Genomic DNA, 565,308 nt, shown 5'->3' with positions numbered 1-565,308 from the left:
AACAGCATCAATCAAGCTCTATCGTTGTCTAGGGGTAGATGACCAATTTCAAAGTGACGCAAAAGTCCAGTTCGATTTAATAGTTCAGTTCGCAGTAATCGTTGCCATGTCGATGGACAACGTGGTGGGGGGAGGGAGAGAGAGAACGGGAACGACTGATCATTCAGAACGGCTTCCACTCACAGACCGGCGATATTGCTCACAAGCAGCTTTCGGGCGAGTCCTTTGTGATGTCACCTGAGGGCACCAACTGTGACCCCTCCTCCAGATGCAGTCGATCCTCTGCAGTGAACCCGGCACCCAAGCGAGGGTGGACACACACCGGGTTCCCACTGATCGTACCTTTCCACCCTGTGCGTTTAAGGTCTGGTACTTCCCACCGACTCGTGAGAGGCGCACCGCTTCCAGGGTCTCGTTACCTCGGGGGTCATGTGTCCTGCCTTAGCGAACCTGTCCCTTTTTATCCCCCTGCTGGGGTATCGCCTGTCCATCACTTCAAGCAGTTCAGGGTTCAAAGGGGGAGCCGCTCCAGACAACTCTCTCTCCCGTCCCTTCATTACACATCTCCAGATGCTGCTTCATTGTTCCTTATCTCTCCTTCCCCTGAGGACAGGTGGCAGACCAACTGCTGATGCCACTGATGCTAACCCAGGCCAGCAAACATCTTAATTTTATGTGTATTCTCATCACAGGATACACCTTACGCTTTTATTTCTTTTAGGGACCACGACATATTAGGGAGACTAATCGCAGGGAAGGCTGCTCAAGTATTTCACAGTTCTTTTCAGCAGAGCCACATCACAGTACAAGGAAAGTTTGCAAAAGAAATAGAAAAGGTATTTGCATTAGCATTGAGATTGCCAACAAAATACTCAACAAGTAGAGTGTGTGTGTGTGTGTGTGTTTGTGTGTGTAAATAGTTTCAATATGTGTAAAATAAATTGTTGTGTTCTTTCATAATCAAATGCCCCATATTCATGCACCCTTGGAAGTCTTGGAAGTCGACCGGGGGGGGGGGGGTGGCGGGCGGGATATGGGGTTGCGGGGGGCGGGGGTGCTGTCTCTCTGAAATGGTGGTGCTATCTCCCTGAAATGAGTTTTCGCAGGGTGCGATGTCTGTGTATAGCAATAAAATTGCCTCTCGGCTCTTAAACTCAATCCCACAGTTGATATGCCTTCTTAAGTGGATATGCACACTGTCAACCTGTGTAGCAGCTTTGAGTGTCCTATGAACATGGACTCCAAGATCTTTCTGATCCTCCATACTGCCAAGAGTCTTACAATTAATATTATATTCTGTCTTCAAACTTGACCAACTGAAATGAACCACTTCACACTTATCTGGGTTGAACTCCATCTGCCACTTCTTAGACCAGTTCTGAATCCAATCGATGTCCCGCTGTAACCTTTGAGAACTTCCCAGACTATCCACAACACCCCCAACTTCCGTATCATCAGCAAACTTACTAACCCACCCTTCTACTTCCTCACCCAGGTCATTTATAAAAATCACAAAGAGGAGGGGTCCCAGAACACGTCCCCGTGGAACACCATTGGTCACTGTCCTCCATGCAGAATACGAACCATCCACAACCACCCTTTGCCTTTGTGGTCAAGCCAATACTGGATCCACAAAGTAAGGTTACCTTGGATCCCATGCCTCATTACTTCCTGAATGAGCCTCGCCTGGGGAACCTTATCAAGAGCCTTACTGAAATCCATATACACCACATTCACTGCTTTACCTTCACTGCTCTACTTTTCCTGGAAATAGTACTGTTTTTATCCTAATGGTCTTCAGGGCCACCATTGATCCAATGAGAAGATGGATAGACAAATGTCTCCAGTATTTTGCTCAGAATCTGGTGCTAAAAATGCATTCAGCCTGAGCCTATAAGTAATTACACACTCATGCTCCCCATGAAAAGTCCCATTTGCACTTGTCTGTTTGGAAAGATTATTAAGACCCTGATATACAGCAAGGTTTAGAAGGAGCTAGCTATGGAAGTGGTTGATTTCCTGGTTTCCATCTTCCACACAAGCACAGATTTTAGAATGGTCACTGTAGATTTGAATATAACTGCATAAATTAAGGAAGATGATTGAAAACAGGAAACCATAGACCCGTTGACCTGACATCAGTATGAGGAAATTGCTGAAATCACTTGCCAAGGAAATAATAATAGAACACTTATAAAACAGGAATAGAATTATTGGGCGTCTACGTGGACTTATGAAAGTGAAATATGGTTTGATAAATTTGTTGGAGATTTTTGAGGCTGTAACTAATAAAATAGATAAGAGATTATGGTGTATTTGGACATTCAGAAAGCCCTTGATAAGGTGGTGTGCAAAAATAATTAAATAACTGTGGATCACCCTGGATCTGGGGGAGTTAATATACTGTTTTGGATTGAAGATTAGTTGATGAACAGAAACAGAGAGAGAGAGAAATAAATTAGTCATTTTTGGATTGGGCGGCTGTAATCAGTGGGGTGCTGAAAGCAGCTGTATCAATAATTTGGATGAGATAGACTGGAACAATATGCCCAAGTTTGCAAATGATAATAATTTGGGTGGCAGCATGGGTTGTGAGAAAGATGCAGAGAGGTTTCAGACAGCTATCAACAGGCCAACTACGTTGGTTAGTGGATACTGCAGATGGAAGATGATAAATCAGCCATGATGGAATGATGGAGAAGACTCAAATGGCCACAGGGCCATGGCCTCATTCTGCTCCCATATCTTGTGGACACTATTACTAATCAAAAACTTACAAACCTCCAGCTTTAATTATCCAATAGCTTGGCTTCTACAGCTGTCTGTGGCAAAGAATTCCACATATTCACCAGGTTTTACTTAAGAAATTCCTTCTCATCTCTGTTCTAAAGGGACATTTATCTACTCTGAGGCTGTGTCCTCTGTTCTCAGACTCCCTACTTTAAGAAACATCCTCTCTAAATCCGCTCTATCTAGGCCTTTCAATATCCAATAGCTTTCAATGAGATTCCCCCTCACTCTTCTAAACTCAACTGCAAATAGGCCCAGAGCCTTCACATCCTCCTCAAGCATTCTCGTGAACCTCCTCTGGGATCTTCTACAATGCCATCACATGCTTTTTCAGATAAGGGACCCAAAACTTTTCATAATACTACAAGTGCAGTCTGATCAATGCATTATAACGCCTCACCTTTATAACCTTGCATGCACAGACAACAGATCAATGTGCATGAACAGACAACATATCAATACGCGATGTTAAGAGGGGGAGAGGTCATTTCGCTAAAATAAATAGATCTATACATTACACTTCCTCCCCCTTTAGATTAATGCACCATAAAACTGTTTATGTACAAAACATACAATTTCCCTTTTATAAGCCCATATTCCAAATAAACATGTTTTCACAATAACAGTCCATAACAACTTCACAGTTCTAAAAGTTCAGATTTAGGTGGTGCTCTGTTTCTTTCAGGATAGCGCCTCTGGACCTGTGGAGTGGCATCAAGTTTGGCAGGTGTCTTGTCAAACATAACATTCTTGTTCTGTCTTTGGACTTGTGGAATGGCAACAAGTTGGTAGGTATCTTGTCTAAGACAATGTTCTCTGTTTCCGATGTCACGTTGCTGTCAATGACATCATCACTGAGAAGCAGGTCTGGTGACTGTAAAATATCTGTCTTGTTGGATGTAGTTGACTCAGGTGTGTTCTTTGGTTGAGCATCCAGTATCTGTTCACATGACATCTCCATGTCTGATCTCCAACATCTAATGTGTACATCAGTGGTTCAGTTCTTGTAGCTATCCTACCAGGTGTCCACTTGTCTTCTCAGTAATCATGCCTGAGATTTCCTGTCCAATCCCAAAGCTCCTTGCTGTTAGGTGTTGCTCCTCCAATCTGAGATTGGCCTCATCATGTCAATAGAGGCGGCCATGGACTGACATGTTGCAATGGGAATGGACACTGTTATTACAATGGTTGGCCCTTGTCAGTCCTGCTTGCTGCAGAGAGCAGAGGTGCTCGACAAAATGGTCCCCCAAATCTATGCCGGGTTTCACCGATGTCAGGGAGGCTGCATCAGGAGCACCGGATATAGTACATGACCCCAACAAACTTGCAGGTGAAGTGTTGCCTCACCTTGAAGAACTGCTTGGGGCCTTGAACGTTGGTGAGGGAGGAGGTGTAGCACTTCTTCCTCTTGCAGGGATAAATGCCTGGTGGGAGATCAGTGGGAAGGAATAAAAGGACGAGGGAATCTCAGAGAGTGTGATCTCTATTATTTCCTCAAAGTATTCCATCAGATCTGTCATCTCCCTTCTCAAAGAGTGGAGTGACATTTGCAATTTTCCACTCTTCCAGAGCAATTCCATAATCAAGTGATTCTTGAAAGAAAATCACAAAATCTTGGTCATTATGTAATTCAGTACAGAAATGAAGAAATGTTTTGAATATCAAAAGGTATCAAGGAGTATAGGATTATTTCAGGAAACTGTGGCTGAGTGAAAGATCAGCCCTGACATTACTGAACGGTGGAACAGGCACGAGGGCCTGTATAATCTGATAATCTGTTTCCTCTTCTATATCATATGGTCTTTTTTGAATATATCAAACATTTTTTTATCAAACATATCATCTGCACATCAAGGGTCCCAATACACTCGACCACTGTTACACTATTAGGAATGCCTACTGTTCCATAGCTAGACTGCATTTCAGGAAGTCTGATCATCTGGCAGTCCTCCTCCTACCTGCATACAGGTAGAGACTAAGAGCGAGACGCAAGAGGTAAGGATAAAAAAAAAGAGAGGCAGGAGGCAGAGGAAAATTGATGAAGGCAAGGCAGTGGATGCTGTCTGCATGGGCTTCAGCAAGGCCTTTGACAAGGTCCCACATTGGAAGTCGATTGAGAAGGTTCAGTTACTCAGCATTCAAGATGAGGTAGTAAATTGCATTAGACACTGGCTTTGTGGGAGAAGACAGAAAGTGGTAGTAGATGGTTGCCTCTCTGACTGGAGGCCTTTAACTAGTGGTATGCCACAGGGATCGGTGCTGGGTCAGTGTTGTTTGCCATCTATATCAATGATCTGGTTGATAACGTAGTAAACCGATGTGGACAATGAGGAAGGCTATCAAAGCTTGCAGTGAAATCTAGACCTGCTGGAAAAAAGAGCTGAAAAATGGTAGTTAGAAGTTAATGCAGCCAACTGTGAGGTGTTGCACTTTGTGAGGACAAACCAGAGTAGGATTTACATGGTGACTGGTAGAACACTTGTGAGTGTGATAGAATTGAGGGACCTGGGAATACAGATCCATAATTCCTTGAAAGTGGTGCCACAGGTAGATAGGGTCCTAAAGAAAGCTTTTGGCACTTCGGGCTTCATAAATTGAAGCATTGTGTACAGGAGATGGGATGTTCTTTTGAAATTGTAAAAGACATTGATGTGGCCTGTTTTAGAGCATTGTGTGCGGATTTGGTTGCCTACCTACAGGAAAGATGTAAATAAGAATGAAAAAGTGCAGAGAAAATTTAGAAGGATTTTGCCAGAACTTGAGGACATGAATTTTATGGAAAGGTTGAATAGATTAGGAATTTATTCCACTGGAGTGTAGAAGATTCCCCTGGAGGGGAGATTTGATAGATATACACAAAATTATGATGACTGTAGATAAGGTAAATGCAGGCAAGGTTTTTCCACTGAGGTTGGGTGAGACTAGAACTAGGGGTCATGGGTTAAGGGTGAAAAGTGAAAAGTTTAAGGGGAACATGAGGGGGAATGTCTTCATTCAAAGGGTGGTGAGCATGTGGAATGAGCTGTCTGTAGAAGTGGTGAATGTGAGTTCAATTTCAACATTTAAGAGATATTTGGATAGGTACATGGATGGGAGGGGTATGGACAGCTATGATCCAGGTGCAGGTCAATGGAACAAGGCAGAATAATAGTTTGGCATGCACTAGATGGGCCAAAGAGCCTACTTCTGAGCTGTAATGTTCTATGACTCTATGAGTGGCTATGAGATTGCTATGATTTGGTGGACTGGGCCATGTTCAAGAACTCACGGGATCTGAATGAATATTCCATGGTTGTCATGGACTTTATAAAGTCAGTTATGTCCCCACAAAATCATTCAGTCTACCCAACCAGAAGCCTTGGATAAACCAAGAGATTCACAATCTGCTGAAGGCCAGGTGGATGGCATTCAGGTGAGCCAGCTAAGTAAAATATAAGAGGTGCAGGTATGACCTCCAGAAAGCCATCTCACATGTGAACTGGCAATTCCAGACCAAATGAACCACAGAAGGATGTTCAACAGCTATGGAAGGGCTTGAATGTCATCACCTCCTACAAAGTAAAACCAAGTGACATATGTGACGTAACACACATAAAAATTGCTGGTGAACGCAGCAGGCCAGGCAGCATCTATAGGAAGAGGTACAGTCGACGTTTCAGGCTGAGACCCTTCGTCAGGACTAACTGAAGGAAGAGCTAGTAAGAGATTTGAAAGTGGAAGTAGGAGGGGGCGATCCGAAATGATAGGAGAAGACAGGAAGGGGAGGGATGTAGCCAAGAGCTGGACAGTTGATTGGCAAAAGGGATATGAGTGGATCATGGGACAGGAGGCCCAGGGAGAAGGAAAGGGGGAGGGGGGAAGCCCAGAGGATGGGCAAGGAGTGTAGTGAGAGGGACAAAAAGAAGAGAGAGATTTATTTATTTTTTTTATTATTAATTTTCTTTCTCTCTCTCCTTTTTGCTGATCAACTGACTTAACCTCTTGCTTCAGCAGTTTATGGTACCCATCTGCTTCAAGCAGCCTTCAATTGTACTGGTGCTCAAGAAAGACATGGTAACCTGCCTCAATACCCATCATCCAGTAGCACTTACATCCACAGTTATGAACTGTTTGAGAGGATGGTGATGAAACGTGTCAACTCCTGCCCGAGGAACAACTTGGATCCATTCCAGTTTGCTTATCGGCACTACAGGTCAACAGCAGATCCTATTTCATTGGCTCTTCGTGCAACGCTGGAACATCTGGGCAGTGAAGATGTGTACATCAGGATGCTCTTCATTGACTACAGCTCTTCATTCAACACTAATCATACCCTCAAAACTAATCAAGAAGACCTTGACCTCAATACCTCCATGTGTAACTGGATCCTCAATTTCCCCACTTGAAGGCCGCAGTCAGTTCTGATTTGCAAGAACATCCCCTCCACAATCACGATCACCACAAGTGCACCATAAGGCTGGGTGCTTAGCCCCCCCTGTTCTCCTTGCTTTATATTTATGATTGTTAGCACAGCTCCAATACTATATTTAAGTTTGCTGATGACACCACTGTCCTTGGCTGAAATAAAGGTGGTGACAAATCAGCATATTGGAGGGAGACTGATAGTCAGGCTGAATGGTGACAGAAAAATCCAACCTCACACTTTAATGACAGCAAAATCAAAGAGCTGATTATTGACAAAAGAAGGAGGAAACAGGTCTTTGAGCCAGTCCTCACCAGGGGATCAGAGCTGCAGAGGGCGAGTAACTTTAAATTCCTTGGTATTACTTGTTTAGAGGATCTGCCCTGGGTCCAGATGTAACCATTACAAAGAAGTCACTGCAGGTTCTCTACTTTCTTAGAACTTTGCAAAGATTCAGCATGCCACTTTAAACTTTGATAAACTATTGATGTGCAGTGGAGAGTATACTGACTGGTTGCATCACAGCCTAGTATGGAAATACCAATACTGTACCCTTGAACAGAAACAAAACTACAAAAAGTAGATGATACAATCAGTTCGTCACGGGAAAAGCCCTCCCCACCACATAACATGTCTAAAGGGAGCCCTGTTGCAAGAAAGCAGCGTCCATCATCAAGGATCGCCACCTACAGGCCTTTCTCTCTTATTGCTGCTGCCATCATGAAGAAGGTACAGGAGTCTCAGGTCCCACACCACCCGTTTCAGGAGCAGTTCTTTCCCCTCAACAACCAGAGAGGATGACTTCACTCACCCCATCACTGAACCATTCCCACAACCTATGAACTTATTTTCAAGGACTCTACAACTCATTTTCTCGATATTTATTTCTTAGTTATTTATTATTATTTTGCATTTTTTTCTCTTTTATATTTGCATAGTTTGTTGTTTTTTGCACATGGGCTGTTGTGTGCGTTTCTTCATTGACTCTATTGCGTTTCTTTGTAGTTACTGTGAACGCCCATATTCTCCGGGTAGTTTATGGTGACATATATGTACTTTGATAATAAACTTATTTTGAAATGTCCAAGATTGAGAACTTTAATGAAAATAAATTAGAGCAAGGCTTGTCAGCTGAATGCGGTTAATCAAGGTCATCTAAAAACTACAATGAATAAAGTGCTTCGGGAAGTGAGACGAGTTCCGACCATCTCCTAAGCTTGTCTGAAATACATAAACACACACAAACAGATCAAGCAAGCAGACCTTTCCTTATTGAGCATCGTTGGGTTGATGAAGGGGTCAGCAAATAAACAAAGTTATTTTAGCAAACTGACAGACAAATTTTTCATTTGAAGCTGGAAGCCGGTTAAACCACGCATTCTTCTTGTTATTTCCTTGAATACAAGTTAAATTTAGAATCAGAATCAGTGGCACGTGACCTGAAATTTGTTAATTTAGCACCAGCAATTCAGTGGAATACATAATCTAGCAGAGGGAGAAAAATAATAATAAATAAAACATAATAACTAAACCAGTAAATCAATTATGTATATTGAACAGAGTTTTTAAAATGTGCAAAAAACAGAAATACTGTATATTAAAAAAAAGTGAGGTAGTGTCCAAAGCTTCAATTTCCATTTAGGAATCAGATAGCAGAGGGGAAGAAGCTGTTCCTGAATCACTGAGTGTGTGCCTTCAGGCTTCTGTATCTCCTACCTGATGGTAACAGTGAGAAAGGGGCACGCCTTGGGTGCTGGACGTCCTTAATAATCAATGCTGCCTTTCTGAGACACAGCTCAGAATGTGATACTTGTTTATGATTTGAAACTCCAAAACTTAAAAACTAATTGGAAGGAAAGCGAAAGTTGAGAGTAAAGTCGTGTACTTCAGGTTTCCTTCAAGCGAGGCGTGCATGTATCACGTAGTGGTGTCATGCTGTAAGCAATTCATTTACCTTTATATTTAACCCATAATGAATTATTTAAACGAACCAAAATATATATACACACACACAAAATATTACTGAAATACTCCTGAAATGCACCTCCCTGCTTAGCTATAAACTCTAACTCAAAAGAGAATGCAACTCAACTTATATACACAGGATGCTATTGTGCCATTCAGGCCTAAAGGTTTAATCCGCTGTGGAGGATTTCTTACTCTTGTGGGATAACATCTTTGCTAACAAAGAAGGTCACTCTGCTTAGCAGGTGTGACTTGTGGCTGTGAAATCAATCTCAGGTTCCGTAGTTTTAAGAGTTGACTTTGAGACTTCAGGAAGTGGTTCTGATGGCTTAGGACACCTTTCCTCTCCTTCCTTTCTCTTCCTCTAATTTGTGCATCTTGATTTTGGGAAGGTGCATTAGTTCACAGGAGTATTCCCTTATTAATCCTTCTATTGCTCCATTTACGATCTGATCTCGCCCTTTGATTTCCTCATTCACAGCATCATCTGATGAATCTTCTGTTTTCTGTCTCCTTTCTTTTTGTTCTACCATTCATCCAGCTGGGCTTTGGTCTTTGCATCTATTTTACAAGCAGCTTTGTGTCTCCCACTTGAAGTTCATGCAATAACCTTAATGGACACACAGTATTTTCTGGTTCTTTATACTCACAAAAACCGAATGCTTACAACTTTCTTTAAGCTCCTTGAAATCTCTTCCAGCTTAAAACCAAGCTACAGTTTGCAATTAACTGCCTGATTAACATATTAGCTTTCTCCAATATGTTGCCCAGAAAACCTGTCGTAGTTGGACCACTGCTTTCGTCCCTTTCTCGATTCCTCTGAGCAGTATGGTCCTTCATTGATCCAATATGCTTTCTAACCAGAGGCACAGAGGTTGGCACCAACAACTGCTTGCCTTATGTTGGGCAATGGTTCATGGTGTACGGCATGGAGGCAGTTGTGGCATCATCCTGCACCTTTTTAAATCTGCTGTCAGTTGACTCCATTGCAGGGGATGTAGCATGTACGTGGTGAATGGATCTCCAATCAAGTTTTAAGTTTTCAACTAACCACAGCTCCCACAATGCTGGCTCTCTTTTTTATACCACATACAAGCCCAATGTGGCTTGTTGCTTGTTGTATTTCACTGTTACAAATGTCATTCTCATAGGAGTTAGCTTTTCTCCAGTACAAGTTCTTCAGTGGATTTCTGCAGGCTTCAATTTACTGTATTTGAAATGTCGTTCAAGCACATTTTGTGGAATAACTGAAATAGCCGAGCCAGTGACTAATTCCATTTTAATTAATTTATCGCTCACTTCTAGTGTAAGCCACTTTGCTTGTCTATTGTTAGTTTCCACATGGTAAATCTCAAGGCAACACAGTCCTGTGCCACTTTCATCATTATCAGATTGTTCAACAACAGTATGCAGATTAATGCTCTTTTTAAAACTGCAACTTTTAAAATTTTTTCTCTTCATTGTGCTGTCCATTTACTTCCGTTTTCTCTTTGTACGTGTTCTGCTTTGTTGCATCTTCAGCAAGTTTCACCTTTTAAAGTGCATTTGTTTGGTGTTTGTGAGCCCCTGCCACAAAAGTAACACAATTTATTCAGCCAGGCTAGTTTCAGTTTAGACATTGCAATTTTGTATAAGTTCACTTTCATTCTTGACTGTAAGTCAATGGCATCTCTCCCATTTCCACTGATACAGGTGTTTCAACTGTTCTTTTAAATGTAATTTGGGCTTCAGTTAGGAGAACAAAATGATCTCCCGTGCATCATTAAGCTCATTATTGAGCTGACAATGCTCAGATATTCTCTTCAATTCAACCACATGTGCTGAAGTGGACTCCATAAGAACATACAACAGAGGAGCAGAATTAGGCCATTTGGCCCATCGAGTCTGCTCCGCCATTCAATCATGGCCTGACACTCTTATTCTCACCAGTAGCTTACTCCCAACAATAGCCATCCTGACAACGTCCGCCCCGCTTGTCCCTTCTGTATTTTTATTTGTGCTCTGCTCCCGCTGCTGATTGGGTCTCTGGAATTGGGACTCCCCTTCCTTTTGATTCCATTTATGAAACCTAAAGGATTCTGCGATCAACAATGGTTTCGGTTCTAAACATTCCTGCATTAATTTTTTGATATCAGCAAAGCTCATTCCAGTTGGTTTGGTTGGAATAGTCAAACTTCGAAGCAAACTATATGCCTTTAAATCCAATGCACTAGGCAAAACTGATACTTGTTTCTCATTGCCTTTAAAATACTGCTTAATCCGTTCAGTGTACAAAATCCTGTTATCAGTTGTGTAATCTAACGCGTCAATCTTCCCGATGTAGTCAGCCATTTTGTAGTCAGCTCTTTTTATTTATGACTATTATCATCAGGTATCCACTGTTTAAGAGCCAGTGAATTCTTCCGTTTTCTACCTTTTATTTAACCCAACTGTCTCTACACGTGCTGCACTGCATTTTTTAAAAATTCGAATATCTCTCTGTACTTCTTCAGGTAGGTAGTCATCTCAGATTTGTTTTAAAAATACCTCATCACCACTGATGTGTGTTATAAATCTAAAACAATAAAACAAATTGAAAGCAAAACAATGATCTGAGAGATTGAAGTCTCACTTTGTTCTTTACTTTCAGTGAGACACATACGTAACACATGGCACCAACATGACATATGCAATTCATGTATTTTTACATTTAACCCATCATTAGTTACTTAAACAAACAGGAATGCTTAATCAAACAATATATTTACCATATTACCCAGATACTATTGAAATATTAAAATCACAACAGTACTAGAGAACAAAAACAAAAATATGCCAAGCATCAGCTGTGCCTCCAGATTGGAAGATATTTTCCATTGGATATGGTGAGAATTGCTCTCAGAAACCTAGTTTTTAAATCAATTAATCCAATTAAATCTTCTAAAAGAAGCCAAAAAAAATGCTTGACTTTAAAATATATTCTTCTGGCTTCTTCCCATTTTCATTCTAATCCTAAAGAAACATCGCCTCCTGAAACAATGACTCTTTATTCCTTTCCATGGATGTTGCCTGACTCCTGAGATCCTCCAGCATATTATGTGCATGACTAAAGAGTTAGACAATAAGACCATAAGATTTCGGAGCAGAATTAGGCCATTTGACCCATCAAGTCTGCTCCATGATTTCATCATGGCTGATCCATTTTCCCTCTCAGTTGCAATCTCATGCCTGCTTCCCATATCCCTTCATGCCCTAACTAATCAAGAACCTATCAACCTTTGCGTTAAATGTATCCAATGACTTGGCCTCCACAGCCACCTGTGGGAAAGAATTCCATAGATTCACCACTCCCTAGCTAAAGAAATTCTTCTTCGTCTTTGTTCTAAATGAACATCTCTCTATTCTGAGCCTGTGCTCGCTGGTCTTAGATAACCCCACCACAGGAAACACCTTCTCCACATCCACCCAAATGAGGCCTTTCAACGTTTGATAGATTTCAATGAGATCTGCCCTCATTCTTGTGGTTTCCACTGGGCGTAGGCCCAGAGCCATCAAATGCTCCATATCTGATAAGACTTTCAAACCCGGAATAATTTTCATGAATATCCTTTGAAACCTCTCCAATGTCACACATCCTTTCTTAGATAAGAGGCCCAAAACAGATCACAATACTCAAAGTGGGGCCTTACCAGTGCTTTATAAAGCCTCAACATTACATCCTTGCTTTATATTCCAGTCTTTCTGAAATTAATGCCAACATTGCATTTGCCTTCCTCACGACCAACTCAATCTGCAAATTAACAGCAAGTGAATCTGCATGAAGACTCCCAAGTTCCTTTTCACCTCAGATTTTTAAACTTTCTCTCCATTTAGAAAATAGTCTACACTTTTATTTCTTCGACCAAAGTGCATGACCATACACTTCCCAACACTGTATTCTACCTGTCACTTCTTTGTCCATTTGCCAAATATGTCTAAGTCCTTCTGAAGCCTCTCTGCGTCCTGAAAACTCCCTGTACCTCCACATAGCTTCACATTATCTGCAAACTTGGCCACAAAGCCATCAATTCCATCATCCAAATCATTGATTATATAATGCAAAAATAATTGGTCCCGACACAGATCCCTGTGGAACACTGCTAGTCACTGGCAGACAACCAGAAAAGGCTCCCTTTATTCTCACTTTTTGTCTCATACCAATCAGCCAATGTTTGATCCTTGCTATTATCTGTCCTGTAACAACAGGAGCTCTTAACTTGTTAAGCAGCCTCATGTGTGACACATTAGAGTCAGAAAAATACAGCACAGAAACAGGCCCTTTCGCCTTTAGTCCATGCCAAAACCATTTAAACTGCCTATTGTATTCACTAGAATTCAGAAGAATGAGAGGTGACCTCATTGAAACCTATTGAATAGTGAAAGTCCTTGATTTAGAATGTATGTGGAGGGGATGTTTCCTATGGTGGAAGTGTTTAAGACCAAAGGACACAGACTCGGAATAGAGGGCATCCTTTTAGAATGGAGATGAGGAGGAATTTCTTTAGCCAGAGAGTGGTGATTCTGGGGAATTCTTTGCCATAGGCAGCCGTGGAGGTCAAGTCTTTATGTATATTTAGGGCAGAGGTGGATAGATTCTTGACTGGTCAAGGCATGAAGGGATACGGGAAGGCAGCAGGAGATTGGGGCTGAGAGGAAAATTGGATCAGCCATGATGAAATGACAGAGCAGACCCGATGGGCCAAATGGACTAATTCTGTACCTATATCCTATAGTTTACTCCCATCAACATGCACCAGGACCAGAGGCCTCCAAATTTCTACCATCCATGTACCTATCCAAACTTCTCTTAAATTTTGAAATCGAGGTCACGTGCACCACTTGTGCTGGCAGCTCATTCCGCACTCTCAAGACCCAGTGAGTGAAGAAGTTTCCCTTCATGTTTCCCTTAAAGTTTTTACCTTTCACCCTTAACCCATGACCTCTGGTTGTAATCCCACCGAACTATAGTGGAAAAGTTCTACTTGCCTTAACCCTATCTATATCCCTCATAATTTTGCATATCTCTATCAAATCTCCTCTCAGTCTTCTACGTTCAAAAGAATACAGTCTAATCTGCTTAAACTTTCCTTATAATTCAGATCTTGTTATGCTGGGAGCGAACCCAAATGCAAGACAGAGACACTGCAGTTCTAGGCACAGGATTGGGTTTGGCAAGAAAGCAAGGGGAGTCAGGAAAAGACGACGCTGGACATTGATACAGGCCCTGGATGAGAATAAGATTCAGGGCCTGGGCTAGGACTTGGGCTAGCAGCACGGGACCTGGACGTGGAACGAGGAACAAGGAGCCTGGACTAGGAACTCGGAACTCCAGAACCAGAGTCTGGAGAAGGATCCGGAACCTGGGTCTTGACTCGGAACCGGAACCCGGGTCTAGGCTAGGACTCGGGACTAGGATCTTGGCAAGGACAGAATGTGGCTACAGGACAGGACGTGGGACTCCTGCACAGGATGAGGCACATGGACAGGACGAGAACGCAAAGCCTTGGCTTGGACAGGACAAGGTTCTTGGATGTGGCTTGTTCAGGACGAGAGACTCCTGGACAAGACAAGGGAACTCCAGCACCGAGCTGGGCGAGGAATCTCCAGCACAGGGATGTGGCTCTTGAACTAGATTTGGCTCGGCTCTTGGACTCAGCTTGGTTAGGCCCTTGGGTACGGAGCTGGGATTCCTCCAAGGAGCACAGGGCCGGGACCCTTTCTAGGACACAGGGCCGGGATGACTGCCGAGGATTCGAATGGGGATGATCCAGCACAGGATGAGGAATCTCCAGCACCGGGCTGGGCGAGGTACTTGGACTGGAAGAGCATATGAAGCTCAGACTTGGACAGGGCTGGAACACGGCACCTGGACTTGGTCTTGGAACACAGGAACACAGAGCCTTGGACTTGAGCACAGGAATAGGGAACACAGAGTCAGGATCCCTCTTTGGGAACAGGACGTAGAGCCGGGACTCGTACACAAAAAACGGAACACTAAACACGGGGACACAAAGAGACAGTTCCAAACTCAATGATATATAGTTCCTTCTCTTGGCATGGCAAGGCTCCGGTCTCACTCCGGCAGTTGAACTTGACAAGGTTGCTGACGAGGTTTCAGGCGAAGGTTTCAGAAGGAAGGGAGAGGGAAGGGAACAGTCCAGCAAACAATTCCTGGTTTGCAGAGGTATTTATGTGCCAGACCAAAATGAGAATCAGGTGCCTCAATTAAGGCACCCAACAGAACAAGGGAGAAAAGAGGAAAACCCGGAACAAGGATCGATGGACTGGACCGTGAACCAGAATGTGGACTTCACGGTCCAGACCATGACAGATCTCTTCAGACCCGGCAACATCCTTGTAAGTTTTCTCTGTACTCTTTCAAACTTGTTTACATTTTTCCTGTAGATAGGTGACCCAAACTGCTTACAATATTCCAAATTAGGCCTCACCAATATGTCTTATACAACTTCTCTATAACATCCCATCTCCTGTACTCAATACTTTGATTTATGAAGGCCAAGGTTCAAAAGCTTTCTTTACAACCCTATCTACATATGAATTACGGACCTGTATTCTCAGATCCCTTTGTTCTACTGCACTCCTCAGTGCCCTACCATTCACTGTCCTGTTCTTTCTGGTCCTACCAAAGTGGAAAACCTTGCACTTGTCTGCACTCAATTCCATCTGCCATTTTTCAGCCCATTTGTTCAGCTGGTCCTGTTCCTTTTGCCAGCCACTACACTCCCAATTCTGGTGTCATTCACAAATTTGCTGATCTATTTGACCACATTATGATCCAGACCATTGATATAGATGACAAACATCAAAGGACCCAGCACAGATCCCTGTGGCACACTACTAGTCACAGGCTTCCAGTCAGAGAGGCAACCATCTACTACCACTCTCTGGCTTCTCCCACAAAGCCAATGTCTGATTTAATTTACTACCTCTTCTTGAATGCCAAGCAACTGAACTTTTTTAACTAACTTGCCTTGCTAAATTTCATGTAGACATCATACACTGCCTTGCCTTCATCTTCATCCACTTTCCTGGTAACTTCCTCAAAAAACTCTACAAGGTTGGTTAGGCATGATCTACCACACACAAAGCCATGCTGCCTATTGCTTATCAGTCCAAGTCCATCTAAATACTTATATACCTGGTCCCTTAGAATATTTTCCAATAACTTTCCCACTACTGATGGCAGGCTCACCAGCCTATAATTTCCTGGTTTATGTTTCGAGCCTTTTTCACACAGTGGAACAACATTGGCTAGCCTCCAATCCTGTTACCTCTCCTGTCATGAAGGATGATTTAAGTATCTCTGCTAGGGCCCTGGCCATTTATGCATTTGCTTCCTGTAGGGTCCAACTGAACACTTTGTTAGACCCTAGGGATTTATCCACCCTGATTTGTGTAAGAATAGCAAATACCTCCTGCTGTAATCTGTACAGGGTTCATGAAGTTGATGCCGCTTTGCCTCACTTCTCTAGTCTCTGTGTCTGTCTCCTGAGTAAATGCAGATGCAAAGACAAAGAAAGCATTGAGGATCTCCGCCATCTGTTTTGGCTCCACATATGGATTACCATTCTAATCTTCCAGAGAACAAGTTTTGTCCTTTACAATCCTTTTGCTCTTAACATATCTGTAGAATCCCTTGGAGTCTCTTCACCGTGTCTGCTAGAGCAACCTCACTCCTTCTTTTAGCCCATCTGATTTCTTTCTTATGTGTTCTCTTGCATTTCTTATACCCCTCAAGTATCTCATTTGTTCCTACCTGCCCATACCTGCAATGTACCTCCTTTATTATTTCAACCAGGGCCTCAATATCTTTTGAAAACCAAGGTTCCCTATACTTGTTATCTTTACCTTTTATTCTGATAAGCTCATAAAACTCTGTACTCTCAAAATTTCACTTTTGAAGGCCTCCCACTTACCAAGTACACCTTTGCCAGAAAACCTGTTCCAATCCACGCTTGACAGATTATTTCTGATACCATCAATATTAACTTTACTCTAATTTTGAATCTCAACTTGTGGACCAGACCAATCTTTTTGCATATTTACTTTGAAACTATTGGCATTATGGCCACAAAATGCAAAGTGTTCCAGACCTTGTGAAAGGCTTTCTGAAAATTCTAGTACACAGCATCCATCGATTCTCCTTTGTCTATCCTGCTCGTTATTTCTTCAAAATTGACAGGTTACAGAATAACTTAAAATTTGTTGAAAGGTGTCCGTTAAAATCCACTTTGTTTTCATTTAGGACCTTAACAATGTTCCCTGTGGAATTAAGTTTTATTTTATTGTTAACATTATGTCGGTATTGCTAACCAGACTAAATTTGATTGGTCATCCCCAACTGTTCTAGAACTGAGGAGCTTACTTGGAATTTCCAAAGCCAATTAAGAGTGGTGTGTCTGAGAATCACATACAGGCCAGATAAGGTCGTATGATTTCCTTCTTTAAAGTATATAAACCAGATAATTTTTATGACAGTCTGATGGTTTTTAATAGATATTTCAAATTATTATTATTATTTACTTGTACTTAAATTGCAGTTACCAGAGATTCAAAATCATATCTCCAAATCAATAAACTAAGTCACTACACTAAACCAGTAATTTAAGTTAACTACTTCCAGAGTACTTGAATAAGTAGGTACGTATATGAATTTAATACAGGGACTTGGGATTTGTTAAGGAGCGGATGATGACTAGCATCAATACAGTGGACCAAACAGCCTGTTTCTATGCTGTACAATTTTGTGACTCTACTATTTAACTAGCCAAACATATTATGGCATAAGAAATAATAGAAAATACCAAGGATATGCAAGGATGTCCTCAGTTCCAAGAACAAAAAAATCAAGGAAAACTTCAGATATCATAAAATATTCAATCTTTACCAGTTATATTTCTTGATATGACACTTCAATGTACTCAAAGTCTCAGGAAGGATGTTTCATACCATGATCCTTTGTGTCTATCATCTTGTTCATGATCAGATATTCATCTAATTCTTTCAAAAATACATTGATCAACTTTGTGTCAACAGTAGAGCTGGACTGAACTGGATATTGAATCTTTTCTTGTCACTTTAGGTTGTCTGAGACTAATTTCATCTGTGCTCTTTTCCCTCATGTTCTGCACTTAACATTAATCAGTAGAGACAGGAAAACCACATATAATTTTTCTTAAAGCTGCATGGTGGATTTATTTGACAGCAATTCTAAATACCAATAAATAATGTAACAATACAGAGCAAAAAAAAATCATCCCACAGAGTATGCTGAAAAAAAATGTGCTATTGAAGAAATTAATAATGGCAATACTGTTCAAGTGAACTGCATACATTTTCCGTGTAGACATATAGTCAAAGAATTTACTGAATTTGCAAAATTTTTGCAGTATTTTAATGCTTTAGTAAATCACACAACTACTTGATTATTGAGCCAAAATGTTGATTATAAAATTGTTGGAATGCATAGAATTGTTTTATAATTTATTTAGGTCTTCAGCCATTCCAAACATTTTCAGTGGAAGTGAACAAATGAATAAAATTTGCTAAATTGGTACATATTGACCTTGATTAAGAAAGCATGTTGAATCAGGACTGTGCAAGGTGCCAAGCCCAATATGTTAGTTATCATTGAAGAAATTGATGCAATGGCCATTCCGTGACTTGCTCCAAATGCGTATGCAAAGCCATTATGACCATGCATTAGGGAACTATATGACTATGAAGACATGTGGTCCTCTTTTATTGTCATTTAGTAATGCATGCATTAAGAAATGATACTTTATTTCCTCCGGTGTGATATCACAAAACACAGGACAAACCAAGACTGAAAAAACTGACAAAACCACATAATTATAACATATAGTTACGAACAGTGTAACGATACCATAACTTGATGAAGAAGTCTGTGAGTACAGTAAAGTTCAAAGTTTCTCAATGTCCCACATCTCACACAGACAGTAGAAGGAAGAAAAACTCTCCCTGCCATGCCGACCACAATCCGACTCTGAGTCACCCGAAAACTTTGAGCTCTGATCAGCTCTGCGACACAGAGTACTGAGCGTCATCTCTGTCCGAGCGATTCGACCTCCTTCTCGGTCGCCAAAAGCAGGCAAGGCCGGGGATTTTGAGGCCTACCCTCCGAAAGATTCCCGACCACACAGAAACGACAGCAGCAAACGGGCATTTCAGAAATTTCTCCAGATGTTCCTCTGTGCTTTCACGTCCACCTCCATCAAATCAGAATTGTCCACGGCCCCTATTGAACAGATATGATATCATTTTTCACCAGAGGGCTGCGCACAGTTTGAGATGCCCAGCCTGTTTAATATTTGAGTGCAATCCTGCCACCTTCTGTACATGCGCACATTTCTGAGAGTAACCCAATTTTTGTTTTCAATTTGTGAAACATACACAAAGGATCCAATCACATTTAGCAATTAGACTGCAGATAAAATTGTATCAAAAGGGATATAAAACATGATGCTCTGCAAAAGAATCTCTTACTTATCTTCTTCATATCCATTTAGTCTTCTTTTCAACTATCCTGCCACATTTTATTTGCAGAGCCTTCCATTCCTAAGTATCTTGCTCCCTATCTCCTGTTTAGGCAATTTTATCCATAGTGCAAGAGCTTAAAGACTATCATGTAACTTCATTTGTTGTTGGAACATGATTAAATTTTACCCACATGGTATGGTGTCTTCAATTGTGTGCTGATTAACACTGGACTATAATTTCAAGTTTTGGGTAATTTCTTCAAATAATTGGATTTAATTCCTATCATACATCTAGGGAAATTAAATTCAAGTAATTAAATAAATCAGGAATTCCTTTTTAATTAATTTCAGTAATGCTAAAATGTTGTAATCCTGGAAATGCTTCAAGAATATTTTTGGTGAATTCAATTGCTTCAGGAAAGGAAATGTTGCCACCCTTTCATAGCCTGGATGTGATTCAGATCCACCACTAATTAGGACCAAAGAAATGGCAGATGCTGGAATCTGGAGAAATACTCAAAACACTGGAGGAACACAACAGGTCAAGCAGCATCTATGGAGGGAAATGGACCATTGATGGGACCCAACCTAAAAGTCACCTGTCAATTTCCCTCCATAGACAATGTCTAACCTACTAGGTTCCTGCAGTACTTTTCGTGTTGCACCATCACTAATGTGTTTGACACTTAATAGCTTTTTTTAGTTCAGAAGCAAGGAGGGATAGAAAATAATCGCTGGTACAGTATTACCAGTGACATCTAGATGCTGTGAAAAGGAACTGTTTTCATTGCAAAGATCCACTGGATTAAGTTTTAATACACTGCAATTTTCAGTTCATTTAATAAAATAATATTTAACATTCTGAATAATTGTAGAATTAGCTGTTGCAACACAGAAGTGTCTTTGAGTACACCATAAACTTTTCTCACCATGTCCTTTTTTCAGAGTTACACTAAAATATCTCAAACCGCTTGTTTTGTGTGTTCCAGTGGCCTAGACCCATAACTTATTTCAGAATTAATTTAATCATGGTATGTAAACTTTTCAACTAACTTTCTTTCTTGACTTCCTGAATACAAAATAAAATCAGTCCCTTGGTACTCAAATCCTTCCTTTGGATCATCATTCTTGTCTAGGTGGAAATACTAATGATATGGCACATGGAAGACCTTATCCCAATGTTACTGCAGTTGTATGAAGGATGCTTCCTTTGAGACCAATAATTCTCCAGCAGAGAATTTATGAAGTGTGTTTTAATTGCTATGCAATAATTATAAATGAGCATGCTACTAATTGGAAAGTTTACTGTTGTGCATTGTTTGAAGCAAAACAAAAACCACAATTGTCTGAAAATGAATTTTGGCCATGCATGTTTGCAATATTAATACATCAGTAGGACTAAAACAAAATGTCAATTGCCAGAGATGCGTAATTATTTTCATTTGGTTTCCTATTTTGGAGGAAGTGGCATTACTATTTCATAACTTACAATTTTAAAGAGGATAAGCAATATGGATTACTTCAAACAACACACATCAAAGTTGCTGGTGAATGCAGCAGGCCAGGCAGCATCTCTAGGAAGAGGTACAGTCGACGTTTTGGGCCGAGACCCTTCGTCAGGACTAACTGAAGGAAGAGCTAGTAAGAGATTTGAAAGTGGGAGGGGGAGGAGGAGATCCAAAATGATAGGAGAAGACAGGAGGGGGAGAGATGGAGCCAAGAGCTGGACAGGTGATTGGCAAAAGGGATATGAGAGGATCATGGGACAGGAGGCCCAGGGAGAAGGAAAAGAGGGGGGGGGGAAACCCAGAGGATGGGCAAGGGGTATAGACAGAGGGATAGAGGGAGAAAAAGGAGAGAGAGAGAAAGAATGTGTGTATATAAATAAATAAATAACGGATGGGGTACGAGGGGGAGGTGGGGCATTAGCAGAAGTTAGAGAAGTCGATGTTCATGCCATCAGGTTGGAGGCTACCCAGACAGTATATAAGGTGTTGTTCCTCCAACCTGAGTGTGGCTTCATCTTTACAGTAGAGGAGGCCGTGGATAGACATATAAGAATGGGAATGGGATGTGGAATTAAAATGTGTGGCCACTGGGAGATACTGCTTTCTCTGGCAGACAGAGCATAGGTGTTCAGCAAAATGATCTCCCAGTCTGCGTCGGGTCTCGCCAATATATAGAAGGCCACATCGAGAGCACCGGACGCAGTATATCACCCCAACCGGCTCACAGGTGAAGTGTCGACTCACCTGGAAGGACTGTCTGGGGTCCTGAATGGTGGTAAGGGAGGAAGTGTAAGGGCATGTGTAGCACTTGTTCCGCTTACAAGGATAAGTGCCAGAAGGGAGATCAGTGAGGAGGGGTGGGGGGGATGAATGGACAAGGGAGTCGCATAGGGAGCGATCCCTGCGGAAAGAAGGGGGGGGAGGGAAAGATGTGCTTAGTGGTGGGATCCCGTTGGAGGTGACGGAAGTTACGGAGAATAATATGTTGGACCCGGAGGCTGGTGGGGTGGTAGGTGAGGACCAGGGGAACCCTATTCCTAGTAGGGTGACGGGAGGATGGAGTGAGAGCAGATGTGCGTGAAATGGGGGAGATGCGTTTGAGAGCAGAGTTGATGGTGGAGGAAGGGAAGCCCCTTTCTTTAAAAAAGGAGGACATCTCCCTCGTCCTGGAATGAAAAGCCTCATCCTGAGAGCAGATTTGGCGGAGACGGAGGAATTGCGAGAAGGGGATGGCATTTTTGCAAGAGACAGGGTGAGAAGAGGAATAGTCAGCTGTGAGAGTCAGTAGGCTTATAGTAGACATGTGAGAGTCAGTATTTCAAATCCTATTTGGCTCCATTAATGACTGTTGCATCCAGTGAAGTAATCTTGTAGCATGTTGCTAGAATCCACTGCAGCATTTATGCTAACAACAGGAATTCTGCAGATGCTGGAAATTCAAGCAACCCACATAAAAGTTGCTGGTGAACGCAGCAGGCCAGGCAGCATCTCTAGGAAGAGGTGCAGTCGACGTTTCAGGCCGAGTGTTGCAGCATTTATGCTACATGTATAGAATCTCTCATTTGGAAGATAGGTTAAAACTGATTATCAGATACTCCTGAAAATTTATTACAGATTATGTTCAATACATATTTTTTATTGCTTACAAGATGTGGACATCTCTGGAAAGACAAGATTGTTGTTATTGGTCTTAGTGCTATATCATCCTTCAACTCCATGATGGATTTCTCCAAATCTGGCTTCTTACTCAACCTGGATTTTATTTTATTTTTTGCTTTTCCACTGTCAGATGTTTTTAGTTGCCTAAATATAAACTCTGGAATTTCTACCATATACCCCAATACATTTAACTCTCTTCCTTTAAGGAAAATATTTAATCAATTTTTTAGTTAACTTATTTATTTCATCATGGTTGAATGCTATTTTTTTTTTAAAAAAGGGCAAAACGTTTCACAAGAAAGAGCATTAGCCAAAAAAAAGACATAAAGCTACATTAGCCTACTTTGAGTAGATGGCCAAATAGATAAGTCAAAGTAAATGGGTTCTGAGTGCATTTTCAAACAGACATAAAGGGAGGAAAAAATTAGAGGAATTGTTGCTGAGCTTAGGCCATTGGAGAATAAGTTTTAGGAGTACTGGGAAATAAGGAGGAGGGGTACTGGACTGCCAGGATTTCTCCTCTGGGAGCTCACATGGTCCAGAAAAAAGTTTTCTTCTATGTCATAATAATTAAGAGGTCAAAAACCAATCCCAGGCAGCCCCAGCTATGTGGCTGACTCTTGATTCCTCTTTAAAATGGCCTAGCAAGCAACAGAGTTGCAACATATTCTCTGTGTTATAATAGAAAAAGAACCCATATATAGTAAAGTCACTCCTGGCCCAATAGGCTTCTCAAAAATACCTGAAGATGAGTGGAGAGTTGTTCTACCATAGTCGAGAGATGGTCTAAAATAGTCAAAGACATGGAAACATACCTCATGAATAACATGACAGAGTCCTCCATCACAATCACTGTTCTGCCCTATCCCACTATACAAGAGGGAGGATTATTTGCAAAAGTCCGCAACATTGATTTTCAAAACAATGAGAACACATGAAATCATATTCAACATGGGCAAAAAAACCTCCCCGATTATCACCTCAGATGATGAATCAGTGATCCTCAATGTTGAACATCATTTTGAAGGGGTGTGTGTGTCTGTGTGTGTGTGTGTGGTGGTGGGCTGGGGTATTTGGAAGGGGGTGAACTTCAATGCCCATTAACAAGAACGGCTTGCCAGCACCACCAGTGACTGAGATACCCAAGTTTTGGAAGATTTAACTACCAGAATACATCTGCAGCATGCAGTCAGCAAACTGGAGGCTTCAATCTACTTGACTTCATCCTCAGGAATCAAGTTGTTCTTGTTGCATCTCCCACGTGGCATTGTATGTAGTCACCACTGCACTGCCCTTGCAGAGCCACTAAGGACACCTCCTGTACCATGTTGCTCATCTTTGCACATTCTGTTGGTACTGTGAAGCATCAGAAGTAGTAGAATTGTGTTCCACAGGAACCCCGTGGCCCAGCAAACCCTTTCATCTACTGTTGAAATAGGTCGAGGTACAACTTAGGATCAATAGAGTACAGAAGGTTACGCCAGGACCAGCACTAACATACCCAAAACCCCTAAACTGGCGAAAATACAAAACAGTATTACAAGTGCGTGAAGCAGCAAAAGTGCACGAAGTAAAAACGTTAGCAATCCCACCTCCACAAGATTAAATCAAAGTCGTATAGCCCTGCTATATTTATATATGAATGGTGGACATCGCTGAGACTGTCAACGTCAACATCCTTTGACCAGGAACTCAAGTGAACTAGCAATTAAAATATAGTCGCTACAAGAGGCCATCCGACGTCGCTGGACGCCCCGCATCACCTCCTGACATCGCCATCTCTTGCCACTATCTACAGTTGCCGGAGAGACTAATTAATGTAAAACAGAACAGCCAAGGTCACAGCACCAATCCCAGCGTTTCACCACTGTCCAGGACGCAAAAATAACTACCGTCCATCACCCTCTGCCTCCTAGCTTCTGCACAATAAGCCCAACTCCCTCACAAAAAAATATGATCAGCGATAGGAAGATACAGTAATTTTTGAAGGCAGTTAATCAAGTAAAACGGCATTCAAGGACCGTTGGAATTGTTCAAGGTAGGCGGCGCCAAAAATAATTATTCTAAATTATTTTGTAACTTTTATATTCGAACATCACATTTCACCTTGGATGATCTTTGATCGAAGTGAAACGGTTAACTCTCGCTCGGAAGGAAAAGTTCCTCAGTGAAGTGGATTGGCGGTAGCATCTGTTGCTTTCTGACACATGCGCAGCACAGGGGAAGCAGACGCCTGGTCCCGTCAGAGTATCGCAGCGTTCCGCCCGGCTCGCCCAGCGTCTGCCTTCAGGCAACTTAACTCTGGGGGGACTCAAGGAGCATTCGGCGTCCGGCGAGGTGAGTGTGGCTGGGCCACGGTAAACCGGACCTCAACGTAGACAACTTTATCGCTATTGAAGTCGTAGCTGCCTTTTGTTCTTCCCCGAGGCGTGGCATCGCCCAGTCGTCATTGATTGCACCACATGTTGAATACTGTGCTGAAAAAGCTCTTTTAAGTCAGCTTTAGTGCACCTTTTATGGCGGCCGCAAACACGTGGAGAGCATTTCTTTTGGAAAAGTCTGTGGAACCAAGTTTTGTTTTGGGGATATTTAGATTGGGGCCGCTTTCCAGGGGTGGGGTGGAGAAGTGCCAATTCTTAAGATTTTCTTGAAGTTCAAGGATAATCGGTTTAACTGTGAATCCAGTCTTTGGTACAAGTTAATTATATTTTTGGAACAAGTACTGGCTGTGTTGAGATGGTTGCAGGCCTATCGATGGCTAGTTTCCTGTTGGTGGGATGTTGGCACTAACAGCACACCAACCGGCACCGCCTTGCCCTGGTCTCACATTGCTCGCTGCGATTAATCTTCCACCAGAGCATACTAGTATTGTACTCACGAAAGAGAGAACCGTTATATGTCGTTTTTCAGGATCGTGGGATGTTTTACAAGCATGTCCCAGCTGTACACGTTTATAGAAGTGCAGTTGTTGTGCACTATGGAGAAACGAGAAGTGCGACAAAGACAGGTCACCGCAACGTGATAATGTAATGTGTCTTCAATTACGGTGGTCGAGGATGGGCATCGCTGTGTCGAAGCCTCACATTGTTAAATTCAAGTCTCTAGTTTGAGCTTTTTGACTCGAAAGAACACTGCCACAGCAGTTGGCAACATCTAAAAGAAATATTTAACTTTTGCTCAGTGTACTCAATTGAAGTACATACACTTGGATCGATGAAGAGACCAAACCATAGAATATGGACTTTGGTAGCTGAGATTATTAACTAACGTCATGTGAAACTTAAAGCTTGACAAGGAGGCTGGGAGGCCTGTTTATTGTGGGTGTTTATATTCCACACATGGCTTTGCCAGCTCTAATTGTTTGATGATGACTGCCCAGAATAACTTGATTTTTGCCCTTGACCACACCTACCTTCTCTCCCCCCCCCCCACCACCCCAGCAACCCTTAAGTGTTACCTGTTTCAAGCACAGCACATGGAATCAGAATCAGGTTTATTTTCACTGACATATGCCCTGCAATCTGTTGTTTTGCAGGAGTAGTACAGCACAATACTGCAAAACTACAATAAACTACAGTAAGAATATATACGTTAATGAGTAGAGCAAAATAGTGAAGGAGTGTTCATGGGCCATTCAGAAATGAGGTTACAGAGGGGAAGCAGCTGTTCCTAAAATGTTGAGCATGTGTCCTCATACTCCTGTACCTCCTCCCTGATGGTAGAGTTGATGTGGGTTCTCCATAACAGATGCTGTCTCTTGAGGTAGCATCTTTTAAAGATGTCATTAATGGTGGGGAGGCTAGTGTCCATGATGGAGCTGGCTGAGTTTACAATCCTCTGCCTCTTTTTCCAATTCTGTGCATTGGCACCCCCATACCAGCCAGTGATGTAACTGGAGCGTTCGCCATAGTAGTGAGTTCTACATTTTAACTGCTCTTTGTAAAGAAGTTCTTCTTAAATTATTTAATTTTTAGTGACTGCTCTTTAAGCTATTCAAGTTTAAGATCTTGAACAAAGAGACTTAAATGCACTTTTTAAAAATTTGTTTCCCCTCTTTTAAGTCATAACTGTCTTGCCAACTTCTCTTCTTGTAGTTCTGATCATTGTATTGGTTGCTGATATCACTCAGGATGAAATCACAGACACTGTAATTTCAGGCATTTGTCCATGGGCCACTTTTCTGACCCTTTTAGTCAAGGTGGATCTATCCTTTTCTCTTTCAAGCTCCGTGGTGGAACACAGCATACATTTGGAATCAGGCAGAGGAGAGAGAGTGAAGGGCGAAGATAACGAAGGTTGGGCATATGATAGTAACTTTGGTGATGGTATGAAATTCTGATGAAGAAGCTGCATGGGCAGATTTGTCAGAAAGAAGGGGGAAAGTATTGATTGAGAGTTACGGGATGCATGACAGAATGTGGATCAGCTGCAAGCGCTTTCCCTGTCACTTGTTATTTTCTGCTTGGTGTGAAGGGAACCAGTGTGCAGAAGAAATGCAGGACCTCAAGCAGATGAAGTGATTAAATGAGAAGGAGTAACTTTGAAAAGAGAAAGTTTACTCAGGGAAGCATTGAATCATGAGCAATGCTGTGGGGGATGTTCTTTGTAAGCTGAAGCTATTCGTTTGCTTCTCTGAGCACACACATTCTTTGTCTCAGTTTGTCTTAGTGATCAGTGTAATATATGGAAATTTTACTGGTTTGATAGACAAGTACTTATATAAAATTGATAGCTTGCTGGAATTGCTTGTCTAGCTCTGGGCTTGCCTTGTGAAAAAGTAATTAGTGTTCTATTGTTATGAGCCCTGTCAATAAAGATTCCCAAAGCAATCTTAATGATAGCTTAATATGTGTATTTTCTTATCTAACTTGGAGTTTAGAAGTTGAATTGATAAATCCTGAATGGCGAATTTGAAACAGCATAAAGGAGGCCGTCCTTGAATGCTGTATGAGGACAGAAAAGTTTGGTATATGCTTGGGTAATAGTATTTGGCAATAAAACAATGTGGAAGAAGACCAAAATTTTAGTAGGATGACTGTAAGTTTGTTTTTCAGTTGTTAATATTGCTCTGCCTTGTATATAATAATGGTATAATTATGTTTTGAATGGAATTAAAAATTACCTAGGCAGATAAATGACTTAAGAAAATTTGAAGAGGCCTATTGAGCCTGTTCTGCCATTCAGCAAGATCGTGATAAATCTTTTTACCTCGTACCATTTTCCTACCTTTTCCCATCTTTTTGTTGTTGCTCTTAATGTCCATCAGGTGCTTGACAAAGGGAATATTAACTGCAATCAACTTTACAACAAAATGATAAAAATATTTCAGAAGAAAGCCTTTAACTATTTAGCTTTCCTATGTATACTGATTCTTGGTGCATTTCCAATAGACCAGAATCCTGTAGGCTGACTTTGTGCAACTTGCAAAAATCTTTTTCTCTGCCCATGCCATTAAGCAATTATTTGAATTTTGACTATTTTTGGAATCAAACAGCTTGGACTAAACTCTTCAGTCTTTATTTGGTATTTCTAAATAATTGGAGACACAAGATTGCAGATGCTGAAGTCTGGAGCAACACACAAAAAGCTGGAAGAACTCAAAAGGTCGAGTAGTATCAATGTAGAGGAACGGACACAGTGTTTCGGGTCAAGACCCTTTATCTGCACTGAAAGATCGAGGGAAGATCGCCAGTACAGAAAGATAGAGGAAAGGGATGGATCAGGTGATAGATGGATCCATGTGAAGTGGGAATGGAGTGATCGGCACATGGGGAAGTGGGATTAGTGGGAATGGTATCAGAAGCTTGGAGATCATAGGTGGAAGTGACAAATGGCCAAGGAAAATAGAATCTGATAGGAGAGGAAAGTGGAGCATGGATGAAGGGACTGCAGTGGGGAGGAAAACTAATTAGTGGAGAGTGTGGGTGACGGGCAAATAGAATGGATGAAGAGAAACGGATATGGTGATAGGGCCCATGTGAATCGAGGAGTGAACAAAGAGGGGATAAAAGGGACAGGGACAAGCACTTAACAAAAAAATGGAGAATTTAATATTCATGGCTTCCTTTTCACTCCCAGTCGTCTACTGCATCTCCAAGCCTGAATGCTTGAAACTGCAGTGAATAGCTCTGAATTGCCTTACTGCTTATTTCTTGACAACTATCAATGATAAGTACATGCAATTGGTGCTATTTAGAACTGTTCACTAAAAGTAGTATCTACTGGCCACATGAGTGCACGTGACTGACTCTAGTTAGAAACTGGCAATATTCTCCTGTCCCAATTAAACAGCACAGTGTGCCAAATAAACAAAAGTAACCCTGGTTATTTTCTCAGTTAGTTTTTGTTCTGTAAGTTTGTTCATTATGTGTGCAGTGTCGTACGACAAAGGGGATCATGACTATGATTGTTCCTGGCAAATTTTTCAACAGAAGGTGGCTTGCCATTGCTGCCTTCTGTCCCGCGTCTTTACAAAACGGGTAATCCCAGCCATTAGAAATTGTCTGCTTGGCATCAGTGGTCACATAACCAGGAGTTGTGATATGTACCCGGTGCTCATATGCCCATCCACCACCTACTCCATGGCTTCAAGTGACCCTGATCGGGGGGGGGGGGTGTGTGGGGGCAGGTGCCACGCCGGTGCCACGCCCTGCCCAAGGGTGACTAGCAGACTAGCGGAGGGAAGGAGCGCCTAACCCCTCCTTTGGTAGAAATGTATCTGCACCCTGTTCTTTATGAGTTGTCCCAAGTAAGTGGCAGTTCTGATGAACCAATGGCCAAATTAACTGGAATCCACTGTATCAATAACGGCAATTGGTCTTAATAATCTTGTGAGAACTATTTTTAAAGCTTTCTCATCTTTGAGATTCATAAATGCTTTTTAGAATACTAGATTGTTAGGGAGAATGATAATTTAGCATGGACTAGATGGACCAAAGAGCATTTCTGTGTTGTAATATTCTGTGACACTAATAATGCTCCAAAAATGATGTTGCAGTTTAGAACTACGCAAGACCACACGTCTGTGAGAAACACCAGTCAATGCTGATAAATGAAAGAAAGAAATGATATTAGGTATCTATCCTGAGCATCATCCAACTTGAAAGTAAATTTTATCAGAAGTAGTTTTCTTGGGGCCCTCCACTGACGGGGTCAGCCATGGATGCTGTATTCCAGCTGTCTACATGGTTCGCAAGCCAGGGCAGTACAATATGGAGAGCAAGCTGTTGCCCGTGATGCAAGCTCCCCCTCCCTCCCCACAAAGCTGATGAATCCAAAGGGACGGCTGAGGTTAATACAGTTTGGCAGGCACCAGTGGTATCACAGGAGTTGGCAGTCAGCATTAAACCGAATGTAGGACAACCTTAGCGACTCCTACTCTGGATTTTTCCCTGCGCTTACTCCTGAAACCTTCTCCATGAATGGGTATAGTCCCAAGGCAGCGGAGGTTTGAAATTAGACTTTTCTTTCTCCTAGGTGAGCTGCCAACCATGGATGCCAAGCCCCATTTGCTCAAAGCGACTGGTTTTAAGGCACCAGTAACCTGGCTTTGCCCCTTCTCCCATCAGTAGAAATAGTTCCACTGCACGTAAGTCCGGGAGCTGGACTTCGTTGTCAGAGCCTATTTGAGGTGCATGACATTGGGGGCATTTAATTGGTAGCGGAAGCTTGTCCCCACTATTGTCCCCAGATATAGCAACCTTAAGGAAACAAAAGTATGTACATGTCACCATATACTACTTTGATATTCATTTCCTTGCAGGCATTCATAGTAGAACAAAGAAATCCAATAGAATCAATGAAAAGTGATTTATCAATGTATATAAAAGATTTAGATGATGGAATAGGTGGCTTTGTTACCAAGTTTGCAGATGATATGAAGATTGGTGAAGGGGCAGGTAGTGTTGAGGAAATAGGTAGGATGCAGAAAGGCTTAGACAGATTAGGAGAATGGGCAATAAAGTGGCAACTGAAATACAATGTTGGAAAATACATGGTTATGCGCTTTGGTGGTAGAAATAAATGTGCAGACTATTTTCTAAACGGGAGAAAATCCAAAAATCTGGGATGCAAAGGGATCTGGGAGTCCTTGTGTAGAACACCCTAAAGGTTAACTTTAGAAAAGATGTACCGGCATTGGAGTGGGCCAAGAGGAGGTTCACGAGGATGATTCCTGGATTGAAAGGGTTATCATACGAGGAATGTTTGATGGTGCTGGATCTGTGCTTGCTTGAATTCAGAAGGATGAGAGGGGATCTCATTGAAACCTTTCGAATATTGAAAGGCCTAGACAGAGTAGATGTGCAAAGGATGTTTCCCATGGTGAGAGAGTCCAGGACAAGAGGGTACAGCCTCAGGATAGAGGGGTGCCTTTTCAAAATGGAGATTTAGAGAAATTTCTTCAGCCAAAGGGTGGTGAATTTGTAGAATTTGCTGCCATGTGCAGCTTTGGAGGCCAGGCTGTTGGGTGTATTTAAGGCAGAGATTGATAGGTTCTTGATTGAACATGGCATCAAAGGTTACGGGGAGAAGGCTGGGAACTGGGGTTGAGGAGGAGAGAAAAAAAAATCAACCATGATTGAATGGCAGAGCAGACTCGATGGGCCAGATGGCCTAATTCTGCTCCTATGTCTTATGGTCTAAAAGCTACACATAAAGACTGACAAGCAACCAATGTGCCAAAGAAGACAAACTGTACCAATACAATAAAATAGTAATGATAAATAGGTAAATAAATAAAACTAAGAAGCTGACTTATAGTCCTTGAAGGTGACTCTATGGATTGTAGAATCAGTTCATTGTTGAGGAGAGTGAAGTTATGCACACCGGTGCAGGAATTTAATGGCTGAAGAGCATTAACTGTTCCTGAACCTGGTGGTGTGGGATGTAAGTCTCCTGTACCAACGACGGTATATCTATCAATTGTATTTTGTTCTTTAAGAATTGTCCCAAATAAGTATATGATAACTGATGGGCAAATTAACTGGAATCCACTGTATTTCTATGCTTAGTTATGCTGATCCAATGTAATAAAGTCCAACTTAAATGAGGGTAACATTTAACTTTATAATTATTCTTAATATACTGTGTATTTTTGGCTTTCTTCTTCACGGGTAGCTTGTGATCAAGTCTGAGTGCATTCACTGTGGTTTTGTGGTGTCTGAATTAATGATTAAATATTGATAATCAATATGGGAGCTAAAAACACTTTCACAGATGCATCAGTTGGTGCTGATGTAATGGTGAGGTGGTTTATAATGTTTCAAAAGCTATTTGAGCAAGTTACTGTGACCTGCTTGTCACATCTGAAAGAGAACATTTTGATTCAACATTTTCCATTGTGCCAGAATTCATAACTTAATGGGGAGCAAGAATTGGAGGAACAAATTTGTAAGGAGATACCAGATATTTGTAGTAAGCACAAGGTTGTGATTGTGGGAGATTTTAATTTTCTCCACATAGACTGGGAAACCCATTCTGTAAAAGTGCTGGATGGTTTGGAGTTTGTAAAATGTGTGCAAGATAGTTTTTTTGCAGCAATACATAGAGGTACCAACTAGAGAAGGGGCAGTGTTGGATCTCCTGTTATGGAATGAGATAGGTCAGGTGACAGAGGTATGTGTTGGGGAGCACTTCGGGTCCAGTGATCACAATGCCATTAGTTTCAATATAATTATGGAGAAGGAGAATTACTGGAGCCAGGGTTGAGATTTTTGATTGGAGAAAGGCTGACTTCGAGGAGATGCGAAAGGATTTAGAATGATTGGATTGGGACAATTTGTTTTATGGGAAGGATGTAATAGAGAAATGGAGGTCATTTAAAGGTGAAATTTTGAGAGTACAGAGTCTTTATGTTCCTGTTAAGTTGAAAGGAAAGGTTAAAAGTTTAAGAGAGCCATGGTTTTCAAGGGATGTTGGAAACTTGGTACGGAAAAAGAGAGAGATCTTCAATAAATATAGGCAGCTTGGAGTAAATGAGGTGCTCGAGGAATATAAAGAATGTAAAAAGAATCTTAAGAAAGAAATTAGAAAAGCTAGAAGAAGATACGAGGTTGCTTTGGCAAGTAAGGTGAAAATAAATCCAAAGGGTTTCTACAGTTATATTAATAACAAAAGGATAGTGAGGGGTAAAATTGGTCCCTTAGAGAATCAGAGTGGACGGCTATGTGCGGAGCCAAAAGAGATGGGGGAGATTTTGAACAATTTCTTTTCTTCAGTATTCACTAAGGAGAAGGATATTGAATTGTGGGAGGTAAGGGAAACAAGTAGGGTAGTTATGGAAATTGTGATAATTAAAGAAGAGGAAGTACTGGTGCTTTAAAGGAATATAAAAGTGGATAAGTCTCCGGGTCCTGACAGGATATTCCCTAGGACCTTGAGGGAAGTTAGTGTGGAAATAGCAGGGGCTCTGACAGAAATATTTTAAATGTCATTAGAAACGGGGATGGTGCCGGAGGATTGGCATATTGCTCATGTGGTTCCATTGTTTAAAAAGGGTTCTACAAGTAAACCTAGCAATTATCAGCCTGTGAGTTTGACGTCAGTGGTGGGTAAATTGATGGAAAGTATTCTTAGAGATGGTATATATAATTATCTGGAGAGACATGGTCTGATTAGGAACAGTGTACATGGATTTGTGCGTGGAAGGTCGTGTTTGACAAATCTTATTGAATTTTTTGAAGAGGTTACTAGGAAAGTTGATGAGGGTAAAGCGGTGGATGTTGTCTATATGGACTTCAGTAAGGCCTTTGACAAGGCCCCACTTGGAAGGTTAGTTAGGAAGGTTCAATCATTAGGTATTAATATTGAAGTAGTAAAATGGATTCAGCAGTGGCTGGATGGGAGACGCCAGAGAGTAGTGGTGGATAACTGTGTGTCAGATTGGAGGCCGGTGTGTAGCGGTGTGCCTCAGGGGTCTGTACTGGGTCCAGTGTTGTTTGTCATATATATTAATGAACTGGATGATGGGGTGGTAAATTGGATTAGTAAGTACGCAGATGATACTAAGATAGGTGGAGTTGTGGATAATGAAGTAGGTTTTCAAAGCTTGCAGAGAGATTTAGGCCAGTTAAAAGAGTGGGCTTAAAGATGGCAGATGGAGTTTAATGCTGATAAATGTGAGGTGCTACATTTTGGTAGGACTGATCAAAATAGGACATACATGGTAAATGGTAGGGCATTGAAGAATGCAGTAGAACAGAGGGATCTAGGAATAATGGTGCATAGTTCCCTGAAGATGGAATCTCATGTGGATAGGGTGGTGAAGAAAGCTCTTGGTATGCTGGCTTTTATAAATCAGAACATTGAGTATAGGAGTTGGGATGTAATGTTGAAATTGTACAAAGCATTGGTAAGGCCAAATTTGGAGTATTTTGTACAGTTCTGGTCACCAAATTATAGGAAAGATGTCAACAAAATTGAGAAAGTACAGAGAAGATTTACTAGAATGTTAACCTGGGTTTCATCTCCTAAGTTACAGAGAAGGGTTATACAAGTTAGGTCTTTATTCTTTGGAGCATAGAGGTTGAGGGGGGACTTGATAGAGGTATTTAAAATTATGAGAGGGATTGATAGAGTTGACATGGATAGGTTTTTTCCATTGAGAGTGGGGGAGATTCAAACAAGAGGGCATGAATTGAGAGTTAAAGGGCAAAAGTTCAGGGGTAACATGAGGGGGAACTTCTTTACTCAGAGTGGTGGCTGTGTGGAACGAGCTTTCAGCAGAAGTGGTTGAGACAGGTTCGATGTTGTCATTTAAAGTTAAATTGGATAGCTATATGGACAGGAAAGGAATAGAGGGTTATGGGCTGAGTGCAGGTCCGTGGGACTAGGTGAGAGTAAGAGTTCGGCACGGACTAGGAGGGCCAAGATGGCCTGTTTCCGTGCTGTAATTGTTATATGGTTATAATATCTGTAGAAGGAATGGTGAAATGTCAGTTCCTAAACTTGCTTTACTGTGTGATGGCCAAATGTATGACCTTTAGCATGTAGGGCTTTTCACATTAACATTATAAGTAAGCTTCATCTGCAGTTTGGCCATACATAAAAAAAATTGCTGAAGCAAACGTTTTTCTCTGATCTCAGCCCCAAATTATAAGTTCGATGACACCTCCAGCGCCAAGTGTTTCTGCTTCACGGAAATTTCCTTTCTCCCTGCAGCAGTTAACTTCATCAGTATATTTATATATTTCATCAATCCTGTTCCATCATCACTAGTGTGTGTCACTATTAGGCCACTGTCAGGCTGGAGGAGCAACACCTCGTATTCAGTCTGGATAGCCTCCTCTTGCATCTTCTCTTCTCACATACCTGTCACATCCCCCTGTTGCCCCTCCTCATTCCCTTTCTCCCATAGTCCTCTTTCCTCTCCTGTCAGATTCCTTCTTCAGCCCTTTATCTTTTCCACCTATCACCTCCCAGCTTCCCACTTCATTCCTTCTCTTCTCCCCCCCACCAAAAACCTGACTTCACCTATTACCTTGTAGCTTGTACATATTCCCCTCCCACCTTATTGTGGCCTCTTCCCCTTTCTAGTCCTGATGAAGTGTCTTGTACCAAAACGTTATCTGCCTACTCTTTTCCACGGATGCTGTCTGACCTGAGTTCCTCCAGCATTCTGTGTGTGAGACTCTGAATTTCCAACATCTGCAGAATTTCTTGTGTTTAAAAGTTGGGAGGTTATGCTCCAACTTCAAAAAAGCACAGTTAGGTTACAATTGGAGTATTGCACGCAGTGCTGGAAGGATGTGGTTATATTGGAGAAAGTGTAGAAGAGGTTCACCAGCGTGTTGCTGTAATTAGATGACTTCAGTTATTTGGAGAAATTAGATAGGCTAGACTTGTTTTCCCCGGAGGGACGGAATCTAAGGGGTGACAAAGGTGTATCAAATTAGAAGAAATATGGATAGGGTAGGTTTTTCCCATGGTATATTTAAAAAAAAGGCATGAGTTTTAGGTGAGAGGAAAGTATTCTGTAAAATTTGAAGGGGAAAGTTTGGCGCAGAGTATTTGATATCACCAGACGTGGTGGTGAAATCAGGTTCAAACATGTTTAAGAGACATTTTGACAGGCAATTGACTAGGTGAGTCATTGAAGAATGCAAACCTAATTACATTAGTAGGCAAGGAGTTAGTCAGGATGGTTAAAAGATGGCATGGATGTGATGGATTGGGAGGCTCATATCTGTGCTGTATGACTATGACTCTCTTGTCGAATAAATGCCTGTTTATGATGTGATCATTCTGCCTTCCAGGGGAGCTGAGACACTGATAAATGATAGTTTTTTATGGGTTTTGTTGTATGCATTCTGTGTTCGACTTTTTGTTCAAATCTTGGGGTGTGAATTATCTGTACAAAAGAATATGCAGACACATATCTATGAAAGGATTTTATGACTTTACACCTTGTCTAATGATTTTGCATTATTTCTCTTGTAGATGATCAAAGCTATTGATCACCTTGTATCAGGGAGACACATCTATATTGCTCGTGGTATGAAAGTTACTTTAATTTTCTTCTCTTCTCTTTTTTTCTTCTGGCAGATTGGGTGACCCTTCTACAAATCTCCATTTCTTGAAAACCACCTCCCATGCTGAGATTCCATAATGTAAGCATTCTCCACGACCTCCCACTTGCTTCATCTTTCGTCCTCCTTACAAATAAATATAATTGCACACTTTTAAAATATGTTGTTAACGTAATAATATACCTTAAGGCTGCATAAGTCTATTCTTGTGTGGTATACAGGACTACATGCTTGTCCTTTTATTCTGAATGGAGGCTCAGGAAAAGGGGAATTATTACATCTAGTTTGGGTCTTCTTGTAACCGGGTGACCGTCGGATCTTATTCAGTATCGTTAAAAGTGTACTTAGGCATCCATCCGGGTAATGCTAGAATAGTTGGCTGTGCCTTTAAGGGATACGGTGATGTCATTACGCACACGCGGGATAGTGGGGAGACCATTTTGCTTTCTGCTGAAGACGTGGTTAAGGTATTGGAAGTGGATTCTTCCCAGAGTATTATGGGCATGGTGAGGAAAGATTTCCACGAGTGAAGAAATCAACGCTGGGTAGCGTGGCTTATACCAAGTTCCTCACCATCCAAGATTGCCACTACCGTATTTGTACCCTATTATTTCTGGTAATTTTATACTGCATACGCAATTCTGTCCACACACAAGGGTGTGAATCGGAAGTTAAACTGAGATTGTAACGGCAAGAACTGGTTGTAAATTCGTTCGTTTTGTTTTGCGACCTTCTTCTGGCACTTAAACATCGAAAACCGATAAAGGAATTAAAACCCGAAAAAGTCTTTGCGGTCCTGAGCGTGTACTTTTCCTCAGGCTACAAAATCTGGTACCAGGAGTGGGGCTAATTCCAAGCCAGTTTAGAGGGTCTCTGATTGCTGTATGCAGTATATTATACAGTACCTAATACAGTAGTGGTGAAGACAGGACCGTGTTCCCATCGGGTGGAAGGAGACAGCGCAGTAGAGCCTTGTGGAAAGCGCGCAGGAACCTCGGGAACGGGCCGGGACGTCAGTGACTGACGTCAGGATGCAGAGTGGTGACGTGGACCTCAGGGACTGCGGGCTGTGAAGCCATCGCATCTGCAACAAAGGACAGCAGCAGCTCCTTTCTGCAGGCTTGTTGTGTGAACTTTAAAGACTTGAGTTTTTACTATGTCACGCTCAGAGGATATACCAGTTGAACTTGATCTGAATGAACAAATTAGTGAATTGTGTAGTAGGTATGATGAAGCCATGGCAACCATAAATAAATTAAGCAGAAGGTCCTATGTATACGTCCCAAGGGAAAGGCACATTGTTCCATTTACGGGGGATGTTGAGAAAGATGGGAGGTCTGTTGATGACTTTATTGAAGAAGTTGGTTGGTTGTTCGTCCATCGTTAACGTCGATGAGGACCTCGATACCATTATGATAGTGTCGAGACTAGCGCGTGATTTGGATTTAAGTGAGGGAGAGTTGCGCAGCGTCAGCCTCACTCTCTCTTCCCAATTCCCATCTGGATCCAGTGGCAAGACAGAGTCTAGACGGCTGGAGATGGGACTAGGCACAGTGGATGACCAGGACGTCTTCTGTGTCTTGTCCTGCTCTACACGTTCCACGACGCTTGCAGAGACCGCCTTCTCGACCGTTGGACCTTCCATTGGTCTCGTCCACTCAATCCGCCGGAGTCTGTCTTCACATGCTGGGATAGACAACTCCCTATCACACCGAGGGTTTGAGACCCATCGGCTACCCTCCCCTGGTTTAGCCAGCTTGTCGAAGCCGTTGCCCGGGGTGTGGCCGCTGTTGCATGCAAACATCTACGAGGAGCCACAGGTGAGAGCTGAGTGCCAGGTGGGAACCAAAGGTGGACTAACCGCCCTGAAAAGGACGCGACATGTTCCCCCACCAGAGGTGCTACCCCTCCCTGACACCCCATACACCCCAATTGAAGAAATACAACACGCACTTCATACTAGAAATCAGTCTGACCGGGATCAGTATGACTTTATGTCCCTACTTGGGTGCAGCCTTAGAAGAAACACGTATGCGCAGTGATGCTGGGGAAGACCATGCTGATGACTTGTTCACCTATCTCAGGGAAGCTTTTAGAGTCAAATGTAGTGCACCCCAGCTGTGGCATAGCTTCTACAGTCGCAAGCAGCTTGAGGGTGAAGATGTAAGAGAGTTTTCCCATGTCCTAGCTCAAGCTCTTAACTTGATACTGAAGCACTCCCCTGATGCCGTGACCGATAAGCGGTGGTGCTAAGAGACCAATTTATAGAGGGGATCTGGGATCCTTCCCTCAGAAGGGAGCTCCACAGATTCGTGTGGGGCCACCCTGAGTCCTCAATGATAGAAGTGAGGGAGGAGGCTCGTCTGTGGCTTGTAGAAGAGCCCCTGGGAAATACAAAGTCTGGAAAGTCAAAGTGTAGCAGTGGCCAGGCACAGTGCTCGATTCTTAAAGCTCGGGATTCTGAGTCTGTCACACTAGATGACGTCCTTAAAGTGGTCGCAGAGCAGGGCAAAGCGCGTTGTGAATTGACTCAAGCAGTGAAAGATCTCACTGTACAGAGGGATTTTACACGCGCTACTAGGGGCAGACGTAATTTACGGCCTAGGTTCACAGAAGATGGGCAGCCAATATGTTTCAAGCGTCAGGTGGGAGGGCATTTGGCCAGGAATTGTCCATGGAAGCGGGGTGCAAGGGAAATGGAGTCTGCATCCTCCTGCCCTCGAGGTTGGGAGTCGGGCAATTCGGCGGAACCTCACAGATAATGTACAGCTACCCTGTGACCAGTTGCTGCAACGCGCTATAGGGACATGTCCAGTTGTGGAGCATGAAGTATCAGGTGTCGCTGTCCGTTGGACACAGGTAGTCAGGTAAGCACCCTGACCGAACAGTTCTTTCGAGAACACTTGAATGGAGAGGATGAGGAAATGTTGTCCATTGATGGCTGGCTTAGGCTAGCAGCTGCAAACAGTCTTGATATTCCTTACTTTGGGTATCTAGAGCTAGAGGTTCAAGCAATGGGCATGAAGATACCAAATTGTGGCTTTCTAGTAGTCAGGGATCCTGTTAGCACCGAACCACTTATCCCATGTATTGTGGGCATGAACATTATCAGCCATGTAAGCAACTTGTCTATGCAGTGTTTGACTTCGATGTCCAGTATCGTTCGGGTCGGAACGATACCGTGGCTGATGCACTCTCTAGGCAGCCATTTGCAGGGGAGCCTGAGCCTGTCTCAGAGGATGCGGAGTTTGATGGTGCTGTGGCGATCGATAGTTTGGTCAATCACGGCACTGCCCTTGACCTGGCACTGGTTACTGCTGGTCTTAACGGCTGTAGGGTTAAGCAGATTCGAGCCTGGGAAGCTGGTACTAGCGATGTAAGTGGTCCGACGCAAGGGAACACTCCAACCCTCCCAGGTTATTCTAATGGGGACTTGCGTACTTTTCAGCAGCAAGACCCTGCGTTAAATGTCCTAAGAGACTTATGGGATCAGAAAAGGAAGCTGAGTGGCCAGGAGCGAAAAACTCTGCCTAAACCTGTTTTGTCTCTGTTAAGACACTGGGACAGTATCAGGGAGCGTAAAGGGTTACTGTATAGGGTAGTTGAGGATGAGAAGCTTGGGGAGTGTTACCAGCTTCTGATACCTATCAGCTTGAGGAGCAAAGTGTTAGAGTATGTACATGATTCTATGGGCCATCAAGGCATAGAACGTACTCTGCAGTTGTTGTTTTTGGGTGGGCATACACAAGGATGTGGCACAGTGGGTCAAAAATTGTTCATGTTGTGTACTAACTAAGATGCCACAGCCTAGGATCTCCACCCCCCCCCCCCCACCCCATGAAGTCATTTCTGGCTTCTAGGCCGCTTGAAGTTGTAGCGGTAGATTTCACTGTGTTGGAGCTGGCAACTGACGGGCGTGAGAATGTCTTAGTGGTCACGGACGTTTTCACTAAATTTACCCAAGCATTTCCGACTCGGGATCAAAAGGCGGATACCACAGCAAGGGTGCTCTTGAGGGAATGGTTCATGAAGTACGGTGTTCCTGAGAGATTGCATTCTGACCAGGGCCATAACTTCGAAAGTGAGGTCATAGCGGAGCTTAGCAAACTATACGGGGTAAAGAAGAGCCGTACCACACCTCATCATCCTACTGGCAGCGTGCAGTGCGAGCGTTTCAACAGGACGATGCATGATCTGTTGCGTACGTTGCCTCTAGAAAAGAAGCGCAGACGGCCAGAACATTTACCCGAGTTGGTGTACGCATATAATGCGACACCTCACGCCACCACCAGGTATTCACCTTGCTATCTGTTGTTTGGGGTGGATCCCCACTTGCCCGTGGATGCTCTGCTGGGGAAAGAACAGACTGTGGACTGGAAACATAACTGGCTAGCTGTACACCAGAGCCGGCTGAGGGATGTGCATGCCAGAGCAAAAGAATACTCTGAGCAGAAGGCGACAGAATGCATTGCCTGGCAGGAGGACAAAGTGTACTGTCCCAAAGTTGATGTGGATGCACTGGTTTACTTGAGGAACAGACCGTTAGGTCGTAATAAGATCCAGGATGCTTGGAACTCAACCGTCTACAGGGTAGTAGAGGTACTGGGCAACACCTACACTGTGGAACCTTGGGAGGGTGGGCCTAGCAAGAGGGTGAACAGGGTAGACATAAGGCCCTGTGGGAACCATCCCACTCCAGCTACCCGAAGGAGACTGCAAGCTCCAGTAACTCAGGCTGGCTCGCCCCTGGGGCATGAATCAGATTCTGAGGATTCAGAAAATGGTGTGATATTGGTAGAAGATATGTCAGAACAGGGTGCACAGACTCTTGACCCTAGCCTAGACAGCATATCTTCTGAAAATATGACACCTTCTGGAACTGAGACAGGGGAACCGATGACGGCTAATGCAGGGGCAGAGGTTGGTAGCCCTCCTGTGGCAGCACCCCGCAGGAGTAAACGAGTAGATGCTGGACAGCACCCTGACCCACGTTGCGAACCAAGATGAGGTCTCCATAAGTCCAGCAGCAGTGTCTGAGCTACTGGCTAGTCTCAGTTCAATTCTCTTTAGAGAAGCAGTTAAGGAAGTTAAAAGTACCCTTGTAGTGAGCGAGTAATCGAGGACGATTACTTGAATACAGGGGAGAATGTAACTGGGTGACCGTCGGATCTTATTCAGTATCGTTAAAAGTGTACTTTGGAATCCATCTGGGTAATGCTAGAATAGTTGCCTGTGCCTTTAAGGGAGACGGCGATGTCATTACGCACGTGCGGGATAGTGGGGAGACCATTTTGCTTTCTGCTGAAGACGTGGTAAGATGTTGTAAGTGGGTTCTTCCCAGAGTATGCTGGGCATGGTGAGGAAAGATTTTCATGAGTGTAGAAATCAACGCTGGGTAGTGTAGCTGAGACCAAGTTCCTCACCATCCAAGATTGCCACTACCGTATTAGTACCGTATTAGTTCTGGTATTTTTATACTGCATATGCAATTCTGTCCATACACAAGGGTGTGAATTGGAAGTTGAACTGAAATTGTAATGGCACGAACTGGTTGTAAATTCATTCGTTTTGTTTCGCAACCCTCTTCTGGCACTTAAACATCGAAAACCGACAAAGGAATTAAAACCCGGAAAAGTCTTTGTTGTCTTGAGCGTGTACTTTTCCCCAGGCAAGACTTTACTTGATGGTAACATGATACATCAAGTAGATTAATTTTTCAGAGCTGAATCTTAAGTTTGTCTTTGATATACTGGATCATAATCAAGAGGCTCCACAATCCAGTCTACGCCTATTTCTTGTCTCTCTCTGCAATTTATTTTGATAATGTTTTTAGTTCATGACATTATTCCAGTTAACCTGTGAATTCATAACCAAATTTGGAAATGTAATCTTTAATAGTTCAAGTAGCTAGATTATAAAACTGACTTGCATTGATCTGGTGCTTTCTTCATGAGAGTACAAGTAGGTCAGATCTTATGACTAATAAGCTGCTGAAGCTTGCTGGTCCTACACCAATGGTGACAACTCTGTCCTTCTCGTACTGTCTCTAAGCTTTCTCTATTTGTGAGCCAACCGCCCTTTCCTCCGTCTCTTCAGTTTGGTTCCCGCCCTCCGGCAGTTCTAGTTTAAACTCTCCCTAATAGCCTTAGCAAACCTCCCTGCCAGGATATTGGTCCCCTGGGATTCAAGTGCAATGCCTGCCCCAGAAGAGGCTCCAGTGATCCAGAAAACTGAATCCCTGCCCCCTGCTCCAATACCTCAGCCATGCATTTATCCTCCATCTCACTCTATTCCTATACTCACTGTCGCGGGGCATAGGCAGTAATCTTGAGATTACTGCCTTTGAGGTCCTGCTTCTCAACTTCCTTCCTAACTCCCTTCCTAACTCCCTGTAGTCTGTTTTCAGGACCTCCTCCCTTTTCCTACCTATGTCGTTGGTACCAATATGTATCATGACCTCTCTCTGTTCAACTTGCCACTTCAGGATATCGTGAATGCGATTGGAAACATCCCGGACCTTGGCACCTGGGAGGCAAACTACCATCCGCTTTTCTTTCCTGCATCCACAGAATCGTCTGTCTGACCCCCTAACTATAGAGTCCCCTATTACTGCTGCTTTCTTCCTTTCCCTGCCCTTCTGAGCCACAGGGCCAGACTCTGTGCCAGAGGCACGGCCACTGTTGCTTCCCCCAGGTAGGTCTTTTCCCCCCGAACAGTACTTAACCAGGAGTATTTATTTGGACAGCCACAGGGGTATTCTCTAGTATCTGACTCTTGCCCCTCCCACCTCCTGACTGTTACCCACTTATCTGTCTCCCGAGTCCCTGGTATGGCTACCTGCCTGTAGCTCCTCTCTATCACCTCCTCACTTTTCCTGACCAGACGAAGGTCAAGCTGCAGCTCCAGGTCCCTAAGCTGGACGCACCTGGTGCAGATGTGGCCTTCTGGGAGGCTGAGAGTCTCCTGGACATCGCACATCTGACACCCAGTACAGAACACCAGCCTCACAGACATACTTGTTATTCCTCACAAGAAGCTTACCTAGCCTCGACCCGTTATCGCTGAAGCCCTGTTGAACCAAAGCGCTCCTACTCTGTCTCTCTCTCTACTCCGTCGACTGCTCCTCTGGCGCCCACTCTATAAAGCTGTCTCCTTTTAAACTCTTCAAGCTGGTCTAACTTGCTGTCGTCCATGAGCTTGCGCAGTCGTCCATCTACCTTGTCAAGTCTTTCAAACTCTTGTTACTGTATGTTTTGCTAGGATGATCTCCCATTCTGTTAAACGTCAAAGCCTCCAAGTTCAACCTTGCACCATCTTTACTAAGACTATTCCTTTACCTTTATCAACCCAATTTATCCATAAATAAGACTTTGGTGCTGTGCTGCAGGTCTTTCTGTGAGCCCTGTACAGTTGCATCAGGACTTGGCTACTTCTCCACTCTGTTCTGCAAGACACATGTTCCATTGTCTGCCTAATTGCTTAATCTGTCTAACTTTCTTAATTTCACATAAGAATACCCAGATCACACTTCACTGTAGCATTCTTCAGCCTCTCTCTCCATTTCAACAAGATTCTGTTTCTCAGTTTTTACCCATCACCCTTCCCTTCATTATGCCCATCTGCCAATATTTTTAACCTATTCAAAATGTTTTCAAATCCTTTGTAGAATGGGACTCCTCTGCGCTACTTGCCCCCTCATTTCTCTTTGTATTGTCAGCTAATTTGGCTAAAATGCTTTTGGTATTTTTATTTAAGGCATTTAATATCAATAATTGAGATTCCTGCATTAAACCCTATGGCATTTCACTAGTAAAACTTGCCATCCTGAAAATAATCAGTTTGTTCCGATTCTGCTTCTGTTAATTAGCTAATTCATTCTCCATATATTGCATCTAATTTCAGTAATTGCTATATATCATAATAACATTGTGTAGCTGCTCATCTCATGCCTTCTGTAAATCCAAATCTGCCTGGTTCCATTTTATGCTCTCTGCTCGTTACATCCTCTAGGTGTTCTAATTAATTCGTCCCTTTAATAAAAACATGTCAATGGTAAGTGACTGTGTTAAGAATTTCTTAGTTTCCCTGAGTGGATTCTAGCATTTTCCCTGCAATGCTGGCAATTCTCACAGGTTAATGTGTCCAGAAGTCCAGACAGCCTTCAGTATCATTAACACAGTACATTTTCTCTTGTGACTGTTCTAACTTAATTTTTCTGCAGATTTTCTAAAATTATTTGTATGTGCTTATTGTCATCTTCTGTAAAGACATATGCAAAATACATGTTAAAAGTTTTACCATTTTTTATTTTCACACTATTTATTCACCAGTCTCATCACTGGAAGCAACAAACACTTTGCTGCCATTACTGCCGATTGTTACTTTTTTTTTGTTTTGATCTAATTTTTTTTCTTTCCCAATCTACTGGCTTATGACTAATCTTCATGATGTTACGTGTTGCATTTAATGCTATTTCTGAATTTCAAAGGTACATTAATGTCAGAGAAATGTATGCAATATACATCCTGAGTCCAGTGGCTGTGGGGCAGAACCTTATACTTGTACTAGACAACGGGGTGACCCGTTGGGGCACCCTTTGAGAGAAGGGTAGTGCAGTCTGATGTGACCAGAATGAACATTAAATTTTCCTGAATGCTATTGGTATCGCTTTGCTTTGGAAACTGAAGTAGAAAACCTCAGTTTATTAAAGAAGAACGACGTGTAGCAAAGCAAATATAACTGCTCCTCGTTTAACGAAGGACACTTTTGATGGCATCATTTCTGGTTTATCTGCCACCCTTGTGCCTCTCGTTGTCATTCTGGAGATGTGCAGTCCTTTCATCCCCCGCCTCTTCATCTCTTCTGCGTTTGTTGTTTGTCTCTGATCCTGGAGACGTGCATGCCTCTCCTCCTCTGTCTCTTCTTCTCTCATCTTTTTTTGTCTTGACTCTTTGACCCTGGAGTCGTGGAGTTTACGAAGAATGGTGCCAAAAATAAAAGGAAATCCAACGAGTGGCTGTTCCATGAGCAAAAACGTCATGTTAAATCCACTCACTGGATCTTTTTTGTTTTTTGGCACCACTCTTTGTGAACTCTAGAGTCTGTTGTGTGTAAAAATCCCAGGAGATCAGCAGTTTCTGAGAGACTCAAATCACCCTGGGCATCACCTAATTAATTAGCTTGTTTATTTCGGCTTTTTTCTTACAGAGGTGCCGGACGAGTTCCAGAGCGCTCTGGCTATGACTGCACCCCTGTTTGTCAAGTTCATCAACTTTGCCTACAACCTCCACCCTGCCCTTAAATTCACTTGGTCCATTTCTAACACCTCCGTCTCCTTTCTTGCTCTTTTTCCATCTCTGGATACAAACTGTTGACCGACGTCTTTTATTAATGTACCAATTCCCATGAGTGTCTTGACTGTACCTCTTCCCACTGTCTCCTGTAAAAATATTATTCCTTTTTCTTAGTTCCTTTGTCTCCACCACATAGGTTCCCAGAATGAGAATTTCCTTTCTAGGACAACAGAGATGTTCTCCTTCAAAGAGCAGGTTTTCCCTTCCTCCATCATTGACGCTGCCCTCAACCACATCTCCTCCATTTCCTGGACATCGGCACTCACCCTAACTTCCTGCGGCCTTAACCAGGAAAGACCATAAGACATAGGAGCAGAATTAGGCCATCTGGCCCATCGAGTCTGCTCCGCCATTCAATCATGGTTGATTTTTTTTTCTCTCCTCCTCAACCCCAGTTCCCAGCCTTCTCCCCGTAACCTTTGATGCCATGTTCAATCAAGAACCTATCAATCTCTGCCTTAAATACACCCAACGACCTGGCCTCCAAAGCTGCACATGGCAGCAAATTCTACAAATTCACCACCCTTTGGCTGAAGAAATTTCTCTAAATCTCCATTTTGAAAAGGCACCCCTCTATCCTGAGGCTGTACCCTCTTGTCCTGGACTCTCCCACCATGGGAAACATCCTTTGCACATCTACTCTGTCTAGGCCTTTCAATATTCGAAAGGTTTCAATGAGATCCCCTCTCATCCTTCTGAATTCAAGCAAGCACAGATCTAGCACCATCAAACATTCCTCGTATGATAACCCTTTCAATCCAGGAATCATCCTCGTGAACCTCCTCTTGGCCCACTCCAATGCCAGTACATCTTTTCTAAGATGAGGGGCTCAAAACTGTTCACAATACTCAAAGTGAGGCCTCACCAGTGCCTCATAAAGCTTCAGCATCACATCCTTGCTCTTGTATTCTAGACCTCTTGAAATGAAGACTAACATTACATTTGTCTTCCTCACCACCGACTCAACTTGCAAGTTAACCTTTAGGGTGTTCTACACAAGGACTCCCAGGTCCCTTTGCATCCCAGATTTTTGGATTTTCTCCCGTTTAGAAAATAGTCTGCACATTTATTTCTACCACCAAAGCGCATAACCATGCATTTTCCAACATTGTATTTCAGTTGCCACTTTATTGCCCATTCTCCTAATCTGTCTAAGCCTTTCTGCATCCTACCTATTTCCTCAACACTACCTGCCCCTTCACCAATCTTCATATCATCTGCAAACTTGGTAACAAAGCCACCTATTCCATCATCTAAATCTTTTATATACATTGATAAATCACTTTTCATTGATTCTATTGGATTTCTTTGTTCTACTATGAATGCCTGCAAGGAAATGAATATCAAAGTAGTATATGGTGACATGTACATAACTTTTGTTTCCTTAAGGTTGCTATATCTGGGGACAATAGTGGGGACAAGCTCAAGAGTTCCACTTGTCTTACCGTACCATGAGCCTCTGCATCCAACAAATCATTCTGTGTGACTTCTGCCATCTTCAATTGGATCTTACCACCAAACACATTTTTGACCTCCCCTCCCCCCCCCAACTCTGCACTTTCCTCGGGGATCGCTCCCTCTGTGGTTCCTTTGTCCATTCATCCCTCCTCTCTAATCTCCTGCCACTTATCCCTGTAAGTGGCCAAAGTACTACACCTGTCCATTAACCTCCTCCCTCACCTCCATTCAGGGCCCAAAGCAGTCTTTCCAGGTGAGGTAACATTATTATATTCACTGCCCCCGAAGTGGCCTCGACATTGGTGAGGCCTGTTGTAAATTGGGGGACCGCTTTGTTGAGCTCCACCGGTCCATCCATCAAAGCAGAATTTCCTGGTGGCCAAACATTTTCATAGTCATACTTTATTGATCCCGGGGGAAATTGGTTTTCATTGCAGTTGCACCATAAATAATAAATAGTAATAGAACCATAAATAGTTAAATAGTAATATGTAAATTATGCCAATAAATTATGAAATAAGTCCAGGACCAGCCTATTGGCTCAGGGTGTCTGACCCTCCAAAGGAGGAGTTGTAAAGTTTGATGGCCACAGGCAGGAATGACTTCCTGTGATGCTCTGTGTTGCATCTCGGTGGAATGAGTCTCTGGCTGAATGTAATCCTGTGCCTACCCAGTACATTATGTAGTGGATGGGAGACATTGACCAAGATGGCATGCAACTTAGACAGCATCCTCTTTTCAGACACCACCGTCAGAGAGTCCATTTCCATCCCCACAACATCACTGGCCTTACGAGTGAGTTTGTTGATTCTGTTGGTGTCTGCTACCCTCAGCCTGCTGCCCCAGCACACAACAGCAAACATGATAGCACTGGCCACCACAGACTCGTAGAACATCCTCAGCATCTTGTATCCATTCTAGTTCCAACATGTCGGTCAATGGCCTCCTCTTGTGCCACAATGAGGCCACTCTCGGGGTGCAGGAGCAACACCTTATATTCCATATAGGTGGCTTTCAATCTGATTGCGTGAACATTGATTTCTCCTTCCAGTGAAGTTTTTTTTTCCATTCCCCCATCCCTCTCCTAATCTCCACACCGGCCTCTCGTCTCCTCTCACTTGCCTATCACCTCCCTCTGCTGCCCCTCTTCCCTTTCTCACATGGTTCACTTTCCTCTCTTATCAGATTCCTTCCTCTCCAGCCCTTGAACTATCCCACCCACCTGGCTTCACCTATCACCTAGCTATCCTGCTTCCCCTCCCCCGACCTTTTTATTCTGGCATCTTTCCCCCTTGCTTTCCAGTCTCAGTCCGAAACGTCGACTGTTTATTCATTTCCATAGATGCTTCCTGACCTGCTGAGTTCCTCCAGCATTTTGTGTGTGTTGCTCACCCACCTTTTCTTTTCTCCTATTCTTCTGAAGAATGTAAAGCAACCAGAATATTTAGCCCCCATTTTTCATTACTTGCTTGTATAAAGCCATCAGATTAAACATATTTATTCAATTATTTGTATTTTATTATCCTAAATATGCCTCAAAATGTCTTTACAATTTTTCTCCAATACAATGCACGCTATAGTTATTTATGATCCCAGGGCATGCCCAGTCTCAAGGGATTGCATAATCTCCAATGAAAGTACTATTGTTAAGGCTGCATTTATGAGCCTGGTACTCAAAGGAGCTAAATTCATGGAATTAACCATTGTGAACCCTTTTTGTTAGATACCGGTTGATTTTGATTCTGATAGTTGAATTAGCCATTATGTGTAACAAAACTGTTTTGTACCACTGTGTTGCAGTCATGAAAATTTGGAAAGAACTGTCACTTTGAACGTTGACGTTTGATGTAAGCAATTGTGAGCTGTTTTATGTAGTTTTCATGTAAGTATGTGCATTTGAGGTAGTAAGCTTATTTACAAAATGATTCCATGGTCAAATATATTTAGTTAATTTCCAATTGTAGTTACTCAAAAGATGTCCAGTTCAAAAGTGCAAATTGATGAAAAGCAGGTCAGAACTTGAATAAAGGTAGAGGAGACTCGATTTTGCTTGTTCTGTTGGTACCAAAGTTCGTTCCTCACGTACAGGAATGGGTAATTACTACAAGGTAGAAGTGAAAAATGGGAGTATAGTCGCACAATTCAAATTATAGAAAACTCCAGCAAGATTTAAGAGGATATCATTAAAGTCTACACAGTGAGCATGTAAATGGGAATTGAAGTTCAATATGGGTGTAACGCTCAGCTATATTGGCTGGTATATATCCAGGGAAAATCCCGTCCGGCGCCTGCCTGAACGCTTCTAGTTGTGTCGGTTGCTGTACCACTGCCACCAAAATCAGTTTCAAACATCAATTATCAGCCAGCACACCCAGTATGTTTTACCAAGTACACTTTATAGATATTACTAAGTCTATGAAATTAATATAAATTCAATACAGAAAAAGGGAATGGAAAAGGCACCAGACTTATCAAAGTTCAAGTTCTTCGTGCACACGTTGGAGCTCAGGGATTCCTTTGGGACCACCCTGACCCTGTCGACTCGCGGCTCGGGACCACCTGGAGTAGCCGACCGGCGCCTTCCCGCGCGTCCGTCATCCTCCTGGTGTCTCCTCCGACTCCCCGCCAAAAGCCCCTGGTTCCCAGTCATATGAGACAGCATTATCACCCCAAGAAAGAATAACATGGACACCCATTGTCTAATAGTACCTCTGCTATCTGTATTAACCCAAGCAAATTTCTAGCTGGAGACTTTCTCAGCATTTAACATAACATAGAAGCCATTTTAATCCACATACGCAGCAGTTTAAAAGATTAATATAACAAAGAAGCCATTTTAAGCTTAACATAACAAAGAAGAAACCCTGTACATGGGTAAATGTAACTTGTGTATTTTGGTATTAGTAATTGTAGGAGTGAGTCTCCGTGCAGTGGAGCAACTAAAAGATCTCTGACTGCAAGTATATTGTATAATCGACCAGAAATTGCACCACTGCTAAGTGAGGCCATTTGTAGTGTGGGAGGTGAGAAAACAAGTCAAGCTTTGGGGTATATTTCTAGGAAGACTGCTTTGAAAATTAGGACAATTATTCAGAATCTTTATTGCACCTTGGTTATGTAATTGTTGCTATCACAAAAGTTGCCTGACTAGCTGAGTTCCTCCCAGCAGATTTTATCTTTTTTCTCCAGATTCCTGCACCTCTTGTGTTTGCCTTCATATAAAATGTAATGAGGTACTGAAGAGGATGCAGAGAAGATTTACAAGGATAATTTCAGAGATACAGGAGTATATCTATCAGGAAAGGATGAACAGACTTTTGTTTTCTCATTCTGACCTAATGGAGATCTTTATAATGATCAATATAGGATGGCCACATAGAATCAGAGGATTCAAAGGAAATCTCTATCATTAAGAATGGTTTGGATGTAGAATTTGCTAACATGAGGTGAATAGAATAGATGAATTTAGGAATAAATGAATAAACAGATTGGACTGAAAGGAATGGAGGGTTATACTGAAGAGATTAGGGAGGATGTGTGAGTGAGGTACAAGTGTCAATGCAGACATGCTGAACTGAATGGATTGTTTCTGTGCAACTTGTAGATAACAAATGCTTTTTTTTCATTCCAATTTGAAAGCAGACTTGTGTGGGCAGAGGGTAACTTGTTTACATTTTGTCTCCTGAGCAACATAACTTTCATCAGACCCTGAAAATGTTCAACTGATCATAATGTCTCCAAGCAATCTTAGATGTTCGCATTATCTAAACTATTTTACTCAGGTGCTGTGGGCAATAGATTATCTACCTCAGAATGTTGGGCCTTAAATATGCTGCTCCAGAATAAAAAGGCATAGGTTTTGTCATTTTTCTAACTTGTCATCTTGCTTGTGCAGTACCCTAATAATGAGGGATTATAAAAAAGGCTTGTGGAGCTCCTAATGGCCAATTTTGGAACATTTAAATTGTTTTGTTTGTATTGTCTTCTAAAAGGAATTAATTACAAAATAGAAAATAAAAATAGGCCGGCACTTGACTGTTAAAGTCACTTTCAGTGTCATATTTTAATGTTTTTTTTCCAGAACTTTTGAATAAGGCTTTTGTGATATCCATGGCTTCCACCTGGGAGAAGATAAGAGATTTTTATGACTGGGCTGTAGAAAATGGAGGTAAGTATAACAGCATAGCAACGTGATCTTGAGAATCTAATTTGTTCTAGTTTTTAAAAGGTACAAGTTGGAGTGGTTTACAGAATAATTCGGGGATAAAAATGGGTTGTTGATTTTACAGTTTGTGTACTTTTTCGGCATCAGCAATTGTTCCAGTCTGTTAGCAGATGGACCTGGGTTATTTTTGTTCCAAGGAGTGGTTCAGAAGAAAGGTCACTGATACTCTTAAGGGAAAATTGCTGAAATATTTCAAATGGGAGCTTGGAAAGAGAGGCTGAAGGAGTTTTAATTTCAATTCTTGCAAATATTTATCCTATTTGCAGAAAGGTTCACTTTCACCTTACCGACTTGAAATTCTCATTGGGCTCGTGCCAGGCTCAAGGACGTCCTGGAGTAGGTACAGAGCATTATTAAAGTGAAGGGCAATCCATATTTTTTGTGTATGCTAATTGAGGAAAAATGAGTTTCAATATTTTGAAGTTTTAAAATCTGTTTGTGAATTGAATTATTTTTATCTCTAATTATCTATCTTTAAAATCCATTTCAGATAAGAGGACTGACCCTTGGTTTCTGGTTTATTCACCCATTCCTGTTTTTGTGACCTTCATTATCTACCTTCTAATCTGCAAGTATGGACCAAAGTACATGCTGAATCGAGAACCATTCAATCTGAAATATGTTCTCATCGTTTACAATTTTGCTCTTGTCGTGATTTCAGCTTACATTTTCTGGGAGGTATACATGTTTCTTTTGAACTATAATAAACCATGTTTTGCTTTTTATTTGAGCTATATGCTTGCTCAGTTCTATTGATTTAAATAGTTTTGTTGGCAAATCAGGCTGGTCCACTATCATTATCTCTGGAATGTGGGCTTCATTCTGACTGAAGGAATAAAGTCAAAGTTCTGTCTCTGATTGCATAAAAGAGCTTCCACAACAAAAAAAACTACCTGTTTAATGAGAGTATCAATGAAAAATGATAAAAATGGTGGTGTTTGCTCTTCCCTATTTTGTTGCAGGAATATTGTACACAACACTGGATTTTTTTTTAAGTAAAATAATTGTCTTAATCTCATGATATATTAAATATCCTTTACACTCTCACATGAGATATGACTACTTACTGACTGGACCAGTACATATTGCCTTCAGGAAGATCTGCCTCTGTAGTCCTCATGCTAAAGATATCTGTGATATAGTTTGGTGGTGAGTTCCAGAACTTTGATCCAGTGATAATGAAGAACAATGAAATATACTTCCATATTTGATATGCAGGCAGTGGTATTCCCATGTGCTTGCTGTTTTTAATCTTGCTATTGACGCCGATGTTCCAAATATGAATGTGTAGTATATCTACTGCAACAGATGATCAAAGGCAATTTTCTGAACCCTAAGTAGCCAGAAATCCCATTCTGAGCCATCAGTATTTGTATGTAAAATACAAGGAAGTTACTTTCCTTGCTCCTGTTTATCATTAGGATGACATTCTCTTCAAGATTTTTGACTAATGTGAACTGTATCTCTTTATGTCAACTACTTTGTCATTTGATTCTATTTCACTACTTTCTGTGTGCAATTGTACCAATTATGTACCTTGGTAATCTGGAAAAAAATCTGCATTCTAGTTTCTAGTGACATCCATTCGTGCAAACTACAGCTATCTTTGTGAACCTGTGGATTACAGCAACAGTGAACTTGGATTACGGGTAAGAAGCAAAACCCAAATGGTGTGTTGTTATGTAGCATTAAATTTTGACTTGTGGGTTAGGGAAGTACTTTTCACTTATTCCATAGCATATCTATGAGTCTGTTTCTGAAAAGAAATGAGAACACTTTGACGTTCTGATTTGTTCTCTCTAGTTAATTTCATTGCTGATTAAAAGTTTACAGGTTGAGTTGGTGGTGAGGAAGGCAAATGCAATGTTAGTATTCATTCTGAGAGGATTAGGATATAAAAGCAAGGATGTAATGTTGAGGCTTTATAAGGCGCCGGTGAGGCCTTACTTGGAGTATTGTGAGCAGTTTTGGGCTCCTTACCTGAGAAGGAATGTGCTAACATTGGAGACAATTCAAAGGAGGTTCACAAGAATGACTCTGGGATTGAAAGACATCATATGAGGAGCATTTGATGACTCTCAGGACCTGTACTCACTGGAGTTCAGAAGAATGGGGGAGGGGGCTGGAATCTCATTGAAACCTGTCAAGTGTTGAAAGTCCTCAATTGAGTAGGTGTTTCCTATGATGAGGGAGTCGAGGACCAGAGGACTCAGTCTCAGAGTAGAGGAGCATCTATTTAGAAAGGAGATGGGGAATTTCTTCAGTCGGAGAATAGTGGAAATCATTGCCTCAGGCGGCTGTGGAGGCCAAATCATTGGGTAAATTTAAGGCAGAGGTTGATAGATTCTTGATTTGTCCAGGCATGAAGGGATACGGGGACAAGGCAGGAGATTGGGGCTGAGAGGGAAATGGATCAGCCGTGATGAACTGGCGGAGCAGACTCGATGAGCCAAATGGCCTAATTCTGCTCCTATATCTTACGGTCTTATTTAAAAAGAATCCTTTCCATTTCAAAGTTTAAAATGGGAAGAAAAGTGAGTAAGACCTAAAATTGTGGTGACAATATTTCCATTTGCAAACTCGGCTACGGATTTGGATCTCTAACAGGAGATTTATTTTGCAATATAGTAGTGTAATTGGCTTCTATAACATTTGCAGTTGGGACCAGATGTACTTGAACCTTCTGAATGTTTGTTTTGTTAACAGTAAATAAATAAAAACCTGGGTTGGATCTAATTGTTTTATTTCATGACATAAAATACATGGAGAAATAAGGATGATTGTGATTGCTCAGTTCAAAAATACTTAGTGTAATTTTGCATATAAAGTGCAGACAATGCTAGTTACACTTTGGCAGGTTGTGCTTCTTAGGCAGAATGACCTCTACGTTCATGTTCTTTTTCCCTCGGACAAGCCCACAGTTGTTTCAGTCCTCTTGCACCACTTTGTAACCACTTTTGACTTTGATTCACTGACTTTCATTTGAAAATTCCCTCTAACTCTATTGCAAAATCTGGCCTCTCTTGCTTTTCCATTCATGGGTTGATAAATTGGACATCCCAACATAAGGTCATGTATCAGTGTATACATATCTACTGTTTGCATAATGCCTTAACATTATTTTTCACTTCAGCGTTAATATTGAGTGTTGTTTAAAATTCCTGGGTGCTGTTTATTTAGAAATTCGGCACAGCCATGACCCTTCCGGCCCCACAGCCCCATGCCACCCAGTTACACCCATGTGAGCATTTAAGTACTGACCCGCGTGTCTTTGGAATGTGGGAGAAAACCAAAGCACTGAGAGGAAAAGCATGCAGTCATAGGGAGAATGTACAAACTTGTTACAGGCACAGGCGGAATTGAACCCGGCTGTCTGGTGCTGTTAGCTGCTATACTTCCATGTTGCTGTGGACATGATATTGTAGCTGGACCTAGCTGAATCAATTTAAACATTTGCTACGTAATTCTAAAACATAAATATTTGTATTGTATTGATGTAAGGTTGTCCATGGATACAGGGTATATTAGCATTGGCACTGAAGAGGTTGGGTGCTTCGCCAGCAGAAGAGTCTGCAGACCAGTGTTTGAAGTTCTACATTAGCGTCCATTGTAAATATGCCATTTTCTGTACCCTCCTGTGCTGCGTGAGTGACTTCCCCTTTTTGTTCCAGCTGAAACTCGGCCTTTAACTAGATGTCATTGTTGCTTGTGTGTTCATGTTGGGGAGTTCTGCATTTGAGGAACTTTTCTTTTGCAATCAATTTTAATAGCATTACTGGAACCTTCCAAGACAAATTTTGTTAATTTTAATGTATTATTGCCTGGTGTCCAAGATGCCCTTGATTTGAAAGCCTAGACAATATATGGAACTGTAACACTGATAGTCTGATCAATGCATTCTTATTTGAAAATTATATGTACAGTATACATTAAAAAGGGTCATAACATTATAGGTAGCATTTTGTCCAACATTGTAACTGCAGTTTGAAAGCTATCTTAAGACAAAACTAGTTCAGAGCTCAAAGTAAAATTCATTATCTAAGTATATATACGTCACCACATATAACCCTGGGATTCTTTTTCCTGGTGGCATACTCAGCAAATCTTTTGAACAGTAACTCTAAACAATGAACAATAAACTCTGCAAATGCAGATATAAATAAATAGCAATAAATAACAAGTATGAAATAACAAGACAAGAGTCCTTAAATGATTGTAGCTATCCCATTTTGTTCAAGAGCCTGATAGTTCAGGGGTAGTATCTGCTCTTGAACTTGATAGTGCGAGTCCTGAGGCACTTGTGCCCTCTACCACAGTGCTGGGCTCGCAACTGTTCATGAAATATATACTTAATGATTTGGAAGAGGGGACTGAGTGTGGCTTATCTTGCTGATGACTCTAAATTGAATGGAAAAGCAAATTGTGCGGATGATACGGAGAGCCTGCAGAGAGATATAGATTGATTTAATGAGTGGACAGGTGTCCGGCAGATGGGATATAATGTTGGTAAGTGCAAGGTCATCGAATTTGGAAGGAATAAATGGAAGATCAGATTATTATTTAAATAGTGAAAGATTGCACCCTGCATTTGTGTGGAGAGACTTTGTAGCACGTGTGGATGAATTGCAAAAGGTTGGTTTGTAGGTGCAACAGGTAATCAAGCAAACATATGGAATGTTGGACTTCACTGGGGAAATAGACTTAGGATGGAGATGAAGAGCAACTATTTTTCCCAGAGAGTAGTGAATCTATGGCGATCTCTGCCCAGGAAACGGTAGATGCTACTGCATTGAATACACTTAAGGCGGAGATATTTGCAAAACACTGCAATGAAGTGTTTTGGAGAAAAAGCAGGTAGGTGGAACAGAGTCCACGACCAGATCAGGCATCAGCTGATTGAATGGTGGAACAGGCTCAACAGGCCAAATGGCCGACTCCTGCTCCAATTTCTTTTTTTTCAGTTATGCTTCTTACGAAGAATCCACTGAAACTTCTAGTTTTACTGGAATTTCAAAATAGACTATGTTAGATTAGATTTTGCAGAAATGTCAGCATGTATGTGAAACAAACCCAGACATCCCAAATTTGCCGGAGGCTGATCGATGGAAATCCCACCTGATGAAGAAGATTGTGTATTGTTGGCATATTAATGATTTAGAAGGTTGGTTGTTTTGGAAACTAAATAAGGTACAGTAAGGATTTCATTATTTTTTTGATTTTAAAAACAAAGGAAGATTGAAATTAAATTATGTTGGACAATGTATGCAGCTAAGCCGAACAATTGTGAATGAAGCTTAATGTTACTAATAAAATTGCATTAAGCTCTGAAGAAGAAATGTATAATGTATTTTGCAAATGCAATCAATCAGGTGATAAATCAATGTTTTAGGCAGTTCCATCAGATTTATTGGACTCTGCGTCAACCTTTTGTTTTCCACCAATTCCAGTGAAGATGCTTTGCAATTTGTTTTTGTTTTGCTTTAAAGTCTGTAGCTTTTTTATTCTCTCTCCTAACAGATGGCAAAAGTGTGCTGGTGGTTTTTCTTCTCCAAAGTCATTGAACTGATGGATACAGTAAGTAAATATCTTCATTTTAGAAGGTAATTTCAGTTATGTTAGTAGTGTTGGAGGATTGTAAGGGCAACATTGACTCATTCTCGGTATGAGTTTTTCAATAAAAAAATGTATCAGTTGTTTTCAATGAGCTTCTTTAGTGTTAACTTTTTTTTTGGAAATAACCTCCTAAACTTTAAGTGGTAGTAGTTGCAAGTCTGATGTAACAGGAAGTGAAAATAAAGCCATGTGCAAATTTGTGTTCTTAAATGTATGATGAATATTTGAATATTGTTCATTAGAATAATAACATTCCAGTCCTGGAATAAATTTCCTTCTAAGTGCATTAGAGGAGGGGACTATTTTTAGCTTTCAACTCTGACCAGCACTGACTAACTTCTGACTAGGGTCTGTTTGGTAAATTCTAGACTGAAAGTCAGAAAATTCCAGAAGTTTTATTTTCATTTTATAAGCTAATGTGCCACTTAGAGGTAAAGTCCATCCCCATTTCCTTGATGGATTGGAAATAAATGGAAACAACAGAAATTCTCTGTATCCTGGTCAATATTCTTCCTTAAAAGAATACCACAAGAGGTTGATGAGCCAGTCATTGAACTGATTAATGTTTGTGGAGATTGTGTTCAAAGAAAATCTTTCAATTACATGACTCTGCTCCGAGATATTGCTGAAAGAAGTGATGAGCTACTGTTTTAGTACAGGTTTTATTATCCCTTTGATGTAGAATAGAGGGTGATCATTTCAAGTATAGTTGTTGAATATGCTCCAAAAATAATTACTTTATTTCTAACTTTTGTTGAAATTGAAAAAACGAAACAGTAAAACTCTAGATGAGTATCATGTACATTGAATATTGTTATGGCTTGGATAATTGCCAATTTGGGATTAGATTACTAAATCGGGTTAGTATCAATTAGTTAGAATATCTGTTCAAAATAGTGATGAATTATTAGCATTTGAACTATGGTACTTGGCTATTGAGCAGGAGAACAAATGAGTAGCTTTCTACTTAGTAGCTTTTTATGGGGATCCTTATAAAAATTGAAGCATCTCAATATGTGTTTGCATGCTCATTTTCTAGAGTCTAACATCATGTTATTCAAATTCATCTTTCTGCATCAGCTTATCCATAGAATTAAATGAGCGTTGCAAGCATAATTTTCAGTGGCCTTGCTGCTAAGTTATTTTGACGTTCATCTCCATGGAATCCCACACAAGATGAGACTAAATGCAATCCTATTAGAAATTTAATCTCCCAGTGAGAACCATAATTTTCATGGCTTCAAAATGGGATTCAAATGAAAATTGGTACTAATATCAGAGATTTTTCACTTTCATCCAGGCCAGTATTCTTAGTGGCACTCAGTAATAGACAAGTCTGCTGATATCAGAGATAACTAGAGTATTGTATTTTGTGTATGTCAAATATAATGAACATCATAGCTACAGAGATTAACCAAGCTGATATATGCACCAGAACAGAGCTTTGTTCCAATTAAGATGAAAGTGAACAATCCAAATTTTATAAAGTAGTCTCCTGCTCTGAATTCTCAGCCTTTTTGATTACTGCCAGATGACAAGAGATGAGATTCACATAGTCTTGGTCACTGAGACATATTTCTGCTTTTTATTTAATTTGATAAGATTTCCACGTGGCACATGCAAATCGTGATTTTTTTGTTTTGTTCCTGTCTACTAACTTCATCTTGTTTCATTTTGGCAGGTATTTTTTATTCTGAGGAAAAAGCACAATCAAGTTACATTTCTTCACGTCTACCACCACGGCACGATGATTTTCAATTGGTGGGCAGGAGTGAAATATGTACCAGGGGGACAGTGTAAGTATTCAGATAGTGGAGAAAAATGCAAACTTTGCGTGAAATAATCAGTCATTGATATGTAATGTCAAATCTTAGAAGGCAGGTTGCAGTTCGTCAATTAGCAAATGATTGGTAAGTAAACTATTTTGGTTTTCTTTAAGGTAGGTAATATTCTGGTCTGTAAAGTTGTGATCAAACTGTTGCTGCTTTATAAATGCCCATCTATTACATCATCCACTATGTGGAATTTATTTTGATCAACTCTCTGGAAAAGTGAAACCTTGCAGTGCAGAAAGGGCCATTTGCCCATTGTTCTGTGTTGGCTCTTTAAGATAGATATGCAGGGGGGTAAGAAAGGTTAAAATTGGAGGAATATTAGTTGGGAATAGTAACATTAATTTTGTCTATATATATATATATATATATATATATATATATATATATATAATTTTTTTTTGTTGCGGGGGAGCTGGAAGAAGCACTGACCAATTGCTACGCTATTCATGTGTGCAAGCGTGGCTTTAGCCATGACCCGTAAAATGGAGGGGGGTAGTGTTGTGTATCTTTTCATTCACAACATTAGTGGGGGGGGGGGTATTTTGTTTTTCTTTTTTTGTATCCTTTCTATCTTTTTTTTTCTTTTTGCCTGGAGGGTTGGGGGGGAAACACATAGCAATATGGTGAAGTTCAAAGAGGTTCCCCAAGGAACTATGAGAGTTGAGAAGGTAAGTAATGTTTTAGATTGGAGTAACCTTGTTAAGAATAATGATTAATTTATTGAATTTTTTGAGTTTTAATGTTAACGGGCTTAATGGACAAGTGAAAAGAAAAAAGAATCTTAGCACATATTAAAAAAATGAAGATAGATTTAGCTTTTTTACAGGAAACGCACCTAACAGAAGCAGAACATCAGAAACTAAAGAGAGATTGGGTGGGTAGTGTTGTTGCGGCTTCATTTAATTCAAAAGCGAGGGGAGTAGCAATTTTGATCAATAAAACGTTACCAATTAGAATACAAAATGTAATAATTGATTCTGTGGGGAGATATGTGATTATACATTGTCAACTTTTCTCTGAACTATGGACTTTTATGAATATTTATGCACCAAACGAAAATGATGCAAAATTCATACAAGAAGCTTTTTTGAATTTAGCGGATGCACATGAAAAAATATTAATTGGAGGAGACTTTAATTTTTGCTTAGACCCAGTCTTAGATAGATCAACCAAGGCTGTTATAAAATCGAAGGTAGTAAATCTAACTTTATGATTGATGAAAGATTTAAATTTGATTGATATATGGAGAAGAATCAATCCTAAAGAAAGAGACTATTCGTTCTATTCTCATAGACATAAAACTTACTCAAGGATAGATTTGTTTCTATTATCAATGCATATTCAACACAGAGTGAAAAATATGGAATATAAAGCAAGAATATTATCAGATCATTCTCCTTTATTAATGACAATAATAATGGCTGATAAGGAAGAAGTGGCTTATAGATGGAGATTTAATTCAACATTATTAAAACGTCAAGATTTTTGTGATTTTATGAAAAAGCAGATTCAATTTTTTTTGGATACAAATTTTCATTCAGTGGATGATAAATTTATATTATGGGATGCGATGAAAGCATATCTTAGGGGCCAGATAATGTTATACATCTAAAATTAAGAAAGAATATATGGCAGAACTAGATCAATTGGAAAAAGAGATTACAAAATTAGAAAAAGAATGTCAAAGATATATGTCAGAAGAAAAACGAAGGCAACTTGTCAATAAGAAGTTACAATATAATACGCTTCAGACATATAGAATGGAAAAAGCAATTATGAGAACTAAGCAAAGGTATTATGAGTTAGGTGAGAGAGCCCCTAAAATTCTTGCCTGGCAGTTGAAAACAGAATAAGCTTCCAAAACAATAAATGCAATTAGAACAAGGGCAAATAAAATATCTTATAAACCTCTTGAAATAAATGAAACCTTTAAAAGTTTCTATTCTGAATTATATCAATCAGAATCACAAAATGATGTTAATGAGATAGAAAGGTTTTTATCACAAGTATCTCTTCCAAAATTGAATTTGGAAGAACAGAAAGGATTAGATATGCCTTTTACATTAAAAGAAGTTGAAGAAGCTTTAGGAACACTCCAAAGTAATAAATCTCCAGGAGAAGATGGTTTTCCACCTGAATTTTATAAAAAATTTAAAGATTTATTATTTCCTTTCTTTATGGAACTAATACGTCAAGCAGAAAAAACACAAACTCCCAGAATCTTTTTCAACAGCGATTGTAATAGTATTGCCAAAAAAAGACAGAGACCCTATGAAACCAACATCATATAGGCCTATTTCTCTATTGAATACAGATTATAAAATAATAGCAAAAATTTTATCAAATAGATTATCTAAATATTTACCAAAATTAATACATATGGATCAAACAGGATTTATTAAAAATAGACAATTGGCAGATAATGTAACCCGGCTACTCAGTATAATTCATTTGGCACAAAAAAGGGACGAGAAGAGTATAGTAGTAGCCTTGGATGCAGAAAAAGCATTTGATAGATTAGAATGGGATTTTTTATTTAAAGTATTAGAAAAATATGGGTTAGGAACATCTTTTATAAATTGGATTAAAACTTTAAATTCTAACCCTAAGGCTAAAGTAGTGACAAACTCTCAAATTTCAACACCATTCCAGTTAAAAAGGTCAACTAGACAAGGTGGTCCATTATCACCTGCTTTATTTGTACTGGCGATAGAACCATTAGCAGAACTAATCAGAATTGATCCAGATATTATGGGTTTTAGAGTTAATCAAGAGGAATATAAAATTAATCTTTTTGCCGATGATGTTTTGATTTACTTAACAAACCCACAACATTCGTTACATAAATTATCTTCTAGATTGGATGAATATGGGAAGGTATCAGGTTACAAAATAAATTGGGATAAAAGTGAAATTTTACCTCTTACTAAAGGAGACTATAGTCAATGTCGATTAGTAACCCAATTTAGATGACCGGTAAATGGTATAAAGTATTTAGGTATAAGACTTGATAATGATGTAAAGAATTTATATAAGTTTAATTATTTACCACTATTGAAAAAAATTGAAGAAAATTTTGACAAATGGATGATACTACCAATAACATTAGTAGGTAGAGTCAATGTTGTAAAAATGAATATATTTCCTAGATTACAGTATTTGTTTCAAACATTACCAATACAATTGCCACAGAAATTTTTTCAAGAATTAAATAAATGTGTGAGAACATTTCTTTGGAAAGGTAAAATGTCAAGAATATCATTGGAAAAATTGACATGTAAATTTGGGTTAGGAGGGTTACAACTTCCAAACTTTAAAAATTATTATAAAGCAAATCAACTTAGATTTATTGCATCTTTCTTCGATGATCGAAAGCCAGCATGGATTAAAATAGAATTAGACAAGATAGGAGAAAATAGAGCTGAAGATTTTATATATAAATGGGAATCTAAATGGATACGGGAAAAGAAAGAATCTCCTATATTAACACATTTGATTGATCTATGGAATAAGATAAATGTTGATAATGAAACACAGAAATCTCTATTAGCAAGGAGACCTTTGTTCCAAAACAGACTTATTCCTTTTACAATGGACAATCAACTTTTATATAATTGGTACCAAAAAGGGATTAAATTTATAGGAGATTGTTATGAACGAGGTATATTGATGTCATTTGAACAACTAAAGGATAAATATAAAATATCAAATAATACTTTCGTTTGTTACCTTCAATTAAGGGCTTACTTAAAAGGTAAGCTGGGTCAAACAATGTTTTTGCCAAAACCTAATGAAATTTAAACTTTAATTCAAAAAGGGAACATTAAAAAATTTATTTCTTGTATGTATAATTTGATTCAAGATCAGACAATTGAACAAGAAATCCATAAGTCAAAGCAAAAATGGGAAACAGATCTGAATATTAATTTTGATGAAACAAATTGGTCAAGACTCTGTCTTGACAGTATGACAAATACGATAAATGTTCGACTTAGATTAGTACAATATAATTTTTTACACCAATTATATATTACACCACAAAAAATAAATAGATTAAATTCAAATCTATCCGATAAATGCTTTCGGTGTAATCAAGAAATTGGTACTTTTTTACATTCTACTTGGTCTTGTTTTAAAATTCAACCCTTTTGGATAAATTTAAGAGTCTTATTGGAACAAATTACTGGAACTCAACTTCCACATAACCCTGTATTATTTCTATTAGGCCGAAACTTAAATTGAATAAATATCAGAAAGAATTTATAAAAATTGCATTGGCAGTAGCTAAAAAGACTATAGCAGTTACTTGGAAATCTGATTCGTGTTTAAGTATGGATCGTTGGAATAATGAAATGGCTAGTTCTATTCCACTCGGAAAAAATTACTTATAATTTAAGAGATAAATATGTAACATTTTTGAATATTTGGCGCCCTTATTTACAAAAGATAGGATGGCATATTTAAGTGCTCCAATAAAGATCTTGGTCCCTTGGGGAAAGTAACAAATAAGTATACCAAATTTATTTTGAATTCCATGGAGCATGTGGAAACCTTCCAATACCCAGGCGGTTCTTCTTTTTTTTTTCTCTTCTTTCTTTTTAGGTAGGACTATATATGGGGGGGGGGGAGAAAGGGTTAAGGGGAGGGGAGAGGGTAGATTTTATCTTTTCATGTATTTTTGAAAACTCAATAAAAATTAGATTATAAAAAAAAGATAGATATGCAATATGAAAGGTTCTGTGTGAGATAATGGAGTCAATGAAATGCAGCACAGAAAATGGCATTTTGGCCCAATGAGCCTGTGGCAATCATTACTACCCATTTACACTAATCCCTCATTGATTTCATGTTTATTTTCCCCATATTCTCATCAATTCCTCCAATTCTACCACTCAGCCTACATACTAGGGGCCTCTTACAGTGGCTACATAACCTGCATGCCTTTGAAATGTGGGTCTTGTAGCAGAGAAAGCTGTTTGGCTGTCATCTTTGTTTCATCTTTTTAAACGATTAGAATAGTGAGCGAAATCAGTAATTCTTTACATATAACTAGACTTTGATCTTATTATGTAGAATATGTAACTAATAGTCTTTAATCTATGTTCTTTGTCTTTTTCAGCCTTCTTCATCGGCTTGTTGAACTCCTTTGTACACATTGTGATGTACCTGTACTATGGAATTGCTGCTATGGGGCCACACATGCGCAAGTACCTGTGGTGGAAGCGCTATCTCACAATGCTTCAGCTGGTATGTTGGTAACTTAGTCATTCATTATGTAGATTTCAAAATGGTGGAGGAGCACCTAAAAATTCTGAGTTGGACATAAAAGTGAGATTTAATATACCTGGATATTTGATCCACTCATAATCTTCTCTTTGGGATATACTTGTGCTCTTCTATTGGGGTATCTCAGAAATTCATTGTGTCTTGCATACTCAGCTGCAGGTGTGGCTTTCTGATTTCTGCTGGGCTTGGGTTTGGGTCTTCGCTATAGTACTGATGTTGCTGCCTTCTCTTTCAAGACAGTATTGACAATTAGGGCCAGATCTGCAGTCTATACCTATGCTAAAGGGAAAGATCTCTTTATAAACACATGAAATTCGACAAATGCTGTAGTCTTGAGTAACATACACAGTGCTCAAAGAATTCAGCAAGTCAGGCAGCGTCTGTAGAGGGGAATAAACAGTTAATGTTTTGGGCCAAAACCCTTAATCAGGGCACTTTATAATGTGTTAAGGGTGGAGTTGTATGTGCGTAACTGAAGTTAAGAAAGGTAGATTAAATTGAGATGAAAGGTGAAAATAACATTTTGTGGAGTTCTTTGTGCTCTGGAATCTCAAAGTTGGATTAGTATATTGGATGGACTGTAAGAGAAATATTCGGGGGTAGATGTCCTTGCTGTTCAGCATGCAGTGGAACATTACAACACTTGGTAATGGATGAAACTTGGGAAGAAGAATCAAACTGTTAGTGTTGTATAGCTTTTGCTGAGTTCTCTTTATATCCGCACATGAGAGAAAGGGAGATGCTGGAATGCTTCTAATCACATTAAGCTTCTCTTTACCATTAACAATTACCCAAAATGCCTGTTTTACATCATTACCAAGGAAAAGTAGGTTAATAGTTTAAATTTAATTCTGTATAAATGACATGTTCCATTTTGTTTTTTAGCTCCAGTTTTATGGTATCGCCGTGCACACTGCCTATAATCTCTTCACAGACTGCGATTTCCCAGATGGGTTTAACCTTTTCGTCTTCATCTACATCATCACTATTATTATTTTGTTCACCAACTTTTACTATAAAACCTACATCCAGACAAAGACAAAAATAGGATAAATCCTGCAGACTACCTTATAATTCCCTGAACTATCTGTTTAAAAAAATGCTTCTGGTAATTACAAATGTTTAATTTTTATCAGTGCGGGTGGTGTGGTAGAAAAAATTTTGTATTTTCTTATACATTCTTTATCTTTGCTGAAAATGGTCTTGTTGTTTATTTGCTGCTCCCATCCCTGCAATCAAAGATATTTGTCTATTATCTGGATTTCCATTTTGCAAACTCACAACAACCACCTTATCATTGCTAAGCATGTTATTTTTTAAAACCTATGACTCAGCCAAGTTTTTTTTTTAAGAGAGCTGAATGGAATTGGTGTTGCTGTATTGAGGCTCCCAGTTCCGTGGAATATGCTCTCTGCGTGGTCCATGGTGTCTTTCCTGTACCAGGGACTGTTTTGCAGATGTCTCCGTATAAGCATTTAACTTGCTGCCTCTTTGCAGGTAGTTGCACTGAAAATGGCTCTGGTAATCCTTCTTAAAGCTAAATGAGGCATTTCATTTGGCCAACACTGAATAATTAGAGTTCTGCTACAGCTGCCAGGTGATGTATTGAGTGAATTGCACTTCAACACTTTAATGCAAGTCTATAATTTCTGCTGGTATTCATGTTACTCATGCTAAATTTCATTAGTCTATTCAACTAGTGAGCACCCATCAACAGGAAACATCTTTGCTGTTCCTTCTCCAAATGCATGTGTTATAGATGCAATTATAATGAAGTTTAGATATTGATGAACTGCCTGTGCAACTCCTTTCTTTTTATTCATTTTCTTGTAATGTAGAATTCTCCTCTGATATAGTTTGGGGAAGCAAATAACAGCACAAAAGCAGGTTAATGCTGCAACAAGTGATTTTATTATTTATATTATGGCTAAACCTTTCACAATTATTTGTGGCCAAGTTAAAAGACCATCAGAAGCTGTGTGGCTGACCACTGCAACTGAAGATTTTGCCATTTGAATGGTTTTCTAATACAGAGCAAATGTGCCTTTTCAATGCATAAGAATTTTTATAATTTCACCAAAAAGAAACTGCCACAATCAAAAGTGGATCTATTTTCCTATTTCTCTGTACCTTGCTAGAAAGGAATTTTTTGTATGAGAGAAAGTGGTGTTTTAGGAAAATATGGCTGTTTTTAATGATCATTTATTATAATTTTCAAGTAAGCTAACATAGATGGTCAGTACATAATACATGAATATTGAATATGATGAATTCTAATTTATGTGGGGATAAGCTTTCAGCCTGTATTGGGCTAAAGCACACATGCCTTTTGCACTGAGTTGCTTTTGTAACAATACTTTCAAAAGTTATCTTATTGCATACGTTTTTGAGAAGGAATAACCCTGAAACGATTTTTTGCTTTTGAATTTCAGTCGTGGATGAATATTAAAGTACCTACAGACTTTTAAGTACAGTGCTGCTACTTGGTTGAAGATCCTGTAGAAAATTACTTTTGGTTTTCTTGACTGAGATTGGCATTTGTGGTCCAGTAATATTCCATTCTTAATAGTGTTATTAAGCAAAAAAGAAGTGATTTGCTGCCCACATGTGCAGGTGACCGTGGAACCTTTTGTGCTCTGTGGTAAAGATGATGCTGTGAAAATTCATTCTACAGCTGATGAGCTATCCCATAAAACTGTGTGAAACTTATTTCCAGTTGAATTCCTGCTCCTAAAGTAAAAATGTGTTCTATCTCTTTGTGATTCATCTCCACTGAACATTGTGTTCTTAACTTTGAAAGTGTCAATAATGGAATAGTTTGCCTCGGGCCCTTGAGTATATACAAGATCAGAGCAAGAATGGAAGTTTTGTGCAAACAACCTCTTGCTTATCTGACTGCACCTTTAGCTTTGCGATTATTGGTGTGCTTTCTAACTGGTTAAGTATTATCCCTAAATTTATTATTTTTCGCTCCCTTTGACAATATTTTCAGCTTTGTTGTTTTTCTTGGCTCCAAGTCAAGCCTCAAATTCTGCTCTCACTAAGATCCCAGTTTTTGTTTTCTGTTATTAGGCTGGGATCTTTTCTTACTACTGTCCATTGCTTTATCAGCACCTGGCTTCTGCTTTTCAGAGTGCTTAAATGGCTTGATATCTTTGCTGTTGTGCCTTGTTCTGCATATCCAGAGTTCTGTTGCCGCTTTAGCAATTCTCTGCAAGTCATGGACCTTTGAAATTGGTAGAAGAATTAGACTGGAGGGTTTTTTTTTTCTGTCCTGCCTAAAATGGTGAAAGTGGGAGAAAACGTCACTTCATTTAGGAAGTACTTTGCCCTTGAAGAGCCATGAATTACAGGACTGGAAGGGGGAAATATGTAGGGTGTTTTTTTTGACTGACGCGAACATAATAAAATAAGTACTGTAAGATCAGACAAAAGGATAGAATCCCACTTTCTGCTTTCTCACCTGGCCATATCAATTTATTTTGCTATTTACTTACACCAATTGAAGTTGAAAACTATGTCTTCAGTGCTTTCATTATCTTCTAATTCCTGCATTGTGTTTACCTGTCCTCAGGAGGAAATCAATGTAAGTAACAAGTAAGAATGAAGTTGAGATGGACTCGGTCACTTGTCTTTTCCCAATTGTTAAATGCCTCCTAAAGAAATTCAGTTGACAATCATATGCAAGTAGGGTGAAATGTGAGAAGACAGTTGATAGTTATTTCTCCCAAAAGAAAGGAAATATCAAAAATTCATTGAAGCAGTCTTAAGTTTTCCTTAAATAGGCCTCTCCTCACCTTTGTCTGAATGTGTGTTAATGTACAGCAAAGATTGAAGAGCTTGCATGTGTTGTGAGGCTGCATCTTAACTTGAGGACTGTTAGAGTATGAGTGTGTTTCAAGGAGATATTTAGGCTTCTAGATTCAAAGCTAAATTTTGTGACCTCATTGTTTAGTTTGTTTTTTGCCATACAATGTGCTAATGAAGGATTTTCCACAAGCCCTGAAATTGTTCTGCAGCAGTTTTAAGCATAATACTTTTAATTATTGTACTGTCTTAGTAATATAAGCAAGCATTTGCAAGTTTATTTCATGGAATTTAAAGTAATTGGTAAAAAAGAGATTAGGAAAATATTTTTCATTCTGAGAGTGGTAGTGATCTTGAACTAATTTCCTGAAAGCGTGGTAGGGGTATAAACCTGGCTTACATACAAAGGTCACTGGAGCACCTATTTGGTCCACTGCAATACGTTACATGGCTCTTCAAGTGGTAAAAGATGAGATTAAATTGAGGAGCTCATTTTTCCAACAGGCAGAGATCTCATTCTGTGCTGTAATGTTTTTTTTTTGATTTTGTGTTCATTTTACTGGACCTTACTTTCAGAAATCTCTGTTAGTAGGAATAAGCTGAAAAAGCACAAAATCCTACAACATACTGTGGGTACCAAGTTCAAAGATGAAGACTACTATTACAATGAAGGAGCTAATAACTTTATAGTTTTTAAACAGATTTTTGTTAAAAATATGGAGAGAGCAGTATGCCTGCCAAAAATTTTAAACCTATCTTGTAAAGTTGACTAACCTTGTCACCATTTGCAATATTTTTTGATCTTTTTAAAAGTCTAGCGATTCAATTTTATATCGATACGCTGGGTAGAAAATGTTTTGTAAGTTAACTCTCTAAAGTGCTTTTATCTAGCAGATATGTAGTGGAAAATAAGTGTCCTATCTTTTGTTGCACATTTAGTGATGCACTTAAAGCCCTGATGCACAGTGGGATGCCTTCTGAATGAATTAGGGCCTTATAATCCCAAAAAATGAGCCTGGTCACGTTTATCAGCACTGTAATGCCTTTATAATTAACCAGATTTCTGGTTGAATTGTCATTTGGTTTTCCTCTTTACTGCAATCTGCCTTTTCCCCCCATCTCTCTCCCCCAAAAAAACACAAGCAGAATAATCCGTCCTCCTGCACTGCACAGTCTTGAGAGCTGACTTGCTACTGCTGATGCTCCTGAGGCATCATGCTGCTTAATAGATTATTATGTCTGTGCACCACCTTACTGCATTTTTAAGGTCATCCCTGATGAAGGGCGTTTTAGATATTTGGCCTTGTGCAAGCTGACAAGCATGCATTATCACTTGAACCAAACATACCATTCACCACTTGTGCTACTTAGAAATGGTATGCATTAAAGTTATTTTTGTTTACTGTAAGGGTTTCTGAAAGTCTGACGGAGAGGCAGAAGTACTTTTGAGCTCTGCTAGAATATGGAGCAAGGCCGGGAGTTCCAGCTGAAATAACTAAGCTGTCGTTCTGGGGGGTACAATATTCATTATGTTAGTCTTGCTGTGTTGTGCACCATGTGATAGATCATGCATAGATCTGTAACGGGTCAAGAATTTGACATGCAACAATAGATAAGTAATGCCTGGAATTTGGAATATTTGAGCAGCATTGAACTTTTTGTACCCAAGAACAACATATTGTATCATTGTTACAAATCCTCTGGAGTAATTTGATGGAAAGGGTAAAAATACAGAAACCACAGTTAATTTTAATAACTTATCAAAATGGAACAGTATTTTAAGATTTGTCAGTGTTACAAGTGTTTTCCAAAAACTTGCGTTGATTATTGCACTTGAAGAAATTAGACCATAAAACATAGGAGCAGAATTAGGCTACCCGGCCCACTGGGTCTGCTCCACCATTCCATCAAGGCTGATTTATTTCGCCTCTCAACCCCGTTTTCCTGCTATCTCCCTGTGACCTTTGTCCCGTCTAACCAAAAGCCTCTCAGCCTCCACTTTAAATATACTCAGTCGTCTGTGGCAATGAATTCCACCATTTCACCATCCTTAAATAAACAAAGTAGATAGTTTTCAAAATATCGATCATGTTAATGCTGTATGACCAGTAGCAAATGCGTAAAGGTGTCAGTGACTTAAGATTAATCAAAGAAATTAATTTTTGATTTTTTCCCCCCAAGTTTGCCTTCATGTGGTTTCAAGTAATATAGACATATCTTTGCTAAAAGTCCGTGGGTTGTCCCATTGTTACTCTGTACTGCCAACACCGCCTCCTCCCAAGGCTTGGTGGTATGAGTGAAAAAAGAATTTAACTAAGAATTATTACTTGTCCCTCTTGTTCTTCTGTTATTTGGATATCCTGAATGCATTCTTATTCTATATGACTTTTAAAATCTGCAGAGACGATTCAGTGAAAGCATAAGTATGGGTTAAATTAAAACTGTCTTTTATGTATGGCATACTGCTCACTAATATTTTGCAGCCATTTTGTTCAGTGACTTGTTTCCAAGATTTTCAGTAAAAGCTAACAATTCAATCATTTTTAGTTCTGTGATGCTTGTAGATTTGGTATGATGCCTTTTTATCCGCTGTGCTCAGTTAATAAAGCTCTAATTCACAAAGATGTGGGTTCAAATTCCATTCCACAAACTCGTACACAAAAATGTAAACTGGCAGTCAAGCTGAGGAAGTGCTGCCTTATTAGCATTACTATTTTTTTAATCGGAAGCCCTGTAAGCGCTCTCGGCTGGACTGAAAAAATCCGCTGACTCTATTAGTCAATCATTTGTAACTTAATATAACACTTTTTAAAAAATATATTCATTTTTCCATTGCTGTTTGTGGGATGTTGCTGCAAATCATCTGCCCACATCAAACCTGACTACATACAATTCAGAAAGTACTTAAGGTATAAAGTATTGAAGACATTGTGTAGTTGAAATGCAGTGTCTAAATGTGGTTTTATTTTCTAATTCTTTACATCTATCTTGTGTTCCAGCTCTATTACATAAACAATTTCTGCTAAAGATGATAACAGCACGACTCAGTGGTCATCCTGTGTGTGATGTAACAATGGGATACCGCAGTTATTTTACTAACACAATTTACTGCATGAATTATAATTGAGGAAAAAAAACTAAGAACTGGAAATGTGAAATAAAATCATGCTGGAAATTTGTTCTATACAATATGTTCTATTTATTAAATATATTGTTCTATATGCTAAATCATGCAGGTCAGGTTGTATCTGTGGAGAATTTATCATTTTGGTTCTCTCCCCTCCCCCCCTCCCCTCCAAATTCAAGTTCTGTGGACACCAGAGAGACACCCGGTTGGTATGTTGCGTGCCAGGGCCGGGGATGTCTCGGATCAGGTCCACGGCATTCTAAAGGGGAAGGGTGAGCAGCCAGAAGCCTTGGTACATATTGGCACCAATGACGTAGGTTGGAAAAGAAAATGTTAAGTTTCGTAACTTCAAAACATTAAAGTAATTCAAAGACAAACGCGGTGAGTACGAAATACGGGTGTATCTTCGAGTTTACTTTAAGCGAGGCGCACATGTATCACGTGTATGCAATTAACATTTTTACGTATAATTTGTAATTAATTAAATGAACAGAAATACTTAACCAAACAATATGCAAGATTACTTAAATGTTATTGAAATATTAAATACACACCAGCAAGGAGGTCCTGAAGAGATTTTAGAGAGTTCGGTAGCACGCTGAAAAGTAGGACCTCCAGGGTGAAACTCTCCGGACTGCTGCCTGTGCCACTTGCAGTGCGGTGGTTTAGATTGCTGGTTCATTTGGGATCTCTTCTGTGGAAGCTATGACCTCTGCAAAGCTCCGGAACCCCAGGGGGACAAAATATCATTGCGGGCAGGTTTGCTATAGCTGTTCGGGAGGGTTTAAACTAATTTGATGGAGTGGAAATTGGAGTGATGGGGCAGTGGATTTGCAGTCGGTGTGTAGTGAGACTGTTGGCAAAGACAGGATGATAGGGCAAAATTGTCAACTGGATGAGTTGCGATGCAAAAGGGGGGGATAAAATCAAAAGTGATGAATACAGGGGACTGATGGTGTTAACATAAGGTAGATAACTTGTAGTTACAGATTGGTATGTATGACGTGGGCATAAGACAAAGGAGCAGAATTAGGCCATTTGGCCCATTGAGTTTTCTCCATTTCATCATGGCTGAGCCAATTTTCCCCTCAGCCCCAAACTCCTTCCTTCTCCCTGTATCCCTTCACGCCCTGACCAATCAAGAATCTATCAAACTCTGCCTTAAGTATACATAAACACTTGGCCTCCACGTGTAACTGTTCAAGAAAAATCCCACAGATTCACCACTCTCTGGTTAAAGAAATTCCTCCTTGTCTCCGTTCTGAAAGGACGCTCCTCTATTCTGAGACCGTGTGCTCTGGTCTTAGACGCTCCCACCATAGGGAACATCCCCTCCACATCCTCTGTATTGAGGCCTTTCACCATTTGATAGGCTTCAATGAGGTCACCCCTCATTCTTCTGGATTCTAGTGATACATCCCTAGAGCCGTCAGACACTATTGATAAGACATAGCAGAATTAGACCATTTGGCCCATCAAGTTTGCTCCGCCATTCAATCATGGCTGATCCTTTTTTTTTTTACCTTCTCCTCAACCTCAGTTCCTGGCCTTCTCCCCGTAACCTTTGATGCCATGTCCAATCAAGAACCTGTCAATTTCTGCCTTAAATACACCCAATGACCTGGTTTCCACAGCTGCATGTAGCAACAAATTCCAGAAATTCACCACCCTTTGGCTAAAGAAATTTCTCTGCATCTCTGTTTTGAAAGGGCGCCCCTCTCATCCTAGACTCTTCCACTATGGGAAACATCCTTTCCACATCTACTCTGTCTAGGTCTTTCAACATTTGAAAGGTTTCAATGAGACCCCCCCCCCCACCCTTCTGAATTCCAGTGAGTACAGACCTAGAGCCATCAAATGTTTCTTGTATGATAACCCTTCCATTCCTGGAATCATCCTCGTAAACCTCTGGACCCTCTCCAATGCCAGCACATCTCTTCTAAGATAAGGAGCCCAAAACAGTTCACAATACTCAAGGTGAGGCCTCACCAGTGCCTTATAAAGCCTCAGCATCACATCCTTCCTTTTGTATTCTAGACCTTTGGAAATGAATGTTAACATGGCATTTGCCTTTCTCACCGCCGACTCAACCTTCAAGTTAACCTTTAGGGTGTTCTGCCCAAGGACTCCCAAGTCCCTCTGCAGCTCAGATTCCTGTATTTTCTCCCTGTTCAGAAAATCGTCCACACATTTATTTCTACTACTAAAATGCATGACCATGCATTTTCCAACATTGTATTTCATTTGCCACTTTCTTGCCCATTCTCGCCCATTCTCCTAATCTGTCTAAGTCCTTCTGCATCCTGTTACCTCAACACTACCTGCCCTTCCACCAATCTTTGTATCATCTGTAAACTTGGCAACAAAGCCATCTATTTCATCATCTAAATCATTTATATACAGTGTAAAGAGAAGTGGTCCCAACACCAACCCTTGCGGTACACCACTGGTCACTGGCAGCCATCCAGACAAGGATCCTTTTATTCCAGCTCACTGCCTCCTACCAATCAGCCAATGCTCTAACCATGTTAGTAACTTTCCTGTAATACCATGTGCTCTTAACTTGGTAAGCGGCCTCGTATGTCACCTTGTCAAATGCCTTCTGAAAGTCCAACTGTACGACATCCAATTCATCCTCTTTATCTATCCTACATGTAATCTCCTCAAAAGAATTCCAACAGGTTCATCAGGTAGGATTTTCCCTGAACGAAACAATGCTGACTTTGTACTTTCTTGTCCTGTGTCACCAAGTACTCCATCACCTCATCCTTAAGAATTCACTCTAACATCTTCCCAACCACTGAGGTCAGGCTAACTGGTCTATAATATCCTTTCTGCTGCCTTCTTCCTTTCTTAAAGAGTGGAACAGCATTTGCAATTTTCCAATCCTCTGGCACCGTGCCAGTCCAAAGAATTTTGAAAGACAAAGTATGACAAGCTATTCAATCCTGGAATCATTTTTGTGAACCTCTGAACCCTCTCCATTTTCCGCACTTTCTTTCTATGATAAAGGACCCAAACCTGCTCACAATACTCCCAGTGAGGCCTCACCGGTGCTTTATAAAGTTTCAGCATTGCATCCTTGCTTTTGTATTCTAGTCCTCTTGAAATGAATGCTAATATGGCATTTGCCTTCCTTACCAGAGACTCAACCTGCAAATTAACCTTTAGGGAATCCTGCACAAGGACTCCCAAGTAATGTTTTTTGTATTTTCTATTTAGAAAATAGTCAACCCTTTCATATTTTTCTACCAAAGTGCATGACCATACACTTCCTGACACTGTATTCCACCTGCCATTTCCTTGCCCATTCTCCTAATCGGTTTAAGTCCTGGAGCTTCACTCTACTTCCTCAAAACTACCTGCCCCTCCATCTATCTTCATATCATCTGCAAACTTTACAACAAAGCCATCAATTCCATCATTCAAATTACTTACATATATAAGGTAAGAAGAACTGGCCCCAACACAGACATCTGTGGAACACCACTAATCACTGGCAACCAATCAGATGAGGCACCCTTTATTCCCCCTCTTTCCCTCATGCCAATCAGCCACTGCTTTATCCATGCTAGAATCTTTACTGTAATACCATGGGCTCGTAGCTTGTAAAGCAACATCATGTGTGGCACCTTGTCAAAGGCCTTCTGAAAATCCAAGTATACAACATCAAACTGATTCTCCTTTGTCTATCCTGCTTGTTATTTCTTAAAAGAATCCCAGAGATTTGTCAGGCAAAATTTTCCATTGAGGAAACCATGCTGACGATAACCTATTTTATATGTGCCTCCAAGTACCCTGAGACCTCATCTTTGAAAATCGACTCCAACATCTTCCCAATCACTGAGGTCAGACTAACTGGTTTATAGCTTCCTTTCTTCTGCCTCTCTCACTTGGAGTGGAGTGACATTTACAATTTTCCAGTCTTCCAGAACCATTCCAGAATCCAATGAATCTTGAAAAATCTTTACTAATGTCCGTGATCTCTTCAGTCACCTCTGTCTGAACTCTGGGGTCTACATCATCTGGTCCAGGTGACTTATCTACCTTCGGACATTTGCTTCCCAAGAACCTTCTATCTAGTTATGATAACTTCACATACTTCATGACCCCTGACACCTGGAACTTCTACAGTGAAGACTGATGCAAACTACTTATTCAGTTTGCCCATAATTTCCTTGCCCCTATTACTACCGATCCAGCATTATTTCCCGGTGGTCCAATATCCACCCTTGCCTCTCTTTTACTTTTTATGTACCTGAAGAAACTTGAATTGTGGCTGAAAGAAGGTTATAGCTGGGAGGTTGACATCCAAGGACATGCGTTGTATTGAAAGGTCAGGCATGAAGGCAAAGGGGTTGGGGTGGCTCTTTTGGTTTAAAAAAAAATGAAATCGAATCCTTAGACATGACAGAGGATCAGAAGATGTAGAATTGATGAGGGTAGAGCTAAGGCACAACAAGGGTAAAAAGTCCCTGATAGAAATTATATACTGTACAGACTTCCAAACTGTTGCAAAGATGTGGACTACAAATTAAAACAGGAGATTGACAATGCATATCAAAAGGGCAATGATGTGATAGTCATAGTGTATTTCAATATGCAGGGACATTGGGAAAATCAGGTTGGTTCTGGATTCCAAGAGGGGGAAAATTTAGATGATACCTACAAGATAGCTTTTTTGAGCAGCTTATCGTTGAGCCCACTATTCTGGATTGAGTATTATGCAATGAATTGAAAAGAACTCTTGGGAGGCAGTGACCATAATATGATAGAACTTAGCCTGCAATTTGAGAGGATAAAGCTAAAAGTTAGATGTATCAGTAATACAGTGAAGTAAAGGGAATTACAGAGACATGAGAGAGGAGTTAGCCAAAGTTGATTGGAAGGAAACACTAGCAGGGATAATGGCAGAACAGCAGTGGCTGGAGTTTCTGTGAGTAAATGGGAAGGCACAAGATAGATATATCCCAAAAGAGAAGGAATATTCTAAAGGCAAGGTGACACAACCGTGGGTAACAAAAGAAATCAAAGCTAACTTAAAAACAGAGAGGATGAAATCAAAATTGATCAGCCATGATGAAATGGATGGATTCAATGGGCCAAATGGCCTAATTCTGTTTCTATATCTTCATTGTCATTCAACTGTATACATGTATACCATAAGACATAGGAGCAGAATTAGGCCACTTGGCCCATCGAGTCTGCTCCACCCATCAATCATGGCTGATCCTTTATTTCTCCTGCTCAACCCCATTTCCTGGCCTTCTCCCCATAACCTTTGATGCTATATCCAATCAAGAAACTATCAATCTCTGTCTTAAATACACCCAACAACCTGGCCTCCACAGCTGCATGTGACAACAAATTCTACAAGTTCACCAACCTTTTGCTAAAGAAATTTCTCCGCATCTCTGTTTTGAATGGATGCCCCTCTATTATGAGCTTGTGCCCTCTTGTCCTAGACTCTCCCACCATGGGGAAACACCCTTTGCTCATCTGCTCTGTCCAGGCCTTTCAACATTTGAAAGGTTTCGAGGAGATCCCTCTATCCTTCTGAATTCCAGCGAGCACAGACCCAAAGACTCAAACATTCCTTGTATGATATCACTTTCATTCCTGGAATCATCCTTGTGAACCTCCTCTGGACCCTCTCCAATGCCAGCATATCTTTTCTAAGATGAGGAGCCCAAAACTGTTCACAGTACTCAAGGTGAGGCCTCACCAGTGCCTTATAAAGCCTCAGCATCACATCCCTGCTCTTGTGTTCTAGACCATTTGAAATGAATTCTAACATTGTATTTGCATTCCTCACCACCGACTCAACCTACAAGTTAACCTTTAGGGTGTTTTGCACAAGGGCTCCCAATGCCTCTGCATCTCAGATGTTTGGATTTGCTCCCTGTTTAGAAAATAGTCTGCACATTTATTTCTACTACCAAAGTGCATGACCATGCATTTTCCAACATTGTATTTTCATTTGCCACTTTCTTGCCCATTCTCCTAATCTTGTCTAAGTCCCTCTGTGTCCTACCTGTTTCTTCAACACTATCTGCCCCTCCACTAATCTTCGTATCATCTGTAAACTTGGCAACAAAGCTATCTATTTCATCACCTAAATCATTTATATTCGGCATTAAAAGGAGTGGTCCCAACACCGAACCCTGTGGAACACCATTAGTCACTGGCAGCCAACCAGACAAGGATCATTTTATTCCCACTCGCTGCCTTCTTCCAATCAGCCAATGCTCTAACCATGTTAGTAACTTTCCTGTAATACCATGGGCTCTTAACTTGGTAAGCAGCCTCGTGTGTCACCTCGTCAAAGGCCTTCTGAAAGTCCAAATGTACAACATCCACTGCATCCCCTTTATCTATCCTACTTGTAATTCCAAAACGGAGTTCATCAGGCAGATTTTCCCTTAAGGAAACCATGTTGATTTTGTCCTGTGTCAGCAAGTACTCCATAACCTTGTCCTTAACAATTGACTCTAATATCTTCCCAACCACTGAGGGCAGGCTAACTGGTTTATAATTTCCTTTCTGCTGCCTTCCTCCTTTCTTAAAGAGTGATATTTGCAATTTTCCAATCCTATCGCACCATACCAGAGTCCAATGATTTTTGAAAGATCATTTCTAATGCTGCCACAATCTCTAACGCTACCTCTTTCAGAACCCCAGGGTACAGTTCCTCTGGTCCTGATGACTTATCTACCTTTAGATCTTACAGCTTTTTGAGCACCACCTTCTTTGTAATAGTAACTGCACCCACTTCTCTTCCTTCACACACTGCAACATTTGGCACATTGCTAGTGTCTTCCACAGTATACTGCCAAACAAAACAATGTTCCTCCAGACCAGGGTGCACAACACAGTATATGTAACTCACACACATAACAAATAATATAATATTTCCACAAATTAATGAGTAATGAGGTGCATTTACAACGCAAATATATTAGGACACCACTTGAACTTCATAAGTCATAGAAAAGTACAGTACAGAAGCAGGCCCTTCTGCCCATCTAGTCTGGGCTGAGCCATTGAACTCCCCCCCCCCCCACCTGTGCCATAGGAGATCATAGCCCTTTTATCTCCACCATACATGTACCTATCCAAACTTCTAAACATTGAAATTGAACTTGCATACGCTACTCTACTGACAGTTTATTCACACTCTGATGACCCTCCGAGTGAAGAGATTTCCCTTCATGTTCCCCTTAAACTTTTCACCTTCCACACCTAACTCATGACCTCTGACCTCTAGTTGTAGTCCCACCCAACCTCAGTAGAAAAAGCCTGCTTGCACTTACCCTATCTATGCCCTCATAATTTTATATACTTCTTTCAAATCCCCTCAGTCTTCTACATTCCAAGGAATAAAGTCCTAACCGATTCAGTCTTTCCATTTATAACTCAGGTCATCTAGACCGGGCAACATCATTGTAAGTTTTCTCTGTACTCTTTCAACTTTATTTACATCTTTCATGTAGGTAGTTGACCAAAACTGCACACGATATTCCAAATTAGGCCTCACCAACATCTATGCAACTTCAACAAGGAGTCAAGGAGATTGTTGCTTGGATGGGTCCTGCATACGCAGTGCTCTTGATAAAAAAAAAATCTCTGATGGGTGGTAGAGAAACCCCAATGATCTTGGAGTAACAATTATTTTGTACTTTACCCTTCTGTATTGGAAATTACATTAAACCATCTTGTATCTTGAAAAACAACCGGCCTCTCAAGCCAATGACCTTTCATCAGCTTTGAAAAAGAATAGAAAATGAATATTTTAAGTAGGATGGACAAGTGGAGGGAATACAGGGAAGTGATGTAAGAGATTGGTGACAAAGGTTGTCCAAGTACAGTTACTTTTGAGGCCAGCTACTAGAATGCATTTGAACAGGCAAATGCGGATCATGGTGCTTGGTTGAATTGTGAACTAAAAGAAACTTGGGAATACTCAAGAGATCGGGCAGCATTTACTGAGTTAGTGTTACAGATGGCTGGCTTGTGTCAAATGGTCACTTCTAACACAAGCAGACAAAGCTATTTACTTAAAAATGTTGAAACAAATATTGGGGAGTAGGAGCAACACACAAAATGCTGGAGGAACTCAGCAGGCCAGGCAGCATCTAGGAGAAGAGTGCAGTCGACGTTCTGGGCCGAAACCCTTAGGCAGAATGAAACATGGGCTGTAGCCTTTTCCTAGATACTGCCTGGCCTGCTGAGTTCCTCCAGTATTTTGTGTGGGTTGCTGTGATTTCCAGCATCTGCAGATTTTCTCTTGTTTGTATTGAGGAGGAGGTATTACTAAAAGCAAAAAAAAGCCTTGAGGACAGGATTAATTTGCATTGAAGGGGCAGGTGAGTCAGTGAGGGCAGTACAGTTGATGCAGTATACATGCATGTCAGAAGGGACTTAGATTGATTCAAAAAAAAAGGTAAGAGTTACCCGAACTCAAAAATACATCATGTTTTAATATTCTTTATAACAAAAGATGATTAAAAACTATTTGAATAGCCATATTTGTGTGCTTCAGTATTTTGAGACTGGCAAATGATTCCACAGAAATACATTTTTTTAAACAACGACAGCACTTTGTAATGAACAAGACATCTCATGTTCAAACACCTTTCCTGCGACAAAGTAATTCACATGAATGGTCTAAAAAACATCTGTGGTCTAAAAACATCTGTAACCCAGACATCCAAAATTAGTGTAGTAGTCCAATCAACATAGCCCTTGCATTTGCCTAATGCATGTGAGTTATGTGTAGTCAGATAAGTTTTCAGATCATATCTTTTGAGTAGTTCCCTTCTGCAGGTCTATAGCCTGTACTCCGTAGACAGTATTGATCAGTTTAAAAAAAAGTTCCCTTTTAATTGCAAAACTTTAACTGCTTATAACCTATGAACAGTTTTTAAGGCAAATTTACCTTTTTCCTGAAAGATTTTCAATGTCTAACAATCAATAACACTGTCCCCTAGCACCTCTCTACCCCACTCCCCAGAGTTAGCTCCCTGTACATCCCAGAGTAGCCAAAGTTTAAGGTGTTCTAATTATGTAAGACAACAAAATGTCCTTTAAGGATCCCTACTCAATTAACCTTGTCCCAGAGTGAGCCAACATCTGCACCCGCTATTGTGTGGATGACACCAAGATAGATAGAATTGTAGGCAGTATAAAGGACTATCAAAGAATACAGTGGGATATAGGTTAGTTGTGGATGTGGGCAGAGAAGTGGCAGATAGGGCTTAAACCAAGCAAATATGATGTATTTTGAAGGTCAAATGAAAGCAGAAACCATACAGTTAATAGTAGACCCTTCAAAGCTTTTTAAGTGCAAAGGAGTATTAGGATATCAAGAATTTGGAACTTGGTGTCCTTTGGAACTTTGGTATTTTTAAGAGTTTTTATACTCTAAGAAGAAAGGTAACAGCAGATGATTCAATAGCTATGATGATATCATTTACTTCAACATATTGGGTCCAACAAGTAGTTTAATTGAATTACTTGTTAACAGTGGGTGTGCACTGTAAGTGACAAGACACCTTGTGTTCAATACCTTTGCTGGAACAAAGTAATTTGCATGTGGGCTAAAGGCTTCTGAAGACCGAACCCAGACATTTAAAATTAGTGTATGGGGGGGGGGGGTTGAATTTCTGTGTACCAAATATACTAATATTGATAGACAGCAAATATACCAATGACCGGGTTTGATGGGCTAAGTAACATAATAAGTCTGGTCTGGAAACTTCCTTAATCTTTACCACAGTGATGCAAAATAACTTAGCTGAAGATGTCTGATGCCTGGTTTAAAATAGGCCAATTAACCACTCCATTATCTTACATTTGGTTGATGCATTTGAGAATGTTTCAGGATCACCTTCTTCTTCAGCCCATTACCCTTACTGGGGCATAGGCCACCGACAGAAGCTCACTGGAGTCCTCTGTCCTGGCCAGTTTTTCACATTTTTGTCTTCTAGGCAAAGATCCTTCCTTTCCCAGGAATGATGTGTTTGGAGCTTCTATGGGTATGTCTGTAGCACTGGGTTTTTATGGGACAGGGTTGCTAGCCCCAGTCCCAAACTACCTCCTTTCACAGGTGGGCTTGGGATTGTCCATGGTGGAGTTTTCATGGTCATGCTAGATTATAAACCCTATCTTTTGAGCAGCCTCAAGCTGGGGTCTAGTAGCCTGAGTTCTGCAGCTATTCACAAAGTTGCTCTTTTAATTTCAAAACTGATTACTGTTTGTGGTTTAATTTTAATTTGAAGACCAGTTCTCCTTTGTATTAATGCCTGGCATTTTCAGACATCCTGAAGGACGTCCTATATTTTAACAAGCACTAATTCTATTGGGACCCTTGTTGTTTGATACCTACATTGATCTGAAATGTAAATGATATGATCGTGAAGATTGCAGATGACATGAAAATTGTGGTGTTGATAGTGAGGGGAATAATTTTTGGTTACAGACATTATTGATCTGTTGATGGGAGAGGACAGTGGCAGGAGAATTTTAACTCTAAAAATACAATGTGATAAATAATATCAGGATATACACAATAAGTAGTTGGGATTTCAACTGTATTGGAAACAAAGGCACCTGAATGTTCATATTAGAGGATGTCTGAAAGCAGCAGCATTGATGGATAAGGAGGCTACTGCAGGACACAGGACATTTAACTTCCTTGGCTGGGGCATTGAGTGTAAGGGCAGGAAAGACATTGCTCAACGTAATGAATTATTGGATGGGCAAAGCATGAATATTGCGTACAGTTCTAGTCACCACACTAAAGAAAGGATGTGAATATACTGGATAGGTTGCACTGGAGAATTGCCAGTATATTGCATGGAATGGTGCTTTTCTGTCATAAGGAGATGCCAGGTAGTCTGGGTTTGTTTTCCTTGGATGAGAGGAGGCTGAGAAGAAATAAAGCATAAAAAGCTAGAAGCATTTTTCAGGTTTGGCAGTACCTGCAAAAAGAGAAATAGTCAAAGGGTCTGGGAGCTGAGTTGGCTCTGTTTCCCCTTCCTTTAAGTGATGTCTGGTCTTCTGGATGTATTTAGCCGTGTCTAGCCATGTCTCTTTTTACTTCAAATGTCCAGAATCTGTACTTTTTATAGATCGGCACTGGAGAACCTGATTGAGATGCACAGAAATTGAAGGGCATAGATTGAATAGATAGCCATAAACTTTACCACAGAGCAAAGGTGTCCAAAACAGAAGGGCGTAGGTTTGAGGTAAAGGAGTCAGAGTGGATCTGAAAAAAGAAATTTCTTCATCAGAGGATGTTTGTAATCTGGTACACACAGATGAAAGGGCTGATGGAGGCAGACATTTCTACAAAATCTATCAAGTATTTATGATGAGTGTTCAAAACACCAAAGCATAAAAAAAACCCAAAACAATTGCTGGAGGAACTCAGCAGGTCAAGCAACATCTGCAGAGGGGAAAGGTCTTGACCTGACAGGTTGACTGTCCATTTCATTAACAGATACAGTACTACCTAACCTGATGCGTTTCTCCAGCAACTTGTTTTTTTTTTCGTTCCAAATTCCAGCATCTGTAGCCTTGTGTCGCCATGGTATAACAGGCTGCAGGACAAGGGCTGGAAAACAGGTTTAATATATATATAAAAAAAGTCCACATTGGCATGAATTGTAAGTGCAAATAAATTGCTGCTCCAGATTGAAAGACTGGGATTCTTAATGGTGGGAAAGCAGAAAGAAAAAGGGCAAGTGTTGTATGGTAAAATACTGCATTAGAATGATTGGTGAAGCAAGCCAAAGATTCACACAAGACCCTGAAGAAGGTTGAAAGGGAAGGGGAAATGTCTGGTAGAATCCATTAAAGATGGTGCAAATTACAGAAGATGATCTGTATCATCTATGATTACAGAAGGCAAGGACAAAGGGAACCTCATCTTTTTTAGTTGAAATGAGCGAGGACAAGAGCAGAACTAGGAGACTTGTTTGAGTGTTCTTGGTTTAATCTATACTTGCTTTGGCTTTGTTTCTTATTACTTTGATATAACAGTACATATTTCTCTTCAACAGTAACCCTATATATTTGAACAGTGACCACAAAACACTTTCCAGTGTGTTGGATGTACTGTATCCATGTAAATGTGACAATTCTTTGTAATATTTTTGGAGGCAATTTGAAGAGGGAATTGTAGATGCATCTTCCAGTCAGACTAAATTAAGTGCAGTTCATTGGGAAATTTCTACAAAATTTATGAAGTATTTATGATGTGTTTAAAACACCATAGCATAATTTTTTTAAACTGCTAGAGGAGTACAGCAGGTCAAGTATGGAATACTGAGAAACCTTGAGTAGCTTATTTGCATAACAAGGGATTCTACTTTAAAATACCACTTCTTTGGGGGATTGAGCCACAGTCATAGATGGCCATATAGTTGCAATTGTCCAGCTCGTCTCCCAGGGGAGCAAAAGTTCTACTTCCTCTCATTTCCTTGTTGATCTATGCTTCCAACAGGTGAGAAAACCTTTCAGATCTAACTGTTACATACCTCGTGGGTATCTTGTGACTGTCTTATGACCATGGTGTAATTGAGTATCCATTGAGCATGATGTAATGGTCTTGTGATGGTGGGGTGATGTAATTTTCCTGCCAGTCTGAGGTCACGTGATGACATGTTCTCAACAGGTATATAACAGGAAACCCCTGTTGTCATGCAGTTGATTCATTGTTTAATTTGTCAGTTACTCTGTTATGCTGTGTATTCGTCTCATGATGCAGTTGTGCTTTAAGGTGAAGTTTTACTTTCTATTGTAAGGTAAAATCGTTGTGCCAGCAGGTTTGTTTGGTGTACTTTGATTTACCTTTACAGTCTAGTATTGGAGAGTGAGGACTTTACTAAAGTACGGGAACCTGAAGGATCGACTAAAGTTGGTGTCGTTCGGCGGTTTAATACAGGATCAACCTTACTGAATCTTCGTTCAGAAATAGTGGCCTGCATCTGAGATAACCCCTGTAAGATCAGGAAGGTTTGTGCAGTATTCATTTGCCAGAGAAAAGGTCAGTTCCTTTAACACGTTTTATTACCTTCATCGTGAATCCTTTGGGCAGAATCAGCAGTAACGTCACATCTTTGAAGAAATCCGTTTCCAGAGAAGTCTGTCCTTATTGACTGTGTAGATCACTTGGACTTTCGAATTTACCATTTTAAGAACTGTTCTAGAGTTGCCGTATAGCAGTTAACTTCCGGTTAAGTTAGTTGTTTGAATACTTTTCACTATTGTTGAGCAGAGTTTAATAAATGTTTTATGTTTGTTTATAAAACCTAACTCAATTCAACTATATTCATTGTTGCTGGACACGTGACATAATATTGTGCACATAACATTTGATTACTGTACTGGGAAAACCTAAAGAAAACAAATTTGCAGTTTGCAATGATGGTATAAGCCTCCATACATTTTGCACTATGGCAAAAGGCACTGACCTGAAATATGTAATATGGTATTTTAGACATTAACTTGAATTTCATTCAGTCTAGAACTTCAATGATAAAGACTAGGGTGGGGTGTGGAGGAAAGAAACCCTGGCTGCTTTAACTAGGGATGATTCATTCAAAATTGCGCTCTATTAACTTTTGCAATTAAGCCAAATACATTGCTCCAAAAATAGTATATATTGCCTAGTCCAATTAGCACCAATAATAACAGGGTCCAAAGCTGTTTCCCAAAAGTCCTCTAGTGATTGCGGTTGCTATTCCCTGAGCCACTGGAAATTCAGATGTAGATACTGCTAATAAGTTAATAAGTGTTTGCAATTGTCTCATTTGACGCTAGATGTCACTATTTACCTTTTTACAAGGTATCTATTAGCAAGTGTGTTTTGCTCAGGAGTTCGGTTCTGCGGGATCAATGAAGCTCGTAAACGTGCCTGTGTTTTAAATAATCATCAGTGTTGGTCCCGCATTTCCTCGTCACCAGGGGAATAAAACTACCGAATTTCCTCACTGTTTAAGAGTAAAAAAAAATAGTTCGAGGAAAAATATTGAGTTCCCTACTCTCTAAAATGCAACTTACTTCAGGCTACTGAGAGAAATCCAGAGAAATGGAAAATACCGTAAAGACCAAATGATAGTAAATAAAGGGCTGAAAATGATGGAGCAAACAAAATGTGTGCAGCTCCTCAGTATTAATGTTGGGGAGAGTTTCCTTTCTGTATTGCAAAACAGTATTTGAGCTTAATTCAGATGACCCAGATCAGAAGGTGCAAGTTATGTTACGGCCACGATTTTCATTACACAAATGCTCAGTCGGTGCCACTGGTGTGAATCAACATTTAATGTTGCAGGTTTACACAGAAATGTACTCCATCTATCAATGTAATTCCTTCACGAGTTCCAAACTCAATCGATTGCCAGGGCACCGTCTCACCAGACTGCTCAATGTCATTATTCCCACAGAGAAGACAGAGGTCGTGCAGAGGCACCTGGCCCTCCACAAGGCGCATGTGGGGAGATAATGCAAGGTCAAGTTCTCAAGGGATTACTCCATTTTAAGCAGCACTAAAAGAGGAGGTGATACAGCACTGCCTTGAACTCCACATCGTGGGTTGGTCCTTCTGAAAACTGAAGGTGAGGGAAGGGCGATGGCATAGTGTACATTGGAAAAAAGTTACTGTGCTTTTGCACACCTTTTTCTGCTCACAGCTCTCTAACATTAAATAGTGAAATGTTTGGACATAATGATTACATTAAATTATTTTATAGAATGTTTTATTGTTTAAGTTACCATTTGATAATGATACACATACATACATATATTGGAGCATTACAAATTTTACACAATGCAAGTTTTTTACAAGGATGTTGCTGGGTCTGGAGGACCTGAGATAGAAGGAAAAATTGAAAAGGTTAGGACTTTATGCCTTGGAATGTAGAAGATTAAGGGGAGATTTAATAGAGGTATACAAAAAATAAGAGGATTATAGATTGGAAAAAGCCTGCTTGTATTTACCCTCTGAGGTTGGATGGGACTATAACTAGTGGTCATGGGTTAAGGGTGAAAGGTGAGAAGTTTAAGGGGAACATGACAGGAATCCTCTTCATGCAGAGGGTCATGAGAGTGTCGAATGAGCTGCCAGCGCAAGCGGTGAATGCAAGTTTGATTTCAACATTTAAGAGAAGCTTGGATAGGTACATAGTTGATGGGGGTATGGAAAGCTATGGTCCTGTTTCAGGTTGGTGGGAGTAGGCAGTTTAAATGTTTCGGCATGGACTAGATGGGCCAAATGGCCTGTTTCTGTCCTGTAATTTTCTATGACTCTAATCCAGTCACACTGTTGGATCAATGCAGTAACATTTTAAAATCTTACAGTAATTCTTATACACTGTCTTTGCAAAACAGCAAGTTTCATGGCCTACGTCTGTGATAATAAACCTGATTCTGATTCCGCAATGAGAAGCCGATTAAATGATGAGATTTGAAAATGTCATACTATTGATCTCTACACCATACGATGTAACTCTTAATGCACTTCAATTTGATTGTTTTCTCTATTATTTTCCCCTTCCTATTGAATTGGATTTGGGGGTACAGAGCACCATTTTGAAATCCAAGTTCATTTATTATCAAAGTATACAACTTAAAATTCTTCTTCTCCAGATAGCCACAAAACCAAGAAAGAAAAGAAAATCATCAACCCCCAAATCCCTCCTCCCCACAAAAAAATCACAGTCTCCAACAGTTCTAGAAACCATTCAAGACAAAAAAAAATTGTAAAATACATAAGAGAAGTGAAATACAGTATATGATTTCATGATCTATCCAGGCAATGTCGACCAAAGGAGCCACCTTGACTAGGAGACCCTTGTTGGAAGTCAGAAGATGATATTACATTTCTGAAGGTGTTAAGAAGGTAGTGATTGACTGAATAAGAGCCAGAAGGTGCTAATGGAAGGATAAGTCACTGGGCAGGTGAAATATAACATGCGGTGGGGTGTTGCATTTTGGTGGAAATACTGAAGGCTGAGATGTCAGGGGAAGGGGGTACATAATTTTGTAAAAGGATGCAAGTGCATGTAGACCTATTGGTATTTGTGCACAACTCGCTGGTAATGGGTCAGGCTAACGTGACAGGGACCAAATCAAATTTGATCTAGGGCACAGAATACAGATGGTAGAAGACTACACTAAACCTTTTATCAAATGTTAATTGGGCCTAGCTGGAATATTGTATCCACTTCCAAGCATTGTGCTTAAGAAGGAATTTAAGAGTTTGGTGTGGATATGAAAGGGTGAAAGGTCACTGAGAAAAAGAAGGAACACAGAATTGAAATTACAAATAGATCATCTTATTGAAAGGAGTAGATTCAATGAGATTATTTGCTGTTCCTGTTCCTAATTTCCGTTAAAATGATTTTAGGGATTGCAGTTTAGTGGATAGACTGGAGAAGTTAAAAGAGGGAAAAATATAAAGAGATATGAGAAAATTGTTTGGAATCAGGATGGACTGAGAATAAATCAAGATAAAGTATTTCCAATTTCCAAAAGGTCAGAGGTCATAGATTTCAAATCAAGGCCAAATGAAGCATGAAGGTAAATGGTTTTGCTTCAACAAATGCTGAGCACGTGGGGGGAGGTGGTGGTAAGGCCCATAGGAGAAATTGGCATGATTGAATCTCTTTGAAAAGAATTGAATAAGTTCGTGAAGGAAAATATTCACATGGTGTGGGACAAAGAGCCAGGCTGTGAATCTAATGGAATTGCTTTTCCAAGGAGCCAGTGCAGACTTACTGAGCCAGCTGGTGTCTCACTGTGGTCTGTTTGTCTTTCACCAAGTTCTTCCAAGGCATCAAGTTAACTGGAACAGAGAATGAAAGATTAAGGCTAAAGAGAGAAGTTCAAGAGGACTCTTTGAAAAAATGTTAGAGTAAGTGCAGAGGTGGAAACAATTACAATCTTTAAAAGGCATTTGGAAAGGTACCTGGATGAGGAAAGAGTGAAGGAATATGAACTGAATGCTGACAAGTGGGCATTGAATTCAACATTAAGGAATATAGTTTGGATCTGGCCCAGCCAATTGCTAAGAAGAAAGGTGGAGTCACTGGCTTGCATTTGGTGTTTAGGGAGATGAAGGTCAATGATTCAGAGTTGCATCTGGAAACTTGTTCTACTTTGGGATCTGCTGCTACACACATAATCTGTGGCATCCACAAATAATGTGAAGTATTGCTTTGGACTGAGGGATCATCAGTGAGAGGCCATATAATCAGGATTAGAAAACAGGAAATACAAAAGCAAAACAATGCTTTAAAATTGAGACGGAACTACAAGTAAAGATAAGTGAAGCAAAATTAGTTCAATTAAAAATCCTCCAGCATAAATTATTTGAGGATAAGAAATAGGCATAAATGGGCTGTAGCCCAAGATTACTTCAGGAGGACACTATTATAGTTGAACAAAGGGAACTATGGTGCTATGAGGGAGCAGCTGGCCAAAGTTCAATGGAACAATACCCTAGCAGGGATGACAATGGAACAGCAATGGCAAGTGTTTTTGGGAATAATGCGGAAGGTGCAGGATCAGTTTATTCCAAAGAGGAAGAAAGATCCTAGGGGGAGTAAGGGGAGGCCGTGGCTGACAAGAGAAGTAATGGACAGTATAAAAATAAAAGAGAAGAAGTATAACATAGCAAAGATGAGTGGGAAGCCGGAGGACTGGGAAACTTTTAAAGAGCAACAGAAGGTAACTAAAAAGGCAATATGCGGAGAAAAAATGAGGTACGAAGGTAAACTAGCCAAGAATATAAAGGAGGATAGTAAAAGCTTCTTTAGGTATGTGAAGAGGAAAAAAATAGTTGAAACCAAAATTGGGCCCTTGAAGACAGAAGCGGGTGAATTTATTATGGGGAACAAGGAAATGGCAGACGAGTTGAACAGGTACTTTGGATCTGTCTTCACTAGGGAAGATACAAACAATCTCCCAGATGTAATAGTGGCCAAAGGACCTAGGGTAATGGATGAATTGAAGGAAATTTATATTAGGCAGGAAATGGTGTGGGATAGGCTGTTGGGTCTGAAGGTTGATAAGTCCCTGGGACCTGGTGGTCTGCATCCCAGGGTACTTAAGGCGGTGGCTTTAGAAATCATGGACGCATTGGTAATCATTTTCCAATGTTCTATAGATTCAGGATCAGTTCCTGTGGATTGGAGGGTGGCTAATGTTGTCCCTCTCTTCAAGAAGGGAGGAAGAGAGAAAACAGGGAATTATAGACCAGTTAGCCTGACGTCGGTGGTGGGAAAGATGCTGGAGTCAATTATAAAAGATGAAATTACAACATCTCTGGATAGCAGTAACAGGATCGGTCTGAGTCAGCATGAACTTACGAAGGGGAAATCATGCTTGACTAATCTTCTGGAATTTTTTTTGAGGATGTAACTATGAAAATGGACAAGGGAGAGCCAGTGGATGTAGTGTACCTGGACTTTCACAGATAGCCTTTGATAAAGTCCCACATAGGAGATTAGTGGGCAAAATTAGGGCACATGGTATTGGGGGCAGAGTACTGACATGGATGGAGGATTGGCTGGCTGACAGAAAACAAAGAGTAACGATTAACGGGTCCCTTTTGGAATGGCAGGCGGTGACCGGTGGGGTACCACAGGTTTCAGTGTTGGGACCACAGCTGTTTACAATATATATTAATGATTTAGATGAGGGAATTAAAAGTAACATTAGCAAATTTGCCGATGACACAAAGCTGGGTGGCAGTGTGAAATGTGAGGAGGATGTTGTGAGAATGCAGGGTGACTTGGACAGGCTGGGTGAGTGGGCAGTTGCATGGCAGATGCAGTTTAATGTGGATAAATGTGAGGTTATCCACTTTGGTGGTAAGAACGGGAAGGCAGGTTATTATCTAAATGGAGTCAAGTTGGAAAAGGGGAAGCACAACGAGATCTGGGTGTTCTTGTACATCAGTCACTGAAAGCAAGCATGCAAGTACAGCAGGCAATGAAGAAAGCTAATGGCATGTTGGCCTTCATAACAAGGGGAATTGAGTATAAGAGCTAAGAGGTCCTTCTGCAGCTGTACAGGGCCCTAGTGAGACCACACCTGGAGTACTGTGTGCAGTTTTGGTCTCCAAATTTGAGGAAGGACATTCTTGCTATTGAGGGAGTGCAGCGTAGGTTCACAAGGTTAATTCCCGGGATGGCGGGACTGTCATATGTCGAAAGATTGGAGCGACTGGGCTTGTATACTCTGGAATTTAGAAGGCTGAGAGGGGATCTTATTGAAACATATAAGATTATTAAGGGATTGGACACGTTGGAGGCAGGAAGCATGTTCCCGCTGATGGGTGAGTCCAGAACCAGAGGCCACAGTTTAAGAATAAGGAGTAGGCCGTTTAGAACGGAGTTGAGGAAAAACTTTTTCACCCAGAGAGTGGTGGATATGTGGAATGCTCTGCCCCAGAAGGCTGTGGAGGCCAAGTCTCTGGATGCTTTCAAGAAAGAGATGGATAGAGTTCTTAAAGATAGCGGAATCAAAGGTTATGGGGATAAGGCTGGAACTGGATACTGATTGTGGATGATCAGCCATGATCACAGTGAATGGCAGTGCTGGCTCAAGGGGCCAAATGGCCTACTCCTGCACCTATTGTCTATTGTCACTAAGACCATAATTAGACCATAAGAACATAAGATATAGGAGCAGAATTAGGCCATTTGGTCCATCGAGTCTGCTGCATCATTTCATCAGGGCTGATCCAATTTTCCTCTCAGCCCCATTCTCCTGCCTTCTCCCTGTATCCCTTCAAGTCCTGACCAATCAAGAATTTATCAACCTCTGCCTTAAATATGCATCAAGACTTGGCCTTCACAGCGGCCAGTGACAAAGAATTCCAAAGATTCACCATTGTCTGGCTTAAGAAATTCTTCCTCATCTCCATTCTAAAAGGATGCCCCTTCTATTCTGAGGCCATGTCCTCTGGTCTTAGACTCTCTCACATTAGGAAATATCCTCTCCACATCCACTCTATTAAGGCCTTTCACCATTTGATAGGGTATTGCATATGTGTGAATGTCAGAAATTGCAATCCAATTTACCCTGTTAACAGAGGGTACTGCTAACATTCTTATTAAAGCTTGGTTTTAGCTGCAAAAAGATACCTGCTCATCCAACGTTGGATGCTGAACAAGAAGTGTGACAATTTTGACAGTCCAAAATTGGAAGCAATTAATGAGATGGAGTGGGTTGAAGACCTTTACTGCGAGCCAGTGTATGGTTGCGAAACAGGAGGAAGCTGAGGGTAGATTACTGTGGATCAGCAGAATCAGTGGTGCAGAAATGGACAGTATAACTATTGCAGAATTTCATTTGGCTCCTCTGGTTATCGATCTTTCCATCATAGTCCCTTTTTTAATCTTTCATGGTGTTTGATTGGTTCATTCAAAGTGATTGGGGGTGAGATGGGAACCCAGTGACAAAGGAGCCAAGAACTTGTTTTATTTGTGATCAGCTTTAATGCTAATAAGGATAGATGTATATGTACCATACTTGAAAACATCTCACCCTCTAATGCACGCTTCCTGCCTGGTTTGTACATGAGCAGCAAATGATATATTGGACATGTTAAAATATTTACAGAAAGTGCGTCAATACTATGTTACATACCTGGAGCAACACACAGGCAGCACCTCTAGGAAGAGGTCTAGGCCCGAAAAGTCGACTGTACCTCTTCCTAGAGATGCTGCCTGGCCTGCTGCGTTCACCAGCAACTTTTATGTGTGTTGCTTGAAATTCCAGCATCTGCAGAGTTCCTCGTGTTTACATACCTGGAGTATGGTTTTATTCTATTCCCATCAGATCAGAAACAGCCCATCTGTCTTATTTGTAATAATGTACTGTCTAATGAAGCCATGAAACCATCAAGATTGCCGGAACACTTCTGTAAAAGAAGCCCTAAAAAGGCTACTTATGGTATTTCTCATTCCAGAAGATGAGAGAAGCATTTGAAAAGCATTGCACACTCAAGTCATTTGCCAAGGGATCTTGGCCTGAAATATCAACTGTTTTCTTTCCATAGATGCTGCCTGGCCTGCTGAGTTCCTCCAGCATTTTGTGTGGGTTGCTTGGATTTCCAGCAACTGCAGATTTTCTCTTGCTTGTCAATAGTCGTCTCATTGTTTCTTATAATATTTCCAAAATGATAGCAAAGTCTGGAAAATCTCATACAATTGGTGAAAGGTGATATATCAGAAGTGCTCACCAATGTTCTCAAAATGGATACCAGTATTTTAAAATCAATTCCTCTGAGAAATAACCCTGTAGCTCGTCGTATTGATGAAATGAGTGAAGGTATTGAGTATCAACTATGCACAGAGCTACAAAAACAGAATTTGGGATATAACTGGATGAGTCAACTGTGTGTGTTAACTCATCCAGTTGTGAAGCATTGCTAATTGCATATGTGTGGTTTATCAAAAATGGAAAAGTTTATGAAGAGATTCTCTTGTAAAAAGTTGAAAACAAATATCAACAGAGAATCAAACTATGATGAGCTCAAAATGTCCATTGAGAATAAAAGTATTTTAATTAGGAACATGATTTCTTGTGCAACAGACGGAGCACCATATATAACAGGTCACCATGCTGGTTAAGTGGCATTTATGAATAAAGAAATTCCAAGTCTGTTTGCAATCGGTTGTGTAATTCATCGTCAACATCTCACAGCCGAACATCTCAGTCAGTGACTATTTTCAAGGATGATTCTTGTAATATCTGTTATTAACAAAATTAAAGCTCATCCATTAAATAACAGAATATTTTGCCAGTTATGCCAAGATAACGATGAAGAGTTTGAACGCTTGCGTCTTCACACTGAAGTGCATTGTCAAAAGGCTGCTGCTTAAACAGTTTCTTTGATCTTTTTCACACTGGGTGAATTTTTGCTCAAAGTCGAGAAGAGCTTGGGGAATAAGACTGAACTTCTATGTAGAGATGTGGCATACTAGCTGATGTGTATGACAAAATGAACATTCTAAATAGAAAAATGCAGGGTGAGAATTTTAATTTAATCCTGGCAAAAAGTACAGTGTCCACTTTTATTGGAAAATTAGAAATATATAAGTAAAACATTGGAAGAAGAATGTTCTCACAGTTTCCCCAACATGGAAAGTATGGCACTCTCTTTCACAGATGGTGATTTGACCATAAGACCAGAATATATAGAAGCATAATTAAGCCATTTGGCCCATTGAGTCTGCTCCATCACTCAATCATGGCTGTTCCATTTTTTTCCCCCTCTTCAGTCCTGCTGCCTGGCCTTCTCCCCATAACCTTTGTTGCCATGGCTAATCAAGAGCCTATCAATCTCCACCTTAAATACACCCAGCGACCTGGCCTCCACAGCTGCCTGTGATAACAAATTTCACAAATTCACTAACCTCTGGCTAAAGAAATTTCTCAGCATCTCTGTTATAAATGGATTCCCCTCTTTCCTGAGGCTATACCCTCTTGTCCTCACCATAGGAAACATCCTTTCCACATCTACTCTGTCCAGCCCTTTCAACATTTGAAAGGTTTCAATAAGATCCCCCCACATCGGTCTAAATCCTAATGATCACAGTCCCAGAGCCATCAAATGTTTGTCATATGATAACTCTTTCAATAGACAATACAATAGACAATAAGTGCAGGAGTAGGTCATTCAGCTCTTCGAGCCAGCACCAACATTCACTATGATCATGGCTGATCATCCACAATCAGTACCCTTTTCCTGCCTTCTCCCCATATACCTTCACTCCGCTATCTTTAAGAGCTCTATCTAACTCTTTCTTGAAAGAATCCTGAGAATTGGTCTCCACTGCCTTCTGAGGCAGAGCATTCCACAGAACCACAACCCTCTGTGTGAAAAAAGTTTCTCCTCAACTCCATACTAAATTGCCTACCCCTTATTCTTAAACTGTGGCCTCTGGTTCTGGACTCCCCCAACATTGGGAACATGTTTCCTGCCTCTAGCGTGTCCAATCCCTTAATAATCTTATATGTTTCAATCAGATCCCCTCTCATCCTTCTAAATTCCAGTGTGTACAACCCCAGTCACTCCAATCTTCCAACAAATGACAGTCCCACCATCCCAGGAATTAACCTCGTGAACCTACGCTTCCTCAATAGCTAGAAAGTCCTTCCTCAAATTTGGAGACCAAATCTGTACATAATACTCCAGGTGTGGTCTCCCCAGGGCCCTGTACAACTGCAGAAGGACCTCTTTGCTCCTATACTCAGCTCCCCTTGTTATGAAGGCCAACATGCCATTAGCTTTCTTCACTGCCTGCTGTACCTGCATGCTTACTTTCAGTGACTGATGAACAAGGACACCTAGATCTCGGTGTACTTCCCCTTTTCCTAACTTGACACCATTCAGATAGTAATCTGCCTTCCTGTTCTTGCCACCAAAGTGGATAACCTCTCACTTATCCACATTAAACTGCATCTGCCATGCATCTGCCCACTCGTCCAACCTGTCCAAGTCACCCTGCATTCTCATAACATCCTCCTCACATTTCACACTGCCACCCAGCTTTGTGTCATCTGCAAATTTGCTAATGTTACTTTTAATCCCTTCATCTAAATCATTAATGTATATTGTAAATAGCTGTGGTCCCAACACCGAGCCTTGCGGTACCCCGCTAGTCACTGCCTGCCATTCTGAAAAGGACCGATTAATCCCTACTCTTTGTTTCCTGTCTGCCAACCAATTTTCTATCCATGTCATTACCCTACCCCCAATACTATTTGCTCTAATTTTGCACACTAACTTCCTATGTAGGACCTTATCAAAAGCTTTCTGGAAGTCCAGGTACACTACATCCACTGGCTTTCCCATGTCCATTTTCATAGTTACATTCTCAAAAAATTCCAGAAGATTAGTCAAGCATGATTTCTCCTTCGTAAATCCATGCTGACTCAGACCTATCCTGCCACTGCTATCCAAATATGCTGCTATTTCATCTTTTATAATTGATTCCAGCATCATTCCTGGAATTAGCCTTGTGAACCTCCTCTGAACCTTCTCCAATGCCAACACATCTTTTCTTAGATAAGGACCCAAAACTGTTCACAATTCTCAAGGTGAGGCCTCCCCAGTGCCTTATAAAGCCTCAGCATCATATCCCTGGCCTCACATTCTAGACCACTTGAAATGAATGCTAACATTGCATTTGCCTTTCTCACCACCGATTCAATCTACGAGTTAACCTTTGTGGTATTCTGCACAAGGTCTCCCAAGTCCCTTTGCATCTCAGATTTTTGGATTTTCTCCCTATTTAGAAAATAGTCTGCACATTTATTTCTTCTATCAAAGTGCATGACCATGCATTTTCCAACATTGTATTTCATTTACCACTTTCTTGCCCATTCTTCTAATCTGTCTAAGTCCTTCTGTAGTCTTCCTGTTTCCTCAACACTACGTGCCCCTCCACCAATCTTCGTATCATCTGCACACTTGGCAACAAAGCCACCTGTTCCATCATCAAAATCATACAAAGAGTGGACCCAACATCGATCATTGAGGAACACCACTAGTCACTGGCAGCCAACCAAAAAAGGATCCTTTTATTTCCACTCTCTGCCTCCTACTGATCAGCCAATGCTCTAACCATGCCAGTAACTTTCCTGTAATACCACGGGTTCTTAAGCAACCTGATGTGTGGCACCTTGTCAAAGGGCTTCTGAAAGTCCAAATATACACCATCCACTGCAACCCCTTCATCTATCCTTCGTGTCATCTCCTTAAAGAAGTCCAACAGGTTTGTCAGGCAAGATTTCCCTTAAGGAAACATAGGACAAAGTCAGCAACGTTTTCCTGTGTCACCAAGTATTCCATAACCTCATCCTTAATAATTTGCTGCAATATCATCCCAACTACTGAGGACAGGCTAACTGGTCTATAATTTCCTTTCTGCTGCCTCCTTACTTTCTTGAAGAGTAGAGTGTCATTTGGAATTTTCAAGTCCTTTGGAACAATGCCAGAGTCTAATGATTCTTGAAAGATCATTACTAATACTTCCACAATCTCTACTACTACCTCTTTCAGAACCCAGGGGTGCAGTTCATCTGGTCTGAGTGACATGTATCCTTGGGTCTTTAAGCTTTTTGAGCACCTTCTCCCTTATAATAATAATTGCACTCACTTCTCTTCCCTCACACCCTTCAACACTTGGCACACTGCTAGTGTCTTCCACAGTAAAGACTGATGCAAAATTCACATTTAGTTCATCTGCCACCTCATTGTCTGTCATTATTATTTTTCTGGCCTCATTTACTGGTAGTCCTATATCCACTCTCATCTCTCTTTTATATACTTGAAAAAGCTTTTTCTATCCACCTCAATATTGTTTGCAAGCTTGCTTTCATATTTCATCTTTTCTCTCCTAATGGTTCTTTTAGATGCTTTCTGTAGGTTTTTAAAAGTTTCCCAATCCTCTATCTTCCTGCTAATTTTTGCTTTGTTGTATACCCTCTCTTGCTTTTACATTAGTTTTGACTTCCTTTGTCAGGTATGATTGTACTAATTGCCATTTGAGTATTTCTGCATTTTTGGAATCCCTCTAGCCTGCACCTCCCTCTTTTTTCCCCCAGAAACTCAAGCCATTGCTGCTCTGCTGTTATCCCTGCCAGCATCTCCTTCCAGTTTATTTTGGCCAACTCCCCTCTCATACCATGGTAATTTCCTTTAATCCACTGAAATACTGCTACGTCAGACTTTAGTTTCTCCCTATCAAATTTCAAGTTCAACTCAATCATATTGAGAACACTGTCTTGTTGGGGTTCCTTTACTTTAATTTGCTTTGGTTCATTACAGAACAGCCAATCCAGTATAGCTGATCCCCTCACAGGATCAAAGGCAAAATGCCATCTGATAGGCATTCAACAAATTCACTCACTTGAGATCCATTACCAACCTAATTTTCCCAATGGACCTGCAAATTAAAATCTCACATGACTATCATAACATTGCCCTCTTGACACGCCTTTTTTATTTCCCGTTGTAATCTGTGGTCCACATCACAGCTACTGTTTGGAGGCCTGTATATAACTGGCATCAGGGTATTTGCAGTTTCTTAACTCAACCCACAAGGATTCAGCATCTTCCGATCCTATGTCATATCTTTCTACTGATTTGATTGGATTCTTTACCAGTAGAGCTACACCACCCCCTCTGCCTACTTCCCTATCCCTCCGATACAACGTGTAACCTTGGATATTTAGCTCCCAATTACAACCATCCTTCAGCCACAACATCAGACCTGACAATCTGTATTTGTGTAACAAGACCAGTGCTCATCCCCCTGCAGAATTAGTTTAAACCCTCCCCAATAGCTCTAACAAATCTGTCCATGAGAATATTGGTCCCCTTGGGTCCAGGTGCAACCCGTCCCTTTTGTACAGGTCACATCTCCCTCAGAAGAGATCCCAATGAACCAAGAACCTGAATCCCTGCTCCCTGCACCAGCTTCTCATCCATGCATTTATCTGTCAAATCATCCCGTTTCCACACTCACTGGTGCCTGGCAGAGGTAGCAAGCCTGAAGTTAGTATCCTGCAGGTCCTGCTTCTCAGCTTCCTGCCTAGCTTTCTAAATTCTCTCTTCAAGACCTCTTTGCTTTTCCTTCCTACGTCATTGGTACTAATAGGTACCAAGATATCTGACTGCTCTCCCTCTCTCTCTAAAATGCTGTGAATACAATCTAAAATGTCCCTGATCTTGGCACCTGGGAGGCAACGTACCATCCAGTTGTCCCATTCACATCCACAGAATCTCCTGTCTATTCCTCTGACTATTGAGTCTCATATCACTACCACTCCCCTCTTCCCTCCCTTTCCCTTCTGCACCACGCTCAGTGCCAGTGACCTGGTCTCGATTGCACCCCCCACAACAGTATCCAAAACAGTTATCTTATTACTGAGGGCAATGGCCACAGGGGTACTCTGCGCTAAGTGCCCATTCCCATTCCTTCTCCTGACGGTCATCTAGCTACCTGCCTCCTGCAACTTAGGGGTCACTACTTCCCTGTAACTCTGATCAATGATCTTCTCCCTCTCCCATGCAAGCCATAGGTCATCCATTTGCAAGAGCACTGCTTACACCTGCAGTCATTGAAGAAGAATTTTCAGAATCGATTCAAGGATTTGAATAATCTGGAAGTTCCAGACTGGGTAATTAACCCATTTCTTTGCAAGGTGGAAGAACAGGAAGAGAGTTTGCAAGAAGAAATTATCGAAATTTAGAATGATGAAGAAGCAAAAATGCTTTTCAAAAATGTCTGCTTTGTGGTATGTGGCTACGCTGTCAAATGAAGTTTCCTGGTCTTTGGAGAAAAGCCAAGCTGCTTTTCCATCCTCCTATCTTGTTGAAAGGGGCTTCAGTGCAGTGAACCACATACTCACAAAAAACTGACATCACTTGGACATTGTTACGCATGGGGAATTAAGGCTTTTGCTGTCACAACCTGAATCAGATATTTCAACTCTTGGTAAAAACCATCAAGCTCAAGGATCACAGTGATATCAAAGCTGCTGTACAGGACACAGGTACTGTGTACGCTAGGTTTAAAGACAAATAAAAATTTAAAGAAACATTTTTCTCATGTTAGCATATGGTTGACAAGTTTTTACACTATGGAGGCGCCGGAAAGTATATTGTGCCTAAGAGGGTCCTTGGCAAGTATGGAAGTGATTTGGGGGGAACGTTGGGCTAAATAAGGTTGGGAAACCCTGCACCCTTTTTCTTCATCACAGAACCTACATCTATTATATCTTTATGTATTCATCCAATGCTCTTCAAAAAGCTGAAGCCATACATTCAGCCACAGGGTACAGCTTAGTCAAGTATGTTTCCAGGTAGTATAGTAATGATTAAAACAAAGTATGGCATATTAGTAATTCAGTATATTCATTCCATGGGTGTACAATATATATCTTTGAAGTGACTATGCATATATTTTTTTCTACTGTAAAACATCTGGTTAAATTTCTCCCTTTCACAAAAGTCTCTCTAACTCACAGGATATGAAAAGTCTCTCTAACTACAGAAAAGTCTCTCTAACTACCCAAGGCTTTTGTTATTATTTAATTCCTACTATCCAAGTCCACATGATACTTGCATAGTGCCAGGAGCACCACCATATTTCATTTGATCACTCAAGTCCACATTCATCCTTGGAAGCTTCAGTTACACGTAGCATGAATGGAACTAAACAATATCATCTCCTCTTTTGAAGGTTGGGATGATTAATGAAAACAAAACAACAAAGTCCTTAATGAATTGCTTGTGTTGTATGCCCAGTTCTGTATTCTACTCTGTTCCAGAACTTGCTAACGTGATTAATAATGACACAGCATATTGTGTTTCTTAACATGTTGCAGTACAGCCACATCCTGGGTAAGCACCCAAAAAAAAGCCGAGTAAGTTCCTACTAATGAGACCAATGACAGGGGAGGGCAATGGTGTTGCGATGTACCTTGCAATAGCTGACTGGGCACAGACTTATAATCAAAGTCACTTCCTCCCTGCAGACTCTGGACAATCACAAACAATTGTTGATTGCAGCAAATTGCAAGAAGAATCACAGCTGTTCCTATTCTCAGATAAATGTGATTTCACATCCTTTTTTCATCTATCCGATTTACAATCCAGCTCCTCCCGTACCCTACCCCACTTCTGTATTTTTTTAAACTCGAGTCCCAAGTGCATCTGGGTCCTGGGTCTCTCTGCACATGGCCGCCAGTGAAAATGTGTCAAGAGAAGGACAAGGAATTGAAACTGTAATACAAATACAGTATTTTAATGATGTCACCTGACTGAAACTTTCAGTGAGAAACAAAGTCAGCCATTTTGGATTTAAGTGGGAAACAACAGCTATAAATCTGTAGCTGCCATTGTGATTTCCTCTTCCAGTATTGCTCATGAGCTTCCTTTTAATCAAGATGGTTTTATAAACTTTGAGAGAAATGATTGTGAAATATATAACCATTATCTGAGGTTCTGAGTCAGATTAATAGTAACTCGCCATGTATATATCTAGCATTTTCTGTGCTGTTTTTTAGTGTTGTTTTCTTTGGTTTTGTATTTATGGAGCAGGCTGTTACTCATGGCAGTGCTGGGAATAGTGTTGTAACACTGCAAGATTAACATTTGCAATATTGATGCAAAGTGATCCACACATATTATGTGGACAGTCATAATTCCGGTGTACAGCAACTCAATATTTGAATAAACATGCGCACTCCAGATAGAGAGAGTGTGTTTTGTGAGAACCATGTAGGGCTGTCTTTTAACCCTGCATAACCTTATTAGTATCCTTATTATTTTATACAAGAGAAGGAAGTGCGAGTTATTAAAAAATACAAAAAATGATTATTTTTTCTTTTCCCTACTGCATTTGATAATGCACAAAACAGTCTCTTTATAATATGGCATACATTACTTATCTGCAAATTGATTTCAGAATGTATATCATTAGTATTTCTTATTTGTTAGGGAATGTCTTATTTGTTGTCAAAATTGTTATAGCAACAGACCTATTCAAATGTGACACTAGGTGTCTTGGTATGTATTAGTGCAACAAACCTTTTGTGAAAGCTAGTAATTTTGAATTAATTTTAAACATTGCAAACCCCTAAAAGTTTTAATAATTACTTTCTTGTCTATCTCCAGTTGAAATTCAGTTCAGCTGACGAGAATGAGGTCCCCTCAACCAATTTTCTGAGGAGTAATTCAACTCTATCCATCTTGTTAATACACTGCGCCTCAGAGTGGAGTCTCCAGTCTCCCCATGACAGGAGCTTGGCAGTGTGTGAAGAACTCAGCCCACTCTGCAGGGGCCCTGTGTCAGGAGGAAGGCCTCATTAACTGCCTTGCACCTCAAGGGCACCAGCTAACCTTTTCAGCCATCAATAAGGGTTTTATCTCTCGCCTTCGTCAGGTGCATTAGTTGGGCCAAACCATGCAATGTGTTTTCATTAGACCAGGGTTATTTATCAAATGGGAGCAGCTTTGATGATTAATTCATCTTAGATTCATATGGCTCCTTTTTTTTATACTTCAGAAGGGTGCATTCATTAGTGGACCAATTATAGATTTCCACAATTGATTCCAATCTCATCTTTTAAATAAGAATGGCTGTGAAAAAAATTCAGACAGTCATTGTTTTTAAAAGAAAACAGGAAAAATACATTCATTGTAATGCATTTGATCATTGCTGGTATTTTAGGGACCATAAATATACTTACGTTTATTTTTTTTAACCTTCTCATTTCCACACCAAATAACTGTATCATTCTTGTCAAAAATAAAAACTGACTACTCAGAATTAATTTTAATTTTAAGGTTCCAGCATTTGAAATGCTTCCTTGATTACAGTCTGTTTGCAGTATCAGGTAAAAGGCTGGTTTTAGGCTTTTTATGTTTGTAGGGAGTAGAGATTCTGCCAATTGGTCAAATAATCCACTATAACTAGAGGCTTCACTTAGTGAACTAATTGGCAAATGAAATGATTTGGAGGAAGGTTAGGAAATAAAGAAAATACACTAATGACAAAATTGGCATGGTTTAAAAACAAAACATGCTCATGTTTCTTAAGGCTGATTTATACTTGTGTGTACTAGTTTACGCCGCAGCCTACACAAGTGGGCTCCGCCGTTGTGAGCATTTATACTTGTGCGTTGGTATGTCTGCGTCGCTCTGCAATTCACCACCAAAACGCTAGTTGGTGGTGAGGTTTCTATGCCACTGAACTCAAACTTCAAACAATGGCGACTGAAACTGAAGGAGGGTGAATTTTCTGTGCTTGTCCAGCCACTGAGAGACATGGACGAGGAAATGCATTTCAAATATTTTCAGATGTCGGCAGGTAGATTTGATGATTTGGTTCATCGTCTCCAACCATTTATTTTGCATCAGTGTACGCACAGTACACTCAGAGACTGGCAATCACCATTCGTGTTTTAGCTTCAGGTGAAAGTCAACATGCTGTAGCAGCCAGCTACAAACTGGCAACAAGCACAGGGTCCTCCATAATTTCGGAGGTCTGTAAAGCTTTATGGAAAGCATTGCAGCCAGAGTTCCTTCCCTGCCTTTCAGTCGCCCAATGGGAAGCTATTGCAGCGTAGGAGGAAATGCGATGCTACCAAGCGGACCAATCACAGTTGTTGCGGTCTGCGTCGCCGTGACACATAGTTACATTTTTGGGGAGGTGTGCGCCAGGCTACGGCGTAGGGTATGGTGTAGGGTACGCGGTTAAGCCGTACCTATGGCGTCGATTTGACGCACAAGTATAAATTGGCCTTTAGAAAGAACTTGACCTGAAGGACATGACCTTTGTAATAGAGCAAGTGTATCACATGATACAGTAGAACAATCACGGTAGCGTAGCAGTTAGTGTGACGCTCCTGCAGCTCAGGGCTTTCCGAAGTTTGGAGTTCAATTCCGGAGCAGTTCTGCAAAGGGTCTCTGTACATCCTTCCCATGGAATGCATGAGTTTTCCACGAGTGCTTCGGTTTCCTCCCACAGTCCAAAGACGTATCAGATAGGTAAATTGGTCATTGTAAATTGACCCGAGATTAGGTTAGGGTTAAGCTCGAAGGGCCATCTCCACGTGGTATCAAACAATAAACAAATAAACAGTTGAACTTATGTTCATCCACAGTGTACAATCCTAAACAGCATTTACTGATTTCTATATAAATGCAGTGGAATAAAATGGAAACATTTGGATTTTTGAAATAAAATAAAAATTTCCCCAATTTGATTTGTATTTCTTTGTAACTCCAAGTGAAAGCAAATTTATGTAATGCGATTCCAGCTCCCCATGTGGAAATGCACTCAGTCTTGAAAAGTAGGTGTGAATTTGACATCTCAGTCCGGACTAGTTATCAAGTTAAATGAGTAACTCACAGTAGTGGATTTTAGGGCTCTTTTTGTTAGCTGGTGCAGACATGAGCTGCTCGTAAATTTCTGCTCTTTGCCGGACCCACTTCCTCTTTCTGGTTATATTTCTCAGTCAAACATTCACTCCCACATTTAGTAAAGCGGCAATGAGTTGGACTAATTATATGTACTTAAGTAAACAATACCCAGTTTCAGGTAGAAAGAGGATGTTCACTCTTTCTTTTAAACAGAAAGCTTCAACTCAAAAGAAATCTTTGCAATTTTTTTAATCATGGTTACTTGCACAGAATCGGATGATGACTGTCAATCAAACAATTGTAGACCTGAGGTTAGTAAAATAATGCTTAATTCATGAATTAAAAAGAAAGATGCTCTGTTTGCATCTCATCATCATAGGCAGAGAAAAATGACTGCTTTGTAAATAGAATTTCAAGGTTATTGAAGAAGCTTTTCTGACTTGGAAACTAGATTACGAGTTGGAAAATGAGTTATAAATTTCATGCATTCATTCACGCGGATGGCACAGCATCACAAGAACCCCGCTGCTCAAACATAATGCCACTTATTGGAGCATGAAACATTATTGCTGCTAAATAAATAATCCAGGTGATATATTTTATGATAAGCAAAATAAACTTTATTGAAAAGTAAATAAATAATACAGAAATGTACAAGCTAATATATTTTAAAAGATACATCAGGCTGTATAATATTTAACATTAATGTGACCTTGCACTGTGAAGAGCAATTCTTCTTCCCTCTGCGTGAGTTGTTAATGCTTGGGTAGAAAGATAACTTAATGTAGTAATAAATAAGTGGTTTATTGGTGTGTGATGTAGAATTGCAGGTGGAGAATCTGTAAAGTGAAAGAAGTGCGCTGAGTGTTTCAATCTCATGTTCAGTAGCACTGTAAAAGAGAAAAGCACGTTTGTCAGGAGGTGGTGTTTGGGGTAGTTGATGCCACATGAAGAGTCCCAGATGATCCGGGCACAATCATAATAAGTCAGTGATAGTTTTGACGCTTTTAGATGGTTTTATGCCACGTGGTTCATTAGCACAACTTGTCCCGAGAGTTATAGTGACATAGGCGCATGCAACAGGCATGAATGTTTGAGTGGTGTGGCACAGTAAATTCCTCAATGCTGTCATTCCGGAGGATCTGTCCTGGGCCCAGCACGTAAGCACAATTATGAAGAAAGCACGGCAGTGTCTCTATTTCCTTAGGAGTTTGTGAAGATTCAGCGTGACATCTAACACTTTGACAATCTTCTGTAGAAATGTGGTGGAGAGTACATTGACTGGGTGCATCGCAGTCTGGTATAGAATCACTAATGCCCCTGAACAGAAAATCCGACAAGAGGTAGTGGATACAGCCCAGTCCATTATGGGTAAAGACCTCCCCACCACTGAGCACATCTACGTGAAGCACTGTTGCAGGAGAGCAGCATCCATCATCGGTCATGCTCTCTACTCACTGCTGCCATCGGAAAGAAGATACAGGAGCCTCAGGTCTCATACCACCAGGTTCAGGAACAGTTATTACCCCTTAACCATCAGGCTCTTGAACCAGAGGGAATAACTTCATTCAACTTCACCTGACCCATCACTGAAATATTTCCACAACCACTAGACTCACTTTCAAGGACTCCTCATTTCATGTTCTCTATTTGTTGCTTATTTATTTCTTCTTCTTATTTCTTTCTTTTTGTACTTGCACAGTTTGTTGTCTTTTGCACACTGGTTGAATGCCCGAGTTGGTGTGGTCTTTCATCGATTCTACTACAGCTCTATTGAGTATGCCTGCAAGAAAATGAATCTCTGGGTTGTAAATGGTGACACATATGTACTTTGATAATAAATTTACTTTGAGTTTTTAACAGTAATGTAGCAATTAGTGTAATGCTATTTCAGCGCGAGTGATCCAGGTTCAAGTCTCACGACTGTCAGTAAGAACCTTGTATGTTTTCTGTATGAACGCGCAAGTTTCATCTGGGTGCTGCTGTTTCCTCCCATATCTCAAAGCTGTACTGGTTAGATGGTTATTTTGTCTCTTGTGTGTAAATGAGAGGGCCCAGAAGGGCCTGTTACTATGCTGTATCTCTATAAAAAATAAGATACAAATAAACCAAACTTCTGGATGCCAGGGTTTGCACACAGCCCAACACTAACACGTTGCATCCTCTAGCCTTTCAATTAGTGTGATTCATTGTTTCCTAAACTAACTTTCCTTCTACAAGACTCCAAATATACAAAATCCTCCGAGTTCTTTCAATGCCCTATTTCGATGGAGTTTTGAAACCTTAGCTCGTTGCAGTATAATTCACTCAGATGCTCTCATTTCTGGAAGCTTAAAGTTGTGAAGTTCCTTTCATTTTGATTTCTCACGAAGTTTTGAAACCCATTCCACTCAACAACTACAAGAAAATCTGCAGATCCGGGAAATGCGAGCAACATACACAACATGCTGGAGGAACTCACCAGGCCAGGCAGCATCTATGGAAAAGAGCGAACAGTCAATGTTTTGGGCCGAGACCCTTCATCAGGACTGAGGAAAAAAGATGAGAAGTCAGAGTAAGAAGGTGGGGTGAGGGGAGGAAGAAGTACAAGGTGGTAGGTGATAGATGAAACTGGGAGAGGGGGAGGGTTTGAAGTAAAGAGCTGGGAAGTTGATTGGTGAAAAACATAAAGGGCTGTAGGAGGGGGAATCTGATAGGAGTGGGTAGAAGACCATGGAACAAAGGGATGAGGAGGAGCACCAGAGGGAGGCAATGGGCAGCTAAGGAGATAAAGTGAGAGAGGGAAACAGGAATGGTGAATGGTGAAAGCGGGGCAAATACGAAAAGTTTGAGAAATTGATGTTCATGCCCTTAGTTTAGAGGCTACCCAGACGGAATATAAGCTATTGCTCCTCCAACCTGAGTGTGGTCGCAGTCAATAACTGATCATTGCTTTATGTGTTATCTCCCACCTCAGTGCAGTGTCTGTTTCTGTGGGTCTTAGTCCAAAGTGTTTTACTTCATTGATGTTGTATTTGAAATAGATGTTAATGAATAATAAAAGCTTCAGCATTTATCCCAGAGATACAGGAGTGGATCCTTGAGCCCTCATGCTACTCTGCCATTGGCAAAAATCATCTGATCTTTTACTTTAGTACCAGTTCTATGTGCTAACCTGATATCCCTTAAATCCTTTAATACCCAAGAGCCTGTGATCAAACAGTACTCTTTCAACAATGGACTGGGAGAAAGAGCCTTCCTCATTGTGAATGATGTCTCAGACATGTACTTACCATCAAAGACATGGCTGGCAACACTGGTAGCATTCTTGATCCCTAACATCACTTTGTCATTTAAAGCCATGGATTGATCTGCTATCACTACATTCAAGACTTATTTGCTGCAGCATTTAATAGAGCAAGTCAATTTGGAGGTCAATGATGAGAACAAGTGTACCATTCATGAAATTTTCTCAGAAGTACAATATCAAGATAGCCATAACTACTGCAATACTCTCTGTGATGATGTAACCCACACAATAATTGAATGGTGCATGGAGGAAATTATGGGCAAAGTGTATGTACAACTTAAACATGAGGAATTCTGCAGATGCTGGAAATTCAAGCAACACACATCGAAGTTGCTGGTGAACGCAGCAGGCCAGGCAGCATCTCTAGAAAGAGGTACAGTAGACGTTTCGGGCCGAGACCCTTCGTCAGGGGATGCTTGTCCTAGAGATGCTGCCTGGCCTGCTGCGTTCACCAGCAACTTTGATGCGTGTTGTATGTACAACTTGCATGTTTTTGAACTTGAACAATCCCCCATTATCAATTTGAAAGAAGTTGACCAAAATGATGTGCAGCAGTTATTGAAATTTCTTGCTAAAGTGTCTTTTAGGGTTTGAACAAAAGAGGTCAGAAGAGGAAAAGAAGCCACTAAGATAGTGCCATCTCTACAAGAACAACTCAACACGATGACCTTTTTGGAGGCATTGTACCGTATCAAGAATGCACTTCACCTTCAAAAAAAAAACAATGCTACGTGGATTGCAGCATTTAATGAAGACATCATGCTTTGTTCTAAGAAGCTTTATAGGATGAAAAAGCCATACAGCTTTCCAACTACAACTTCTTAAGCCTCATTTACCAGCCACCAACAGGAAGAACCATCTTGATCTATTTCATCAAACCCTTCTTCTAGCTTGACAATGTTTTCTAGGAGATTCATTGTGGCATGGGTTACATCACTGCGAGAGGATGATGTAGTTATGGCTATCTTGATATGGTACCCTTGGAAAATTTCCTGAATAGTCCATTTGTTTCTGTCTTTCATCTCTGAAATAAGTTGCTTTATTGAATGCCTTGGATAAAGCGATAGCAGACCAATTCACGAATTGGAAAAGATAAAGTCATGTTAAAGGTCAAGAATGCTTGTCAGAATGTTGCCTGCCATGTCTTTGATTGCTCTTCCTGAACTACTGCACTGAAGAAGCTCCCATGGTGCTTTTACGTTTAGGAGATCCTGGTTTTTATTCAATGGCAATTGAGGGATGTCAATAAATTTCCAAGATTAGGGTGGAGTTTAAGTTGGCGGTGGTGACGTTTTATGCACTAGCTGCCCTTCTCCACATGATAGCACACAATGGTTCTCAGTCAGATGTTTACCTAACCAGTGTTATTAATTCTTTAACACACAAGTTCCTTTCATTGGATGTCAGTATATTTACATAATACTTTGTTTAGGACCTGATCATTGTTTAGTTGTAGGCTCCATCTTCTTCAACAAAATATCACAGCAGGAAGCTCAGAAAAATGAGAAATGTACAGTTTAACAAAGTGCTTACTTGACAGTTATATGGTTCAAAAAGGGGTTTACCTGACATATGAGGAATGTAACAAGGAGTTTACCTGACAGATTAACAGTTTAATAACGAGTTTACTTGACAGATGAACAGTTTAACAAGGGGTTTATCTGATGCTGCATCCAGCTCACTGCACTGAATCAAAGGCAATATTAATCTGTGAGTCAAACTGTATAATTTCCAGACGGTAATCAGTATCTGACCTCTCACTGCACAAGGTGAGATAAATCAACTGGAAATTACCTGCTAATGTGAATTGCAGTACAATGTACATTTTAACTGGATTCCAAATATGTTTATAAAACAAAAACAAATGTGCAAGTCATTCTTAAGTCTATAAAATGCATCATTGGCTAAGAAACATGCAAAGTGATATTTTAAGACTTTCACAACAGCACATATGGTAATTTTCCAGCATAATGAATAAAGTTGCTAACATAAAGAATATTTTGCTATTGTCTCTTGCATGACTAATTGGTTTACTTATCTTTAAGATTAAAGATACTCTTGCAGCAATAGCTGATTGCAACATAATTTTAGAAAGATCATTTTTTAAATGTATCCATTCACATGACATGGACTGTGCTGGCAAATCCAACATCTTTTTGTCTCTTCATAATTGCCATCTGAACTTCCTTGGTCCTCTCTGAAAGCAGTCATCCAAATGGTGGGTCTGGATTTACAGGGACGCTGTCTTGCTACCCAGAAGAAACAAAGTAAATCAAAAACAATTCAGAAGTTCGGTGGTCCCTGTTTCATTTCAGGCATGATTAAGTGCTATGGTAGAGTTCAAACTGTGACTGAAGTAAAATGTTCCAGGGTATAAGTCCAGTGAGTTACCCACAGTACTTTCAATCTCCGTATTATTACTTTATCAAATAATTTTCCATAGATGCCAATATTAGTTTAGCTGCCTGTGGTAATGAGGGAAAGGATAAAGTCTCAATTGACTCTCTAGGGCTCTGAATGCAAATGTTAACATCTGGCTCAAGAATGATCTATGTTTGATTACACATTCAGTGGCACTTTATTAGGTACACCGGCACACCTGCTTGTTAATGCAAGTTTTGAATCAGCCAGTCACATGACAGCAACACAATGCATACAGGCACAGTTCAGTAGTTGTTCAGACCAATTATCAGAATGGGGAAGAAATATGATCTGAATAGAATGATTGTTGGTACCAGACAGGGTGGTTTGAGTCTATCAGAAACTGGTGATTTCCTAATATTTTCCGACACAACAATCACCAGAGGTTACAGACAAAACTGCAAAAAACAAAGAACATGCAGTGAGCAGCAGTTCTGTGAGCAAAAAGGTCTTGTTAATGAGAGAGTTCAGAGAAGGTTTGCCAGACTGTTTCAAGCTGACAGGAAGGTGACAGTAGCTCAGGTAACCACGTGTTACAGCAGTGGCTTGCAGAAGAACACCTCTGAATGCACAGTGTATCAAACCTTGAAGAGGATGGGCTACAGCAGCAGAAGATCATGAACATACACATCAATGGCAATTTTATTAGGTACAACAGGTACATAATAAAGTGGCCACTGAATGTCCATTAAGCATTTTTTGAATCTCTAAGCAGACATTATGAGAATCAAGTGCCAACAAAAAATGTGAAAATAATGTTAGGGTCAATGGGGTATATGATTACCTTTCAAGAAGTGAAAATGATCAGGTGTAGCAGATAACGCAACTTAAAAACAAACCACTTTTCTTCCATTTGCTAGTTTGATAATGATGAGTCAGCTGTTCTGCTAGATTCATGACAATATGATCAGAATTGTGCAATTACAACACCTCCTGCAATGTTTAGCTATCATCATACAGCCGGACAGACAAAAAAGAGTCAGTGGATGTTGTTTACTTGGATTTTCGGAAGGCATTTGACAAGGTGCTGCATGTGAGGCTGGCTCAACAATATAAGAGCCCGTGGTATTACAGGAAAAGTACTAGTAGAGTTAGAGGAGTTGCTGATTGGCAGGAGGCAAAGAGTCAAAATAAAGGGAGCTAGCTCTGGTTGGCTGGCAGTGACCAGTGGTGTTCTGCAGGGGTCAGTATGGGACCACGCCTTTTCAAATTATATGTCAATGATTTGGATGATGGAATTGATGACTTTGTGGCCAAGCTTGCAGATGATATGAAGATAGATGAAAGGTAGAAGAACTGAAGGTGAAGACTGTTTTCTAAACAGGGTGAAAATTTAAAAATCAGAGGTGTAGGGGAACTTGGGAAAGCTTGTATAGGATTCCCTAAAGGTTAACTTGCAGATTGAGTTGATGGTAAGGAAGGCAAATGCAATGTTAGCATTCATCTTAGTTGTCTGGAATATAATAGCAAGGATGTAATGCTAAAGCATTATAAAGCATTGATCAGACTGCACTTGGCATACTGTGAGCAGTTTGGGCTCTTTATCTAATAAACGATATACTGGCATTGGAAAGGGTCCAGGGGAGGTTCAAAAAATGATTCTGAGAATGAAAAGGTTAATGTATGGGGAGCTTTTGATGGCTCTGGGTGTGCACTCACTGGAGTTTAGAAGAATGAGGGGGGGACCTCATTGAAACCTATCAAATATTGAGGGGTCTAGGTGTGAAAAATATATTTCCTATAGTAGGTGAGTCTAGAACTCAAGGGCACAGCCTCAGAATAAAAGGTCACCTCTTTAAAACAGGGATGAGGAAGAATTTCTTAAACCAGAAGGTGATGAATCTATGGAATTCGTTGCCATGGACAGCTGTGGAGGCCAATCATTGAGTATATTTATATCGGAGGTTGGTAGTTTCTTGATTAATCAGGACTCCAAAATTTACGGAAAGAAATCAGGAGAATGGGGTTGAGAGGGATAATAAATTAATCAGGATTGAATGGTGGATCAGACTTGATGGGCTGGTGGTCTAATTCTGCTCCTAAGTCTATAATTTAGTAGAGTTTGCAATGAATAGATCACATCAAGTGATTAAAGGTCATCCAAGATTAAAAGTGGAGACTATAATTTGACATACACTTTGAAGACTACAATATTCTTGTACTGAACCTTCAAGGCATCCATTGACTTCAGAATGTGTGCATCCAAATTCACCCAGCTTTTTCAGTCTCATGCGGCTCCTCTTTGGAGCATTGCCTCATGGAGTATTACAGCCAGCAATAATGAGTAGATATTTCCCTTCTCTAGATGCTAAGCCTTGAAATTAATCTCAGTTCAAAGATGTAACCTAAATGTTCTTTAAGGCACAATACTTCACTCCATTGTGTATTTATGTCTTATGGGTTGTGACAAATCGGACAACTTTTACTTTATAGTTCAATCTGTGATCTATTGGTGAACCCTAAATTGTTTAGTCAATAATTCAATATTTGTTTTTGTGGAATGGTTAATGTTGTCAAAGCCGCACTGGTTGCCCCATCTCAAGATGCTCTACAAATTTATCTTGAATCTTTTATTTGGTTTACTGCAGTACTAGTGCACATAGCTGTTTTATGATGTTAATAGAGAGGCTATGTGCTGTATTTTGACTCGACAGCAGTGAAGGAACGGCAATCATTGTCCAAGTTTCCATGACTGGTAGAAAACCTTGAGAATGATGATATTCATGTAGTGTTTAAAGAACACTTGGCCAGAGCTAGCCTTATCGGGGAGAAGATAGAATGGGATTGAGAGGGATAATAAATCAGCCATGATGGAATGGCAGATCAGACTCAATGGGTTGAATGTCCTAATTCTGCTCCTATGCCTGATGGTCTATCTCATTGTTCATTGGTATAAACACTAAATATCAGTGGAACTGTGAATGGAGTTGAACTTTGGAGTGATCAGTGAACATGGTTTGATTCTGTGTTGTAAATTCTGTGTAATTCTGTATTGCTGATGGAAATCCTGAAGTTGGGAGGTCCTCGCAGAGGATTTGTTGCACTGCATCCTATAAGTAGTACATACTGAAGCTGATGGTAGATGTCAGGACATTGATCACAATCCTAAAACAGATATTGCCCAGTTCTGTATCATGGACATAAACATCTTCTCTAAATCCATCAATATTTCCCTGCTCAACTCTTTTTCATTAGACCACAGCTGGAACTCTTCAGTGTTGACTTTAACTCTTAAAAATAACTTACCATCATTGCCTTTCCACCTTAAAACCTTCCCGTCGTTATGGAGAATACCTTTATAAAAAGCCAATAACTTTGCAAACTAGCAATATATTAATGCAACATACAACTTAGTGGATACAAAGCCTCATTCTGCTTTCACCCAGGGTAGTAAGAAATGTGTTGGGTATTTCCCCCCGTTACCTCCAAAAACCAACTGCAGGTTCTGATGTTAGCTTGCACAAACAATAAATATCAGTGGAGCACTAAGGGAAGTTGGGCTGCGGAGTGCTCAGTAATAATAGGATGAAAGGGCATCAACGAAGATAACAGAGACCGGACACAATACTTCACCATTGATTTGAGCTGTAATAATAACTGGGTTCTGATAACATTCTTTCTGTATAATTCCAGCTGTTAAAGATTTCTGCATCCTTCCCACAGATAACATTTGGTAGGATTACTTGGTGTTATTCAAGTTCAAACCTTTTAACAAATTTCACGACACTCTATACCGGGGATATTAAACCTGATTCTGATTCTGTTGCAATGTTTAGAGCATACATTATTTCTCTTCTCTTCTGGTATTTCAACCATTTTCTGTACAAGTTACTTGGTAGTTTATGAGGACTATGCAGCTTTATTCTCTTAAACTTAGTCTGAACTTGGAAATTCATCATGTTTGGAATTATAGTGAGGTAAACATCTTGTCCTCCATCTCTGATATGGCAAGTACTGGTCTATTTCTTCTACATTCAGTCTTGCAGGTACTCTTACACATTATATATTAAGTGTAACAGTTCTTCTATTGTTTAGATTGATCAGTGACTGTAATGAAAGAATGTAGAGTGCCCTTTCATTTCCAAAGTGCTTCATATTTGATTAATTCCTCTTGATTAGACATTCAGCCTAAGTTAGGAAATAAATAAAACATTTATTTAGTCATAGAATGCTGCCATTTAATCCTCATCCTTAATTGGCATTGGCTTGGTGATGGTGAGTTTGGATTAGAACTGCACTGCTGTTGTTAAGGTGAAGCACTCATAGGTAGAGGATTCTATTATTTTCAAAGATCAAAATGAAAACTACATTTATATCAAAGTATGTATATGTTACCATATACTACTCTGAGATTCTTTTTCCTTGCAGGCCTTCATGGTGGAACAAATAAATATAATTGATTCAATGAAAAACTACACACAATCAGAAATTTACAAACAACCACTGTGCAAAAGAAGACAATCTGTGCAAATACAAAATGATGGATAGATAGATAAATAAATAATGCTGAGAACATGCTGTAGAGTCCTACAAGGTCAATCCATAGGTTGTAGAATCTGTTCAGAGTGAAGTTATCACCAATGGCTCAGGAGCCTGATGGTTGAAGGGTAATACGTAACCATTCCTGTACCTGGTGGTGTGGGATCTGAGGCTCTTCTGCTTCCTAAGTAACACACACAAAATGCTGGAATAACTCATCAGGTCAGGTGGCATATATGAAAATGAAAAGACAGGCAATTTCTACTTCTTTCCTGAATGCAGCAGTGAGAAGAGAGTGTGGTCGGATGGTGGTGCTCCTGTACGATGGCTGCTGCTTTCATATGGCAGTGCTTCTTGTAGATGTGCTCAACATTTTCACCCAGTAGCACTGCAGTATAGGTAATAGATTTCCAAATCAGATGTGCAAGTGACTTGAAGAGGAACTTGTAGGTGATGGCATTCCTAAGTATGGGCTGCTCTTTTCCTGCTGAGTTGTGAGAGGTCATGGGTGGGAGAAGTGTTGTCAGGCTGAATTGATCCACGGAAATGAATATGATAAATCCACGTTGTATTACATCTACTCTAACTGGAATTCAGAAATACACTGCACAAAAAATAGCAAAATCTAATTGATTCCCGGTAATGGAATCTTTGCTGATGAGCTTTTAGACTTTTTGAAGCCTACTTTTCTTTTTCTCTAGGGGCTCTGATTATCTGAACTTTGATTTTCAAGAAATTAATCAAGAGATGCTTGAGGAGGCTGGTTTCAAAAATGCAGTGAAGTGGTAGAAAAGAATGTGAACTCTTAGCCTTAATAATGAGTTCTAACATTTAAAAATTAATTATTTTTTTCAAACCTCATCATTTTAATGTATTGTGATTAGCAAAATATCACATTTAGTTTTGCACTAATAGACAGTGACCCTGATGGTTAACATGGCCAACTTATTTATGTAGCAAGGCAGTTTTGAATTATCTTCCAAGTAGACCATTTGGGAGGACCTACCTTTTTCTTTATTTTGAAATGGCAAAACATTCTGGGAATCATTTCTCTTTCTTTTTAATCCTTCCTTCGTTCCAAACTCAGTGTGACTTTAATCAGAATTTTGTTTTTTTGCTTTCTACTCCACTGCAATTACACTCCTGAGACTCCATTCTTTTGATTGCATGAACTCTTGTTCCTTGGAAAGAACATTCAATTAAAATGCGCATAATTTCCCAGCAGATTATTTTAGTGGAATTTGTTTTTGAACAACCCTTACTCTAGCCAATGAGCTACTTAATCCTACAAAATACATTATCCACAGCTCTCAAACAGAAGGAGCAGTTATTTATTTGATTACGCAGTTTTAGTTCTGTTGACCCATTATTTATTTCTTACTTACAAGCCTAATTCATGACCATTCTGAGGGGGTTTGGACTTGTCTCCCTTTTCCTTTGTAGAAAGTTGCTCTGTTTTTAATCTTAATGGGTAACACAGTTGCATAGTGGTTAGCACAGTGCTTTACAGTACAGGTGAACCGGGCCCAATTTCCACCACTGCCTGTAAGGAGTTTGCATATTTTCCCCATAACTGGTTTCCTCCCATAGTCCAAAGACGGTAGGTTAATTGTTCATTGTAAATTGTCCTGTGATTAGGCTAGGATTAAATTGGGGGAATTGCTGGGTGACGTGGCCTGAAGTGCCGGAAGGTCCCACTCCTCAAATAAAAAATAAATAAATCTCTGAGCTTAAATAACAGGGTCAGAGTAAGTCATCAAACCGAGTTATTAGAGGTGGTTAAAATTGTTTTACACTCTCTAGTTTGTTGTACGCACTCCCTGCATTTAATAAACACATTTCATGACGAGCCCTTGTGATGGAAGCCCAGGTACTTCTCCCACATTCTCTCCATGAGATTGGGAAATTTCGTCAACAGTTTCTGCAGAAGTGATATTAAATTAGTGCAAATGTTCACTGTCTCATTAAAACATGAGCCAAGAGATTTTTTATGGTCTCAAATAAGTACATTTCCTAAAAGTCCTGATAAGAATCTATTAGATGTAATTTTTAATTTGGAACCTTTTTATAACGGATCTATATCTAATACTTATAATACGTTGTTGGGAATGAGAAGTGTTCCTTTAGATAAAATTAAAAATCATTTGGAACAAGATTTACAAACTTCAGTTTCTGAGGAAACTTGGAATCAAATTTTGAAATTGGTTAACACTTCATCATTATGTGCCCGTCACTCTCTCCCACAACTTAAAGTGGTCCATAGGGCCCATATGACCAAGGATAAGTTGTCTTGTTTTTATTAAGATATTTATCACAATACAGAGATATGTAATAATGGAGAAGCTTCACTCATTCATATGTTTTGGACATGTCCGAGTCTTGGAACATATTGGAAAGAAGTACTTCAAACTTTCTCGATACTTTTCGAAGTAAACTTTAAGCCTAATCCTTTGACCGCTTTATTTGGTATTGTTGGAGGAAAGGATATTATTTTGGAGTCATCTGACTTGCACATTGGCTTTTATTTCTCCTATGGCCAGAAGGACACTCTTGCTTAAATAGAAAGATGTGGCCCCTCCTATTCATGCTCAATGGTTACGTTATGTGATGTCATGTTTAAATTTAGAGAAGATTCGATGTTCAATCTCTAAATATAACCAAGACTTTCAAACATTGTGGGGACCTTTTTTGAATTATTTTCAAAACCTTTGATTTGCTGTTAAAGCACAGATGATGACTAATAATTTTTTCCCTTTTTTTCTTTACTAATCAGCTTCAATCTTGGTAGTGGGTTAGATTTTTTTATATAATAAAATTACTATATTTCAATGTTACGAATTAATTAATCTGTGCGAATATAGGGTAAGGAGTCTTTATAAGCGATTTAGTATAATGTATTGATATATATTTTTTTCTTGCACTCTGTATTCTTATATGTAAAATTAATAATAAAAATATTGGAAAAAAAACACAAGCCTTTTACTGTATGGATTATAGCATTCCTTTTCCGATGATCACATTCCATTTGAAGTTGGCCTTACCCATTATATTTTCCAACCAACTATTTTTTAAGAATTAGTGAACATTCCAAGGTTTTATCTTTGGCTGGAGACAAGTTTTGAAATGATAACTTTAATGCTGAAAGTTGTCAACAAGGTGATCAAAGGTATAGAAGGAATAAAAGTCATTGCATTCATTGTAATTTTCAGAATGACTTTTTAAAAATTTCAAATATATATCTTGCTGCATGATTATAGTAGGGAAATTACCTTTTCACTTGGTTAGAGTTTTTTTCAAAGTTGTCTAATTGTACAGGTTTCTGCCCATTTGATCCTATTTCTTAGTATTTCCACATCCCCGTGCTTCCCTTTCTACCCAACCACCCACCAACATACAGACACATGCACCCCCACCACCCGCTCCCGGTTACATTTTCCATTTTGTAACAACAATGCTGATGCAGCGAGACAACTTGCAGATACACTTCACAGAGTTAACCGGCTTCATTCTAATTAAAGGAATCATGGATTTCTAAACTGTGAGGATGAGGATATGTTTCCTATCATCATCAGTATGAAAGAGGTATATTTTTAAAATCTGATCCATTGCAGAACACATGAATATAAAAAAAGGTACCATGCAGATTCAATAACAGCACACTTGAATTTATACAGCATCTTTGATGTCCCAAGGAGCTTCATGGGGAATTAGAAGCATGATGTGGTGGCTGAGTTAGTGGTCCAGTACCCAGTTCATAACTTTTATGAGGGTTGCAAAGAAACTGGTTCTGTTCTAGCAAATTGCTAGGGAGAGCCCTGGGGGGTTTTGTAATTTGGATCAAAGATGATAGCTTGGGACTTAACAATATTTTGTTGGTGCCTAGAGTGAGAATTATAACTACAGAGAGAAACTTGAGAAAATCTGTGATAGCTGAAAAGTTTATGGGATGATTAGTCAGGGATCTTCTAAACAATGGAGGATTGGCAAAAAATTTAGAATGCTTCAGGTCTGAATGTTACTTGCTTACTTTTATTGTTTGCAGGATTTGCTTTTCTGTGCACATTGAGTGTTTGACAGTTTTTTTAATGGGTTCTACTGGGGTTCTTTGTTTGTGGCTGCCTATAAGGAGAGAGCCGTATACATACTTCGAACTTCACTTATTAAGATGATAAAGAATATAGATTTAAGATCACTACTACTAAGTAGAAAGTCTGAAAAAAGTTCTTTGCACAGAACGTTGTTTAAATTTTTTGCTGCATGTTGTTGAAGCAGTTTTGTTCTACTTCTAAAGAGAACTAGAGAGTTAATTATAAAAGAATGATAAAGTTTATGAGCACCATGCGCCCATCTGCTGCCTTGGAGAAAATGACGATACAACTTTGAGACAGAATGGCAAAGTTCTGCAATAAAATGTATAAACATCCAAAGAGGGCGGAGCTTAGTTATGATGGCACTAAATAGCGACTCTTTTGATTGCATCTTGGGAAACAGCTCTATTTCAATCTTTAATATCCTTATTTTTCCCGTTCAGGATTCTTTTGAAGACTCTGACCTGGAGTTACATGCTGACTTCGGTTCTTTGCGGGAATTGGACCCACTCTCGGGATCTCACGACTGGCTGTTATTCGATTTGCCAAGGATGCAGCCTAAGAGCTTAGCTCACCTTCAAAGGTCCGAGATTTGGAGACAGGCGGATCGAAAGCCGGTGTCCCAGCAGGAAATCCATGTGTTGTGGGAGTCGGAAGCTCTCTGGCTGTGCGCCCAGAGACCTGAGATCTTTGAGCACAGAGCTTGGAAAAAGTGACACAACGGACTCTTACCATCGTAAACCAGTGAGTTGTTTGTTATGCGTCCTCTCTCGCTGAGAAACGGAGACACTCTTTCTCTCTTATTAGCGAGAGAGAGAGCCTGTGGTATGTCGAATACTGGGTGAACATGTAGTCTTTGGGGTAACTGCAAGTCTGTGTCTTTGTTGTTGCCTTGTTGCATGCTTGAGTGCTTGATGGTGGGTGTCGATGCTTCTTTTTGCAGGTGGGGGGGGGAATTGTCACTTGCTGCCGCTTACGCATGGGGGAGGGGGGAGCTGGGGGGACTTTGGGGTTCTAACATTTAACAGTCATTCATTCTTTGGGGGCACTCCTGTTTCATGGATGGTTGCGAAGAAAAGGCATTTCAGGATGTATATTGTATACATTTCTCTGACATTAAATGTACGTTTGAAACTTTTGAAACCTTTGAAACAAATTGTTTTCCTTACCACCAGCAGCTTTACTGAGTTTGATGTACTTGAGCTTCAGCCTGCCTGTTGTGATCGCAGCCCTAGTCTTCTTGTGAGGTCATTGAAAAAATGGCATTTGTTTCTCAAGGGTAAGAAGTCTCTCAGCTTTTCCCCAGCCCCTTCTATAAATAAACACACCGGGTCTCCGTGAGTCACACAGTTACTGTGACGCAGCTGGCAAATGATGACCTATTATTTTTTTTCCCTGTCAAATCTTCAGACGGTGTTCCAGACCTCATCCTATGAAGCGTATGACTGCAGTATATTAATGCAACAACGCTGTGTGCATGTTAGTAAATCTTATTGAAAATTCGGCTGGATATTTAGGGCAAACAGGTACACATTGCTGTCTGCAGTAAACAGGATTCTTAGGAACAGAACAATGCTGTCATTTCAGCCCCGGATCATTAATACAATCTGTGCAAACCCTCGGTGGGGGGGTGGGGTGGGGAAGAAATTCACTGACAACCAGTGAATGAGGGCAGTGCTAGATTAATGTCATCATTAGAAGAGGACTTTTGAGGCCACCGAGCACATGATACAACAGGTCAGCAGCAGATGCCATGTCATTCATTGGCTCTTCACTCAACCCTGGAACATCTGGACAGCGAGGATGCATAGATTCAGAATGTTCTTCATTGACTACAGCTTGGCATTCAATACTATCATCCCCTCAAAGTGAATCAATAATCTTCAAGACCTTGGCCTCAATACCTCCTGAATCCTCAATTTCCTCACTTGCAGACCCCCGTCAGTTTGGACTGGAAACAGCATCTCCTCCGCAATCTCAATCAGCATGGGTGCACCACAAGACTATGTGCTTAGACCCTGCTCGACTCACTTTATACTTATGACTGTGAGGCTAAGCACAGCTCCAATGCCATTTTTAATTTTGTCATTGGCCAAATCAAAGTTGATGACAAATCAGCATATAGGAGGAAGATTGAATGTCTGGCTGAGTGGTATCACAACAACAACCTCTCACTCAATGTCAGCAAGAGCAAGCAGCTGATAATTGACTTCAAGAGGAGGAAACCAGAGGTCCATGAGCCAGTTCTCATTGGGTGATCAATGGAGAGGATCAGCAACTTTAAATTACTTGGTGTTATCATTTTCAGAGGATCAGTTCTGTGTCTAGCACATAGGTGCCTTGATGAAGAAAGCATGGCATTGCCTCTGCTTTCTTACAAGTTTGCGAAGATTCGGCATGTCCCCTTGACAAACTTCTGTATAGGTGTGGTGAAGCGTATGTTGACTGTTTGCAACATGGGTAAAGCCCACCCCACAACTGAGCACATCTAACCAGAGTGCAATCACAGGAAAGCAGCATCCATCATCTAGGACCACCACCATCCAGGCCATGCTCTCTTCTCGTTGCTGCCATGAGGGAGTAGGTTCAGGGGCCTCGGGGCCCACATCTCCAGGTTCAGGAACAGTTATTACTCCTCAACCATTAGGCTAATGAACCAGAGGGATAACTTCATCACCCCATCCTCGAATAGTTCCCACAATAAATGGACCCACTCTCAAGGACTCTTTATCTCATGTTCTCAATATTTACTGTTCATTTATTTAGTATTATTATTTTCTTCTTTTTTATATTTGGAGAGTTTGTTGTCTTTTGCACATTGATTGTTTGTCCATCCTGTTGGGTACGGTCTTTCATTGGTTCTATTGTATTTCAATTATTCTCTGCGAACGCCCATAAGAAAATGAATCTCAGGATTGTAGATATTGACATCTACGTACATTGATAATAAATTTACTTGAACTTTGAACCTTGAATTTTGAATTTTAAGTGACAGGACAGAGCAGATGAACTCTTATCCAGTGATTGTGTTAACTCTTTGAATCCAGACTCACTAACAGCCATTTTGTATTTGATACAAGAAAGCCTGTTTCAATCTTGTACATATTACATTTTAAAGTGTATGTAAGTGATAGTCGTGTCATGCATATTTTTCTTAAGAAAGATCTCCAAGCATGTTCAATATTGCAGCCAGTCATATTTTTGCCACCACAACACCGTTGACTAACACTGGAACTACATTTTCACGTAAGCTTTAAGCTACCTTAACAGTTGTTCAGTATGAGCCACGAGTAGTGAGGAAATTATTAAAGCCATATTGACATCATGTTGCTATCTGTGAATGGAAAATTTAAAAATGTAAATTCAAAATAAACAGATGTTATATTCAGCCTCCCCGTCTCATCTATTGTTACTCCAGAATTCCTTGCTACTTAGTATGTGACCATTCCATGCATTCAGTGGGAAATGCCTGGCTGTGGTAGCTAACCTGTAGTGAATCCCAAAGCGATCTCTAGTTCTACTGTGTTCTAGCACACTACACCTCCAACTTACCCTGCTCTGTCAGCAGTTCTCAAATATCCACGAGACAAAACCCAGCATTTACTCATCTGCACAGTGTTGATGGATATCTGTCTCTCCAGAGTTTCAGGCCCATCTTTTCCACACTGATGGCAATTCTGCTGCCTGGCTGTCACTAACAAGGTTTGCAAAGCATTAATTATCAAAACAAATTATATTGCATTTTTGGAATCAAAGCAACAGCTTCTGATATTCTCTGCCTCAGATTTCCCATAAAAATGTGGTGGCTTGTGCTTTCTCAGTCCTCATGACCAACTTGATGCAAAAGATTAAGCAATAAGGAAAACAGAGCTAGAAAATCAGTGAAGGCCTTGATGAATCAGATGTCTCAAAAGGCCAAATGACCTATTCCTGCTTCTCTTTCATTTTCACATCTCCTTAAAAAATACAGGTTATTCCCTTCACCAAGTAGCTCTTAACATTCAAATTTGTGATTGTAACATCTTCCATGCCTTCTCCTCTTCGTTGATATTTCCTGTCTACTAGTATTCGTCAATGGCTTTATCATTGTTCTGGATTTCTGAAAGCATAACTTTATGAATCTGAGGAAAGAAAGATGGTCAGTCTGTGTTCAGGGCTACTTCTCAAAGCAATACAGGGCTGCATCTCACATGTGTCTTATATTCAAGATTTTGCAAGTGTAATCAAAGGCCTCACAAGTGGTCCAAGAGAAAATAAAGCTTCCTTGGCCTGAACATTATTTTAACCTTGTCTTTGTGAACCTACATAAAGCTTTAAAGTGATTTACCTGCAGTGGGAAGAGGGCATTGGATGATCTGATATATTGTAGTTAAGATCCCCGCAGAGAAATTGTTGAGCTTTGAAATACCTTACAGTTTGCTTTTCAGCTCTTTGATCCTGTGTACCAGGAGGGAAAGTTCCATCATTCATTCAGAATCTGGAAATTAAAACTTGATTCAATGCACTCATTTACAGAAGGAAGTATATACTAGTATTACTGTTGTTTTCCCATTCCAAATTAAGATTGAACTGATTAATTCTGTATCATTAAATCATCAACCATTCCTAATGGTTAGAGTCACACAAAGACTGGACTAAGTAAGAATAATGATTTGACAATGATGCAGAATGTGATGGTATTACTTTGTTCCAGCATTAAGATAATTACTCTAGCAAAAGGGGGTAGGAAGTATGTCACTTTGCATATGCCAAGTGTCAATTTGTAAGGTATTGCAAGATAGTTTGTCTAACAAGTCTATTTTTTACTCTGCACAGACAAAGACTGTAGGAAAACAATTTGGGAGTAAATCCATGAGAAGCATAAAAAAGACTGAAGGTGCTTTGGCAGCTTCTACAGCCAGAAGTCTTGGTACACGTTGGTACCAATGACATAGGTAGAAAAAGCGAGGAGGTCCTGAAGAGCGAATTCAGGGAGTTGGGTAGGAAGCTGAAAAGCAGGACCTCCAGGGTAGTAATCTCAGGATGGCTGCCTGTGCCACGTGCTAACGAGTGCAAGAATAGCATCATCAGGCAAATTAGTGCGTGGCTGAGAGACTGGTGTAGCAGACAGGACTTTGGGTTCCTGGATCATTGGGGTCTCTTCAGGGGGAGGTATGACCTGTACAAAAAGGATGGGTTACACCTGAACCCAAAGGGGTCCAATATCCTAGCAGGCAGGTTTAATAGACCTGTTAGGGAGGGTTTGAACAAATTTGGTAGGGGGATGGGAACTGGGTTGAGGAAGGCAAAAACAGAAATAAATCAAAGATAGCGTGCAACAGGGATGATAGAAAGGACAGGCAGGAGATGAGGCATAGTCAGAGCCAGTGGGATGAGTTACAGGGCAATAAAGGCATGGTGCAGTTAAAACAGAAAGCAACAAATACTGGACTGAAAGTGATATATTTGAATGCACGCAGCATAAGAAATAAAATGGACGATCTTGAAATTCAGCTACAGGTTGGCAAGTATGATGTTGTGGCCATCTCTGAAACTTGGCTAAAGGATGGCTGCCATTGGGAGCTGAATGTCCAAGGATATACGATGTATCGGAAAGATAGGTTAGTAGGCAGAGGGGGTGGTGTGGCCCTATGTATAAGAAATAATATTAAATCATTAGAAAGGGATGACATAGGATCGGAAGGTGTAGAATCTCTATGGGTTGAGTTAAGTAATGGCAGGGGTAAAAGGACCCTAATGGCAGTTGTTTACACGCCTCCAAACAGCAGCCGGGATGTGGATTACAAATTACAGCAGGAGATAGAAAAGGTGTGTCAGAAGGGCAATGTCATGATAATCGTTGGGGTTTTAAACATGAAAGTGGATTGGGAAAACCAGTCCAGTACTGGACCTCAAGAGACAGAATTTGTAGAATGTCTATGGGATGGCTTTTTAGAACAGCTTGTTGTTGAGCCCACTGGGGGATCGGCTGTGCTGGACTGGGTGTTGTGCAATGATCTGGAGGTGATAAGAGAGCTTAAGGTTAAGGAACCCTTAGGGAACAGTGATCACAATATGATTGAGTTCACATTGAGATTTGAGAAACTAAATTCCAATGTGTCGGTATTTCAGTGGAATAAAGGAAATTACAATGGCATGAGAGGGGAACTGGCCGAAGTTGTACTGGAAAGGGACACTAGCAGGAGGGACAGCAGAGCAGCAATGGCTGGAGTTCCTGTGAAAAATGAGAAGTGCAAGACAGATGTATTCCAAATAAGAAGAAATGGAATGGCTGACAAGTGAAGTCAGAGCCAAAGTAAAGGCAAAAGAGAGGGCATACAAGGAAGCCAAAGTTAGTGGGAAGATGGAGGATTGGAAAGCTCTTAAGAACTTGCAGAAGGAAACTAAGAAGATCATGAGAAAGGAAAAGATAAATTATGAAAGAAAGCTGGTGACTAATATCAAAGAAGATACTAGAAGTTTTTTTAAGTATATAAAGAGTAAAACAAAGTTGAGGGTAGATATAGGACCAATAGAAAATGAGGCTGGAGATATTGCAATGAAAGATGCAGAGATGGCAGAGGAACTGAATGCATATTTTGCATCAGTCTTCACAGTGGAAGACATCTGCGGTATACCGGATATTCAAGAATGTGAGGGAAGTGAAGTATGTGCAGGGAAAATTATGACTGAGAAGGTGCTCAGGAAGCTTGATGGTCTGAGGGTGGATAAGTATCCTGGACCTGATGGAATGCACCCTTGGGTTCTGAAGGAAGTAGCTGGAGAGATTGAGGAGGCAATAACAATGATCTTTCAAGAATCGATAGATTCTGGAATTGTACCGGATGACTGGAAAACTGCAAATGTTACTCCGCTATTTAAGAAGGGTGGGAGGCAGCAGAAAGGAAACTATAGACCTGTTAGCCTGACATCAGTCGTTGGGAAGTTGTTGGAATCAATTGTTAGGGATGAGATTATGGAGTACCTGGAGGCACATGACAAGATAGGCCAAAGCCAGCATGGTTTTCTGAAAGGAAAATCCTGCCTGATTAACCTACTGCAATTTTTTTGAGGAAATTACAAGCAGAGTAGACAAAGGAGATGCTGTGGATGTGGTGTACTTGGATTTTCAGAAGGCCTTTGACAAGGTGACACACATGAGGCTGCTTGGCAAGATAAGAGCCCGTGGAATTACAGGGAAGTTACTAGCATGGGTGGAGCTTTGGTTGATTGGCAGAAAACAGAGAGTGGGAATAAAGGGATCCTATTCTGGCTGGCTGCCGGTTACCATTGGAGTTCCACAGGGGTTGGTCTTGGGACCGCTGCTTTTTATGATGTATATCAATGATTTGGACTATGAGATTAATGGACTTATAGCTAAATTTGCCGATGACACAAAGATAGGTGGAGGAGTGGGTAGTGTTGAGGAAACAGAGAACCTGCAGAGAGACTTAGATAGTTTAGGGGAATGGGCAAAGAAGTGGCAAATAAAATACAATGCTGGAAAGTGTCTGGTCATGCACTTTGGTGGAAGTAATAAACAGGCAGACTATTATTTAGATGGAGAGAGAATTCAAAATGCAGAGATGCAAGGGACTTGGAAGTCCTTGTGCAGCATACCCTAGAGGTTAACCTCCAGGTTGAGTCGATGGTGCGGAAGGTGAATGCAATGTTGGCATTCATTTCTAGAGGTATAGAATATAAGAGCAAGGATGTGATGTTGAGGCTCTATAAGACACTCGTGAGACCACACTTGGAACATTGTGTGCAGTTTTGGGCTCCTTATTAACAGCCAGATGCTGTGCAAATGATTACTGACTACAACTATGTGAAAGCATTCAGTCATCATTTAAAATAGGCAACATCTGTGGAGTGTACGAGGGGATTAAGAAAGCCATCGGGCCAACTCAGAGCAAGACAGCATCATTGAAAACCATAACAGGTGAGACCATCAATGACAAAGGCAAGCAGATGGAGAGATGGGTGGAGCATTACTCTGAACTCCTCTCCAGAGAAAACAGCATCTCAGACAGCGTGCTAGACACCGTGGAATGCCTGCCTGCCATGGAGGAACTTGATGCATTGCCAACTGCCGAAGAGCTGAGTAAAGCCATCGACAGCCTGTCCACTGGGAAGGCACCAGGATTGGATGGCATTCCACCAGTGGCCATCAATTTCACAAAGGGCGTCCTGCTAAACCACCTGCACGAACTACTGTGCCAGTGCTGGGTAGAGGGAGCAGTGCCGCAAGACATGAGAGACTGCAACATTGTCACCATATATAAGAACAAAGGGGACAGAAGCGACTGTAACAACTACAGGGGAATCTCCTTGCTGAGCATTGTTGGGAAGGTCTTCTCCCGCGTGGTCCTGAACAGACTGCAGGAAATAGCCGAAAGGGTATATCCCGAGTCTCAGTGTGGTTTCATGTCAGAACGCTCCACAATTGACATGATCTTCTCCCTTCAACAGCTACAAGAGAAATGCAGGGAGCAAAGACAGCCACTCTATGTCGCTTTCATTGACTTTACGAAGGCCTTTGACCTTGTGAGCAGAGACGGCCTGTTCAAAATCCTCGCCAGGATTGGTTGTCCCCTAGGCCTCCTCAGGATATTTCAGTCATTCCACACAGACATGAAGGGCGTCGTTCAGTTCGACGGCTCTTCTTCAGAGGCCTTCAACATTCGCAGCAGTGTGAAGCAGGGCTGTGTGCTTGCCCCCACCCTGTTTGGCATCTTCTTCGCAGTCCTGCTGAAGCACACCTTTGGTACATCAACTGATAGTGTCTACCTCCACACCAGATCAGACGGGAGGTTGTTCAGTCTGTCCTGGCTGAGGGCAAAAGCCAAGGTTCGTGAAGTACTCATCAGGGACATGTTGGTTGCAGACGATGCGGCACTGGCAACACACTCTGAAGAGCAACTGCAACGCCTCATGGACAGCTTCTGAAGAACCTGCCAGGACTTCAGCTTGACGATCAGCCTGAAGAAAACAAATGTGTTGGGCCAAGGAATTGAGCACCCCACTGCCATCACCATCAACAACTACGAGCTGGAGGTAGTTCACGAGATTACATACCCTGGCTCCACCATCATGGACAGCCTCTCCCTAGACCCCAAGATCAACAGACGGATCGGACGAGCAGCCTCAACATTCACCAGGCTAACAAAGAGAGTCTGGGAGAATAGAAAGCTGATGACGCACACCAAGGTCGCAGACTACAGGGCCTGCGTCCTCAGCACACTGCTTTATGGCAGTGAGACCTGGAGCCGCTACTCCAGACAAGAGCGGCGTCTCAATGCCTTCCACCATCGCAGCCTGAGACTCATCCTGGACATCAAGTTGGTTGACCGAGTCACCAACAATGAGGTCCTGGCCCGTGCCCAGATACCCAGCCTTTTCACCCTGCTCCAACAACGCCATCTCCGCTGGCTGGGCCACGTACACCGCATGTCAGACGGGAGGATCCCGAAAGACCTGCTGTACGGGGAACTGGCCTCCGGCAAGAGAGCACAAGGGTGGTCCCATCTGCGTTTCAAAGACGTTTGCAAGAGAGACATGAAGTCACTGAACATGAATGTCGAGAGGTGGGAGGACATCGCAAGCGATCGCTCTCACTGGAGGCTGGAACTACACAGGGGTCTAAAAAGAGGAGAAGAGAAGCTGAGGCTTGCTGCTGAAGAAAAGCGCACTTGTCGGAAAAACAGCACCAAGACAACACTGGAGGACAGTGCCTTCAAGTGCAGTCGTTGCAGCCAAGACTGTCACTCCCATGTGGGCCTCGACAGCCACAACAGGTGCTGCTCTAACACAGACTGAAGCAAGACTTTCCAGGCACAGATACATGGTCTCGCAAGACTAACGGATGCCACAATTTTAGAAAGGATATACTGATATTGGAGAGGGTTCAGAGAAGATTCACGAGAATGATTCCAGGAACGAAAGGGTTACAGTATGAGAAACGCCTGTCAGCTATTGGGCTATATTTCCTGGAGTGCAGGAGATTGAGGGGGAATCTCATAGAAACTTTCCAAATGTTAAAAAGCCTGAACAGATTAGATATGGCAAAGTTATTTTGGATTAGGGGATTCTAGGACAAGAGGGCACGACTTCAGGATTGAAGGACGTCCTTTTAGAACTAAGATGTGGAGAAATTAGTTTAGTCAGAGGGTGGTAAATCTGTGGAATTTGTTGCCTCGAGCGGCTGTGGAGGCCAAGTCAGTGGGTACATTTAAGGCAGAGATAGACAGGTTCTTGATTAGCCAGGGCATTAAATGATATGGGGAGAAGGCAGGGGAGTGGGGATGACTGGAAGAATTGGATCAGCCATGATTGAATGGTGGAGCAGACTTGATGGGCTGAATGGCCTACTTCTGCTCCTATATCTTATGGTCTTATGTAAAAGTGAATGGATTAGGGAGGACAAAGATGGATCCCTCTCAGATAAAATTAGAGAATTTATAATGGGATTAAAGAAGTTGCAATGGAATATTTTCTGTATTTCCATGGAATGGATACAAAGAACTTCCCAAAAGTACTTGAGAACCAATATCTAGTGCAAATGAAGGACAAAAAGAGATTAGAACTAGTAACAAATAATAAGAGAATAAATGAGCCTGATAACTGATTAATCCTAATGATCTAATGATCAATCTCCCAGAGCTTTGAAAGAGATGACTACATATATAATAAAAGTTTTTTAGTTCTGGAATGTTTCCTACAGATTAGACAGATGTGTACTCACTAAGGAAGTTGGCAGAGTGAAAATGGGGATTAATTGAAGTGCTGAGAAAGTAGTTTAAAAATCTGAATCAGCAGTAAAATATGTGATGTTAATTCACTTAGAAAATAATACTGTAACATGATGGAATGACAGTATGGCTCTCAGAATGGGAAATCATGTTTGATCAATTTCTTGAGGTTCCTTGAGAATGTATCTAGTAGAAAGACACAGGAAACTAGTCAGTATGGATGATGTGAATTTATAAAAAGAGAGAATATTTCTCATTAAGTATCCAAGAACAGTGAGTCACAGTCTCAAAATGTGAGACTGGTGATTTAGAACTAACATAAAGAGCGATTTCTCTGCTCAGAGGATAATAAACTTTGGAAGTTTCTACAAACACACCAACCCCCCACCCTCTACCCTCTACCCCCTCCCCCTCCCCCCCACCCTGAGGGCTGTGGAGGCTCAATCATCAATTCTCTTGTTGAAGATGATTATTTCCTGTTTGTTTTGGGGGGGGTTGTAAATACAAGTATAATCTGAATGGATGCAGAATTCATGAATTAATGACACATTAAAAATGTGAGACAGGTTTTATGGTCACCTTGCAATTATGTCTCTGTGTGGCTCAGGTTAGGGAGTTAATATTCTGGTATTTGACATTTAGAGAAAGCTACACAAAAAGGAAAAAAGAAGAGAGACAATCGAACAAAATGTAAGATCAGAATGGTGATGAGAATTGATCTTGATGATCAAGAAATAGAATCAAGACAGACACGAGATGACAGATGCTGGAATGTGGAGCAACACGCAAAGTGCTGGAGAAACTCGGGAGGTCCGGCAGCATCTATGGAGGAAAATGGATAGTTGACATTTCAGACGAAGAAGAAACAGAATCAGTTTGGGGAGGAATAACTTGCAGCAAGGGAGTTGTCTTGATGCCTCTTGATAATAACCACATGGAAAGAGATAGTATAAATAAGTAAATAGGTAATGGGGGCTTGTAAGAAAGTTACTATAATAGTTGCTGGTAACTTAGATTGGACAAACCAAACTTATAAAAGGTAGCTCTGAGGATTATTTCATGGATTATATTTGAGACAATTTCTTAGAATAATATATTGTGGAATCAACCAGGGAGCAGGTTATTTTAGATCTGGTCATGTGTAATGTGACAGAATTAATTAATGATCCTCCGGGGTGATGAATGGTGATAACACACAATGTGATATTCAGTTTGAGATTGAGAAATGTGGGTCTGAAACTAATGTCTCAAGCATGAATAAAAGCAGTTGAAAAGGTACGAAGGGCTGGCTAAAGTGGAGTGGGAAAAGAGATTAAAAGGTGAGACAGTAGATAAGCAGTGCCAGGCATTTAAAGAACTATCTTATAATTCTCAACAAAGATTGATTCCATTGAGAAATAAAGACTCTACAAAAGGATGATTCATCTGTGGCTAACTAAGGAAATTAAGGATAATATGAATTGAAAGAAAAGACATATAATGTTATGAAAATTTATCTTAAACTGTAAGATTGTGAACATTACAAAAACCTGCAAAGGATGATTTTAAAAGCAGGAGAACATACAGTGTATTGTGACAGTGTGCCAGCAAGAAATATTAAAACGGACAGAAAGAGCTTCTACAAGAGTTTGAAAGAGAAAAGTATATATAAGATAAACACTAGTCCCATGGATGTTAAGACCAGAAAATAAAGGAATGGGAGATGACATTAAAAGCATCCCAATAACAAGAGAAAAATCCTGTTGTCGTCAGGCTGAAATCAGCACAAGAAGTCATTCTTTGGTGACGCAGCATCAGTTTTGAAAAGAGCTCCGGTGTTTTTGGCTCTTTCATTGGGCTGAAATCAGAGTGGCGCCAATAAAAAGAAGAGAGGTCTAAACAGAGTGGCCATTGTGAGAGTGGGCCAATGTTAGAGTGTCAGCCTTTGGCTCAACAGGCAGATGTTCTAAGTAAGTAAGTAATATGGTTTCTAGCAATTTTTTTTTTCTGTTAGTACATGGCTAGTGTGCTGAGAATATGTCTGGACAGAGTGGTATGTCCTTTGTGTGAGATGTGGGATTGCTGCAAGACCTCCAGTCTCCCTGATAACTTTATCTCTATGAAGTGCACCGAGCTGAAGCTCCTTAGGTACAGTGTTAAGGAACTGGAGCTGCAGCTGGATAACCTTCAGCTTATATGGGAGAACGAGCAGGTGATAGGTAGGAGCTAGAGAGTGCGGTAGTCACCCCTAAATTGCAGGAGGCAAGTACCTGGGTGACTGTCAAGAAGGGGAAAATAAATAGGCAGCCAGTGCAGAAAACTCCTGAAGCTTTTCCTCTCAAAATAAGCATACTGCTGTAGATACTGTTGGGGTGATGACTTACCAGTGGGAAGCTGCAGCAACCGGGTCTCTGGCACTGAATCTGACTGTGGCTCAGAAGGGAAGGGGGAGAAGAAGAGTGCAGTCATGACAGGAGCAGTTAAAGGAGCAGAAAGCAGGTTCTGTGGATGGGAAAGGGACTCCCAGAAGATATGTTGCATAGGGTCAGGGATATCTCGGATCGAGTCCACAGCATTCTAAAGGGAGATTGTGAACAGCCTGAAGCTGAGGTACACATTGATACCAATGACATAGGTAGAAAAAGGGAAGAGATCCTGAAGAGAGAATTTAGGGGGCTAGGTAGAGAGCTAAAAAGCACAACCTCCGGGATAGTAATCTCTGGATTACTGCCTGTGCCCATGTGCCAGTGAGGGTAAGAATATGAAGATCTGGCAGAAGAATGCATGGCTGAAGAATTGATGCAGGGGGTAGAGATTCTTTTCTGGGGAAGGTATAACCCGTACAAAAAGGACACGCTACACCAGAACCTAACGGGGACCAACATCCTTGCAGGCAGGTTTGCTAGAGCTGTGGTGGATGGTTTAAAATGATTTGGCAAGTGGATGGGAACCAGAGTGAGAGAGCTGAGGAGGGGCATTTAGTATACAACTAGATACAGTGTGTAGTGAGACTGTAAGCAAGGACAGGCAAATGATAGCGCAAAATTGTAGTTAGTAGGATGAGTTGAAGTATAACAGGAGGCCAAAATCAAAAAAAAGGCTGATGAATACAGGACTGAAGTGTTATATCTGATTGCATGCAGTATATGGAAGAAGGTAAATGATCTTGTAGCATAGTTAGAGATTGCCAGGTGGGCATCTCAGAGCTGTGGCTGAAAGAAGATCATAGTTGGGAGCTCAGCATCCAAGGCCACACATTGTATTGAGAGGACCGGCAGGTAGGCCAAGGGGTAGGGTGGCTCTGCTGGTAAAAAATGAAATAAAATCCTTAGAAAGAGGCGACAGAGGATAGGAAAATGTAGAATCCTTTTGGACAGAGTTAAGAAACTGAGAGAGAAAAAACCCTGATGTGAGAGTTACATACGGAACTCCTAACAGTAACCAGGATATGGGCTACAAGGAAGTAGAAAAGGCATATGAAATGGTCAATGAAGTGATAACCAGGGGGAATTTCAGTATGCAGGAAGATTGCGAAAATCAGGTTTTTGCTGGATCCCTGAGAGGAAATTTGTAAAATGCCTATGAGACAGCTTTTTAGGGCAACTTATGGTTGAGCACACTAGGGGAATGGTAATTCTGGATTTGTTGTTATGTAATCACCCAGATTTGATTAGGAAGCTTAGGGTAAAGGAATCCTTAAGAGACAGTGTGATCATAATATGAAAGAATTTACACTGCAGTTAGAAAAGTAGAAGCTGAAACTGGATGTATCAGTATTACAGAGGAGTAATGGGAATTACTGAGATATGAAAGAGGATCTGGCCAAAGTTGATTAGAAGGGAACACTACCAGGAATGATGCAAAGAGGAACAATGGCTGGTGTTTCTGGGGAATTTGGAAGGCAGAGGAAAGATACATCCCAAAAATGCAGAAGTGTTCTAAAGGGGGGGGGGTGAGGCAACCATGGCTGACAAGGGAAGACAAAGTTAAAAGCAAAAGAGAGAGCCTGTAATATTGCAATAACTAGTGGGAAGATAGAGGATTGAGAACTTTTAAAACCAACAGGAAAAAAACATAAAATGAGAAAAGATGAAATATAAAAATAAGCTAGCCAGTAATATAAGAGATGTTACAAAATGTTTTTTCAGATATATAAGGAATAAAAGAGAGATAAGACTGAACATAAGAACATACGAAATTGGAGCAAGAGTAGGCTATCTTGCCCGTCGAGCCCTGCTCCGCCATTCAATAAGATCATGGCTGATCTGGCCATGGATTCATCTCCACCTACCTGCCTTTCCTCATAACCCTCAATTCCCCTACTGTGCAAAAATCTATCCAACATTGTCTTAAATGTATCTACTAAGGTAGCATCCACTGCTTTATTGGGCAGAGAATTCCACAGATTCACCACTCTGTGGGAAAAGCAGTGTCTCCTCATCTTCGCCCTAAATCTACTCCCCAGAATCTTGAGACTATGCCCCCTATCTTATCTAACCCTTTCATAATTTTATATGATTCTATAAGATCTCTTCTCATTCTCCCGAATTCCAGCGAGTACAGTCCCAGTTAACTCAATCTCTCCTCATAATCTAACCCCCTCATCTCTGGAATCAACCTGGTGAACCTCCTCTGCCCCACCTCTAAAGCCAGTATATCATTCCTCAAGTAAGGAGACCAGAACTACATGCAGTACTCCAGGTGCGGCCTCACCAGTACCCTGTACATTTCCAGTATAACTCTTAAATTCAATCTAGCAATGAAGGTCAACATCCTATTTGCCTTCTTGATTGCCTGCTGCACCTGCAAACTACCCTTTTGTGATTCATGCACAAGCACTCCAAAGTCCTTCTGCACATTTAAATAATAATCTGCTCTTCCATTTTTTCTTCCAAAGTGGGTAACCTCGCATTTACCAACATTGTATTCCATCCGCCAAACCTTGCCCACTCACTTAACCTATCTATATCTCTCTGCAGACTCTCTGTATCTTCTGCACAATTTGCTTTTCCACTCAATTTAGTATCATCAGCAAACTTAGATACACTACACTCGTTCCCCTCTTCCAGATCGTTAATGTATATCGTGAACAATTGTGGGCCCAGCACCGACCCCTGCAGCACACCGCTCACCACTGATTGCCAACCAGAGAAACACTCATGTATCCCAAGTCTCTTCTTTCTATTAGTTAACCAATCCCCCATCCATGATAATATATCACCCCCAACTCTATGCATCCTTATCTTATGGATAAGTCTTTTTTGCGGCACCTTATTGAATGCCTTTTGGAAATCCAAGTAAATACTGTAATGTCCATCTGTTCCCCTCTATCCACTGCGCTCGTTATATACTCGAAGAACTCCAGTAAGTTTGTCAAACAGGATCTGTCTTTGCTGAATCCATGCTTCATCTGCCTGATGAATCCATTTCTTTCCAAATGCCTCGCTATTTCTTCTTTATATTGGACCGCTGGAAGATGACTCTGGAGAGTCAGTAATGGGGGATAAAGAAATGGCAGATGAACATAATAAGTATTTTGCATCAATTTTCAACATGGAAGACACTAGCAGAACGCCGGAAATGCTAGAGTGTCTGGGGGTAGAAGTGAATGACATTGATGCTTGGGAGAAGATGCTTGAAAAGCTGAAAAGTCTGAAGATAAATCACCAGAACCAGATGGTGTACACCCCAGTGTTCTGAAAGTGGTTGTTGAAGAAATTGTGGAAGGATTAGTAATGATCTTTCAAAATTCACTTGATTCTGGGATGGTTCCAGAGTACTGAAAATTGCAAATGTCACTCCATTCTCCAAGAAGGGATGGAGCCAGACAAAAGGGAATTATAAGCCAGTTAACCTAATTTCAGTGGTTGGAAAGGTGTTGGATTCTATTACTTTGGATGAGTTTTTATGGTACTTGGAAGCACATGATGATAGGCCAAAGTCAACATGGTTTTCTAAAGGGGAAATCTTGCCTGACAAATCTATTGGAATTCTTTGAGGAAATAACAGGAAGGATAGACAAAGAAGAGTCAGTGAATGTTAATAATTTGGATTTTCAGAAGGCCTTTGACAAGGTGCCACACATGAGGCTGCCTAACAAGATAACAGCCCATGGTATTACAGGAATGGATGGAAGATTGGCTGACTGGCAGAAGGCAGAGAGTGGGAATAAAGCGAGCCTTTTCTGGTTGGTTGCTGGTGACTAGTGGTATGCTGCAGGAGTTGGTATGGGTTTCACATCTTTTCACGTTATATATCAATGATTTGGATGAAGGAATTGATGGCTTTGTGGCCAAGTTTGCAGATGGTACAAAGGTAGGTGGAAGGGCAGTGTTAAGGAAGTAAGGTGTCTGCAGAAGGACTTCGACAGATTGGAGGAATGGGCAAAGAATGGAATACAGTGCAGGGAAGTTCACGGTCATGCACTTTGGCAGAATGAGTAAAGGCATTGACTCTTTTCTAAATGGGGAGAAAATTCAAAATTAGAGGCACAAAGAGAATTGGGAGCCCTCATGCAGGATTCCCTAAAGGTTAACTTGCAGGTTGAGTCGGTTGGTAAGGAAGTCAAGAGCAATGCTAGCATTCATTTCAAGAGGACCAGAATACAAAAGCAAGAAGGTAATCCTGAGGCTTTATAAGGCATTGGTCAGACCATACTTGGAATATTGGAGTCATAGAGTCATAGAGAAGTTCAGCACAGAAACAGGCCCTTCGGCCCATCTAGTCCATGCCAAAACCATTTAAACTGCTTACTCCCAAACACTGCACCAGGACCATAGCCCTCCATATCCCTACTATCGATATACCTACCCAAATTTCTCTTAAATGTTGAAATTGAGCACACATGGACCACTTGGCCTGGCAGCTGGTTCCACACTCTCATGACCCTCTGAGTGAAAAAGTTTCCCCTCATATTCCCCTTAAACTTCTTAACTTTCACCCTTAAGCCATGACTTCTGGTTGTAGTTCCACCCAACCTCAGTGGAAAAAACCTGCTTGCATTTACCCTATCTATACCCCTCATAATTTTGTATACCTCTATCAAATCTCCTCTCAGTCTTCAACGTTCCAAAGAATACAGCCCTAACCTATTCAATCTTTCCTTATAACTCATGTCCTGCAGACTCGGCAACATCCTTGTAAATTTTCTCTTTCAAACTTGTTTTCATCTTTCCTGTAGGTAGGTGACCAAATTTGTACACAAACTCCAAATTAGGCCTCACCAACATCTTACACAACTTCAACATATCATCCCATCTTCTGCACTCAGTACATTGATTTATGAAGGCCAATATATCAAAAGCTTCCTTATGACCCTATTTACCTGTCATGCCACTTCCATCAAATTATGTACCTGTATTCCCAGATCCCTTTGTTCTACTACACTCCTCAGTGCCCTACCATTTTAAAAATCTTTTATTGATACATAATCTTCTACAGCTATAAAATGATACAAGACTTCACAAATTGATATATATATATATATAAATATAGTTAATAAAGCTGAAAAAAAACTTATCAGAAAAGAATAATATATGATAATGAAAAAAATTATATTTTTTTTATAAAGAAAAGAAGGAAAAAAGAGAACCCCAACTAACTAAAAGAAAAAAACCCACTAACTACAAGAGAAAGAAAAAGAAAAAAGGAAAAAAAAAACATTAGGAACCAACTCCCGGAGCAATATGTCTTACAATCATCTATATATATATAAAGAAGAAAAATCATCAACTGCCAATTCACATTTATGTAAAATAAGATTGGAAGGAAACCATATAAATTAATTCAAATTAAATGATAATATTTGGCAAAAGAGCCCCATCTTCTCTCAAAATCGAATCGAAGATCAAAAGTTCTACTTCTAATTTTTTCCAAACTAAGACATAACATTACTTGGGAAAACCATTGAATTAATGTAGGGACAGAGGTATCTTTCCATTTCAATAAAATAGCCCTTCTTGCCAACAATGTAACAAATGCAATTACATGTTGGTCTGAAAATGAAATACCCTGAATATGATGCGGAACTATTCCAAATAGAATAGACAATGTATTAGGTTGTAAATTAATTTTCAGAGCTTTAGAAATTGTAGAAAATAAAGATTTCCAAAAAGATTTTAATGAAGAACATGACCAGAACATATGTGACAAAATGGCTACTTCAGTTTTACACCTATCACAATAGTTGTCTATGTTAGGAAATATTTTGGATAGTCTCTCCTTTGTTAAACACTAACGGTGAACAATTTTAAATTGAATTAAACAGTGATTTGCACATATTGAAGAAGAATTGACTATTTTCAGAACTCGCAACCGATCTTCATTAACAAAGGTCATATTAAGTTCTCTCTCCCAATCTTGTTTAATCTTTAGTGAGAGGTTATCTTTTTGTAGTAAAAATAAATTATAAATTCTACCAATGGAACCTCTCACTAAAGGATTCATGTTCAAAATAGTATCCAACAAATCAGATTCTTGCATATATGGAAACTTAGATAAGTATTTTTGTGAAAAATGTCTAACCTGAAGATATTGCAGGAAGTGTGTATGAGATAGAGAATATTTGCTAATTAACTTTTCAAAAGTCATCAATCGACCATCACAACATAAATCTGAAAAAAAAACAGATCCCCTTATTTCTCCATAAGAGAAAAATGGATCAGTTATTGAAGGTTTAAATAGAAAATTTCGATATAAAGAGCTACACAATTTAAATTTTTTTAAATTAAAAGAGTTGCGAAACTGAAACCAAATCCGTAAGGACTGTTTAATAACAGGGTAGAGATTTAAATCTGGAATTTTAGCAAGTTGTAAAGGTAACGGAGCTCCTAATAATGAGGTTAAATTAAATTGTTTGAAAGCTTTTAATTCCAAATCAATCCAAGCTGGGTTTCGGCTCTTGTCGAGCCAATATAGACAAAAACATCATTGTCGAATACAGCCCAATAATACAATCTTACATTAGGTAGTGCAAGTCCACCATTTTTTTTAGATTTTGGTAAATGATACTTATTAATTCTTGGTTTTTTATTATTCCAACTAAAGGACAAAATAATAGAATCAATTTGATCAAAACATTTTTTAGTTAAAAAGATAGGTATATTTTGAAAAATATATAAAAATCTAGGTAAAATCATCATTTTCACGGCATGAATACGACCTATTAAAGAAAGTGTAAGTGGGTTCCATCTAGAAAATAATTGTTTCATAGAGTCCATTAAAAGAACTACATTAGCTTTATAAAGTTCTACCTAAGTGCAAAATCTCGCACTTCTCTGCATTAAATTCCATCAGCTATCTTTCAGCCCATTTTTCTAGCCGGTCCTGATCCCTCTGCTAGTTACGATAGCCTTCCTCACTGTCCACTACATTCCCAGTCTTGGTGTCATCTGCAAATTTGCTGATCACGTTAACCTTATTATCATCCAGATCATCGATATAGATGACAAACAATAATGGACCCAGCACCAATCCCTGCAGCACACTGCTAGTCTCGGGCCTCCAGTCAGAGAGACAATCCTCTCTCTGAGCTGTTTTGGACCCTTCATCTAAGAAAAGAAAAGATTGGAGAGGGTCAGAGGAGGTTCACGAGAATGATCCCACGAATGAAAGGATTAACATATGAAGAGCATTTGACAGCTCTGGGCCTGTACTGATTGGTGTTCAGAAAAATGAGGGAGAATCTCATGAAATCTATCGAATGCTGGAAGGTCTGGATATGGGAGGACGTTTCCTAAAATGGATGGGTCTAGGACCAGAGGGCAGAGCCTCAGACTAGAGCATTTAAAACAGAAATGAGCAGTAATTTCTTTGGCCAGAGGGTGGTGAATCTGTGGAATTCATTGCCACAGGCAGCTGTACAGCTCAAGTCATTGGGTATATTTAAAGCAGACATTGATAGGTTCTTGATTATTCAGGGCATCAAATGTTATGGGGAGAAGGCATGACAAATGGATTAGGATGGGATAGTAAATCAACCATGAAGGAATGGCAGAGCAGACTCGATGGGCTAAGTGGCCTAATTCTGCTCCTTTGTCTTATGGTCTTAAAAGTTCAGAAGGAAATTAATATAAACTTTTATTATAAGACAAACTGAGGGGATGAAAGACTAAAATATCAGCTGGATCTGATGGTTTTCATACAAGGATCTTAGGAGAAATGGATGCAAAGATAGAGGACACATTAGTTTGATCTTCTGAAGTTCCATAAGTTCCACGAAGGGCTCAGATGGACTGGAAAATTACAAATGTTAGTCCCTATTTAGATGGGAAAGAGACAGAAAGCAGCAAAATATAGGCCAATCAGTCTGCCATGTGGGAAAATCTTGAAAACCATTTATAAGGAAGTAGAAGGAAGACATTTCAGAAATCATAAACAGATCTGCTGGGTGTTTATTGAATGGTGGTGAAACTCAAGAGCCCAAACAGTCTGCTCTTGCTCGTTATGTTCTCATACTAGCTCCGTAACCCAAGTTTATTAAATTAACAGAATTCAGATATCTTGTTCGCAGTGGTGAGATTTGAAATATTCTCTGTGTCGTTAGCCGAACTAATTGAACTGTTAGCCCAGTTTAATGATTGCTCCATCATACCAACGTAGGAGCATACGAAGCTCTCCAGTTGAGGTTGAAGGATCTTGTCGCGAGATCAGCTGTCAGCAGACGTAGTAAGTGGCAGCTTTCAATGCCATCAGGGGCATTAGGAATTTACCACTGGAAGGAGATTACGATTGATGTCAAGGTGGACACAAACACCATTTTTTAATTTGAGTATATGGAGAAGCAAATTAGATTTTACACGATTATTTGGCCAGCTGTTTGTTTTCAGTCTGGTTATTTCTCTGTGAATTACTTGTGCGCATTTCTTTCATGTTAAAGGTTCTCTAACAGGCCGAAATAGTAATTCATTATACTTCAGACTCCCATCAGAATTAAGCACAGTGGTGCTGAAAGTATGTCTTAAACACCCCCCCCCCCAGTATATACCTATTTACTTTAAATGGAGACAATGTAACATGTGTTGGCATTCAGAGCTCCCTTTTATTTAATCAGCCAGATCTGCAGAATATTGTGCTTTGACTATTTTGTATACTAATTCAAAGGCAGGCAGAAAATAGCATAATGAAACAGAGTTTGGTGGCTTCTAAATACTGTATAGTTAGTCTGTAATTTTACATAACACTAATTGATCTCTGTTGGGATTTACAGCCAATTAAGTAATTTTTGAAGTAATTAAGTAATTCATCTACTGTTGTAGATAAATGATTCAGCTAATTTGTGCATAGCAGTGTCCCATCAGCGACAAGGAAATAAACCAATGATCTACATTGGTAATGTTGGTCGAGAGATAGATATTAGGCCTGATTCAGAGGGAGCACTGTTTATCTCAGATATATGTGTGCCCTTCGGTGAGAACAAATGGGGCATTGCTTTATTATCTTATTGAAAAGGTAGCATCTCTGAGAGTATAGTACTTGTCATCAGGGTCTGCCCTTGCTGGTGAGTGGCTCCATTGTTCGCATTGACTTGGTTCTCCTTGTTGTCAGGAGGTGGTGTTCTCTACTGGACAGATTAATGACAGTCTAATGTCCTGCCACCAATCTGTGGTAGAATTCTCCCAAACACTTGAAGTTTGTATCTTCCCAGAAGGCCACAAAAGGAGCAATGATTCTCTGAACACAAGATGTGCTAACACCACTGGCTTTGGCAAATCCCTTATCTCAGGAAACTATTCAGTGAACCTTCTTTGCCAATGTGTTCTTCTATCCATATGCATAAGTCAGCCATGATCAAGCTGAATCGAAGCATATGAGTCAATATACATATTCTTCTTGTGCTCAGTTCCCTTTGAGAAACCTTTGTGGAATCTGACAGAAATTTCATGCACTATATTCCAGACCATTATAACTCACTGTGTAAAAAAGGAAGCATTCTCTTCATCCCACTGTTCCTTCACAATTGCATCTTTAATGCCGGCTGCTTAATATTCAAAGACCAGTTGTGCTCAAATTCACTTGAAGAACCTGTGCTGTTCGAAAGAGAGAATAGCTGTTATTTCCTTTCAGAGCAGACACTGAGTTGTTATCACCTGACAGAAAGGAGATGATGTTCCTCACTGAAATTTACTTGGCAGTTCATACCTGAGGTAATTGTATTCACTGAATGCAGAAAGTCGTTCTATGCTTCATGACTACTCTTAGTGCAGTTATGAAAGCAACAAACTTTGTTTCTATTGGTCAGAGCTGATTCAGTTCCCATTATTAAAGTAATAATTCTTTTTTCACTCTCCTTGAAGAGAAAATGAAGAACCTGAAGTCATGCACGGGATGCAAGACCTGAACAAAGATTGAACTAGTCACAAGTTGTTCATTTCACCATAAAAGAAAATAATCATTTGGCATCAGAATAGGTGTTACAATGAATATTCAATTAGTAAAAATTGAATGACGATGTAATTGAATATGAAGTTTCAATGCATTCTAAATGAACCTGGATTAAGAAAGCAATATTCCACTGAAATTGGATTTTTCCATCTTGCAAAGAAGCTACATGTGCATTTCACAGAATAAACAGTCTAGACTCTGAAATATGCCCCTGTTCACTAATTTCTAAACATCCTGTAATTAGAAACAGTCATTTCACGGGAAACCTTATCCTGAATATGCTATAAACATTTTGGAACTTGCATGATTACTTTTCAGCTATTATTTTCTTGAAAATCCTTTAATCATTTATAATGAATGGAATTGTGCTGCAATCAGGCCTCTGTTTCCACATTAACCACTGTGTATAGTAGACACATGGCTGTGGATTGAAAAAACACTCCAATCATCGCCAACTTTTGGGTAACCAGCACTAGAATGCTAAATACAATCCAAGAAGACATTAGTCGTTCTTTGCCAATGGCAAGGATACAGTGTCCAGGTGCTCTGCAAAGCTGAGCACAATATAAAATAATGGAATGAAAGATTGAAAATGGGGGCCAAATTTACATCAAAAGCCATGAAAAGTGATTAAAATATTTAAGACTCTTAAGTATTACCAAGTCAGAACACAAAATAGAAAATCGACAGCCGGGATAGCCTTTGATTATTGATGATCAATAACCTATGCCAAGGTAGAAATAAACTCCACCAAGACTTTTAATTGTCAGCCTTCTTCTTTATGCTCACATTCTGGCTGTCATGTGAATCTACAAAACCCTGTAAATAAGGATTACAATGGGGAAGATAAATCTTAGTGGGTGGAAATTTGTCTCCTCTATTATGTGGAACTTCGATGTTAAAAATGAGAAAAAGGTCTCCATTATTCACAGAGCAGTTACTAAATATTTCCCACTTTTCCTGACATGAGAATGAGAAATTACAATAAGCTCTGCCATGCAACAAGACCATAGTTGATTATGTACCTCACATCTCTTTCACCTACTGTTCATGTACCCCTTGGATCCATGAACATCCACAAATCTATCATGTTCAACTTTGAATCATTTCACTGAGATTCTATAGCCCACTGAAGTAGAAATTTTCAAAGATTCCTAATCCATTTAGAAAGGAAATCTCTTCTCATCTCAGTCTGAAATGAGACCTCCACCTCATTTTCTATCCGTCAAGTTCTCAGTTGCTCATTCAGCATGTCTATATCTTCTTGAAGCCTTTTTATGTCCTCCTCATTGCTCAGTCTCATCTGGTTTTGCATCATTGGCATAGTAAACTTGGAAATATATTTCGTCCCTTCAATCAAATTGAATTTGAGATCTTGAATAATGGAGCCCTATCACCTGATACACCAAGGGTTTGAGACTGCCAGGATGTGAAAATCCCACCTTTGTTAGGCCCTGGTAATAAGCACATAATGTACCAAACCAGTAATATGATTTTGTCTATTAGGGTCAAATTAGAAGGGCATGAATCAGAATCAGGTTCATCATTCCTGACATACGCTGCGAAATTTATTGTTCTGCAGCAGTAGTATAGGTGACATAAAAATGACTCTATGTTACAAAAAATAAATAGTACAAAAGAGGGTTGGTGATGTGGAATTCATGGACCATTCAGAAATCTGATGGAACATGTGAAGAAGCTGTCCCTGAGACATTGGGCGAGAGTCTTCAGGCTCACGTATCTTCTCCCCAGTGGTAGTAATGAGAAGAGATAGGAATGAGAGATCATTTCCTAAACTCATAACTTTTAGCAGAAGAGAGTGAGTGCAAGGATTAGGGAGTGGAAGGTCAGTGGAGGTAACAAACCATTAACAACCTGCATGTAGAATAGTGTCACTTTGTGAATGTACAGCCTGAATGTTTAAGTACTCAAGCATTACGTTATATCAGGCCTGTCAAAATACTAAAGCTACTGCAGTATTGTTGCAATTTTCTTGGGAATGCACCCATTAAAGTTGTAGACATAAAATGCACTTTGAACATTAAGCTTATGTGCACCTTAGACAATGTGTACAAAAATAATCTTTTGAATGGAAGTACAGCCTTTTTTGCTGTGAAGGAACACTGTGAGTCTGATAATTTTCTGACCAATGCCATCCAGAGGGCTCCAATTCCATAACTGTCTGTCTCTGGGTAACAGTAATGGGTTCGGGACAGGCATACAGTCAGGTCATATTAATTATGCACACTTTTAAAGATACAGTAGTCTGTGCTCAGTCAGCGTACAAAGTCTAGTGGCAAGGTGCAGCAGAGAGAATTTACTGAAATATTCAACTTGGACCTTAAATAATTCTGACTTCAAGGTAGCTGTAATATATTGTGGATTCAGGTCACAGTAATAATTTCCAGTTTAAAATCCGTAGCTGGGAGCTGCAAGTTTAGGTCAAATCCTGCTGGTCCAGTGACCTCCAAACTCAGAATTTATGCATGTGATAGCCTTGCTTCCCATCCTAGCTTCCGTAATTCCTGGTTCTGGATGTGAAAGGCCAATTCTGCCACTTGGCTTAGTGTCTGAAACTATGGTTTGAATAGTGATAGGTTCTCCAGTAGGAAAATAAAGAGGCCTTGCCCCAGGACATGGTCAAGAGCTTTGCGGAATGGAACAGTCATGTCACAGCTTGCTGGCAGTACACAGGTCATTTAAAGACTAAATTAAGAGATTCTGCAGATGCTGGAAATCCAGAGCAACACAAATAAAAAGCTGGAGGAACTCAGCAGAGCAGGCAGCATCTATGGAGACAATAAGTGGTTAATGTTTTCGGGGCAACCAGGAACTTAAAACTGCTCACCCTTTCCACTGCTGACCCCTCAGTGAGGACTGGCCCAAAACATCGACTGTTTAGTGAAATTTAAGAGACTACTAGACAAGTATATGGAGGAATTTAAGGTGGGGGGTTATATGGGAGGCAGCGGTTTGAGGGTCGGCACAACATTGTGGGCCGAAGGGCCTGTACTGTGCTGTACTATTCTATGTTCTATGTTCTATATGTTCACTCTCTTCCATAGATGCTGCCTGGCCTGCTGAGTTTCTCTAGCATTTTGTGTGTGTTGCTTAGATTTCCAGCATCTGCAGATTTTTTTTTGTCTTCTTCCACAAAACATGTCACTTTAGGAGATTCCCACTGCAAGTCTTTCCTTGTACTAGGGTGGATATTGGTAGTGGGGTTGGGGAGAGTGAAATTAGAAAATAAGAACTGATACAAAGGTTCTTGAAAATACTATGTGCTGCCTTAATTCAAAGGAACATAGAAATATACAGAGAACAGGACACAACAGTAGCATAGTGGTTAGCATGTCCTCTGTGAGGAATTTGTACATCCTTCCCATGAGTGTGTGTGTTCCTCTCACAGTCCAAAGTAATTAACTGGATAGGTTAATTGGTCATTGTAAATCATCTTGTGATTAGGCTAAGTGTTAAATAGATGGGTTGCTGGGTGGTTGGATAGAAGGGCCTGTTTCACGCTGTATCTCTAAATAGGTAATTCTTTTAAAAAAAATAACATTATAAAGGCCTGAAACGGTTATCTGAAATAAAAAGTGCAGTCTATTTTAAGGCCTCAGTGTCTATAGAGTCACCTGAAGCTTGTGACTGTATGTGGTGTGCAATGGACAGTGCAAATCATCAAAAGACACTTTCAGACGTGCAAAGAATTTCATGCTTTCTTTAAGGAGCAACATTGTGAAGCAGCTAGATTTCACCATTAGTCCCACCAAAAAATGCTGGGCAGCCCTTAACATCACTATAAGGTGGATATGCTCCATTAATCTTCTCCATTCTGCTCCACCTTCTGATGTTAACTCCATATTAAGTTTACTATAATTGACTTCCTTAACACTAACATCTAGAGCCCTGATGTGGCTTTCCTTGATGAATGTAAAATTATACATTTGCAAAGGCTAAAGTTGGCTGATTTCCAACGAATGCAATGAAAGAGTCGTGACCTCAGGAAACCTCACAATTACAAGGTCCTTCCCCAGACTGTTTTTCTATTAATTTCACATTTCCACATCTTCATTGAAATGGATGGAACTCTCTTTGGCATCCAAGCAGTTCAGAAGAATTGATGCCCACTTTACTAGGCAACTACACATACACAAAAGAGAATCAATTCTGTCAGAGACAGTTTAATTTTGCAACTTGGTGTCAGTTTCTCAATCAATTATCGAGAACGCTTTCATGTAAACTTGAGTGCTGTGGAACTCTGGCCTATCTGATAACAGTCCTCATTTCTCATTGTAGTTACTTCTGCTGTTGGAAGGAGAATTGAACACCGAAACATTTCAATGAGATTTTTAATACAGTATAAAGGCAAAGAAATAAGCTCCTGAGATTATAATACCACAGTTTGGTTTGAATGTGAAATATAATAAGGATGACAAAAAGTATTTTCTTAACCATAAGAAGATAATGCAAACTTTTGAAGTGGATGATTTCAATCACCATGTTAAACTGTTTTAAAATTTACCTTGGAGTGAATTAAGCAGCAGTATACCCAACATATTTATTAATGGTTCTTAAATTCAGAAAGGAGCTGCCTATTAAAATGAATTGGAAAAACATGGAAATTTACTGAACTGTAAACAGCTAGAACTTTTACTTTAAAGTTGATAATCACAGAGCTGTCTCCATTCACTTAATGGACTTGATTCAAAGTTCCTTGTCCATTTCCATGGAGAAATGGTTATTTTATTTTATGCTTATGTCTAATCATGGGTAAAATATCATTTCTAGTCCATAGCTAACCTGTGTCCAGCATAATAGTATCACTAAAGTATGGGTGTTGTGGTCTCACATGGAATCTCTTTGGTTGCAAGATCCTACATACAGTACATTACTTGTGGTATTATATTGTATTATAGCAGGCTGGTGGTGTAGTGGCATCAACACCAGACTTCAAGGCGAATGGTCCTGGGTTCAAATCTGGTCAGCTCCTTTGCACGCTTTCCATCCATGCCGGGTTGAGCGTTGAGCTAGCAGTCTCGAAAAAACACAGACAAATCCTAAGGAGACAACAAAACTGCCGCCCAATGCGCCACAAGGCGCAAAAAGGAACAGCAACAAAAACAATGTTGCGTTATCTAACATTCTGCTTGATTAGTAACTGCAGACTTGCTCAATGGAAGAAGTGGAAGGAATATATCCTTGGCAATCAGTAAGAAATAGGAATAGAATTAGGCCACTCAGTCCATTTGATCTCCTCCTCTACTCCATCATGGCTGATTTATTATCCTTTTCAACTCCATTCTCTTGCCTTCTCTCCGTAACCTTTGAAGCTCTGAGTACCCAAGGACCTATCAACCTCTGTTTTAAATATACTCAATGACTTGGCCTCCACAGGCATCCATGGCAATGCATTCCACAGATTCATCACCCTCTGGCTAACAAAATTCCTTCTCTGCTCTGTACAAAGTGAACATCCCTCTATTCTGAGGCTGTGCCCTCTGATCGTAGACTCACGACTATAGGAAGCATTATCTTCACATTAGTCTGTGTTGGACTTTCAATATTCAATAGCTTTCAATTATATCTCCCACTCATTCTTCTAAATGCCAGTGAGCGCAGGCCTCGGGCCATCAAATGCTCCTCATATGATAAGCATTTTACAATCCTGGAATCATTCTCGTGAACCTCCTCTGGATCCTCTCCAATGTCAGCACATCTTTTCTTAGATAGTTAAGTTACTTTAACTAACTTAACTATCTAAGAAAAGATGTGCTGACATTGGAGAGGATCCAGAGGAGGTTCACGAGAATGATTCCAGGATTGTAAAATGCTGTCCCAAGCCTTATAGGCTCATCAGGCTAGTGCCTATGCCGGTTTCCGTGGCGTGAAGCGACTGAGAGTACGAGACTCCCCACCCCCCCCGGATAGGACGCCAGTCTATCGCGAGGTTAACCCCCACCATTTTGCCGGTACCCATTTTCAGCTGGATGGACTGGAGCAATGTGTGGTTAAGTGCCTTGCTCAAGGACTTTTACTCTTGCAGTTTCTTAACTCTACATCTTCTGATCATATGTCACCTCTTTCTAAGGTTTTGGTTTCACTTTTTACCAAAAGAGCCCCCCACCCTCTCTGCTCATCTGCCTGCGCTTTGTACAATGCGTATCCTTGGATGTTAAGTTCCTAACTATGATCTTCTTTCAGCCACGTCTCAGTGACGCCCACAATGCCATAGCTGCCAATCTTTAAATGTGTTACAAGATCATCTACCTTATTCCATTTACTGCATACATTCAAACATAACACCTTCAGTCCCATATTCTTCACCCTTTCCGAACTTGCTCCTATGTTGTAATTCACTTCATTACACTGACTGCAATTTTGCTCTATCATCTGCCTGTCCATCCTCACAGTCTCACTACATACTGCATTGACTTGTATACCAACTGCCCCTTTGTCAGCCCTATCACTCCAGTTCCCATCTCACTGCCAACTTAGTTTAAACACATCCCAGCAACTCTAGCAAACCTGCTCGCATGGATATTGATTCCCCCTTGAGTTCAGGTATAACCCGTCCTTTTTTACAGGTTATACCTTCCCCAGAAGAGATCCCAATGATCCAGAAATCTGAAACCCTGCCTCCTGCACCACTTCCTCAGCCACTCACTCATCTGCACCATCATCCGATTCCTTCCCTGACTAGCACATGGTGCTGGGAGTAATCCAGAGATTAGCACCTTGAAGGTCCTGTTCTTCAGCCTTTTCGATAACTCCCTATACTCACTGTGCAGGACCTCTTCCCCTTGTGCCAATGAGGACCATGACCTCTGGCTTCTCACCCTCCTTCTTGAGAATATTCTGCAGCTGTATTAAGTACTTAGTACCAAGTGCATGTAAAAATATTGACTATCAGTTGTACTGACTCCACAGATTTGGTTCTATTGCCTTTAAATTTTGTATGTCTTTGGTACTAGTAAGAAGAGGTTGATTTTGCCCCTGAGATTTCCAGAATTTGAAAGCACTCAGATCAATATATGCAACAATGGCTGCCAATTTTCTGTGCTATGAGATTGGAAGTTCTGCACAGATCTATTCAGATTCTATAGCACATAGCTACATAATATACATATTTTTACATTACATTATAACAGGAACAATTTTTGACTGACAAAAACAAAATGCAAATTTGGAAAATGGTGCTTTAATAAGAACCGACAGAAGAAGTAAGAAATGGATGCACTGGCTTTCAACTAGACCAAAAGTTGCACATTATCTACAGGACAATAAATTTGTACAAATATCATGATTCACAGTTGGCTAAATTACCTCCAGGACACGTGGCAAGCTTAGATATTAATGTATAAAATTTGCATTTGTATAAAATTTGCATTCTCAGGAAACGCCATGCCTGAGAATATACTGGAGGTGGGGCAAAGTATTGGGGCAACAGGGCAAGGAACAAAGATGTGAAACTGGTATACAGCAGGGAGTGAACCAGGCTACAGTCAGCTGGCATTCTGCAAAATAGCCGCAGTCTACTGTCAGTCTGTTACCAGTGGCTGAGTATGGATGCCGGAGGGAAGGTGGGGAGAGGGAATAGCAAATGCTCTTCATCGACTTCATAGACGAAGTGCCACATATGTGCGTTGTACTAGCTCTGAGCAGCCTAGAGTTTGTGAACACATGTGCGCTGTCAATTGCATTTCTCTACTAATCAAAGTTGTTTCTGGTTTAAGTTGAATCATCAGCTTTAATTATGAACAGTTTGATGAGGTTCATTTTCCCAAATTTATACAACTAAAATTTAAAGAAGTAAATTATTTAGGCAGCATTTGTGATTTATTTGTACATATTTTGTAACTGATTTAAGCACTGAGTTTGTAGGGTACGGTATGTTTCGTAACTCTAAAATATTAAACTAATTAGAACGACACGGGACCAGGATTGCAAGTCTAACTTTTATTTAACTTTAAACCACACAACACATGGTAGCATATTAACGTATGCAATTCACGTATTTTTACTTATAACCTGTAGTGAATTATTGAAATGAACAAGAATGTTTAATCAAACAGTATATTTACAATATTACTCAAATATTACTAAAGTATTAAATACACAAGATAAATGATTTGAATTTAAATATTATGGATGCCTAACCATTAAAAAACTTCACTGAACAATGTATTTCCTTTTAATGTAAAATATATTACATCAAATTCTTGTTAGCCTTTTTATACGTTACAGTCCTTCACCTTGCAAAATGTCATTGTGAATGTACTGCCACTCAGAAAATAAATACAGTGGTTATTTCAGCTTTAAAAGAGGAAATAAAAATAGAACGATAAATGAGGTCCAAAATATTCAGTAAATGGTTTCAGCACCTTACTAAACTTGTACGCGCACATAAAAGAAAATGCAGCTTTAGGATGGTGGATAGCAATTAAATATCCTCTTGTTTCATTACTTCTGTAGCTGGAAGATTGACTGGACTGCTTTTATTCACTGTATTAATCCTGACAGCACTTAAATGCGGCAGAGCTTTTTTGACCTTAATTTTCATACCACCCTGGAGTCTGAAACCTTGACTGACAATGGAGCTTGACTTTGTCACTTTCCTTATAAAGCCACCAATTATCAAATGTTGATCCTCCAATGTTCTCATTAGATCTTTAACCTGGGGAATATCAAAATGAAAGTTGTTAACACAGTCAAAGTACTGTATGGGACGGTATGACATGATTTATATTTTTAAGAGTTGCGTGACCTGATACTTGGTTACAATCAGAGTCATAGGTAGAAATGTAAATCATATCTCATAATATATCCAGAGCACTCTGTTACATAATACATTTCCATAAAAATATTATAAAACAGATAAAAGGAAAACATTTGTCGCAGTCAAATTTCTGTGCCTGTTTCAATGCAATCTTTTATAATTTTGGTTAAAAGATTGTCATACATTCAACTTGACTAGGTAATGAGAAGAGGGCATGTTCTGGATGGTGAAAGTCCTTCATGATGAAGGCTGCCTTTTGAAAATGTCCTCGATGGCAGGTAGGCTTATTCTCATGAAGAAGCTGGCTGAGTCTATAATGCTCTGCAACTTCTTTTGATTTTGTGCTACGGAGCCTCCACACTAGGCGGTGATGCAACCATTCAGAGTGCTCTCCATAGTACACCTGTAGAAATTTTGCTAATCTTTCCACCATTGCTAATGGCTACATTATATTCAGTCTCTTCATCCAAATTATTACCTTAAATTGCTTGAGTGTAAGGTGTACTTATTTCAGTGCTGAACAGCCTACCTCTTTTATTGAGAGAGAGAGATTGCTCATTCTAGACTTCTCTGCCTGGGAGTTATTCTCCCTACAGCTGCCCTGTTGAACCCCAGTGGAGGGACCAGCATTGTTCATGCAACGCTCTACAGCGCCAGCTGTATGATCAGGATTTGATTCCCACTTCAGTCTGTAAGGGGTTTCTCCTGTACATTCTCCCTATGATGTGTGGTTTTCCTCTGGGTGCTTCCGTTTCCTCCCATGTATGGTTAGGGTTAGTGAGCTGTGGGTAGGGTTGCCAACTGTCCTGTATTTGCCGGGACATCCTGTATATTGGGCTAAATTTGTTTGTCGCATACGGGACCGCCCTTGTCCCGTATTTCTCCTGCTAAGGTAGAGCGTTCCTATGAAACCTTTCGTGCCGAAATGGCATAAATCGAAGAAGCAATTACCATTCATTCATATGGGAAAAATTTTTGAGCGTTCCCAGACCCAAAAAATAACCTACCAAATCATACCAAATAACACATAAAACCTAAAATAACACTAACATATAGTAAAAGCAGGAATGATATGATAAATATACAGCCTATATAATGTAGGAATAATGTACGTACAGTGTAGTTGGGAAGATTAAGCGAAAACCGATTTGTGGGAAAAAAAAATTGGCACATACGCACATGCGCACGTCACATATGTGCACGTCACGCATGCGCACACAGGTGCCAGCGCAAGGCTTCATGGTCATGGTAGTCTTTCTTGGGATAAACACTAGTGTCCCATATTTGACTGCTACTTTTGTCCCTTATTTGGGAGTGAGAAAGTTAGCAACCCTAGTTGTGGGTTTGCTATGTTGGTGCTGGACGTGTGATGACATTGTGGGCTGTCCAGCACATCCTCACTGATTTGATTTGACTCATACGACACACTTCACTACATATTTTGGTGTATATGTGACAAATAAAGGTAATTTTCTAATCTTTTAATTTTGTATGTTACAGTGCGGTTAACTCGCATCCTTGTAAGTTTGAAAGAAAAGAGGCCAAGCCTACTCAATCACTTCTCACATGCAGACCTGCTTTTCCAGGAATTAGTCTGGTGACTGTTAGCTTGCACACACTTTTGCTTTGCTAAAGAGACTAAAATTGTGCACAATAGTCCAGATGTAGCCTCTTCAATATCCTATCTAATTGTGGCAAGACATCTTGACTCATGCATTCAAACCCAGCAGTAATAAAGGCCAACATACCATTTGCTTTCCTATCTACCTGCTGCCCTTTGCATGTTAACTTTTAGTGATTTGCTTGCAACACGCTTTGAACATCGACATTTCTCAATATCTCACCTTTCATTTTAAAGTGTTCAGATTTCTGCTTTTCTTCCAAAGGTGTATCACAAGATGTTTCCACATTCAATCCTATTTGCCATGTTATTGCCCAATCGTTCAGTTTATCCATATCCTGTTGAAGATTTCTTATCACTATTCACATTCTCACTTAGCTTTGTATCATTAGTAAGCTTGGAGATGTTACATTTGGTCCTCTCTGCCATTGATATAAGTTGTGAACAGATAATCAAGCACTGATCCCTTTGGTTACAACCTACCAGTTTAAGAAAGACCCATTTTTCTTACTCTTTGTTTTCTACCTGCAAACGAATTCTCAATTTACACTCTCAAATCTTACTTTCAAATTCATGAACCTTAATTTTTTTTGGCAACTTCTGTGTGGGGCCTGTGGAAAGCCTCTAGAAAGTCCAAATAGGTCAAACACAACTTCCCCTTTATAAATCCATGTTGACCTCGCTCAGTCTTTCTCAGGGCATCTCCTTTACTAAAGATTTTAATATTTCCCAACCAATTTGACTCAGGCCAGTTGTTCCTTCTTTCCCCTCTTTCTAATTTCTTGTTTTCTGACTTTTCTTAACCTGATGAAAGGTGTTTGATCTGAAACATAAACCACATTTCTCTCTTCGCAGATGCTGTCTGACCTATTGAGTATTTCTATTCTTATTTCAGATTTCCAGCATCTGCAGTCTATTTGGCTTTTTATGCACCATGAGAATTTTTCTCTTTTGTTAGTAAATGTTTTAAATCTTTCCTCCCTTTTGCATCTGAATTTTCTACTATTAATGAAACACTTTTAGTGAAGAAGACAGAGAATGTATTTGCTCAAACTCTCAACCGTCTGTTTCTCATGGGGACACAGGAGACTGCAGATGTTCGAATCTGCAGCGAAAAGAATACAGCTGAAGGAACTCAGCGGGCAAGCAGCATCTGTGGAGGCAAAGGTGCGGTCGACATTTTGGGTCAAGATCCTGCATCAGTCCTGACCCAAAACAGAAACCATCTTCTTGCTTCTAGAGACGTAGCTTGACCCACTGAGCTCCTTCAGCAGTTTCGGTTTTTTTTGCTGCTTACTTCCCTTTATGACTTCCAACTCACATCTTCCTAAGGGAGCAATGTTCATACCAGCTACCTACTTCCGTTTTATCTGCTTGTAGACACTCTCATTGTTTTTACATTTTTTCACACAATCCTTCATGATTTATTTTCTACCATTTTATTTTTAGTCATTCTTCACTGATTTCTAACATTTTCCGAATCTACTATCCTACAAGTAACCTTTGCAATATTCTATCCTTCCTCCTAATTTGATTATATCCTTAACTTCCTTCATTAGCTGTGGTGACTCATCCTTCTTGTTGGTCTTTACTTTTTCAGCAGAATCCATCTTTGTTTCAGTTCCTTACAGTTGTCATAGGCAACGGAGGTAGTGAGGATAAGCTCCAATTACCAATTAAATGCTTTCAATGGTGTGTGTCTTAAAAAGTGTCTGACTACAAGTCTAGCTCCTGGCCTTCACATGTGGCTTAGTTACTAAGCCTAGCGGAACCATTTCTACTGACAGGAGAACGTGGAAAGGCAGGTTACTGGTGCCTTAAAACCAGTTGCTTCGGTCAGATGAGCCTCATCAGACATCGTTGGTAATTCACCTAGGAGATGGAAAATGCTGATCTCAAACCTCCGTTGCCTTGTGGTTATACCCACACATGGGAAAGGCTTCAGGAGTAAACCCTGAGGAAAATTCTGGAGCGGGACTACCTAGGGCAGTTGTACATTGAGCTCAATGCTGACTGGTAACTCCTGAGACACCGCTGGTAACAAACTGTATCAGTCTTAGATGTTCCTTTGGATTCAACAGCTGCGTGGAGAGGGGGAGCCTGCTGCATTTTTTTTTATTCATTGATGGGATGTGGGCATTGCCAGCTAAGCCAGCATTTATTGCTCATCCCTAGCTGGGCAAAAGCTTGATCTCCATATCTTACTGCCCGGTTTGCGTACTGGCTTGGCATATCATGTAGAGAGCTAGGATGGAATATCTGTGGTTGACCTTGACCAACAGAGAGCATCATATCTTTGTTGATTTATGAAATATCTCCTTAAATTGCTGCTGTTGCTTATCTACTGTCTCACCTTCTAAACACTTTCGCCACAATTTAGAGTTCTGCAGCCAACTCTAGATATATGTCTTTGTAATTCATAGTCATAGTCATAGTCATACTTTATTAATCCCGGGGGAAATTGGTTTTCATTACAGTTGCACCATAAATAGTAATAAAACCATAAATAGTTAAATAGTAATATGTAAATTATGCCAGTAAATTATGAAATAAGTCCAGGACCAGCCTATCGGCTCAGGGTGTCTGACCCTCCAAGGGAGGAGTTGTAAAGTTCGATGGCCACAGGCAGGAATGACTTCCTAAGACGCTCTGTGTTGCATCTTGGTATCTTCCTTATACAAACAAGACTAAGCCAGAAGAGGAAGCACTAATGATCAAACTGCACCTTTTGCACTAAACCCTTTCATGGTCACTAAGAAATAGACATTGGAGTTCAGAAGCTTGTGTAGAGAATTTCAGTAAAATCACCCAAACATTGGTTGGAATCTGTAGTGCACTGCCTTATTGAGTGGTGGAGACATTCAGGAAGTACTTAGCTAAGCACATAAATCGCAAGGCATTGAAAAGTCTGGAACAAGTGCTGGTAAATTAGGATTAGCATAGATGGTTACCTGATGGTCATCATGGACTGGGAGACTAAAGGACCTGTTTCTGCACTGTATGACTCTATGATGAGACCTCTACTGGAGACTTCCTTTATCCATTGTTTTCCAGTTATCCTGCAGCCATTTCTTTGCAAGGAGGCTGAAGTGAGATTCTTTTCTCAGGATACTACCACAGCTGCTCAATGTTACAGAGTGAGGTGATGGGCTGGATCTCTATCTCATTCATTGTGTGTGAAAAAAATATGGCTTTCAGTTCTGTTAAGCAAAGGTTAGACACTACTCTGTTGTAAATGTAAGTTTGAAAGATATACCGTTTAAACGGATCGAGATTAAGAAAGCAAATTTAACTGTTCATTGCTGTGTACAGATGTTTTTTCTTGTGTTTTTGACCTTTCCTTTGCCATTGTGTGCCTGAAAACTTTGAGGTGAGGAATAACACACATCAAAGTTGCTGGTGAACGCAGCAGGCCAGGCAGCATCTGTAGGAAGAGGTGCAGTCGACGTTTCAGGCTGAGACCCTTTGTCAGGACTAACTGAAGGAAGAGTGAGTAAGGGATTTGAAAGTTGGAGGGGGAGGGGGAGATCCAAAATGATAGGAGAAGACAGGAGGGGGAGGGATAGAGCCAAGAGCTGGACAGGTGATAGGCAAAAGGGGATACGAGAGGATCATGGGACAGGAGGTCCGGGAAGAAAGACAAGGAGGGGTGGGGGACCCATGATCCTCTCGTATCCCCTTTTGCCTATCACCTGTCCAGCTCTTGGCTCTATCCCTCCCCCTCCTGTCTTCTCCTATCATTTTGGATCTCCCCCTCCCCCTCCAACTTTCAAATCCCTTACTCACTCTTCCTTCAGTTAGTCCTGGTGAAGAGTCTCGGCCTGAAACGTCGACTGCACCTCTTCCTACAGATGCTGCCTGGCCTGCTGCGTTCACCAGCAACTTTGATGTGTGTTGCTTGAATTTCCAGCATCTGCAGAATTCCTGTTGTTTGAGGTAAGGAATAACTGCATTTTGTGCTTTTCAGATCAGCAGCAGAGTTTCTGTATGATGGCATTCTGCTGTTTTGAATACAATTCCCTCTCCTTTCATTTGTAATTTGATTAACATAGTCTTCACAACACTTATTTTTTTAAAGAAAGAAGCATTGAATTTTGAGGGATTACTTTTATTAGTCAGTTTGACATGTCTGTGGTGAACAGACAGAATCTGTTCAAGACTGACAGCTTATGAATTGCAGTTTCACAGAGAAATAATTTGCACAGTTCTGGGAGAAAGCTTTAAGATAAGTAACTTTGCCTGTCAAGCAAGGCACAATGAGCGCTAATCTAACCACTTTGCTTCATGATACCGTACAGTAAGTAAAGTGCTTGTGGCAGTCATCAGTAACAATACTCAGAGATATAAAAGACAGCAGCAGCTGGAGTCCGGAGCAACATACATGGTGGAGGAACTCAGTGGGTAAGACAGCATCTGTGGAGGAAAATGGCCGTTGGGCATATTGGATTGGGTCCCTGATTTGGACTGAAAATAGAGGGGAGAAAGCTAGTATAAAAAGGTGAAGGGAAGGGTTTGAGCAAAAACAGGCAAGCGACAAGGGTGAATCCAAGTGACAGACATGTGGAGAAGGGAAGAGTGAAAATGGTGACAGAAGCTCGGAGGTGGAGGCTATTCTTATCTGGATCCAACTATTGCTTACAAGATCTGGCTCCACCCCTTCCCTCCACCTTTTTATATTGGATACCTTCCTTCTATCTGGCAATCCAGATGAAAGGTTTCATCTCAAAATACTGAATAAAGGTTATGGGGAGAAAGCAGGAGAATGGGGTTGAGAAGAAAATTGTTCAGTCAGGATGAAATGACAGAGCAGACTCAATAGGCCAAATGGCCTAATTCTGCTCCTACGTCTTATGAGTGTCCATTGTCCTCCACAGATGCTACCTGACTCACTGAGTTTCTCAGATATCATGTGTGTTACATGAGATTGCTCAATTGTTATGAATCAGATCACCAATGTGTCAATAAGTGGTGAAGTAGTCCATTTCTACTGGGTGATCACAGTACAATTTGACATTGCTTGGCCTAATGGTGTTGGAGAAGGGGATCAACTTGCACCTGGATGTTCAATGATTAAAAAGCTTCATGAAATTTGGAGTATCAAGATAAGCAACATATTTTAGATCTATTTTACTTAGAAATCTATTTTCAGAATATTTTGATTTGTAGCATTGGCAAACATCACATTGGAAGGACAAACTCAAATGCAGCCATAAGGCTAATGGCAGCATTTTAAGCAGTGCGGAGGAACAGAGGGATCCTGAAGTCCAAATCCACAGATCCCTCAAGGTTGCCGCATAAGTTGATGGGGTCGTTAAGAAGGCATATGGTGTATTGGCCTGCAATAGTTGGGTGACTGAGTTCAACAGCATTGAGATAATGTTTCAGCTCTAAAAAACTCTGGTTAGACCACACTTGGAGTATTAGGTTCAGTTCTGTTAGCCTCATTTTAGGAGACATGTGGAAGATTTAGAGAAGATGCAGAGGAGATTTACCAGGATGCTGCCTGCATTAGGGAACATGTCTTATGAGGAAAAGTTGAACAAACTGGGGCTTTTCTCTTTGGAGCAAAGGAGGATGAAGCGTAACTTAACAGAGGTGTATAAGATGATAGGAAGCATACAGTAGATAGGGAGGACAGCCAGTGCTTTTTTCCCAGGTCGGCAATATGAGAAAACATACTTTTAAGATGATTGGAAGAAAGTATAGAGGGGATGTCAGAGATAGATTTTTTGCAGAAGGGAGTGGTAAGTGCATGGAATGCACTGCTGGGAGTGGGAGCAGAAGCAGATACATTAGGGACATTTACGAGACCCTTAGATAGGTACATAGAGAAAAATGGAGGGCTATGGGGAAGAGAAGGGTTAGATTAATCCAGGAGTATTTTAAAAGATTAGCACAACATCGGGGTCCAAAGGGTCTGTACTGTGTTGAACTGTTCAATGTTCTTTTAGCATCTGATTAGCATTAATTTATAATCAGTGGAGTTGTTTGCAGCCTTGCACTTCTTTTGTAGGCTTGAGGGGCCAAGTGGCCTGCTTTCGTTCTTATCTCCTTATGTTCTTTTGTGCTGCTGGACTTCACTCAAAGGCAATAAGTAACTATTTAAGGACGTGTAAAACTTAAACTGCATTTCTCTCTTTTTTTAAAGGATTAGCATTTGCCTGCCAAAATTCCAGTTCCCTTCAGACAGACTGCAGAGAACATTGCAACATAGAAAAATAAGCTCAGGAGTAGGTCACTTGGTCCATCAAATTTGTTCCACCTTTCAATGTAATCATGACTAATCCTCTGAAATACCTTATCCTCATGCTATCCTTTGTAACTTTTGTGTCAAGAAATCTATATCCTTCTTTAATATATTCTCTTGACTTCCACAGCATTCTGTGGTAGAGAATTCCATATTTTATGATTCAACGCTCTCTCTGGGAAGAACCTTCTCCTCATCTTCCACTTACCAGCAGCCAGTCTGGGCATCGGAAGTTTTGAGAGGAGGGGACATCAATCAGGTCTACTGCCCAAGGATAAAAGATAGCAACGGGCTGCACCAGCAAAAAAAGAGATTTGCCCAGCGGCCAATCCGCGTTTGGGATTGATTAGTAAATCAATTGATTAGAGCAAATGAAAGGAAGACAGGGGCAAATGCAGCAGTCATCGTTGCAGTAGCCGTCGTCTGAGGGGACAGAGTCAGAGTGGTGATCTTGAGGCTTTAGCTCTTCAAGGCTTCAGTAAATAGAGTCAAAGAATGCAAAGGAAAGAAAAATTATAGTTCTTTTTCCTTCTTTTCTTTATATCTCCTCAGCTGGGGACAGTGGAGACACCAGACAAGGTAGTGAAAAGCTCCTCTTGCAGGATGTGGGAAGGCAGGGAGACCTCCAGTGTCCCTGACGACCACAAATGTGAGAAGTGCATCCAGATGTAGCTTCTAACAATCCATGTTAAGGAATTAGAGCTGGAACTGGATGAACTCCGGATCATTTGGGTACTGAAGGGGTGAGAGGTAGGGCACATAGAGAGGTAGTTACACCCAAGGTGCAGGAGACAGGAAAGTGGGTGACAATCAGGAAGATGAAAGGGGTTAAAGAACCCAGTACCGAGTACCCCTGTGGTGATCCCCCTCAACAACAGGTTTCAATATTGTAGGGGGGAATGTCCTAACAGAGGAAAGTCACAGTGGTCAGGTCTCTGTGACTCAGAAGGGAATGGGAAGCTGTGGTGATAGAGGATTTGTTAGATGGGGGAATGGACAGGAGATTCTGTGAGCAAGAATGAGATTCCTGGATGGTATGTTGCCTCCTGGGTGCCAGGGTCCAGGATATCTCAGATCGAGTTCTTAGCATTCTTAAGTGGGAGGATAAACAGCCAGGATTGTGCTCCATGTAGGTACCAATGACATGGGTAGGATGAATTTAAAGGTTCTACATAGGAGTTCAGGAAGTTAGGTGCTAAATGAAAGGCCAGGAACTCCAGGGCTGTGCTCTCAGGATAGCTACCCATGCCACATGCTAATGAGGCCAGAACTTTGAAGATTATACAGCTTAATACGTGGCTAAGGAGTTGGTGTAGAAGGGAGGGCATAAGATTTTTGGATCATTGGACACTCTTCCAGGGAAGGTGGGACCTGTACAGAAAGGATGGTTTGCACCTGAACTGGAGGGGGACTAATAAGCTAGCGGGAAGGTTTGTTAATGCTGCTCAGTGGCATTTAGAGCTGCAGGGGGAAGGGGACCAGGGTGCCAGAACATTTAGTGGAGAGGTTATGGAGGCAGATGTTGGTAAGACCTGAGACAAAATTAGGAATCAAGAGATTGAGTATGCTGTGACTAATATCCTGAGCTGCCTATATCTGAGCGCAGAAAGTATCATGGGAAAGGCAGATAATAGTGCTGAAGATGAGGTAGCTGGTTTACAAACAGGGGCAATGTGTAGTGAGGAGAGGCTGTTGATAGGGCAAAATTGCAGTCAACAGAGTGAGTTGCAACGTAAAAGGCAGTCAAAATACAGTACTGAAGGTGTTGTATTTGAATATGTGCAGTATGTGGAATAAGGTAGATGAACTTGTAGCACAGTTGCATGTTGGCAGGTATGATGTTGAGAGCATCATTGAATCACAGCTGAAAGATTATAGCTGAGAGCTTAATGTCCATAAGACCAGAAGACCATAAGACATAGGAGCAGATTTAGGCCATTCAGCCCATCGAGTCTGCACCGACATTTCATCATGGCTGATCCTGGATCCCACTCAACCCCATACACATATCTTCTCACCATATCCTTTGATGTCCTGGCAGATCAAGAAACTATCAACTTCAGCCTTAGATGTACCCTGGACTTGGCCTCCACTGCAATCTGTGGCAGAACATTCCACAGATTCACTACTCTCTGGCTAAAAAAAAATTCCTCCTTACCTCTGTTCTAAAAGGTCGCCCCTCAATTTTGAGGCTGTGCCCTCTAGTTCTGGATAACTCCACCATAGGAAACATCCTCTCCACATCCATCCTATCTAGTCCTTTCAACATTCAGGAGATTTCAATGAAATCCTCACACATTCTTCTAAATTCCAGCGAGTACAGGCCCAAAGCTGCCAAACATTCTTGATATATAAACCTTTTTATTCCCAGAATCATCCTCGTGAATCTCTACTGGGAACTGTCCAATGACAACACACGTTTCTGAGATCTGGGACACAAAACTGTTTACAATTCAGCAAGTGCAGCCTGACTAGTGTCTTATAAGGGTCAGCATTATCTCCTTGCTGTTGTATTCTATTCCACTTGAAATAAGTGCCAACATTGCATTTGTCTTCTTTACCACTGAATCAACCTATAAATTAAACTTCTGGGAGTCTTGCATGAGGATTCCTAAGCGCCTTTGCACCTCTGATGTCTCTGTAATATCCTTTATTCCATTATCATACTGATACATATGACTTCTGCTTCTTCCTCTCAAATTGCAGTATGAATTCAGTCATATTATGATCACTAACTCTTAAGGTTTCCTTTACATTAGGCTCCTTAATAAGATCAGGGTTATTGCACAACACCCAATCTAAGATGGCCTTTCCCTGAGTAGGCTCAAGCACAAGCTGCTCTAAAAAGCCATCTCGGAGGCATTCAAAAAACTCCTTCTCTTGCGATCTGACACCAACCTCATTTTCCCAATCCCCTCGCTTATTGAAGTCCCCCATTAAAATTGTGTCATTACCCTTATTACATGCCTTTTCCAGCTCCCTTTGCAATCTCAACCCCACATCTTAGCTACTACTTGGAGGCCTATATATGATTCCCATAGTGTTTTTTTTTAACCTTCTGCAGTTTCTGAACTCCACTCACAAAGTTTAAGCATTCTCTGACCCTATGTCACCTCTTTCGAAAGACGTAGTTCTATCTCTTACCAAAAGTGAGGTGCAAAGGGACTTGTAAGTCCTTGTGCAGGCTTTCCTAAAAGATAATTTGCAGGTTGAATCTGTGGTGAGGAAGGCAAATGCAATGTTAGCATTTGTCTCAAGAAGACTAGAATATAAAAGCAAGTATGTAATGTTGAAACTTTATAAAGCACTGGTGAGACCTCACTTGGAGTATTGTGAGCAGTTTTGGACCCCTTGTCTTAGAAAGGGTGTGCTGAAACTGGAGAGGGTTCAAAGGAGTTTACGAAAATTATTCCAGGCTTGAATGACTTATCACATGAAGAGCATTTGAAGGCTCTGGGCCTGTATTCACTAGAATTCAGAAGAATGAGGAGTGACCTCATTGAGACCTATTGAATGGTGAAAGACCTTGATAGAGTGGATGTGGAGAAGATGTTTCCTATGGTGGGAGAGTCTGAAACCAGAGGACACAGCCTCAGAATAGAGGGGTGCCCTTTGAGAAAGGATATGAGGAGGAATTTCTTTAGACCATAAGGCCATAAGCTATTGGAGGAGAATTAGGCCATTTGGCTCATTGAGTCTGCTCTGCCATTTAGTCATGTCTGATCTTTTCCCCTCCTCAGCCCCACTCCCCAAACTTCTCCCTTTAATCTTTGATGTTGCGTCCAATCAAGAATTGATCAAGCTCTTCCCTAAATATACCCAATGACCTGGCCTCCAGAGCTGCCTATGGTAACAAATTACAGAAATTCGATGTAATTTGGCCTTTTCCGAATCCTTCTTATTAACTCGAATAGAGGAGCGGAGTTGACGACATTATTGAATATATTCAATCTAATATATTGGTCTAGCCTTGTTTTGTTCTGTTTGTCTTCTTTTTGGGTTTTTTTTTGGTTTTTCTTTGCATTATTTTCTTTCTTTTTATTACTTTTTATTTTTTTTCTCTATGATTAACTATATTAAGAGTTTGAAAGTCTATTACACTTGTATTATTTGAAGTATTTTTTGTACATGTTTATCAACAATAAAATTATTCCAATCTCTCTGTATCAATATTGTTATTCTGTTTATAATTTTGGAAAATTAATAAAAAGATTTAAAAAGAAAGAAATTACAGAAATCCACCACCTCTGACTGAAGAAATTTCTCCGCATCTCTATTTTAAATGGATGGCCCTCTATCCTGAGGCTATGCCCTCTTGTCCTAGACTCCCCCACCATGGGAAACAGCGTTTCCACATTTAATCTGTCTAGGCCTTTCATTCAAAAGATTTCAATGAGATTCCCCCTCATCCTTCTAAATTCCAGCAAGTACAGGCCTAGAGACATCAAATGTTTCTCATTGATTCTTTCCCGGAATCATCCTTGTGAACCTCCTCTGAACCCTCTGCAATGCCAGCACATCTTTTCTTAGATAATGAGCCCAAAACCATGCCAGAGTCCAATGATTCTTGAAAGATCATTGTAATGCCTCCACAATCTCTACTGCTACCTCTTTCAAAACTTTAGGGGGCAGTTCATCTGGTCCGGGTGACTTTTAGTTCTTTCAGTTTTTTAGCACCTTCTCCCCTGGAGCTGCACTTGGATGCACCACACGGATGTAGTTCCCTGGAAGACTTTGGGTCTCCCAGGACTCCAACGTTCGGCATGAAGAACACACAATGGCAATTTACTACACTAGGTGCAGTAAGAGAGAGAGAAGGGCACCATTACAGAAACTTACCCAGAGGCAATGCCTCTTTTGAGCCAAAGCCTGACACTCCTACTCTCACCACTGCCTACTCTTATGGTCTTACGGTCTTATCCTGAGGGTGTGACCCCTTGTTCCTGATTTCCAGGCACAGAGTGCACCCTTCCCAAATCTAGCCTTTAAAATCCTTTCAGTATGCTATGTTTTGATGAGATCTCACTCTTCTACACACTGGAGAATACAGGCCTGATTGACACAAGCTCTGTTCGTTTGAGGAGTTAGTATCATCACAGGAGTCTATCTTATGAATCTTCATTGCATTCCCTCCTTGGTTAAAGATAAGGAGAACAAAGCGCTACTCAGTACTCTGGATGTGGCCTCCCCAAGGCCCTGTATAATCGTTGTAAAATATCCTTCCTCCTGTACTCCTGCAAGAAGGCCAACATACTCTTTTGCATCTTAACTGTGTGCTGCTTCCAGATATTTATTTTCTGTGGCTGCATTTTGTTTCATTTCAGGTTTCCAATATCTATGTTTTTAAAAATATTTCAATTACTATTTAAATAAACCTGTACCTTATTGTTTTCCGACCACAGTGGCTAATTTCACATTTATGAATATTATTCTGCAACTGCCATGATGTGCTTGCCTACTTAATTTGACTTGTCGACATTGCCTTGCACCTTTTTCATATTTTACACTCCCACCCAGTTTAATGTCAACAGCAGATTTGGAAATGTTATGATCCGTCCTGTCATCCAAATGATTGATCACCGTGGCCCAGGCACTGCTCCCTTTGATTGTACCTCCTGTTCTCTGTTTCCAATCTGCTAATTTATTTTCAATCTGCACTAGAACATCACCCCCAAACCACATGCTTTAATTTGCCCACTATCTTCTTAGATAGCACTTTGTCAAAGGGTTTACTGAAAATCCAAATCTATCTCATGTAGTTGTTCCTTTTCACGTCGGTGGCATTTTTGCTGTTTTTGTAACACTTGCCTGCTAGCTTGACACTCAACCCACCGCAGATGGAAAGCAAGCAAGGAGCCAGCGGGATTCGAACCCGGGAGCTTTCACCTCAAAGGCCAGTGCTGATGCCACTATACCATCGGCTGGCTAAACTACATCCCATGGTTCTCCTTTATCCATTCTGCCAACATCCTAAAAAACTCTTTTAGGTTTGCCAAATATTATTTCTTTTTCAAAAAATCTAGGTTTACTTGCATTACTAACTGCTGTGTGACCATTGAGAGGTGAGTCCTTCCAAGTTGTCTGAAAAACATCCAAACTTTACCAGGAATTTCTTTGAAGTTTTCCTATGAGACTGTTCTCTCAATCACATCCCAAATAATCAACTCTGAAGAATAAGCCCTTTTCGTGTTGCTCAGTGTTAAATGTTTACTTTGCCACGTTGTGGACCAATTCTAAAGTAAATCAATCTCATGTGTCCTCTGTGAGAAAAAGTGGTCATTATCATAAGTAAGGACACTGACTTTCTGGGACATACACTCTTCTCGTTACCACCATCACAGAGGAGGTGCAGGAGCTTGAAGAATCAACACACAATGATTCAGTAACACACACAAAATGCTGGAGGAACTCAGCAGGCCAGGCAGCATCTATGGAAAAAAGTACAGTTGATGTTTCGGGCCGAAGGTCTGGAGGTAAAAAACTGAGTAGATTAAAAAGGTGAGGGGATGGGAAAGTGAAACACCAGGTGATAGGTGAAACCTGGAGGGGGAGGGACGACGTAAAGAGCTAGGAAGTTGGTTGGTGAAAGAGACAGAAGGCCATGGAAGAAAGAAAAGTGTGGGGGGGGGGACCACCAGAGGGAGGTGATGGGAGGGCAAGGAGATAGGTGAGAGAGGGAAAACGTGATGGAAGATGTTGAAGGAGCGAGGGGGGTGGGGGCATAACTGGAAGTTTGAGAAATCGATGTTCATGCCATCAGGTTGGAGGCGACCCAAACAGAATATGTGTTGTTCCTCCAACCTAAGTGTGGGCTCATCATGGCAGTGGAGGAGGTCATGGATGGACGTATTGGAATGGGAATGGGAAGTGGAATTAAAATGGGTGGCCACTGGGAGATCCCACTGTTTCTGGCAGACAGAGTATAGATACTTGGCAAAACGGTCTCCCAATCTAAGTCGGGGCTCACCAATATACAGGAGGCCACACTGTGAGCACTGAAAATAGTAAGTAACCCCAATAGACTCACCTCACTTGGAAAGACTGTTTAGGGCCCTGAATGGTAGTGAGGGAGGAGGTGTAGGGTCAGGTATATCACCTGATCCGCTTGCAAGGGTAAGTGCTAGGAGGAAGAAGAGTGGGGAGGGATGTATGGACAAGGGAGTCATGTAGGGAGCAATCCCTGTGGAGAACAAAAAGTTGGGGAAGGGGAGGGAAAGATTTGCTTGGTGGTGGGATCCCATTGGAGGTGGAGGAAGTTTTGGAGAATTATGTGCTGGATGTGGAGGCTGGTGGAATGATAGGTGAAGACAAGAAGAACCCCATCACTGGTCGGGTGGTGGGAGAATGGGGTAAGGGCAGACATGCGTGAAATGGAAAAGAAGTGGTTGAGGGCAGCGTTGATGGTGGAGGAAGGGAAGCCCCTTTCTTTGAAAAAGGAGGACATCTCCTTTGTTCTAGAATGAAATGCCTCATCCTGAGAGCAGATGCAGCGGAGTCGGAGGAATTGAGAAAAGGAGATGGCGTTTTTACAAGTAGTGGGGTGGGCATGTGCAGATTTTCTCTTGCTTGTGACTCAATGATTCAGTGACAACTTCTTCCCCTCCACTATCATATTTCTATATAATCCACAACATTTTACACAAATTCCACCATCATGTCACCAGCGAATAAACAGACTGAACCATGTTTATATAAGCAGACACAGTACTGACAAAGCCACCCCAGGCCCTCATCTTGGTCTGTCTAACCACATCTCCATAATGTTAATCCCAGCATACCAACTGCTGCTGAAAATTGAGAAACCAGTCAAGAGGACCATCACCATATGGCCTAATGAGGCAATCTCTCTGCTTCTAGGCTGTTTTAAAATGACTAATGTTTGAGGAGGCCGGCACAAACGGAGAAGGCACAGACCTTGAGGAATATACCTCACCTGTCACTGGCTACATCAGTAAGTGTGTAGACGATGTTGGTACCTCACAAATAGTCATCCCAGACCCAAACAGAAGCTCCCCACTAAAAGTCAGGGATGCCGCTTTTAAGCCTGGAGGCATCAAGAGGTCAAAGGCTGCCTATGCACAAAAAAATTCAGGAACACCTGTCGATAACAATCCCCGGGAACATGGCTGAGCAACAAGGGCATAACTAACTGTGCAAGGAACAGCAGTATGAACTGCACCAGTGAAGCCTCCCTCCCCAATGCTCCAAACTTTCATGCACGCTTTGAGGCTTGCAACACAATGATGGCCATGAAAGCTAACGGTCCGTCCCCACTCCTCTGGGTGAGCAGCAACCGCTTGCAACTGTGTTGGTCTTCCCAAATAAAACTGCTTGAAGTGTTTTATGTTTCAGAAAAACTGTAACACATCCTGTTGACCAAAACCTGAGCTCAAAGTATGCCAAAACCCTTTACGTGGTTGCGAATTATGTGCATTTCCACCAATTACATTACTTGCTGCCAGAATTCAGTGAAACCAGCATTGTGAACCTACCCAGAGCTCGGCCGAGCCACCCATCTCGGGTCCTATGCTCCATGGGTGGAGGAACAGCAGGTACCTCTGGCTTGTCCAGAGGTGTGTTGCCACACTAATGGTCATGTTGTGACAGGGGTATCGTAGCAGGTCACTGGCTTAAGACGATCTACTGAAATGCATTCAGCTTTGCCCCTCTTATCCATGATAGAAATCATTTCTCCCTATTCCAAAACGCAGAACGGGCCGTCATAAGGGAGCCTAAAGGGATGTTGGTGTGCATCGTGGTGGAAGAAAACAAGTGAGGCAGAAGGTAAGTCAACAGGGACCTTAGAGTGCTGTCCGCCATAATGGGAGGTAGGAGTAGGTGAAAAGGAATTAAGTTTACCGAGGAGAGTAGAACACTGTGAGAGGCTGACCAGGTGGTTGTGGTGTCGGGAATGAAATCACCAGGCACTTGAAATGGCTGCTTGTATGCCAACTCAGCCATGGACAACAGCAGGTCCTCTTTTGGAGCTGTCCTGAGCCCCAGCAGGACCCACGGGAGATGAGCAACCCAGGTGTTGATGGTTGCCTGAGCCGTGTCTGCGGCCGTCGTTGATGCTAGGGGGACAACCTCTGGACGCCTGGTGGTACAGTCCACCATGATAAGGAGGTGCGTGAAACTGCGGGAGGGAGGAAGAGGACCAGCAAGGTCCACTTTGACATAGTCAAACAGTCGCTCAGGAACTTCAAAAGCTGCCAGTGGTGCCGGTTAATTTTTGCCTGCTGGCACTGCAGAAAGGCTGCACTCCAATCACACATGTCCTTTTGAAGGCCCTGCCAGATATATTTTAATGCAGCCATTTTCTGTGAGGCCTTCTGACTCGGATACGAGAGGCCATGTATGGAGTCAAAAACATTCCGCCTTCAGTTTGCAGTCATGATGGGGCAAGGGCAAACAGTTGAGACATCCAACAGGAGGGAAACCCCAGCTTTCCTGAACTTAATATCAGCCAACCACAGGCCCTTGACTGCTGTTTGGTAAACCTGGATCTCCATGTCAGTAGCTTAGTCGGCTGCCATGCCGGCATAGTCAGCCCTTGTGTGTGTATGGCCTCAATGGCTGGGCGTGAGAGGCAATCAGCCACAGCATTATTTTTCTCCTTGATATGTTGTATATCGGTCTGATATTTTGGCCATCGTGTGTATGAGGGGTTTGTGATCAGCGAGCACTATGAAATGGCGACCCTCTGGGAGAAATCGAAAATGGTGGACAAACAGATAGAGACTGAGAATCTCACGGTCAAACATGCTGTACTTTCTTCCAGGCGGACGGAGCAGGCGCCTGAGGAGGGCGAGTGGCTGTCACACACCTCCAACCGACTTGTTCATGCACAGCACCCACAAGCATAGTCCGAAGTCAGTAGTACTGGGCAGCAGGTGTTCCAGTAGGGTCACATTAGAAAGAGCTTGTTTGGTATCATCAGATGCCATGGTCGTGTCCACTGACCATCAAGCACTTGTTTAGGGTGTTGCCTTTAAGCATATTAAACAGGGGGAGCATAAGTTCAGCAGCTCGCGGAATGGAGAGGTGATAGAAGTTAACCATACCTAAAAACTCCTGAAATTTTTAGTAGTGTGGGGCAGTGGGAATTCCATAATAGCGGCTAATTTTGATGGGAGGGGTTTCCCACCCTCCGTGGAGATGTGATGGCCGACAAAGTCAATGGTTGACAACCCAAACTGGCATTTAGCAGGGTTAATAATCAAGCCATGTTGGCTTAAGCACTCAAGAAGAGTGCGGAGATGAGGTACGTGTTCAGACTTGGGATGCACTGGTGACAAGTATGTCATCCAGGTAGACAAAAAGAAAAATCTAAGTTTTTTAATACAGAGTCCATCAGCCATTGCAAAGTCTGTGCTGCATTTTTCAGTCCAAACAGCTTGCGCAGAAACTCAGAGAGCACAAGGAGGGTTATCACAGCCATTTTGTGAATTTCCTCCGAGCACACAGGCACCTGATGGTTGCCCCTAACTAACTGATGTGGGACCGGGAAACAATCGGGGGGCAGTGGTGCCAGTAATTACCACATGGCCGGCAACCATTTCGGACTTTGGAACCATTTGGAGGGCAAAGCCCAGGGGCTGACAGTCCTTGGGCCACACAGGAAATCTGCACTGAACAGAGGTCTAGCTACTGTAACCAGGACGAAGTCCCATGTGTAACGTTGCCCACTGAAGCAGAGCATCACCTGTCGTCTCCCAGAAGCCGGGATCCTGCTGCCATTGTCAGCCTCCAGTGAGGTTTCTTAGCTCTTTGCCTTGTCATCAATAGGCAATGTTAGCAGCACGCTCACTTGAGCACCTGTCTCACAGAGGAAATACCACACTGAAAAGGTGATGTAATGAACAGAAGATGACCCTGGCAGCTGGAACTCACAGTGTTCACAGACCTCTGATATCCCAATGTGCTGGCACTGTCAAAGCTGCAAGGTATTCGGCACTTCCTAGCATTCTTACCAAAGCGAGCTCAGTAAAAACACAGACCCCATGTAGTCTGTTTGGCAGCATTAGATAGTAGTCTGTTTCATGTGCTTACGTTGGAGGCCTTGCTGACTGGGATTATTGGAGCAGGGAAATGAGGAGGAATTATGAATCTCTGCCTAGACAAGTGTAGACTATCAGCACACACTCCCTGTAGTTCTTCACAGGTGTATTAGTGAGGGCCATCCCATCTTGAGCGGGTGTTTCCTGCATGAAGTGTTCTTTAAAAATAAAACAAGGATGGTGATTTCACAGATCAGACAGCATGTGGTCCATGTGCTCTGACAGCTTAACATCGACGAGGCCGAGCATGGAGAGCAACGGTTTGGCGCACTCAGACTCCGATAATCCGATAGTCTGTAAAAGGCCAGTCTTGAGCGATAGGTATTTATCGTGTTGAAGCCAGTGTTCTACCAGCATCACCACTCTCACAGCTGTGCAATTACTGAGTGACGCTACCGCATTAAAAAATCTGGTGTCATCAGTGGTAATTTCTCACAGCAAAAACTGGGCGTTGGCTTGTACAAACCGAGCAACGGCACTTTGCTCCCAAAACTCTGGCAGTTTCAAAGCATTGGCGGACATGTTCAATAACTCTGGAATCACCCTGGAGCATTGGGGTCACCAGTGTAGGTTTTTGCAAGTGAAGCTGTGTGAGGTGTTTGTTTCAGAAAAGCCATAACACATTTAAGGAGGAGAAGATGGCGGCGCGACACAGCGTGCGCAGCCGTTCCAAAGGAATATCGCTATGTGTAACTAGGAGTGCCGTGCACAATCCGGATTTGATGGAGACAGTTGTGAGAAAGCGCAGAGGAACATCTGGAGAAACTTCTGAAATGCCTGCTTCGCTGCCGCTGCTACTGTGCGATTGAGAATCTCCAGAGCTGAAGGCCCTAAATTCTCGGCTTTGCGTATCGCCTGTTGCCGGGGCCAGGGTCAAAACGCTCAGCAGAGATGGTGCTTGGTGCTCGGTGTCGAATAGGTGGTTGGAGGCTCGGAGTTCTTTGGACGGACTCGGAGTCGGACTGTGGTCCGATGCTTCCGGGATGCTGCACCGGCAGGTTGGCGGCGCTGGAGGTTTACCGTCTGCGTGAGATGATGGGACTTTTGAGAGACTTTGAGACTTTTACTGTGCCATGGTCTGTTCTTATCAAATTATGGTATTGCTTCGCACTGTTGTAACTATATGTTATAATTATGTGGTTTTTGTTAGTTTTTAAGTCGGTTTGTCATGTGTTTTCGTGATATCATTCTGGAAAAACATTTTTATCATTTCTTAATGCATGCATTTCTAAATGACAATAAAAGGGGACTGCGTGTCCTCATAATCACATATACATATACATTTTATTGAACACCAAACTCTGAACACAAAGTATGCTGAAATGTTTCATGTGATTACATCATCACGTCAGACCAGCCTCTCAAAGTACAACCCCAACTCAATGTCGGCGATTGTGAATTATGTACGTTACCACCAGTCACATTATCCTACAACAGCAGCAGATGTGAGAAGGACTCTGCAGAGAGTCAAGTCCATAAGGCTGCCGGGCCAGGAAACATCCTAGGTTGAGTACTCAGGGGTGTGCACACCAGCTCACTGACATCTTCATGGACATCTTCATCACATCACTGATCCAGGCTGCAGACCCCTGATGCTTCAAATCGGCCAACATCATCCTTGAACCAAAGAACTCTACACCTTCAGATCAAAATGACTACCGCCCAGTGGCACTGGCTTTGAATGACTGGTAGTGACACACGTCAAAAACTCCATTCTTGCCACACTGGACATAACCCCATATGCTTACTGACAGAACTAGTCTATGACAGATCCCATAGCAATGTCCTGCTCCTCAGTCTAAATACACCACTGTACAATTAGGTGTTGGACTTCCTAACCAACAGACCTAAGAAAGTCAGGATGCACAATCGCTCCTCCCTCTCCCTCCATCAACCTCAACACAGGTACCCCCAGGCCTGTGTGCTGAACCCACTGCTGTACATAACTCACACATGACTGTACAACAAAATACCCAAGCGATCACATTGTCAAGTTCATCACTGACATGACGGTGGTAGGGCTCATCACCAACAGTGATGAGGTGGCCTACAGAGAGGGGGTGGAAGGGTTTGAGGCCTGTGGCTAGGCAAATAGTCTCTTCCTCAATGTCAACAAGATCAAGGAGATGATTATCGACTTCAGGAGAACTTGCTGAACTCACAACCCTCTTTACATCGGCTCACAGCAGTGGAAACTGCGAGCAGCTTCAAACACCTGGGAGTGCACATCCTGCCTAAACCCTCATGGTCCCAGAACACATCCTACACAACCAAGAAGGTTCACCAGTGCACCTAGAGAGCTGGACTATGCACATCAATACTCACGACTTTCTACAGATGCACGGTAGAGAGCATCCTAACAAGTGGCATCATTGCACGGTACGGAAACTGCTCCGTGGTAGACAGAAAGCCTCTACAACGGGTTGTCAAAACTGCCCAATACATCACCGGTACCAGACTGCCTGCCATCAGCGACATATATACAGCAGGGTGCCAGAAAAAAGGCTAGAAATATCATGAAGGATTCCACCCATCCTGCTTGTGGACTGTTTGTCCCACTCTCATCAGGGAAGAGGCTATGTAGCATCCATACCAGGACCACCAGACTCAAAAAACAATTACATACCCCAAGTAGTGAGGCTGATCAACTCCTCCACAACACCTCCCACCACCATTAGCTTATCATTTTCTGTCAGTCACTTTATGCACATAACAATCTGTATACAGTATATAAGCTATCTTAAGTATTTATTTTTATTGTGTTCTTATCTAGTCCAAACTTCATGTTTATATTTTTCAAAAATAGTTCTGCTATTCAAATTAATTGCTTTAGCTTTACTGATGATGTAAAGAACAAATGATAATCAATTGTGTCATTCTAAATCAGGCCCAGAGGAAAAGAAGAAATCTTTCATGTTGTTAATCGACTACCAAAAAGCATTTGATTCTGTCCCATACTCATAATTAATAGAAGTTCTTAATATATATTAACTATATCTAATGGTTGTGAAAATTTAAATTGTCCATGTGTAGAAGGTGAGTCAAGGTATAATCCATTTGGTTGTTTCTGATTTGATACCCCATTTTCATCTGATTCAGTAAATTAGAGAACAGGACTAAAGCTAGACAAAGCCATAGTGGGCTTAGAGAGTTGCCCTGGAAAATGCCTGGGTTTATTGTGATAATGGTGGTTGTTCTTTTTTGTTGTTAATAGAATAATTATAGTATGCCAATGCTTCATCAGATGATGTAAGAACTTCACAAGTATTGGATGGAGTTAATATATATTAAGAACTGATACTAAGCATGAGTGTGTGACAGAATCAAATGCTTTTTGGTAATCAATATATCAACATGAAAGATATCTGCTTTTCCTCCGGGCTTGATTTACAATGACAGAATCTACTATCAGTTGTTCTTTACACCCTTTCATACCTTACGGCATCCTTTCTGCTCTTCTGTAAGTATATTATAGTTATTGAAGTAAGTGGTGATTAGTTGCGAGATGCATGTTGTCACAATAATATAGAGTTTGTAAACAAGTAATAGGATAATATTTTGATGGATCATTTGTGATTTCTCCTGCAGGTAAGAGATATGTTTTACCTTATTATTGTTGTATTTTTATTTTTTCTCAGCTCAAGTTGGTAAAACCTGAGGTACAGGCATAGCCAAGCACACTCATTTCTCAATTGTGAGGGACTTTTGGATTATTCTACTGGTGTTTAGTATTGTGGCTTTCTGGAGATTTACGTAGATATTGCTGTGTAGCAATAATTGCTTGGTGCTATTGTGTAGTGCCTTTGGGATGATACTAGTTGTAGATACTACTTTCAGGACAATGTATACACTATTCATGTTCCAAAGCATATTCAGCATATTTCGACTGTTTTTCTCTTATTGATTTTTGTATGTTGTGTTTTGTAATGGCTATATCTATTAAGTAAGTTGTTCTTTCTTGTTTATTCTGTACTATTATATCTGGATGGTTATTATGGATTGTCTTATCTGTAACAATGGATCAGTTGTAATATAATTTGACCCTAAAACTGGATCAGGCTTGTATTTATAGTAAGGAATGGTTTCTTTTATGAGTTTGTATTTTAATTTTAATTTGTATTTTAATATTTATTATTATTTTTTTTTGTATTTGCAGAGTCTGGTTTTTTTTGCACCCTGGTTGTCCACCCAGCTGGAGTGGTCTTTCATTGAGTCTATTATGGTTATTGGATCTATTGAGTATGACCTCAAGAAAATATATATTTACATTGATTATAAATTTACTTTGAATTTGAACTTTTGAACTTTGAGTAACAATTATTTATTTCTCCTTTACACTTGTTTACTGGAAATTGCATTAAACAATCTTGAAATTTATATCCTGAACCCATGAATATTACTTTGTTATTCCCATTTTTTGCACTATTTATTTGTTTTGTACTTTATTGTAGGTTTATGTCTTTCAACTGAACAGCTTCCACAAAACAACAAATTTCATGTTTTGTAGACAGTGATAATAAACCTGATTTAATTTCTGATTCTAAAGAAATTAGAAATGAAACAGCAACACCATCTGTGGGAAAGGCTCTAATCTATTACATCCATATATCAGCAAAACCTATTGAAAATTATAATCTTATGCACCTTATTACTTGAAGTATGTTAGAATTGGGATCCATAACAGTGATCATTACCTTCTGATGCATTGCGAGAACATTTCCCACAAACTCATCAACCTGCTCTGCTGAATTCTGAACAACAGAGACTTTGCACCTAAAACTCTACTATATTTCGTCTTTCACTGTCACTCTGTTCAACACCCCGGATCTGATAATAAGGCAGAGACAACAAGAGGAAAATTCCTTAATTTGTTGAACCACACCACTGACAACTTTGACAGTGACAACACAAGAGGGAGATTTCATTTGATTCATGTGACTTGATCTCTGCTGCTATCATGGTAACCACAGTTTTATCAAAGACCTAGACACAGAATTATCTTCAAGTATCACCCTTTCAAGTCCAACCAAATTTAGAGATTTTGCATTTGCCAGGATTTGATTCATAAATGTTTGTTTACTGATCAAAACTATTAATAAATTCTGCCTGAAACCAGATGGACTTCAAGACATTCCAGGGATATTGAAGATTCAATATTAGCTCCAAAATGGCACATTTCAAAAAAGAAAAATCCTTTGCATCATGTCTTTCACTGTTTTGACATCCTGCTATCAGATAAGTGCAGGAATTGGATGTTTATTTTACTGCACAAGTCTGTTGATAATTTGGAATTCTCACTCAGATGACAGTGAGTGTGGCAGCTCACAATATTACATTGATGTGGTTTTGCAAGACTGAGCAGGTATTTGGTCTGTATCTTTGATACCGCTACAAGATTTTATACTTGCGCAGCACTGACATTCTGCACACAGATGAAAATAAATTATCTTAATTTTGTATCAATAGTCTTTTACTATTGTTTTAATAGGACATGTGTGGTTTACTTCTAATCATTTTAGCCTCATTTTGAGCTCCAAAGCCATCTGTCTGTGATTGATGTTCGTTCTAGTTACTGTGATTGTGCCATTCCTACAGTGTCTGCTAAGCACACTCACCTGTCAGTTCTTTCTCTTGTGCTCAGATGGAGTACACTCAGGTCAAACTGTCTTCATCTTCCTTTCTCACAGCCACTAAATGAATATGTTCTTTGTTTAAGGTATAATTACTAATCACGTAGCCATCGGGAAGAAAATAACATAATTATCTCCACTCTGGTAGCTCTAATCACCACCAACTGAGGCTACAGAACTGAATAGCTTTAATAATTATCCTTCAGTGCCACTGGCCGCTTCTCAAAGTCTCAAACAAGAGACATAATGAAAATAAACTGGAAGCTCATCACCACCTTCACAGCACAAAAAATGGCTCTGAGAGTGCTTTAGAATCAAAGAGGGACAAAATGAGTTTAACCTGCAGTAGATAATGGGTAATTTATATTCTGTAAATTTAAACGGGGGATACAGAGATCAAAAAATTATATGCTCAGCACTAAAACACATTTGCATTTTTTCTTCCCAGCCCCACTTCTTTCTTTTTTTTTAATTTGAGGGTCAGTTCCCATTTATATTCCTCTTGCTGTGATAAATTGCAAGTCTCCACCTGACATTTCCTCACAACAATACAGATGAGATTTCGAATGATAGCAGACCCTACATACCACCACCCTGACACAACACAATGACACTCCAGCACACTGTCCTTCAAATTCACTTTACCTTTCCTCATACTGTCGGAATTTGAGATATCCTGAAAGAAGTTAAGGTTAAGCGAGTGCCTGAGGGAAGTGAAATTCCGGTGAGAGAACATTATGCAATAGACAGGAAAACAATGCAAAAATTGACCAAGTTTATGGAACTAATGATGACCTTAAGCAGGAGGATACAGGAATTTGTAAAGCATGACAACGTTAAAGTAACAATCAGGAGTGCATGAAAAGTTTCAAACAAAGAGAGTCATTGGAGTTTATTGATAGTAACTGGTTTAGGAATGAGACTCGAGAAGTAAAATGGAGATTTTAAAAATTAAAGGTAAGCATAGAGTTGCCAATTTAATTAAGAAAGAGGAAGGATTAAGAAGTGAAAACATTGGATAGATCAGGGTTGGTGTAAGTATCAAGAGGAATTAGTCCTCCATATTCTGCATGTTGCAGAACCATATGTGGAATCCTGTTTCCAGTTCTGGTCTGCATACCTACCAAATAATATATATGCCTTAGAAGTGGTGTAACCAAAGTTCACTATGTTGATTCCTAAACTAATGGGGGTTTCCCATGAGATAAGATTGAGTTTTATAAATCTATTCTCTCTGAAATTAAAGCAGTGAGATATGATCACACTGAAACTTGCAATACACTGTGAAAGGATTATGGATTGTTACTAAGCAGTCATTTCCCTTGGTGATGAGCCAAGATCAGGGATTCTACATTTCACATTAGGAGGTTAGCCATTTAGCATTGAGATAACTTTTTGTACACTTAAGAGTACAGTGGATTCCAGTTAATTGGGACACATCGGTACCAGTACATTTTGGCCCAATTAAACAGTGCCCCAGTTAGCCAAAGTTTCATGGAAATAGTTAAAAACGGGATTAAAAAAGACAAACTATCATTTCCATAAGTAACACTACTAATATTACTACAGTACTATAGAACTGTGCATGATTTCCTAATAGTTATCGACTGAGGAATTCATCTAGAGTTCGCCGTCATGCTTGGCTGCAAGTGAACAAAATCAGTGCAGACATCTATTGCAGATAATGGACTGCCTTCATACAATGCTTTCAATAACTGTATCCTCCAAATCTCCATTTTTCATTGTAGCATTCAAGGTGATTGTGGCTACCTTCAAATTCTTCGTAGGTGCTAACTTGTTGAAGAAGTGAAATCATTTCATTTTAACTCCTGGCCGTTTCTGGCATCTCCAAGTCTGAATGCTTCAACCACAGTGAGCAAAACAGTTTTGAGCTGTCTTAGAGCTTACTTCTCACCAAATATCAGTGAGGAAAATAAGCACAGTGTTGTGTCTAACGGCCATGCAAGTGCACACGACTGATGCTACTTAGAAACTGTTCAGCAACAATATTCTGTCCCAATTAAGAGGCACAGTGCCAAAATAAATGAAGGGAATCCTGGTTATTTTCTGAATTAGTTTTTGTTAAGAGTTCTCTCAAACAAGTGGCTGCCTCGATTAACCGATGGCCCAATTAACCAGAATCAACCATATTATGAAGTTATGCAATTCTCTACCCCAGAGAGCTGTGAATGCTAAATTGCTGATACAATTCAGACTAAGTTTATTTTAGATCTCTCCACAAACTCTTGACTTCACAATCTACCTTGCTATGACCTTGTACCTTATTGTCTTCCTGCACTGCACTTTTTCTATAATTGTAATATTACTTTCTGCAGCCTGATATTGCTGTTCCCTTGTACTACCTCAATTTACTGATGTTGTGAAATGATCTATGTGGACTGCAAAGTGTTTTACTGTCAAAGTAAAGTTCGCTGTCACATGCACAAGGTACAATAAAAAACTTACCAGCAAGCGGATGGCATAAGCAACATTCACAAGGGGGGGGGGGGGGGGGGGGGGGGGGGAGAGACTTAATTTAAATGTAAATGATACTTACAAGAGAGAACAAAAAAAAAGTCTATTTAAATGCAAAGTGATCAAAGTGTTCATGGCGTTACTAAACCGCAGTGTTTGGGGTTTTGCCAGTTCGTTCAAGAACTGAATGATCGAAGGGGAGCAGCTGTTCTTGAACCTGATGGTGTGGACCTAAAGGTTTCTGTACCTCCTGCTTGTTAGTAGCTGGGAAAAGATGGCATGGCTCAGCTGGTGGGGAACTTTGATAATGGATGTGGCCTTGTTGAGGTGGCACCTTCTGTAGATACTACAGACAGTGTGGATGGATGTGACTGTGGTGTATTGGGCAGAATCCATTACTCTCTGCAGCCTCTTATGTTTCTGTGCACTCAAATTGCTGAACCAGACTGTGATGGAACGAGTCAGTATACTTTTGGCAGTACCTCTATAGATGCTGTTGGAGTGTTTAACAATAAACTGAACTTCCTTAACTTCCTAAAAATTTAAAGGCACTGGGAGGCTTTCCTTATGATTGCATCTATGTGCTGGGTCCTGGGCAAGTCACCTGATAGGTTAGCAGCCAGGACTTTAAAGCTGCTGACATTCTCCGCCGCCAATTCTCCAACATGGACCAATGCACGTTTGCCCTCCTTCACCTTCCTGAAGCCAGCAATCAGTTCTTTAGTTTTGCTGGCATTGCATGAGTGGCTGTTCTGCAGCACCACTCAGCCAGGTGAGCTACCTCGCTCCAGGAAGATGAATCGTTGCCACCTGAGATCTGTCCAGCAACAGTAGTGTTGTCAGCAAAACTGAAGACGGCTTTGAGCTGTGCTTAGCCACACAGTCATGTGTGCAGAGGGATCAGAACAGGGTGCTGCACCTGTGTGCACCTCGGTACATGTGATAATAATTATCCAGTTCCCAATTACCAAGCCTAGTGGTTTGTCCGTAAGAAGAGCAAATACTGTCAATACCAGTAGCATATTTCGATCTTTTTTTCTGCATCAAATAACCACATGTTGCACTCAGGAGACCTGAAAAGTTGGGTACTAGTGGTGCAGTGTCCAGAAGGTGGCTCTGTACCTGCTTTCTGAAAACTCCTTCCAATGCCTTTGTGTCAGGAATGAAGCTGACAATCCCAAGCAAAAGATAATTTGCTGGTCAAGCAGCATCTGTGGAGGGAAAGATATTGTCAACATTTCAGGTTAAGTCCCTGCAGACAATTCCATACCATTACAAGGTAGAAGGAAATCGATAGAAGGTAAATTGCAGGACTCTGCTGCGGTCCTCCAATCCTAACACTTGTTCCAGAGTGCCAGAGCGCTGGTTGGTTAAGACCACAGCTACTACCTTGAGTCACAGCCGCAGGTCCAATTCTGAGGGATTGACTCCCTCCCTGTGCTTATCTCGTGCTCCAAGCTGACCAGTCTCTTCATTACCTCACCGCCAGGTTGAGATGAGCAGCAACTTTGAGTCCCATAATCTCCCTCACAAAGACCACCTGTTCTACTAATGTAAACTTGCCCATCTCCTCAAGCGCCTTGGCCCATCTGCTGCTGAAATACTCAGCTATGTTTTTTTATTAACTCCAAGATGATACCAGTATAGTAATTATTTTTTTAAAACCTGTGCTAAAGCAAAACTCTACAATCTCACTTCTCATCATTGCCCCTGCACTAATTTGTCCTATGGCCTATCAGTGATTCCATTTCCAAATATTATCCTTAGGTTCGAATCTTTCCACAGTAAACATTTGGGCTGATATGCAGTACTGCAATCAATTAGAAACACAAATTATATGTTGGCCTTTCAAAGTTCAAAGTATATTTATTATCACAGTATGTATAGAGTATACTATCTTGAGATTTGTCTCTTTACAGGCAGCCACAAAATGAAGAAACCCAAAAGAACCCATCAAAATAGAGGTCTGTCAACCACTCAATGTGCTGAGAGAAAAAAAACAAATCATGCCACAGCCTCAGTTTAGCACAGACCTGAGTACTCATCACAGAGAAGTGAGCTGAACTGGCCCATCACTCAACTCTGGCCCTGACACCCCGACCTTTTCAACCTGGCCCGCCACTTAAATCGTTCAAACATTGGGACTTTCCTTGTTCTCGGACCAGGGACCTGTCGCTTTGGTACGCTCTGGGGCTTGGACCCATCACCTCGATTTGTCCCATTCCCGACCTTTCTAATTCGACCTGGTGCTTAAATTGATCAAACCTCGGTTCTTTCCTCGCTCTTGGGGACGGGCCTGGGCTCCACCTCAACTCTACCTCACCTCTTCTTGCCTCAACTCTTGCCTCCATTCACCTCGCCATTGTTTGTGGTGATCATTTACCAGAAAAGCATTACTAATAAAGTATTTAGTTGTTTTATTTTGCTTTGCTTGCCACTGATAAATAGTCACTGAACTTCACCAGTGTCATCTTAAACTGGAAGTATTTGACTATGGAGTAAATAAATCTTGTTGTTGTTATATAAGACTTTGGTGGACTGCAGCTGGAGTTTTCATCTCTTTACCAAGGAAAGGAAATATTTGCCACAGAAGAAATACAGTGAAATTCATCCGGCTAGTTCCTGGGATGGTGGGTTTTTATAGAGAAAATAATCAGTAAGATAGTTGTTGAGCCCACTAGGGGATGGGATTGGGTATTGTGCAATGAACCGGAGGTGATTAGAGAGATTGAGGTGAAGGAACCCTTAGGAGACAGTGATCATAACATGATTGAGTTCACTGTTAAATTTGAGAAAGAGAAGCTGAAATCTGATGTGACGGTATTTCAGTGGAGTAAAGGAAATTACAGTGGCATGAGAGAGGAACTGGCCAAAGTTGACTGGAAAGGGACACTGGCGGGAAGGACGGAAGAGCGGCAGTGGCTGGATTTTATGTGAGAAGTGAGGAAGGTGCAAGACAGATATATTCCAAAAAAGAAGAAATTTTGGAATGGAAAAAGGATGCAACTGTGGCTGACAAGAGAAGTCAAAGCCAAAGTTAAAGCAACGGAGAGGGCATACAAGGAAGCAAATATTAGTGGGAAGACAGAGGATTGGGAAGTTTTTAAAAGCTTACAAAAGGAAACTAAGAAGATCATTAAGAGGGAAAAGATAAACAATGAAAGGTAGCTAGCAAATAATATCAAAGAGGATACTAAAAGCTTTTTCAAGTATATAAAGAGTAAATGACAGGTGAGAGTAGATATAGGACCGACAGAAAGTGATGCTGGAGAAATTGTAATGGGAGATTAGGAGATGGCGGAGGAACTGAACGAGTATTTTGCATCAGTCTTCACTGAGGAAGACATCAGCAGTATACCGGGCAGTCAAGGGTGGCAGGGAAGAGAAGTGTGCGCAGTCACAATTACGACAGAGAAAGTACTCAGGAAGCTGATTAGTCTAAGGGTAGATAAATCTCTCGGACCAGAAGGAATGCACCTTCATGTTCTGAAGGAAGTAGCTGTGGAGATTGCGGAGGCATTAGCGATGATCTTTCAAAAGTCAGTAGATTCTGGCATGATTCTGGAGGACTGGAAGATTGCAAATGTCACTTTGCTATTTAAGAAGGGGGCATGGAAGCAAAAAGGAAATTATAGACCAGTTAGCTTGACATCGGTCGTTGGGAAGTTGTTGGAGTCGATTGTCAAGGATGAAGTTACGGAGTACCTGGAGGCATATGACAAGATAGGCAGAACTCAGCATGGTTTCCTTAAAGGAAAATCCTGCCTGACAAACCTATTGCAATTTTTTGAGGAAATTACAAGTAGGCTAGACAAGGGAGATACAGTGGATGTTGTAAATTTGGATTTTCAGAAGGCCTTTAACAAGGTGCCACACATGAGGTTGCTTAACAAAAGAAGAGACCGTGGAATTACTGGAAAGTTACATACGAGGGTAGAGCGTTGGCTGATTGGCAGGAAACAGAGAGTGGGAATAAAGGGATCCCTATTCTGGTTGGCTGCTGGTTCCCAGTGGTGTTCCACAGGGGTCCGTGTTGGGGCTGCTTCTTTTTACATTGTACATCAACAATTTGGATTATGGAATAGATGGCTTTGTGGTAAGTTTGCTGACAATACGAAGATAGGTCGAGGGGCCGGTGGTGCTGAGGAAACAGACAGTCTGCGGAGAGACTTGGGTAGATTGGAAGAATGAGCAAAGAAGTGGCAAATGAAATACAATGTTGGACAGTGTATGGTTATGCACTTTGGCAGAAAAAATAAACGAGCAGACAATTATTTAAATGGGGAGAGAATTCAAAGTTCTGAGGTGCAATGGGACTTGGGAGTCCTCATGCAGGTTGCCCTTAAGATTAACCTCCAGGTTGAGTCGGTGGTGAAGAAGGAGAATGCAATGTTGGCATTCATTTCTAGAGGAATAGAGTATAGGAGCAGGGATGTAATGTTGAGGCTCTATAAGGCACTGGTAAGACCTCACTTGGAGTACTGTGGGCAGTTTTGGGCTCCTTATTTAAGAAAGGATGTGCTGATATTGGATAGTGTTCAGAGAAGATTCACTAGAATGATTCCGGGAATGAGAGAGTTAACATATGAGGAACGTTTGTTCGCACTTGGACTGTATTCCTTGGAGTTTAGAAGAATGAGGGGGAACCTTATAGAGATGTAACGCTCAGCTATATTGGCTGGTATATGTCTAGGGGAAATCCCGCCCGGCACCGGCCTGAACGCTTCCCACTGAGTCGGTTGCTGTACCACTACCACCCGAATCAATCCCAAACATCAATCATCAGCCAGCATACACAGTACGTTTTACCAAGTACACTTTATAGATATTACTAAGTCTATGAAATTAATATAAATTTGATACAGAAAAGGAAGTAGGTCTAGGCCTGCTCCCACTTTACAAGTTCTTATCGCTGCAATTTCTGTAAAAATCTCTAAGGACTGCGTATTCTTCCATCTCGGATCCCTCTCCATAATCATTCTCACCATTGTCTGCCATGTCTTCAACTACCTTCGTCCAGAATTCTCTTTCCAACCCTATTCCCTTTTCTCCTCCTTATATAAATGTTAAACAAACTACAAACAATTGAAAATCTGCAAATGCTGGAAATCAAAATAATACACACAAAATGCTGCAGGATCTCAGCAGGCCAGGCAGCATCTATGGAAGAAAATAAACAGTCGATCTTTTTGCCCAAAACATTGACTGTTAAACTATCTCTTTGACAACAGGCTTTTCACCTTGCCAGATGTCACCACCATTGGCTTGGTGGTTACTTTTGCTTGATTTCCTCCTGATTGTCAATGGAAATAAGGGACTTAATAGATTGTTGAGTTATACAGCACATACCTGCTTTACGAGAAGTCTAAATTCAAATTTGCTTCCAATGCGTCCTTTCATTGCTTTGCATAAAATCAATATCATCAAAGGTCTCTGAAATAAAATGAAGGTATTTACCACTAATCTGTCCAAAGGGCCTTTCCATCTGTTGATTACTCTGTGCTAGAAAGTACTTCTGAATATCAATGCGGTATCATCTATAACTATTTTTGACATCCAGATGGCATCTCAACACTGAAGCAATGAGTGGTACCAATCAGAATTTCATGCCACCAGTTTTTCCATGATGAGAGTGGAGAATTGCTGTGATTTTGTTCACAACATACAGATGACAATGTACAGATGTCTAACCAGTTACCATAGCAATAGAAGGAAATCAAGAGAATACAGTCAGAGACAGTAGCTGGAATTTTAGTTATAGTGAAAGGAAATTAAAATTACACTAGGTTGCAGTATTTTGTAGGTACTAATTTTATAAAAAATACATCAATATTGTACTTGTAATTAATCTAGATCATTGGTGTTTCAGTTTGCAATTCTTGATAAAATATTATCGTGAAGTACGTCCAATATATGAGCTTGCAAGCAAGGAAACCTGAGAGTGCCCCTGCTTCTGTCAGCAACTCAAAGCCCACACTGTTACGTAAATGCTAAGGGGGAAGACGCCTGTTCCCATTATACTGAACACACATACTTCTTGTAAGAATAGAAAAGGCAAGCATAAAGCATTCAGAGTGAAAGCTTTCATATGTCTTTTTGTCTTTATCTTCAAAATATCTTACTTTGTGGATTATCAGCAATGCCCTCAGTCTAAATAACCAACCATTTTGGAAAATGAAATACCCTGCAGCTATCTGCAGGGAGAATGAGCAAGAAACAATGTTCTGCTTTTGAGTTTAAATGCTGCAACCACAAGGGAAAATGAAGGGAAATAAATTGCCCAGAGGCAAGATTTTGAGGAAGAACTTAAGTCAAATAAGTTTGCTTGATAGAATAGAATGAATGAATTCTCTTCCCAAAACCCTGAGGACCTCTTAATTCAATAACTTGGAACAGAAAATTGTGCTTATGGAAGTTTAATCAGCAAGATGTTTTTGAAATCTTAATGGAGCTCTGCAGCTCTTCAAAGTTCAGACCTCAGTCAGTGCTAGAAGCAAATAGTTTGACTCTGATATAGGAAGAGTAATAGGTGATTGGAGTGATAATAAAGCAGTAACCTAATCGAGGGTTTCAGATGAAAGAAGACCTGTGCTGCTGCTAGGTTTGAGTGGTTTCTGCCTGACTCCTGAACACCTTGATTAGATTACTGCTTCGTAATCTTATCAAGTTTCTTTGCTGCATTTCCTTTTTGTAAGGTTAAATATATAGAGTGATAAGTTTGCCTTTGTTCACTCCTATAATCTGTATGCAGCAGTACTGACCACTGCTATACCCACCTCCAGCCATTCAGTTCCACTGTCATTGAAGTAAAGGCCCAACAGAAGAGCAGGGCTCCTAATTGGATCCTGGGAACAGTATGTAGTTTTATATATCAACAAACAGTGTGTGTGTGTATATGTATATATATATATATATATATATATATGAGGAACTCTCTGCAGATGCTGGAAATTCAAACAACACGCATCAAAGTTGCTGGGGCATTAGTGGAGGAACAACACCTTATATTCCGTCTGGGTAGCCTCCAACCTAATGGCATGAACATTGACTTCTCTAACTTCCGCTTATGCTCCACCTCCCATTCATACCCCATCCGTTATTTATTTATATACACACATTCATTCTCTCTCTCTCCTTTTTCTCCCTCTGTCCCTCTGACTATACCCCTTGCCCATCCTCTGGGTTCCCCCCCCCCCATTGTCTTTCTCCCCGGACCTCCTGTCCCATGGTCCTCTCATATCCCTTTTGCCAATCACCTGTCCAGCTCTTGTCTCCATCCCTCCCCTTCCTGTCTTCTCCTATCATTTTGGATCTCCCCCTCTCCCTCCCACTTTCAAATCTCTTACTAGCTCTTCCTTCAGTTAGTCCTAACGAAGGGTCTCAGCCTGAAACGTCGACTGTACCTCTTCCTAGAGATGCTGCCTGGCCTGCTGCGTTCACCAGCAACTTTGATGTGTGTTTGATATATATATATATATATATATATATATATAAAACAGTATGTAGTTTTATATATTGTTCTGTTTATAATTCTTGCTGCCCCAGTAAAACAGACAGCAAAATTAAAGACCCCACCTCCCAAAACATTCTCTTTTCTCCCCTCTCCCATCGGGCAGAAGATTCAAAAGCCTGAAAGCACATACCGGCAGGCTCAAGGACAACTTCTACTTCACTGTTATAAGACTATTAAATGGTTCCTTAGTATGATGGGAAGGACTCTAGACCTCACAATCTACCTTGATATAATCTCTCACCTTACTGTTTACCTGCACTGCACTTTCTCTGTACGTAGCTGTTAGAATTGTTTTGCCTTGCTCTATCTCAATACACATGGCGTGTGGCCAAGTGGTGAGGGCGTTGGGCTCACGATCTGAAGGTCATGGGTTCGAGTCTCGGCCAAGGCAGCATGTTGTGTCTTTGAGGAAGGCACTTAACCACACACTGCTCCAGTCCACCCAGCTGAAAATGGGTACCGGCAAAATGCTGGGGGTTAACCTTGCGATACACTGGCGTCCTATCCAGGGGTGGGGGGAGAGTCTCGAACTCTCAGTCACTTCACGCCCCAGAAACTGGAATAAGCACCGGCCTGATGGTCCACAAGGCTCAGGACAGACTTTAACAATCTCAATACACAGTGTAATAATTTGATAAACACGAACAATATGCAAGACAAGCTGTTCACTATATCTTAGTGCATGTGAAAATAATAAACCTGTACTCATTCCAAATCCAAAATGTCTTACAAACTAAGTTGCTCTCTTTCTTCTGGACTTAATCTGCTTCTGGACTTAATCTGCTTCTGGACTTAATCTTGTCTCCTACCTACGTACAGTCCTCCTGACTTCGTTTAGAGACTGCTCTTGTTCATCATTCAGTTTCACCATGTGTGAGTTGGTCAACAAGCCTTCTTGATGGTTCTTCTATGATTGGCATCTGTTCCTCTGTTATGGGAAGATCACTCTCATAGCAACACACACAAAATGCTGGAGGAACTCAGTACGCCAGGCAGCATCTTTGTAAAACGAGTAAACAGTCAACGTTTCGGGCCAAGACCCTCCTTCAGACCCTTCCTCCCTCATAGTCTTGTATGATCTGGTGCATGTTGGGTGTTGAATTTCATCTGTTTGTCAGGTGAGGTTTTTATTTCACGGTGACAGTGGTAGGTAGTTTTAAGTGGCTTACCACTTTTTGGCTGCTTCCAGTTGGCCTCTTCTAATATCCTTGTTTTTACAGACTTTTTGTTGTTGTTTGGTGCAGAGGTTTGGGTCATCTGCTCATGAGTCTCAGTGCAGGACTGTTCAATATCCCTATGGCTGGGATTTTGTAGAAATCCTCAAGTGGGGTTCTGTTTGTAGTAACAAAACCTTCTCCAGCATTTTCCTTGGCAACCGCCACAAGGTTCTCTGCCTTTTCACCTCTCTGTCAGGTGATCAAGCTGCTCTTCCTTTGAGAACCTCTTCAGTTTGTCTGCTGTGTACTGTAGTCCATTATCTGTGGTCAGCTCCTCAGGGATGGCACATCTGGCAGACTGTCCTTTGAACTTGAGAATGATTAATGATAAATGGCTGATTTCCACGAAGACTGTCGGCCAGAAATTTCAAAAAGCGACACTTTACTATCTGGTTTAAACAAATCTGATTGCCCAGAATTTGAATGGGACTTACAGGAATAGAATGTTTTTACTGCAATGGCTGATGTTTCTGGGGGAAATTCAGAGGACCCAAAAGATACATCCCAAAGATGAAGAGGTATTCTAAAGGGAAGATGACACAACTGTGGCTGACAAGGGAAGTCAAAGGCAGCATAAAAGCAAAAGAGAGAGTATATAATATTGCAAAAATAGTGGGAATTTAGAGGATTGAGAGGCTGTTAAAAACCAATAGAAGGTAACTAAAAATAGCCATAAGGAGAAAAAAGATGAAATAAAAGATGAAGGTAAGACAGCCAATATTATAAAAGAAGATACCAATAACATAAGTTTTTGGAGACCTATAAAGAGTAAAAGAGAAGTGAAATTTGAAATTTGATATCGGCTTGCAGGAAAATGACGCTGGCGGGGTAGTAATGGGGGACAAGAAATGTCAGATGAACTTAAGTATTTTATGTCAGTCTTCACTGTGGAAGACACTGGCAGTATGCCAGAAATTTGAGAGTGTCAGGGGGGCGAAAGTAAGTGTAGTTGCTATTACTAAGAAGAAGGTGCTTGGGAAGCTGAAATGTTTGAAGGTAGATAAGACAGTTGGCCCAGATTGGTTACACCCCAGGGTTCTGAAAGAGACTATAAGACACAGGAGCAGGACTAAGCCATTCAGCCCGTTGAGAGCTCTGCCATTCAATTATGGCTGATTTATTATCCCTCTCAACCTCATTCTTCCGCCTTCTTCCCATAACCTTTGATGCTCTGATTAATAGGAATCTATCAGCCTCCGCCTTAAATATACCCAATGACTTGGCCTGCATGGTCATTTGTGGCAATGAATTCCAGAGATTCACCACCCTTTGTCTAAAGAAAAGTTTCCTCATTTCTGTTCTAAATATATGTCCCTCTATGCTGGATTCCCTAATGGTTAACTTGCAGGTTGAACCAGGGTATGGAAGTGGTAAGGTACAGAAGGATAGACAGGAAGGTAAGGGAGGTGGGGTAGCACTCTTAATTAAAGGTGAGATCAGGGCAATAGTGAGAGATGATAGAAGATCTAAGGAGCAAAATGTTGAATCCCTCTGGGTAGAGATTAGGTAAAGAGAAAAAAATTACTAGTGGGAGTTGTCTATCAGACACCAAATAATAATAACATTACAGTGGCACAGGCAATAAACAGAGAAATATCTGAGGCATGTAAGAATGGAACAGCAGTTATAATGGGGAACTTTAACTTGCACATATATTGGGTGAATCAAGTTAGTCGAGGCAGTCTTGAGGAGGACTTTATAGAATGCATCCATGATGGTTTTCTTGAACAGCATGTTACTGAACCTACAAAAGAACATACAGTATTATCTTAGATCTGGGCTTGTGCTGTGAGACAGGTGATCTTATAGTTGGGGATCCTCTTGGAAAGAATGATCACAGTATGACTGAGTTTCTCATACAAATGGAGGGTGCAATAAGTCAATCTAAAACCAGTGCATTATACCTAAATAATGGAGACTAATGGGATGAGGGAGGATTTGGCTAGTGTAGATTGGAAACACGGGCGGGACAGTTGAGGAACAGTGGAAGACTTTCAAAGAGGTTTTTCACGGTGCTCAACAAAAGTATATCCCAGTTAAAAACAAGGGCAGTAAGGGTGTGAAGAGCCTGCTTTGCATAACTGAGGAAATAAGAGGAGGCATCAAACTAAAAGCTTGTGCATACTAAGTCACCAAGAGTAGTGGGAAACTGGAAGATTGGGAAAATATTAAAAAGCAACAAAGTACCACTAAGCTGGGGTACTACGAGGCTGGGGTCGAAGCGTTCGGCAGAGATGGTGCTTGATACTCGGTGTCGGAGGGCTGATCGGAGGCTTGAAGTTTTCGGACGACTCAGACTCGGACTGTGGTCGGGCATGGCAGGGAGGTTTTTCTTCCTTCTCCCGTTTGTGTGAGATGTGGGACTTTCGAGAGACTTTGAACTTTTTTACTGTGTCCATGGCCTGTTCTTCATCAAGTTATGGTATTGTTGCACTGTTGTAACTATATATTATAATTATGTGGTTTTTGTTAGTTTTTCAGTCTTGGTCTGTCCTGTGTTTCTGTGATATCACACCAGAGGAATATTGTATCATTTCTTAATGCATGCATTACTAAATGACAATAAAAGAGGACTGCGTGTCCTCATAATCTAATCTAATCTAAGCAAGCAATAAAGAAAGGGAAGCTAGATTATGAACATAAACTAGCACAAAATATAAAAACAGATAGTAAAAGTTTTTATAATTATATAAAGTGGAAAAGGGTGGCTAAAATGAAAGTAGGTCCCTTGGCAAACAGGAGGGGAAAATTGATAATCGGTAATGAGCAAATGACCAAGCCTTTGAATGACTATTTTGTGTTGGGCTTCATGATGGAGGACACATATAATATGCCAAAGAGAGATGTTATGGATGCAATAGGAGGTGAGAACCTCAAATCAATAGCTATCACTAAAGAGGTTGTGCTGAGCAAACCTGTGGGCCTGAAGATAGATAAGACCCCTGGTCCTGATGGAATGCATCCCAGGGCACTGAAAGAAATGTCAGAAGTTGTAAAAAATGCTTTGGTGATGATTTACCAAAATTCTCCGGTCTCTGGCAGGTCCAAGTGGATTGGAAAACGGCAAATGTCACACCACTGTTCAAAAGAGAATGTAGGCAAAAGAAAGGTATGTCATATGATTTATGAAAGATCATTTCTAATGCCACCACGATCTCTACCGCTACCTCTTTCAGAACCCTAGGGTACAGTTCATCTGGTTTGGCTGACTTATGTACCTTTGGGTCTTTCAGCTTTTTGAGCACCTTCCCTCTTGTAATAGTAATTGCACTCACTTCTCTTCCTTCACGTACTACAACATCTGGCACACTGCTAGTGTCTTCCACAGTGAAGACTGAAGAAAAATACTCATTTAGTTCATCAGCCATCTCCTTGTCCCCCTTCCAGCAGCTCCTTCCAATTTACTTTGGCCTACTCCTCTCTCATGCCACTGTAATTTCCCTTACTCCACCAAAATACTGCTACATCAGACTTTACTTTCTCCCTATCAAATTTCAAGTTGAACTCAATCATATTGTAATCACTGGTTCATTTATCTTAAGCTCCCTAATCGCCTCTGGTTCATTGCATAACACCCAATCCAGTATAGCTGATCCCCTAGTAGGCTCAATGACAAACTGTCCTAAAAAACCATCTCTTAGGCATTCAACAAACTCACTCTCTTGAGATCCATTACCAAGCTGATATTCCCAATCGACCTGCGTGTTAAAATCTCCCATGATTTCCATAACATTGCCCTTTTGACACGCCTTCTATATTTCCTGTTGTCCACCTCCCAATCACTGTTGGGAGCCCTGTATGTAACTGCCATCAACCTTGCAGTTTCTTAACTCAACCCACAAGGATTCAACATCTCCCTATCCCATGTCACATCTTTCTACTGATTTGATACCATTCTTTACCAGTAGAATCATATCACTCCCTCTGCCTACCTTCCTATCCCTTCGATATAACATGTAACCTTGGGCATTCAGCTCCCAGCTACAACTACAGCCACGATTCAGTGATGGCTACAATAGGAATTTATTTTTGAGGATGCGACTAAACACATTGATGAAGGTAGAGTTGTAGATGTAGTGTATATGGATTTCAGCAAGGCATTTGGTAAGGTACCCAATGCAAGGCTTATTGAGAAAATAAGTAGGCATGGGATCCAAGGGGACATTGCTTTGTGGATCCAGAACTGGCATGCTCACAGAAGGCAAAGAGTGGTTGTAGACGGGTCGTATTCTGCATGGAGGCCGGTGACCAGTGGTGTTCCTCAGGGATCTGTTCTGAGCCCCCTACTCTTCGTGATTTTTATGAATGACCTGGATGAGGAAGTAGAGGGATGGGTTAGTAAATATGCTGATGACAGAAATGTGTGGAGGGCTGTCAGAGGTTTCAGAGGGATATCGATAGGATGCAAAACTGGATTGAGAAGTGGCAGATGGATAGAGCTCAACCCAGCTAAGTGTGAGGTGGTTCATTTTGGCAGGTCAAATATGATGGCAGAATACAGCACTAACGTCAATACTCTTGGCAGTGCAGAGGATCAGAAGAATCTTGGAGTCCGAGTCCATAGGACACTCAAAGCTGCTATGCAAATTGACTCTGTGGTTAAGAAGGCATACGGTGCACTGGCCTTCATCAATCGTGGGATTGAGTTTAAGAGCTGAGAGGTAATGTTGTAGCTATATAGGACCCTGGTCAGACCCCACTTGGAGTACTGTGCTCAATTCTGGTCGCCTCACTACAGGAAGGACGTAGAAACCATAGAAAGGGTGCAGAGGAGATTTACAAGGATGTTGCCTGGATTGGGGAGCATGCCTTATGAGAATAGGTTGAGTGAACTCAGCCTTTTCTCCTTGGAGCGGTGGAGGATGAGAGGTGACCTGATAGAAGTGTATAAGATGATGAGAGGCATAGTGTGAATGTGTGAATAGTCAGAGGCTTTTTCCCAGGGCTGAAATGGCTAGCATGAGAGGGCATAGTTTTAAGGTGCTTGGAAGTAGGTATAGAGGAGATGTCAGGGGTAAGTATTTTATGCAGAGAGTGATGAGTGCATGGAATGGGCTGCCGGCAGTGGTGGTGGAGGTGGAAATGATAGGGTTTTTTAAGAGACTCCTGGATGGATACATGGAGCTTAGAAAAATAGAGGGCTATGGGTAAGCCTAGGTAGTTCTAAGGTAAGGAAAAGTTCGGCAGAGCTTTGTGGGCCGAAGGGCCTGAATTATGCTGTAGGTTTTCTATGTTTCCATGTTTCTATCACACCTGGCAATCTGTAATAGTGCAACAAGATCATCCACCTTATTTCTTATACTATGTGCATTTAGATACAACACGCTAAGTACCGTATTTGCTATCCTTTCTATTTCTGCATCCCTAATGTTTTGATACTCAGCCTGTTGGCTGCAACTAAGTCCCATCACCTGCCTGCCCCTCCTGTCAGTCTGACTGCACGCTTTCTTTACTTTTTTACCATCCATCCTATCCTGAGTCCCTTCACTCCCTTTCCTATCCCTCTGACAAATTAGTTTGAACCCTCCCCAACAGCTCTAATAAACCTACCCGCAAGGTTCAGGTGCAACCGTCACTTTTGAACAGACCATACCTCCAAAAGAGATCCCAATGATCCAAGAACCTGAAACCCTGCCCCCTGCACCAGCTTCTCAGCCACGCGTTTATCTGCCAAATCACCCTGTTTCTACCCTCACTGGTGTGTGGCACAGGCAGCAATCCAGAAATTACTACCTGGGAGGTCCTGCTTCTCTGCTTTCTAGCTAGCTCTCTAAATTCTCTTTTCAGGACTTCTTCGCTTTTCCTTCCTATGTCATTGGTACCAATATGTACGAAGACATCTAGATGCTCTTCCTCCCTCTCCAAAACATTGTGGATGTGACCTGAGACATCCCTGACCCTGGCACCTGGGAGGCAACATACCAGCCAGGTGTCCCGTGTACGTCCACAGAATCTCCTGTCTGTTCCCCTCACTATCGAGTCCCCTATCACTACCGCTCTCTTCTTCTCTCTCTTTCCCTTCTGCACCACGGACCCATGCTCATTGCCTGTAACCCGGTCACCGTGGTATTCTCCCTACAGGTCATCCCCCACAAGGGCATCCAAAGTGGTATACTTATTTTTGCGTGGAATGGCCACAGGTGTGCTCTGCTCTAACTGCCTATTTCCATTTCTCCTGACAGTCATGATGGAATGAAAAATTTGCCATGATTCAATGGCGAAGTAGGCTTGACGGGCTTAAGAGCCTAATTCTGATCCTGTATGTTATGGTCTTCTGACTTTAGGTTCTGAATCACTCCTAACAGATGCTGTATAGTTTAATCTTGTCTGGGAACCATTTAAATCTCCTGCTTCAATGGCTGAAGGGTTGGAGTATGTTCCACCATGTTCAGTATCCTTTGCATTTCTTCTGTCCATAAGATAGAAGGGCTGTCAGCTACATGCAGATCCCTGCCTGGACAGTACCAAACTGTTACATTGTCTGCCTGACTCCTCACTATCACTCTCTTCAGTCTCTTTTTTGTGCTAATGAGGAACTGAAAGTAATGGTCTTGAGTATCTTGTGATCACTGGGCACATATGAAGTTCTCCTTTATATTTACAGCTGAAACTTTTAGTGGCATAAAGGTCAATGCAAGTAATCCTATCTCAATTTGTGTATAATATATAATTGTTTCTGTCAGATTCCTGCTAATGTATAACATTGTATGTCCTTTCTGTAAGTTTGCTGCTCCAAGATCCTTTGCTGAGACATTTCCTTATCACATCAGTTCCTTCACACCACTGAGGCATTGTAATATATGGTTTGCTTTGACTGTCTCCATGACTCTTTTAAGCACTAAATCATGATCATCCAACCAAGGACCTTCCACATACTTCTTAGTCAGCTGCTGAGGCGGTTCACATCTTTTGATTTCGGAACACAACTCAACCGTATCTTTTCAAGTGCTTTTTACAGATAGTCTTCAAATACCAGCCTCTGCTTTCTGAGGAGGCTGAAGAGAACTTGACATTGCACATCCATACTCACATCATTTGACAGATGCAGCAGGAAATTGCTCAGATAGTTAACTGAAGTTGTCGTCTGCTTCTGCCGGGCTTGACAAATCCTTCACTGTGGTCGAATTTTGTTGGATTTGATTGCAGACCATCTCTGCATTCCATGAAGGAGACTTCTGCCATTTTGCACTTAATTTCTTTTGTTCATTCAACTTCAGTTGCTTCTCCCTGCACCCATTCATAAAGGTACTTGGCTTTCCTTCGAGGTTTAATTTCTTTCTCTCTTTGTTTTCCCTTCTTCAAGCACCAAAGGTCATGTGCCATGGAAATAAGAACATATAAAACCTACAACACAATACAGGCCCTTTGGCCCACAAAGCTGTGCCAAACATGTCCCCACCTTAGAACTACCTAGGCTTACCCATAGCCCTCTATTTTTCTAAGCTCCATGTATCCACCTAGGAGTCTCTTAAAAGACCCTATCGTTTCTCCTCCACTGCCGCCGCTGGCAGCCCATTCCACGCACTCACCACTCTCTGTGTAAAAAAATTACCCCTGACATCTCTGTACCTACTTCCAAGCATCTTAAAACTATGCTCTCTCGTGCTAGCCATTTCAGCCCTGGGAAAAAGCCTCTGACTATCCACATGATCAATGCCTCCCATTATCTTGTACACTTCTATCAGGCCACCTCTCATCCTCCGTCGCTCCAAGGAGAAAAGGCCGAGTTCACTCAGCCTATTCTCATAAGGCATGCTCCCCAATCCAGGCAACATTCTTGTAAATCTCCTCTGCACCCTTTCTATGGTTTCCACATCCTTCCTGTAGTGAGATGACCAGAACTGAGCACAGTACTCCAAGTGGGGTCTGACCAGGGTCCTTTTGCTGCATCATTACTTCTCAGCTCTTAAACTCAATCCCAAGATTGATGAAGGCCAATGCACCGTATGCCTTCTTAACCACAGAGTCAACCTGCACAGCAGCTTTGAGTGTCCTATGGACTTGGACCCCAAGATTCCTCTGATCCTCTACCCTCCCAAGACTCTTGCCATTAATGCTGTATTCTGCCATCATATTTGACCTGCCAAAATGAACCACCTCACACTTCTCTGGGTTGAACTCCATCTGCTACTTCTCAGCCCAGCAAGTTAACATAGAACATAGAATAGTACAGCACAGTACAGGCCCTTCGGCCCACAATGTTGTGCCGACCCTTAAAGCCTGCCTCCCATATAACCCCCCACCTTAAATTCCTCCATATACCTGTCTAGTAGTCTCTTAAATTTCACTAGTGTATCTGCCTCCACCACTGACTCAGGCAGTGCATTCCACGCACCAACCACTCTCTGAGTAAAAAACCTTCCTCTAATATCCCTCTTGAACTTCCCACCCCTTACCTTAAAGCCATGTCCTCTTGTATTGAGCAGTGGTGCCCTGGGGAAGAGGCGCTGGCTGTCCACTCTATCTATTCCTCTTAATATCTTGTATACCTCTATCATGTCTCCTCTCATCCTCCTTCTCTCCAAAGAGTAAAGCCCTAGCTCCCTTAATCTCTGATCATAATGCATACTCTCTAAACCAGGCAGCATCCTGGTAAATCTCCTCTGTACCCTTTCCAATGCTTCCACATCCTTCCTATAGTGAGGCAACCAGAACTGGACACAGTTCTCCAAGTGTAGCCTAACCAGAGTTTTATAGAGCTGCGTCATTACCTCGCAACTCTTAAACTCTATCCCTTGACTTTTGAAAGCTAATATCCCATAAGCTTTCTTAACTACCCTATCCACCTGTGAGGCAACTTTCAGGTATCTGGGACATGTACCCCCAGATCCCTCTGCTCCTCCACACTACCATGTATCCTTTGTACATTTACTTTGTACTCTGTCTTGGAGTTTGTCCTTCCAAAGTGTACTACCTCACACTCCTCCGGGTTGAACTCCATCTGCCATTTCTCAGCCCACTTCTGCACCTATCAATGTCTCTCTGCAATCTTCAACAATCCCCTACACTATCTACAACACCACCAACCTTTATGTCGTCTGCAAACTTGCCAACCCACCCTTCGACCCCCACATCCAGGTCGTTAATAAAAATCACGAAAAGTAGAGGTCCCAGAACTGATCCTTGTGGGACATCACTAGTCACAATCCTCCAATCTGAATGTACTCCCTCCACCGCCACCCTCTGCCTTCTGCAGGCAAGCCAATTCTGAATCCACCTGGCCAAACTTCCCTGGATCCCATGCCTTCTGACTTTCTGAATAAGCCTACCGTGTGGAACCTTGTCAAATGCCTTACTAAAATCCATCTAGACATCCACAGGTTAAGCAGCATCTTTGCGTAGACCTTTCAAGTTGATGACCCTTAATCAAAAGTACATTCTTTTCTTTTCAAATCCACTTTGTGGTCAGGAAATTCCATCTTGTGTGCATATGTACGTACAAGAGCGACCTCTTCTGCTTGCCTCCTGCCCAAGCACTCTATCAACATCATCCATTAAATATTGAGTTTAAGAATGTTACGAGGTTTGTATGTCATTTCAGAACACAGCTCAACAGTATCTTTTCAAGTGCATTTTATGGATAGTCTTCTAATACTAGCCTCTACTTTCTGAGGAGGCTGAAGAGAGCTGGACATTGCACATCACGTCATTCTACAGATGCACAGCTGGGAGCATCTTGAAAAGCTGCATCACTGCTTGGTATGGAAACTGCACTGCGATGGACAGGAAGGCTCTACAATGCCCAAGCATCAAATTACTTTGAACCCTTCTGTATATATGTTCTTGATGGCTGGACAGCCTACCAGCCATCAATGACCTATATACGGAAGGGTTCAAAGTAAGTTTATTATTAAAGTATGTACAGTATATGTCACCATATATAACTCTGAGATATGTTTTCTTGTGGGCTGATGTTCTTAATGGTGGGTAGGGTTTTACCCATGAAGGACTGGGCCATATCCACTACTTTTTGTAGGATTTTGCATTCAAGGGCATTGGTGTTTACATATCAGGCTGTGATGCAACCAGTCAATATACTCTCCACCACACATCAATAAAAGTTTGTCAAAGTTTTAGATGTCATGCTGAATCTTCACAGATTTCGAAGGAATTCGAGGTGCTGCCGAGCTTTCTTCGTAATGGCGCTTACGTGCTGGGCCCAGGACAGATCCTCTGAAATAGTAACACCAAGGATGATGTGCTTTGAGGCAGGTTACCACGTACTTCTTAGGTACCAGTATAACTGAAGCCTGCTTGAAGCAGGTGGGTACCTCAGACTGCTGAAGCAAAAGGTTAAAGATATCAGTGATCACTCCAGCCAGTTGATCAGCACAGGTCTTTAGCTCTCAGCCAGGCACCTCATCTGGGCCGGATGCTTTCCGTGGGTTCATCCTCCTGAAGGATACTCTCACATTGGCCTCAGAGACTGAAATCAGAGGGCGATTGGGGGCTGTGGGAGTTCGTGTTGGTTCCTCCATGTTACGACAGTCAAAGCTAACATAGAAAGCATTGAGCTCATCTGGGAGTGAAGCCTTGCTGTCACAAATGTTGCTTCATTTCACTTTGTGAGAAGTAATAGCATTCAAGCTTTGCCAGAGCTATTAAGCATCCTTCAGTGGTTCAAGTTTGGTTTGGAATTGTCACTTTGCACATGAGATGGCTTACCAGAGATCGTACCTGGACCTCTTGTATCTTACTTGGTAGCCAGACCTGCATGCCATTGATCTGACGCTCAGGAGGTTGCAAATAGCGATTCATCCCGAGCTTCTGGTTGAAAAGACTCTGAATGACTTTGTGGGAATAGGCTCATCTACAACTGTTTGTATGAAGTCTGTGACAACCACATTCAGCTCCCCTGATGAGTCTTCGAACACAGCCCAGTAGACCGACTCCAAGCGATCCCATAGCTCCTCCTCTGCTTTCTGACCTTACCTCTGGATCCTTGCTCTTTAGCCTCTGCCTGTATGCAGGTAGGAGGAGGACAGCCCAGATTTCCTGAAATGCGGGCTAGGCACATATGAATTACAAAACAGGATGATTTACTGAATAACTCCTGTTCAACTGAATAACTTCCTAACACATTTCATTTTGACTGACCTTTAGGCAAGATACCGGAGAACAGGGAGGCCCATAAAATCATATTCTGCATTATCCAGTGCCTTTAGGGGAAGAAGAGGAAATACTTTGAAATAGGCTTAATGCTGACAGAAACAGAGAATTAATTGTACTTTGATTTATCTTTAAATCTTACTGTTTCTGTTTGCGCCCTTATTTTGAGATTATACAGTATATTTTTGTAAGATCACATTTTAAGTACATTATCCAGCAGATTACTGGGACAAAAACAATATAAAAGTATTATGTAGCATGTTAAAGCCTTTGCTGAAATTAAAATCATAATTCAGCAGGAAACTGTGCAGCAAAAATCCATTACGTGCATTTCACTGGAGTGCATGAGTGAATCGTGGCAAGTGAGCATAGATGGATTTACGAAGTCAGAACCTGTAACATAAAATACACACTGACTGTCAAAACATCAGTTACTGAGAGCAGCAGCACATGCGGTAATGAGCCGAGGCACCTCAGGTTAGCAACAGCAGATGATGAGCACATTTGGCCGGTGTCCTCCAGAGGAGTCAAGTACAACCCAGAAACTGTATTTTTTAATGTCATTGGCATGACAATAAGACAGAGGTCAGGATAAGAATGCTTGTAAAAATAGAATGTACTCCTTGGATATTACCAAGGAATATTTCTGTAACACCAAGAGAGCTATGGAAGAACCTTTGTGGGAAGTGTATTAAATGTGTGGTACAATGTTAGTCATGTCAAGAGCAGATCCTAAACAAAATACATGAGGAGATGTTATTGTGTGCTAATTTCTTAATGAAATACTTTCACTCACACAGGCATATTCCTTTCATAATACTGTCGCTGTACTGCCTTTCCATTCTAAATATGACTTCCTTCTTAAGAGGGTTGTCAGCCCAGTCCCAGGCACGTTATACAAGTAGCTTGCTGTGGAACCAGGTACACTTACATAGTGACACAGAATGCCCCAGAGTCCTGGAATGTTAGGTCAATGGAGCTTCCCGTTCACGCCCCCCTGTCTTCCTGTTTCTGGTGTTAACAGATCATAACCATCCTCCTTTGTGTTCCAGCAATCTCCCAACAGAGTTGTATCAAGTGATTACACCCCTGCCCTTCTCAGTTCCTCCACCCCGCTTCCTAACATCACCAAATGCAATTTTCTATTAATTATTAAAACACATTGTGCATAAAATTCCACTTATCAAAGGATCAACTTTATTCGCAAGGTTGTTTATCGTCATTCTTCAGGTTATGAGTGTCAAGGAGAACAAAATCTTTCTTATTCTGTTCTGATGCAGCATAAAAAAACACGATAAGCATAACGGACCCAATAAAGAAACAAAAATTACACAATAGATATAAATAGAAAATAAATATAAATTTACATGTATTAGGAATTTATTGTGATATGTTGCCACAACGTGCAGCAAAACAACATATAAAAATTATAAGAATAAAGAACTTTATTTTAAAAATCTTAAAGGTTAAAGGACAGATACGGAGTAAGATGCACATAAAGACATAAGTACCAGCATGTATTTACAATGTAAACAGCATGATAAACAGTGGTTTCAGGTGTTTACAGCGCAGTGCAGCGCAGTACCTGAAGTAACAGATAGAGGGGGTGGGGTGGCTATCTAGAATGGTTAATCAGATTAACTGCTTGGGCGAAGAATCTTTTAAGATGGCATGAAGTTTTTATTTCAATAGCCCTATAGAGCTTTCCAGAAGGGAGCGTTTGGAAAAGGCAGTTTGCTAGGTGGGTAGTGTCGTCAATGATTATTCCTGCATGCTTCTTTGCCATGGACAAAGTTCAAAGTAAAATTTATTATCCAAGTACATATGTGTCATCACATACAACCCTGAGATTGTTTTTCCTGCGGGCATACTCTGTAAACTAATAGAATAGTAGCTATAACAGGATCAATGAAAGATCAAATAGAGCATAGAAGACTTCAAACTGTGCTAATGCAAGTATAAACAAATAGCAATAAATAATGAGAGCATGAAATAACAAGATAAAGTTGTCCTTAAAGTGAGATCATTGGTTTTGGGAACATCTCAATAGATAAGTGTAGTTATCCCCTTTTGTTCAAGACCCTGATGGTTAAGGGGTAGTATCTGTTCTTGAACCTGGTTTCCCTTTCCTGAGGTCTACAATCAGTTCTTTGGTCTTGCTCACATTGAGTGAGAGGTTGTTATGACACCACTCAGCCAAAAATTTTCTGTCTCCCTCCTGTGTGCTGATTCATAGCCACCTTTGATACGACCCACAACAGTGGTGTTATCAGCAAACTTGATTATGGTGTTGGAGTTGTATTTAGGCACACATACTGTGCAAATCTGCAGTTACGGTAAACTGTAGCCAATGATCTTTTCTGCTGACTTGACAGTTCACTGTAGGTTTCATATAACATGAGAGGATTCTGCACCAAACCGGACAGTAATGGATGCAAGGATGCTCTCTGCGATGGCAGTGTAGATTGCACCAGTGTGTTCTGGGGAAGATGGAATTTTATCAAGTGCCACAAGAAGTGTATCTTTGGCTAATACTTTTTGTTAATGAGGAAGATATCATTGTCCCAGATGAAGTCCTGTGAAGTATTGATGCCGAGGAACCTGAATATTGAAATTAGTGCTAACTTCAGAATTGTCGTTGAATTATTTGCTGTTGTTGATGATTAGTGGGTGGAGAGGAAACACATTTCTCCTGAAGTCAATATGAAGTCTATCATTGTTGGCAGGGCCTATAAATGTATTGTTAATAGCATTCTGATTGGTTACATCATGCTCTAGTATAGCAATTTGAATGTACAAGAACGTCAGAAACTGCAGAGAGTAATGGACTCAAATCAATACATCACAGATATGTTCCTCACCATCATCAGTTGTATCTGCATGAGGTGCTGCCTCAAGAAGGCAACATCAATCATCAAACATCCCCACCACTGGGCCATGCCAGTTTCTCACAATTACCATTGGGTAGGAAGTACAGAAGCCAGAAGTCCCATACAACCAAGTTCAATCACTTCCTTCAGCCATTTGGCTCTTGAACCATCCAATCAAACTTCAAACACTACTGTTTAGCAACACAATGAACACTTTGACTACTTTGCACTAAAATGGACTTCAAGTTTCTTTTTGTTATAATTGTGTTTCCTTGGAAAGAACTGGGATAATTTTGTTTTTCTTGTGAATGCTGTTTATATAATGCTATGCGCCTGTGATGGTACTGCAAATGAGTTTATTATTGAACTTTTGTACTATTGAACCGGATATTGAACTTTTTGCTGTTGGACTCTGGCCATATTATTTGCCAAGGGAACTCTCACATGCAGTTGTGGTTGTTGTGTACATCCCTCCCTCTGCCAACCCGACATCGGCGTGTAACATCCATTTACACCATCATAGCCAGATTACAAACCCAGCACCCGAGTGCCCTCATTACCATCTTGGGTGACTTCAACCATGTCACCATGGCTAGAACACTGCCCAACTTCACGCAGTATGTGAGCTGTACAACCAGAGGGGAGAGGACTCTGGATTTGATGTACGCTAACGTTAAGGATGCATACAGCTCCTCTCCCGTCCCCACTTTGGGAAGGTCAGATCACAACATGGTGCATCTAAAACCCTGCTACGTGCCTCTGGTGAAGAGTAAACCTGCAACCTCGAGGACAGTGAGGAAATGGTCGGAGGAGGCTTATGAGGTGCTCCAGGGTTGTTTTGAGGTGACAGACTGGCAGGCATTCTGTGAGCCACATGGAGAGGATATTGATGGGCTCACAGAGTGCATCACTGATTACATCACCTTCTGTGTGGGCTGCAATGTTCCAACAAGAACTGTCCTTTGTTATTCAAGTAACAAGCCATGGGTAACAAAGGACATTAAGGACATCCTGAATGCTAAAAAGAGGGCGTTTAGAGATGGAAATAGGGAGGAGCTGAGGGCAATACAGAGGGACCTGAAAGCCAGGATCAGGGAGGCTAAAGACAGGTATAGGAGGAAGCTTGAGTGGAAACTCCAGCAGAACAACATGAGAGAGGTCTGGAGTGGTTTGAGGACCATCACTGGGTTTGGGCAAACTAGCAACAGAGGAGCTGAAGGTAGTGTGGACAGGGCCAACGAACTTAACCTGTTCTTTAACAGATTTGACATTGTGGCCCCTGCCCATCCCCCACATGAGTCATCTGTTGTCGGCTCCCAACCAACACATATTCCACTCTCCCCTCCTACCCCTCCTCACAGTCCCCCACCCTGCTCTCATGACTATACCCGTTCCCCACACGAAACCACCACGGTGGGCTTCACAGCTGAACAGGTGAGAAGACAGCTGAAACGTCTCAACCCAAGCAAGGCTGCAAGGCCGGATGGTGTCAGTACCAGGGTGCTTAAAGCCTGTGCCCCTCAGCTATGTGGAGTACTTCACCATGTCTTCAACCTGAGCCTGAGGCTCCAGAGGGTTCCTGTGCTGTGGAAGATGTCCTGCCTCGTCCCTGTGCCGAAGATGCCACGCCCCAGCGGCCCCAATGACTACATACCAGTGGCATTGACCTCCCACATCATGAAGACTACTTGAGAGGCTTGTTCTGGAGCTGCTCTGACCTGTGGTTAGGCCACACTTAGATCCCCTCCAGTTCGCCTACCAGCCCTGACTAGGAGTTGAGGATGCCATCATCTACCTGCTGAACTGTGTCTACACTCACCTGGACAAGCCAGTGAGCACTGTGAGGGTAATGTTTTTTGACTTCTCCAGTGCGTTCAACACCACCCGCCCTGCTTTGCTGGGGGAGAAGCTGACAGCGATGCAGGTGGATGCTTTCCTGGTGTCATGGATTATTGATTACCTCACTGGCAGACCACAGTACGTGTGCTTGCAACACTGTGTGTACGACAGAGTGATCAGCAGCACTGGGGCTCCACAGGGGACTGTCTTGTCTCCCTTTCTCTTCACCATTTACACCTCGGACTTCAACTGCTGCACAGAGTCTTGTCATCTTCAGAAGTTTTCTAATGACTCTGCCATAGCTGGATGCATCAGTAAGGGAGATGAGGCTGAGTACAGGGCTACGGTAGGAAACTTTGTCACATGGTGTGAGCAGAATTATCTGCAGCTTAATGTGAAAAAGACTAAGGAGCTGGTGGTAGACCTGAGGAGAGCTAAGGCACTGGTAACCCCTGTTTCCATCCAGGGGGTCAGTGTGGACATGGTGGAGGATTACAAATACCTGGGGATACTAATTGGCAATAAACTGGACTGGTCAAAGAACACTGAGGCTGTCTATAAGAAGGGTCAGAGTCGTCTCTATTTCCTGAAGAGACTGAGGTCCTTTAACATCTGTCGGACGATGCTGAGGATGTTCTACGGGTCTGTGGTGGCCAGTGCGATCATGTTTGCTGTTGTGTGCTGGGGCAGCAGGCTAAGGGTAGCAGACACCAACAGAATCAACAAACTCATTTGTAAGGCCAGTGATGTTGTGGGGATGGAACTGGACTCTCTGACGGTGGTGTCTGAAAAGAGGATGCTGTCCAAGTTGCATGCCATCTTGGGCAATGTCTCCCATCCACTACATAATGTACTGGTCGGGCACAGGAGTACATTCAGCCAGAGACTCATTCCACCGAGATGCAACACAGAGCGTCATAGGAAGTCATTCCTGCCTGTGGCCATCAAACTTTACAACTCCTCCCTTGGAGGGTCAGACACCCTGAGCCAATAGGCTGGTCCTGGGCTTATTTCCTGGCATAATTTACGTATTACTATTTAATTATTTATGGTTTTATTACTATTTAATTATTTATGGGGCAACTGTAACGAAAACCAATTTCCCCCGTGATCAATAAAGTATGACTATGACGATGACTATTTTTCCTTGCATCTGTGCGTATGTGCATTTGTGTTATTGACAATAAATTCAACTTGACTTTGGCCTGTTATGGACCCTGTTCCAGATACAGAATGTTGGAATATTCAGAAAAGTTTCCAAGGAAGCAATAGACATTATACCAAGCAAAAGAAGTAATTCCACTTCCATTGCATCTCTCCAGACTGTCCTTCTACACACAATCACTTCTTTGCTCTTCTGAAGATTTTACCAACCACTCAACATAACAATTATTCATTTTCTGCTTGGAAGAGTATGTTTTTGCTGTCATCAGTGTGCCATCACTAACGATACCTTGGGAACCTTCCAAGTATGTCAACATGATATAGGAGGTTACACCCTTCACAAATGGAAGGCTTTTTAATCATAAAATACCTCAGAGAGATATTTGCTGCTGGTGTTGAGCTTGAGCTTGGCTCAGCAGCCTCTTTGACACAAATGTGCACTTATAGCCCAAGTGCCGAGAGAGACTTGCTGAAGCGGATCAACAGTTCACTGATCTTTCATAGAAACCGTGCAGAAGTAAAGTGAAAACAATAAGTGCTAAGACAACAGGGCCACTAACTAGAACTGTCAAACTAAAGTTAGCACTGATAAAGCAGCTCGGCAGTAGTAGCTTAATACTAAATAAATACTGCTTCTTAACAGCATCAGTCTGAACCAGTGATTCCCAAAGGGGGATGGTTATACATCCTATGGGGAAGTTAGGAGGCATAGAAGTCATTGGGAAGGCGTTCAAGATTCCTGGGGGAGAGTGGGGTCAGTAAGCGACAACCTAACTTGAGGCATGAGACCTGACCGACCGTGTCAACTCACTGCCGTCATCAACATTGGACAGGCATTCCCAGTTTGTGTTAATTTTTTATTTTAATTTAGCCCTGCTAATGATGGATAGGTATGTACAGCATGATCTCTATGCGTCTGAAGGTGAGGAAACCTTGAGTTCTAATCTTGCTGAGAAACAGAAACTACAGAAAGCACGTCAATACAAAGTTACATACCTGGAGTATGGTTTTATTCCGTTCCTGTCAGATCAGCAACACCCCATGTGTTTTTTTGTAATACTGTATTGTCTAATGAAGCCATGAAACCATTAAGATTGCAGGAACACTTCCATAAAAGACTCCCTGAAAAGGCTACTTATGGCATTACGCAGTTCCAGAAGATGAAAGAAGCATTTGAAAAGTGTTTCACACTCGATTCATTTGCCAAAAAAGCTAAAAATGACCTTGATAGTGGTCTCATTGCTTCATAGAACATTTCCAAAATGATAATAAAGTGTGGAAAATCTCATACAATTGGTGAAAGATTAATAATTCCTGCTGTATCAAAAGTGCTCACCACTGTTCTCAAAATGGACGCACTATTTTAAAATCAATTCCTCTGAGTAATAACTCTGTAGCTCGTCATATTGAAGACATTGAGTATCAACTATGCACAGAGCTACAAAACAGAATTTGGGATATAACTGGATGAGCCAACTGTGCGAGACCACAAGGCATATGTATGGTTTATCAAAAATGGAAATGTTTATGAAGAGATTCTCTTTTGTAAAAAAAGGTAAAAACAAATATTAATGGAGAACCAATCTATGATGAGCTCAAAATGCATATTGAGGATAGAAGTATTCTGATTAGGAACATGATTTCTTGTGCAACAGATGGAGCATCATATATGACAGGTCACCATTCTAGTTTAGTGGCACTTATGTAAAAAGAAATTCCAAGTCTGCTTGCAATCCATTGTGTAATTCCTCATCAACATCTCACAGCCATAAACTTCACCCAGCAACTTTCTTCAAGGATGACTCTCGTAATATCTGTTATCAACAATATTAAATCTCATCCATTAAATAGCACAATATTTCACCAGTTATGCCAAGATAATGATGAAGAATTTGAACGCTTGCTCCTTCGTACTGAGTACATTAACTGTCAAAAGGCTGTTGCTTAAAATGTTTCTTTGATCTTTTTGACACTGTGGTTGAATTTTTGCTCAAAGTTGATAAAAGCTTAGGAAAACAAGATTGAACTTCTGTGTGGAGATGGGTCACCCCTAGTCAATCTGTATAACAAATTGAACATTCTAAATATGAAATTGCAATGTGAGAATTTCAATTTAATCCAGGCAAAAAGCGTAGTGACCACTTTTATCAGAAAATAGGGAATAAATAAGCAAAATATTGGGTGAAGAATGTTCTCACAGTTTTCCAGTATGGAAAGTATGGCACTCTCTTTTACAGATGGTGATTTGCGAGAGTACTGCTTACACCTGCAGTCACTGAAGGAGGATTTTCAGAATCAATTCAGGGACTTGAACGCTCTGGAAATTCTGGACTGAGTATTAACTCATTTTTTTGCAAGGTGGGAGAACAGGAAGAGAGCTTGCAAGACGAAATTATAGAAATTCAGAATGATGAAGGAGCAAAATTACTTTTCAAAAATGAAAGCTTTTGTGGTATGTGGCTACACAGTCATACAAAATTTCTTGATCTTTGGAGAAGAGCCATACTGCTCTTCATTGCACTTCCATCCTCCTACCTTGTTGAAAGAGGCTTCAGTGCAGTGAACCACATACTCACAAAAAAGAAAAACCGCTTGGACATTACTACACATGAGGACTTAAGGCTTTTGTTGTCATAACTTGAATCAGATATTTCAGCTCTTGCTAAAACCATCAAGCTCAAGGATCACGTTGATATTGAAGTTGCTGTACTGTGCACAGGTACTGTGTAAGCTAGGTTTAAAGACAGCTAAAAAATTTAAAGCAGAATCATTTCAATGATGTTAGCATATGGTAGACATGTTTTTACACTGTGGGGGCACCAGAAAGTATATTGTGCCTAAGAGGGGCACTGAAAAGTATGAAGGTGCTTTTTGGGGTGCTTTATGAAGATTGGGAAACACTGGTCTAAATGATAGTCTTCATTTTCATAACCAGCACAACAGTAAGCAGGGAGTATAGATGTTGCTTTGCTTTTGATCAAGTGTTTGAACATGGAACATAGAGCAATACAGCACAGTACAGGGCCTTCTACCTATGACATTACACCAACCTATATAGACCTACTCCATGGTCAATCTAACCCTTCTTTCCTACACATCCCATAGTCCTCAATTTTTCTGACATCCGTGTACGTATCTAAGTGGCCCTCAGATGTCCCTGTTTTATCAGCCTCTGCCACCATCCATAGATGTGTGTTTAAACACATAGCATGCTCTTTTTAAAAAAAACTACTTTGAACCTCCCTTAAACTTTCCTTCACTCACCTTAAATGGGTGTCCTCTGGTATTGACCATAGCCACACTAGGAAGAAGGCAGTCTGTCCGCTTTATCTATGCCTCTCATAATCTTATATACCTCTATGAAGTAGCATCTCTTCTTTCTCCCCTGCAAAGAGAAAAATGTTAGGTCACTCAAAGTTTCCTCATAAGACGTATTCTGTAATCCTGGCCGTATCCTCATAAAACCTCTCTGCATCCTCTCTAAAACTTCCACGTTCTTCCTCGAATGAGGTGAACAGTATGTCCACAGTATGTATGTATGTATTTATTTATTTATTTACTATCTATCTATCTATTTGTTATTTATGCATGGTTTGACTTCTGCATTTTGTTTGTCAGTTTTTGTTTGTGTGGAGTTTTTCATTGATTCTTTTGTATTCTTTGCTTTCCTGTGAATGCCCACAAGAAATTGAAACTCACGATATTATATGGTGACATATACATACATTGATAATAAATTTACTTTGAACTTTGAACTTAGCTTTGGAACTCAAGTGGTTGGGACCCCATCACTGAGGACAGGGATGTTCTCCTCCTTTCATTAACTCTTTAACTTGGTTCTCTGGACTGCCAATATACAGCTCTGCACCACAAGTCAAGCAATTTAAATGTTGTTCCATCGTTGTACATTTATAGTGTATGCTTGTCGTCCTGTTTCACATAGGATTCTTTGCACTGTTTTGTATATTCTGTATTGGGTGTGGATAACCTTACTCATCACAACTCTGAACTGATTGTACAACCTACAGGCTCACTTTCATGGACTTTACAACACGTTCTCAGTATTAGTTTTTTTTATTTGCAATTTTTCTTCTTTTGCATTGGTTAATTGCCAAACTTTGTTTATGTATGTATTTTATTTTGTTTATTTATTTGTCTATAAATGCCTGCTAGAAAATCAATTTTAAGGCAATATATGGTAATATACACATACTTTGATAATAAAACTTACTTTGACTTCCCATTGATTTTGTTTTCTCTTTCTTACCTTGCACAAGACTTCTGTCATGTTTTGAGCTGTCGAATGAATTAAAGAGACTTTAAGCGGGATAGAGTTGCAGTGAACAGTTAATATAATAACACTCTACGCAAGACACCCCAAAGTCTTATTCATTATGACAATTCCCTTTTCATTACAGGTAATTTTTTTGCCTACGTTGGGTGTTGCAACAATTTTGTTAACAACTTTCTTTTACTGAGGTAGGGCACTCAGTGGGAACTCCAAGCAGTATAAGTATAAAATACTGTAAATATAATATGTAAATTCCTCTTTGCTCAACCTAAATATCAGAAGGCAAATTCAACAAGACTTTGTTCTTCTCTTTCAATCCCTCATTAGCATTCACAACAAAATAACTTAAAATGTAATAATTATTAATGTATTTATGATCCAGGGTTTTATGTTTTCATTTTTATTCAGGGAATTTGAATTTCTGTGTAATATTTCATCCAAAATAAAATAAAACATAAGCCTTGCTTTGAATTCTAATCACTTCACACAAAATGAAATGTTTCCAAAGTCATTAGACTTATCACTGGTAATAGGTGCCATTTATTGCATTTGATATATTCAGTAATCTCATCCTTCATTATGGACAGTTTCTTCACCTTAAAAGAAGTCTATTCATAGCCACTGTCAGTTGCCAATCCAAGACTCAGAATTCAAAACTAATTTCCTTGATAAAAGAGTCATTAAGGACAGACAACTCAACCTAGTCATTCTTTCCTCCCCGCTGCACTCCCCTCCTCCCACCTTTCTCTTTGTGGCTCACTGCACCTACATGAAGACACATTACTTGTGGGGTTTATCAGTGAAGAACAGTCATTTCCCAGAGGCCCTCACAGGAAGGTGCAAGCCCCAGGGACCTGTTTCATTAGTGTCAATGAATGAAGCATGAGGAAAGGGAGGCCTAATCAGCCTTGAGAGATGAATTTCAGGCCTTTTTCCTCAGCTAACCAAAGCAGCGAAGTGACAGCTCACTGACAGGGCCTTGTATAAATTCCCTTCTATCCTTTTATGTAAGGTATAACTGCATTTCAAGTAAAAACAGTTATTTTGCTTTTAAATATCATGCAGACAGTAACTTCATTAGTAATAATTTCAAAATTTAGAAAACCATTTGGTTGTTCTTTTTAGCTTTAATTTTCACTATGATCTTTTATTAGACAAGCTTCTGTGCTGTGGCACTCAAAGCACTTTTCACCATGGGAAATCACGCACCAGTCATATGCACGTCATTAAACACATTGGCATTATCGGACCTGAAACGCATGCAGCCACAAAGAAAGGACTGTGATCTGAATTACCTTGGCACTCCATTCATGACAAGATCTTCTATTCGTGTTCAATCAGAATTACAAGAGGCTGTTGCCGCAGTGTTGTTAGTGGGAGGGCATTGCAGAGTCAGACCAAAATTACTTGTAAAGCTAGCAATAGCCTCAGTGCAAAGAAAAGCTCCAAATGTTCTGTATTATTAGTAATCGAAGGATATTTTCACACTAATGTAGCTTCTATTCTTGACCACAGGAGCAACTTTTGAAATGTACTTTCTTGTGTATGTGTGTGTACTTGCTCGTGTAGAGTCTAAGACCTGAGGACACCCCCTCAGAATAGAGGGGTGTCCTTTTAGAACGGAGGTGAGGAGGAATTTCTATAGCAAGAGAGTGGTGAATCTGTGGAATTCTTTGCCACAGACAAATGTGGAGGCAAAGTCTTAACATAAGTTTAAGGCAGAGGTTATTAGATTGTTGATTAGTCAGGGCATGAAGGGCTACAGGGAGAAAGCATTGGATCAGCCATGATGACATGGCGGACCAGACTCGATGGGCTAAATGGCCTAATTCTGCTCCTATATCTTATGGACTTATGGTATATATGGGTGAAATAGCTTCCCTGCCTCAATTTTCTCTTACATTTATAATCTGTTAGATTTTTAAGAAAAAGTTTGTCATCCTATCATTACATTTTGCATTTTCCAACTATTTCCCCTACATTATCTGACAATGGTTTTGCCCAATGTTGGCTTTTATTTGGATTTCAAAGTAAAAATGTTCTTGTCATTTTTGTTTCAATGGTTATCGGTGATTACTGCCGCACTGGCATGGTGCCACCATCACAAAATCCATCCTACTTGGTTTCATTTTTGTAATAGGCTCCATTCTATGATTCAATCTCTCTGTAGCTTTTATGAATGGAAGGCATCTACTGCAGGATATATTGTTTAGGATCATGATTGATTCAAACAGCTCCTCCTTCCTTCCCCTTGCCCTACTCCCAAGAAAAACAGATCCACACGTTCCCTGGTCCTGACTCTGCAGCTGTTCTGTGATCTGTGTGTGCTGTCTCAGCCTCAGGTGGTGGATACTGAGGTACTCACCCAGGGCACTCCAACGAGCTTTCATCACCAGGATGCTGTCCACGACATTTTAAAGTGTTCTTCAATGTCTTTGATAATCACTGTTAATTAAAGACAGTTCAAATATATTTACGTAATTAATTAAACTGATTTTAAATTTTAAATGAAACTATAAAGCAAAAAACTGCAGATGCTGCAAAGGGAATAAAATTCAATTGTAAATTTATCTAAAAATGTGAACGTTATTTATGTGGAATTATTATTGGAAATTAAATTTAAACATTAAGGTTAAATAAAACAAAAAAAAAATTCCTGCACCAACCTTTCAATCTAAGCTAGTGATCTTACAAATGAAAAGAAATGAACCGCAGATGCCAGCCACCTCTGTTATGGATTTGGGGGAATGGATGCAAGATCCATCTGGGTCCTTGGCAAGTGTGACCCTCACCCCAGTGCAGAGAGCAGCGGTGGTTCAGGAGCTCAGGAATGCCTGCAAGGAACCATCAGATCCTTTCGAACTTAGTCTGGGACACTGACACACTCATTAGTTACCATCAATTTTCTGTCTGCTAGTGAGTAGCAAACCCAGCCCGTCAAGTTTGGTGATCGATAAGTTAGCAAGAGTTTCAGTAATGAACAATAATTTATTCAACACTTTGGCTACACTGATGTTCTGGTAAAGAAAGGTATGCTAGAATTTGATACCCAGTCTGTACTAAGGTAGCCAGTTTTAAATTTAAAGTGGAAGTCATTCATTGTCTTTGGCCTCAACAAGAAAGAACAAAAAAAGGACAAAGCCAGGTATAAAATTTATTGAAGAAAGGAAATGCTGTTAATTTTGTATTTCTGTGTGCACATATAGTGACCCTGATATGAAAGGAATGTTGTGAGATGCACTTACTATACAGCAATGTGAAATTATCACGGGAAGCTGGTGTAAATAGAGTCGTAGAACCATAGAGAGCAGAACCAGGCCCTTAAGCCATCTATTGTACACATTGACACTAATCTCATTTGCCTGCATTAGCTCTGTAGCCCTCTATGCGTAGGCAATTTGAGTACTTGTCTAGATGCTTCTTAAACATTGTGAGCGTATCTGTCTCCAACTCCTCCTCAGGCAGCACATTCCAGACTTCTGCTGTTACGTTTTGTAACCTCAGCACATTAAGCTAATTCAAAGGAAGACACAGTAGTCCAGGAGTGCAGGTCTAACTTCCCCTTTACTCTTAAGCAATGTGCAGATGTGGTAGCGTGATGAGGTATGCAATTCACGTATTTTTACATATAACCGGTAATTAATTATTTAAACAAACAAGGATGCTAAATCAAACAATATACTGTATATACAAGATTACTCAAATATTATTGCAATATTAAATACACAACTCTCCTCTCAGCATTGCTATAAACTCCAACTTAATAGAGAATGTATCAACTATATAAACAGTACTCTATATACTACAACTACTATATGCAAACTTCCACACCATAGTAAATTTTAAAGCGTCCCATTCAGGCCTAAGTGGCTGTGAAACAATCCCAGGTTCTGGGGCCTCCTCCATGGTGCTTGTAGGAGTTGATTATGAGCCTGCAGGAAGTAGCTCTGACATTGGTAGCCACCTTTCTCCTTACATTTTCTTCTTCTAGTTCGCTCATTTTGATCTTGGGAAGATGCATTTAGTTCACTGGAATGTTTCTCTTATTAATCCTTCTATTGCTCCCTTTATGATCTGATCTTTCCACATCCACAACATCATCTGATGAATCCTCTGTTTTTGTATCTCCATTGACTCCCTTATTTTTGGCCGTCCATTCACCTCCTGGGCTTTTATCTTTGCATTTAATTTTACAGGCAGCTTTTTGTCACTCACTTGAAGTTCATGCAATAACCTTAATGCATGCAAAGTAGATTCTGGTTCTTTATATTCACAAAAGCCAAATGCTTGCAACTTTCCCAAAATTCCTTGAACTTGCTTTGAACTTAAAACCAAGCTGTATTTTGCGAGTAAGTGCCTGATTAATGTACCAGAAGCTTTCTCAGATATGTTGCCTACAAAAACTTTTGTAGTGAAGCCATTGCTTTCATCACTTTCATGATTTCAGAGCAACGTGGTCCTTCCTTTGTTCAATATGCTTTCAAACCAGAGGCACAAATGTTGGCACCAACACCTTTTTGTCCTCTGTTGGGCAACGGTTCATAGTGTTCGGCATGAAGACAGTTGAGGCATCATCCAGTACCTCTCTTAATTCACTTTTATTTGGTTTCATGGCAGGCGTCATGGAATGGAAATAGTGGATGAATCCCCAATCAAGTTGTAGATGTCTCAGCCAATCACATTCCCACAATGCTGGTCCTGCTGTTTTTACTACATACAAGCTCAATGTGGTTTGTTGGTTGTTGTATTTCACTGTTACGAATGTCATTCCCACAGGAGTTATCTTTTCTCCAATACAAGTTCTCATTTGGATATCAGCAGGCTTTAGTTTGGTATCTTTGAAATATCATTCAAATCCTTTTTGTGGAATGACTGGGGCAGCTGAGCTAGTGCCCAATTTTATTTTAATTCATTTGCCATTCACTTCTGGTGTAAGCCATATCTCTTCTCTCCTGTTAGTTTTCACATTGTAAATCCTAAGGCTAGCTAGTCCTGTGTCACTCTCATCATGATCAGATTTTTCATCAACAGCATGCAGATTAGTGCTCTTTTTGAAACTGTAACTTGACTTTTTAGCTTTTTCTCTTCCCTGCACAGTCCATTTATTTTTGTCTGCAAAATGCGCTTTGTATGTGTCCTGCTTTGTTGCAGTTTCTGCAAGTTTTGCTCTTAAATCTGCATTGGCTTGATGTATGTGAGACCCTGCAACAACGACAACACAATTTGCTTGGCCAGGCTGGTTTCTGTTTAGATGCTGCTCATTCTTGTCTGCAACTCAATTCTGTTTGCAGTTTCCATTGAAACAGTGATTCAACTGCTGTTTTAAATGTGAGCTGTGCTTTAGTTAGGAGCTATTTTTGAATGCTTTCTTGTAAGATTCCACAAATTAAACAATTTCTCAGTGCATCGTAAAGCCCCTCACTGTATTTTCTTTTCAGGACTGCAAAAGAGCATTGTTGGCTCTTTCTTGGCAAGCTTTAGGTAGGCCCACGTTTTCAAAACTGTTTTTTATTTTACCTATGACCTTTCACTTAGAATACTGCTTATCTGAGACCTGCATGGGTATTGTACAGCATCGCACAACAAACTACAATGGTAAAGGAGTACAATTTTGACTTTTTATTGGTTAAATTATGCTGCTTTTGAATAGATGTGAGATCAACTGACTGCCTCAAATGGTAAAATGGAAGCCTTGGCATTTGTGACCAAAAATCACTCAGTTTGTACATTTGATGAATAGATATTTTTTTCATGTGATGAGCACACTGGAGGTTGAAGCAGATGATGAAGACATAGAAGCCCAAAGCAGTGTGCTGTTTTCTGATGGAGAATAGACTGGAAGCATATCACACATGGGCAAATGCTCTACAAGATTCCTTCTTTACCGATGCTACGCAAAAACTGAAATTACTGTAGTCTAAAGCCATGTGATATAGCTGAAAGCTTTATGTTTAGGACAACTGCCAGAAAGAGGGCTTCATTAAAGAAACAATCTTGTATTTTGATGGCTTTTTAGATAATGTCATGTGCATCAGTGTTGTGTGGATTGGGAGACAAACAAATTCAGTTAAAGCTATTGAACATAAATATGAGCATTTGAATTTGTGCCTAAAATTGCTGTGTTGATGGAAATTACACCAAATAATGCCAGAGAATTTTGTCCACTACAACCCTCAGCCATAGCAAAGCCTTGGGGTCACTAACGCAAGTACAAAGCATTCCATTGAGGCCACTGAATTCAGTCAATTTCATTGCAGTGGACACCAAACACCGTATTATTGACTGTTTAGAGCAAAAAAGTGCCGCAGCTGTCAAAAGAGGGACATTTGAATCATCTGCAGGCACGTCACCAAAATAACAAAAGGTATTTCAGCAGCAAATCAAGATGGCACAGAAAGGAAGAGTTTGGAGTTTAGAAGTTCATCATACATTAGGAAGGGGAAGTCTACAATATCCATGTCACAATGGTACAGACAAATGGATTTCAAGTGAAAGTTGCTAGCAGCCACTGGATTGTGATGTGCATTAATACAGCCATAGATCGTTCAATAATGAGTAAAGGAGTTCTTTCTGGTAAGTTCAACAAAGTGCAACAATAAGGGAATGCTCTAAAAGCTTTCTTTAGTGAGGTTCTACAAACCTTTGAGTAATGGAGTGCATCATCCAAGGTGATAACTTTATCTGCCATCCTTTTCTTCCTTTTCCTTGTTTTTTTGTATGGTCTGGTCTGCTGGGCATGTCCATCATCCCTGACAATACAACATTGCACAGACTCTGCAACACCAACAGCACATTACACAGACAACGAAGCTTAATCTGATCCTACTCTTCCTACTGTTTATCTGCCACATTATTCCACCTATCACTTCGCTCACCATCCTCTGCTATCTGGACTAACTTGTCTCTCTCTTTTTCATTCCTGTTATTGGGTCTCAGACCTGAAACGTTATCTGTCTTTTCTTTCCACAGATACTGCCTAACCTTTCTGAGTTTTCTCAGCATTTTCTGTGTTTGTGTCAGATTTCCAGTATCTGCATTTTTTTTGTATTTTCTTGTAATGATAACAATTGCTACTTTGAAAGAAAAGATCTTGGGTGAACCTCAAACTGAAAACACAGGACAAATTCAAATGAAAGTATTTGGAGGAAGCTTTGCTTATTGATGCTTTCTGAAAATGACTTTGAGTCTTTGGGACATAAATGTCGTATTGGTTGGCATTATAATAACAAGCAACCGAATACTACACTGCAGTCACCATCATGGCAACACACACAAAATGCTGGAAGAACCCAGCAATCAGACATCATTTACAGGGGGAAATAAACATTCGCTATTTCTGGCCGAGACCCTTCATCAGGATTGCAAAGGAAAGGAGAAGAAGCTAGAACATGAAGATGGGGGGGGGGGGGGGCAGTGGGTAGGAAGGAATACAACCTGGTAGGTGAAAGGTGAAACCAGGTGAAGGGGAAGGTGCATGAGTGAGGGAGGGAAGTAAGAAGCTGGGAGGTGATAGGTGAAAGATGTGAGGGGCTGAAGAAGAAGCAATCTAATAGACCGTGGAAGAAAAGGAAGAGGAAGAGCACCAGAGGGAGGATATGGGGAAATGGTTAGGTGAGGAGAAGAGAAGGGGTGCGACAAGAACCAGAATGAGGAATGGAAAAAGAGAGAAGGGGGAATGGGGAGGAATTGTCAGAAGTTAGAGAAATCGATGCTTATGCCATCAGGTTGGAGGTTACTCAGACGGAACATGAGCTATTACAACCATTGAATAGCACAGTAATTTTACCATCATAGACTTCTCTGCAGAATTTCATGACAAGTGGAATGGCAATTTCCAGGCGTTGGCTGGTACCCATTCAAGGGAGATTGAAATGAAATGCATGGATTCACACAAACATACCAAAATGGAATGGTATCAGACATTCTCTCATTCTTTCATATCATAAGGCTTAAATAGAGCACTTAAGAGGCAGAATAGTTAAACAAGCTCGAAAGAAACAAGAGCTGCAGGGCTTTTCAAACTCAGCATGAAAAATTATTAGACCAATGTCTTCCCGAAGTACAAAACAACTCTGCACTCTACCACTGGACACACACTTCCAAAAACTTTGAGGAAGAAATAATTGTGAATCCTTTTGTGCTTTATTCAGCCAATAAGGTCAAATTGAGCAGATGAGGCAAAGGCACATGGCACTAATCAGAAAGAACTGAGCATCAAACAAAATGAGTGAGTTTGTGTTTTTAACCCACCAAGCAACTTGCACTCATGCATGTGGGAGGTAGCAACCAGAGTGGAGCTTTGTGGAATTATGGGTTAAGTGATGACAAAACCTGGTGTTCATGAGGTACAAATGATCTCCTCAGAGATGAACTCACTCAATCCTGAAGTTGTGTTTGAACTGAACCCAGTGCAGACTCTGGGAAGTGAAGCACTAGATTCAGACAGGTCTAACAAAAAAGTCCAATCCAGAACCAAACAGTCTAGAACTTGTGTAACACAATATTGGATCCTGGTGCTTTTCTAATCTTGAGGTTCGAAAATTACGAATGACTCATAAAACTTGTTGGTTACTGCCATTTTATTAAGTGTTATAAGAAAAAAAATAAACAAAGAGTAGGAAAAAGAAAAGGCATGGTTATCCTGACCAAAAAAAATGGCTCTGATTGAAAATGGAACAACATTCCAGTGATAACTATTAACCTATAAAATAGCCAGATTCAAGTGGCATGACAATTAATACAGAAAAAATAGGGAAGCAACTATACTACAGTCCCTCCAAGAGGACCACAACCTTGCTGTACCGTTTGGAGGCTCAATGACTCGGAGAGCTATGTTGGCTGGAGTCAGGGCTTCATGCTTTGGCCCTTGGTAGGGTCACCCATGCCAAACAGGTCAAAGGGTAGAGGCCAGACTAAGAGTGGTCCACCAATCCCCCAGGTTCAGGGGTTCAACTCAGGGCTAACAATCCTGACTGGCAAAAGAAAACTGTTATGGAAACAGCAATGAGGAATCCTTCTGCATCTAAGTGTGCCAGTATTCCTGAGTCTCCTCTGGGGCTTGCATGACTGACAGTCGTGAAAAATGAGCTGCTGACACGATGAAGGAAGCCGTGAACACTGCCAGAGGAAGAGGACCTTCCTTACACAACAGGCAGTGGAGTATACTACAATTATTGGAAAATTCACTGAACAATTACACATATATAGGTAATTATATAAAAATACAAGCAAGCAGGAAAGTTAAATTCCCAGAAAAATAAGAGAATAATTACACTTCTACACCCTAATCTAGAGACAACGAACCACTTCCTGTGATCTCAGAGTCAATGCCTACACTCACCACAGAGGAGTCCCCAGACCTGACATCGTTTCACAGCCACAAGTCTCGCCTGGCAAGCAGAGTGATCCTCTTTGACAGGAAAGATGTTATCCCACAAGAGTAAGAAATCCTCCACGGTGATTAAATGTTTAGGCCTGAATGGGACAATTTAAAACCTACCATGCTGTGAATTCTGCACATAGTTGCATTATATAGTATACACTGTGTATATTGCTGATGCATTCTTTATTGAGTTGGACTTAATAACTAGGGAGAGAGAGAAGCATTGTATATTTAATATTTCAATATTATTTGAGTAATCTTATATATATTGTTTGATTAAGCATTCTTGTTTGTTTTAATAATTCATTATGAGTTACATGTAATACTACGTGAATAACATGCATCATCATGCTACCAAGCAATACGTGGGCACCTCAGTAAAAGCAAACTCAAAGTTAAGCCCGTATTCCTGGACTCCCATATCCTCCTTTGAATTAGTTAAAACAACAACCTGTTTGTGAAATCCCTATAAATTGACAACTGGACAAGATTGATACTGTAGTTGTTCATTAAATATGTTAAGTTGATACTTATAGCTAATGCATGTTTAAGCAGAGAAATATTGTCCTCTCTGTACCATGCCTATGTTTCTATTATGACCCTGTATGGACATGCGAACCATGTGATGTGTCTATCTTGTAGTGTAACATGGATGTGGGTAGTTTGGCAGCTAAAACTTAACAGGCAAATAGGTTATATCAGCTGTCTTGCAAATTAGCATCGCATCTTTGGAAATTATGGTGCATATCATTGCATTTGAAAATATCAATACAAGAGTCTTCAGGTGGTAATAGAATAGAACTGGATAGTCTTTTCCATGGCACAAGAGCAAAATTTTAGGTTCACAAGTGAATGTTTAATTTGACAAAGCACGGAATGATTCTAATTACCCAAGAATGTACTGTAGTCAGTAGTTTTCAGCGCCCTCTGCCGAAGAAGTAAGAACATAAACTTTAAAAGAAATTTAAATGTAGATGTTTTGAAGCCGATCGGTGAATGAAAAATACTTCCCTTCTATTTTTTTCCCAATCGTAATATCCACCAGCTGTAGTTATATTAAAACTTGCCTGGCAGATCGCAATCATTAGCACCAAATTTTCTGTGCAGTAACAAAAGTACAATTCACTCCACTTCTGACATTTGCTGCTATTGGCTTCAGAAGGAACTTCAGAATACTTATTTTTTGTATAATGATGTGTTTGGTACTCTAGACTGGAGATGAATTTCTGGGCAGTTACGTGGTACAGATGTCTACACAAAGTAAAATTGCAACTAGATAATTCAATGTACTTTATTGGCGACTTCATAAAACATCCTTTGCTATAGTTACATTGTACTTCCATAAGCCAAATCAGATGCCCTTATAGGTTCTTAGTAAAATTACCAAATCAGAGTACAGTTTGGGCTTGAGATGTACACTTATTAGCAGAAACATATGTAGTACATATAGTACATATACCACTGTCCAATACTTATATCTCCATGACTTAGGCTGCAAGCATTCAGATTTTGTGCAATATGTTATCCCCTGGCCTTTGTGCCAATTTTCCCCTTTGCTTTCTCTGTGCTGTAGGGTAATTGGACAATTGTATATGTGATATGATTGCAAAGAGACCTGTTTCATTTTCCGTTAGTGAGAATCTGTGGAATTGGAGTGCAATGCCACTTACATGCTCTTACTTGGACTGTAATGTGTCCCTAATAGGAATGCTGCACATGGACTCCCTGATTCATATATCACTGCAACAGGAGTACAAAAGTTATCTACGCTAGTGTGGGATCATTGCAGTGTGGAAAATTAAAGCAAGATAGCTACAGCAGGGTGCTTGTTGATTGAATTGGTTAAAATAATGTACTTCCTCCCCAGAGCCGGGGTTGAGTCCTGCACAAAATGATAGCTATTCTATTTTGAAAGTAATGACTTGGAAGGAAAGAAAATCAAAACTGCTGATAATTTAGGGATCTTGCATAAAAATACAACACCGATAGCTATTGCATTAAATTGCAATGATATATGGGAAGATATATTCCCAATGTAAAGCTTTTATTGTGACATCAAAAATAGTGAAAAGTGTAAGTCCCACTTGCATTCGCAAAGACACTTGGTCATTGGCAAAGTATCAAGCTCTTACCGATGCTGAAGCAATATTCAGGGATATTCTGCAGGCTCAGATGCTCTCCACATCTTGCCAACACTGACTTATCCTTGAACCTTCAAGAACATGCCTGTAACCAAAATGGAATCACAATGTGAATTAACACACTAAGTGGTGGAGGATCTCAGTGAGTCAAAGTACAGAGTTCAAAGTAAATCTTATTATCAAAGTACATTTATGTCACCACATGCAACCCCGAGATTCATTTTCCCGTGAGCATACTCAGCAGATCTATAACATAGTAACTATAACAGGATCAAAGAGAGATCGGCCAGAGTGCAGAAGACATCATACTGAGTCAAGCAGCATATTTTGGGTCATGGCACTTCATCTGGCCAGTCCCCTGCCTGACCTGCTGAGTCCCTCCAACGTGTTGCTCCTGATCCTAGCATCTGGAATCTGGAGCAACACACAAAGTGCCTCTAACAATGTAAATTGTCTGGATAGAACACTCTTCTGGGATGGGTAACGTATGTAACAGCTGCCTTTTCAGGCACATTAAACATGCCAGAGAACCATGCCACAGGGGCACACAGTGGCACAGCCCCCAAGCTTGCCCACACAACCTTATGAAAGTCCCTTCTGCTTCTCAAAGGAGCAGTCTCTACTCAGGATCTGCTTCTAAACAGTAGTCCTCACTGAGGCTGGTGACCAAATAAAACCTCTCTCCTCACCAACTCTCACTGACAGAAAGGGAGTACAATATCTCAATGTGCAGTTGTGGTTGACCAGCAGGGCACCCTCCTGATGTTATACTGACAACCCCTTTATCTATCTCCCTCAGTCACAGCTGTCAGAAGCCACACTGTCGCTAAGGCTGGACTCACAGATCATTCAGCACAGAAGCAGGACCTTTGACCCAGTGAGACTGCACTGACCACCAACTATCCATTTATACCAATCCTATACTAGTCCCATTTTTTATCCTCCCCACTTTTTCAACACTCCCTTCAGATTCTATCACTCATCTATATACTAGGGATGAATTCATTTACTGATCCACTTGCTTTTGGGATTTGGTTGAAAACTGCAGCACCCAGATGCACTCCACACAGCCACAGGGAGAAGGATTAAATTCAACGCAGGCTGCACCTAGGGTCAGGAATGAACCAACGTCTCTGGCATTGAATCTGTGGCTCTGCTAGCTTGCCACACTGCTACGTTATAAATCTCTGATGATCTCCGCTTTATGAAACAAGGCTTCATCTATTTCTTCATCTGTCTCTGGGATTCTGGGGAATCAAGATGATCCCCTGGGGGAGCTGTTCATTCCATTCAGTTTCAAACACACCATCTACAGTAACACCCCTACTATTACCAGTAATGCAGTGAAGACTATAACGTGGACGCACAAAATTGGACTCCGGCATCTGCGCCAACGTGGTAGCACAATTCAAGGTTCAGCATCCAAACTGTCAACCACTGCAGTGGTCTGCTCTACCTTCCTTGACCTGACCATCAAGTGAGCTGTGACCAACCAAGATGGAACAAGGGGAAGCTCTGAGGGTATGACAGCTGGAACAACAGGGAAAGGGAGGAAAGGTGAGGGACACCGCAAAGCAGCGGGCACCTGTGATGGAGACAGAGGGGAAGGGGAGGAGAAGAGAAGAAGCAACAGCTTCTCAGTGTGTTGTCGGGAACTGTATTAGCAGAACATGAGAAAAGCTGTGGATGTAATGAAGAAATATTAAGTTGAGACTAACATTGTGAGATATCTTTTTTTAGCTAGCACTGAGGTGAATATTGATTCAATTGGAGACCTTACTCACACCCTCCTGTTGATAGGGTCTTTGTAATCGCTTCGAATAAAAGACGCTCCACTTGACACAATCACAGGCCCCCTTTCAGTAAACTTGAGAGCTTGGTCCCTGCCCTTTAGAATCAATGGCAAGAGCTTTTCAATACAGTCTACTGCTTCTGCAGCGTAGGAACCCTATGGTATAAGATACAGTATTATAGTTTCCCTCTTAACACACACAATGAACATACATAGGAACCTCTCATATCCCTTTTGCCAATCAACTGTCCAGCGCTTGGCTCCATCCCTCCCCCTCCTGTCTTCTCCTATCATTTCAGATCTCCCCCTCCCCCTCCCACTTTCAAATCTCTTACTATCTCTTCTTTCAGTTAGTCCTGACGAAGGGTCTCGGCCCGAAACGTCAACTGTACCTCTTCCTAAAGATGCTGCCTGGCCTGCTGCGTTCACCAGCAACTTTCATGTGTGTTGCTTGAAATTCCAGCATCTGCAGATTCTCTCGTGTTCAGGAACCTGATAGCTTGTGTGCCTCATCTAAGGAAGGATGTGCCGGCTTTGGAAAAGATCCCGAGATCCAGAGGAGTTCCATGAGAATGAGAGGGTGAGAAGGAGAATAAATCAACCAGGATTGAATGGTGGAGCAGGCTCAAAGGGCCAAACAGCCTACTTCTGCTCCTATGTCTTATGGTCTTTACATATGGGAGCCTTTCAGCAGCATTAGTGGTTCCCTCTTAAAATGCACAGTGAAATTTTTGTGTTCATTTTTATGAGCATTTTGGAACTTCTTAAAATGTTACAGGGGATACTTAACATGTTCTTAATGCCTTTGAATAAAGGCTTGGAAGAATCTTTAGATGGTACGTTTTGAAGAGGAGACTATTGCTATGACACTTTCGTGGTGACATTGTCCATAATCTCAGTTCCTCAACATGTCAAAAAATTGTCATACCAAGCAAAATTCATCCTCTTGTGTCAATGCCACTTTATAAAGGAGGAGTGGATTTGCAGCTACCTCAGTGATAAAATTGTTCTCTATACCATTGGGGATAAAATGCATCTCACATCTTCCTTTGTAAATCAGGCAATATGCCTTTGAAGTATACCTTTGGATGGTTTAAATAGAATTGATGGGCTGAATTGCCTGCTTCAATGCTATACAATTATATGATTTTCTCTGACACAACATGGGTTGAAATTTAAGCGAGTTAAATGTATTTGAGAGTGAACAAATCTAATTTATTGCATATCAATTGAATTACACATAATTGGAAGATTTCAGGCAGTAAAACAGGCTTCAAATTTGATACCTTATCATTATCCCTCAGAAGTGATTCCAAAACTTGAGTACAAGAAGATCTGGAGTATGATGATTATTCTTCAATGGAAAAGTTTTCTACTATTCTTTATATTTAGATAAATGGCCAGGTAATCATGATGAGCAGGGGAGGACTGTTGGATTGGACACATGAAAAACTTCCTGCTCTGCTTCAAATTGCGTCATGGGTTCTTTGATTATCACCAGATGAGGTGCACAGTGTAATTTCTCAAATGAAGAACAGTGATCCCCATGTTTTACCAAGTTTCTTATCTCAGCCACAGCAGAGACTGAACATTACAGTTGGTCTATACTGTTGTGTAAGCCAAGGTTTTTTATCCTGTTTGCAATTCAGCAATCTCTAATAAAATCATACACTTGAGCTCTAGGATGAAATAGAAGTTGGCTCAGCTACAAGGTTTTTACAACCAAAAGGTCTGTCAAGTCTTGCAAATGAGAATGGTAACATTGTCATCTGTAAGCCGCAGTCTGGCTGATTTCAACATGGTTGGGGCTGAAAAACTGAATGGAAGTGTTCTGCTGTTTCAATTAAAGGTATATGACTCCATTCCTCTGGTGACTGTAATTTCCATGTATAAACCAGACTGCACAAGCAAATATTTCAGCATCATTAAATTAACAGTCAGAGCAAAACTCAAATGTATGGAATGCTATAGGAAAAGATTCAAAAAAAGGACAAAATATTATTAAGAGAAAGTTAAGAGAGAAAATTCAAAACTTTATCAGAAAGATTGGATCTAGCAAGGCTTTTGAATAAAGTACAGACGATGAAGGATATAAATTCACTGACATACATCTACTACGGTAGCGTAGTGGTTAGCAGAATGCTTTACCATACAGGTGACCCAGGTTCAATTCCTGCCACTGCCTGTAACTTTGTATGTTCTCCTTGTGACCGCTTGGGTTTCTTCTGGGTGCTTAAGTTTCAAAGATATAGCGGTTGGTAGGTTAACTGGTCATTGTAAATTGTCTCATGATTAGGGTAGGATTAAATCGGGGGTGGCTCAAAGGGATAGAAGGGCCTATTCCGTGCTGTATCTGAATAAATAAATAAATAATAAATGAGTTTGTGATGAGCACTACACTGTATATATCCAATTATGGGCATAAAGCTGGCCCAAATTTGAGCCTCGGCTGGTATTTCAAACGTGCAGTGAATACGTAAATGTGTATCACACACTGCATTCTTAGTAGCCCGAGGTGTTAAGCAGAAGACAAAATAGCAGTCCATACTCACTACAAAATGATCAATGTGGGATGATCTCACCTGCAGTGTTAAAGGTAACATGCACCTTATGATAGGAAGCCTCAGATCCCAAGTATCTGCTTCATATCAAAGGTAGTCCTTGATCATGGATCTGTGGGTATATCTCTTATAGTTTGCCACCCATTAGAATTTATGAAAAAATAAGTTCTGGTACTTGCAAGTTTGCCTACTAGAAATACTCTGAATTAGAAGTTCCGGCTACCTTTGAAGAAAATTGGAAAATGCCCTAAGACAGATCTTATACAGATAAACTGAAGTGAACATAACACAAGGTAAACAACAGGAATTCTGCATATGCTGGAAATTCAAGCAACACACATCAAAGTTGCTGGTGAATGCAGCAGGCCAGGCAGCATCTCTAGGAAGAGGTACAGTCGACATTTCAGGTCCTGACGAAGGGTCTCGGCCTGAAACGTCGACTGTACCTCTTCCTAGAGATGCTGCCTGGCCTGCTGCGTTCGATAACACAAGGTATGGGCTTTGGGTGTAACTGTAGTGAAAAACATCCTGGAATCTGTTCTGGAAGCCTTCAGAAGTTAAAAGTCAACATTAAAATATCTTTAAGTCCGATGACGACTCTAGCTTAAAATTGCCAGGCCACTAAATAGGTTGACCTTGCAGGGAGGAAATTGTGAAAATGTTGCAAAAAAAATTTTTTTTTTTGGGTTCTGGAACAGCATAAGTTAGAATAGTGGAGGTTGCAACACAGGGAAATACAACCTAAGCCTTGCTTTTAAATTGCACCTTCATGATGCTCTAAAATACTTCACAGCCAGTCAAGTTGATTCAGAGTACTAACATAGAACATGGAACATTACCACACAGGAACAGACCCTTCAGTCCCCAATGTTGTGTTGAGCCAATTAAATAAGTAATCAAATGGCCAACTAAACTAAACTCTTTTGCCTCCCAATGTCTATATCCTTCCATTTCCCTCATATTCATTGTCTGTCTGTCTAGGTACCATATCCGATGCAGACTTTAGTGACCATGGTTTTCCATTTAGATCTATCCTTCGTTTTTTGGATGACTTCCATGTCCTTGATGTGTAGCCACCTGGCTATGCTTTTGATGTACATAATCCGAGGTCTTCCTCTAGGTTTGCTCCCCTCAATCTTTCCAGAGAGTATGAGTTTTTCTAGTTCATCTTTCCACATGATGTGTCCTAGGAATCTGAGTTGTCTTTCTCTTATTGTTGGTATGAGTGATCGAACTGCTTGGGCTCTTCTGAGAACTTATTCATTACTTATCTAAATATCTCTTAAAAGTCTCCAAAGTTTCTGCCTCTTCCACCACCCCACACAATGCATTCTGGGCACCCACCTCTCTCTGTGTAAAAAACTTGTCCCAAACATCTCCTTTATACTTAACCTTCTCACCTTAAATGCATGCCCTTTGGTATTAGACATGTCAACCCTGGGAAAATGATTCTGCCTGTCTGCAATGTCTATGCCTCTCATAATCTTATAAGCCTATAAGACCGTAAGATATAGGAACAAACTTAGATCACTTGGCCCATTGAGCCTGCTCTGCCATTTCATCATGGCTAATCTACTTTCCTCTCAGTCCTTATATCTTGCCTTCTCCCCGTATTGTTTCATGCCCTCACTTATCAAGGATTTATCAACCTCTACCTTAAATATACCCAACCACTTGGCCTTCACAACCTCCACAGCCACTTCTGGCAACAAATTCCACAGATTCAACAGTTGGTGGCTAAAGAATTTCCTCCTCATCTTCATTCTAAATGGTTGTCCCTCTATTCTGAGGTTGTGTCCTCTGATTCCCCCACCATCGGAAACATCCTTTCCAAATTTTCCCTATTGATGCCTCTCAACATTATAAACCTCTATCAGATCTCCCCTCAGCCTTTGGCACTCCAGAGAAAATAACCCAAGCTTCTCCAACCTCTCATGATAGCACATGCCCTCTAATCCAGAAAACATCTGAGTAAACCTCTTCTGCATCTTCTCCGAAGCCTCCACATCCTTCCTATAATGGGGTGACCAGAAAGGTGTGCAATGCTCCAGACATGGCCTAACTGGAGTTTTATAAAGCTGCAACATAACTTCCTGAATTTTGAACTCAATGTCTCAATGAATAAAAGCAAGCATGCCATAACCCTTCTTAATCATCCTATCAACCTGTGTAGCCACTTTCAGGGAGCTATGAACTTGGGCCCCAACATCCCTCTGTTCATCAGCACTTAATGTCCTCAATTTTGACCTGGTGCTCTGGTTCCCATCCCTCTGCCAAACAAGTTGAAACCCACTTGAGAATCACTAGCGGACCTCCCGGCTGGGATATTGGTTCCCTCTCAGTTTAGGTGCACTCTGTCCCTCTTGTTCCGGTCACCCATGCCCCAGAAAAAGTTACAATTATCCAAGACCCTGAAACTCAGCACCCTGCACCTGGTCCTCAGCCAGTCATTCATCTCTTACTATTGTCCTGTTGGTGCCCGGACTAGCACATAATACTGGTAATAATTCCAAGGTTCCAACCTTGGAGGTCCTGCTCTTCAGCTTCTTTCTTAACTCCCTATTTTTACTAGGCAAGACCTCTTCCCCCTTTCTACCTGTGTCATGGGTACCAATGTGCACTATGACCTCTGGTTGCTTTTCCTCCCTCTTGAGAATATTCTGCAGCCATTTTGAGACATATCCTTGACCCTAGTGTCCAGTGCCATGGTGATCCTAGTCTGATCAGTATTGCACTGTAGAGTCACAACATCCGCCAAACAGCAAAAGTAATGAACTCTTTCAGTACTGCAGATTGAGAGATAAGATTTTCCAGGAAGTAAATCCCCTCCTCTTCTTCTCTGAGATGTCAGATGGAGTCTTGGTTGAACTGTGGTCCCTTTTCCAGTAAAGCAGCACTCCCTCAGAAATGCACTGAAGTTTCAGCCTGAACTTTATTAAGTAATTTGCTGTATCAAGACTTGAATCTGCAACTTTCTGCCTCAGAGGCAAAGGACTGCAGAACCAATCAGTACACAATATGAATTGTATTTCCAATAGGAAATTAAGTTGGATGGACCCAGCAGGTCTGGCAGCATCTAGGAGAGAAATAAAATGTCAATGTTTTGGGCCGAGACGCTTCTTCAAAAGGAAAGGAAGAGGGAAGAAGCCAAAATAGGAAGTGGGGGAGAGGAAAGAGTACAAGCTGTAAGGTGATAGGTAAAGCCAGGTGAGGGGGAAGTTAAGTGGGAGGGTGGTATAAAGTGGGGAAGGGGGTTGCTCAGCCACCCAAGCACCTTCACTCTGTCTGCAACAAGGGGATGTCCCGTTGCCGACCATTATAATTCCACTCTCAATTCCCATTCCGAAATGTCAGTCCACGGCCTCTTCTACTGCCATAATGAGGCCACTTGTGGGTTGGAGAAGCAAAACCCCATATTCCCTCTGAGTAGTCTCCGGTCTGATGGCATGAGCATCAACTTCTCACACTTCCAGTACTTTCTCACCCCTCCCCCTTCTCCCCTTTACCATTCCCTTTTCTGGCTCTGCTCTTAACCCTTCTCTTCTTCTCACATATCTATCACCTCTCTCCGGTCCACTTTCTCCTCCCCTATGCTCTTCTCTCCTCTCCTATCAGATTCATCTTCTCCAGCCTTTTTCCTTTTCCACCTATCACCTCTTGGCTTCTCACTTCATCCCCCCCACTTCCCCACCCACCTACCTTCCCCCTCACCAGACCGCCTATCTCCTTCTCGCTTGTACTCCTCCCACCCCCCCCCACCCCCGCCACCGCTTCCCTATTCTGGCTTCTTCCTCCTTTCTTTCCAGTTCTGATGAAGGGCCTTGGCCCCAAACATCGACTATCCCTCTCCATAGACGCTGCCTGACCTGCAGAGTTCCTCCAGCGTTTTGTGTGTGATACGCTGGATTTTCAGCGAATGCAGAACCTCTTGTGTTTAGGAATCACGTTGTTGTGATTTAGTCAGTTAATTTTGCTTTCAATTGTAAATTTGACTGTACCAGATTGAAGATTATTGTACATAGTCCTTGGTGATGCACTCTGGTCAGGATCTTCCCACTCTAATGTGAGGAAGAATCGTAGAAGTCAGAGAGTCATTCAGCACAGTCATTCCATACTGACTGTGTTGCAAGTGAACATTCCACCTGTTTGCATTTGGCCCACAACCTTCCAAACCTCTTCTATCGATTTACTTACATTGAGTGCTTAATAAAATTCTACCAGTAATGGTTTCTCCCACTCGTCTCTACAAGAAATTATGCTGTGGGGTTAATGCAAATTCACCTATGCGATATAAAGTTGCTCAAGATTAAACGTTTTACTATTTTAGACACTTTTGCATGAAATGATTTATAGTTTCATTTGTTTGAAACAAATGCAGGGAAACATAACTCACAGAATATGCAGTATTATAATCAGCAATGTTATTGTACAATCGTGGCTGCATATTCCATTCTCTATTGTATTTATGTATGTATATTCCTCTCTGACATATAACTTCATCCATTTAGTATCTTACTAGTGAACAAAAATGATAATTATGCATGAATGCATATATTTGACTGTTCTGAGACATTTAAATTATTCTAAAAATGAATTTGTAGATGTGATGTTGTATTTGAGCTACTGCATTGCATGCACTAAGAATTCATGTATATTCTGATTTTCTATCTATCTATCTGCTTGGTCTAATTTTGATCAGATTCACACTTGTGTCCTACTTCATCCTCCAAAGCCCCAGAGACGGAGGGTGGGATGGGGGAGGAGTTGCATTAGACAAAGTGTACTTGACATCTTCGTGAATGACTTCGGACAGCTAGATTAAGGACAGAGGAAGAAGCTTATTTCATGGCTGATTTGCTTTAATACCTCAGCGACAGCAGGGAAGCTAAAATGAACTTGCCCTTGAGAAAGCGGACGTAGGTCCTTTTTTTTAAAGTCACGATCAGACTCGGTGAATGCATCAGTGCTGCTGCTGTGTGCTGGTAAATAAACACACATGCACAAAAGAGAGGGGGAGGAGAGGTAACCGCAGAGATTGGGTTCATCCCCTCTAGAGTTGATGAAATGTTGCATTTTAAATGACATACTTCATATGCTTTAGAAGCACAAATACTCTGTGGAAGTGTTTATGATTCTGTCCAGCCTCTCGAACAATCAAAATGAATTCTTGCTCAAATCTGTTCCATTTTATGGTTGCTGTTTTGATACTATTTCTAGGCTGAGCTATTATCCAGAGAAACACTCACTTTTTTTTATTTGTGTTCCAACATTGCCTAACATCAGAGGCAAGGATGGAACAATTCCATGCCTCCCAATCTCTTTTTGTGTCGGAGTCACTATCATATTTTATTGAAGAAAAGCTACGAAGGCCTCTGATACTTTGATTAAGCTCTGTGTACAGCCCTTGACCTGTGAACCTGAAAGAATTAATATCAGTCAACACAGCATTTCACTGCCCTCGCCAAGAATAAGAGAGAGAAGGAGAGAATGACTCAGAAGAAAACTACAAAGAAAATAGAAAAAGAGATTGATAGGCACTGGAAATGACAGAGACACAGAGAAGCAGGAAAAGAGACCGAGAGATTGGCAATGACAGGAGTAAATTAATATGAATAGGTGAATAAAGGAACAGGAACGGAGAGGCCGTTTCCAAAAGAAACAAAGGGACTGAAAGCCATGGAAATAGATTAGTTAGGCTCTTACATACTGTACATACACACGCTGAGTACATGTGTGAATAGTAATCAATAGAAATAAATATGGTTTATTGTTTTAACTGAGATAGATTCTGCATAGAATAAATATTAGATTTATGCTGTAATGTACGGTATAGATAAATGTACATAACTATTGGAATAGTGGCAGATAACAAAGATATTTAAATGAAGAAGAAAATAGAATTACAGCATTCAGCCGTCATATTGATAACTGCAGTATGGATGCAAGCCATGGGTAGAGGAATGATTGAATAAAGGAGCGTCACCAAAGAGCCGGTAATCACATTTTAAGGAACGCTGATGAAAACTATAAAAAGGTATTTGGGACAATAAATATAACAGAGGAGTATATATATTATGGTACCAAGAGCCTTGTAGAAGTCTATGGCTGCAGAACAGCATGGTATAAAGTTCTGCACCACTCATTTCCTATTACTTCTTCATCTTCCTGGAGTACAGCTACTGCCTTTTTAACCCTGTAAAAACATGGTTTCAATTTCACTATCAATTCAAAACATATGGAGCAGCGTACGTAGGATCAAATTAGGGTAGCGCTTACAGCCCAACCTTCCGTGATTTCAAATGGAGCATTCTGAAACAAGAACAGACTGCGCTGGAAGCATGGAGCAGGTCAAGCAGCAACATTGGAAAGAGAAGCTGAGTTAATGATTCAAGTCAAAGACCCTCTATCAAAACAGGGAATGAGAGAAATGGGTTAAGTTCCAAAGAATTAGATAGGGCAGTAGGAATATCTTTGATAGGATATGACCAGGGTTGCCATGGGAATAAGATGTAGGCTTCATTTTCTTGATTGGTTAATAGGGATGGTTTAAGAGTGAGAATCAGAATCAGGTTTAATATCGCTGGTATATGTCATGAAATTTGTTAACTTTGCAGCAGCAGCACAATGAAATACATAATGTAATGTCCTGGTTAAGATTTCTAATGCTATGCTGTGAATTACAGTAAGTGTATATATATTAAATTGTTAAATTAAATAAGTAGTGCAAAAATAGATATAAAAAAGTAGTGAGGTGGTGTTCATGGGTTCAATGTCCATTCAGAAATTAGATGGCAGACGAGAACAAGCTGTTACTGAATTGATAAGTGTGTGCCTTCAGTGTTCTGAACAAGGCATGACCTGGGAGATGGGTGGTCCTTAATAATGGATGCCGCCTTTTTGAGGCATTGCTCCTTGAAGGTGTCCATTTAACTCCGCAGGCTAGTGCTTATGATGGAACTGACTAAGTTTACAACTTTTTGGATCTCCCCCTCCCCCTCCAACTTTCAAATCCCTTACTCACTCTTCCTTCAGTTAGTCCTGACGAAGGGTCTCGGCCTGAAACGTCGACTGCACCTCTTCCTACAGATGCTGCCTGGCCCGCTGCGTTCACCAGCAACTTTTATGTGTGTTGCTTGAATTTCCAGCAGCTGCAGAATTCCTGTTGTTTAAGTTTACAACTTTCTGCAACTTTGATCCTCTGCAGTATCCCATCACCCCCATACCAGACAGTGATGCAGCCAGTTAGAATGCTTTCCACAGTACGTCTGTAGAAATTTTCAAGTGTTTTTTGATGACAAAGGTCTGTAAGAAATTGCAAATTGCAGGGCAACAGAACTTCCCCAGGAGGTCAGGCGATGCTAATGGAGAGAGCTGATGAGCTCAGAGTTTAAGGCTGGAATTTGTGGTCCCTGTCATTGGCAGGTCCAGGGGTCAATAATGAAGGTCTAAGCCCAAAGGTCGATTGGAAGTCTGGAAGTCAAAGCTTGATAGCTGAAGCCTGGAGACTGAAGGGACAAAGGCCTGTCCTGGAGTTGGTGGACTATCCATGGTGTGTGGTGAGTGTGAAGGAGGAAAGGGACTTGTTTTGATTTGTTTTCTTTGATTGTGTTCTGTTTTGTAGTGCTCTGTGTTGTTCTACTGAGCATTGTGTGTATACTCCGTTGGTGTCAGAATGTGTGGCGACACTTGCTGCTGCCCCCATCACATCCTTAGGTTGTGTTGGTTGTTAATGCAAATGACAAATTTCACTGTATGCTTTGATGGTCACAAGAAATGAATTTAAGATAAGACCATAAAATATAGGAGCTGAAGTGGGCTCATTTGGCCCATTGAGTCTGCTCCGCCATTCAATCATGGGCTGATTCAATTCTCCCAGTCATCCCCACTCCCCTGCTTTCACCCCATACCCTTTGATGCCCTGGCTAATCAAGAACCTATCTATCTCTGCCTTAAATACACCCAATGACTTGGCTTCCATAGCCGCTCGTGGCAACAAATTCCACGGATTTACCACCCTCTGACTTAAGTAATTTCTCCGCATCTCAGTTCTAAAAGGATGTCCTTCAATCCTGAAGTCATGCCCTCTTGGCCTAGAATCCCCTACCATGGGAAATAACTTTGCCATATCTAATCTGTTCGGGCCTTTTAACACTCGGAATGTTTCTATAAGATCCCCTCTCATTATCCTGAACTCCAGGGAATACAGCCCAAGAGCTGCCAGACGTTCCTCATAAGGTAAGCCTTTCATTCCTGGAATCATTCTCGTGAATCTTCTCTGAACCCTCTCCAATGTCAGTATATCCTTTCTAAAATAAGGAGCCCAAAACTGCACACAATACTGCAAGTGTGGTCTCATGAGTGCCTTACAGAGCCTCAACATCACACCCCTGCTCTTATATTCTATACCTCTAGAAATGAATGCCAACATTCATGCCCTTCTTCAAAACTGACTCAACCTGGAGATTAACCTTTAGGGTATCCTGCACAAGGACTCCCAAGTCCCTTTGCATCTCCTCATTTTGAATTCTCTCCCCAGCTGAATAATAGTCTGCTTGTCTATTTCTTCCACCAAAGTGCATGACCATACGCTTTCCAACATCGTATTTCATTTGCCACTTCTTTGCCCATTCCCCTAAACTATCCAAGTCTCTCTGCAGCCTCTCTATTTCCTCAACACTACCCGCTCCTCCACCTATCTTTGTATCATCGGCAAATATAGCCACAAACCCATTAATCCCATAGTCCAAATCATTGACATACATCATAAAAAGCAGCGGTCCCAACACCGACCCCTATGGAACTCCACTGGTTACCGGCAGCCAGCCAGAATAGGATCCCTTTATTCCCACTCTCTGTTTTCTGCCGACCAGCCAATGTCTCACCCATGTTAGTAACCTCTCTGTAATTCCATGGGCTCTTATCTTGCTAAGCAGCCTCATGTGCGGCACCTTGTCTAAGGCCTTCTGAAAATCCAAGTACACCACATCTACTGCATCTCCTTTGTCTACTCTGCTTGTAATTTCCTCAAAGAATTGCAGTAGGTTTGTCAGGCAAGATTTTCCTTTCAGGGGACCATGCTGGCTTTGGCCTATCTTGTCATGTGCCTCCAGATATTCCATAATCTCATCCCTAAACATTTGAATAACACAGATGGATAATTAATAACAGAAATGGCCATTTCTGATACAGATTGTGAAAATGAGTTACATGAAATTGTATAATTCAATATTTAATCTTGAAACAATATTCCCAGACAGAAGATAAAGTGTTCTTCCTATGTTGGGCCTTGTTTTAATAGTACAGAGAGCTACACATAGATAGGTGAGTGTGGGATGGAGCACTAAAGTGGCAAGTAACAGAAAGCTGATCACCTCAGTGGACTGAATGCAGGTGCCGGGCACAGTGATTGCGTGATCTGTGTTTGAATTCCCTCATGTGAATAGTGCGTTCACTAGATCGAAGAAGTGGACGTGAGGCATTGATTCCACATACACTAAGAGCAAAGGATTTGATATGACCACTCAATGGCAAAGTACGGAATATGTGCTTAGAGGCAGAGAATATGGGTGAGGCACCAAAGGAGTACTTTGCATCAGCATTTACCAGGGAGAAGGGGTTGGGGTATCGTGAGATCAGACCGGAGCGTACTAATTTGCTAGTGCATTTTGTGATAAGGAGGCATTGTTGGACTTCATAAAAAACATTAAGGTGGATAAATCGCCACTACCCTGATGGGATATACCCAGATTATTAAGATAAATAAAAGGTGAAATTGCTGTGGCTTTGACCAATATCTTCATGTCGTCCCTGACCATAGGCGTGGTTGTGGAAAACTGGCTGATGTTATTCCATTATTCAAAAAGGGAATTAGGAATAACCCTGGAAACAACAGATTTGCAAGCCTCATATGAGTGGTAGGGGAGTTACTGGAGAGAATTCTTAGGGATAGGGGTTATGACCATTTGGAAAATTGTGGCCCGTTTAGGGACAGAGGGCATGGCTTTGTGCGGGCCAAATCATGTCAGACTAACGATTGATTTTTGAGGTGACGAATGTAGATCTGTGGATGTTGTCTACAAAAGGTGTTTCTTAAGATCCCCCCTTGAGGCTCATCCAGAAGATTAAGATGCTTGGGATCCTTGGTGAATTGGCTGTTTGGATTCAAAATTGGCTTACCCGAGGAAGACAGAGTAGTGATTGATAGGACTTATTCTGGCTGGAGGTCTGTGATGAGTGGTATTCCGCAGGAATTCAGACTGGGACCTCTGCTATTTGTTAGATATATGAGGGGTGATTGATAAGTTCGTGGCCTAAGGTAGAAGGAGTCAATTTTAGAAAACCTAGCACATTTATTTTTCCTACATTTACACACTTAGTCCAGCAGTCGTGGAGCATATGGATCCCTTCTTTGTAGAAGTCGCCGTCTTGGACCTCCAGAAAGTGGTCCACAGCAGGGGTGATTGATAAGTTTGTGGCCTAAGGTAGAAGGAGATGAGTTATTAACTTCAAACTTCCTGCATTTTCACTCAAAGAGTTGAACTGCATGTGCATGTAGCAAGAGCTGTATAACTCATCTCCTTCTACCCAAGGCCACAAACTTATCAATGACCCCTGCTGTGGACCACCTGGAAGTCCAAGATGCTCTCGTTACATTCACGTGCAATTCAACTCTTTGAGTGATAATACAGAAAGTTTGAAGTTAATAACTCATCTCCTTCTACCTTAGGCCACGAACTTATCAATCACCCCTCGTGTAAATAATGTGGATGAAACGTAGATGGGTAAGTTAGTAAGTTTGCAGACAATCACAAAGATTGATCGCGTTGTGGATAGCATAGGTGACTGTCAAAGGATACAGTGGGATACAGGTGGGTTGCAGATATGGGGGGGAGAAATGGCAGATGGAGTTTGACCCCACTAAATGTGAAGTGTTGCAGTTTAGGTGATCAAATATAAAGAGACAGTACACTGTTAATGGAAGGACCATAAGAGTGTTGATGTACAGAGAGATTTTGGGATCCAAGTTCACAGCTTCCTGAAAGTGACCACACAGGTGGAAGGGATGATAATGAAGGCATATGGCATGTTTGCCTTTATTAGTTGAGGAAATGAGTTCTAAGAGTCGGGGAGTTATGTTGTAACTTTATAAAACTCCAGTTATGCTTCATCTGGTGTATGGCATATAGTTCTGGTTGTCCCATTATAGAAAGGGTGTCGAAGCTTTGGAGAGGGTGCAGAAGGGGTTTACTGGGATGCTGTCTGGGTTAGAAGACATATACTATAAGGAGAGGTTGGACAACTTGGGTCGTTTTCTCTGGAGCAGTGGATGCTGAGGGGAGATCTGATAGAGGTTTATAAAATTATAAGATACATAGATATAGTAGACAGCCAATATCTTTTACCCAGGGTTGAAATATCTAATACCAGAGGGCATGCATTTAAGCTGAGAAAGGATAGTTCAAAGGAAATGTGCTGGACAATTATTCTGCAGAATAAGTGGTGAACCTGGAATGCGCTGCCAGGGTTGATGGTTCAAATGCCTGAGTAGAAAATGGAGTAGTGGGTCACGGCAGCTTAACAGGCCTTTGACCTGCAACGAATCCGGACATCGGAAGTTGAGACCCCATCTGACACCAACAACCATTCCACGGTCAAGGTCACTTAGAACACATTTCTACCTCATTCTGATGTTTGGTCTGAACAACAACTGAACCCCTTGACCATGTCTGCATGCTTTTATGCATTGAGTTGATGCCATATGATTGGCTGATTAAATATTTACGTTAACTAGCAGGTGTACATGTGTACCCATTAAAGTGGCCTTTGAGTGTAGGTTAACCTTGTTAAACTGGAGTTTTCTTTGCTAATGCTCCAGGGTTATGAAGTACACCCACCTCCAACTGATTATCAAAATTCATCAAGACCGTCGCAAAAGATAGTTCTCAGTGCCCGTTTGAGATTCCTGAGTCAATGACAAATAATGATCTTAACCGATGAAATATGGCAGCCCAGTCTTTGGTTTGTTTTTTTTAGTGTAGGGGGTAAAAACTATTTTTTTGGAATCTTTTTCATGTTCAGTTATAAAGAGATTGGGAGGTTTAAATTAAATATGTTACTCGGAGTCTGTGTCTGTATACGTTAACTGTTATTAATGTAATCCCGAACTCTTTGTATCATTATCATTGTTATGGTTATCAATTTGAAACTTAATAAAAAAGATTGAAAAAGAAAAGGAAGAGATTCCTGAAACCTTTCACTGTGGGCTAGTTTTGTCACATGCTTTCAAAAGTTTTAAACATCCATATGCCATTTTCCTTTAGGACCTAGCATTTCAACCAGAGCTATAGGCAGAGAGTTGCAAAAGGAATGGCTTATTTTTTTCCATATTTACACAGTTCACAGCTTGTCCATTCCCATTGATTTACACAGTTCACAGCTTGTCCATTCCCATTCTTCCAATATTGAGATAAACCAGAGTATTAATCCCGAGCGCTCAAATTCAGCCGCTCTCAGTTTTTCAGTTCGCCTGCTCTCTCTATTACCTTGGGCTGGGGTACACTTCATTTCTTCCAGTGTTCTCCAGAGTATGTGTTTAATAGGACATTGCTTCTCATTAGTGTGCCTTGCCTGAAGTTGTGCCTCTGAGTGTCTCATTCCATTATTGTATCCACACTCAACTACAGTATCCAAAGCAGTTATTTTAATGTTAATTGTGAGTTCACTGCATTCTTTTATCATGTTGTTCTCTGTGGTGTAGATACCAATCCATCTTCATTCATCGATGTTCTATTAAAATTAAACTATGTTCGAGGTCCATCTCTGGGAGCATTTGAGAGGTGGATTTCCTTGCCTCTGAGCAGACTATCACATGCACTTCTCTATGTCAGCCATATTCCGTTTGCCTCTGCAAGTTGGGGCCACATGTCAAATTTCATTATGGTTACAGCAGCAAATGGGCAGATAGAAACTCTATGGTTTTCTTGATATCAGTGGCCATGCTCCTTCCTTTAGCAATCATACAACTTACAGTTTTCCTGCCCTCAAAAGAACGCTAGAAAGAGAACATTCGACCCATACCATTATTGAGGGTTATTCCCACCAACCAGCACCAGGTATGTATCCCTATCCAAGTGCTGCCTAACTGTGATGCTGGTTTCTGACCCTAATATCCTTTCAGATGACAATTTATCTATTGCTATTATACCCTAAATGAAAAAGTGTTCCCTTATTATACTCTAATACTTTTACTAATTGATTGAACTCTGTAGCTACTTGCTTTTGACCCATTTGCTGAAGGAAATAGGTCATGCCTTTTTCCTCTAGGCTCTGAGAAGTCCTGAAACGGATGTGAAAGGTGCCACATAAATTCATATATTTCTCTATATTCTCCAATCTTTACCACATAGTACAAGGGTGCTCTCCTATCTACTAGGAATACCAAGGATTATTCTAAATTAAAATTTTAGATTCAAATCCATTTTATAATCACCTGCCAGGCAACTGAGAAGATACACAAAATTCTGGAGGAACTCAACAAGTCAGACAGCATCTAAAGGAGAGGAATAAACAGTCGGTGTTTTGGGCCAAGTCTCTTCATCAGGCCTGCCTGCCACTTCCTTTCCAGTCCTGATGAAACGTCTCAACCCGAAACATCTACTATTTATTCTCCTCCATAGATGTTGTCTGAATTCCTCCAGTACTTTTCGTGTGTTGTTCAAGATCTCCAGCATCTGTAAAATCTTTTTTTGACTATGATTACTGGCAAAGTGCAAAGGCCTCTAATTATAAACACAAGAGATTCTGCAGAATATAAAGGGAAGAAGAAGTAAAAGCTGGCAGGTGATTGGTGAAACAAGATGAAGGGGAAGTTGGATGGTTGGTGGAAAGAGGATGAAGTAACAAGATGGGAGGTGATAGGTAGAAAGGGTAAAGATCTGAAGAAGAAGGAATTTGATAACAGAGGACTGTGGACCATAGGAGAAAGGGAGGGAGGAGAGGCACCAGAGGGAGATGATGGGCAGGTGAGGAGAACTGAAGGGGTAAGAGGGGAGCCAGAACAGGGAATAGAATGGGGATGAGGAAGAAGTTCCCAGAAGTTAGAGAAATCAAAGAACCCTGATTCATGTTTCAATCTTACCACTTTCATCCTTTTTAATGCACAATTCATCTAGTTCATTAGTTGAAATTTGAAAACATGAAACATTTTCAAATGTATTTTAATTAATTGTTTTACTTTGAATGAAATGGATTAGATAGGTGAAGGCCCTCTCAGCATCTAACTTAGCTGTATTTTATTTTTTAACCATATAGTTGCCAGTTGTAAGGTAGTTGTGCCACTGTTCTTACTTCCAAAAGATAATCACTGAAAGTCTCTTTCAGGGAAGCTCTCTCTTCACTGCCATTTTTAAGATTAAACATTATTTTCTTGTAGTGCGCATTACTCTTGGTTGACCAATAAGACTACTTCTTTCAGCCTTGTGATATTTATAGCTTCCATCATCCATACTCATTGCAGTTAACATATTTGTGCCAATTGTTCTTATGCTTAGCAACTTTCCTGTCTATATGTTTGATTGCCTCTGTGAGTACCTGTAATAAATAATGTGCTTTGAAAAATACTTTTCACATCCTTTATTTTTAAGCAACTTTTTGGGGATTGTAAAATGACCAGTAACTTTTCACAGAACTATATTAATTCTTTAACTGTGTTGAAAAATACCATTCAAAAGTCTTACCAACGAGTAAGACATTTGATTTATTTGTCTAATTTCAGCCCTGTTGGTTTGTGCTGAAATAATACAACAGCATTCCATGTGTCTTTCCAACCACTGCCAGTCCTCAAATGTAGAAGTAATTCTATTCTGCACTAAGGAACAAAGTAGCAGCTTCCCGCCATGCACAGATTCATATTTCAGATGTCTCACCTGAGTCTCCTTTAAATTCTTGATGATAAGCTCCCACTACCTATTAAATGCTCCCAATGGCTTAGCTACTAAGCCTGGCAGAATCATTCTACTGACAGGAGAAGGGGTAAAGACAGGTTACTGGTGTAATGTATGGATCTATTTCTTTTAGAGTAATGAACCCCCCCCCCCCAGCACGACATATTGATCTGTTGTCTACGCATATGCATTGTTCTCTCTCTCTCTCTCTCTCTCTCTCTCTCTCTCTCTCTCTCTGTCTCACTATAATGTGAATATACCAGTTAAAGCCATCTCTCATGTGCATGCTTTTATTTAATTGATATGCAGTTGTGCACAGACACAACAAATTGGCAATAAGTACGACCCTGAATGTCAGGAAATATCACAACTGCACCGACTGTTATGGGACAAAACAGCAAGGGTTAAACAGCACGAGAAAACTGAAGGACCCGTGAATAATAGTGAAAGATGCACGCTGAATTTAAAGTGAAAATAATGTGGTGATGGCTTCATTCGGGAAAGTTGACAAATTTGATAGTGCTAATGAAGACAGGGAGTCATGTATTGAGAGGGTTAAACTGTATCATAATGCAAACAGCGAGGAGGAGCAAAACAAAGCCAATGCACTTCTTAGCTTAATTAGTATAGGGACGTACGGTCTATTATTCAACCTAGTAACCCCTGAAAAGCCAGCAAGCAAAATGTTCACCCAAAATTTTATGATTTTACTAAATCTCTTGAGCCCTAAACCGCTGGTAATAGCTGAGAGATTTAGATTTTACAAAAAAGACCAGTCAAAAGATGAAAGCCTTTCTGAATATGTTGCAGAAATGCACAAACTTTCCCAGTACTGTGACTTTAGAGATGGACTTTCTGATCCATCCAGTAAGGGACAGGCTTGTCAAAGCACTCAAACGAGGCTACTGGCAGAAAGACACCTAACCTTAGAATGGGCTTTGACTATTGCAATATCATTAGAGACTGCAGCAAAGGATGCAGCAGAACCATAGCTACTTAAAATGTGGAATGCACAAAATATACCTGAATGGTGTAAAGAACCAAAAATGTTACTGATGTGGCAAGATTCAGAGCCAAGGTCATATAGAGAACATGTGCAAAGCAGACAAAAAGCACAACCATCTGAAATCTCAAACATAAAACTAAACAAATGCATAAAGTTACCGAACATAAAACAGAATCAGATAATATAGAGGCTGACAAAGGTGAACTGTCATGCCTAGAACTGCATAGTATACCTGAAGCAGATCACATTAGATGCCCAATGTAAAACTGAAAATGGAGCTGGATACAGGGTCAGTATGGTCCATAATTCCAGAGGCTGACTACAACAGACTGTTTTCTAAGGTACCGTCAGAGAAGACCTCCGTGATGGTAAGACTTACACAGGTGAAAAAGTGTCTCCCAAAGGCAAACTGAAAGTAAGTGTGACATATGGAGGCAAAACACAACAATTAGAACTTTATGTATTGAAAAGTGGAGGGCCAGCACTTTTTGGATGTGGATGGTTGTGAAAAATCCATCTAGACAGGCTCTCAATCAAAGCTTCCAGTGTGACATCAGCAGGCGATGGCATCCCAAATAGAAGCACTAACCAGAGACTGGCACAGCTGCTCAATGTTAATGAGAATGTGTTTGAGAAGGGGATTGGTAAACTCAAGGGCATGAAGGTCAGATTTGAACCAGATGAAACAGCAACATTAGGATTCCATAAAGCGGGTCCAGTGCCTTACACACTACGACCTAAACTGGATGCTGAACTGCAGAGCTTGGAGGTGTCTGGAATTCCTTCCAAGGTTGAGTGGAGTGATTAGGCCACGCCCATTGTCCTGGTGATCAAGAAAGTGAAGGCAGGAGCTGTTTGCGTATGTGGGGATTTCAAGCTGAGCATCGACCCAGTGCTGTGTACTGTGCACAATTCCCTGCCATGAATAGAAGACACCCTTGGATCTTTGGCAGGCAGGGAGAGGTTTCCCAACATTGATTTGTCACAAGCCTGTCTGCAAATTGAGAGGTCAAGAAGGAAGTTCCTTACAATCACCACTCCAGTATAATTGTCTCTGGCGTCATGTCAGCTCCAGCAATTTGGTAAAGAGCAATGGACCAAGTGCTCCAAGATATCCCAGGAACAGAATGTTACCTTGATGACATGATTGTGACTGGCCAGAATGATGAAGAGCACCTCTGGAACCTTGGTAAAATGCTTACCAGACTGAGTGAGTATGGTCTGCACGCAAACAGAGAGAAATGTGAGTTTTTCAAGAACAAAATCTCTTGGACCTTGTAAATTACTACCACCAGTTTCTCCCAAACATTGCATCCATTGAATGCACTGGTACAGACAGGAGAAAAGTGGGAATGGTCAGAAAGATGTGAAAGAGCATTCAGGGAAACAAAAAGACTAATAACATCCGATGAACTGCTCACCCATTATGACCCATCCCTGCTCATCAGACTGGTGTTCGATGCATCCCCTTATGTCATGGGAACCACTCTGTCACATGTTATGAAAGACGGATCTGAACGCCCAGTTGCATTTGCTTCAAGATCACTGACAAGCACAGAACGCAACCATGTATAAATTGACTGAGAGGCCCTTAGTCTAGTATGGGAAATAAAGAAGTTTTGCCACTACCTCTACGGACAATGGTTTATGCTACTGACAGATCACCAGCCTCTTGTGTCCATTTTCAATCCCAGGAAAGGAATTCCAGTGATGACTGCTACCCAGTTACAATGTTGGGCACTGTTTCTAGGAGCCCACTCTAATGACATAGAGTTGAAGTATACCAAACAACACAGCAATGTTGATGACTTGGCATGTCTTCCACTACTGGCAACTGAAGAAGAAAAGTCTTCATACTGTGACTGAGCAGAAGGGTTCCACACAGCGTTCATGGACCAGTTGCCGGTAACAAATTCTGATATACGTAGGGAAACAAGGAATGATCTGACATTGTCAAAAGTCTATGAAGCCACCATGCAAGGATGGCCAGCTCATGGTAACTCTATGTTTCTAGCGTTCATAGCAAGATGAGACCAATTATCAGTATGTCAAAGAACACTGATGTGTGGATCCTGTGTTATGGTTCCCTCTAAACTGCACACCAGAGTGTTAGAAAATATGCATGAAGGACACCTGGGTACAGTCAAGATAACAAGTCTTGCCCAGAGCCACATGTGGTGGCCAAGAATATATAAACAGATTGAAGACTTGGGCAAAAGCTGTTTGGGATGCCAAAGAGTTCAAAATGTACCCCCACAGGCAGTGTAACACCCAAGAGATTGACTGTCATCACCATGGGAAAGAGTACACATTGCCTTTGCTGGGCCATGCATGGACTCTGTTTCTGATTGCTGCGGATGCTCATTTGAAGTGGCCGGAGGTTATACCAATGAAGTCAACTACCTCAGCAAAAACTATCTTTGCTCTGAGGACTATCTTTGCCAGAAATAGCTTACCAGAACAGATTTTGAGTGACAACAGACCACAATACATGCCAGAAGAATTCCGACTGTTCAGGAAGAAAAATGGCTTCAGACATTTTAAGTCAGCTTCTCATCACCCAGCAACAAATTGGTTAGCTGAAAGGTTTATCCAAACCTTCAAGAAGTTCATTAACACAATGGGCAAGGAGCACATATCTCATCGACAGCATAAGCTGGACAACTTCCTTTTTGTGTATTGGAATTGTGTTCTTGCAATGATAAAGCAAACACCTGCAATGCTGCTCATGAACTGGAATCTGAGGTCTCACATAGACCTCCTGAAACCAGATCTACAGAGGGAAGTGCAGAATAAACAGTTCTGCCAGTTGTCAAGTGCAGCAGCAAGGAGCTTCGAGATTGGACAGGATGTCCTAACACGTTTTTACTGAGAGGGCAAGTGGACACCCAGTAGGTTAGCTACAAGAACTGGATCACTGATGTCCGCAGTGGATGTTGGAGATCAGGCACGGAGATGTCATGTGTATCAGATACTGGATGCTCAACTGAAGAACACATCTGAGTCGAGTGCATCCAACAAGACGGACACATTACATTCACTGGACTTATCTCTCAGTGATGATGTCACTGTCAGCGACATGATACCGGAAGCCGAGAATGTTGTCTTAGACAGGATACCTACCAAACCTGATGCCACTCCATGGGTCCAGAGGCGCTATCCTGAAAGAAACAGAGTACCACCCAGAAGACTGAATCTTTAGAATTCAGTCTAAAGAAGTTAGTTATGGGCTGTTAGTGAAGTTAGTTATGGACTGTTATTGTGAAAGCATGTTTAGTTGGAATATGGGTTTGCGGAAGGGAAATTGAATGTTTTGTATGCCCTTTGGAGAAATAACATCCTCATTACCACTACATGTTGATATGATGTCTGTGCATGTGCTGTTGTCTACGCATGCGCATTGTTCTCTCCCTCTCTCTCTCTCTCACTGCAATGTGAATACACCAGTTAAAGCCATCTCCCCTGTGCATGCTTTTATTTAATATATATGTAGTTGTGCACAGACACGACAACTGGCACCTTAAAACCAATCACTTTGGACGGATGGGGCTCATCAGCTGTGGTTGGCAGCTCATCTAAGAAAACAAAAATTCTGATCTCGAACCTCTGCTGCCTTGTGGCTATACCACTCGTGGGGAAGGCTTCAGGGGTGAATCCTGAGGAAAAACCCAGCGCTGGAGTCCCTAGGGTAGTCCTATGTTAAGTTCAATGCTTACTGGCAACTTCTGTGACGCCACTCTGGCCAAACTGTATCGGTGTCTGCTGTTCCTTTTGGATTCATCAGTTGTGTGGAGAGGGGGAGACTGTTATATGAACAACACCTTTCTCTCCATATTGTACTGCCCTGGCTGGCAGGTGAGAAGATTACAACAACAGTGAAAAATCACTAAAAGATCAGAAAAATAAAAACAGTTAATAAGACATTCAAAAGTTATATCGAAGAAGTCAAAAATCACACTATGTGAGCATTCCTACAGAAAATCTGCGCTTTTGATAATCAGGAACATGTCAGATGAATTGAATCTGTACTTTACATCAATTGTCACTATTGAGAAAATTATAATGAGCAGGAAAGAAGTACTAAACAAATTGTTGGGGCTGGAGGCTGACAATCCTTTGGGTTTGGGTGGAATTCCTTCTCATGTTCTCAAAATGGATGGTGAAATAGTTAATAATAATAGTTAGTGTATTGTCTTAAGTTTTTAGTAGTTCCATTAAATTGAAAAATAACTAGCATAACTCCTTTATATGCTATATTACAGACTAGTTAGCTTAGCATCTACTATTGGGAAAATGTTCAAAGCTTTTCTTAAGGACGTAACAGCAGGGCACTTATAAAACAAAATCCATGGATGTACTCTGCTTGGTTTATCAGAAGGCTTTTGATAAGGTGCCACATGAAAGGTGTTGCTGAAAAGTTCGTGGTATAGGAGGTTACACATTGTCCCTGTACCTAAAAAGACCAAGGTAACATGTCTGAACGACTGACATCCTGTTGCACTCACCTCAATAATAAGCAAATGCTTTGAGAGGCTGGTCAAGGACTACATCTGCAGCATGCTACCACCCAAAATGGACTCCCTACAATTCATCTACTGACACAACTGATCAAAGGACGACCGAGTAGCCCTAGCTCTACACACTGTCCTTGCACATCTGGGGAAGAGGGATGCTTATGTGAGAATGCTGTTCTTGGACTACAGTTCAGCATTCAACACCATAATTCCCTCCAGGCTCGTCAAGAAGGTCAGAGACCTCGGCCTTCACCCTGCCTTGTGTACCTGGATCCTGGATTACCTGTCAGATCACCAGCAGGTGGTAAGAGTGGGCTCCCTCACCTCCAACCCTCTGACTCTCAACACAGGTGCCCCTCAGGGCTGTGTACTAAGCCTCACCTTTACTCTCTGTACACCCATGACTCTGATGCCAACCACAGCTCCAGTCTGCCAATTAAATTTGCTGATGACACTACACTGATTGGCCTAATCTCAAATAATAATGAGGCAGCCTACAGAGAGGAAGTCATCACCCTGACACAGTGGAATCCAGAAAACAACCCCTCCCTCAACGTTGTAAAAACAAAGGAGCTGGTTGTGGACTACAGGAGGAATGGAGACAGGCTAACACCTATAGACATCAATGGATCTGGGGTTGAGAGGGTGAACAGCTTTAAGTTCCTTGGCATAAACCTCACTGAAGATCTCACACGGTCTGTACATACTGGCTATGTGGTGAAAGAAGCACAACAGCGCCTCTTTCACCTCGAACAGTTGAAGAAGTTTGATATGGGCCCCCAAATCCTAAGAACTTTCTACAGGGGCACAATTGAGAGCATCCTGACTGGCTGCATCACTGCCTGGTATGGGAACTGTACTTCCCTCAATTGCAAGACTCTGCAGAGTGTGGTGCGGACAGCCCAGTGCATTTGTAGACGTGAACTTCCCACTATTTAGGACATTAATAAAGACAGGTGTGTAAAAAGGGCCAGAAGGATCATTGGAGACCCTTGTCACCCCAACCACAAACTGTTCCAGCTGCTACTATCTGGGAAACGGTACCGCAGCATAAAAGTCAGCACCAACAGGTTCCAGGACAGCTTCTTCCACCAGGCCTTCAGACTGCTTAATTCATGCTGACACATGTAACATAAAGATTTTTACTCTGTATATAAAGGATGTAAGTAATAAAGTCAATTCAATTCAGAAGATCTATCAGTAAACAAAGATTAGGAATAAATGGATCTTTATTTGGTTGGTAAGATGTAATGGTTGATGTGTTACAGATATCAGTGTTAGGGTCTCAACATTTTACAATTTATACAAAATACTGCTCCAATTCTTTTTAGGAAAAATTGAAGAAGAATCATATGGTAGAAATGGCAAGAAACTGATGTGCTCTGAGATAGGTAATCTGGATGTCTTTGTAGAGGATTCATATAAGGCTACTGAGCGGGTACAGCAAATAGTTACGAAAGCTAACATAGTTATTATTTATTGCTTGAGGAATTCAATAAAAATAAAAAAGTTAATGCTTCAGATATACTGCAAGTCATTGGTGAGACCACATCTGAACTACATTGTCTAGTATTGATCTCAATATTGGAATCAGAATCAGGTTTATTATCACTGTCTTATATGACATAAATGTTGTTTTGCGGCAGCAGTACAGTGCAAAAACATAAAATTACTATAAATTACAAAATAATTAAATAGTGCAAATAAAAGGAAGAACGAAGTTGTGTTCATGGATTTGTGAACTGTTCAGAAATCTGATGACGAAGGGCAAGAAGCCATTCCTGAATCACTATGTGTCGGTCTTCAGGTTCCTGAAAGTAGTACCAAGAAAACAGATAGTGAGCGATCTTAATGATGGATGCTACCATCTTGATGAAATACCTCTTGAAGATGCCGTCAATGGTGGGGACGGTTGTGCCTATGAAGGAGCGGGCTAGGTCTATAATCTTCTGCAAACATTTCTGATCCCATGAAGCAATCAGACAGAATGTTCTCCACTGCACATCAATGGAAATTTGCAAGAAATACCAAATCTCCTCAATCTTCTAATGAAATAGAGTCACTAGCATGTCTTCTTTATTTTATTTTCTCATCTAAAAAGGATTTATATGTACTGGGAGAAGTTCAAAGACAACTCAGAGAATGGGCGTATTGTCTCATTAGGAAAGGTGGACACACTGATGGAGTTTAGAATAATGTGGGGTGCCTGTTTGAGACCTATAAGACCTCAAAGGATTTTGATATCATGGTTATGGAGAGAATGCTGTGGTAGAACCTAGAACTAGGGATCGCTGTTTAAACATAAAGTATTATCTATTTTTAGGCAAAGAAAGCATGATTTTTTTTCTCTATGGAAGTATCATGAATCTTTAAGACTGTTTTATAAAAAGAAACATAGAAACATAGAAAACCTACAGCACAATACAGGCCCCTCGGCCCACAAAGTTGTGCCAAACATGTCCTTACCTTAGAAATTACTAGGCTTACCTAAAGCCCTCTAAGCTCCATGTACCTATCCAAAAGTCTCTTAAAAGAACCTATCGTATCCGCCTCCACCATTGTTGCCGGCAGCCCATTCCACGCACTCACCACTCTCTGAGCAAAAAACTTACCCCTAACATCTCCTCTGTACCTACTCCCCAGCACCTTAAACCTGTGTCCTTTGTAGCAACCATTTCAGCCCTGGGAAAAAGCCTTTGACTATCCACACGATCAATGCCCTCATCATCTTATACACCTCTATCAGGTCACCTCTCATCCTCCGTCGCTCCAAGGAGAAAAGGTCGAGTTCATTCAACCTATTCTCATAAGGCATGATCCCCAATCCAGGCAACATTCTTGTAAATCTCCTCTGCACCCTTTCTATGGCTTCCATATCCTTCCTGTAGTGAGGCAACCAGATATGAGCACAGTACTCCAAGTGGGGTCTGACCAGGGTCTTATACAGCTGCAACATTACCTCTCGGCTCCCAAGTTCAATTCCATGATTGATGAAGGCCAATACACCATACGCCTTCTTAACCACAGAGTCAACCTGAGCAGCTGCTTTGAGTGTCCTTTGGACTCGGACTCCAACATCCCTCTGATCTTCCACACTGCCAACAGTCTTACCATTAATACTATATTCTCTCATCATATTTGACCTACCAAAATGAACCACTTCACACTTACCTGAGTTGAACTCCATCTGCCACTTCTCAACCCAGTTTTGCATCTTATCAATGTCCTGCTGTAACCTCTGACAGCCCTCCACACTATCCACAACACCCCCAACCTTTGTGTCATCAGCAAACTTACTAACCCATCCCTCCACTTCCTCATCCAGGTCATTTATAAAAATCACGAAGAGTAAGGGTCCCAGAACAGATCCCTGAGGCACTCCACTGGTGACTGACCTCTATGCAGAATATGACCCGTCTACAACCACTCTTTGCCTTCTGGTGGGCAAGCCAGTTCTGGATCCACAAAGCAATGTCCCCTTGGATCCCATGCCTCCTTACTTTCTCAATAAGCCTTGCATGGGATACCTCATCAAATGTCTTGCTGAAATCCATATACACTATATCTACTGCTCTGCCTTCATCAATGTGTTTAGCCACATACTCAAAAAAATTCAATCAGGCTCGTAAGGCACGACCTGCTCTTGACAAAGCCACACTGACTATTCCTAATCATATTATACCTCTCCAAGTGTTCATAAATCCTGCCTCTCAGGATCTTCTCCATCAACTTACCGACCACTGAGGTAAGACTCACTGGTCTATAATTTCCTGGGCTATCTCTACTCCCTTTTTTAAATAAAGGAACAACATCCGCAACCCTTCAATCCTCCGAAACCTCTCCCGTCCCCATTGATGATGCAAAGATCATCACCAGAGGCTCAGCAATCTCCTCCCTTGCCTCCCACAGTAGCTTGGGGTACATCTCATCCGGTCCCAGCGACTTATCCAACTTGATGCTTTCCAAAAGCTCCAGCATATCCTCTTTCTTAATATTTACATGCTCAAGCTTTTCAGTCTGCTGCAAGTCATCACTATAATCACCAAGATCCTTTTCCATAGTGAATACTGAAGTATTCATTAAGTACCTCTGCTATTTCCTCCAGTTCCATACATACTTTCCCACTGTCACACTTGATAGTTCCTATTCTTTCACACCCTATCCTCTTGCTCTTCACATACCTGTAGAATGCCTTGGTGTTTTCCTTAATCCTGCCCGCCAAGGCCTTCTCATGGCTCTTTCTGGCTCTCCTAATTTCCTTCTTAAGCTCCTTCCTATTAGCCTTATAATCTTCTAGATCTCTAACATTACCTAGCTTTCTGAACCTTTTGTAAGCTTTTCTTTTCTTCTTGACTAGATTTAATATAGCCTTTGTACACCACGGTTCCTGTACCCTACCATAACTTCCCTGTCTCATTGGAATGTACCTATGCAGAACTCCACACAAATATCCCCTGAACATTTGCCACATTTCTTCCGTACTTTTCCCTGAGAACATCCGTTTCCAATATAAGCCTCCAATTTCCTGCCTGACAGCCTCATAATTCCCCTTACTCCAATTAAGCACTTTTCTAACTTGTCTGTTCCTATCTTTCTCCAATGCTATTGTAAAGGAGATAGAATTGTGATCACTATCTTCAAAATGTTCTCCCACTGAGAGATCTGACACTTGACCAGGTTCATTTCCCAATACCAAATCAAGTGCAGCCTCTCCTCTTGTAGGATTATCTACATATTGTGTAAAGAAACCTTCCTGAACACACCTAACAAACTCCACCCCATCTAAACCCCTTGCTCTAGGGAGACGCTAATCGATATTTGGGAAATTAAAAGCTCCCATCACGACAACTCTGTTATTATTACACCTTTCCAGGATCTGTTTCCCTATCTACTCCTCATTATCCCTGTTCCTATTGGGCGGCCTATAAAAAACACCTCAAAGTATGGTGGAAGAGAATACTTTGAATCATTTTAAGGTGCAGGTAGATTATTTTCCAAAGCAAGAGGCTGAAAGGTTACCAAAAGGAGATAGTAGTGCAGAGTTAGGTTTTAATTGGATCAGCCATGATTTTCTTAAAGGCTACTTGGCTCATGGACCAAGTATCCTACTTCTAATTATCAGAATCGGGTTTATTAACACTGACATATACCATGAAATTTGTTGTTTTGTGGCAGCTGTGCAGTGCAAGAGATAAAAAAAAGTACTGTTAGTTACAATCAAATAACCAATGCAAAAGAGGAATAGTGAGATAGTGTTCATGGGTTCGCAGACTATTCAGAAATCTGATGGTGGAGGGAAAGAAACTGATCTTAAACTTTGAGTATGTGCCTTTAGGCTCCTGTACCTCCTCCCTGATGGCGGTAATGAGAAGAGGGCATGTCCTGGATGGTGAGGGTCCTTAGTGATGGCTGCTGCTTGCGCAAGGCATCACCTTTTGAAGATGTCATTGGTGTTAGGGAGGCTGGTACCTATGATGGAGCCAGCTAAGTCTACACCCCTCTGCAGCCTCTACCAATCCTGTGTATTGGAACCCCAACACCAGGCAGAATGCTGTCCACAGCACTTCTGGAGACACTTGCTGGAGATCTGTAAAGTTCTGCTCTAATTCATACACTGTGGATTCCCATAACATAGAGACTCACGAGAAGGATTTCCTCATTGTGAATGCCATGTTCCCAGCACCACACCAGTTATACTCACCAGAATGAGATTCATGCAAAGGCCAAAACCACAGTGGAAAGTGCCAGGGCTGTCCTGAAGAAGAGATTATTTTGGCCACATTTTTCCAGAAGCAGCTTGCATGCATCAATTTCATTGCAGTCTGAGTGAGTCTTCAACTGTTGGGGCCCATTGTGAACCGATGGGTCAAAGTGGAAGATTCGAAGTACATTTATTATCAAAGTATGTATACGGAATACAAGTCTGGGTTCATCCTCCTGCAGGCAGCCGCAAAGCAAAGAAACACCGTGGAGCCAGTTCAAAGAAAAACATCAGACACCCAACACGCAAAAAAAAGAACAAATTGAGCAAGCAGCAAAATATGAGTGAATAACACATGGAATATCAACATCAAACCAGGAGCCCAGCAGTCTGATCAAACCATGCAGAAACAGCAAAAAAATGAGTAACCAGAATCCCGAGACAAATGCAGCATGAATCTCAAAAGTCCCACAAAACGTGTCCACAGCCACGAGCCTCACCAATCAGTCCTTGCAACGTGGATGCCAAGAATCCTGCACTTTCCTCTGACAGTAGCTAGCGAGAGGGGGAGGAAAGACCAGCCAAACGCAGGCAGTAAGCACCAAACTCCCGCCCGTGCTCTGCTCTTGAATTCGGCGACTTCAACCTTGTTCAATGCCTCAATCAAAGAGAAGCAATGGAGTCAATCATGGGCTCGCACCCGGGATCTAGGCTTCCAGGACTCCAGGCCGTACACTTCGCTTCCAACCTCACCAAACTCCCTCTGAGAGAGCAAAGTGCCAGCTCACTCAATCGAACCAAAAACGCACCATCAAAATGTAAATCATGCAGTTTAGTAGTAGAGTCATATTTGAAAGATGTAAAAGATGTAGTTTTGTGAACTGCAGTACGTTGCTCTTAGTCATGTTATTCGTCGGCGCCATCCGAAGATTCAATTGTCTTAGTGGCTCTATTGTAGGATTACTTCAAGCCATTTAAATCGCTCCTTGGTATTTCTCACTGTTACTTGATTATGGATTATATTGGTTGCATCTTGGTACCCACTCTGACCAAGGTACTATGATGCACATTACTGTCAGACAGACCGACTGCAATGCTGACGGTCACAGTTGATTCTGATCAGCAGTCCAAAAGGCTCAGAAGCTCATCTAATGTGTACTTTGTGAAAAGATCATATTTCTTCAGCAAGGCTTTTCTTATCAGTGGATACAGAGAATTTATATCAAACCATTGATGTTGTAGGGGGTTAAAGAATCATTCGCTGAAATGTGACATTGAGTGCAAAGCAGAATATGACAGAATGTTATATGTTATGTGGGCTCTCCTGGCACATTACTGATATAATATGATGTTAATGATCATAGTTTGGAGGGGATGATTTGGGGTTTCCTTGCATGAGATCACAAAGGATTAAGTGGCGTTATCTGGGATACAGGCCATTGAAAAGATCATTCAGCCCAGCCAGTTTATGTAAGGATTTACACTCCACCCGAGTTCCCTCACATCTTTACTAAGCATTAGCATCTATTCAATTCTGCCTCATATGTTTGTCCAGTCTCCTCTTAAATGCATCCATACGATTTACTTTAACCAGGCTCAGTAATCACAAGTTCCACATTCTCGTGGTGAAAGAATTCTTAATTTTACAGTGTAAACATTATCTCTCCATCTACTCTAACAAAATCTTTCATCTTAATGACATCTACTAAGTCACCTCCCAGCCTACCTTGCTCAATGGAAAAGAGATGCTGGTGTTCATCCTTTCCAGATATATACACCGATAGGTTTCTGGTATTACCTTTATAAATTTCTCTCTGGACTCTCCCTTAGAGTCATTGAGTCATAGAACAGTACAGCACAGAAACAGGTCCTTCGACCTATCTAGCCTGTGCTGAAACCGTTTAAACTGTCTACTCCTATTGATCTGTACCAGGACCATAGGCCTCCATATCCCACCCATCCATGTCCCTATCTAAACTTCTCTTAAACATAGAAATTGAGCTCACATGCACAACTCTCACAACCCTCAGAGTGAATAAGTTTCCCCTCATGTTGCCCTTAAACTTTTCAGCTTTCACCGTTAACCCATGACCTCTGGTTGTAGTCCCACCCAACCTTAATGGAAGTAGCCTGCTTGCATTTACACAATCTATGAACCTCATAATTCTCTATACCTCTATCAAATCTTCTCTAAGTCTTCTACGTTCTAAGGAATAAAGTCCTAACCTAGTCAATGTTTCCTTATAACTCAGGTCCTCCAGACCCGGCAACATCCTTTTAAATTTCCTCTCAACTCTTTCAACCTTGTTTACATATTTCCTGTAGGTAGGTGACCAAAACTGCACATATTACTTCAAGTTAGGCCTCACCAGCATCGTATACAACTTCAACATAACATCTTATCTTCTGAATTCAGTACATTGATTTATGAAGGTCAATGTCCCAAAAGCTTTCTTTACAACCCTTTCTACCTGTGTATGGGGTGTCAGGGAGGGGTAGCACCTCTGGTGGGGAACATTTCGCGTCCTTTTCAAGGAGGTTAGTCCACCTTTGGTCCCCACCTGGCACTCAGCTCTCACCTGTGGCTCCCCATAGCTGTTTGCATGTGACAACGGCCACACCCCGGGCAACGGCTTCAACAAGCCAGTTAAACCAGTTGAGGGTAGCTGAGGGGTCTCAAACCCTCAGTGAGAGAGGGAGTTGTCTATCCCAGCATGTGAAGACAGACTCTGGTGGATTGAGCGGATGAGACCAATGGAAGGTCCAACGGTCAAGAAGGTGGTCTCTGCAAGTGTCGTGGAATGTGTAGAGCAGGACAAGACACAGAAGACGTCCTGGTCATTCACTGCACCTAGTCCCATCTCCAGCTGTCTCGACTCTGTCTTGCCACTGGATCCAGATGGGAATTGGGAAGAGAGAGTGAGGCTGACGCTGTGCAACTCTCCCTCACTTAAATCCAAATCACGCGCTAGTCTCGACACCACCATAACAGTGTCGAGGTCCTCATCGACGTCAACGATGGATGAACACATCTACCTGTGATGCCACATTCATCGAATTATGTGCCTGTATTTCCAGATCCCTTTGTTCTACCACACTCCTCAGTGCCCTACCATTCACTGTGTAAGACCCACCCTGGTTGGCCCTACCGAAGTGCAAAACCTCGTATTTGTCTGCATTAAATTCCATCCGCTATTTTTCAGCCCTTTTTTCCAGCTGATCAGATCCCTCTTAAGCTTTGAATGCCTTCCTTGCTGTCCACTAGGCCCACAAGCTTGGTGTCATTCACAAATTTGCTGATCCAGTCATTAATATATATGACAAACAACAACGGACCCAGCACCAATCCTTGTGGCACACTACTAGTTACAAGCCTCCAGCTGAGAAAGGCAACTAGCTACCAGCACTCTCTGGCATCTCCCACGAAACCAATGTTGAATCCAATTTACTACCTAATCCTGAATGACAAGCAACTTAACCTTTTTGACCAATCTCCCATATGAGACTTTGTCAAAGGCCTTGCTAAAGTCCATGTAGGCAACATCCACTGCCTTTCCTTCATCAACTTTCCTGGTAACCTCTTCAAAACGTTGTATTAATTATCTTTGATTCTCATTTTATGAATGAGAAATATTATACCATTTAGAACATTGTGACTCAGAACCTTACAAGATTACATAAAAATATAACAGACAAATGCCAAGGGGGACAATGAATTTGATCCTTTTTGTGCAAGGTGGAAGGACCATAAATAAGATCAGGATGTGAGACTCTGTTTAAAGCACACATTGATCATCATCAAATACCAGCAGTTCATTTATTTCGAGGGTTTGGTGTGGCTTAAAATAAGGTAGATATGTTTTAGGTTATTTATATTTCCTTCTGTAAGAAGCAGAAATCTTAGGACTCACTTATACACATACTTAAATACAGCTGCATCGAAGACCCAGAAAGGAGCTTGCCAGGTGATCTTCTGACTTTCCTTCAAAAATATTCTCGTCAAGGAGTCCATAGGCAGCAAACGAACATGCCTTTATTTTCCAACAGTTAGACTGAACCAGATTCATTGTTTCTAGTTATTGTATTTCAAAAGTGCAGAAAAACTTCAAGGGAGATTGGTGAACAGTGCATCATTTTTAATAATTGAGTTAATGTAAGTGAATGTTATGTGTTTTTATACGTTTTAGTTATAAATTAATTTTAATTTTTAAACTGATTTTAATTGTCTTCAAATTCCTCGAAGTGCTAGAAATATTCATGAACTCCTTATAGTCTGGGCATGGTTTAATTAGCTGATGAAGCATTTCTGCATGCAAGACATAATTACATCTTACCATGTGATCGCATTTACTGCAGAAGGCCTCATTGACCAGAGTGGATCTGTCTTCAATCAAGAGGTTGCTGCTTGAAGATCTATTAAGGTGAGAGCTGATGCAGCAGTTAAGGGAACAGTAGGCGTGGGTTTCTCACTGCTGTTACGAAATTCGGTGGCCACTGGTTTAAGTGTCTTGTGTCTGCAAGCATGCTCTATCATCATACTTCCTGTGCCAAAATTTTCTTGGCACATCATATCTTTATCACGTTTGAGTAATGTTTGCTCAATCACTTTTAAATGTTATCTCTCCCTTATCATTAGACTTAATTCTCTCGATATTAGGACTCCCTCACTTTCCCTTTCTGACTTATTTAGTTTCCTATTCTCGCATTTGCTCCATTCTTTACCAGAAGACTGACAATGACTTTCATCTCATCTTTCATTATCAATGATGTACTTGATGTTCTCCCAAGTTTACCATCATAACTCACTACCAAAAGCGGATGCCATACCCCCACAATCAGAAATACATTCTTATTACCGATGGATTGATCCAGTGATTGTAACAGTGAAATAAATCCCTCTTTGTCCTTGACCTTGCTGTAACCTCTATGTGTTTATCCAGTCTTCTGAAAGGCTCATGATGAAGAATGCAGTAAGGCAAATTTAATTTGTGTTTTGTATGAAACATGCTGCATTCAGAATACAATGCATTCTGGTTAATTGGGACACATTGGGATGAGTACATTTTGGCCCAGTTAAGTGGCTGCCCCAATCAGCCGAAGTTCTATGAAAATAGTTTAACAGATATAACAAAGACAAACTCCCTTTAACTGAGAAACAATATTATCAAAAATCACTGCTTTTTGAATCGATGTCCATCGAAAATATAGCACAATTGACGCTATTTTAAAACTGTTCAATTCGTAGTGTCTCTCGGCTACACAAGTGTGCACAACAGATGCCAGTTAGAAACTGTTCAGCAACAGTTTTCTGTCCCAGGTAAGTGGTATAGTGTTCCAAATAAACAAAGAGAATCCTGGCTATTTGCTCAATTAGTTTTTGTTCTTTGAGAGTTGTCCCAAATAAGTGGCAGTCTCCAATTAACTGATGGTCCAATTAACCAGAATCCACTGAATTATTACTTGAGTGTGACTTGCTGATCTCTCCACACTCGTTATGCACTGAGAAAACTAAGTAATACAGACATTGCCCGTAATAGTTGCTATCTCATTTCTTTGTGTCATTAATCAATAATTGCTTAGTAAAGGAGCTTTGGCCACTTTCTGTTATGCATTGTTATCATATTTATCGCAAAATGACACCAATTTAATCAGAGAAAAACTAGCAACTAAAACACCACCCATTCCCAGGTTTTGCTGGGGATTGGTTCAATAAGCAGCCAATCAAAACTGCCAGGAATTGTCCCTGTTTAGCCACCTGGTGTGTCGAATGAATGAACACAATATGGACAATTTCTGTCCTTTCTTTTGGGTGAGAATGGGAAAAATAGTAGTGTACTGCTTACCATCACTTCAGACCAGCAGCAGAGAAATTATTGTTTCCTGACTGATTCCTTAAAAAATAAATAATTAATGCCGTCCTCTCTGCTGCAGCTGTATGATTAATAAGCTAACACAGCTGCATAATTCAGAATAAGAGTTGTTTTCAAATTCTCAGCATAATAAAGCTTTAAATTTCAAATCTCTTTCTTTTACCGAGTTGGTCATATTCTGAGTTTATCTCAGCTTTTTGGGAAAATTTATCTCAAGCTTTTAAAATTTCCTTGCAGATTTTTGAAATCATTCAGAATAATTCATAACTTTTGAAGGCCCTTTTGCACTAGCAAAATGCATTGTTCTGTAATGATTATGAAAGGAAAATATAGAAGTCTGAAATGAGAACACAAAATGCTGGAAGCACTCCACAAACTTGACCTCCTGAGTACGACCGGTAATTTCTGTTTTTGTTCCTGCAGTGAATTACCATTTTCTTTGATTCTCAGTACAAACAAAATTAAGCAGCAGTCCAGTCGCCACCACTTTGCCAGCTTCTTTTTCCTGATTGCCTTTCTATAACTGCTGCAGCAGCCTCTGATGTAAAGTAGAAGTTTATTTTGGTGAACCTGAGTCTCAGAACTCCACCGGGAAAAGTCGGAAACAGAACATTACATCCTATTACAAGAACGTCAGAGGATATACAGGAGTAGACCACCAGGCCTCTTAAGCCTGCCTTGCCATTCAATATGTTCATGGCTGATCTATACCAGCCTCAACCCTTCGTCTGTACCAGTTCCTCATTCCTTCAATTCCTCACTCTTTTAAATACTTATCTACACCTTAATGATCTGACCTTCTTCATTACTGCTCAGAAGGACCTGTTTCTGCTCTGTTTCACTCTAAAGTTTATACTTGGCAAATATAAACACAATTGAAAAAAATGTCCTCTGGAAATCCCTTGGGGAGAATTTATAGTTCAGGAAGCCAGTGTCAACACGTTATGAGATTTGGTTGGCCCCCATCTTTGGGCTTCTTTTTTGTTCTGGGTAGAAGTAGCTACTCCCCTGCTTCTGTTTTGGGACCTCCCTAAGATTAGGAATAAAGTAAACCGGATGTAAACCTATGGGTACTCTCCAAAAACCTGCTGCCATGCATACGATTAGTTCTCTCATCCTCCTTACCATGGACTTTATTCAATGCAAGTACTTAGCTCCGGAAAGATATAAAATGCCAAGTAACTGCAGCAAGAGCTGAACGTTATAGATGGAATGAATAGGTGACAAGGTTTGCTTTGTATTGCATCTCTTGATCTCCTGGTAGTTTTTGCTGTTGACTTCAGCTCTGTTGATCCAGTAACTTGCTTCTGCCTGTCACTGAAGACTATCTATCAGTGACTGCAGAGTGTGACTCACAGTGGGCCACAGCTGGCTGATGCTTTTATCAGTGGCTTGCCACTCTCTCTCAGGGCTGTTTGTTATTGTTTAACATTAAGCTCTCCATTGGATACACAGTCAGCTTGGATCACATTAAATTATGCCCTGTTTAAAGACATGAATCCCTATTTCTAGTCCCAGAGCCTGACTTAGTTCATTTCTACAAGAAAAGTGAAAAGAAGCCCATTTGGCTGAAATAATAGACATGAATGTGACTGTGCCTGAATATTTTCTTGTTCTTTAAATTTATCTGTCATCTATGACTGCGAACATAGCAATATTGTAGCATCACATTTACAGTGATATCTTTGCAAGAAAGTATCAACTGATTTATCTTCAATAGAAATACGTTTTCTGCATGTCTTAAAACTCTCCAGGCTCACCTTTAAACAAGAAATTATTGTCAATATAACATCCCTTTCTCCCTCCCATATTAGCTGATACTGTTAGTGGCTCTCTTCAAATTTCCTGTTATCATCTTTCTCCTCAGGAGCCCCCCCAAATCTGAAATTTTGTCTTGTAAACTATAATCCCATTGTCATGTTCCCTTTCCTTCCCAAATATGTTCTCCCACCTAGTTCTAAACTCATCAATTCAAGAATTCCATGTTCAAATTCCTTCAGTCACACTTTTGGCCATAGGTTTCATCAGTCACTAATTACCTGTATTTCATATGCAAATGTAATCTCTCTCCGCATCTTTCTCAGCTTTTAACATATCTGACCACACCATCCACTTGGGTGGATTACATCCTTTTGATTTCATTCTTATCTCAAAGGTCAAAGTAAAATTTATTATCGAAGAACATATATGTCATCATATAATACCCCGATATTCAATTCTTTACAGGCAATCACAGAAGAACAAAGAAATACAATAGAATCAATAAAAAATTACACATAAAGACTGACAATTAACAAATGTGCAAAAGAATACAAGCAAATGCAAATAATAATACAAATACAAATAAAAATAATAATAATAATAATCGACCTAACAAAAGCACTGTAGAATTTATAGATACACTTAAACAAAAGCTTGGTGCATACAAAGCCAGACTAAATAGGTGCATGAAATGTGCCAGACGAAGAAAACAGAATTATCAGTTCAGGGACAATAAAAAAGGTTTATACAGGACATTGAAACTAAATTTGATGCTTCAAAATGTCACCAACCCTAGCACAAAATTATGAAAAACACAGAGATAATGAACTTTTGGTCTAATATGTGGTCAAACAGGGTGACACACAATCAAGAAGCAAGCTGAATTAGGAGGAAAAAGAGCACACTCACACAATTGAAGACACGCAAACACCTGAAGTTTAAATGGATACAGTATTCATAATTATTGGTAAAAAAATGAGTTGCTTTCATCTGTACATATTAATACATATAAACAATTTTTTTTAAAAATCCTGAAAAAGTTCCCAAATTTTTATGAAGTTAAAATGTATCTCTTACCTAAAGGAGAAATCACAAATGACCCATCAAAATATTGTTCCATTACTTGTTTACAAACCATATATATAATTGTAACATCATGCATCTTGCAGCTAACCACCACTCACTTAGATAACCACTTAGATTCTGTCCCACTCTCATGGTTAATAGAAACTCTTAACATATATAAACTACACCCAATACTTGTGAAATTCTTGCAACATCCGATGGAGCTTTGTCTTACTATAATCAGCCCATCTATTAAAAACCAAAAAAAAGAACAGTCACCGTTATCAAAATAAATCGAGGCATTTTCCAGAGTGACTTTCTAAGCCAACTATGGTTTTACCTAGTTTAAATCCACCCTTTAATTTACTGAATCAGATGAAAAAAGGATATCAAGGGAAAAACAAGGACTGAAATGACGTATTTTAGAAAACACTACAAGGGGTGATTGATAAGTTCGTGGCCTAAGGTAGAAGGAGTCAATTTTAGAAAACCTAGCACATTTATTTTTCAACATAGTCCCCTATGGATGAAGGAGTTGAGTTATTAACTTCAAACTTTCTGCATTATCACTCAAAGAGTTGAAGTACACGTGCATATAACGAGAGCGTCTTGGACCTCCAGGTGGTCCACTGCAGTACTGATTGATAAGTTCGTGGCCTTGGGTAGAAGGAGATGAGTTATACAGCTCTCATTACATGCACGTGCAGTTCAACTCTTTGAGTGAAATGCAGAAAGTTTGAAGTTAATAACTCATCTCCTTCTACCTTAGGCCACGAACTTATCAATCATCCCTCGTAGGTATACTTGAATGCATTCAGATTCACACTACCTAGGACAGAAGGAGGAAGAGAAATAACAGACATAAAGTACTTACACAACATCCAGAGAAAACTTCTAAGGAATTATTTTCATTAACGAAAACGGGATTCAGCACGTGCAATGCTGGTAAGTATACACCACTAAACTTAAATGAAACACACCCCAGAAAAATGAAGAAATTATCACTTCAGAAGAAGTTAACCAGTGGAAGAGCATGACCACCACGGAAGACATCCTCACGATCTGAGAAGACTAGATGTCGACAAGGAAGTACTGAATACCCGGCTCAGTGTTGGAGACTTCTTCCTAGAATCATAAGGGTTCCTTGTGGTCAACAAAACTGTATGGTTAATACAAAAATTTATCAAAAACACAAAATAAAAGACCAACAAACTCAAGACGATAAATGAAGAAAATGTCAAGAGAAACCAGAAACAATCCAACACATTACAGGATCCAGCTTGAGTTGAGAAAAAAAATAATAAGTAATTAAGTAAATAATACTGAGAACATGAGTTGTAGGGCAACACAAACAAAATGCTGGAGGAACTCAGTAGGCCAGGTAGCATCTATGGAAAAGGGTAAATAGTTGATGTTTCGAGCCAAGACCCTTTTTCAGGACTGAAGTTGTAGAGTCCTTGAAAGTGAGTCCATACGTTGTGGAGTCAGTTCAGTGTTGAGGTGGGTGAAGTTATCCATGGTGGTTCAGGAGCTTGATAGCTGAAAGATAATAACTGTTTCTTCTGTTAGTTAGTTGTAATATAGTTGTAACCATAAAAGTCTCCTTGAATAGCTTCTCTTCCTTCAGTCAAATTGAGTAAAGCCAGCATGGAAGACAAATACGATTGTCATCTGAGAAGATGGCAGCTCGACGGCAGCACGCGCGGCCACTTCGGTGGTGATGTCTGTTATCTGTCAAGTAGGGGACTGTGCACAATTCTGATTTGATGGAGACAGATGTGAGAGCATGGAGGAGCATCTGGAAAACTTCTGAAATGTCCTAGGGTGAGCATTTGCAACTGTTGTTCAGGAGGATTTAAACTAATGTGGCAAGGGGATGGGAACAAGTGCAGAGAGACAGAGGGGTGTAAAATGAGGGTAGAAGCAAAAAGTAGTAAGGTGAAAAGTAGAAGTGGCAGGCCGGCAAATCCAGGACAAAAATCAAAAAGGGCCACTTTTCAACATAATTATATAAAGGCTATGAGTGATGTAAAAGCAAGCCTGAAGGCTTTGTGTGTCAATGCAAGGAGCATTCGTAACAAGGTGGATGAATTAAAAGTGCAGATTGTTATTAATGAATATGATATGGTTGGGATCGCAGAGACATGGCTCCAGGGTGACCAAGGATGGGAGCTCAACATTCAGGGATATTCAATATTCAGGAGGGATAGACATGAAAGAAAAGGAGGTGGGGTAGCATTGCTGGTTAGAGAGGAGATTAACGCATTAGAAAGGAAGGACATTAGCCGGGAGGATGTGGAATCGATATAGGTAGAGCTGCATAACACTAAGGGGCAGAAAACACTAGTGGGAGTTGTGTACAGGCCACCTAACAGTAGTAGTGAGGTTGAGGATGGCATTAAACAGGAAATTAGAAATGCATGCAATAAAGGAACAGCAGTTATAATGGGTGACTTCAATCTACATATAGATTGGGTGAACCAAATTGGTAAGGGTGCTGAGGAAGAGGATTTCTTGGAATGTATGCGGGATGGTTTTCTGAACCAACATGTCGAGGAACCAATAAGAGAGCAGGCCATTCTAGACTGGGTATTGAGCAATCAGGAAGGGTTAATTAGCAATCTTGTCGTGAGAGGCCCCTTGGGTAAGAGTGACCATAATATGGTGGAATTCTTCATTAAGATGGAGAGTGACATAGTTAATTCAGAAACAAAGGTTCTGATCTTAAAGAAGGGTAACTTTAAAGGTATGAGACGTAAATTAGCTAAGATAGACTGGCAAATGATACTTAAAGGGTTGACGGTGGATATGCAATGGCAAGCATTTAAAGATCGCATGGATGAACTACAACAATTGTTCATCCCAGTTTGGCAAAAGAATAAACCAGGGAAGGTAGTGCACCCATGGCTGACAGGGGAAATTAGGGATAGTATCTATTCCAAAGAAGAAACATACAAATTAGCCAGAAAAAGCGGCTCACCTGAGGATTGGGAGAAATTCAGAGTCCAGCAGAGGAGGACAAAGGGCTTAATTAGGAAAGGGAAAAAAGATTATGAGAGAAAACTGGCAGGGAACATAAAAACTGACTGTAAAAGCTTTTATAGATATATGAAAAGAAAAAGAGTGGTTAAGGCAAATGTAGGTCCCTTACACTCAGAAACAGCTGAATTGATCATGGGGAACAAGGACATGGCAGACTAATTGAATAACTACTTAGGTTCTGTCTTCACTAAGGAGGACATAAATAATCTTCCGGAAATAGTAGGGGGCAGAGGGTCCAGTGAGATGGAGTAACTGAGGGAAATACATGTTAGTAGGGAAGTGGTGTTAGGTAAATTGAAGGGATTAAAGGTAGATAAATCCCCAGGGCCAGATGGTCTGCATCCCAGAGTGCTTAAGGAAGTAGCCCAAGAAATAATGGGTGCATTAGTGATCACTTTTCAAAACTCTTTAGATTCTGGATTAGTTCCTGAGGATTGGAGAGTGGCTAATGTAACCCCGCTTTTTAAAAAAGGAGGGAGAAAAGAAACCAGGAATTATAGACTGGTTAGCCTAACATCGGTGGTGGGGAAAATGCTAGAGTCAGTTATCAAAGATGTGATAACAGCACATTTGGAAAGTGGTGAAATCATCGGACAAAGTCAGCATAGATTTGTGAAAGGAAAATCATGTCTGACGAATCTCATAGAATTTTTTGAGGATGTAACTAGTAGAGTGGATAGGGGAGAACCAGTGGATGTGGTATATTTGGATTTTCAAAAGGCTTTTGACAAGGTCCCACACAGGACATTAGTGTGCAAACTTAAAGCACACGGTACTGGGGGTATGGTATTGACGTGGATAGAGAAATGGTTGGCAGACAGGAAGCAAAGAGTGGGAATAAACAGGACCTTTTCAGAATGGCAGGCAGTGACTAGTGGAGTACTGCAAGGCTCAGTGCTGGGACCCCAGTTGTTTACAATATATATTAATGACTTAGATGAGGGAATTAAATGCAGCATCTCCAAGTTTGCTGATGACATGAAGCTGGGCGGCAGTGTTAGCTGTGAGGAGGATGCTAAGAGGATGCAGGGTGACTTGGATAGGTTAGGTGCGTGGGCAAATTCATGGCAGATGCAATTTAATGTGGATAAATGTGAGGTTATCCACTTTGGTGGCAAAAACAGGAAAACAGATTATTATCTGAATGGTGGCCAATTAGGAAAAGGGGACGTGCAACGAGACCTGGGGAAAAGGGGAGGTACACCAGTCATTGAAAGTGGGCATGCAGGTACAGCAGGCGGTGAAAAAGGCAAATGGTATGCTGGCATTCATAGCAAGAGGATTCGAGTACAGGAGCAGGGAGGTACTACTGCAGTTGTACAAGGCCTTGGTGAGACAGCACCTGGAGCATTGTGTGCAGTTTTGGTCCCCTAATCTGAGGAAAGACATTCTAGCCATAGGGGGAGTACAAAGAAGGTTCATCAGATTGATTCCTGGCATGGCAGGGCTTTCATATGATGAAAGACTGGATTGACTAGGCTTATACTCGCTGGAATTTGGAAGATTGAGGGGGGATCTTATTGAAACGTATAAAATCCTAAAGGGAGTGGACAAGCTAGATGCAGGAAGATTGTTCCCAATGTTGGGGAAGTCCAGAATGAGGTGTCACAGTTTAAGGATAAAGGGGAAACCTTTCAGGACCAAGATGAGGAAAAACTTCTTCACACAGAAAGTGGTGAATCTGTGGAATTCTCTGTCACAGGAAACAGTTGAGGCCAGTTCATTGGCTATGTTTAAGAGGGAGTTAGATATGGCCCTTGTGGCTAGAGGGATCAGGGGTATGGAGAGAAGGCAGGTAGAGGGTTCTGAGTTGGATGATCAGCCATGATCATACTGAATGGCGGTGCAGGCTCAAAGGGCCAAGTGGCCTATTCCTGCACCTATTTTCTATGTTTCTATGTTTCTATGCCTGCTTTGCTGCCGCTGCTACTGTGTGGTAACCAGAATCTCCGGAGCAGAAGGCCCCGAAATCCTCGACTTTGCATGTTTCAGTGGCCGGGGCGAGGTCGAAGGCACTCGGCAGAGGATGGCGCTCGGGAGGCTGTATCAGAGAGGTCGGTCAGAAGCTCGAAGTTTTTGGACAGATGGACTCAGTGTTGGCTGTGGTCGGCTGCTTCCAAGGCATCGGCAAATTGACGGTGCCTGGAGGTTTATGGCAGAGAATTTCTCCCTTCTGCTGTCTGCTATCAGGGACTCGGGAGTCGATCGACTCGGGGACTTTTGAGACTTTATTTACTGTGCCCATGGTTTGTTCTTCATCAAATTATGGTATTGCTTTGCCCTGCTGTAACTATATGTTATAATTATGTAGTTCTGTCAGTGTTAGTCTTTGGTTTGCCCTGTTTTCTGTGATGTCACTCCAGAGAAACATTGTATCATTTCTTAATGCACGTATGCATTTCTAAATGACAATAAAAAGAGGACTGAGTGTTCTCATGATCTAACTCTGGGTTCTGCTGGTGTTATTTTATTGATTGTCTTTGTTATCGTGGTAGAGATCACCACAAAGGAAATGTACATTCTCTTTAGGATGCATTGGAAAAACCTTAACAGAGATAAATAATAAAGCATAGAAATATAAATGGAATAAACCTTATTCTTCATTACTTTTAAGTCAAGGGGCTGGTCATGTCATGCCATCCAGACAATCCTGACCCACTGCTATTCGCTTTCATAGAAAGCATCCAATCTGGATGCATGACAGCTTTGCATGGCAACTATTCTGACTGTGACCACAAAAAACTGCAAAGAGTTGTGGACGCAGCTCAGAACATCCTAGAAAACATCATAGTCTCCTCTGCAGACACTGTCTATACTTTTCACTGCCTCATTAAAGCAGCCAGTATAATCAAAGCCCCCAACCACGCTGAATATTTTCTCTTCTTCTTTTCATCAGGCAGAAGATGCAAAAGCCTGAAAGCACAAACAACCAGGATGTCTCTTCTGCTATTATAAGAATATTGAATGGATTGCTAATATAATATGGTGGACTCTTAATTTCACTTTTTGTTCCTTACTGTCTACCTGCACTGCATTTTCTCTGTACTGAATACCCTTGCATTACCTCAGTGCATATTTGTAATGAATTGATCAGTATGGATGGTAGCAAGACATAATTTTCACTGTACCTCAGTACATTTGATAATAATAATAAACCAATAATAATAAGAAGAATTTACTTCAAGGTTTAAGAAAATCTGCCAAACAGAATTCAAAAGTAAAAATATAACAAAGGCAATAAACACTTCTGGTATACCCATAGTAACATATTCTTTTGACATATTATCTTGGTCTGGAAGATCTAGAAAACTTACAAAGCAAAATATGAACTGAAATTACAAATTTTATAAAACACTATGTACACTATGGGTGCATTTAGATTAACACTACCTAGGACAGAAGGAGGAAGAGGAATAACTGACATAAAGTACTTACACAACAGTCAGAGAAAACTTCTAGGGAATTATTTTCATTAATGAAAACAGGATTCAGCATATGCAATTCTGATAAGAAGTACATCACACTAAATGTAAGTGAAAGCACAACCCAGAAAAATGAAGGAATTATTACAACAGAGGAAAAAGTTAACCAATGGAAGAGCTTGACCCTCCAGGGAAGACATCCACATGATCTGAGCAGACTAGATGTCGACAAGAGTGGAGACCTCTTCCAATACAGGCCCAGGTGGTTAACAAGAAAAATTATCAAAAAATACGTAATAAAAGACTAATAAATTCAAGATGATAAATTCAGAAAATGTCAAGAGAAACCAGAAACAATCCACACATTGCAAGACCTGCAGCAGTTAATTTAATCTGATTACTTACAGAGACACAATCAAGAGGCAAATATCGTTCACCAAAATCTTGCTTTAAAATACAAACTCATAAAAAACACCATACCTTACTATAAATACAAGCCTGATCCAGTTTTAGAGTCAGAGTCCTACAAATTATATTATGACTGGTCCATTATTACAGAAATTTGCCAAAACCTAATGAAATTGAAACTTTAATTCAAAAAGGGAAAATTAAAAAATTTATTTCTTGTATGTATAATTTGACTCAAAAACAGACCATTAAACAAGGAATTCATAAGTCAAAACAAAAATGGGAAACAGATCTGAATATTAATATTGATGAAACAAATTGGTCAAGACTGTGTCTTGACAGTATGACAAATACAATAAATGTTCGACTTAGATTAGTACAATATAATTTTTTACACGAATTATATATTACACCACAAAAAATAAATAGATTAAATTCAAATCTATCCGATAAATGCTTTCGGTGTAATCAAGAAATTGGTACTTCCTTACATTCTACTTGGTCTTGTTTTAAAATTCAACCCTTTTGGATAAATTTAAGAGTCTTATTGGAACAAATTACTGGAACTCAACTTCCACATAACCCTGTATTATTTCTATTAGGTGATATTGAAGGGATAAAGCCGAAACTTAAATTGAATAAATATCAGAAAGAGTTTATAAAAATTGCATTGGCAGTAGCTAAGAAGACTATAGCAGTTACTTGGAAATCTGATTCGTATTTAAGTATGAATCGTTGGAATAATGAAATGGCTAGTTCTATTCCACTCGAAAAAATTACTTATAATTTAAGAGATAAATATGTAACAGTTTTGAATATTTGGCGCCCTTATTTACAAAAGATAGGATGGCATATTTAAGTGCTCCAATAAAGATCTTGGTCCCTTGGGGAAAGTAACAAATAAGTACACCAAATTTATTTTGAATCCCATGGAGCATGTGGAAACCTTCCAATACCCAGGCGGTTCTTCTTTTTTTTCTTCTTTTCTTTTTTAGGTAGGACTTTATATGGGGAGGGGAGGGTTAAGGGGAGGGGAGAGGGTAGATATTATCTTTTCATGTATTCTTTTTGAAAACTCAATAAAAATTATATTAAAAAAAAGAAATCTATAATAACCAACCAGATATAATAATACAGGATAAACATGCAAGAACAACTTACTTAATAGATATCATATTCCAAACAAACATAACATACAAAAATCAATAAATGAAAAACACCAGAAATATTCTGAATTAAAAGAGGAAATTGAAAGACTATGGAATATGAAGAGAGTGTATATTGTCCAGATAGTAATATCTACAACTGGTATCAACCCAAAGTCACTACACTATAGCATTAAACATTTAAGGCTACACAGCAATATCTATGTAAATCTCCAGAAAGTTGCAATACTAAACACCACTAAATAGTCTGAAAGTTCCTAGCAATTGAGAAATGAGTGTGTTGGCTATGCCCGTACCTCCGGTTTTACCAGTTTGAGGTGAGAAAAAAGCAAAAATAATAATTATTATCATAAACCAACCAATTTTTTCACTGAATTTTTATTGCCTAAGTTTAGGTTTCAGACAAAAAGGTCAGGTGATACACAGTTCATATATTCTGGTAAACCTGGTGTAAAAAAGCCAGAGTTCATGTGGAATGCTATATATTGCAGTACTTTTGTTTACTTACAGGTTTGTTAGATGATGGTTGACTTCAGGTCAGTGAAAATAGTTGATGTTAAACTAGTTGATGTTAATAGTTAAACACTCATAAAGTGTCTACCATAAAACACAAAATGCTTAGAACTAATCCCTTTTACACTTCAGCTTGGAAAAAATATAAATGAAAATATCAGAGATTAATTTGTACCGGCATTACACTGTTTATTGTAGCAATATTAATGACCAATTGTAATAATTGCCATTATTTCCTAATAATACGGTTTCCAATACCTCTGTGTGAATTTGAAAAATATTTATAAGCAAGTTACATGTCGGGGATTCCCCACTTGCCAGTTATAACTTCAGAGGAAGAGTAGCAGAAACTCGGGCAGATAAGGGAAACATACCTATCAAGTTTCACATCCTATCTCAGAAGATTCATACTTACGTGACATGCAGTGAGATTAGAATCATACCCCTGCAAGAAATCAATGTCTTCACAAGAAAGTAAGTTGGTATGATATAAAAAAGTGCAGAATGCATTCTTACAGAAACAAAACAGGCAGCCAGTTTTGGTTTATATTCTTCTTCCTAATGTAAACAAAATACATATTCCAGTTTTTATTGCAAGCAATTCCATAGATTTGTTGACTAAAGCCACTTACTCACAGACTGCTGTTCTATTTTTTCATACAACATCCAGTAAACTTTCACATCCAAGAGAAAATCTGCAGATGCTGGAAATCCAAACAACACAAAATACTGGAGGAACTCAGTAAACTTTTCTCATTTGCTTCATAACCTCATGCTAACTAATTTGCATGTATCGACATTGAATTCTACCTGCCAGATTGTTTGCCCAGTTGTGAAAAGAAACTAACTCCTTTGAATCTAATGCATGGTTTCTCCACTTTCGTTGCCCACTCTTTTGTTCTTCTTTTTAAATTTGCTTGCATTATCTTCTTGTAAGTTGTATGTCTGCATGTTGAAAAGAGCATCAGCCTTGGGACCTTGACACTCTTGAGTATTTTATTCTGTACTGAAAATCTAATGCAGCAAGTGGAAAGTAGATAAGAGAGTTACCCAGTCTCCAAGTAGAGCCACATATGAGAAAATTATACAAATAAAAGGAGCCATTGATAAAGCATGTCATCTCCTAAAATTGAAGGTTGTTATCAGCTATAAAATTGACAGTAACAATTAAATTTATTTAGTCTTTTCAGTAAATGGTAGAGATTATCTTGTGATCCACCGCTGCTTTACCAGTCATAGGTTCCAGTAAAGTATCACAGGGAGCTGTAAAGTACCATAGTTATATTGTTGCGTGAGTAATCCAAAGTACTGGCACGAGGGCTTGGGGGGGGTGGGGCAAGGGCATACAGAATAAATCCATTGCTCAAGAATAGTAAGGCTCAAATCCTCTGAGGAATTTGCAATTCGAAGCCACAGCTACAACGCAGAAAGATTTAAACAAGACTGCAGACTAGGTAGATAAACATCAAATCAAATACAGCAGAAAGTACAGTGATTCGTTTCTGTAATAGAAATGAGGACATATATTTAATAGAAGGTAAGTAACGAAAGGGAACGGGGGACAGCAAGAAAAAAGCAGTCAGCAACACCATGGAGTTATTGGTACAGTATAAAGTGAACTGGAAAACTTGATCTCTTACTTCTTCCTTCATTTTATGAAGCCTTAGATCAAAGACATATCAATTACTGAAAGTCCCAATGTGCAGTGATAATATAAAGTATGCACATCAGGATAATTTCTTGAGAAAGAATATCTTCACTTTGTGGAGACATGATATTTAATTTCCATTGAAGTTTTGTTTGGCCACACCTGGGGAACATGCATTTCTGCTCATACCGGAGGAAGAATATCAAAGCATCAGAGAATGATTCAATGGGATATTAACAGAATTGAGAGGATGCAGCTATCAGAAAATGATCAAGTATCTGGTGCTCCTCTATCTAGTGAATAGATAGGGGAAGAAGAGGTGTTCAGAATTATAGAATGTTTTAGGAGGAACTTCTTTACAGAGAGTAGTTAGAACATGGCACTTCATCACAGAATGATTGAAGTTGATGAAATTTAATGGGGAGCTTGATGAATATATTAAGAAGAAAGGAATGAAGGAAAATACACGAGTAAGATAACTGGAGTACAAGAAGGCACATGTGGCCTACAAACAGTTATCCTGTATCATTGTTCTGCAGAGTCATTTTGTACTGCAGATACTGCTGAATCAATGCAGTGTCAACTCACAGGAACTCATCGTAGCCAGAAGCATTCAGAAATCACATACTATCAAGGCATGTCCTGCAAGATGATATCACTACGAAATAATTTCTATTTCGAAAATATGCTCAATGTTTCAGTTTTGAGAAACAGAACGCAGACTGGATGATCACCTAATGGAGCACCTCCAATCTATCCGCAGGAGTGACCCTGAAATATCAGTTGTCTGCACTTTAGTCTACCATCTTACTTCACTCAGACCTTTTTATCTTGGCATCCAGCACTGTTACAATAAGACATACCACGAGCTTGAGAAGCAACACTTCACGTTCTGTTGGGACACATTGCAACTTGCAGGACTCAGCACTGAATTCTCCATCTTTAGGTAATTCACTGTTCCTTTGTCTGTCTCTGAATTCACCACTTCTGCCTCACAGATCCATGGAGTCACGTCTCTTCCTCATCTTGATGTAGTCTTTTTCATGTTCTATTTGTCCAGTGTAACCTGGTAGGCACGTCCATTAGCATCACATTACAAAGACAAAGAAGCTAAATACGTTTGTATCCGCACCAAGTAATACATTTGGTCTCACGCAATCAGGGATTCCTCTTTTATTGCATTTTTCTCTCCTCCACTTTCTCTCCTACTGAAAATCAACCTGTTTGGCTCTTTATCCCTGTTCTGATAAAATCTTAACTTTTTCTCTTTTTTACAGATACTATCTGACCTGCTGAGTATTTCTAGCCTTTTCTGTTTTTATTTCAGAATTTGTAATCTTAAAAAGAAACAGATTTTGTTTTTGATTTTCATAGCTAACTCAGCAAAATAGAAGCCCAAATTTCTAACTTTATGGCTGATAAAATAAAGTTTTCCCAAAAGGGAGGTGACAGCTTTATCACAGGACTGGACTGGCACCCACTAGTCTTGCGAGATACCTTCACTCTTCAGGGCGCAGGCCTGGGCAAGGTTGTATGGGAGACCAGCAGTTGCCCATGCTGCAAGTCTCCCCTCTCCATGACATCAATGTTATCCAAGGGAAGGGCATTAGGACCCATGCAGCTTGGCACCAGTGTCGTCGCAGAGCAATGGGTGGTTAAGTGCCTTGCTCAAGGACACAACACGTTCCCTCAGCTGGGGCTCGAACTCACGACCTTCAGGTAGCTAGTCCAATGCCCTAACCACTTGACCATGTGCTCACACAATCACGGGACTAAATAGTTAAATAATGAATCCCGTTTTGAAAAATTCATCCAAGCAACTTAACATAATATCTCTGATTATTATTAAACAAACCAAACACAAACCATTCATTTGATGTCTTCCTTGGGAACATTTTGAAATGGCTGGGTTGTTTGACCAGACAAATCAAGTGATTACAATTTAATATGAATAGATAAGGCAGCTTAATCTATTTTTATCTTATGGGCATAAAATTGTCTATACCTGAAGAAGTTCCAAACTTAATTTATGTGTGCCTCAATAGCTAAAGTTTAACAAAACAATTTTCTTCATTGATGAAGGGTTTTGGCCCGAAACATTGCCTATTTATTCATTTTCATAAATGCTGCCTGACCTGCTGAGTTCCTCCAGCATTTTGTGTGTGTTGCTCTGGATTTCCAGCATCTACAACATCTTATTGTGTTTATTATTTCTTCATTGACAGTTCCTTTACTGCTTGCACCACAATTCTAGCAATCTTTGTTTGCATATATGGCACTGTGATTTATCGGATCTTCATCTGCCTGAGACTAAGGCTCTGGAATTTCCTCTTTAAGCCTCTTTGTCCTTCTATATCTCTCTGTTCGTCTATATCTCTTTCCTCCTTTAAAGTGCTCATCATGGTGTATTTCTGACCATGTCTTGTTATATATTTTTGTACATCGATTTTGCTGCATATATTGTTTTTGTTTCTTGAAACAGAAACAAATAGCAATTTATGGAATGATTACCTTCTACGGTGAATTTAGACAGCAGAATATTTTTAACATCCTTTCTCATAGCTTGCATAAATGAAAATAACTTAGCTGACAGAAATAATTTTTAACAGCTAAGTGAGTGAAGTATAATAGTGAATTATTTCTGTGAATAATTATAGGAAGACTTCAAATGTTTTCAAATGCTACCTGTCACGTTGTTTTTCCAGCATGTGCATCACCTTCTGTTCTGATGCATTTATAGCAGTTGACAACAATCTAGCCTCAGTATACAAAGCTCCTTAAGAACACTTGCCTGTCATCAGCTGCTTTCTGCATATATTGCAGCCCGAGATTCCATGCAGTTGACTCCACATAAATCAGATTCCACTGATAGATTGCCACTTTGCCGTGCTTTCTCACATTTCCCTACTCTCTGATAATATCCACACCTGCTCCAAATGCTGAGCCTTTCCCCCTTTCACCTCCACACTGCAGAAACCACTTTGCTGTGCCACCATGCTGCCTGGCAAAATCTTAAGATCTTGGTTTGCAAAGTTTACCTTGCCATCTCCTCTCATGATGGAAACTGTAACTTCGCTGCCAGAATAGCTGGCTATGTTTTGCTGTTGTGCCCTCTTTTACATCAGATATTACAAAATTTGTAATTCACTTTTGGCTTGTTTTCGGTGTTCCTGATTTGCCTCTTGAGCAATAGTACTCACTGAGATTAAACGTTGCTGAGGTCTGCCACCTAGTGATGGGCCACAGAGATTGTGTAATGTAGCAACGCGCTGTGTGGGTTCCCTCCTATTTCTGCTATTAGTAGTAACAACTGGCTGGCTGTTTTGTCAATAAGGTGTCTCTAGTGGAGTCTCAGATATTTTCCCCCTGCTATTTGGAGTGCACAGATGTTATAACAGCTGAAATACTGTTTGTTTTGGGATTGCCTGTAGTTTTATAATATGTTCTCTGCTAGGTTCCAGGCTGGAGAGGCATGTGTCAGTCCCAGGCTTTGTACAGTCCAAGGAAAGCTCTATATATGCTCAGATCTGCAATTGGCTCAGCTTGCAAATGACGTGCTGTTTCTGGTCATGTTCCCCTTCGAAAGCTGTATTCAAAAACCCTTGCTGTTTCCTGGTCTTTCTGGTTTGGAAGCAGCTCAGTCCTCATTTCCTGTTTTCATTTCAGTTTCTTTAGGATAATATCACACTCTGTTTTTTTTATACTGGAGAAGATTAACTGAATTCCCCACTGATATGTTCATTCCTCCAGGTCGCCCAGCTGCCGCTGTTGCTTTTCTCATGCTCTGCGGATGCTCAGAAATGATATTTATGTTGTCAACTGCAAGCTGAGAGCAAGCCTTAGGCCTCTTTTTATTGAAACATATTGACATAAATAAAGCAGGAGTGGAATGAATACTGACTTTTAGTAAACTCCCATTGTTGGGAATAAAAAATCTTGTGGATATTTCTGTGCCATTCTGACACCAATGTGCCCCAAAATGTGAATCTCATCAAATCAGTGAGGAGCATGTCAATCTAGGTTAGGAGATGGTACATCACAGTCCAAGTTTTTGACTCTTGCCAACAACTATTTCTGCATCCAGGAATATTGTCAAGGAGCATTCCTGATGAACTTGCTTTCATTATTGGGCCAAGTTACAATTGGCGCCTCTTTCTCCTGAACTTCACCTGACCGAAGATAAAGCAGTCAAGCTACTCTCAAGCAGATGTTACAATTAATATCTGATGTGTCTTTGCAGCTGCTTTTCCAGGTAATTAAGCAGTCAATGAATTCCTTATCATTCCTGCATATAACAGAAAATAATGAGTGCTTTGGACCAGCCACATACTGATGCTGATGTCTATTTGAGATTAAGAAAAAAATGCCAGAAAAGAAAGCTATCAGCATACAAGTGCTCTGTGGATGATTATTCATTGGATACATTGAAGATAGAGATCAATAGATTCTTGGAGACTAAGAAATAATGAGACATATTGGTGTTGCTAAGAAGATCAGCCATGATACTCTCTGCTAGAGCAAGCCTGGGGCACAAATGTCTTTGTCATCCAATTTCTAATTTTCTTATGTCAATAATGTCCTTCCCAAGTACTGCTTCTCAAAAGACAAAAATCATGTCAGCATTTTTATGGCAAAGGTCCCATGTCAAGACAATATAAGAGTCACTAGAGCACGAATGCATTTATGTATGAAAGCACTGGTAGTACCATATCATGTACCCACACCAGTTTGTGCAGACTGTATTGAGGAAGACTTTTGTTATCAACTCAGAGTAGGACAGGTGTTAGAGTGATTTTTGGGTTTAGGGCGTAAACATTTAACAATTGACTTTGGCTACTAGTCTTCACATCTGACTATGTATTGTGCATTCAATTTGGAATGCAGCTCTGAACAATGGGTTCCAAAAAGCTGTGAATCCCAGTCCAGATAACACTGATTAAAATTCATTTGGATGTCTGTGGTGGGGAGGTGAATCAGGAGGTGTGGTTGTTTGTAGTTTCAAAGAAAGCATTGACCATACATCGTAAATATGAAATTATCCTTTTATGTTTGGCACATATAATATCGAGGCCCATGATGGGCCAGCAGACCTTTCCTCCGAAACCTGATGTTTGCTGTATCTTGTTTTGTTGAACAAAGAAGCTGCTTTATATCTACCAGTAATTTTGTCTGGTGACTTCATTCACGCAACAACATGGAGTGCACAAGCAGCTTTATTCCTGGGTAGTATAAAATAATATGCACACATCATTATGCTTTATTTAACTTAATGCTAGGTGGCATGGTAGTGTAGTAGTTAGCACAATGCTTTACTAGCGACCTGGGTTCAGTTCCTGCTGCAGCCTGTATGGAGTTTGTACGTTCTTCCTGTGACCGCGTGGGTTTTCTCTGGGTGCTCCGGTTTCCTCCCATGGTCCAAAGACATGTCAGTTGTTAGGTTGATTGGTCATTGTAAATTGTCCCATGATTAGGCTAGGATTCGACTGGAGCTTGCTGAGCTCGAAGGGTCAGAAACACCTGTTCTGTGCTGTAGCTCAATAAAAAATAAAGCATATATAATGCAAAAAACTTTTAAAACAGAATTGCAGGTAAAAAAAACCAACTTGGTGAACATTGTTGTATAATGTAACATAATTAACAGCAGCTGCTACTGTAGGTCCTGAGGTCAGAAGTGAAAAGACAGACAAGGAATTGTGCACCAAATGATGGCTTCAAAATGTCACTTACCTAACTTGACACCAGCAAGCAACAGATGTTGAAAATTTTTTTGTATACTAAGGGATTCAAGGGATGGGGTAAGACCAGGAAAGTGGTGCTGAAGTAAAAGGTCATCATGATCTTACTGCTTAGTGAGGCAGACGTAAGTGACCAAATGGCCCGTTCCTGCTTCTAGTTCTTGTGCTCACATGTGTTAGAAGTCAGATATGACCCAAATGGCCCACACCACAAAAAAAAAGATGGTTCTCTTTTATACCTTTTCTTGGATTTTGGCCTGGACCTCTCTGGGTAGAGAGAACCTGATCGTGACACACATCACTATATGTTTCAGATAGCTCAAATCAGACACTCTTTAAATGTATTAAAATTAAGTAAACTTACTTTAACCAACAAAATGCAAAACATTACACATAATACAAAATGAAATATTACAGGAAACTAAAATGATATAAATATTACAAAATAATGTGCACTTTAACAATCTGTCTGAGCATAACTAACTGTGAATTAAACTCTCAGATATTTCAGTCAAATCCTGATTCTGAACTCAAGATCCTTTTAAATTGTAGAAAACCCACAGCCGGGATAACTGTTTCCCACAGTGCCTTGCTCTCAATAGTATCACTTGTGACCAAACCAGCCTATCTATCTCTATGAATTCCTTCACTTAATTAGTCCTTGTCATCATTTTTTCACAGCTATGTTGTTTTGAGGGGGAAGAGCTTATGGGTTTATCAGCATCATAAAAAGTCCTTGCCTTAGTAAATACTTAATTGTTGACATGGAAACTCTCTGACAGTCTGTCAATAGAAACTCGGCAGAGAGTGGAATGAATAAATTGTGTCCTTGGTTTAGTTTGGTTTGTGTGTCTCTATGAATGGCTACTCTTGCAAACTCCACTACTTGCAGTCATTTTCAAACATTTTTTTGAAACAAGAGGTCTTGTAGTTCCTTGTGGCATGCTGGGATTGAAATTTTGGCCAATGTTTGTTTTGGAGGTTAAACATGATTTTTGATAGAGTTTTGGTCACAGTGGTGCTTGTCGATTGTCCATCGTGTCTAACAATGACATGAACCTGTATGGGAGAGTTCTTAAGTAGAAAATCCGTTGCACTGGGGCAGTTCTGCTCTCTCGCCCTCATAATTCTGGGTCCAGTGCTACAAACAAGCATCACAAACTGGGTCTTCCATGGTTATCATGGTTCCATGGTTATCTTCCAAAGGACGATCATGACATTTTCTCTGCCTTGTCAATGCCCTCCACAGAGCACTGCAGTACCATCTTCCTGGCCATTTGATCTCATCTGCCCTGTCCACCAGAGATGACTTCACATGCTAGGCAAGCATGTCCCTATCTCACCAGGGTTTAGGCCGCCGCCTGCCCTCATCTTGTTTAGCCTGTCTGTCAAAGTGGTTCCGGGGTATACTAGGGATACTTCCCCTTCCTGGACACCCCGTACTCCCCAATAGCTCACATAGTTACAGTTGTTGTTTCGTATAGTCAGTGTTTTTCTCTTCACACTTCTAATTAGTTTCTGTCAAGCCGCTCCTCCAACTCATGGCTGCATCAATGGACCGCGGCAAAGCCGTCTCAGACCTTAGTGAGAGGGCATGTTTGGACCAGGTGGAGGACATCCTGAGTTGGGGCACCACAGGGGCAAGCTGGGATTGTCTGGCACCCCCTTTGGTGTAGTGTTTGCACTGTTTGGCATATCAACTTCTGAGTCTATTTGCGGCTGTCCAGTTCTTTTCTCAGTAGCTGTAGTAAAGCCTGGGAGGAGCGAGGTGGGGTCGTCGATCAGATCTCCACCGGAGGGCATGTTGGTGTGTCTGCATTTGTGCCATTCAGTGTGTTAGTCATAGGACTTGAGGTGTTTCAAGTTGTAGAAAGGCGTTTGGGATTTGAGTCGGGAGGTTGGAGGAGCATTTTCATTGAGTTTATAAACTGGAATGTGGTTGGGCATATTTTGGATACGCTTGTAGAATTTTACTGAAGCTAGTCTCCTATGGATCTCTGGGGATGCTATTCTGCTCATTGTTGGGAGCCATTGAACAGGTGTGGATTTTAGGGCTCCTGAGGTTATTCTCATAGAAGTATGGATTGTATTGATGATGTTTGTGTAACCACTTCTCTCCCAGGTGGCAGCACAATATTCAACAACTGAGAACCATACTGCTATGTTAAATGTTCATAGGACTGACTGGTTAGCACTCCATTTGGTTCCTGCTAGCTTCCTGATCAGTCAGCTGTTCTAAGTTTTAGTTTCTCAGCAACATTTTGAAGGTGGGTCTTGTATGAGAGAGTTCAGTCTAGTGTGACTCCCAAGTACTTTGGGTGTGGATTGTTGGGTTGCTGGTTGTCATTAAGTTTGATATTAAGCTTAAGCTTGGTTAGTCGATTGTCCAGATGAAATATGGAAGTTACTGTCGTGTTGACATTCATATTTAGGGACCACTTTGAGAAGTAGTTGGATAGGGAGTTGATATCTTGGGTAAGGGTTTTTTTCAATGGATTTGACCTAATTCGATTGGAAGGCATGGCCCAGTCATCAGCGTATCCAAATTTAGCAGATTTCCTTTTAGGGAGGTCACTGAGGTACAGATTGAACAAGGAACTGGCACCAGTGGCATTATGAAGTTCCACAATGGCGTCCCCCAAGAGTCAGTTCTGACTCCAACCTTGTTCAATCTGTACCTCAGTGATCTCCCTGAAACCTAATCTGCTAAATTTGGATATGCTGATGACTGGGCCTTCGAATCAAACAATGTCAAATCCGTTGGAAAAAACCTTACTCAAGAGATTAACTCCCTATAGTCACAGTACACATAACCCAAAAATTTATAATTTTAAATGTATGTTTCATTTGCTAAGCAGCATGCTACTTCCTGTTGGGGTAAATGGTTTAAGATTTTAAGCACTTTTTAATATAGAGTTTAACGTGTGCCGTGTTTGGAAAAGTCATGGTGTAAAATTTTGAAGCACATGTGAGTATATTAAAAGAAATTCAACTCCCTAATGTGTCAGGAACAGCTTTATTGTCTAATAGCAGTGGGAAACTGCTATAGTTCTTTGGTCAATTCTGCATAATTTCCAAGAAGCCATTATCTCCGAGCAAGCTCTCTGCAAACGCACGTCTAAATTCACTGTTCCTAATCAAAGAGGCACTGCCAAACTTGTGCTGATTTTGATTCACAGATGGAGACATGCATGGGAGACCCAAAGCAGTGGGCAAATTTTCAAACCCACATGAAATTTACCTTCAAGGACCTGAGAGCTTCCAATGGACCTTGCAAGCCAGATAGGAACAGGGATCAAGGCACTGGTTAGGATGCCGCAGCCTGGAATCCCATAAAAAAGATTTTCCAGAACTCAGAGAGTAATGAGAGGTTCAGAGCAGGGAAAGCTTGGGTTTTCTTTGCTGAGCCATGGAAATAGCTTTGGATTGCCAGTAGATGAAAATCAAAGCACTGCTGATGCAATAAGTCTGAAATAAATATTGAAAACGCTGTAACACTCCACTGATCAGGCAGTATCTGTGGAAGGAGAAATAGTCAATGTTTTTGGTTTACAACTGAGGGGGATAACTGCAACTGTGCAGGCTATTCTGACCTTAAATAGCATTAATCAAGCCCGATTTATATGCTTATAAAAATAACTCCTCTGTTTTCATTGTGTGTCTCTGTTACCTTCTCAGTGGCAGTGGTGGTTTACTCCTCTGATTCAACTGAACAGGCAAGATTAAAATTGGGTATGCTAAATTACCCAAAATTGCAACTGTTTCTCATAAAGTACGGAGTACTTCTAGGAAAGTAGCTCCCCTACCTGTTCCTCAACATCTCTTGACATCTCCCTTCCAATGGTGATGGCTGAATGCTCCAAAGGGAGGTGAATACTAGGGTCATTGCAACACAAACAGGCCCTTCAGCCTAGTGTATTGAAAAGATTAAACTCAGAAAATACAAACTCTAATGAGCTTGATAGCTTCAGAGGGAGATTATTTTGAATTGTACAAAAGTCCATTTGAAATTATAAGATAAAGTACATAAATTACATTGAAGTGGAACAAGCACATTACACTTATCACTAGGAAAGCCCAGCAGAAAGTGTTTCTCCTGCACCAGTTGAGGAAATTTAACATCTCTAGGCATATCCTGATAATTTTTTACTCAGCTATCATTGAGAGTGTTGTGACCAGCTCGGTCGCCATTTGTTTTTCTACCTCTTCTTCCCTCTCCAAGTCCAGGTGGCAGTGAGTGGTCCTCTCAGCTGAGGCGATTACTGGCTGTCAGCTACCAGCATTAAAAAACCTATTCTTTGCCAGAGCAAAGAAAAGAGCTGAAAAAAGTTACTGCTGACTCCACCTACCCTAGCAGTCATCTATTCGTCAACTTGTCATCAGGGAGGCACTACAAGTCCACTACCACCAGGTCATCTCTGAAGCTTTTTCCCAATGCTATACAGCTTCTCAACAAAACTCACTCAGGTGTAACATCCTAACTGTCCCTACACAACATTCATTAAATGATCTTTCCTGCTCACTTTGTTCTGTTGATAATTATTGAGTCCGTTCATTTGTTCACATTTATTTTAGTTTGCCATTGCCTTCTTCTGGGCAGTGTCTTTACAAGACAGGTGACCCCAGCCATTATCAATACTTTCAGATATGGTACGCTTGGTATCGGTGGTCGCATAATGAGGACTTATGATATGCACCAGCTGCTCATACAACCATCCGCCACCTGCTCCATTGCTTCACATGACCCTGACTGGGGAGGGGGCTAAGCAGATGCTACACTTTGCTCAAGGGGGACCTGCAGGCTTGTGAAGGAAGCCTCCTTTGGTAGAGATGCATCTCCACCCCAGCTTGACACTCATTTTAGGGTTTTCAAGATGTTCCTCCTGAGCTGTAATAAAGAATTAGAACAAACAGATTGATTAAAGCATTCATAGAAGGTTCATACAAAATGCTGTAGGAACTCAGCAGGCCAGGTAGCATCTATGGAAAACAGTACAGTTGACACTTCGGACTGAGACCTGAACCGTCAACTGCACTCTTTTCCATAGATACTGCCTGGCCTGCTGAGTTCCTCCAGCATTTTGTGTGTGTTGCTTGGATTTCCAGCATCTGCAGTTTTTCTCTTGTTTGTCATAGAAGGTTCATGACAGCTACATTTATACAGTATATGAAATTTAATATCTTTATTCTTTCCATAAGATCAACTGACAAGATCAACTTTTTTTGTCTAACCAGAGTAACATCTCTCTAATGTTGAGTGTACAACATCACTTGTGCCCAGAGACACCAAGTATGGCCCACATGTTTGAGGCAGCCCATAACCTTTCAATCAGAAAGCAGCATCAACCAATTCAGCAGGCCTAGTTATTTTAAAGTGTTGAACCATTCTTTCCCATACCTTCTCTGATTTAATGAACAATGCCATATTTGTCCTGCCAGTCATCCTTCCAGAGGGACCATTTATTGAAAGAGGAATTATAGAGGGCCATAGATGATCTTGAGAAAAAGCCAAACAGGTGAGAGAAACCCTGAGGATGAAAGAGGCAGATGGGTAGGGAAAAATGAAAAAGTGAAAAGATAAATTAAGAATAAGAGTAGGGAAAGAAGACAGTCAAAACCGGTAGCATTTAAGATCCAAATGGAGCTTGACAGGGTAGATGTTAGTGGGTGTGTCACAAAAAAAGGACCAGACATTTAAAACTGAGGTGCATTGAAGTTTCTTCTCTCAGAAGGTAATGAATCTCTGGAACTCTCTGCCCCGGGGATGCTGGAGGCCAGATCTATGATGCAGATAAACAATTTATCCACCGCCACACCAAGTTACGAGCAGATGTGATTTCTCTGGCTCTTCACTCTACTCTGGACTATCTGGACAAAATGAGCTTGTATGGTAGGCTGCTGTTCATTGGCTACAGATCAGCATTCAACATACAATCCCATACAAGCTCATCATGAAGCTTCATGACAGATCCCTGAACTTCCCTCTGCAACTGGATACTTCACTTCCTCATTGGCAGACCTCAATGAGAATCAGGTCTATCATCACAGACATATGTTGTGAAATAGGTTGTTTTGCAATAGCAGTACAGTGCAATATATAACAATTACTGTAAATTACAATAAGAATGAATAAATAAATAGTGCAAAAGGAGAACAATATAGTGGGGTAGTGTTCATAGGTTCATGGACCGTTCAGGAATATGAAAGCAGAGAAGAAGCAACTGTTCCTAAGATGTTGAGTGTGTGTCTTCAGGCTGCTGTACATCCTCCCTGATGGCACCAATGAGAAGACATGTCCTGGATAGTGGGGATCCTTAATAATATAACAATATAACCATATATAACCATATAACAATTACAGCATGGAAACAGGCCATCTCGGCCCTTCTAGTCCGTGCCAAACTCTTACTCTCACCTAGTCCCACCGACCTGCACTCAGCCCATAACCCTCCATTCCTTTCCTGTCCATATAGCTGTCCAGTTTAACCTTAAACGACAACATTGAACCTGCCTCAACCACTTCTGCCGGAAGCTTGTTCCACACAACCACCACTCTCTAAGTAAAGAAGTTCCCTTTCATGTTACCCCTAAACTTTTGCCCTTTAACTCTCAACTCATGTCCTCTTGTTTGAATCTCCCCCAGCCTCAATGGAAAAAGCCTATCCACGTCAACTCTATCTATCCCTCTCATAATTTTAAATACCTCTATCAAGTCCCCCCTAAACCTTCTACGTTCCAAAAAATAAAGCCCCGGCTTGTTCAACCTTTCTCTGTAACTTATGGATGGATTTAATGGATAGATATCTATAGATGTGTGTGGAGAGTGTGTTGACTAGTAGCATCATGGCCTGGTATGGAAACACCAATGCTCTTGAATAGAAAATCCTACAAAAAGTTGTGGCTACCACCCAGTCCATTACAGATGAAGCCGTCCCTACCATTGAGCACATCTACGTGGAGCACTGTTGCCAGAAAGCAGCATCCATCATCAAGGACTCTCACCACCCAGGGCATGCTCTCTTCTTGCTTCTGCCATTAAGAAGAAGGTACAGGAGCTGTAGGACCCACACCACCAGGTTCAGGAATAGATATTATCCTCAATCATCAGGCTCTTGAACCAAAGTAGATAACTTCACTCAACTTCACTGGCCTCATCACTGAACTAGTCTACAATCTATGGACTCGCTTTCAAGGACTCATAATCTCATGTTCTTGATAGTTATTGTTTATTTATTTATTTATTTATGTTTTATTTGTATTTACACAGTTTGTTGTTTCTTGCACATTGGTTGTTTGTCCTATTGGGTGTGGTTTTTCATTGATTCCATTATGTTTTTTGGAAATTACTGTGTACGACCACAAGCAAACAAATCTCAGCAAACAAATTTTGTCAAGCAAACAAAATGTATGATGACATTTATGCATTTTGATAAGAAATTTACTTTGTACTTTGAAGCATTGCCTTTTGAAGATATCCTCATGAATGAGGATTGGTAACATCTCCTCCTCACTGACGATCAACACATGTGCCCTCAAGGTTGTGTTCTTGTCCCCCTCCAATGCTCTCTATACAACACACTTGTGCAGTTAAGCTCAGCTGAAGGGCCTTCTTCAGATTTGCTGACAACACTATTGTTGTTGGATGAGTTAGTTTACTGGAGTGAGATAGGTCACCTGATTAAGTGATGCTACAAAATAAAACTCTAGCTCAATGTCAGTAAAAATAAAGAGTTGATTGTTGACTTCAGGAAGGGGAAGGAAGGTGAAGATGCATCAGTTTACATTGGCGATCAGCAGAGGAGTGAGTTGGCAGCTTTAAATTCCTGGGCATTTAGATATCGATGACCTGTTCTAGACACAACACATAGATACAATCATAAGGAAAATGTGCCAGCATTTTAAGCATTTAAGCATCTGAAGGAGTTTCAGCTTATCATTGAACACTAACAAAGTTCTACAGGCGTACTGCTGAAAATATCCTGACTGGATGCAACGTGGTCTGGAGCGGCTATTTAAATGCACAAGAATATAAGAGAGTGCAGGGGACTCTGCCCAATACATCAAGGGCACACCCCTCCACAACAAAGCTACTAGCTAAAGGATGTGCTGCCTCAAGAAGGCAAAATCTGTCTTCAAATATCCTCACCACTTGGGCCATGCCATCTTTTCACGGCTACCAATGGGCAGGAGATACTAAAGCCTGAAGTTCCACACCACCAGGTTCAAGAACATTTACTCCTCTTCAACCATTCACATATTGAACCAATAGGCAGAACTTGAATCACTACCAGTTCAAAAGTACACTGGAAACTTTGACCATCTTCCACTAAAATAGACACTGATTTTTTTTGTTGTATTTTCTTGTAAAAATTGTGCATAATTTATGTTTAATTTATAGTTTTCTTGTGAATGCTGTTTATGTGATTCTCTGTGGCTGTGATACTGCTTCAAGTAAGTTTTTCTTTACATCTGTGCATGCACGTAATTGTGGATATGACAATGAACTTGATTTAATGACCTTATAAATGTTTGAAAGATCGAGGAATTGAAGGTTCTGGGAAACTTAGCACAGAAGAGGCCAGTGTAGATCAACTATGATCACACTGAAAGGCAGGGCAGAATTGAAGGTCCTACTTGCTCTTATTAGTAATAAAATTACTTAATAGTATTTGCTCCTATTTTCTTATGAAGGACAGGATGAGTGAGGAAAAAATGTAAGGTGCAGAGGCAAGTTTCGAGAAAAGAATTGGCATATCAGAGAGCAGAGAGAGACTTATGACCTTGCAGGGTTTTGCCCTTTTGATTATGAGACATGCCTTGCTTTATTTTTTAAGTGACATCATTGTGGAATAATTTTGCCCTTTTCATTTATTTTAATATGTAGGTTCAGCAACCAACTGCAAAAGTATGTTGTAAGTCCAGAAGCTGTCAGCTGGCTGCACATTGTAGGGGGAGCATTAGTCCTGTATGATCCTTGTTCAGGCTTATTTAATTAGCTTTCACTTAGGGCAGGCAGAGAGATTCAGTTGCACTTCAAGCAGTAAATTCATAGACTAGTAATCTATTAGATATAGATTAATTGTAAACGTAGAGAATATTTTTCCTCAGTAGTAGCTGCCCAACGAAATAAAAATATTCAGAAAAAAAGCCAATAGAACAAGGGAAAGAATTGTTTTTAAATTATTCACGGTTCTGTGATCAGATGTTTAAAAAGGAGTGTCATGGTGAAACTCTTTCTATGCAGTCTGTGAATATCTATCTGCCTTTTCCTGCTTCAGACATCAGCTGTGGTGTCGGAGCAAAGTGCTGATGCAGACTGAAGGCCAGGTGCTTCTCCACATGGAGGGAGAAGAAATCACCCCCAGGGTAAAAACCCTCTCAGCACCTTTTTGCAGCATGTTCAAGAACAACATTGCTGGAGGCAAGGGGCTGGATCACCTGCCTATTCTTTCAACCAAGAAACAGTATTGAGAGCAGCTGCAAGAGGAAGGGACCTAAGAGATGAATTTTTATTTGGGGAGTAAAAACAAGGCAAATAAAGTGATTTGGAAATTAGTGAATTAACAGGAAAAAATGATGAGATGTGTGATTATTTGTGGGCTTACAACATTTAATTCACAGTTCTGACAGGTCACAAACAACATCAAATCAGATATTGAATTGTTTTCATATTCAATAAACCTTCAGCAATATTTTGTTAGGGACTAACCGGCTAAATACAGCAGCCAATATTTCAATGTAAATGATAACACACCGACTATTGATGTTCAACTGAGCAATGTTTGGTGTCAAGCAATTTCTTCTTCAATACCAACAATATCTCAGAATAGATTTTTAAGAATTTAAGAAAATATACCTCAAGAAAAAGCACAGATCTTCTGTAGAGAACACCTTCAAGCTTTCTTTGTAATCCCTTGGGGTCCTCAGCTCAAAAGGTTGAAAATGATTTGGGGAACAAAGTAATATTGATATACATATATATATATGTCAGAGCTTTGTAACATGTCACCCTGATGCAATGGTTGGCAGCCTCACATCCATGATTTACCACAAAGCAAATTGCTGGTTCCACCCCTGATAATAGCAGAATGCTTTGAGTTGAGGGGCAGGCATTGCTTCAGTAGGAGTGTGACAACAGTAATGATGAATCACACCAATTGAACCCACCTAATCAATCCAGTGCAAATGATAAATTGACAGAAATGTATGTTTGTTCCTTTCTGCCTCTTGTTCTCAAATGGGGAAAGGAATGTACTGCCAAAGGTGAAAAGAAATCCCAAAGTACAGTACCAACAGAAATATATGCAAACTATTAAAATATGAATGTCCTTATTGAGATTTTACTTCCATGATAAGAAATATTTACTGACTGTGTAACATTCCAAGATGAATAAAATATTAATGATAAAAGTCAGATATTAATTTACCATTGTAGGTCTGGTTCCTTAAGTTGTTATAGCTGAAGGTGGTAATGGAGACAAGCTCTTCCTACCTATTGAATGCTCCCAATGGCATGCGTCTCAGATAGCCCTTGACAACCATGTCCAGTTCCTGGCCTTCATCTGTGGCTTAGCTGCTAAGCCAGGCAGAACTGTTTCTACTAACAGAGGAAGGGGCAAAGGCACTGATACCTTAAAACCAGTCACTTCAGCAGATGGGACTTGTGACCCGTGGTCAGCAGCTCATCTAGGAGAAGGAAAACTCTAATCTCAAACCTCCACTGCCATGCCACTATACCTGCTCACGGGGAGGGCTTTGGGAGTAAACTCTGAGGGAAAAATCCAGAGCTGGAGTCCCCAAGGCAGTATGACCTTGAGTTCAATGCTGACTGGCAACTCCTGCCACCTGCTGCTGCCAAACGATATTAGTCTCAGCTGTTCCTTTGGGTTCATCAGGTGCATGGAGAAGGGGAGCTTGCTATATGGGCAACAGCTTGCTCTCCATATTGTTCTGCCGAAGATTGTGTATCTAGACAGCGAGAATGCAACATCCATGGTCAACCCTGACAGATGCAGGCCTCATCATTTGTAGATCCAAAACAGCCCTCTCAATGATTTAATTTTATTTCATCATGGGATGTGGATAGTATTGGAAGAGCCAACATTTATCATCCATTCCTAATTGCCTTTGGGAAAGTTATTCAGGTTCAGATTCATTTATTTATCACAGGATACTTCAAAACATACAGAGAATGTGTCATTTGTGTTAACAACCAACACAACCTAAGATCTGTAAAAGTGATTCCACACAGTCCCGTGCAAACAAAGCATGCCCACTATGTTTTTTTAAATTGTACTTTATTTAATTGTCCCAATCTATATGGTGAAGCTTCACTCTGTGCTATTCCCAATATCTTATGTCCAAGAAGAAATGGCAACTGTAATTATTTCAAAGTCAGGGTGATTGCCTCCTGTCCTAATCCTTCTAGGTGGTAGAGTGTTTTGATAATACTGGTGAATAAAAATATGACAAATAATTAAAGGTCCAAGAAATTGATTCATTTCATAAACTTGTCCATTTTTTCCTATCGCCCATCGAATTTTTGCTCATCTCAAGTATTTGCCCTACCTGAAAGAAAAAAAATGAAAAACCTGCTTCCAAGTGTCCAATTATTGCTCTATAATTGTTTTTCCTACATTTCCCTCGTCTTTCAAAATACCTCTATTTGATACTTCCTGATGTTATGCTGACAGAAACACTTGGAAAAGTTCTATTACATGGAGCTTAGAAAAATAGAGGGCTATGGGTAAGCCTAGGTAGTTCTAAGGTAAGGACATGTTCAGCACAGCTTTGTGGGCCGAAGGGCCTATATTGTGCTGTAGGTTCCTATGTTCTATGTTCTAAAATTTAGGTTTCAAGTCCACTTTGTTCTGCATTATAATTTCCATTGCCTGCATTTTAAATATTACCTACCTGAAATCCTAATTTTGATTTTCTTTCGGAATTTTTTATACATTCTGACATTTATTTCAATAATAGTTCTATGATATAGCAACAAAGAATAATGTGAATTATTCTTATAGTTTTTCACTATATGCCAAAATATAAGCTTCTACACTATTATTTTCAATATCGTGATTTGCCTCTCACAGCCATAGATGTCAGAGTATATCTTCTGGTGGTAGAAGACTCTTCAAAGGAGAAAGCTAAAGTAATACTTGTACATATGTTAGTAGTTGGCTCCGAACTGACACTATGAGATTGCAGATAAAAGACTAATTGTTTCCTTTAGCCTGGTTGTATAGGCAGGTACTTAAGGATTTTTATCAATGTTCCCTCTAATTTGTAATGACCAGTGTGCGCAAAAATCTTGTGCTGTGCAATTTTTTGCCCAGTGACAGCAACATGGGTGCACTGAATAATTTCTTCAATAAAAACAGTATAAATAAGGCAGTTATAAAATCTGCAGACTAATCATCTCTAACTCCATGTTGTAAGCACTGTCCGCATCAGAAATTGGAAAAGGAAATGCGATTGTGCACAATGGTGAAATATACTTAACATGCCAAGGAGGTAGTGGGTGACAACCTTTTACGCGCAGTTTAAATTCCTTTGTGTGCCAGCAGCAAAAGATGTGTGTGCGCACACCTTAGAGGGAACACTGATTATTACGCTGTTTTGGAGGGGTCGTGACTGTCACGTGACAGCACTGCCCATTACCTGGTCGAAAGACACGCCACTTGCCAATCAAGGTTTGACCCCTCCTTGCCCACCAATGCACACCTAACTATTGGCTCCTTTAATTAGCCTTGTACTTGGCCTCAGGCAATTGGCCTTCCTGTGAATTACCTGGGTGGGACCCTCCAGCCCTGCTGCACTATAAAGGGTGCCACGTGTGCTGGACCCTTCCTCTTTGCTATCCGAGGGATCACTCTGCTTCACTCCAGGCTGAGAACCATGGAACAGCGCTGGAGAAATTATTGGTGAGTTGTGCATTGAATAGGGTTGGGAGCGTTGGTTATTGTCCCTAAAAGCAGAGAGCCGTGCCTGCACAGAGTTAAGCGGTTGTGGGTATCGTATTGACTTTTCCCTTGGTCGTATGTGCGTGTGCATGTACTTTGTCCCCACGTGATTTTCCCGCGTTTGTTATTAATTGTCCGCGTGCGTTTTGTTGCCGATCCAACTACTGTAAATTGTGCGTGTGTGCGTGTTGCTATTTTCCCACATTTGCCTTCTGTAAATAAAATCCTTTACACCAAGACTGTGTCCAGAGTCCTCGCCTTTGAGACCTACCGAATCTGTTTCCTCACTTACAACATATGTGCTATTGTACATCATGATGTTAAATTAGATCGCAACAAATAATTCAGGACAAAAACCAAGTTTTACAAATTCAGTTTTTTGTGAATGTTTGAGCACTCCATAGTGTAATGAATGTACTGTTAACTGGAAGGAATTAAGATAACTTAATAAGATTAATAGGTCTTGGGCCAGTCAACAGAGGGCATATTCTAGCATGAAAAAAAAATCTATTTAGAACATAGCATCGGAGATTATGACCTTTGACATATGTCGTGATATTCGGTGTTTTTTTTGTGAAAGGGAGCAGAAGTTATTTCTGAAATAAAGGAACAGGTAAAGAATGACGTGAATTTTGTGCATCTTTAGAAAAGATGAGGTGAAAAATAAAAATGATTGCTGAAAGGTTAGACTGGCAATATCTGATCTAATGGGGTGTTCTTACCAGATATTTTTAAAATGCAGATTCCTTGTGCCATTTCACCAATTAAATCCATTTGAAATCACAAACTAATATCTTAAGGTGTACAATAGTTTGAAAAACATGTCAAAAATGAACCTGGATTAATAGTCAGAGAAAGAAAATGGATTTCCCATGAAAAGTAACCAACTGAGATGGTTGACGTGGTTTAGTAGGGTAAGGTGCTGGATTAAGCCTCCATGAAGACATGGGTTCAAATCCCTCAACTGCCATGTGAAAATAAGCTGTGGACAATTTTAAAAACCTTAGGAAATTTCTATCCAACAGTCCCATGGAAAATAGATGAAATTTTCTTTAGGCCCACTTTTAGATCTGAAAAGGGCAAACATCTTTTTGGATTTGGGAGAGCTAACAAGGTGGTCTTCTGCTCCCCTGGCTATAGACCACTTGGGGCCAATCTCTAATAAGGTTAAAGCAGTCTCTGAAGACCCTATTGGTCTGGGTCTAAACAAGGCCTTAGTCAACTCTATTAACATATTGTGGTGAGCATTCGGATGATAGCAGATGAGAAGATCTTGTTCATCTCAGCTGTTGGTCCTATTGCAACAAGCACAATAACAGACAGAGCACCAGGGCTCAGTGAGAACCCATTCAGTCACAGACAGGCGGGGAGGTGATTATTACACCCCCCCCAGTTACATTCAGGGTGACCCACAAACACACAAGCGAACAACTGTATAACCTGAGTTAAAATGTAACAATAAATGAACTTGAACATTTCACCATAATTCCACAAACGCATTTCAAAACAAGAACAGTGAGTAGCGCTGGCTGCTAGGAATGCCGGGGCGAGCTGTTGACCACAGCCCAAGAGAGCCACAACATATAACAATGCTCCTAACTCCTAAGCATGGTCATTATTATTAACCTCGTTTTACGTTGATAAACCATGAATGAAACCATGAATGAAATGAAGTTCAATTTCTGCTTCAATGATTTACATCACTTATTAGTTAGAGATTTGGAGCAACAATAATGGAGTGTAAATCTATGCTAATGTTTGTGATATTTGATGTCTTTACTGCATTCTAGATGCTGTCATCAGAATGCTTTCAGATTCAAAATGAACATAGTTCAAAAGAAACCACTGCGATCCACTGTTTGGTTTAACTTTGCTGAACAATCATGCAGTATGTAGAAACCAAATTCTGGATACTGGAAGTTAATTTTAGCACATCTTAGAATAACATTTAACATCTTTACACATTTGCATTCAATGAGTCAATATACAGACAAATTTAATCTCTACAAATGTCATTCCTCATTGAATTCATTTCAATGAGGGGAAAAAAACTAGCATAGGTTGTCTTTTAAAAAATTGGCAGCAACAGACAAGCTGTGCTTTCTAAAAAAAAAGTAATATGCATAATCTGCCTGCAATGTCCAATATGAACACAGACCACATTTGGCAAGGCTTTCTGGTACTCCTTCTTACATGCAATATCATGTGGCTGCCCTGTTCATTCAATTGCACGTGCACCTTACATTTGTATAATTTAAGATTTTGTGTGTGTATGCATTCACATCAAAAGTGTTATACATTCACGTCAAAATATGAAAATTAAATATGCACAGATCAATAATAAAAATCAAACCTGTTTTAAATCAATTTGTCTATTTCATACTTATGCTGCAATAATAAGAAAAGAAAATTGGACAATATACTTATGACCTTCTGGGCCAATTTCTTTCACTTTAAAAGGTTTGTTTGATGGCTAATCTATTCAAAAAGTTCAATTATTAATATTTTTCACTGATCTTTGAGACCAAAGTAAAATTGACATTTTTATTGGCAAAATCAGATCTATCAAGACAAAAAAAAGCTAAGTTTGTAAGATTCCATAACAATATGTTATATACAATTTTTTTTGGTTGTTCTGCCATAATCATATTTACATAGAAAAGTTAACTATGCCATGCTTAGGTAGACCTTTTCAATGGGAAGTGCATTAAGTTGATGTAATTTGGTTAACGTACTGCAGTTTGAACAACAGCTGTAAATTTAGGCAATTCAATTTGGAGACAAGCTAATATGTTCCACGAAATTCCATGATGATTCAGAACTAAGCATATAACTTTTGACTTAACGTTAATGAAAATTTGGATGTTGACAGCGCTTGAGATTTTGTTTTATCTTTCGGAGTATTATGTGTTCAATCCCTGATTGCTCTGACTTGATTGTAACTGCTGGGACATCAGGTGGAATAACACAATTAGCCTCAGTAGTTCTGGGTCAAGAGGGAGCAGAAATCAATAATGGTCCTTGCCTGATCACTCTCCGATAACTACTCCTGGAAAGTCGCACTGCTGGAATGTAGACGATTGGCTGTCTGGTTCAACAAACAGTCTGCCAATGATACATTCTTACAAGTAAAAGAGTTGTCACTCTGACATCATATTGAAGGAGTTGTCTCTCTGTAATGTTTATCCAGAATAAATGAAGTCGACTCTATATTAAACCTTACTGAACTAGTTAGGATTGTATTTTAATTTTAAGGAAAGAAAAGATAAAATAAGAAGGGAAGTTAGCCAGTAGTAAAAAAAGAGGATAATAGAAGAGTGTTCAGATATATAGAGAGTAAAAAAGAGGTGAGAGTGGAATTTGGACTGCTGGAAAATGACACTGGAAAGGAAATAATGGGGGATAAAGAAATGGTGGATAAATTTAATGAGTATTTTACATCAGTCTCCACTGTGGAAGACACCAGCAATATGCCAGAAATTCGAGAGTGTCAAGGGAGCAGAAATGCATGTATTTGCTGTTACTAAGAAGGCACTTGAGAAGCTGAAAGGTCTGAAAGTAGATAATCTAGCTGGGCCAGATGGGCTACATTTTTGAAAGAGTAGCTGAAGGGATTGTGGAGGCATTGGTGGTGATCTTTCAAGAATCACTAGATTCTGGAATCATTCCAAAGGACTGGAAAAATTACAGATGTCAGTCAATTCTTTAAGAAGGGAGTGAACAAAAGCCAGGAACTTATACACCAGATAGCCTGACTTCAGTGGTTGGGGAGATGTTGGAGTCCGTTATTAAGGGTAAGGTTTCAGGGGTCTTGGAGGAATATGATAAAAAAGGCCAAATTCAGCATGGCTTCCTTAAGAGGAAACCTTGCCTGATAAATCTGTTGTAATTCATTGAAGAAGTAACGGGCAGGACGGACAAAGGAGAGTTGGTGGATGTTGTTCACTTGGATTTTTAGAAGGCCGTTGACAAGGTGCCACACATGAGGCTGCGAAAGAAGATAAGGAGCCATGGTGTTACAGGAAAGATACTTGATTGTCTAATAGGCAATAGCCAAAGAGTGGGAAAAAAGGTGCCTTTCCTGGTTGGCTGCCAGTAACTGGTGTTTTTTGACAGGGGTTGGGGTTGGGACTGCTTCTTTTCATGTTGTATCTCAATGATTTAGTTGACAGAATTGATAGCTTTGTGGCCAAGTTTGTGAAGATTGCAGTGCGCATGCGCTGGTCGTGCATCCAGCCTGTTACAGCTGTTCCGACTAGTTTTCTTACATTTTTCTTCTTACTTTTTTAACTTACATTATTTGTTGTATTTTTTTCACGGTAACACGTTGAAGCTACACCCTCTCTAACATTCTGGTGGAGAGAGTTTTGTTTGGGTTTTTAGCGCTGGAAATAGTTACATTTGGACACGTCTCATTAGCGTGGCAGCAGTATGGTCACGTTATTTATTCCAGGGACCAGCTGATTGTGCCAGCCGGTTTAGCAAACAGAGCAGCGGTCACCTCGGCTGAAATCTGGAGGAAAACACATGGAGGATGCAGAGGGGGATCAAAAAGGCGAGGAAAGAGGACCAGGTCGAGACAACAGAGACTTATGGAGAAGAGGAGTTCGGTGGGTAATAAAATGGACGAGGGGACGGCGCTAGCCAGGAGTCAGAGAACATTTCGGGAGTGCAGTGTTATGTGTTTTACTGAAACGTGGCTGCACGTGGACATACTCGACCAAAACTTTTCCATGGAGGGCTTCCAGACCGTTCGGGCTGACCGGAAGTGCACTGAGAGTGGTAAGCGTAAAGGAGTTGGGGGCTTGCTGTTCTGCTTAACAACGGATGGTGCAATCCTGGTCATATTACGACCGAGGAACGTGTTTGTAGCCCGGATATTGAACTTCTTGCTGTTGGACTCCGGCCATATTCCACCGAGATACAACACTGGGCATCATGGGAGGCTGTTCCTGCCTGTGGCTATCGAACTTTGCAGCTCTTCCCATGGAGGGTCAGACACCCTGAGCCAATAGTCTGGTCCTGGACTTATTTCCATCTGGCATAGTTTGCATATTGTTGTTTGATTGTTTGTGGTTTTTGTATTGCTATATTTACGCTCTATTCTTGGTTGGTGCAGCTGTAATGAAACTCCATTTCCTTTGGGATCAGTAAAGTATGTCTATGTCTATGTCTCTGTCTATGTCTAAGATACAAAGATAGGTAGAGGAGCAGGAAGCGTTGGGGAAGCAAGGAGTCTGCTGAAGGACCTAGACAGATTGGGAGAATGGGCAAAGAAGTGGCAGAAAGGAATGTAGTGTAGGGAAATGTATTGTCATGCACCTTCTTGGAAGGACTGAAGGTGTAGACTATTTTCTAAATAAGGAGAAAATTCAGAAATCAGAGGTGTAAAGGACTTGGAAGTCCTTATGCAGGATTCCCTAAAAATTAACTTGCAGGTTCAGTTGATGGTGAGGAAGGTAACTGCAATGGTGGCATTCATTTTGAGAGGACTAGAATATTAAAGTGATGGTATAATGCTGAAGCTTTAAAAGGCATTGGTCAGAACGCATTTGGAGCATTGTGAGCTCTCTTGGGCCCCTTATCTAAGAAAGGATCTGCTGGCATTGGAGAAGTTCCCAAGGAGGTTCATGAGAATGATCTGGGAATTAGAGGATGAGTGCACTTAGAAGAATGAATGGGGATCTTAATGAAAGCTATTAAAAGGCCTAGATAGGGTGGATGTGGAAAGACTATTTCCTAGGGCCAAAGGACACAGCCCAAGTTAGAAATTCATCCCTTTAGAACAGAGATAACAAGGAATTTCTTTAGATAGAGTGTAGTGAATCTGTTAATTCATTGCCACAGATGGCTGTGGAGGTCAAATTATTGGATATGTTTAAAACAGAGATTGATAACTTCTTGATTAATAAGGGTGTCAAAGGTTATGCGGAGAAGGCAAGAGAATGGGGTTGATAAGGATAATAAATCAACCATGTGTAGCGGAGTAAGCTCGATGGGCTCTTACGTCTTGTTGACCTTAATTTACAATGTGTCATCAAAGGCTAGATACTGTTCAACCTTTCCAGAGATTCCAAGAGCAATGCCATCTGGCACTTAGCTCTTGGTAGGGTCAGCCATGGTGGTAAGGTCAAGGGGGAGGTTCCAGACCAAGAACGATCCAACTAAGACCTCAACAGCAGAGCTGGTGGAAGGTGATGACACATCACAATGGCAGAGAAGGTGAAGAAAGATTGCAGCAGTGAAGGATCCCCAATCATCTTGCGCTCCAGGCCAGCTGGACGCTGACCCTGATTGGTCAAGACCATGTGGTGACTGCCAGTGCATCAGCAGCTCCACATTAAACAAAGTCCTGTACAGACATTCCCCATTGAGGGAATCCTCCCTAACTTCTCGGATTAAGACCCATGGCACCAGAATATGTAGGTTTATGATCAGCCTCTACAGCCAAGACCAACCAATAGACAACCCCTTACAAGAAAACCATGCTTGACTCAAGCAATCACGCTTCTGCTGCTAGAAATTATTACCTTAAATTCTTGTTGCTGCTGACTGAAACATGCAATGTAGAGCTTACTTATTCTTTTACTCTAGATTAGAGCTTTTGGTAGCAATGGTCTTCTGGGCTGCACTACTAATGTTTGTTTGTCAGCATCTTGATAACTGACTATATAATCCCTTTTTCAAACTGCTCGAGCTAAGAAAATGCACACTTGATACAGTTTCAGCACACGTAATTATTTCCTTTACACGCTTTGGTGACATGGAGATTTGCTGGAGCTAGAGAGAAAATTAAGACGAGTTTCCAATTTTCTTGTAATTTACAGAACTGTGTCACTAAATGTTTTTTAAACACAGGCCTTTGAGAGGTGTATTTTGAAACTTAACATTTACTTTTAGAGTGCTTTCTTTACATGGGGAAAAATAAATTGTATGTAAAACTTTATCGTATACCTATTATATTGTGTATTAAGGAATCCAAAATGACATCAGACACGTTTATCTTCAACAAGTCATGGAGCAATGTATTGCATAACATCAAGAATGGACCTGAGTCTGACCTAACCACAGCCAATCTGAACTCATTTGATGTAATTAAATTTTTTCCATATGTGACCTGACCCAACTAAAAGGTATCTACAGAAGCATGGAGAAAAGACTTGTTTGCACATTGTACTGATCAGGAACAGGAACACCAGCTAACATGCCAAGTCAAGCTGCTTGGCATATCCAAACTAAAGCCAAACGCCCACATTTTTATAATGTGTTCTCACCCTGAGCCAGGCCCAACATATTGTCAAGTCTTATCTAGGCTAAAAGTAACATAAATTCCTTGTTGGCACAATTGTCCCACTTTTGTTGCTGACTTAACTCCTTTGCATTGATTACTTTCTTCTAGTGCACCATGTTTTCCATGCTGGCTTCCTTTCTCTGCTGAATTTTGTTGGGATCAGGACCGATAGGCAAAGGATTTACCTGGCAACAACTTTGACGTGGAAAACAATGATTTTTTTTCTCTGTGACCTTGCATCAACACTGAAAAATCTTACAAATGTAAAAGGTTTTAAACAAACGTAGAGTCACGAAAGGGCCGAAGGAAGGATAGAACAAAATGGAACATTCTTAAAGTGGAAAGCAAACATGTTTTAAATAAAATATAAAGGATGAAAGTACTAAGAGCTGCAATTTGCAAGAACACAACTATTTCCAGCCCCAGCTGCAGAAAACATGGAAGCCTGCAAAGTTGTTGATTTCATTGTGAGGTTTGTAAGGTGGTAAAATGAAAATCCTTCATTAAAAGATGAGGAGTAGCTCTCAAATTTTCATGGAGATTTGAGACCAACAACAAAGAGGCTGGAGTGGGCTTACAAATGAAAATGGCCAGCTATCATAAGCTCTTCATCTTATCTCTTGTCCCTTCATTGCTCTGGCTTCATGTCATATCCCCTGCCCTCTCATTACCTTGTTTGAAGTCATGTCTTCCCCCTCTCATTACCCTGCCACAGGTCATACTCCTCATTAACCTGCCTTGGGAAGCCTCCCTATCTGCTCATTACCCTGCCTTTGGTCAGACCCTCTGCTCTATCATTACCCTGCCTCAGGTCACACTGCATCTGCCTCCATGTTTCCTTCCTTTGCTTGTTCAAAATCTTTTATAGCCATAACAATTTCAAGTTCTGATCTCCATCATTAACAGTGCTTTGCCTTCTGTGGCCACTTCAGACTTCGCACAGCTTGACTGCTCAGCAAGGATAATTGGAGGTTCCTTTGAAAGATGAATTTTTAGCCCACTACAAAGCAACTGCTTCAGGAGGGGACTAGAAGTTCTCCAACAAGTAAAGATAGGACTTCATATCATCAAATGTACCACATCGATTGAACCAAATTAATATCTTCAATGGTTAGCTCTGGATGCTGCCTTAAGGAATCGTAATTACTGCTGGAGAACTGTGCATCAGTCGCATTTGGCAGTGCTCAGATATGGTCGATGTTCCCGTTGCAGTAGAACTCTATGTAAAATACCCCACTATAAGTTTTTTATTTTTTAAGTTCATTCCACATCTCATTTGGCACATCAGGCGGCACTTTGCCGTCTCTTTAGCGTTTGTCTGTTTTACAAGGATGGGTTGCTAGTTTGATGGTCGATTTGTTACAGGTTTAACTCGTGCAAGAAGTCGGCAGGATTTGAACCTGGGACCTCTTGCCCCGAAGTCCGGGTGCGGATGCCACTACACCACTGGTACAGACTATGCTGTAAAGTGGGATACTGGTGTATGGCTGCCCAAATCGTGGCCAGGCTGAACCTAAAAGCAAAACACTGGAAATCTGAGGTAAAAAAATGGAAAATGTCAGCAGCACTAAAGAGATTGTGTAGCAGCAACAGAGAGAGCAAAACTGAGTTAATCTTATAGTTTGCATGGTAATTGGTCAACGGGGGTCAGCTGAAACAGTTGCATTCAATATTGAGTCCTGGTGGCTGTTATGACAGATGAAGTAATATTCCATAACCACAGATGGTAAGAAATCTAGAGCAACACACACAAGATTCTGACAAAACTCAGCAGGGTAGGTATGGAGGGAAATAAGGAGTTCATGTTTAGGGTTAAGACCCTTCTTAAGGACCCTCCAACAGTATGTGTGTGTTGCTGAGGTAATATTTATTAACCTTCAATGGAATAGTGTGGAAAGCTAAAAGCAGAGAAGTCAGAGTGGAAGTAGGGTGGAGAATTAAAGTCCAGATATCTAAGCAACTTCCTTGTGGAGTGAATAATTTGTGTTCTACGAATTAGTTACCCAAGTCCAATGTAAAGGAGACCACATTGTGAATGTCAAATACAGCACACCAAATCAGACGAAATGCAAGTGAATCACTGCCTCACGTGCAAAGGCTGTTCGGGCTTCTGGGTGCTGAGAAGGGAAGTGGTAAAAGACCATAAGCTGTGTTTCCTGCAGATTCATGGGGAAATGATAAGAGAAAGGGATTGGTTGTCGTTGAGCTGAAAGTGACCCGAGGAGTTATGGAGGGAAGGATCCCTTAGAAAGTTGAAAAGGGAAGTGGAAGGAAAGATATGAATCTCTAGTATTTATGGAATATTACATCATCTGTCATAGCAGCTAATAGGACTTAATATTGCATTTAACTGTTTCAGCTAACTAGTCTTTTTTCCATGTGAGAGAAATGAGCAACTTTCACACAAGGTTATCACCCTGTAGTACGAACTAAACTTTCTCTCTCCATAGATGTGGGAGATGGAATCTCAACATTTCAAAGGTTCAAAGACTCAATTTATTAGCAAAGTATGTATGCAGAATACAACTCTGAGATTTGTCTTCTCCAGATAGCCAGAAAACCATAGAAGTAGTTTAAAGAAAGACACCAATCACCCTGTACAAAAAGAAAAAGAAACAAAAACTCACAAACCCTAACCCTTCACTCGCACAAAAACTAATGGATTCCCCACATAGAGAAACAACAACAAGAACATCAAAGCCCAAAACCCCCAGCCCATCAATTGACAACACGAAAGCATTGGCGAGAACAAGAAAAAAATCATAGAATTGAAAGAGGCCAATATGAACTACAGTCCAACCCACAAATCTCTGAATTTTGGTGACATCTCTGAGAGCATCGGGACACTCCAAGGGCAACGACTCAAACCAGTGGCCCTTCCAAGAAGAGGGCATGAACCAGCGGCCCCTCCGAAGATGGTGACACGAACCAGCTGGCCCTCCGAAGGCACAGACTTGAACCAACAGCCTCTCTGAGGGCAGCGAATCAACCCAGCAGCCCTTCTGAGGGCAACGACTCAATTCAGTTGCCCCTCCAAGAGCAGCACCATGAACTAGCAGCCCCTCTGAGGGCAATGACTCAAACTAGTGGCCCCTCCAAGGGCAGCAATGAACCAGTGGCCCCTCTGAGGACAGTGACACGAACCAGCAGCCTCCCCGAGGGCAGCGACACAAATGCAACAGCCCCTCTGAGGGCAATGACTCGAACTAGCGGCCCCTCTGAAAACAGTGACATGAACCAACGCCCTGTCCAAGAATTGCTCGCTCTCCTCCAGATTTGCCTCAATCTTTCAGTCTTCCTCGATGCTTTAATTGGCAGGAAATGTAGCTGATCATGGCCCCTCATCTTGTCTTTGAGCTTCTCCTCATGATAGCTCGTGCTTGCATTTCTCTCCTGGCATCTTCTCAGGGACAGCAGAGTGCTAGCTCACCCGATTGAACGACAGACTGCAAGTCACAGGCTCCAATAGTTTCAAAAACAAAATTAAGATGAATAGAATAAGTCGATGACATAAGAAAACTGAAATGATTGACCTTCTGGAAGATGTTGCCTGAGGAATCATTGTTTGCTGGCGCCATCTTGACCGGGTTCATGATTCATGATTCAAGTTTATTTATCATGTCTACATCAAAACCTACAGTGAAACGTGTCATTTGTGTTAAAGACCGATACATCTGAGGGTGAGCTAACAAGTATTGACATGCATACCAGCACCAACTTACTGTAGCATACCCACAACGCTCAGTGCTCGTTGAAGATTTTGAAGTCCTATGGAGTGTGGAGATTATTTGGGAGAAATCCCATTCATGTTCTGCATGGGAGAAGAAGGAGTGAGAGCAGAGTTGCAAGAGACAGAGGAAACAAGATTGAAAGCTCTGTCAACTATAGTCATGGAGAAACAACAGTTAGGAAAAAGAAAGACAGCTGAGAAGCACTGGTGTAGAAAGTCCAGTCATCACAGCAAATAGAATGGGGGTGGAAACACTGGGAGCTAGGAACAAAGACTTTATGGGATGCAAGGTATAGCCAAAATTAGTTGTAGGGATTGCTGGAGGCGTAATGGATATTTGTTGCTGCAGTATATTGATGTGTGTGAATAATGTGCTTGTCTGCCTTTGGGTTGCCATTGTCATGCCTTAGCAGCATTTACCATCTGTTGGAGTATGGTGGGAAAGGGGAATGAAGATGGCCCCAACCAGATTAATACTCAGGCTCAAGCTCCCTCTGTATGATAGAACGTAGAACAGTAGAGCCACAACGTTGTGCCAACCTTTTAACCTACTCCAAGATCAATGTAAGGTTCCCTCCCATATAGCCCTCCATTTTACTTTCATCCATGTGCCTGTCTGAGTCATTACTGTATAGCTAAAATGATTACAGTGACAACAAAGGAGTGCTTAAATTGAACAGGATACTGCCAGTGTCCCGTACATTGTTTAGAATGCATAATTAATTATAACAAAGTTTTGTTATTTCAATCAAATATCTACAGTTTTAAATAATCAGCAGGGCTGTAAAATGTCAACAACTGGATAAGGTTTTCAACTACTTTATGGATGAAGTCCCATTTTCAACACAAAGGGAAGGAGTAAATCTAACAGATAGAACCATAGAACCATAGAACATTACAGCACAGAAACAGGCCTTTGGCCCTTCTTGGCTGTGCCGAACCATTTTTCTGCCTAGTCCCACTGACCTGCACACGGACCATATCCCTCCATACACCTCCCATCCATGTATCTGTCCAATTTATTCTTAAATGTTAAAAAAGAACCCGCATTTACCACCTCATCTGACAGCTCATTCCACACTCCCACCACTCTCTGTGTGAAGAAGCCCCCCCCCCCATGTTCCTTTTAAACTTTTCCCCCTTCTCCCTTAACCCATGTCCTCTGGTTTCTTTCTCCCCTTGCCTCAGTGGAAAAAGCCTGCTTGCATTCACTCTATCTATACCCATCATAATTTTATATAGCTCTATCAAATCTCCCCTCATTCTTCTACACTCCAGGGAATAAAGTCCTAACCTATTCAACCTTTCTCTGTAACTCAGTTTCTCAAGTCCTGGCAACATCCTTGTAAACCTTCTCTGCACTCGTTCAACATTATTGGTGACCAAAACTGCACACAATACTCCAAATTCGGCCTCACCAATGCCTCATACAACCTCACCATAACATTCCAACTCTTATACTTTGATTTATAAAGGCCAATGTACCAAAAGCTCTCTTTACGACCCTATCTACCTGTGACGCCACTTTCTCCAGAGAGATCTGGAGAAGGTCAAGTCCAGATTGTAACAAAATGGATTCAGAATGAAGCTTGCAAAATACAAATACCTGAAAAGGTCAGTGGAATACCTGTACTCTCAAACTCGATCTGCTCTGTGTTACCACACCAATAGAGCTTAGGTCATTCTTGGATTTGTTGAGTTATTATGGCTATTTCCTCACTGACCTGTCGACCTTGCTACAGTCAGTGCATGACATAGTGCAAGCATAGACAAGGTACAATGGGACTCCTCCAGGTAAAGAGGCACTTCAGCATTGACTGTTAAATTGCAAGTGGCTAGTACACTACGATTCAGATAAGCCTCTGAGATTTGTTTTTGATGCATCACCATAAGGAGTGCGTGCAGTCAAATGACATGCAGTTCTTCAAGAGCAGAACATCTTTTCACTTTAATGTCCAGATCTGATACAAGATGAATGGAGTTATGCTCAAAGTGAAAAAGAAGCATTTAGCTTGAATTTGGAGGGGTGGGGGTGAAGAAATTTCGTAATTATTTGTACGATCAATAATTTAGACTGCTGATGGATCACAAACTTTTCTTGACCAAACTTGTGCCAAGGTTAACAATATTGATTCCTGCAGCATAACAATGCAATTCTTAATTTTTATTTGCTGACAGCTATGAAAATGAAGGCCAAAGTTTTTGGGATTATGTTAATATTGATCTGCTATCTCATCCATGTAAATATCACACAAGAAGTGATTGTGATGGAGAGTTATTTCAAGTATTGCAAACAAGGGGCCTATCTGCGCCATCATGTGAAAATACATGGGAAACAAGTTGGGATCCTGTCCTGACACGGACAAGTGAAAGTGTGAATAGAATGGAAACTGGGGGTTAAAATGATGAAATATGTGAGTGCAATGTGTGCATACAAAATGCAGCACCAATAGAGTCATCAATGCAAGGGGAAAGAGGTGAAAACAAGGATCTCAGTAGGACTGTTCCACATATCCCAAAACGAGCTTGGGCGTTGTGGGTTCCTGTTTCTACTGTATATTTGGAGAAGGCAAGTGGAGTTACAGATGGAATTGTTCAATGTGGGAGTAAAGTCAGTCAAACAAATGTAGGTGTTAGTGTTGGAGGAAGAAGTCACAAGCTCTCAGGAATGGAGGTATAGAGTGATTAGATACTGAGGTTGAACAGGGCTTGGTTGGGACTTGGAAACTATCAAAGTTGTGGTTGGCATCGGGGGGAGGGGTTCATGTATGTAATTGGAAAGAAGCTGGAGAAGGAGAGACAATATGGTATCAAGGCAGGGAGAAGTAAGCAAGAACAAGATGAAACAATGGGTCTATCAGGATACTGAAGAAGGAGTAGAAACAGAATGTATGGGATTGTGAGGGAAGACCTCTCAAGCAAATGAAGTCAATGACTGTCTTGGATCCAAAGGTCTCACATTCAGTGGTATTCAATGTTGAAAGTCATTCTCAGTGAGACAGAGCTACAGCATTAATGAGAATGTTGGGGCTAGTCATAAATTAACAGACAACACAAGTATGGAGGAGGACACAGGACTGAGTAAGGCCAGCGGAAAAATTGAGTCAATCTTGCATCAGAAGTTAATAATCAATAGATCAAGTGAAAGTAAAGAGCGAGAAAGAGGGATCCAAGGAATTCTAAAAAATGGGAGAAAAGGTCTACAGTCTGCATTGAAGACTCCTGACCTAAAACTGGCCAGTACGGTAAGGGCAGCAAAAGAAAAGTTCAAGTTTATCTCAGACCTGGAATTAATTGAGCCAGGAACATAGGAGAAAGAAAGTGAGGCCTTTGCTGAGGATTGTTTCAAATCAGAGAATGGATACAGAAAACAAAGCAGGGTAAGACTGCAGGAACAGATGGAGGTCAAAGGAAAATGGAAATGAAAAAAGATCCAGAGCGAAATTATAATTCAAGAACTTTTGAGATTTGTAATCATTGATGCCTGAAGATGAGGAAATGTCCCTTGTTGAAGTATGAATATTTGATGAACAGAATATTTGGTGCTTAAGTGAAATTAATTTTGACATAACAAAAACATATTCATTGAATTTTCCTAATTGTCTTGCATTGTGAATTGGTCCAGTTTTGTCTCTGATTAAAACTGACAAGAGCACAAAATGCATTGCACACATGCAGATATGACACTTTCTTTCAGATTCAGATGAACCTCAGTGGGAGATGGTTTATGCAAAAGAACAAACAATATATATTGAAAGTTATCTTGCATAGTATTTAGAAAATAAATTACAAATCCATGTTGTATTCTTTCTTAACTTAATAATCTTTTACGTTTTATCATTATGGCTTCACTGATGCATAGTTATACCAGGAAAAGCTGCTTCTATTAGTCTGCCATATGAGTCACATTGATATACAAACAAAAACAATTGAATAATGCATCCTACAAGCTGTATAAAAATTTTAGAGATAAGGATAATATCCTTTACATAGAATCACATAAAACTTCAAGCAGACTCTGTGAACCTGCCTGTAACTATGAAATGCACAATGAAAAATCAATTGCTATTTTCTGATAGATACCATGTATTATGTCAAACTGTAAAGGCAATGAAATTCCATTTTGTTTATCTACAGAAGCTGCAGTGTTTCTGATCTCTATCCTGTCATGTGGATTTAAAATCCCACATAAATAATGGGTTAGAATCATCAAAGTTTAAAGGAAATTTTTCAAGAATCCATGATATACCAAGAATAGAAAAGATAAGTAGACACACAGTAATGTATAAGCTTGATTTTCTTCCCTATCACTCTCCTGAAACCTCTGTACAACACCCTTTTTCACATCTCAGGTCAAGGGAATAGAGCTGGTTGATTGCTCTTAGGGTTCTTTGTAGCTGGCAAATTAAATTGTAGAATGGCACCACCTCTGGTTAAATCTGTCTTGTGTGCAACTATAATCTGTACTCGGTAAGAACCTGGCATGATACAACTTCAGTGCCTGAAAGTTTGAGTATTAAACATGGGATTTACTAGAGCTAGAATTTACAACCAAAATAATGAAGAGGCTAATCATGCTCACTGTTATGTTTGAGCAAATACCCAGCAGCATAAAATGTGGATAGATGTCGAATTAAATGTGGAAATTCAAAAGGTGCTGGCAGAGTTGTTCTGCTCTAACATTGATAATGGCCAAACAGCTTCTCACCACTGAAATATAGTGGATGGCATCAAATTTCTTTTGTGCAATGCACAGAAACTATAAACTCATTAAGAAGAGGATTTGTCTTGTCTATTTCACTTCCACAGAAGAATTCTCATAGCAATATAACACAATTTAATTATGACAATCTTCTTGGTCCCTATTTTGATGTTTTAAGTAGATTTTAAAAATTACAACAATTTCTTTTACTTTTATTTTCTATCACTTTTCTATGCCCCTCATTCTTAATCCACTTTTGTTTTTCTTTTTCAGACTCAAAAAATATACTGATCTTGTGAGTTTCAGAATTTTTCAAAGTGGTTGTGTACAAAGAACTTCACGTACAAAGTGATTAGAATGTGAAACTCGCCACCACAAAGATGTCTGAAGAGAATAGGAACGATATATTTAAGGAGAAGCTAAATAAACATGTAAGGAGAAAGACATAAGATATTATGCTAAAAGGGGGAGGAGTTAAAGAACAGCAAGAAAATATGACTCTGGAGGGCAATCCCTGAATAAGAGCCCAATGGTCTGCTTGTATGCGGTAAATATTGTGTAACTCTTCGTGTAATTCCCTCAGCAGCATATTTTTGATGTAAATGAAATTTAGAAAAAGACAAGCTGTGATTTAATTGGATGTTGCATCAGGTTCTAATGGCTTATTCCCTTCTTGTGTTTTTATGATAAATTATTCATTTGTAGGACACTTCAGATGAGTGCAATCTTGTTTTCAGTAGCTATCCACCAACACATTTAATGTACACACCCAAAGACAGACTGAACAGAGATTTCTAATAATAATCAGAAACAGATCCCTTCAATATTTATCCCCCACACTCAACTGGTACTCTCTTCGCACAGACCACAGATCTTCTGCCTTTTGTAGCACTGTTGTATTCTCACTCAATGTATTGCCTCACTGAAGAGTTCATTATTGTGGTTGTAACATACTGAATCAGTATCATCAACTGTCACAGAATAGCCAAATTTACAAAACCCTGCCTCAGTGGCACACTCCCAGAAGTTTTGCTATGTAAAGCATTTCATACAGGAATGTGTCCATGCATCTTTGTTCCTGTGCGATGAGCATTTTACAGTGAAGTCATTGCCTGAATGAAGCAAAACAAAGCCGTGTGTTTCTGTGGTGCCTTTTACTGAACAGCTCCTACCAGGAAGAGTTCAGCTGATTTGTCACATCAGAAAACTCGGGAAACCCATGTAGACCTCCTATATTATGACATTCCGCATCCACAGTTTAAACCCTGTTAGTGCTATCATGCCTTGTCCTTACAGCCTGAGAAGGCTTCATTTTGTTGTAAAGGGATTTTAACCTCTGCATTGGTGTCTGGCATAAATGTCAGTGTTTTTGTCATGAACAAAAGCGGTCTTTACTACTGACCAGTTTTACCTGAAGAGTTCCATTTGCTTTTCAGAGGCTTTAGCTAACACCCCTCAGGCAGGCTGGAGTTATTCAAAGGGGTATAAATGACCTGTGGTTTGTACAGCAGCCCCCTAACCAATGACTCTAAGAATAGTGTTGGGGGTAGGGTGTGCTGGACGTGATAAGGACTCAAGGATGGGGAGGGGTATTGGGGAACAATGATAAGGAATGAGGGGGAGGAGTGGCAGCAGACAGACATAAACATTTTTGATGAGAGATAATTAACTCTTTTGTCTGCAAAGTGAATGTGGTTTGCAGAAGCAGAACACATCCTCCCTGTATCCTACCACTGAAGCAAAACAGCAACAGTGTTGCTCAAAAGGAGGATTTTATAATTCTACTTCAGTGAACTGCCTGGCAATTAAAGATTAGGAGAACAAATTGCTTCAGCAGTATTTTATGCAGCCTATGGGGCAATTACGAAGGAAACACACTGGCACCTCTGCTTCCTTAGGAATTTGCAACGATTCGGCATGCCGTCTAAGACATTGACAAACTTCTATAGACGTGTGGTGGAGAATATATTGACTGGCTGCATCACAGCCTGGTATTGAAACAACAATACCCTTAAACAGAAAATCCTACAAAAAGTAGTGGAGGTGGCTAGTCCATTACAGGTCAAGCCCTTAGTATGCCTGCAAATAAATGAATCTCAGGGTTGTATATGGTAACATACATGTACTTTGATCATAAATTTACTTTGAACTTTCAGATGTGAACAAATTCACTGTGTCCATCAGCTAGAAGGTCATGGCAGCCCATGCATGGGAACAGCACCTCTTCATAGTTTCCATGAAATTGTCAACATTGTTCAAAATTCAGAGTTTCCTAACAGCACTGTGGAATTATCTTCACCACAATGAAGGCAATAGCAGTTTCCATCGCCACCACAAGTGCAACCCAAATCTCAGGAATGAATTCTCTGCACGAAACGTCGACTATACTGTTTTCCATAGCTGCTGCCTGGCCTGTTGAGTTCCTCCAGCATTTTGTGTATGCTGCTATGAAAACACCTTATGTTTGTTTATGTGAAGAAACTTAACAGCGAGCAATAGTGCAAAGCACTCCATGTAAATATGTGTCACAGTGATAAAATCAAAAGTGTAATATGATTTTCTTTATCATTAATGCAACACATAAACATTATGCTAACCTAAGTAACAAAACAAGAATGCCCAGTTTATACGGCAATACAAGAGACTGCTGATGCAAGGTCTCGATTAGAAATATCAGTTGTCCTTTTGCTTCCACAGACGTTACTTAACCTGCTCAGTTCCTCCAACAGTTTGTTTTTTGCTCAATTTACATTACATTCTAATGTGGCAAAATGGCCCTTACAGGAAATTTACAAAATAAAATATTAATGCAGAACCGATAAGGATATATGTTAGGAGATGATAAAAGAAGTTGGCTTTTAGAAGGGTCTTAAATGAGGAAAGAGAGGTTGAGAGACAGTCAGATTTTAGGAGTTCCAGAGCTAAAGGCATGGCATTCAATGATGGAGAACTGAAATTCAAATATGCAGGAGGTAATAATTGGAGGTATGCACATATCTTTAAAGGGTCATATGAGTGGAAATAGGGAAGGGCAATAACAGAGGGATTTAAAGACAAGGATCACAATATGAAAAGCAAAGTTTATTAATTGGGAGCAGTGTAGAACTGGTGGATAGGCAGGGCTTAGACTGAGTAAGGAGATAGGCATCCAAATGGAGTTAACAGAAAGTGGAACGGGAGAGAGTAGCTAGGAAATTTGAAATAAACAAGTCTACAGATTATAAAATTGTGGCTGTACATTTTATCATTTTCCTGGGTATACGCAAATGATTAAGCTATAACAGTCCTCTTTAGTCAAGAATTTGCAATAATCATCATGCAGTATGTCTAAATAAATAAATAATCCGCTTGTGAAGAAATTTCTTCTTATCGCTGGCCAATCCCTTACTTTGCGAGTGTGACCCCAGGTTCTAAACACTCAACCAGAGAAATATCAATTCTACATCCACATTGTCAAGTCCTTTATGGTTTGTTCATTTCAATGAGATTATCTCTGTAAAACATAAGCCCAGTCTGCCTAATCTATCCTCCAGTATTGCATAACAAAAACATATCTTACAGTCTTGGTCTTCATTAAGTTCAACAGAATGGCAAAAATGACCTGGTAAAGGTTTGTTTACAAATCTGAAGGAAGTATGATGGTAGAGTATATACTGTATAGTGTATATGGATATCAGTAAGGCATTTGATAAGGTTCCCCATGCAAGGCTCATTCAGATAGTAATGAGGCATGGGATCTAAGGAGACCTTGCTTTGTGGATCCAGTATAGGCTTGCCCACAGAAAGCAAAGTGTAGTTGTACATAGTTCATATTTGGCATGGAGGTTGGTGACCAGTGGTGTGCCTGAGGGATCTGTTCTGGAATCCCTCCTCTTTGTGATTTTTATAAATGACCTGGATTAGGAAGAGGAACGGTGAGTTAGTAAGTTTGCTGATGACACAAAAGTTGGGGGTGTTGTAGATAGTCTGGAGGGTCATCAGAGGTTACAGTGGGACATCGATAGGATGCAGAACTGGGCTGAGAAGTGCCAGATGAAATTCAACCCAGATAAGTGTGAAGTGGTTCATTTTGGTAGGTCAAATTTGATGACAGAATATAATATTAATGGTAAGACTCTTGGCTGTGTGGAGGATCAGCAAGATCTTGGGGTCCGTGTCCCTAGGATACTCAAATCTGCTGCGCAGTTTGACAGTGTTGTTAAGAAGGTGTATGGTGTGTTGGCATTCATCAACCGTGGGATTGAGTTCAAGAGCCGTGAGGTAATGTTACAGCTATTTAAGACCTTAGTTAGCCCCCATTTGGAATACTGTGTTCAGTCCTGGTCACCTCATTACAGGAAGGATGAGGATACTATAGAGAGAGTGCAGAGGAGGTTTACAAGGATGTTGCCTGGATTGGAGAGCATGCCTTATGAGAATAGGTTGAGTGAACTTGATCTTTTCTTCTTGGAGTGACAGAAGTTGAGAGGTGACCTGATAGAGGTGTATAAGATGATGAGAGGCATTGTTCGTGTGGATAACCAGAGGCTTTTTCCCAGAGCAGAACTGGCTAAAATGAGGGGACATAGATTTAAGCTGCTTGTAAGTAGGTATAAGGGGAACGTCAGAGATAAGTTTTTCATACAGAGAGCGTATGGTATGTGGAATGCACTGCCAGCGAAGGTGGTAGAGCCGGATACAATATGGTCTTTTAAGAGTCTCTTAGATAGGTACATGGAGTTTAGAAAGTAGAGGGCTACGTGGTAGGGTAATTCTAGGCAGTTTCTAGAGTGGGTTACATGGTTGGCACAACATTGTGGGCTGAATGGCCTGTAATGTGCTGTAGATTTCTGTGTTCCAGTGTTCTATGATGTGATCACCATCTCTGGAATCAATCTAGTGAAGATTTGCTGTTCTCAACCAATCAGACGTATACCCTTTCACTGGTGGGCAGACCAGATCTGTACAGTAAATTTCAATTGCTGTATCACCAGTGCTCTATATAATCAGAGGAACATGTCTCAGCTCTTATACTTAAATCCTCTTGCAGTAAAGGAATCTATTTGTCTTTCTGATTGCTTGGTGAATGTCTGTGTTAACTTTCAGTGTTTTATTTGCAATATCAAGTCTTCCTAAACACCAATAGCTTTAAAGCTCTAACTTTTAAAAAATAACTACTTTTTTTTTTATATTTTTCTAACAGTGGCTAAACTCAAAACTTTTCTCATTATATTCTATGTGCCATGTACTTGCCCATTCGCTTAGCCTTTTCATATCCCCACTGAAACCTCTCTGCATTCGCCTCACATCCTGTATTTCATCCAAATTTGTATCATCAGCATAATGGATATATTACTTTATACTGTCTCATCCAAATTATTGATACAAATAGTTTAGATACAGATAACTGGGGTCTAAGCACAAATCCCCTGCTGTACCCCACTAGGCATAATCTCCCACTTTGAAAATAAGCCATCTGGTAAATTAGTGAGTTAGATTATTATTCTCTCAGTTACAGAGAGAGGTACAGTGAAAAACTTCGGCATGACATCTGTACAGATCATTTCATTACAATAGTGCATTGAGGTAGTACAAGGTAAAACAATAATTAAATGTAGATTAGAGAGTCAAAGTGGCAGGGAAAGTGAAGTACAGGCAGGCAGTAAGTGGCAAAGCCACATGAGAAGGACTGAGAGGTTAAGAGTCCATATTATTGTACTAGGGAACTATTCAATAGCTTTATTACAATGGGTAGTTGAGCCGAGTCATACGTACTTTCAGGCTTTTTTATATTCAGCCCAATGGAAAGGGGAGAAGAGAGAGTGTGTGGGGTGGGTAGGACTTTGATTATGTTGACTGCTTTACCAAGGCAGCAAGAAGTACAGGTAGAGACCATGGAGGATAGACTGTGTCCACAACTCCGCAGTTTCTTTTGGTCGATTGCTATAGCAAGCTGTGCTACATCAAAATAGGATGCTTTCTCTGGTGCATCGATAAAAACTGGTGAGGGTCAAAGTGCGGTGCCAAACTTCCTTAGCTTCCTGAGGAAGTAGAGGCGCTGGTAAGTTTTCTTGGTCATGATGTTTCTGTGAATGGACCAAGACAGTTTGTAAGTGATGTTCGCTCTTAGCAACGTGAAGCTTTCAACTCTCTCGGCCTCAGCAGCCATGATGTAAACAGGAGCTTGGGCACTGCCCCTCTTTCTGAAGGCAGTGACCAGCTCTCTTCTTTTGTTGACAGCTCTTTTGCTGTTTTCTTTTAACTTTTATTCCATTTATTTGTACTCTCAGTTTCTGTCTGGTGAACAACCCTCGATTCACACCAGCATACAAATCCTAATAGCTTTTAATTTAATGATCTTTTGTGTGGCATCTTATGGAATGTCTTTTATAAGTCCAAAGGCAACACATCAGATGGCTTGCTCTTGGTTGTTTTGCTTGTTACAACCTTAAATTTATACCAGGTTTGTCAAAGATGGTGAAACTGTTAACACTTACTATAAATTTCCAAGTAGCCTGTTACCATTTAATTTTCCATTCTGCTAAATCCTAACATTTTCCTTTTAACAGATATGGAGCAAAGGCTGGTGGCAATACTGGAGTGGAAATTAGTTGACACTGAACAGGATACCTCTGTTCTGGATGTCCAGAATTAGCCAGAGAACATTAGAGGCATATACATTCTGATAGATATCACAGAGATTTGGCTTTATCAATCCAAAAATAGAAGAAATGTTTACTCATCTGGAGAGTTACACTGTGAAGGGCTGAAACAAGTGAAGTGCCTGCCACTGAAGGTGGATTTGCAGAAAAGTAGAGGAAAACACAGAATCAGAAGATTCTGAATGAGAGAACACAAAGCAAAGACTCGGTGGGCTCAAAAGCCTTCTGTGTGCTTAAAGAATATATTGTAACCTTATCATTTAAAATGAGCGAACAAGAGGCTGGAAAGGTTAGAAAGATGCATCAAAGTGATGTTGTGGAACGAGCAGTAGAAGAGTTTGAAGGATTCGTACTTGTATTCTCCAGTAATCATACATTTCTCGGTGCCGGACTGGGCAGGTGGCAGAGGCCTGATCTCAATCACTGACTTGTAAAGGCTGATTTATACTTGTGCGTACTAGCTTGCGTCGTAGCCCACGCTGTTGTGTGCATTTATACTTGCGTGTTGGTGTGTCTGCGTCGCTCTGCAATTCACCGCCAAAGCGCTAGTTGGCAGTGGGGTTTCTATGCCACTGCGTTGAGTTTCTTCATGTTGAAACTCAACATGAAGAAACTCAAACTTCAAACAATGACGACTGAAACTGAAGGAGGGTGAATTTTCTGTGCTTGTCCGGCCACTGAGAGACATGGACGAGGAAATGCATTTCAAATTTTTTCGGATGTCGGCAGGTAGATTTGACGATTTGGTTCATCGTCTCCAACCATTTATTTTGCATCAGTGTACGCACAGTATACTCAGAGACTGGCAATCACCATTCGAGTTTTAGCTTCAGGTGGAAGTCAACAGGCTGTAGCAGCCAGCTACAAACTGGCGTCAAGCACAGGGTCCTCCGTAATTTCAGAGGTCTGTAAAGCTTTATGGAAAGCATTGCAGCCAGAGTTCCTTCCCTGCCCTTCAGTCGCCCAATGGGAAGCTATTGCACAGTAGGAGGAAATGCGATGCTACCAAGCGGACCAATCACAGTTGTTGTGGTCTGCGTCGCCGCGACGCGTAGATACATTTTTGGGGAGGTGCGCGTCAGGCTACAGTGTAGGGTATGGTGTAGGCTATGCGGCTATGCCGTACTTACGGCGTCGATTTGACGCAGAAGTATAAATTAGCCTTAAGGTATATGTTTTGTATGATGCCCAACGTGACTTGCGTGTAATATTTCCCTCCCCTCCTGAAAAAGGACACAATTAATCCCATTCAAAGCTGTAATTACCCAAATGATGGTGTGGAATCGCCAATGCCCAGGAAGGGTAAAGTCTACTGAAGGTGGTTGATCAAGGACTCCCACCATCCAGGCCATGCTAATACCATCAAGCAACAGGTACAGGAGCCTTACGTCTCACATCACCAGGTTCAAGAACAGTTATAACCCTACAACCATCAGGCTCCTGAACTGTCATGAATAACTTCACTCACTTTAACTCTGAACTGATTCCACAACATACAGAATCACCTTCAAAGACCCTATAGCTCATGATCTCAGTATTATTTATTTCTATCTTTTGCACAATTTATATTCCTTTGTACATCAGTTTTCTGTCAGTCTTTACTTAGGTATAGTTTTTCATCAATTCTATTGTATTTATCTATTTACCTGTAAATGCTGGCAAGAAAATTAATCTCAAGGTAGTATATAGTAACGTACATGTACTTAGATCTGAACGCAGTTTAGATAAGCTGCAGATGTATTCTACAGGGAATGCAGAAACAGTAACAGTTAGGATAAAATCATATTTATTCATTCAGCCATGCATTCCAGAAATGCAGTAATTTTGCTTTTAATTTGTTCTACTCTCACATTTATTTTCTCTCTTTTCTTGATATTTTCAATGTTGAGTTAACTAGAGGAACACAGAGATGCAAAAGAAAAATCTTCATGTGTAACGTCAAAACACGTGTATGTCGTAGCAAAGTGTTATTCTTATTTTCCAAGTCCTGCAGACATTGATTAAGGAATGTGATTTTTCACATGGCAGTGCACTCGAATTAACTACAATTAAGTGTCTTAAACAGCTCTTTACTTTTATCTCATTCTTTTTCTATTGAAGTTACTGAATTGGATCAATGATCGTGGGAGGAGATGTATTTGAAAGCTTCAGTGATCAGAATCCCACTGTTGCGGGATGGTTGTGAAGGGAGGGAGGAGACACAGCTTGTCCTGAGGTTCAAAAGCAGCGTAAAAGTCAGGGAAGGGCATGAGAGACTGAATTAACATCAAACCCGACAAATAAAATCTCCCTTTCCATGAAGAGAAAATAAGATTTGAATTTATTAAGCATCTTTCACAGCCTCAGGATATTTCAAAGAGCTTCATAACACTTTGAAGAAACTTTTGCAACGTGGTCACAGTTGTATGGCAGGAAATGCTGTGGCCAATGTGTACATGGCAAGATTCCACAATGTAGCAAAATTAAATGCATTTAATTTGTTTCAATGATGCTGTTTGAGGGACCTATGTTAGTCAGGATACTGGATATAACCTCTTTGTCTCTCTTCAGCATGGTGCAACATGGAACTAGATAGTTTCTTAGTATAACCTGTCATCTAGAAGACATAGCTTTGATATGGCAATAGTTCTGTGTACTTTTTGGGATATCGGTTATGATTTTAATGCCGAACTATCGCATAAGCAAATATACTACCTGACGTGGCACCAGTAGAAGTGTCCCTAGTGAGATAATTCTTAAAGACAAGTCATCACAATTGGTAGGTGCTTGACGAAGTAAAATTTATTTAGTGCCTAATTCCATTTCTAGCTTTACATATATATATACACAGTAATTACATTTCTTAAAGCAATGAGTGTTTTCAGAGATAATTAACTGGTAGTGTTATTGAACCCAAAGAATAAAAATCAATAAAAATACAAATCATAAACCAGGTTGCCTTAGCGATCTTACACAAATAACTGTTTCAATTATCTTCAGACCATTGAAACCAATAAAACCATCAAGTCGTTTTGACCATTAGTTTGTGAATATTGTTTCATGATTCCATCTGCACTTAAAATAGTACAGTCCTGATAAATGTCTAACATTTTGCACAATCAGCGATTTTCTCTAATCAGGCTGTTGGTGGCTCTTACTATGAAGCTTGTGCTTGAAGAACAGGCAGTCAGCAAACGGAACTGAGAAAGGAGAAACACTTGTGGAAACCATAGTATGCAGTCAGCAGGTTCTAATTTAAGGTCAATAATTCACTATAAAATTAATTGACATTTGGAACAGCATGGAATAATAAATGAAAGTTCACATGGATTTTTAAAGAAAAAATCTTGTTTAACTAATTTGATTGGATTCTTTGATGAAGGACTGCAGAGGACTAAAGAGGGAATTGAGGTTGACACTGTGTACAAAAGGCTCTTGAGTTCCACAAAATAGACTTAGCAAAATTAAGGCCCATTGGATTAAAGGGCAATGCAATGGCTGTGTGGATACAGAATTGAATTGAATTGACTTTATTTTTTACATCCTTCACGTATATGAGGAGTAAAAATTTTTACATTACATCTCCGTCTAAATGTGCAATGTGTATTCATAGTAATTTACAATAATTCATAATAAATAGAACAGTCAATGTAATATAGAGTACACTCAGATCAGTGTGAGTTAATCAGTCTGATGGCCTAGTGGAAAAAGTTGTCCTGGAGCCTGTTGGTCCTGGCTTTTATGCTGCAGTACCGTTTCCCAGATGGTAGCAGCTGGAATAGATTGTGGTTGGGATGACTCAGGTCCCCAGTGATCCTACAGGCCCGTTTTACACACCAGTTGTGTACCTCCCTGCGATTAAGGGAGGTACAGTTCCCATACCAGGCTGTGATGCAGCCAGTCAGGATGCTGTCAATTGTGCCCCTGTAGAAAGTTCTTAGGATTTGGGGGCTCATACCAAACTTTCTCAACCGTCTGAGGTGAAAGAGTCGCTGTTGTACCTTTTCACCACACAGCTGGTGGGGAAATCGGACATGAGTGGTAAACAGTTGCTTTTTAGAGCCGAAGAAAGAATACCATCAGAGAGGCACTATAGGAGTCTGAAGACAGATGCATAAAGTGTTGGGAACAGCTTCTTCCCCTCTGCCATCAGATTTCTGAACTGACATTGAACACTACCTCATTATTTTTTGCTCTGTCTTTGCACTACTTATTTTATATATATCCTAAAGAAGTGGATGAGCACATGCAAGAGGAGAGTTAACACTGCTGACATTTAACTACTTTTATGCTAGTTATGTGGGGAGGCAATTTGAACCAAATATTGCAATGTTAAAGGGCTTGAAAACCTAGTGTAAACAAATCTTTGAAGGTAGTACAGCAAGTTGAGAAGGCTTTTAAGAAGAGCATATTGAATCCTTTATTAATAGAGGCATTAGAGGAGAAAGGCAGGGAACCATGAAAAGCTATGAAACGATACCAGGGAGGCCTCAGCTGGAGTTCTGCTCAATTCAAGACATTTCAGGAATGATCTCAAGGTCTCAGGGAGGATGTGACAGAGATTTACTGAGATGGTACTGTACCTGGGTAGAGCCACTACACTCACATTGAAAGGCTAACAAAGCTGGGAACGTTCTCCAGTGAATAGAGAAATTTTGGAGGAGATTTGGTAGAGATGTTGAATATCACGAAAGGCTTTGATAAGGTAAATAAAGAGATTTTTTTCAGTGACAAGAGGACTTGTAATAATAGATGAAGATTTAAGATAATTGGAAAAGGAGCCAGAAGTAAAGAAACATATTCAAGAATTCCTGAGATCGTAAAATGTACTGCACTACACAGATTCTAAAGCAACAAAAGGGAATGTGATAAATAATGGAAAGGAAAACATTTACAGTGCTACAGGTAAGAGCAAGGCCGTGGGATTAAATGTCACCAAAGAGATGCCACAACTATGGACAAATGATCTCCTCTGAGAGACATATTGTGACAAAAGAAGAATGGTGAAAGAAAAGTTTTGATGTTTTCAAAGACAGTAATAAAAATAGATCCAATATCTTTCATAGGCTTAGAGTGCCTTACATCTAACGAAGTACTTTAGAAATAATAACCTTTTAAGTGTTAATTAAGGAATAAATGCTAAAGAGAAAATGTTTGTGAAAACATTTTTCTCTAGCTCATTGTGTCCATCATCTCCTTTAGAAGCAAAATGTATAGATCAATATTTTGGGTCAAGACCTTCTGGCTGTTTGGTCTCACGGAATTTTTTTTAGTACATCTGCTTGGTAGCTTAAAATTGCATTGAAAAGGGCAGCTAACAACTGTTTTGTAAGTGAAAATTTAGCACCTGATAGCTCATCTGCAGTCTGACTTGACGGGATGGGGCGGGCAGTCTGGGTTGTTAGATGGGACAGTGATTAGAGTTCTGGAAGAACTCAGCGGGTGGTGTAGCATCTGTGAAAGTAAAGAAATTGACATTTTGTCAAAAACCTGCATTAAGTTTAGTTCAAAACATCAAATCAAGCATTAAATTTGTTTCCCCCTCCAGATGTTGTTCAACCCACTGAGTTCCTCCAGCAGGTTGCTTATTGGTCCAAATCCTAGCATCTATAGTGTCTTGTGTCTCATTTAGAGTTCTGGGTTGTGGCTGGTCACTGGGAATTAGAGGTAACATCACTGATTTTATGGAGGAGGAAGGAAACAGTAGCTGCCTCTGATTCTGTTATTGGGACTTAGTAGAAAAAAGTTGGGATCCCTGCTGTGCTGTATTCAGGGGTGTATGTAGAGCTACTAGGACTTGATGTTTCAATCCCTATGGTAAGTTGGCACTCTCGATGTTGGCAGTGGGTTTGGAGTGGTGACAAGGAGGGAGGGTACGTACGTCATCGGGGTCATCAGGTGGGCACCCTCGTTCTTTCGTTGATAAGCCCACGACGTCTCCAGAGGGCTTAACGGTGCTACCTGGCGTCCCAGATACACCCCCCCCCCCACCTCAGTTCCATGCCCTGTGGTCTGGAGCTTATGGAAAAACATTCTGGTCTTGTGCTGTGCTATGATCAGAACTTGATCAAGAAGAGCAAATGGAGTTGGGAGTAAGATATTAGCTGCCACCCAACCGAAAATAGACGGTCACTTTTGCATTGGAGATCAGCCACCAGCAGGCAGACACAGGCGACCCCACGGAGAGTGCAGTTTTCGTTCAATGCCTATTTGATCAAGTGTTCGTCTCACAATTTCCTGCTCCAGAATGTGGAAGCATTGAAAGGCAATGATACCCAATAGATGTCATTGTTGGACAAACCATGGTAACTGTGCATAACCTTAGCATTGATGACCGTGAGTGAACTGGTACTTAGATTCCAAACTTCGAGACGAATGTACATTTTGTAAATAACGGTTAATTTTAAAGCCTTTTATCTTTCATAATATGAAACACAAAATTCTGCAACTTGGAGCAGATAGGAGGAATAATCAGCGGGACATTCCAGTATGGAATAAATTGAAATATCGAGAAATATATCTTCAGAAATTAAACTACATTAATCTGCTTTTTTGCAAAATGTTAACTTTGCTTTAAATTTTAGATGTTTTTTTAGAAGGCAGGCTACTAGTATTTTACTGCCAATAATTAGCGCTGTTATATTTAAACGAAAAGTTATACAGTAGGAGCCAGGCATGCACCAACATCCTGCAGAAGCCGGGGTTTCCCTGCCCCCGTGCTGTCACGAATCCCACGGAGGACTGCAGACAGAGGCTCTCCCTTGTGCGGCGTGACCTCGCTCCGCATGACATTCAACTCCGTATTCAGCCACACGCTCCTTATATGGCATGAAAGGCCGCGACTTCGAGCTGCAAAAAAATTCCATTATTGTGACGCGAATGTGATTGACATCAAAGGCGACCAATCGATTCCTAAAGGCCGCTCGGGGGCTAAGCTGAACGCGAGGCCGGTCTAACGTGCTGACCATCATTCTTCCTGATCGGCGTCGTGATTACCGAATAGGAGAAGGGAACGCTGTTGGGGCAGTCAGCTGTGACCAATGAGAAGAAAGGCAGGGCGGACGATCAGTGGGTTAGGTTGCGCGGCGTAAAGTGGATGTGTGGTGGTTTCGAATGCTGTGAGAAAAAAAGCAACATTGTAGCGGTGCGGGCTGCGCGGTGGATACTTTTCTCTTTACACTGTGGAGCAGCATGGCGGAGGAGAGAGCTCAGCCGACCGCAAAGCGTCTCTGTTCCAGGCCCTTCCCAGTTTCTAGATCGTCCCAGAAACCTGCACTGACCGGGAGAGTACACAACCCGGAGTCTCTCCTGGATGCCAGCGCTAAAATGGTGGCGGAGAAGTGGCCCTTCCAGCAAGTGGAGGAACGTTTTTCCCGCATCCCCGAGCCCGTCCAAAGACGAATTGTTTACTGGTCTTTCCCGAGGAACGAGAGGGAGATCTGTATGTACTCGTCCTTTAACTACTACTCTCCCGAGGAGACGGCAGCCGCCGCGGCAGGAGGTGCAGCCGTAACCGGGGACGATGATAACAGACTCCCGTTCAGGAGAGGTATTAAACTGCTGGAGAGCGGCTATGTGGAAAATGTTCTTCAAGTAGGTAAGTGTGATTTAAAGAAAAAGGCAAGAGAAAAAAATATAGTTGCTCAATCTCCACAAAAATGGATTCGGTCCAGTGACACTTCCGTTTGAATTGCCTTCTTTCTCACTGTGGAGCAATGTTTTTCCAACTATGTAAAAAACAAATGCTACTTTACCCCCGGACATTTGAATAGTTTACTGGTGTAAGATATCTTTGCAGTTTGGGCTCAGTAGAAGGGAGAAATTAGATAAAACAGCTTGCTGTTTCATGTCACAAAAGAATGCATTTATAGCCTTTGTTTATGTCGATTTGGTTTTTTTAATCGTGGGAAGTGTTTATTGGGAGGGGGTGGGTGTTGATTTAGGGTTAAGAGAGGGCGGGGAAATAAATGAAAGCGACTCCGTGGTCCCAGGAAAAGGTGTGCGTTACATTATAGATAAGGTAATTGACGTATTTATTCTGTCTGTTTGGATTGCAGCTTTGATGAGAAGGCAGAAATTGCAGCTCGCTGTTTTCTTTCGCGAAAACAAAAACATAATCTGTCGTGGTTTTAATTATATTGAGCTGTCAGAAAGGATAACGCTGCGAGTTGCCTGTCAGGAATGTTCTTGACTGGAGGGTGAAATACCAATCTAGGAATTAAATCCTAAACTGGAACAAGTACAAATGGCGAATATAATTACATTTGGATAGAGTCGCGACTTAAAAGTATCATGATGCACTGTCCAAGATAGCGCTTTTACTTTTTCCTCCCTTCTGAGAATGTCCAATAACGACCAAAGCGAAAGCGGAGATAAAAGGAAATGGAAGGGAGACAGAGAAAGGGAGCCAAGCAATTTCCATAATAAGGATCGTGTCTCTGTAGTGATGCCAAGGGAAGGAGGTGGGGTGAAAGAGTGACAAAATAAGAGGGTCATGTCGTGGTTTTTCGTTTGTTTCATAGACGGCATGATTTGTAGTTATTGTATGTAATTTACTAGCTGCTCAGCTGGTCTGTTTTGATGCATTTCCAGGTGAAATATATGCGCTTTCAGAAAGTGCTATGCCCTTGAATTTTTCATCTTTCTCTCCCGATTCCCACAGACATTGGGGAACCGAGCCAAAATTGGGTAAATCCTGAGATGACACATCACCCGAGGCTCTGTTGACTTGTTAAAATTGATTTAATAATTTCTCTCATTCTTGCGTTTTGTCAGAAATGAAACGATTTAAGACATAGCGTGGCCTTGTTAAGATGTACAGGTTCATTGGAACGAACTTCGCCATTAAGCTTTTTAGCATCTTAAATGTTGATTCAAAATTGTAATTCGGTGTTTTTGCCTTGGAAAAACTCCCGAGTTTTGTTTGAATCTTGAGGTGAAACAACACGATTCTAACCGTATAATTCATACAAGTTTGTACTTGTACAATGCACCAAGTTTTAAAATTATACATTTATTGACTCGGAAGGAAGGGACTGGATGAAACTAGCGAGGAAGGGCAATCGGTTATGTTTGTTTTCCTTTATGCCATCAATCGCCACTTCTGTTTGAGATTTAATCCCAAATCGTAGAGTCTGTTGTTGAAGCTCCGCTAAAGGACTCTGTTTAGTGCTATCTTGACAGTATTCAAATGACGACTTCCGTGAAGGTAGGCGACTTCGCAACTTGGGTATTTGCCACCTGAGGCTCCAACCTGGCCAGCTTACAAAGTAGATTGATGAACGTATTAGTTACATGGTAGATCATTATCAAGTCTGCGCTAATCGCCTTTCAGATGTTTGGGAGGCAAATAATACTTTTTAACATTTGAATTTTTGACCAGAGTATCTGGGAGGTGTATATTAATTTAATCGAATGGGCATTTATTTGTGCGTGCGTGTGCGAGGGAGAGATTTTATAACGAATGCAGGCTGATGAATGAGATTTGGGGGTGACGTACTTCGCTAATCTTTTGGATGCGAGTGATGTTTTGGTTATGAGTTTCTGAACTGCACTGAGGAGAATTGTTAGATGTAAATCCTTGCGTATTTCATTTTATTTCTTCAATGAGGCATGAGGTTAAACTTGTGCTGTATGCTAGTTTATAGTGCCCAGTCTGAAGGAGACAGTTTGAAGGAACCTTCTGCACAGAATTTGTGCAGAGTGATTTCACCCGGTGATATCTTTTGTCTTGCAGGTCTCGCTTTATGACATATCCTATCAGAAGTATTGTGCAGTTTGCATTTTTGTATCCTGGTACATCATTTATACTAAAAGCCTGAAACGCATTCTTAGTGCTAACTGTTCAATAGGCCTAACACCAAGAAGCATTTGGATTAACATATTATGAATAATTAAAGCATTGAAGAGTTCGAAATATAGAATATTCAAATTTTCAGGCATTGCACTATGCACCAGGATGGAAGTTTGATTCGTAAGAAGAACTGAAGCACATGATTGCAATTCGGTGAACCAACTAGTGCCCCCTTTGATGCTTAAAACTAAAGCAAAAAACTGATCATAAGTTATTTTGAAATCTTTATTGTATTCTGGTGAAATTAAAGTACACAAAACAAGGTCCGATTGAATGACTGTTTCAAACATCCTCACCATAATAAAATGCTATAATGAATTTGGCGCAGTTAAAATATGTCTATACTGCAAACTGTGAGTTCGCCTGAGTGATGGGAAGGTCAATAATTAATGACATTGCAGTCAATTACTAATGCATTGTGTGGTTTCCAATTCAAAAATAAAGTAAATGTTGAGCTTTTATCAGCTTGAATTTGACATACAGCAAATGTTTAAAGGTGAACGTAGAGTTGGCTATAAATTATTTTCCACAGCAGTAAGTGTGTGATAAATGCATTTCAGGCACTTGTAGTGACCTACACAAATTTTACCATCTTTTATCATCGAAATTGTCTGTTCTGGTCTTCTAATTGGAAGCTATAATAATAGTACAAATTACAAGTTTATGTTGAAGGCATAAGTTGGGTACAGTGATTTGAGTTTCTTCCAGTCTGTGCAGTTTGACTGTAATTGGTCAAACTAATATAAAGGATGAAGGAATTTTGAAGTACATTGTGAATCAGCCTCTGGTGTTTTTGTGTTGATTTAAAAAATATATTGTGTTTGAAGCCAGCTCTGTTCCAAAAGGAGGACATGTAGTTAGATTAAATTATTTGCCATGGTGAACTTCAGCTCATTATGCTAACCTTTGGGCTTTTGAGGAGACTCATAAAAAAAATTGTGCACAAGGAGCAGTTTTTTTAAAAAGTTAGGATAAAACAAATGTAAGTGCATTTAAAAATTAAAATTTATCAAAATTATTCTTTAAATTTACTTTCTATTACTGTAAAAATTGAGTTAATTATGGGTGGAATTTGGCAATGAATGTAATTACTGTTTTATCACTAACTATGCTTATTTCTACAGAATTATAAAGGTATCAGATTGTCAAACTTAATACAAATTTTTTAAAAAGTCTTGTGCCATTTACAAGTGCTTTTTCCACATTTAATTGAAAATTTGGCATTTGGTCATAGGCAAATAATTTTGATAGAATTTGAGCAAACAAAATCAGTTTTCCAAACTTGCACAGGTTTTGACTCCAATTTGTGTGTGGGATCTGTATTTACCACAGGGTCTAAATACAACAGTTAGAGCATTGATAAATGGTCACAATTCACAAAAATATAATGGGACATCTGATCATTGGAAGTAGAAAGCCAGTTAAGATTCTGAATGAAACCACTCACTATAGTGCATCTTGTTTAATCGGCATCATGTTGCACCGATATGTATTTATTATTATGGTAAGGAGTTCATTACCCTGGTATAATAGTTTTGCTGATATCTAGGTGAAAATGAAAGGCACCAAATTAATTCGGAGTGTTGCAAAAATAACACATAAAGGCGGTAGAACTCTGATGAATTAATTGTCTTGATTGTTATCAATTTTGTAACTCACGATGATTCATTTGCTTGTCTTTTATTTTCATTTCCAAATACTAGTGTTTTCTGAATATGGCCAGCAACTGGACAAATAAGGGATCATTCTGTTTTGCAGAAAGAAGAGGAAATTTTATATATCAGGAGAAGAATTGCACAGCACACGAAGAGCAGCAGTGTCTTGTGTTTGGTTCGGGAGGATGGGGGGGCGGGGGGAGATGCTGCATTTGTTTTCGGAGCCAGATCAGTAGAAGAACAGAGACTGTTATTTAAACTCAGCAGAGGCTGTGCAATGCATCATTACATTGTAATTGCGTAAAAATGCAAAGTGTGGGGGAAGGAAAAGAAATAAAAACTGGGAAATCAAATCAAACTTGCAGCTAGAGGTAAGACTGAACAGACAATAGGGATGGGATCAAGTGGCATCATTCAAACTGGATTCCATTAGGTAAATGGAACAGGCAAAAAAAATGATATAGCTTGACTAATTGTTCTTTTTTGGCATGGTATTGCGTAGTGTTCACATAAGGAATTTAGCAGTTGAATTTAATCAGGCAGTTGGTTTGCAGATGTAAATTGATGTCTTTTGTCCTACCTTTCTAGGCTAATAAAAGATTTTGGCTTTTTAAAATTGCATCTAATGTGATATTTAAAAGTTTAATGTTGAAGTGAAATTCTTTGAAATATAACATCTTAATGTGTGATTAAGCAACAACTATCGGAGCATTGTTTTAAAATAAAATTTCCACTTTATAGCTGCATTTTCCACATGTGAATATTAACAGTCTCTTCAGTTGTGTTGGTGGTGAGGAATTGTGGCCATGTATATTTGTCCACATATGAATTCCCAGTAGGGGTCACTGGTTGGCCACAAGGAGTGGTCGCTCTTTGGAAACTTTTATTTCCTCCATACACAGCAGGACTAAGGGCTATCATTGCACCTAATAACATTGCAGCATATATCAAGCTCATGTTGATCCACTGTAGCGAGGAATTACAGGATGCAGTCTGTTGTGCTATTAATAAAATTCAAATTTATTATCAAAAGTTTGTATACCATATACAAACTTGAGATTCACCTTCTTGTAGGCAGCCACTAAACAAAGAAACACAATAGGATCCACGAAAACCCTACACAAGAAAGACCATCAAACATCCAGTGTGCTAAAGAAGACAAACTGTGCAAATAGTTAATAAAAAGTGAACAAAGAATACATAGAGCGTGAGTTGCGGAGTCCAAGGAGTTGAGTTCACAGCTCTGGAGGCAGTTCACCACAGAGGTGAGTGAAGCCAGTCCCGGAGACCAAAGGCTGCAGAGCAACACCTGCTCTTAAACCTGGTGGCATGCCTAATGTTAGTAGCGAGAAGAGAGGGAGATGGGTCAAGCACAGGCAGAATGCCAATTCACTTTCTGTTCTCGGGCTACGACGCATTAATCTGGCTCAACGCCTTAATCAGTGTGGAGTAATAGAGCCGAGCACGGGTTTGTTTTCTGCTCTTGGGTCTCAACGCAACATCCACCCTCATTGATAGGCATACCTGCATTCTGAAGAGTCAGATTCACCAAATCCTTCAGGAGATGTACCAGATCGAGTTTTATATTTACAAGGAATGGTATGGTACTGCTGATGTATTCAGTTTTCCTCTTGAAAAGTTTAAAAGCTTACCTTTGTCAATTACTTTCTCTGATTTATACTCTAGTTAATAGTATCTGTTTTCACTATAACTTGATACCTACTTGATAATTTTAGTGCTGTTTCAAAACAGAGCTCATTTGATCTCACAAGAACAATTTCCTACTGTAATGCTGCTGAAAAATTTACCTTTATTAGATGGTAAATATTTCAATGTTGAAACATTAATTCTTCTGCTTGCGAGAGTATGATATTGAAGTGTGATTGAGGTGTTTTAAGCTGATAATTCTGAACATGAGATGACCTGCAGATGCTGGAAATCCAAAGCAACACACACAAAATGATGGAGGAATTCAGCAGGCCAGGCAGCATCTATGGAAAAGAGTAAACAGTTGACGTTTCAGGCCGATGAAAGGTCTCGGCCTGAAATGTCATAATTCTTTCTTGGTTTCCCAATTAAATCTTTTTGATTTTGTCTGTTGGGATAATCAAGCATGAGGACATTGCTAAATAACTTGATCCCACATTTAAAGCATTGAGATTAGAAAACATTTGAAATAAGGAATTCATCCTCCAAAAGCTAGGTTAATTTTCACTCTCTTGGGAGGGTTATATAGATTTTTGAAATACAACATAAAATGCCGTAAGTACACTGTGCTAAGAGAGAAATTGAATTAACATTTGAAGTCAAAGGGAAATTAGAATACAAAAGCTTTAAAGTTGCAGAGGAAAGTGAGGGGAAGGTGAGAGAAGTGGTTTTAAAATGAACCTCGTGATGGAGAACATGAGATTGAATGAAATGTTGTTGTGTCTTTTGAAGGAGGTATAAAGGATTGTGAATAACATCTCACAGAAGTCTAAGTTAGGAAAGTTGAATGAGCTCTACAGAAGTGAGGAAAACCATAAATCCTGAAAAATTGAAATGTAAGCCAGGAAACATTGGATTACCTGGAACAGCTGAGTCAGGAAGACTAATGCTCTTCTTTGGAAGATGTTTTTTTTCCTCTTTAATTTGAGCTTTATTGGAACAGAGCTAGAACATAAAACAGAACACTACAGCACAGTACAGGCCTTTCAGTCCATGATGTTGCATCAACCTTTTATCTTCAAAGTCAAATTTATTATCCACCACATGTAACCCCGAGATTCTTTTTCCTGGGGGCATACTCGGCAAATCTATAGAATAGTAACTATAAACAGGATTGTTGAAAGAGCAATTAAAGCATAGAAGACAATGAACTGCAAATGCAAATATAAATAAATAACAATAATTAACAAGAACATGAAATAACAAGATAAAAAGTCCTTAAGGTGACATCATTGGTTGTGGGATCATCTCAGTAGATGAACGTAGTTATCCTCTTTTGTTCAGAGCTTGATGGCTGAGGGGTAATAACTGTTCTACTCTTCAGATCTTACTGTAAGTTCAATCTAACTGTACCCTTCTACAGAGCCCTCTATTTTTCTAGATTTATAGTGCCTATCTATGAGTTTCATAATATTAGCTATTTTTTGCTCTGGGAGAAAGTTGCTGGCTATGCATCTTTTCTTATACACCTTAATCAAGCCACCTCTTATCGTCCTTTGCCCTAAAGAGAAAAGCCTTCGCTCACTCAACCTTTCTTCATGCTCTCTAATTGGGCAGCATCCTGGCAAATCTCCTCTACACCCTCTCCAATGCTTCAACATCTTTTTTATAATTAGGGAATCAGAACTGAACACAATATTCCAAGTGTGGTCTAGCCAGGGTTTTATGGAGCTGCAACATTAACTCACATCTCTTGAACTCAATCCTTTGAGTAATGAAGGCCAGAACACTTTGTGCCTTCTTAACAACCCTATCAACTAGCACGGTAATTTTGAAGTATCTATGGGCATTCACCTCAAGATCCCTTTATTTCGTCACACTGCCAAGAATCCTGTCAGAGGAGGTTGTATTCTGCCTTCAAATCCAACCTTCCAAAATGAATCACTTCACACTTTTCCAGGTTGAACTTCCTCCACCACTACTCAGCCCAGTCCTGCTTCCTATTAATGTCATGTTGCGACCTACAACAACCATCCACCGTCTCCACAACTCCACCAAGCTTCATGTTATCTGCATGCTTACCTACCCACCCTTCCACTTCCTCATCCAAGTCATTTATAAAAATCACAAAGAGGAGAGGTTCCAGAACAGATCCCTGCGGAACAGCACTGGTCACTGACTTCCAGACAGAATACTCCATAACAGTGTTGGAGATCAAAGAAAGGAATGGAAACTCGATGGAAAATAAACTGCAGGACAACTGGAAGCTTGCTCAGGTGATTTGTTGCTTCACTAGTAAGGTTTTAAGGCCCAGTATGACTGGAAGTGATGATGTAAGAGTAAGTGTTTTGTTACCTGTAGTTGTACTGCAAATTGTCATGGGAACAGGAATGAAGTTTGCTGATGATACAAAGATTGGAGGTGTAGTAGACAGTGAGGAAGGTTTTCAGAGCCTGCAGAGGGACTTGGACCAGCTGGAAAAATGGGCTAAAAAATGGCAGATGGAGTTTAATACTGACAAGTGTGAGGTATTGCACGTTGGAAGGAGAAACCAACGTAGAACATACAGGGTTAATGGTAAGGCACTGAGGAGTGCAGTGGAACAGAGGGATCTGGGAATACAGATACAAAATTCCTTAAAAGTGGCGTCACAGGTAGATAGGGTCGTAAAGAGAGCTTTTGGTACATTGGCCTTTATTAATCAAAGTATTGAGTATAAGAGCTGGAATGTTATGATGAGGTTGTATAAGGCATTGGTGAGGCCGAATCTGGAGTATTGTGTTCAGTTTTGGTCACCAAATTACAGGAAGGATATAAATAAGGTTGAAAGAGTGCAGAGAAGGTTTACAAGGATGTTGCCGGGACTTGAGAAACTCAGTTACAGAGAAAGGTTGAATAGGTTGGGACTTTATTCCCTGGAGCATAGAAGAATGAGGGGAGATTTGATAGAGGTATATAAAATTAAGATGGGTATAGATAGAGTGAATGCAAGCAGGCTTTTTCCACTGAGGCTAGGGGAGAAAAAAACCAGAGGACATGGGTTAAGGGTGAGGGGGGAAAAGTTTAAAGGGAACATTAGGGGGGGCTTCTTCACACAGAGTGGTGGGAGTATGGAATGAGCTGCCAGACGAGGTGGTAAATGCGGGTTCTTTTTTAACATTTAAGAATAAATTGGACAGATACATGGATGGGAGGTATATGGAGGGATATGGTCCGTGTGCAGGTCAGTGGGACTAGGCAGAAAATGGTTCGGCACAGCCAAGAAGGGCCAAAAGGCCTGTTTCTGTGCTGTAGTTTCTATGGTTTCTATGGAATGGATATCGATTCACCCTTCTGTCTTCATCAGAACTTACTAGAGGTCCCCTCAGAATGCTGAAAGGGAAGAGGAAAGCATTGCTAGTGGTAGCATCCCATTGAAAGTGTGGAAGTGTTTAGAAAGTGATCTGTTGAACATGGAATCTGGTGGGGTGAAAGGCGAGGGCATGGGAAAATTCCATCCTTGTCTGAGCTTGGAGAAGAGACTGAGAGCAGGAGTACAGGAAGTGAATGTAGTTGAGAGCTTGAAACTCTGAGAGAGGAAACTGCAGCTGAGCAAAAAAAAAAGAGGAATGCCTGGGAACCACCAGGGTGGAAGGTGATGTCATTGGAACATCTTGCAGGGAAACTAGGAAAAAGGAAATTCTGCAGTGTGGAAGAAACTGTAAACAAGAGTTGCCGAAGTCCATGTACTTGTAGCAGTTGTCACAAACCTGAGATGGGGATGGAGGTCAAAAAAGTGAACAGTAGCTTGATGGACCGTTTGAAAGTGCGAGCATGATCGAAATAGATAGCAAAGATGATGATATCCTTAAATTCTTTTGAAGATTTTTTGATGCTCATACAGTCTTCAGTATCCAGAAGGAAGAGAGGAGGATCATAAAGTCCTAGAAAACCACAACACTTTGGCCCATCTAGTCCATGCTTAAAAAGCATTTAAACTGCCTACTCCCATCGACTGGGACCATAGCCCTCCATACCCTTACTATCCGTGTACCTATCCAAACTTTGCTTAAACATTGAAATTGAGCTCACATGCACCACTTGTGCTGGCAGCACATTCCACACTCTCACAACCCTCTGAGTGAAGATGTTTCCCCTCATGTTCCCCTTAAACTTTTCACCTTTCACCCTTGACCCATGACCTCTGGTTGTAGTCCTACCCAACCTCAGAGGAAAAAGCCTTCTTGTACTTGCTGAACCTATACCCCTCATAATTTTGTATATCTCTATGAAATCTCTCAAGCTTCTATGTTCTAAGGACGGGTGGATTTCAGGTGGATTAATTTATTAATTATGGACATTAAGGGTTAGGAAGCAGAGGGATGCAAAATGGCATTGAAATGCAGGTCACATTTAATCCAATTCAATTAGGAGATGTTGTAAAGAGCATTATGGTTAAAGCTGTAGAATCAGAATCAGGTTTATTGTCACTGACATATGTTGTGAAATTTGTGGTTTTGTGGCAGCAGTACAGTGCAAGGCAAAAATGATATAAATTACAATAAATAAATAACTGGTTCAAAAGAGAAATAGCAAGGTAGTATTCATGACTATCAGAAATCTGACGAGGAGAAGAAGCTGTTTCTAAAATGTTGAGTGTGTGTCTTCCCTGATGGTGGTAATGAGAAAGTAGTGTGACCTGGATGGTGAGGGGCTTAACAATGGATTTGAAAATGTCCTTTATGGTGGGGAGGTTAGTGCAAGTGATCGAACTTCTTGAGTTCACGACTTTCTGCAGCCTCTCTTGATCCTGCAGATTGGCGACTCCATTCTCAGTGCTGGTGCAACCAGTCAAAATGCTCTCCATCGTACATCTATAGAAATTGATGTCTTTGGATACATACCAAATCTCCTCAAACTCCTAATGAAGTGCAACTGCTGGCGTGCCTTCGTGATTGCACCAATGTGCTGGGTCCAGGATAGATACTTTAAGATGCCGTTGCACAGGAATGAAACTGATCACTCTTTCCGCCCCTTAATGACGACTGGTGTGTTTTCTCCCAACTTCCCCTTCCTGAAGTCCACAAGCAATTCTTTAGTCTTGCTAAAAATGGGCGCAAGGTTGTTGTTGCATTACCACTCAACAAGCTGATCCATCTCACTCCTCATCACCTTCTGAATTTCTCAGAAGATTCACATGTACATCGAAATATATGGTGCAATGCATCGTTTGTGTCAAATTAAACCAGCGAGAGTTGTGCTGGACAGCTCACAAGTGCTGCCACGCCTCTGGTGCCAACAAGCATGGCTCTAACTGTACATTTTTGCATTGTGGAGGAAACTGGAGCACCCGGAGGAAACCCACATGGTTACAGGAGGAATATACATACTCCTTACAGACAGCAGTGGGAATCAACCCCTGATCGGTGATCACTCGTGCTGTAAAGTGCTGGTGCTTACTGCTATAATGTCATAGCAGTAAGCACAAGCACTTGATGTCAATGATGTCAATGGCATGTTTATAGATGCCATTTGAGTTGTGCCTAGCCATTCCAGCCATGTATGTGAAGAGTAGGGAGTATTTATTCAAGGGTCTGGTACAATTCAAATTATTTGTGATCATCATCTGAACTCTGAACTCTTTGGGTTATTGCCTGGAAAGAAGTCGATTTACTTCAGGATGGACTTAAGCTTCTGTACTGCCATAGTGTTAGTGCATGGTCAAAGTGTGTTTGAGCCAAAGGATTTAAAACCCCTGTTACAGATATGCAAAGAAGTTACTTGGTTTGTCCCATTGGGAAATGGAATATTGTCCTGTTCCACCTGAGTTTTCAGCCTTACTGATGGAAACAAAATTCTGTGTTCATACTAGTGGTAACATTTTGTTCAGTCAAAATGGTTTAACTCTTGCTCACAATAATTTACTTATTAATTGAATTGTCACCAAAAAGTGCCAGCTTTGCCCTCATGCCTTTCATCCTGAATGAGATTCATGTTGAGACCTGTTGGTATAATGGGCTCCTGACATTTCAAAATAGTGAATATTTCTATTTGTGTGTTGATAACTTGTCTTTAAAGGCAAAGTGTAATCCAAGGAAAAAACATTAGAGATCCAGATCTTTGGTTCTGTGGATTCTCTAAGTCCAACATGACTGAATTAGCGTGAACTTGAAATAGATGACCTGCATTACAACTTAAATAATGCCGATTTTCCGGTTGTTAATGGAGAAGAATAATGATAGGCATAGTAGTAAAGAAGGAATTAAGTCATTTTCAATCACATCCATGATTGAATGGATAAATGTATTTATGGCTATAATTAAGTCTCATTCCCTTCTGATATTAAAGCTGGGATTTAACCTGATGAATCCTGGAAACATTATCATCCGTTATCGTGTATTGCCAGCAACCATGCCCAGATGCAGATTAGAAACACTTCTACTCCGTCTTCATTGATGTGCAGTGTTGTCCAGTATTTACTAGTTGCCTACTTGTTGCTCGTTACAACTAGTGAAAAAATCTTTTGTAGGAAAAACATTCTGTAAGGGAGGATCTATAAATGCTTTATTAATGTTCTGCATGGATTATAGTTTGAACTGTCTAAATGATTTCAAGTGTATAAACCTTATTTTATTTCGGCTGACAATGCATTTTGTTTTTGGTTGAAGAATTTGCTGGTTTTGCTTTTACCTATTGAAGGGTTGGATAGGTTTAGATGTCAGGAATTAAAATAACTATTTAGAAACAAATTTAAGTATCTTGTACTACTGCCATAAAATAGTGAATTTTAAGTTTGCAGGTTCTGAAATGACAACATAAGTTACACCTAGCTTCCCAATAATAATTTAGGTCAGTAATTTGCACCAAATGGTGTAAGATTGTTAAAGCAAGATGGTTCAGTGTGCCAGTTTCCTCCTCCCAGGTGCGCTTTGCAATGAATCAGAGTCGTCATTACTGTAAATTAGATACAGATTATTCAGTATGCGTTTGTGTAAGTCATTCAATGGTACGTAATCACTATGCTATTAAATTGATTAAATATTAGCTTTATTTGTCACATGTACATTGAAACATACAGTGAAGTGCGTCAAGTCGGTGAGAATGTGCTGGGTTACCCGCAGGTGTCGCGACATTTACAGCACTGACGTTGCAAGCCATTAACTCACTAACCCTAAACGTATGTCTTTGGAAAGTGGGAGTACCCAAAACGAATCTCGCGTGGTCACTGGGAGAACATACAAATTCCTTGCAGACAGTGGAGGGAATTGAAAACTTTTTCTACACTAAGTGAGAACCAAATCCCTAACCTAACAAGCCAATAACAGTGATCTTTAGAAGCGATTTTTTTAAAAAAGGACAAGAATTGTATTGATTTAAAAATAAATATGATAATTAATACACCAAGAAACAATTAAGGATGTCAAAACAAACACAGCTTTCTGGGGAAAAAAGGGCCTTTTCTTCTCGATATTCAGGCCAATTCCATGCAAGGTTGGACTGACTCCATAAAGAGACCAGCATTGCATATTTCACTCAACGCATCTGAGACTTACCTGAGTTGGTCTGGCTTGACCTGAAGTCCAGCTGTTCCCTTTGGAATGCTGGCTACAACCAGTGTGATTTAGTCTGTTGACTTGACAGATCAGTAGAGCTCATGGACAAGACTGGCTAATGTTCCTATTTTTGGTTGCACATTTAAATATGGGTAAATCTTGGCAAAATTAATATTCAGTGATATGTGCATTGTGATTAAATGCATATTTTAATACCAAGTACATGTGGAGCTTGGTTATAGGTGTCTCTTGTGTTTCATGGATAGTGGGATACTACACCATTAAGTTCTTTATTACAAAGAAATGAACCACCTTTTAGGAGAACTGGGAATGCTGCTTTGCATCTGATCTGTGCCTTGCATTGGTTTCTTTTTAATGTAATATACCTGCAAAACACATGCAAGAAACAGACTGATCTTGCTTACTCATAGATTTGTTTTTAATACTGCCATATTCATAGATATTAATATTTTATGTATGTTTTAATTTGGGTTGGCTTTCTAAAACAGATTCTTGCTCTCATGCATGACAGCTGTACCCCATGCTGCGTATGGCCATTAAATTATGTGAATAATCCACAGTGGATCAGCTGTCGCATACAGCATGCATTTGATCTTCAGTCTGTGGTTGTCTATTAATGAGTCCTGACAACAACCAATGAGTAGGTTCATTGCGGCATTCAATGGGATTTTGTCGGCACTGACCCAAATCCTGTGGAGGGTAAATTATTGTTTCAAGTGACCTAGAGATGGATGATTTGGCCTTAGACAAATTAAAGAAGCAGCATGTGTATTGTATAAGAGGTCATCTTTGTTGTTAGCTATATATTTATTAATAGTGGAGTGCTGGAAAATAGGGTACATCTGTATTATGTCCCATTCAAATTTCAACAATTACATTAAAGCTTCATATGGCCCTCTGATAAATTGACATGTTAAATATGATGTGCATTCATAAGCACTTAATAAACTTTGCTTGAAAGGAACTTCTGAAGAGGTTTGCACATATAACTATAAACTTTGTCAACTCCAGGAAGCAGAGCAAAGTAAAAGTAACTATTATCTCCCCTGTTGGCCAATCTGTTGGATCTTCCTTAGAGGTGTATTTCAATAAATGTTCCCCATCTCATTTTTATAAACTAACCTCAGTATCCCAGAATAAACTTCCTTGACGTAAACTTAAGATTTTTCTAAAGGTACTGCATTTTATTGGGATGATGTTCCATGTGTTTAAGCACCTTTGTAAAATATTCTCTTTGCACAGAGAATTGATGAGTTCTGACCATGGCAGGAAATGTAGGTAGCCATGACGTTGTTTCTGTCCAATATCTGAATACTCACGTCATTTCCAGAAATGTTTACTGAATAGCACAAATTCAGTTTTAAAATAGTTTCCAAGTTGTGCTGCTAACACTGCCAATGAGAGATCACTTAGGTGCATGCTAGGAGTCAATTTTGTTTGTGTAGTATAGTTGCTAATTTGAGCTTTGTTTGGCTTGTAACGTACTGGAAGTCATGCCTCCTATCATATTGGGAAAAACACTGGAAAGCAGAAACTACCCTCCTTGATATGAAGAATAGTTAAATCAATGTAGAAATTTGGCTTAATTACAGACTGCCAAATTGGATCTCAAAATTGCATTTAATGCCATGTGTTAAGCACAGAGAATTGAGGATTTGATGCTAGAGATCAGTATTAAAAAGGATCATTAATAATTCAAAGTTTAGTTGTTGATTATGGTTAGGACATATGTTTGAAGTAGGATAATAATGTGCTTCTGGACGACTTCTGAGTTGGGAAATGGTGTGGTTAGCTGGGAGCTCAAGAAGTTGACTTCAGGGTTTCTGCATTATCCAGACATTCCCAGAAATGGAAGCTGTAGTATCCTTTATTCTTTCAGAGCAGGGCAAGCTGTAAGTAGAGAGTTGTGACAAGCTCTTGGCAGGAGATTTAGAGCAATTCTTGCATGTCCATCTGGAGTCATCTGTGATACGCAAGTAGCTCCTCACAAAAGTATGCCACATACTCATGCCGTACTTAGCCAGTTACTGTTGAGTTGATGGTGGCCATTAAATTCTGTGTTGTTTATTATAAGCAGAAGTGGGATACACCCTCAGAGCATCCCAGTTTGGCTCGAAGTGTTGCATTAGGGCGATCAGACTTTTTATGTTAAGTGGGTTAACTTAACTGTTGCTAGCCTTTTCTCAAACTGAATTATGAAATTGAATAATACTGAATGGACATTGTGGATATTTTAACTAAAATTCTTGGTAAAGTGCCCATTTGGATGACTGACCATTAACTACTTGTGATACCTGCATCTGCTTTGCTGCACCCTCCCACTTAACCCCACAAAAGTATTTTGTTCTGAATGACACTTTCAAACTTCTAAATTACTACTTAAGAAATAATACTTACTTTGAGATGTAGCCTACTGTTTGCAGCTCTATTTGTGGGCTATAAATAGGATAGACATCAGTAAACTATTCCCTATAGCAGAGATGTCTATAATGTAAGTGGCATAGGTTTAAGGTTAAGAAATATGAGGTATAGTGCAAATACATGGAAGAAATTTTTTTTCAGCTAAAGGGTGGTTGGAGTTTGGATTGTACTGCTTGAATGAGTGGCAGAGGCAGAGACTTACACAAAATTTGAGTATCTGGATGATCACTTGTTTCACCGAAGCATAGTAGGTCATGGGTCAAGTATAACTAAATAGATGTTGATGGATACTCAATGGCCAGCATAGATAGGGCAGGTCAAGGGGACCCATTGCTGCGCTGTTACTCAATCTGAAACCCTGAAGTCTTTATTTAGCAAAAGTGACTGCTCATGTCATTCTCCTGCCAGTTCAGCTTATAACTAAGTAAGGTTATTTAGGTTTGATGTTGTCTGCACATTTCTTAAACTTTTTGGGAGTGAGGAGAAACATATGCAGTTTAGTGCTTTGTTATAGTATTATTTTTAGGGTGTTGGCACGGAATTGTTGGCAATCTAATTTTGTTGCAAACTCTCCAATGTAGATTTCAAAATTATAACTCTTGCTCTTAGTAAAAATGTTAAAATTGCTTCTGTTTGACACACCAAGGTATTTTGGATGAGTTGACCCAAATCACTTTGCTGCCCAATTACCTCCAAAGAATGCTTGAAGGTATTCAGTGGCAGTAACCATATTTTGCTTTGTAATGAGCATTCCATTCGTGCACTATTTTGCATAGTTTTGCAAGAACTGATGTGAACTTTTTAGGGTTTGATACTTACATTGTATTATAAGACAAAGTAGTTGATGACTTTGTACTCTGGTCGTGAGAAGCTGAGGTACACAAACTAAGTAGGAACAGATTCCATTCCCTTAGTACTATTCCAGTATTTCCATTTGAACAGAATGATAATGTCACAATTACCACAATGGTGAGCATGGGAAAAGTAGATACCCCTGCACTGTGGGGAGCCCAGCAAAGAGAGCAGAAGGTTTGGATGTGTTCAACCTGGGGCCAAATAACCTGATAGTACTCCCTGTTGAGACGTATATGTGAATACTGTCATTGGGGTAAGTATGTAGCTGTGGATTGTGTTGTCTGTAGAATTATTTTGTAGGAACTTGGCAGTATCTTCAGGTTAAAAGTAAAAGAGCAACTTATGGAAAATATAAACTTTATTTTTGGGTGTTGTAACCAAGATTTCGTTGCTGCTAACAACGGTGAATATTGATTAGAATTACTTTAATTAGTTTCTTTCATACAGTTGACAAATTTAGAGTTTCATTTTGGCTGTAGGACATGATCAGTGAGAGGAATAGATTTAGAGGCATTAGCATTCCTTGAATTGGTGAGATTTTAAGATTTTCATTTATGTTACATACACCAAGAGGCCTGATTTCACTGCCCTCCTGCTTAGAATCTTTACCTGAGGTTCTTCATGCCTATGTTTGGTTAGTCCAAATGACGAGGACCAGTCCTCTCCTATGCCAAAGCATCCTGGAGTATAGTGGCATCAAGGCCTACAGTGGTACTTCAGGAAGTTTGCTGGTGAAACATTGCCTCCAGCTATCCTGAATGCAAAAGTATGTGTATATTTTTAATAGATTTTAAATGTTATTGCAGACATTTGAAAGCTATTAAAACTGATTTTTAAAATGGTAAATTTAAATGAAAGTTATGAAAAACACATGTAGGCGTCATTCACTGAGTGGCAAATTTATCATATTGGTCTGATTTTTGAGTTTTTCATTTATGCAAACAAGCATTAGCTAATGCAAAAGAAAAAGACTTGCCTTTCCGTTCATCTCTGAACATATTTTTGCAATCCTCATTGAAATAAATGAAATCTTGGATCTTGTGCCAAGTTTAACATCGCAAAGTATACGAAAGGGATCTTTTCTCCCCACCCCAAATTGCTGGGAGTTTCACCAAGATTCCTTTGGAGTTCAGCAGCTGAGCAAACTGGCAGATTGAATGCTCTGAATCTGTTGGAAAATCTGGGACTCCTGATAGCTTTTTTTCTGATGTGTATGAGTGGCTTTACAGCTGGACATGGTTCCATTCTTCTTGGTACTTGCATGCTTTCTCAGTCTCATTTCTCATTCTTTGTTTCTAATAGTTCGTCTTTACCTCCAATGTATTGTATCTGCTGAAACATTTTGCATGTATTTTAAAGTACCAAGGTTGTTCCAAAGAAAAATTGTTGTATCTGAAAGTCCAAAATAAAACGAAGATAAAACATTGGTGAGTTTTTGACAAGGAAAGAAGTATCTCTGGAATGAAATAAATGTTAATGCCTCTGGCCAATGACTTTATAATTTTTTTATATTTATGAAGCACTTTCTTTTGTGATTATTTTCCCCCTACTTTTTGCCTCTGATGTGATCTTCTAGATATTTAAGCAAGCATTAACTGATTCAATGTGTTGATTGAACTTCAGATCCTTCTTCTATGCCTTTAGCTCAATTTTTCTACAATACCTTTCCCTTTGTCTCCCATATAGTACAATTTTCCTGAGGAAAAATCATCTCCAGAATGTGAAAGTCTGTTGGCTTTTTCTTAATTCAAAAAAAGGTAATGTTGGAAGCCCTCAGCAGCATTCATGGGGAGAGAAGCAATCAACTTTTTGGGTTGAGGACCCTTCATTAAAACTCTAAAGCTGAAAGTGCTTTCATTTACGGAGGGGGGTAGGGGAAGACTGCAGGGAAAGAAATATCTTCATGGAAAGAGACGATATCATCAGCAGGAAGTGCCTCAAGATGGTCGCATCATGGTTAAGGCCCCTCACCATCTGGATATGCCCTTTTGTCATTACTACCATCAGGGAAGAGGTAGAGGAGCCTGAAGACCCACACTTAATGTTTTAGGAACAGCCCTTTCCCTTCTGCCATCTGAACAGTCCATGAACTCATGAATATTACCTTACTATTTCTTCTTTCACACTATCGAATTATTTACTTTTATTATTGTGACTTTAGTAATTTCTTTTGCTTGCAGTGTACACAAAACAACACATTTCATGAATTACTGAACATCATTGACAATAAATCTGGTTCCGAATATCTGTGACCTGAGCTTACTGAAGTCACCTGGAAAACAAATTACTTTTTAAAAAAAAAAGTATCACCTCGATACAGCAAAGAAAAATAAATCAATTGGAAACAGAGAAATACATTCATATTTGTGGAGAGTAAAATAAATGAGCGGTTATCAGAAATTGTTAAATTTGCATCTCAAAAGGGTCTCAACAAACGAAGAGAGAAGAGGTGCTCTTCCATGTGCATTGAAGCAGTACGGAAGTTGAACTGAATGGAGGTGTTTTGAAAAGCATTCATCTAATCTGCCTTTGGCTTTCTGATATAAAGGAATTGCATTGTGAGAACTGAAGGCAGTACATGAGATAGGAAATCAAATGAAAAGCAGATACTAGAAAGCATCTCCGAATCCTGAAAGGTTGACACTGTATCTCCTCCCATCATTGTGGCCTGAGCTTTGGAGCTTTTCAACATTTTCTAGTTGCTTCTTTGCTTGGAATGATTGGTTGAATCATTAGATGGTGGGAAGGAATATATTAAAAAAAAAACAAGTGTTTCCTCTGCCATGTTTGTATTGGAAAATGCTGTGAAAAGGCCAGCAGTTTTGGAGATGAGTGTTGACCGAGGAGTACTGGAAAGAGGTTTCCAGTCAGAAATCAGAAAGTGTGGGGTAGGGGAATATCTGTCTGTTGACAAAATCTAGCTGGAGATGGTGGGCATGATCTGTTCAAAGTGAAACTGGGGTAGAAGATGAGACACGTCTGTCCATATTCCGGCTTGGAGGAGAGGAGATGAGAGCAGAAGTATGAGAAGTAGAATATGGGACGTGTGTCAATAAAGAACCCCATTAATGATGGTAAATAGAAAGCCATATTTAAGGCAAAAGGAAGGTATCATAAACATTACTGTGGAAAATCTAGTCATCAGAACACGTACGATGAGCTGGAGGGATGGAATGTGGTTAGTGCTAGTGGTGCCGTAATTTATTATTTATACTTAATTACCCTGGAACTAAAGGGCCAGTTACATTGGAGTCTTTGAAGTTGCGTATAGAATAAACAGAGGGAGAATGGCATATTCCTTCCCCTGAACTATTTCAGTGAACTGGATTATTTTTGATGACAGTGCAAATAAGAACCAGCTTTATTATCACTGTCTCAGATGATGTGGAATTTGTTGTTATGTGGCAGCAGTACAGTGTAGACATAAAAATGACTATAAATTACAAAAATAAATTGCGCAAAAAGAAGTGTTCATAGACCATTCAGGAATCCAGCAGTTTTATGGTTACCACTACTGAGACTATACTTTTTAAAAAATTAATTTAATTACTTGAGTTTAGATTCCCCAGCTGGAATTGAACTATTGTTTCTGGATCAGTGATCCAGTACTCTAGCAGCTAGTCTGATAGCTTAACCACTATGCAACCATACTGGTGTTTTGTACTAAGTCTTGCTTAGCCTAGTGTGTAACTCTCATTGACTTCCTATTTATCCCCAAAGCATCAGAGTTACTCTATCAACTTATCCCATTATCCTGAAAATGCTAGCAATCTCATGTCCCTTTCAGTTTTGGTGCTGGCTTCTTAGCCCATTTCTTTCAATCTCTCCACATCATCGTGAGAGCATTGTAGGGCTCCTGTTTAGATTTCCATTTCTAAGTCGCTAACCTCGTCTCTTTAAAAGCTTCTCAACCCACATTATTAATCAAGCGGCTCCATATATGTTAAATGCATGTCTGTCAGTCTTCTTGTAATACATTTTATTATCTTGGAAGTAATTGTTTTAATGGAAAGCTCCTCAATCCTCAATGAAAGTAATAGTATTGTAGAGTTGCTTTTGAACTTGTATAATTACAAGACATAGTACTGTTAATTGAATGACATATAGATTCAGTACATTCTAGAAGTACAAAATAATCCAGCCCAGTGGTAGCAACTTAGCCCATCTTCCTTACATTGGCTCTTTCAAAGGGCTATCAAAATAATGAATAGTGATTTTTTTTTATTACATACATTTTTGAAGAATGAACTCAGTGACTGAACCTCCACAGCCTTCCAGCATAGAGGCTGGTGAATCTTTGAAATTGACGTGAAGAAATTTCTCCATGTTTTAGTCCTAAAACCCCATGCTTAAAGAATGTGACCTCTAGTTACAGAGGGAAAGATAATACAGCGTAGCAGCCGGCTTGTCAGCCCCCGATGCTGGTGCTGACCAAGATGCTAGTTTAAACAAATCCCATCTACCTGCGTATGCTCTATACCTTTCCATTCCCCACCGCTTCATGTGCCTTTCTAAGTGATCCTTAATGATGTTTTTGCATCAATTTTTTCCATCTCTCCTGGCAATGTATTCCAAGCACCTACTATTGCCCATGTGAGATGAAAAACTTATCTCACGAATCTCCTTTAACTTCCCCCTCTTACCTTAAAGCTCTGCCTTCTCGAATTTGACATTTCCAACCTAAGAGCAAAGACTAACTAACTATCCTACCTCTGCCACTCAATTTTTAAAACACTTCAGAAAACAATCCAAGTTTGTCCAACTCTCCTTCCAGTTAGTATTCTCTGATTGAGGCAAAATCCTGGTGAACTACTTCTGCACAGTCTTTAAAGCCTTCACAGCTTCTATAACGTGATGACCAAAGCTGCACACATACTCCAGTGTGAACTAGAGTTTTATACAGCAACAGCCTATAAAATGTGACTTCCCATATTGTATTGTCATTGCTCAACTGATTAAGGTAAGTGTACTACACCTCACACTTGTCCGGATTAAATTTCTGCTAGTTTGAGGAACAGCACAATATCGTGGGCTGAATGGCCTGTACTGTGCTGTTCTGTGTTCTCCAGCTGGACATGGTGCCAAGCCTATTCTGATCCATTTGAATCAGCCAGAGGAAACACCTGCCCTGTATGCTGCTGTTGAGCATTAAGAATGGAAAGGTTTCAGTAAGTTCATCTCACATTCTTCTAAACTGCAGCGAATGCATATTGTGTGTAGTCTGTCTCCTCACACAGATAATCCACCATCCCATGAACCACTTGGGTAAATCTCTTGAAAGCTCCTGTGGAATATGAAGTTGTGCTGGCAGCTTTCGCCAGCTGTATCATTCAATACCTGTGCAGTTTAGTTGTCCATTTCTCTGTACCTCAAAAAAATATTCTACTGCTGCCAGGTCGCTGCATAGCTGTTGCAGTTATAGGAGGCGTAGGTAACTGATGTGATGAGATTGTGGTATCACTGAATGATGGTCTTGATTCCTGGGTATTTCAGTCAGATTATTCTTTAATGCTTCATTTACAACTGTTTATTGCTTGAATTTTTCTTTCTTCCTCTAACATTGCCTTCAACCTAAGCGAATACTGTTCCAAAGATTTAGGAAGGTAGGCATGTCCATATACAGAATGGGGGAATATTTCCAATACTTGACAGTGGGTGTCTTTGAAAGTGAATCCATTTCTGTGTGAAGCTGCCACCTACATGGGTTCTTTCCAGCTGGGTACAATGGATAATGAAAAGGACCAGAAGCCTTGGTCATTGTGCCCTGCTTCTAGCTGGCGGAGTTTGAAGCCAGAATGGATTTAACAGATGGGAACCTCCTGGCCTGTAGGGCTCAGCCCACACGTGATTCATTCACGCACTGAGCCATGGGGAAAATTTCTGTCTTGGCATAATGGTTTATGGTTGTGACAGTCTATTATGTGGCAAGGCTGAGAAAGTATGTTCCAGTCATTAATATGCCTGCATGATTGAAAACTCATTTGATGTAAATAACAGAAGCCCAAGTTACTGTTATTCTATAAAATAAAAAATCTTTATTTTCCACTGGTGAATGTTGTCTCTTTTTCAAAGGTATGAGACAAGGTGTTTGTATCTAATCTACTGTGAGGGCCTTGTTCTGACTCTACATGGATACAAATGCCTGTCCTGAGGATTGAACAGCTATTCTTTCCCATTGTAGTTGTCATTAATGTTTGCTGTACTATATAATGCTTAGAGGCAATGAAACAAAATGAATATATTTATGGGTTCAAAATGCTGCTTGTTTAACCTTAATTAGCAGTACATACTGCTCTACATGCAGTTCACAAACTGATTAGTGGTTGTGTTTTTGATTAAGACATTTTTCTTTCCTCTCCCTCCCCCCTATTTCATTAACCAGTTTCAGGCTGATTTATGCAGATTAGGTAGCACGTCTGTCAGCAGTTCACGATTTAAAACTGAATTGCCCGTTATATTTTCTGAAGCCCAAATATAATTTCAAGATTCAAATTTTAATTCTTAACTTGCAGTGTAATGTACGGCATAGCCGCTTGATCTTAGGAGGAGCTTTTTGAGTTTATTGGTATGCGGGCGTACTTGCCATTTGGATTTAGAAATTAGTGGAAGGCAAATGTTTTACAAAGGAAGCTGTGCTGAGAGCTCATCATTATAATGGTTGGCAGATATCTGTGCTGGGATGTACATGGTGTGGTATTGTTACCAATAGCATCATATCGATAAATGAAAACAATTCAGCAATAGTCAGGAGAATTCCAAAAATGTTCTCCATCCAATATATTCCACTCTCACCCTTCCATCCACAACCCCAAATTAGAAATTTGAGATGTTAATGCCAATTTTTCTTTCTGTGTTTCGCTTTGCTTGCTCTTCCTATTAATCATTAATCTTTTTCTTGTTTTCCTTCTGCATTTTCTTATGACCATTTTCTCCTCCGCTTTAAGGGGGGAAACGTGCTTTGTTTCATTTTACTCTTTGTTACATTTTTCTTTGGTATTGTTTTTAGTATTGTATTATCTTTTTATGTACACTATCATCTGTCTTTTTCTATTTTTCTTTGCTTGGGATATTTCATTTTTTTTGCTTAGCACAAATACTTATGTTCATACATTCATTCTGTCCGTCTCTCCGTCTCTCCGTCTTTCCGTCTTGAGTGTGCTGCTTAATGTTGCATAATTGCTCAGGATGGGAGCGAAGTGTGAACATATTCGCCAAAATATTATTTGTGAGTAAATTCTTAGAGTTCAAGATCACGTTACTTGAGATGTGGAAAAGAGACTAAAAGAGAAGATTAAAAGCAAAGCAGCAAGCACAAAATGTTGGAGGAACTCTGCACGTCAGGCAGCATCAATGGAAATGAATAAACAGTCAAAGCCTCAGCCAGAAACGTCAACTATTTATTCATTTCCATAGGTGCTGCCTGACCTGCTGAGTTCCTCAAGTATTTTGTGTGTGTTGCTTTGGATTTCCAGCTGTCTCGTGTTTCTTATTAAAAGCAAGCTATGTTGAGTGTTTCTTGGCACCATGTTTTCTTCTAATAAATCTGAGACACAGTGATGAGTGTAGAGATAAAGGAAGCTGTGAGAAGGGAAGTGTATGGTCATGCACTTTGGTAGAAGGAATAAAGGCAGAGACTGTTTTCTAAATGGGGAGCAAATTCAGAAATTGCAGTACATGGCAACCTGGGAACATTAGAGCAGGATTCCCTAAAGGTTAACTTGCAGGTTGAGTTGGTACTAAGGAAGGCAAGTGCAATGCATTCGTTTCCAGAGGTCTACAATATAGGAAGGATATAATGCAAAGGCTTTATAAGGCATTGGTTAGACCACACTTGGAATTCTTGGAGCAGTTTTGGGTCCCATATCTAAGAAAGTATGTGTTGGCATTGGAGAAGGATCATGAGGATGATCCCGGGAATGGAAGCGGCGGAGTATGTGGAGAATTTGATTGCTCTGGGGTCGACTCACTGCAGCACAGAAGAATGAAGGGGGTCCTCATTGAAACCTATTGAATATTAAAGCCCTAGATAAAGTGCTGAGGATGCTATCATCTTGGAAGTTTCTAAGACCAGAGGGCACAGACTCTGAATAGTAGGACGTCCCTTTACAATAGAGGTAAGGAGAAATTTCTTTAGGCAGATGGTGATGAATCTGTGCAAGTTAATTGGCAGAGAGGCTGTGCAGGCCAAGTCATTGGGTATATTTAAAACAGGATTTGGTTGATAGATTCTTGATTAATAACGACATCAAAGGTTGTGGATAGAAAGCAGTAGAAAGGGGTTGAGAGGGAAAATAGAGCAGCCATGATTGATGGGCCGAATGGCCTCATTCTGCTCCCGTGTCTAACGATCTTGCATTGAGCAAGAGCTGTGGATATGGGGAAGCATGCAATATGGAAAATTAGATACGTAAAATGAAAAGTAATCCATGTCTCAATCCATGTTGGACAAGTTGATCATCATTTGTAACCATTTTGTGCATTTGTTATCCTGTCCACGTGCCTCCATCCATTCAATATCAATGTTTCAAAACGTAAGGGAATTTGCTTTCTTGTTCATGAAGCTTTTCCTTCCTCTTTATTTTATTAGCAGTATTTTCAAATTGATGTCTAGTTGGTGGAAATCAGTTACTAAACTACTTAAGAATTAATCACATTTGTTCCACTGTCAGTTTTGGTGGTGTATTGAGGTTTCGAAGAGGGAGTTGATTGATTGGGTCAGATTGCACAGTTTTGGGCTACTACAGAATTGACCAAGGTGTGACTTTTGTGTTTTATCCTTGCATTCATTAATAGATCTTGCATAAGTGATGTGGAAAAGAGTAACATCATTCTAGGATTTGTAACTGGATACTTCAGAAGTCAAATTTGCACTCTCGTAATAATAGTAATTTTCCCAGCTGAGATTCTCCCTCTGATATCATTTGTAGTCACGGTAGAAACAGAAACAAATGCTAATCAATTTTTTACATCTGTTTATTATTCTAAAGAGTGATAATCTGCAATCTTGGAATGAATATATACAGTTTTGTTCAGCCAAGTAAGAAAACCCATTTAACATTAGAATATAGAGTGCTGTGCAAAAGTCTTAGGCACCCTAAGACTTTTGCACAGTACTCTATTTGTCAGTGTAGAGTGGATAATGAGTTTATAAATCTGGTGGGAGCAAAGGATATTGGGAATGGTGATGGTGGAGCACCATGGGAGGAGTGTGGGACAGGTGGCAGAGAAGGATGGCGCGGGTGCAGATGCACCCAGCTCTGAAACACCAGGCAAGGTCATTTGATTCTAAACAATTGGTTTACTGATGATTACAGATTGTCTCTTTCTGTGCAAATCTGTCTTGTTCTTTCATGTATTTAAGTACAGATTGAGTTTTACTTGCCGCAAATGCAAGGCAGACTTAGCTGGATGAAGGTTAACAGCAGCACATGCTAGCATTCAGCCACCCAGTCTGTGCAAGGAACAGACTTGTCATGTGCAGTGAAATTCAGCATCTTCTCGCTTGCTAGTGTCTGTTGTGTAAGTGCTATTTTTCCTGCTGTTTGAATTGTGCTGAAGAAATTTTTGAACAAGTTTTTACATTCAGGAAAAATCAAAAATTACAAAATATGATTTTAAGTAATAAATAATAATTGAATATTATTTTGCCCAAGGAACTCAGTCTGTGGAGGCAGAGGAATGGTTGATGGATGGGGTCAAGGTCCTGCATCATTCCTGACTGGTTACTTCCACCACGCGGCTTGTTTTTGCTCCAGATTACAGCATCTGCAGTCTCGTGTGTAGTTCAATATACATGTGTGTTTGCATATGCTCCACAAGCTTGTCTATGTGGCTTCTTTCAACACCGCTACTCGTTTCCATTTGCAAAACTTTGTCCTCACCTTTGTAATCTATCCTGAGTAGCAGGGTCACCTTCTGCCTCGATGATATGATAAAATAATGTATTGTTACCTGTCCTTTGTAAAATTAATCTGTAACCCCCGGGTACCAATCTGAATTAAACTCAACCTCAATATCGAACAACAGTTCTAAATCTCTGACTTTTGCATAATTTCAGGATTCTACTGGAATTATTTTCAGGATTTCTCATTTGAAGGCCATCAAACAGGTGATTGATTGCCAGGGTATACAAAAAAAGGGCACACTTTCAGCAGCATCTGCCGGCTTGATCAGTGATCGGGCTTGTGGCTTTGTGTGGCACGTGGCATTTATGTCTCATCATTTAAGTTTTACCTCAGTGTGCAAATTGCAGGCGATCACAAGATATGCATGTAGCTTTGCACGTTGCCACTGTTCTTTGATCCTGCATTTCCTGGTCTTGTTACTGCTCAGAGCAGACTTGCTGATTTGTTGATCATTACTGAGGAAGCCATCAGTGTACAGAGCATGTGGTTCAGGAGCCAAGACTTATCTGAAGGTATTCTTAAGTTCACACCAACTACGGTCCTGAGAACAATGGTACTGCACAGCAACAAGGTTCTGGCCAGAGCAGAGGAACACTTCATGTTCCATAGCCCACAGCCTTTGTGTGCAGCTTTAGGCCATTTTATAGTGTACTTATCTGGCCAGAGTGTTGCGTACATTTGCATTCCAATCGCACAAAAAATCCATTTTCTACTTCCCTGCTCCACTCATTTGAAGTAGATTCCAAATCCCTTTTACTGCAACCTATAATTTGCTTTTTTGTTCATGTGTTTTCATTCAGTATATGTGGGGGGGGAAACTGGATGTGCAGGCTTATTATCAAAGGTACGACAGCACCATTCCTTTCTTTAGAAGTTTGTGTAGATTTAGCTTGCTATCAAAAACTTCGACACATTTCTGTAGATACACAGTGGAGAATATCCTAACTGGTTGCATCACAGCCTGGTATAGAAACACCAGTTCCCAGGAACGGACAAGTCTACAGTAAATGATGAATATAGTCCGTCCATCACGTACAATGTCCTTCCCACTGTCGAGCATGTTTACATGGAGCACTGTCGGAAGAAAGTGGCATCCATCATCAACAGCCCTCGCTATCCAGACCATGTTCTCTTCTCACTACAGTATTTCCATCATGCAGAATTTGAAGAAGCCATAGGTCCCACACCACCAGGTTCAGCAGCAATTATTACCCTGATGTTATGAGGCTCCTGATCTGCAATGGATAACTTCACTCACCACAACTCTGAACTGATTGTACAACCTACAGACTATGTTTCAAGGACACTAAAACTCAAGTTCAGAGAATTATCATTTTCTTCTATTTGTGCCATTTGTCTTTTGTACATTGGTTGCTTGTCAGTCTTTGTTTATGTATAGTTCTTTGTAAATTATATTGTACTTTTAAATAAATGCCTGCAAGAAACTAAATCTCAAGGTAGGATGTGGTAACATACACATACTTTGATAATAGTCAATTGGTTATGGCGATTGATGCTTTTAAGTGAATACTATTCGTGTGTATTTCACACACACATGTGTTTCACAAGTGCAAATCTGATATCCGGTCACCACAGGATGCTCCACAAGCAAGTGAAATCCTGTGACCATCTGAGGTCTTAGCTATTGGGCTGGAGTGTTATCTCCAGTTTTTTGCTTCTCCTTCTTTGTTCCTTTCAACAAAGGGGGAAAAAATAGACCCACTTGTAACATAGATGGATGAGAGTGATTGAGCGTAAACCCACGGCATGAGCGTCACTGTGCACAAGTGGTTGATGAAGCACAGTAGGTGTGCGGAAGTGCATAAGATGGAGGATTACCTGCAAGATGGGACATTTTGAGAAGTGTGCTAGAGTGGGCATAAGAGCAGACTGAAATGTGGGTGATGTTTGCATCAGCATTTATGTAACTGAACCAATGTATTTACTTTCCTGTCCTGCTTGGATTCTTTGCATTGCTTTTAGCATTGACTCCACAAATAAGGCAGCTGAGCTCATGGACACACCTTCACTGTTTTATCTGCAACGACCTCCTTCCTCTTGTAGAGAGGAATCTGTCTCTGTGCCCCAGATTTGACCGCAACGGTAAATGCAAGAGATCTCACTGAGAAGTATTCTTCTAACCTCTTGCTGTTTTCCTAACTCCCAAGATTCATTAAACTGTATATTTTGGAACATTACTTTAATTCTGATGATAACTCAATATACGAAGTGTAGGTACTGGCCTGCTGGGTACTTTACACACTCTAGTAGCTGTTTATTAGTTCAGTACTACTAATAGCCCTGCAACCCCGTTAAAAGTGATGGATTTAGAACAGAGCTCAGAACTGGAATCTTAAAGGCATTATCAGGAATTAACAACAGTAATGGAGTTGTATTTCAACCACAGTTGGTAATGTCACGGCTCACTCTAAAAATATCAAGTTATTGTTTACCATCAATTTTCCCTTTGGTGCTTAGAGTAGGAAATGTAATTTCTCATTCCTTCCTCTCCTTGGGGTAGGAGTCTGAAGCTATTTAGAATGTTTAAGTTTTTAGGATTTATATTGGCAAAAAGTTTAGAGATTGTAATCTTAATTTTTGTCCCATTATTGTTTATTAATGTTTCTTTTGACATTCCTGAAAGCTGAAATGAGATTGTTTTCTCTGTGGGAATACTTGTAGAAAAATCTTGCACCACCAGATCGTGTGCATCATAGCGAGGTAGTTGCTGTGTGATCAGTGGTAGGCTTAATTCAGCAGCAGTTCAGAGTTTCCATGGGGTTTGTTTTATTATGGCATATTAGACAGGATCCAGAGACAAACCCTGGCTAGCTGCTATGTGCAGTTCTGCTGGCTCTTGCTTCCAGGCATTGCAACATAGAGGTCAGAAACAAGCTGGAGGTCAGGTGCTCTTTGGGCTACCTGTTCTACCACTGGATTTGGTACTGAGCTCATGAATGGAGCACAAGGGCTTTTTGTCAGGTGTGGCTAGCATAGGTAGCATGGATCTATTGATTTGAATAGGATCACTGATCCTGATTGAAATTGTAAGTGTGCATTTAGGGAAAAATCAAATCATGTTACTGGGATTAGAAGGCATGAGAGACTGGATTGGCTGGGGCTTTATCCCTCTGGGGCATAGGGAGGCTGAGGAGTGAATTTGTAGAGACATATAACATCATGAAGCCATGAGTAGAGTGAATGGTCACGGTCATTTTTCCAAGCTAGATGAGTTTCAAACTGGAGAGCATAGGTTTAAGGTGAGAGGGGAAAGACTTGTAGGGAAACCAGATGTGGAAAAACCTGAGAAATGGTAGAGGTGAAACAAATGCAGTATTTGGAAAGAGTTTCAGCAGGTACATGGATAGGAAATGTTTGGAGAAATATGGGCCATGTGCACTGGTACCTCAGGTGGGAAACTTTGTGGGCATGGGTAAGTTGGGTCCTATGGTCTATATCTCCGACTCAAATAACAAGAATTAGGCTGATGTTAGAAATTGGGAATAAACACATTAAATACTACAGCCACTTAGCAGGATTCGCTGCTTCAGCTGTCCCATAAAACAGAGCAGGCTGTAATTGGCAACTCTGACAGTTATTGACCTGAAAATGTTATCGCAATTTCTCTTTACGCAGATGCTGCCTGATCTCCTGAGTGTTTCATTTGTATTAAATAAAATGCGTAACTTTATTGTTTTAAATCATTTTTAGCACTTAAAATGATATGGTGCAGTTAATAGAGCCGTGACTTCACAGCACCAGAGACCCAAGTTTGATTCTGAGCTCCGGTGCGGTCTGTGTGGAGCTTGCACATTTTTCCTTGTGGGCTTCCTCTTGTGCTCTGGTTCCCTCTCACATCCCAAAGATACGTGTGTTGGCAGGTTAATTAGATACTATAAATTGTGAGTGATTATCACTGTTTGAATCTGCCTCATACCCATGAGTACCTCAGCTCACCCCAGATGTTTCTGAGTGGAGGTAGGACCTTAAAGCACAAAGTGCTGAGATTGGTTGTATTGCATCCATGTCACTTGCCAATTATAAGCCACCTAGGCTCAAATTATGCTTCGACTCTGATCTCAAATTTGAAGTTAATTTTTGAATAAATCTTTTGTGTCATCTTGGGGAAGGCAACAGCACATTCTATGGAAATACCCTCAGTGGCCGCTTTATTAGGTACACCCGAACACCTTGTTAATGTAAATATCTAATCAGCCCATCATGTGGCAGCAATTCAATGAAATAAAAGCAGACAGGCATGGCCAAGAGGATCAGTTGTTGTTCAGACCAAACATCAGAATGGGGAAGAAATGTGATCTAAGTGACTTTGACTGTGGAATGATTGTTGGTGCCAGATGGCGTGATATGAGTTTCTCAGAATCTGCTGATCTCCTGGGATTTTCATGTACAACAGTCTATAGAGATTACAAAAAAAATGGTGTAAAAATACAAAAAAAAACATCCAGTGAGCAGCAGTTCTGTGAGCGACAATGTCTTGCTTACAAGAGAGGTCAGAGGAGAATGACTAGACTGGATCAAGCTGACAGGAAGATAATAGTAACTCAAGAAATGTGATTAAGTAATTTGTTGTGCTGTTGATCTGGCATCTGCTAAATTGTTTTCAGATCTTTCCACCTATTTTTACATTGTTTATCCTCAAAACTTGTTTTTATTGCCTTAGTTCATTGAAATACCTTTGTAATATACAGTGACATTGCTTTGCTTGCTTCTGATTGTATAGATTTTGCAATTTGAAAAGGAGTGCAGCCTTAATTTTTAACAGAAATTGTCAGTGTTGAGGTAAATGTAGTATGAAAAGTGATCTTTTGAATTAAATTCAAACATCTAATATTCTGTTTTAATAACGGCCTTGGATGATTTCATTTCAGAAGTGCTTTGCATCATTTGGTAAAACCCATTGGGGGAAATGAACCTGATGTGGCAACAAATGCTGAGTTAGTAAACGCATGAACTTGGGCTCCCCATTGATAGCTGATTGTACTTCTGATATTTAGCTTCCTCCTACTCTAGTACTAACCTGTTGCAGTGATGTTAATAATGCTGAACACTTGAACTTTTTTTTAACAGAAGCGATCTTCTGACATTGAAGCTATATTTTTAAAACTACTTCAGTACCGAATAGCAATGTGGAATGAGAATTAGATTTATTAAAGGCCAGTGATCCTGCTATCATTTGTGTTCACATCAGAAGTTAATGTAAGGACGTTCGCTGCTTGAAAAGCACTTCAAGATTGTAGTCCAAGGAAATGTGAAATTGCTCCCTCCTTGCATTTCTTTCCAGTTAATTTGTCGTCAAGGACGATTTATTAAATGTTACACAATTTGATCTATTCTTAATCTGGCTACCTTTTCTTGATGATTTGAGACTACTGCAAATTTTCTGCAGCTACTGTTAAAGGTAGAGTGTGAACATGTGCAGGTTTGAATGGTGAAACTATTTTTTATTAGACAAATAGATCTATATTGCCAGCTGGTGGTGTCGTGGCATCCGCACCAGCCTTCAACACAAGTGATCCCGGGTTCAAATCCAGCCGTCTCCTTGCACGCTGTCCTTCCTTGCTGTGTTGAGCATTAAGCTAGCAACTTGGCCTCGTTAAAAAACAAACAAATGTGAAAGAACCAGCAAGGTTGGTGCCCGATGCGCCACATGATGTGGAAAGGAACAACAAATAAATCTGTTGACTCTTAGGGCATTAGGTTGGAAGGGCTTGTGATACATGCTTTTTTTTTGCAGTATTTCTCATCATGTCTTCTCTTGTCTACTGTGATGATCATTTCTGATAATCATCTCCTCATGCCTTTTATAGCTCAGCTTGTACTTGATATATTTCTCCTTTACTCAATTATCTTTTTGTTCAGAGCATTTTCTGATTTTAATGAAAGGCACTGTCTAAATTGATGTGTCTTTTGATAAGCCCTGTGCCTGCTGGGCTGAGTATTTCTCTATGATCTTCCATTTGTTTTTCGATGATGTTCTTGTACTCTTTTTGCTACAATTGTCAAAGTGTTGTTCTAGAGTTGAGGTGCAAATAGGGGCAGTAGGATGTATAATTGGTAATAAATATATGGTATTATTTTAATTCTTGGGAATAAGAAGAAAGCTTTATTTTCTTATCAGCTCAGATCTGTTTTTATTGTGCTTTATCTGGTTTAGCATTACTCATATCACTGGCTTGCTACTGTGTGGAGGATTCTGCAACTGCATGTATCTCACCAGTTCCTTTGTGACCAAAGCAGTGACTGATTATTGTAAATACTTGTGTAATCTGTCTTCTTTTACATACACCCCCTTAAAAGCTGATATATACTTGTGTGTCAAATGGACGCCGTAACCTACTCAAGTGGCCTACACGCGTTGTGAGCATTGTATGTCTGCGTCGCTCTGCAACTCTGGCACATCGCACATGTGCACGCACCTGCCCGCGCAAGGCTTCATGGTCATGGTAGCCTGTCTCGGGGTAAACAAGTTTAGAGCGTGCATCTTTTTTTGTAAAAGCCAAATGTGTCCTCCATAATTTCGGAGGTCTGTAAAGCTTTATGGAAAGCATTGCAGCCAGAGTTCCCTCCCTGCTCTTCATTTGCCCAATGGGAAGCTATTGCAGCATAGGAGGAAATGCAATACTACCAGGCAAATCAATCACAGTTGTTGTGGTCCGCGTTGCTGCGACGCGCAGTTACATTTTGGGAGGGGTGTGTGTCAGGCTACGGCGTAGGGATCCGTGTAGGGACTGTGTAGGGTTCGCAATGATGCTGTACTTACGATGTCGAGTTGACGCACAAGTATAAATCAGCCTTAAGTGTGTATCCGTCCTGCAATGACTGAAGCAATTGACAATATCAGTGCTAAGTTTAGTTAATTGATTACCTACATGAAACAAATATAGTAACTCTTACTTGTAACATCATCTTACTGGAATGAATCCAGGCATACAGTTTTAAACGTGCAACGCAATGCTGGTATCATTAGACCTTCCAGGGTGGTGAACATTTTTACTTCTCCACCCCATTTTATCTACTTCCACAAACAGATTGCTTCCTTTTCGGGGAGCATTGATCCTGCAGGGTTAATGTCTGAATAGAACAGTTGAACATTAGTCGTTGAATTTTATTCAAAATCTGAAATTATAATATCATAAAGATAAATGGCTCCTGACCATTAGACCCTGCTTTGTTTTTCATCTAGTTCACGGATGATTTTCTACCCCAGGGCCATCCCCATGTCCTTTAATCCCTTTGCAAAACACAACAGCTGACTTTCTAGTCATCCAGGGTTGAAAATTCCAAATTTTCACCACCCTGTGTGAAGACATTTGTCATTTTGATCTTGAACAGCCTACCCCATATGGTGCAACTGTGCCCCCAGTCATGGAACCTCAGTCAGAGAGAGCAGCATCTCTTCATTTAACCTGTCCAGATAGTTGTCTTCATGCACTTCAGCACAGGAGCAGGAGTAGCCATTTGGGCTGCTCATGTCTGCTTCATATTTCAGTAAGATCATGGCTGATCTGTCACCTTAGTGCTTATCCTTTCATTCTCTTAATATTAAGAAACCTTTTGATCTCTACTTTGAATGAACTTTCGGTCCCCTGGTTAAAGAATTCCATAGGTTGACATTCCTCTGACTGAAGAAATTTCTCTGTGACTTCGTCATTGCAGTCTTAAACAGGCTGCCGTATTCCGAGACTGTGATCCCAAGTTCTCTACCCTTCTGATGTCTGCCCTGCATCTACCTTTGTAAGATTTTTCATGACTTTCAATGAAATCTTCCTTCTATTTTGAATCTCCTAGTTCAACTTAACTCTGTAAGTGCAATGTAAAGATGAGACTTTTTGAGGAGGGAGATTCACTTCAAAGTATGATCAGAGTATAACCTGCTTTTGTCGTTTCACAGAAAAGTGCTGCAGCTGTCATTGGATGTTGCCTGAGCAAGGTTTAATTGACGTAGTTTGTGGATTGGACCGTAGATCACATTATGATGTGTTTTCTGGTGTCTGGTCGCTCCTTTTTCTGTTGCTATTTTTGGGTGATCTTGTATCGAGCTGGCCTGCGCATAATGAACGCTGAGCTGAACTGAATATGGACTCTTTCGTTTTTGTGTTTTGTATTCTGTATTCTCTCTCGTTCTTTTTTGTTGCTGTTTGTGCGATTTGTTTTTTGTGCGTGGAGGATGTTTTTCTTTGAACAGGTTCCATGGCTGTCTGTGGGGATGACTACTCTTGGGTTGTATACTGCATACATACTTTGACAATAAATGTACTTTGAATCTTTGAAAGCACTTTGCAGTTCTTTCCACCATGCATTGTACCAACCATAAACACCATTAATTTAGCTGAAGCTGAAACATGAGCTGCAGAAATCTGACAGGAAGGCGAGGGAGCAAAGAGCAGAAAAAACATTTGTTTTACAGATTTATAGGAGATCTTTAGTTGCCATTTTTATGACATGAGGGAGTTTTAAACCTAAGTTTATTTCATAAAGATCCATTTTAAAAATGTGAATCACCAAGGCCTTAAGTAAAATTATCTGAGTAATATATCTTTAGGAATGTTGAGAAAACTGCATTTGGAAACAAAGAAGTGAACTTTGGTTGATAAGGCTAAGAACTTAAGTACTATTTAACTTCCAGCTTCCTTGCTGCACAGCAGCTTATGCAAAATATACCTTTCAGCTAGGTTCAGAGAAATTATCAAATCATCCAAACTTTGTACCATGATTAGAGTTATTTTGCAAATACAATCCAGGGGTAAAGTACGGTTGTTCTAAGGATAATCTGTAGTGCTTAATTTGTCCAGTACTCTTAATCTTTGTTTTATCAGCAGTGGCAGCAGTGTTCATCAATGACTTTGTGGTTTTAGCACAGTTAAAAGACTCTTATTTCTTCAATGACTTGTTGAACTTGAGTGGAAATTTTGAGTCAGGGCCATAGCCTTGCATTATGGTTGTGGTTTGCTAATAACAATTATTTGCTTAGCGATATAGCGTGGAATAGGCCCTTCTTCTTGTCGTGCCACTTCAAAAACCCCTATTTGACCCTAATCTAATCACAGGACAACTTGCAATGACCAGTTAAACTACCCAGTGTGCCTTTGGACTGGGAGGAAACCGGTCCAAGTGCCATGAGAAAACCAATGCATTCCACAGGGAGGACATACAAGACTCCTTACAAAAGACACTGGAATTAAACTCCCAGGTTCTGACGCCCTGAGCTGTAATATCGTCATGCTAACTGGTTCCAGCTCTTGGCCTCTGGATTCCATAATCTGAATTTTTATCATATTATTTTTCTAAAGACCTCAATGAATTTTGACTAAGCTGCTAGAGTTGGCCAGGGAATGATCGGTAAATTAGTCACTTGTAGGTATAAATACAATGATAGAGCATAGAGCTTTTTCAGCAGTGCTCTGAAATTCTGTTTTCTGCCTTGGCCTCCCCACTCAGAATTACTTGCCTACCATGATAGAATGGCAGGGCAGACTCAGTGGGCCAAATGGCCTGCACTGCTGCTGTGACTTATGACATTATGGAACTTCATCCAGATGGGAGAACCGAGGTGCGTCATCCCCTGTTTGAACCTTTCCTGCATCCCCTCCTGCCCAAAGGAATATCATCTGCCAATATCATTGTGGGGTTGAGAATAGATAATGAGAGGTGACAGCAGGTAAGTTCAGAGGAGATATGTGGGTCAAGTACTCTTTGTACGGAGGAGTGGGTTCCTGGAATGTACTGTCTGAGGTGGTAGTGGAGGCAAATACAACAAGGGTGTTTAAGATGCTGTCAGTTAAGTTCATGAAAGAGCAGAGAATGGGGCAATATGGACATTATGCAGGCAGAAGGAGTTAGTGTAAGTGGGCATTTAATTACTAGTTTAATTACTAATTTAATGCAGCACAATATTGTGTGCCGATGGTCCTGTTCCTGTACTGTACTGTTCTATGTTCTACGTTCCAAGTTGAAGATAATGTTTATCAAAGGCATTGCGTTCCATGCTTCCTTCAGTAAGTAAATAAGTTGAAATATTGCACTGAAAGGTAGATTGCAGCATAAAAGCAAAGAAAAATTTTAACATATTATGACTGTTCTTTAATCTTTCATTAAGGGTGTCATTCTTTTGATATTAAGATTCATTTTAATTTGCTAACTTAGTTGATTTTCTCCACATTTGGGGCTGATAAAATGTGCTTGTGTTTGACTCTGTGACCGTAAGCTATCAATCATTACAAGACTATTATATTTTAAAATGTTATTCCTTTCTGTTTTTCCTTGCCGTACCCTACCCATTTACATTGCTCTCTGCTTTCTTTGCCCGAAACCTTATTCAGTGTATACATATTTGTTGATCTGGAACTTCATGGTTTGCTTTAGGATTTTCGTTTGCTATTCCTGCTTTGTAAATGGAAGTTCAAAATTGTGAAAAATTTGTTGGTGATTTCAAGATGTGAGTTAAATTTCAGTATGGAGAGAAGAGAGATCACCAACAATTATTACGTATAATCGTTGTGTACTTATTGGTGGTATTCAACTTAAAATAAAAGAAAAAGACTGTGCAAATCATCTTGACTTATTAGGTCCTTCACAAGAACACAAAAGAAGGTGAAAATTGGAGCAGAGTTAAGTAATCAGGCCATTCAAGCCTGCCCCACCATTTAATATGATCATGGCTGACCTATGCTGGCCTCAACTCCTCTTCTGCCATTTTTCCCTACTCCACTCTTCCTTGTTCTAGCAAATACTTGTACACCTCCAGTTCAGAGGAGACGAGTCTTGGAGCAATCATTTGGCAGTTAGGATAGTGGCATGCTCCTCCTGCAGGATGTGGTTGCTCTGGGAGACTTCCAGAGTCACACCTAAGGTACAAGCGGAAAGGAAAGGGGAGTAGGCGGGTAGTGCAAGATTCACCTGTAGCCGTTCCCCTCAAAAACAAGTATAGTGTTGTGGGAGAATGCGCCCCCTTCACCATTTCCCCTCTCACCTTATCTCCTTGCCTGCCCATCACATCCATCTGGTGCTTCTCCCCTCTTTTCTTTCCTGACCTTCTGTCCTCTCCTATCAGATCCCCCCCCCCCCCCGCCTCCATCCTGTATCTCTTTTACCAATCAACTTCCAGGCTCTTTATTTCATCCCTCCCCCTTCAGGTTTCACTTTTCACCTGATGTTTCTCTTTCCCCTCTCCCCACCGTTTAAACCTACTCCTCAGCTTTTTCTCCAGTCCTGCTGAAGAGTCTTGGCTGGAAACATCGACTGTACTCTTTGTTGCTTGGATTTCCAGCATCTGCAGATTTTCTCTTGTATAGTGTTACGGGACTAGCTGGGCGGGTTTCAGTTCCGGGGAAGGCAGCAGTAGCCTAGTTTGCTTCATCTTTAGCCAAAGGTGAGATGTCCATTGTTAGTCATCTGTATCAATGTACAAGGCATGGTTAGTAAGTGTGCAGATGACCGTATGGTGGACAGCAAAGAAGGTGTCTTCTTACAGGGCACTTTGATCAGCTGAGGAAGTTGGCCAAGGAATGACAAATGGAGTTTAATTTGGATAAGTGTGAGATGTTGCATTTTGGAAAATAAAATTCAGGTAGAAGTTTCACAGTGACTGACAGGTCCATGGGGAGTACTGTAGCACAAAGGGACCTTGAAGTACATGTGCATAATTTCCTTTAAACCGAGTCCCAGGTGGACAGGAGGGTGAAGAAGGTCTTCATAAGTGAGGGCATTGTGTATAAAATTTGGAGGTCATGGTATCACTGATGGGATCTTACTTGGAATATTGCGCTCAGGTTTGTTTTGCCCTACCATTGGAAGATGTTAGTAAACTAGAAAGAGTGCAGAAACAATTTCCAAGGATGATCGAGGGACTGAGTTGCAGGGAGAAGATGGACAGGCTAGGACATTATGCTTTAGCATGTAGGAGAGTAAGAGGTTTTCTTATGGTGTATAAAATCATGAGAGTGATGGACAGGGTGAATGCACTTGTTCCCAGAGTTGGAATATTAAGAACTAGAGGATATAGATTTAAGATAAACTTGATTGGCAACTTTTTACACAAAGGGTGGTATCAATGTGGAAACAGTTGCTAGAGGAAGTGGTTAAGGCAGGTACAATAATAACTTTTGAAAGATATTTGCACAGGTATATGGATTGGAAAGGTTTAGAAGATTATGGGTCAGATGCTGTCAAAAAGTACTAGGCATCTTGGTTGGCATGGAGTCAAAGGGCCTTTTTGTGTGCATTTTGACTCTCTGACTCTAAGCATTGCCCTGCCAAAATGAACAGGGTAAATGTAAAAACAAAAGATTGAGCAGATGCTGGAAATCCAGAGCAAAACACACAAAATGTTGAAGGAACTCATCAGGTCAGGCAGTATCTATGGAAATGAATAAACATTTGACATTTCGAGCTGAGATCCTTTATCATGACCCAATCAATACCCAATCAACCTCTTCTCAATTTATGATAAAACAGGGGAAGAAATCATTATTCATGTTGTTAAGAAATGACTAATTGTATTAATTGGCCTGGAGCTACTGTGCTGGAAATTGTGGGGCCCCAAATAAAGAGGATTAAAAGTCTGTAATAAAAATGAAATCTTTATTTTAAAAAAGTGATAAATAGAAGTTGTTCTAATTTGTGGAATGGGAGAGAACAATTTGAACCCCAGGTTGGGAACTCCTGCCTGAAAGGGTGAAGGAAGAAAGTTTAATTTGGGCTTTCAAAACATACAAGAATAAATGAAACTTTGCAGGGTTGGAGATCTGGCTTATCATTCTGTGATTTTGTGAGAATCTCTGTGGAATCTGCAAAGAGATGAATATCGTATCCGGATAGTGCGAGATATGAGTTTCAAATGGTCTTTGAAATTCAGAGGGATTGTATTCAGTTTGCAAGGATAAAACACCTGTGTGCTAATTCTAACCTTTAACTTTTGACCCCCTGAGATATAAATTTTCTGTTATGAAATTGCGAAGTAAGAGTGTTCGTTTATGAATTTTGTAATTACAGTGAAGAGATCTTAGAGGTTCTGTGATATATTGATATTCCATCTTTGTACAGATCCATACCCAAGTTAAAATTAAATCTGATTTAAATAATAAAATAACAGCATTGAATGAGGCCATTTTACAAAAAAAAGTTTTATGTAGATGTACTTGCTCTAGTTGGAACTTTCAATTGCTGAAGTCTACTATATATATTTTTTATATCTGTCCTTGGTCTTTCCTTTCTGGTACTTCAATTGATACAGTCTTTGCCTCTGTGGCCACTTATCATAAAGCATTCCAAGCTGTGGAATACATCTATGTGAAAACCTTTTTTTTTCTCTAACATTCCTCGGTTCTTTCATGGATAACTGGTGCTATGTCCTATTATAGAAGTTAGAAACTATGACCTCCAACTACTGAAAAACACCATTTACTCTTTTAAAACTCTTTATGGCTTTAGGAAATGTGTACCCCTCCCCTCCCTGACCTAGCAGTTCAACAAAAGATGGTAGCCACAATTAAATCTTTGTCTTCCCCTGTTCTTTTTAGTAGGTGTCTTCCACCTTCCTTTCCAACCCTGAAGGAGGGTCTTGGCCTGAAACGTCAACTATTCGTTCCCATAGATCCATAGATGCTGTCTGACCTGCTGAGTTCCTCCAGCATTTTGTGTGTATTGCATTAAATTTGCATGATTGTTTTGGTGAATCCTTCCTGTTTCCTTTCCATAAATCTAATATTCTGAAGTGACCATAATTTATGTTATTACCTCTGTATTGAATTCAGAGTTTGATCATATATCTGGTAAAATATGTATTTTGTGTGTACTACCAGATGCATCTGTTCCTCCATTCTGTGAAACATGTTAACTTTTGGTGCAACACACACAAAATGCTGGGGGGACTCAGCAGGTCAAGCATCATCGATGGACAGGAATAAACAGTCAATATTTTGGGTCGAGATCCTTCATCAGGAATAAAGAGTCGAAGTTTTGGGCTGAGACCCTTCATATGGACTGGAAAGGAAGGGGGAAGAATCAAGAATGTCGGGGGAGGGGAGCAGTAGAAGCTGAAAGGTGATAGGTGAAACCAGGTGAGGAAACTTGGTCAAACAACAGGAATTCTGCAGATGCTGGAAATTCAAGCAACACACATAAAAGTTGCTGGTGAACTTGGTGCTCCTTTTTAAAAAACAATATACTGTACAGTTCTTGCCATGAAATTGTCTTTGTCTATAGGGTGGTTCAAAGGAATCATTTTGCTGTTCGTTGGTAATGTAGCAGTGAATAAGCAGCATCTTCAATTATTTTCATGTAGGAGGTGGGATTGGGGGTTAGGGAGGGATCGGTGCAGAGTTTGTCTATTGTGCAGTTCATCTGCACTGGATGAGTTGTGCAAAAAAATTTCTAATTCAGCCTTTACTTTTTTTTGTTTGTTTTTGCTAGTTTTTGCATTTTGATCAAGCCCAGATGCTTGAAAGGCTGGACCAGTACATGTGATTCAAACCCTTATCACCAGTAGAGAATCAAATGTTTCTTTGTTTCTCCAGCAGTTGCATCTGTTTATATTGCATTCTGAAAGCAAAGGGCGGCAACACTGTGACCTGAATAAATGTAGTTTATTGGATAAATAGTGCCTTGATGAAAGCTGGGAACGTTGATGGTAAAAGAATGAAGGTTTGGTAGGAAGGGAGGGCACAAACTCCACATAGTTTATGTCCCAGTCAACGCAAAGCCTTGCAGGCAATGCAAAGAATTGACTCCTTGTTTGTTTAATGGACAAGTTTTATACACACATCAGATTTCAATCAAATATATTATGGTGATAAATGCTCACCCATGTTTTGGACGTTGCCAAATCCAAAGGTGTGTCACAGCTTAAGCTTGGTACTGAAGGTCTAAAAGTTTATTTTTCAAATTCTTACATAAAATGTTGACAAAACAGATGTAGTAGTTTTTGAGCTGAATATTTACACAGTAACACCCTGATATTCCAGGATCTGATTGTCAGGAAATCCTGACTGCTCATCTCCGGGCTGGCACGTTAGACTCGAATGAGAGTCTGGGGTTTGAAGCGTGGCTAGTTCTGTGGGTCAGGTATGCAGTGGGCTGAAGTATTTGTGTCCTGATTCCCAAGAACTGGGAACATGGCTGGGTTTGCAGCTGGACTTCAGGCTTTGAATATTTGGATATTTTCTTTACCATTTTTTCCCTCACTGGATTCACTGAAAATGGTATTGAACTAATGTGTAGCATGCTCCTTTTTAAAAAAAAGTTATATGAAACTAGTGTAACCCTCAGGTTTGGCCAGCATGCGTTTGTGTAGAGGAAGACAGCCTCTGGCCCAGCTAAACTGAGGAATCTTGTTTATATGGATGCTGTGTGATGTGTTGCCCGGTTACAAATCCGTACCGCAAAATATCAGACAGTACACCATATGCAATTAAATGATTGAACTTTATAAATCTTAATCTGACTATAGGGTTAGTAAAGAAAGTAAAAAGAAAAAGGGCCCATTTTAATGAAACAGTCTAATGTGCACGTTGGAGCTCACGTTCCCCTCCATTCATTCCCCATCGATCTCCTCCGAACGTTGCTGACCCCGGACCCTCGTTCCAAGTCCACTCCGTCCAGTCGTCTACCAGCTCACTCTGTTTGCGTCTTCTTTCTTCATCTCTTGCCGACAAAAGACTGCAAATTCCTTTTTTCAGCCCCACAAGAAAGAAACAACATGCCTCTCATTGGATGGCGCACATTCCAAAGCTCCCATTATCTCTAGTCATAAACCAACATTGCTGCTACAGAGAAACCATTACATTAGCAGTGAAAGCTTACAGCACATTATACTGGGTATTATTAGGAGTTGGTACTGGACTATCAGAGATCGACTACTGTATACTGATTGCAAATATTCTAGTGGTCACCAAAGTCTTTCAAGTTTTTTAAATAACACACACAAAATGCAGGAGGAACTCAACAGGCCAGGCAGCAGCTATGGAAAAAGAGTACAATCGACATTTTGGGCTGAAACCCTTCAACTAAGCTTTTTTGCAATTTTATATTGTAATATGAATTGATCCAAAGCAACTTGCTCTGTTTTAATAACCTTAAACTTGAAATGAAATTAACCATACTAATGATTTATCAAGTATGTGAATTTATTATGTGAATAAAAGCCACATCAAGCTGTGCAAAGACACATTAAAGTATTTAGTGATTGATACTACTGACATTTTTTTTTTGTTAACTGTACCGTGGTGTATTTGAATTAATGAAAACATTTTGAATCCTCAATGACAAGAGCAAGTATGGTCACATGGCTCAACTTGAGGAAATAGTGTTCAGTGTTGTTGAGTAAATGCAGATTTTTTTATTTGAAGTGTGCAAAAATCGATTTATCCTCAACTATGAATAAAACATTATTATTGAAGCAGTATATCCGTTATCCACATCCAGTATAAATGTTATTAAGGCAGGCATTGAAAGATGCATGCTCAAACTTGGATCCTTGTACATTTTGTGCAATTTAAGTCCAGTCATTACACAAAATGTTCATGATTGTGATTTATCCCTACCAATGGTTTGTTGGGCCAAATAAATGTTATTTCTCTCCACTGCAGATCTGAAATTCCACTGACATCTTACTTTGCTTTTGACCAATGCTTTAGCAATTGTTTGTGATTTAGTATCTTGGCAGTGATGGAGACTTAGATTTCACCTCTCTTTTTAGCTGGACAAATCTGCGTCACTTGGACCTCTGCCTCACTCTCTTGCTAACCAGCACCTTTCCACAGCCACAAGAAATTTCTAAAGTGGTCAGTAATTGGGGTGCCACATCCTTGAAAGGTTCCAATAGTACAAACATTTGCTGTTTCTTAGAACAAGTACTTGAACACACAAGTGGGTTTGCTACTTCAAAATTGGTCATGGTGTCTTTTTTGTGTATTAGATGTGTGTCTCATTTAGCCTCTTGCTGGGTTATTGTGTGCAATTTCAATTGCCAACAGCAATTGCCAATGGGCAGAGTAACATTGCATTCTTTATGGAATTCCAAATTGCCTTGGACATTTTTCCTCTCCTAGTTATCCAAACACAGTCTATTTGCAACTTAGAATTATTTTTCCTTGACCATTCTTTTAAAAGGAAGGCCAACTTTCTACTTAAGATACAGCTTGCCAAAAAGAGTGTTTTCTTTTCTGAATAAAGATGTTATTTTCTCATGAAAGAAAAGAAATTCCAGAAATATTGGCAGTTTTGTCACTTGCCAAACTGTCGCTGTTTCTTTCCCTGTACGTGCGTCTCAGTTTGATATTTGTCTTGCTCTTTGAGCAGATGATCTACTATGCAAGTTCAGGAGCAATTCTAATTTTTTCACTGAATTAATTTACCTTTGGGAGGTAGGGAGATAAAGCCAGATAACTGAGGAAGGTCACATGTACCAGCTTGATTGGGCAAGCTTAGCAAAACCTGTTTGTGCGTAATTTCCCTTCAGCACTCTTTGATGGATCTAATAGTTGAGAGTTGGCTGACCCCCATCCCACTTTTGAGGCAGGTGAATGGTTTCAGAGCAACTCAATGCATTTTTGCGCCAGAGCCTCATTTCTGTTTCATGTTGGAAAGGGTCTTGCACTTGTAGATTCCTGTCTTGTAAAATTGTCCTCTTTGGTTACTGGATAACACACTGCACTCAGGAGAGAGAGGGATGTTGCCACTAACATTGACTTTTACTTGTCAGGGCCCACTTGCAGTGGGAATTTAAATATGAATTAACCATAATTCAAATTAAGATGCATGAATTAAACATCGTTTCAGTGGAAGGCATTTTTGCATTATTTCAATTCAAAGTAACAGACCATTCAAATAAAGTAGGCTTGCTCAAAAGATCTCAAAAACAATATCTTGTAGACGCTTGTCAGGCATAATAATTTGTGATTTAAATGCAAAATAATTCTTCTTATCTTGGGTCAAATGGCATGTATGTTATAGTACTAAAATTACATAAATATTACAATAAGACTATTTAAACTCTAAAAATAGCTCTTTAATCATTAGATCACAAAATCAAACAATTTTAACAAGAAATGTTAAACAAGTATCAGACAGAATCGGAAACAACAGATAATCTGCAGATGTTGGAAATTCAAGCAACACACACAAAATGCTCGAGGAACTCATCAGGCCAGGCAGCATCTGTGGAAAAGAGTACGGTTGATATTTTGGGCTGAGACCCTTCAACAGGACTATAAAGGGTCTCAACCTAAAACGTCGCTATACTCTTTTCCATAGATGCTGCTTGGCCTGATGAGCTCCTCCAGCATTTTGTGTGTGTTGATTACAATGTCTGATACCACTTTTTCTAATCGGTCTGAATTATTTCTCTGTAATATTTCCAATATTTTTCTGAGTTTAAGATTTTATTCCACTTGAAAGATTCAGTACATTTTATATGATTTGCATTTCAATCGTGCTCTTGGAATCCCATTTACAGTGTAACTTTAAAACCATCAACTTTTTGATTGCTGAAAAACTAGTCCTATCATTGCTCATCTTGCTTCAAGTGGATTGAAGCAGTCACCCGTTCGATGTAGACTCTGTTGATTTTACAAGAAAATCAGTGGGTGACAAATTGGGATGGGTAATCACCAATTGGATTATCCTGCTCCCTCTCCCAGTCACATGTCAGACCATAAAATCAAAAAAAATTACAGCACAAATTAAGGCATTCAGCCTATGTCTTGGCTGGGTTAAAAAAAGTTATTTAGGTTATTCCCAGATTCTCAGGTTTAGTTTGTGCACGTACTTGTTATTATCATATACAAAATCCATGCAAACATTGGAGACACAGGAGACTTCAGATACTCAAGTATGGAGCAACATCAGATCTGCTGGAGGAACTTAGCAGGCCCAGCAACATCAGTGATAGAAAAGACATTGTCAACATTTTGGGTCAAAATCCTGCATCATGACTGAGAGGAAAGGCGAGATGGCCAGCAAGGCCAGGAGAAGGGAGTTGCAAGAAAGGACTCTGAGTTGGTTGGTGGACTGAGGAGGGGTGTAAGCTGGTGGACAGCTGGGTACAGTAACTTACTCTGCCTCCTTCAACACCATTCAGGGAGGTAAATAGGCCTTTCAGGTGAGTCAAAGGTTCACATGCCTTTCCTGTAACCTTGCCTACTGCATATGGAGCTCTCAAGGTGACATCCTTTGCATCAGTGAGACTAAGCGCAGACTCAGCAACGGCTTTACAGAACACCTGGTCAGTCCACAATAGCCATCCTGAGCTTCCAGTTACAAACCATTTCAACTCCCTCCCCGTTCTCACACTGACATGTCCATCCTTGACCAGGATGGAAATTGGAGGAGCAACACCTTGTATTCCACCTGGGTAGTCTGCAACACAATGGCATGAATATTGAATTTTCCAGTTTTAGTCACCCTCCCCATCTTTTTTACTTTATTCCCCCCCTCCCTTTCTCCTTCTGATCCTCCAGTCCTCCCTTCTTAGTCACCTTTCCCACCGTCCCTACAGCATCTCCTTCACCCATCCTCATCCCTTTCCCCAAATCACTTCGCACAAAGATTTCCCATCTGGTTCCAACCATTGTTTGTCTCTCCTTTCTCATCTAATGGTTCCTCATCAGAACCCAGCATTGGTATTCCTGCTGGTCTCCCATCCCTACACTCTGCTCCTCTGTGTTGCTGTACGTTTATTTTTCAATTTTTCTCCCCCCCTCTCCCCCCTCTCCCCTCCTCTCCCGGCACAGGCTTCCAGTTACACACCAGTTCACCACACCTCTCTGACACAACCTTCCTGCCAACTTGCACCCCCCCCCTTGGTCCACCAATTGTCTTGGAATCCATTGTTGACTTCCTCCTCTCTGTGCTGACCTTCTTGCCTCTCCATTCTCAGTTCTGATACAGGGGTTCACTCTGGAACGTCCATAATGTTTTTCCTCTCACTGACACTGCTCAAACTGCTGAGTTCTTCCAGATCTTGCAAAGGATAGTTATTATTTGTTGCACTTTGTAACCTTCTCTTTATGTTTCCCTTCACAATCGATGTAGCTACAAAGAAGCCACGACAGCGGCTATATTTCATTAGGAGCCTGAGGAGATTTGATATGTCACCAAAAACGCAGTCAAATTTCGACAGATGTACTGTGGATTCTAATTGGCTGCATCACCGTCTGGTTTTGGGGGGGAGGCGGTGTTGGGGAGGCTACTGTACAGGGTCAAAGTAAGCTGCAGAAAGTTGTAAACTCAGTCAGCTCCATCTTGGGCTCTAGATCCATAGTATCCAGGACATCTTCAAGGTAAGGTGCCTCAAAAACCGGCGTCCATCATTTAAATCAGAGTCATGTTTAATATCACTGGTGTGCATCGTGAAATTTGTTAACTTAGCGGCAGCAATGTATGTGTATATGTGTATATAGTTCAAGGGTTCAATGTCCATTTAGGAATCGGATGACGGAGGGGAAGAAGCTGTTCCTGAATCACTGAGTGTGTGCCTTCAGGCTTCTGTACTACTTGATGGTAACAATGAGAAGAGGGCATGTCCTGGGTAATGGGGATCCTTATTAATGAATGTTGCTCTTCTGCGGCACCACTCCTTGAAGGTGTCTTGGATACTTCTGAGGCTAGTACCCAAGATGGAGCTGACTGATTTTACAATTTCCTGTAGCCTCTTGCGATCCTGTGCAGTAGCTTCCCCACACCCCACTCCCCCATACCAGACGGTGATGCAGCCTGTCAGAATGCTCTGCACGGAACATCCGCAGAAGTTTTTGAGTGTTTTAGGTGACAACCCACATCCCCTCAAACTCCTAATGAAATATAGCCTTTTTACAGCTTCTTTATATATTGGGACCAGGTTAGATCCTCAGAGATCTTGACATCCAGGAACTTGAAATTACTCACTCTCACCACTTCTGATCTCTCTGTGAGCATTAGTTTGTGTTCCTTCATTTTACCCTTTCTGAAGTCCACAACCAGCTGTATGGTCTTACTGACATTGAGTGCGTGGTGGTTGCTGCAACACCACTCAATTAGCTGGTGTATCTCGCTGCTGTGTGCCCTCTCGTCTTCATCTGAGATGTTGCCAACAATGGTTGTATCATCAGCAAATTTACAGATGGCATTTGGCTATGCCTAGCCACACAGACATGGGTGTTTTATGAGTAGAGCAGTGGGCTAAGCACACACCCCTGAGGTTTGCCAGTGTTGATCATCAGCAACAAGGAGACATTATTATCAATTTGCATAGATTGTGGCCTTCCTGTCAGGAAGTCGAGGATCCAATTGCAGAGGGGGTATGGAGGCCTGGGTTCTGTTTCTTTTCAATCAGAACTGTAGGAATGATGGTGCTAAATGCTGAGCTATAGTCAATGAACAGCATCCTCAATAGGTGTTTGTATTGTCCAGGTGATCTAAGGCCACATGAAGAGCCATTGAGATTGTAGACCTATTGTGGTGATAGGCAAATTGAAATGGGTCCAGGTCCTTGCTGAGGCAGGAGTTGATTCTGGCCATGACCAACTTCTCAAAGGATTTGACAATGAAACTGTCATTGTGATTTCATTTATACTCTGGACCTTTTATAATTTTATGAGTAGTATTGAGGCCAGTTTTAAAATTTTAAATTTTTATGTCTTCTGAGTAAATTAATTCAAATTTAGAAGAATGTCTTGAAGAAGAGTACTTTCATGCAGATTCACACTGTCAAACATAGACAAAAACATTGTGAAATAAATGTCTTTCTTTTGTTTCCCATATCTTTACCTCACCTGGATGTGGCAATATTTCTTTGTTTATAGTGGACACAAAATACTGTGTTGTTATCCCAAAGTATAGCAATGTAAGAATTAGGACCAGAGGTACCACACCTGGTCCTTCAATTCTACTCTGCCATTTATCAACATCATGGCTAATGTTCTGATGGAGGAAATTTCTCCTATTCGAAGTCCTTAATAATCTACCCTTCATTTTGAGCTCTCTGTCTGGACTTTTTAGCCAAAGGAAACATCCTCTTTCCAACTGGTAATATATATAGGCATCCGTTAGTCTCATGAGACCGTGGATTTGTGCCTTGGAAGGTTTCCAGGGCGCAGGCCTGGGCAAGGTTGTATGGAAGACCAGCAGTTGCCCATGCTGCAAGTCTCCCCTCTCCACACCACCAATGTTGTCCAAGGGAAGGGCATTAGAACCCTTACAGCTTGGCACAGGTGTCGTTGCAGAGCAATGTGTGGTTAAGTGCCTTGCTCGAGGACACACACGCTGCCTCAGCCAAGGCTTGAACTAGTGACCTTCAAATCACTAGATGAATGCCTTAACCACTTGGCCACGTGCCAACACTCCAACCGGTAAAGACCTTTGTTTTTAAAATATTATTCTTCAATCAATTCTTCAATGAGATTAAATTTCATTATTCTGCACTCCTAGACTTGGGACCTGCCATCCAAAAACCCAACTACAATATCTTTGTTACACTGCCTCTGTGGTAAGAATTTTGTTTTTTCAGTTTAGAAGACCAATACTTTAGTTTTACAGTACTTCACTTGATGTTTAACCATTCCCCCATATAAGTACTGTAAGACATCTTTACTCGTATACTCAAATATTCTCTCAATAGAGACCAGTTTACCATTTATTTCCTAATTGCAGGCAGCACCTGCATGTTAGCTTTCAGTGACCTGTGTACAAGGACACTGAGGTGCCTTTGAGCATCAACATTTTCTGCCTTTTTAAAAGGTGCTTAGCTTTTCAGTTTGGGACACAAGACACATTATCTTTCCATTTGCCATCTTCTCATCCGCTCACTTAGATTGTTTATATCCCCTTCAGGACCCAGACTACATCCTTCTTCCTCTTGATCATCCCATATTACCATCTGTAACTATAGAAGTTATTTGATCCACTTAAAATCAAAATCATTGATATGGACTGTGAGTAACTGGGGTCTAATCGCTGATCCCTATACCATCCACAGACTGCAGTGTGCAAACATAGAAAAGACCTATCCATTTCCACTTTTTCTTGTGTGGATGTGTATTTTTGCTGGTTGAAATTCTCTGATCATTCCCTCTCTGACTGTTCAGAAATCCTGCTGGTTCATTGATTAGCACACCAGATAATGCCCTTGGTCTCCCCTAGGTGTCTGATTCCTACGCTTCCCTGCAATAGTCTGGTGTACTGAAAACTTTATTGTAACACTATATGGCATCTTAAAAATAATTATAAATAGTTGAAGCATTAACATGACTAACATCTGATAGCTTGAGAAACTGCTTGTGCATCACCACCAAAGTCTTGGATGTGCTGGATTATTGGAGTTTCACTTGTATAAGAAAGCCAGAGCAGGGTAAACAACAACCTCTCTGCCGAGCTCTCTCAGTGAGTCACTGAGTATCTACAAGGGAAAAGGATTGAAACCCTTCATCAGAACCTGATAATATCCTCTTACTCCGACACCCTGCCCCCCCCACCCCAGCAATAGCACCACTCCATCAAATCAATAAGCATGACTGGGAACCCACAGCGTGAAAATTAAGAAGTTCGTTCATGCTGCCAGCTAGGAATCACTCATTCATCTGTTTCAAGTTGCCACAAAAGTTAAGCTGGTTTGTCAGATTTATTTATTTATTTAATGACTGACTGACTGAGATACGGCGCAGAACAGGCTCTCCGGCCCCTCGAGCCACACCGCCTACCATTCCCTGATTTAATTCCAGCCTCAACATGGGAAAACTTACACTGACCACTGTGTCTCTGGCTCATGGGAGGAAGCCCACACAGATCCGAGAGGAATGTACAAAGTCCGTACAAGTAATGGCAGGAAATGAACTGGTGTCGCGTGTACTGTAAAGCGTTGTGCTAACCACTACACCAATGTGCTACCCTCATTATACCACTGTGGTGCTGATTTTAATTTTCATAAAATTGAAATCAATGTATTTTCTATTTGCCTCAGTTGTTTAGTCGTTTTACATTTTGCCCTCTTGACTTCGAGCTGCAAGGACTACATGATTCTTATCTTTGGTCCTTGTCTTAGTCTAAGGTGGAAATGCTAAGGACTGCTTCACTGCAGATGAGCAACTAATTATCACTAATAACTCAATTGAATAATGTTGGGTGTTAAATGTGAACAGCACTTTGGCGCAATGCTGTCCAATTTGTCAGAGTTTACAAGTAACTGAGCTCATAAATTAATGATCACTTTGTTAAGTTGCTGGTGGATTGACATTACTTATAGAACCAAAGATGTACAGCACAACCCCCCCCCCCCCCAGGACAAAAGGCTGGGAGAAGTATTTGTATCAGTGATTTCTGTCTTTGTATTAGCTACCTGTGCTTATCTGGCAAGTGACGTGTTTGGAGATTTCTTTTAAAAAAATTTGTCATCCATTCCAATTTGAATTGCTGAGATGTATACTTTTAAAGCAGTGGCCTGTGAATAAAATTGCTAATTTTATACGGTAAATTTGTACAAGAAGAAACTCCCCCTGTAACTTTGAGGTCTAAAGCAGGATTAGAATAGCACGGTTTGAGCTGCGGTCAGCTTAGATTTTAAGCAGTTTGGCAAAGTTAGAGAGAAGGCAACTGGCAAACCGCATTCTTGGATCAGTTGCCATTAACAGCAACATATTGTGTATGTTGATTCCTTGGCCAATTGAGTTAGTGGTTTGGCTCAAAAGGAGGTTTTCTAGCGAAATGAAATAGTCTTGCATTCCAAACAGTAAAGTGTTGTGCCTCCATCTGAAGAGCTGGAGATTTAAAGTTGGTTATTATGGCACTTGGGTTACTTTATCTTTTTTTTATTATTCCTGTTTATTTTAGCTTTAAAGCTTGATATTCAATGTGCTCCAATGATATTCATCGCCAAGATTCATGCCACAGGAGTGCAGCAGATCTGCAGATAACATGGTTTTCTTCTATCTTTACAGTGGAGTTGTTTAAAAATTTCAGTTAGGGTTGGGAACACTATATTAATATCCATAATGTTAGGTTGCTGTATTAGTGTAATGTCATGATGCAGAATCTGGACAAAGTTGATTCACTTCATTTGCTTGCTTCATGTTCTGCCTTTTGGGCAATTCATTTATGGTTTTCTACATTTTTATTGCAATGAGCATTTTTTTGATCTATATTAGGTCACTTCCTGTACAGCCAGGAAGTAGTAAGTAGAAAAGCGCAATGGCTGGCAGTAGGCCAGAGGCTTACGTTAGGAGTGAAATAAGTTTCTATCCAAAAACATCCTGTTATTTACCCAGCAGAAGCATTGCTTTTAAGTTACTGTTATATTGTTTAGAAGTTAAGCTTAAGGTAGCAATATGATTTTGCTGAAATAGAATGTCATTTTTGAGTTTATTAGATAATAACCTAGCTGCTAATGGTTTACACATTATTTATTTGTCAGAATCTTATAATATTTACCTGCAGGAAACTTAGCTAAGTTCTTACTTACCTATGTATATTTACCTGTGTGAATGGAACAACCTGGTGATTTCACTGTATTTTGTTGTTGTTTCTCTTTTTTACTCCCTACTCAATATGTCATGCCATTAAGTCTGAAATAAAACCAAAGAGCTAGGAGGCTACCCCATGACTCTCATGTCATTTTTGAATGGAGTTTGGCTGACTGTCTAGTTGATATTACAACACCTCGGCGAGGGCCGTACACTTCACTATAGCTTCTGCTACATTGGAATCTGTACAAGTCAAGTTGATTGTTATTTAACAATATATATGTAAATAACCATATAATGTATATAGAAACGAGACAGCATTTCGCCAAACCAGGGTGTAAAGCACAATAGTACACGTAACACACAATAACTTAGGAAAGTAAAGATAAAATCTACAGATAAATCATGCATAAATTACAAACTAGAGTGTATAAATTAAATATTGTAAGGTATGAAACATTAACCAATGACACTTTGAATATGATGTGGCTGGGAGCTCAGTAACCTAATGGCCTGAGGGGAGAAACTGTTTCTCATTCTGACCATTCTTGTTTTTATGCATCATTGTCTCCTGCCTGGTGGTAGAAAGTCAGAGGATGCTGGATGGATGGCTGGGATCTTTAATGATACTGAGGACCCAGCGTACGCAGCACTCCTGATGAATCTTCCAGATGGATGGTAGGGAGACCTCTATGATCCTCCCTTTATCCCTTGAGGATAAAGGGGAAGCCTTTTAGGACTGAGATTAGGAAAGACTTCTTCACACAGAGAGTGGTGAATCTGTGGAATTCTCTGCCACAGGGCACAGTTGAGGCCAGTTCATTGGCTATATTTAAGAGGGAGTTAGATATGGCCCTTGTGGCTACGGGGATCAGGGGGTATGGAGGGAAGGCTGGTGCAGGGTTCTGAGTTGGATGATCAGCCATGATCATAATAAATGGCGGTGCAGGCTCGAAGGGCCGAATGGCCTACTCCTGCACCTATTTTCTATGTTTCTATTTTTCTATTCTCACAGTCATTTGTAGGGACTTCCAGTCCAATGCACGGTTGTTCCCATACTAGATGGAGATGCAATTTGTCAGGATGCTCTCAATGGTGCTCCTGTAAAATACAGTTAAGATGGGGTGGGGAGAGCTTTGTTTACCTCAATCTTCTTAGGAAGTGGAGGTGTTGCTGTGCCTTGTTCAGGGAAGTGATATTAAGGGACCAGCTGAGGTCATCCATGATGTGAACTCCCAGGAACTTGGTGCACTTAACTCTCTACTGTGCACTCCAAAAAACTAGTTACCATTCTTTAGGGGTAACTTTTGAAGTGGGTTACAAATTGTCTGAAAAATTAAGAATCCGGTATCTGTAGGCAAATCTTTATCAGTGCTGGGGAAAAACAAAATTGTACTTCATCAGATTCTAAACACAAGATGCTGGAAATCCAAAGCAACACACAAAAAGTGCTGGAGGAACTCAGCAAGCCAGGCAGCATTTATGGAAATGAATCTGCTGTTCTCCATGAATCATTTGAAGAGCTGACTAGTTTGTCACTTAAAGTTCTATATTGTTTTCAGGTTGTCACTATGTATTTGGTTATCCATTTAGTATTTATGCCAGTGTTAATAAAATTGTTTTACTCCATCCGAAACTTCTTTTTCAACTGAAAATGTATATAATATTGCTGTTGATATTGAAGTTATGTTTAAAAAAAACAATAAAACTGGTTTTAAAATAAGTTAGGTGTGTTTCAGTATTTTATTCTTCTTTCCCTGCTCAACATCACAGAGTTTAACATCATTGACAAAGCCATAAGACCATAAAATATAGGAGCAGAATTAGGCCATTTGGCTCGTTGAGTCTGCTCCACCATTTCATCTTGAATGATCCAATTTTACTTTCATCCTCTGTCTTAAATATACATAAATATTTAGGCTCCACAGGTGCCTGTGGCAAGGAATTCCATAGATTCACCACTCTCTGGCTAAAGAAATTCCTCCTCATCTCCATTCTACCAGGATGCCCTTCTATTCTGAGGCTGTGTCCTCTGGTCTTAGACTCTCCCATCATAGGAAATATCCTCTTCACATCCACTTTATCAAGGCTTTCACCATTCAATAAGTTTCAATGAGGATTCTTATGAATTCTAGTGAATACAGGCCCAGAGCCATCAAATGCTCTTCACGTGACAAGCTATTGAATCCTGGAATCATTTTCAAAAAAACCTCCTTTGAACCCTTTTCATTTTCAGCACATCCTTTCTAAATTAAGTGGCCCAAACCTGCTTACGTTACTCGAAGTGTGGCCTTACCAGTGCTTATAAAGTCTCAACATTACATCCTTGGTTTTACCGTATATTCTAGTCCTCTTGAAATGAATGCTAACATTGCATTTGCCTTTCTCACCACAGACTTAACCTGCAAATGAACTTTTAGGGAATCCTGCATGAGGACCCCCAAGTCCCTTTGTGCCTCAGTTTTCTGTATTTTCTCACCATTTAGAAAATAGTCAGCACTTTCGTTTCTTCTACCAACGTGCACGACCATACACTTCGCGACACTGTATTCCAACTGCCATTTCTTTGTCCATTTTTCTAATCTGTCTAAGTTCTTCTGTAGCCTCTCTACTTCCTCAAAACTACCTGCCCCTCTCCCTATTGCCATATTGTCAGCAAACTTCAATTCATCCAAATTATTGACATATAACGTAAAAAGAATTAGTCCCAACACAGACCCCTGTGGAACACCAGTAGTCACCAGCAGTCAACCAGAAAAGGCTCCCTTTATTCCCACTCTTTGCCTCCTGCCAATCAACCACTGCTTTATCCATGAGAGAATCTTTCCCGTAATACTATGAGCTCATAGCTTGTTAAGCAGCTACATGTGTTGCACCTTCTCAAAGGCCTTCTGAAAATCCAAGATCACAAGATCAATCAATTCTCCTTTGTCCTGTTTGTTATTTCTTCAAGAATTCCAACAGATTTGTCAGGCAAGATTTTCCCTTGAGGAAAGCATGCTGACCGTGGCCTATTTTATCATATGCCTCCAAGTACCCAGAGACCTCATCCTTAATAGTCAACTCCAACATCTTCGCAACCACTGAGGTCAACCTAACTGGCATATAGTTTCTTTTCTTCAATCTTTCTCCCTTCTAGAAGAGAGAAGTGACATTTGCAATTTTCCAGTCTTCTGGAATTATTCCAAAATCTAGTGTTTCTTTAAAGAATCATTACTAATGCCTCTACAATCTCTTCATCTACCTCTTTCTGAACCCTGTGGTGTATACCATCTGGTCCAGGTGATTTATCTGCCCTCAGACCTTTCAGTTTCCCAAGAACCTAAACTCTAGAAATGGTAACTTCATGACCCCTGATACCTGGAACTTCCACCATCCTGCTACTGTCTTCCACAGTGAAGACTGATTCAAAATACTTATTCAGTTCGTTCGCCATTCTGTTGTCCCCTTTCACTACCTCTCCAGCTTCATTTTCCAGCCCTGCAATATCCGCTCTTGCCTCTCTTTCACACTTTATGTATCTGAAGAAACTTTTGGTAACTTTTAAAATATTATTAACTAGCTTACTTTCGCATTCCATCTTTACCTTCTTAATGACTTTTTTAGTTGCCTTCTGTTAGGTTTTAAAAGCTTCCAGGTCTATGAATTGTGCTCTATTACAGGTCCCCTCTTTGGCTTTGACTTCTCTTGTTAGCCACAATTGCGTCATCTTGCCTTTAGAGTACTTCTTTCTCTTTAGGATTTATATTGCCCAGTCTTTTTTTCTCTCTGTTTAGAATAGTGTTTTCTTCTTTTTTTTAATATAAAAATTTCTAATAGTCTTTCCTTTCTTCATAAATTGATAAGTAGAGAATAAATTACATTCCTTTTTTCTGTATTATACATTCTTTATCAAATTTATACTTTGTAGATCAACACTATGTGATTCCTGATATTGTTTATTTTATCTTCTGAATATACTGTTATTGACGTATATACCAGAGATATTCTCCTCCTGTTTGTATACACACTTTAAACAAAAAATCAATACAAAGATTGAAAAAAGAAAAGAAAGAAAGGATGTATATATCCTGTGCCTTCTGAATTGCTTCCAGAAATTCCAGGCATTGCTCCTCTGCCGTTATCCCTGCCAGTGTTCTTTTTCAATCATTTGGGCCAACTCCTCTCTCATGTCTCTGTAATTTCTTTTACTCCATTGCAATACTGATACATCTGACTTTTGCTTTTCCTTCTCAAGTTTCAGGAAGAATTCGATCATATTATGATCATTTGCCCTGAAGAGTTCATTATCATTAAGCTCTCTAATCAATTCTGGTTCATTGCACGACACCCAATCCAGAATAGCTGATGCCCTAGTGGGCTCAAGCACAAGCTGCTTTAAAGATCCATCTTGTAGGCATTCTTGAAATTCCTGCTGATACGATCCAACACCAACCTGATTTTCCCAACTACCTCAGAATCAGGTTTATTATCACCAGCATGTGACATGAAATTTGTTAACCTAGCATCAGCAGCAGTTCAATGCAATATATAATCTAGCAGAGAGAGAAAAAAAAACATAATAAATAAACAAGAAAATTAATTACGTATATTGAATAGATTTTTTAAAAATGTGCAAAACAGAAATACTGTATATTTTTTTTTTAAAAAGTGAGGTAATGTCCAAAGCGTCAATGTCCATTTAGGAATCGGATGGCATAGAGGAAGAAGCTGTTCCTGAATCACTGAGTGTGTGCCTTCAGGCTTCTGTATCTCCTACCTGATGGTAACAGTGAGAAAAGGGCATGCCCTGGGTGCTGGGAGTCCTTATTAATGGACGCTGCATTTCTGAGACACTGCTCTTTGAAGATATCCTGGGTACTTTGTAGGCTCGTACCCAAGATAGAGCTGACTAGATTTACAAACTTCTGCAGCTTCTTTTGATCCTGTGCAGTAGCCCCTCCATACCAGACAGTGATGCAGTCTGTCAGAATGCTCTCCATGGTACAACTATAGAAGTTTTTAAGTGTATTTGTTGACATGCCAGATCTCTTTAAAGTCCTAATAAAGTATAGCCGCTGTCTTGCCTTCTTTATTGACTACATCAATATGTTGACGCCCAGGAACTTGAAGCTGCTCACTCTCTCCACTTCTGATACCTCTATGAGGATTGGTATGTGTTCCTTCATCTTACTCTTCCTAAAGTTCACAATCAGCTTTTTTGTCTTACTGACACTGAGTGCCAGGTTGTTGCTGCAGCACCATTCCACTAGTTGGCATATCTCACTCCTGTATGCCCTCTCATCACCACTTGAGATTCTACCAACAATGGTTGTATTGTCAGCAAATTTATAGATGGTATTTGAGCTATGCCTAGCCACACAGTAATGTGTATATAGAGAGTAGAGCAGGGGGCTAAGCACACACCCCTGAGGTGCACCAATGTTGATCGTCAGTGAGGAGGAGATGTTATCACCAAGCTGCACAGTCTGTGGTCTTCCGGTTAGGAAGCCAAGGATCCAATAGCAGAGGGAAGTACAGAGGCCCAGGTTCTGCAACTTCTCAATCAGGATTGTGGGAATGATAGTATTAAATGCTGATGTGTAGTCGATGAACAGCATCCTGACGTATGTGTTTGTGTTGTCCAGGTGGTTTAAGCTGTGTGGAGAGTCATTGAGATTGCAGCTGCAATTGACCTATTGTGGCAATAGGCAAATTGCAATGGGTCCAGGTCCTTTTAATACAATGTATACCCTTGAACATAAAGCTCTGAGGTATAATCTCCTGTCAGCCATGATTCACTGATGCCTATAACATCATACGTGCCAATCTGCAAGTGTGCTACAAGTTCATCTACCTTATTCCATATACTGCACGCATTCAAATACAACACCTTCAGTCCTGTATTCACCCTTTTTGATTTTGTCTGCCTTTTATGTCGCAACTCATCCTGTTGACAGCAATTTTGCCCTGTCAATGGCTTTTCCTCACTACACATTGCTTCTGTTTGTAAACCTCATCTTCAGCACTATTATCTGCTTTTCCTACAATACTCTTGCATTGAAGTGTATGCAGTTCAGGACACTAGTTGTACCATGCTCAATCTTTTGATTCCTGAGTTTGTCTGAGGTCTTACCAACATCTGTCTTCACAACCTCTCCACTGACTGTTCTGGCACTCTGGTTCCCTTCCCCCTGTAATTCTAGTTTAAACCCCGCCTTGCAGTGTTAACAAACCTTCCCATTAGGATATTAGTGCCCTTCTAGTTCAGCTGCAGACTGCCCCATCTGTACAGGTTCCACTTTCCCTGGAAGAGAGCCCAATGATCCAAAAATCTTATGCCCTCCCTCCTACACTAACTCTGTAGCCACGTATTAAACTGTATAATCTTCCTAGTTTTGGCCTCACTAGTGCATGGCATGGGTAGCAATCTTGAGATCACAACCTTGGTTGTCCTGCCCTTTAAATTAGCACCTAACTCTCTATGCAGAACCTCGTCACTCGTCCTACCCTTGTCATTGATACCTACATAGACCACAACTTTTGGTTGTTCACCACAGTATGCCTCTTCTCCCTCTTCCCTTCTGAGCTGCAGAGCCAGACTCAGTGGCAGAGACCTGACCACTGTGACCTTTCCTCTGTTAGACCAACACCTCCAACAGTGTCCAAAGTGATAGACCTGTTGTTGAGGGGGATGGCCACAGGGGTACTCTGCACTGGCTCCTTAACCGCTTTCCCCTTCCTGACTGTCCCCAGTCTCCTGTGTCCTGCACCTTGCATGTAACTACCTCCTATCTATCCCCCCTCAACCTCCCAAGTGATCCAGAGTTCATCCAGTTCCAGCTCCAGCTGCTTAACACAGATTGTTAGAAGCTGCAGCTGGATGTATTTCTTGCAGTTGCAGTCGTCAAGGACACTGAAAGTCTCCCAACTTTCCTTCATCCCACCAGAGGGGCATTCCATTTTCTTCTCTTTTGCTTTCTCTGACTGAAGCCTCAAAGAACTAATCCCTCACGATCGCCACTCTGACTCTGTCCACTCAGACAACTGCTGCCCTTGCCCCTCCCTGCCTTGCCTCTTGCTAATCAATCCCAAATGCTAGTTAGTTGCTGGTCAAAGCTCTTTTTCGCTGTTGTGAACTACTGCTGATTTTTCTACTTGGACAATGGACCTGAGTGAAATCCCTTCCTCAAAATTTCTGATGTATGGAATGGTTGCTGATCAAAGCTCTTTTTTGTGTGTAGTGAAAGCCCCAGCTTTGGATTTGATAGACTGAATAGAATTTGCTGTTATGATGTCAAACTGCTGTTTAAAAATGCTAGCTGGCAAAAAAATGACAAACCATGCAGCAAAATCAGACTTACTCACCATATACCAGCAGGCCCTAGGACCAGAAAGAATTCCATCTATTGAAAGTAGAGCTTGATTATGAAACTAATCAAGTTGTTCATTATGAAAGAGTATTCTTCATAATTGCCTGTTGATTCTTTAGGAAATAGGAGCAAGCCATTCAGCTCCTCTTGGTTTGGATCATGGTTTATGTACATCTTGCTCAGGAACTCACCTTTGTCCCATTTTGATATTCTTACCAAACAAAAGCTCATCAATCTCTGTCGTGGAGCATCCACAGACATTTGGTACCATTTGAACTCTTAGCTGTAGTGTTCGAATATAAATGCTCCAGAATTGATCACACCAAAAGCTGTGCACTTTCTCTGCTGTGTATTGTTAGGCAGATGGCACATCGAGGCTGCTCCGCCATTTCATCATGGTTGATCCAATTTTCCTCTCAGCCCCAACCTCCTGCCTTCTCCCCATATCCCTTCATGACCTGACCAATCAAGAATCTATTAACTCTGCCTTAAATACACATAAGGATTTGGTCTCCACAGTTGCATGTGGCAAAAAATTAAACAGATTCACCACTGTCTGACTAAAGAAATTGCTTCTCATCTCCATTCTAAAAGGATGTCCCTTTATTCTGAGGCTCTGTCCTCTGGTCTTAGACTCTCCCACCATAGGAAATATCCTCTCCACATCCACTCTATCAAGGCTTTTCACCATTCAATAAGTTTGAATGAGGTCAGCCCTCATTCTTCTGAATTCCAGTGAATACAGACCTAGAGCCATCAAACACTCTTCATATGACAAGCCATTCAATCCTGGAATAATTTTCGTGAACCTCCATTTTAACCCTCTCCAGTTTCAGTACATCGTTTCTAAGACCAGGGGCCCAAAACTGCTCACAGTACTCCAAGTGAGGCCTCACCAGTGCTTTATAAAGTTTTAATATTACATCCTTGCTTTTATATTCTGGTCCTCTTGAAATGAATACTAACATTGCATTTTCCTTGCTCACCACAGATTCAGCCTACAAATTAACCTGATGAAGGGCCTCGCCCTGAAACATCGACTGTACTCTTTTCCATAGATGCTGCCTGGCCTGCTAAATTCCTCCAGCATTTTGTGGGTGCTGCTTGGTTTTCCTACATCTGCAGAGTTTCTCTTGTCAGCAAATTAACCTTTAGGGAATCCTGCACAAGGACTCCCAAGTTCCTTTGCACCTCAGGCTTTTGTATTTTCTATTTAAAAAATAGTCAATTTCAGTTTTTTCTACTGAAGTGCATGACCATACACTTCATGTCAAGTGTTAATCAGATATGTCTTATCAGAAAAAAGATGGACAAATTCAATTGAGCTAATTACCTCCCGTTCAGTCTGTTGTCAATTCTAAGTTATAAAATGTGTATTCAGACATTTTCGAATTGTTTTTCTTACTGATGATCTATGATACCACTTCACTTTATATAGACAGCATGGATGAATTCCAAGTGTGAGGTGAGAGTGACTCCCATTGACATTGGAAAGATTTGATTGTGACTTTGGGGGACCTGAATGAAACTGAAGTCAAATGGAAGCAAATGAATTCTCGCCATTGACTTGTTTCATTCCCAGAACTGTGGATGGTAATTGCAATTGTTGAAGGTTAATAATCTTAGACCAGGATATAACTGAACAGTTCCTCAGGAAGTTTCCTAAACTCAACTAATTTCAGGTAGAATCTTTCATCATGGTATGGTTGTAAATATTACTTTCATTAGTATTTCCTCAACTAATAGTCTCTGCCTATTTGTAGAAAGACCTGGGCAATATTCAAACATGGGGTGAAAAGTGGAAAGTAATAATTGTGTTCCATGTGTACTGGTTGTTGACCATTTCCAACAGATGCTAATTATTCCCCCTTGATTCAGTTATATTACCATCACCAATTATGCTACTAACAATGACCAGTATCTTCAATGAACCAGCTACATGAATGTGGCAACTGGAACTGGTTAGAAGTTAGGAATTCAATGGCAAGTGGTACACCATCTGTCTCCTCTAACTCCTTCATTCAAGCTGGAAATGTGTTGGAAATGTTATCTGCCTAACCAGATAAGGCCAATTCCATCAACAGTTACTAAGTTTGATGCCATATTGGACAAAGCAGCCTCTTGATTGACAGCTGATGCATCAGTTTGTTCCCTTTCACCATTAGCATACTCCAGCTCCAATGTCTCCCAATTTTAAAAAAATCACTTCAGAAACTGGAAACCCCAAATTCAACAGCACTGTAGTTGCAGCAAAAGCGTCAGGAGTTGAGTTACTACCATCTTGTGAAGAACATTCAGGGGTGACCATTAAGTTCTGACTTTCTTGGGACTCCCATATCCAGTGTATGCTCCAAAAACATGGGAATGTTGTTCAAAAGGGTGTTGATTAAGATTGCTGGTGGCCGATCTTCTCAGCCCACATTCTGTAAGACGCAGTTGACTCTATGTACTCAGCAGCTTTCCTGTGTCAGCTTATTTGAACTGAATTGGCTAAAGATTGGCATTGGTCCAACTACCACCTGAGGTACCAAGTGTAAACTTAGAAGCTGCTTTATTACTATTTAGGAATCAAAAGAACTCTGCAACAATTGAAGATGAGGAGCTTCATGAAACGACGAGTATTGAGTAGATGATTCGTTTTACAGCACCTCCAAATAATTTCAAACTCGTGATCAGTATTTCAGTCATTACTGAGAATTCAGCAATTGCAAGTTAAGTCTGCAGATTCCTTAACACAGTTAATTTAGAGGCTCTGATGTTCCAAGTTTCTAAAGTAACAAATGTTCTGGCGTGGGCTCATAAGTGGCATAAAACTTAGAGCAGACAAGTTGCAGTCTCTGATCAGCACCATCAGCACATTTGATTGATGTTCAAAACTTGAGGGGACTGTTGAGCAAGAATTCAAATGGAGTCATAACATAAATATTATTAGAGTAGGTAAGAGACTAGATGTTCTGAAGTGACTGGCTCATCATTTAATCTCCAAAGTCTTTCCACCAGGTACAGGTTGGGATCTGAGTAATATGTACTTGCCTGCACTGGTGTAGCTGCTGCACTTGCAAGAAATTAATAAAAAATAAAGTCTGCTGCAGTAACACACCTCCGCTCTGTTGTGCCTTATTTACAAAATGTGCTGTGGAATTCAGCAAAGCTTCCTCAGCAGCATCACACAAATCTTCCACCACCTCTTCGCAGGTCACAGACCTCAAATACATGGTGATATCATCACTGCCAATTTCTGTTTCAAGTGGTATGCTCACTGTGACTCATGCATGTAACAATGTGTGAAAATTCCTGGGCTCAAACAGATCCTGCACCATCTTTTCTGGACAAATAGGATTGAACAATAAATGTCCAGTCTTGCCAGTGATGCCCATGGCAAGATGGTCAACTTTCAAAGAAATGAACCAAATTAATTAGAAGCTGTTTACTTTGAAAATTTTAATTTCTCTCTGCACCTTTCCTTTGAACACAGAACTGTATTTTCTCTGCATCGCTTTGTAAAGTAATCCAGCAGTGGTAAGAAAGCAAGGTTTAGTTGGACTGAAGCCTGTGCTTATTCTTTGAAAGTACTTTACAGTTTTACTGTTAAATTGTGTTTTTCAAACTCCTTCTGTGGTTTTGGATTTGGTGGGAAGGAATTATGGCTGTTGCTTCCATGGGAAAAATGTCACAAAGAGCTTGGATTAAATTATATGCTTCTGCCATGCGTCAATGCTGTTTTTTCAGAATGTGAAAATAATCAATCAGATTGCATGGACATTCATTTCATTTTTCTTTATAGACCAAGCACATTTTGGACAATTATTTAATTAATTTTAATATTTTTAGTTTGCTACATCAGTGAAGAAACGACTTTAAGATTTTGGCAACACAGTAAAATAATTTACTTTTTTAAAAATTAAGAATAATTCTTAAAGTACCTTTACCCTGAGATTGCTTTGCATTGAACCATTCTTTTGGTGGGAGTGTTTTCAATAGTAAGCAAGTCTGTGACCAGAGGGCAGACTCAGAATAGAAGGATATCCCATTAGAACTGAGATAAGAAGGAATTTTCGTCAGAGGGTGTTGTATTTGTGGAATTCATTACCACAGATGGCTGCGCAGGTCTCTTGGGTATAGTCATTTGGGTATATTTAAAGTGGAGGTTAATAGGTTCTTGATTAGTAAGGGCAGCGAAGGTTATGGGCAGAAGATAGGAACATGGGGTTGAAGGGGAAAATAAATCAGTCATGATCAAATACTGGAGCAAACTCAATGGGCTGAATAGTTGATCCCTATCCTATGTCTTATGGATCACACTTGATGGTTATTTTGACTCAGTCTTTTAACGGTTTAAATAGTTTGTCGAATTGTGATTGGATGAGAAGAACCAAAACAATTGGTATCTGTTATGAAAATTGTAAGAACTGGATTTTCTTTCATGAGCGAGGTTTTAAAATGACGTTGATTGTCCAGATTGTCCCACTACCAAATCAACCATCTCAACACAATCTGTTCAGATGCCAGGAGTGCACAATATTTCTACCTTCCAATTTGGGAAGCAAGAGGAAGCGAGAATGGGCAAATATTATTCATTTATGATGTAGCTACAGATGGTACATTTTATAAGTTATTTTTAATATTCAAATATTCTATTCAAATCTGGCACGACTGTACCTGTGCTGCTGCGGTGTTGGACATTATAATGAAGTTTTGATTTTTGTTGCATTTTTGGAATGCAGTAAGAATCAGAATAGGGTTTATTATCACTCACACATCATGAAATTTGTTGTTTTGCGGCAGCAGTACAATGACATAAATACAAAGGTTAGCTAACAAAAAGAAATATCAAAATAATTAAAATAGTGCAAAAACAGAACAAAATAGTGAGGTAGTGATGTAAAATCAAGTATGCGTATTCCATGTAGTTTTGGCAATGTTCCTGATTGCTTTTGTGGTCCATAAGATCTTCTGTAGAGACCTACTCTCAAGTTTATGATGTTGCCATAATGCATTTATGTTTTTATGTGTTACAGTTGTTAAAGTTTCACTGTTTCTCTGCTATACACCTTTGTATTTAATTTGAAAGAGAAGTTAGGGTGTAATGTTGACGATTGTGGTAAGATGCCTCAAAGGTTTCCAAGTGAGAGAGGAGGCCAAGATAGTGAGGAATCTGAGCAGTGTGAAGGTAGCTTAAGAAATGGTGACGTGATTTTGGAATGAGAAGAATGAGATCAACAATAGTACTTGGTTTTATACCCATATTGTTGCATTTTATTTTCAATATGTAAAACTAGCTAATTAAAACCTCCTCTTCTCTTCGGTTGTCTATCGAAGTCCAATGACGACTGTACAGTTCTATTCCTTTAACGGTGAGATCTTTGACGACTGTACAGTTCTATTCTGGACCCACAAGCTCTGTTGCAGGTGGGACGTGTATATGTAGTAGTGGTGGCAACCATGGCTGCATTTCTCCTGGCTCTCTTCTGCTGTCTTCTGGTTAGTCTTTCCATCTCCAGAATATGAACCCCGTCCCTACAAAGCTGTCACCAAGTGGTACGGTCAGCAGCAACATCCTCCAGGTCCTTGCGTCTAATCTTGCACTTCCTTAAAGCATTCTTCGTCTGATCCTTATATATGGTAGATGAAAACCAGTGGTATATGAAAATGCCAAGTGTACATACAACTTCCTTAATTTGTGTGGTAGAAGTTCAGCGATCATGTGATGAAATCTCCAGGATGCAATAATCAGAATTGGCATACCCAGTGATTTCTTTGTTCACTTCTCTATTTCTGCCTTTTTCAGTAGGCTGTTATTATGGTTCCATGTTATTATTCCAGAGGAGACATGGGCAGTTACTGTATGTTAACATTGTCAATGATTTCATAAATGATTTACAGTTAATTTGTTAGCTTCAAAATCCAACAATGTAGGGTAAAATGTATTTCCATATCTCTGTAATGGGTAATAAATTAAATGGGCCTTTGGAAGTCATAATTGGATCTTTGATATATGGCAATGCAATCATAATAATTTTGAAGGAAATATTGGGCATTGCTTTAAGAAATTAGCTTTATTTATCACATGTACATCAAAGCATATTGTGAAATGCATCTTTCGCGTCAATGACTAACACAGTTCGAGGATGTGTTGGGGACAATGTCACAACGCTTCTGGCGCCAACGTAACGTGTCCAAAATTTACTAACTATTAACTTAACCTGCATATCTTTGGAATGTGGGAGGAAACCAGAGAACTCACGCAGTCACAAGAGAAGGGAAAAACTCCTCACAGACATTGGCGGGAATCGAACCCCAATTAGTGATTACTGGTGCTATAGTGTTGCACTCACTGCCACACGACCTTGCCACCCCACAGTACTCAGTAATACTGAAAGAAATTTGACTATCAGTTTTAGGCTGAGGATTTGTATGCTCACGATTGGAGGGTTCTTCAAGGGCAGCCCTTCAAGAAGGCAGCGTCCATCATTAATAATGCCCTCTTCACATTATTAACATCAGAGAAGAGGTACAGGAGCCTGAAGAAGCCTATTCAATGATTCAGAAACAGCTTTGTCCCGTCTGCCATCAGATTTCTGAATGGCTTGTGAAATCATAAATCGTTATTCCTTTTTTTGCACTATTTACTTATTTTGTAAACATTTCTTGTGCCTTTGCACTCCACTGGTACCTCAAGGCACTAAATTCAGTGATTTAAAAACAAGAGATTCTGCAGATGCAGGAAATCTAGATTATAGATTTATGGAAAGGGAACAGCAAAGATCCAACAAAAGCAACATGCAAATTTAATGCAACACATGGAGCTTAGAAAAATAGAAGGTTATGCGTAGGGTAATTCTAGGCAGTTTTTAAGGGTAAGTTGCATGGTCGGCGCAACATTGTGGGCCAAAGGGCCTGTAATGTGCTGTAGATTTCCATGTTCTATGTTGTACGTTCACTCTCAAAATGCTGGAGAGCTGAGCATCTATGGAAATTAATAAACAGATGACATTTTGGGCTGAGACCCTTTTTCAGGACTGGAAGGGAAGGGGAAGGCACCAGCATAAAAAGGTGAGGAGAGGGAAGGAGAATAGCCAGAAAGTGATGAGTGAAGCCAGGTGGGTGGGAAAGGTAAAGGACTGAAGAAGGAGGCATCTGGTAGGAGAGAAGAGTGGACCATGGGAGAAACAGAAGAAGAAGAGGCATCAGGGATAGGTGGTAGGCAGGTGAGGAGAAGAGGTAAGAGGTTGGACTGTGGAATAGAAGGGGATAGGGAAAGATATACCAGAAGGAGAAATCAATTTTCATGTTATCAGGTTGGAGACTACCTAGACGGAATATGAGATCCCCTACCCTGAGAGTGGCCTCATAGTGGCGAAGGAGACAGCCACGGAATGGGAATAAGAATCAGTCTAATTCCAATTGTAATCATTTGGCTTTCCTAGGCTGATTGTGATTTAAAAAGTCCATTGTTTGCAGTTTGGGAAATTGTATAGTCATCTGAGGATGAATAATTTAATGAGTCCAAATTGTGGAGGTGACATCCAATAAGTGAGACAAAGAAATCACATTGGTCTGGTAATAGAGTTCTCCAAAGTATGGAGTTAATATTTTGTGGTCACAAAAGTGCTAACTTGAACGTAATCCATTTGGTGCTTGATTTCCTAAAGTGCTAGTACTAAAGAAAAGCATTCTGGAGTGCAAAATACAGTGTTAGAAGACTTTGAAAAGAAACGATATGATGAGCCTTTGTTTGCTAATATCTCTCAAAGTGATTTACATTCTTCCTGTCTCTGCAAAAGTTAGGTTTACTGATCCTCCCACTTGGGAGCAGGAAACATTTCCACGTGTATTCTCCGTGCACCCTTCCCCTCGGAGTTGCAACAAATAGGAGCTGGACTGAGTCAGACAGAGCTGGGAGTGCTAAGCAGACTTGCTTGCTCGCTCTCTTGAGTCAGAGAGGCCTGCTGGCAGCCCCTCTTCTTGTGCCTGCTTGCTCACCCGCCAAGTGATTTCTGTAACATTGTTTCTGTCCATTTTCCATTTACAAACTGATTCTGAATAGTTCTCTGGAAAGGAATCCTGCCATAACCCAGGCACTGCCTCTGTTTTTATTGTTCGTCTTTTAAAGCCGTAATTTCAACTTAAGTTTAGAATTGTGATGCTTTATTCTAATTGTAAATTGATACTGTTGAAAGAAGTGCTCCCGATTGACTTCTTTTGAACTGAGCTGTTTTCAGCTGAGACACTTTTTGAAGATTCTGAGTGCCGGTTGCAATGGGTTGTTCTGTTGAAGGGATAATGCCTTGATTTTAAACCAAGGTTCCATCTATATGACCAAAGTGAACACCTTTTGCTAGAGCAGGCAAGGGCATGTATACTAAAGTTAACTTACTAGCAGTAATATTATGTTTGTGTTGTGTATGAGTTATGTGTTCTGCACCTTGGTCCAGAGGCAAATTATTTCTTTTGTCAGCATACAAGTTTGCTGTTGAGTGGCAAAAAATCTTGAACTTGATCTAGTGTGACACTGAACTTTTGCCAGCTTTTGCCTTCTCTAATTTCCTTTCATTCAAAAAAAAGGGCACTTTCCTTTTATGGATTTCTTTTAATATTGAGTCAATGCAGATTGTCAGCAACGTGTGAAAAGAGCAGCATAAAATTCAGGCCACAGATGATTAGGAGGGTTTCTCTGCTCTGAGTGTGTAATAGGATATAACATCTCTCCTTGTCATGGATGAAGAGCTATTATTAATGTGGAGATGAATGTTACAGAAAGCCGCAGAAGTAGATTGGAATACACCTAATGAAAGGCTTTTGTCAGCTGTTTCAACACACTTTTGTCTGAGTTGTTACACAGTTGACACTATTAAAAGCTCTGGCGCAAAAGTTATATTCTCCTCTTGTACCTTGCAAAACAAAGCATGGATGTACACAATGCTGAACAAAGCATCCAGAATAGGTAAACTGCAGTGTAAAGGGAATTGATCCTATTGATAGTGACCTGTACAGTGTAACCTGTTCACTGCTGCACATAAACACTGGTTAAATTCATGAAAACTAATAAAGCTTTCTAAGGTAGAATGTTCTCATAACTACTTGAAATATTGATCATGGTCATTGCATTAGTTCAGCTTCTTCATTTGTGAAGGACCTTTTCTTAAACCTTTCTAGACTTAAGGCTTTGTGCATTTTTAGCAATTATGATTAATAATGTTTCTTTTATACTTATTTACCATTTGAATTATGCAAGGTGATAGTGGGGATATGTGGGGGGCGGGAGGTTGGAGATTGAGGATCAGTTCGCTCAATTTTGGTCATTTCCTCTCTAAGCACACAATGCCAGAATCCAAATCCACCACTCTGGCCTTCTCTTCTTCACCCTGTTCACAAGCTAGCACCTCTATGTGTTAGTCATATGGAAATTTAACTATCCCCAAGTACAAGATTTGAAGGGGACCCAATTATTAGTTTATGAGATCATATATTGATCATAAAGAAGTGGAAAGTAGTGTTGTGGATAATTGGTAAAAGAGCTGTGTATTTAATGCTGTGAATTAGGATTTGAGATGGCAGTAGAAGCTTACTCAGTTGTGACTATCTGAGCCGTTTTTTCCAAAAAGCTGCAGGGTTATTGGAAGAGAGCAGAAAGCTAGTGCAGGAAAATGGAGGTGAGCTTCTGAAGTGCAAATATTATGGTTTTAACAGTGGCCCTCTTGTTTTGGGGGGGCCACTAGCTCTTTAGTGAATAGGGAGAAAATGTTTTTATTATGGGTCAGCAGGAATTCCCCTCAATTGCTGAATACAGTAGCCACGAATGGGAGAATGGGCATCAACTTAATGAAATTGTAATTCAGTTGTAATTTGTGAATGAAGTGCTTGTTTATAGTACGTGATATATTATGAAGGAATCTGTGCTAAACTGAACAAAGGAAACCACACATCTGTTATCAATTTTATGTAAGTGTTAATGGTATTTTTAGGTTAGTGTTAATCAAAGACCCTAATAGTTATTATATCTTTAAATATAATTGGGCACATCAGGACCAGCCCAATTAGGTGTCTGTCCAAATTAGCCAAAGTTTCATTGAAATAGTTAAAAAAAAGTATAAAAAAAGACAAATTATTGTTCAACTGAGTAACAAATTATGTAATTAAATGAAATTCAGAACAAATTAGGACACTACCAATGCGACTATAAAACTGTGTACTAGTTCTTAACATCGATCGCTGGAATTCATCCAGTGTATGCTGCAGTCCAGGGAGGGGTGCACCGCTGGTGAAGGTGCTTGTGTCCATTCTGGGGCAGTTTACTCACCTTTGGTCTGCACTGGGCACTCAACTCTTACCTGAGGTTCCAATTAGCACTTTGCGTGTGACAGCAGCCACAATTCGGCGCACCGCTTTGACAGGCGGCCCACACCAGGTTAAGGGTAGCCGGCGGGCCTCATAGCCTGTCAAATAGGGACATGCCCACTTTAGTGTGTGAAGTCAGCTCTGCTGGACATATTATCAACAGTCAAGGCGGTTCTCTGAAGGGCATGTAAAGGCACAGAAGAAATCATGGTTATCCACTGCAACCAAGGAAGACTCCAGTTTGTGATAACTATTCATACCACTAGACCTGGACTTCTGAGGTCGAGAGATTGGAATTGTCCCATTGCAATGGCTTTTCCACTTTAAAAACTTCCCCTGCATAGGTTTCACTGTCATCGTCGGATACGATGGACAACTAACATGCTGCCATGTGCTTTTGATTAAAACTGTAAATGAACAAAATCAGCACAGGCACCTAGTGCAGAAAGTACTTAATAAGCCTTCATGCAATGCTTTTGACAATTGCATTCTCCAAATCTTCATTTTCATTGTAACATTCAAGATGGTTGTTTGATACTGTAGTATCTAACAGCTGCACAGTTTCTAGCGACTGATGCTAGTTAGAAACTGTTTGGCAACAGTCTCATGTCCCAGATAAGTGGTATAGTGTCCCACATAAACCAAGAGAACCCCGACTATTTTGTTGGTTTGATTTTGTTCTTTAAGAATTTTCCCAAATAAATGGCTGCCCCAGTTAACCAATGGACCAATTAACCAGAATCCACTGTATATACTCTGTTTTATGTCTTGTATTTTAAAGTCCAGGCTTTTCTTGAAATGTCCCTTTTTAATGGTGGTTGTGTAGCCATACCAATGACTAGTTTTGCTTTTGCAAAGCTTGGTAGTGCCCAAGGTCAAAGATCAGAATCAAGAAGATAGTATGGTGCATAGTTAGTGGTCTTGCGGGGTGTTAGGCTTCGCTAGAGTTCATGATATGTATTCAAAGATCTTGGGGAATGTTATTGGGTTGGTTGCAGAGTGGAGAGGATAGTGACTTGGCAGTTGCCACAGTGGCAGTGGAGGTAGGTGATGATATGGTGTGTGACAAGGTAAGTGATGGAGAGTAGCTAATTTATGTTTAAAGATAAGGTTCCTAACACTGTGTTGAGATCTGTTTCAGAGGCAGCAGCAATATAAATACATACATTGCTGCTTTGGAGGTATCTGGAAGCATTAGAATGAATTGACTCTTTCTGGTTTCTGCCCACTTGGTTCAGTCGCACCCAGTTAAGTAAACCTGCATAAACTTGCTGTCCTTGAGAGCAAACATTCCAAAACTGCTATAAAGTCTTGGTAGCTTTGACAGACAAAGTCGAGCCTCCCGTGAAGGGTCATCACTTAACATGGCCTCAGTGATACGCAGCCTGAGCACTTCCTGTGCTCCAGGAGGCACCAGTGTTATAAGGTAGGTGGGAGGGTGTGGAAGAGGTACCTGCACTCTCATTTTAGCTGAGATGTATGTGGCTTGGCTGGGACAACATAGTCCAAGGGGAATCCAATATCTCCCCCCAGACTGTATTCTTTTCCCAGGCAACAGTTGGGACATAATTCATTGGAGCATAGGAGAATGAAGGGTGATCTTGTAGAGGTGTGTAAAATTATGAGTGGCATAGTGCACACAGTCTTTTTCTAGGAGTGACAATCAAAGACATTTTTAAGATAGGGGAACACACAAAAGATGCTAGAGGAACTCAACAGACCCGCAGCATTTATTTAAAAAAAAGTACTTTTGATGTTTTGGGCCAAAATATTGATTGTAGAGTCCTGCCGAAGAGTTTTAGCCCGAAATGTTGACTGTATTCTTTTTCCATAGATGCTGCCAGGCCTTCTGAGTTCCTCCAGCATTTTGTGTGTGTTGCTTGGATTTCCAGCATCTGCAGATTTTCTCTTGTTTGTGGTTTAAAATGAGGGGGTTGAGGTATATATTAAAAAAAACAGTAACCTGAAGGGTAATCTTTTCACCCAGAGAGTGGTCCATATATTGAATTTGTGGAGGAAGTGGTGAGGCAGATAAATTAACATATTTAAAAGACATTTGGACAGGCATGTGGATAGGAAAGGTTTGGATGGATATGGGCCAAATGCAGGAAAAATGGGCTTATGGGAAAATGGGACTAGCTTGGATGGATACCTTGTTTGGCATGGACTAGTTTCTTCAATGGTCCTATTGCTGTGTTGTTTGACTCCATGGCAGTACTCAGTGTGTATGAAGTCATCCCACATGTGATGGAAGGGAAAGTATGTCATGACTATAAGGGTGAAATTCACTGGAATGATGGTCTGCATCCTCTTCCAAACCACCATAGTCGGCATTGAGGTTCTCCTTTGGTAATGTTGGACGGGCCATGCTGTGGCAGGCCTGACACCAGACTCCCAAAACTGATACACAATTCCAAGCTCTCTTGTGTGAGGAGATTACCAAACAGACAGATAAAAAGATTCAAGAATGTATTCAAATGACCTCTGCGGCCCTCTGGCTCAGGCTATCCAAAGTAGAGATGGGTCGTTCAGGATCGTGGTGAGGATTTTGAGAGAGCAGAGAAGCCCTGCGTAGGTGAAGGAACAAGTGTGGCACTTCTCAGGCTACACAACTTCCCCATTGTCATTTTGTGGAAGAGTTTGCCATTCCCACGTTGACCTCATTAGTCATCTCAGAACTTACAGAACGGAAGTGGCAGCTAATTGATCCCAAGGGACTTCCAAAGAAGAGGATGATGATAATGAGAATCTGCATCCTGCAGTGTCGGGCTGTGTTTCTAATGTTGAGTAGATGCCCACAAATAGATACATCTGCATTCTGCTCTGCTAATAAGGGACTTTTTTGGTTGTGGGGTGCTAAGCCACTAGGGTGCCTTTCTAGGATATGTTATTTTGTAGTAAGAGGCGACAGTACAGAGCATCTGATCATGTTAGAAGTCTGACAAAGATGAGCAGAGAATTGATAGAGAAGTTGTTTTAATAATTGCACCCGATGGGGAAATTGAAAATGTCACATTCTTGGCAATGGCTGTGAACAGTTTAAAGTTATTAAAAACACTGCATCCATTTAAATAACAGATCATGATGCTTCATGGCATGAATGAAATAATTTTAAAGTCTTTTTCAAGAAATTGGTTGCTTATAAGAGAGGAGAAAGGAGGAAATATTATCATTAAGCAGCTTGGGAAAGGGGTATTGAGGGAAATGTTCTTCCTTAAATTTCATGGAAATCCCTTTCTCTCTTCTTTTTCCCTTTATCTTTCTCCTTACTAATGATCTCTTTCTCAGACTTGATCTTGATGTAGCCACCATTTCTCTTCATTGCCAGAGGTTGCTGCGTATTATTTGGTTGACAATTAAATAACAATATGGATTTGTGAAATGTGGCTGTTGTGAAAGTAGCATGAGTAGCTGAGTTACTCTTTGCAGTGCTGTGCTGAAGTAGCATTATTGGGTGGATTCTTCGCAGTGTTCCCCATTGATGTGAAGAATTGGCTGAAAAATGTGAGATGAAGTTTAAGCAACGCAAACAAAATTCTGGGGGAACCCAGCAGGCCAAGCAGCATCGGTGGAAAAGAGTAATCGGTCAACATTTTGGGCCGAGACCCTTCATCAGGACTGGTAAAAAGATGAGAAGTCAGAGTAAGAAGGTGGGGGGAGGGTACCTAGTTTTTTTCCTCCCTCCCCCCCCCACCTTACTCTGACTTCTCAATGTTTTTTCCAGTCCTGATTAAGGGTCTCAGCTGAAATGTTGAGTGATTACTCTTTTCCATAGCTGCTGCCTGACCTGCTGAGTTCCTCCAGAATTTTGTTTTGTTGCTTGGATTTCTAGGACCTGCAGATTTCCTCATGTAGATCAAGTTTAATGCAATCAAGTGTGAGGCATTTCTTTGGGAGGCGAAGCAGAGTAGGGTTTACACAGTGAATGGTAAGACACTGTGTGTGATAGAACAAAGGGATCTGAAATACAGATTGATAATTCCTTGAAAGTGACGTCACAGATAGCATCACAAAGCGAGCTTTCGGCATATTGGCTCTCATAAATCAAGGTACTGATTACAGGAGTTAGGATGTTATTTTGAAGTTGTAGACGACGTTGACGAGGCCATATTTGGAGTACTGTGTGCAGTTCTGATCATAACCCAAAGGAAAGATATCAATCAGATTCAACGTGTACAGAGAGTATTTAATAGGATATTGTTGGAACTTGATGCCTTGAGTTATGGGGAAGGGTTAGGACTTTACTCCCTGGAGCTTAGGCAGATGAAGGAAGATTTGACAGAGGTATACAGTACAAAATTATGAGGGGTATAGACAGGGTAAATGCAAGCAGGCTTTTTCCACTGAGGTTAGGTGAGACTAGAACTGGAGGTCATAGGTGAAAGATGAAATGCTTAGGAGGAAGCTGAAGGGGAACTTCTTCACTCGGAGAGTTGTACGAGTGTGGAGTGAGCTGCAAGTAAAGGTGGTGGATGTGAGTTTGATTGCAAAATTTAACAGAAGTTTAGGTAGGTGCATTGATGGGAGGGAGTATGGAGGGAAGAAACACAAGTTGACATGGACTTGATGTGCTGAAGGTCCTGTTTCTGTGATTTCTGTGAACACCTCAAAGTGCTCTGTCATTTAGTGATATGTTGCTGGTTTTCAGTTTCTTAAAGTGACATAGGTTTTCTAACTACAAGAAAGTGCTTGTACTGAATGAATGCATGCCACAAGTAATTGAGAGTTGCAAGTGAGGTCCTGGTGGGCTTGGACTATCTGGTGAAGAAAACTGCCCATTGCAAGTGAGGTCCTGGTGGACTCAGACTATCTGGTGAAGAATGCTGCCCATAAGAGAGATTTTCTCTGTGCAAAGGAACCTTTGCCCACAATGTACTTTGTACTAATGAAGTTGAAAATCTTGTAGATTAATTTTGCATGTTGCGCCACTGTCATTTATAGTTTGTATAGCTTATAAGTGACCAAACATTTTAATTCCAATTCCCATTCCCGTTCTGACATGTTGGACCATAGCCTCCTCTCATTCCAAGATGAAGCCACTCTCTGGGTGGAGGAGCAACACCTTATATTCCATCTGGGCAGCCTCCAACCTGATGGCATGAATATAAATTGCGTCTTCCAGTGAAATAAATTCTCTCCCCCTCCCCTCTTCTTGCCTAACCACTTGGCTTCACCCATCACCTTCTAGCTATCCTCCGACTCCTTCTCCCACCTTTTTATTCTGGTGCCTTTCGCCTTCCTTTCCATCCTGAAGAAAGTTCTCGGCCTAAAACATCAACTGATTATTCATTTCCATAGATGCTGCCCGACCTGCTGAGTGCCTCCAGCATTTTGTGTGCGTTGCTTTGAATTTCCAGCATCTGCAGACTTTCTTATGTTTAGATTAAGCAGATGCTGGGTATTTTGAGCAGCAACATAAAATGCTAGAGGAACTCAGCAGATCAGGCAGCATCTACGGAGGAGAATAATCAGTTGACGATTTGGGCCGAGACCCTTTATTTGACCTGTGGAATTCTTCTAGTATTGCGTGTTGATTTTGGACATCACTGCTGCTTATGTGCAGTCAGTCTCTGGCCGTTCTCTGACCCTCATTTCCCCATTTCCCTCAGCAGTACAACTGCAGATGTTTATCTGACGGAACTGCATGCACAGTTTTAAATAAATCCCAAAGCTAGACATGACCCCAGTTCTTTACAAAAGTAACTTCGATAATAGGAAGTATCAATGCCTTAGTTTGAGTCACATCTAAAATTTCAGTTGTTTTCGGATCGGCAAATTCCAATTATTTTGTCTTTTTCAACTGCTTGGATAAAGTATGTTCAACCCTACATAATAATAATAATAATAATAACTTATGGAGCATTTTTCATACAGATGATGTGGTTCAAAGTGCTTTATAATCACATAAAATGCAAACATGACAATAAAATAAAAAATAAAAATAAACATGAAAATAAAAGACAAAGATATTGATTAAAAGCAAGGTTAAATAAATAGGTTTTAAGATGACATTTAAATTTTAAAAATGTAATAGTATATTATGTCAAAATTAAAATACTTGCTTCCATATAATTTCTTTTTAATATGCATTTCATATTTTAAAGTGATGTAAATTCTCTGAATGCTCCACCATTATTTAAGTACTCTGTCATAAACCGATCCAGTAATGACTACTCATTATTTTATGCCAATTAGATAATGTAATATTCATATTTCCACACTCTGCTTACAAGTTGCCAATGTGCAGCAAATTTTTAATTTATCTGTTGATATTGTGGAGCCACTTCCTCACTCAGCCGATTTTTAATTTTGATTTCAATTATATCGCAGTTGTAGACATACACTTCCACACCAATGATTAACACTGGTGAGAGCAATGATGCACCTTCTCTTGCAACAGAACAATTGGAAAATGTAAATTGGAGCAGCAATGTGCTTGGTTGCACTCTACCTGATTAGCATTGTGCTCTTCCTTATTCTACAACCAGATATATGGCTTTAAACTTATACATTCATCATGCATTTCATTCTGATTCACCATTTCCTTGTGCTACAAATACAAAGCCAGGTTATTAATTTTTCTTTCATTAGAATGAGTTTATTTGGTCTGGAAGGAATAGCATTTACATATTTAAAACTGCTTGAAGGGTTGTGTGTTTTCCCATCCTGTTTGAGTGATTTAGATCTTAACATGGGTAATTGCCTGAATGCATTTGTTCCAAATGTGAGCACAGTAGGGCTTAACAGTAGCAATGTATCCTGAAAGATTTATTTAGAGAGGAGCAGTTTGACATTCAAAGCACCAAGTTTTTACTGCTCATTATCTAGTAAAACTTTGAAACAAAAATAGTACATTTAAATACAATGTTTCTTTTTTTCTAATTTTCTTACTTTTGTCTGCAGCATCTGTGTCCATGGTTCTTTTTGCTTCAGATTTCATACTCTCTGTCACCACCTGTTAATTGTAATAAGGTTAAGGTTTATTAGTTTACTTTTCCTGTGAATGTTTTTTTTGGGCATTTCTTTGGGAGAGTTCTCTTGCCCTATGCAAGCAGCCAGCAACTTCCTGTCGTCTATCACGCAGGTCTTAGACGACAGCAAGCGGGAGAGTCTGGATCAGCCACTGACCCTGGACGAGCTGACAGGCTCCATCCGTTCCTTTGGGTCGGGTAAGACTCCCGGAAGCGACGGCTTACCGGCTGAGTTGTACTCAGCTCTGTGGAACTGGATGGGCCCAGACCTGCTGGAAGTGTACAACGCTATGCTTCTGGCCGGCAGTATGTCTGAGTCCATGAGGAAGGGCATCATCACCCTCATCTACAAGCAGAAGGGGGAAAGGGAGGACATTAGAAATTGGAGACCCCATCTCTCTCTCCTGAATGTGGATTAGAAGATCCTGTCCAAGGCTATCGCCAACAGGGTCAAGTCTGCTCTGGGACAGGTGATCCACCCAGACCAAACCTGTGCTGTACCGGGCAGGAAGATCTCAGACAGCCTCGCACTGCTGAGGGACACCATCGCCTACGTGCAGGACAGGAGGGTGGACGCCTGCCTGGTCAGCTTGGACCAGGAGAGAGCCTTCGACAGGATATCGCACATGTACATGGCGGACGTGCTCTCCAAAATGGGATTTGGGGAGGGAATCCGGAATTGGGTTAGACTGCTCTACACAGACATCCGTAGTGCAGTCCAGGTCAACGGGTGGGAAACAGACAGCTTCCCCATCAGGTCTGGAGTCAGGCAGGGCTGTCCCCCTCCCCTGTCTTGTTTGTCTGCTGCATAGAACCCTTTGCGGAAGCCATCAGGAGGGATGAGGGCATAAGAGGGGTGACGCTGCCAGGCAGTGGAGGGACCCAAGTGAAAACCTCCCTGTACATGGACGACGTCACCGTCTTCTGCTCTGATCTGAGGTCAGTTCGCAGGTTGATTGGCACCTGCGAACAGTTCGGGCTAGCGTCGGGGGCTAGGGTCAACCGCACGAAGAGCGAAGCCATGCTCTTCGGCAACTGGCCCGACCGATCCAGCGTCTCCTTCACCATCAGGTCTGACCACGTGAAGGTGTTGGGGATCTGGTTCGGAGGGGCTGAGGCGTGCAACAAGAACTGGCAGGAGTGGACTGCCAAGGTGAAACAGAAACTGGGACTGTGGGGAGGGCGCTCCCTGTCGATAATGGGCAAGAACCTGGTCATCAGATGTGAACTGCTCTCAGGGCTGCTGTACTTGGCGCAGGTCTGGCCCGTCCCCCGCTCCTACAGCTCGGAAATCACCCGGGCTGTCTTCAGATTCGTCTGGGGATCCAAGATGGAGCGGGTGAGATGGACCGTCATGCACAAGTCCCTGGACAATGGGAGCAAGAACGTCCCCAATGTCGCCCTCACCCTGATGGCCAGCTTCGTATGTGGCTGCTTCAGGTTGTGTGTAGAACCCAGGTATGTGGGCACCAAGTACCACTATGTGCCCAGGTTCTACCTGTCGCCCTGGCTACGAAGGATGGGTCTGGCCCCACTCCCGCGCAACGCCCTAGTCAGCTGGTCGTTGCCGGCATACCTGTCCTACGTAGCAAAGTTCTTCCAGGAGAACGCCTTTGACCACAGGGCCATCAGGCAGTGGTCGGCACGTAGTGTCCTGCAGGCACTGCAGGAGAAGGACGTGATGGACACAGTGGGGTGGTTCCCTGAGCAGACTGTCCAGTTCATCTGGCAAAATGCCTCATCGCCAGATCTCACCAACAGGCACCAAGACCTCGCCTGGCTGGCGGTGAGAGGGGCCCTCCCAGTCAGGGCCCTCCTGTACGCCCGGAATGTCGTCCCCGCACCCCACTGCCCACGGGAGGACTGCAGTGAGGAGGAGTCTGTGACCCACCTCTTTACACACTGCCAGTTCGCAAAGAGGGTGTGGAGGAGGATGGACGGGCTAGTGTCACGTTTCATCCCCAGCAGCTGCGTAACAGAGGACTCTCTGATCTACGGGCTGTTCCCGGGGACGCACACGGAGACCAACATCCGGTGCTGCTAGCAGATCATCAACTCGGTGAAAGACGCTCTTTGGTCGGCCCGAAACTTGATGATCTACCAGCACATGGAGATGTCTGTGGGAGAATGCTGCCGACTGGCACATTCTTGGCTGCAGGAGTACGTGCTGAGGGACGCACTGAAACTTGGTGCAGCCACCGCAAGGGCCCGGTGGGGAAGGACCACAGTATAGGTTTCTCCACCCGTGGGAGTGGGAGGGGTCGGGGGGCAGGGAGTATACCCCTCAACAATGATATGGTAAGCTGAACTACTGGAGTGCCACGTGGGTGGCTATAAATACGGGTATGTACTGACTATAATGGAAACGTATGTAAAGGATGAAAAGTTATTGAATGGTTTATTGTATATATTTATTTTTGAATAAAGTATATTTTGAAATAAAAAAAAATGAACTTTGCTAGAAAGCTACACACAAGAGTCAACAGGAGCAAGGAGCTAGCTGCTGGAGCAAGTCAACAGGCTGAGCAGCATCTGGGGAGGCAAGGGGATCATTGACTTTTCGAGTCAAGACCCTGCACCAGATATCCTGATGCTTGACCTGCTAAATTCCTCCAACAGTTTGTTTTTTTTGGTAGGAAACTATCTGGTATGGGTACAGTACTTCTGCTTGTGTTGATGAAAATCGAGCTACCTTTCACCAGCTAACTCAGGAACCTGTCCAGTCTATATTTCCAGATCACAAAAAAGAAATCTGCATGTGCTGGAAATCCAGAGCACACCACTCAACATGCTGGAGAAACTCAGCATGTCTGGCAGCATCTATGGAAATGAATAACCATATAACCATATAACAATTACAGCACGGAAACAGGCCATCTCCTGATAGACCACATTCTATTCAGTAAGCAAGTCAGTTTAGTCAGCTCACTATCACTAATAATCATAAAGTTGCATCATTCGACGCACAAACCTCACCAAAAAGGTAAAGATGCACAGTAATGTGGGTATGGTAATTTAAAAATCAAATGGAGCTGTGGGAGCTTCACCATTGGGCTTACCTGTGGGCTATATGATGATATCATAACAGTTTTCATCGTACAATATTCTTGCCTGTGTCCTTTACAATGCACTCAGGATACTAGTTTATCACAACCCCACAAACATTTTACCTTCTGGGATGTACTACATCGTATATATATTAACCTTATATAATGCACTATAATAAGCAGTTGACGTTTCAGATTGAACCCCTTCTTCAGGACTGAGAAGGAAGGGGGAAGATGCCAGGATAAAAGGGTGGCATTTATATGTAAAGCCATGTGAGTAGGGAAGGTAAAGGGCTGGCGAGGAAGGTATCTGATAGGAGAGGAGCATAGACCATAGGAGAAAGAGATGGAGGAGGGGACCCAGGAGGAGGTGATAGGCAGGTGAGAACAGGTAAGAAGCTAGACTGGAAAATAGAAGAAGAGGGGAAGGGGAGGGAATTTTTTTTACTGAAAGGAGAAATTGATACTCATGCCATCAATTTGGAGGCTGCCCAATAATAGCTTGTAGCTCAGGAATGGTTATTTGCAAAGGATTGAAATAGGTGACATTAGCACCGTCTGCATTGGTGGTTCATTGGAAATTCCTCACACTAGTGCATGCTCACAATTTCATGTTTGTGTCAAGATAGGAGCAATTCAAAGAACAAAGCCTGATGAATCACCTCAGTCTGAAACATTGACTGTTTATTCCCCTCCATAGATTCAAGATTATTTAATGTCATTTCCAGTGCACAAGTGTAAAGGAGAACATAATGATTGTTAATCCAGATCTGATGCAGCATATAAAAACACACTAAGATAAATAATGCAATAATATAAAAAAACACAGATACATAATATAGCTTATATACTGTGAATAGATCGATTATATATGCATAAAGTGACGCTAGGTACAGGAGTGTCTGTACTTAAGATGACTGACAGGAAATGATAAAGTAGTGATGGGGTTGGGATAGGGGTTGGAGGTGTTGATCAGCCTTGCTGCTTGGGGAACAGCCTTACTGTTTTTGAGTCTGGTGATCCTGACATGAATGCAACATAGCCTCCTCCATAATGGGAGTGGGAGAAACAGTCCATGAGCAGGGTGGGTGGGGCCCGTCATGTTGGTGGCTGGCCTTTTTCCTTTGGTGGTGGGTGGGTTGGTGCCGGTGATGTGTTGGGCAGTTTTGACTACTCATTGTAAAGCCTTTCTGTCTGCCACAGTGCATTTTCTGTACAATGCAGTGACGCAGCCTGTTAGGATGCTTTCCAATGCACTACAGTAGAATGATGTGAGTGTGGATGTGCAAGGTCCAACTGCCTTCAGCCTCCTCAGAAAACAGAGGCGTTGGTGATCTTTCTTGATGGTGTAGTATGTGTTTTGGGACCACAAGAGGTTGTGCAAGTTGTGCCGTCCCAGGAGTTTGAAGTTGACTTTACTGAGTTCCTCTCAACATTTCTGGTGTGTTGCGCTGGGTTTCCAGCATCTGCAGAATCTCTTGTATTTATGATCAAACAAGAAACAGCTAAATTCTGAGGGAAATAAGAGATCTTTTGAAGAAAATTATTAACAACTTCATAGAGAATATTTTGCTTAATAATTTGAATGCTCCAGTGGATTACTACACTTTTTCCATGCAAATCAGCTAGTTTTTTTTCTCTCTGTCTTGCAGTGCAAGTGATTTGGCAGCTGGTCCAGTACAAAATTGGCTGGAGTACAGCAGGTAGAAATTGAGGAACATTTATTAGCAAGAATAAAATGGCATCTTAAGTAGTGCAGTATGTTGAATAAATTCTTTCTGATGCAACTAAATTCTTTCCCAAAAATAAAAGGACATAGAAATAAGTAATTTTCAGGGATACTTTACCTAGAAAATCATGCGCTTAGTCGGCTCTTTTCATACTAGATACAGTGACACCTTCCTATAACCAAATACAAAACAGTGTCATATTTATTGACTAATTGTACAGTCTGTTCAAATAAAGATTAATTAATTTACAAATAAACATATTTCCATTGCTCTTCCATTTCAACGTACCGAAATATTGCAATCTGAACACGTGCCATAATATTTTACATTGTGTATAAAACTTGATGACATTGATATTTTGTTAGGTGCGAATAAGCAAAATAAATTTCAAAAATTATGGGCAAAGTTGCTTCCAAAGAAGGAATATTAAAAGATGTAGTTTCTTTGAAAAGGAGGAGGGCATGACCATGTTGTTCATTGACAGAGGAAAATAGAAACACAGAGATAATGACCCAGATAGCCTTTTCCTTCAGTATAAAATTTAATGATTCTGTGATAGAATCCTATATCCTAAACCTATTGTAAGGGCACAAAGTCAGAAGGGTGCAATTTATAGTAATCCACTATATTATATACTTAGCCACTGAACTGTGAAAATATGCAGCATGCCTTTTGAGGTTCATAATCAATTTTATTTTCATTTCCTGTGAATAAAACGTAGATACCCAATTTAAATCCTACCAGATGTTTCTTTTGTAAGATAAGAAGTTATGTCATTTCTAACCATGAGGGATAAAAATTAAAATTATGCAATATAGCCAAATGGATGTAAAATAGAATCAGAGTGTTTTGAGGCAGCAGTACATCGCAATACATAAAACTATAAATTACAATAAGAAATATACTGTGTATTAATGTATGTGTGTATATAAAATAAAAAAGGAAAGGTACATTGCATCCAGAGTGTCTCTGGTTAGCGGATGATTTCCCTTCACGCCTCTCTGACGTAGTGGGGAACCATGTACGAGGCAAGTTATAGCAGTGGTTTTCCATTGCCTTCTGCCGGGTGAGTTTCCAAGAGATCATCAGCTCGTAACCCAGGACAGATGGAAAGCATGCAGGGGAGCTGGCTGGATTTGAACTTGGGACCTTTCGTCCTGAAGTCCGGCACTGATGCCACTCCGCCACCAGCCGGGAGCATGTATATAAAATAGGTAGTTCAAAAATAGAGAAAAAAATGGAGAGTTAGTATACATGGATTCACTGTCCATTCAGAAATCTGATTGCAGGAGGGTAGAAGCTGTTCCTAAAACGTTGAGTGTGTGTCTTCGAGCTCCTGTACCACCACCTTGAAATGGGCACGTCCTGGGTGATGGGGGTCTTTAATGATAGGTGCTGCTTTTTTGAGACATCGCCGTTTGAAAATGTCCTCAATACTGGAGAGGCTATTGTCCATGGTGGAGCTGGTTAACTTTGCAACTTGCTGCAGTCTTTTCTGATCTTGTGCAGTGGCCCTTACATACCAGATAGTGATGCAGCCAATTAGAATACTTTCTACGGTACATCTGTAGAAATTTGCAAGAGCCTTTGTGACATACCAAGTCTCCTCAAGCTCCAAATGAAATATAGCCTCTATCATGCCTTCATTGTAATTAGCATCAGTATGTTGGTACTAGGATAGGTCTTCAGAGATGATGACACCCAGGAACCTGAAACTGCTCACACTTTCCTCTGCTGATCCCTCGATAAGGGCCTGACTTCTCCTTCCTGAAGTCCACAACTAATTCCTTGGCCTTACTGCTATTGAGTACAAGGTTGTAGTTGCGACACCAGTTAAGCAGCTGATCTCTTTTACTGCTGTAGTCCTCCTCATCACCGTCTGAAATAGTAGTGTGTTTGGCAAATTTATAGATGACATTTGAGTTGTGCCTAGCTTCACGGTTCTGGGTGTAGAGAGAGTAGGGCAGTGGGCAAAGCATGAAGTGTGACAACATTGATTGTCAGCGAGGAGGAGATGTTATTTCCAATCTGCAGAACTGTGGTCTCCTGATATGGAAGTCAAGGATCCAGTTGCAGAGGGAGGTGCAGAGGCCCAGGTTTTGGAGCTTGTTGATTACTATGAAGGGTATGATGGTATTGAACGTTGAGTTGCAATCAATGAACAGCTGTTTCGCCTAGGTACTGTTATCATCTAGGTGATCCAAAGCCAGTGAGATTGCATCTGCTGTAGACCTACTGTGATGATTGGCAAAATGCAGTGGGTCCATGTCCTTGCTTGGGCAGGAGTTGATTCTGGCCATGACCAACCTCTCAAGCATTTCATCACAGTAGATGTGAGTGCAACTGGCTAATAGTCATTACGGGAGCTCACCCTGCTCTTCCAGGGCATTTGTCGCCCCATTTAAAGCAGGTGGGAAACTCCCATTGCAACAATAAGAGATTGAAAATGTCCTTGAACAGTCCCACCAGTTGGTTGGCATAGGTTGTCGGTCCCCTAACAGGTGCATCAACACCATGATGCCTTGTGAGAGTTGACCCTCATAAAAGATGTTCTGACATCGGACTCCTAGTCAGAGATTACGGGGTCACCAGATGCTGCAGGGATTTGCACAGGTTTAGTTTTTTTCTCCCTTTCAATGTATGCATAGAAGGCATTTACCTCATCTAGGAATGAAACAGCACAGCCATTCATGAGGTTAGGTTTTGCCTTGTAGGAAGAAATGGCCTGCAAACCCTGCCTGCCAGAGTTGACATGATTCTGTCTCTAACTTCAATTGAAGTTGTCTTATAGCTGTTAAAATATTCTTCCATAGATCATACCTGGACTTCTTGTATAGTTCTGGGTCATCGGTCTTGAATGCCGCAGATCTAGTCTTCAGCAGACTACAAATCTCCTGGTTCACCCATACCTTTTTGTTTGGGCATGTCTGGTATGTTCTTGAAGGCATATAATCATCCACACAGGTCTTGATAAAGTCAGTGATAACTCTGCTGTATTCATTCACATCTGAAGATGAATCCCTGAATATCATATAGTTCACCAACGCAAAGCAATCCTGAAAAAGCAACTCTTCCATCTCCCTTGACCATGTACTCTTGGTCCTCACCACTGGTGGTGCAGTCTTTCATCTCTGGCTGTACACTGGGAGTAGAAGTGCAGCCAGGTGATCAGACTTTCCAAAGTGCAGGCGTGGGATGGTGGTCAAACTGTGATCAATATGTCGGCTCTTCTGGTTTCACAGGTGATGTGTTGGTGGTAATTGTTCAGAGACTTTTTCAAGCTGACCTGATTGAAATCCCCTGAAAGGATAAGGAAGGTGTCAGCATGCACTGATTTGTGACTTCTGATCACAGTGCTCAGCTCCTCCAGTGCCTGCCTGACATTGGCCTGAGTTGGATTGTACACCGCTACGAGGGTGATGGTGGAAATCTCTTGTGGTAGGGAAAATGGACAACACAACCAGTAGATGTACCAGGTTGGTGAGCAGGACTGAGACAGAACCATCACTTCTGTCCACCACAATGAGTTACTAATGAAGCATACTCCCCCTCCTCTATCTTTAAAAGACTCACTGACCTGTCTTTGCGGAGAATGGTGAAGTCATTGGGCTGCAGAGCAGCATCCAAGATCACAGGATTGAGCCGTGTTTCCGTGAAGCAAAATACACAGCAGTTCCTAATATCCCTCTGGTACTACAATCTTGTTCTGAGGTCTACAATTTTATTTTCCAGAGACTGTACATTCGCCAGCAGGATAGTCAGGAGTGGGATACTGAGGCCTCTGCATTTCAATTGTACCTGTAGTCCAGTGCGCCTTCCTCACTTCCTGTTTTTTAAAGGGAAACTGCACTCGCGAGCTGAGTCAGACTTCTGGGATCCATCAGTCTGATAGATTTTTTAAAACGTTTTAAAACGACGTTGCTTACGGCAGTACCTCTGGCTGTGACTGTGGATTTCAACTGTAGTAAACGGGAATATCTAATGATTCCCACCAGAGCTGTAAGCAAAGAGTCACCACTTGTCGGTGCCATCATGATATAGGCATGCTCTCCACCTATATCAGGGCTTTATTTATGTTTTAACTTATGAACATTCTCGGTAATAAAATGATCACTACTGTGTGTTGCCAGGTTAGATAATGGAATGTGCATCTTGGTAAATAGAACCAAAATTTCATTCTTGTCTTTTGAATTGTTTTTTGTCCACAACAATTATGAAGTGTAGCAATGCACAAAAAAAAAATCCTGGAGGAACTCAGTAGATCAGCATCTAGGGAGGAAAATTAACAGTCAATGTTTAGGGCTGAGAAAGCTGAGTGTTTAAAGAAGAGATTATTACTTAAAGTATTTACTTGCATTGCATAAGTCTTGGAGTTATGAAATATTGAGATTTTCAAAAAAAAAAGACATTTTCAACCATTTTGGATGCAAGTACTTTTAAACTTTCATTCTTGGTTTGTCATCTTACACACCCCACAATTAGATGCTTGCAGTGTAATTGTTGGTAAGGATCTAATTTTCTTTATTTTAAATCACATGATGACCCAGTCTTAGAACACAATCCACTTGCAGTAAATTTCAGAGCAGAGCACGAAAGATGATTTTCTTCTCCTAATGAGCATAGTGGGGGGAAAAAGACATATATACTCATTAATTCCTCCTCTACTTCATTGACAACTGCATTGCTGCTGCTTCATGCGCCTATGCTGAGCTCATCAATTGCATCAATTTTGCCTCTAACATTCAACCTGCCCTTAAATTCACTTGGTCTATCTCTCCCCTTTCTTGATCTCCCTGTCTCCATCTCTGGAGGCAAACTCTCATACAACATATTTTATAAACCTATCGCTTCCCATGGTTATATTGACTATAGCTCTTCCCACTGTGTCTCCTGTAAAAACATTGTTCCCTTTTCTCAGTTCTTTTATCTCTGCTACATGTATTCCCAGAATGCAGCTTTCCTTTCGAGGATATCAGAGATGCCCCCCCTTCTTCAAAGAATGGGGCTTCCATAAGAAATAGGAGCAGAATAGAATAGAATAGAAATTTCCCTTCCTCCACCATGGATGCTGCTTTCACGTGCACCTCCTCCATTTTCAGAACATCCATGCTCACCCCATCAGCCTCTACATACAACACATCATCCATCTTCACAAAGGGATCCGACTACCAAACCTGTCTTTACCTTCCCCTCCCTCTCTCTGCTGTCCACAAGGATTGCTCCCTCTGTGATTCCTTTGTCCATTCATCCTTCCCCACTAATCTCCCCGCCCTGCACTTATTCCTGCAAGTGAATTAAATGCTACACCTGACCATTCACCTCCTCCCCCACCTTCATTCAGAGGCCCAAACAGTCCGCCCAGGTGAAGCAACACTTTACTTGCAAATCTGCTGGGTCATCTGTCATGGCTGGTGCTCCCAATGCAGCCTCCACTATGTGGGTGAGACCCATCATAGATTGAGGGACAGCTTTGTCGAGCGCCACCACACCATCTGCCAAAAGTGGATCTTCCTGGTGGCCAAGCATTTTCCTTCCCCCTTCCCTCTTCTTCTATTCCCCATTCTGGGCCTTTACCTCTTCTTGCCTGCCTATCACCTCCCCCTGTGCCCTTCCTTCTTTTCTCCTATGGTCCACTCTCCTCTCATCAGATTCCTTCCTCTCCAGCCCTTTATCTTCCCCACCCGCACAGCCTCACCTATCACCTTCTAGCTATCCTCCTTTCCCTCCTCTTCCCCCCCACCACCTTTTTATTCTGGCATCTTTCCCCTTCCTTTCCAGTTCCAAAGAAGGGTCTCAGCCCAAAACATCAACTGTTTATTTATTTACATAAGTGCTTCCTGTGCTGCTGAGTTCTCCACCACGTTGTGGGTGTTGCGTTGGATTACAAGTGTCTGCAGACATTCTTGTGTTTCTGTAATGTAATACTTTATTTTCTCACAGTGGGCAGTGTTTGCAGTCAGCATTTAAAGACCATGCCCTTGCTGTTAGATTAACATGCCCACGACTTCTGTTGCATGTTTAATAGTTTTACTTTCGAGTGAAGAAATCTCTGACTGTTGAGCTGGTTCATCTGATTGGACATCTGCTATTAGTCCCCAGTAGCTTGGGCTTGCAATGCACACAACTGGCTGTCAGACAATGAGCCTGCTTAACTCCCAGCTCAACTGAAGACATCAGTTTCTGTGACAGATGATTGGCGTGGAAAATGTTGATTTTTTTTGTCTGAGATTTCCATCTAAATGATTTGGAAAATGTTTAATTTTTAAAATATATATTCTAATATATATTAGGACCAGCTCCAACCTTCATATAATTGTCTGTCCAAAACCTTGTTAGCTGTTCAACTAAACAATTATAAAAACAAAGTTACATTAAATTTACTCTCTTACTATAGAGTCCCAAACAGATTCAGAGGTTGGAACCCTGGGAAAGGTTGGCGTGATACTTGGCTGGAGCTTCTCGGCCTTCAGAAGCCCAGTAGCATTAAGCTATCCTGGGATGCTGGCTTGCTGAATGGCAGAGGCTGTAAGCAGAGCTACGGTTGGTAAAGGCACCTCCCAGCAATGTGCTGAGGGGCTGGCTTTGTCATCGAGCAGGCAATCGGAAGGTGACGAGTTTGGCAATCAACCATTCTGTCAGTCTGCTGCCTTTTAACCTGGAATGAAGATAAATTTCAGGAGTTACTCCAATAATTGCCAGTCCATGGGTAGAATGCTCCAACTCAATAGTGCCTTTTTAGATAAAGCGTATTTTTGAAATTTAATTTTTCACAGACTATCTACTAAAGCACAGCATTTTTTTGTGTTGCGTTTGGCAGAGCTATCAACTTGTAAAATAATGATTATGGTGAACACAGGAGCAAATATTTATGTTTTCTGTAATGTTTTCAAAAATGTACTTTTTCATTCAAAATATGATTAATTTGCTAACACGGTATTGAATGAGAGGGAAAGCAAGCTCCGTTTTGTGATAGTGAGCTTCAGGAGGGTATGTTTACTACGTCTACAGTACTGGATAGGCCACCACCGTATTCACGGAAACATTTCGTAAATGGAAAAAGGTTTATTATTACAACATTCTGCTATTGTTGTTCATAGATGATTTAGCTGATGGTACTCAGTACAAAATCTTCAAAGTTGTTTCAGTAACCATCCTATAAGAAGGGTTTGATGTTTTAAGATGTGACTCAGATAGTTCCATTTGCAGTTCAGTTTAAAACTTATTAAAATTGAACAAAGGAAGTGAATGAGAATAGTTGAAAGAAATAGTCATCAAGTATTCTAATCAAAGCAAACAATTTGGAAGTTGTTGGGGAAAATAATTGAAAATGGATAAGTTTGCACATTTAGTACTATTAAAGTAAGGTACTGTCTTCCTTAGGAAACAATTCTCTCATGAACAAAAGAATTAGACAAACCTCTATGTGGCTGTGCAACATGGGCATTAGCAGTAAGACACAAAGGAATACTTTGGCTAAGGGCTCTCTTACTTCAAGTTTTGGTGCATTTTCAACAAGGATAGTGAAGTTATGGTGTTTTGCATTTGGGTGCTCAGGAGCAAGGTTGAAAGTGATGTAGGAGTTATAAATGTACTCCAGCAAGACATGGTATTGAAGATTATGTTATATAAAAAACTATTGTTTTTGATCATCAGACTAAAAGCTAGGTATGGGGTTAGCCAAACACTGCACATCATCAAAAACACACCATCCTTACTGTGAAGCACGGTGGTGGCTGCATCACGCTGTGGGGATGCTTCATTGCAGCAGGCCCTGGAAGGCTTGTGAAGGTAGAGGGTAAAATGGGTGCAGGGAAATTCTGGAGGAAAACCTGATGTAGTCTGCGAGAGAACTGCGAATTTGGAAGAAGATTTGTTTTCCAGCAAGACAATGACAGCAAGCATAAAGCCAAAGCTACACAGGAATGGCTTAAAAACAGCAAAGTTAATGTCCTGGGGTAGCCAAGTCAGAGACCAGACTTCAATCCAATCGAGAATTTGTGGCTGGACTCGAAAAGGGTGAAAAGGGCTGTTCATTCGCAATCCTCATGCAATCTGACAGAGCTTGAGCAGTTTGTGAAGAAGAATAGGGAAAAATTGCAGTGTCCAGATGTGGAAACTGAATGGAGATCTATCCACATAAACTCAAGGCTGTAATTGCTGCCAAAGGTGCATCTACTAAATACAGACGTGAAGAGGGTGAATACTTATGCAATCAATTATTTTGTATTTTATATTTGTAATTAATTCAGATCGCTTTGTAGTGAACTGTTTTCACTTTGACACAAAAGACTCTTTACTGTTGATCAGTGTCAACTAAAGCCAAAAGACAAAAGCCACTGTGATTCAATGTTGTAAAACAATAAAACGTGAACACTTCCAAGAGCGGTGAATAGTCATTATAGGTACTGTATATTTTAAGCAGCATATGTTAGTACCTCAATTTGGTATGCTTTAATAAGCCAAAGACCACAGCTTTCCAAAGATTCATGATCCTCAGAGAAAAGAATCCTCCACAATTTTTTCTTAAAATACATGGTACCTCATTCTGAACTTAAATCATTTTCGGGTGGGAAAACACTATCACTGTATCTACCTTATACGTTTCAAAGTAAATTTATTATCAAAGTACATATTTGCCACTGTATACTACCTTGAGACTCGTTTTCTTGCAGGCGTGTAGAGAAAAATAATGAAATACAATAGGATCTTATGAAATACTATAAATTACGAAGACTGACAAACAATGTGCAAAAAAACAAAACATGCAAATAATAAAAAAGTAAATAAATGATACTTAGTTGTAATGTCCTTGAAAGTGAGTCTGTAGGTTGGAGAATCAGTTCAGCATTGAGGTGAGTGAAGTTATCACTGCTGGTTTAGGAGCTCGATGGATGTAGCATATTATGATCATCCTGTATCCGACTGACTCCAGTGAGTGTCGGTGCAACCTACTCAGCCTGGCCTTCATCAGACAACCCCTTTATTCCAGGAAACAACCTGGTAAATCTTCTTTGAACCACCAACAAAATAAATTTCTTTCAATGAGGAGACCAAACTTGTGTAGTACTCCAGATATGTCCTCACCGATGAGGTGTGCAGATGTAATATGGCTTCCCAACTTTATACACCCCATTATCTTTACAAGCAACCCACATTCCATTTGTCTTCCTGATTACCTGCCATATGTACAGACTGTCTTCATACATGCAAGATTTGCCTCTTGCTCTGCTTTTTTATTCTTTTAGCAAACTTTCTCTACATTATTGTTCATCTGCAATCTTATGCCCACTGGCTTAACCTATCTATATCCTTATGTAACTCCTTGGTGTTCCTCAACTTGTTTTCCCACCCACCTTTGTATCATGGCTAAATCTGGACATCCTCCAAGAAGACCACAGCCTTGTTGTTGGGTTTGGAGGCTTGTGTGCCTCAAGGACCCAGAGGGCTATATTGGCTGGAGTGAGGGCTTTATGCTTTGGCTCTGAGTACCGTCACCCATGCCGAACAGGTCAAAGGGTAGAGGACAGACTAAGAATGTTCCAGGTTCAGGGATTCTGCTTAGGGCTAACAACCCTGACTGGTCAAACAAAATTGTTACAGAAACAGCAATGAAGAATTCTTCTACATTTGAGTGTGATGGTATTCCTGAGATCCACCCGGGATGCATGACTGAGGGTGGTGAAAACCGAGAGGAAGCTACTGACATGAAGAAGGAAGCCCCGAACCCCACCAGAGATGGAGGACCTTCACTGCTGCCCTAAACGCCAGTGGTGTAATGGGCAGAAAAAAATTCTGGATATAATACATTCAGTTCCTTCATCAAAGTCATTAGTACAGATTGCAAATAATTGAAACCCCAGCACTGATCCCTGTACAGCATAATCAGCTACAGCTTACCAGCCTGAAAATGATTCATTTACTTCTGATTCTCCATTTTCTCTTCATTAGCCAATTCTCTACTCACATTAATACATTATTCCCAATGTCATGAACTCGTATGCTATGCAGTGACCTTGCAAATTGCTTGTGCACCATTTTGCTTGCCTCCACGAAATCCAAACATACCTGCTACACCTTGTTTACCACATTTGGTACATTGTTGAAGTACTCCAGTAAGGTTGTCAATCACAAAACAGGTTGGTTTTCCTTTATTGTTTTATGATTTGCTAAATATTCTGCACTTCCCTTCATTTTCCCAATGACTGATGTTCAGCAAACTGGCCTATATTTTCCTGCTTCCTGCTTTCCTTCTTTCACGAATAATGATATGACATTTGAGGTTTTCCAATACACTGAGACCTTTCCAGAATCTCAGGAATTTTGAAAGATCACAATCAATGGATTCACCATTTATGGAACTGCTTCAAAACTCTCCGATGCAGGCTAGCATATCCAGAATAGCATTTCATAGTTTTCCCAGCTCCTTTTCTTTTACAATGCTGATTGATATGATGGTGAAAAGTTCCTCCTTTTCCTCCTGATTCTCACCAGTTACTGGATGTCTATTGTGAAGACACACAAAATATTTAACAAATGGTGTTCAATCTGAAACATTAATTCCATTTCTCTTCTCGTTGACTTTGCTTGACCTGCTGTGTGTTTCCAGCATTATCGGTTTTGTTTTACAAAATATTTGTTTGTAGTTTCTGTCATTTATTAATTTCCTGTTATTAATTCCCAACTCTCACCCTTTTTTATATACTTCTAGGAGTCTTACTATTTTTAGCTGCCTTGCTAATTTACTGTCATTTGTTTTCTGAGTCCAATTATTTATTTTTAATCTTCCTCTTATAATTTCCAAAAGATTCCTAAATCGGTAAAGCACCAATCTTTGTAGCATTAAACTTACTTTCTTTCAATTCGATACAACCCTTAATTCCCTTTGTTAACCATGGCTGGCATGCCTTTTCCTTCTCTAGTTTTCAGAATTAACTATATGAAAAACAATAAATAGACATTTTCTATTGACACAGTGATTTGCTTAGAAGAAAAAAAGAAAATTTTGCTTTAATGAAGAATAAAGAGAATACTATACATTAGGAAAAATGTGTACTACATTCTAGATGAGAAGTTCAAAGCTTTTCGAAAAATCAATTCAAAAATTAATAAACATGACTACAGAGTTGGTGAAGTTAATGAACAATATTTCATTTTTCAATAACACACAAAATGCTGGAGGAACTCAGCACGCCAGGCAGCATATCTATGGCAACATCAACTCTTCATTCCTTTACATAGATGCTGCCTGGCCTGCTGAGTTCCTCCAGCACTTTGCCTTGGATTTACAGCATCTGCAGATTTTCTCGTGTTAATAGTTAATTTTACATGATTTGAATACAGAAGAAAAATATAACAGAACAGCTTACTTCAGTTAAACTGAAACATAACAGTATGATACAACTAACAATGGCAGTAATTTATGTGTAGACAGGATTTTAGGGAACCTTCTTAAACACTTTGAAGGTCTAGATGGACAGATTTGAGGTCTACAGGGAGTTTGAAAATGATAGGGATTTGGCAGTGGAGCTGAGGCTAAGATATGGTGAGCCGTGATTTTATTGAATTGCAGTGCATGTTCGAGAGCCTGTATGGTTTATCTATGATACATTTCTTATGTTCTGGTGTTTTCATTGTCTTCGGGCATCCTAAAGTTCCTCACAGCGAATTAATTACTGTTATAGTGTCTTGAATTTTGTCAGGTAACTAAATGTTGTAACTACTGTTGTAACCTCTTTAAATAAATGGCCCATGTCCAGCTGGAGGAAAGGTGGGATTTTACATTTTAGCTTAAAGCTGTTCTATTATATATCAAAAAATACTATTAAAAACAATTGTCAAGAAGTCCTCAGTCTGAGTGTTAGTGTGACACAACCACATGGAAGTCATTCAGCATCCTAATAAATGTTGTTGGAGGGTGGGGGAAAAATCAGAAGCATGCACAGTAGGGTAATATCAAAAGTGAAGATGAGTCCAAATTAAAAAATAGCCTCTTATATGATAGGTTGTAAACTGACTGTTACAAAATCAGATAGTTTACAAAACGGACAATTAATAGTTGTTACATCAGTAACTTCCTATCTCTGTACCATTTAACAACATAATTCACCTCGAAAGAGAACTTGATGAGAGGATCAAAAAACCTCTATTTTTAGCAAATTGAACTACACATGTTAGGAATGACAAACTGAACCCAAGCATCAGACTTCTGTCCCCTATACCTTTCTATGTGACTGTGAAAGGTGAATCGTGCACTCCAAAAATGAATTTGAATTTGTACAGCTTCAACATTCAACGTTTCGCGGTCACTTGGGACTAATAGTTCACCAGAAACTACTCTCTTGAGAGAACCAGCCCACAGTCTCCAGATTCTCGTAAGCTTTGGCGGCTGCGTCAGGTAGCCTCAGGATATTCGCCCAAGGCTGTGCTCAGGGTGCAATGTGAGTCATTCGCAATGCAATGAAAGTCTACAGAAAAGCTCTCGGGAAGTTATGCATTCAAAGTAAAATGTTATTTTACCTTTCCCATTAACAGCTGGGAGAACCTTGCCTACAATTGCTCAGTCTGGAGAAAGCAGGGTCAAGGCTAGTACAGTCACCAAAGAATCCAAGCAGAGGTATATTGGCAAGATAAAAACTGATTCTGCTTTAACCTCCAGATCCCCTTTAACCCCTGTCAAATTGTAATTTCCATATCCAGCTACTGACTTTGTCCTCTGCTTCAGCACCATCTCAGGATTAAAAAAAATATGAGCTAATTACTACTTTCAGAGTCAGAATCAGGTTTTATATCACTGGCATACGTTGTGAAATTTGTTGTTTTGCAGCAGCAGCAGTACATTGAAAAAAAACTATAAATTACAATAAGACGTAAAATCTAATATAAATCTGATGGTGGAGGGGAAAAAGCTAGTCCTGGCGAAGGGTCTCGGCCCGAAACGTCAACGGTACCTCTTCCTATAGATGCTGCCTGGCCTGCTGCATTCACCAGCAATTTTTATGTGTGTTGCTTGAAATTCTAGCATCTGCAGATTTCCTCGTGTTTGCCTAAAACATTGAGTGTGTTTTCAACACCTCTGATTGTCATCTCCTCCCCAGCCTTGGTACGCTTACTGATAAACCATATTGTACTCTGAAATCATCGACTATTTATTCTTCTCAGGGTCAGTCTCTCTCTCTCTCTCAAGACCCCAGTTCAATTTAAATTCTGCATCCGACATAGTAACTTGCACTATTATAATTGTGATTTACTTTCTTTGTACACTACTGCTGCTAAATTTCAAAATGATAAAAAAAATCATTGCGTAGAAGTCGGTGATAATAAGTCTGATTCTGATACTTCTGGACCTGTATTTGCTGCCCGGGCCCATCAGCACCTCAGTTTTAAAATTATTATTCATGAGCTTAAATCCTTTCCTTGAGAAAATTAGAGGAGTCACAATGGTTGGTATGTTAACTGGTCACTATAAGTTGCCCTTAGTGTGTTGGTGAGTGATAGATTCAAGGGGGAAGCTGGAATATTGGAGGATAAAATGGAATTTATGTTTATGAATGCTTGATGGTCACGACAGACTCAGTGGACTGAAAGGCTTCTTGTCTCCTATATGTCTCCATGATTCAATGAAGAACTTAGTATTCCTTCACACCTTGTCTCTTCAATTACCACATCATTTATTCTGTGTTCTCAACTGTTTTTGTCCTTGGTTTTGTTACCCGAACCTCCACAACCCACCCCCAACCTGCACCCCAAACCTTTCTGCCTTTCACCTCCTTGGTTTTCCAATGTTTACTTTTGTTCTTGCCTGACTTGTGAGCCAATTTTGGACACAAGAATTTGTTAGTGTTCTGTATAAGTGAATGTTTTTGTAATTTATATTCAGATTGTGTTTGTGACTTCTGACACTGATGTCTTTGACACAACGTATTCATCTATTCTATCGTGCGGTTCTATTGAACAATTCGTGCACAAATTAAATGTTGACTCTACAATATGTGAACTCTCTTCTCCAATCATTCATTTATCTGAGGCCTCCGCTGGTGAGAGTTGATCATGGATATTGCGCTCCAGCTGTCTAGATATACAAGCCTGGGCAGTACGATATGAAGAGCAAGCTGTTGTCCATGTAGCAAACTGCCCCTCTCCATGCATCTGAGACCAATAAAAGTTTGGCACCAGAAGTGTCGCAGGAGTTGCCAGTCAGCATTGAACTCATCGGGGTTGACTCCCAAGGTCTTCCTCATGAGTGGATAGAGTCGCAAGGCAGCAGGATTTTCCTGCTCCTAGTTGAGCTGCCAACCACAGCTGGTTTTAAGGCACCAGTAACCTGCCTTTGCCCCTTCTCCTGTCAGTAGAAATGGTTCTGCCGGCTTAGTAGCTAAACCACACGTGAACGCCAGGAGCTGGATTTGTTGTCAGATGCTACTTGAGGCGCACGCCATTGGGAGTATTTAATAGGTAGGGGAAGCTTGTCCCCATTACCACCACCCCCCAGCTATAACAACCTTAAGGAACCAAGGGAATCATTGAATATTGTCCCTTCTAGATATGCTTTCTTACCCCTGTCCTGTTAACCATGGGACTGCACCTTGTGCATGCATTCTGCCAGCCCTGCTCATTATGTTCCCATCTCCCCTCCAGCCTTGAGCTGCCTTTACACTTGATTGCTTCCTTGCATTTGGTACTTATTGTTTAGGTTTCCAGTGATTCCCTGTGTATAAGGCTGTCTGGCAGCTCTTAATAATTCCCTTAATCATTTAGCAAATTCTGTTTTCTTGCTCGCATTTTATTTTACTTGGATGGGAGAAGGAGTATAACAGGTAAATGGTGATACAGGGACATTTATGTTTGTTTTCAGTTGGCATACAGCAGTTACTTGGTATGTTTTTTTAAACCATTTGGTTTCAAACAATGCTCAAAGAAGTGACAAACTTACCTTCAATCTTAAGCAACACACTCAAAATGCTGGAGGAACTCAGCAGGCCAGGTAGGATCTATGGAAAAGAATAAACAATTCACATTTCAGGCTGAGACTCTTCATCAGGACAGAAGAATCACGGCCCAAGATGTCGACTGTTTACTCTTATCCATAGATGCTGCCTAGCCTGTTGGTTCTTTCAGAATTTTGTGTGTTGGCTTGGATTTTCAGCATCTGCAGAATTTTTCATGTTTGCTTTCAATCTTTTTTTGTCTGTTTACTTCTGGGACATCCTAATGCTAACTGACTTTCTGCTTTCCCATGGCAGAGAGAAAATTGTATACAGGTCGACCTTCATTAATCTGACTACCTGTAATCCGGTTCCTTCGATAATCCACACTGATTTAAAATTTTCTGCGCAACTGTAATTTCAAATTCTCCGGGCCACCATACCAATCGCATTGTTTTGGTTGTGCTAGATCTGTTCATGTGTTGCTGCGCTTTTGTAAGCACAGACAGGCAATTCCTGCTTGTTTTCCTGCATTTATAAATATCATTTGCGTGAGGCGCGGCGGCCCAGCACCTGCCCGTCTCACCCGCCAGCGGCGGGGGAGCTTGCGCGCACTGGGTCAGTCCGCCCTCTCACCCGCCTGCCAGCAGTCGCACACTGCCCTCCAGCATCGCCTGACCAGCGCTCCGTTCTCTTCTGTCTATGACCTCAGATCAGACGTGGTGACCTGCTGAATTTAAGCATATTACAAAGTGGAGGAAAAGAAACTAATGAGGATTCCCTCAGTGACTGCGAGTGCAATGTAGCCTTTGGGGTAACTGCAAAACTGCAAAATGGAGAATGGATCAGCTCGTGATAAAATGGCGGAGCAGACTCAATGGACTGAATGGCTGGCTTCTGCTCCTTTGTCTTATGGTCTTATGGTCTTTGCTATCGCTTAGCTCATGCTTGAGTGCTGATAGTGGGTGCGCTTTATTTTTGCCAGAGGGGAGGTGGGGGATTGTTACTTGCTGCTGCTTACGCGCGGGAGGGAGGGAAGTTGGGGGGGGGAACTTAGGGGTTCTGACATTTAACTGTCGTTCTTTCTTTGGGGCACTCTGTTTTGTAGATGGTTGCGAAGAAAAAGCATTTCAGGATGTATATTGTATACATTTCTCTGACACTAAATGAACCTTTGAATCCTTTGATATTTTAAAGGTATGATGAAGCGGTTAGCTATTGCTTAATGTGATCCTTCTGTAATTCGGCATTTTCACTAATCCAGCACTCCTCTGGTCCCAATGGTGCCAGATTATAGAAGGTTGACCTGTAGTTAAATATTCTTCTCTGTAACTGTAGGGAGGATATTGGGCCATGCCAATAGTTATTAGGGCTGGTGAACATAAACCTGGTCAGAGTTTTTTTGGAATGTCTGAAGCTGGAATTGATAGAACTTGAATACAAGGCAGCCAATAGTGAAAGGTAGAAAATTATTGATACCCAAGGTGCTTAAATTTGGAATTTGCAGAGAACTGAGAGTTCAAGACGGGAGGCAGACCACAAAGGATTTGAAATCACTGAAGAATTTTCAAACTGAGCTCAGTAACTGAGCAGGAATCAGTATGAGGGCATTACAATCTGACAACAAAGGAAACTGAATAACTGCAGTCTTCTGAGGTGTCTTTGATGTTGAATTAAATTTACTAATCTGCACTTTTTAACATCAATTCTTTAACTGAAAAAAGACATTGTCTGTTGCTCATCTGTATAACATACCACATTCACTAAGTTTCCTTACATCTTCTGTCTTTCTCTGAAATGGAAAAAGTTAATTTATTGCAGGTTGTGTGTATCCGTGCTCTTCAGCAGCTTCTGTTGTTTTAAAATGGTGAAGAGATTCAGTTTTGTAGGCAGAGCTAAAAAACCTAAAAAATTCTTCAGTGGCCATTGAGAGGTACACTTTGTGCCACTTCAAAGCAAATTATGTATGAAATTTAGACCAGGCAAATCCAGTGATGAAGTGCAAGTCAGAGAGGACCTGCAATCAGGGATTGGATCATCAAGTTAGGATTGGGTCTGTGGTTGGAATTTACTGGAGAATCAAAGGCCAGGCTTGGAAGCTGGGATCAAGTTGGAGCATCAGAGCAACAATTTTTGAAGGATTGATGCATCACATGGATAGGGGTTGGGTGTGTGTAGATAGATCATCGTAAATGGAGCTTTGTGTGAGGGAAGCAGTCATGCTAGAGAATCAACACTCTGAGTGGTGTTGTCTTGGACATTTGGGGTTAGTGACAGAGTGTACTGTTTGTTTTGGAAGGGGTTTCCTAAGGAAGCTATGCTAATAAGAAAAGGTCTTAGCTGAGCAGGGTATGAAGTTTGCTCAGGGAAGCTTTCTGTAAGTAACATCTCCAACAGTAAAGCAGCACTGCTTAAAAGACATAGTTTTTCAGATAACATTCAATGAATTACATGGTTTAGAACTATGCAGGTTAACTTTTCCTGCCGCACAATAGAGGGAGAGAGTAGCAATAGTGGCAATGGTGAAGTTTTTGGGTGCTTTGTGAGGTAAATATGATGCTCACGCAAAGGTGCTACTCTGACATCACCTACCAAACCCAGAATCGAGAAGGACATGGGCTTCTTGGGAACACTGCACCCTACACAATCCCCTGCATCCTCATTGTCGCTATATCTTAATTTTGGAGTTCACTGCCCAATAGAGTATTTTCAGCAAGAGGGTTATAGTGGTGAAGGACTGCAGCTAGGACCATCTTTTCACGACCAATTATTGTTAAGAAATAGATCCTTTCTTTGTCAGGGACAGTAAGAACACTGCCCTCCGCCCCCCCCCCAAAAAAAAATTGTGGCTACTCAGAGAAAAGCCAGTATTTATTTAAGTAGGCTAAATCTGTTGTCCCAGGGTTGGTTAAGAGGTCTCTTTATGTTGGTTGGTGATTGCACATTTACTGGAAAACCTTGCAACAAATGACAATGTAGGTGCAGTTTCTGCAATATGTAGCTGATGTTTTTGTCTCATTGTTGGCATTTAAGCATTTTGGCAAACCACCTTAGGAGTAAGAATTGAAACTAGTGCTGTGTAAATTTCAGATTAGCAAAATAATCAGGATGTAAAGGATTTGCAAAAGTGGGATTTGTAGTATTTACGAGGCAGGCATCGACAAATGCCATCTCCCACAGGAAACACAGTTAGATATACTAAACTTGAGGAAAACACTATATTTATTCCTGTGCATTCCCCATTTGGTTTGCTGCTTAATATTTTTTAGCTTTCAATTTTATCAATAAAACCACTTTGTGACTATGGTTATGCTGCATGTTAAAATATTTGATGGAAGCCTCCAAAGGGTGATGTCATCAGAGAGGTTCTGGAAATGGCAGATCAGCATTGCAGGGAAACAATTAGTTATTTGTATTTGGAGGCTGTGTTTTGTAGAGCTTAGATACATTATTAATGAAGCATTTAGCAATTACGATAAATTAATCTGCTCTTGAGAGTGTTTGCTCAGGTAAGATGCCTTATTAGCATATCTGATGGATCTGCTGTCAGGTACTGATTAAACCAGTCGCCGTCGGAGACTCTCTTGGGATAATGATGAATAAAATGTTGATACAATAGAGAATTTTTAATTTTGGGGGTAGTTTTGAGAAAGGACTATCTGACCTGTGAAGATTTCAGCATTAATCGACTATGTTTGTGCAGAGTTGTTACATATTTCTTTCTCTTTCCGTTTTCCTCTATCTTAAAAAAAATCTTAGGAAGCCTGCTGCACACTGAATATCATTTGGATATTTTGTTTGACATGCCTTGACATTAATGCTTTAATGGTTATAGTAGAGCGATTTTTGGCAGAATCCCACATGAGTTTTTTTTCAATGTTGCTGATAAAATTTTGATTCTAATGTACTTTAAGCAAAATTTCTCTTTATTGGTTTAGTGATTAAAATCTAATTTTAAAAAGTACACTTAAAATTATATGTACCATTCTGCACATTTGCATTAACTAATCTATTAGGTTGGATTGCATAAAGAAATGCAAAGACATGCTGCAGAACATTGTCAACAGATTTTAAGTGTATTTAATGATATTTGGGCACGTGGCCAAGTGGTTAAGGCATTGGACTAGCGATCTGAAGGTCGTGAGTTCGAGCCCCAGCCGAGGCAGTGTGTTGTGTCCTTGAGCAAGGCACTTAACCATACAGCACTCTGCGACGACACTGGTGCCAAGCTGTATGGGTCCTAATGCCCTTCCCTTGGACAACATCAGTGTCGTGGAGAGGAGAGACTTGCAGCATGGACCACTGCCGGTCTTCCATACAACCTTGCCCAGGCCTGCGCCCCGGAGAGTGAAGACTTTCCAGGCACAGATCCATGGTCTCGCAAGACTAATGGATGCCTTAATTTAATGATATTTTGCATGTTTGTTGAAATATCTTAGTAATATTACTGGGGTAAATCTTATCAATCCCAAATATGCTTCGTTTGTATCCCAATCTATGGGGAATTATCAAGATTAGTACAGACTAAAGAAATAATACCTGTGCTAATGCTCAAAATGGGTACCAATCTTGATTGGGTAGTGATAGGAATGCCTATGTGTTTTGCATCAGAACATTTTGCTGGGTAACCCTTAAGCCATGTAGGCCGTCAAAACCCTAAGTGAATTTTTTTATGTAATGCAGAATGACAAACCAGTTGAAATTGGGAAAGGAAGAATGTGCCATTATTTATTGCCACATCTTCATGACAGTTCAAAGTCACAGAGAAAATGTGTCATCCAATTTACCTGCAGCAAAGGATAAGATAATCTGCTTTAGGTTGAAAATGGGAATGTTTTCAGAGGGGTACTGTAAATCTTTGCAGTTTCTGTTTGCGTAGTCCAGTGGATCTGAACTTTCCTGTCTTGTGTGTTGACAGACAGGCTCTTATCTAAAAGATAACCACAACCCCGACACCTCACCACCCCATCCCCACCCCCCAAACCTCCTTCACCCTGCCAGTCTACAATCTGCAGTCAGGTTTATATCCAGATTTGTAAACACTACCAATGAAACCAAACTGACATTGATTTAGCACCATTGAGGAAGCAGCACTAATAAAAATGTTTTTTTTATATGCCTTCAGACATTCAAAATTCAGGCATTCCAAGCCAACAAGATAGATTGTTAAATTTGTTCTGATAACTGGCTTTGTAAATGCATTGTGAGTGAGGTCCTGAAAGACTCATTCTGTATAACAGCACTGTGATTGCATTTGGCTTTTGTAACCTTCATCTGGGGAGGAGATAAATCAGTGAGGATTCCCATCTGTATTGCTGTCTATCAATCCTGTTGAAAAAGACACATATGTAAGTTGAGTAGCAGGAGTGGGTTTGACTATGATTTTGTTTCTCACTTCCTGAGTCCCTGGCTGATGCTCACTATCTAAATTTGCACATGAAGAATTATATTCACAAAAAAATAATGGTTACTGACATGCATCAAAATAGATGCAGCAATAAAAGAAATAAAGACAAAATATTAAAGGAGAGAGGGAGCAGTGAAGAGCTATTCTAAATGAATAAACTAAAATCAACAACAAAGGAAAAATGTGGCCAATGAGTATTGCAGCTTTTACAATACTTCTCTCGAGACAAGATGGCCAGCTGGTAAAATCACTGGTTCGAGGCCATTAAATGGAGCTGTTTTCAGAGGCTGTGGGTAATTTTGGCATGACATTAACTTTAAATAAAATGTGAAATTCTAATGGGAAAATTGGCCTTTGAAGACAGTGTGGCATTAAAGATGTCCACAGAACAGTTGTATGCTCTGAAATTCATGAAACCAAAGGATGAAGCACTACTTCGGATCATTCGTCATGAATTATCTTTGTTGCACGCAAGAGAGTTCTCTAAAAGTTGCCACCAGAAGAATGGTGGGGTTAGGGTGGGGTGGGGAATCTCATTGAAACCTGTCAAATGTTGGAAGGCCTAGAGTGGACATGGAGAGGATGCTTCCCATATTGGGGGAGTCTAGGACCAAAGGGCACAGCCTCAGAATAGAATGATGTCCCTTTTAGAACAGAAATGAGAGGAGGAAGTTCTTTAGCCAGTGGGTGTTGAATTTGTGAAATTTATTTCCAGAGATGGATGTGGATGCCAAGTCATTGGGTATATTTAAAGCAGAGATTGATTAGTAAGGGCATCAAAGGTTATGAGGAGAAGGCTAGAGAATGGGGTTGAGAGGGATAATAGTCAGCCATGATGGAATGGCAGAGCAGACTTGAGTTGAATGTCCTAATTCTGCTCCTGTGTTGTATGGGCATAATTCTTGTGTTATGTAAGTACCAAATAATCTGACTTCATAGTATGTTAAAATAATGACAGAGGTGAGGCTTTTTGGTTCACTGAGTATGTGGGCATTGAAAAAGACCCTATAGCACTTAGTCATGGCTTTTCTGGTGTCATCTAGGGACTGTGTTTATTCCTCAAATTCCATTTGTGGTAGTGTGTTCCAGCCCTCTACTGCCCTCTGGGTGAAAGTGTTTTCTATTTCCTTACCTCCTTCCTAATCCAGCCACCAGTTACCACCCCCTGTTTTTTTGGTCCATCTATTTACTCTTTCTGGGACCTTTGTTGCAGTGTACACCTCAGTTGTATGGTATGTGTCGCTGGCCCTTAATGAAGGAAACGAGCCTGTAGAGTATTAGAGCTCTAACGCACGGAAGCTGGTCTTTTGGCCCATCTAGTCCATGCCAAACATCCATCTGTACTTTAACCAATCTTTTCTCATAGCTTTCCAATCCTGGGCACATATGTATAAATCTCCACTGCATCCCCTATTGAGCAACTGCATGTTTTCTATAATATGGTGACCAGAACGTTGTGCGGTATTGAAGCTATAGTCTAACAAGGGTTAGTCGTCTTATAGCTGTTAAAATAAATTAAATAGGCATCCGTTAGTCTCATGAGACCACGGATTTGCACCTTGGAAGGTTTCCAGGGCGCAGGCCTGGGCAAGGTTGTATGGAAGACCAGCAGTTACCCATGCTGCAAGTCTCCCCTCTCCACGCCACCGATGTTGTCCAAGGGAAGGGCATTAGGATCCATGCAGCTTGGCACTGGTGTCATCGCAGAACAATGTGTGGTTAAGTGCCTTGCTCAAGGACACAACAGGCTGCCTCAGCTGAGGCTCGAACTAGCGACCTTCAGATCACTAGACCAACGCCTTAACCACTTGGCCATGCGCCAACAAAAATATATGGAACGTTTCATGAATTTGCGTGTCATATAGCTGTTTATATCTTTTATATGTATTATCTCACACTTGACGCAATTAAATTCTATTTGTTACTTTTCTGCACATTTGTTCAGACCATCTTTATTCCTTTCCAGTCTCCTTTGCATCTAGCCTATTTGGACTCTCCTTGTAAGTGGAATGCTTCATCCCAGGCTGTAGATTTTGAGGAGGGGTAGGGGGTGATTTAAGAAGAATGATCACAAAATAATATTAAGCCTTTGAGGTTAAATTTGGCATAGACTAGATGGGCCGGAGGGCTGCCTTCTGCGCTATAGAGCTGTATGACTCGACAGGCTTGTTTCCTTCACTGAGGAGTCCTCTGGGATTAATGGTAAACCCTCTAGTGATTAGGGTCATACCTGGCAAACAGGACACCGTTCACAAATTTCATCAGGAAAGTATTTTTAGCCCACGTTTTAGCGCCCTCCTAACTGGCAGTCTATCTGCATCATGAGAGGAGTTACAAATCTTTTGGCAATCAAAGGAGCAAGATTGGACTGGGAGGTCACATCATGGCAGCGTAGTGGTTAGCTCGACACTATTAAAGCTTGGGACGCCGGAGCTCAGAGTTCATTTCCGGTGTACTCTGTCAGAAGTTTATGTGTCCTACCCGTGAGCGCGTGGGTTTCCTCTCAATGCTGTGGTTTCCTCCCACATTCCAAAGGTGTATCAGTTAGTGGTGTAATTGGTCATTGTCAATTGTCCTATGATGTGGCTCGGGTTAAATGGGTGGGTAGCTGGGTGGTACAGCTCGTTTGGCCAGAAGGGCCTATTCCACACTGTATTTCTAGATAAAATAAAAGTAGTTAATGAAAACTTTGTGCAGTAACATCCAAATTACTCATCCTAATATTCAATGGAAGCACATCACTGAGTCATCTATGCTTCTTGAAGATTGACCAGAAAATTAACTGTACTGGTGGTTTCAATATCACTAGCAAAAGAGTAGGACAGAGCCTGTGGTCAGCGTAGTTCTGTCTACTTTCTGACTTCCTGAAGGTTTTACAGCACCTACAAAGCTCAAGTAATGTTGTACTATATTTATGTCATACCTCACTGCAATAATACTGTCCAAGATAGATTTTTTTTTGCTCAGTCAGTATTCCTGGCACAGGGCTTGCCATTAACCCCATCCATTTACTGGCAAATTGCAATAAATTACATATAATCAACAGGATGCATTGTAATAACCGGCTATGTTACATTAGCATGACTTCCTCTGATACTGCAATGACTAGGAAAGACCTGAGCAACAAAGTATTGGGAGAAACAAAATAACAGTTCCTGTCTGTAATCACACATCATCTTGACCTGGACGCATAAACTGTTTCCTCATGTCACTGGGTCATTATCCTGGAAATCCCACCCCAGTACCATGGGGTGTACACCACAATGACTGGATTGCTTCATTGGGAAAAACCAACACAGATTTCTCATGAGAATAGTTCAGGCTGGTAGTAAATACATTCTTAACAGAGTTGCCCTTGTCTCAGGAACAATAAGTTTTTGCATGGAACGCATGCAATTTGGGTATTCTGGAATATATTTGTAAAATGTCATTTCCTCTATGACATTTTACTGATAATCAGCTATTTTGCTGATCTGTGTTGGATAAAAGGGAGCATAATGCACACTACATTTGACGTATTCTTTTCCTTTTTTCTTCTGTGTGCACGCTGTTGTAGCTCACTCTCGACTGTCATGGCAAGGGTGGTGAGATTATCTGGAATGTGGCTGCATTTTTGTGTGTTGACATCTGAGAAGGACTGTGCTCTGAGTTCTTTGTGTATGGCACGTGGCTCAAGTGACTAGTTTCCAGCTGACTGCACTAGGATTAAGTGCCAGTGTACTGTGTGATTTATTTTCATATCTCACTCTTGTTTGTGTGCAGAAGGGCTTTAAAAAATAGTGTAGCGACAAAAGAATGTCTTGAAGACTTATTAGAGGGATCTTGCTCTCTGGTTTATTTTCCTTTTGTCAAAAATAGAATATTATACTTTTTTTTTCAAACTAACACATGAGGGTGTTAATCTCATTGGAGGAACTAGCATATATGATTTCCTGAACCTAACTCTGGGACTGAGCTGAATCGGAACACTGATGAATTCACTTTATATCCTGAGGGCGCTTCAGTGATCTCGTCACTCCAACTGTGTTTTAATTTATCTTCTTCACACTCTGGGGTTCGTGGAGGACCTCCAAGCTATTTTGCTGCCCCACTCCCCATCTGCTCTCACTGTTGGTAGCATGAGTGAGACTCCTTCTCTTCCTTGTTTTTTTTGTTTTAAAGATACATCTGTGCAAGAGAGGATTATTTAGCTGACACAACCAGAAGTATATCTCTTAAATGTGTTTTACAGAATTGTGTTAATGACTGTATTGCTTCAGGAATGGGAAATATATTAGAGAATGACAGGGAATGGCAAAACCAAGTATAAAAAGGAACATTTTAGTTCTGTTTGTTATTAAGCGAAGGGTTTGATCCAAGTTAAAAAGGTTATTAATGGAGTTCAAGATGATATTCCTTTCTCAGAGTAAACTAAATTATAACCATTGAGTATGTCAAGGTTCTTTTGCCCTTATTTATTAATTATTTTATCCCTTCCTCTGAAATATTGTGCGCAAGACAATACAACTGCCTCTTGGTATTACACTAATGGGTCATTCAAAGTCAAGTGCTCAAAGGAAGATTGAGTTTATGAAAGATGTGCTCCCCAAGAGAAGTCTTAAGCTGGAGGTTTAAGCCTCTTTTCTGTCTGATTCTTCCTGTCAGCTTAGTTAAATGATGAGTTGGGCAGTGTGCATCTCATTAACTTCTACAAAACATAAAATTCAACAGAAATGAACTAAAGTGTGGAGTGTGGGTAGAGCGTGGGTCAGAACTAAGTTATTACGTTTTTGGGAACTCAGCAGGAAAATGTACAGACAACAAACAGGTAAAGATGTTTGAAGTCATAATGAACTTGTTGATCCAGAGCAACATTTTAAGTACTTTGCCAACTGGATTCCAGAATTGGCATATTACTTAGCCTGATAACATATACATAACTCAGCCTTATAACATATATATTATACTTTTTCCTTGTCAAATGGCAATGAGAGAACCCACACATGGTACTTGGTTTCTCAAAATTCAGATAAAGATGTGTATTTGCTTGGTGTCTTCCAAAAACTAAGACATCCCAAAGTGTTTCCTAGGCAGTTAAATACTCATTAGGTACAGTGACAGTTGCATTGTAGGAAATGGTGAGCAATTTGCTTATAAGGCTCTGAAATAATGACCAGATAATTGATTTTAGTCCTCTTGATTGGAGGATAAATATTGTGCAGGTTTCCGGCTGAATTTTCTTGCTCTTCTTAAATGTTCCATGACATCTTTTACATTAATTGAGTGGGCAAATAAAGCTCCTGTGTAATTTCTCAATATTACTTTAAAGAAAGACCTTTAGTATTTTGCTTTCAAGCATAAGCCGTCAGAACGAGTTAGGATTATTCATAATGATGCAAGACCACATTGAAACGCCTTCAGATGTACTTGTAAATGAGTTGAAATACCATTGCGAACACTGTGATAAGTATTAGTAAGTAGTGGTGCAAGTGGTATGTTCGCTTGAAAAAGTAACCTTTGACATATGTGAAAAAACAAATGCTATAATGAGATAAGTTGAAGAGCTTCTCTTCATCCATGTAAGGGTGCACGGGCAAGTTTGTTTTCAACATTATTTTGAAATTTTTCCGTGGCCTTCACCTCTCCTTGTCGCTAACCTTCTACACCCTCTACATTAGATGTGTTCTCCCATTTCTGGCCTTTTCTCAACCCCTTTGTCCCTTCAGCACGACAGATTTAGGAATTTACTTCCTTTTTCTTCTTTTCCCTCTTTTGGTCACCTGTGCTACTATCTCATTTGGGTTGGTATCAAATTTTCTTTGATAATTAAACAACGTCAACAAGACCAAGATATTGATAGTGGCCTTCAGGAAATGGAAGCCGGGAGAACACCAACCAGTCCTCTTTGAGGGGTTGGCAGTGGACAGGGTGAGCAGCTTCAAGTTCCTGGGTGTCAACATCTCTGAGGATGTGGTGAGGACCTAGAATCACAAAGAAGGCACACCAGCAGCACTACTTCATCAGGAGTTTGAGGAGATTGGTATATCACCAAGACGTGTAAAATTCTGTAGGTGTATGGTGGAGAGCATACTGAATGGTTGTATCACATCCTGATATGGAGGCTCCAGTGCACAGGATCACAAGAAGGTTCAGGGGGTTGTCGACTCAGCTGGCTCCGTGACAGGCACAACCCTCCACACCATTCAGAACATCTACTAAAGGCAGTGTATCAAGAAGGACTCTCATCCATCTGGGGCATGCCCTTTTCTCATTACGACCATCGAGAAGGAGATGCAGGAGTCTAAAACCCACAGTGATTCAGACCATTTAAAGATTTCTGTGTGGTCCATGAAGATTACCTCATTCATTCTTTTTTTTTGCACTATTTATTTTCTTTATAATTTATAGTAATTTTATGTTTTTGCCTTGTACTGCTACTGCAAAGCAACACATTTTCCATCGTGCAAGATCCCGATTCTCTTAAAGAATGCTTTCCTGCAATTGCTGAGAATCCTTATTGCCTGAATAGTTATCTGGGAAACGTTCTAGATGCTTTTAAAAAAGGATCTCAAGGAGTATGTTTTTGTGGAAATGTTAGAGCTCAAAGGAAAGGGAAGCAAGGAACTGACAGCATTCTTTTTATCAACTTGATTTGATTGGTTTTGCAAGGCTTTAAATTCATAAATGGAATCTTGTTTTCATGGACAACTCCAGCATTTAGTCTTCGTCCCTTATTGTCCTAAAGAAGCTGGCACTTGTGAATCTTTTTATTTGCAAAGATTTTATGAACTGCAAAATTTGGTTACAATTGTACAAGTTTTGGTGAAGCCATATCTGGAGTTTTGGTCCTCTTACATGAGAAACAGTGAGATTCTCCGGGCTAAATTCTGGGAACAGAGGATTGACCAACTAAGAGAGGCTAAACCTGTTGGCTCAGTACTCTTTGAAATGTTGAAGGCAATGATATTATTGAAATGTAAAAATCATAAGGAGGCATGACAGGATAGTTGCTCATGTTTTCACTAGAGAAAGAGTCTCAGATGAGGGGACATAATTTTAAGATTAAAGCAACAGGGCATAAAAAATTATTTTCATAGAGGATCATGAATCTTTAAAATTCTCTATCCCAAAAAGCAGTGGAGACAACCTCATTAAGTGTATTTAAAGTGGAGGTGGATAACTTTTTGAAAGAAGAGTTAAATTAGTGCACTGGGGAACTAGAGTGATTCGGCCATGGTAATATTAAATTGCAGGACAGGCTTGAGGAGTCTGGTGGTCTATTCCTGTGTCTATTTTCTTGTGCTTTTGTATTCCCAGATCCTGTGCGCAATGTTTATCTGCTTCAGAATATGGGCAATTTGGCTTAGTTCTCATTATGCTTCATTTTAGCTCCAGTGTCTTAAGGTGGTATAGGGTAGGCTGGCAAGAGTAATCTGGTTCTTTGGCTTTGCAGTCCTTGTAACTAATAATAGTCACTGTACGTTGAAATGAAAGGCAACGAGGGTGTACTAATTGTGGAGTGTTAGTAGTAGCCTGGGTGGCCCTTGTGTTCTGTGCCAGAAATTTAGCAAATTGCATTAAACATGTATAACTTCTGAGTCTTGTATACCTAATTAAATTGTTGACAAAAAACACAAATAATTGTTTGCATGCATTTTCCTTAGCTATCTGAAGGATCAACAGGGACATGCTGCTTTTATGACTTAAATGGAATTACTTTAAAGTACTGTATATCTTCAACTGGGTAGGAGTTTTCATATTTCCTGCATCTGGACTGAAATGAACTTTACTATTGAGCTGATTCAATGGTTGGATCCTTGGAAATGAACAGCAGCTTTATTGTAACACCTAGATTTATCTTTATAGTAAATTTGGTATTTGAATGAATGATTTAAGACGTTTATGTATACGCGTAAAGTTTAAATACTCGTGGAAGCTTATAGTTAAAAATTTTCATGAGCAGAACAGTGTAATGGTTTCATATGACCCCACAGCTTTATTCACAATATAATTTCGAGAGACTTAGCTCCCACAGGACGTGCTCCCCACAAAAAAAAACTAATGAAAGTATTGTTGAAGTTACTTGGAGTGGAAGTCTTTCATCCAGCCAAATTTTAATCAGACTCATGATTTCCTTCCAAATCAAATGCAAGAAGTATTCATCACCTCATTCATATATGTGATGAAACTAAAGAAAAACTTCACTGTTTGAGCAATACCTTATGCTTCCAGTACACCATGATCAAGCACACTTATTATACAGTCGATAGAAATTCAATAAGATGTATCAACAAAAGGCGAAATAAGTATAAATCTAGGTTTAAAGCTCAAGAAGAAATGTAGGAGTATAAGGTGAAAGTTTTTTTTAATTAACAGAAAATAAATCAGGTTAATAATGGTAAACACGCCAGATTCTGAAGATGCTGGAAGTCTTGAGCAACACACAAAATACTAGGGGAGCTCAGTGGATCAGGCAGCATCTATGGAAGGGAAGCAATCAAAGTTTCAAGCCGAGACCACTCATCATGACTGAAAAGGAAGAGGGCAGCGTCCAGAGTAAGAACGTGGGTGAGGGAAAGGATTACAAACTGGCAGGTAATTCGTGAGACCAGGTGAAGGGGATGAACTAAGAAGCTGGGAGGGGATTGGCCAAAGAGGCAAAGGGCTGAAGAAGGATGAATCTAATAGGAGAGGACGTAAACCATGGAAGAAAGGGAAGGAGGAGGGGAACCAGAGGGAATGATTGACAGGTGGGAATAGAAAGGATGAGAAGGTAACCAGAATAGGAAATGGAAAAAGAGAGAAGGCGGGAGGGAGGAGAAATTAATGGAAGTAGGAGGATTTGATGTTCATGCCATCAGGTTTGAATATGAGGTGTTGCTCCTTCAACCCAAGTTTGGTCTCATCATGGTAATAGACGAGGCCGTGGTCAGACGTGCGAGAATGGGAATGCGAGATTGAATTGAAATGGATATCCATGGGGAGATTCTGCCTTCGTAGCTGACAGAATGAAGGTGCTCGACAAAACAGTCCCCCAGTCTGTGTCAGATCTCACCGATGTAGAGAAGGTCACATCAGGATACAGTAGATGACTTTGACAGACTTGCAGCTGAAGTGTTGCCTCACCTGAAAGGACTGTTGACTTGAACTAGAGAATAGTTGTGGAATATCGACGTGATCTAAACACAATGAGTTAATCAGGTTACTTTAAGAAAATGCTCAACTTTCTTAATAAATTTTCTGTTGTCACCAACCTGATCATATTGAATAAACTGCCATGTGACAGCAACAATTCAGCCAAGTACCCACTTTAGCACAAATTAAAAGCTTTGTTTGTTACATATGGTAAAATTACCATGAGAAATGCTACAAAATAAGAAACTCTGTTGATTCAAAATTCAGTCGCACAGTTTTATTTATTTTGATACTGTGCTTTCGAAGTTGGGCTTTTCATGCAGTGAGACATACCGGAAAAACATTTTTCAGATTGTTTCACCTTACTTTAAAAGTTCAACAAAGCACTCAAAGGTGTGAGCTTCATTTTCACATGTATACTGATTTTAAAAGGATAAGAAATGAAAGCAGGAAGAGCTCGCATTGCTTGTTGAGTTACTCCAACTTTCAGTAAGATCATGGCTGATCTGATCTTGATCTTGAATTCAAATCCATGTTCTTGCCTCTTCCTCATAAGCATTGAACCCCTATTGGTCCAAATATACACTTGATTTTGGCCTTGAATATAGTCTTGGTATGTGACTTCTGTATCATTGGCATATCAGATGACAGCATTGTCTATGATGTACCACTAATGTCTGTTGCTTTGTAAACTATGGCATGTTTTTTGTTGTATGGCTTGAAATTTGAACTCTAAGTAATTCCTATCATTTAGCTCCTCAATTACCAATTACCAAATTTATCACCAGGCCTCGAACCGCTGGCTCCCTGTATACCCCAGTCCCCCGAATGCCATTTTTGGATATCTGGGCAGCACAAAGGAAATATGAAATGGAGATTCATTAACAGGCTCATACCTACCACTAAACAACGGTTGGTAAGCAAGTAGTTCACTCAACGCATTCCTTTCTCGGCCTCTACCAGATAACACTACTGTCATTAATCATCTCTGTCTCTAACTCATTTTGAGAAACGGCACAGGAGATTCAGTATTAGATACTTATTTTCTAAAATAGATTTCTGCAAAATTTGAGGTGTGATGCAGCTTTGATGCTCCCTCTGCTTCGACCACAGTTAAATGTTCACTTTGCATGGTGGAACTTCCTGAAGATACAATGTTAGACTGTGGAGTTAGGGAAGCTGCCTATTTGAAGTTACTGATTGCATTCCCTACAGTAGCAATATTGAGATAATGGAGTGTTCAGAATTTTTATAAACCTGTTTCAGTACCTTCGCTGATGATTGGCAAATGAAACGGAAGGCAACATTGAGGAAGATGGAAATGCACTGCCCTGAAAGGATATACTGTCATCTTGTATATCAGTATTAAGCAATGTACCATATTTTATTAACATAGATTATTTGAACATCAGATTTCTGTGTGTCAGTGTTTGCTCTGCACAAATTAGCTACTGTGTTTTCTCATTATAGCAGCGGCTGCTTTTCAAAAATACCACAAACCCTATGTTTTATGAGAGTAACAAAGGTATTGTATTAATGTAAGCATTGTTTTTGGGATATTCCCCCGATGCTTTTTAAGTGCATACTTTACTAAATCATGACTTCTTATGGATGTGGGATGGGTTCAGACTGTCCCTTTAGTTTTCCTACTATTCATTGAGCCTGTGGCCAACCCTTGGAGATCTTCAGATTTGGGTGAGAACCTCAGCATTTTATAAGGGCTGCAGGGATTCTTGTTCTAGAATAGACTTTTTATCCCTGTTCTTCTATTCAATGACATGCGTACACAGATTAAAAACAGGATACTCAGCAGATCAGGCAGTATCTTTGGAGAAAGAAGTAAGACTTCTGATGAAGGATTGTTGTCATTTTAACTGTTTTCTTCTTCTAAATCTGTTACCTAATCTGGTTGGGAATTACATTCAATTCTTTTATGAACACTTCCCATTGATCATTTCTCATAATTTTTGTCTTGTATATTTGCATAAATAACATTTATTTGTACCAGTACACTATTATACCTCTCTAAACTGAAGGTTTGTATGCATTTGTCCTGGTTCAACTTTTCATCTTTTAGTTTTCCCTTTATGCATAGCTCCTAAAATACATTCCTGATTGTTATTCTTCCTCATTTCTCTTCATAGGCTTTAGAAGTAAACATTAAGACTTTCCACCCTCCATCAAGCACCCAGCTCTACATCGTATTTGAAAACTGTTATAGCAATCCGAGTTAGGTTTTGCCAAAATCTAGTCTCAGGACTGTTCAGGTGGATTCAGCTGGATTAGAAAATGTCTGGATTTTAATCCAGTTATGTCTTTTGCTTCTTACTTAGAATTCTGTATCTTTCCATATCGATCTGTGTTTTGCTAAAGCACCAAATCAGTATGAAACGCACTGTCAGTATTTGGCTGTTATGTTTCTGTATTTTTATCATTGAAGGTACTTCGACAGTAGGAAGTAGGATTAAGGGCCCCAAACAGTTTTTCCAGCTGAGGTAACGCTTCACCTGCAAGTCTGTTGGAGTTGTCTATTGTATCTGGCGCTTCGGATGCGGCCCCCTCTATATTGGTGATACCTGGTGTAAATTGGGGGTCCACTTTGTTGAATACATCCGCTCCATCCGCCTAAAATGGAATTTACCTGTGGCCAATCATTTTAATTCCTATTGCTGTTCCTGTTCCAACATGTCGGTCCATGGCATGCACTTTTGCCATGATGACAGACATCCCGCCTCTCCCAGAAGTTCTGGGAGTCTCCCGCATATAAATAGTGGCTCCCTGATGCCCGCAAATTATATACAATATCATGGAAATCAATTTTTTTGAGAGCAAGAGAGAGAAAGCAAGCAAAAGAGAGTGAGAGAGAGAGAGAGAGAGAGAGAGAGAGAGAGAGAGCATGAGAGAGCGACCGCGAGAGAGTGTTCCAAAAAAAGAAAATATAAAACATACGTCACCCCAAACTACACTAAAGTGTACCCCTGCCTAATAGGGGTCAAAAATAATGACAGTGTTGCTCGCTGCACTGTTTGCAACAGTGACTTTTCTGTTGCCCATGGTGGGTTAAGACTGTAAAAGACATGTTGAGGTGAGTTTAACAGGTGTCATTCATTCATCAGCATGGCTAACGTTATTTAAACTAGCTGGCTAGCTGCTAAGGAGCTACTCTACTGCAGAAATCCCATCTCCCCCAGAAGTTCCGGGAGTCTCCTGCAAATTGATGGTGTTACCTCCCTGAAATAAGTTTTTGCAGGGTGGGATGTCTGTGATGAGGCCACTCTCAGAGTGGAGGAGCAACACCTCGTATTCTGTCTAGGTAGCCTCCAACCTGATTGCTCCTTCCAGTAATTTTTCCTCTCCCTTCCCTCTCCTATTTCTGCATTCTGGCTTCTCCTGTCCCTGGTGCCCCTCCTTCTTCCCTTTCTCCCATGGTCCACTCTTGTCTCCTATCAGATTTCTTCTTCTCCAGCTCCTTAGCTTTCTCACCCACCGAGCTTCACCCATCACCTTTCAGCTAGTCCTCCTTCCTCAGCATGACACTTTTTTATTCTGGCATCTTCCACCTTCATTTCTGGTCCTGAAGGAAGGCCTTGGCCTGAAACGTTGACTATCTAGTCTACTCCATAGATGCTTTTACCAGCTGAGTTCCTCCAGCATTTTGTGTGTATAGCCATAGGCTGAACCTGCTTGTAGACAGGACAAAGGAATTTAAAATTACCCCAGGGAACTTAAGCAGGGCTAGAAATTGAGTTGTCTGTCAGAGGGAAATTCAGTTTTTAAAATTTATTCATTTATAGGAGGTGGGAGTTGCCAGTTAAGCCAGCATTTATTGCCCTTCCCTTGTTGCTCTTGAGAAGGGGGTGATGAGCTGCCTTCTTGAACCGTTGCAGTCCCTGAGGTGTAGGTACACCCACAGAGCTGTGAGGGAGGGAATTCCATGATTCTGACCCAGCGACAATAAAGGAGTGGTGATATATTTCCAAGCCAGGATGGTGGGTGACTTGGAGGGGGATTTCCAAGTGGTGCTGCTCTCGTCCTTTTGGATGGTAGTGGTTGTGGGTCTGGAAGGTGCTGTCTTAGGAACTTTGGTGTGTTGTTGCAGTGCATCTTGTTGATAGCACACACTGCTGCAATTGTTCTTTGGTGGAGGGATTGGATGCTTGTGGAAGGGGTACCAATCAAGTGGGCTGCCTTGTACTATGTGGTGTCAAGCTGCTTGAATGTTGATGGAGCTGCACTCATCCAGGCGAGTGGTGAGTATTCCATTACACTCCTGACCTGAGCCTTGTAGATGGTGGACAAGGCTTTGGGGAGTCAGGAGGTGAGTTACACGCTGCATGATTCCTAGCCGTTGATCTGTTCTGGTAGCCACGGTACTTATATGGCTAGACCAGTTCAGTTTCCTGTCAATGGTAACCCCCAGGATGTTGAAAGTAGGGGATTTAGTGATGGCTATGTCACTGAATGCCAAAGGACGATGGTTGACACTTTTCTTGTTGGAGATGGCATTGTCTGACATGTAGCTCGAATGTGCCTTGCCACTTGTCAGCCCAAGCCTGGATATTGTCCAGGTCCTGCTGTTTTTTTGGGTATGAACTGCTCCACTATCTGAGGAGTCACGAATGGGGCAGAACATTGTGCAGTCATCTGCGAACATCCCCACTTCTGACCCTATGACAGAAGAAGGTCATTGATGAAGCAGCTGAAGATGGTTGGTCCTAGGACACTTCCCTGAGGAACTCTTGTAGTGCTGTCCTGAGGATGAGATGATTGATCTCCAACCACCACGACCATCTTCCTTTGTGTCAGGTCTGATTCTAACCAGCGGAGGGTCCTGCTTAAGTTTTCTGAGTGCTCTCTCTTGGAGGAAGAAAAAGAAAAGGCAAGAGGCCACTTTGCTTGTCTAGAGGGCTATTAGATATGATAATGGCATGGTCAGGGTGGCTTACAAGCCAAAAGTACTACTTAGTGAAGCAGCTCAAAATGAGCTGATTAAAGAAAAGTGGGAAGACACCAGAATAAAAAGGTGGGAAGGAGATCTAGCTAGAAGGTGATGTGTGAAACCAGGAGGGTGGGAAAGTTGAAAGGCTGAAGAGGGAGGAATCTGATAGGAGATGGACCATGGGAGAAAGGAAAGGAGGAGGGGCGCCAGGGGGATGTCATAGGTAGGTGAGGAGGTTAGATTAAAGGCGAGAGTGGGGAAGGGAGAAGGGGGAGGTAACTTTTTTTTCTCTGTTAAGAGAAATCAGTGTGGGAACCTACCTAGATGGAAGTTGAGGTGTTGCTCCTCCACCCTTAGAGTGGGCTCATGGCAAAAGAGGAGGCCGTGGACTGACATGTCAAAGTGGGAATGGGGATAGGAATTAAAATTCCACTTTTGGCAGATGGAGCCAAGGTGCTTGACAAAGCAGTCCCCCAATTTACATCGTGTCTCACCAATGTAGAGGAGGGCGCATAAGATATGCAAGCTACTCTATTATATTAATAATCATCCTGTACTTATTACTTGAGCTATAATATTTAAGGTTTGTTCTGTGCATCATTTATAATGGAAAAACACCCAGACCTATATTTTATCATAAACAACAAAAATGAAAATTATGTTTAAATGATAGAAAATCTGAAAAGAAGAACAGTACATGATGAAAATGCTCAGCAGGTCAGTAATTAACTTGTTTTCTCTTTTCCTGTTCTAATCAAGGATCTTCGATCAAGAGCATCAACTCTTTTTTTTTTCTTTTTCTCCAGATATAGTCTGGCTTGCTAAATATTTCCAGCAATTTCTGCTTTTATGTTAGACTTGAAACATCTGCAGTTGTTTGACTTTCAAGGGCTAGGTAATGGTTCACCTCAAGTTGAAGGATTCAATCTCTTAAGCATCAGTTATAGTTAAATAACCTTGACATTCAGAACCTATAAATGAATAGTACTATTATTATGTTCATGTTGTTTTAATACACAATTAATAACACCAGGGAATATTGTCACAAGAGATCAGTGTGTTCATTTTCACATACATCTATCTAATATTGGGAATGGATGATGATGTCTGGATTCCCATTTGTGACTCCTCATAGCTCCCAGTTATCTGATGTTGAAGACATTTTATTTACTCTCCGAAACAGTGTACACCTCCATTACAGCTGAATGGCACTTCCTCAAGGTGTTGCAGACATACAAGAGGCATTCCAGTAAAGTCAACTAATGGACAAATAACTTCTACCAGTTCCGGAGCAATCTTCATATTTTAAAATACATACTATTTATCTATCCCCATTTCTGTAAAATTAGTGCTTTCCAAATGACCTAGTTCTCATTTTAAGTTTTTAATCTTGTTGGGTTGAATTCCTTTATTAGTGCAAATTGTTTTGCTGTATCTTTACTATTGTTTTTTTTTCTTTACATTTTTGGGGATTAATCAAATACTAATTTCAAGTGAATTCAAGTTTTTTTTCTTCAATCTGTCCCTTTATTTATTCTTAATTCCTTTTGTGCTATTCTTGTTTTCTCATTTCTTCATCACTTTCTCTGTATATCTTTACACATCTGCCCTATGCTCTTCTCACATCTACTGACTTTCCATCATTCCTCTTTATATATCCTTTGTCCCTTATCTTCTTTCAGACCTCATGTCTTTCTTCATTTTACATGTCTCTCCTTCCTTTTCCTACTATTTTTTTGTTCCCTTCATTCCTATTCCTCCCACCTTCTTTTCTGTCTTGCTCTCTCTTCCATCTCTGATCCTGAATGAACTATCATGGTACCCGTCGTGCATGGAAGAATGGCCAGTGTGTGTACATATTTATAACTGAATGGATAGTGAAAAGTCTTTGCCACATTGTTAGGCCCTCTTCTCTCAGGAAAAAACGTTGAAGTCTTAATATTATTTCTTCAGATCAAAATGAAAACAAAAAGGAGTTTGTTGCTAAGGCCACATGGCTGTAATTCTGGAGGACCTTCAAGGTCCCTATGACCAAAAAAAGAATGCCTTCTGCTGGCATAGGTTCTTCACCAGGTCACCACTTCTTTTTGAGAGGGCAATTTATTCAATTGCTGGACACAAACAAGAGAAGATCTGCAGATGCTGGAAACCCAGGCAACACACACAAAATGCTGAAGGAACTCAACGGGCCAGGCAGAATGATGAATGGTCTCGGCCTGAAACATTGACCGTACTCTTTTCCAAAGATGATGCCTGGCCTGCTGAGTTCCTCCAGCATTTTGTGTGTGTTTATTCAATTGAAGGGCAGTTTGTGCTGAGGTGTATCCCTTTAACCACTGTTAGCAGGGATTGAACCTATGATTATTGTGAGAACTTGTAACTGATCACAACATCATCGTATCGAGTGTAGTTTTACACAGAGAAATCTAGAGTGTCTCTATGAACCTCAGAATTGAACATTACAATCTTCTTGAGATTTTCATAAAGAGCTTTATGGTGATTTACAGTGCTGTATAAGTTCCGTGAAAAATGCCATGAATAATTTTATAATCAAGTGGAGGAGCTTTCTATAGAGGCTTGGTCTTTTCATACAGTGGAATTATTTTAGTTAATTACTACTTTCACTTTTAGAAAAAAGAAGTTTTCTTTTATGATGACCAGCAATAGGTATAATCTCTCAGTTAATCTAATCATAAACTAGTCTAAAGGAGTTTGTCTGTCGTCTGGATATTCACATGTTGAAATACATAATGCGCAGCTACAAGACTGCAGTCAAGGATGACTTTTCTCATTTCCTTTATTGGCATATTTTAGCAATAATGCACCATTAAGCTACTTCATAGTGAAATAGCCAAAGAATTCTGAACTGCAACTTGTTTGAGAGCTTCTGCTGTATGACTACATGAAACCTGCTTGGCAGGGAGTTCGTAACAACCCTGCTGTCTGGGTCGTTGGCGAAGGAACAGAATTGCAATGAGCAGTACAGTTTGTAATGCCGATTCTCTCTTCACCCTGCTCCCTCTGTTATTTTTGTCACCTTGCTTAGTGTTGATATCTTCCTCTGGGGAGCTGTCTGATAAGGAGTGTTGAGCCCAAACTGAGCTTAGTGCTGCTATTTCATGCTTCCTGATGTACAGTTTTTGTGCAAACATCTGCAAGCAAAATGAAAACCTGTCATGAGCAGTTAAGATTGGTGACCCAGCAGAGTTTCAGTCCTTTGAAGTGCCATTGCTTTTGGTTAGCATCACTTCCTCTTGCCTTTGAACTTTAATCTTCACTTCTCTGTGTACCCCTCTTACAAGTAAAATTTCTGTTGTTAATACTAACATGTAATGCAGATACCGTGTACTTTTTCTCTAGAATCGCTATAAATTACAGTTTTTTTAAAACACAAACAATTCTCCAACTGCTGGAGATCCAGAGTGCCACGCAAAAATTGCAGGAGGAACTCTGCAGGTCAAATCACATCTACGGAGAGAAATGAAAAGTCGACGTTTCAGCCCGAGACCCTTCATCAACACTAGAAAGGAAGGAGTGCAAGCCAGCAGGTGATGGGTGAATCCAGGTGAGGAGGAGGTGGGTGGGGGAGGGAGATGAGGTGAGAACCTGGGAGATCATAGGAGGAAAGGGTAAACTTTTCCAAATATCATCTCCCAGTTTCCCCCTCACCTGGTCTCAGCTGCCATCTTGTACTCTTTCCCAGCCTTCTTATTCTGGCTTCTGCCCCATCTGTTTCCAGTCCTGATGAATTGTTTATTCATCAACTGTTTATTCCCCTCCATAATGGTAGTTTCTTTCCCCTTTGGACTATGGGAAAATACAGTGAAGAAGTGCATCAAGCAGCACTAATATGATTTTTGGATCTTGGATACAGGGAAATGCATCTCTGTGTTGATCGTTGATTGGTGTTTACTGTAGCAACAAAAAGAAGCAAACTTGTACTCACCAAACTCCACAATATGCAATGGTGTAACACTTAAAGATTAGATTATGAGAACACTCAGTCCTCTTTTATTGTCATTTAGAAATGCATACATGCATTAAGAAATGATGCAATGTTTCTCCAGAGTGATATCACAGAAAACAGGACAAACCAAAGACTAACACTGACAGAACCACGTAATTATAACATAAGTTACAGCAGTGCAAAGCAATACCATAATTTGATGAAGAACAGACCATGAGCACGGTAAATAAAGTCTCAAAAGACCCTGAGTCAATCGACTCCCGAGTCCCTTATAGCAGGTGGCAAAAGGGAGAAACTCCCTGCCATAAAGCTTCAGGGACCGTCAACGTGACGACGCCTTGGAAGCAGCCGACCACAGCCGACACTGAGTCCATCCGTCCGAAAACTTCAAGCTTCCGACCAGCCTCTCCGATACAGCCTCCTGAGTGCCATCCCCTGCCAAGCGCCTTCGACCTCGTCCTGGCCGCTGAAACATACAAAGCCGAGGATTTCGGGGCCTTCTGCTCTGGAGATTCCTGTTACCGCACAGTAGCAGCGGCAGCAAAGCGGGCATTTCAGAAATTTTCCAGATGTTCCTCCGTACTCTCACGTCCGTCTCCATCAAATCAGAATTGTGCACGGTCCCCTACTTGACAGATAACAGACATCACCACCGAAGTGGCCACGTGCGCTGCCATCACGCCGCCATCTTCTCCTCCTCCTTGATAGATTGTTCTCGTTGTTTTGAATGGAGTGATAAAGGCTCACCAAAATATTAGGTGACTTATTCCAGGCATTCTTTAATAGAGTACCGTGAGCTCTTTTTGCATTCTTGTTAAAGGATAGTCTCTGTTCAGTATCTGAATTGGCATCTCAAACTGTCACTATTTGTTGTTGGACTCTTAGTGTAGAGATCTAACTTCTAACTTTAGAATGAAGAAATTGAAGACTTAACTGAGTCAAGATAATCAAATGTTCATGAAGACTGAGTTGGAATAAAAGTCAGTTTTAATTTTAGTACATGAGAACATGGCCGTGGAGATGAAAACATGTTCTCATCTGGGGTGAATGTCACCATTCTCAAAGGCTACAATGAGAAACTACAGGGTTTTTTTTCGTGCGTTAACAAATATAGATTGTGCCGCAAATATAAATGCAGATTGACTTCTATATCATTCGGACTTTATTTGAATTCGAGTCCATATTTTTGGAATCCTGAGAAATGCCATAAAGTTCTGGGATTTAAATTAAGCTTGTAATCTGGAATTAAAGACAAAAATGAGTCAATGGTAATGATGATTTGTGATGCTCAGATCCTGTAAAACAAATTAAAGAAACGTATTGATTTTAGAGTAAGCTGCATTCTGAACAATGAGTTTATTGAGCTACAATTTATGTGCAATAATTTGTTCATTTCAAAATTTTCCAAATGCACTCAGATAACTATTCCATAATATAAGCACTGAACTTGATAATATTTGCAATATGGAGGTTTAAATCTTCCCTGTCAGTGTCAATTTCAAAACTATTATTCTGCCCAATTTAATGTGGTCATAAAGAGTTGACAAGCTTCCTTCGTTCCTTTTGATAAATGCCACTTTCCGCATCACTAGAATCAACTCATACAAACAGATGTTAAAAGAGACAGGAAGTGCACAAGCCCGAAATCCGTATTTCAACAATGATTTAAATATGGCTGTTTCTAGTGCTCACTCTCTTGTTTCCTCTGTAAACGTTTGCAAAATTGAACCAAAAATACATCGTAAACAGCACTATGGTGTTTTGCACAAAAAAAGTGCTAAAACGTATCATATATGATTTCCATAAGATGATAAGACATAGGAGCAGAATTGGGCCATTCAGCCCATCAAGTCTGCTCCACTATTCTATAACGGTTGAGTTATTATCCCTCTCAGCCCCATTCACCTGCCTTCTTCCCATAACCCTTTGATATCCTTACTAATCAAGAACTTATCAAACTCCGCTTTAAATGTACCCAATGACTTGGACTCCTCAGGAGCTAAATGAAGCATTTATAACTGCTCTGCCATTGCCAAGGTGATCAATCTTCCCATGGTAGTCACAACAGCTTGAAGACTCGTACAGCCAGATTTGGGAACAGCTTCTTTCCAACTGTGATAAGACTGCTGAACGGATCCTGACCCGAATCTGGGCCGTACCATCCAAATATCCGGACCTGCCTCTCGGTTTTTTTGCACTACCTTACTTCCCATTTTTCTATTTTCTATTTATGATTTATAATTTAAATTTTTAATATTTACTAATTTTAACTAATTTTAATATTCTTAATATTTAATATTTGCAATCCAGGGAGTGTGAAGCGCAGATTCAAATATCGCTGTGATGATTGTGCGTTCTAGTACTAATTGTTTGGCAACAATAAAGTATAAAGTATAGATGAGGAAAGGTCTGCTCGGAAGCTGAAGGAAAACCCAAGGAAAGAGAGACATTGTAGTCACTTGTGCATTTCAACACCACCTTCAGCAATAGGATGCCCCAATCAAGGCCATATGCTGGTAGCCCCTTGTCAGTACAAGATGCAGACTAGTTTTGGAGATGCTGATTGCAACATGCACTTCAGAATTGTTTTGAATAAAAAGACAAATGGTGTGCTCTGTCTTTCCCATGGAAAACTCGGGCAGTGTGCAAGATGTTGATACCACATTGCACATTTTTTAATTGCCACCTCATTGCACACCAACCTCCGTTTATTTCTGAGTGAGAGTCAGCAATGGCCTTGAGAAGGTCCAATTTCTGATGCCATCAGTGGAAATGTTCTGTAATAATGCATGATGTTATTGGGTGTGTTATTAATACCATGAAGCCATCATTGGTACTAAGATGAATTGGACACAGAAGTGGCATGAAAAGTTTCCCATTGGTTTAACAATGGTCGCTGATAAGATCTATCCCAGATAGAACTGTTTGTGGCTATGATTTGAGCCTTAAAACAAACACAATTGAACCAAATTTCAAGGCTTAGGAAGTGTGCATGTGGCAGTACCTCAAGTAGTAAGGTCTGTCATTGCAAAAATTATAAAGAGACTTCAGTAGCTGCTGATCTTTATAGAATGTTCTTGGGACAGTCAATAAACGACTTAGTGACAGTTGCTTTTTGTTGTGCAGTACAATATAAGCTATCGAGGTAATATGTTATAATGAATATAACCAAAGAAAATTGCAATCAAAATACATTTTTAGAAAACTTATTCATCGGTCATAATTATTTAAAATCACCAAAAACAAATGGCAATTGAAGGATGCAATATTGAACAGGAAAATTGATATTACTATTTTTTTCCTGATAAAAATTGTGACTGTAAAAACAGTTTTTTCAGAAAGTCTAAAAGTTGCATTTTCCACCAGTGAGCAGTTTCCAATCTGCAAAGGCTTCAACTTTCATTAGTCAGACCTATTTGTTGTCAATTGAGTGCCATTCTAAAGTGGCACAAGTGCCCTTTTACAGTAGAATATGATATGTGTTTATATAGTAGCTAGAGATATTCTGTGGCCATTACTGTAGGAAGTTATTTAATGTACAAATACATGTTTCTATTTCAGCTTTGGGTGCTGTAAAAATCCACTTTTATCCTCAATCTTATATCCTTCTTTTCTTTCTGGCTGCAATGTGCCTTTTTAAATTTCTTTTCTTTTTTTTGTATCCCTCCGTACTCATTAGAACAGAGAGGTAATACAGAAACTGTATAAATTTAGGTGATACCTAAAATATGCTGCTCATTTACTCATCTGAGCTTCCATATTCTTCCTATCTCTACCTGATATGTAACACACTCAGTTTCATTGCTAAAGCTAGTGATGCACAACGAATTGGCAGTTGACCTTTAGTAACTTGAAAGCAGGGAGTTGGTGGTTTGCAGCAGAATGCTGATGCAACATGAAGTTTAACACCAAATGTGCTTGTTAATGAACGTTGCCCAGACGTGCCCAGGAAAAAAATTTTAGAGATCAGGTTGATGCCTGCAACAGTGAGGGAGTAACAAAGTGAATGAGTAGATTTAGCTTACACCAAAGTATCTATTACTCCCCCCCCCCCTTTTTTTTGGTACCTTAGATTGCCTGGCTACCTCATCCAAAATCCATGGCTCCAACTCTGTAAGAAATAGAATCAAGAAAAGGTCATTTGTATATTTGTCCCTGCTTATTTCTGGTTGCCTCATTATAGAAGTGAAGGAGAGCGTGAGGTGACTTGATAGAGGTGTACAAGATGATGGTGTGCATGGATAGAGTGGACAAACAGCGACTTTTTCCCAGGCCAGAAATGGCAAGTGCAGGGGGCATAATTTTGAGGTAATTGGAGGAAAGTATAGGGCGTCTGTAAGGGGTAAGCTCTTCACACGGAGTGTTGTGGGTGTGTGGAATGCCTGCCAGGGGTGGTTTAGCGGCAGAAACATTAGGAGCATTTAAGAAACTCTTGGATAGATGGATAGATGATAGAAAAATGGAGGGTTATGTCGAAGGGAGGGGCAAGATTGATCTTAAAGTAGGTAAAAAGGTCGGCACAAAATCCTGAGCTGAAGGGCCTTACTGTATGTAATCTGTACAGTAAAAGTTTTTCCATTCCAGTAAGATCATGGCACAACTTTTACCTTATAAAGGTACTTTCCTGCACTAACCCGTGATTCTTTGGTGGCAGATCTGGGCAAGTGTGCATGCTAGTGAAATGTTTAGGTTAGGTCAGGTTATGCTGTGGAGCTTAGTTCAATACTTTAACCAGGTAAAGATGATTGGATTTGTATTACTGAATGTGTCTTCTGTTCTCAATCAGTAACAGTATTTGACATCATAGTAAGTCTTTTTTTCTCTCCCACTTTTCAACAAAGGCCTCCTGGTTGGGGATGGAAAGAATTATATGTACTCAGTCTCTGGTTGAGCTTGGATCAGTCATGGTTGGGTTGGGTTATATTAGCAGGAAATATTAGCAGAAAAGCCATAGTTATTCATAAATACATATTAGAACCCCTGCCTTCAGGCGCCAGAGGAAACAGCAGGCATGTATAAAGCAAAGGAGCTTTTAACAACATAAAGTTTTATTTAGTGATTTGATGATGTAATTTATTTCCTGTATTATTGTTGTGTTAGTTTTTTTTGGTTGCCAGTGAGTCTTGGGCATAGTTTGGTTGTCTTTTAGCAAAGGCAATTTATTTGGTTGGTTGCTTGGTAGATTTTCAATTTTAAATGATACTGACACACACTTATTCTTTTTAAAAGAGCTGTTAATTTGCAGATGATAATTTATCTGAATAAACACACTCTCATGGGTATATATTACATTGAGTGTTGCAACTTGCCAGAGAAGGAGGGACACATTCGTTTTAAATTTGTAGAGAGATTTGGGCCATCTTCTGGGAAGAGATTGACATCGGAAAAGCTCAAATTAATGCTTTAAAATAATCCAATTAAAATGTTGGTCCAAAGGAAAACAGTTTTGATTACTAAGGTTGTCAGTATGCAGGAAATCAGCAGTCACTGCTCATATGACTGAGGTGCACTGATGTCCTAGCATTATTTAGACATCACATGGTAAACAGTTATCTCCAAAATGCAGAGATGGCAATGGCATATGATTGTACTTTAGCTTTTTTTGGAACTTTTTTTTTGGCAGTGATTTCTCACAGGATGGTATTAGAGAGCCAGATTTTCACCAGTCTCATTAACCACTTTCAGCTGTGTTGTTTTTGGCCCTACCCAACCAAAATTTGCGCTGGCAACAGGAAGACATAAAAATTGGGTGTTCTCAAAGGCAGCAAGAAACGCGGCTGCTTCAGAATAACTTGTGTATTTTATAACTAAACATAACTTATTGTGACTAATCTGAGGCCAAATATGTAGCAGATTGTTTTGCAGTATGTCGCCACTCCCTGCCGCAAGACAGGATAGAGCTGGGACAGAAGTATGTTAATGATCATATATAATTTCGATTGATTTTATTTCTGCAAATGTTCTTATTTAGAGATTCCCCCTTTTTAAAAATTTTGATTTACCTTTGCTGATGTAGAGAATCCTTCCACGATGTTGGTCTCTGCAGCCTATATCAGTATCCTTTTAGTATTTAGGTGTAATCCAAAAAAAATCAACTTCAAGTTCTTGTAAGGATGATAAGATTAGAAAGGGTGCCAATTGATCTGAGCTCTGATGTGTGGACATTTATTTTTCTAAGACTTGCTTTACCCATTGATGTTAATTAGTAGATCTCAAAAATTGCAGAAACAAATTTGCTTTTGATTACCAGCAGCAATTACAAAATCAGGAGAAAAATGCATCGTAACCTTATTCCAGTGCCTGTGCAGCATGTAATTATGGGATTATCACATATCTATCTGGCACAGATAGCAGGGATCAAGAAAAGGGGGTAGATGCCATTTGGCGGACAAGTTCAGCTGCTGAGCTACAGGTTAGATACAGCAAAGCTCACATGGGTATCGTAACCAAATAAATCTTTTCTGGTGTGAATGCTAAATTTTCGTCTAATTCGTTGAGTAGGATTTCAGAATATTTAAAAATAACCAACAGGAATTTGAATCGGTTTAGTATTGTCACATGTACCACGATGTGGTGAAATGCTTGCTTTGCATATTGTCGCTACAGGTCAGGTCATCACACCGCACTGAGGTAGAACAAGGTATGATGCTGCGATACATTCTGGATGTGCGGGGACACTACGCCTGAGTTATGGTCTGCAGTTTTGGTCATCATAGTATAGAAGGAAATGTTTGTATCAAATGGTCCAGAGGAGATGCTCAAGAATGGTTCTAGGACAGCAGACATCCCACCTCTCCCGGGAGTTCTGGGAGTCTCCCACATTTTAATAGTGGCTCCCTGATGCCCGCAAATTATATAAAATGTCCCGGAAATCAATCTTTTGAGAGCTAGCGAGAGAGAGTGTGAGAGAGAGCGAGCATGAGAGAGACCACAAGAGAGAGAGAGAGAGCATGCGTGCCATGGTAGAGTGTTCCAAAAAAAAGAAAATATAAAACGTATGTCACCCCAGACTACACTAAAGTGTACCCCTGCCTAATAGGGGTCAAAAATAATGACAGTGTTGCTCACTGCGCTGTTTGCAACAGTGACTTTTCTATTGCCCATGGTGGGTTAAATGACTGTAAAAGACATGTTGAAGTGAGTTTAACAGGTGTCATTCATTCATTAACATAGCGAACGTTATTTAAACTAGCTGGCTAGCTGCTAAGGAGCTACTCTATTGCAGACATCCCACCTCTCCCGGAAGTTCCGGGAGTCTCCTGCAAATTGATGGTGCTACCTCCCTGAAATGAGTTTTTGCAGGGTGGGATGTTTGGGACAGGAGGATTTTAGTTGTAACATTTAAGATTGTTTAACATCATTTTCAGTACACAAGTGTAAAGGAGGGCAAAATAATTGTTACTCTGGATCTGTTGCAGCACAGAATGAGCACAATAATAATAATAATAACTCAATACATATACAGTAAGTGCATAAGATAGCTTATCTTTTTTTCTCCAGCCCTGATGAAGGGACTCAGCCCGAAACGTTGACTCTACTCTTCTCCATAGATGTTACTTGGCCTGCTAGGTTCTTGCAGCATTTTGTGTGTGTTGCTTGAACTTCCAGCATCTGCAGGTTTTCTCTTGTTTGTTCTCTTGCTTCAGACAACCCATCTGTCTGTGATACAGTACTATATGCCCTTGTTGGTGGGTAGGCTTGTGCTGGTGATGTGTTGGGCAGTTTTGACAGCCTTCCTGTCTGCTGCAAAGCAGTTTCTGTACTGTGCATTTACTGCGGCATGTTCTCTACTGTGCATCTGTAAAATGACGTGCAAAGTCCCAGCTGCCTTCAGCCTCCTCAGAAAGTAGAGGCATTGCTGAGCATTCCTGATTGTGTAGAATGTGTCTGTGACCATGAGAGGTTGTTAGAGATGTGCATTCCTGGGAGTTTAAAAATATTTGCAAGAATTGCTTTTGTTAGATGAGAAGAGTTCAAAGGTTGATTTCATTGAATATTTCAATTATGAGGAGTCTAGATACATTTTGCCTACTTTATTTTTCTGAGCAGAAAGGTCAATAATCATGGATATATGGTTACAATAGTTGAGAGAAAGATTAGAGGGCATACATTTTTTTTTCATTCACAGAGTTGTGGTGTTACTCTCTGGATTTGCCCTAGACACAAGCTATAAAGTCATAGAATACAACAGCACAGAATCAGGTCTTTTTGTACTCAGGCCATAGCCCTCCATACCCCGCTCATCCATGTACTTGTCCAAATTTCTCTTATGTTGAAATTGAACCCACATCCACCACTTGTGCTGGCAGCTCATTCCTAAAGAGAAATTATTCTTATCTGATTCTCACAGACCCTATTGGCTGAATGGCCTAACTACTTCAATTTCTATGATTTACTAGTCTACAAATTATTTTACATCACTTTTTGCTGTTAAACTCTATTGTGAGCTATCCAAAATACTGCTTGTGAAAGTCAAAAATGAGTGAGAATTTCATTTGCAAGATGTCTGCCAGCGCTTTTTGGAGTTCCCCATATAAGACCACACTGAAGCTTACATTGTTGCTTTCAGTATGATGTGCCCTATTGATGTTTTGAAAATTCTCAGAGTGCTTGGCAAATGGAATACCTAATATGATCTTTGCAGACAGCTGTCAACGAGATATCGCACATGCAGGCAATACTCTTCCAGCTACTGGAGAGGGTTGCTGTTGAATGAATGGATGCAGCAATGCTGGAGAAGGGAGCCGGAGGTGTCCTGGACCAGCCGGTAAAGAACAGTGCCTGAAGGAGGCATGTCCTTTGTAAGTGCGATCCACAGAGACCCTCCCGATCGCATCTCATTAGCAACCCTCTCCAGTAGCTGGAACAGTGCATTATGCATAATCTCATTTAGCATGAGAATATGGTGATGGTTGCAGGCCTCCCCCAGCAAATTCGTGGATGTGTTGGTTGTTGATGCATTTCACTGTATGATTTGATATACTGTGCATATGACAAAAAAGCTAATTTTTTTCAAAAAAAGGAAGCTTGCTGCAGTAAATTGCTTACAGATATGCATGCATCTTGTTCATAAGACCATAAGATAGAGTAGCCGAATTAGGCCACTTGGCCCATCAAGTCTGCTCTGCCATTCCATCATATCTGATTTATTATCCCTCTCAACCCCATTCTCCTGCCTTCTCCTCATAATTAATGTTGCCCTTACTAATCAAGAACCTGTCAACCTCCGGTTTAAATGTATGCAAAAATATAATTCTGCTACATTTTGTAACTCCAGAGGATAACTGAAAGAAAATCACAGGATCCAGGATACTTGCTTACTTATTTTTTTTAATAAGGTGCTCACATATGATGTGGTGGCATATGCCATTCATGTACTTCTTACATATAACCCATAATGAATTGTGTAAACAAGCAAAAAATGTTTCATCAAACAATAATTTTACAAAGATACTCAAATATTACTGAAATATTAAATACGTTATGCTCCTCCCCTGCTTAGTTTATAAACTCCCACTCAATATAGAATGTATCTCAACTCAAATATGTATTGTATTGCTGTCTAGTCATTTATCACACAGTGCATTACACAACACTGCTACGGGTTGAGTACCCCTCATCGGAAATGCTTAGGGCCAGAAATATTTCGGATTTTGGATTTTTTCAGATTTTGGAATATATAAAGAGATAGCTTGGGATTGTCATCATTTCCAACTCTGAATTTATGTGTTTCCGACAATCGGTCTTTGCATTGCACTTGTTCATCACACATACTGTATATAGTTAACAGTAAAAATTACTAGATACTATTAATATAATGAAAATGTAATATGTGCAGGGTAACAGAAGCAGCACAGCAGCATCGGGAGAATACCAAAATCAGCTGCTGAACACCAACAAACAACGGCAGGCTTTCAGTCTCCACCTACAATGCCGTGTTTTGATTAAAGGGTTGCTGTACACTGTATTTGACTTTTACATTTTTTTTTTGGGTTTTATGTAAGGTATGAAAACAGTCAGCATCGTAGACTTGTTCTGGTGTTAGATTTTCATGATCAGCAGACGCTTTAAAAGTGTAATGCTGTGCCTTTTCTTAAATTTCTGCAACCAGCCTGGTGAATATCTGCACTAACCTTCAATTTTCAGTTCGTCATGATAGATCTTTGCTTTTCATGATCAGCATCCTGTTAAGAGGCAAGTGTTCACTCCAACACCGATGATACACGAGTGAGATCTTGCTTTTCATTTAATGTAGTGTTTTCCTATTGTTCATTGATCTGTTCATTGCATATGTGAGGTCATTTCTCAGAGCTGTCTGTGATGCACAGAGCCATGCACATCACCTTGGGACCTTCCCTGCACCTTGTGGAATTTTCCATCTGTGACATCGTATCATCACTAAAAAAAATTCGGATTTTGGAGTTTCTCAGGTTTGAAGTTTTGGATAAGGTATACTTAAGCTATACCATACAGACATCCACAGCACAGTAAATTTTAAATTGTCCCATTCAGCTCTAAAGATTTAATCACATTGGAAGATTTCTTACTCCTGTGGGATAACATCTTTCCCTGATGAACAGGCATGGCAGGTGAGACTTGTGGCTGTGAAACAATCTGACGTTCTGGAGCCTTCCGTGGTGGTGGTAGGAGTTTACTCTGAGACAGTAGAAAGTGGTTTTGACAGCTCTGAACACCTTTCTTCTCTAACAATTGACTCTGCTCTCCTCAACTGATCGATGTGTCGTCTTCAGATGATGTCAGACGCAATCTCTACTGTGTGGGGGAGTGGTCTAGTTCCGTCCTTATTTGTTCCAAGTACCCACTTTTGATCATCTGTAGTCCCTTGCCAGGACTGCTTGTCCAGGAGTGAAAAATTAAACCACCTTATTTGAAGAGCCCTCAATTTTTCTCAGCTGTTTGTCCTTCTGAGATTGGGTTTGAGGAGATCCAAATATGCACACAAGGGACAACGCAGAACAGCAGAGCTGGTGAGTTGTTGGTTGTGGAGTGTACTGCATTGCAGTATGCAACGAGGAAATTGGTGAGCTTCTGATTCAGTGTTAGTGTAGTGTGTCCTGCTGACATTGCTTGCTGTGTGCTTTTTACACCCTGGACAAATCTTTCCATCAAGCCATTTGTATCTGGGTGATACGGTGCAAATGTAATATGTCTTATTCCATTCATTTTCTGGAATGACTGAAACTGTACCAAAACAAATTGTGGTCCTTTGTTACTAAGTCCTTGGGAAGAGGCTTCTCAGCATATTCGCAGTGAGTGTGGCTGTAGGGAAGATTACTGGGAGCACTTCTAGCCACTTTGTAGCTGCATCCACTACTACCAAGAAATTTGAATAGTCTGGTACAATTGACGTGAGTCCTCCTCAAGGGCAATGTAGAGCAACCCCAGGGTTGGAGAGGCGCTGTTCTTGGTATCTTCTGGACTTGTTGACATCCTGAACAGCACATGGCAAACTGCTCTATCTGTTGATCTATCCCAGGCCGTCAGACAAAGCTTCGAACCAGCTCTTTAATTTTGACCATGCTTAGATGCCTAGGGCATGTAGCTCCTCCAACATTTGGATCTCAGCTTGGATGGTACAACAGCTCTCAGTCCCCACCAAAGACAACCCCTGCCAAGGGCAAGTTCATCCTAGTGCTGTTAAAAGTGGGGGAACTGGAAATTTGGCTGAGTGATGTCAATGTCAATATGACCAAGGAACTGATTGTAGTCTTCAGGCGAGGGAAACCAGAGGTCCATGAGCCAGTAATCATTGAAGGATCAGAGGTGGAGAGGGTCAGTAACCTTAAATTCCTGGGTGTCACTATCTCAGAGGACCTGTCCTAGGCCCATCATATAAATGTTATTGCGAAGAAGCCCGGCAGTGCCGCTACTTCCTCAGCAGTCTGCAGAGATTTGGCATGTCATCAGAAACCTTGGCAAACTTCTATGAATGTGTGGTGGAAAGTGTGCTGACTGGCTACATTATGGCCTGGTATGGGGACACCAAAACCTTTGAGCAGAAAATCCAACAAAAAGTAGTGGATTCGGCCCAGTACATCATGGGTCAAACCCTCCCAAGATTGAGCACATCTACGTAAGATGTTGCCGGAGAAAAGCAGCATCCATCATCAAAGATCCCCACCACCCAGGCCATGCTCTTTTTTCACTGCTGCCATCAGGTAGAAGGTTCAAGTGCCTCAGGACTCATATCACCAGGTTCAAGAACAGTTACTATCTCTCAACAATCAGGCTCTTGAACAAAAGGGGATAACTACACTCACTTAAGGACTTTTTATATTGTTACTTCATGCTTGTTATTTATTGCAATTTATTTATTATCTGATTTACACAGATTATTTATAGTTCTTGATGTTTACAGTTTACAAATCCTGTTTACAGTTACTGTTCTATAGATTTCCCAAGTATGCCTGCAGAAATAAAATCTCAGGGTTGTATGTGGTGACACGTATATACTCTGATAAACAATTTTACTTTGAACTTTGAACCTTCCAGCCATTTTAGGTTGCCTTGTATATCTGAGACAGTGTGGGGTCTTTTCTGGTTTCCCTTGAGATCATCTCTGCCACGATAAGGAGACATTTGATTTGCTTTTGAGAATGTGTCAAGAGGAATGTCCTTTTTTGTAAATTTTTCAGGTTTTTCCTTTTCCATGGGTAAATAGGACAATCCATCAGCATTTCTATGTGTAGTTGTATGCTTGAATTCAATCTTGTAATTGTGTCCTTGCAAGAAACTGAGCCCATCTCTGCATTCTTACTGCTGTTGTTAGTGGCATGGCCTTCTGTGGATTGAAGATGGTTGATGTCCTGATGAAGGGTCTCAGGCGAAACATGACTTTTTAACTCTTTTCCATAGATGCTGCCTGGCCTGCTGAGTTCCTCAGGCTCTTTGTGTGTGTTACAAGTGATTGATGATTAGTAATGAGGGTAAACTCTCTTCCAAGCAGGTACTGGTTGAAATGTTTTACACATCAAACCAGACTCGAGGCCTCTCTGTCAATCTCTGCATATTTTTTCTCTGCCATGGCTGTGGGGTGTTCATTTCCATGATTCCTAACATGACTGCGCCTGTGCAATAAGGTGAGGCGTCGCAGGCAAGCTTCACTGGATGGTGCGGATCATAATGTGTGAGAACAGTGTCTGACGACACCATTTCCTTTGCCTTTTGTGAAGCCACCTCACAGTTGCTACTTCTTCCCGATCTGTAGTGATGAGTTCAAAGGGTGGAACACCATAGCCAGGTTTGGCAGGAACCTGTAATGGAAGCTGACAAATCCTGAAAAGAACTGCAACTGTGACACATCCTTTGGCCTTGAGATATCCACCACTGCTTGAATTTTCTCAACACACTTGTGTATTCTTGTGCTTTAATGCTGTGACCTCAATTAGTGATGCTTGTTTTAAAGAATCCATACTTGTCACATCATGCTCTGAGCCATAATCTTCTAATCTTTTCAACGCTATCTTGAGATTTTGGAGATGTTCTTTGTCATCCTCACTGGTAACAATGATGTCATCCAGGTAACACTGAGTGCCTGGACGGCTTTGCGGCACCTGGTCTATAGGTTTGTGCCAGAGAGCAGGTGCAAATGCTGCTCCAAACATAAGCCTATTATAATGCTAAAGCCCTTTGTGAGAGTTTAGGGCGAGAAACACTTTGTTTTTACCACATACAAGCCTGGCCATGGCTTGTTGGTTGTTGTGTTTCATTGTCACGAATGTCATTCCCACAGGAGTTATCTTTTCTCTAGTAAAAGTTCTTAGTTGGATATCTGCAGGCTTCAGTTCAGTATCTTTGAAATGTCGTTCAAACTCATTTTGTGGAATGACTGACACAGTGCCTGTGTCCAATTCCATTTTAACCAAATGGTTGTTCTGGTGTAAGCCATATTGCTTGTCTGTTGTTGTTTTCACATTGCAAATCTCAAGGCTACTCAATCCTGTGTCACTCTCATCATTGTCAGTTTTTTCATCAACAGCATGCAGATGAATGCTCTTTTTGAAACCACAACTTGATTTTTAAAATCTTTTTCTCTTCCCTGTGCAGTTCATTTATTATGGTCTGTCGAATACGCTCTTTGTTTCTGTCCCACTTTATTGCATTTTCCGCAAGTTTCACCTTTAACTCTGCATTTGTCTGGTGTATGTGAGCCCCTACCACAGCAGTAACAATATTTGTCCAACCTGCCAGGTTTCTGTTATTTTAGTCATACTTACTTTTATTCCTGACTGTAACTCAATTGTACCTCTGGTTGCTGTTTCCATTGATACAGTGATTTCACTTGCTCTTTTAAAAGTGAGTTGTGCTTCAGTTTGGAGCTAACTTTGAATGCTTTCTTGTAAGATTCCACAAACAAAACAATCTCGCAGTGTATTATTAAGCCCTTCGCTGAGTGCTGACAATACTCCAACAATTTCTTCAATTCAGCCACATGGCTGAAATGGACACCCCTTCCTTTTGATACTGCTTATGAAACCTAAAGCATTCTGCAGTCAACAATGGTCTCGGTTCTAAATGTTTGTGCGTTACATTCATGATATCAGCAAAGCTCATTTCGGCTGGTTTAATTGGATCAGTTAAACATCTAAGCAAGCTGTATGCTTTTCCACCTATTGCACTCAGTAACACTGGCACTCGTTTTTCATTGGCTATTTCATTTGCTACAAAATACAGCACAATTTGATCAATATATATTATCTAGTTATCTGCTGTGTAATTGAACTTGTCAATCTCCCAATGTAGCCAGATAATTCTGCTTTTTAAATTTATTGTTAATATCACCCAGTACTCACTGTTCATGAACACATGCCATATAGTTAATTTCATCCATTTTCTACCCTTTTTTTTTAACTTGAGCATCTTTTTTTCCCTTCTGAAGAAAAATATGCTGTGCTTCAACTGGTAGGTAGTTGGCTTGGGTATATTTTAAAACTTCCTCATACCACTGTTATGTTTTGTAACTTGAGAAACTAATAAAGAGAAAAATTCAGGAGCCGGGATTCTAGTCTACTTATCTTATAGTGAGATGCTCACAAATGATGTGGTGGTGTAATGAATCATGCCATTCACATATTTTTACATATAACCCATAACGAATTAATTAACTAAACAAAGAATGTTTAATCAAACAAGATATTTACAATATTACTGAAATAGTAATACACTACTCTAAGCATCCTGCAAGTAGCATGGAGTAAAATGTAAAGTGCTCCCTTTTAATATCACCAGAAAATGACTCATTTCACTTTAGTACAACACAAAATAAATGGTTAGTTGAATAAGAATGAAAGTACATCACAAAGAGGAAAACAATCTGGTCTAGAAAACTTTCAACATGAAAATTAATTTCAGAAATTGACTAATAATCTTGTCTAAAGACATGACAGCAATATTTGATGTGATAATGTTGGAAGCAGAAGTATAGAGTGAATAAAATGGTAACTTGTCCTTTCGTACTGCTAATATCTCAACTGAGAGTCAGCCATTATTCGCAAGTTACTGTCTCAATATTCTTCCTCACATTGTACATGACATTTAGTAGCCAGCCAGTGCTTCCTGTTCTATACCATTTATTTGTTCACAGGATGTGGAAAGCACCAGCATAAGTGGTTGCTGATTCAGTGCCCATCCCTAATTTCTTCCTTACCAAATGGGGTTTGTCGGCCATTTCAGATAGTGATTAAGAGTCAATTAAATTGCAGCAACATAGTACCAATATTTAATACTATGTGTTCAATGCTTAAAGCAATACCTTAAGCTAATGATTTCCAACTATTAGACAAAGAATGGTGGCAGATATAATCTTAAATTTCCTGATGGATGAATAAGTCTAATGCTGATAGATCATAAAAGCTGTTCAAAATGTACTAGTCAATCATAATGAAAAGGTTAATTTTGCAGTTACTTTTTTGTCAGTGTGTAAGATTTGTGGAATGATAAAGATGGATGAAGTATCCTAAAAAATGCATGAGTTTTTATCAGGTAGTTTTTGCCACCTTGGGTAGCACATTTGAAGTGTTCTTGTCTAAAGTCTACAGTTTGATTCCTCGATTTCCACACCAACTCCCAATGACCATGGATTCAATAGGGGGAAAAAATAGGTTCTAAGTCTCATCTCATGATCTTTGCAGGTTGAAGTGGTATTTTTCGTTAAATTGGCATTTTGGGGCATGGGAAAAGACCACTGGATATCTGAATTTCATCTCAAGATATAATGAAAGGACACCTACATTTGTAAGAAGCGAATATTGGATAGATCAGCTAATTTTTAATTTTAGTAGCAATTCTATAAGTGGATTTATTTGGATCAAGGAGTAAGGCAATCTCATACTTTAATAAGCAGGAATGCATTTATTGTTCAGTAGCTTGCTGTAGAATGAGATCGACATGCTCTCAGTCATGAATATGTTCAGGTCCTTGGAAGTACCAGGATATCAGATTGGTTAACTTGGAGGTGAATACCAGTTACAGTGCATGCTTTAAAAACCATTCACTTTAATGTGGTTAAATTCAATGAAAGTGTTATGGAGCTTCACTGTGACATTTGAGATTGAGTAGTGAATTCTTAATGAGTACTGTTAAAAGATGTATTGTGCGTATTCTTATAATAAGTTAAGATCAGAGTTGGAATCTACAGTGTTTCAGCCACATTCATTGCTTCCCGAGTTGGGATGATTAAACCATAACAATTGGTTAGTAATTCAGTATTAGAATCAGTTGAAGGACCATGATAGGTGTATTTATCTTAACAGGGGAGTCACTGAGATGCTGAATTAGTTCATTTCTGTTGGTAGTGCCCAAACTATGAGGATAGCCTTCTGATTCAAGTTAAGAAAGATGTAACCCACCATCTTGTTCTTTGGACTGATTATCTCCGGTTTGCAGTGTCTTACTTAAGCTGGCAGTGTCGACGTCACGTGATTCGAGTTCCTGAGCTGGTATGTGAAATAGAATTCAGATTTGTTGGGACTATCCATGACAGTCCTGATATTCCAAATCCCAGACTTCATATGTGGAGTGGAATTTGCCTGTGAGGATAGTCATAGCTGGTGCCAAGCTGTATGGGTCCTAGTGCCCTTCCCTTGGACAACATCGGTGGCGTGGAGAGGGGAGACTTGCAGCCTGGTCAGTTGCCGGTCTTCCATACAACCTTGCCCAGACCTCAGTCAACATTGAAAATCGATGGACAGCTGAAGACATCATAGCATATCAGCTAAACTTGGCTTTCAGAGAGTGAGTCCTAACTCCAGGGACAAGGGTATCCAAGATAACTACTGCATGGACATTCACTTACTCACATAGTTGGACATCTGCACATATACCCCTACATATGTATATACACATACACACACCCACAATCGCACTTTCCCAGTTTTCTCTTTGCATTCCATGAGCCTCTGCTTACCTCATGGTCTCCCCCACACTTGATCCTGAATTGCCCCAGAATCTTTTCCATTTAAATGTTTCCACTGCTTCCACCTCCCAGGCAATCCCTATTTTCAGGAAAGGAGAGCTGTCCCTGCTGCTTGCCATAGGAGAAGTCATCTCCAGGGTCCCCACAAATATATCTGACCAGTGAGAGAATAGCTGTTTCCAAAATTGGAGTGTAGTTTCATTCTTCTAGCAGCACAATGGACATGATCTTTACCCTCCAAGATAGATGGATGCAGCAATATCAACCGCTATTCATGGTCTCTGTTTTTGCATTCACTTCAGTCCTTGACTCTATTTATCAAGAGGGACTGAGCAGATTTTCAAATTTGATTGCCTGTAAGTATTAATTTCTCCCTTGCATCTGCTTCATAATGACAATGTAAGTTGTGATCTTAGCCAATGGGTCCACAGCAGACACAAGTTCAGACCAGACTTGTGTCGCTCAGTGTTGTCACATTTAACACTCCTCAATATTTCTCATTGCAATGCTGTATTTCACTTCCAACAAACTTCCTGCTGGAGTGATAATAAAGTATGAATGAGAAACCATTCAATCTATTTACTATGTATTGTCTTCGCTCCAGCGCCAACGTCTCCCCAAGTTCAATCATCAAGATGCAGTAGGCAGACAACAGTAATATATGCAAATGCCAAAGAAGCAGAGGTAATATTTCAGGTCGAAGAAGGGACAATGACATTTACACTGTTTCTCTCTTCAGTGATGTTGCTGACTTGTTGACTGTTTCAAGAATTTTCTATAATTCAGGGTTCCAGCATTCACAGATCTTGATTGTCAGTAAAACTGTGTAATATCCCCTACTCTTTGGCATTTGCGGGTCGCAGCGTTGTATCTTGTATTGAGTTGTCCTTTCTTGTAAAAATGAAACCTGTCGGTACCTGATCCAACCTCCAGCTATTCCACCACATAAATAATATAACTATTTTTCCATTTTGAAGTTGCCAATCAAGGCATTATATTTTATAATACTGAAGCTCCCTTCTTTGGTTAACCAGGAATGAGTAATTAATTATCTTAAACATGCTCTTTGACTCAAATTGGAAGTTTGGTGAAACTAAGTTTGCCTGCTGCAATAACAAAATTTAACATATTATTTCATTAAAGTGACATAGTAATGTGCATGTGAAATTGTTTCTGGTTAATTGACTCAACAGCTTTCTGTGGGTCACACAGTAGTGTTACTTTTATCAGGATTCAATTCCCGCTGCTGACAGAAAGTTTGTTCTTTCTCCCCGTGACTGCATGGTTTCCTCCAGGTGCTCTGGTTTCCTCCCACATTCCAAAGATGCACAATTAGGGTTAGTGAGTTGTGGGCATGCTATGTTGGTGCTGCTCTTGGAGGCTGCCCCCAGCATATCCTCGGACTGTGCTGGTTGTTGACACATAACGCATTTCACTGTATGTTTCGGAGTACTTGCGACAAATAAAGCTAATGTAATCTTATATTTCACAGTGGTGGATTCATGTTGAAATTCATTGGAACAATTTTTAAATCTTGCTAAAGCCCTCATAAATTATTGTAGTGATGTACCATTAGCTTTATCACATTCTGTTGTTAACATGTAGGACCAGATCTTTCACTAAGTTCACTGGTTTCCTGTCCCCGAGTCTATGCTGTTTCTTCTATTGGTAATCAGGTTTCTACCTTCTGCTGGGAACCCTATTCCGGCAATCTGAGTGAGGCCGGAGCCAGCGCAGGTTTCTTCCCCGTGCTTGTGACGTTTGCATTGAGGGCTAGTGGTGTCACAGTGGCATAGCATGTAAAATGTCTGCCTCACTGTTCCAGCAACGCGGCTTTAATCCTGACCTCCGGTGTTGTCTGTGTAGAGTTTGCTCATTCTTCTGTGACCATGTGGGTTTCTTTCAGGTGCTTCAGTGTCTTTCCCACATCCCTAAGGTTTAGGTGGGTGAAGAATCTGTGTGAGTCAGTGGGAATGCAGGGAGAATTAAATGGAATTAGTAAACATAGATGCTTGATGGCTGGCATTGATTCAGAGAACCAAAGAGCTTGATTCCACCATGATGACTTCCCCCCCACCCCCCACCCCCGCCACCTCAAACATCTGTGGTCAAACCCTTGAATGTATTTTACACAGAGCTTGTCAAAAATGAAAAATAATGAAAAATAATTTTAAAATGTGAATTACTTGGAAAGGAAGAAGCAAAAAGAGCGAACGTGTATACACACACACACACACACACACACACACACACCTAAAGCTAATTTAGTTAAATGAAGTAAAAGTCTTTGTTCACCTTTCTCCCAGCAGCCAATTTTTCAAATCGATTTGAATGGGATCAGTGTACTTGTACCAGATTAATCTGGCACATGTTCAGTGAGTGGAATTGGGAGATCTGTCAAGATTCATCATGTCCTTTTGATTCCATGAGAAGACTGACTCAGTAAGGCCTAAGCTCTGCAACATGCATTGTGCTAAATGCAAGGCTGCGTTGTACCCTCCACCAGGAAACTGCTTGTTATGGGCATAATTTGCCGATTGGTACAACACATATCTCAGCATAAATTTTGCTCTGTTGGGTGCAAGTAGAATGTGAAGTTCCAAAAGATTCACTGTATCAATAGCAGAAAGAAAATCTCTGCATGTAACAAAATGATGGTCTGTTGTGAGAAATGGCTGCAGATTTGGAAATACGGTAGGATTAGGGAGTCGGAATTGAGTCTGGTTGCACCAATGTAGTGGGCATGAAACATCTGGGGATCCTCACACAAAATGCTGGAGGAGCTCAGAAGGTCAGGCAGCATCTATAGGGAGCAATAAACAGTAAACACATCGGGACACGTTACTCTGGATTTCCAGCATCTGCAGAATCTCTTGTTCTGCATAAAGATCCTCAGTTTCGGGGATCAACATATTGAGAGCTGAAATTGCCAACAATTGTCTGATACTGGATTGAGTTCAATTTCTTTTTTCAGATGCACATGGGAAAGAACTAAAATAAATTTTCGTGTCTTATGTATGTAAAAGAAGAGCAGCTTTGGGCCCTATTACTGAAATTGGTATGTCTTAAATATATAGCTTCTTGGGAGGCAGGAAAGAACAGATCTAAGCCTGTCATAACACAATTGATGACTAGTATTCTTTGTCATCTCCACCCACTATTTCTTTGTTTGACCCCACACCAACAATTCCCCAGTTTATCAAGGCCCAGTTGTCCATGGTCTTCCTGCTTAGGTAGGGCCACACCACTTCTTCATGGCCCATGCAGCAAAACTGAGCATTGCTGTTACTCTGCCAAAAGAGTCTTACTTTATTTTCCTGAAATGCCTATATCATTAACAGTAGAATGTCTGTATTCATGTTTTCATCTAATTGGTCTTTGCAAATTGCACAGTGAAGAGGAAGTAGAAGTTGAAATGTGGAATAGGGAAGACAGAGTTTAAGATCTAGAATCTAAACAGGAATGCTCATCTGAATCCTCTTGGCAAGACGTCTTGTAAGAGTGCAATGGCCAAAAATTGATGACACAGCTTCGTAGCTTGAAAGACAAAGATAGATGGTGATTACAAGTAAATTAAACTTCCTTGGCAATTATGCTCCTGTAAAAGAGGCCAATACATATCACAAGTCTATTTTGAAGAAAAGAACTGGAAAGATGTAGAAGAAGACTGTCAACTGTCTTGTTAGTTAATCCTTAAAATAAAACTTAATTAAACCGAGGGGAATTAAGTCCAACTTTTCAGTTAGGGCAGTTAGAGTAAAGAGCTGGACACTAAGATAAATAGCAACTCAGCACATTCATTAAAACTCGTTCATAAAACACGAGTCCCAGGTGGATAACAAAACAAGTTGAAGACTGTTGAGACACAGTTGTGTGGTGGGGAATGAGCTATGGCACTGTGCAGTATTGTCATTGGTAGTTAGTTCAAGAGAGACTCATTTGAATATTGGCTCTGATGTTAATCAATATATTTTTCTCTCCCTGGCAGGATTTCATCTGAGCGGAACCGTGACTGAACCAGGCACCCAGTCGGAGCCTGAAATGATCTACAGAGTGGCCATCAGTTTTGACCGCTGCAAGATCACCTCCGTAACGTGTGGCTGTGGCAACAAAGACATTTTTTACTGCGCCCATGTAGTGGCACTTTCGCTGTACAGAATACGAAAGGCCGATCATGTCAAACTGCGTCTTCCCATCTCTGAGACACTTTTCCAAATGAACAGAGACCAGCTTCAGAAATTTATACAGTATTTAATCACAGCTCACCACACAGAAGTACTTCCCACAGCACAGAAATTGGCTGATGAAATCCTATCATCCAATTCGGAGATCAACCAAGTACATGGTAACTATTGTAAGGGTCCTTTCCCCTCCCCCATTAATGGATGTCATTATTTTGTGATGTGTTGATGTGGCCATTTAGTGCCTTGGGCAGGGCACAGGCATAATCAGAATTCTATTCTCAGTACAATGGTCGTGCCTAAGTGCAATTGCTGTTGTATACAATGCCCATGCAAGGCATAATGAAAATGAAAAGAATTGATTTGAATTTCGGAAGAAGGAAAAGATATTTTTCAAAGTGCATTTCTGTCAAATTTACATCTCGTGTACTGTCCAATCCACTTTCAGGAAAGCATTACTTCATTATTCCCAGTTATAAAATGATTTGAATTGTTGCAATTTGATAATTCTTGTTGTCCTTAATGAAAAGTACAATCAGAACACTGTGTGTTTTAGTTTGTCAGGTTCCACTCCTGTCCAAGTCAATAATTCCCTTACGAGATACAGTTCCACAAGCACTTGTCCCTTCTGTAGATATCAGGTGATTTGACACCAGTGATTTTGTGGTGTTAGTTGGGATTTGACTGTGACTAGGATGAAGCCGATGAAATCTATAATTATACCAAAGTTAGTTTTCTATAGAAGACAAAATGCACTCAATAGCAATGGTTCCTGTATGACAAAACATGGCTGCAGCTTGGATCTTGGCCAGCGGAGAGTCCAATATTTGTGTAATTGTTTTAATATGGGTAATCAATGTTCCCTCTAATTCGTAATGACCGGTGTGCACAAAAATCTTGTGCTGTGCAATTTTTTGCCCAGTGACAACAGCATGTGCGCTCTGAATTTTTAAGTGGAAGTAGACCTCAATAAAAACAGTATAAATAAGCCAGTTCTAAAATCTGAAGACCAATCATTGCAAACTCCATGTTGTCAACTCAGTCTGCACTAGAAACCGGAAAAGGAAATGTGATTGTGTATGATTGTGAAATAAACTTAACATGCCAATGAGCTAGAGGGTGAGAACCTTCTGTGCACAGTTTAAGTTCCTTCGTGTGCAAGTAGCAAAAGATGTGTGTACACGTGTACGTCTTAGAAGGAATATTGTGTGCAATTTTGAAAGCACAAGGCAGTGGCAGGCTTGCAGCTTAAGGCAGGAATCTTTTGTAAGCCTTTTTCATTTAAATCCTTTTTGATAAGATGGAATGGGTTCAAAAATCAAAGTTGAATTAATCTCCCTTATTTTGTGTTTAAAGTTGATAGAATTTTCCCCATATTTATATGGCAATGCATTATAAAATTTTGTTTGTTCTAATAGCGTAGTCTGGTACATACAGCTTTAATAAAAATGATGAAATATTAATATAGTGGCAACAATTTCCTCTTCTCATAATGTCAGGGAGTGCATGTCTGAAAAGAAATATAGCTTTGCAGAACTGAATGTATGAAGGAGTTAATTTGACAAGTCTTGCATGCTTCTTAGAGATGGTCTGAGCAAGCTGTTCGATGCCATGGATTTGTGGTTGAGGTTGTTTCAAAGCTATTTCATTTCAGACCTTTACAATCACTGTAAAGATGAACCTAGGCAAGACATCACTCCAGACTATGTGAAAGCGTGCCTACTGTCATTTGCATTCTTACTACCTGCAGGCTTAATTTGTGTGTTGGGTAGATATTTGAGCTTTTTTAATAATTTAACAATGTAAAAATACTCAAAGCTGAAGGACAACCAATTTTAGGAAAATAATAGGTAGAAACATAATAAATGGAGAGGGATTTAATATCATTCTAAAAGCAAGTTATTGTGCACAAATAGAGCCTCCATGAAATATTGTCTGAACCTGTTAGTCACCTTGTAACACTCTCCTGTTCAAAAATAACCTCCATGTCATTTATTCCGACAAGTGAAATCTTTGATCTTCTGGTATCAGCTTTAAAACCTAAAATGAAAACCTTCCAATTCTAATTTGCCAAACTAAACACTTGTATACTGACACAGAATGTTAGCTTGTTAGCACTTTACATGTACAATCAGGGAAAATTACGTTGGTTTTAATGTTTTTCCAATAGGCTAAACACTTCCAGCTCTATGTACAAAGTTTAGTAAGGTTTGTAAATTTGTTTCTGATTTATTTCAGCTCTTTTAGTCAGATTTTGTCACGCTGTAATATTCTGTGGTGAGCTGCTGAGCTGTTGTAAGAAGGTGCTCTCTGATTTCTGCAGCACAACTGTCTCCTACTGTTGGCTTTTACTATTCTCGATGCCCATCTACTGCGGATAAATGGATTTCGTGAGAATATGTTGGATATGGTGGGGGTGGGTGCAGATAGTGTTAGATGACACTGTAGCTAATAAAGAGGTGATCATATTAGATTGTGCTGTGTAGCTTAATATATTTGTCATTATAAGTGTCAAAAATCATTAGCATATCTGTAGGAGTAGCTGATGATTTTTGACATCCTGCATACCAGTCCCGGATATCATGTAGGCGAAGGGAACCAGAGGAAGGTGCTAAAGTCTGTGATGAGAATCGTCTGTTTCATAAGTGTTCAATTTTACAGAGTGATTTTATATTTGCAAAGGTGAGGATATTGAAATAAAGAAGTGTGTTATCAATTCTGCACCTCAAGTCAAGGCTGAACACGGATATCTGAGACCTGTGTCCAGCATTTTTCATTATCTTATCAATTATGTCTGTACGACTTCAAAAATTTATCCTTTCTGTACTGGGTGGCGTTTTGCTTCCAAGTAATATCCATCCCTTTGAATGTAACAAGCCTATTTGTGATATAGAACTATGCTGAAAAGAATACTATATCAAAATTCATATCTTGTGTCAGAGGTGGAAAACTGATTGATTTGGGCCCTAATTCAAACAACGATGGTGTAACTTGTGGCGTATTGTTGCGCATAATTTACTGATTTTCTGATTTTTCAGAACAAACCTCATTGGATAGTTTGTATGCAATCCAATCAGGTTAAAAAAAAAATGATCCTCCCTATCATATTAAGAACATTGTCCTGATTTCATTCTAAACATCCCTCATCCCCTAATTATAATGCCTTTTCCATTGTTATTCTGCTGTTCCTTTGGTGAATATTGCAACTTTAAAGCAGTTGTAATGCAATACCCATACTGCAGTGAGGGGAGTGAGCAAAGGGCAATGATTACTGTTAAGAGTGGCAAAACTGACACTGTGTCAATGTGAAGTTCTTGCATCTTGCCTAAGTGTGAAGATGTCCAGTTTTTTATAAGTATCAGTCATTCCACATGTGAAAATATTTCACAAAAGGACTGAATGATTTGTACTTTTCTCAGAAGAACTTGCTTGTAGTTAGCTAGTTTTGAATGAGTTGAATTAACGGCATAGATGTTTTACATTCACCTGTGGTTACAATTAATACTGAGAGCTAGTAATAAATGTGAGAAAAGAATGTACTGTTTTCACTGGTTGTTACATATTTTAAACAAATAACTCTTCACGGAATGCAAGGTACATTCTCATTTCTAAAGTGTACTTGAATGTATTTTTAATTGTATTGTTTTTTTTACTTGACGCAGTAACTTGCCTCAGTGGTATAGTTCACGGTTGAAAGTTTCACACCTTTGAAACTACGCAGCAACATAGTTCTCATGCATTGTATGTTGTTTACCTCTCAACCTTTAAATCTATAGATTTTTTAATTCGTGCACATAAGTGGTGGTGCTTAAAATTAATAATATAGATCTAGTTGTTGGTGATTCGTAACAAAGTTTGTATTTCTACATTTGGAATCAGTGGCTGTAAAATCACAGTAAACCTTTGTTTTCCCCACTTAAGTTGATCTTAAACAGAACCCAAAAAGCCATACTTTAATAATTCAAAAATTTAGACAGTCCAAAAAAGGCTTTTTTCCCCAAATAGAGCTGTTATGAATAAATATCTTACAAAAATTATTTGTATTTTAGCAATTAAGTAGATACAGTGCAAAGCACCTGTAGATATTCTAGCATAATATGCCGCAATAAGAGAAAAAAATTAAAAATGGCTTTTCTTTTCATTTTCACCTCAACATTTACCTTATAGATAATGGAAAATACTGGAGGTAGATAACGTGACCATTTGTATGTAGCTGTGCCAGTGACACCTTTTAGTAATTGAGAATCTACCACTTAACACATAGGATGTGCATTCAGCTGCAAACAAATCTGTCTGCGGGCCTGGGGACTGCCCATTAGTGTTTCAGAAATAAAATTGAGGGCAAGTAATTATTTACAAAAACGGGAAGCTGCTGGGGACATTGAATTATTAATCCTCTGCCTGCATTTGCTCCAGGAAATTCCTAAGCCCAAGACAACAGCTGAGTATGAAGCAGCATTGAATGTAAACTCCAGGGTTAATTTTTAACCTTGAGTAAATGCTAGGGGTGAGGTTAATGACAGGGGTAGAAGAAGGGAAGCCACAACAATCCTTATTTTCCAATTCAATCCCAGTACCTCACCTCTTAAAGGAAGACAAAGACTTCCCTGTCTTCAAATCTGCTTCCCTTCAGCTGGGATTCTAAATAGCTTTGCTGTTCAAGCTCCAGTTATAACTCTGGGCATTATTTGCATCAATTGTCAAGGCACACACACCTTCATATCCTTGCTGATTTGAAAATGGTTAGAATTTGAACAGTATTTAGCTGCTTAACACCCCACATTTCTACCAGGCTAAAGGGGTTAGATAGAACCTCTGTGTTGCTGAAATAACCTCTTGATTCTAAAGAGCCCCAGGAATTACTTCAATAGAACTTTCTGTCCCGCTCATATCACCTGCAATATTACTGAAACCATAGATTTCACCAAATAATTAATCTCCACAGGAACTACAAAACATGTGATAATATAAAATGATGAAAAAAAATTGCAACATGCGGCCATTAATCCCCTCTATTCTGTCAGTGTAAGCTTCACATTTGGTGCACTCTGCTGCCATTTTCACCTCTTGACCTGTAACGTTTTGTGCAGTTCCAGTTTTATCAACTTTCTTGTTGCTGATGTGATGGTGTGGTGTTTGACTGTATATGCTCGTGTTCTTACATAATATGCAAATCGTTACATACTATGTACAAAAACATAGAGATAAATATTCAAATTGGGCTCCTTGTTACTGATTTGTTGTAGAAATGGTTTTTATTATTTACCTACTAAAGTCCATTTTAGTGCAAGATGATCAAAGTGGTCCATAGTACAGAACATAGATAGATAGATGCTTATTGCTCCCAAGGAAATTGCAGTGTCTCAGTAGCATTACAAGTGCACAGATATAAATACTGGAAGAGAAATAGAAAGAATAAAAAATAAGTTGCCACAAACGGTCTAACAGGAGGAGGTCATCACTTATCTGGCTATAGGTTGACTCATTATAGAGCCTAATGGCTGAGGGTGAGAATGACCTCATAGCTCTCTTTGGAGTAGTGTAGTTGTCTTAGTCCATTACTACAAGTGCTCCTCTGTTAAGCCAAGGTGGCATGCAGAGAATGAGGAACATTGTCCAGAATTGCCAGGATTTTCCATAGAATCCGTTGTCCTACCACAGCTTCCAGTTTGTCCAATTTGACTCCTTCAACAGAGCCAGCCTTTCTAATCAGTGTATTGAGCCTGTTGGCATCACCTGTGTTTTTGCCATTGCTGCAGTATACCACTACGTAGAAGATTATACTGGTGCCAACAAACTGGTAAAACATGTGAAAGGGAGACGTGCATGCTCCAAAGGACCTGTCTCCTCAAGAAGTATAGGTGACACTGGCCCTTCTTGTGCACAGCCTTTGTGTTGGTGCTCCACTCAAGTCTGTCATCCAGGTGCACCCCCAGGTACTTGTAGCTCCTCACCACATCCATATCCTCACCATCAATAGTAAAAGGGAGCAATGCAGGTTTAGTCTTCCTAAAGACCATCACCATCTCCTTTGTCTTACTAATGTTGAAGAGAAAGGGTAATCATGTGGAAAAGCAATAACAGTAGGCTTGCATCAGAGAACACAATTTTGTGAAGATCTTACGGTTAGATTTCCAATGAGAATAAGGAATACACCAATGTGTTACAGGAGTGAGATATAGTGGGGTGGAGTCGCAGCAACAACCTTGCTCTCAATATCAGCAAGGCGAAAGAGCTGATTGTGGACTTCAGGAAGGGTAAGACTGAGGAACACATACCAATCCTCATAGAGGGACTAGAAGTAGAGAGAGTGAGCAGCTTCAAGTTCCTGCATGTCAATATCTCTGAGGACCTAACCTGGTCCCAACATATCAATGCAACTGTAAAGTAAGCAAGACAACAACTATACTTCATTAGGAGTATGAAGAGATTTGGTATTTCAACAAAAACACTCAAAAACTTCTATAGATGTACTGTGGAGAGGATTCTGACAGGCTGCGTCACTCTCTGGTATGGCGGGGGGGAGCTACTGCACATGATGGAAGGAAGCTTCAGAGGGTCGGAAATTTAGACGGCTCCATCTTGGGTACTAGCCTACAAAGTACCCAGGACATCTTCAAGGAGCAGTGTCTCAGAAAGGCAGCATCTATTATTAAGGACCCCCAGCACCCAGGGCAGGCCTTTTTCTCACTGTTACCATTAGGTAGGAGGTACCGAAACACACACTCAGCGATTCAGGAACAGCTTCTTCCCCTCTGCCATCCAATTCCTCAGTGGACATTGAACCCATGAACACTACCTCACTTTTTAAATACGTATTATTTACGTCTTTGCATGATTTTAATCTGTTCAATATACGCACACTTTAATTTATTTTTCTCCTGTATTATGTGTTGCATTGAACTGCTGCTGCTAAGTTAACAAATTTCATGACACATGCCAGTGATAATAAACCTGATTCTGATTTTGATTTTGATTCTGATTACTTAATGAAACTAAGTATTACATAGCTGTAATGATATTAGCTTGACGCAGAAAGTAAGATACTTGCCTTTCCTTTTGGATTAGCACATGGTGTTGATATTCCCATGTACTAGCCTTAAGTGTTGTTCTTGATGTGGAAGGTTAGAGACCTGAAGGCAATGCTGATATGGTCACCGTGTACTAGTGATAAAGGGAGAGAAGAAATGGATAATGTGATACCTGGAGAGGTTTCCATTGTTGTCTTTATCCTTGAATATTGCTGGTATGGGATCAAAGAAAGAATATCCACTGAAAATATAGTGGTTGCTATCCTCCTCAATTTTTTCTTTCTTTCTCTTGTTGAAGTGTGGCCACTAACACCAGTGAGGCATTAATATTAGTAGTTTCTTGTCGGCCCAGGACTTTTACTACTTATGAATGTGGAATACTTCAGTATCTGATTTGCAAATGGAGCTAAAATCTGTGCTGTCATCAGTGAAGAATGCCTCCTGGCGAGGATGTCCTTGAGCAGCTGAGGTTAATACCTTCAACAACTCCTGCAGCAGTATCTTCTTGAGTTAAGAGCAGACACACTTCCCACGCTATCTGAATTCATCCTGTCTGTTTATGGATGAACCGAAACTCTGAGAGTGCGATGCTGAATGTTCCAGACAGAACACGGAGTAAGGATGTTATTGATGACAAAGTGCTGGGTAAAATTAACTTGTGGCTGATGATTGAGATGAGGTGATGAATCAGATTCTACAATTCTGTGTTCTTTTTGTTCTGGCTTAGGTAGGCAGGAAAAAATGTGTCTGTCTTCTGCACTGTTGGTTGGATGCCAATATTGTCACTGTATTGGAACAGTTTTACTAGTTCTGCAACTTGGATCCTTGCCATAGATTGGATCGATCAACTCAGTATTCTGATGAGAATTGGTTAGATCTGTGTACTGACAGTTCTGTGGTAATGTACCATCTTGGCACAGCCTTAGTAGCAAAGGGAAGGAACCACCAAATTTTGCAAGTTCTTTTTCAGGTTAAAAACTTGTTTTAAACAAAATAGCCATTAAGCTAGAATTGATTAAAAGGAGGCTAGTTTTGAGAGTGGCTCTGTTTGAGTTCTGGTGCATTGTTTGAGGTCAAAGAGCCACGGCTAAGAGGCTTCGGTGAAGAGGCAGAGCAGAGGTAAGTGCAGGTAGGATCCAGCAACCTTCACCTTCACATTTAGTGAGTCACGACAGCGTTTAGGGCAGTGGTGTGTGCTTTCCACAGGATGCGAGAGAGCTGGAGGAATACTGTGTCCCTGAGGAATACACCTGTGGGAAGTGTGTCCGGCTGCAGCTCAAGACCGAACTGGAGCTCTGTGCGCCTAAGAACATCTGGGATGTTAAGAACCTGATAGAAAAATTTTAATGATGTCGTCTCACCTAAGGTGCAGGTTGCAGGTAGTTGGGTGACTGGGAATTTTCTTTATATATTCACAGAATATGTCATGTGCTTGGAATGTCTGCCAAGAGTGATGCTGCAGACAGAAATGATAGAGGCATTTAAAAGGCTCTGAGGTAGGCACAGAAATATGCAGAGAATAGGGCAGATATGGGCCAAGTACATGAGAATTAATTAGTGTAATTAGGCATCATTAGCTTAATTAGGTTGGAAAAACATTGTGGGCTGAAGGGCCTGATCCTGTACTGTACTGTAAATACTCTAAACAGTTGAGTGTGCGGTGAGTTCTGGTTAATCGGAACACATCAGGAACTGTATATTTTGGGCCAATTAAATGGATAACCCAATTAACCGAAGTTTCATGGAAATAATTAAAAAGGTATTTAAAGAAAAAAGGAAATCTACTGCTTAACTAAGTTATAAATTCTGTATTTAAATGAAATACAGAACAAATTAGAACACACCAATGCTACTGTAGTATGATAAAGCTGTGTGTTAGTTCCTAATCGTTATTGACGGAGAACTTCATCCAATTTATGCTGCCGTGTATGAGGTGTCCAGGAGGTGTAACACCTACGGAGGTAGCTTGTCCAGTCCATTCTGGGGCAGCTCACTCACCTTTAGTTCCCAGCAGACACTCAGCTCTCAGCTATGGTTTTAAGTAGCTGTTTGCATGTGACAGCAGACACAGCCCAGTACACGATTCAACACGTGGGCTAAAACAAGTTGAAGGTAATCAGCGAGCCTCGTACCTGTCTTAGCTTGTCCTAGACATTTTGGATGAGATTAACAGTGAGATCTAACGGCCAAGAACGTGGTTCTACAATGCTTCTTGGAGAGCGAAGGGCATGATAAGGCACAGAAGAATCATGGTTCTCCACAGCAACCAAGGAAGACCCCGATTTCTGATGACTACGAATATCACTGGACCCAAACTTCTGAGATTGATAGAATGGAAATATCCCAGTGAAATGGCTTTAACAATTTAAAAACTCTCCCACACAAGTTTCACTGTCATCGTCAGATACGACAGACAACCAGCATGCTGCCGTGTTCTTTTGTTTGACTGTAAATGAACAAAATTAGTGCAAACATCTAGCACAGATAACGGGCTGCCTTCATAATGTTTCAGATGATTATTTTCATTGTTGCATTCAAGGTGATTGTCAATACCTTCAAATTCTTTGTAGTTCCTAACTTGCTAACTTGTTGAAGTAGAGGGTGGGAGGAGAAGATGGCGGCGTGATGCAGCGCCCGCAGCCTCTCCGGTGAAGTGGTATGGTATTTGTTAGATAGGGTACCGTGCATAATTCTGATTTGATGGAGACAGCTGTGAGAAGCACGGAGGAATATCTGGAGAAACTTCTGAAATGCCCGGTTCGCTGCCGCTGCTACTGTGCGATCGAGAATCTCTGGAGGGAAGGCCCCAAATCCTTGGCTTTGCCTGCTGCTGGTGGCCAGGGCTGGGGTCAAAGCGCTCAGCAGAGATGGTGTTCAGTGTCGGAGGCTCGAAGTTTTCGGAAGACTCAGAGTTGGACTGTGATCGGGCACGGCAGGGAGAGTTTTCTTCCTTCTCCCGTCTGTGTGAGATGTGGGACTTTCGAGAGACTTGGAACTTTTTTTTACCGTGCCCATAGCCTGTTCTTCATCAAGTTATGGTATTGCTCGCACTGTTGTAACTATATATTATAATTATGTGGTTTTTGTCAGTTTTTCAGTCTTGGTCTGTCCTGTGTTTCTGTGATATCACACCGGAGGAATATTGTATCATTTCTTAATGCATGCATTACTAAATGACAATAAAAGAGGACTGCGTGTCCTCATAATCTAATCTAAATTGTTTAATCATTTTCACTCACAGCCATTTCCGGTGTCTCCAAGCCTGAATGCTTGAAACCAGAGTGAGCAAAACAATTCTAATTTGTCTTACAGCTTATTTCTCACCAGCCATCAGTGACAATAATCACTGCCTTTTGAACACAAACACACGTAACTGACACTATTTATAAAACCATTCGCTCTAAGCACGGTGTAGTGTCTAATGGCCATGCAAGTGCTGTGACTGACTGTAGTTAGAAACTGTTCAGCAAAAGTGTCCTGTCCCAATTAGATAGCATAGTGTCCCAAATAAACAAAGGGGATCCTGGCTATTTTCTTGATTAAAGAGTTGTTCCAAATAAAAGGCTTCCCCAATTAACTGATAGACCAATTAACCTGACTGCACTGATTGACCTTGACTTTGCAGTATTTGCATGCAGAAACTGTGTTTGGATGAGCAGCTCACTAGTTTACTAGTTTGATGTAATTGAGTGGTAGTGTTCCTCTATCCATTGAAACATACATGAGAACATTGAACAGGCTCTGGTGTTATATTTTCCAAAGTGGTCTTTGATGCATAGGAATTTCTGCTCTCTGAAGCCATAATGCACACTCTGATATAGAAGAGGGGAAGAAGAGCCAAGAACAAATTTTGATGTGAGGGAAAAAAAGTAAAAGACTGGGTCAAAACCAAACCATAGTGGTTGATAGGAGTTACCGAATGGACTGTCTTGGAGAGTGGGAGCTCACTGGTTGTTCCTGTGCTCCGGTGGCAATGTAATCAGTTTAAGCTCCATTGTGTCAGTTCTATTCAAATGGAAGTGTGCCCAAGTTTATTATCTCTGTTGGATACAGAAATCACTTTGGACAATACCTTCTGATCAGTTCAGATTTGTATTGTGTGATGTGCACTTAAGCCCTTGGAATTCGTACAAAATGCATGCTGCAGGTGAACGTAACCTGAGCAACAATGCCCATTTGTCATCAGGAGCTTTATTTACTGTCATTGTGCGACTCCTGACAATTTAAAGATGTGCCTTCTTTTTCTTCCTTCTCTGGTTTATTTAGATAAATGCGAAGAAGGAATCAGTGGACTGAATCTTGGTTTTCCTAACTCGTGTGTCAGTGTCATTGGGCTTTACCTCATTCGTCATTAGAATTGTACGTAGTTTCTTTTGATGATAAGATTTCAAATGGATTGTTCTTTCCAGGAGAGAACATCAAGATTCAAAATTGGTTAATGTCCTTTCCCGTATGCAAGTGTAAGGAGAATAAAACAATTGTTACTCCAGATCTGAGGCAGCACCAAAGAAATTGCACAAGATAAAGAACACAATAATAATTCTAAAAAAAAACTCCCCTATAAATGTAAATATATGTAGCGACGATGCCCCAGTTGACTCCCATTTGTCTAGGGTGAACTGGTGTTGACCCCGCCAACTCTGTAATTGCATTGGTGTGGATACTGTGTGATTGCACCCAGGTACAAGCCCACGACATAAAAAATCAGACAGTACACGATAGGCAAGTAAATGATTACACATTATAATTATTTCTCGGTGATGGGTTAGTAGAAACAAATAAAATAAATCAATAAATTTTATCAGTTCTGTGCACAATAATTCGTTGGAGCTCACGAAATTCAGTATCCATTCCTGCCCTCTCCTCCGAACTCCTTCGACCCTTGGCTGGGATCACTCCCGGTGATCTACCAGAGCACTCGACTCATGTCCGACCTCTTCTCTTCTCCTTCACCAAAAGCCCGCACTTCTCCTCCGGTTCCCACACATACAGATAGAATAACATGACTTCCATTGGCTAGCAAATGAATACAAGGCCCATTATCACTAATTATAACCCAAACATGCTGCTGCAGAGAACCCCTTACTCAGCAGTTAACAGTACAGAGAAGCCATTTTGTCAGCCTTAACAATTAACATTACGATGAGTATTACTGAGAACCCTACATATACAAGATAGCTTATAAAATGATGCTAGGCTATACATAAGGTGACTGTCAGAAAATAAAGTGGTGGCATGAGAACATTAGGCAGCTTCTCAAGACTGCCCTGCCTTTTTACGTGATTGTGGCTGTTCTGGCCCACACCTCATCTCCGCTTTTGTGCCAATTCCCAAGGCCCTCAGTTCTTTGTTCTTTCAAAAATGTATCTGCTTCCTCTTTGAAGTCTCTCCAGCATTTACCCTCAACAAACTGCAAATCAGAATCAGGTTTGCTACCAACGGCATGTGTTGTGAAGCTTGTTAATTTAGCAGCAGCAGTATAATGCAATACATAATAAAGAAGAAAAAAAAGTTAAAATAAATAAATTACAGTCAGTATATATCTGTATATTGAATAGATTAAAAACAGTGCAAAAACAGAAATAACATATTTTTAAAAAAGTGAGGTGGTGTTCATGGGTTCACTGTCCATTTAGGAATCGTATGGCAGAGGGGAATAAACTGTTCCTGAATTGCTGAGTGTGTGCCTTCGGGCTTCTTCCTGACAGCAACAATGAGAAGAAGGCATGTCCTGGGTGATGGGGATCCCCAACAGTGGATGTCGCCTTTCTGAGGCACCACTCCTTGAAGACGTCTTGGTTACTACAGAGGCTAGTACCCAAGATGGAGCTGATGAATTTTACAACATTCTGTAGCTTTTTTCTGTCCTGTGCATAGCCCCCTCTCTCCACCCCACCCCACCCCCATAACTGACAGTGACACAACCTGTTAGAATGTTCTCCACGTTACATCTATAGAAGTTTTCAAGTGTTTTAGTTGACAAACCAGATTTCTTCAAACTCCTAATGAAATATAGCTACTGTCTTGCCTTCTTTACAGCTGCATTGATATGCTGGGACCAAGTTAGACCCTCAGAGATCTTGACACTAGGAACTTGAAATTGCTCACTCTCTCCACTTCTGATCCCTCGATGAGAATTGGTTCATGTTTCCTCATCTTGCCCTTCCTGAAGTCCACAATCAGCGCTTTCATCTTGCTGACATTGAGTGCAAAGTTACTGCTGCGATACCACTCAACTAGCTAGTATATCTTGCTCCTGTATGCCCATAGAACTTCCATAGAAGAGAATTCCAGAGATTCACAAACCCCTCCAAGAAAGTTTCTAGCCAGCCGAGTTTCAAATCACAATCGCCTGATCTAAACTACCTGCCCTCATTTGGGTTCTCCCACTCCTGGAAGCATTTTATGATCTACCTTGTCATCGATCTACTTTCTATAACCTCTTGTGATTAAAAACAACTTTTCCATCCTAGGCATTACTTTATAATTTGCTTTTGGACTGCCTGAGTTGTCAGTATATCATTTCTTAAACAAATGTACAGCCTTACCTTTACCCTGTACAACTGTAATTGGTCCCACCCCCTTTTGCGATTAAAGTACAATATGCCATTTGCTTTCCTTGCCCTTGCTGTACCTGTGTACCTACGTTTTGCAATTTGTGAACAAGAAAATCTAGATCCTTTTATACTTGGCCACAGTCTTTGCCCATTAGGTAATAATCTGCTATTAGTTTCCTCTAACCAACACGCTTGGCATTACTTTTCCATGTTAGATACAAGTATTTACCCACTTACGCATCCTGTTTATATCCAGTTAAAAAAAGGTTAATATCATCATTGCAACGTTTCCCACCCATCTACTTTCAAGTCAATTGCAAACTTGAATATATCTTCACTTTCCCCCACATCCCTAAAAAGTGTAATTGATCATGAGCAATTGAGTGCATGCATTGGATACCAATGCTATAAAAAAGCGTTGCCACAAAAGCTGATTTGAGCAACTTGCAATTCTGATGGAACTTTGAATTTTCAAGGCTGTCAGATCTCCATGTTCCTTGCATGAGAGATTCACTGGTGTCTTCAGAAGTTTGTACTTTACCTTGGTGGCACAGTTGATATTTTCTGTTTCACTTGAAAGGGAGCAAATAAGAGGAAAAAAGCATTAGGAAGAAGAAAGGCAAGAACGGATCATCAACAAGTTTGCTGCTTTCATGGAAGCTAATTGTTTTGTGGGTATTGCATTTAGCCACAGATCTGCTGAAAGTTTAATTTTCATCAATAAAGCTGTAAAGAGAATAGTTTGCTATTGCAAAAAAGAAACTTTAAAGGATAGCTGGATTTGCAGGATATGAATGATAAGATTTTCATGTTTTGGAAAATCACAGAATATTTAATTCATTCCTTTGGATTTTGGGGTGGGGGTGTGGTTGAAATATTTCACACATTTAAAATAATCTTTGGTATGATGTGTCATATATAGAGAAACAAAGACTAAAATGAAAGAAGTGCTGCCAACAGGATAAGAAAACTAGATACAAACATGCATGTAGGTTGAGAGAATGTTGCGTTGATTGAAATGAGGTGTCAGAGCTTTCTGTCAGCAGCATCCTGTGAGTATTTGGTGCTAATCCACAAGGAAATGCAAATACACCTTCTCCATTATCTGCCAGTATCACCCTGCTGTTTGATGCCATTCTGAGACAAAGTGGCGAGGTGCTGACATTTGGAAACAAAAAATAGCTTTGAATCAGTTAAAATGCTTTCAAGATTTGTTTAATTAATAAGTTTTAGAACTTCTAAGCTCTTAAAATTCAACTCAGTTGTTTCAAAAATAATATAAATGTAGTGTGAGCAGTTACAAACTCATGCACATCTCATGCAACCTCTCATGGTCCCAGGACTCATCCTCCACAGTAAGAACGCTCAGCAACGCATCTTCTTTTTGAGGAGGCCGAAGAGAGCTAGTCTGTGCCACATTCACAACCTTCTACAAATGCGCAGTGGAGAGCGTCCTGACATGCTGCATCCCTGTGTGATACGGAGACTGTACTGCGACTGACTGGAAAGCACTACAACGGGTAGTTAAAATTGTCCAATGCATCACCGGCATGAGCCTACCCTGTTTAGGGACTGCTTGTCCCACTCCATTCAGCGAGAGGCTATGCAGTATCCATGCCAGGACCCCTAGAGGCAACAATTACTTTCCCCAAGCTGCCAGGTGGATCAACACCTCCACCCATTAATCCACTCCACCAACCCCACCAGCACTCCATACATCTCATCTAGTGTCATTCTATTTACATACAATCAGTGTATGAATACAATAACACAACTGGTTCATTGTGTTTTATAGCATTGCTTTTATATTTATAATTATTGTGTTTTTTTCCATTGTTCTTTATGCTTACTGTTTTATTTATGCTGCATCAGATCTGGAGTAACAATCATTTTGTTCCCCTTTACATTCTTGTACTGAAGAATGACGATAAACGATCTTGAATCTTAAATTAACAGCGTTATATTTTCCTGCTTTGCAATCATTCCTCCCACTGAAATGAATTGGTTTACTGTTCTTGTACCAGGTTTAATCTGACGCAAATTTCAATGGACACGACCCCAATACATCAACTGGTGTTATTGCTGCAAATTTGAAATGGATGTTGTTAATTCCTTGCACGGTCTGACCTGTAATGTTAAACAAAGGCCCAGTTTTGTTTTTTTGATACATGCAAAAGAACCCACAATACCTTTTGATGAAATGGACATCTGGGGAGCCTTCATCCCTCATCCTAATCCACCATAGTAGATCACTTGGATGCATGTGTTCAAGACAAAAATCACATCTGACAAAGTTGATTTGTGTTCCATGATAATGTTGATGTAAAAATATATGAAATATTTGTATTGACCATTAAAGCCTTTTGACGTACAAAAGTCATTTGATAAAGCACTAAAAGTGATGTAATTGTAAAGATAGTAGTAGTTAGCTTACAAAATTGGCAATGAAGTAAGTTAGTTTAATTCTGAAAGGGTTCTTAGATTGGGAAGATATACTGTAAAGATTGGTGTTCCCTAGGGATTGGTAGCAGAAACTATGCTCTTTGTGATCCATATCAATAACTTGGACTTGAGTATTCAGTGCAGCATTTGCAGATGATGCAGGTCCCCCAAACATAGTAAATGGTCATAAGTTACTGACAAACTTTGAAGTGCATTTGTATCAGTATAGTTGAGGATTCAATGGATGCGGTTGGCCATGAAGCCCTGTTTCTGTGTTGCATGACTGGCCAAATTGAACATACACATGGCATTAAAATGTAACACTAATATGATGAGTTGATTTTAGGAAGAAAGGATTGGGAATGGCAAGACAGCATATTGAAGGGAGAAATTTTGAAGGAAGAGTGGTCTCTTGATTTACATACAGAAGTTCATAAATATAATAAGACAATTTAAACAGTTCTATATAAAAATACACTGAAGCCACAGCTTTATAATAAAAGCATGCAGAAAAGCAATGAAATCAAACACTGAGGTATAGCAGGGATTTTTTGTATCCAATTATAGACACCAGTTCTTGGGGCAGGTTGAGTAGAACAGAGATTGACCAGAATTATGACAATATTACTGTGCTTTACTTATGTGGAGTCGTAGAACCTGAGATGCTTTTATATCGACGAGAAGTTTACAGGCGGATTGAGCAGATGGATTCAAACTTTTTGGTAACATTGAGTAAACTGGTTTCTGTTGACATGATAAAAATGCTGGAAACACTTAACAGGTCAGGCAGCGTCGACTGGGGAAAAAATGTGAACAATTCAGGTCAAAGCCCTTCATTACTGTGAGGAAAAGAGATGATCAGATGTGACAATTTTAGGATAACTGCCCACAAAACTTGATGATTTTCAATTAGCAAGTTGCTCTGAACTGGAATTCAACTTCTGAAATGTGACCAGGTACAGATTTCTTCATACTTTCATGAGGGAATTGGGCACAAACGTGGGGGGAAAAGGTGTCAGATATTGTGCACAAGGAGCAAGTTGGTGGGCTGAGATGACATAGTCCTTTCAGAAAAGCTGACACCAACATGATGGGCTGAATGGCCTATTGAACCGTAAATTGCTTTGATATCATTATGGGATGTGGAACTTAATTGTATGGGATTCACAACATATTGTTTACAAAACAATAGAAGTTGACTAGCAACCTATTTCATTGGCTGTGTTGTACCTCGAATAAGTGTGAACTGAAAAAGGACCTAGTTTTTTTTCCGGTGTATACGACGAATAAACTTTTTTTTCCCCTTTAGTTTTATTTCAGTGGCTTCCTTTAGTAGGCTGTCCCAAAAACCACTGGCACAGCACAGTACTTTTGTGCCATTGAAGTCAGCACAAGGTGTGAATTCCTGAAAAATAGGAATGAAATGCAAATAACAATTAAATCTCTTACTAACTCTTCCTTCAGTTAGTCCTGACGAAGGGTCTTGGCCTGAAACGTCGACTGTAGCTCTTCCTAGAGATGCTGCCTGGCCTGCTGCGTTCACCAGCAACTTTGATGTGTGTTGAATGAAATGCAAATTGTTTCTTTGAAGCATGGACATCCCAATCTAAAAAAATAAACCAGAGGTGATGTATTCTGAAAAATAAAATGACGGATCATGAACTGCCCTGTGTCTTGTGGATAAATAGACTTTATGATTCAATCTGCAGACATTCTTAACATTTTGTAGGAGGTTATACTGCCCATTAAGAGAAAGGATGTGGAAAGAAGAAGATGATGAAGGTGATTAAGCAAAATAAGAGCAAATAAAAACTCAGTGGCACATGAATTTTTAGTTAAAGTAATGCACTTTGTTGAATTTTTAAATCCTTTCTGCACTTACGAATTAATAAAATTTTAGTCTTTTATAAAAGTTAAATGAAAAGGACATTTGAACTTTCAACAGAGGAACGAGATTGTCATAGGCCACAAACGTCATAGGTCACAGTGTCATTCCCCCATTTCACACGGAGGATTTCTATGAAACTTAATGAAGGCTATGTAAAACCATTTTCGATTTGCGTATTGGAATTGTGCACCTAGACTTTAAGTTTGAATCATGTTACTTCTGAGTAATTTAAGTTGCATAACATGAACTTAAGTTCGAGTGGTTACTGGTTTGCCATTGGTTACGTTGGAAACAAGTTGAGATGAGAAATTAATAGTGCATTTATAGCGTTTTGACCTGAGCAAGTAATTTATATAATATTGATGCAAATAAAGAAGTAAGTGACACTAATATTGATTCAGGAGTTACTTTCATAATGGCTTATCAGTAAGTTCCCAGTCCACTGTCTACTGAGGAGGTGGAGATTTTTTTTCTCTCTCTTGGGACATGATAAGAAAGAACATTTACATTATTTTCCAAAACACAATGGTACTGGGCTCACGTTGGTGAACAGCTGCAGAATGACAAACTGTACAGAATTTTACTGTCCTATGCTTTGTGTGGTTTGTAAACACTAGATTCTTCACAATGCACGGTAATTGGAATTCATGTTTTGTTCCAGAAGGAAAACATCAAAACAAAACTGTGAAATGCAGCCTGAATTTTACAGTCTCAGCAGATATGTAGGAAGCAATGAGGCCTTCTTTGCAGAATATAAACAGGGTAATTTAGTGTGATTGTGCATGGTAAAGTGCTGTCAGATTGATTTGAGCATTCCCTCGCACTGGGCTGGAGCAGCTGCATTTCAAAAGCATAAATTATATTTGTACAGTAATCCTATTAATGCTTCAGTGATTTCTAATAATTTCTAAAATATATACTGGGAGAAAAGGACAACATGATGCAAAAATGTACACTTTGAGTGTCTTATTGAGTTAAAAGATTGTATGATTAAAAACAGAAAGATGTGCTGTTTTTTATACAGTTATTTTGCTGAGAAGGCTACTGATGAGGAACCTGTTTTTTTTCAGATTGGGGCTACACACAGAAGCATTTTCCTCTCCATTCCTAAACAGATTAAGAATGGAACCTCTAGCAAAGGACACTAAAACGTACCCTATGATTGATAATAGCAGACCACCTCAGTAATCAGATCTTTCATGTAAATCAATCTGAAGAATTTAGAGGTCCAGCAAGGAGTGTTTACAGTTTTGGGACTCGGAATTTGGCAGTCAGTAAGCCAGCTGAAAGGTGTCTAATTCAGCAGACATCAAGAAAATGATAGCAGATAATAATTTTTGTTTAATTTTCCATGCCCAAATGCATTAACATGCTATATTTAAGCTTCTGGTCCAATTTTGACCTGCCACGAGAAATCTGACGAGGATGCAGAATGATGCAAATTTGCATTATCAGCAGCTCTTCAAGTGTTACTGACTGCATTGCATTAAGAACATTAACTTTTAATTGAGGATAGAAATTTGTAAAACTTCTATAACAACTTATGAAAACTCTTTTTAATATTTATATGAAAAACATAAAAATCAAAAAGGTTTCACAGACTGCCCTCAACAAAAAGCAGCATAAACTGAACAGTTTATCTCGACAGCACTACAAAAGCCAGTGTGTTCAAAGTGGGGTGTTGCTTCATAGGTTTTTTAAAAAAAAGTCTATTAAACAGCACACACACAAAAATTGCTGGTGGAACGCAGCAGGCCAGGCAGCATCTCTAGGAAGAGGTACAGTCGACATTTCGGGCTGAGACCCTTCGTCAGGACTAAACAGCCTCCTGGCCGACACCATCAGCAGCACTGACCTCAGTCCCCCTCATCTCCAGGCCTAGACCTTTTTTCACTGCCACTGGGTCTCTTCCTCCACCACTACCCTCCACTCACCCCGGTCTCTCAGGCTCCCCTCATTCGCCCTTTCTTCCTCTGAGCCCCCATCTTCCTCCTAGCCCTTTTTGCCCGGACACCCCAACCCTGCACTCTCCGCTGACCCATCCAACCTTCTACCCTCCCCTGACCCCAGCTGCAACCCCTGTTGTGTCTTCAATATTCCCTCCAAACTTCCCGTCTTTATTTTATTTTGAGATACAACGTGGAACAGGCCTTCCCAACCCAAAGAGCCGCACCACCCAGTAATCCATCTACTTAACCCTAGCCTAATCACAGGACCATTTACAATGACCAATTATCCTACCAACCATTGCACCTTTGGTTTATGAGAGGAAACTGGAGGAAACCTACACAAGCACGAGAAGGACGTATAAACTTCTTAGAGAGGACGCCAGAATTGAATTCTGAACACCATCCCAAGCTGTAATGGTGTCACACTAACCGCGATGCTACTGTGGTGCCCTTTCTAAGGCAAAATGTTCTATCCTCAACGAAGTGCCTTTGTCCCTCAGAGCCCACACCTCAATGAGTTCCACGCCCATGATGAATCCAAGCTCTTCTTCCATCGCCTCCATCTTCAAGCTTACTTCTTTGACAAGGACTTCCTGCCCCCCACTCCCCACTGATGACCCCTTCTTCCATCTTCAACCCTCCTCCTCTTCTTGGACACCTTGCCCTGACCTTCTGCACACTCTAGATCATCTCTAACTGATGATGAGACATCAAATGTCTCTACCTTGCTACTCCATGCTCATCACCTTTCTCTGGCTCCCCTCCTTTCCTTTCTTCCATGCCTCACTCTCCTCTCCTAATAACTTATTTTTTCTTCAGCCCATTACCTCTTCCACCTATCTTCTCCCAACTTCTTGCTTCACTACTTACTCCCTTCACCAGGTCTCACCTGTCACCTGCCAGTTCGTGCTCCTCCGCTTCTTTCACCTTCTCAATTTGGCTTCTGCTCCCTTCCTTTCTAGTCCTGAGGAAGAGTCTCAACCTAAAACATTGCCTGTTTATTCCCCTCCATAGATGTTGTCTGACTTGCTGAGTTCCTCCAGCATTTTGTGTGTGTTGTTCAAGACTTCCAGCATCTGCAGAATCTCTTGTGTCTATTAAACAGGAAAGTCAGTTTACTCAGGAAACAGCCTAATTAAAGAACATATGGAGAAAATAAACAGGAATAGACCATATGGCCCTTCGAGAATGCTCTGCTATTCAATAACATCATGGCTGATCTGATCTTGGCCATGCTCCACTTCCCTGCCTGTTCCCCATATTGTAAACTCTTGTGAGTATAGGTTCATTCTGCCTAATCTCTCTGTTTAGGACAATACCCCCATACTAGGAATCAATCTGCTGTACTTCTGTTGCACTCTCTATAAAAATTAAGTTTTTGAATAGGAAGACCAGAACTAGATTCTGCATTACAAATAGTCTCATCTAAGTTATATTTGATTGCAGAATAACATCTTTACTCTTGTACTCATATCCTCTTGTAAAATGTTCATTTGCTTTCCAATTTAATTGCCATCCTCCATAAAACAAAAATCTTTCTTTCACAACCTTGGATATATTTAATTACCTCTGTCTCAATTGCTTTATAGAGAATCCAAAGACTCACAATCCTCTGAAAGAAGAAATTCCTCTTCATCTTCATCTTAAATGGTCAATCCCTTGCTTTGGATCAATAATTCCCAGTTCCAGATATTGCCACAGTGGGAAATGCTGTCACAGCATCTACATTGTCAGGAAGATCATCTCTTAAGCTTCCACCTATGTTGTGTTCAGGCCTGACTTCCCTAATTGTTTTTCTGAAGACAGCCATCTGAGGAATCGACCAGTGTATGACCTTCAATGCAAATATGTCTACCTTTATATCAGGAGACTAAAACCCTGGTGCTTGAACATAGTGCCTTTGGCTTATATTTCTCTTTTCTCCCACTTGCTGTATAAACTGCTACGTAATGTTCTGCATTTCTATTATTCCTATCGAGTTGAATAATTTTACATCTTCCCACAATATACACCCTGTGTCAAGCTTTTTTTTAAATTGCACTTAACTGTGTCAGTGTAGCAAACTCCTCTCAATAAATGCAGTATAATTTCTCCAGAAAATCTGTCGTGGATGGGAATAGATATGTATAAATTATGTCTATGTTTATGCTTGATCTCTTGAAGCAATGGGTTACCATGTTTGATTCACAGTGAAGTTATCCAATTATCTCCACAGTACTGGACAATATTTTTGTTCTTTAATACTGTACCTCCAATATGTTAGGCAGCTGAAAATGAAGCTTGTGATCAACAGGTGGAACAACGTGGTACCTTAATTCCCCATTTTGCTTCTGGACATCATTTGCCTGTTCTGTGATCTCTGAAATTTTACTTCAGTTTTTTCTTTTGGAAAACATACAGCACAATACAGGCCCTTCAGCCCACAATGCTGTGCCGAACATGTAGGTACTTTAGAAATTACCCTAGGGTTACCCATAGCCCTCTATTTTTCTAAGCTCCATGTACCTATCCAGAAGTCTCTTAAAAGACCCCATCATATCCGCCTCCACCACTGTCACTGGCAGACCACTCCATGCACTCACCACTCTCTGCGTATAAAAAAAACCCAAAGTTACCCCTGACATCTCCTCTGTACCTACCCCCAAGCACCTTAAAACTGTATCCTTTCACGTTAGCCATTTCAGCCCTGGGAAAAAGCCTCTGACTATCCACACGATCAATGCCTCTCATCATCTTATACACCTCTATCAGGTCACCTCTCGTCCTCCGCCGCTCCAAGGAGAGAAGGCGGAGTGAGTGTGAATTCTCCCTTGCCACTCTATCATCTTTATCTCACCAAGTAACCCTAAAATGTAACTCCAGATTCCCTCCTCCTTGTGGCAAACCAAAGGAACTGTCACACTTAAGAGACATAAAAAGCTGGAGTCAATTACAGATGACCCAGAAGGGAGGTGAAAGAAATTAACTCAGCATTCCTCCCCTTTCTGCTATCTATCCTCCATGTGTTCCTAAGATGGGAGGGGGCAGGAATTACCAGAAGTTAGAGAAATTGATGTTCATGCCATTAGGTTGGAGGCTACCCAGACAGAATATCAGATGTTGCTCTTCCAGGCTGAGAGTGGCCTCATTGTGGCAGCAGGGGAATGGGAATGGGGATTGCACCAGGAAATCCAGGGTAGATTACCAAGTCACAATCAGAATCAGATTTATTAACATAGACTTGTTTGACATGAAATTTGTTGTTTTGCAAAGACTTAAAATTAATTCAAACTACAAAGTAAATACATAATGCCAAACAAAAAGGAATTGTGAGGTAGTGTTCATGTGTTCATGGACCATTCAGAAATCTGCTGGCAGAAAGGGAAGAAGCTGCTCTTAAGGCATTGAGTGTGGGTTTTAAGGCTCCTGTAGCCTCTCCCCAATGGTAATATTAAGGAAAAGGTATACTGTATATACTGTACTATATGGTAAAGGTCCATAGTGAAGAATGTTGCCTTCTCGAGGCACCACCCGTGGAAAATGTCCATGATCACGGGGAGGTCCAAGGAATAATGCTGAATGGTATACAGAACATAGAAATCTACACCACATTACAGGCCCTTCGGCCCACAATGTTGTGCCGACCTTGTAACCTACTCTAGAGACTGCCTAGAATTTCCCTACCGCATAGCCCTCTATTTTTCTAAGCTCCATGTACCTATCTAGGAGGCTCTTAAAAGACCCTATTTTATCCGCCTCTATCATGCTATCATGTTAGCCATTTCAGCCCTGGAAAAAAAGCCTCCAGCTAACCACACGATCAATGCCTCTCATCATCTTATATACCTCTATCAGGTCACCTCTCGTCCTCCGTCGCTCCAAGGAGAAAGGATCAAGTTCACTCAATCTATTCTCATAAAGCATGCTCTCCAATCCAGGCAACATCCTTGCGAATCTCCTCTGCACTCTCTGTATAGTGTATATAGTCTATATTCCAAAAGTCAGAACTGGAAATAAGCAAATGCACAAATGATGATTTCAGCAGAAGAATTATATCTGCAATTTTTTTTAAACTATCCCAGATCCTATAAAATCATTTAAACTAATTATATTTAATTATATTTGTATAATTACATATCTAATTATATTTAATTGGATTTAATTTAATTATATGTAACACATTTATTGGAATTCTTTGAGGATACAGGTAAAGGGAGTGTGTATTAAACAAAAGCAGAAAATGGTCGAGGGTAATCAGCAGGCAGGCAGTGTTTGTAGAGATGAAAATAGAGTTAATCTTTCAGGCTGCTTAGCCCTGGGTGCTGTTGAGCTTCTGGAGTGCTGTTGAAGGTGCACTCATCCAGGCAAGTAGAGTTTATTCTGTCACATCCCTGACTCGAAGCTTGTCGATGGTGTTCAGGCGTTGGGGAGTTAGGTGATGAGTGACTCACTGCAGGACTCCTAGCTTTTGACCTGTTCTTGCAGTCACACTGTGTATATTGCTTCTCCAGTTGGTTTCTGGTCAGAGGTAGCCCCCAGAATATTGATAGTGGAGGAGCTCAGTGATGGTAATGCCAGGGCGTGATAGCTGAATTTCTCTTGTTGCCTGGCACTTGTATAATGTGAGTTGTCACCTATTAGCCCAGGCCTGGATATTGTCCTGGTCTTGTTGGTTTGGATGTGGTCTGCTTCATTATCTTAGAAGTCATGAATCATTTTGAAAATTGTGCAATTATCAGCGAACTTCCTTACTTCTGACCTTACCGTTGTCAAAAGGTCATCATTGGAGTAAGAAGCTCCTGCAGAGATGTTCTGTAGCTGAGATGATTGAACTCTCACCACCACAGCCATCTTCCTTTGTGCCAGATATGATTCCAATCAAAGGAGGGCTTTCCCCTTGATTTCCATTGGTTCCCCTTTAGCCAGGGCTCCTTAATGCCTCTCATGTTTCCTTGATATCAAGGGCAGTTATTCACACTTCATCGCTGAGGTTCGGTTCTTTTGTCTGTGTTTGGATGAAGGCTGTAATGAGATCAGGCTGAACTTCAGTGAGTAAGTTGTTGCTAGACTGGTGTTATTTAATAGCAACACTGATAATCCCTTCTATCACTTTGGTAATTGAGAATAGACTACTGAAGTGGTAATTGGCAAGGTTGGATTTGTCCCTCCGTGGACTGGTTATGCCTGGGTAAATTTCTACATTATTGGGTAGATACCAGTGTTGTATTGGGACGACTTGGCCAAGGGTGCAACAAATTCTGGAGCACAAGTCTTCAGGACAGTGATACAGGGTGCATAGTCTTTGCTGTAGCCAATGCTTTTAAACAATTAATATCATAGCATTCTCAAGACATAGTAGGTAGAGATTCAACAATACTCTACCAATACATCAAGGGTAGGTGGGAAGATTCTCTCTTGTTGGAGATGGTCATTGCCTGGTATTTTTTGGAAGAGGTACAGTCGACGTTTCAAGCTGAGACCCTTCGTCAGGATTAACTGCGTGCGTTCACCAGCAACTTTGATGTGTGTTGCTTGAATTTCCAACATCTGCAGAATTCCTGTTGCCTGGTATTTTTGTTGCTTAAATTTTATTTGCCACTTACCAGTTCATGTTTAGGTCCAGCTGAACGCACGTATGGGTAGATTCATTTTTGGAAGAAGTATAGATGGGTTTGAACAATGTGCAATCCTTAGCACATTGCTCACTTCTTATCTCGGTTTGGAAAGAAGAACATCGAAGCATCTGAGGATCAAAGGATATCAGGCACCATCTTTAGAAACTCCTGCAGCAATATCCTGCAGACGTGGTGCACTTTAAATGTCAAGAAGCATTCAAGAAGGTGCAATGTAAAAGATTGAAAATGACTGATGAGTGGATGTGCTTTTCTTTCATTGAGTACCAGTTATTCATGGATTTTTATCAGGGTTTAGTTTTGATAGCAACTGATCACTTTAAGGTATTGTTGCATGGCCAATAGGCTCTTCACTAGCTACATTTCCTGCTTAATGACTTTGACAGACAGAAAGTGAATTGTGGGAAACCCTTCGTGATCCAGGCTACTGTAAGGACATTCCCAACTTGTGGACTGCTTGGAAAGGTCTTCTGCCCAGCCAGTCCCTTACTGATAGTGCAACTGCAAAATAATAAATTAAACCTTAACAAGGAACAGTACATTGGTACTCTCATCATGAGCTTCTGCATGTTATTAAAATGAGTGTGCAAATTGATATGAAAATTTTAAAAATGCGTATATTGCTACTCCAAACATTAGGCAGGATAACAGCAATGATTCCTGCAAAAGACGCGTGTTACTATGTTGGCTGCATAATTACACTACTGCTCATTTTGAGGGGAAGTGAACATAGCAGCCTTGGATTCCATAATGAAATTATCTTGGGTTAGAGAGGAAGCACTGGCGCATATACTTACTGCCAAATTCCTCAATTTCTGCCCAAGTGAGTTTGGCTAGCAGTCCCTACAACAATAGAGATACAGCAGCATTGTGATCACATTACACGATAATTAATCCAGACTCTGGAATAGAGGTAGAACATGAGCTCTGGTTCCTTTGCAGCAGCTGGGGAAAACACAGTTAATCAATGAATTAATTAATTCAGGAATTAAAAGGCTGTTATCACTAATGAAAACCATGAAACTATTGGATAGCTATAAAGAAATCTGGTTCTTTAGGGCAGAAAGCTGTTGCCTTTAGCTGTCTTGTACCGTATTTTAATGTGACTTCAGACTGGGCAGTAAGTCTGCACCAGTGCACACATTACTGAAAGGACTACCTTAGTACTCTGAAAATTGCCTCTCACAAATTATTAAAGTGTAATTACAAATTAATGTGCAGAGTTCAAAAACTGCCTTTTGAGATTGCCTGACAAACCACTCTGTTATATCAATATTCACCATGTAGGCTGCAGTTTCAGGAAAGCCGCTTACCACAGCCACCTCAGTGGTGCTAAACATGATAAATCTTCAGACTGAGAAATTGAATAGCAACATTGATCATGAACAGAACGTTGTAATGTCACTTTCTCCTTGATAGGTGACCAGTTTAATTTTATTTAAAAGAAGCCACTGCTATTTGTCTGGATGGATACTTGCTAGGTGGCCCATCTTGCACTTAGATGTGTTTGTTCAATTTAAGCCGTTGTTGTACCCTGAAGACCGATTTCAGGTTGGGTTATAGTGTCAAAGATTCGAAGCGTGTTTAATATCAATGTATGTATGCACAGCACAACTCTGAGATTTGTCCTCCTGTAGGCAATCACAAAACAAAGAAACACCACGGAACTCGTTCAAGAAAACATCAAACACCCAGCGCACGAAAGAAAGGAACAAATTACGCAATCAGCAGAAAGCAAGTGAACACTGTATAGTTTATAAAACATCAAAGCAGTAGTATTTAGTTCAACTCTGCGCCGCTCACCAATGCAGGCTGCAGAGCCATTCCTCGCCAAAGGAAAAGTCCAGAAACAGAAAGAGGAAAAGTAATTAGAATATGCATAAGATTTTTGAAAAATGGGGAAAGTACTTGTATAACCCAGACACCATAGTATCAAATTACTTGTAAGTTCATCCCTGATGTAGCCGAGCAGCTTTTTAGTCTGCATTTTCTGTATATCTGATTGCGTGTATCTACAATGTGTGTGGTTAAAAATAGTAATATGTACAAAATGATTTATTTTATTTAGCGATATCACACTGAATAGGCCCTTCTCGCCCTTTGAGCTTTACCACCCAGCAACTCCTGACAACCCTGATCTAACCTCCCGGGAGGGGGGAGAAGATGGTGGCGCGACGGCAGCGCGCGCGGCCACTTCAGTGATGATATCTGTTATCTGTCAAGTAGGGAACCGTGCACAATTCTGACTTGCTGGAAATAGACGTGAGAGCACGGAGGAACATCTGGAAAATTTCTGAAATGCCCGCTTTGCTGCCACTGTGTGGTAACCAGAATCTCCGGAGCTGAAGGCCTCGAAATCCTCGGCTTTGTGTGTTTCAGTGGCCGGAGAGAGGTCGGAGGCATTCGGCAGAGGATGGCGCTCAGGAGGCTGTATTGGAGAGGCTGGTTGGGAGCTCGAAGTTTTTCGGACAGATGGACTCAGTGTTGGCTGTGGCTGGCTGCTTCCAAGGTATTGGCAAGTTGACGGTGCCTGGAAGTTTATGGCAGGGAGTTTCTCCCTTTTGCCGCCTGCAATCGGGGACTTGGGAGTCGATCGACTCGGGACTTTGAGACTTTTTTTTTTACTGTGCCCATGGTCTGTTCTTCATCACATTATGGTATTGTTTTGCACTGCTGTAACTATATGTTATAATTATGTGGTTCTGTCAGTGTTAGCCTTTGGTCTGTCCTGTTTTCTGTGATATCACTCTGGAGAAACATTGTATCATTTCTTAATGCATGTATGCATTTCTAAATGACAATAAAAGAGGACTGAGTGTTCTCATAATCTAACCCTAACCTAATCACTGGACACTTCACAACGAACAGTTAACCTACCCGGTGTGTCTTTGGACCGGAGAAAACACATGCATTCCATGGGGAGAGTGTACAGAGACTCCCTACAGAGGATGCCGAAATTGAACTCTGAACTCCGACGGCCCGAGATGTAATAGCGTTGCGCAAACTGCTACGCTACCTACTGTGGCACCCCAAGTAGACGGTTGCACCTGTTAAAGGTCACCACAAGCCCCAGAACACCACTACAGAAACTCCTCATTGAGGTCCTGCCATTTTCCTTCCACAGTAAGGTCTTATGAAGGGATATTCACCGATGACTACGTGATGTTCGGTTCCATTTCTATCTTCTTAACAGATCAAGCAGTAGGTGCAAGAAGACCAAGACATTTGGGCTTGGACTCATAAGTGCTAAATAACATTTATACTATAGAAATACCAGGCATTGAGTGAATCAACCTATGTACCATTGACATTCAATTGCATTATAGCCCCTATCATCAGTATCCAGGAGATCATCATTGACCGGACTCTTAACAAGTCTGGCCTCATACTGTGGCTAAAGGAGCAGGTAAGAAGTTACTTCTCCAGTGGCAAATGATTCATCTCCTGATACCACAAAGCCGTTCCACCACTGACAAGGCACAGGTTAAGAGCATGATGGCTGCTCTCTGCCTGCCTGCTTTTCAGCTCACGTCTGAATGTCTAGTGCCAGCAATTCTCCAGAAACTCAGTAACCTCCAAAACATCTGATTGGCACCTTATCAAGCCTCCTGAATCGCCGCCTCCACCACTGGTGCACATGGCTGCAATGTATACTGCCTATGAATTTGTACTGCCATTCTCTGCTCAGGGTATTTGACAGTTCCTCAAACCCACAACTTCTACCATGAGAAAGGATAAGAGTAACAGTCACATGGAATCACCATCACCCACAGGTCCCCTCCAATTTGCACACCATCCTGACTTGGAAATATATCACTGGTCACTGGAACTGAATTCTGGAGCGGTCTGAGTTTACCAGCAGATCGACAGTGCTTTTATGAAATGGCTCACAACCACCTTAGTGATAATCTTTGAATGCCGGTCCTGCTGGCAGTACATAGGTCGTAAAAGAATAAAAGGATGATCTTGGTAACAAATCTTTTCAGATCTGATTTCTAGGATCTTCCCTGGGAGTTTTGCTTTCCTCAGCAATATTTATAGCCCTTCAATTAGTTAAAAATGGTAGCTCCCTGAGAAAAAAAATACCTCTATAATAAAATTGTACTTTATATGGTGACTTATGAAAAGAATCTTCATTTTTGAGTTGCAGTTATTTTAGACCCTTTTCATACTGTCGATGCTGATACTGATTTTAATTCACCTGCTAACAGTGACTGTGTTGAACGTGCTAAACACTTGACCGTAAGTGGACTGCAACTCAAGAGTGCTGGCCCTATCTGTTTTTTGCTTGATACCTAGAGGAGTCCAGTTTGCTTCAGAAGTCAGTGTTACATTCAGGAATAGAAACTCGGTCTATTTTCTTACTGTTCCTTAGCACAGAGGTCAGTTGTGTTGTTATTCCCTCCTCTCCCTCTATACCACACCTCCGTAAAGAGAGCCCAAAACAAGGCTGGTTTATGGTCATGTGCACAAGTGCAGTGAGGTACCGACACGACGAAGGCTTGCTTGCAGTAGCATCACAGTCACATAGATACAAATGCTGCACAGAACATAATTATACCATACATATCAGCACACACTAAATGCTGGAGGTGAGCAGGTGAGGCAGCACCTGAATAAATAGTCAGCGTTTCGGGCCAAGACCCTTCTTCAGAACTGGAAAGGAAGGAGGAAGAGGCCAGAATAAAAAAGGTAGGGGGAGGGGAAGAAGGATCACTGGAAGGTGACGGGTGAAGCCAGGTTGAGTGGGAAAGGTGAAGAGCTGGAGAAGAAAGAATCTGATAGGAGAGTGGAGTGGGTACATGTATACCATACCATATGCCATCCATGTACCTGCCTGTTTGACCTCTCTGAATCGTCACCTCTCTGAATTAATGTGTTTCAATCTCAAATCTTACCTAATACTGCTCTGAAGTGCTTTAAGGTATTGATATACAGTGTTTTTACAGGGATGTAACTATCACTTCATCCAAAACTTTTAAACATTGATCCTTGTAGGAGCTTCATAGTGCTGTTAAGGTATTTCATGACATATAAAGTGCATTCTGAACTGGTAGTCTCTTGTTGTTTACCTACTTTCTATCTTGACTAGGTGCCCCCGACCCGACAGCAGGTGCCAGTATTGATGACGAAAATTGCTGGCATCTTGACGAAGAGCAAGTTCGAGAGCAAGTCAAGCAATTCCTATCGCAGGGAGGGTACTACGGGTCTGGCAAGCAGCTGAATTCCATGTTTGCTAAGGTGAGATTCTTCTGCATTAATTCAACTTTCGTTACCCACATTACTCTGTGCAGCCACCTCTGACTGAAGAGAAGAGTGGTAAGGGATGCTCTGACAATGTCTTTAAAGCACGGTAGCATAGCAAATAAGCATGATGCTTCACAGCGCCAGTGGTAAGATTGGGATTTATTACTGCCGCTGTCTGTAAGGAGTTTCTATGTTCCCGTGGCTGCATGGGTATCTTCCAGGTGTTCCGGTTTTCTCCCACATTTCAAAGACGTGTGGGTTAGAGTTAGTGAGTTGTGGGCATGCTTTGTCAGTGCTGGAAGCATGGCAACACTTGCAGGGTGCCCAGCACAACCTTCGCTGATTTGATTTGACGCAAACGATGCATTTCCCTGTATGCTCCAATGTGCATGTGACAAATAAAACTAATCCTTTTCTTCCTTAAATCTCCCTGGGTTACAACTTCACACTGCTTGTACTTTAAACATGTGGGGCAGGTTATTGAACTCAACAAAGAGTTACCTTGTTTACATAAAAGGAGACAGCCTCATTTTCGAAAATCAATTTCAAACAGGCATGGGTAGAGTGGATGTGGAGACGATGTTTCCTATAGTGGACGAGTCGAGAGCCAGAGGGCACAGTCTCAGAATAGAAAGAAGTCCTTTTGAACCGAGATGAGGAGGAATTTCTTCAGCCAGACAATGGTGAACCTCTGGAAATCATTGCCACATAGGACTATGGAGGGCAAGTCACGGGGTGTATTTAAAGTGGAGGTTGATAGGTTCTTGATTAGAAGGCAGGAGAATGGTGTTCAGAGAGATAATAAATCAGGCATGATGGAATGGCAAAACAGACTTGATGTGCCAAGTGGCCTAATACTGCTCTCGTGACTTGTACAGGATTCCAGTCAAGACAGAGTTCTTATTTGGCTCAAGAAACCAATTGCTAACTACTGCAAATGTGTAGATTTCCAGATGACTGATTTAGCTATGTGAAGGAGTTTTTATTTCTGAAAAACTTGGCTTGCCCTTGCACATCATCATAGCACGTTGCTGTTGACCATATAAAAAATTTCAGCATATGTAATTTTCACAGTAACAGTAGGCACAATTTTGATAAAACTGCACCAACTATATTTCCAGAAAGATGAGCAGTGTAGAAATGTAGAATAAAGGATGAATCTGAAAATTTGTTCCAGGCAACAACCCCTTGAGACGCAAATCACATTTACAAGAACTGTGTTCCGGCAGTTCATGACAGTCAAATGATCTCCAGCAATGGTTCTACACTTCATCAGCTTCCCAACTTCCATTAAAAACATTTACTTTAGAACTCGCCAATATAGATTTCCTCAGCTTATTTTGGTTTGTTTAAAGAGAGGTATTTGTGGTTTGTTGGCTAACCCAATTTGAAGTGAAACATACTCGGTCATGCTGTGAGAATTGAAGTTGCAAAAACAGCCCTTTAGGCTCTGCCTAGATGGAAACGGTAGCTGATGTAGCTAAAAGTAATAGGCATTGCTACTGGGGGAAGAAATATCTCTGTCTCTCTGTCTCTCTCCACAAACACACAAGGATTTCCATCCTATGCAGCGATGGCTGCTCTTCTATTCTGTCAACTGGAAATATAGATATTTGAAAAGGAGATGAGAATGAAAAGTTAAACAAATGGTAAATATTCTCATAGAACACTAGAGGAATTCCACAGGCCAGGCAGCACCTATGGAAAAGAGTAAACTGTCAAAGTTTCGGGCTGAGACCCTTCAGCAGTACCCTGATAAAGGGTCTCAGCCCAAAACGCCGACTGTACTCTTTTCCATAGATGCTGCCTGGCTTGCTGAGTTCCTCCAGCATTTTGTGTGTGTTGCTTGGATTTCCAGCATCTGCAGATCTTTTTCTTATTTAGTAAATGTCTTCCTCAGTCATGGACTGTCCATTGTTACAAAGAATAGAATGCTTGCAACTGAACTTACATTTTTGTTCATATCCACTAATATTAATTTAAGCTGGACCTTAAATTTAGCTTTAAAGTTTAATTGATATTGAAAATTTGGGGTTATACAAAAAGAAAAGAAGATGTAATGTCATACACCCAGTCCAATATTCTTAGAAACAAGAGAAAGAATAAAAAGTTGTTTCGATTTTCCTTAAAAATAACAATCATTGACATAATTGATCATAGAAACCTTCAGTGCCATACCACTATGAACCTCTCTCATACTGATCCATTTGGTCCTGTCAGGTGATATCTGTAGTATTTTTAAAAATCTCCTCACCCTCTGCATTGTTACATCATGGAGGTCTGTAATTCGATTATTTTATAAGTCCATAAGATACAAGAGCAGAATTAAGCCATTTGGCCATTTGGCTCAGTGAGTCTGCTCTGCCATTTTATCATGACTGATCCATTTTCCCTCTCAGCCCCAATCTCCTGCCTTCTCCCCGTATCCCTTGGTGCCCAGATTAATCAAAAATCTATCAACTTCTGCCTTAAATATACCCTATGACTTGGCCTCCACAGCTGCTTGTGGCAACGAATTCCACAGATTCTTATCTCTCCAGATAAGGAACTTCCTCCTCATCCCTGTTCTAAAATGATGCCCCTCTATTCTGAAGCTGTGTTCTCTGGTCTTCGACTCTCCCACCACAGGAAACATTCCCTTCACAGCGACTTTGTCAAAGCCTTTCAACATTTGATAGGTTTCAATGAGGTCACCCCTCATTCATTTGAATTCCAGTGAGAAGAGACCCAGTGCCCTCAAATGTTCCTCGTATGATAGACCTTTCAATACTGGAAACATTTTTGTCAATCCCCTCTGAACCCAATGTCAGCACATCATTTCTTAGATAAGGGCCCAGAACTGCTCACAATACCCCAAGTGAGGCCTCACCAGTGCTTTATAAAGCCTCAACATTACATCCTTGCTTTTATATTTTAGTTCTCTCTAAATGAATGCTAAAATCGTATTTGCTATCCTCACCACAGACTCAACCTGCAAAATAACCTTTAGAGAATCCTGCACACAGACTCCCAAGTCCCTTTGCACTTTAGATTTTTAAAATTTTCTCTCCAGTTACAAAATAGTCTACGCTTTTATTTCTGCTACCAAAGTGCATGACCACACACTTCCCAACACTGTATTCCATCTGCCACTTCTTCGTCCATTCTCCTAATCCGTCTAATTTATTCTGTAGCCCCTCTGCTTCCTCAAAACTACCTACCCCTCTACCTGTCTTCATATTGTCTACAAACTTGGCCACAAAGCCATCAATTTTGCCATATAACATAAAAAGAAGCAGTCCCAACACAAACTCCTGTGGAGCACCACTAGTCACCGGCATCCAACCAGAAAAGGCTCCTTTTATTCTCACTCTTTGCCTCCTGCCAATCAGCCAATGCTCTAACCATTTTAGTATCTTTCCTGTGATACCATGGGCTTGTAGCTTGTTAAGCAGCCCCACGTTTGGCACCTTGTCAAAGGTTTTCTGAAAATCCAAGTACATAACATCCAGTGATTCTCCTTTGTCTATCCTGCTTGTCATTTCTTCAAAGAATTCCAACAGATTTGTCAGGCAAGATTTTCTGTTAAGGAAACCAAGCAGCCTACGGGCTATTTTATCGTCTGCCTGCAAGTATCCCGAAACCACATTCTTAACAATCGACTACAACATCTTCCCAACCACTGAGGTCAAACTAACTGGCCCATAATTTCCTTACTCTGCCTTTCTCACTTCTGGGAAAGTGGAGTGACATATGCAATTTTCCAGTATTCCTGAACCATGCCAGAACCCCTGGAAAATAAGTTTGCTTTCACATCTGTTCCCCTGGCATGCACCTCTCTTTATTCAGTTCTATGACATTTCTTCTGGCCAATATCCAGTTTTGGATGGGCTGTACTATCTTCAGCTAAATTTTGGGAAGATCGAATCATTCACAATTTCACTTGTCTATAACCTCCTTAGTAGCCATAGAAAGAAGTTATGTTTAGCAATTAAACAATTGAGGCAATATCTTTTCTTTTATCTTTGGGTCCCTTTAACTTTTTGGCCGTGTTTTGCATTCCATGTGAGATTCTGAGTTTTTAAAAGTAGCCACCTACTGTACTAGTGTGAAAATGAACTAATCACATTGCATCATAATTTAACAATTTAGAGAGTGGTTGTTAAATACTTTTTTTTACATTAAGTTTGTGATTTCAACATTTTTTCCCTGTGCAACATTCTTTGTGTTTCTTTCTTTTCCAAAAAGTGAACTTCTTTTAAAAAAAAATTCTTCAAAGTGAAGAGGATATCATTTGATGCAGTATTGTTTCTTGGGATCGCCCTTAAATTTCCTTCCTGATTGGTGCAGGTACGAGAGATGCTGAAGATGAGGGATTCAAATGGTGCCAGGATGTTGACATTAATAACAGAACAATTCATGGCTGACCCACGGCTCTCACTCTGGAGGCAACAAGGCACAGGCATGACAGACAAATGCCGTCAGCTATGGGATGAACTGGGTAAGTGTCCTGAGGAAATGACTGGTAACAAGCAATGCAGTATTTTATCCTCTGCCTTGAGAACTAACCAGCGTTGACCTTTCTCCAGACTGCTTTCCCTGATTATAAACTTGATCAGGTATCACACTGCATTTGTTATTCAGCAAAGATAATGTATAAAATAGAACGTGAAACAAAGGAATGAGGAGAACAGCTTCCAATTTTAGAAGCACAGAGCAGGATCTGTCAGCATCTTTAAATTTAAAAGACAAGCTATACATTTTAGGTTTGTTCCCTTCAGCTCTGAAGACAAGAAGACAAGCAAACAAGCATTTTAATAATGCTCAAAAGAAGTTAACAGAAAGGAAAGGAAAGAAGCAAAATAACCACATTGACACAGAGCTGACAGGCAGCCGACTGCTTCATTTAATCTATTCGATGATATTAAGGTCATCAGCGGAATCATCAGGGATGTGAAAGAGGGGAAAAGTAATATTCATGAAGATGAAAAGGCATACAAACAAATGTTTACAAATATAAGGAAAATTAAATAATATATAAAAGAGAAAGCTCCCTGTGTAAATGCAGAGGACTAGAGGCTGTAATGTGGACCATAAAATAAACAACTTGAGGAACTCAGCAGGTCATGCAGCGTCTCTGGAAGAAAAGGAATGGTTGGATTTCAAAATGGGACTCGTTTAGGACTCTGCATACTTTCCCTCCATGGATACTGTCTGATCTATTGAGTTCCTCCAATTTTTTTTATTTTATTTTATTTTAGGCTCTCTTTGAAATTAAGCAACAAAATTCAAGTGAAAAGTAACGTATTTAACAGGAGTAAGCAGAGGAAAGGCAAAACCATTCTATAGGCTCAATTGGCAATGAACTGGTTCCCCATGGCAAAGAATCCACCTCTCCTGCCACATGCTGTCAGGCCCTACCCCATCAGAAGATCTCCAGGCTATGACAGAAATGAAAGGTAGTTAGGAACTGAAGATGTTACAGTGACTGTTCAGACCTCTGACTGGAGAAAGCCTGGCAGGAAGATGAGAATTTCTCCAAATGCTCTTTGAACTTCTGTGGAATGAGGTCGATGTGAATTTTTAAATCCTCTACAATTTAAAAAAGAAATTCATAAAAATAATTTACAAATGCAGAAAGCAAGTAGGTTGATGGGGAAAAAAGTAGAATACGGTACTGAAAGTTGAGAGTACATTATGTGAATTGAAAAGCTTTTAAATGTCATCCTGCATCCTTGCTGATGTGATATGCTCTATTTATTTCCCATTTGTGCACTCGAGAAATGTGCATGACCGGTAATGTTAATAGAAACAATCCATAACTAAATAAAAGGTATGGTTCATTCCATAATGATAAATTTGTGGGCATTTCTGCTATCTTATTTTGGTTTATGCATTTCAATAATTGATGTTTGCCTGTATTAATGTTCATTCTATTTTAAATCTGTTGGTTGGAAACCACCTGAATGACCAAGTGTTATCCTGAAATCTCCCTGTCGTAACATTCACTCTAATGGCATTATTGCTGGGAATGGTGAGCTATAGACAATGTTGTCCACTTGATTCAATATTGAAAGATTATCATTCATCAGGAAGAGTGGCATCATCCCTTTTGCCAATAGCTAGCAGAATAGATAAAGAGGAATGAGTGTTCGTGTTCTATGTGCTTTTCAGAATCAGAGTCACGTTTAATATCCCCAGCATATGTCGTGAAATGTGTTAACTTTGTGGCAGCAGTACAATGCAGTACATGATAAATATAGGAAAAATCTGAATTACAGTAAGTATATAAATGTGTATTGAATAGTTAAAATAAGTAGTGCAAAAACAGAATTTTTTTTAAAGTACTCAGGTAGTATTCGTGGTTTTAATGTCCATTTAGAAATCAGATGGCAGAGGGGAAGAAGCTGTTCCTGAATCGCTAAGTGTGTATCTCCTACCTGATGGTAACAGTGAGAAGAGGGAATGTCCTGGGTGGCGGGAGTCCTTAGTGATGGACATTACCTTTCTGAGGCACCGCTCCTTGAAGATGTCTTGGTTAGTATGGAGGCTAGTACCCCTGATGGGGCTGATGAATTTTACAACTTTCTGCAGCTTACTTAGATCCTGTGCAGTAGCCGCCCCCATACCTGATGGTGATGCAGCCTGTCAGAATGCTCTCCACAATGTATCTAGAAGTTTTCAAGTGTTTTAGGTGACAAACCAAATCTCCTCAAACTCCTCATGAAATATAGCCACTGTATAAGGCCTTTGATAAGGTGCAACAGAAGGAATTATAATACAAAGGAAAATCATCAAAAAACATTTTAGCTTAGTTGAACAGCGTCAGCGCTGTTATGCAATTAAACCCATTATATTCAATAAAAATACCATCTAGGTAGTCTCCAGCCCCTTGGTATGAACATAGAATTATCCAACTTCCAGTAATTCCCTCCCCCTCCCTTTCTTTATCCCTGTGTCACTCTGCCCCCTCCCCCAGCTGCCTATCACCTCCCTTATGGTTCTGCCTCCTTCTACTACCCATTGTGTTTTCCGCTATTCTTTCTTCACCTTTCCTGCCCATCCCCTCCTGCTTCCCCTCCCCCACCCCTTTATCTTTCCCCTCACTGGCTTTTCACCTGGAACCTACCAGCCTTCTCCTTCCCACCCTCCCCCCACCTTCTTTATAGGGCCTCTGCCCCTTCCCTCTTCAGTCCTGACGAAGGGTTCAGGCCCGAAACGTTGACTGATCGTTTCCACGGATGCTGCCGGACCTGCAGAGTTCCTTCAACGTGTTGTGAGTGTTGCTTTGACCCCAGCATTGAAAACTAATTTCTTGTTTCTCCAAATTCTTATGTGATAATAATTGTCTGAAATTATATTTGTGTTCAGCTTCAAGTGGCCTATTATAACCACAAAAACATTCTGAGGAAGCAACACCTTAAAAACAAATTTGCTCTCCAGTGTTTTTGAACGGAATTAGAGCACTTGGGAAATAAAACTAAAAATGCTGGAATAACTTGGCATGACAAGCAGCATCTGTGGAAAGAGAATCAATTAACTTTTCAGGTCCAGGGTTCTCCTTCGTCAAAAGCAAGAAAAAGAGAAGCAAGTTGGTCTGGGTAGCAGGAAAGGGTGATTGGTGGGACAAAGCTTGTAGGATGAAATAATGAATACAAGATTCTGCGCATGCTGGAAATCCAAAGCAACATGCACAAAGATGCTGGAGAAACTCTGCAGGTCAGGCAGCATCTGTGGAGAGGAATAAACTGTGGATGTTTCAGGCCGAGACCCTTCACCAGCACTTGAAAGGAAGGGGGAAGAAGCCAAATAAGAAATGGAGGCAGGAAAAGGAGTACAAGCTAACAGATAATAGGTAATACCATTGAGGGGGAAGGGGATGAAGTAAGAAGCAGGTTTCAATTTGACTTCCCATTCCCATTTTGACATGTCAGCCCGTGGCCGCCTGTTCTGCTGCAATGAGGCTACTCTTGGGTTGCAGGAGCAACACCTCATACTCTGTCAGGGTCTCTGACCTGCCAGCATTAACACTAGTTTCTCTAACTTAGGGTAATTTCTCCCCCCTGCCCCTTCTCTTTTCCTCACCTGCCTCTGGTAGCCCTCCTCCTCCCCCTTTGCCCATGGCGCACTGTCCTCTCCTATCAGATTTGTCCTCCTGCAGCCCTTCACTTCTTCCAGCCATCTTGGCCCAAAAAAAAACACCTGTTTAATTCCCCTCCATAGATGCTGCCTGACCTGCTGAGTTCCTCCAGCATTTTGAAGGTGAAATAATGGTTTAGTTATTGTGATGTGAAATGTGTTGCAAATGTGATTTAGACTATGCAAACAAAAATGAGGAAAAAAAGGATAGCAGACGAAAGTGGACAAATAGACAAAAAAGAACAAATTATCTAAAAGTGGAGAATGTGATGTTGGGTCCTATAGGATTGTGTCCTAAAAACAATGAGGTGTTGTTCCTTTAGCTTGTATTGTAAAAGTGAAGGAGGTCACAGCCGGAAAGGGAAGATTGATAGTAGGATGCAAATTAAAATGGCAGTCAACAGAGATCAGGGTTCATCGCTGCCATCTTGAGTACAGGTTCTCTGTGAAGTCATCACCCAAACCGTGTGTGGTTTCTTCACTGTAAAGGAGGCCATCTTTTGAACAAGTAATACAGTAATCTAGACTGGAGGAATTACAAGTGAGTTGTTCTTTCGCTTGGAAACTCTGTCCAGTACCCTGGATGGTGGGGTGTGAAGAAGTGAAGGGATGGGTGTTGCTCCTCTTGCAGTTGCATGGGAAGGGGCTGTACAATGGGGACTATTAGACAGAGACAGAAGAGCAGACAGTGAACCATTTCAAAATGTTGAAACAGAGGGGAATGCGTGTCTGACGATGGAATCTTGTTGGAGCTGGCAGAAACTTTGAAAGACACTGCAGTGAATTCAGAGCTGGTGTGATACAGACTGGGGACCTCAATTTTTGTTCTGTTCAGGAGGAGAAGGGGAGAGAGCAGAGCTACAGGAAATAGGTCAGATGCATTCCAGGGTTCTTTCTATGAAAGTAAAGTGGAGCCATAATTAAGAGAGAAGCAAGCAATTTGGAGTCAACTGTACAGAAGATTTCTTCAATGGATCAAATGTGATGGAGAAGGAGGAAATGGGAGGATGGAATAGAGTCCTTACTGGAGGTAAGGTGGATGGAAAGTAACTATGCAGGGTCTGTCAATCTTGGTTGCTACTCTTATCACTTGCGATGAAAATGGAGAAGGGAAGGGAGAGTCAGAGATGGAACATATGAAGATGGGAGCAGGTTAGAAGTCTACAAAGGTAATGGAATTTTTGACTTCTGCAGGAATTCTATACATTCTCTGATATTAAATTGGACCATTGAACCATCGAATTAGCACAATGTTTCGGTCAACGTCCTGTGACTAGTGGGGTTGTAGGGATCAGTGCTGGCGCCCCTGGCTATTCACAATCCATATTAATGATCTGGTTCAGGGGACCAAGTGTAATATAAGCAAACTTGATACAAAGCTGGGAAGCAGTGTGATTTGTAAGGAAAATGCAGAGAGGCTTCTTGGGGATAAAGACAATCTACATATAAGGATGAGGATGTGACAGATGGAATATAATGTGAAAGAGGGTATCCACTTTGGTGGGAAAAAAACCAGAAAGTCAGAATATTTTTAATTGGTGAGGGACCAGCATATTGGTGTAGTCACAATGAAGGCATGGTAGTGACTAAACTTCATTTGGAGCTTGAGAAGATTTAGTATGCCATCAATTTGCTAGCAAATTTCTACAGATGTACTGTGGAGGGGCATACGGACTGGTTGCATCACTGTCTGGTTCGGGGGTACCAAAGCACAGGATTAAAAGAGCTAGCACAGGGTTTGAAGCTCAGCAAGCTCCATCTCGGGCACAAACTTCCTCATCACTGAGGACATCTTCAAAATACAATGCTCACCATCGGCACATGCCCTCATCTCATTACTACTATCAGAGAGAAGGTACAGGAATTTGAAGACCCATGCGCAGTGTTTTAGGAACAGTTTTTTCCCTTCTGGCGTAAGAATTCTGAACAGTCTGTGAACTCGTGAACACTATCTCATTATTCCTCTTCTGGGCCACCTAATATTTTTAATGATAACTGCAAATAATTTGGCACTGTACTACTGCCACAGAACAAAAAATTTCACGACTTATGTCAGTGACAATAAATGTGAATCTGATTCTATTGGTGTTCACTGTCAACTCCATAGTAAGTGAATCAAGAAGTTATTTGTAAGAACAGCAAGCAATTAGGCAGGCAAATCGTACATTGGCATCTATTGCACAAGAGCTTGAATTAATGCATCTTTCCAAAATTATATAGGAGCCTCGCCAGGACCACACCTGGAAAATTGTGGATAGTTCAGCAGGGATTTCCTTGGAATTGATGAAATTCAATGCAGGTTTACTAGATTGATTCCTGGCATCAGGGTGGGGGAATTGTCCTACCAGGAGATGTTAAGTAGACTGGCTTATATTCACTTGGCTTAGAAGAGTAGGAAGTGATCTGTTTGAAACATCCAGCACTGTTAAAGGATTTGACAAGGCTGATGTAGGCAGGGGTGATGTTTTCATGTGGTTGGGCATATTGGGAACCAAGTGCCCGAAAGCAAGAGGTCAGTACTTTAGCCTTGAAATTTCTTCATTCGAAAGGGTGGTAAATCTTTGGCCTTCACTCTCCACGGGGGTGTGGAGGCTCGGTCGTGAAAAATAAGACTGCTAGACATTTGGATATTCTGGAAATGACATCTGAAGACAATACAGGAAAATGGTGCAGAAGGAAAAGGTTGACGATTATCTTGCCGAGTGGTGGAGCAGGTGCGATGAGCTAAATAGTGCCTCTACGTCTGGTGTTCCTTTGTTCTCCCGTCTAATTTCAGAGATGGATACTATACAGAATGTTGCAAGAGGCTGCCAGAGGGGCATGGTTGGTGGAGGTGAGCATATGGGCTGTGAGTGGTCATGTCTGGGGGTCACGAAGTTGGTTCAGTTTTATGCAGATCCTTGGCAGAAGGCTGTACAGCACTTAACTCTCCATGAGTGACAATGTGAAATGGTTCCTGTTTGGCACGTGCAGTAAAATTGTCAGGTAAATGAACTAGGAAAGAATCAGAAACAGGTTTAATATCACGGGCATATTTCATGACATTTGTTAACTTTGCAGCAGCAGTACAATGCAATACATAATAATAGAGAGAAAACTGTGAATTACAGTAAATATGTGTATATCTTAAATAGCTAAATTAAATGTGTAGTGAAAAAATTAGAAATTTTTTTAAAAAGGTGAGGTCGTGTTCATGGGTTCATTGTCCATTCAGAAATCTTTTGGTGGAGGGGAGGAAGCATTCCTGAATCACTGAGTGTGTCCTTTCAGGCTTCTGTACCTCCTTGCTGATGGTAGCCAATGAGAAATCGACATGAAAAAGTGCTTTCTAGACTTATAGTGCCCAGGCTGTTCGTGAGCTTGTTCTGTACATAGAGAGAAATCGTAACAAAGAAACTGCACTTGTGAAAGCAAGCAAAGGTTAACTGATGTCTTGTGGCTCATGGCGCAGAATTAGCAGGAGAGAGGAGTGGGAGGTGGAAGCATGGTGAAGTAGACCAGCGTAAAAGAATGGGAAAAACATGAATTTGAAGCTGTCATTTAACACAGAGGACCCCAGGAAAAAAAAGTGGTCCATCACCGCTTCACACATTAGCTCACTAGATATCTTTGTAGGAGTTCTAAAATAAATAAGACTCCACTCATGTTGTGCAGCTAGGGAAATATATCTAAATCCTCATAAATTACTGTGCAGCTGAAAATTGAATTTACTTGTACCTTCATCATAAAATAATACTTCAATGCAAACGAGATCTGTGGAAGAGGATTAAATGCCTTTCATTCTGTCCTGATTTTTCTTGGTGAAGATTAGAAACCAATAGCTCCTATTTCTGTCTACGCAGTATTGTGGCTCTAGATTAAAACCTAATTACATGTAACAGGAGAAAAATGGCATCTGTATTCAATATGAACCCGAAAGCTGACCTTAATCTTCCGCTGTGGTAGCGCATTCAATTCAGAATGTCTTTTGAGTAAGCTGTCAGTAAGCAAAGGAAAAGGAGAGGCAAAAAATTAATACCATAACCCAGTTTGACGAGATGGTGATTATTCAGCTACAGCAGATTCTGTTTCAGTCAACACAGCTTTACTGTGGCATAAATATGATGAATCCATTGGTCAGGGCTGAAGGATTTACAGTTCCAACAGGACAGAGTCGAATTGCATCTGTAGTCTGCGAGCTGGTGATAATTTAGTCCTTTTTTCATTTGCTTAATGGAATGCTTCACAGCAGCTTTCTCTTCCATTATTTATGGAAGAATTCCACTTTGTGTATATGTTCTTTAAGAACTTGAACCTGCTTGCCTTTGATTTGCAGTCACCTTTTATAGTACTTCTAGTACCTAAATGGGAAGCAATGTGTTGCCCTCCACCATTCATTTCAGTGACTGAATTAAGATTACTTCAGTCTAATTGTACTAAAGTTGGAGAAAATATTGTAAATAACGATGTGTGCAGCTTCAAACTTAAGTTTAGTCTGACATTAAATAAATTGGAGTTTTGTAAATATAATTTTCAAATGCACTGTTTAGTAAGATGCCTTGGCAGTACTTTTGTTAGATTCCCTACTTACGTTGTTGGTCTGCTGAGCCTCCATCACTACCCCATCAAGGAAGCCGGTAGTTATATCCCACCTTTCAAAATCTGCCCTCTCATTTGGTGCTCTTGTAAGTATCTTGAAACTTTGAAAATTGTCTGCAGGATGTTGGTCTACAATGCAACCTACAGTTTCAATAAATCAATGAAGTTCAAAAGTCATGTCAGATAAAAAAAAATTCCGCCACAAAAAACAGATTCAAAAATTTGGTACCAATTTGAATCAAGTGCTGAGTGGCTAATGAGTATTTTGTTTTGACAAATGTACATGTTCAATCTTGTTGACACAGCTCAGTATGAAACTATTGGTTTGAGAGATTTACCTCTAGTTCAAAGTTCATAGTAAATTTATTATTAATGTAAATAATGTCACAACCTTGAGATTTGTTTTCTTGTGGGCAATCGCAGTATATACAGGAAACACAATAGAATTGATGAAATATCACAACGACAAATGTCCAAATACAAAAAAAGAGAGGGGGAAATAATAATAATAAATAAGCTATAAATATCTACAACATGAAATGAAGAGTGAGTCGGGTTCAGCAAGAATGATTCAGTGAAGGGGCAAGTGAAGTTATCCCCTATGGTTCAAGAGCCTGATGGCTGGGGGGAGAATAGCTGTTCCTGAATCTGCTGGTGCACTCCCTGAGGCTCCAGTAACAACTTCCTGATAGCAGCAGTGAGAAAGAGCATGGCTTGGATGATGCGGAGTCCTAGATGATGGAAGCTGTTTTCCTGTGGCACTGCTCCATGTGGATGTGCTTAGGGCGGGGAGAGCTTTATCCGTGATAAAATGGGCTGTATTCATTACTCTTTGTAGGCTTTTCCATGCAAGGGCATTGGTGCTTCCATCCCAGGCTGTGATGAAACTGGTCAATATATTCTCCACCGCACACCTATTGAAGTTTGTCAAAGTTCTAGATGACATGCCGAATCTGCGCCAACTTCTCAGAAAGTAGAGGCGCTGTCATGCTTTCTTCATAATGGCACTTACTTGCTGGACCCAGGACAGATCCTCTGAAATGATAACACCAAGGATTTTAAAGTTGCTGACGCACTCCACTGCTGATCACCCAATGAAGACTGGTGCGTAGACCTCCAAGTTCCTCCACTTGAAGTCAATTATCATCTCCTTGGTCTTTCTGACATTGAGCGATAGGTTGTTGTGGTACCATTCCTCCAGAGTTTCAGTCTCCCTCCTATATGCTGATACTTCACCACCCTTGATATGACTAAGGACAATGGTGTCATCAGCAAACTTAGATATGGCATTGGAGCTGTGCTTAGCCTTACAGTCATAAGTATAAAAATGAGTAGAGCAGGAGCTAAGCAGACAGCCTATGCTGAAGGAGATTATGGAGGAGATGTTGTTGCCAATCTGAACTGACTGAAGTCTGCAAGTGAGGAAATTGAAGATCCATTTGCAGAAGGAGGTATTGAAGCCAAGGTCTTGAAACTTAATTAGTTTTGAGGGAGTGATAGTATAAAATGCCAAGCTGTAGTCAATGAAGAGCATCCTGATGTATGTATCTTCATTGTACAGATGTTTCAGGATTAAGAGAAGAAGCCAATGAAATGGCATCTGCTGTTGACCTGTTGTATCAGTAGACAAACTGAAATGGATTTAAGTTGCTCTCAGGCAGGAGTTGATACGTTTCATCACTAACCTCTCAAAGTTCTTCATCACAGTGGATGTAAATGCTTCTGGACAATAACTGATGCTCATACCTGGAGTTAGATTCAAGCCACAGTAGCCGAATCATTTGGATCATTTATAACAATGGGTATTTTCATGGAGCCGGGAATAACTTGTGTATATTCTTAGTTTTTGTTTTAAGTGAGGCATGCCTGGATGACATTGTGGCTTGGTGATGTATGCCATTCACATAATTTGCATATAATTGTGTTAGTGCTCAATCTGTTCAGTATACAAAACCCAGCTATCTGTTGTGTAATCAAACACGTCAATCTTTCCGATGTAGCCAACCATTTCTGCTTTTTTTGAAAATGATTATTATTATCACTGCCTATGAACCCATAAATTTGTCTGTTTTCTGCCTTTTTTAAAACTTGAGCACTGCTGCACTGCTGCACTGCTTTTTTTACTTGACCATTTCTAGCTGCACTTTTTTTTTAACTTGCCCTTTTCTCACCGCACTTTTTTTAAAAACTCACATGCCTCACTGCGCTTCAACAGGTAGGTAGTTGTCTTGGATTAACTTAAACATTCGTCGTTGCCACTGTTATGTCTTGTAACACCAGAACATAAAACTGATTCAAAGAAAACAAACAGGGAGTAATTTGTGTATGTTCTTCTTTTTTACTTTAAGCAAGACGTGATGTCGTGATGATATATCCCATTCACATAATTTACATATAATGAACGAAAATTGTCACAATATTGTTCAAATAGTACTGAAATATTAAATACATGATTGCCTTACATTCCACTCTTCGATTCTTCCCAAACTTCTCTGAGAGAATACTAAAATACACTAAAAGCTGTTTCAAAGGCAGAAAATGGAAATTTGCTTTTTCTGTCCTATAGTAATGTCACATATGGTTCAGCAGGAGGGCCAGTTGGGTATCGTTGGCATTGGCTGTCATAGAACATAGAACATTCATGACTATGTTATGGTAGCCAAGCTCCACCTATTAAGTATTTTATTCAATCGTTAGAGGAGATTGTTGATAAATGATATGTATGCTGAGCCTTTGAGTTATTGTGTTATTCCTGTCCATTCAGGTGAAATGGTTCCATGGTGTGCCTGGCACAATCGCCAAAAACGGCAACAATTTTTACTAATAAAGCATATTCTTTTCTAAACCAGAATGTTTGCTTCTTGATCTTAAGAGTAGAGGCATTTGTATTGATAACTCCTTAAGTCTTGCTTCCTCAGAAGCCTATTGACTAATGACGTGACCGAACACAATGAATTAAAGGAGGAGGGGTAGTGTTACTAGTCAGGGAAAAGATCATGGCAGTGCTTCGTCAGGACAGACTAAGAGAACTCGACCAGTGCGGCATTATGGGTGGAACTGAGAAATAAGAAAGGTATGACCACATTAATGGGGCTATATCACAGACTACCTATTTGGAGGAACAAATTTGTAACGGGATCGCAGACTACTGTAGGAAACATAAGGTTGTTATTGTAGATGATTTTAACTTTCAATGTATTGATTGGGAATCCCATACTGTAAAAGGACTGGATTGGATAGACTTCGTCTAATGTGTTCAGGAAAGTTTCCTCATCAGTACATAGATTTCCCAATGAGAGAGTGTGCGATACTAGATCTGCAATCAGGGACTGAGACAGGGCAGATGTCAGAAATTTGTGTAGGGGAACACTTTGCATCCAGTGACCATAATGCTATTTGTTTCAAAGTAAATCTGCAAAAAGATAGGTCTGGTGTGTGGGTTGGGATTCTAAATTGGAGAAAGGCCAATTTTGATGGTATCAGAAATGATCTGCCAAGTGTAGGGAATCTTGCTCTTCAAGAAATATTGAGGCCCTGGTTAAGAGGAAAAAAGAGGCGCATAGCAGTTATAGGTGGTAGGAACAGATGAGGTGCTCAAGGAATATAAGAAATGCAAGAGAACACAAAAAAGAAATCAGGAAGACTAAAAGAAGGCATGAAGTTGCTCTAGCTGACAAGGTGAAGGAGAATCGTAAGGGATTCTACACATAAATTTAGAGCAAAAGGATTGCAAGGGACAAAATTACTCCTCTGGAAGATCAGACTGGTCATCCATGTGTGGAGCCAAAACAGACTGGGGATATCTTAAATGAATTCTTTGCATCTGCATTTACTTAGGAGGCAGACACAGGGTCTGTAGAGGTGAGGCGAAGCAGCACCAACTTCATGGACCCTGTACAGATTACATAAAAGGAGGTGTTTGCTACCCTGAGGCATATCAGAGTGGATAAATCCCCAGGGCCTCTCAAGGTGTTCCTTTGGATTCTACCAGAAGCAGGTGCAGAAATTGCCAGGACCTTAGCAGAGATGCATAAGTCACCCTTAGCGACCCAAGAGGTATCAGAAGATTGGAGGATAGGTAATGTTGTTCTGCTGTTTAAAAAAGGCTCTAAGCATAAGGCAGCAAATTATAGGGCAGTGAGTCTGACGTCAGTTGTGGGAAAGTTATTGGAAGGTATTCTAAGGGACTGGATATTTAAGTATTTGGATAGACAGTGACTGATTAAGGATAGTCAGCATGGCTTCGTGTGTGGTAGGTCATGTCTAACCAATCTTGGAGGGTTTTTCAATGAAGTTAGCAGAAAAGTGGATGAAGACAATGCAGTGGATGAAGACAATGCAGTGGATATGTCTACATGGTCTTCATTAAGGTGTTTGATAAGGTCCCGCATTGGAGATTGATCAAGAAAGTCCAGTCGCTCAGCATTCAAACTGAGGTAGTAAATTGAATTAGATATTGGCATTGTGGGAGAAGCCAGAGAGTGGTGGTAGATGGTTGACTCTTTGACTGGAGGCCTGTGACTAGTGGTGTGCTGCAGGGATCAGTGCTAAGTCTGTTGTTGTCATCTGTATCAATGATCTGGATGATATTGTGTTTAACTGGATCAGCAAATTTGTACATCACCAAGATTGGGGATGTAGTAGACAGCAAGGAAGGCTATCATGACTTGCAGAGAGATCTGCATCAGCTGGAAAAATGGGCTAAAAACTGGCAGATGGAAGTTAATATGGACAAGTGCACTTCGGTAGGACCAACCAGGGTAGGTCTTACACAGTGAACAGTAGGGCACTGAGGAGTGTGATAGAACAAAGGGATCTTGGAATACAGGTACATAGTTCATTGAAAGTGGTGTCACTGGTAGATAGAGTCATAAAGAACACTTTTAGCACATTGGCCTTCATAAATCAATGTATTGAGTACAGAAGATTGGATGTTATGTTGAACTTCTATAAGATGTTGGTGAGGCCTAATTTGGAGTATTGTGTGCAGTTTTGGTCATCTACCTACAGGAAAGATGTGAACAGGGTTGAAAGTGTACAGAGAAAATTTACAGGGACGTTGCCAAGTCTAGAGGACCTGAGCTATAAGGAAAGATTGAATAGGTTAGGACTATATTCTTTAAAACATATTTTTCTAAGAGGAGATTTGATAAAGGTTTACAAAATTATGAGGGGTATAGCTAGAGTAAATATAAATAGGCTTTTTCCACTGAGGTTGGGTGAGACTACAACCGGAGGTCATGGATTAAGAGTGAAAGGTGAGAGTTTTAAGAGGAACATGAAGTGAAACTTTGTGAGAGTGTAGAGTCAGCTGCTAGCACAAGTGCTGCATGTGAGCTCAATTTCAACGTTTAAGAGAAGGTTGGATAGGTACATGAATAGTAGGGGTATGGAGGGCTGTGGTCCTGGTATAGGTCGATGGGAGTAGGCAGTTTAAGTAGGTTTGGCACGGTCTAGGTGGCCCAAAGGACCTGTTTCTGTGCCGTACTTCTCTATGACTCTATGACTTACTATTTCTGTGTATATCTGAGCTCGGGTCAGGTGCAAACATGTTGTATTTTCTTTTATTTAGTATTTACTTGTAAATAGAATAGAGATGAACAAAGTCAGTGGGCAAGGTGATAAATTGATAATAGAATCATATGCTTGTGTATTCATAGAGTCTGAGATTACATAGATCTTTCAGCCATTATAAAAGACAAGGAGAGTGTCTGTAAGGATATGACTGAAGGAATACTTGAACATAGGACACTATATAGCACACTACATTCTCTTTGACCCAAAATGTGGTGCTGACCTTTTAACCTATTCTAAGGTCAATCTAACCCTGTACTCATGCAGAGGGTGCCTTCCATTTTTCTATCATTCAGGTGCCTATCCAAGCATTTCTTAAATGCCCCTAATGTGTCTGCCTCTACCACCACCTGTGCCAGGGCATTCCATGCATTTATCACTCTCTGTGTAAAGAACTTACCTCGATGATGGCCCTGGTATTAACTCTTTCTGCCCTGGAAAAAAGTCTCTGGCTATTTTCTCGATCTATGCCTCTTATGATCTTGAACACCTCCATCACGTCACCTTTGGAAGTACCTCTTTTTTCTGAGCGCATAATTCTAGAGGTAGTTATTAACTAATTAAATAAATGTGCATTAGTTACTGAATACAGAAGGAAGTGATTCAGCCATGCATGCTGGTTGTAGCTTTTTGAAGTAGGAATCCCTGTTTAGTATCACATGAAGTCCTCTTTCTCATCTTTCAATATCTGGCCAGCACCCATTCAGAATTATGTTTGGATAAGTATTTCAAAAATGCAAACAACAGGAATTCTGCAGATGCTGGAAATTCAAGCAACACACATCAAAGTTGCTGGTGAACGCAGCAGGCCAGGCAGCATTTCTAGGAAGAGGTATAGTCAACGTTTCAGGCTGAGTCGCTTCGTCTGACGAAGGGTCTCGACCTGAAACGTCGACTGTACCTCTTCCTAGAGATGCTGCCTGGCCTGCTGCGTTCACCTGGATAAGTATTTCACTGTCTTTTGATGTAGACTTACAGACCCTGACAATTGTCACCGGGGGAAAAATTCCCTTCATCCCCTCCTCCTCTAAATCTGTGATCAGTGATGACTATCCAAAAGGAATAAACTTTCTGTCTACTCTATAACCATCTCACATCTTTCTGAAAAGGTCACCTCATAACAGTCTTACAGGAAGAACAGTCGTCACCATTACAATGTTTCCTCATTCTAGTAACATCCTGATTCACTCTTTATGTTCTTTTTCTAAGCAATTGTATCTTTCCTGGCAGCCAGAATTGTCATCTGAGGCCTGGCCTAGCAAGGTTCCAGTTTAATTTCACTTTTTATATTCTATGCTTCCTTTTGCACCAAGTAAGTATAATAAGCAGACATCCCACCTCTCCTGGAAGTTCCGGGAGTCTCCCGCATATTAATAGTGGCTCCCTGATGCCCGCAAATTATATACAATATCACGGAAATCAATTTTTTTGCGAGCGAGAGAAAACGAGAGAGCGCGTGAGCAAGAGAGAGCGCGCGAGCAAGAGAGAGAGTGCGAGAGCACGCCATGGCAGGGTGTATAAAAGGTGCGTCACCCCAGACTACACTAAAGTGTACCCCTGCCTAATAGGGGTCAAAAATAATGACAGTGTTGCTTACTGCACTGTTTGCAACAGTGACTTTTCTGTTGCCCATGGTGGGTTAAAATGTAAAAGACATGTTTAGGTGAGTTTAACAGGTGTCATTCGTTCATTAGCATAGCTAACATTATTTAAACTAGCTGGCTAGCTGCTAAGGAGCTACTCTATTGCAGACATCCCGCCTCTCCCGGAAGTTCCAGGAGTCTCCGGCAAATTGATGGTGCTACCTCCCTGAAATGAGTTTTTGCAGGGTGGGATGTCTGAATAAGTTTAGTGCCAATTTCTGAAGGAGAGACTGTACTCAATCAAAGCAATTTGTAAAAATCCAGGAAGAGAGAAAGAGAATGTAAAGGAGAGGTTTTGTGTGCATTTTTTAGAAATTGGTGAATTGATTTGGATTATTGTTGTCGTACTTACCGCGTGCAGGAAATCTTGTCTTGCGTACCATTCATACAGACCAGTACATTACAGCGGTGCTCTGAGACAGTACAAGGTGAAACAATAACCAAAATGCATAAAGTATTACAACTACAGAGAAAGTACAGTGCAGGAGAAGAGACACGGGAGATTGAAGATTCTGCAATGAGGAACAACGCAAAAGATGCTGGAGGAACTCAGTAGGTCAGGGAGCATCATTACAGGGACATGGAAAGCTCTGCTCTCAAGTGAAGACACTGCATCAGGTCTTATCATGGTAACCGCTGAGTTCTCCCAGCAGTGTGTTTTCGCCAAGGGAAGTGACAACACAGGTAAATGTGGCCATAAAATTGATAACTTGGAATCCTTGAACTTGTGTCCTAAGACACTGAGCGCAGCAGCAAGTGATAAATTTGTACATAATTTATTTTGGCCTCCATCAGTGTATTCTCTGCACAAAACTAGAATGATATAAAGCCAGTAAAAGATGTCTCGCCAGGATTGAGAGTTCCAGTTATAAAGAAAGACTTGAGAAGATGAGCTTTTTAACTACAATTGATAAGGTTAGGAGTTGCCTGGTTGTAATCTTCAAGATTATAACTGGTTCCAGTGAAATACATTGTGATAAATTTCTTTCACAGACCAGTGAGACAGTAATAAGTGAACACGAATTTCAGATCACAGAATGAGTTAACAGGGTTGAAATTCTCATTACTTAACAGCTATCTTTTGACACATTACAGTATCTGTTTGACTTTCTCTTTAATATAGTTTTTATATTGAGAATTAAAACATTTTCTACATGGGCTTACATTATCCGGCCCATTTTGGCAAAATTCACATTTGCTCTAGTGCAAACTAAAACTAACTGGACGTGGTGTATTTTTCAGCCAGTGCAGATAGTGCACTATAAGGTTCACCCAATTGTGATACAGGATGACCAGGTTTATTCTCAGGGTGGCATGTGGAAATTAAGAGTTGCATCAAGCAGTCTCATGACCAACATGGCAATGGGATTCTATGTGTTTAAATGTCATGTGGATTCAAAACTTGAGTTCTAACTCCTTTGTCAATGCGTCTCAAGCTTACAAATCTTTCCTGAAGCATATTTATTTTTAACTTTATATCTTTACAAATTGCAAATAAAATGCATTTTTATGGTGTGTATACTATTGCTTGAGAGTCTAATAAATTAATTTCACTCCAAGTAATGCACTCTGTTTAACTGTATAGTTACATATGCAGTACAATAAATAGTAGCTGTTCCAAGATCTACTAAAACATCATTTCATATTTTTGGTGTACTTGTACATACTATTCTTTCCTCTCAGAGAATCTCTGCAAACACATCCTGTCATGTAGAGTGGATTACAGCAGTACAAACTCCCCCAGCTCCTGGTGCATTAAATCCTGCAGTATATTCTGCACCACATGTGGTTATTAGTAGATAAGCATATGTGGCATAGAGAAGGGTTGACTTAATTATTTTAAGATAAATCAATTATTATTCTAATTTATCATGTGTGCCTTTTCCATTATAGTTATAGATAGCCTACCTACCTACAGCATTGTAATACACTATCGTGCATCTCTCATAGCAAATTTAGCAATGGGGTAAGTGTCCAGTATGTAATAAAGCTTTTATTTTAAATTCTTTTGCCTACATTGCAAAGCATTCGATGTAGATTTTTGTGAAACCAGAATTTAATCTTCTGTTTATGGTCACACTTAAGCTTCGAAGGTCTGAGACTCTGGGATTCTTGGCCCGAACTCGACACCTTCCCAGATTTCTTTCTGGCTATCTCCTCTCTCCACTCCCAGTCCTAGTTCAGGGTCCCAATTTGAACATGCCACCACAGATGCTGATTGACTTGCTGAGTTCCTACAGTGGTTTGTTTTTTGTTCTAAAAATATGTTTTCTACCAATGCTATTTTCAAATTTTATTTATGAACCAGTAAGGAAATTTAGAGACAATTCAGAAAAGTTTTAAGAATTTTCTCTTGAAGACCAGATTCTCATTGAGCTACCATAAGAAGACCTGGACAAGCGCAAGAGGGAATATGAGGAGGATTAAAATAGGCTAGGCTAGAATTGGTATAAACATACAGTACTTTGCACATATCTATAGTGGTAAGGGAGCAGGGGGAGGGGAATCACGGGTGGGAAAAGGAGGAGGGAATGGGAAGCACCAGAGGGATATTATTTAATGATCAAAAAATCAATTGCTTGGAATCAAATGACCTTGCCTGGTGTCCCAGGGCTGGGTGTGTCTGCACCCGTGCCATCCCCCTCTGCTGGCACTCCTCTTCCACATGTCCCACACCCCTCCTGCCGTGTTCCACTCTCACCATTCCCAACATCCTTTCTTTGTGCCACATTTACAGACTCGCTCTCTGCTTCACGTTGACAAATACAGTACTGTACAAAAGTCTCAGGCACTCTAGCTATATAAAGTGCCTATAAAAAGTATTCACCCCCTTTGGAAATTTTCCTGTTTAATTGTTTTACAACATTGAATCACAGTGGATTTAATTTGGCTTTTTTGACACTGATCAACAGAAAAAGACTCTTCCGTTTCAGAATGGCAGGCAGTGACTAGTGGGGTACCGCAAGGCTCAGTGCTGGGACCCCAGTTGTTTACAATATATATTAATGACTTAGACGAGGGAATTAAATGCAGCATCTCCAAGTTTGCAGATGACACGAAGCTGGGTGGTAGTGTTAGCTGTGAGGAGGATGCTAAGAGGATGCAGGGTGACTTGGATAGGTTAGGTGAGTGGGCAAATTCATGGCAGATGCAATTTAATATGGGTAAATGTGAGGTTATCCACTTTGGTAGCAAGAACAGGAAAACAGATTATTATCTGAATGGTGGCCAATTAGGAAAAGGGGAGGTGCAACGAGACCTGGGTGTCATTATACATCAGTCATTGAAAGTGGGCATGCAGGTACAGCAGGCGGTGAAAAAGGCGAATGGTATGCTGGCATTCATAGCAAGAGGATTCGAGTACAGGAGCAGGGAGGTACTACTGCAGTTGTACAAGGCCTTGGTGAGACCACATCTGAAGTATTGTGTGCAGTTTTGGTCTCCTAATCTGCGGAAAGACATTCTTGCCATAGTGGGAGTACAAAGAAGGTTCACCAGATTGATTTCTGGGATGGCGGGACCTTCATATGATGAAAGACTGGATCGACTAGGCTTATACTCTCTGGAATTTAGAAGATTGAGGGGTGATCTGATTGAAACGTATAAAATTCTAAAGGGATTGGACAGGCTAGATGCAGGAAGATTGTTCCTGATGTTGGGGAAGTCCAGAACGAGGGGTCACAGTTTGAGGATAAAGGGGAAGCCTTTTAGGACCGAGAGTAGGAAAAACTTCTTCACACAGAGAGTGGTGAATCTGTGGAATTCTCTGCCACAGGAAACAGTTGAGGCCAGCTCATTGGGTATATTTAAGAGGGAGTTAGATATGGCCCTTGTGGCTAAAGGGATCGGGGGTATGGAGAGAAGGCAGGTACAGGGTTCTGAGTTGGATGATCAGCCATGATCGTACTGAATGGCGGTTCAGGCTCGAAGGGCCGAATGGCCTACTGCTGCACCTGTTTTCTATGTTTATGTAAAGTGAAAACAGATCTCTGCAAAGTGAAATAAATTAATTACAAATATAAAACACAAAATAATTGATTGCATAAGTATATGAAACACCATATCATCACTGGTGCAGCCAATTGGTTTTAGAAGCCATGTAATTAGTTAAATGGACATCATTGTGTGAAGTCAAGGTGTTTTAATTGATTGTAGTAAAAATACACCTGTATTTTGGAAGGTCCAACTGCTGGTGAGTCAGTATCCTGGCAAAAACTACACCTTGAAGATAAAAGAATATGTGAAAATGTTGTTGAAAATCATGAGCCAGGAGGTGGATACAAGAAAATTTCCAAGTCTCTGAATATCCCTTGGAGTGCAGTTACATCAATCATAAATAAATGGAAAGAATATGGCACAGCTGTAAATCAGCCTCGAGCAGGTCGTCCTCAAAAACTAAGTGACCTTGCAAGAAGGGGACTAGTGAGGGAGGCCATCAAGAGACCTATGACAAGCCTGGAAGAGTAACAAGCTTCAGTGGCTGAGATGGGAGAAACTATGCATACAACAACTGTTGCCCGGGTGCCTAACCCATTGCAGCTTTATGGGAGAGTGGCAAAGAGAATGTTACTGTTGAAAAAAAATCTCAAATGAGATCTCGGCGAAAGTTTGCCAGAAGGCATGTGGGAGACCCTGATATCAGCTGGAAGAAAGTTCTATGGTCTGATGAAACCAAAATTGAGCTTTTTGGCCATCAGGCTAAACATTATGTTTGGTGTAACACTGCACATCATCTAAAACACACCATGATGCATGGTGGTGGCTGCATCATGCTGTGGGGAGGCTTCATTGTAGCAAGCCCTGGTAGGCTTGTGAAGATAGAGGGTAAAATTAATGCAACAAAATGTAGGGAAATCCTGGAGGAAAACCTGATGCAGTATGCGAGAACTGCGACCTGGGAGAAGATTTGTTTTCCAGCAAGACAATGACCACAAGCATAAAGCCAAAGCTAAAGAGGAATGTCAAGGTTAATGTCCTGGAGTGGCCAAGTCAGAGTCCAGACCTCAATCCAATTGAGAATTTGTGGCTGGACTTGAAAAGGGTTGTTCAGTAACGATCCCCGTGCAATCTGACAGAGCTTGAACAGTTTTGTAAATAAAAGAATTTGGAAAAAATGCAGTGTCCAGATGTGCAAAGCTGATAGAGACTTATCCACATAGACTCAATGCTGTAATTGTAGTTGCATCTGCTTAATACTGAGTTGAAGAGGGTGAATACTTATGCAAACAATTATTTTGTGTTTTATATTTATATCCGGGGATAGTAACGGAGACAAGCTCCCACTATCTGTTATATGCTCCCAAAGGCGTGCACCTCAAATAGCCTCTGACAACCAACTCTGGCTCCTGGCCTTCACATGAGGCTTAGTTACTAAGCCCGGTTGAACCATTTCTACTGATAGACGAAGGGACAAATGCGAGTTATTGGTCCCTTAAAACCAGTCACTTCTGGCAGACGGGGCTCATTAGCCATGGTGGGCAGCTCACCTAGGAGAAGGAAGACTCTGATCTCAAACCTCTGCTGCCTTGGAGATATACTCACTCATGGGAAAGGCTTCAGGAATAAACTCCGAGGCAAAAATCTGAAGCTGGAGTCCCTAAGGCAGTCCTACATTGAGTTCAATGCTGACTGACAACTTCTGCGACACTTCTGGTATCAAACTGTCTCTGCCGTTCCTTTGGCTTCATCAGATGCACGGAGGGGGGAGCTTGCTCTCCATTTCATACTGCCCAGGCTTGAGTATCTAGACAGCTAGGATGCAATATCCATGTTCAACTCTGACCAACAGAGGCCCTCACATTTGTAATTAATTTAGATCACTGTACAGAATTGCTTTCACTTTGACACGAAAGAGTCTTTTTCAGTTAATCAGTGTCAAAAAAATAATAAATTATCTTCCAGAAATAGTAGGGGACACAGGGTCCAGTGAGATGGAGGAACTGAGCGAAATACATGTTAGTAGGGAAGTGGTGTTAGGTAAATTGAAGGGATTGAAGGCAGATAAATCCCCAGGGCCAGATGGTCTGCATCCCAGGGTGCTTAAGGAAGTAGCCCAAGAAATAGTGGATGTATTAGTGATAATTTTTCAAAACTTGTTAGATTCTGGACTAGTTACTGAGGATTGGAGGGTGGCTAATGTAACTCCACTTTTTAAAAAAGGAGAGAGAGAGAAACCGGGGAATTATAGACCGGTTAGCCTAACGTCGGTGGTGGGGAAACTGCTGGAGTCAGTTATCAAAGATGTGATAACAGCACATTTGGAAAGCGGTGAAATGATCGGACAAAGTCAGCATGGATTTGTGAAAGGAAAATCATGTCTGACGAATCTCACAGAATTTTTTGAGGATGTAACTAGTAGAGTGGATAGGGGAGAACCAGTGGATGTGGTATATTTGGATTTTCAGAAGGCTTTTGACAAGGTCCCACACAGGAGATTAGTGTGCAAACTTAAAGCACACGGTATTGGGGGTAAGGTATTGGTGTGGGTGGAGAGTTGGTTAGCAGACAGGAAGCAAAGAGTGGGAATAAACGGGACCTTTTCAGAATGGCAGGCAGTGACTAGTGGGGTACCGCAAGGCTCAGTGCTGGGACCCCAGTTCTTTACAATATATATTAATGACTTGGATGAGGGAATTAAATGCAGCATCTCCAAGTTTGCGGATGACACGAAGCTGGGTGGCAGTGTTAGCTGTGAGGAGGATGCTAAGAGGATGCAGGGTGACTTGGATAGGTTAGGTTAGTGGGCAAATTCATGGCAGATGCAATTTAATGTGGATAAATGTGAAGTTATCCACTTTAGTGGCAAAAATAGGAAAACAGATTATTATCTGAATGGTGGCTGATTAGGAAAAGGGGAGGTGCAACGAGACCTGAGTGTCATTATACACCAGTCATTGAAAGTGGGCATGCAGGTACAGCAGGCGGTGAAAAAGGCGAATGGTATGCTGGCATTTATAGCGAGAGGATTTGAGTACAGGAGCAGGGAGGTACTAGTGCAGTTGTACAAGGCCTTGGTGAGACCACACCTGGAGTATTGTGTGCAGTTTTGGTCCCCTAATCTGAGGAAAGACATCCTTGCCATACAGGGAGTACAAAGAAGGTTCACCAGATTGATTCCTGGGATGGCAGGACTTTCATATGAAGAAAGACTGGATGAACTGGGCTTGTACTCGTTGGAATTTAGAAGATTGAGGGGGGATCTGATTGAAACGTATAAGATCCTAAAGGGATTGGACAGGCTAGATGCAGGAAGATTGTTCCCGATGTTGGGGAAGTCCGGAATGAGGGGTCACAGTTTGAGGATAGAGGGGAAGCCTTTTAGGACCGAGATTAGGAAAAACTTCTTCACACAGAGAGTGGTGAATCTGTGGAATTCTCTGCCACAGGAAACAGTTGAGGCCAGTTCATTGGCTATATTTAAGAGGGAGTTAGATATGGCCCTTGTGGCTACGGGGGTCAGGGGGTATGGAGGGAAGGCTGGGGCGGGGTTCTGAGTTGGATGATCAGCCATGATCATAATAAATGGCGATGCAGGCTCGAAGGGCCGAATGGCCTACTCCTGCACCTATTTTCTATGTTTTTCTATGTAAAAAAAGGCAATTTAAATCCGCTGTGACACAATGTTGTAAAACAATAAAATTTGAAAACTTCCAGGGGTACTTTTTATAGGCACTATATAGCTGTTTGATTAATGCTGGGGACTTGGTGGGACTTGGTTTCCATGTTGTATCTCCCTCTGACACAATGATTATTAAAACATTAATGGTTGAAACTTAACGGCCTTTTCTTCAAAGGAAAATAAAATTTGTTTTCCAGGTGAAAGTCTGTAAAACAAAATGTTGCAACATAGCCATTGATTAGCCCCAAAAGGTACAATATTGAACAGGTATGAGTTATGGAAAAAAAACCTTTTAAGAGTGCAGAAAATTTTAAAGAGTTCTGTTGTGTGAGAAAGTGAACATTGTAGTGCACATTTCAGTTCTAATATTTGATATTACATGCTACTTTTTCTTCTCTGTGCTGATTGGACTCATTCCACAATTTGTCTAATTCCTAGGTTACAGTCTACGTAATTTGACACAGAAATGATAGAAATACCTCATCACTGGGGAGTTGTCTCCTTCCATTTCAGGTGCACTGTGGGTATGCATTGTATTGAATCCTCACTGCAAACCAGATGAGAAAATCTCCTGGCTCCGACAACTGAAGAAGTGGAGTGACATGGATGTCTGTCCTCTTGAAGATGGAAACTATGGCAACGAGTTACCCAACATCACCAATGCCCTTCCCCAGAGCTCCAATCAGAATCCAGGTAAGTGCTATAATATAAAGGAACCTACAGATGTTAGGAAAAGGTTTGTTTGAACTTTTCGAAGCGATGAATTTATTTCTCAGGAGAATGTCAGTTCACATTAAATATGACAGTGGATGCCTGGAAGCAACTATAGGACTATTAGTGGAAGAGGACCTAGCTAACATGAGATGGAAAACTGCAACTTTGTTCTTAACTCTGGATTAAAATTTAAATATCTGTTCCACACATCGCTGTTTAGAGTTCTTCCTTGACTTTGCCTTGCTTTGGTTTCTAAGACATGTTTATTTGATGGGTTTATTTATTTCAGAGATCTTTTAGTGAGCAGGCACCTGGGGCTTATGCTAAGCAAGGAATGTATGATAGTTAGATTTGGAATTCTTGTTATCATATTGGGTATTCAGTTTGGATTTTAATGCAGAAATTAGGTATCAACACATACACTGTTGGGAATAGCTCAAGAAGTTACTCCCAATTTTAACAGCCTTGTAACCTTATTCACATTTTATGTCTTACCAATAGAAAAATGTAACTCATTACTATTTCAGAAAATTGGTTACCTCAGTCAGAGGAAATGAGATGTTATATAAAAAGAATCCCGGTAACATCTCTGATTTATGTTGCACGTCCTTTAAAATATCTCTACACTGAAATAATGGCTAGGGGGAGATGGTGGAAAATTCACAGAAAAATTAATTTACTGTTGAAGTAGTATTTGTGCACTGTCTGTTATGTTTTCATAAAATCCTCAAGGTGAAAAATTTGAATACGTTTTCACTAACAAATATAATCAATAAAGCTCAAGGGGAAAGTCTGAGTGACCTTTAGAATTTTTTAACAGCTACGATGAATTTTGATCATTATCATCTTTCGATTAGCCTGTTATTTTTGTTTTTTCCTTACTTAATCTATTTTCAGTTAGACAGTATTTGTATTGGAAGAAATATTGAGATCATGAGAGAAGAATCCCAATTTTCTTCAATAAAAATGAAGAGGGAATTGTCATCTGCGTGTATACTAAATATTTTATGATAAATATATGCAAACTGCATATTTTAAAGTTGAGTGAAGTGAACTGTCCCTTGTTTTGTCATTGTAAGTTATTGCTAGTGAAAATTTAAGTGACAGTTCAGTGGAAAATATGTAAACTGAACATCTTAACAGTAAATGAGCACATAAAGAGCTCAGCTGCTGACAAGTGGTGGAAAAAGAGATGAGATCCAAAAGAATTTCAACAGTGATTAAGAACATAGTTGAATTACATAGAATTTTACAGCACAGAATCAAAGCAATCAGTTCAATGCTTCTGTCCTGATCTGATCCTAACATTCAAATGTTAATACTACCAGACTCAGGGTAGCTGAGTAATCAGATGGTAGAACCACTCATGCTGATGCTGAGAATGTGGACTTGCCAGGAAGAGATGCAATGATTATAAGTAGTATAAAGTCACAAGACTATAAAGCATCAGTGGAGTTGACTAATCAGAGAAGATGTTGACTGCTTTGTAGTCTACGTCTTTAATCTAAATTATCATGAGGCTATGATTAAATAAATAAGTTAATTTTCAAATAGATTATTCTGTAATTGGTTATATGGTATATGTAATGTGGTAACATGGACGTGCTGGCGCATGGCTAAGTGGTTAAGGCATCGGTCCAGTGATCTGAAGGTCGCTAGTTCGAGACTTGGCTGAGGCAGTGTGTTGTGTCCTTGAGCAAGGCACTTAACCACACATTGCTCTGCGACGACACCAGTGCCAAACTGTATTGGCCCTAGTGCCCTTCCCTTGGACAATATAAGTGGCGTGGAGAGGGGAGACTTGCAGCATGGGCAACTGCTGGTCTTCCATACAATCTTGCCCAGGCCTGCATCCTAGAAACCCCCCAAGGCACAAATCCATGGTCTTACGAGACTAACGAATGCCTATATTAAAAAAAATGGACTGAATTAACTTACACATCTTTTACTTCAAATAGTTTATTAATCTATGGAACTGGTTGCCATGGAGAGCAGTGGAGGCCAAGTCGTTGGCTGTATTTAAGGCAGAGATTGATAGGTTCTTGATTGATAAAAGGGTTACAGGTTACAGGGAGAATGGGGTTTAGTTTAAAAAAAAATCAGGCATGATTGTATAGCAGAGCAGACTCGGTCAGCAGAATAGCCTAATTCTGTTTCTATATTTTATGGTTTTATTCCAGAGGTATGAAACTATCTCATTTTACTCTTGGGATGTTACCCCAAAAATGAGAGATCAAAGTTTAATGAGTGCATTTAAAATAACTTCTTGTTAGATGAAGCATAATGCAAAGGTATTCTTAAGCCCTAAAATTTAATCACAGCAGATTTATCAATATGTAAATCAATGACCGTTAGATGAATCAATAATCTTGAAATATAGAAGAAGGTGGGAACAGAATCCATCAGCAAGATCAACCCAATATAGGAGATGCGAGACGTGGGAAGGATATTGCTGGCAGTGTTAAATTATACACAAGGCATAGCTACACAGGGGTGAGGTCATCCAAGGACTGCTTGAATCTCATTGATATTTCTGCTGTGAGCATCAGGAAATTTTCACCTAACTAATTTACATCTGGCAGGAAATAGACTTTGTCAGGGAAAATTGTTCCAAGAAGTTGTAGCAAGTTCTTTGCACTGTGTTTTTCAAGGGTCCATGTGAAAATACCATCTTGTGTATTATTACTAAAATAGATTCTTGTGCAGGTTGATATTTCCACTGGTTTGAACCAAGTTATTCTTTCCATGAACTTAAATGTTTCCATATTGTAACCATAGATTTCTATCTTTATTGAGGTACATTGCGGAATAGACCCTTCTGGCCCTTTGAACTGTACCTAACAATCCCCCAATATTAATCCTAGCCCAATCACGGGACAGTTTACAATGACCAATTAGCCTATCAACTGGTACATCTTTGGACTGTGGGGCCCGGAGGAAACCCATGCAGTCACGGGGAGAACGTACTAACTCCTGACAGGCAGCAGCGGGAAATGAATCCCGGGTCACCGGTACTGTAAAACCTTGTGCTAACCACTATGCTACCTATCTCTGGATAGGTTCCAGTAAGGTGAATTTTGTTTATCCTGCCCAAATTTAATTCTAATTTGCATTTTAATTCTAATTCCAATTCCATTGCATTGGAGCGTAGAGTCTTGGAAATTGGCATATCAGAAGTTCAATCATGCCTGTGCCACCAAAACAAAAAGACGCACACAGAATGCTGGAGGGGAAAAAAATCAGGCAAGAAGTCAATGTTAAAAGGTTAACACATACAGAATGCTAGAGGAACTCAGCATCTATGGAGAGGCATAAAGGGCCGTAGTTTGGGCCGAGAGCCTTCATCAGGTGTCGAAGGAAGGGGGAAGAAGCCAGAATAAGAAGCTGGGGCGAGGGGAAGGAATACAAACTGGAAGGTTATAGGTGAATCCAGGTGAGGGGCAGGTAGGGGTGTTGGGGAGAGAGGATGAGGTAAGAAGCTGGGAGGTGATAGGTGGAAAAAGTAAAGGGCTGAAGACGAAGGAATCTGATAGGACAGGAGAGTGAAAAAAGCTAAATATTGAGGCTAATCCTACTCTCTAGCTCTTTATCCAGACCAGTTTCAGCTTTCAGCTCTCAAATGATCAACGTGTTTTCCAAACATGTTAGCAATTTCTGCCTCCACCATCACTTCATCCCAGCTATCCTTGGAAAGCTTCAGCTTCATGGAAGATACTTTTAAATACATTTGACTGCAGAGCTGCTCCCTCACAGCCCCAGTGTTTGGGGTTAACCCTGCCGTGTGGGTGGAATTTGCACATCCTCCCTGCGACCATGTGTCATTTCCAGGCGTTCCAGCTTCTCCTCATATCCTGACCAAGTGGGTTTGTAGTTTACTGGCCAGTGTAAGATGCCCCTGTTTGGCAAATGACTGAGCGTTACTGGAATGAGAGGAATATTGGTTACAGGAGAAGTTAGTGGGATTGTGATGTAAAACAGAATCGAGTTGATGAACAATCGGAGCTCCTAAACATGAAAACATGATCTGCTGTTGAAATACTGTCCACACTGTCCTCCTCCTTTAGGAGGGTGTCTTTCAAGATGATGCTTACTGCTTATTTTATATCTCAAAAACAGTAAGTTATTTTGCTGCAATTGTAGAACCCTGGCTGTACATGCTGTACATGAAGAGTAGTGGGGCCTGCTGTTGATCTTTTTGGAACAACTTTCTGTTGACCATCTTCACCTCAGCACACAGATATACTCACCAATTTGTTAATATTATTCATTCCAGCAACTTCTTCGTCAAGTTAAAGACTAATTAACGTAAAATACTTTATGACTATTTTCTTCAGTTTTTTTGGAGGAGGTGTGTTTCTTTCTTGGACCAGGCCAATTTATTCTCCATCTGTTGGATGTGCAGGAGGTTGCATCAGGTGTCCTTCCGTGTGGTAAACACCTCTAAAACAGAATACTTCAGATAGTTAGTGATTAAAAAAGATAACAGATTAGCTTTATTTGTCACGCGTGCATCGAAACATATAGTGAAATGCACCGTTTGCTTCAACAATCAACAAAGTCTGAGATGTGCTGGAGGCACTAACAGAACATGCTCACAACCTGCTAACGGTAGCTCATATGTCTTTGGAATATGGGTGGAAACCAGAACACCTGGAGGAAACCCACAGGGTGAATGTACAAACTCCTTATAGGCAGCAGTGAGAATTGAACCCTGAACTTCTGATCACTGGTACCACCAATACAGATGTACTGGGATGGGAGGGTGAGAGGCTGCAGCGGCGGGGTGAATTCAAGTTGTAGGCGAAATGTGTTAAATTCTCTTACTTGAAAGATATTAATGAGCTGGTTAGATTTGTAGGACAGTCAAATAATTTCTGTGATAATTTTATCTATTATCCTTATATTAACAGATCTATTTAATTAATAATTTACACTCTGCATGGGATTTGAACTCTCAATCTTTAATACATCAGGACTACAGTCACTGCACTAGCAGATTGATGATATAAAGAGCTAATTTAGGGTGTGTTTTAAGTAGATTTATTAAAGATGTTATCTATTTTGGAAAAAGCTGTCATGTTCACCAGTTTCAATTTCTAGCTGACACAAGGGACTGGCATTATATGTTGCTTTCAGTTTGGTATTTATATACATAAATATTGGTTTATCACAGCATGGGAAATGCAGTGTACAATAAAAATTATTGAACTTGAATGTTCTTTTGAATTAATTACACAAAACCAAGGAATTATACTGATCGTTTAATGAATATTGTATGCGCTAACGTAGACTGCAGGTGGTATTCCATCATAGTTACGGATGCTTCTAAGATGCACCATGAATTTCTTTTAAGAGTTCATGCTGTGAAAGTGTGAATTCTAATTTTGGGATTTTTAGAACATCATAAATGAACTACAGAATTGTACTTTTCAAAGAGGTTCTGTTTGAAAGAGGCATAGTACACTCAGTAAAGATTAAAACTCTTGCAGGAATTCCATTTGATAACCATTTGATACTAATATATGGCGATGAAATCATATTTTCAGCAAATCAAAAAAAGTAAGATATCTGATTAATCTATCTGATGTTCTGGCATCCATTTGTTTCTAAAAGATATTGCAGAAAATATCCAGTAAACAAAGGCCTGTTAGATTAATCCATCTGTTCTCAAATTATCTGTCAGTCAGTACGTGCTAATCTGTCAAAACTGGTCTCCGATTAAATATGCAGGGTAATCTTTTTTGGATGGATTTCAGCACCAAACGTTAACATGAGAATACATAACTTATCTCATGTTGATAATCTAGTTTATCCATACCCTTATACCATCTCTTGTTTAGCTTTGTCTCAACACATCTAACAACTGATATGCCAGTTATACTGTTGTCTGACTTTGACCTTAAGTTCTCCTTAGAACAGTTATTCTCACTCAGTCTGCTCTCTCTGGTTTCAACTCTGCTCCATGAATGCTTGAATGAATGTGGCAGACAGCTGGTTTGATGCTTCATCACCAGATCCATAGACAAAGCGCATTGGCCACATAAACCAGTGTGATGCACCACACACGGACCCTTGAGTGGCTTTCATTCAGTGGATTAAAGAAAGAAAAAAAAACAACAGAAACAGCTGGCTGGATGGTCTCACTCTTGAGGCTTCCTTATTGCTGAAGATTGTTGTTAAAAAGCGGAAAGCGGCCAGTGAGTGAGTGGGTCAGTGAAGGAGTGGAGCTTTGAGGCTTTGACTCGAGAGGCTTCGATGAGAAGAGGCGGAGGACAAGCTTGCTCGCAGTTAGTCTTTACAATGTCTCCTGAGACGGTGATGTGCCTCTCATGTGAGATGTGGCAGTCTTGGGGGAACGCCCCTCTCCCGCAGAGTCACATCTGTCAGAAGTGCATACGGCTGGGCGAGCTGGAAGACCATGTAAGGAATCTGGAGCACACCTGGATGACCTTCGACTCATAAGGGAGAATGAGGCAGTCATAGATGAGAGCTACAGGGAGGTAGTCACACCTAGGCTGTTGGAAGCAGGTTGTTGGGTGACAGTCAGAGGGGGAAAGTGAAGGTAAGCAGACAGGTAGTGCAGAGCACCCCTGTAGCCATTCCCCTGAATAATAAGTTTACCGTTCTGGATACTGTTGGCGGGAACGACCAACCAGGTGTGAGCCACGGTGGCAGGGCCTCCGGCACTGAGTCTGAGCCGGTGGTGCAGAAGGGTGGGACGGAGAAGAGGAGAGCTGTCATCATTGGAGACTCTATAGTCAGGGGAGCAGACAGGAGATTTTGTGGACGTGAGAAGGACACCCGCATGGTTTGTTGCCTCCCAGGTGCCAGGGTCCGGGATGTCTCTGACCGGGTGCACAACATCCTGGTACGAGAGGGAAAGCAACCAGAAGTCGTGATACATGTAGGGACCAGTGACATAGGCAGGAAGAGGGATGAGGTCCTGAAGTGTGAGTTTCGGAAACTAGGCAGAAGGCTGAAGAACAGGACCTCAAGGGTGGCGTTCTAGGGATTGCTGCCAGTGCTACGTGACAGAGATGGTAAAAATTGGAGGAGATGGCAGTTGAATGCGCGGCTGAGGAGTTGGTGCAGGGAGCAGGGTTTTAGATTTTTGGATCATTGGGATCTCTTCTGGGGAAGGTGGGACCTGTACAGATTGGATGGGTTGCACCTGAACTCGAGAGGGAGCAATATCCTTGCAGGTAGGTTTGCTAGCATGGTTTGGGAGGGTTTAAACTAATTTGCAAGGGGGATGGGACCCAGAGTGATAGAGCAGTGAAAGAAGTGCATGGAGTAAAGCCAGATCTAACATATAGAGAGGCTTTGAGAAAAGAGAAGCAGAATAAACGGTCTAAAGACAGTAAGGTAGAAGGGCTGAAATGTGTGTACCTCAATGCAAGAAGCATCAGGAACAAAGGTGATGAACTGAGAGCTTGGATACATACATGGAATTATGATGCAGTGGCCATTACAGAGACTTGGCTGGCACCAGGGCAGGAATGGATTCTCAATATTCCTGGATTTCAGTGCTTTAAAAGGGATAGAGAGGGCGGAAAAAGGGGAGGAAGGGTGGCATTACTGGTCAGGAATACTATTGCAGCTACAGAAAGGCTGGGTAATGTAGCAGGATCCTCTTTTGAGTCAGTATGGGTGGAAGTCAGGAACAGGAAGGGAGCAGTTACTCTACTGGGGGTATTCTGTAGGCCCCCTGGTAGCAGCAGAGATACAGAGGAGCAGATTGGGAGGCAGATTTTGGAAAGGTGCAAAAATAACAGGGTTGTTATCATGGGTGACTTTAACTTCCCTAATATTGATTGGCACATGATTAGTTCCAAGGGTTTAGATGGGGCAGAGTTTGTTAAGTGTGTCCAGGACAGATTCCTGTCATGGTATGTGGACAGGCCGACTAGGGGGAATGCCATACTAGATCTAGTACTAGGTAATGAACCGGGTCAGGTCACAGATCTCTCAGTGGGTGAGCATCTGGGGAACAATGACCACTGCTCCCTGGCCTTTAGCATTATCATGGAAAAGGATAGAATCAGAGAGGACAGGAAAATGTTTAATTGGGGAAGGGCAAATTATGAGGCTATAAGGCTAGAACTTGCAGGTGTGAATTGGGATGATGTTTTTGCAGGGAAATGTACTATGGACATGTGGTCAATGTTTAGAGATCTCTTGCAGGATGTTAGGGATAAGTGTGTCCCGGTGAGGAAAATAAAGAATGGTAGGGTGAAGGAACCATGGGTGACAAGTGAGGTGGAAAATCTAGTCAGGTGGAAGAAGGCAGCATACATGAGGTTTGGAACGAGGGATCAGATGGGTCTATTGAGGAATATAGAGAAGCAAGAAAGGAGCTTAAGAAGGGGCTGAGAAGAGCAAGAAGGGGGCATGAGAAAGCCTTGGCAAGTAGGGTAAAGGAAAACCTCAAGGCATTCTTCAACTATGTGAAGAAAAAAAGGATGACAGGAGTGAAGGTAGGACTGATTAGAGATCGAGGTGGGAAGATATGCCTGGAGGCTGTGGAAGTGAGCGAGGTCCTCAATGAATACTTCTCTTCGGTATTCACCAATGAGAGGGAACTTGATGATGGTGAGGACAGTATGAGTGAGGTTGATGTTCTGGAGCATGCTGATAGTAAGGGAGTGGAGGTGTTGGAGTTGTTAAAATACATTAGGACAGATAAGTCCCCGGGGCCTGACGGAATATTCCCCAGGCTGCTCCACGAGGCGAGGGAAGAGATTGCTGAGCCTCTGGCTAGGATCTTTATGTCCTCGTTGTCCACAGGAATGGTACCGGAGGATTGGAGGGAGGCGAATGTTGTCCCCTTGTTCAAAAAAGGTAGTAGGGATAGTCCGGGTAATCATAGACCGGTGAGCCTTACGTCTGTGGTGGGAAAGCTGTTGGAAAAGATTCTTAGAGACCGGATCTCTGGGCATTTAGAGAATCATGATCTGATCAGGGACGGTCGGCATGGCTTTGTGAAGGGCAGATCGTGTCTAACAAGCCTGATAGAGTTCTTTGAGGAGGTGACCAGGCATATAGATGAGGGTAGCGCAGTGGATGTGATCTATATGGATTTTAGTAAGGCATTTGACAAGCTTCCACACAGCAGGCTTATTCAGAAAGTCAGAAGGCAAGGGATCCAGGGAAGTTTCTCCAGGTGGATTCAGAATTGGCTTGCCTGCAGAAGGCAGAGGGCCGTGGTGGAGGGAGTACATTCAGATTGGAGGATTGTGACTAGTGGTGTCCGACAAGGATCTGTTCTGGGACCTCTACTTTTCGTGATTTTTATTAACGACCTGGATGTGAGGGTAGAAGGGTGGGTTGGCAAGTTTGCAGACGACACAAAGGTTGGTGTTGTAGATAGCGTAGAGGATTGTTGAAGATTGCAGAGAGACATTGATAGGATGCAGAATTGGGCTGAGAAGTGACAGATGGAGTTCAACCCGGAGAAGTGTGAGGTGGTACACTTTGGAAGGACAAACTCCAAGGCAGAGTACGAAGTAAATGGCAGGATAATTGGTTGTGTGGAGGAGCAGAGGGATCTGGGGGTACATGTCCACAGATCACTGAAAGTTGCCTCACAGGTGGATAGGGTAGTTAAGAAAGCTTATGTGGTGTTAGCTTTCATAAGTCGAGGGATAGAGTTTAAGAGTCACGATGTGATGATGCAGCTCTATAAAACCCTGGTTAGGCCACACTTGGAGTACTGTGTCCAATTCTGGTCACCTCACTATAGGAAGGATGTGGAAGCATTGGAAAGGGTACAGAGGAGATTTACCAGGACGCTGCCCGGTTTAGAGAGTTTGCATTATGATCAGAGATTAAGGGAGCTAGGGCTTTGCTCTTTGGAGAGAAGGAGGATGAGAGGAGACATGATAGAGGTGTTCAAGATAAGAAGAGGAATAGATAGAGTGGATAGCCAGCGCCTCTTCCCCCAGGGCACCACTGCTCAATACAAGAGGACGTGGCTTTAAGGTAAGGGGTGGGAAGTTCAAGGGGGATATTAGAGGAAGGTTTTTTACTCAGAGAGTGGTTGGTGCGTGGAATGCACTGCCTGAGTCAGTGGTGGAGGCAGATACACTAGTGAAGTTTAAGAGACTACTAGACAGGTACATGAAGGAATTTAAGGTGGGGGCTTATATGGGAGGCAGGGTTTGAGGGTCAGCACAACATTGTGGGCCGAAGGGCCTGTACTGTGCTGTACTATGCTATGTTCTATGTTCTAATACCTGTCACCCATTTCCACCACCTTTGCATCTAACTTAGGGTCACGAACCAGCCTGTTGTTTTCCTCTTTCCCCTGATAAATGGGTCCAAAATCATTGGCAAGTGCAGAAATCTTTTGAGGCTTAATTGGCAAGATGTATGGATAATGTTTCCCTCGGCTGGGGTGTGTCCAGAACACAGATCGGAATACAGTCTCCAAAAAGGAGGCCAAACAGTGAGGACACAGAGGAGATTTCTTTTCACCCCACCAAATGGGGTGCAGTGAATTTTTGGAATTATATACCCAGAATGGCAGTGAAAGTTCAATCGCTGAACATATTCGAGAAAGACATTTGATGTCTTTCCTGTGGTCTGAGAACACTTGCTTCCATAACTCTATTCACAGTCAACTGCTGACAAAACAATTTCTCATCATGGCCTTCTTGTTTACTAATATTGTGAATAGTTTTCTCCTCTGCATTGTCTCCCTGTCCTATAAATTAACCACTACCACCCAAATAGGAAAACTCTGATTTTAAACCTCCACTACCTTGCAGCCATACCCACCCATGGAAAAGGCTTCAGGAGTAAATCACGAGGAAGAAATCCGGAGCCGGGGTCCCTAAGAGAGTTTAATGTTGTTTACAGGTTCACTCTGGTAATCTCTGCGACAACACTGGTGCCAAACTGTATCAGCGCTTGCCCTTCCCTTGGACTACATCAGTGATGTGGAGAGGGGGAACCCGCTGCATGGGCAACAGCCAGTTTTTCAAATCTTGCGCCCTGGAGAGGACACAATCCACCAGAGGCACAAACCTATGATCCCCTGGGATCGACAGCCGCCTATTACTACCCAACTGATACTTCACCCCGACATCCATGAAGCCTACAGCTACATCTCCACCTCTCTTCCCTTTAGAAGTCCTTGAAGATGGTACAGCCAAGTTCCTCACCATATTTTGTGGAAAACTCAAACTTTGAATCTTTGCAGGCTGCAAGGAGCCAACTCTGCCTCAAAACCTCCCTTTAAAAAAAGAAAAGGATTAGCTTTATTTCTCACACGTACATTGAAACATCGAAAGTGAAATGCATCCTTTGCGTCAAATTAAATCAGCAAGGATTGTGCTGGGCAACGTACAAATATTGCCGTGCTTCCAGCCCGCAACACACTAACCCTAACCGTATGTCTTTGGAGTGTGGGATACAGGACACCCAGAGGAAACCCACGTGGTCACAGGGAGAATGTGCAAACTCCTTTCAGTCAGCTGTGGGAATCAAATCCCGATCGGTGATCACTGCCACCATAAAGCTATTGCGCTAATCGCTACACTGCCGTGCCGTACTTGACTGGTCTGCAGTCTTTAAATTGTTGGAGTGCTGGATGAACTGAAATTCCCTTCAGGTGAGAAATGAGTAGATTGATACATTGTTCTCAGTAACTGCCATGAGCTCCATTCCCTTGGCGCATCCCTGTCCTTGGCAGCTAACTGAAATTGAACCAGAGTGTTCACAGCCTTAGTCCTGGAAGATTTTAAAACCACAGGTCTGTGCCATTGCAAACACAGTCTGCTTCTGCTCTGAATTATTTCCCGATGAGTTGTAATCTATTCTAGCCCCCAAATCCCTGGCAATTTAATCCCCTTAAATCTAGGTTCTTTATCATTCCTAAATTAAATTGTTTTACCATTGATGACTATATTTTTAACTATCAGCTCTCCTCAATCAAAGAGAGTACTAGAAATTCTCAGCAGCTTGCGCTGCATGGGAAGAGAAACAGATTTGATGTTTCTGATTGAAGACCTGAACTAGGAAGGAGAGAAAGGAAGCTGAGTAAACTGCAAGAAAGGTCAGGGAGGGGGGTGGGGGGGGGTGGGGGGGGTTGTTGGGGAACAGAGTATTGTTTTCTTTTTTCTCTCTAGCAATGGAGAACACCTACCAGGCATGTCTTCCTGCTCTACATTTCACAACTCCTGCATTCTTTGTCTCTCTGCTTTTGCGTGTGCTCTCACTCACTATCCACTCCCATTAACTCATTTTCTGGTGAAGCCCAGCGACTACTTATTGGCAGCAAACGAAACAAAGTATACAACTAAATACTTCATTATTTATATTTTTCTGGTAAAATTTATGGTAAGCGATCCCTGCGAACAGTGGAGAGGCAAGGCTAAGTCGAGGGTCAAAGCACTCAGGTGTGAAGTGAGCTGGAGGCAAAACGTGGCAGCAGGGTCCGGGCCCAGACCATAACAATGCAGTAGGACCCAGGTCCCAGAGCAAGAAATGACCTGATGTTTGGATGATTCAAATGCTGGGCCAGATGCATTGAAAGGGAGAGTGATGGGAACAAAGGCAAGGATCAGGCCAGTTCTGTTTGCTGCTCAGCCCTTTGCTAATCTAAGGCTGTGGCCTGCTTTGGCCACTCTCAGCTTCACGCCTGTGGGCTCCGCGACATTTACTCGGCTCTGCGCTGAGCTGAGGCTGTGGCTGTGGCCTGCTCTGGGATTTGTGTACGTGGACTCACTTTAATTCTGAATATTATTTGCTTGCTTTTATGGTTTGCATGAATTTTTTTCTCCTTCTCTCTGCGCATTGAGTGTTTGACTGTCTTTCTTTGAAATTTTTTTTGGCGTTTCTTTGTTTCGTGACTGCCTGTAAAGAGACGAGTCTCAGGGTTGTATAACGTGCACATACTTTGATAATAAATGTACTTCGAAGTTTTGAATTTTGTTTTACAGCTTTTACCCCATTCACCCCTGTTTTACGCCATTAGAGATAACTTGCCACACTGCATTCTCTTTTCCCTTCTTCCCAAGTCTCAGGAAGGGTCTTCAACCTGAAACGTTAACTGTTTCTCTTCCCACAGGTGCGCCTCAACCTGCTGAGCATTTACAGTATTTTGTCTGTTTTATTTTGCATTTCATTTTCAACTACTTTGGGTTTTCTGCCTTCCTCAATATTTGTCCTCATAGCTCCCTCCATCTCTTTTCTGTCCACTAGAATAGTATTATTATCTGGCTTTTTGACTTGGTGAGAAGTTTTGTTTGATTTAGTTCCTGTGAGATACATTTTACTAAACTTGTTATGTGATTGGCACTATATAAATACATTGCCAATATTGGTGTTGCTAGCCAAAAAGTTTTAATCTCACTACTTTTGACAACACTCACCACTGCAAATGCAGATATTAAACCAATGGGAAAAATGGTACAGCTAACTATGTATAGAATTAATTTGTTAAATTCCAGTGCAGAGGTACAAAGATGACTAAGGCTGTAGAATAAATTAATTATCCATCTGTTTCTGTGATTACTTTGTAACTTGAAGGAGAAGATAACTATTTGGAGTATTATCACGAATATAGCTTGCTTATAAGTTCCAACTAATTAAAAGTTGTACTTCCTGGTAAGGGCATTCTTTTCCTTGATTGCAAAACCCACCTTAGAAGTGACACAATTTCACTTGAGTACAGTACAGCAGCCATCTGTGGATGCCAGAAGAACAGAGTTAAAATTGTAGTTTAATAATCTCTTATCAGTCTAGGATTAGCATCCATAATGTGTACAAGGGTGAAATGGAAATCTGAGATAAGGTACCATTCTTTGGAATGGATGAATCAGAAATATGAATATGTGGAGTTGGCCCTTCCTCCTCTCCGCCCACTAAAGAATTATGGAAAGTTTGATCAACAAGATGCATGTTCCATTCTAATTGGGAGAGAAATTTCTTTCTGCTTTAGAACATAGAACATAGAACAGTACAGGCCCTTCAACCAACAATGTTGTGCCGACCCTTAAACCCTGCCTCCCATATACACCCCCACCTTAAATTCCTCCATGTACCTACTAGCCAAGTTAAAATCTGCCGCAGCAAATTTTGTATCGTTAATCTTTTGTGTGTATAAATAGACAAAAATCATTACATAGCGTACAATGCTGAAATGATTTTTCCTTTCATGTTTCCATTCCAGAAATTACCATTCCTCTTAAAGAACATTTGTTAACTCCCCTCTCAGCTTGCCAACTGAGTTGAAATTTTGAAATACAGATTCTGTATCCACAAGAACAATATTATAATATGCTAAACTAATTTTAAACAGGAATAGATATTCATTCAGTCAGAAGTAGTGGAGTCCCATTTCTCACTGATAAAATTTGTTGCTTAAAACTTATAAGTTTTGGAAATGGTTATGGAAAAAAATAACTATTTGAGGGAATGGAGTAAATACCTACCAGCTAAAATGCTTCCCTGTAGAGTAAACTTAGTTTTCAGTCTCCTTGAAATTCACTATCATACAACCTGCATGGATCTAACTTGTTGCATCCAGTTCCACAATTTCCCACAACCGTATTGCAGTGCTTTCAGTTTATGATGCTTTTTACTTAACAACATTTACCATTGACTCGTTTGGCTCACAAGCTTCTGTGCTCACGTTAATATGATTGATGTTTGTATTTGTGATATGCATTCCTGTCTTTAATTACCATAAAGCATGGCTGTTTTCTAAATATGGTAAATACTTGTCTGCTGTTCCAAACTTATCTCGTGCATACCTTTAACGTACAATGTGAGCTGCTATTGTTTAGGGTTTAGGATTGGATGTCCATGTGTTGAGCTGATAATCAATCATTCTAGTGCTCTTGAAGTGAGCAGAAGTCAGATGCTGGACTTTTATTCTCCATTTACTTTGTAGTGAAAAAAGGAAATAGCGAGAAACCATGGAGCAATATGTGCCCTTATTGTCAATTGTAGAGCAGAAGTTGGTCTGGTTTGTGACAAGTAGCCTTCCTGATTATTTGACTGGGCAGTTTGGAAGAGAGGCATCTGTCTGTGTGTATCTCCTTCTCCTTCTCTCTGATCTAATATTTCATATAGACATGGATAATTTTACAAAAGTTTTGAGAGATTTTTCATTTCCTACATCAATTTTTCTTGTGGCCTATCTGAATAAAATTGCCAAGTCCATAAGACCATAAGACAAAGGAGCAGAAGTCGGCCATTCGGCCCATTGAGTCTGCTCCGCCGTTTCATCTTGAGCTGATCCATTCTCCCATTTAGTCCCACTCCCCCCGCCTTCTCACCATAACCTTTGATGCCCTGGCTACTCAGATACCTATCAACCTCTGCCTTAAATACACCCAATGACTTGGCCTCCACTGCTGCCCGTGGCAACAAATTCCATAGATTCACCACCCTCTGACTAAAAAAGTTCCTTCACACCTCTGTTCTGAATGGGCGCCCTTCAATCCTGAAGTCATGCCCTCTCGTACTAGACTCCCCCATCATGGGAAACAACTTTGCCACATCCACTCTGTCCATGCCTTTCAACATTTGAAATGTTTCTCTGATGTTAGGATGTTATTCACCTGTGTGTGCCAAAAAAAAAGGATAAGAATAGTTAATCTTGGTTCACGTTAAACCCTATAGCTGGAGAGAGAAAATAAAGGGTTTCCAGACAATGAGTTGAACACAGATTTGAATCAGATCCCAATGATGAAAGAACACAGGGCTAATCAATAATGACATCCAGTCCCCTTGACTCTACAGCAATTTTGTTTTCCGTTTTTACTTAAATCATGCATGGGATCAGCTGATGAATACTCAGGTGGCCAGTCTCTCTGTGTGAGTTTAAATAGTGAGCGCTGGCAGATTGCATAACTGTGAAGGAATGATAGATGAACCAGTTCTCTACTTGCCAAACAGAGCATTAGCTTTGGCTGGAGAGAAAACAGAAGTAGCAACAATAACTGTTTATCCTCAGCCACCACCCTCATGTCCTAACACAGGACTAACATTTCAGCTCAGTCTTCATGAGTTCAGGTCATTGACCTAACAATAACTTAGCTTCTCCCTTCTCAGTTTGTTTTCCTTTGACTTAACTTTGCTGAGACCAGAATCTCAACCACATACAAAGAGAGGAGCAAAGATTTGAAATTAATGACGGGACCTAACTTTTTTTTCCTCACTTGCTGACTGGCAGTACAAACAGGTCAGGAAACCGGCTGGAAGGTGGAGAGGAAGGCCTCCAGTACCATGCTCCAGCTCAGAGCACAGCAGACAGTAGGAGAGCATAAATACAAGATGCTGGAAATCTAGAGCACTGCACACAGCGTGCTGGAGGAGCTCAGCAGATCAGGCAGCATCTATGCATAGGAATAAACAGTCGAAGTTTCAGTCCGAGACCCTTCATCAGAAAGCTTTGAAGTGGAGAGCAGAATGGACAGGTGGGGGAAGAGCACATGCTGGAAGAGGGACCAAGGAAAGATGGATGAGTGGGATTTGGAGAGATTGAGGGAGTGAAGAGCTATGGTTGTCCGTATGGTGTACGTAAAAATTAATAGATGAGGGTTCTGCAGAAATTGTGGAATTTCATTTGCTGTGCTGTATTGAGCATGATTTGATTAGGGGCATCTGATCACAAAGACGGGGCTATGATTGTGCTTGGGGTGTATGTAATTGTTGGGGTTCACTGGTTAGCATAGCTAGAATTACATTCATGAGAATAGTGAGTTTAGATGGAGGGAGAACATCTAATGGATACTGACTGAGTAGGAAAATGGTCAGGGGAGAACTTCTGTTCTTCCTAGCCTTAAGCAATGTTAGGCACTTGCTGGTTCCCACTGCCTGTCAGCTGCCAGCTTTTCTATACCCAGCAAAGCTGACTACTGTACAGCGCTTAAATGCAAAACAGAGCTGCTGGTAGTTAAAATCAGAAATGGGAATGCTGGCACGAGGAAATCTGCAGATGCTGGAAATTCAAGCAACGCACATCAAAGTTGCTGGTGAACGCAGCAGGCCAGGCAGCATCTCTAGGAAGAGGTACGGTCGACGTTTCGGGCCGAGACCCTTCGTCAGGACTAACTGAAAGAAGAGATAGGATAAGAAGAGCTGGGGTAAGATTTGTCATTTTTGAGTTTTGAACAGTGAGTCCCCATTCCCAAGGTGCTCAGAAACAAGCATTTTAATCTTAATTTCAGATGGACATGTATATTGTTTAATAAATGATGAATATTTAGGGAGATGGCAGTCTGTGTTGTGTTCATGTGGAAATACCTGAAGCAAAATTACCTGAAATATAAAACAGTTTCAGAGGTTTTGTGTGAACATCGGTCTCTATCTGAGGCTAAACTTGCTCAACGCTCTATGAAACCTCCTTCTGCTTTATTGTTCTGTGAAACTAGGAAAGCCAATGAATGACTGGTTTGCCATTGTTGTCATGGTGGGCTAACATTTTAGCTGTTTTACAAACCCTTGTAGTTACATGCAGGAGATAATATTGAGTGAAGTGAGGGACTTGGGACAAGTTTGAGATTCCGCCAACCAGCAATGTACAAATTACTGTACAGCTGGTCCTGTTGTTTCAGACTATACTTCTCAGAAACTACTCTTAGTAACTTTCTTTTCCCTCTTTCTCTTGTCAGATTCTTTAGCTAGACCAAGAAGGACAGTTTTCACACGTGCAATGGAGGCTTGTGATCTGCACTGGCAGGATAGTCACCTTCAGCGTATCATTAGCAGCGATTTTTATGCATCACCCTCTTACCAGAGAGAGGGTGAGAGCCTCCTTTTCAACTCTCATGGACAACCTCTGTGGTTAGGTAAAACTTAAAACTTACTTTTATAAGTGTTTCCGTACTCCAGTCAAAAACAAAATGGTTCGATTCTAATCTGTCATTACTTCCTTAAATTATTTTACTACTCGTAGAACATGTTCCCACTGCCTGTGCTAGGGTCGATGCCCTTCGTTCACATGGTTATCCCAAAGAAGCTCTGCGATTAGCTGTTGCAATCATCAACACACTCCGTCTACAACAGCAACGGCAGTTGGAGATCTATAAGCATCAGAAAAAAGGTGAGTTCTGTAAGTGATGTAGTCACACAGTTGTTTTCAAACATAATTAACATAGAAGTGGGCCAAAGTGCAGATGGAACAACGTTGGAAATAAATGCAAGTTAAATTAGCAAGGTGCTAATCATACAGCATCCATGGAGAAAATAGGCCAGTTTAAGATTTACAGTCATTTCAATGATGTGTTGCTTTTAACATTTTAGATGCTCTGTGTTCTCCATCAATGCATATTGACCTGAGAGTCGGCAGAATTTTCTGTTTTGGTTACTGCCTAATGTTGGTATTCAGGGTTGAGTTTGGGGGAAGTCCGTAATTGGAAGTTACCAGTGTTCAAAGTTCAAAGTAAATTTATTATCGAAGTACATACATCTCACCATATACAACCCTGAGATTCATTTTCTTGTGGGCATTTGCAGTAAATACAAAGAAACACAAAAGAATCAATGAAAAACTACACACAACAAAGACGGACAAACAACCAGTGTGCAAGAGACAACAAGCCATGCAAATAAAAAAGAGAAAAATAATTCAACAAACACGTAAACAAACGAACAATTGATATTGAGAACACAAGTTGTAGAGTTATTGAAAGTGAGTCAATTGGTTGTGGAATAAGTTCAGTGTTGGGTGATTGAAGTTATCTTTTCTAGTTCAAGGGCCGAGTGGTTCAGGGGAAATAACTGTTGCTGAACCTGGTGGTGTGGGACCTGAGGCTCCTGTACCTCCTTCCTGATGGCAGCAGCAAGAAGAGAGCATGACCCGGATGGTGGGGGTCCTTGATGATGGACGCTGGTTTCCTGCAACAGCACTCCTTGTACATGTGCTTAATGGTGGGGAAGGCCTCACCCGTGATGAACTGGCTGTGTCCAGAACTTTTTGTAGGCTTTTCTGTTCAAGGGCATTGGTGTTTTTATACCAGGTTATGATGAAACTAAGCAGGCTACTCTCCACCATGCAGCCATAGAAGTTTTGCAAAGTTTTAGATGACATGCCGAATCTTCGCAAACTTCTAAGAAAGTAGAGGTGCTGCCGTGTCTTCTTGGTAATAGCACATATATACTGGCCCCAGGACAAATCCTCTGAAATAATAACACTGAGGAATTTAAAGTTGCCAGCCCTCTCCAGCTGTAATCCTCTGATGAGAACTGGCTCATGGACCTCTGGATTCCTCCTCTTGTAGCCAATGATCAGCTCTTCAGTCTTGCTGGCGGTGATGGGAGGTTGTTGATGAGGCACCATTCAGCCAGATTTTCAACCTCTGTCCTGTATGCTGTTTCGGCGAAGAACAGTGGGGTCATCAACAAACTTAAACTTAAAGTTAAATTTATATGAACGCTATTGAGACTTTTAAAAGTACCTTTCTTGTTTTTTTAAAGGGATTGTTGAGATTGGTTTAATCACATAGTAAAGAAACCCTGCAACATTTAAATGTTCACAAATATCTCAATATTCGCTACTATTTAATATGTATTTTGTATACAACTATTATTTCTATCTTTATAAATAATAATGGAAGGATCCTGTTTGGCCCATCAAATCTATACTACCTCTCAGAGGACTGTTTCCCAATTCTCTGCAGCTTCCCTGTAAACCATTCTCTCTCAGTTGCCTGTTGACTGTGATTCTCCTGCTACCCACGGGTGTTGGAGACAATTCATGGCATCCAGTTAGCCGACCATCCTACGTGCCTTTGGGACGCAGGATGAAACTGGAGCATCAGAGAACCCCATACATTCACAGGGAGAACAGGCAAACAGCACCAGAGGCCAGAATTGAACCTGCAGTGTTGTTGGAGTTGTGCCCAAGCAACTCCGGCTGCTGCATCACCATGGTGACAGTAACCTGTCACTGACTGTGACCACCTGAGGTGTTTGCTGCCTGTGAAGATGAGGCAGCAGTAAACACCATCCCTCCTCACCGAAGTGGAATGCATTTCAAAATTCTCACTGATTTTCTTTAGCCACTTTTTCGTTCTAACGCTGTTAGTCCTCCTGCTATCCTATGCAAGCCAGCTTCACAGCACAGCAATCATCAGCACAAGAAATTTTACAGATGCTGGAAATCCATTGTAAATGTTGGAGGAACTTAGCAGGTCAGGCAGTATCAATGGAGAGGAATAAACAGTCAACGTTTTGGGCCAAACTCTTCACCAGTGCGCCTGTGCTTGCAGACAGTGGAGAACAAGTTCTTCTCTCGTCTCTTGCTTCAGGATTACAATGGAGTAACAGCTGTGCATTTGAATCGCCTCACATAATATCAAGAAATGGCTGAGAAAACTCAGCAGTAAAGGCCCAGCTGTAGTATTAGAGACCCGTGCTCCAGAAACTGCTGTGTCTCTGGCCAAACTGTTGCAGTGTGGCTACAGTGCTGGTACTTACCCAACCATGTGGAAAATTGCCCAGGTATTTTCTGTTCACGCAAAAAAAAATGCAGGGCAATCCCTTCTGGCCAATTACTGCCCAGTCGGTCCACTGTCAATCCTCAGCAAAGTGATTCAAGGAGTCATGGATAGTTTCAGATTCAGTTTTTTAATCACATGTACCTCAATGCATACTGTTGAATATGCTGGTTGCGTTGACAACCAGCACATCCAAGAATGTGTGGGGGCAGCCCACAAGTGTACACACTCGGAATAGCATCAGAGTAGCATGTCAACAATGTCCTACAGGGCAACAAACAGTACTGTCAAGCCACTGTTGTTTTCCAGCAACGGCTCACAGTTGCTCAGTTTGAGTTTTGCCTGTACCCTTCAGTTCCTGGCCTTAGCCTAGCCTTCATGCATGCAGGGACCAAATATAAATTCCAGAGGTGCAATGAGACTTGACTGCCCTAGATAACAAGGTAGCATTTGACATCATAATGACCTTATAAAATCAGTGAGCAGGTATCAAAAGACAAACACTTCATAGCCTGTTTAATGGACATAGTTGTGGCTGTTGGTGATCAATCATCCCAGCCCCAGGACATCAGTGCAGCAGTTCCCTGACTCAATGTCCTAGGTACAACCATTGTCAGCTGCTCATTCAATGACATGCTTTCTATTACAAGGTCCATAATTGCATAGTGTTCAATGCTATTTGCATTTTCCTTCGTAAGTGAAGCAACCAGTTCCTGCACGAAGCAAAATAGCAATCACCTCTCTATAATTGAAAGGAGTGATGTGGGTTATTTGAATCTTTATCATGGAAAGACCCTACATCTACCAATGGTATGTTTAAAATATTCAGGTAGGCCTGACAGAGTTCTACCCTGGTGAATTTTCTTTCTGGTCAGGTGCTATGATAATCATAATGGTTCAGAATGTCTTATTCATTGATATTGAATTGTCTATTTTCAGAATTATTACACAGAGGAGTAACTACAATTACAAATTTGGAAGGGTGGGTGGGACATCCTTTGGACCCGATTGGGTGTCTCTTCATCACATTGACTGAAGCTTGCCGACTGGAGGATGAAAGTTGTATAGACACAGCAGGTAAGTAAGGGGGAGGGGGTCCTCTCGTTTCTTCAGCCTGTTTGCTCCAGTTGGTTTGTCACCAACTTCCACATATAACCACTGGAGGGAGCACTTATGCAAAAGCTTTGCTTTTGTAGACAGATGGTTGACGAACACAAGTTCTGTAATTCTGATATTGGATGCCTTGCTGTTTTGAATCCCGTTTGCTTTTGATTAGAATCAAATATTAAGATGGTCCCAAATATATCCACAGTCAGTGTGCATTCTGCCATCCAGAAATCCAATTCATGGCAGTTGGGAATTTCAATTTAGTTAATTAAAATGTTTTAATTATTGAAGCAACCCCATCAAAACATGTTTTTGGTTGTAGTGCACTACTAACATGTGGGGAAGCAGATTGTTGTGGAAAGTGTGATATTCAATTCTGTTGTTCAGTTCTATTTGCACTTCATTGGAAAATGCAGCAGCCCATATCTGCCTGCAGTAAGATCTAGGCAATTTGCAGACGTGGGATATTACATAGCAGATAAGATTTATGCTTTGGTAATGACACTGCCAATAAGGGAGCGTCTAATCACATACCTTTAGTATTTACCCGCATCCCTATCACTCAGTATCGTTAAAAACCTGATCAGCAACGTCAATACCACAGCTAAAAGAACAGCTCAGAGGCTGGGGTTTCTACGCTGAGTAGCTCACTGTCTGAGTCCCAAAGGCCTTTTCACCATCTGCAGGGTACAAATAAGGAGCCTGACGGAACACTCCCTAACCAGGGGAGATGGCGGCAATTCTAGAAGAGCTGCTGTCCCTCAATCCTGACCTTCGTTACTCTCCGAGTAGAGAATGCACATTCTCCCTCTGACAAAGTGCTTTGGTTTCCTCTCAACATCCCAAAGCTGTGCAATTGAGTGGTGAGTTTTCTGCTGCAAATAAGAGGTAGAATGGTTCAGGTCAGGGAGATGGATGTGGAGAAAATAAAGCGGAATTTGTCTGGGATCAAGAGAATGCAGGTGCTGGAATATGGAGCAAATAACAAGCTGCTAGAGGAATAGTGTAAATGGGCTTTGATGGCTAGTGTGATCTGTAGGCCTTGTTTTATGCTGCTTGGCTCCAAGAGTTCAACATGTCTCTTAAATGGTACGCCATCTGCAATCAGTTTTGCTCCTTCCGTAACCAGCACATACCATGATTGTAATTCCTACCCTGCAGAATGGAGGTCATTCTGTCAGCATCTCCTAAACTGGTGATCTCTATTGCTAAGGAGACTGGATGGATGGAAATACTGCCAGCGTACGGTCCCCTCCAAGTTACGAACCTGAGTAAGAAGTTCACTGCTGCTCCTTTATCATCACTGGGTTAAACTAATGAAACACAGCACCCGTAATGAGAAGACTGCAGTGATTCAAGCTGGTCATAAAGTGCCGCCTCCTTACCAGCAATAGCTATCATCCATAAGTAAATGAAAATCATGTGAGGTTCCAACCAGCAGACTTCTTATAGTCATCCATATACTTCTTTTAGTTTATTAGTTAACGTGATGTTGCTGATTAACTGTGGAATCTGTATCAGTATTGGTAATATGGGTAAGGATGATAAAGGAGTCTGTAAGTACGCCAAGACAAAGCTGTGTGCAAAATGCACAATTACCATGCAAATAAACAAGTTTCTAGCAGTGTAATTATTTGTAGTTTGTTTGAAAATACAGCACCCCTCTACAAATAGTTTAGTTTATAATCACAGAAGTTAAAGAAAGTTTTGTTCAAAGTAAATTAATTATCCAAGTACATACTTGCCACCATATGTAGCCCAGAGAATCATTTTCTTGCGCGCATTCACCATAGAAACATGATAGCATGAATGAAAAACAGCACACAACAAGATGGACAAACAACTCCATGTGCAAAACACAAACTGTGCAAGTACAAAAAAAATAATAAATAAACAATAAATATTGGGAACATGAGATGAAGAGTCCTTGAAAGTGAGTCCATAGCTTGAGGAAACAGTTCAGTGTTAGGGTGAGTGAAGTTATCCCTTCTGGATCAAGAGCCTGATTAGGGAATAACTGTTCCTGAACTTGGTGGTGTGAGTCCACGTAGTATATTAAAACTTTCAATCCCAGATCTTACTGTAAGGACATTGTTTATTGAATATAGAATTGTGGTGAGACATTGCCCATGCTTAATTCATAAAACCAATGGAAAGTGTGTGGATTTTTTAACATACTATAATAAACATGAAGTATGTATATACGTATAAGGTTTTAAAAAGTGTTTCAGAATTAATTCATGGCAAAATGTTGACATTTTGTTCTGGATTCTTTAGACTAATGTCTATTTTGCTCCCGTTAGATTCTAACAGCGATCTGAAGCCTGCTATCTACCAACACGTAGCTGTGTCCGGGTGCCTGGATAGCAATGAATCTTATCTTACACTGGCTATGGAGGTAGCACTGATGGGCATGGGTCAGCAAAGAGTAATGCCCGAGGGACTCTATGCACAAGACAAGGTCTGTCGCAATGAGGAACAAATAATCTTCAAACTACAGGAGCTTGAATTAGACGAAATGCTTGTACAAGTCCTACGTAAACAGTCTATTATCCTATTAGAAGGTAAAGTAATTCATCCACAGTAGTCATATATTTGTAAGAAAGGGACTTGCCACTGTTACACTTGGGAAAATATTCTAGAGAATGCAGTGAACTAGAACACCACGCCGTCAGTTCCAAAAGCGGTAACTTGAGCAGCAAGGCTGGATTCATCTGCTATGGTCTGATTTTCTTACTCTCAAAGGTCAGCGAGAAATAGTGCAAAGCCTTGCTTTCTTTGAGCTCATAAGTTAACTACCTGCTCCAGGAGTTTGAATTTCTTTGATAGCTGTTGATCTACAGCTAGGTGACCAAGTTAGCTTAACTTCCAGATTTTTTCACTGTTATTGGATTGACTTTTGACTTCCCCTGAACCACTGAGAAAACATTCTATTCCATTATATCCGTAACACAGTAATTTCATAAACCAACCACGCTAAATTATTTCAGGGTGTGCTGGTAAGTACAAAAGTGCATTTATTTCTGATATACAATTGAATTAAAGACAGGGATTTTAAAAACTTGTACCTCCAGCAAGAAAATATTCTATTCTATAGTGCTTCATCCAGTTGTCATCAGTGGAAGGCCTATAAAACTTCTGGATTAGTGATGGAAATCTAATTTATGGGATTCGTGTGATTATTTCCATCAAAGTTATCAAAGATTAGTGGAAATTCAGTCCTTCAGCTTTGTGGTTTGCAGCAATTATTTGTGAGGAAAAATAAGAAACATGAGTAGCAGGAAGCTTGAGGATATCTTCATTTCATATTTATATCAATGATTCTTGACAAGGAAGACAGCTCTTTAGTTTCAAGGAAAAGCAATACTCAATTGAAAAAAAAAGCTGCAGCAGCTGTAAGGAACAAATTGAAAAATACTGAAGTCTTCTACATAAACTTTCATACAATGTAATATATTTATGTAAAAATTCATGAGGATTTTTCTCTTTCAACCAAACTGATGACAATTCTGATCATTAACAGGAGGTCCTTTCAGTGGCCTGGGTGAGGTGATTCACCGAGAAAGCGTGCCAATGCACACGTTTGCAAAGTACCTGTTCTCAGCATTACTGTCGCACGATGCCGACCTTGCGTACAAGCTGGCTTTAAGAGCAATGAGGTTTGTAATTTCATTAAACTGTAAATTCAAGAATAGGACACATATAGCTTGCGATCTGGTTGTGTCAATTATTGTACCCTTCAATACAGGCTCAAACATGTCAGCAACTCCAGGCTGTTTGGAGGTTATCATGTTTTGTGAAAGTATTCAACAGCTGACAGTGATGGCTGGTGTCAATATGATGGGTCAGCAATCTATTCTCAACTTTGTAATTTTACCCGTTAGTATCATCAGTATGTGATGTCCTGCAGGAATGTGAGTCAGCTATTGAGTACAATGGAGAGCATAGAGACAGGTGTATGTGGTGCAAGAAAAATCCAATTTCTTTTCTTACAATAAAAGTGGCAAAATTAGAGCAATTCTAATGCACCATCTGAGAAATGGTTACATTGTGTTTAAATCAGAAGAAGTGAAAGGATCCCTGCTATTTTGTTGTTTCATCTAGGGAACACTCAGTTCCTAGGCATCTGCTGAGCTGAATCTGTAACCTCTTTATTTATCCTCATGTTCCCTGAAGCACTCTACTTGGCATGCTGCCAAAAGATGTAGCACAATGGACAAGTATCATACTGGACGTAGGAGGGAACGATGCCATCTCAGATACTTTTTGTGACAGAATAGAACCTACTTTCTAGATTTTAGTTTGCACCTAGAACCCTTGTGCATATTACGGTCTGTGCGATGAGGTAGCAATAAAAGTAAAGCCAGATACATGAGGTGTTTCTTTTTCATTTCAATGATGGCTGTAAGACATAGGAGCAGAATTAGGCCATTCATCTCTGCCATTTCATCACGGCTGATTTATTAGCTCTCTCAAGCTCAATCTTCTGCTTTCTCCTCATAGCCTTTGGCGCCCTCACTAATCAAGAACCTATCAACCTCCGCTTTAAATGACTTGGCCTCCGCAGCTTGCCTGTAGCATTAAGACTCACAGGTTCAACACCCCCTGACAAGGACAACTCCACTTGGAGAAGCAGTCAAAATATATTGCACTAAAGTCAGAGTATTCAGTAGGGTTCTTGGTTAAAGTTTGATAGGGTAGCATCTTCACAGAAAACTTTCCACTCCTACAAACTGAGTTCTACCTGGGAACTGTCCAAATTGAAGGGAAGATACTCTGTGTTTTCCTCCCCAACTCGGTCTCTGTGGAGTGGGAAAATCAGTCTGTGTTTTGTGATCATGACTGCAATAATTATTTTCTGTACATAGGAATTTGGAAAGAAAAACCATGAAGCAATGGAGATATAGCAGTTTAAAACGAACCATTCACTGAGTCTACAAATTGACTAACACCACGTGTGTGCATTTTGAGATATCTAGTAGGGCTAACTACCACTGGAGGATTCCCAGTGGGCTCAACCTATCATACTCTTTCTCTCACTCTCCTTTTTCTCCCTCTGTCCCTCTGAATATACCTCTTGCCCATCCTCTGGGTCCCCCCCCCTTGTCTTTCTTCCCGGACCTCCTGTCCCATGATCCTCTCGTATCCCCTTTTGCCAATCACCTGTCCAGCTCTTGGCTCCATCCCTCCCCCTCCTGTCTTCTCCTATCATTTTGGATCTCCCCCTCCCCCTCCAACTTTCAAATCCCTTACTCACTCTTCCTTCAGTTAGTCCTGACGAAGGGTCTCGGCCTGAAACGTCGACTGCACCTCTTCCTAGAGATGCTGCCTGGCCTGCTGCGTTCACCAGCAACTTTGATGTGTGTTGCTTGAATTTCCAGCATCTGTAGAATTCCTGTTGTTTGCTATCATACTCCTTCTTATTTTTTTCAGATTGCCTGTTCTAGAGTCCACTGCTCACGCAGGTGATGTCTCACACCCCCACCACATTGTTTCTGTCGTACCCAGTCGATACCCTCGCTGGTTTACTTTAGGGCACCTGGAGTCTCAACAATGTGAGCTGGCCTCAACAATGTTAACAGCTGCCAAAGGTTAGTCAGTGCAAACAAGAAGGAACTTTGATGTTCATGCTACTTAATCTTTTCGATGGAATGGTGATGTGAAAGCATGGTGTCTGTGATTTGCCATTCAATAAATTTCAGTTAGCCAGTGGTACACTAGGGTTGTAAGGGAGCAAGTCCTTTGGGTGTGCTGCAAAAATTAAAAGTAGCGGTTAGCACGGCGCAGTTACAGCATGGGGCATTCTGGAGTTTGGAGTTAAATTCTGATGCCGTTCTGTAAGGAGTATCTGTACATCCTCCCTGTGGAATACGTGGGTTTTCTCCAGGTCCTCAGGTTTCCTCTACAGTCCAATGATTAGGTTCGGGTTAATTGGGTCTGCCAGGGGTTGCTGGGGCAGTGTGGCTTGTAGGGCTGGAAAAGCCTACTCCACGCTGTAATGGCTAAATAAAAATAACTGCTTTTCTGAGAGAGGGGAGTCATTCTGCTGAGCTTAATCTGAGCATGCAAAATCCCATGCCAGCTTTGCAGCAAAATGTTGCTGATGTGTCTTTAAAATATTTTCCAAAAATTCTAATTGGGATATAAAATCTGCAATTTTCTAGACCACAATGCTTGTTTATTCATACTGTAAGTGTGATTTGTATTTTCAAAAAATCTTCATGTATTGTCCTGAAGAAAGATCTTGGGCCGAGAAATCAAGTATTTACTCTTTTCAGTAGATACTGCCTGGCCTACTGAGTTCCTCCAGCATTTTTGTTGCTTAGGATTTCCAGCATCTGCAGATTTTCTTCTGTTCATATATTTAAAGATGTTTTTCTTTACTTGTGCTTTATTGATATATTGTATGCTCAATATGGTCAGTATAATATTTTGTATATTATTAAAATCCTTCCTGATTTAATAAAATATGCAGAACTACAGTTCAAATGATGTCACGTTTTCTGGATTAAAGAGAATTCCCTAGATCTTGCTTTATCGGGAGTTAGTCGTGGGTAGAAATGACCTTTTATTGATTCTGCTTTATCGGACAAATGCATTGCTGCTGGTAGATGAGGGACATCTGAATGGTGCACCAAGTAGGAAAGGCTCTTGTTCATAACGCACAGGATGATTGTATCAACATCCAGTCTTCTGTACAACAGGACTGAAATATGATGGTACTAACATGTTAGATTGTTAAAATAAAATCAAATTTCAGCAGTCTGAAGGCACTCAGTGTTTATTGTCCTCAGAGTTATAGACACAAGAGATGCTGGAAATCTGGGATAAGGCAGACAAAATGCTGGAAGAACTCAGCAGTTCAGGCAGCACCCATGGAAAGGAATAAAGAGTCGATGTTTCAGACCTAGATCCTTCATTAAGACGCTGTCCTCATTACTAATTGCGTTAACGTTCCATAGTGTTCTCAGTGCACTGAGATTCACTGTAATACATGTTCACTAGTTGCCATTTTAAGTGCAGATATATTTGCCCATACATATCATTAATAACCACAGTGCATTCTAACTATTTAAAAATGAATTATTGGGGACATATATTACTGATTTTGTAAGTAGTGATTATTTAAATTCATTCTTAGCATTCACAGGATTTATTCTAGATTTTTCCCTACCCACCCTGCCTTTGACTTTGTGACTACATAGATAACCTTCAAGTATTAACAATTTTTATTCTAATACTAAGTTCTGTAAGGTAGAATGGCTTGCTGAAAATAACGGAAAAAACTTCAAAGATATGAAATAAAAATGGAAGATGCTGGAAGCTCTCAGCAGGTTAGGCAACATTAGTGGAAAGAGAAACAGGGTTATTATTTCAAGTCCAAGACCCTCTAACTGAGGAAAAGAAAAGAGGTTTAAGTATATCTCAGTTATCTCCCTTTCTCAGTTCAGATGAAGGGTCTCTGATTTGGAAGGTTAAATGTTTCTCTCTCCACAGATGCTGCCTGATCTGCTGAGTGTTTCCAGAATTCGCTTACTCTCAGATTTATCTATCTCTGTCCCCACTGGTGACGTATTACCCGGTATCCACCCCTTTCTGTCCTCGGAAAATAGGCAGGTGACCTAAGGCACTTTGTCCCATGGTGAAGTTTTTCAGATGCCAAACTGTTAGCACATACTATAGAAACCAGGCTGATTACAAAAATAAAATCAGGGGAAAGTAAAAGAGGAACAAAGGAAGAGCATAGCAACAAGAGAATACAACATATTCTATAGCCGTATGAATAGGGGAAGAACATAGCCAATATATTAAATGAGAAGTTTACTTCATTCTTCACCAAGGAATAAAATGCAGGTGGAGTCTCAGCAAAGGGAGGTTCTGGATGGGCTAAAAATTGATGCAGCACAGAGACCAAAAAGGCAAGCTGCATTTAAAGTGGATAAATGCCATGGAATTGTTCCCAGGTGGCTGAGGAAATTGCAGAGGCCACGGCCATAATCATCCTTGCACCTATAGATTCAGGCGATGTACTTGAGTGCTTGAAAGTGCAAGAGTTACACCCTTGTTCAGAAAGGCTGAACAAGGGATAAGGCCAATAATTACAGACTTCAAGTAGTTATGGACAGGCTGGTGGAATGGTTGAATAGCTGGCAGGTGTGTTAATATTAATGAAAGGGAAATGCAGGAAGAATGGGAAGAGGCAATATAAGGTAGGTGACAAAATAGTAAAAGATGTACAAGGGCCAAGAAATACTGACGCATACTCTATGCATACTACCTCATCATTAAAAGTGGTGGGTCAGGTCAATTCGTTAAAAGAAAAATTGAATCCAGAGTTTATAAACTTGAGGCGCAGGGTAAAAGAGTGCATTTGTTATTGGAATTCCCAAAAGGATTTTTTTTTTGACATGAAGTGGTTAAGGTCTGGAATACACTGTCAGGAGTAATAGTGGATGCAATTTCATTCATAGTTTTCAAAAGGAAGCTGGATAACTATGTGAAAGGAACAAATTTCCTGGGGTTGGGGGGAGGTGGGGAGGCTGTATTTATTCTAACATAAAGCCGATGCTAACTGGGCAGACTGAATGGCGTCCTTCTGTACGGCATCCATTCTTTGATTCTGTGAACTGAACAGTAGTGGCATGACGTGGCAGCCAACAGCATCTAAGTAACTTATTCCGACCATTTGCAGGAGATATGTTGAGGTTACGGACTGTCCTAGAAGCGATCCGGAAGAACATTCACTCCTCTTCCTTAATATTCAAACTGGCCCAAGATGCGTTTAAAATAGCCACACCAGCAGACAGTCCTCCTGATATTACGCTTCTCAATGTGGCGCTTGAGCTTGGGTTACAGGTAAGAACAATGTTCACCACAGCAGGTGAAGCAGTCCCATTCTGGGCCATACTTTAGCAAGAGCAATCTCAGGGAGGCAAGGAGAGTAAATACACGAGCCAAGGCAAAGCATTGCTAGAGATCTGAAACACACTATTTGGCTTAAGTCAGCCTATTGAAAGATGGAGAACTTGAAATGATCATGAATGGAGCAGGAAAATAAAGAACAGCTGCAGTTGTAGGCCGAATGACCCCCTGAGCCTGATCCACCAATCAAAACTGATATGGTCAATCTGATTTTTGACCTTAAATCCACTTTTCTGCTCAATCCCTATAATCCTTGATTATATTGTAGTCCAATTATGTATTAATTTAAGTTTTGAATATACTAAATTATTTTGCATCCACTGTTTCTGGGGTAAAGAATTCCAAAGGTTTGCAACCCTTTTGAGAAAATAAATTTTAAAACCATACATAGGAGCAGAATTGTGTCATTTAGCCCATTGAGTCTGCTCCGCCATTCAATCTTGGCTGACTTATTATCTCACTCAGCCCTATTCTCCTGCCTTCTCCCATAACCACTGGCATTTTTACTAATCAAGAACCTATCGTCCTCTGCATTAACTATTTCCAGTGACTTGGCCTCCACAGTCTGTGGCAATGAATTCCACAGATTCACCACCCTCTGGCTAAAGAAATTTCACCTCATTTCATGATCTAAATGACACCCTTGATTACTGAGCCTGTGCCCTCTGGTCCTAGAACCCCACTCCATAGGAAACGGCCCTCTCCCCATCTGCTCTATTTAGGCCTTTCAATATTCAATATGCAAATTTTGAAATGTCATCCGCACCACACGTTTAATGTTTCTGTTCCCAAGGTTTTACCTAATCTGTGAGAACCTCCTGAATTATTGGGTCATGGACAACCAACAGTTGTCAACAAGTGACTGCTAGTAATGCTTTGTTCATGAAATAAGAGCATGAGAAATCTGTTGATCAGAGCTTCTCTTTCCCCTTCCTTACCCTGCTTTGCCCCCTGATTTAGAGTGGACTTTTGTCATTTACTCCGTCATGGTGAACCTAAAAACAAAGTACTCCCTGCCAACACTTCTTCCACACACCCTTCTTCATTTGTTCAGAAGGAGCAACCGTAGTGAAAATGGAAATAGTGCTTTTTCCAGGGCCACACTGAAGTATCGCAGACACAGTGCTGTCATCTTAGACCATATGCTGAGAATGATTGTGGCTGAAAGCAGAGACATAATGAAAGATTACATTATCCAGTTTATCTTGTTTTTCACAGGTGATGAGGATGACTCTGTCGACCTTGAATTGGCGACGCAGGGAAATGGTGCGCTGGTTGGTGACCTGTGCTACAGAAGTTGGTATGTAACATAATCATTGTACTAAACTTTACAAAGTTTACAGTCAAAATTTTTATCAGTTCACAGTTCATCATTTATTTTATCTCAAGGGAAAAGAACTGTGGGATTGCAAGTTATATCTTATGCTAGTTTTTCCATTTTAATATATTTGATGGTAACTGCATTATAATTACTGAACCATGGCTGAAAGGAGATTATAGCTGGGAGCCTAATGTCCAAGGATACACTTTGTATTGGAAGAACAGGCAGGAAGGCAGAGAGGGCTGCATTGCTCTGTTGGTAAAAAACTGAAATCAAATCATTGGAAAGAGGTGACATAGGGTTGGAAGGTGTTGAATCATTGTGGATAGAGCTAACGAACTGCAAGGGTGAAATGGTCTAGATGGGAGTTGTATACAGACTCCCGAACAGTAGTCATGTGGGACTTCAATATGCAGGTATTCTGGGAAAATCAGGTTGGTGCTGGATTACAGGAGGGGGAAATTCTGGAGTGCCTACGAGATGGCTTTTTAGAGCAGCTTGTGGTTGAGCCCACTAGGGGATCAGCTATTCTGGATTGTGTGTTGGGCGATGAAGCAGAATTGATGAGAGAGCTCAAGGTAAAAGAACCCTTAGGGGCAAGTGATCATCATATGATCAAATTCACCCTGAAACTTGAGAAGAAGAAGCTAAAGTCAGATGTATCAGTATACTGTGAAGTAAAGGGAATTACAGAGGCATGAGGGAGGAGTTGGCCAGAATTGTTTGGAAAAGAACACTGGCAGGGATGGTGGCAGAACAGCAATGGCTGGAATTTCTGGAAGCTTTTCGGGAGGCACAAGATATATACATCCCAAAGAGAAAGAAGTATTCTAAGGGAAAGATGACACAACTGTAGCTAACAAGAGGAGTCAAAGCCAACATAAAAGTCAAGGAGAGGGCATATAATAGAGCAAAAATTAGTGGGAAGTTAGAGGATTGGGTAGATTTTAAAAACCAAAAGAAACATAGAAACATAGAAAACCTACAGCACAATACAGGCCCTTCGGCCCACAATGCTGTACCAGACATGTACTTACTTTAGAAATTACCTAGGGTTACCCATAGCCCTCTATGTTTCTAAGCTCCATGTACCTATCCAGGAGCCTCTTAAAAGATCCTATTGTATCCGCCTCCACCACAGTCGCCAGCAGCCCATTCCACGCATTCACCATTCTCTGCGTAAAAAACTTACCCCAGACATCCCCTCTGTACCTGTTTCCAAGCGCCTTAAAACTGTGCCCTCTCGTGTTAGCCATTTAAGCCCTGGGAAAAAGCCTCTGACTATCCACACGATCAATGCCTCTCATCATCTTATAGACCTCTATCAGGTCACCTCTCATCCTCCGTCACTCCAAGGAGAAAAGGCTGAGTTCACTCAACCTATTCTTTTAAGATATGCTCCCTAATCCAGGCAACATCCTTGTATATCTCCTCTGCACTCTTTCAATAGTTTCCACATCCTTCCTGTAGTGAGGTGACCAGAACTGAGCACAGTACTCTAAAGTGGGGTCTGATCAGGGTCCTATATAGCTGTAACATTACCTCTCGGCTCTTGAACTCCATCCCACAGTTGATGAAGGCCAATCCACTGTATGCCTTCTTAACCACAGAGTCAACCCGTGCCACAGCTTTGAGTGTCTGAGGGACACGGACCCCAAGATCCCTCTGATCCTCCACACTGCCAAGAGTCTTACCATTAATATTATATTCTGCCATCATATTTGACCTACCAAAATGAACCACCTCATACTTATCTGGGTTGTACTCCATCTGCCACTTCTCAGCCCAGTTTTGCATCCTATCGATGTCCTGCTATAACCTCTGACAGCCCTCCACACTATCCACAACACCTCCAACCTTTGTGTCATCAGCAAATTTACTAACCCATCCCTCTACTTCCTCATCTGGGTCATTTATAAAAATCACGAAGAGAAGGGGTCCCAGAACAGATCCCTGAGGCACACCACTGGTCACCCACCTCCATGCAGAATATGACCCGTCTACAACCACTCTTTGCCTTCTCTGGGGAAGCCAGTTCTGGATCCACAAAGCAATGTCCCCTTCGATCCCATGCCTCCTTACTTTCTCAATAAGCCGTGCATGGAGTACCTTATCAAATGCCTTGCTGAAATCCATATATACTAATCTACTGCTCTACCTTCATCAATGTGTTTAATCACATCCTCAAAAAATTCAGTCAGACTCGTAAAGCACAACCTGCCTTTGACAAAGCCATGCTGACTATTCCTAATCATATTATGCCTCTCCAAATGTTCATAAATCCTGCCTCTCGGGATCTTCTCCATCAACTTACCTACCACTGAAGTAAGACTCACTGGTCTATAATTTCCTGCGCTATCTCTGCTCCCTTTCTTGAATAAGGGAAAAACATCTCCAACCCTCCAATCCTCTGGAACCTCTCCCGTCCCCATTGATGATGCAAAGATCATCGCCAGAGGCTCAGCAATCTCCTCCCTCACCTCTCACAGTAGCCTGGGGTATAACTCATCCGGTCCCGGTGACTTATCCAACTTGATGTTTTCCAAAACTCCAGCACACCCACTTTCTTAATGTCTATATATGCTCAAGCTTTACAGTCCGCTGTAAATCATCCCTACAATCACCAAGGTCCTTTTCCGTAGTGAATAATGAAGCAAAGTATTCATTAAGTATCTCCTCTACCTCCTCCGGTTCCAAACACACTTTTCCACTGTCACACTTGATTGGTCCTATTCTCTCATGTCTAATCTTCTTGCTTTTCACAAACTTGTAGAATGCCTTGGGGTTTTCCTTAATCCTGCTCGCCAAGGCCTTCTCATGGCCCCTTCTGGCTCTCCTAATTTAATTCTTAAACTCCTTCCTGCTCACCTTATAATCTTCTGGATCTCTATCATTATCTAGTTTTTTGAACCTTTTGTAAGCTTTTCTTTTCTTGTTGACTGGATTTTCAATAGCCTTTGTACACCATGGTTCCTGTACTTTACAATTCTTTTCCTGTCTCATTGGAACGCACCTATGCAGAATACCACACAAATATCCCCTGAACATTTACCACATTTCTGCCGTACATTTCCATGAAAATATCTGTTCCCAATTTATGCTTCCAAGTTCCTGCCTGATAGCTTCATGTTTCCCCTTACTCCAATTAGATGCTTTCCTAACTTGTCTGTTCCTATCCCTCTCCATTGCTATGGTGAAGGAGATAGAATTGTGATCACTATCACTATCACAGGTCCCGTTGAGAGACTTGACACCTGACCAGATTCATTTCCCAATACCAGATCAAGTACAGCCTCTCCTCTTGTAGGCTTATCTACATACTGTGTCAGGAAACCTTCCTGAACACACCTAACAAACTCCACCCCATCTAAACTCCTTGCTCTAGGGAAATGCCAAACAGTTGGGGAAATTAAAATCTCCCACCAGGACAACTCTGTTATTATTGCATCTTTCCAGAATCTGTCTCCCTATCTGCTCCTCAATGTTCCTCTTACTATTGGGTGGTCTATAAAAATTACCCAGTAGAGTTATTGACCCCTTCCTGTTTCTAACTTCCACCCACAATGACTCAGAAGATAATCCCTCCATGAATTCCTCCTTTTCTGCAGCCGTGACATTATCTCTGATTAGCAGTGCCACCCCCCTCCCCCGCCTCTTTTGCCTCCCTCCCTGTCTTTCTGAAACATCTAAAGCCTGGCACTCTAAGTAGCCATTCCTGCCCCTGAGCCATCCAAGTCTCTGTAATGGCCACAACATCATAGCTCCAAGTACTGATTCACGCTCTAAGCTCATCCACTTTGTTCATGATACTCCTTGCATTAAAATAGATACATCTCAAACCATCAGTCTGATTGTATCCCTTCTCTATCACCTGCCTATCCTCCCTCTCTCACTCTCACTGTCTACAAGCTTCCTCAATTTGTGAGCCATCCGCCTCTTCAGTTCAGCTCCCACCCCCCAGCGATTCTAGTTTAAACTCTCCCCAATAGCTTTAGCAAACCTCCCTGCCAGGATGTTGGTCCTCCTCAGATTCAAGTGCAACCTGTCCTTTTTGTACAGGTCACTCCTGCCCTAAAAGATGTCCCAACGATCCAGAAATCTGAATCCCTCCCCGCTTCAATCCCTCAGCCACGTATTTATCCTCCACCTCACTCTATTCTTATACTCACTATAAGAATAATCTTGAGATTACTACCTTTGAGGTCCTGCTTCTCAACTTTGTTCTTAACTCCTTGTAGTCTGTTTTCAGGGCCTCCTCCCTTTTCCTACCTATGTCGTTGGTACCAATATGTACCACGACCTCTAGCTGTTCACCTTCCCACATCAGAATATTGTGGACGCGATCAGAAACATCCCGGACCCTGGCACCTGGGAGGCAAACTACCATCCGTGTTTCTTCCCTGCATCCACAGAATCGCCTGTCTGACCCCCTAACTATACAGTCCCCTATCACTACTGCCATCCTCTTCCTTTCCCTAAAAGTAATTAAGAAGGAAAAGATGGAATACGAAATTAAGCTAGCCAATAATATTAAAGAGCATACCAAAAGTTCCTTCAGACCCATAAAGAATAAAAGAAAGGCAAGAGCAGATATCAGACCGCTGGAAAATGATGCTGGACAGGTAGTAATGGGGGGGGGGGGGGGGAGAAAATGAAATGGCAAGTGAACACAATAAGTATTTTTGCATCAGTCTTTACTCTGGAAGACACCAGCAGTATGGTGAAAGTTCCAGGTATCGGGGGCGTGAAGTGTGTGAAGTTGCCATAACTAAAGAGAAGGTTCTTGGGAAACTGAAAGGTCTGAAGGTAGATAAGTCACCTGGACCAGATGGTGTACACCCTCGGGTTCTGAAAAACGTGACTGAAGAGATTGTGGAGGCATTAGTAATAATCTTTCAAGAATAATTGTATTCTGGAATGGTTCCAGAAGACTGGAAAATTGCAAATGTTACTCCATTCTTCAAGAAGGTGGAGAGGCAGAAGAAAGGAAATTATAGGCCAGCTAGTCTAACATCAGTGGTTGGGAAGGTGTTGGAGTTGATTATTAAGGATGAGGTCTCAGAGTACTTGGAAGCACATGATAAAATAGGCCACAGTCAGCATCGTTTTCTCAAAGGAAAATTTTGCCTGACAAATCTGTTGGAATTCTTTGAAGAAATAACAAGCAGGTTAGACAAAGAAGAATTGGTTGATGTTGTTTACTTGGATTTTCGGAAGGCTTTTGACAAGGTGCCACATAAAGACGCTTAACAAGCTATGAGACCATGGTCCTACTTTACTTTAGCATGGATAAAGCAGTGGCTGATGGGCAGGAGACAAAGAGTGGGAATAAAGGGAGCTGTTTCTGGTTGTCTGCCAGTGGCTAGTATTGTTCTACAGGTGTCTGTGTTGGGACTGATTCGTTTTATTTTATATGTCAATGATCTGGAGGATGGAATTGCTGGCTCTGTTGCAAATTTTGCAGACAATATGAAAATAGGTGGAGGGGCAGGTAGTTTTGAGAAAGTAAAGAGGCTACAGAAGGTCTTAGACAGATTAGGAGAATGGGCAAAGAAGTAGCAGATGAAATACAGTGTCGGGAAGTGTATGGTCATGCCCTTTGGTAGAAGAAATTAAAGGGTTGACTATTTTCTCAATGGAGATAAAATGCAAAAAACTGAGAATGTAAAGGGGCTTGGGAATCTTTAAGCAGGTTGAGTCTGTGGTGAGGACGGCAAATGCTATGTTAGCATTCATTTCAAGAGGATGAGAATATAAAAGCAAGGAAATAATGTAGAGACTTTATAAAGCACTGGCAAGGCCTCACTGGAAGTAATGTGAGCAGTTTTTGGCCCCCTATCTTCGAAAGGATGTGCTAAAACTGGAGAGGGTTCTAAGGAGGTTCACAAAACTATTCCAGGATTGAGTGGTTTTTCATATTAAGAGCTTTTGATGGCTCTGGGCTGATATTCACTAGGATTCAAAAGAATGAGTGGTGACCTAATTGAAACCTGTCGAATGGTGAAAAGCCTTGATAGGGTGGAGAGGATGTGTCCTATGGTGGGAAAGTCTAAGACAGGCATTCTGAACTTGGGGTTCACAGACTCCTTCGTTAATGGTGGGGGTCCATGGCATTAAAAAAAAAGGTTCTGAACCCCTGGCCTAAGATCAGAGGATACAGCCTCAGAATAGAGGAGTGTCCTTTTAGAATGGAGATGAGGAGGCATTTTTTTAGCCAGGAAGCAGCAAATCTGTGGAATTCTTTGCCACAGACAGCTGTGGAGGCCAAGTCTTTATAGATATTTAATGCCGAGGCTGATGGATTCTTTATTGGTCAAGGCATGAAGGGACACGGGAGGAAGGCAAAAGATTGAGGCTGAGCAAGGATTGGCAAGGATACAATGGTGGAGCAGACTTGATGGACAAAATAGCCTAATTCTACTCCTATATCTTAAGGTCTTATTATTTACAGCTGTCCACAATAAAAACATTCTCTGTTAGAATGATTATATTGTTAAAGTGTACCATTTCAATAAGTATACCATTTTTGTTACCTCAGATAAAAATAAATAAGCTGAAAGGCATCAGTGGGTTAAGTAGCATCAGAGGAGGCAAAGGCATGGTCAGTGTTTTAGGTTGAGACCCTGCATCATGACTGAGGTGGCCAGTATTTTAAAGTGTGTGAGAAAGGTAAGGCTTGGACTAGTGGATGATAGATGGAAACAGATTGGATTTAGAGGTGGGTGTGCGGTGAAGATTTGACAGATGAAGCAGGAAGGCTGAGAGTAAAGATAGGCGTTTGTAGATGAACGGTAGAAGCGGTTTAGGAAGGGGTAGTGGGCAGTTGAGAGGGGACATGAGTCCAGGTATGAGGTGGAATGAAGGGATCGAAAAGTGAAGGGAGAAATTGATTGAACTGGTGGGAGTGGGAAGGGAACACAAGAGGTTGATTGAAATTAGATAATGCACTGTTCATATGACTGGGTTGGAGGCTGCCCAAGCAAAATGTAAAGTAGAGTTCTAGCTTTCATTTAGCCTCGAAATGGCAGTGGCAAAGGCCAAGGACAGGTTAGAGTGGGAATGGGAAGTGCAGTTAAAATGACATGCACCCAAAGACATTGTGAGCAAACTGTGGGTGCTCTCAAAGCAGTCGCCTAGTCTTTCCTTGGTCTCACTGATGTGGAGGAGACCACACTGTGAGCACCAAATGTAATAGACCAGGTTGGAAGTGGTGCACGTGAATCTCTGCCTCATGTGCATGGGGTGTTTAGCTTCCTGGATGGAGGTGAGAGAGTTGGTGCAGGAGTGAATGCTGCTCACTTTACAGTTGAAGGGGTAAGTGTCAGGGGGCAAGGAATGGTGGGTGGAAATGGGTTGAGCATCCCAGCGAATCACAAAGAGAGTGGTCACTGTGGAAAGCAGGAAGTGTGGAGAAGGGAGAGGGGAAGGTGTGAATGGCGGTGGGACCCCATTAGAGTTGGTGAAAACAGCAAGGGATGATGTGCCAGATATAGAGGCTAACAGAGTGAAAGGGGAGATCTGTCTCAGGTCTGTCTGAGGAGGGAGGGGAGTGAGAGCAGATAGCAGGAAATGGAGGAAATGCATGTGAGGACATTTCAATGGGCAAAGAATAGAGAGTATAATCTTGGGAGCAAATACTACTGTGGAGACACAAAACTTGTGAGAAAGGGATGACATTCTTGCAGATGGGGGAAGTATAGTGAGGAAGCTGTGAGAGTCTGGATATATAGTAGATATCGGTGGTTACTTTACCTCCTGAAATGGAGAAGAAACCAGAAAAGGCAGAGAAGAGTCAGGGACAATTCAGGTGAATTTGAGGGCAGAATGGAAGTTGGTGACAAAGGTGATACAGTTAATGAGTTCCCCACAGATGCAGCTGTCATTGCAACAGGGAATGAGTTGGAGACAATTGCCAGTATAGGCTTGGAACGTGGACTGTTCTATGTAGCTGACACAAAGCCAGACTTAGCTATGACCAAGGTGAGTGAATGGTTACACCGTGATTTATAGAAACTGAGAGGAATTGAAAGAGAAGCCGTTGAAAGCAAGGTCAAGATTTGCCAGATGGTTAAGAGTTTTAGTGGAGGGGAACTAGGTGGCTTTTGCTCAAGAAGGAAATGGAGAGCCCTAAGATGGAGCTGTATAGAGACTAGAAGTGCATGGTAAAGATGAAGGAGTTGGGACCAGAAAAATGGAATTTTCAAAATTGGGCATGAAAGGTGTTTCAGATGTAGGTGCAAAGGGACTGGACAGGGGAAACAGAATAGAGTCGGTATATGAAACGGTTGAATGATCTATCAACACAGTCCTGCCTATGGATCCTAGGTTAGTGATAGAAGTGGCAATGCAGAAGGTGGGGAGACTTCCTGATGGGATGCGATCAGTAACAGTCTAGGAGACATTGGCCAGAAAGGAATGGAGAGGTATCCGAGAGCTGCCTCAACCGATGCTGCTTGACCCCACTAAGTTCTTCCATCAGTTTCTTTAATGCTCCATGTTCAGCAATCTTTTGTGTCTGCCGTTAATTCAGCCGCTTAATTTCAGATGCTCCACCAAATCAAACTACTATCTTCATCTTTATTAACCAACTTTGCCAGAATTTACTGTTTAAATAGTAATATAAAGAATGTCAAAAAAACTGCAGGGAAATAAATATTAGTAATATAATTTAGTTATTTGAAATGCACGTAATTATTTTGTCAGCAGATTAGCTGTTCCATGGGAGTGACTTACTTTAAAGTGCATAGCCCATTGTCCTATTTATTACAAAGAAAATAGTTTCATTTTTCCCTAATGCACCGTGCATGTTCCCTTCATCAGCATTCTGCTGCTTTAATTCCCCGTGCAGTACCATTTTTGGATCTGTCCAAATGCTGATATGCTTGTAGGGAAGAGAAAGCATTCTGCATTAAAATAAAAGTACAGACAGAGGAGAAAGCAGAACAACGAGGGACAATTTAAAAGCCTAATATGGGTTTAGTAAACCTTAATAAAATTAAGAAGCAATTTGTCTGTAATCAATAAAATTCTGTATAACATTCTATTCTCTTTTCAAGCATTTTTCTTAATGACCTGTCAAGGCCCAATCCTTTTATGGTCTTAAGATAAATGTACTTAGATGAAGGAAATGATGATAGTTGATGCCCATGTACTCTGGCAAAGGTATCAGAATGAATGAGGGAACAACTCACTTTTTGTACTGTCATTACTTTCCTCTCTGTTGTGTTTAGGTGTGCGAGCTTTGGTCAGCATTCTACAGAGCTGGTACACACTCTTCACTCCAACTGAAGCAACCAGTATTGTGGCAGCTACTGTCACATCGCACAACACCATTCTTCGGCTGAACTTGGACTACACACAACGGGAGGAATTGGCTAGCTGTGCCCGTACCCTTGCTCTTCAGTGTGCCATGAAAGATCCACAGAATTGTGCACTGTCTGCTTTAACACTCTGTGAGAAAGACCATATTGCCTTTGAAACGGCCTATCAAATTGTTATCGATGCAGCTTCTACGGGTATGACCTATTCCCAGTTGTTTACCATAGCTCGATATATGGAGCATCGAGGGTACCCATTACGGGCCTTCAAACTCGCCAGCCTTGCCATGACCCACCTCAATTTAGCCTACAACCAGGACACCCACCCAGCTATCAATGATGTTCTATGGGCATGTGCTTTGAGCCACTCTTTGGGTAAAAATGAACTGGCTGCCATTATCCCTTTGGTCGTTAAGAGTGTACAGTGTGCCACAGTGCTGTCAGACATTCTGCGCAGGTGTACAATGACGGCGCCTGGACTAGCGGGTATACCTGGCCGGCGGAACTCGGGTAAATTGATGTCAACTGACAAGGCTCCTCTCCGCCAGCTCTTGGATGCCACTATTGGTGCTTACATCAACACCACTCACTCTCGCCTAACGCACATCAGCCCGCGGCACTATGGGGAGTTTATTGAATTTCTTAGCAAAGCCAGAGAAACGTTTCTAATGGCACAGGATGGACATATTCAATTTGCTCAGTTCATAGATAACTTAAAACAGATTTATAAGGGAAAGAAAAAACTAATGATGCTTGTCCGAGAACGCTTTGGCTGATGCACTATTTATAAACTTTTATTGTTTCCTTTTTTTTTGTTCAACTGTGATCTTGTCTCTTAGGAGTGGTACTCAGTGTCTTGGCACAGCCAGTGGAGCCAGTCAGCTTTTATTTCAGCATTAACCAGTATAAACATTGTTCAGTAATTTCAGCAGCCACAAAATTAACTGTTCTGGCACATAAAACTCAAGGATTGTGGAAAACAAAGTTATACAAAGTCTCTTATGTTTTACAAGTGTACCCAGTAAACCAAATCCTAGCACACAAGGCAAATACCTCTAGCAAGCTCTCTATTTCTCTAATGTTTTGTCTGTGTGTGTGTGTGTGTGTGTGTGTGTGTGTGTGTGTGTGTGTGTGTGGCTCTCTCTGCCTGTGTGTCTCTCTCTGTCGCTTTCTCTCTCTCTGTCTCTATTTCTCTCTGTCTCTGTCTCTATTTCTGTCTGTCTCTGACTCTCTCTCGTTGTCTCCCATAGTCAGCTTTAATCTCCATGAGTTGCCAGGTTTAAAGCAAAGGAAAGAGTATGCATTTTTAAAAAATGATTATGTATTAGCAAAGCAACACTAAACCTCACGCACCACCAAAACAGTTTAGTGAGATGGCTTACTCACACGTGACCATACACCGTGTGTTTTTGTGTGTGTGAAGGTACTTAAAGAAGAGACCATTCTCAGGGATGCTAAACAAAAGTAGCAAAAGCATTTATGAAAACTGTAAATATTATATTATATGTGTCTATTATTGAAAGAATTGTAAAGTATATTAATTTATAATTAATATTCTATGTCATTAATGGAATACTTGAAATTCACTGTGGGCTGGAAATGTTTTAACAGGAGGGAGACTGCAGAGCACATTTCTCAGGTTACCCCCATGCATTGTGTGTTTGTATGTAAACGAGTGAAGGAGATGACATCTCTATGCAGAACTACTTATGTACTGTCCCCTGGATATGAACTGGTTCCCAAGGTTAAATTGGGAATAATTTTTTAATAAGTTTTATTTTTAGGAGCTGAAGATTAGGTGTAGATGAAAGAATTTGGACTTGGTACTTTATGAAAGTACACACAGGTATTAATTAAACTTGCCTCGTACCTCTGTTGGGACAGTATTCTGTGGTTCAAAAAATTATTTAAAAATAAGAAGTCATGGGTGACTGTGAAGTAAATGAGCTGGTAGCACTCAGCGTCATTTGTTAGAACTTGCGTGTACAACCTCTCGTTACATAAACCATATTTCGTAACAGCAACTCTATCATGTTCTAATACCACAGATAATTAAAAAGAAAAGTTATTAAAAAGTGTTTCAACTTAAAAAGCTGTTGCCTTTCCAATGTCATTCATTCAAAAAAGAAAGTGTTTTAATTTTTTCCTCCTCTGTTGTGTTCCTGCGTCCACTGTTTTTCTTTTTACAAATAGCTGCTTCCCGTGAACAGTTTTGAAAAAATGTAAATCTTGTTGGTCCGGTTACATTGCAAAAAAAAAACTTCTTTTGAATGTCTTTGTGTTAACTGTACCAGTGTCAGTTTGTCATAGTTTTAGGGGAAAAAAATGCGCTGATAGAGAACGTTGGCTAGATGTACCTACTGTTGAGATATGAGAAAAAAGTGTTTAGTAAATGTCGCCTCTCTCTGCGCTACTGAAAGCTTAATTCAGTATTTGTTGCCACAAAGTATCTAATTTCATCAACAATTCATTTTTGTGTAACCTCTTGATCTGATGCTTAAAAAGACAAAAAAATATGAAATTTAATACTATTTATGTAATGCTACTACCATTTTATATAACTGTGTCAAAAATTTCAGTGCTTTTTTAATGAATAAAGTGTGGAACACAACTACAGTTCTAACCTCCTCATTGTGTTTAACTGGGGCTTATTTAATGACAATCCCTTTTCTCCCCCAGTCCCTGCCCAAGTCCCATTGCTGTGCATATTAAAGATGTGAACAAGAGGTAGGAATCCATTGACCTAACATGAAGGTGAAATGGTCAAGCCAGTCCTCTCACTGTCGAATGCAATTTAATGACCTGTGTCACTTTGTTGACTAAAGGTGAGATTCCTCAGGAGCATTATGTGAATGTCAACAGCTCATTTAGAACTAGTATGAAGATCGGCGATGTATCCAAAACACAAATTAACCCCTCATATTTTTTCACCTTTTTTCTGAGTAGGAGTGATTCTCCCACACCATTCTCATCTAGGATTACTGCTTTCACATATATGAGTTACTGAAGCCTATCCCAAGTAACTGTGAGGAAAGTAAAATTAAAACTGGGATTGCTTTTGAATGAAGCTTTGGGAAAAGGAAAGGGTCCCCACAGACATCTATACTTTTTGGCATTTGATGTTTAAATTCACACCTCTAGATCATTCTAGTACAAATTAAATCCTTAAGGTATGTATTTCCTGCTATGAGGCAGATGACACCTGCATAAACAGTACATAATTTCTTTTGGTTGATTGTAGGAGGAAAAGCAAAGACTGTTCATCCAAAATGGATCTCTTGACCTGGGCAGAAATGTGGAAATTAAGAAGAAAATGTTTGAATGATTTGATTCCATGTGTTTGTGTCATGACGATGATAAAAGTGGCAAGCACACTTATTGAAATCTTGTCCTAGAAAATAAGAGAATGAGAGCAACTAATCTTTGGTGCTTAAGCTACTTTTTGTAGAATTCCTTGCACACATTTTTGTACATTTATTTGGATCACTCAAGCTTGTGTTTTTATTTGATAGTTTACGCTCCTGCTGACAATGTACCTGATCTTTTTAGTCAGTATCCTAACCCCAGAATTGGGATGGATATTGAAGAAAATATTAAGTTAAGACAAAAGGAAACAACTGAGTTAACAAAAGGAGGCAACCTTCAGGTCCCGTGCTCTGCAATACTTCCAAATACTCCCTATGTTAATCCCGTAACAATGCCTTAGATCTTCTATAGTTCTATAGTACACTCAAAAACTTCTATAGTTGTACAGTGGAGAGCATTCTGACAGGCTGCATCACTGTCTGGTATGGAGGGGCTACTGCACTGGGCTGAAAGAAGCTGCAGAAGTTTGTAAATCTTGTCATCTCCATCTTGGGTACAAGCCTACAAAATACTCAGGATGTCTTCAGGGAGCAGTGGCTCAGAAAGGCAGCATCCATTATTAAGGACCTCCAGCGCCCAGGGCATGCCCTTTTCTCACTGTTACCATCAGGTAGGAGGCACAGAAGCCTGAAGGCACACACTCAGCGATTCAGGAACAGCTTCTTCCCCTCTGCCATCTGATTCCTAAATGGATGTTGAATCTTTGAACACTACCTCACTTTTTTTAATATACAGTATTTCTGTTTTTGCACGTTTTTTAAAATCTATTCAATATATGTAATTGATTTACTTGTGTATTTATTATTATTTTATTTTTTTCTCTCTGCTAGATTATGTATTGCATTGAACTGGTGCTGCTAAGTTAACAAATTTCACATCCCATGCAAGTGATAATAAACCTGATTCTGATTCTAAAGTAGTCTGCTACAGGAATTTCTTTCGAATTAGCAAGATTACTCCCTCTTGATCTTTCAATATTTCTGTGCTGCAAGACCCTTGCAACTCTACCACATTGGCAAAAGTGCTTTGGGACCCTCTCCAAAAAACTTCTGGATCTACCTCTTCATCCCGTTCCTACAAGACATCAGGCTCTAACAGAGCTCAGGACCTGCCCAAACCTGTTGAATTTCATTCTCTAAACCATGTGCTATAATATCGTAAATCTCACTCATCGTGTATGTTTATCTAAAAACATAAATGATCATGTGATATAAAACAACCTAACAAGGTGTGCAGAAGGGCGTACAGGGCTCAACACCAGGCATCAGATATGAGTCGATTCTTCCTAATCTTTATCAGTGGAGGGACAGACCAGGATAAGACATGCCCAGTTAACAGTAGAGCACTGAGGAGTGCAGTAGAACAAAAGGATTTGGGAATACAGATCCAGAATTCCTTAAAAGTGGGGTCACAAGGAGGTAGAGTGATTTAACAAAAGTTTTTGGCACATTGGCCATCATAGATCAGAGTATTGAGCACAGTTGTTGGGACGTTATGCTGAAGTTGTATAAGATGTTGGTGAGGCCAAATTTGAAGTATTGTGTGCAGGTCTGGTCACGAACCTACAGGAAAGATATCAATAAGATTGGAAGAGGACAGAGAAAATATACAAGGTTGTTGCCAGGGCTTGAGCCATATGAGTTATAAGGAAAGATTCCTTAGGAGAATGAGGGGAGTATTGATAATAGTATTCAAAATTATCAGGGTAAATGCAAGAAAGCTTTTTCCATTGGTGTTGTGTCAGACTAGAATTAGTGGTCATAGGTTAAGGGTGAAAGGTGAAATATTTAAGGGGAACTTGAGCGGGAACTACTCAGAAGGTGGTGGGAGTTGAATGTGCTGGTTCGATTGCAACATTTAAGAGAAGTCTGGGTGGGTATGTTGATGGGAGGGGTATCGGAGGCTCTTGTGCAGGTGCAGGTTGATGGGACTAAGCAGAATAACTGTGGCATGGACTAGATGAACTGAAGTTCGTGTTCCTGTGCTATAGTACTCTATGACCATAGACCACATTCCTGTCAGGATGCGAAGTGGCTTGGAAGGGCAACTACTCTGCATGTGACCATAAGAAACTGCAGAGTTGCACACACAGCACGTCATAGGAACTATCTTCCCCTTTATGAACTCTGTCTATATTTCTCGCTGCCTTAGAAAAACTGCCGGCAAAATCAAAGACTCTATCTACCCTAGACATTCTCTCTTCTCCCCTCTGTCATCGATCTGAAAGCACATACTACCAAGCTCAAGGACAGCTTCTATCCCTCTTGAACCCTGAACAGACCCTTGAACAATATGATGGACTCTTGGCCTCAAAATCTACCTTGTTATGATCTTGCACTTTATCGCTTGCCTGCATTATGCTTTTTGGCAAATTTTACACTTTATTCTGCATTTCTTTTATTCTTGTTCACTGCACTGTGTAATGATCTGATCTGTATAAACAGTATACAAGACAAGCTTTTCACCATACATGTGACATGCAGAGCTCAGCATCAGCACCCTGACTAATGATGAGATGCCAGATTAGTGAAGCTGCAATACAGGATTACTTGTGTGTAAACAGCAAAGATAACATACAACGTAACAGTGGGTAATCAAGTAGGAACATCTAAATTATCAACGATGGTGAGGCATGGCAAGTGAGCGTTATAGTCAAGGATGAAGAATGTGTAACCTTATTTTACCAGGAATGTTCGATTTATCCATTCAGTCGTTCTCACCTTCACAGAAGTCAGTTCGTTAGTCAGGTTAACTCACATTTGTCCTGCTCATTCATCTGCCTTGTGACTGTTTTGTGCATTTTCTGTGCAGCACCTTCCAATTTAATTTTTTTGTTAGATATCTTAACATTTTTATTTATACCCCCCCCCCCCCAGATTCTCTACTCGTCTAGCTACTCAATGCAATTTAAGGTTCTTGATTAACCTATCAACATCCGTGTCTTTGGGATATAGGTGGAAACGAGCACCCGGGGACACCCACGTGGTTGTGGAGAACGTGCAAACTCCACATAGACAGCTCCAGAAGTCAGAATTGAACCTGGGTCAGATGGAACGGTGAAGCAGCAGTTGTGCTGCTGCGCCAGTGATCTCCAATAATTGGGAATCTAAGCACCAACTTTTCAATGACACGACCGCTGCAGAACCTTACAAGGAAGAGTCCAACTACCTGCTCTTGGGAGTACTAACACTGCGTCTCCAAACATAAATATCCTGGTTGCTGAGGAATTCAATGCCCAGAAACTCAATTGGACCAATCTTGGTGAGTGGGGAATTCAATGACCAGAAACTGAATTGGACCAGCCACAAAAATACTAGGTCTACACGAGCAGGTCAGAGACTGGGTATTTTGAGGTGAATGAATAATTCAATTGTTAAGAATGTGGTGGATGACTGTAACTCTGGCAATCTTCAAGAACCTCAGTGCCCTCCACAGTAAAGCAGCCCACTTGATCGGTATCCCAAGAAGTATACTGAGCACACATTCTGTCCACCAAGAATGCATAGTGGCTACAGTATGTGCCATCTTCAGAATGCTCTGCAGTCACTAATGTAGCTACTCCAATAGCACCTCCCACACCAATGCCCATTAGCAGCAGAGAGACAAGGACGGTAGCTGCATGTGAACTGACCACCTGCAGTACCCCTCCATAATGCTTACCATGCCAACTTAGAAATATACGGCTGGTCCTTAACAGCTTCTGAATACCAAAACACTCTCCTCAACAACATTGTGGGAATACCTTCACTAGCTGCTCTCACCTATGGTTACTAAGCATCTCTAATTTTTAGTTTAATGCGATCCTCTCTGTCACCAAAACATTTTGGAGGCCTGTAGACAACTCCACGTATGTCTGAAGTCATGTGCCACTTCTTAGCTTCACACCAGGCTGACTCTACATCTTAATTTTTCTGAACCAATTTTTTTTTTGTTTTGTCTTGACTATTGTCCTGACTTCATCCGTTATTAAAATGGACACCTCAGCTTCCTTTCCTTCTTGCTTGTACTTCTTAAATATCATTTTACTGAGCAATAAAAATAATGTTACTGAGCCTACAAGGAAACATGATATCTCAGATCTGGTCCTACACAACAAGATGGTTAAAATTAACAACCTTGGGCATACTCTTGGAAAGAGTGATATCAGTACGACTGAATGTTTAATGCAAATTATTGGGGCAGTAATTTGTTCTAAAATCGGTGTGTTATGCCTAAACAAACGACAATACATCGGAGTAAGGGAAAAGTTTGCTTCCGTAGACTGGGAACACAGGTTTATGTTGGGGGGTGGGGCCTTATATTTAGGTTACATTTGGGCCCATTTTTAAAGAAAGGATGTGTTGGCATTGGAGAGGGTTCAGAGGAGGCTTACAAGAATGATCCCGGGAACAAAAGGGTTAATATACAAGGAGCACGGGATGGCTCTGGGCATGTGCTTGCTGCAGTTTAGCAGAATGATGGGGGATCTCATGAAAGCTATCCAATATTCAAAGGCCTAGATGGTGTGGACATGGAGAAGATGTTTCATATAGTGGGGGAGCCTCAGGACAGAGGGCACGGCCTCAGAATAGAAGGACGCCCCTTTAGAACAGGGAAGAGAAAGAATTTCTTCAGACAGAGCATAGTGAATCTGTGGAATTCATTGCCACAGATGGCTGTGGAGGACAATTCATTAGGTATATTTAAAGTGGAGGTTGATAGGTTCTTGATTAGTATGGGCATGAAAGGTTAGGTGAAGAAGGCAGGAGAATGAGGTTGAAAGGGATAATAAATCGGCCATGATAGAATGGTGGAACAGACTAGATGGGCCAAATGGCCTATTTTCCTCCTCTGCATTAAAATCAAGTGGAGGAACAGTAAAATACTCTCAAAGGGACTTTTCACAGAGCTCAACGAAAGTATATTCTAGTT

General features: G+C 40.7%; 2 protein-coding genes across 7 annotated transcripts; both read left to right on the top strand.

The window, feature by feature from the left end:
• The first annotated feature begins 25,082 nt into the window (after positions 1–25,082).
• Positions 25,083–172,462, top strand: LOC140205852 (very long chain fatty acid elongase 4-like). 5 transcript variants are annotated; one of them, XR_011887985.1, is made up of 13 exons: positions 25,109–25,199; positions 36,405–36,469; positions 51,281–51,367; positions 51,915–52,102; positions 52,993–53,073; positions 56,942–56,998; positions 58,719–58,833; positions 63,992–64,119; positions 65,044–65,266; positions 70,965–71,473; positions 85,543–85,713; positions 117,770–118,070; positions 172,280–172,462. XR_011887985.1 is itself a non-coding variant. In XM_072273639.1 (10 exons), the coding sequence occupies exons 4-10, from the start codon at positions 51,310–51,312 to the stop codon at positions 65,209–65,211; spliced, it is 795 nt and encodes a 264-aa protein (XP_072129740.1). In that variant the 5' UTR covers positions 25,109–25,199; positions 36,405–36,469; positions 49,000–49,081; positions 51,281–51,309; the 3' UTR covers positions 65,212–65,356. The 5 variants fall into 5 exon arrangements, 3 of the variants coding, with proteins under 3 accessions (XP_072129741.1, XP_072129740.1, XP_072129739.1); XR_011887984.1 differs by having other exon boundaries at positions 66,591–71,473; positions 172,280–172,453; XM_072273639.1 differs by lacking the exons at positions 70,965–71,473; positions 85,543–85,713; positions 117,770–118,070; positions 172,280–172,462 and adding an exon at positions 49,000–49,081 and having other exon boundaries at positions 65,044–65,356.
• A 142,799-nt stretch (positions 172,463–315,261) lies between these two features.
• On the top strand, positions 315,262–559,645 carry zswim5 (zinc finger, SWIM-type containing 5). 2 transcript variants are annotated; one of them, XM_072273636.1, is made up of 14 exons: positions 315,262–315,802; positions 456,748–457,104; positions 487,512–487,660; positions 491,996–492,146; positions 515,711–515,890; positions 533,539–533,715; positions 533,823–533,969; positions 537,304–537,441; positions 539,775–540,035; positions 540,995–541,130; positions 542,905–543,062; positions 546,164–546,327; positions 547,612–547,693; positions 556,945–559,645. In XM_072273636.1, exons 1-14 carry the CDS (start codon positions 315,397–315,399, stop codon positions 557,805–557,807), a joined length of 3,369 nt encoding a protein of 1,122 aa, XP_072129737.1. In that variant the 5' UTR covers positions 315,262–315,396; the 3' UTR covers positions 557,808–559,645. The 2 variants fall into 2 exon arrangements, with proteins under 2 accessions (XP_072129737.1, XP_072129738.1); XM_072273637.1 differs by lacking the exon at positions 456,748–457,104.
• Positions 559,646–565,308: the final 5,663 nt, after the last annotated feature.

This window comes from Mobula birostris, chromosome 12 (genome assembly GCF_030028105.1).
Source record: "Mobula birostris isolate sMobBir1 chromosome 12, sMobBir1.hap1, whole genome shotgun sequence".
Taxonomy (NCBI): Eukaryota; Metazoa; Chordata; class Chondrichthyes; order Myliobatiformes; family Myliobatidae; genus Mobula; species Mobula birostris.
This window is presented reverse-complemented; position numbering and strand designations above follow the sequence as displayed.

Excerpts from the sequence above, each read along its gene's own strand:
- LOC140205852 (XM_072273640.1), top strand. The coding sequence starts at position 51,310 with ATGGCTTCCACCTGGGAGAAGATAAGAGATTTTTATGACTGGGCTGTA. Across the intron at positions 56,999-58,718 it reads TCATTGAACTGATGGATACA|GTATTTTTTATTCTGAGGAA; the intron begins GTAAGTAAATAT and ends TCATTTTGGCAG. Across the intron at positions 64,120-65,043 it reads ATCTCACAATGCTTCAGCTG|CTCCAGTTTTATGGTATCGC; the intron begins GTATGTTGGTAA and ends TTTGTTTTTTAG.
- zswim5 (XM_072273636.1), top strand. The coding sequence starts at position 315,397 with ATGGCGGAGGAGAGAGCTCAGCCGACCGCAAAGCGTCTCTGTTCCAGG. Across the intron at positions 487,661-491,995 it reads TGAATTCCATGTTTGCTAAG|GTACGAGAGATGCTGAAGAT; the intron begins GTGAGATTCTTC and ends TGATTGGTGCAG. Across the intron at positions 541,131-542,904 it reads CTGGCTTTAAGAGCAATGAG|ATTGCCTGTTCTAGAGTCCA; the intron begins GTTTGTAATTTC and ends TATTTTTTTCAG.